This window comes from Ursus americanus, chromosome 6 (genome assembly GCF_024610735.1).
Source record: "Ursus americanus isolate L20-20 chromosome 6, mUrsAme1.1.p, whole genome shotgun sequence".
Taxonomy (NCBI): Eukaryota; Metazoa; Chordata; class Mammalia; order Carnivora; family Ursidae; genus Ursus; species Ursus americanus.
The window spans coordinates 62,788,193-63,284,441 of record NC_142132.1 but is presented as its reverse complement, the minus strand read 5'-3'; the positions used below and the strand labels follow the sequence as shown (position 1 = coordinate 63,284,441).

General features: G+C 41.1%; 1 protein-coding gene, 1 long non-coding RNA gene and 2 pseudogenes across 9 annotated transcripts; 3 read left to right on the top strand and 1 right to left on the bottom strand.

The window, feature by feature from the left end:
* The first annotated feature begins 27,237 nt into the window (after window positions 1–27,237).
* On the top strand, window positions 27,238–28,128 carry LOC123783066 (small ribosomal subunit protein RACK1 pseudogene; annotated as a pseudogene).
* Window positions 28,129–30,566: 2,438 nt separating this feature from the next.
* On the top strand, window positions 30,567–36,330 carry LOC123783067 (GPI alpha-1,4-mannosyltransferase I, stabilizing subunit pseudogene; annotated as a pseudogene).
* A 30,820-nt stretch (window positions 36,331–67,150) lies between these two features.
* ANK3 (ankyrin 3) lies at window positions 67,151–416,161 on the bottom strand. 7 transcript variants are annotated; one of them, XM_087863095.1, is made up of 49 exons: window positions 394,727–416,161; window positions 286,479–286,580; window positions 286,049–286,147; window positions 285,740–285,838; window positions 278,025–278,123; window positions 273,368–273,553; window positions 271,420–271,518; window positions 247,879–247,977; window positions 227,409–227,507; window positions 221,934–222,131; window positions 219,993–220,091; window positions 217,172–217,270; window positions 215,201–215,299; window positions 212,239–212,436; window positions 210,832–210,930; window positions 210,452–210,550; window positions 204,642–204,839; window positions 199,010–199,108; window positions 191,110–191,208; window positions 190,919–191,017; window positions 190,286–190,381; window positions 185,522–185,594; window positions 185,294–185,356; window positions 173,042–173,095; window positions 165,825–165,948; window positions 160,775–160,877; window positions 145,576–145,682; window positions 140,466–140,690; window positions 139,823–139,921; window positions 137,531–137,685; window positions 121,595–121,806; window positions 120,196–120,403; window positions 119,049–119,145; window positions 118,152–118,380; window positions 117,384–117,509; window positions 116,478–116,600; window positions 114,875–114,956; window positions 102,999–110,816; window positions 102,303–102,377; window positions 99,125–99,256; window positions 98,076–98,219; window positions 94,675–94,765; window positions 91,891–92,266; window positions 90,097–90,147; window positions 88,157–88,243; window positions 81,374–81,457; window positions 81,190–81,249; window positions 79,673–79,753; window positions 67,151–68,568 (listed from the first exon to the last, which is right to left on the bottom strand). In XM_087863095.1, the coding sequence occupies exons 1-48, from the start codon at window positions 394,838–394,840 to the stop codon at window positions 79,682–79,684; spliced, it is 13,548 nt and encodes a 4,515-aa protein (XP_087719221.1). In that variant the 5' UTR covers window positions 394,841–416,161; the 3' UTR covers window positions 67,151–68,568; window positions 79,673–79,681. The 7 variants fall into 7 exon arrangements, with proteins under 7 accessions (XP_087719221.1, XP_087719217.1, XP_087719218.1 ...); XM_087863091.1 differs by lacking the exons at window positions 102,999–110,816; window positions 139,823–139,921 and adding an exon at window positions 95,045–95,353 and having other exon boundaries at window positions 394,727–400,071; XM_087863092.1 differs by lacking the exons at window positions 102,999–110,816; window positions 139,823–139,921; window positions 173,042–173,095 and adding an exon at window positions 95,045–95,353 and having other exon boundaries at window positions 394,727–400,070.
* Window positions 168,074–182,371, top strand: LOC123783137 (uncharacterized). 2 transcript variants are annotated; one of them, XR_006777124.2, is made up of 3 exons: window positions 168,074–168,761; window positions 172,084–172,143; window positions 182,225–182,371. It is a non-coding gene; the product is annotated as an uncharacterized LOC123783137 (long non-coding RNA). The 2 variants fall into 2 exon arrangements; XR_015724844.1 differs by having other exon boundaries at window positions 168,074–169,458.
* Window positions 416,162–496,249: the final 80,088 nt, after the last annotated feature.

Sequence of the window (496,249 nt, the reverse complement as noted above, 5' to 3'; positions counted from 1 at the left end):
CCATCTCCATGATTACTAGCTGTTTGACTGTGGAAGTTATTTAACGCATACGTGCTTCCACTTCCTCACTTGTAAATCGGAGAGTAATATTTCCATAGAGTCGTAGTGAGGATTAAATGGTATTAAAGCAGGTAAAGCATTTAGTCTGATGACTAGCCTATAGGATGGGTTTGTGTTAATCAATCACCAACACAAAAGGAGTGAGTATTCTTTAGGTGTACTTGTTCAAGAAGTTATATGTTCCCTGCTCAGTACCCCAATACGAACCACATTTCGCCATTTTGTCTACATAGTATTATAATACAACTTGTCATATACTTTGTTGAAATCTTCACATTACATGCATTTTCTTTAAAAAATTAGCTCTAATAATTTTTTTTTCCCTGAAACCACTGCTGTACGTCAGAAACATTGTATCAGCCCTATATGTTTACACATGTGCGTGGGCCAGGGGCGGGTCTTGGGCATGAACATTATCTTGAGGTAAAAGCAACCCAAGCCCAGCAGATGCAGAAAAAGCTCTTTACCTCCCCCTCAACTGCCTTCTAGAACCAGGAAGAGAGCTATTGACAGAGATTCTTTTTTACCTAAAAAACTTATTGACATAATAAGGCAATCTTTGTTTTCCAAACCTGTCCTCTTACCTTCCTGATAATAATGCTCTTTCTTCTGTTTGTATCCTCAGGCCTCTATCCCTCTCCTTGGCTCATTTAAGCGTCATGTTGCCTGACCGTCCTTGGAATTTTCATGTCTGTGTAGATTCCCTGTACATACGCTATTAAATTTTTATGCTATTAAATTTGATTTTCTCTTGTTAATCTGTCTCATGCCAATTCAATTCTTAGTCCAGCTAGAAGGACCTTGAAGGGCAGAGTAAATTCTTCCTCCCCAACAGCAGAGAGACGAGGGAGACTGAGTATGCCACCTGTTTGACACTGAAAGCATTTTTGGATTTTATTTTGAATGAGATAGGAAGTCATTGGAGGGTTTAAACAAGCCTCCATTGCAGTGGGGAGAAAGTGGTTGGGGATATAGGAGAAACAGGAATGACCATGCATTGATAATTAATTGTTGAAGCTAAATAATGGGTAGGTACAGGGTTTTGTTGTGCTCTTCTCCCTTCTTTTGTATTTGTTTAAAACTTTCCATAATAAAAACGAAAGAAATGGAAAAGAACCCTTTAGCTGCTGTGTTAAAAGTAGATGGAAGAGGGGCAGATGTAGAAGGAAAGGGGACCCATTAGAAGGCTCCTGCACTTATCTGGGGAGAATTGATGGTGGCTTGGGATGGTTATAGTGAAGGTGTTGAGAAGTGGGTGAGTTCTGGATAGACCCTTAAGGGAAAATAGGAAGAATCAGTTAATGGATGTGGATGTGGAGTGGGAGAGAAACAAGAATCAAGGATGACTAAGCAACTAGAAAAACAGAGTTCTTATTAACTGAGATGGAAAAGAGTGATGGATGCAGGGGAAGAGCAGAAGTTCAGTTGTAGCCTTGTACAGTGTTAGATGCATATTAAAGTAAGTGTAGATGGCAAGTAAATGGTTGGATATAAGAATCTGAGGTTTGGGGCAGGTAAGGGTCAGAGGTATGAATTTGGAACTAAGAGTGTATAGATAATATCGACAGCTATGAGAGACTGCATGAAATCCCCGACTGTAATTCTGTAATATTCTATGATTCTGGGGCACCTGGGTGGCTTAGTCAGTTGGGCACCTGACTCTTGCTTTGGTTCAGGTTGTGATCTCAGGGTCGTGGGATCAAGCCCTGCCTTGGGCTCCTGCTCAGTGCAGGATCTGCTTGGGACCCCCTCTCCCTCTTCCTCTGCCCCCCATCTCAAAAAGAAAAAAAAGAATAAGGAGTGAAAAACAACCCTTCCTCCTACAAAGCTCAGACACACTCAAGTTGGTTCTCTGAATGTAGGAACAATAGATTATCTGAAAAATGACTATACTCAGAGCTCTGAATGCACACATATTAATCACTTTGATGAGGGCTTCCAAGTATCCTTTAATAAATTGTGTGGCCCTCGGCCACATTAAATGGAGTCCACTCATTCTGGGAGTATGAAAAGAAATAATTTTACATCTTGAAGGGTACAATGAAAGATAAATTCCGTCATTCTCTTTTTCAATGTCAGTAATCTCAGCGGTTTTCTCAAGTATCAATTGTTTAGTTTATTAATATGCTGGCCAGTCGCCCTTCTAATGATCTGCCAGTGAAAATGCCCACAATTATTTAAGCCACAAACCCGTTACGAAGGCTGCAAGAGTAAGATTGTGCTTTCTCAGTCTGGGCCTGATAATCAAATGTTCCATGGGGCCTTCTAGATCTCCCCCCCTAGATAGTTATAGTGCTTTCTAAATAGGTTGATCATTAGAATCAGCAGAGGTGATTGCTGGGCCCCACCTTTGGAAACTCTGAGTCAGAATGTCTCGGGTGGAGCACAGGTATTTGTATTTTTAACTAGTGCCCATATTTGGGAAAGACTGTTAAGCAAACAGTTTCAAGAAGCATTTTATTTCTTCTTTCTTTACAAGGGTGCTTCCCACGCCCCATTCACCTGCCCTTATTACAAGGTATTTCTTATGTCTGATTCCTTTCTGCAGTTAGCAGCAGGGAGCCAGAATCTGAGATCAGCGGGAGCAGTTTATGGAAGTATCAGGTTCAAGTTGTGAGGATTCTTTTGCCCTGACCCCAAAGTCACTCTTAATCGACTCACTTTTATTTTTTGAATCTAAGCCTTTTAAGTTAGTAGGTCTGCAATGGGTTTCAGATTGGAATACTCCCCTAAGAGGAAAAAGAGAAACAGAAAAAAGGAGAGACTTCCTGTCAAAGTGAGATCCTGCCACTATGACTCTCGGGGAAACCAGAGAGGAGGGGTTTGATATTTTAGGAAGTGTAATTGAAGAATAAACACAATAGAATAATTTTGAGATTTTAGCTTCTCAGAGGGCCTGGGCCAGGTAGTTTTCTCCCTTTCAAAGTAATAACCCCCTTGAATTGTATCTATGGGCCTCTTGAGAGTGTCTGTAGACCTCATGTGGGGAATCTCAGCTCTGAATACACTTTCCACAGTATAGCCAGAGTGAAAATTTTGAAACTATAGATTAGAGCTTATCACTTCCCTGTTAAAATTCTTCAGTGGCTTCCTCTTGACTTAAAGGCCGGACTCTGTTGACACTCTCCTCTCCAAAAGCCCTTCGTGATATGTCTCAGGCTCATCCCTCCAACCTCATAACTCCCTCCCTCCATCACCACCATGTTATAAAGCCACACTGGCTTTCTTTCTTTCATTCTTTTTCTTTTTTAAGATTTTATTTATTTATTTGACAGAGAGAAAGACAGCCAGAGAGAGAGGGAACACAAGCAGGGGGAGTGGGAGAGGGAGAAGGAGCCTCCCAGTGGAGGAGCCTGACACGGCACTTGATCCCATGACGCCGGGATCACGCCCTGAGCTGAAGGCAGACGCTTAATGACTGAGCCACCCAGGCGCCCCATCTTTCTTTATTCACCATAGGGCCTTTTCCCTTACTCTTCTCTCTACTTGCAGTATTTTCCCTCAGTCTTCTGGGCCGATTTCATCTTCACAGTCTAGTTTCAGACATAATATTGTCATCTTATTTTCTGTATAACATTTATTACCAGCAAGTATTTTTCTGTTTGTTCATTTGTTTACTGGTTTATTATAGGTCTTCTCTTACTGCAGTGTAACCCATGGGAATAGGGATCTTATCAGATTTTATTTAGCAGTGAAACGGCTACGTTTAGAATAGTGTTCGGCTCAAGGCATTCAATATATTTTTGCTGAATCAATAAACGAATAAGCAAGAGAGAGATTGGCAAGGCTGATAAGGACTACGCTGATGAAGGCGGCTATCTCAGGGATGGGACTGGTGAGACTGGAGGGCGGGAGGAAAAGCCTTGCATGTTTTGCTTTCTACTCTTTCCCACCATAAAAGGAGAAAAATGACTTGGGGTGATTTTAAGTTTCCTCTTTATGTTTTTGTGTATTTTCCAAATTTTCTAAAATAAACATGTTTTCCTTAGAAATCAGAAAAGTGAAATAAAATGTAAACAGTGATTACAGTTATCAAGTTTTGCATTTTCGGAGAACTTTGGCCTTCACATTCTTGCATAAACACCATTGCTTTAGTTTTTTCCGAAGGACCTAATCATCTATTTTGGTGTAAAGCCATATATTAGAATCTTTTCTGAATAGTTATCAGTCTGAGTTTTCTTGGACATCACTAAGGAAAAGCGTAAGATGTAGATGGTCTCCATGGTAACTCAGAGCCAAGTCTGCTCCTCGAGGCTGACATCCGTGGTTATTTCGGCACAGGACCATTTTTTGGATTTACCCCAGCTTGGGAAGCACCCTGTGTGTTCAGTTTTCCGAGCACCAGTTTCAGGAACCGTCTTTAGCCAAAGGCTGCCTTACAAATGTCATCTGGATCCACGCTGCAGAAAAGCCTTCCAGTCTGTAAGATCTAAGTCTCCTCCCATCAGAATCTGACTCACCCTTGCTCCCCCAGTATGAAGTTAAGTCTTAGATGAAGTGAAACTTGCCTCCTCCATACCCCTCGTGAGCTCTGTTTCATTCTGCTGGACAAGTGGGATCTTCACATGATTATTCTGCTCCTGAGTTATTGATGGTAAAGAGCAACGCGGACGGAGAAATGTTCATAAATGTAATGGTTAACTCTCTGTGTCAACTTGGCTGGGCCTCAGGGTACCCAGATATTCTGTTAAACATTCTTTTGGATGTTTCTGGGAGGGTGTTTTTGAATGAGTTTAACATTTGAATTGGTAGATTGAGTAAAGCAGATTACTTTCCCTAATGTGGTTGGACCTCCTCCAATCAGTTGAAGGCCCGAATGGAGCAAAAAGGCGGAGTTAAGAACTCCTCTTGCCTGATTGCGCTCAAGCTGAGACATCAGTTTTTTTCCTGCCTTTGGACTTAATTTGAAGCATTGGCTCTTCCTGGGTTTTAAGCCTGCTGACATTTGGACGAGAACTATACCATTAGGTACCCTGGTCCTTCCTAGGCTTCTCGATTCAGACGGGAACCACACTATCAGATTTTCTGTGTCTTTGGCTATATATATATATATATATCTCCTGACTAATACAATGAACACAATTCTATTACTTGTCAGGCCCTGAGCTAGGAGTTGAGCTCCCCAGCTCTCCAGCTTAAAAGAGATGACAGACTAACGTCAATGTGGCAAGCGCTCTTCGTTGACTTGCATACCTACGAGATGCGATGCGAGCACAGGAGCAGTACCTAATTGCATAAGGGATTGAGAGCGCTTCCCTTAAAGGGTTGACATGAGCAACATTGTGGAAAATGACACCATATTGAGAGGATTGAAGAAATTGAACTCCAGATACAGCCACCAACATGGATCAATTTCAGTCATAATTTTGAGTAGATTAAAAAAATCAGATACAAAAGAGGACATCTGAAGATTCCATGGGCATCCTTAAAATACAGGCACTTGATGCCGAACTAGGGAGGACCGTATCCAACACGTCATCGTTTGGTGTGGTGTTGGCAGTGATTACCTAATGGACATACAACACCTGAAGAATGTCATTTGTCTTCTTTATATGACAAAATTCTTTTCAACAACAATAATGCAGTAAGTAGCAAAACTAATTATTTTCTTGATTTGTTCTTTAGGTTCAAAAACAATGAACAATTTAAAAAGAACACATTTCAGCTCTCTTAAAAACTAGTGAAACATTTCATTTATGAACTAAAATTCACCCTTCAAAAAAATTGTACTTCACGGTTTCCACTGTTCCACTGTGTTAAATTTTAAACGCATATAAAAGCTCCAAATGGTCACATAGAATGACAGAATTGAAGTAACTTGAGTTCTGTTCGTCTTTATCATGACCACTGCTCTATCGTGTTCTTTTGAATCCACTGTTCAAACGTAGGAATATGTGTTTCCACAGAGGTGGAGACAAGAACTCTGCGTGAAGCCAGCTCGAATGATTCTGAATTAACAACTTACTCTCTGGAATGGATGCATGCAGCTGAGTCTGGGTGTATTTGGTTAATTGTAGAAGGAAAGTTCTTTGGGAACGCCTGCGTAGCTCAGTCGGTTAATTAAGCATCTACCTTGGGCTCAGGTCTCGAACCTGCGGGGTCCTGGGATGGAGTCCTGCATCAGGCTCTTAGCTCAGAGGTGAGCCTGCTTCTCCCTCTGCCTGCAGCTCCCCCTGCTTGTGTGAGCGCGCGCGCGCTCTCTCTCTCTCTCTCTGACAAATAAATAAATAAAACCTTACAAAAAAAAAAAAAAAAAAAAAAGAAGTGAAGTTCTTTGAATTAGCTTCCAGATAGAATAAAATGCTCATTACAGGAAAAGTAATAAAGGTATGCTAATTTGATACTTATATCTAATACTAAAATTCAACAATAGTAGTTATAGTTCAGAATAGCAGTGCTCAAATTTTTTGGTCTCAGGGGAAAAAAAAAACCCTTTTTGTTCTCAGGGTGTTACTGCATTCTTACAAATTATTGAGCTCTTTGCTTTTGCTTATGCGTTATATCTATAGATATCAGCCTTATTAGAAATTAAAACTGAAAAAAAAATTAAATATTTATTTTTAAGCTAAATTTCCATCTTAAAAAGACACAATTCACTGCTTATTAACATGCGCAATGCAAATTTATAAAAATAATTAATTTTCCAAAACAAAACAAAATTTCTTGATAAGAATGACATCATCTTATAGTTATGCAGCTGGAGTCTCATATGTGCTTCTGCATCCAATTTGTCACAGTGCGTTATTCTAGTTAAAATATATGAAAAGAATCTGGCCTCATACAAATATGTGGTTGGAGAAGAGAGGGTCTTTATTTTTTTATTTATTTATTTTTTTAAAGATTTTATTTATTTATTTGACAGAGATAGAGACAGCCAGCGAGAGAGGGAACACAAGCAGGGGGAGTGGGAGAGGAAGAAGCAGGCTCATAGCTGAGGAGCCCGACGTGGGGCTCGATCCCAGATCACCGGGATCACGCCCTGAGCCGAAGGCAGACGTTTAACCGCTGTGCCACCCAGGCGCCCCAGAAGAGAGGGTCTTTAATAGCCTACTGAAATAATTGTAGATATCAAAGAACTGATGCCGTACCCAAACTTGACGAGCAGTAGCTCCTTACCGGTTAGTTATAATGTGTTCTGAAACCCCATCAATAAACTTTTCATACTCTGTTACATCAAAATCTGTTGGCCTATCTTCCATCCTCAATGAATCTTTTTTCTCATGCATGACTTTGTAGCATTGGGCATTGGTGATTTGGAAAATGTTATTTCCTCGAATCAATGCAGCTTTTCTAAACGTTGACACATTTCTTTTTGTAATGGCAAAAACATCACATTCGTTCCTTTCACCATTGATCTCATCAGAAGAGTGTATGCTCACGGAAGCTTTTAAGCTCACAGCAGCAGATATAGATTTCCAACATGCATTTTGGTTTGAAAGCTCAAATTTTAGGTAATGAATATTTAAGTTGTTTTGATAATGCTATGCTTACGTAGATCATTTTTGAGATAATGCCTACTAAAGAACCAGGTCCGAGTAACTATAGTCTATCAGACATGTATATCCATATATATATTTTAAGCAGGCTCCACACCCAGCATGGAGCCCAATGTGGGGCTTGAACTCACGACTCTGAGATCAAAACCTGACCCGAGACCAAGAGTTGGACGCTAAACCAACTGAGCCACCCAGGGGCCCCATTAGATATATATATCTATATATCAATATATCTATATCTATCTACCTATATCTATCTATCTATCTATCTATCTATCTATCTATCTATCTATCTATCTATCATCTATCTATCTATCTATATATTTTTTTTAACTCAAAATGGTGTTCCATAGGAATGGCTGGATCAGCTCACAAGTGAAATAATCACTAACTTGCTCTTCCTTGAGACAGCAGAGTGCTCTAGGCTTCATTTCATTACTTAAAAAAGATGGGTGCTCAAGGGTTAAGACTGAATAAATTGTTTCTTGTTTCATTAGGGAGATTCTTAAGTGACACTAGGTCTTCGTTATGTTAACTGTGAGCGTCTAGTGGTGAGACTGCAAAGTGCACTCGCGCGACCTGTGTTATTCCCTGGCTCAGGAGTAAGCGGTTTTAATCACTGTTGTTTCTGGACCAGCAGTGCACGTGTTCAACCCAATGAGAAGGCAAGTAATGTTTTATATTATGAAAATATTTGTACCCCATAGACTCTCTGAAAGGATCTCAGGTTATTTTAGGTCTGTGGCTCATATTTCAGGTTTAGAACTTACACCAACAAATGATGTTTTTTCCGAGATGAGTATTTCATTATGACATTGTTTAGAATTTCCAGCCCATGATAATAAAGTACATACTGACTTTTAGTCAGTTTTATTATTGTTTTTACATTCTTCACAGACAATACGATGTTTTATTGTCTGCACCCGGGGCATACTTTCCTACTGCCCTGCCCTTGATACACCAATGGATGTTTTATATATCTATATCTATATATGTTAAATTAATCTTTATTAATGTATTTATTACAAATACTTTCAGTCAGTGGTTTGTTTTAAGGGTGTCTTTTGATGAACAGAAATCCTTTTTTATTTTCTAATAAACTTTGATTTTAGAATAACTTCATTTATTTATTTATTTGTAAAGAGTTTATGTATTTGAGAGAGAGAGAGAAAGCAAGAAAGAGCACAGACAGTGGGGAGGGACAGAAGGAGAGGACAAAGTAGACTCCCTGCTGAGCAGGATGCCTGACGTGGACTCGATCCCAGGACCCTGAGATCATGACCTGAGCCGAAGGCAGATGCTTAACCAACTGAGCCACCCAGGCACCCCTAGAATAGCTTTATTTTTACAAAAATGTTGCAAAGGGAGTACAGCGAGTTCCTGTTTATCTATAACACAGTTTCTTCTAAGGTTAATATCTTACATTACCATACACATTTGTCACAACTTGCAACCCAACATTGACACATTACAATGAACTAAACTCCAGATTTTATTTGAATTTCACTCATTTTTCTGACACATAATTAACATATAACACCAATGTCCTTTTTCAGTTTCAGAATTCAGTTTGGGATTCCACACTGAATTTAGTTATCCTGCCTTCTAGTATTCCCTGCTCTGTGAAAATTTCTTAGTCTTGCCATGGTTTGTATGACTTGGACGGTTTTGAAGAGTACTATTGTGATATTTTGTAGAATGTCTCTCAATTTGGGATTGTCCGATGCTTTTGTCATGGTCACATGGGAGTTACAGGTTTAGTGGGAAAGGCCACAAAGGTAAAGTGTCTTTCTCATGTAGCATACTAGGAATACATGATAGCAACACAACTTACCACTGGTGATGTTAACCTTGACCACTGGGCAGAGTAGTGTTTGCCAGGTTAAAATTGCTCAACATAATAGTATATTTATCCTTTTGTAGTATAGTCAGTTCTTGCTTTATATATTTTGGACCTATCATGTCAGATGTATTTAGTATTAAGATTATGCTATCTTCCCAATTAATTGAAATTTTTGTTATTACACAGTAACTATTTCTAGCAATCTTTTAAAATTTAAAATGTGTATGTTTGTTATTAATGAAGTTACACTGGTTTTCATTAGGTTCAGTTTTTTAACCCCCTGTAGATATTTTCATTCTTTTCTTTTTTTGAGTTTGTTTAAAAATTGAGGTGTAATTGACACATAACATTATATTAATTCCAGGTGTACAACTCAATGATTTATTTGTATATATTGTGAAACGACCACCACAATAAGTCTAGGTAACATTTATCACCATACATAGCTGTAATTTTTTTTTTCTTGTGATGAGAACTTTTAAGATTTATTCTCTTAGCAACTTTCAAATATGCAATACAGTAGTATTGAGTATAGTCACCATGCTGGACATTGCAGTCCCATGAGTTATTTATTTTATAATTGGAAGTTTGTACCTTCTGACCTCTTCACCCATTTCACCCTCCCCCAGCACCCTTCTCTGGCAACCTTCGGTCTGTTCTCTGAATTCGTGAGCTTGTTGTGTTTTTTTTTATTTATTTACTTTTTAGAATTTAGATTCCACATTTAATGAGATCATATGGTATTTGTCTTTCTCTGTCTCTATTTCACTTAGCAGGATGCCCTCAAGGTCCATCCATGTCGTCACAGATGGCAGATTTCGTTCTTTTTTATGGCTGAATAATATTCACTTGAATATATAACCATAATTTCTTTATCCATTCATCCATTGATGGACCCCTACATTGTTTCCGTATCTTGGCTATTATAAATAATGATACAATGAGCGTGCAGGTGCGATATCTTTTTGAGTTAGTGTTTTTGTTTGCTTTAGATAAATCCCCAGAAGTGGGATGGCTGGATCCTATGGTAGGTCAATTTTTAATTCTTTGTGGGAACTTCATACTGTTTTCCACAGAGGCTGCTCTCCACCGACAGTGCACAAGTGTTCCCTTTTCTCTCTATCCTCACCAATACTTGTTATTTCTTGACTTTGAATTCAGAAATGCTTAATTTTTTGACATGAAGTCTAATGAAACAATCTTTTATAATATGTGCTTTTATGCCTATTCTAAGATTGCATTCCTGGCATAAATTCCACTTGGTCATGATATATTTATTATCTTTTTTTATATAAAGAGAAAATCCATATAATCATCTCAATAGAAAGAGGAAAAAAGTTGGTAAAATTTAATAATTCTTCGTGAACTTTTAGTAATCTAGAAATAGAAGGAAACTCTGAGGTTATGCTGATCTTATAAAATGAATTAAATCTATTCTCTCCTCTTTTCTACTCTGTGAGAGAGTTTTTTTTTTTTAATACTGGTTTGTTTGTTTTTTTCCTTAAACGTTCAGAAGAATTCACTACTAAAGCTATTTTGACTTTAAGTTTTCTTTGTGGGATGGTTTTTAATTAAGGATTCAATGTTGCTGATATTTAGATTTTTTATTTCATTCAGATTTTTTTTATTTCTCCTTGTATTAGCTTTGGTAAGTTGTATTTTTCGAAGCATTTGCCCATTTCAACTACATTTTTTCACTGCTTTATTGAGATATAATCAATATGCCATTAAACTCTCCCATTTAAAATGTAAAATAAAATGTTTTTAGTATATTTTCAAAGTCATGCAACTATCACCACAACCTAATTTTAGAACATTTCCAACCTCCAAACAGAAACGTCGTGCCCGTTTGCAATCACTCCCATCTCCAACTCCAGGCCTGGGCAACCACTAATTTACTTTCTGTCTCCATAGATTTGCCTTGTCAAGTCATTTCATATAAATGGAATCATATACAACGTGGTGTTTTATGTTTGGCTTCTTTCACTTAGTATATGTTTTTATAAAACTTAATTTTTTAAGTTCATGTGTATTGTAGCATGTGTCAGTACTTTTTTTTTAAAAGATTTTATTTATTTATTTGACAGAGAGAGAGTGAGAGAACACAAGCAGGGGGAGCCGCAGAGAGAGAGGAGAAGCAGGCTCTGCTGAGCAGGGAACCTGATGCCGGGCTTGATCCCAGGACCCTGGGATCATGACCTGAGCCGAAGGCAGATGCTTAACCCACTGAGCCACCCAGGCGTCCCTCTTCTTTTTTCTTCTTAAAATAAATTTTTATTGAAAAGTATAACCTAGGTACAGAAAAGTGCACATATTTTTACAAAATAGAATTTTTTTAATAGTAAACACTTGCATGAAACCACCAGACGTGTCAAGAAATAAAACACTGCCGGGCCGCAGCAGCCTCCTCATGTCCCGTTCTCAACTTCGCCCCTTTCTTATAAGACACCAATATCCTTGGTAATACCATACTAATTAGTTTAGCCAGTTTTTGAACAGAATAAAAATGGAATCACGTAGAATGCATTATTCTGTATCTGCTATTAATCAACCAACTGTATTTTAAAAAATTTTTTAAAAAAGATTTTATTTATTTATTTATTTATTTGAGAAAGAGCACAAGAAGACAGAGGGGCAGAGGGACAAGAAGAGGGACAAGCAGACTCCGTGCTGAACGGATCATGACCTGAGCTGAAATCAAGAGCCACTGCTTAACTGACTGAGCCACCCAGGCGCCCCTGTATTTTTACAAACTTGTAAGAGCAGGTTCACAACACAGTTGAGAGGAAGACAGAGATTTCCCGTACACTTCCTGCCCCTACATATACAAAACCTCCCCCATTAACAGCATCACTCATCAGAGCGGTGCGTTTGTTACCGAGGATGAGCCTACACTGACACGTAATCAATCACCCAAAGTCCATGGTTCACCCTAGGTTCGCTTTTGGTGGCGCACATGCGGTGGGTCTGGATAAATGTACAATGACTTATCTCCACCATTATAACATCATCCATAGTGTTTTCATTGGCCTAAAAATCGACTTGGGTTTTTTAAATTCCGGAATGTTATTACACTGTATAGATGTAGACCACATTTCGTTGATCCATTCACCAGTCGACGGACATTTGGGTTGTTTCCCTTTTGGGCTATTATGAATAATGCTGCTAGGGACAAATTTAAGTACACAGCTCTGTACAGACGTTCGTTTCTCTTGTGTTGGTACCTAGGAATGGAATTGCTGAGTCACATGGAAACTCTGTGTTTAACATTTTGGAAGATTTTTCAAAAGTGGTTTGTACCATTTTATATTGCCGTATAGATGAGGGTGGCAATATATGAGGGTTCCAGTTTTTCAGCATTTTTGCCCACACTTATTTTTTGTTTTTTCCCCCAAATGATAGCCATCTTAGTGTTTGTGAAGTATTATCTGGTTGTGATTTTGATTCGCATTTCCCCAATGACTAATGACGCTGATTTTTTAACTAATTTGCATGTCTTCTTTGGAGAAATGCTTATTGAAATCGGTTGCCTATTTTCTTTTTTTAATTTCCCAAAGTGTATTTATTAGATCCCTTTTGGTTACATGTGACAGAAACCAACTCTACTTATCTTAGATGAAAGAACAGAATGTACTTTGAGGACAGTGTTGGGGAGAGATATTCATGGTATGCAAGGGCAGCAATGCCATGAAACACAGGAAAGCCTGGACACAGACCCTGGGGACTGTAGGATACCCAGGCAACCCTCTACCCATTGTTTATCTCTCCTTCTCAGTTGCTTTATTCCCATCTCTCATGGGGTCTGTCTTTCCACTTTCAGGCCGCATGGCAGGACACAGTTATTGTGAATTATTCTTAGGTTCCCCTCTCTTTATTTTAAAAGATCAGATATCTCTTAGGCATAGTCTAATGTCCTAAGGAAGAGATTCTAATTGTCCCAGCTTGGTTTATTTAGCCACCCCTAGATGTGGCCAAGAGAGTGGTAGCCCGGATGAAAATCATGTAGATCTAGGGCAGATGTTGGCGATTATGGGCCTCTGGCATCTGATTTTTTTTTTTTTGGGGGGGCACACATTGAGCAGAGAAGGGTTTTTTGAATTTTTAAAAAGTTGGGGGTGGGTGCTAGCAAAGAAGAATATGTAACAGGGATGTATGTGGTCAGAAAAGTATAAATATTGGGGCTCCTGGGTGACTCAGTTAAGCATCCAACTCTTGATTTTGGCTCCTCAAGACCTCAGAGTTGTGAGGTGGAGCCCCGCGTTGGGCTCCACACTAGGCGTGGAACCTGCTTAAGATTCTCTCTCTTTCCCCCTCTCTCTCTGCCCCTCTCCCCACCTCTCTCTCCCTCTTAAAAAAATAAAAGTATAAATATTTATTATCTGACCATTGCAAAAAAATTTTGCTGATTCCACTGTAGGTGGAGGGGAACAGCTTCTCCAAAAGCAGGGTGAGATATACTGATCTGCCACCCTAAAAGACATCTGTAGGCCATTCATGCCACAGGATATTAACAAATGATCCCATGATCAATCTGCTTGGGAAATCAGATAACAAAATTTAAAAAGACTTCTGTATTGCAAGACTTCTCATAGTATTTGATATGTTAGAAAACATTGTGAATCTTCAACAATGTGTTTGTTTTTTTGTTTTGTTTTTTTTTTAAAGTAGGCTCCACACTGGGGAGCCCAATGCGGGGCTTGAACTCAAAACCCTCAGATCAAGACCTGAGCTGAGATCATGAGTCAGATGCTTAACTGACTGAGCCATCCAGGTGCCCCTTCAATAATCTTTAAAAGGAAGATATAATGTTTTTTCCCATATTAATTTGACCATAGAACTTAATTTCCTCTTACCTCCAAGGAAACAGTATTTCATGGAACACACTTTGAGTCAACTTTTATACGTGAGCTCTCACATGTACTAATGTGGGCTTTATTTCCAGTCTTCCTTCAAGTTGAGTTCAACAATGACTTTGTACCAGGCCTGGGGTGTTATGTGTAATGGAGGTTCACAATGAACTAAACCCATTCTCTGTCTTCAGGAAATTTTTAGTCTAGTGGAGGAGTCTGATAAAAAGATAACCTATTATAAGGGTATGAAGAGTGCTATAAAGGATAACAGAGTATCTAGAAACACAGAGAAGGGACACCACCTCAGCCTCAGGCGGTAGGGATGGAAACGTCAAGAAAGGCCTTCATGGAGACATGCTGGCTGAGCTGAACCTTAAAGGTCAACCAGTAGAAGTTTGCCAGGGAGAACCAAAGGTGAACTTTTGCACAGAGGCAGGTACAGGCAGTGGTGTTACATAGAATTGGGTCATTTTAAGAGTAACCGAGTAGGACTCAGTCATTGATTAGGTACGGAATATGAGAGAAGGGATGGCACAGAAGATAAGTCTCAAGGTTATGAGCTGGACAGTTGGGTGGGGGCCCATGATGAATTCAGTTCTGGATCTTTGGGGTTTGTCATCCTACTGGAGATGCCCCGCAGAGTTGGACATAATGAGGCTAGAGCTCAAAAGAAAGATCTGGACTGGAAATACAGATGAAGAAGTCGCTACCTTACAAAAGCTATTTAAAACTGTTCGCCTATTTTAAAATTAGGTTATTTGGGTTAATATTGAGTTATAAGATTTCTTTACATATTCTGGATACAAGTTTCTTATCAGATACAGTTTTGCAAATATTTTCTCCCAGGCTGTGCATCCTCTTTCACTTGCTTGATGGTATTGTTTGAAGTCCAAAACCGTATTTCTAGTTTTCTGCGAGTCTGGCTAATGCTGTTTTTAATTATCTACCGTATAATTCCATGTAACTTGAAAACTCAAGGAGGTTTAGTTCCTTTACTGGCAAAATGCCGGCTGCTGTCTCCCATACCCTTGATAAGGGCTCCTCTTTTTGCTCCTCTTCTCCGTTTTGTGGACAGAACTTATGGGAAGTCATTTTATAGTGGGAAGAGTTTTATAGTCTAACTTTCTTTTGGGACAGGAACAACTTTAAGGTCATAGTTGTTTATATGCAGATCACGTCCTGATTCACACATCCAATATTTACTGTTCATCAGAATCAGCTGGGGATTTTAAAAAGTCCTAATGTCAAGGCTGCAACCAAGACCAATTTAATCAGAATCTCTGGGAGAAGGGCAGGGGGACCCAGGCATCAGTGGCTTTGAAAGCTATCCACATAATTCCCATGTTTATCTAAAGTTGAGAACTACTGTGGTAGAGTCCCCTGCTGGCCATCATTTCATTCGTTCCTTAATTCAACAATTACTCATTGAAGGTTGGCTGTGTTCTAGAAACACTGTCAGGTGCTGCGTATTTAATGGTCAATAAGACAAAAATCGTCTCTGCTTAAAGTCTAGCTAGGAAAGACAGATGCTAAGCAAAACATATGAATAATCATTTTACTGCAGCTGTGAGCTGAGTGTTCAGTAGATATCTCCATTCAGATTTCCCCAAGTTCATTGTGTCAAAAACTGAACTCTTCATCACTCTGTCCAAATCATTTCATCCTCATCTAGCTTCTAATCTGGTAATGTCCATTTCAGTCATCCAAGCCTTGATATTTACCTCTCTCCTTTATGTTTCTCATTCATTCAGTGCCCCATTTCTGTCTCCATCGTGCCATTTAACTGACCCCTCCTCTCAGTCCCCCTTGCTGCTATCTTAGGGCAGGTCCTCACATCTCATGCCCACATTGCTGCAGTTATTTACACCTGGTTTCTATCCCTAATTCTAGATTGGTTCCCTTCCAATCCAGTCTCCATAATATCATTGGAATGATTGTCCTAGAATGCAAGTATTTAATGGATCCTCAAAACTTACAAGATGAAATCCAAGCTCTCTACACGTGCCTCCAGGATCTGCCAATTTTTGCAGCTTTGTCTTCAACATGAAAACCACTCTCCTTTTATGCCAGTTGTTTTGGTTCTGTTGTTTGGTTTGTATTGCTACATAACAAATCATCTCAAAACTTAGTGGCATAAAACAACAACTGTTCATGATCTAGGAATCCCAGAATATGATTTCTACAGCATTTTATTGACCAGGCAAGTCCCTAAGGCCAGTCCAGGGTAGAGGAATTAGATGCTACCTCTCACTAGGAGGAGTAGCAAAGAATCTGTGGATGTCTCTAATCTGCCATGCCAAGGGTACCACGTCTAGTGAACCATAGGTCTATTTTTTTCCTTTTTTCTCTTTTTTTTTTAATCAAAATTTTTTTTCCTTTTCTCTCTCTCTTTTTTTTTTGAGGACTATTTTTTCTAATACCATTCCATTTGTATCTTCCCCAGTTTCTCAGCTTGGCAGATTTATGCTCTTCCAGACTTAACTTCAGTGTCACAAAGCCTTTCTTGAGTGACAGGGCAACTGCATGATGTTTTTTCAATGACTTAGCATTTACTGAGTACAGGACAACATGCCCCCCAAAAGAATAAACCAAGCCCTGGTCTCTGGGCTAGGAAACATCCAAGCGGAGTTGGTCCTTTTCCCTTTTCTGCCACGACTGTATATTGTATTTATGCCTACGTCACATTTGTTAAACGGTTATAAATATGATTGTTCTGCTACTAAAGTGACCTCTTCAAATTCTCTCTGATTTCATCTAAATTCTCTCAGTTGCAGGTAACTGAAATCATAAGCAAAAAGAAAAAGTATGCATGGGAGGAGGCCAATATTGGTTATCTCAGGATTATTAAATTGATTTTTTTAAAAGGGAGGGGTGATGTTGGTATCTGGCATGGCTGGATCCAGGCAGAAAATAATACCAAGTGGTCTTACTCTTACTCCCCTTACTCCCTTCCTCTCATTCTTCTTTTCCCTACTCTTCTCTCTTCTTCTTTTCCTTTACCCCTCACTCTGCTTCGGTCTGTGTAGTGGCTTCCTTCCCTCCTACCGCAAACATTGTTCCCTAACATAATGGATCATTTGGCTATGACGGTACTAGGTTTTCGGAATGGTGTCCCCAGAGGCAAATGGCAGTCTTTGTTTTTAGTCCCAGATGAAAATTTCCAAAAGGAACATTACTAAGGCTGGGGGAATGGAGTACTGCTGTTGGCCAACACTGTCATGCTGGGGAAGGGCTGTCTCTTATCAGAAAGGTGGTGGAGAATTGTCTCAGTTCAAAAAGCACTGGCTACACATTGCATTTGTCTGTTTACCCACACCTCTGCAGAGTTATTGACACATAGCCGGAGCTTCCTAAATCTTTATGGAAGGAAATGAATGAATGAAGGAGTTGATGAATGAGTGAATGAATCCTTGACTTGAAATGTTTTCCTGTCTGCACAGAAGTCCTGATTCTATGAAACTCTCTCAAACATTTCTCACTGACTACAGAAGTAATCAGGAATTTTGCTGTTTAACCACTTCATGGCCACTCTGTGTAAACCTGCCTTATAGGTAGTGACACATGAAAGAACATGGCTAAAATACCAGATCCCTGGGCTTTATCTGGTTCACCTTTAGTCTGGGTTTTTCAGATCAGGAAAGGTTTGGTAAGTGTGGTTTGTCCCTGTAAAAGATCCTTCAGGAAATTAGAGAGTTTCCAGGTGAGTCAGTGTTGGGATTGGGGCTAAAACGCAGCTGTGAGTGTCAGCAGTGTCTCATTACCAGCACCATGAGCTCACCTGGAAAGCTGTGCCAGTTCCTGGAGACCTCATCGCAGGCAGCAGTCAATCCATAGCTTCTCCTGAAGGTTGGTGACTGAGCAGCAAGTTTTGTAAATTCTTCCTGAGATCTTTCATTCACATTTGCTGTGTTCAGAGAGATGAGAGGATGTCAGGACTCTTTATGATTTCATTCTCACCAGAGGTTATTTCTTTGGCCCCTAGTAAGAAGAAACGGTCAGAATCTTACGGAGAAAGAGAAAGAAAGGCTAAATGATTTCCGCAGCTGTCATACCTTCCCAGAGTAAGTCTAAGCCCATCTGCCAGGGCCTGGGTCATTCTCTTTTAGGACATGCGGCTTGCACTCAGTAAGTGCTAAGTCATGGGAAAAACAACATGTAATACCCTCAAAGTGTAATAGTCAAAGAAACACTGTGCCACTGACATTGCCATTGGGTTCTCACCTCAAGGGCCCAGATTCCCTGATACGTCAAGACACTAGGATGGTGATAAATGAGCCAAGTCTTTGGATTTAGTGGCCTTTTCTTCTGATGGAGGACACAATCAAAACTAGAAAAAAATACGTAGATATAAATACACATGTGAGATAGTTTCAGTTTATGATAAATACTATAAATGTATGATTTATAATGTTTTGGCCTTTTCTTCTGATGGAGGACACAATCAAAACTAGAAAAAAATACGTAGAAATAAATACACATGTGAGATAGGTTCAGTTTATGATAAATACTATAAATGCATGATTTGTAATGTTTTGAATAGAATAGGATTTAGGGTTGATGGCTGGAGAAAGTTCTCTGAAGAAGTATAAAGCAAATTACATAATGCCCTTTATCTGTGTTGTCCAGTATGGTAACCACTAGCCTCATGTGACTATTCAAATTTAAATCAATTAAAATTAACTAAAATTACATTCCCAGGTTACACCAGACACATTTCAAATAGCTACATGTAGTTAGTGGCAGCCATATTGGAAGTGTAGGCATAAAACATTTCCATCATTGCAAAAAGTTCTGTTCTAGAGAGAGGGGAAGCTGGGCAACCAGTTAGAGGCTACCACTAGTTCAAGTTAAAAACATTGATATCTTAGTCTAGGGATTGTAATGGCAGAGATAGCAAAGAGTATTGTACTTGGGATAGTGTTGGAAGATAAAGTGCACAGGACTTCCTGATGAATTGTTTATAAGGGAATGAAAGGAAGAGATGAATTAGCTGTATTTGCAGGTCTACTTTGGCAGAGGTAGAAGGATTAGAAATATTTACATGCAGAAGAGATAGATCTCTGTTGGCTCAATGGAATAGAACTCATCCTTTACCTGGAAGAGAGCAAGAACCTTTACAAATCACAGAGATGCTTACATGACCAAATATGCTTGCAGGAATTGTGGGGAACTACTGGATTTTGGAACTTGTAGATACTTGTGACTGACAGGTCAGTGGGGTCTATCATGAAAGTGGTAGAACTCATTCTCAGGGAATTTTGATCACTGCTGATGGATACTCTGCAAATCTCATTTGTGAGTTCAAAGAGATCATCTTTTTTAAGTCTTCTCCAAAAAAACCAGGTTCTTTGCCATTAAAAAAAATTACTTCTTTTTCTCTGAAGTTCAACTGAAGCTGCAGGTACTAGAGGTCATTAACAAGAAATACTTGGGGGATGCCTGGGTGGCTCAGTCAGTTAGGCGTCTGTGTTCGGCTGAGGTCATGGTCCCACGGTCCTGGGATCGAGCCCCTCATTGGGCTCCCTGCTCAGTGGGGAGTTTGCTTCTCCCTCTGCCTCTCACTTCCCTGGCTTGTGCTCTCTCTCTCTCAAATAAATAAATAAAATCCTAAAAAAAAGAAAGAAAGAAATACTTGGGCACTGGGAACATGATTATGCACTTTGCTGGGAAACTAGTAATTTAAAAATTGTAGGAGCAGATATTCCACTGTGGTTCCTATTCCTATTCATAAAGGGATTTATTTGTGGAGAATAGGCCTTGAAGGATTTACAAGGTCAAGTCTTAAATGCTCAGTTGACTCCTTAGGGACTCTGTGATATCAGACAAACTATTTACCACTTCTGAGCCTTCATTTCCTCACCTATGAAATGAGATTAGAAATCTCTGCTGCCTTCTATACATATGATGAGCTTTAAACTAGATGAAGAAGTGATAACACTACTTGACATTTATTAAGTACTTATTATGTGCCAGGAACTGTGTTAAGCAATGTGATGAAGCTAAGACAGACACTGTGCTAAACCTGGGAGCTTAAAACAACAGCCATTTTATTTACTCATGATTCTGGGAGTCAGCAATTTGGGCTGGACTCAGCTGAATGGTTTTTCTTCTTTTCTTGCCTGTGGTTATGTGTGTGGCTGCAAATTATCTGGCGGCTCTGATAGCCTAACTTGTCTCCTCTCATATGTCTGGCAATTGGTGGGAGCTGTTAGCTGGTTGGTATAAGGGCCCTCCACTAGGACAGCTAGTCTCTCCTTCAGTGACCTCTTATCCTCCATTAGCCAGGCCAGGCTTCTTCACATGGAGGTTTCAGGGCAGAATTCCAAGAACTAAGAGCAGAAGTCGCAAGGCTCATTGAATTCGAGGCTGAGAAATCCCAAATATCACTTCCATGACATTCTATCGATCAAAGCAAATTACAGGTAGAACCCAGATCCAAGGGTAGGGTGATAAACTGTATGCTTTTATGGGGGAGAGGAAAAATCACACTGCAAATGGCCGGGCATACAAGGATAGGAAGAGTTGTGTTAGTCGCCTCTGTGAACAATCTACTCGGCATGTCAACATACGACTTCATCTAACACGCACAGCAGTATTATTTTCCTCATTGGACAGATGAGGAAATCGGCACAATGAGGCTGAATAACTTGCTCAAAGTCACATAGTCACTAAATGCCTAAGCTGGGATACGAACCCAGGCAGACTGACTCTGGAGGCCTTGCTCTTTTAGTAAGCTCTTCAAATGGAAATCACATTATAAAAGAGATTACTTGTATTGGCCTATGTCGGGTTCTTTCCCTCGGGGGCACATGGTAGACTACACTTCCCACCCCTTATACTTTAAGTGGGGTCATGTGATTGGTTCTGGGCCAATGGGGGCATTTAATAACAGGTGTAAATTCTTCATTCTCCTTTATCCCTTACCTCTATGACCCTAGAAACCAAGGGTTGAAGTGGTGGAACTATAAAATAGCCATAGAGCCAATTGCTGAGTTATGATTTGAAAGGAACCTGCCAGCTCTGCAGCAGAAAAGAAAATTGCATGTGTTAAGCCACTGAGATGTTGAGATTTATTATTGTAGTGAAGCCAATTCTCTCCTGATTAATACAAACCTCACCATGTTTTTCTACTTATAAAGTGAAGCCATAATCTTATAAAAGTTTTAACTGAACAGGAAAGAATGAAGAAAAATTTAAAAATCATCCCAAATTCTACTACCCAGGGTCAAAATTCTCAATCTCCTGGTGAGTATCATGACAGATAATTCTCTCTAGATAAGAATATACACACAATTTGTATAAATGAGCTCTTTTGTCATCAAACAATATAATTTCAAAATTGTTCTTGGTCAGATTAATGGCGAGCTATGTGGGAAGCTCTTTGAAATGTATGCCACACAACAGGAAGGTTTTTGAGAACACACAGTATGGGGTTAAAAGTGTGGGTTCTACACCTTCAGTGCTTGCGTTCAAATCCTCACCCCATCGCTGACTTGGAGAAAGTTACTTAATATTTCTATGCCTCAATTTCTTCACCTGTAAAAGGGGGGGGGTAATAATAGTACTTACTATACAGTGGTTTATACAGTCCACCTAGACGTGCAAGGAAAATGCAGCTTCTCTACTTCCTGTAAGAGATCTTTCCCATAACCCACTGCTAGATAGCAGAGGGCTGCTTTGGGGTGTGAAAGAAACCACTTTACCTTCTACTGGTTTTTAAAGACTTCCAAGGAAGTATTTAGCCAGTCAAAACTCTGTCTTCATAATGGAGCTATTGCCCCCTTTCCTTATCATATTTTCTCCAAAGATGGTGTAAAGAAAACCTGTCTTCCCCCTGTGCTTCTCTTTTCCTCCCAGGGCGCTGCCTCACTCACAACACCTGTGGGAGTTTTCCTCCAAGCAGTTCTCTGCAACACCACCTGGATGTGCTGTAATTTAGCTGGGGCGCTATCCTTCTGGAGGTAGCATCGGCTCTTACAGGTTAAAAGCTCAAGCCCACAACTGTCCTGACCCTACCTCACATGCCACCTGCAAGCTCAGGAGAACAGTTCACTTACTGTTTACCAGTTTATTATAAAAGGATATGATAAAGGATGCAGGTGGACATCCAGATGAAGGAGATGCATGTGTGGGGCCAGGTGTGAGGGGAGGAGCATGGAGTTTCCGTGCCCTCTCTGGCCATCCACTCCTCCAGCACCTCTGTGTGCTTATCATCTTGGAAGCTCTTCACACCCCATGCTTTTGGGATTTTTATGGAGGCTTCCTCAGGTAGACATGTTTGATCATTAACTCCATTTTCAGCCCTTTTCCTCTCTCTGGAGAAAGGGGGATGGGACTTAAAATTCCAAGCTTCTTATCGTGGCTTAGTCTTTCTGGTGACCAGCTACCCATTCAAGAGCCCATCAAGAGTCGCCTCATTAGAACAAGAGGTTCACCCAGAAAATTCCAAGGGATTTAGGAGCTCTGTGTTAGGTATGGGGTCAAAGACCAAACATAGAACAAAAGGTACTCCTCGTGCTCTTTAAAAAAAAAAAAGATTTTATTTATTTATTTGAGAGAGAGAGCACAAGCAGAGGGAAGGGGCAGAGGAAGTCATACAGGACTCGATCCCAGGACCCTGAGATCGTGACCCGAGCAGAAGGCAGATGCTTAACTGATTGAGCCACCCAGGCATCCCATCTTTTTGGATTCTTTGCACACCGGGCACACACTGAAGGGAACAAGGAACACTGTCTTTTCTTCTACTTTCCCTCAACCCATCCATCTGAACCCCTTGCCAGAGGTTGGCAGAGTCCTTGGCATGGAGGTCTCATTCCAAGATTCCAGATGGAGAGTGTGTCAAAAACTCCTTTGATTTTGGCTTTTCATTCAAACCTATATAATAATCCTTTGCATCCAGACCAGTCAGTTCACATGTCAAATAGCTTACTTCCCCTCCTCACTCTTACCCTTGATTTCCAGGTACTGATCAGGACAGGCTTTCTCCTTCATCCTCTTTTCTACGGGGACTACGTTTATGCCACTCAACCTCCTTGCTCAACTGGAATGACAGAAAGGTAAAATCTTTACCTAATAGACACTACATGGCTCTTGATATGACAGTTATATGTGAATTAGGAGCTAGAGTTAACCGTATTTATTTAATAATCTCAAATACTCCGCCACTAGAGTGTTATCATCATCACATTATTATCATATAGGAAGTGCTTATTCCCCCTTCAGTGCCCTTCCACTCTTCTCATGGATTTACGTTGCCCACCACATTTTGGGATTTGTGGTGGTTTTGCCTGTCAAGACAGTCGGAAGGCAGTCCACCTGCTGTTTGCCTAGAATGCAGGAAATGAGCATCGTACCATGTGGGCTTCTTGACACCCACCCACACGGCCCAACACAAGCAGCAGAGCCTCTGGCAACTCCAAGCCAGGCACTGCTGGGGCGGCCGCTGTGCTTGGGAAGGACAGATGTAAAAAATCTCCTTAATTACATTTGTATCCCACTGATATAAATGGATTTTTGGTCTTTTTGTTGTCTATAAACCAACTTGGGTTGTGTACACAGCCTACAAATGACCAAGTGTTTACATCAGTGGCAGCTGCATCATCAACACTATCGACCAGCAGGGCTGAGCTCATACAGATTGAATAAAAAACCTGTCCAGGTGTGAGGTCAGGGGCTGTCGCTAGCACTCCCACTAAGCGCCCAAGCCCCAACTATCACACTTTGGCATTTATTTCTTTGAGTGAAGGCATGGTTTTCGCATCTTTATATCAATGGATTTACCAGACCGTATAAGTACCTCTGAGGGTTCTGGGTAAGTCTTAACTTTTAACAAGACCTCCAGGTAATTAATGGGATTAAATTGAACTGCCGTTCTTTCTTGGTGACCGCGTATTACTTAAAAACAAAAACCAAACCTGTTATTCATTTGCTTCCTCTTTAGGATTAAACTATCCCAAGTGAGTCCAATTAAGGAGACCTGACGTGCGCCTCTTGAAGCCGGGGCCAGAAAGAGCCAGCAAGAGTCTATGGCATCTTTGAGCTCTTTTCTATGACTTCATTTTAACTGAAGTTTTGCCAAAATAAAAAATTAAGACCTGTGCCTTGGGGCAGATTTAAGAGAACTGCAACGTGACTCTTGGTTTTCATGTAAGACACGAAGGCCATCCTAGACACCAACATATGCCTGCCCTCGCTCGTTAGTCAAGCACACAAGTGGGAGTGTGTGGGAGTCAAAGCCTGGGAGCGGCCCCTCCTCCTCCCCCTCCTAGCCCGGGTGAGATGTATGCAGTTGGTGGGATCCCCGTTGCTGGGCTTCTTGAACCTTCTCTGAGAGACTTGCAGAAAGCAGCCTTCAGGTACAAGTTCCCAGATGGGGTTTATCTAATTTCTTTTGAGTTGGTGAGGACTGACCTGAGGACTAGAGTTAGATTACTTCTAACCTCCGGAGAATCGAATCCACGCTGTCCGAACTAGTAGTGGACCGATTGCGACCAGTGCCTGGTGAGTGCCGCCGCTCCTCTCCCACCCCCAAGTTTTTCTCTCTCTGTGTTTAAAGTCAGGTACTTTTTTTTCTCAAATGCTCTTTGTTCAGTGGTTTCTTGGTTAATGTGCAATGAGAAATTAAAGTGGTGATTGGAAAAAAAAACCCATCAAGCTGCAGCTTCAATAACCAAGTACGATTTTGGGCAGCTGGGAGTGCCTATTGCCTGCAGTTTCTTTAAAGTAGCGTTTTCTAGTCTCATAATACTGGAGCCAAGTCTTGGCATCAGAAAAGAGGAGTGCGTGTGCATGACTGTGTGCACGCGGGGTGGGGGCATTGCAACCTCGGTAAACTGGTGCGGGCCAGAGGAAGAAGGAAGGACTGGCGTAGATCTTGGAAATGATAGGTGCTGGAAAGTGCAAAGAGCCATCTCCTTTAGGCACTTCCCACCTCCGCAACTTCGTTATCCTCCACTTCAGTTCTTTATGTGACCTTCGAGGACTTAACGCAATTTTGTTACATAAATTATATTTATTAATTTAATTAATTAGAGGCATCATATTTATTTGTCTGTCCTCTCTTGTTCCACCTTTGAAAATGTATGTTCCCAGAGGGCAAGGACCTTTATTCAACACTGAATTTCTAACGCCTAATAGGTACTTAGTAAAAATTTGCTGAATGAATGAAGGGTTGAATGCGCTAAGCACTTCACATAAATTACCCTTAGTACTCTTGAAGAATAATTGTAGAATAATTTGGGTTTTCTTAGAAATAGTCTTTTTTCTGACCTGCTTTTGGTTTTTTGTTTGTTTTTTTTTTGCTTTTATATATACTTAAAAGCCTATGGGTGAATTGTATAAATCCAAAAGTTTAGCATATGGCATTTGGAATATAATCATCATATAACCTGCTATGTGCTTTTATGAAGACTACATACGTTTCTCTGGTAAGCAAGGAGTTGAAAACAGTCTATCAAGTTTGCATGCAATCTATTTTAGGGCTGCTGGTCTCTGCGGTCTCACCAGAATCTGTTTAAATGTGTCAGTCATTTCCGTCTTCATTGTCCTAAGTCTACCCCAGAGCTGTGCCTCATTCTTGGCAGAATTCCAGAGTTAAAGATTGTTCCCGAGTCCTCATCAAGGGCCACATAGCCCAACCTCAGCCTGTTACTGCTTCCTAAGTAAAGCTCCCTGTAGATTTACAGCTTGGATACTTGTCTTAAAGAAAGATTCAGACCTTGGAACAGAGAAGGTAGATGCATCAAGTGTCAGAAAAGCATGGGCTGTTGGTGAATGGTATTGATTCGTAAGTTTTAACCCCTCTTCTTTGTGAAATGCTCTCAAATGAAATCTCTACGTTTTCCCTTCTCTGATTCTTATCTTCTTTTCCTTACAGTTTTTTCCCTCACAAGGTATACCTGTTTTTTGGCGGAGTATAAAATGACAGATCCGCATCTTTGTTTTAATGCTCTGTGAAACCAGAGTCTTGCCTGGTAGGATAGCATGCCCATGCAAGATTACGTTCTTCTCTGTACGTTACGGTGTCTAACACAGGGAAAAGAATTATGAACAGTATACATTAATAGTGCTAACTTTTAAACGATTTAAGAATAGAAAAATTGCATACTTGCATGCTTTCATTTTTTGTCTCCTTTCTTAAGTCTTACTTAATCCTTCTGAAATTCAGATTTTAGATTATACGATGTCCCCTAAGGCAACATGTGATACCTATTATACAAGAAAAAGAGAAATAGAAGACAGTTTCAAAGACAGGATCTTTTGCATGTTAAATGAAACATCCATACACATACACCCGTGGCTGGCTGGCTGGTGGAGTGACTTGGAATAATTCTTTTGAGAATGGATTTTACATAATACACAGCAAGAGCTGTTCATAGATTTTTGACCCAATAATCCCACTTTCCATTGGGGAAAAAATTAAAATGTCTAGCGACTAGATAATATAAATTATGAATATCATGTAAATTATATACCTATTGGAAGGAATAGATAGAATTATTAAATTATATTTCCGTTTACAGTTATGATATATTACATATGTAGCTATTAAATCACATTTATGAAGTCCAGGCATGGAGAAAAGCCTTTATTTTTATTTATATATTTTTAAAAAGATTTCATTTATTTATTTGAGAGAGAGAGAAAGGGAGAGAAAGAACGAGCCAGGGGAGGGGCAGAGAAGCAGGATCCCCACAGAGCAGGGAGCCCGATGTGGGGCTCCATCCCAGGACCCTGAGATCATGACCTGAGCCGAAGGCAGACACTTAACTGACTGAGCCACCCAGGCACCCAAAGCTTTTACTTTTTAATATAAGTGAAAAAGCAGACAGTTATATCACTGGGATTCTACATGTGGAAAAATAGAAATATATCAGATGCAGCTCTTTATTCCTCAGTAGGGCCGTGGTTGAGCTGTCATCGTGCTAGTCCCTCTGAACCATGCAGATCCATCCTTATCACTGTGGGGACAGCCACTCTCGCCACCGCCATGACTGAGCAGATGACACTTTGTGGTACCCTCAAGGACCACAATGGCTGGTTGACGCAGATTCCCATCACTCCCCAGTTCCTGGACATGATACTGTCTGCCTCTTGAGATAAGACCATCATCACATAGAAGCTGACCAGGGAGGAGACTAACTAGGGCATCCACTGCATGCTTCTCAGGGTCATCTCCTCAGTGGCCAGTTTGCCCTCACAGGCTCCTGTGAGGGAGCCCTTCGGCTTTGGGATCTCACAACGGGTACCACCACACGCAGATTTGAAGGCCATACCAAGGATGTGCTGAGTGGGGTGTTCTCCTCTGACAACCCTGCAAATTGTCTCTGGCCCCATAGATAAAACCATCAAGCAGTAGAATACTCTGGGTGTATGCAAATATACTGTCCAGGATGAGAGCCATTCGGAGTGGGTGTCTTGTGTCTGCTTCTCATCCAATAGCAGCAATCCTGTCATCGTCCCCTGTGGCTGGGACAAGCTGGTCAGTGTATGGAATGAGGCAGACTACAAGCTGAAGACCAATCACGTTGTTCACACAGGGTACTCGAACACTGTGACTGTGTCTCCAGATGGATCCCTCTGTGCTTCTGGAGGGAAGGAGGGCCAGGCCATGCTGCGGGACCTCCACAAAGGCAAGCATCTTTGTACTCTAGGTGGTGGGGTCATCATCAGTGCCCTGGGCTTCAGTCCTAACCGATCGGGCTCTATGCTGCCATGGGCCCCAGCATCAAGATCTGGGACTTAGAAGGCAAGATCGTTGTAGACAAACTGAAGCAGGAAGTTATCAGTACTAGCAGCAAGGCGAAGCAACCCCAGTGTACCTCTCTGGCCCCGTCTGCTGATGGCCAGATTGTTTGCCGGCTACCAGGAGCTCACGTAGCAGGTGACCATCAGCAACCATTAGAAATCTATGGCGGAGCTTTAGAAATCAAAAGAAAAAACAAATGGTTTTCTGACTTTTAAAATAAAAAAAAATACATTAGGTGCAAACTGGAAGGAAATATTTTATTTTATTTTATTTTATTTTATTTTATTTTATTTTATTTTATTTTATTTTATTTAAAGATTTTATTTATTTGACAGAGAGATAGCAAGAGGGGAGTGGGAGAGGGAGAAGCAGGCTTCCCGCTGAGCAGGGAGCCCGATGTGGGGCTTGATCCCAGAACACTGGGATCATGACCTGAGCCGAAGGCAGTCACTTAACGGCTGAGCCACCCTGGTGCCCGGGAAATACTTATTTTAGAAAGGTAGAATCATGGGGCGCCTGGGTGGCTTAGTTGGTTAAGCGTCTGCCTTCGGCTCAGGTCATGATCCCAGGGTCCTGGGATCAAGCCCCACATCGGGCTCCCTGCTCAGCGGGGAGTCTGCTTCTCCCTCTGCTGCTCCCCCCAGCTTGTGCTCTCTCGCTCTCTCTGTCAAATAAATAAATAAATAAAATCTTAGGAAAAAAAAAAGAAAGAAAGGAAAGGTAGAATTAAGGGCATCTGGATGGCTCAGTTGTTTAAGCGTCTGCCTTCGGCTCAGGTCATGATCCCAGGGTCCTGGGATGGAGCCCCCTCCGTGTGCAGCTTCCTGCTCAGCAGGGAGTTTGTGTCTCCCTCTCCCTCTGCCCCTCCTCTTTCCCCCCTGCTTGTACTTCCTTGCATGCTCTCTCAAATGAATAAATTAAAAAAAAATTTTTGTTAAAGAAAGGTAGAATTAAATATGGTCTCTCTCTGTCTTTTCCTTTTTTTTCTTTTTTCCCCCCTTGTCATAAAATGTTAAAAAATCTAAGAAGATCCTAGAAGGTCATGTAATTTTTGGGAAATGACTACACGAACTACATTGAAATAAAGTTGGCAAAAACCTTAGCTCAAACCTGAAATGAAATAAACAAATGCCCATTGGTTACCCATAGTAACCGAGTGTTCAACTTCACTTATTCTACCAACGCAAATATTTGCAGACCAGCTCTGGGGACCCTCACGGCGTATCTCCACTGTTTTCAAAAGCTGTTGAGAAGTATTTGGAATTCCATTTAGTACTGTTCAGGGTGCCTCCAACAACACAGCAGGAAAATGAGGGCCTGGATCACATAATTAGGAAAGGAAGTTGCACCTAGAAGTGTGGCATTCCCCCTTTGTAGGCCAGCTCCAGGGGGAGAAGCTGACCTGGGCAACTGGCCAGTCTCACTTTCGGAGCTGCCTTTGGAAGACGAGCCCCTGAGGAGAGAGGTCACTACTCTAGGGAACCAGGTGAATGCCTGCGGAGTGGTCAGGGAGAGACAAGCCAGAAAGTAAACCAGTGGGTCTGAGAATGAAGCTCTTCTGGGGCTTTTGTTTATAAGGGACAAAAAACACCGTTGAGAGTTTATTAAGCACTTTAAGACCGTATTGACTTGTGTAACTAGGAAGTCCATAATTTCTAGGAGTTCAAACGACTTCAGCAGAATTTTTTTCCCACCTTCTCTTTCTTTTTCTCTGTGTCTGTTTCCTTATACATTTTTCAGATCGGCTTCTCTTTGTCTGTTGGCCTCTCTTACTTTGGTTGGCATTCCTCCAGGGCGTAGGCTTTGCTGTGGGCCATCTCAGTCTACGTCATCCATCTTAGAGACCCCCCCCAAATAAGAACTCCAGGGGGTTCCTTTCCTGTTGTATTACATGTACAAATGGTGGTTGGGTTTCCTACATGTGGTGGCTGTGAATTAGACTTATAAGGACCTTCGCTTGCTCAGGGGCTGTGCCTACGGTGCCGACTACCTAATGCGGTTGACGAAATCAGGGCAATCTTCCTGTCTGCTTAAAAATACTGACATTAAAAAAAAACCTGACATTAAGAATCTCTCATATCATTAGTGAAAAATTACTGAAAGTAATGGAGGATTGCAAAAACTCCCATTAGAAGTAGTTGCCTTCTTAAAAAGCCCTGCTTGCTAATCATGACTCTCTATAATATAGAATTTTAGGCAGCAAAACAGAGTTAAGTGAATAAACTTGAGATATGGTTGGGAAAGCAAGCTATTCTTGCCTCAATTTTTCCATTTTATTTTGAATCCCCTGATTGCATAAAATCTTCATTTTTTCCCCATTCCTGGACCTAGCGGCCCATGATAACAGCAGCTTCTTGGGTTGGGGCTGGGGCAGGGGCAGGACAGTAATGTGTGTCTGGGTCATTTGTAAGTTGAGTGTTTATAAGGTGGGAACTGTCTGTACTGCATTAGTCATTCCGATCTCAGCTTTTAAGTAGGTCAGTTGTCTCTTCTCTAAAGAGGAAGTACTTGTTCTCTTAACATTCTGGCAACATTCTGTTTGCTTATTTTCTTCTGTCCGAGTCATACTGATGGCGAGGTCTGTCTTTTGATCCTTAGGCAGTGTATGCAGCAGAAGGAAACCTTGAGGACGGAAAGGAGGAACAGGTGGGAGGGACAAGAGCAGAAAAGAGCCAGATGAAAGCAGCCAAGGTCTGTTAAGAATGTTAATAGTTCTGAAGTGTTTCAATATTGCAGAGGACAGTCGTGACAATGAGCATTACTCACCCCTCGACCAGGTTCTGTAGGAAAGAACAATGAATGATAGTCCTCTATTCTGAAAGTTCTTCTCAGCAGACTGTTAGAGGGGCCTTGACATCCTCATTAGTAAGTATTCCTTGGGGTTCAGACATGGAGGATTTCTTTCTGACAAGGCAGAAGTCCAAGTGTAGAGGTCACACCTTACTCATTTTTGGACCTTCTGCACCAGCTCCAGGGCCCAATAGATATTGAGTCAATGACATGGCCAACATTATCCGCTAAAAATAGTTCATATTCAGTGTTTTTAGCCAAATAATTCTACTCATTCATTTAATCATTCAGCACACATTCTTTAATGATGAAGATTATAAAAATAACTTATTGTGCATGTAGCATAAGTTAGGCAATGAGCTAAATGTTTTATGTCCATTATCTCAATCCTCCCAACTCTATGAGATACTTGCTATTAGTATTACCATTTTATAGATAAAGAAGCCTAAACTTAAAGAGGTTAAATTAATTTCTCCATGCAAACGGCTGATAAATGGCAAAGGCAGTACTTGTGTCGAAGACACTCTGTTGCTTGAAGTCTGTGCTTCAAACCCCAGTGCTATTGAGATTTAGGAGATAATCCTCCATGAGCGTCTTGCATTTTTTTCATGTATTGAAGAAACTGGGATGTTTGTTCTGTAAAATTTTCCAGAGCCTGGATTTTTCTGATGGCATCCTTAAAGTATCATTTAATATTTTCACCTTTCCTCTGTATTTTTTGTCAACTGGTAGTCAGATATAGAAGCTTGATCACATTTCAGCTCAGCTGTTTTGGGCAAACCTACTACATAAGTGTCATTGGGGTCTTTCATGCGCCAGGAGACCTGCGATGTGATGTCTCTTTTTTCTATAATATTAGCATCCATTCATATTGAATATCTGGTTCAACTAGTTTTTTGAGGTTGCAGAATAGCGATTTTCTATTATATCAATTATCTATGTATGTAGCGTGTGTGTGCACGTAAGAACCTCATCACTTAGTAGCTACAATACTCCTGTAAAGAGAAACTTTCCCTTATCCCTTACTTGGTTACTTAGCAGTGTACTTTGGTTAGGGATGGCAGGAAGAGTGCTTGACTCTTTCCCTTTACCTAGGCAGTTTCAAAATAATGAGCTAATTCCCAAGCATCTTCCCTGGTTATCAATTAATTGTTTTTATTATGATTATGAACTCAAAGACTTAAATATATTTGATGGTTTTTTATATATTGCGGTTCTTCTTGTTGATGATAAAATCATCTCACATTTTATACATATGAGCCTCTGCAAGTTGGCCCCTGAGTCATTTGGCACAACCCAAAGTTAAAGAAGTTAGTAACTTCTGCCGTATCTTGTATGATAAGATGTCCCCGCTTATCTTTTAAAATTTCCTGCCCAAACTTGGAACTGTCATTTCTCCAAATAAGCTTGGTTCTCCTAAGTGGAAAATGTATCTGGAGACTCCCAGTTTTTATATTGGCAACTAATTAAAGAAAAAAATACCATGTCTCTGGCCTGGATTCAGCCTGTGGCTGGTCTGTTGTTGACCCCTGGCCAGACTTAAGTAACAGTAGTGGGAATTAAGAGAAAAAGATGGATCATAAAGATATTTTTTCAAGTTTTTTTTTATTGTGGTAAAATACACATGACAAAATTTACCACCGTAACCCTTTTAATTGTACAGTTCAGTGGCCTTAAATACATTCATAATGTTGTGCTACCGTCCCCACCATCCATCTCTATGACAAGAGGAAAATCTTGTAAAACTGAAACTCTATACCCATTAAACAATAACCCCCCTTTTCCCCGACAACCACCATTCTTAGTTCTGTCTCTGTGATTTTGACTAATCTAGATACCTCATATAAGTGGAATCAGTCAGTATTTGTCTTTTTCCTCCTTTTTTAAAAAAGATTTTATTTATTTGTCAGAGAGAGAGACAGAGAGCACAAGCAGGGGGAGTGGCGGGCAGAGGGAGAAGCAGGCTCCCTGCTGAGCAAGGAGCCCAATGCGGAACTCGATCCCAGGACCCCGGGATTATGATCTGAGCCGAGGGCAGATGCTTAACCAGCTGAGCCACCCAGGCGTCCCAGTATTTGTCTTTTTGTGATTGTTTTATTTTACTTAGCATAATGTCCTCAAGGTTATCCATGTTGTAGATATATCAGAAAGTTCCTCATTTTTAAAGCTGAATAACATTCCATTGTTTGGATTATATCACATTTTGCTTATTTGTCCTTCAAGTGGACACTTGGCTTGCTTCCACATTTTAGCTGTGGTGAAGAGCACTGTTATGAACAGGAATGTACCAGTATATTTTTGAGATCCTGCTTTCAGTTCTTTTTGGTATATATCTACAAGTGGAACTGCTGGGTCATAGGGTCATTCTATTATTAATTTTTTGAGGCACCTCCATTCTGGTTTCCACAGCGTTTGTGCCATTTTTTATTCCCATCAAGAATGCAGAATGGCTTTAATTTCTCCACACTCTCACCAACGCTTGTTATTTTCTGTTTTGTTTTTTTTTTCTTGATAGTAGCCAAAATGTAGGAATTGGTATGAGGGGGTATCTCATTGGAGTTTTTTTTTTTTAATTTTAATTTTAATTCCAGTATACTTAATATACAGTGTTACATTAGTTTCAGGTGTACAGTATAGTGATTCAACAATTCTATACATTACTCAGTGCTCGTCCCAACACCTGCATTCTTTGTCTCCATCACCCATCTAACCCACCCCCCCACCCCCCCACCCCCCTCCGCTCTGGTAACGGTCAGTTTGTTCTCTACAGTTAAGAGTCTGGTTTTTGTTGTTGTTGTTGTTTAAAGATAATTTTTTAAAAAAGATTTTATTTATTTTATTTAGAGAAAGAGAGAGAGAGCGAGCAGGGAGAGGGACAGAAGGAGAGGGAGAAAGAGAATTTCAATAAGACTCCGCGCTCAGCATGGAGCCCAGCATGGGGCTTGATTTCACAACCCTGAGATCATGAACTGAGCCAAAACCAAGAGTCAGATGCTTAACTGTCTGAGCCATGCAGGCACCCCAGAGTCTGTTTTTTTGGTTTGTTGTTTTTCTTTGTTCATTTGTTTCTTAAATTCCACAGACGAGTGAGATCATATGGTACTTGTCTTTCTCTGACTGACTTCTTTCACTTAGCATCGTACTCTCTAGAGCCATCCATGTTTTTGCAAATGACAAGATTTCATTCTTTTTATGGCTGAATAATATTCTGGCACACACACATACCCACCCCCCCCACACCCCACTTCTTTTTGTAAGTAAAGTCTACCCCCAACATGTGGCTTGAACTCATGACTCTGAAATCAAGAGTTGCATGCCCTACCAACTGAGCCAGCCAGGTGCCCCATATCACATCTTTATCCATTCATCTATTAGTGGACACTGGGCTCCTTCCATAATTTGGCTATTGTAAATAATTCTGCAGTAAACATAGGGGTGTATATATCTTTTTAAATTTGTGTTTTCATGTTCTTTGGATAAGTACCCATTAGTGGAATTACTTGACCATATGGTAGTTCAATTTTTAATTTTTTGAGGGACCTCCATACTGTTTTCCACAGTGGCTTTACCAGTTTGCATTCCCACCGATAGTGTAAGAGGGTTCCTTTCTTTCCACATCCTTATCAATGCTTGTTATTTCCTGTGTTTTTTATTTTAACCATTCTGACAGGTGTGAGGTGATATCTCATTGTGTTTTGTTTTGTATTTCCCTGATGATGAATGATGTTGAGCATCTTTTCCTGTGTCTGTTGGCCATCTGCATGTCTTTCTTGGAGAAATGTCTGCCCAACTCTTCTACTCATTTTTAATAGGATTATCATTTGGGGGGGGGTTGAGTTAGATAAGTTCTTTATATGCTCTGATACTAACCCTTTATCAGATGTGTCCTTTGCAAATATCTTCTCCCATTGCATAGGTTGCCTTTTAGTTTTGTTGATTGTTTCCTTTGCTGTGCAGAAGCTTTCCGTATCCATGTGGTCCCAATAGTTTATTTTTGGTTTTGTTTCCCTTGCCTCAGGGAACCTATCTAGAAAAATGTTGCTACCGCTGATGTCAGAGAAATTACTGCCTATGCTCTCTTCTAGGATTTTTATGGTTTCAGGTCTCACACTTAGGAGTTTAACCCATTCCGAATTTATTTTTGTGTATGGTGTAAGAAAGTGGTCCAGTTGCATTCTTTTGCACACTGCTGTCCAGTTTTCCCAACACCGTTTGATGAAGAGACTGTTTTCCCCCCATTGGATAGTCTTTCCTGCTGTGTCAGAGATTAATTGACCGTATAATTGTGGGTTTATTCCTGGATTGTCTATTCAGTTCTGTATCTGTGTGTCTATTTTTGTGCTGGTACCATACTGTTTTGATCACTACAGCTTTGTATTATAACTCGAAGTCTGTAATTGTGATGTCTCCAGCTTTGCTTTTCTTTTTCAAGATTGCTTTGGTTATTTGGTATCTTTTGTGGTTCCATACAAATGTTAGGATTGTTCTAGTTCTGTGAAAAATGCTGTTGGTATTTTGATAGGGATTGCATTCAATGTATAGAGTGCATGGGGCAGGGAGGGAGCGAACAAGGATTCTGGGCCTGCTGCCTCCCTCAACACTGGAACTTTCAGGGGCCAGAGCCGGAGGGAGCCAGGAATGGCAGGACCTTAGGGAGGTGTCACTGAGTCTTCTGTGGTGGTCACTAATTCCGTGGCAGCACAACTTGTGCACAGGCTCCTCCATCCGCCTTTCTTCCCCATGCCCTCCCCTCAGGAGCACATTCTCCAGTGTCCCGGATGCCAGGGCTATAGACATCCAGGTGGTGGCCCAGCTGCTCCTCTGGGACGTGGCTGGGCTTACCAACACACCAGCCACAGTCTTCACTGCCACCTCCAACGATCCTGGCACAAGGGCCACTTGATCTGAAATTATTCTGAGGCAAGAAGTTTTAAAAGATGGTTCCCATAGCGACCTTTTAGTAAAAGTGAAATTTGGAGAAAATACTGAGGACTTGTAGACCTGCTGCCTCTTGACTAAACAGTACATCCTGACAGGACTTTTTGTGCGTCCATATGAGTTGGCTTCATTTCGAGAGACAAACATAACAGAGGCAGTGATGGTTTCGGAGAATTTTTATATAGAAGCTCCCAATTATTTGTCCAAGTAATCTAAAGTTCTAATTTATGCCAGACAAGATTCACAGTGCATCATTTCCAAGCCTTTTTGCCTGTGCACTACTGCTATCATTGGCCACAAAGTAAAGATGGAAAAACCTTTATTGTGGTCAAGAACCCTGATTTCTTGATGTATTGTGACCAAGAGTTTCCAATTTCGAAATGCTGGCCTCACTCAGAAGTAGCATCTCCTTGGGCTTTAAAGAGTAAGGATATCTGCCAATGGAACAATATGAGATATAAATCAGTATGTAAGAACGTGACTCTACAGGTTCCAGTGAGATTGACTATATATACCCTCTGGTATGTTCTATGATTGCTCATTACCATTCTGTGTCCTATTTTGATCCCTGTGGCCGTTTTCAAATATGGCCATTTTCCCCTATAAGTTTTATGGCGTTAAAAACTTTCTATGAACCTAAATAAGACTTATTTACATATCTTCATTTCAGTTAGGAAAATGAATACTTTCTGCATTAGAGACAAATTATTCTCATTTTGTAAATAAAAACATTTTAATTTCAGTTAAAAATTGAGAAAATCATTATAAATTAGAATAAAATAATTTGGACGAAAAAATGTGTAGATGGTTTGGGTAGTAGAGACATTTTAACAATATTTTTTCTTCCAATCCACGGGCATGGAATGTCTTTCCGTTTCTTTGTATAGTATTCAATTTCTTTCATCAGTGTTTTATAGTTTTCAGAGTGCAGGTCTTTAACCTTTTTAGTGAGGTTTATTTCTAGATATCATATCATTTTTGTTGCAATTGTGAATGGGATTATTTTCTTAATGTCACTTTCTGCTGTTTCATTATTGGTGTATAGAAATGCAACAGATTTCTGTATGTTGATTTTGTGTCCTGTGATTTTACAGAATTTGTTTATCAGTTCTGAGAGTGTTTTGGTGTTGTCTTTCAGGTTTTCTATATATAGTTTCATGTCATCTGTAAAGAGTGAAGGTTTTACTTCTTTCTTACTGATTTGAATGCCTTTTATTTTTTTGTTATCTTATAGCTGTGGCTAAGACTTCCAGTTGAATAAAATGTTGAATGAAATTGGTGAGAATGGACATCCTTGTCTTGTTCCTGACCTTGGGGGAAAGGTTCTCAGCTTTTCCCCATTGAGGATGATGATGAGTTTTTCATTAATGGCCTGTATTATGTTGAGGTATGTTCTCTCTAATCTTACTTTGTTGAGGGTTTTTATCATGAGTGGATGTTGTACTTTGTCAAGTGCCTTTTTATGTCTATTGAAATAATTATATGATTCTTCTCCTTTCTTTGATTGATGTGTCACATTGATTGATTGCAAATATTGAACCACCCTTGCAACCCAGGAATAAATTCCACTTGATTGTGGTGAATGATTTTTTTAATGTGTTGTTAGATTGAGTTTGCTAGTATTTTGTTGAGGATTTTGTATCTATGTTCATCAGAGATATTAGCCTGTAGTTCTCTCTCTTTGTGGTGTCTTTGTCTGGTTTTGGTATCTGGATAATGCTGGCCTCATAGAATGAATTTGGAAGTTTTCCTTCCTTTTCTATTTTTTGGAAGAGTTTGAGAGGAATAGGTGTTAACTCTTCTTCAAATGTTTGCTGGAATTTGCCTGTGTGAAGCCATCTGGTCCTGGACTTTTGTTTGTTGGGAGTGTTTTGCTTACTGATTCAATTTCTTTGCTGGTAATCAGTCTATTCAAATTTTCTATTTCTTCCTGTTTCAGTTTGGTAGGTTATATGTTTCTAGAAATTTATCCATTTCTTCTAGGTTGTCCAATTTGTTGGCATATAGTTTTTCATATTTTCTTACAATTATTTGTATTTCTGTGGTGTTTGTTATTTCTTCTCTCTCATTTGTGATTTTATTTATTTGAGCTTTTCCCCTTTTTTCTTGATAAGTCTGGCTAGAGGCTTATCAATTTTACTGACCCCCCCCCCCCCCCCGCAAAGAACCAGCTCCTGGTTCATTGCTCATCTGTTCTATTGTTTTTGTCTGTCTGTCTGTCTGTTTCTATATCATTAATTTCTGCTCTGATCTATATTATTTACTTCCTTCTGCTGGTTTTAGGTTTTGTTTGCTGTTTTTTTGCTAGCTCCTTTAGTTGTAAGGTTAGATTGTTTATTTGAGATTTTTCTTGCTTCTTGACGGAGGCCTGTACTGCTATGTACTTCCCTCTTAGAGCTGCGTTTGCTGCATTCCCAAGGGTTTTGAACTGTTGTGTTTTCATTTTCATTTGTTTCCATGTACTTTTTGATTTCTTCTTTGATTTCTTGGTTGACCCATTCATTGTTTAGTTTTATGTTACTTTTCTTTTCTTTTCTTTCTTTCTTTTTTTTTAAAGATTTTATTTATTTGACAGAGAGAGAGAGACAGCCAGCGAGAGAGGGAACACAAGCAGGGGGAGTGGGAGAGGAAGAATCAGGCTCATAGCGGAGGAGCCTGATGTGGGGCTCGATCCCAGAACGCCGGGATCACGCCCTGAGCCAAAGGCAGACGCTTAACGACTGAGCCACCCAGGCGCCCCATATGTTACTTTTCTAAAAAAGATTTTATTTATTTATGTGAGAGAGGGAGACAGCATGAGAGAGCATGCAGCATGAGCAAGGGGGAATGGCAGAGGGAGAGGGCGAAGCAGACTCCCCACTGAGCGGGGAGCCTGCCATGGGACTCTATTCCAGGATCATGACCCGAGCCAAAGGCAGATGCTTAACCTACTGAGCCAACCAGGTGCCCCTAGTTGTATGTTGCTTAACCTCCATGTATTTGTGGTCTTTCCCAATTTTTTCTTGTGGTTGACTTCTAGTGTCATGGCAGTGTGGTCAGTAAAGATGCATGGTATGACTTTGATCTTTTTTAATTTACTGAGGCCTGTTTTGTGGCCTGATACGTGATCTGTTCTGGAGAATGTTCCATGTGCACTTGAATAGAATGTATATTCTGCTGTTTTAGAATGGGACGTTCTGAATATATCTGTTAAATTCATCTGTTCCAATGTGTCGTTCAAAGCCATTGTTTTTTTGTTGATTTTCTGTTTCGATGATCAGTCCACTGATGTAAATGAGGTGTTAAAGCCCCCTACTATCTTTGTAATATTATCGGTTAGTTCCCTTATGTTTGTAATTAACTGTTTTATGTATTTGGGTGCTCCCATGTTGGGTGCATAAATATTTACAATTGTTATATCTTCTTGTTGGATTGTCCCCTTTATCATGTAGTGTCCTTCTTCGTCTCTTGTTTTAGTTTTTGTTCTACAGTCTATTTTGTCTGATATAAGTATTGCTACTCTGGTTTCTTTTGACATCCCCTCACTTTCGATCTGCAGGTGTGTTTAGGTCTGAAATGAGTCTCTTTTAGGCAGCTTACGCATGGGTCTTTTTTTTTTTTTTTAATCCATTCTGTCACCCTGTGTCTTTTGGTTGGAGTGTTCATTTACAGTCAAAGTCATTATTAATGTATTTATTGGGATTTTATTGCCTGTTTTGTAGTTGCTTTTGAAGATTTTCTCTGATCCTTTTTTGTCTTCTCTCTTTCATGGTTTGCTGGTTTTCTTAGTGCCATAATTGGATTTCTTTCTTTTTATTCTTTGCATATTAGTGTTTTTTAAAATTTGTGGTTGCCATTAAAAAACATCTTCTGCGTATAGCAGTCTGTATGAAGTTGATGGTTATTTAAGTTTGAACCCGTTCTTTGCTTCTTTTGTCCCCACATTTTAGGTATATGGTGTCCTATTTTATATCCTTTAATTTGTAAATTCCTTGGCTGATTTTTACAGAAATATTTTTACTGCTTTTGTGTTTACTACTTTCAAACTATCATTTTTGTTCTTTCCTTTCCACTCAAAGAGTTCCCTTTCCTATTTCTTGCAGGGCTGGTATAGTGGTCATGAACTCCTTTAACTTTTGTTTGTCTGGGAAACTCTTGATCTCTCCTTCTCTTCTGAATGATAGCCTTGCTGGATAGAGTGTTCTTGATTACAGATTTTTCCCATTCAGCACTTTGAGTATATTATGCCCATCCTTTTGGCTCAGGAAGTTTCTTTTTATTTATTTATTTGCTTGTTTGTCTTTATTTTTATTTTTTGCCCAGAAAGTTTTTTTTTTTTTAAGATTTTATTTATTTATTTCAGAGAGAGAGAGAGAGGGAAAAAGAGAGAGAGCATGAGTGAGGGGAGAAGCATAGGGAGAGGAAGAAGAAGAGTCCCCACTGAGCAGGGAGCCCGACACATGGCTTGATTCCAGGACCCTGAGATCATGACCTTGTTCAAAAGTTTCTGCTGAAAATTCCACTGATAGCCTTATGTGGTTTTCTTTGTACATAACTGTATTCTTTTGTTTTGCTGCTTTTAATATTTTTTTCCTTATCACTATATTTTGCATCTGAATTACAGTAAGTCTTGGTGTAGATCTGTCCTTTTTGGGAGCTCTCTGTGCCTCCTGCATCTGCGTATCTATTTCCTTCCCCAGGTTAGGGGAGTTTTCAACTATTATTTCTTCAAATAAATTCTCTGCCCCTTTTCTCTCTTTTTCTGGAACTCCTACAATATGAATAGTATTATGTTTAATGGAGTCACTGAGTTCCCCATGTCCATTCTCATTTTGCATAATTCTTTTTTCTCTCTTTTATTCAGCTTGATTACTTCCCATTACTCTGTCTGCTAGGTCATTAATTCGTTCCTCTGCTTCTTCCATCCTGCTCTTCATTCCATCAAGGGTGTTTTCCATTTTGTTTTATCGAGCTCTTTATCTCTGCTATGTTATTCTTTACCTCTGTGTTAATGGTCTCACTGAGGTCCTCCACTCTTTTCTCAAGTCCATTGAGTATCCTTCTGATCATTGCTTTAAATTCTCCATCAGGCATGTTACTTATATCTGTTTTGCTTAGATCTCCAGCCATGGCCTTGTCCTCTTTCATTTAGGACATATTACCCTGTCTTCTCATTTTTTCTAAGCTTCTGTGCCTGTTTCTCTATGTTAGGAAAGTCAGCTGTGTCTCCTGTTCTTGAGGGTAATGGTTTCATAAAGAAGAGGTCCTATAGTGCCCTGTTCTCCAGGGCCTGGGGCTTCTAGAGTGTCTCCAATGTGTGCTACAGACGCTCTGCTGTTGTGCCCTGGCTACTTTATCCTTCAGGCCAGTTGTCTGCAGGGGCTTTCTTTGTTTGTTTGGGCAATGTTTGGTGGCACATTTTAACTAGATGTGCTCTGGTCTGTTTGAAAACTGAGACCCATTATTGCTGCCACCAGAACTGAGGCCTCACAGAGCTCTCTAGTCAGGAGATGGTCATTGGCAAGGGTTTGGGCAGGTCTTCTGGGGGAGGGGTGAGAATCACTGGAACTGAGGCAAGTGTGACTGGGAAGGGTGGTTCCACTGGAGCATGGCGGGGGCGGGGTGAGGGTGGGGAGCAGGGCTTGGTGTAAGCAAGTTAGGTAGCAGTTCCCGCAGGTGGCTCTGTGTTTATGCTGAGGAGAGGAGAAGGGAAAAGGTGCTGGCCAGTTCCTTTGTTCCCGGAGAGGTCTCTTTGTGAACTCTGCCTCTCTGGGACATGCTCCAAGATGAGCAACTAACCTCCCCACTGTGTGCCACAGGCACTCTTCACATCACCGTGTCTGTGCTGTGTGTACACAGGCTGTTTGCCCTGTTTTCTCCAAGAGCAGCCCCAGTGTCCTCTAGGATTTCCCAGAGCCAAACACGCTGACCTTTAACACTCCAGGCTTTAAATCCTGCTGGTTGCAAGAACTCAAGAAATTTAGGTCCTCTTGCTTTCCAAGCTGATTGCCATGTGGAATCATTTTCGCCATGTGCTCCCCTCTGTGCTAATTTGTCTCTTGTCCTTCTCTGCAACCATAGTGTCCTCCCCATTGCAGCAGCCAAGATCCGTTTCTCTCCCAAACTGCATCTCTGCAACTTCCTACCTTCTTTGCTGTGGCCTCTTCTCTACCTTTAGTCGTGGAGTTCATTCTACCAGTCTTCTGGTCGATTGCTGGGGTATTTAGGATAAGTCAATAGTGATCTAGCCGTATTCATGGGATGAGGTGAGCCTAGCTTCCTCTTACTCTGCTGCCATCTTCCAACCTCTTCTCTGCCACTTTTGAAGGACAGTTTTGCTGGACATAGGATATTAGTCCCCTGCTTTCTGGGCTCCCAAGTTTATGATGAGAAATCTGCTTATAATCTTACAGAAGATTCCTTGTAGGTGAGGAGTTCCTTCTATTGCTGTTTTCAAGATTCTCTCTTTGTCTTCTTAAAGTTTAATTATAATGCATCTCAGTGTGAGTCTCTGATTTCATCCCCCTTGGAGTTCATTAAGCATCTTGAATATTTATAGTCATGTCTTTCATCAAATTTGAGAAGTTTTCAGCTGCTGCTATTTTTTCAAATATTCTCTCTGCCTCTCTTTTCTCTTCTGGCATTCCCACAATGCATTGGGTTTCCAAAAGGTCTCTTAAGCTCTGTTTGTTTTTCTTCAAACTTTTTTCCTTTCTGTTTCTCAGACTCCACTATTTTCATTACTCTATCTTCAAGTTCACTGGTGTTTTGCTTCTGTCTGCTGAAATCTGCCTTTGAATCCTTCTAATGATTTTTCCTTTCAGTTATCTTACTTTCAGCTCCAGAATTTCCTTTTCATTTCTTTTCAGGTTTTCTCTTTGTTCTTCATTTTCTTGACTTTTTCCATGTCTTCCTTTAGTTGTTTGAACATCTTTATGATGGTGGTTTTAAAAATCTTTCTCTGGTAGATCAGACCTTATGGGTCTTTTTCAGGGGAAGTTTCTGTTGATTTTTATTTTTTCTTGGAATGGGCCATACTTCCGGGTTTTTTAATTCATTTTTTTAATGCTTTGTGATTCTTTTGTTGTTGTTGTTGAAAGCTGGACGTTTGAATCTAAAAATGTGGTAACTTGGGAAACCAGATTCTCTCTCTTCCTCAGGGTTTGCTGTTTTTGTTGTGTTGATTTTGATAGGCTGTCTCTGTGCCAAGGATCAGCCTGAGGTGTAAACGTAAGGTCCTCTCAGGTCTTTTCTGAGCCTGTGACTTCTGCTGGGTGTGCACACTTTCTAATTTTCCCCATATATGCAGTTGCTTTTGAATGTCTTCATCTTTAATGTCCGCCTCCCAAAAGAGGGGAAAACATGCAGCAGGTGGAAGTGTCCCAGCCCTTTAAATTCCCTGGCAGTTACGTCAGCTAGAAGGGGAAGTGCAACAACAGGGGTTTTTGCGTCTTTGCTTCTCTGTGATCAGAAGCAGCAATCAGTGATCAGAGCATAGATCCCTGGTGTTTAGAGAACAGGAATGTTTGGTTTTGTTTTGTTTTGTTTTTAGATTTTATTTATTTACTTGAGAGAGAGAGAGAGAGCGTGAGAGCATATGCACATGAGTGGGGGGAGGGGCAAAGGAAAGGGAGGGAAGCCCAAGCTGACTCTGTGCTGACTGCAGAGCCTGATGCGGGGCTTGATCTCAAAACCTGAGATCATGACCTAAGCTGAAACCAAGAGTCAGTTGCTTAACTGACTGAGCCACCCAGATGCCCCAAGAACAGTGTTTTTTAGGCCCACCCTGACTCCTGCAAGCTGTGTGCAAGCTGTCTCCCATGGGGGTGGGGGAATGGGTACTCAGGCTAACAGCTGCAATTGAACAAAATTAACCACAATGTACAGATCAAGTTTTCCCCAGGAATTTCATGCCTTCCATAGACTCCAGAGTTCCAAATTGTTAGGCAAATTCTGCCAGTGCAATTATTGACTAGGTGGGAAGACAGATTCCTGTTGCTTCCTACTCTATCTTCCTAGAATCTTCTGATTAAGATATTTTGCACATAGAAATGTAGGAAGGAAAGAACATCTGAAGTTTCAAGTGAGAAGATTGTAACTTTTTAAAGCTATCATAACTTGAAACCTTATGTCTACTTAATACATTACGTTATTTAATGTAATCCTTGCAAAAGTGCTGAAAGAGAGGTATCATTCCTTTTTGTAGATGAAGAAATTGGGCACAGAGGAGGGATATGTGCGTGTGTGTGTGAGAGAGAGAGAGAGAGAGAGAGAGATTCTGGGGAGGCCTTCTTGTGCTTTCCTTTCTCTTCTTGCCCATACTACTTAGAATATTGTTTTGACCACTTTACAAGGTCAAAATAACAGAGGGTCAGTCAGGGTTAAAGTTTATTTCTCTCTCACAGTGATGTGATAGTAGACAGATGGTCCTGGGTTTATAGGAAGGTTCGTTTCTTGAGGACATCCAGGAACCTGGGTTCCTTCTGTTTTGTTGTTCCCTATTCCCTAGGTTTTACCCTCATCCACATATTTGAACCTGGCTTACTAGCCCCCATGGAAGGGAAAAAAGGGAGTGAAGGCCTGATGACTCACTTTTTAAAATTTATTTTTAAGATTTTATTTATTCATTTGACAGAGAGAGAGCATAAGCAGGGGAGCAGCAGAGGGAGTGGGAGAAGCAGGCTTCCTGCAGAGCAGGGAGCCCGACGTGGGGCTCAATCCCAGGACCCCGGGATCATGACCGGAGCCGAAGGCAGATGCTTCACCGGCTGAGCCACCCAGGCGCCACTAATGACTCACTTTTAAGAAGTTGCGTGCGTTACTCCTGCTTACATCCTGTTGGCCACTACTCCGGTCAGTCATATGATCAGGACTAGGTGGAAGGGATGCTTACATTTCTAGCTGGCAGGGGACTTATATTACAAAATATAGAAAGAGAGAATGGGTTTTGGGAAGATATTTAGCAATAGCTTCTATTCTTTAAGCTCCTACCTCTCCCTTCTCAAAAACATGCCCTTGCATTCTCTCTACTTAAGGGAGAAAAGTGGAGTCTTTGTTGTACAAAAAGAGAGAGCCACATCAGACTTTGCAGGGAGGCAGAGTCAACAGTCATGGGGTGGGTCCGATGGTGCATGTCCTTGGAACAGTATATAAGTCCTAGGAACACACCTGGAGGCAGGGGAGGCAGGTAAGCTGGAGAGGTGCTGACAGCAAAATGTGGCCGCCTCACAGAGAACTGCCAAGAACAAGTCCTTTGTCTAAGCCCTGGTTTATCTAATTCAAAGCCTAAAACCATTGTGCCAAAAACATTTTGTTTTCTCTCTAAGATTATAAACACTTCTAGTCAGTGCGAATGTCCTTATTCAGGGATGAGCACATTTTTTACAAATGACAATGTGCCTCGGAAAGCAAGTTCTCCTCCGATGTTTGCCAAGGTAAATAGTTCATTTATTAGGAATAGAGATCCAATGTATCTCATCCTTAGCTGAATTTAAGTGAGGTAAGCTGAGATTCCTTTGTTCTTGACAGGCCATTGATACGTATTTTCATCTCCGCTTTTGTGCCATTGACATTTTGAGTGCGTGCGATCTTCAGACCCGTTTGCTCTTGACAGTGGAGTGGAAGCAATTAAGCACATTACTCTCCTGTATTAATCTTTCACGTATGGGGAGAACGAGGAATCTAGAGAACATCTTTATTTCTTGGGAGCTTTATCTCTAGAGCCCTTATTTTCTGTCTGGAAGAATGGTCTTTGATGTCCTCTAAGTCAAAAAGAACCAAAGTACAAAGTTTTGTGCAAGATCCGAGTGCCGCTGAAGCTGGGTTAGAGGTTTGCGAACAGACCCCAGGAGGGAGTACAGACTGGTCTGGGATTGATTGTGACTTGGCTGCTTTTATTAACTGTGTGAATTTGGGTTAGCACCTTGACTTCTTTAGGGCTTATGGTCCTTGTCCAAAAACTAGGAAAAATCATCTGTCCCCCTTCGGGGCGTTTTTAGAGAACCGTGTAGCCGTTGTTAAAAGTTAAAACTTCTCATGTCTCAATGTCCTCATCCATGAAATGGGGGTAATAATAGTACCTACCAGGGAAGGGTTTTGAGAAGTGCTTGGAACCATGCCCAGGCACAGTAAGCTCTCTATAAATGTTAGCCTTTGTTGCTGTCCTACGAATGCGTAAAGGCCACCTGTATGCACTGGGCTTGGTTGGGACACGGACAAGACAGCCAAGGAGCCAGTCTCCAGCCTGGTTGTTCATCGCAGGCTGGAATTCATGTGGGCTCCTGTATTTGTAGAGGGCCGCGTGGAAGCTACTTGGAGGCCAGAGCTACCCTAGCCTTTCAAGGTAGCTGCTGACGATGCATCCGAGAGAGCACAGCGCCACACCATTTTGCTGGAAAGGGAAAAAAAATCTTATAATGAAAAAATATTTTTAGGGGCAAAATGCCACAAATGTGTAAACAGGAGTAATCCCAGAAATAGATTCTAGTGAAATCCATCCAGTGATGTTTTAGTTCTTTTTAAACAGTCTTTAATTACTATGTTTATTATTGTTTTACGTTTTACTCCTTATAGCCCTTTGTAATGTCAGCCCCGTCCTCCTCTTCACGTGCCTGATTTATTTTCCTTCATCTGTAAAGAACCCTTTCTGGGCCGAGGGGCTCCAACACGATGCAGAGACGCAGCCCTGCCTGTTAACAGGAAATAGCTGATAACACGTTTCACAGGGGACTCTTATCACCTCTACCTCAGATTGCAGTCAGTAGGCTGCCCAGACACGCACGATTCTTCTACACTCTCCCCTCCCCCACTCAATTTTCCCTACTTTTCAGATTCAACATCTTCAAAGACATTTAGTTCAGGAAATAGGGGCAGCATCTGATTTTGGAAGACGTGCATTTTTAGCTCACAAAACTGTGTTGTCGTTTTTCTTTCAGCTTTCTTCCAGTTCTTTCCTTGATCCTGGAAGAAGGTGGAGATTTACAATCACATTTTATTGGTACTTTTCTCCATCTCACGGATGATAAATTATTGAGAAGCCATTTGGTCTATAAAAATGAAATACAAGGCCCATCCCCTTCCAGCTTGCGGCCTGGACGGGCTCCAGCTGCTGGGAACTGCTAGGGCCCTGAGGTCGGAAAAACAAAGCAAATCCCTTACACATTTTAGGCTTGGTCCTTTGTAGAGCGGATAGAGAGGGACAATGGCCTGCCGGACTATTGGCTCTCTGGATGCTACTGAAGGCCACAGAGTCAGCTCTTTTATGACTCCCGAAGGGTCCTTTGTTCTTCTGAGTTTGGAGTTCAGAGATTTTGTACCTACATTCTAGCTGGTTCTTATTTTAGGCTCCGATCAGTGACAGTCAGTTTCCAATAATTGCCAAGGTTTTAAGTTTTTCTCAGACTTTACTACAGTCGGTCTTAACCCTTGGTTGGGTCACATACTCCTGTGAGAAGCATGTGATGAGCTTCTCCTGTCTCCCCTCACCAACCGCACTCGTGCACAAGCACACAGAAGACTTCAGATGTTCACACATCCCCTGACCACCCAAGTCCTCAACTCTATGGGTCCATGAACCTCACTTATTCGATTCTGTTTTCCTATGGTTTTTAAGAGCGTTTGTTTGATGATAATATATTTCTCTGTCTTTCAAAAACAGAAGATTTATTATTTCAATGTGACCTTGTCTTTTATGTGATGGTCAAGTCAGCTGTTTGTTTCTTTAAATAAGATGTAATTTTCATTTTGTTTTAGGAAACCTGTCCTTCTGGAATCTTAGTATTTTAAAACTCAAATTTAGAATCAGACACACACAAATCTATACGAATTTTTGTAAACTAAAATGCAGGGAATTCCAGGTTTAGTCTAGTTTTTCTCCAACTTAAATTTGAATACACTGTAGCAATTCTGCTTGTTGTATAACACAATGCCAATTATTCTGTGCACCTAATTAATCTTCTCGCACTCTATTACAAGCTTTATAAGAACCATAACTATTCAGATTTTTTTTTTTAAAAGATTTTATTTATTTGACAGAGAGAGACACAGCGAGAGAGGGAACACAAGCAGGGGGAGTGGGAGAGGGAGAAGCAGGCTTCCTGCAGAGCAGGGAGCCCGATGTGGGGCTCAATCCCAGGACCCTGGGATCATGACCTGAGCCGAAGGCAGATGCTTAATGACTGAGCCACCCGGGCGCCCCTATTCAGATATTTTTGACGAAGATTTTTGTTGCACACTTGTTTGAACTGGAGATGTGAGGGATTCCTTACGTACCCATTATCTTCTACATACATCTGGTGACATCGATAGGTGACATCGGTGTGGTTTCTAGAAGGTGCTTTGTCATTGGCGGGCACTTGTGGCTGTCTAAATCTTGCTTCTCATTCCCAGGCAGGAAATATTTAGCCTCATAAGTGTCCCTCTTCACTCTTCAACTCAGTGTTTTCTGTCTGAATATCGTATACCTGGCTGCCTTCGAACCCCGGACCCCGTGCTGTGTTGATCTGTTACAGGCCATCACTTCCCTCTCTGTCCTTGCTGTGAAGAGTGTTAGCGGCTTATTGACCAAGCCAATGAGGCCTAGTCCCTTCGTGCGAGATCATTATAAACCTAATGAGCAGCAGGCTCTCGGCACAGCCAGGGGCTCCAGATCAGCCCCTGTATCAGCTGTGCTTTGTGTGATATCAAGCTGATAAACTTCCAGTTTTCTGCAAGCGAAGGATGTCTGCCTTTCTGTGCTTGAACTGATCTAGTGAGTTAAGTCCGTGGCGTAAGAGCCTGGGCTTTGGGCCTCAGTAGATGTGAGTTCAAATCTCAGCTGTAACACTAAATAATTCTGTATGGGGCTCATACTACCTCTTTTGCTGGGTTGTTCTAAGATTAGAAATTGTATCTGGAAAGCACATCTTAGGTGCTTAACACATGGTAGGTTCTCACTCTGATCTCCTAGTCGTAATCCCTACCTCTGAATACGGAAGGGAATCAAAAGATTTTTCTGTTTGATTTGTACAGCTGTGAACTGGCAGCATAGTTGAAGCGGGGCTGGGAGAGCCCATCATGGAAAGTGTGAGACAAGACAAAGGCCTCTGTCCGTTGCGAACGCAGCTCTGATTTTGCAACAGTGACTCTTTGGAAACACAGAGTACAGACTGTTAAGGGCTGGATCATCCCAGGTGACTGTTTCTGCTGCTCAGAAAAATGCAGGTGAGGTCAGGAGATCATTAGCTGTGGGCAGAAGTTCTCACTGGTACAAGAAAAATAAAAAGCCCCATCAGATTGTACCCATGAGTACAAATAAACTGCCTATGGTGGATACAGTTAGGGAGAAAGTGATTTTGGAATATTTTGCAGTTTCACAGAGGAAATAAGAAAAATGGATCTTTTAGTCTTTCTGTGTGGGGAAAACAACACAGCACTCTTACCAGAACAGTGCTGTAACTGAGGTTTAGGGGCCATGACTGCATCTTCGAGACCCTCTCTGCTTTGGGAAGCTAGAGACATCTCTGTACTTCCCACATGGAACTGGTGGTGAGCGAAGACCTGGATCTGGGCCTCGCTGGACACGCTACTCCCGTCACGGAAGGTGGACCCAGTATGAGGCTTGCAAAGAGTTTGGGCGATTCATTCTCAATTTTCACTGTGTCCTATATCTGGGAGAGAACGGGCCATCGTGGAATGCTGAGGGGTTAAATCAGGCCCCAAACTCTGACGCCGCCCCACATTCAAGTTACCTGATCTTTATTTATTCTAAACGGACTCAGTAGCGCTATGGCCCCAAATCCGGATGCCTTCCCGAGGAGCAGCTGTTTTAGTCAGTGTTTGAGCAGCTTAGTCCCTTGGGAAAGAGAAGGCACAGGGGCTCGGAGCAGGGTGCCCTGTCCGGCTAACCTTGGTTGTGAGCTCCGCCCCGCAGAGGACCGGGACAAGGTGGTTCGCACAGACAACTCGGCAGCTCGTTTCTGAAGATCGGAAATGCTCGAGGTTCTTGCTGCCTGAGCTGTTGCACGTAGCTCTTCTCACCGCACTCTGGAGTTCACACAGACGCAGGGGCTCTTCGGACGGCGCAGTCCAGGGAGGCTCCCGTGCTTTAGCTAGTTCGCGAGTGTCTGCCGGGATCCTACACAGTGGCCGCGCGGGTGGCCCGGGGCATAACCCCAGGGGGTGCTGTTCACAGAACTGCTGTGGGCTTCGTGCCCCCGGACGTGAGCACGGCCCTTCCCCACAAAGAAGGCCTAGGATCTGCTTTAAACGTGGAGCGACAGGCATTTGGGAATCTCTTTCTTAGAGCGATTGCATTTCAGATGTTGGCTTCCTTTGACAAAAAAGGGCAGTCTGGTCCTTAATCTCTACAGAACAGCAGCAGTCAGGGGTCCTTGCTCTAAAGACTCTCAGAAATGTACCGTATCTCCATTTCTCACAGCTGGTTCCCGAAACCTCCATCCATCAGCACCACGATGGCCAGGGCTCATGGCCAAGCTGCTGAGATCCTGCAAGTTTCCTCCCATGTTCTTCTGACTCAGTCCCTAGGGGAGTTGGAGGGCAAGGCCCCTAGACTCCTGGTTGCCTCAGCGGGTGGGGGGCAAACGTGGAGACCCGTGTTTAGAGCTGGCTCCTGGCAAGGCTGCAGGAACCGGTTTACTTCTAACACCTCTCCACCTGCTGTTTCAGACCCGGCTTTTAGGATGGAAGAGACAGAAAACCACTTTGAATGGCTGCAGGGTAAATAAAGATCTCTCGGCCCATTTTATTAAAAGTGTATGAGCGTGGCTGGCTTCAGGGGCCTGAGTGACGCCATTACAACCTCGTTTCGTTTCCTCTTCTCCCCTCCTCTGCCCTGCTCCCCACCGCTCAGTGCTGCTTTCCTCTGTGGTGGCCTTGTTCCAAGGCTGGCCTTCTGCAGCTGGTGGCCTCCAGCATCCCCAGAGATGTACCCTACAAGCTTAGTGATTCCAGAGAGAAAGAACCAAAAGCTCTAAAAAACCAAACCAAAACCAAAACCAAGCTCCACAACCCGCCCCTCCCCAACGATAAAAACCAGAAAACCAGCTCACACTAAACCAGACCAAACCAACCCAAATATGTGAAAAACAAACGGAGGATTGTGTGTTCATGGTCTGGTTTGGGTTATGGGCTCATCCCTGAATCTATTGTTGTGGCCAAGGGAATGGAATCCTCTGACCAGGCCTGGGTCTTGTGTCCATATGGTGGTTACATCCTCAACCAAGTTGATTCTGGGGGATGGATGATTAGCTCTCTAAAGGGAAATCAAGATGCTGTCGCTAGAAGGGGGAATGTATGTCTGGGTGCAAAATAGTTATTATCAGGTCACTTCTCACCTCTCCCTTTCTGTGTCTACCATGTGGGGCCAGTGGTCCTTTTCATTGTGGCCTCTACTAACCTGTCCTCTTGGGGTGCCTGGGCGGCTCAGTTGGTTGAGGTCATGGTTCCAGGGTCCTGGGATCGAGCCCCGCATTGGGCTCCCTGCTTAGCAGGGAGCCTTCTTCTCCCACTCCCTCTGCTGTTTCCCCTGCTTGTGCTCTCTGGCTCTCTCTCTCTTTGTCAGATAAATAAATAAAATCTTAAAAAAAATAGTAACCCGTCCTCTTCTGAGATACATTTCCCCTGTTTTAGGGTAATCCTTACCATTCATTAAATTTGCTTACATGGCTTTTACCGAAATGTCTGGAAGACTTACAAATGTCAAACAGACATGTTTCTGCCTCTAAGTTAACTTGACTTTTCCGTAACATTTCACATTGGTGACATTCATGGGCATTTAAAATGGTCTCCTCTGTTGACTTTCATGACACTGTGGTCTCTTTGTTGTCTTTCTACCTCCCTGACCCTATAGATCTCTTTCTTATTTATTTTGAGAGAGAGAGAAAATGTGTGAGCAGGGGGAGGGGCAGAGGGAGAGAGAGAATCTCAAGCAGACTTCCTGCTGAGCATAGAGCCTGACGGTGGTGTTCGATCTCGTGACCCTGAGATCATGACCTGAGGTGAAACTAAGAATCATATGCTTAACCGACTATGCCACCCACACGTCTCAGCTTACAGATTTATTAAACTACTAATTTTTCTCAGCCTTACTTCCTTGATTGTCCTTAGATCAAGTGTCTATCCCTGTAGCCACTTCACTTAGGGCCTAATCATCTGTCACCTGTGATGCGGCCATCCCTTCTAGGAACTCTCTTCACTTGCAGTTTTATGCTTCTCAAATCTATCTACCCAACTGCTTCCAGATCCTCCCAGTTCCCTGGCTGAAACCGTCTATTGTTCCCCACCTGCCTATAAGTGGTCATAATAGGCGATCCACTCATTGTCCCTAATCCCTCTCTCTAGTCTCCTTTCTTGCTTGCCTCCTTCTGGGTTTCCATTGCCCCAAACACCTTAGAGGTCCCACCATACACTGAAAGTTTCAATCCTACAGCCTTGCACGGGATCTCTCTTTGCCTTAGCTGCCCTTCTCCCACTTATCTGCCTGGGAGTTTCCTTTGGGTCTTTAGAACCCTCTTTAGGAGTCATGATCTCTTGGAAATTTTAACACCCTGACACCCCATGCTGAACAAATCTTTTTCTTTTCTGTATTAATTTATACATACTCTATTACATTCAGTATTCTGTATTTAAATATTTATTTACATATATGCCCTTTTTTCTTTCTTTCTTTCTTTCTTTCTTTCTTTCTTTCTTTCTTTCTTTCTTTCTTTCTTTCTTTCTTTCTTTCTTCCTTCCTTCCTTCCTTCCTTCCTTCCTTCCTTCCTTCCTTCTTCTTTCTTTCTTTCTTTCTTTCTTTCTTTCTTTCTTTCTGCAGACAATGTTTTTGGGTAGGACTTGTGCAGAGCGGCTTCCCTACTCAATGCTGACACAAAAACAGCTTCCTCACAACTTGTCTGTTCTGGTCACTGAAGGCATTTGAGTTCTATCCAAACCATAAATAACCTACGAGTATGTCAGCTTCTTGAGGGTAGTAACCTTGTGTGTTATTCACCAGGCTTATCATGTAGTAAGTGTTCAATGAATAAATAAAATAAATGGATGGATGGATGGATGAATACAGTTGTCTGGGATCCCCTCAACTTTCATACATAGTCTTTTGTCACTCCAGCCATGTCGAGAACCAAGATAGAGGGTAGGTGGGCTTCCTGTGGTCATCTAACCTCTAAGAGGTGAAACTTTGGGCTGAAATATGGTTTTTTTGATGACTCAGTCTAAGGTTCATCTCACCATAGCACCTGAATTCAATCAGTCTCATTTCTTGGAGAGATTTGGAAGATTTTGCTTCTAGTAATGGTCAGTGATGTGCCAGGATTTTCAACATTGTATACTAATTTTCCTTTTTTTTTTTTTTTTAAAGATTTTATTTATTTCAGAGAGGGAGAGAGAGAGAGAGCAAGCATGAGTGAGGGGAGAAGGGAGAGGGAGAAGCAGACTCCCTGCTGAGCAGGGAGCCCTATGTGGGGCTCAATCTCAGGACCCTGGGATCATGACCTGAGCCGAAGGCAGACACTCAACCAACTGAGCCACCCAGGAGCCCACTAGTTGTCCTTTACATATAAACCTCGAGAAAATGGATCCAGGAAGACAGAAGAACAAGGTCTAGAAGCCCTATGGTCTGGGAATGTCTTTTTATACCTTTTCACACTACTGAGAATGAAAGAAAATTCATCAAGGGAGGGAGAGAGAAAAACATAGGAAGACGAATGTGAGGGAAAAATCTATCAGAAATAATAGGATATATATTTTTTTCTTACTTCTTCTAGCATCCTTCTGCCCCCATTTGCTAAGGCCTTTGTAGCCTTGTTACAGGGCTTCTAAATACCTTTCCTTTCATATATCCATTGAAACTGTACCTTTTACTGCTAGCCTCTTTAAGTCTTCTCTGAAGGTTGAAAGAGTTTATAAACCATAAATGCAAAAGAACATTTTCCGTGGGGGAACTTGGTACATTTGGCGGGGTCTGCGCAACATTGAAGACTCCTTCTGTTTGATGCGTCTGTGGGAGGTGGGGGTTCTACCTCCAACTGTGGAAGTTGAAAAGGCTGGATCCTCTTGGCCCCTGGCTGCTAGGACGCAGCCCCGCTTCACCTGTCAGCCCATCGCCCCGGAATTTTGTGTCTAGAGTGAGTGTCACGACGAAGCGAGCACAGTGGTGTCGTGGAGCGTGGCTGGCATTTGCAAGGTCTCCTTAGCCAAGCTTTTCCTGTAACATGACTCTAGCTCCAGTTCCAGCATCCTGGTTTCTCTTGGTTTGTGCCTGTTTTCCAAAGCTTTAACCTTTTCCATGATTCTGAGCTGCTTGACATTCTTTCAGTAAACTCTTTTTCTTTTCTTCTCTTTTCTTTCTTTCTTTCTTTCTTTCTTTCTTTCTTTCTTTCTTTCTTTCTTTCTTTCTTTCTTTCTTTCTTTCTTTCTCTCTCTCTCTCTCTCTCTCTCTCTCTCTCTCTCTCTCTCTCTCTCTTTCTTTCTTTCTTTCTTTCTTTCTTTCTTTCTTTCTTTCTTTCTTTCTTTCTTTCTTTCTTTCTTTCTTTCTTTCTTTCTTTTTTGCTCAAGTTAGCCAGGTGGATTCCTTCGTTTTCAAAGGACTGGTTATCAGCATTAGGAAAGTACAGAGAAGAAATCTGCAGCCTTATCTGTGGCACTTCTTACCTAAGTCCCCTCGCTCCGCTCGCTGGTTTTATTCTTATCTTTCTTCTCCTCCTCCTCCTCCTTGTCATTCTGGAGCTATCAATGCCTCCTTTAAACTCCATTTCAGTTCAGGCTCATGGATTAATCATGCCAGATGCCTCAGATATCATATATCAAAAATGAATCCTGGATAATAAGCTTTCTTCTACCTGGGATTGGCAAATGTGAGAAATACTGGAAATCTCTTCACGTGGAATACAAATACACCTCCTATATGATGCTCAGGGAATGCATTTCCATGACAACAGGATGTTTAGGATTTAAGACAAATAAAGGGATACAAATATACTTAAAGCCATTTTTCCCCCTACGGTACAGGCAGTAAGCATACTTCTGATTTAATACCGACCCACGGAGCTCATTTTTGGAAGTCAAGATAATGTACTTAATAACGAGTTATCTTAAGCATTATGTATTTCCTAAGACAAAAGCAAGTTTCTTTTTTTCTTCCCTTTGGAGGAGGAGGTAAAGGTAGACATTTTTAGTTTCATTTGCCAAGAATGAAAAGGCCTTTCTCTCTCTCTCTCGTTTTTTAATATTTTAATTAAATGTGAAACAGGTCTTTAGTACAGAGTTTTCAGAACAGTTATCACAGGGCATATTTAAAGCTAACGAATGTTTTTGACTTGCAATCCACTCCCCTGCCCCTCCCACATCCCTTGCATTTGTTACCCCCCAGCCACGCTGCAGTCCTGCCACAGCACAAGGCACCTTTAAAATGATTCGTTTGCTATCTGCGTGGTGTTCAGCCTGACTCTATCCAGGCCTGATCATTGAATTCCTGGTCAAAATTCGGTCTCTGATTAAAATAATACCATTGCTGGACAAGAACTTGTACATACATTATCTTGAATCCCCAAATACCCTCGCAGGGTAGGGTTAGTATTCCAGGTAAATATGGAAAGATCATTTCCCCAAGATCACAGAGAGTCAGGATTTGAACTCAAATGTGTCATCCTGAGAAACCTGTGACTATTCTATTTTTACATATTGCCTTTACTTGCTTGATGTATTCAGATATTTTAAAATTGAGATATAGTTAACATACAACATCTTAGTTTCAGGTGTACGACATGATTCGGTATTTGTACAGATCGTGAAATGGTCACAGTAAGTCCAGTTAATACCACCTCCACATTTCTTAAAATGAGAACTTCTAAGATCTACTCTCTTAGCAACTTCCAAAAATACAGTTCAGTGTTATTAACTATAGTCACCATGCTGTACATTACAGCCCCAGGAATTATTTATTTTATAACCGGAAGTCAGTACCTTTTGACCCCGTTCACCCATCTTGCCCATCCCCCACCACTAGCAGCCACCACTCTGTTCTGGGTTTTTGTTTAGATGCCACCTGTAAGCAAGATCACGAGATCACGTGGGCATTGTCTCTGCCTGACTTATCTCACTTAGGTAATGCCCTCGAGGTCCATCCATGTTGTTGCAAACGGCAGGATTTCGTTGTTTTTTTTAACGGGTGAAAAATATTCCATTTTGTATGTATGCCACATTTCCTTTATCTGTTCATTCATTGATGGATACTTAGGTTGCTTCCATGTCTTGGCTATTGTGAATGACGCTGTGATGAACAGGGGAGTGCATGTATCTTTTTGAGTTAGCATTTTCCTTTCCTTCAGATAAATACCCAAGAGTGAAATTGCTGGATCACATGGCAGTTCTATCTTTAATTTTTTGAGGTACCTCCATGTCATTTTCCATTGTGGCTGCAACCAAATTACATCCCTACCGATAGTGTACGAGGGTTCCCTTTTCTCTACACCTTGCCAACATTTGTTCCTTCTTGTCATTTTTACAATAGGCATTCTGAGAGGTGTGGGGTGACACCGCACTGGCTTTTATTTGCATTTCCCTGATGATGTGTGATGTTGAGCACCTTTTTTCATACCTGTTTGCCCATCTGTCTGTCTTCGTCTTCTTTGGAAAAATGGCTATTCAGATTCTTTGCCCATTTTTAAATTGGATTGTTTGGGGCGTTGTTTGGGGTGTTTGTTTTGTTTTTTGCTTTTGAGTGGTATGAGTTCTTTATATCAGATATATGATTTGCAAATATTTTCTCCCGTTTGGTAGGTTTTTTTTTTTTTTTAAGATTTTATTTATTTAGAGAGAGAAAGAGAGCGTACACAAGCAGGAGGAGGGACAGAGGCAGAGAGAGACTCCTAAGCAATCTCCACGCTCAGCATAGAGCCCGATACGGGGCTCCATCTCACGACCCAAGATCGTGACCTGAGCCAAAATCCAGAGTCAGACACTTACCAACTGAGCCACCCCGGTGCCCAGTCGTAGGTTGCTCTTTCGTTTTGTTGATGGTCCCCTTTGCTGCGCAGGAGACTTTTATAGTAACAGAACAAGTTCCCTTTAGCCAGGATTTACATTTTATCACTCTGTTGTTTTTCAACAGACTGAACCCAAAAAACCAGGGAAATTTGCAGCACTTCGAAAGTTAGAGAAATTAGGAGAAAATGTCTTTGGAGTCTAACGTCCCTTCTTGTGCCTATCAGTGACATAGTAGCAAAGCAATAAAAGCAACAGAGCACTGCCACTGAATGCCTGGTCCTTTAGCCAAAATAATAGACACTTGTGAAAGGCAAATAGACTTTGAATGATTCCTGATGAATCAGAGCCACCATTCACTATTAATAGCAAAACCATGAAAAACAACCTGGGTTATTGAGGTACTTTGTAAAGGACTGACGTCTGAGGCAAGTGGTGCCTTATGACGTCACTGGAGTGAACGCTGGCACGTTTGAAGGTGGTAAAATAGAAATGGGCTCAAGCAGCAGGGAAAGCATTTGACAGCAATCCTGAATCCAATTTCCTGACTCACCTCCTACCCCAACTCCCTGGTTGCCAAACTCACCTTTGCTTCTGGATTACTGCTTTCGTCCCTGCGTCCTCCTGAGAACACTCTGGCCAGTCCTCACCGCGGCCCTGGCTTGGCTGCCGGGATCCCGGATTTCTGTAACTCACTGTGCTCCTGGTTTGGACCGCTGCCCAGCCTGTACACAGAAGAGGCAGCTCTCCGTTCTAACATCCTATTTGATTTTTGCAGGGCGTTCACTCTCATTTATGACTTGGTAAGCTTTGAATTTTAATATGATTGTGGATGATGAAGAGGTTGATAAATCAAAGAATCAAAATCTCTTCACTTTAATCTGTCGGTGTAAGTGTGGGCCCAAGTCATAAAAACCAGGTTCTACGTACAAGTTTCTCAGAACTCAACCTCCACTCCTCACCCCAGATACACATTTTACGCCTCTCTGAACAACAAGAAAGTACTTCTCTTTTCTCATGGAGTAGAGGAAGTGGATTTAGAGAAACACGAATGAGATTAGAGACGACTGTGTCAAGAGGGGACCTTCTTGCCTTAGAGTGGGAGTTAGTGACTGAGTGAGGGGGCGGGGCAGCAGGTGGAGACAGAGTGGGTACTTCCTGGCAGGAGGCTCCGTTTTGTCCCTGGGCTGGGAATGGAGGCCTACCTGTCCAGGGGCAAAGGTGGGGAGAGGAAGCTGCTGGAGCCTTGGAGGGTGATGGGGGTGGGCCTGGACCACTGAGTCCCAGAGTGGGCGTCCGTCCCCTGGTCTCCAGAGCAGCGTGGAGCATCCTAGACATGAAAGGTTGTGTCATGGGCCTCCCACCTACACCACGACTCACAAACCACAGAGGCCCAAGCAAGGCATTTTCCTCTCTTTCACCTCTCAGCATAATACACCCCCACAAATAATAAAAAGTAAGTAACATTTATGGAGCACTTTCCTCTCTGTCAGGTACTTTTTGAAGTGCTTTACGTGGATGATCTCATTTCCACTATTTGTGACTGATAAAGCTCTCACTCCCTTTTTCCAGATGAAGAAATAGAAAGGTTAAGTAACTTGCTGAGGCCTTATAACGAGGACGGCGTGATATAAACGCTATAAAAGCATGTATGCACATGAAACCATTCTCCAGGTCCTAAATATCTAAAGTTTGGCACCGCTCTTGAGAGCTAGTCTCTCTTTTGGCCGAGCTGTCATTTACACCGTCTAGCAGGCTGTGCCGAGCGGGCTTTACGAGGAGTTTCGGGGCCTCCTGCCGTCCACACGGAGTCTGCACGGGCAGCCGGGCCTGTCCTGCTGGGTGTCTCCTTCCCCCTGGGCCTCCTGCGCTCTCTCCTGAAGTTCTGACCCAACCAACTTTGCTCACGCTTCAGGGATGCGTTTACCCTTCTAGCCTCTTTGTTCCTTTTGCCCAGGCTTCCTTTCTTGACGTGTTGAAACTGCTATTTTCTCAAGTCTCAGCCCCTTCACAAGCAGTCCTTCCTTCAGCTGGTGTTGACTGAGCACCGGACACGTGCGAGTCTCTCGGCCCGGCCTTCTCCGTTCGCTTTGTCAAGGGTGATCCCGCGATCGTGGTTGTCGGGATAATGTAATCAACTATTAACGCTCATAGCGATCATCATCAGAGCCGACGCACGCACCATCTACTGTGCCGTCAATGTGCCTTACACACATTTACTTATTTAACACATAGCCCTCCCTGGATCGACTTAGGTTCCATTTAAGAGCAGATGTTGCTTTTCTGAGAAGGTTAAAACCTCTTGAGTCTATGGATTCCCAGTTCTTGTTCTTTTTTATTTTTGAGAAATAGCTCTATCTGGGATATATAAAGATAGCTAGGACAGTGACTTGGACGTATGATGGGCGAGATAAATAGCGTTGGAGTTGAATCTGAGGGATACTCTACTCCTGCATATCCATATCCCACTGCCCTCGTGTTTGGATTTCCAGCTTCTCCTGAAAACACCGGAAGTGCTGGCGGCGCTGGGCCTGCCCTCCTGCCCTGTAATCTTGTTAGAACTCACTGTTGCGGTTTTGGTTGGGGCATGTGCTCTCAGGCCCTATCACTTCCCACGCCTCGCATCAGGCCTGGAGCATCTGATTTTTTAACCTCGTGAAGCCCAAGGAGAATTTAGATTCCAGTTGTAGGTTGGCGCCACCAGGGTAGGGAGAGTTGTAATGATTATACAGGATAGTCCCTCGGGCTGCCTGAGCGGTCCTTTTCCGTGTTTGTCCCACCAGCAAGACTTGTTTCATCAGGGAAGATGGCTCCTGTGTCTAGTACCAGTTTAACGGGGACTGCGCTATGTGTTTGGGTGACTCAAAGAGCCATTGGAAGATCTGATGCTGTGACACATACCAGATGACCTTAAGAACTTGCCATCACATGTCCTCGGCACAAGATGGAAGACACCACTGTGATCCCTGACGCCTGTAACAGAGCGCTCATCAAATGCTGTGGAGGGGGAGCCGAGTTATAAAACTTCCCAGCAAGCCTTCGCTGGGCGGGGAAGCACAACAACCCTCAAAGGCACGCCAAAGCCTTTCTGATCTTTCACAATGAGTCACAGCAGGTGCTGCAGTGTTTCCGTGTCACATACAGATATGTACGGAATGTGTCCTGAGCCTCCTTGTTTGCGCTTGCCTCCGTCCTTCGTCCCTCGTTTGTCGATTCCACCACGTCTGAGCGCCTGCTAGTGCGAGGCCTTGCACTGGAGGCTTTGGAGACGGCCATGGATACGGACAAGACACAAGTATACAAATGAAAGGGTGATTCGAGTGCTAATGCTAGGAAGCGAATAAATACGGCGGTGTGACAGAGGAGTGGGGGAGGCAGAGAGGGGTGCAGGGAAGGCTTGAGGAGGGGACATTTGGGGATTGAAATACGAGCTTCCCTGGCAGAGGACAAATGGGATGGGAAGGAGATGAGGAGGAACTTGGCACTTCGGAGGAGCAGAAAGGAAAGCGAGTGTTGCCAGAGCCGCGCGACGCAGAGCATCGATCTGCAACAAGGAACTTGCACCAGATTGTAAATCTGTGCACCACTTCCTTCTCAAAAAAGCCTCGCTAGATGCTAAAAAAGAAAAAAAAAAAAAAGTCAACTGAAGTAAAGCTTAGTAAGGCAGTCGGTGCACGTTCTGGATCTGGCGTCTTCTCTCACTGGGCAGGCAGCGGAGAGCTGGACCGCACTTTCTCACGGTCCGCAGGGTCCCGAGAGCGGAGGCTGAGGTGCACGGCCGCGGAGGGAGGCAGGAGCACCTCAGGCCCAGATGCACAAGGCAAGGGCAGCTCTCACTGATGGGCAATAAAATGAAAGGGCAAAAGCCAAGTCACTCCTAGAGACCCTTCATGAGCGCGTTAGCGCTTGAAAGGGCACTTAGAGCACACCCAGGCCGCACTGCGGCGGGATGTCAGGTAATCCTTCAGACTGACTCAGGAATTGTTTCCTTGTGTGCACCGACTTTATAGTGTGTAATTAAAAATCACGTGTCAATAAATTCACATAGTGTGATCCAGGTGCATGTTTGTTCTACAAACGCCAACAGCCCGCGGTAGAGATTGAAGACCGGCGGCTCACAGATATATTTGGTTTGACCTACACAATATTATTGGGAAAAAATCAAATTGATAACCAACATTTTATTTTATTTTTTATTTTTAAAAAGATTTATGTATTTATTTATTTGACGGAGAGAGAGCATGCGCGTATGTGCACAAACACAGGGAGTGGGGGAGGGAGAAGCAGGCTCCCTGCTGAGCAGGGGTTCCCCCATGTGGGGCTCCATCCCTGGACCCTGGGATCGTGACCTGAGCTGAAGGCAGACATTTAACCAACTGAACCACCAGGGTGCCCCAACTGCCAACATTTTAAAAACTTAGAAGGGGAATATGTGTACCTGGTACCCAACACCCCTTAATGTCCTCTCCTGACATATATTAATCCCAGGTTATGCTGTAGTCACAGATGACTGACAAACCTCAGCCGCTGACTAGAAAGGCTTATTTCTTGCTCACATTGCTTGTCCACTGTGGGGTGACTCTGTCTCTGCTCCACGTCACCTTCACTCCAGCACCGGGTCAGGAAGCAGTCTCTTTGGGGGAGCGTCCCTGGTATTGAAGTAGGGGGAAAGGGATCATGAGGAACAATGCACTGGCCACAGCCGGTTGCCCAGTTAAGGTGATAGCAATGGGGCTGGAGAGTAGTCACCTGCAGGAAGACGCAGACAATAGCCTGGGCATAACACAGTCAACCACAGCATCTTCGCCTGATTTAGGGGACTTGCCTAAGTGCCCGTAGATAATTTGAGAGTGTGACCACTTTGGCCTATGGAACTTGAGTCTTCGAAGTTTCATCATAGCCAGAAGCAGGACAGTTATTCTAAGGCTTGCCATGCTTCAGCCACCGCCACTCCATCCATCCACCCGTCATCTGCCTTCCTACCTACATGGGGGGCCTCGACCATTCAAGGTCCAGGTTTCACAGGCTTTTTCTTAGATACCCTTTATTTACTTCCTCCTTCAGGTTCTATGCAAACGTGTCACGCTGACCATGATGTGGTGGCAGTGAGTTGAGCTGTGAGGCAGCTCTACCTCTGCTCTTGACTGTACCCAAGCCCTGACTTCCAGAGGGTGGGGTGTGCGCCCTACTGGGCCCTGGGTGTGTACTGGAGCGGAGCTGGAGTGTGGCGAGACTTCAGCAGACAGAACTAGAAGATAATGAGACATGCAAAGCTGAGTATTTATTACAGGCTTTCCGTGTGCCCAGGCCTGCTCTTGGGATTGTGGAGAACACTGTCCTTGTCCCTCAAGAGCAAGACACTCAGAGAAACTGCCAAGGTAGGAGACTCGAGTGCTAAATCATGGCATACCACTTGGTTCACCTGAGGTGCCAGCGTGGGTTGGCCTCAGCAGGGGAGGCTTTGTGAGGAGGTCTGAGCTAGGAAGAACTTCATATACGGAAGTTGAAAAACATCCTGTATGAATTTAAAGTTTCAGCTGATTTCACCTAAATCCAGAATCTCTGGAAGTGAGATGGGCTGTATTCTCTTGTAGAATTGACCAAAGTACTTTGAGATATGTTTAAAGTTTTCTGTTAAGGGATGTCCGGGTGGCTCATTTGGTTAAGCATCTGTTTTCGGCTCAGGTCATGGCCCCAGGGTCCTGGGGTCGAGCCCCAGGTCGGGCTCCCTGCTCAGTGGGGAGTCTGCTTCTCCCCTCTTCCTCTTGCCCTGCTCCTTCTGTCTCTCTCTCTCTCTCTCACTCAAATAAATAAATAAGATCTTTTAAAAAAATTTAAAAAGTAATAAAGATTTCTGTTGAATTGCTGTTTTCATCAGCCCTTGCGTCTCCTTGGATTAGGACTAGCAGGCGTGATATGAGAGTGCCATGGCTCTGCTCAGAGGCCACAGGGCTGCTTCTCTCCGTCTGCTCGGTCTCCCTCGTCCCCCAGCGTGCGCTCCTTCCAGTGTCCTGTACCAGTTTTGTTGCCACAAGTCATCACAGGGTTTTTTCCGAGGGGGCCTCAATTTCGATTGCACACGGAGGCTGTTGGTGTGCTCGTCACTTGGAAGGCGGGGGCAGGGAGCTGCGCGTCCTGCACCCAGGGGAGCCCCTGCAAAGCGCCCAGCGGGAATGCCTGTTGCCGAGTGAGAGGGCTGGTGGGTGGCGTGGGGAGCCTCGTGACCCCTCTTTCTCTTCTCGGTTCCTCACGCCCTATTCCATCTTCCCGTTAGAACTGAGAGAGAGGATGAAAATGAGGTAGATGTTTGGTCTGCCAAAAACAAAGGAAGAATTTAAGCAGGATCACATCAATTTGCTGCCTTCTTCCACTGAGACCAAACTGAGACTAAATAGACAAGAGTAAAGTCGATTGGGTTTAGAGGCAGTAGGACAAGGAAGGGCCATGGTGAGCATTCGCGAAACACACACTTGTCCAAAGGTGGCATGTGCAGTTTTGCTCTAGGCGATTGTTAGGAGGAATTTCAGAAATAGCATTGTCACTTCCTCAGATTTTAAAGAGAACTCACAATCCATTTTTCATTAAAAATCTCCTGATTTTTTTTTTAAAAAGATTTTATTTATTTTGAGAGAGTGGAAGTGCGTGGTGGGAGAGGCAGAGGGAGAGGCAGAGACAGAATCCCAAGCAGACTCCCCGCTGAGCGCGGAGCCCCACATGGGGCTGGATCCCGTGGCCCTGAGATCATGACCTGAGCCAACATCGAGTCAGACGCTTAACCCACTGAGAGCCACCCAAGTGCTCCTAAAATCTCCTGATTTTTAAGAAATGCTGGCCATCTTTTTTCAAACTTCATGTGATCTAAACAAAATCTCTCTGCAGGCTGGATATGGTCCCAGGATTTCTAGGGTATAATTTTTGGACCTTCTGGTCCTTTACCAACTCAGCAAACACAACAGCAGTGGGGTGGGAATCTTGAGGTAGCAAGACTTTTTTAAAAAATCTGACTATCACGCCTGAAAGAGAGGAGACCAAGCTGCCTTTCACAGAGACGAGGGCTCATGATGGGTTCGCCACACTCTTGCCAGGTTTTTCAGTGGCCTGTTTGTGATAAAGACAAGGGCGACAGCTATGGCCTGAGAAAGATGGCCGGCTCAGCAGTGTGACTGGCGTGCTGTTTGCGCAAGAGGCGCTGGTTTACTCAAATCTAATTCTTTAAGACTTTGTGGCTAAGAAGGGCATGGTGCACCTGGAAGGAGCAGGTTAGTCCTTGGTGAATGAAATCATTAGAATCAAAAGCTGTGCTTTCCTTTGATTTCCAGCTTGGTTGAACCTGTATAGAAAATAGTGCACAAGATGGTGCATGGCGTAACCTTTCCTGTTTACTGTTCTGTGACCTCTGGTGTGTTATGGATTCCTTCATTCAGGCACTCGACAAATATGTGCCCCTGCCTACGAGGTGTCAAGCAGTATTCCAGGTGCTGTGGATACAGCAGAGAAAACTGGGATCCTGCCCTCAGGAAGTGCACACCTAGCATGGTGGCGGGCCTCACAGGCCGGATTTTAAAAATCCGGTAAATCACTGTTCCTTCCCAGCTCCCAGAGTTATGCCCTTGCTTGACTTAGGTGTCAGAAGAGAAGTGGCAACTGAGAATGTCAGGGAAAGGAGGCAGAGAGAGCACCTATTTTCTGCGATAGCAACAAGAAGTTCCGAGGTGGTCTTGGACTGAAAGTCCTGGCAGGGGGGTGCCTGGGTGGCTCAGTCGATTAAGCATCTGCCTTTGGCTCAGGCCATGATCCCCGGGTCCTGGGATCAAGCCCCATGTCAGGCTCTCCTCCCTCTCTCTCCTTCTGCCCCTTCCCCCTGCTCATGTGCGCGCTCTCTCTCCAATAGATAAAAAAAAACTTAGAAAAAGTCCTGGCAGATTTTGCTTCCTGGGTGCCTTGTAGCCTAATGGTTCCCAACGCCTTTATAATCCTCTGAGCATGTCGCTATCTTACTTTGGGACGACTTTGGAATTGATGAGGACACCCTGGATGTCCTGTTGAAAATGCACCCCTTGGGGTGTTAAGAATTAACTCAGGAAGGCCTGGGGGATAAAGAACACAATTTCTTCACTGCAGGTCCACCTAGCTGTACATGCTCCCAGCCACCGAGTGCGGCAGATACAGGGGAAAAGCTCACGGCGCCCTATTTTGAACTGTCTGATCACTAAGGATGCTCCCTCAGAGGCTGTTCTGTTCTTTATGTGGCATTGGCACGTTGTTAGCCAAGTCACCACGGAAGTCAATTACACCATTGCTTCTTATCTCCATTTCTGATAGAAGTCTTGTGAAGTTTGACGCATCGCTCAATGTCAAAAATACTTGCTTATGGACTGTTTGGGCATGACTTCATGAAAGGGAAGCAGTGCCATATGACAAGGGATTATGCACCTTTTAATACGTGCGGGTCTCCTTAACAAAACCAAAATACGAAGACGTATCCAGATGGGAAGTGAGCTTTTGGATTCTGGTTTCTTCAGAGACTCAAGGAATGAGTTGTTATTCCTGTGATTTCTATTTCTGGGCTTACCACATATCCCTGCTGCACAGCCAAATGTGACCTGATGCTCATAATAATAAAGGAAACAATGTTTTATTTGCCCTGGAGAAACACATATGCTTATGTGTTCGGTGAAGTGGATCCCTCTTAGAAACGGTGACATGACCGTGCACAGTATATGGCCATAACTTGGCAATACAATAGTGATAATACAGTTCAATTTAACAAACTGAGGACTTTGCTAAGAATATAAAATGAAATACAGAGCAAATATCAGAAATCTATCAATCAGTTGTTTTTTTAAACAGCAATGTCAATCAAGGAAAAGCTCAAATACATTTTTATACGCCAGCAGGCCAAAGACTATCAGGAATATATAATGTATGCCCTCATTCAATCTACACACACACATATAAATATATACATACACACATAGAAATGCAAATGAAATCTTTATTTTCCTATTTTGGATACTTCTCTCCTGAGTAAATTTATGAGCTTTTTCTTGAACTGCAGTCAAATTTTTAGCTAGATAAACATAATATAACAATTATTTAATAGATAAGTGTACTTCATTGAGTTTGCAATTCAGGATAAATACCTATCTGTCAAGGACTGGGAGTCAGAAATCTGTAACTCTTAGATGGGAAGTTAGAATATCTGAATTCTGATCTCAGTTTTACAAAGAGAAGCTTCTGGGGACTTTTTTGTGTTTTTTTTTTTTTTTTTTTTTTTTTTTTAGCCTTTCAGGGGTCTGAGTTTGCTCATCATAGATGATTTTGGTGTAGGCGTAGAGGCACTTTCCATTGGTTTGGGGTATCATGCAAATGTGGTCTAGCCCCATTATTCATGCAGAGTAGATTCTCTGTACATGTGTTCTGCATTGATACGAAATCCTTTTTGGGAACAACTCATCTGATTCAGTATTTTTTAAAAGTAAACTCTACTCCCAATGTGGGGCTCGAACTCCCCACCCAGAGATCAACAGCCACATGCTCCACTGATTGAGCCAGCGAGGCGTCTCATGGGCAATCATCTTTAATGGACGGAACTATGGGACGCTGTCAAATGGCTCCAAACAGCCATGTAATATTGGTATGGGGCCAACCACTACCAAAGACATCACCTACCTCATAAGCGGTTATGAGGACTGAGTTGCTCAATGCGATGCACTTACACAGCCGAGCATGTAGCCAGGGTTCCAATCTTAGCCATGAGAATTGCTAGTATCCCCACCGCTATGGGCCAGCCTCTGGGCTAGAAGGCAAATTAAAACAGTCAGTCTCTACCCCTGTTGAATTTATCATGTAGCGTCTGATTGCTAATTCTAGTGCCTACCAGGCCTGTCAGGGTGCGGCTGGCCTCCGTGTTGCCTGGACCCCACACACCAGGTTGGAGGGCAGGGAGCACATGGCTCCGGCAGGTCGTTGCCAGCTGGAAATGAGGGCTGTTGTTGCCAAATCTTGCGTTTTAGGGGAAGTTAGGGATCTGGGTTATCGTGTGAAATCTCCCAACTTATCAGCACTGATGAAGAATGCCAATGGCAAACAAAAAAAAGAGTTCATTAGGGGCTAAAAGCAGCCGCATGCTGCATGCTTGCTGGAAGGGTCATGCTTGCTGGAAGGGTCTGTGTGCGACTTCCGAACATGTGGTTGCAACAGCCCCCGTTCCCCCTTTTCTGGGGACAGCACAAACCAGATGAGGGCAAGATCAGTCGTCAATCTTTAATTCTTGGCTCCTCCACGAAATGCACAGAATTTTCGTTAAGCTGGGAGGCTGCAGGGCAGAACTGAACCTTAGGGGCTCTAGTGACCCCAGAGGCAGAGCCTGGAACAGGACTGGGGAGGGGGCGGGGGAGGGCCGGACGCCCAGAGTCAAACGGTTTACCTTTTACCAGAAAACACAAGGACACTATAGAGCACAGATGGATGAAGAGTTTAACACAATTTATTTTATGCTTAAATAATCGACTAGGTCATCCAGTGTATGGTTTTTCATACATATGTCATTAGAGCTATGTGTCAATGAATGCTGATTTTATATGAATATAATCAACAAATTAAAGGATTTCACCAAAACCCAAATAAAACTGCCCTTTAAAACACAGCAGCCTTATTACCCTAATATGACACTGCTAGAATGGTTACAAATGATTGGCTTATTCAAAGGTGTCTACATCTTATAGCCAGTACACGATACAGGAGTCATTGGACAGCGTGCTGCCATTCTACTAGCTAAGAATTTCGGTTCAGTCCATTTTAAATACCCCCGACTGGGGCCTCTTACGAGCACCATCCACCTCTAAAGCGGCAAGCATTACCCCCTTTGAAGCACTAACAGCACCCCCCTCCCCCTAAAGCAACTACCGTATAGGTTTTTTTTTTTTTTCATTTTTAGGTCATTTCATTGAAAAATTGGCAATAGCAACAAATATTAGATGAAGGGCTTTGTGTTTACAGATAAAATCTTCTGTGTTGCAGTATACTGTAGTGTTTGCAAAATTGGAAAAGATTTAATCAAAATAAGGTGATACACATGCATCAAAATATTAGTATTCTGAAGAAAAAATTTTTTCACAGAACTACAGAATTCCTCATTTGGGGAATTATTTAAATTTGCAGCAGATTTTAAAGATTTGTTGTTTTTTTTTAAAATCAAGCTAGCAGTTTTGCATATACAAACATTATAATTGCTAATATACAAGAATCAGTGAAGATCCCCCCCACCCAGAACCCCTCCCCCTCTTCTAGGCTGGTCACTTGAGACCCCTAGTATGTTAAATGCATTTGCAATATTCTGTTTGTGTTCTAAGAGGCAGTGCCCTATCAACATTTATTCTATTTTTCTGTTAGAATTTATACAGTGTTATTATTTACAGCAAAACTATAGATGTTTTAAAAAAGAAACAAATAGTGTTTATACCCTGACAGTTTGGGTCCAAGAAAAATAAGGCGAGCTGTTGTGGAGTTAGTAATTTTAGTGTTTCTCTGTGATTTCATCGTCCCATCTTCTGTCCCTTCTGGCGGCAGGAATTTCTTCCTTTTGTAAATGACACCAAATTACTTAAGATAAACTGTTAACAGCGTGGCTTCTTGTATATACACTGCATTGCTAATTGCACACGCGCCAATCCTGGGAATGAAAGTGAATCTCCATGCTCTGTAAATTGGCTCATGCTAAATTAAAATGTGGGTAGTTTTCTTTTTTTTTTTCTTTTTGCGTAAAAAAAAAATCATGCCATTAATGTGTGGAAGCAGCAAACACGCACACCCTTCTCCGTGAATTTTTACTTCCTGCTGACGTATCTTCCATGAATTTCTCAATACTGGCAGTAAAAACACATGATCCTGTGGAAAGAGAGACAACAGGTAGTGAGTTTAGCTTGCTTGCTTGCTTTCCTATTATTATTATTATTATTATTATGATTTTTTAAGAATTTGCCTAAGCCTTCCTTGCCATTCAACAGAAAAGCCTAAGAGAACAGGGTGTCTACTTTCTAATGGGGGGATGGCCTCACAGGATACTTCTGACCAATGCAATCTGCCAGGACAAAGCCCTGAGGTGTACCCGAGAGCCCTTTGAAGGCAGCGACTTTTTCTAGGTAACCCTATGCTCTCCACAGCACACTGCTCGCTGTACTTGGGGTTTTCAGACTGAGTTGGAAAAGACCCTCTTCTAGGGTTCCATCTCTGATCAGGTCACTCAGGTACTTGGGAAAGCCACGTCCAGTCCTTTGGGCCTCATCTTATCTATAAAATGAGAAGGCTGACAGAGGTGCTCTCCAGGATTTCGATCAACATCAACATACCAGGGGTTTGGGGTTCTCATGGGCATAAAGAGCCAGGGATATGGAGTCAGGATAGAGCATTTCAGTAATGTCCGTATGTTTGATAATAAGTACTCGCAGCTCATCTTTCAAATACCCTGAAATTACTTTTCCATGTGCAAATTAAAATTAAACACTGTCTTCCACCGCTGCAAAGAACATTTCCCTCCTCCTGCCCCGCATCAGTCACGACAAGATCCGCTCGTTACATCTGAGCTTCTTTATGGGAGCTGAGAACATCCTGTCTTACTGGATAATAACAGCATAAAGTATCGGTGTTTTGGAACCAGTCAATACAGTCCAAATAAATCAACAATTTTTGCTATGAACTCTTTCTTCATAAAACAAAGTTCTCCTACGTATAGTCTGTCCTCCTCTTTCAGTGTGAAAAGGTGACACGCTTGAATGCCGGGCCGAGAACAAGTCCCAAGCCCCTACAGAGAACCTGAGTAAGGCAAGAACAGTTTTAGGAACAACCAGGTATAGGGGCATCTTCAGAACTGTGTCTTCTGTGGGGGCCCGTGTGTCCTCAGTGACCTTGAGGTTGTTTACTTACCCCAGACAAGTTTCCTTCTCTTTCAGATGGATCACCCAGGACACCTTGGCTTAGGTCAGTGTGTTAGTATAGTACTTCCTCTGTCTGCTCTACTAGGTTCTTGCTTCCTTTTTTGTATGAAAACTGCTACTAACCTCCATGCCCCAGGTGACTAATGCTTGGAGCCAAGAACATCAGTGTCAATTCCTTCTGGGGTGATTTCAATATTGCCCTCCCCCACCCCACCCATGACTCTGCAGAGGTTGTAGAGAAGGAAAGTGACTCATCTGGGCAGGCCATGTCCCAGAAAGTGGGCAAATTCGAGTAAAATCTGGATTTTCTCCCCTCTGTTATTACCACTTACTCCTTTTCTTCTGGGCACCAGCATTCTTAGATGGCCCTATGATAATGTGACCCCCGTGTTCTCCCTCCATCTTCCTAGGGAGGAGCCTCAGCAATTTCCTCTAGTTGGAGCCCCCCCCCCAACTTTGTGCAGCTTAATTGATATATAATTTACATGCCATATCTATTGTAAATACAGTCTGATAATTTTGGGGAAATGTATACAGATATGCAATCATCACTACACCCCAGCTGAACTTTGTTTTGCATCCTGTCTTCCAAAAGCCAATCCAGTTTCCCAGGTTAAGCTTGCAATAAGAAGCAAGGTCTTTCTCTTATCAACTCAATGAAAGCAAATTTTATCTTTTATAGAAATACTGGATACGTTTCTACAGTTTTTTAAAATGCTATTCGTTATGCCCATTTATATTCAGGTAGGATATGGGTGATAGTTAAAGATTGGGAGTGAGTTCCCTTTGTAAGTCGCTCTTGTTCTTGGTCATGCAGTTAGAATGTGGAAGGTCATTCATTGGACAAAAGACTTTATACCAAGTACAGCATTCTACAAAAAGAATGAGGGCCTTGGCCGAGGGACTGTATGCCTATTATAAAATACTGACATCGTATAAACTGTGATGAGAGCGCCATCTGATGGAAAAGTGTGAGAGCAGGAGCCATCGAGATGACATTTCAGAAATAGATTTGAATCCTTTTCCCTTTTTGGGTTTAGGTGTTACATCCGAGATAGAAGCCTCTGCATTTAGGAATCTGTCTGTCTTTGGATTTTGCATGCTTTTCAAACCCAAAGATAGTAGAAATCAACTCAGAAGAAAAAATATTCCTTTTAGTCATTTTTTTTAAGCAACATTTTCATGTATAGAAAAACAGTTATTCCGTGGATTTTCGTGGCAGTTTATATTTTACAGATGAATGCTGTGCTTTCCACATCCATTTTCAGGCCAGGGGTGTCCTGGAGCTCAGAAACACCATTTCCTTTATAGGCCACATGCAGTGGTTTTTGGCCCCTAGTGCCCAGCGTCAAAACAAAAATCACTCATCTTTAGTTTGGTACATGAAGGTCTCTGCAGTCCAGCCCAGTCAGGCTCAATGCCTGTGACTCTTCCGTGAAAAGCTTTGTTTCACAATTTCCAGTGGTTCTCAAGCTTGGGTGCATATTAGAATGATCTGGGGAGGCTTAAAAAAAACCCGCCCAAAGCACAGTAGCCAGGCCACATCCCATGCCAATTTATTTGGAATTTCTTGAGGTGGAACCCAACATCAAAAAACATTGAAAAAAACTCTCTAGATTATTTGAATGTTCAACCAAGTTGAAGAGCCAGTGATATATATTCTAGAACACTGCTTCTCAAAGTTTGATGTCCTCATGTGTCACCCAAGGGAATCTTCCAATGTGGGTTCTGATTCAGGAGGTCAGAGTAAACCCAGAGATGCTGCATTTCTAACGAGACTCCCAGGTGATGTCGGTACTTCACAGACCACACTAGGAGGCGCTAGACTGCGTGCCAGTCATCCACACAGTGGTTTCCAACTTCCTTTCCTCTGCTCATGATTTTGTATCCACCTGTACTTCTCTTCCCGAACCTTCACTTATATCTAACTCCTCTCTATCCTTCAAGTTTGTGTCAAAGGTCATCTCCACGAAAGCGCAGACTGTGCTCTCCTAAGGAGATCTGTCCTGGCAGGGTAACTCTTACTCCTCTTGAAAGACTTCACATTACAGCTTTAGGAAAGAAAGCCTTTTCTGAAACGCCGTCCTCAGAGCCAACTGTCAACACAGATTTGTTATCCTATTCCTTTCTCTTCCTGCCCAACTCTCTTCCCTTCCCTTGTCTCTCTCATTACAGAAGTCATGGGGCTAAGAACATTTTTTTCTAGGCATTAATTCTGTTTACTTCATGTACTCATGATAAACTACAGTGCTATTTAAAAATAATTCCAAGTTCATGTGGATTTGTCCAACTACTACCAATAAGTAGGGCTTTTTTTGAGTTTGTTTTTTTCTAGTGATTTGTGATTTTTAAAATAGGGCCAGTTAAAAAAAATACAAGGAAAACATTGATCTATATTTCGGTAGTAAAAAACATAGAGCAGTAATAAAATTGTACAGCTACTATTATTAAATGCTATATGTCAGGCATTGCTGCAATGTGGCTTTAGCTCATTGAATATTCATAACAATAAGGTACTATTATATCTCCCATTTTACAGATAAGGAAATAGAGCTCAGAGCTATAAACAAACACGAGTTTGCATGCTTAGTACATAGGAGAGCCAGAAACAGGAGTCAAGCCACCTGACTCTAGAGCCCTTGCTCTTTACCTCAAAGCCAAGGCTTTTGGTTAATTAGGGATTTTTTTTTAAACGGTAAGAAAAATAAAAACAAACAAAACTACATAAAAACATCTACTCCAAATAAATTCAGGGAAAAGTTTTAGGAGTGAAGAAATTCAGGTTGCACCTCGCAACTGCTGGGTTAAAACCCAGACCTGTCATTAACGGTGACCACCGGGGTTTTGCTGTCTGTCTCGATTCTGTCTTGACTCATTTGTTAGTGAAGAGGAATGAGAATGCCTGTCTTAGTAATTTCCCCTGGAATCTCTCTGCACGTGATGCTGGTTTACACTTCAGAATACTTTCAGCTATCCCTTGTTTCTCAGAGAATTTGAGCGACACTGCTGTTCCAAGTTCCCCCACTAAGCCCTCCCGGCACCCCCCATGTCTCCGTCCACCTGCCCCTGATCCAGGCGCCTCAAGGTGTTCTTCCGGGCTGTCTTAATACTACGAATAGCTGAACTTACCCAGTGCTTACTGTGGGCTTGCCTGCCACTACTCAAAGTGATTAATTTTATTAACTCAGTGAATTCTCCCAACAACTCTGAGAGGTATGCTGTTCGTATCCCAGTAGAGATGAGGAAATTCAGGCACAGAACCTGGCTGCGTTCACACAGCTGGTAAGCTCCCTGGCATTTCCATCCACTCAGGCCACTTCTCACCCAAATACGAACAACGACCACACTATGATCTCTAGCCCAGAGTTCTCTCCCTAACCTTCGACGAATGTCAAGGACCCTGCATGCTTACCATCTACAAAGCTACTTCCTCACCCAGGCTATGTCGATCCCTAATTTTGTTTTTGTGGTCTTAGGTTCTATGATTTTGTTAAATGATTACCTACATACAAGCAACCCCGATGTCTTCCACTCTCACCCTTCCCTCCCAACACAGAACTAATCTGGTTCCTCAAATCTGTTCTCTCCTTTTCATTTTCTCTGCCCCAGTTCAGGCCCTCATCTGCGTCTCAGAATCGAGGCCCTTGTGTTCAAACTCTCTTCTCCCTCTACTACTGCTAGGGTTACCTAAATCTTATCGGATCATATTACTCTCCTACACCAAGCTTCCAGTGGTACCCACCGTATCCCGGATAAGGGCCAAACTCCTGAGCCAAGCTCATATGAGCGTCCATACTGCCCTGCCTCAAGGCAGTTCTTTCTTCAAAAACTAGTCCAATATGCTCTTCCAAGAAACTGTAAAAGATCTCTGTTGGAGGTAATTCTATCTTCCAGTGGATGCCCTGAGCATTCTGTTTATATCTTTTATTACGTTGATGTATTTTGATTTGTGTGACTTAGGACCATGTGTGCCCCTTGCTCAGACTGTACCGTTACAACAGGCAGGAGTTCTCTCAGGTAATAATGTCAAACTGAGGACCGTGTCCTACAGCGTTGTACCCTCCCTACACTTCCACAGTGTGTCACAAACCTCTGCACGTCGTAGCTAAGGAGTAAAGCAGCTCTAAGTGCGCACAGTCCCCTACTTACAAAAGCTTGTCAGCTACTCTACATTAAGGGACGCTTCTCTCACCCCTGCCATGAAGCTCATGGACTGAGATAGCCTGAGGTAAAACCAGACAAGTATGCTGGAAGGCCGAGGCTGAACCTGCAGGCGATCTGAGATGAGAGGATAGAGACTAGCTTGGAGATTTCTACAAAGGAAGAGGTCAGAGGCAACCTTCTAAGCTCTAGTCCTCTTCAAAATCCTGTTCCTTGGGACTCAGTCCTGAGCTCCTTCTTTGCTCACTTTGTCCATCTCCCCAGATGATCACATCTGTTCTCTGGAAGTCAGCACTTACCTCTTTAGTGAGAACTCTCACATTGGTATAGCTGCGGCCCCAGCCTTTCTGCTGAGCTCCAGACTTGCGTGTCTAACACAGTACTTGGAGGGCTCCTAAGCGCCCTCAAACCCAAGTCCCAGCCTGAATGCTAGATGTTCGTTTCAGAACCCATTCTGCTTCTGTTCTTTTCTCTACTGACGAGTTGTGTAAGCCAGAAACCTGGGAGTCATTCTTCACTCAACCCTTCTTCTCATCCTCCCCCCAAGCTAATCCTCCTGTTGACTTTCCTAAAACCACTGCCCAGGTCCTAGCCCTGCCACCATTATGGCTGAGGGGGACTGCTCAGTTAGCTGACCAGTCACCTTCGCTTTATTCTTGTTTCCCCTCCAACCCATTCTCCACATTGCCTATGTGCTTATAAAAACAGTCGGGTCAGGCTCTTGATTAAAATCCTCCAGGGGCTCAGATTCTTTTAGAATGAAATCAAAGCCTGTTCTCTGGCCTGTGACGATGCATCCCTCACTGACGTCATCATGTGCCTGCCCCAGCCACCACCAGGTCACCAGGCTCTGGGGTGCGTATCTTCTTTAGTTTCCTCAACTATGCTAGGCCTTTCCTCCCTCAAGGGCCCTGCACATGTTGTATCCTTTGCTTGGATCCTCTTCCCCATTCTTTTCATGGTTGGTGCCACCTATGAGGTCTAATTAAATGTCATGACTTTTTTTTTTTAAGATTTTATTTTTAAGTAATCTCTACACCCAACGTGGGGCTTGAACTTACAACCCTGAGCTCAAGACTCACGTGCTCCACGGAGAGAGCCAGCCAGATGCCCCTAAATGTCATGACTTGTGAGCAACCTTCCCCAGCCGCCAAAGGTCTAAATATGTTTCTGCATTATTCTTTCATTGGATCTTGGATTTTGTATTTTCAACCCTTACACATCTGTCCCATCTCGTTCCCCCTTGCAGGCTGAGACATTAGGAAGGGCAGGGACTGTGGAAGTTTTCTTCACCATTGTACGTCTCCCTTTCCACTTTCAGCCAGGTGGAAGCTCAAGTATTTTTTGAAGGAATGAAAAAGTGAGTCAACTTTCTGGCTCAGAAGAAATGCTGCCCCAGGCAAGCATGGGCACTGCTGTCACGCTCGGCTGCCATATGGCTGTGAGATCCTGGGTATTCCCCCCAAAAGAGGTTTGGGATACAGCTGTTCCACAGTCCTTTACGGTTTATATCTGGGGACCTTCCCTTGCTGCAACCTCACTAATCAGCCCTCTAATGGTATTTATGAAGTGAACATTTGGGAATTATGGCTGCCTTAAAAATGAAGTCCTGCTTTATTTAAAAAAAAAACAAAAATCTGAGTATTTTCAATGTGTAAAATATAAAGACATTTAGTACAGGTTGCTTATGGACATCTATTTGATTCAGATTTGCTTTCAGTCTTTAATCATCATCAAATACTATTTAACTATGAATATGAGGGGCGCCTGGGTGGCGCAGTCGTTAAGCGTCTGCCTTCGGCTCAGGGCGTGATCCCGGCGTTGTGGGATCGAGCCCCACATCAGGCTCCTCCGCTGGGAGCCTGCTTCTTCCTCTCCCACTCCCCCTGCTTGTGTTCCCTCTCTCGCTGGCTGTCTCTCTGTCACATAAATAAAAATCTTAAAAAAAAAAACTATGAATCTGAGTAATAGTTAAGCACTTAGGTTCTGGATAAGTTCAAATTTCATTCTTGTGTTCATCAGCTCTATAGCACCTTGAGGAAATCATTTAACGTTTCTCAACTTCAGTCTCCTCCTTAATAAAAAAGAGATAGTAGTACTTACCTCAGCATGGTTTTGGGGACTGTATGTGGTAACGTATGTAATGATCTGACCTAGTACCTGGCCCAAGTAATCATTCGTGAGATCATGACTATTATTCATAAATAATGTTAGCAATGCAGCCAAGTGCAACAGGAAGGGCCGCAGGTGGAGTAGCAATCATCTTGAGTTCAAGTTCTAGCTCTGTCAGTCACACTGTGTGACAACAGAAATGTCACTGACCTCCCTGAGCCTTGCAACAGTCATCTGTAGAAGGCAGCACACAAAACCGGCTTGACCTAGCGCTCACTTCGGCAGCAAGTTCACGAAATTGGCCTGACCACTCTAGAAGCTTGTTTGAAGGATTAAAGGAGACAAAAATGTAAAAGCACTTTGTAAACTACAGATCACTACATACGATGTACAAATCGTTCTAGCTATTGTAAGCCGTTTGCTTTTCCCTTACATGAAAAACAGGATGGCTGTGACTCAGTGTTAAAGAAAAGCGGGTGGAGGGTTCAGAGAGCTCGAAATAAAACTGGTTCTACAATGGAAAATAAAAATTTTGATGTCACCATCGGAGACTCAGTGAAATTTGGCAGCATTCCATTTGCTTAGTTGTTTTGTTATTAAAAAAAAAAAAAAGGCAGGCAGCAGGGCTGTAAAAACTCTCGATATATTTGCAAATTGATTTTTCCAAAGCACACACGCAGTGTCCTGGAATCCCAGGTGGTATTCTTGGAGTCGTTTCCTGAGTTCACTTAGGGAAAGGTAAATGAGCACCCTGGAGAGAAACGTGAGGCTGACGGTCCAAACACTGCTCTTTCCACCTGACGCATTCAGTTTGTTTTAGGCTGGAGTTATTTTCACATTCCTATGACTTTCACCCGAATTTCTCTCCTTTGAGTGGGGGAAGCAAGGGAGCCAAGGCCCTGACAGCTTCTTTACGGGACGGGTTGTCATATGAAGGCCTCGTGTACGTTAGTGACCATATCCTGTCTGTATTCATTTACGCTGAAGGACCTAGAAGAATAGCACGGTTGTATTTTTTGGGCGTCATTCACTCATAGATACTGGGTACACGTGGCTCTAGAAAAATGGCTCAGCTGGTGTAGGCGCCCTCCTTGGCTCTTTACCACCCGGAGTCTGAGGCTAACTGAACCAGCTGGCGAACTTTTAGGGGCATACTGAAGCTGACTGGCCTCTCTTCTAGATTCATTTTCACGTATCACTTACAACTGCTTACACAGCCTAACTCAAGACCGCAGACTCATGTTTGTGTTTTACTCAGCTACTGAGTATATATGTGTGTCTTGCCCCAGGTTGGGCTGTAAGGCATGCGTCAGAAGTGGATTCATTCTAGATACTGTGGCACTGATGTCATGGGTCATTTTCTCCTCTCTCACCCTGCGTGAAAAGCAAGCCATGTCGCTGTCCCCTGATTCAGCCTGCCTCTTACCATCCTCACAGCCCAAGTCAGTGTCTACAGTAGTTCTGTATTTGGTTTTCTGCTCATCCGAGATGGCTACCTCTGGTTTATTCTCTCTTTGCTGCTAGGGTGAGTGATACAGAATGTACACTCAATCACACCCCGCCCTGACCTGAGACTCTGCACGCTTTCCTTCTGCTTTCAGTGACAGACCAGAATCCCTACTGAGAGGCTCAGTGAGGCCTGAAAACTCCCACCTTTCCTACTTTTGCAGACCCAAGGGCCAAACTCCCTGCCAGCTGCACTGACCTGTTCTCACCGCTCCTCCTTTCCTGTCCCCACCCTCCCCACTGGCCTTTGCAGAGTGCTGCTGTCTCCCCTCCTCCATCCAGTCACGTCCCATGCAGTCTTTAAAACTGAGCTCAAACATGGCTTTCTCAAGGAAACCCTCCCTGTCACCTCAGACCCGGGTTAGGCCTCCTGTCAACATGGTTGAGAGTGTTGGCTCTGGTGGAAGGTTAGTATCCTATTTCTGCCACTTTTAATTTATGTGACATTGGGCAATCTGGGCCCTGTTTTCTCCCCTCTGACATGGGGATGATAAGGGCATCTCTCCGAAAGGGCTGGCTGTGAGAATTACATGAAGAGTGGCATGGAACATCTGGAGGGGAGTAAATATTATTTCCAGAATGTTCTGCAGTCCTTGGTAGTTGTCTCAGTGCCAGTAAATATGGATGTGATCAGTTAGGACTGGTTAACATTAAATCTCCACAACATAAGTTCAGTAAGGGCAAGTACCACACTAATGCTGTTTGCTAGGAGTTTCTCAGGACCTATACAGAAAGCCTCATGAAAGGAAGTGAAATAAATCTTAGAGTGAATAAACACATGGTAAGGTTTTTTGAGAGGGAGGGGTTAGGGATTTATCTGGGCCTGCAATAACAGGCACATACCCTCCCCCTAATCCTAGATCTGAGAAGGAAAAAAAGATGTGGCATATAAACACAATGGAATATTACTCAGTCATAAAAAAGAACAAAATCTTGTCATTTGCAACAACACGGATGGAGCTAGAGAGTATAATGCTAAGAGAAATAATATGTCAGAGAAAGACAAACACCATATGATCTCACTCATATGTCAAATTTAAGAAACAAAACAAATGAGCAGATGGGAAAAAAAAAAAGAGAGTGGCAAACTCTGACATAGACTCTGAACTACAGAGGACAAACTGATGCTTACCAGAGGGGAAGTGGGTGGGGGGACGGAGGGAAATAGGTAATGGGGATTAAGAAGTGCACCTGCTGGGACGAGCACCGGGTGTGGAAATACTGAATCACTCTACTGTATACTGACACCAATATTACACTTTATGTGACCTAACTGGAATTAAAATAAAAACTAAAAAAAAAAAAAAAGGAGTTTATCAGGGCCTTAGTTACCTCACCTACAAAATTAAGGGCAATGAGACTAATTTCTCAGTTCCTCACCTCCACACTCCAACACCAGGATTCTGGTAATTGGGGAACAGAAGATGTATGCAAGTGCAAACTGGCATCTATCTGCTCTTTTCATCTGGACCGTAGGGCTACGCCGCAGCCCTCAAGAAATCATGCTACTTCGCCTCATAGACAGAAGTTTGCAAATTTCTTTTCAAAGCTCCATCTGCTTTTTCACCCCAAGTGACCTTTCCTAATTGTAGCCATGTAGAAAATAATAGGACAATGTAAAGTTTAGGAAACAATGTTAAGGAAAATACCCTCATTATGAACCGAGGTTCAGACAAATTCACACAAAGCTTACCAAACATTTAACTGAAAAAAATAGTCCGTTAACCTCCTATTTAATTTGCTCTGGTTTATATAAGATACACCAAGTAGTAAATGGGGATCTCAGTCATTTCATTTAAACTTGGCAACCACTATATTTCCACCAAAATTAAGTTGTCAGATGCCGTTCTGCGAAAATGGTGAAAAGGCTGGATGTACATCCATCTCAGAGCACATCTGTCAGAATTACTTGTTGCCAGATAGTTTTCCTGTTAGATTGTAGAATGCTGCCACATTGCACGTGGAGCCTCAGCTCTTAGAAGAGACTCAAATGTCACTGTTTACATTTGCTTCTGCAAACACCATTTACATTTAAATTCCTAATTTGTGAGGAGAAAGTTTATGCACTGTGAACTGAGTTTCAGTGTGTGTACGGATGCATACATAAATATAAAAATAACTCCAACACTTTCATACTGGGTAGTCAAAGCTGGAGTTCAGTGAAAAAGAGAGGGAGGGGGGTGAGGAGTTCTGAATCACTTATCCAGTGAAATGAGAGGTTTCACAGGAAGTGAAGGCCGACTGTTGCCGACGTGAGCACACCTATCGCCTTGACTAACCGTTTACTGTTATGAATGGCTCTTCTTTTCCACATGCCGGATTTCCTTCTTTGTTGTCTTCACCTTATAACCTTCTCCCTGCTGTAAAAAGGAATGTACGTATTAAGATTTCATAGTGAAAGTTTGTTATAGAGCGGTTCCCATTCTGGTCCCTTGAGGCTGGATTAGGGTAAGTGAAACACAGTTGAAAGCACTTGGTCACTTCATGTCCCAAAATACACACAATCTATGTGGCTTAACCGCACAGCCTAGCGTCATGAAGGCAAGCTCGAGAGCGCTGTCAGAATGAATACAGTAACGTAACTATGCTTCACAAGAACTCAGTAGGTTAGTGATACGGGTTAGTGATAATAAAATAATAAATAGTAATAAATAAAATTTTTAAAAAGGTTAGTGATAAATTAAAAAAAAATGCGTAGCCTGTTCATTTCCTGTGGTACGCTAAAAGAGATCACCAAAGCCCTCAAGGCAACCAAACCCCAATTCTAAAAAAATGTTAGTAAATTATAATTTATTTCTTCTTAAGCCAATGGAATTTTAAGTGATCTGTTGTGTTGAGACTCAAATTTCTCAGGAGAGCACTGATCATGAACTAAACACCACAGAAATGTTGGTCTGAGCGTTTTTGTTTTTAAGTCTGTGGAATGACCAAGCCCCTCGTGTTCCTCCAGATCAAGCATCCACTTTCCATCAAACAAGCCCTCTCTTCACTGAGCACCAGGGACACTTTTCTCCAAGAGCAAAGCTGTACAAACCCTCCACTTTTTACACGCTTTATGACAGAAACGCAGTAGCCTTTCCACTTTTCTGAGTTAGTCTTGAGAAATTTTCAGTTCACTTTTTCTTATGTAAACACAGGCTAATGGAGTTTCTGTTTTCAAAATGAAAGGGGTAAAGATCTGAGGAGAGGAAAGAAATGACAAATAACCAGAGGTGCTCTGTCTGGGAGATGGAGACGCATTTGCTGAGTTACGCTGAGCTACGGTGGGTTTCGTTCCTTCACCAGCCACCGGAAATGCGCTGTTACAAACCCAAAGAGGAGAACCCTCCTCAGGTTAAGATGAGGGAATCCAGATTTCCCTGTAGAACATACTGGAAAGGGAAAATGTATGGATCTGAGGTAAGGATCCTGAACTGAGCTTTCTGCCTTTCTAACATTTAAACCTTGTACATTTGCTGGAAGTGAGCGCCCTCCATCCTCGTCCCAGGCAGGCACTGCTAAGGGGGCTGGTGGTCAGAGAGGGTTTTTATTCCCCTTACATGCTTGAACCAGCACATTCTACTCTCCACAAATGAACTTATCTCTGTGAAAACTCTGAAGACAGTAAAAAAATATATGTTAAAGAATGTTAAGAAGAAAAGTCTTTTTCCTTGACCCCGATCAAATGCACAGGGTGTCAAAAGCAGCAAACGCTTCAAGCTTTCACACTGCAGATGCCAGCCTGTTAGCAGCATGTTCTAGAAAGTTCACAAAGCGTTTATCCTCTACTTTTTCTTTGACAGCCCCTCTCCATTACCATGTCATCATGTTTTCTCTCTTGCGGGAGAGGGATTCGTCTTATTACTTTCCGAGTGATCTGTAGGAAGCAACAGTGAAAAGTAGAGATTTTCCTGTTTTCTATTTTAAGACGTGATACTACAGCAAACTAATGATAGAAAATCTAAATTCCAAGAGAAGCATAAAATCCCAATGATGATTACTTTTCTGGTGACGAGGTTGCCTTCTTCATCAGTAAATTGTTCTTCTGTGACAGATTCACCAGGAATGTTTTTTGCTTCCTCTCCCTAAAGGATGTGGCATAGAGATTAGCAACATACTAGATGGACAGATCTCCACACCACTCCATATACCACACACATGCTCTGTGGGTTTTTAGAAAAAGAAAGTGTAAATTCTACTTGCTACTCCAGGGCAAGGGGAAAAGGCAGACTCGGTTGATGGTTATTTAAATAGTAGCCAACAACACTCAAAGCACTAAACCTTAGGTATGTACAAGAATGATGGTTAGCAGCCAACTCCAAGAAGGAAGAATGATAAAACACAGTTACACATGAAAAGGTTTCACTTGTTGAAAAAAAATGAGCCAGTGATTACAGCTCTGATTAGATCATCTCATTTTGAGCACCATGTTTCTTGATTAGTCCTACCAAATCTCTCAAATGATTTTTGGGTTGCATTGTGCTTAATCTAAATTAAGATGGTACCTTAGTCGGAGCATTATATTTATTGCCCTTGTCAGTTTTTTTCATTTAAAAATTCATTTACTAAGGGTAACATAGACTTTTTTTATAAGCAAAGTTCAGGGTACAGAGAAAATCTTATTTATTTTTCTTTAAAACTGAGACTTTCTTAGGTCTTAAATGGGAATGACTCTGATGAAGTACGTAGTTTCTGACTACTATTTTCAAGTGCGGGGATCTTATGTGATGATAGATCGTCTAATCTCCATGGCTACAGACAAAGAAAGATGAGTAGTAAAGGAATTTAAGGTGATGTTATCTTTCTGTTAGTGCCTGCTAACTGATTTAGAAACGGAAACTGTCAAAGATCTTCCTCTGGTGAGTTTTAAAAAATGGAATAAAGTCTTAACTCCCCCCATGGTGGGCTCCTATTTTAGCTTGGTAGATTTGGGTGGCTCCTTAATATCTCCCTATTGGCTCTATGACTGTATAAGAAAAACCACTCAGAGAGCAAAAATAGGGCTGTATTTGCAATATATTACTTTTTTTTTTTTTTAAGATTTTATTCATTTGACAGAGAGAGAGCACAAGTAGGGGGAGCAGCAGGCAGAGAGAGAAGCAGACTCCCCGCTGAGGAGAGGAACCTAACCTGGGGCTTGACCCCAGGACCCTGGGACCATGACCGGAGGCGAAGGCAGATGCCCAGCCGAGCCACTCAGGTGCCCCAATATATTACCTTTTTCACTGGTATTCAACTTTCAGTTAGTGCCACATACGGTTTGGGGGAACAGGGACAAACATGGTAAGTGCAGACCTACTCTAGGGACTTAGTGACCTGCTAGTCAGACTTCTTGTTGAAAAGGTGGCCTGGATAATGGTATAGAACAGTGTATTGCAGTTGTTGTTCCCCTGTGGTTGTTTTAGGAAAAATGGCGGATTGCAGAGATGACAGCTACATTTCTGGGAGAGCCAGGATTCTAACTCTTTCAGTGTTGTTGGTCTGGAAAAGGTAGTAGTTCTGATAATTTTGCCAGCACCAGCCAATGGTTAGAAAGTTCTATGACTGTTTTATGTCACAGCCAGTAGAAAGGTAGCACTGTTGTAAAATGACAGAGTAAAGACTAAAACATTATCTTGTTTGGCTGACAAAATTCTGTTTTCATTCTTTCCTTCTTATAAAGTGACTTTATATTCTTATAGATTCTAGGCTCATAGGTCTTGACTGCTTAAGACATGGACTCATTTTCCTCACTGTGGTATAGAAAAATAAGATGTGGGATGCCTGGGTGACTCAGTCAGTTAAGCATCTGCCTTCAGCTCAGGTCATGCTCCCAGGGTCCTGGGATCGAGCCCCGCACTGGGCTCCCCGCTCAGCCGGGAGTCTGCTTCTCCCTCTGCCCCTCCTCTTGTTCATGCTCTCTCTCTCGGAAATAAATAAATCTTAAAAAAAAAAAAAAGATGTTGGTTGCTGCTCATATTTACCTCCCTTTGGATCTTGCTTATGATTAGTTTCAATTAGCACCGTTAAGAGGGAGAAGGGAATTAGAAAAATGTAGAGGTCTCATGCTTAATGCAGTAAAATCCACAATAAGTTTTTGTGGGAGTGTTATTTATATTTCCTGTGGTTGGGAAAAAAAACATAAATTATATTTTATTTTAAAAGTAAAGGCAAACGGGTGCCTGCTGGCTCAGCTGGTTCAGCGTCCAACTCTTGATCTCAGCTCAGGTCTTAACCTCAGGGTCGTGAGCTCAAGCCCTGCGTTGAGCTCCACACTGGGTGTGGAGCCTACATTAAAAGAAAAAGTAAAGGCATAAACATATCAGAAAAGCCAATAGAAGATCATGAAAGATTTCCCTCTAGTTTAAACATGAATAAATAAGTTATTTTTGAGCTAACTCTAGGAAATGTCCAGCTCTTTGCATGTTAGCTACTTTGAGGATCCCAGGAAAATCCAGTAAAATAGAAGCCTATTGGATAAGGTATGAATGAACTCTTCAGTGGGGAACGATGCCAGTTGGACAGTCACTGAGAGGAATGTGAAATAAGGTATATTCATATACATATTGAATACATAGAAGAATTTTGATTTATATTAATAGCCTTAGAAAAAAACAAAGCCCAAAAGTTGAGATCTGCTCTGGCATGTGGGCATTTTCATGTTTCCTACTGAGAATTCATACTGTTTATGGATAGCTAAAGATAAAGAGAGCTCTCTTAACCTTAAGTGGCCATTAAATTCAGTCGATTAGTGCTTTAATAAGGCCAAAGTAAGTTGTGTGGTGATGTGGAAACTCACTAAAGTGGGGGAGTGGGTTAGTTAGGAGCTGATTAGATAAACAGGGAAGACAGTAAGGAGTCAGGAAATAACATTTTTTAAAAAATCATCCATCTTTAATCCTGTCAAATATATTAGAGACCAAGTATTACCAAGGAGAGGTCGTTTTGGGTCCTTTGTTTAATGACAGAAAATAATCTTTAATTAGTTCCTGAAGTTGTAGAAAACAGTTTGTACTTTTAACTAAGCAAAATTTCCCCCCAGGTCTTGTCGATGGCATTCTTTTTTCTTTCCTATTCCAAAGGAAAATTACAGCACATATGGTGTCACAGTACCATCCCTGGTGGCTGCCTTCATGAAGACTAGCTGTTCTTCCCTTTGGACCTCTGCTGGAAGCACTGCACTTCATAATTTTTATTCCTCTGTCCTTGAATACAAGGAAGGAATGTGAGATGCACCAATCTGCTCCGATGTTTATAACATTAGGACTTCAACTTTCCCCCCAACCGGGATGGATATCACATTTGTGACATATATAACTTAGCAGGTTATTAAGCAGTATGTGATGGTATAGCCCATTTTTATATTCTGCAAACCACATGCTGGGAATGTACATAAGGTACACATACATTTTATATACGTATCAACACGTACATGAAAATAATCTGAAGCTCATGAACAGTGGTTACCGCTGGGAAATGGAATGAGTAGATCAAACTTTATATACTTTTGATTGCTTGCTTTGGGGAAAACATGTATGTAGACTCTTAATTCGAAAGTTAGTAAAAAAAAAAAGTTCAAAAGTAGAAATAAAAATACAGTTGAATTATATCATAAAAATTCAGTTATTTGAATCTTACCAAACTTCATAATCGTTTGGCTGTGAGTTAAAGTTTTTACCTTTATAATCACTGACTTTGGTAAGCAAATACTATAAACAAGCTCACAGGACTAGTTTACTTAGGCTGCTTCTAAGCATCTGAAACCATTGTGATATGGATGTGCTTAGAAAATATAAATATCCCCACACAAGTGGAAGAGTTTGTTCACTTGACTCATTCCATAGGGACTTGAAGATAGTAAATGTAAAAAATAAAAATAAAAACACAAACTTCCTAAGAAATGGGTGAACCTACATATGAAATCGAAGAGAAAAACCATAAAATTATACTCTCACTTCATCAGTTGTACAAACTGAATGGCTAAGAAGACAGATTCGCCTCGACTTGTGGTCATGAAGCCCTGAGCACATCTCCTGCTGGTGTGGACACTGTGCAGCCCAAACTAGCTCGGGGAGGGACGGGACAGCCCCAAAGTAGTTTTCAGCTCTGAGATCCTGAGTGCTCGAGGGATTACTACGGCAAACAGTATAAATATGCTGGTCTGGCCCAAGGCTGGACAACCCTTCATGATGAAGGCCAAATTCTCAGCATTCCAGTCCCATCAGATAATTTCCAGGCGAGACAGCCCACGGCTGCCCTGTTCTATGCCACTGGAAACGTTTAAATGGCCAAGTGCCGAATTTGGTCTAGGAAGAGTGATTCCTTTATAATTTGTTCTAGAAGAGAAAGCACTTAGCATTGAGGGAAAAGCAGGCAGAAGGCACTGCACTGGAGGGCTGGAGGTCAGGTTGTGGGGTCCCAGACTGCTTGCTGCTGCTCTGCTGTGTGACTTTGGGTAAGCCAACTGTTCTCCAGTTCCTTGGTTTTGTCATCTCAGAAAACAAGTAATTTTAGTATCAATGAGTCCTTTCCATCCTAACAAACATTCTCCTTTTATGTTTCTGGCAGAGGTGGGTCCTATGTCACAACTACCATATATTAGGGCAATTTCAAGCTCTTGTAACATTAGAAAGATTCCAACATGTAGAGTGAAGAGAAAAGCAACAGAAGTGTGATCCTTTCCAACAGCCCCAAAAATCTGAACAGAGTAACCAGATTCTTATATATGTAATTTATAACGATTTTTATTATACCTATAGTTTTCAATGATAATTATAGCTACTTTTCTAGCTTTTGGTTTCTCCCAAGTTTATTTGAGTGATTCTACTGCTTATACAATGCTCTCCCCACTTATAAAACCCATGCTCTGATCATTCCCCTCAACCTCCCTAAAATTACACTAACTTCAAGAAGTGGGGATTTGGGGAGAAGAGACTCCTCTGTTTTATGAAGTCATCATAGTATAATTTTGTCTTTTAAACTTAAGCTCTTAAAAAAATGTTTATATATTACACAAAATTATATATATTAAGTTCAAATATATAAATAACAAACATATTCTGACAAAATTACTTAAAAGCTAACTTGCTAATGCATGTCTCGAATTCTAGAAGACCAAGAGAAATAACCCTCACTGATTTGGTGGGTTTTGTGTTTTTATTGTTTTCTTTTTGTATTCTTCAGAGTAAAACTTCTTTATCCTCTCCCTCTCGCTTTTTTTGCAGGATTATGTTTATTTTCTTCTACCCTATGTAGAGGAGATTCGACTTTATAAGGAATGAGGTAGATTTGGATGCAACATGAGTTTGTTGTATGTTAAGCATAAAAAGCAAGTTAAAGACGATATGTCTGGTGTACTTTTTCTGGACATTTCACTTTAAAATATCATTTCTTTAAGTCCTTGATTCTGGGAAGGGCAAAGCCTGCCTGAGCAAAGCATATAGCTTTAACTCCTTCAGAAAACCCGTATTAAGTATTTCTTTCCCCTCATCCCAGGGAATGTGTGGGAGTTGACTGATTATGAGGATTTTATAAGCAGGGTGAATACTTGCAAATATGCTGGATACCAATAAGTAATTTGGCTTGCCTAGATGGAACTGTCAAAGAAGTGATTCATGCTTTTTTTTTTTCTTTTTTAGTAGCTGTCTATTGATTGATTTGGGGATAGTTTAAGATTTAGACAAGGACTTGCTTTCTTCTCTAATGCTTCCAGAGCCTGAGAAAACCTATACTAGAGCGGATTTGGCAGATTTTCTTCTCTTCTTTCATCTGATCTATGTGAAATGTACAAGCAGCAAGATTAAAAAGTTTTAGATACCTAAGCCAACTTCTCTACTCTCTTGTGGGTCTCCTGACACTTTGGAAAGGGATGATAAATCTGATAAATGGTTTTCAATAGATATTCCCCTTCCTTTCCTTCTCTCCAGAGCTGTTAACCAAGGAGCCTCAAGTTATTTGGACCACATTCAAAGGCCTGTGTGTTGAAAATGGCTTCCTGGTTTCTGCAGTCCGTTATTCTAACATCAAGAAATCTCTCTCTAAAGACAGAGTAATGAAGACAAGCAGCAGACTGTGGGAAGTGTTCTGCTGGACCTGACCAGGCATAAAGTCAGTGCTTCAGAGGGCCCTTGTGGAGGAAATGAAGGTTGATTCACCGTATTCAACTGTGTTGCAACAGGGGGGAGTAATATTTTTCACTTCCAGTAAAAAATGCTTCCTATACGTAAGAATACAGCCTGATTTTCTGTATGTTAGTCAAGTTAAAAGCCTTTTTCAGAAGGTTTTGCCTCATTTTGTTTATGTCACATCCATCCATGCCAGGCTAGAACTCCAAATTTTCAGCTACTGACTGGTAATAAAGAACTGGTTTTTACTCAAGATCTGTTCAGGCAGTAGGAATTTGAGACCAAGGAGAGAGCCTTTTCATTATTTCATTGCCCTCTGACCTCATACCTCACTGTGGCCCCTGACCTTGCCACTGAACATTTCATTTGATATGAACTATTCTCTCACCAAGATAAAATCTTTGTTCACATACAACTGTTTTTCAGGGAAAGCAGGATACAAATGCCAAGAATTCTCAGACGAAATTACAGCTGCCACAAGTCAAACACAGGCCTAGACAGAATACTCACTACCATGCAACATGACCCTTTCCTCTTGGTGGTGGTTCTTACAAGCTTTCAAATGTGCAAAGAAACATACACAGAGCCACTTAGCTATCAAGCATGCTGACTTTTCAAGACCGCAAGGAAGGACCTTCTAATCCCATAGCAATGCCCCGTCATGATCTGGCTACAGGATACCTTTATAATCAAACGCCGGCGAATAACTCGGGTAGTGACTCTCCGTTCTTCCTCTGAGCTTGAATCACTCTCACTGTCTTTCAAGTCCTGATAAACGCATTTTTTAGTACAATTTTACCATCACATTTAAAATAAAAGACATTCTGAGAAGGGAAATCAAAAAAGAATTACTTTCACTTGCTGGTTTTCCCTGCTAAGGAACATGACACTCGTATTTATAAGAATCTTAAAAAAAAATTTAAGTGGACGAAAATTTTGAGCAGGATCCTAAATGAAATGCCTCTATGTATGTACTATACGTGTGTATGTCTATTAACACATATATTTAATTACATTGATCTTTATGTGCATATATATGGTAAAGATTAATGTAATTAAATACATTAAAAATAATTATAAGAGACATTTTGGTATCAGAAACTACATGCTACTCATTATTAGTTTGAAGAAACATTAATATTCATTTAAAACTCATTTTAAATCTCTGTACATTTGACCTGAACGGCCGTGCTTCACTCGATCTACAGAAAGAGGCACAACATATCTGATTTTTGTGAAATTTTGGTCAGATCTGACAACTTTCTCAAAAGCTATTTTGAACTTTATAAAAAAGTAAAGAATGGACATCAGTAGAATTTGCCACATATATTTCTATCAGGAGATTTTTACCAGCATCATTGGCCCCTAACACACAGTCCATGCTCAGTAAGAGCTCATGCCAAGAATCAAGGAATAATGTAAAACATATGAAAGCTCAGAGTCTTATTTTAAAGACCTGACATGAAATGAGGACAGAAACAACATCTGACAGACAAGAGGATGGTTCAGACAAGAATACAGAAAGTACACAAAATATTAATTTTTAGGCAACAAGGATGAGAAAAAGGAAAACCTATCACATAGCTCACAACTTGAAGGGAAAAATATCTCTGGCTTCCACTTCAGTGTCATGGGGAAGACTATTAACTGAATGATTTTATCTCTAAATTTTAATGGTGGAATTCTGAAAATAGTTCTGGCATTTTATTTTCTAAGTTTGCTAGTTGCCCCAAAGCCGAGAGTCCTGGAGATAGAAACTGCAATTAATAGCCACCGGAAGAATCAGTGGCAGTGTTGGTAAAAATAGAGGGGAAAAAAAGTAAAATTGTTACAGAAGTGTGAGCTAAAGTGATTTATGAAATGTTGTCAAATAGATTATAAAGCATTTTCCACCCAAGGCACACTTAACAAATACTCTAAAATATGATAGTAATATCAACCTTAACTTTGTAAGACATTTCATCTGAACAAAATACCCTACTGAATAATATGGTGTCAAAAGGAAAGAGTTTTCAAGTTTCTTATTCCTTGCAAAGATAGTTCCCTCTTACTTTTAAAATGTTTTAGAAAAGACTGTAAATTCAGAAAATTTACAATGATCCCAGTATTGTGAAAGGAGGCACTGAAACAGCTCAAAAAGGCAGAAGAAGTAAGAGGAATTCATATTGTGAAAGAAAAGAATTCCCAATCAGCACTCAGGGATCAACAGATTAGATGAGGCAAAAGGGAAAATTCAAAGTGAATTTTTCATACACAGAATTGTAAACTGGGCAAAGCTTTTCACGTGGGTAAATTGAAAAGCAGAACATATATTAATCCGAACACTACCAAACCTAGACGTCAATTGTATTATAATCCCATCAAGAATCATCTGAGACTAGTCCTTTACAGAAAGAAAAAGTCACCATTTGGCCAATGTTTTAGTTTCCACTTTCTGCCTGAAGTCTGCTAATCTGAAGGTGAAGGGTAGAGAGAAGACGGTAGTAAATCTCGAGCAGGATTCCTTTTAGAGAATTCTCTAGAATTGCCAAAGGGGGTAATTAGGAGACAGACAAATGGGTTTCAGTACGTCTTGCCATGGGTCACTGCATGGAAAGAGGTGGAAAAGAGCAGAAGTTTACCTTGTAACAGCAGGCAGTCATCCGTGTAAGAGCCGCACCCGGACTTTTGACCTGATTTTTTAGGGGACAAAAAGGGGGCTGTTTTCTGAGATCATACATCAGATGACCTACTTGGTTGCTACTACTCTACTATGGTCTAGCCACAAAGGACACATCCTGAACATTTCTGGATTTCTTGTGAGATCAGGTTCATAGCTCCCAGAAAATTTAACTCCATTAAAAACTTCTATATTTTGAAAACTTTCTAGGCATTAGAGTAGGACCAGTGACCAATCCCAAAAGCACGATCTCATAAGAAATTTGAAAACATTTTCTAATAGTTATGGTGGTCCAGTACTGATGAACTCAGCTGAGCTTCCGTTCAGGGGTAAGACTTTCATTTCAAACCCTCTTTTCCTTCTCCCCGGTTCCTCAGTGGCCAGTGTGCCTGCATGTGTACCCACACACGTGCTTATTTATATTTAGACGATCATTTGATTTCAGAACTTCTCTACAGATTTTTAATAGTCAACTTCCATAGTTAAGACATCACTATGTTACTGCTTCTTTGGACTCGTTTTAAAAGGGACCATCAAAGGTCATGCTGCTTACATATGCTAAGAATTAACTGAAAGAAATCAATATTCAAACCCATTTTTCGGGAAGTGAAAGGAAGGCCTGAGAACTTTACTTCCTCTCACTTTCCCTCCTAACGTGCATGAAAATGGTCAAAAGATAGCTGCAGAAGGGGAAAGGAAAGATGATTAATTGATCAGCTGATCATTAGCCCCTGAGTGACTGGGAGTTTACTACTCAGGTTTTTGTAAACCACGACCTAATCACAGACTCGCTACTCTACGGAAGACTTGTTTATTTCTACCCCAAGCACTGCAGATGTTAAGTACACTGGATGTTTCAGGGAAAACTGTAGGTGCTACTATTCCAAGATGTCCACGTCTCAGCCTACGCCTACGGCACGGCTCAGGAAAAGACGTGGCTGAGAGCAAAAAGCAGCAAAAAGATGTAGGAAATGGAACTAATTTTTATTTTCTTATATCCATCTATGAGTTATAATTTCAGTCCAAATTTTTTGTTAATATCTACAAGTGGTAAACCTCAAAGAATGAAAAAAAAATCTATTAGATGGTACCACGAAGACATGTTTTAAGTACAAAGTGCAAGCAAATAATTCTATGACAGTCTTTAAAAGTATTTAAAACAAATATTAAGATAATTATCAACTTAGATATAAAAATGGTTAAAATGATACCTATAACTTCAAGTTTCTAAATGCGGTCAACCAACAGGGGTCTAGACCCACCTCATTTCAGGCTTGGACACTGTGTTTCTTTAATTTTTAAAACACGCTTTCAGACAACAGACCTTAGAGGGGAGAACTCTTAGATGGGTCACATGCTACAAACCCTTTAAATTATGCAGAAGAACCAGAAACATTCAGAATAACTATCCTCCTTCCATAAGAAAAGAAGACTGGGTTGGGAGTTAGGAAACCCAAATCCAAATCCTAGGCAAAATTACCTCTGGATATTAAGCATAACAACTCTATAGTTCTTTTTTTCTCCTGAAAAGTGGCTGAAGAGACGCTTAATCCTTTTTCCTACTCAGTGAATGAAAATATAATCAATTAGCATGTGTTTTACCTAGTACTTTCTTCACCCCTGCCATTAGTGGCAGCACTGATAATTTGGACATAGTAAAGAACCTCGGACCCAGTATTACAAGATTAATTAAAGGACACGAAGCATCGGTACTCTTGGTTTAACTGACAGTGTATCGGATAACTGGACTGCATACCTTTGGCTCAGACCCACTGGACCCCTCTTCTTCGTGCAGGTTAAGTCTTGGCTTGCCATCTGCAGGAGTCCTACTCATCTTTTTCATACTGACAGGCACACAGGGTTTAGGCTCTTCTATTACAAACTTGCTGGTTTCTTCTAGAGCTTTCTGATAGGCTGCTAGTGACGATACTGGTTCCTCCACACGACCAGATCCGTGTATTTTTGGTTTCAGAGTTTCCTTAGCACTCTGTTTCCCTACATCATTTTGGGATTCTGGAAAGTAGGATTTTGTCTTTGCCTCTGGAGTGACTTCTGCATGGCTCCCATTTGCTTCAAATTTTCCAGGTTCTCCTTTGAGATATGAGGTAATAGAATCTCGACACTGATCAGGGCTGCAACAGAGAAAATGTGGAAACTTACGATGGTAATACATGGCTGAAAATGGGCTTCAGAAGCTCTAAATTTTTAACAACCGTGTTTTAAAACACTTTTTTAGGCATAAATCTGATGTGTGAGGGGCAATCAGGGGTTTGGGTCTGGGGGTGAGGCCCCAGGCTTCCCCCACACCCCAATTCCCAACCTGCCTAGCTATGCTGCCCTTGTTTCCGTTTTGTTTTGTTTAATTGCACTGCTACAGCTACTTGGATTTGAGATTTTAAAAACTCATCCTGAGAGGTGCACAGACATACCCAGAGTTCCAGACCCACCAATCTAAAAGAGGAGGATATTGCAAAAGGCTTTCACATTGCTAGTAAAAAAACTGCTGGCAGAGAATCAAATGCATTCCTGTGATGAGAGCTCTGGCATCCCCAAACACCGACATTCCAGTCTTTGAATGGGTTTCCAGTGGTGTATACTGCCATCCTAACACCCTTACTTGGGTCCCCTTCCCCTCCCCTGACCTCTGCTGACTCCCACTGGGGAGTGGGTGTTGGTGCTTACCTGTCGCTTCTCTGTTCTGTGAGGACTATTTTCCTTTCAACTGTTAACAATCTTTCTCTTCCAATACTTTCTTTTAAATTGATCTCTAATTTTTACTAGTATCAGTATAGACTTTTATTTTCTAGCTCGTGCACTGTTTTTAGTGTCTTTGCTTATTACTTGTAGAATTCTGAAGGCGATAACTAGAATAATATATTATATATAAGATATATATTTTTTACATATTATATAAAAATATAAATATAAATATATATATATCATGCACATGTCTGTAAGTATGTGTGTATTCTTATAAATCAGATTTTGATTATATTTAAACAACCCCCAGTCAACAGCACACTCTATTCCATATGTGTAAGGACAAACGGTCCCAGCACAGTGTGAAGATGCCATCACCTACATGTATATTTTTTGCTATGCAACTATAGACTATGTGACTATATTAGAACACAGACATCAAAATTAGTACTGTTTGTTGTCTTTGCCATAGTCTGGTAGGCTGAACACAGAATTCTTTGGTCTTATCATTCTTCTAAAGGAATCTTGTAGAATCCTTTTTGCAGAATGTTATAAACTCCCTCTTTGGGAATTTTTACCGAGCAAGAAGCTTATCAGCAATATGAAAATATTAAATATGGTTATGAAAGAAACTTAAGTTGGATGCAGAAAACCCTGAGGTTATCAGTAGTTGCCACTGAAGTAAAATAAATTTTAGTCTGACGTATGCACAAATAAAAATAATGCCAACCATTACTGAGAGATTATTTGTACCAGCCATCTGGTAGCCATTCTATAGGCTTTCTTTTTCACTCCGTAAACCTGCTTGAGGAAAGCAGTAGGATTCTAATTTGTAAAGCTGATTAGACTGACATCCTTAGAGCTTAGAAATTCACCCAGAGTCACAAAGTGCAAACCTAATGCTGGTGGGATTTGAACCGATGTCTGAAGGACATTAGATTCTCACCTTCCTAGAGTAAGTCCAGGATAACAAAGAACCAGATTCATGATTAGGGAATTATTTTGGTTGTAATCAAATTTCCACCGTGGCAATATTATTTGGAGTGAAGAATTACATATGCAATGTTTGAGATCACATAAAGTGTTCACGTAGGAAGAAGGAAGGATTACACAATGTTAAGTGTTTTCTCAGTATGGTAGGAGGACCGATGACTTTTCTTTTTGCTTCTCTGCATTTTCCACATTAACACATTGAGAAAAATACACGTAAAAGAAATCCACCCAAATTTTAGTAGCAGTTATGGGGTTTTAACTTTTTAAATCTGTGTTTTAAAGTTTGCATAATAAGCATATTATGTTTGAGGTCAGGAAACAATAGAAATGTTCATATTTCTAAAGGACATGGAGTTTTATTTATTACATTATTTTGAAAGTGCATTCCTTATTGGCTTTGTGAAAATAAGACAAGTAATAAACTAGAAAAGAGCAGTCTTCTAAAGTAAACCTATATAGCTTTGGCATCCATGTGAAACTGTCTGCATTTCACTTCCGGCTATCAGTAGTTGTTTTTTGTTTTGTTTTGTTTTTTTTAAGTAGGCTCCATACCCAGCGTGGAGCCCAGCATGGGGCTGGAACTCACGACTGTGATTTCTTGAACTCACAACTGTGATTTCTTGAACTCACAACTGTGATTTTAAGAACTGAGCTGAGATCAAGAGTCAGATGTCACGTCACTTTCCCTCTCTGGATTAGCAGAATGAACCAATCTTTAAGGCAGGTATTGTCCCCAAACTGGAATGGTGATTTAGGAAAAGAGTACTTGTTAAAAAGCAAGTATTTAAAACAAACTATTAACACGTAACCTGTGATTCGCTTTTTTTTTTCTGAAACGGAGCCATACCTGTCATCCAGCCGTTCTAGTAACCCACCAGTTATTCTTCGAGCCTGAGCAGGGGCCTCTAGGTTTCCACTTGATGTCTCGTTCTGCCAACCTGAAATTGAAGACATTTCCAGTTCTGCTTGCTGAACACATTTAAGAATAGCCTGTACTTTTTCTTCTGTCATCTCCTCAGACTCTACTCCTTCTTCAAGTTGAATGTCCTCAAACAGAGATTTGAGTTTTTCTTCCGTCATCTCCTCATCAGGACCAGATTTTCCTTTCTCTTGCTGCTCAGAGCTCACTCCTACTTTACTAGGCTGTTTCAATGGCTCTGCTGGTTTAACATCTTTTGGGACCCCAGCCATACTTCCGAGGTATTGAGGATACTCACTCAGACATACATTCTCCAACTGGCTCTCATCTACATCCACTGCATCAGGCATTTCTGTTAAAGGCATTGAGTCTTCGAGTTTGCTGTCTTCTAAGGAAGTGTCTTCTGCAGTTACAACTGGAGGTCCATCTGCTGAATGCTCTACGTTCCCCTGGGAAGGCACTAGCCCATCACTCAGTCTACTGGGGGTTCTAAGGGGAGACTCTATGCTAGAGATATCGCTAAAATAATCATCTTGCTGGAAAGGGGTGGGTGGTGTGTAGTGCAACCCTGTGGGAGTTTCCAGTTCCACTTGAAGGGAAGGATAACCTATGGAAGACAGTACATTCGGACTGACTGGAATGAATTAGAGTACAGCAAACAAAACACATGGAATGAATTAAATTATATCAGATATGAAAATGTATGATGAGTTACAGAATAATGTTCATAAATTTATTGGTTTAGTTCAATTAAATGTAATACAATGAAATACTAGTGCAAACTATAATAAAACAGACTATTAATTAAGATATAAATGATTTCTATCAATTTTGATAATTTTAATACAGTAACTTAAATATACAGACTATTTCAATCAATACAAAGTTAGCTGCCGTTATATAAGATACACTTATTCCATGGCCAAATTTATTATCTTTCTACTTTTAGCATGCAAAATCCATATTGTGGTAGACTGCATACAGCAAGCCACAAGAAACCGATTTTTATAATAAGTCACTTATAACTTATTTTAAGAGCTTTACATATGAGCAATGCTACCCAACTCTAATTCTTACATTTTTTCACATGAAATTTACCGTGAAGAAAAATAAATTTAGTCTTTGGAAGGAAATTATTATTAGATTTTAGAGCAGTAGCACTGGGGGAAAAAAATCTAAAATGCTAGGAAAAGGATTTGAAAAGCAGATAAAGTAGAAAAGACTCCAAGGAAAGTCTTCAGGTGTCATAATGTGACAGAGATGAAAGGGTTGTGGTGTATATGGAGGTCTTAGTGAACTTGGTGAGAGGGGTCCACTCAGAACCACAAATCAAATAAAGAGAAAAAAATGGTACACAACAAAGACAGGAAGAAAGCCATTTGCAAAGAGCTCTCATATTCATGACAATACTGTGAAACACGGAGGTTTATTTACCAGCCTACTGAGAGGGGAAGTAGGGAACAATTCCCTTGTTTTAACCTTCATTGTGGGGACAAAGGGAATATTTTTCTCCTTCAGCAGAGAGAGAAGTCAACAATGGTCTGGTCATGGTGAGGAAAGGAGGTTTCACAAAAGTTCAACGAAGAGGAGAGACAGGAAAAAAAGGCAGCCAAGCACATTTTCTGAACTAATGGTCTACAAAACTAGAGCCTAATTTTCCCATCAGTCCATGACAAATACCAACTTAGCTTCTGTTGTAAATTCAAACTGCTATAGGTAAGTATAGTCACCTATAAACCAGAATCTTGTTGAAAAGCTGGCTGAGATTAGCTGAGGTTTATAATCTACATAAGTGAAATTTACTTCATACACACATTCCTAAATTTCCCTATGAATTTTTAAAATAAGAAATATAAAATATTAAGATGTAGCCACCAAAAACTTTTGTGAATTTATTTAATGATATTCTGATTTTAAAATGTTACAAATAAATAAAGCTTTTAATAGTCTATTGACTAGTTCCATTATTTTCTGGTTACCTTGCTTGTTAGTTCTTTTCTTTCTCTTTCTTTCTTTTTTCGCTTATTAGATATTTTCTTAAAATTTTTTCCCAAAACAGAATATTAAAGGATTCCATAAACTATAACTTGGCAATAGTTCAGAATTTGATATAATGATGGTCTGTCTTCAGTGTAAAAAGAGACTGGCTACTATTATATGGTCTCACATATAAGATGAGGCCTTGAAGAGAGCTTTTTTCCAAGGTTCTGTGGTATTTGTAAGCTTGATAAGAAACCACTTTTGACATTATTGCCCGTTGTGTATGTTATGTGGATAATAAGGTATGCTTTAAATTTTCTGTTGACTTTAGCAAGCAGAAACTTTTTAAGAATTTGACAACCTTGCTCACATAATATATGTAGAACTAGAAGTTGTTGATTTTTGTTAGTCTAACTTTGCCAGTTTAAAAATGGGGAAAAAACACCATATTTTTCAAAACTGGGCATAGTAGAAAAACATTCCTAGCTCTTCTTTCTACCTCCACACCATCATCATTTTTTACTCAAAATTCATTATTGGAATAAATTTCCATTTGTAAGGGAAGACAAGCACCTTGAAAAACACAGTAAGATATTTGTTATACTTTACTTGATACTTTGATTTAAAAAGCCCCAATTTACATAATGAAGGAAGATGACAATATTATTCTATAAATTAAGCCAATGTAAAAAAGGGATTAACTATGTTATTGGTGACATCTGTGACATCTGAATTAGAAATGAGACACTGATTTTTATATATGATAGATCAGGTAGGGTTTTTCCAAACAATAAATGGAAGCATATACAGTGAAAATAATGCTAAATAAGTAAAACATGTTTTTGAGTGAGGCATTAGACTTTTTCAGTACATGCTTAAATACGTGGATCCCAAACAGGAATTCACCATTTTACTAACAATGTCTACGCTATATGCTTAAACTTGACCAAGTACCTTGATTGTTTGATAAAAGATAGCTTATCAATTTGGTCTTATCAACATGTGAATAAAAGAGTTCACTCGTTTTTTAGGTTAATGTGAAAATGACAAAAACAATGCATTCTCTAGATATTAAATATTCTTCCACCTGGTCATGTAAAATATTTGAAATACCAACTCTTTCAGTTAACTTATACTTTTAGATCTCATTTGTATTTTATATAACAGACATTTATCAAGTTTGTTCTATCAGAGTGTTTATTTGCAGACTGTAGCAGAGAAAATGCTGTGAAAATGAGAAATTAAGTCAAGCAAATCATAATTTAGTTGGTTTTAAGTGACTGCCTTGTCCTACACACTTTCAAATTTTATCAAATGATTAAATAAATATGAACACTAAATTCAATTACCATCAACAGGGTCATGGAAAATATTGTTCTCATCTGCAAAACTTCTGGTGCCTGAAATATTTCCATAATCAAATATTGGTCCTTCTAGGAGAGTCACTATATCTATTCGATTAATTTTTGTCAAGACCGAAGTTAAGGCATCAGCTGAAAAAGGAGAAAAAAGGGTTGAAAACCCGATTAAATTATTTTCTTCCAGTCATCACAACATCCACACAAAAGCATGGCATTCTCGACCCTCCTAGCGGCTTAGCTCCTCCTCCCTGCGGCTCTGCCGGTTCCCCACGCAGAGGGGCTCAGAAAGCTCACTGTTACAGGGAGGTCATGTCAGGGTCTTAAGAATCACTTTGTGAAGCTGTGTGTGATGACAGCAACATTCATTCCCCTGTAAGGTGCTGAGCAGATGGGCCTCAAAATAGCTAGACTCCTTTTAGTTACGAGGGGATCTATTAAAATTTTAAACATGTTCCTCTCCTTTTAGACTGTCAACATAGATCACCCTCATTTTGATGCTTAGCATTTAAAGACTTACTAAGGTCAGACTGACACAGGCAAACCCACAATAACTTATTCCACATTGTCGTGGGGTGGCACTTGTCAGAGTAGAGCACCGCTCCCCTCCCCCGACCCCAACACCACCAAACCAAAGCAAACCTAAAAATACTGGAGAATTCTCTGCAGCACACATGAAGCTGGTTAAAATGATTTGATCCTATCCTCCTTCCTTTCTCTCCCTGTGCATCTAGCCTGGCCACAGCAGTAACCTCAGGGTGCTTCTGACTATCACCCCATGATTTAACAGCTAGAATTCAATTTTCATTTTTGTTGGTCACGGAGAGAACGAAAGACAAAATGCAAAAAATTCACTACTACTTGCTTTCTTAAGAAGCTTCCTAAAGACAGGTGTTTAGGATATCAGCGTTAAATTAAACGAAGTAACTTCAAAAGACTTGCTATTCCTTTATGATTACTCTGGTCTATTAACAGTAGGCTTATCTAAAATACTGAATATACGCAGTTTCGAAAGTTAAAGTAATATAATATCAGCATACTTGTGGCATTTTTTCCGTCTCTGGTAACCCATTTTTTTAATAACATGAAGCTTTGAGAAATTAAAGAATTTGGATTTTCCACACGTATTTGATTGATTTCGTCCACTGAAAAATTCAGTTCCCTTGCCAGTTCTGTAGAAAAGAAAGAGAGTTACTAAGATTTCACATTCTACTTTTATCACATGTTTCATAAACGTAATGTTCAACTGCCACAGACACACAAAAAGGAATTTTATAGTAAAACCCAGTCCAGCCTTGAACATTAATCTTTATATGCTTTTCAGGGAAGCAGTGATCACACCCAGGCTGTGACCTAACTCTCCTGAGATAACTGCTTAGTTACAATTGGATCCCCTCTTGAGAGATTCTTTTATAAGGATTCTTGATCTGTACAAAGAGGATGTTGCTGCATTCTTTGAATTCAGTCAAGTTATTCTTTGCAATTTCCTCGAGCTTCATATGAGATGGGCAGGGATACACACCCATGAACCAGGCACAGGCGACGCTGGTAGTGGGCCTTCAGGAATTCCACTTGGGAGGTTAAATGATGACCACAGACCAGATCGCTGTCTACGCTACGCTGCCACTTGTATAACAAATAAAAGGGAAATAGCTTTGTGTCCACTTAAATGTCTACACCCATATGCTCGGCCTTGATACTCAGAGAGGGTCTCTGGGAAGACGCATGTGAGCATCAGTGGCTGCCTTGGCAGAGGGGAACAGGAATCAAAGATGAGAAGGAGCCTGACTTTTCACTGTGTATTTCCTACACAGTTAAAAAAAATTCCTCAGGTATGTATTACTTTAAGTGATTCTAGAAATAAATGGGGAAAAAAAATCCTCCCATGGAAAAGGAATTGGTCAAGATTCTACCCTGCTTAAATATTTCTAGCATTTGGCGAAATGCACTCAGGGGCTCATAAGCCTCCAGGATCAAGCGACTTCACTTCTAGGAACTGTCGGGATGATACATTGGGTTGGACACGAGGATGTACACACGTGAATGTTTATCTCAGGTTTGTACTATTAACAAACGGAAAACAATCCAAGTGTGGGACAAAAGAAGAGTTAACTGAGTTAATGCAGTGGCTTGTGAACTGTTCTGATCACGGCCTCCAGTTAGATATACATTGTACAGCACGGTGTTCATATAAATGAAACCAGATCTTCAAGAAGCAAAACTTAGCCGTAATACACGTAAGGCACAGACATTTCCTCCCATTCTATTCTATTGAAAACAAAACCAAACTATGAATTGATTTCATGACTCATGAGTGCGTGGGACCCGAAGTTAGAAAACACCATTATAAAGTATGTATACTGGATGTTATTTATCCATGAAAACCAAGATCAAAGAATATGCAATTTTGTGGAAACTAGGTAATAACAAACAAAAAAGCAAAAAATTACACGGTATATGTAATATAACATTTTAAAGTGTTTTATACAAAAATCAAAGTACATTAAGACGTTGGCAGTGGTTCTGAGGGACAAAATTAAATTTTGCTCTTCTAAATAATCATTTTAATGATAATCTTCACTCAACAGATAGTCATTCAAATCACAGAAGTTAAATTTCTTTTAAGTTCTTCATCCTCTTGTGCTTTAAGAGACAATACTCCTTACTGTCCAACAAGCCCTTATGACCCAACTGTATTCTTTGTCTAGTGATCCAGTGAAGAGCAGAGACACGCTGTCGCAAAGAATTTTACAATTTAATAGCTTTATGTCACATCTTCTCCAAAAATTTACTCTAACAGACTTAAGGACGGGATTTGCCTATGGTAAATCATCTAATAGCAAGGGCATATAACACTGCAAAACCAGCATCTGCTCCGGTATGTATTCAGATCAATGTCTGATGTTAAAATGCAATTATTATTAATTTTATGTTAGCAAATATTTATACATAACGAATTGCTATTAACTCTCAACAAGCTGCTGAGGATTACTCAGACCACCTGTGTTCTCAGAGTACCACTAGGCTCCTGGTCGTGAGCAGTGTGCCTGAGAGCAGAGGCGGGGTGGAAGGAGGCGGGAAGGTTTAAAAAGTTGGGGGTAAGGGCAGGACGTAGGCCATTTAAAGGAAGAAAATGTAGCTGACCTTGTTTGCCATTATCTGGTTTCATAGTCTCCCTTTCAACAGCAGAGATAATCGTTTCCCTGAGCGCAGAATATCGCAGAGGGTATACAAGGTGACTTAGATATGACCATGGTTAACATTTATATTTTAAGCTATTGTGTTTTCTTGGCTATGCATTAAAAACAGACGCTCAACCTCTAAAACTTAAAATTTCTCTGATTCCTGTGAGGTAGGATTTTGGAGGCCCAGTTAACATCAAATCTACAAAGCAGAACTGTCCAACTGACACAGGATCTTATCTTCATCTGTAATGAAGTAAAATCAAGCTAAATATCCCTTTTCTACACACAGATCATAAACAGTTTCATTCATCTCACCAAACTCAATGAGTTTAGTAAACTGGATGGGTTTCTATACGTGTATCCTACCTAAAAAACTGTAATTCAAATTTTCAACTTCCTCTCATTCCCTTGTTTTCTTGTTTATGTAGTTATTGAAAATGATCCCTGTTTTCCTTTAGCAAAGTGATGGAAGATTTCCTTTTAAATAAATCTTTGGGCATAAAAGTGAGTCCACCTTAAGAAAAGTCTCAGGTAAGCAAACATACAGATAATCTGTGTATATCATAAAAATCGTGAAGACGACTCACGAGTGATTAACACCTGGGAAGCGCAGGCACGTGTTAACTGAACGGTTGCCTAAGCTGCGCTAAGGGAACACTTCATGTTTACAATTTTGGATTATTTAAAAGTCCTAGGCCTTAACTGTGTTTTCCTTGACCCCAGAAAATAAATTTACTACTAGGTAAAATGTTATCTTCTATCACCAGAAAAGGCAGTGTGAAGAAAGTGCCCACATTTAAGGTAAAGTATGATTTAAATTTCTATTCTTTAGTGTGTATGCATTGAAAAAGCTTTGAAAAACAGTATGTAAGGTATTATCGATAATTTTCTCTGGGTAGATAGAACGGTGGATGATAAAAATGTTTTGTTTTCTACTTGTCGCTTGTTTCCGTTTTGTATAACGAACCTCTTGTGAGTAAGACAAAGAAATTAAGAAACTGTATTCGTTTCACTCAGGAGTGTACACACTTACCTGTCCAACTAAGTCCCAGGTGATCGGCTACTATTGCCATCCTGATATCTGTCCGTTCACATGGACTCTGTGGACCTACGATTTACAATTTCTTAATTAAAATAATCATCAAGAAAGACACGATACTGGAAAATTGTTTTTTTAGCAGTACTCAGATTTTACAGAGAGACTAACGCTAACACTGTACACTTAAATGTGTCCTAGTCGCCTACACGAACACTTGTCTTTTCACATGGCTCACGTGACTGTCACCTGTCCCGGCCAGATGTGAGACTACATGGAAGCTCAATGTGATGGGATCACACATGCTGACGAGCTAGCTACTGGACAACGGTTACAGAATCATTGTGTCGGTGGAAACACCATGATGGGGTCTCAACGTCTGTGCTTTCACTTTGACAGAATCATTAGTACATTAAAAAGAAAAAAAAAGTGGCTCATCTGGAATGACACCAATATCTTCAGCATGCTTCCCTAGCTGCTTGCAGTGTCGTTCAGTGAAAAGGGAGAGAAGAGTGTAGAGACAGCACACACAGATGACAATGACAGAATGAGAACTACGGTTAAGTCACTGCACAGGCAATCACGACAGTTCATGCACTAGGCTCTACGAGTCGGAAAGTGTTTACGAACTACGCTCGTTCTCCAGGATGTGAGCAAAGAGTGCTCGAGAGACCTGACTGCCTTCATCCTCACCAGTCCTCCTACTGCTCCTTTTCTCACTGCCGGCCTTTTCACTCTTTGATTTTAAAGGCGCTGCCTCTGTTTTCTTATCTCTAGCAGACTTCGTTGTAACTGAAGGCTGGCCACCCCGGGAAGTCTCGGACAACGACGTGTTTCTTGAGGTACTGTCTTCCTCATCGGACAACTCGGACTGCATCTTTTTGTCTTCTTCCGAGAGGCGCTCCACAAGCTTTAAAGTCTCACCACTAATTCCCTTAAAATATTCAATGGAATGTTTACATACTTCCTTAAGCTGACTCTTCCTAACTTTCACTGTGGCGGTGGTGGTGGTGGTGGTGGTGGTGGTGGTGGTAGTGGTGGTGGTGCTGGTGCTGGTGACACAGGTGGATCTTACCTTTACTGGCAACTTGGATGGAAGCTGTTTGGCCTTGCCTTTCTCTGGCTGCCCTTGCTTTTGTGTGACGCATGCTTTCCTAACTGCGTTATCCCTGTGTGTGTCTTTTACTGGAATTCGGGACTTTACGTCTACACAGGAAGAAGCAGTAAGGGTTTTGGTTTTCCCAGATTGACTGACCTGCTTCGTTTTACTCACTTTCATGTTTGGTATATGACTTGGTGGGCAGATATCTTTTGGTGAAGTGGCCTTTATGGGAAGCTTGGATTTTCGCCTAATCCCTATCGATTCCTTGGTCTTTTGCTGCTCTCCAAGAGCTCTCTGCTTATCTCTTACACAGTGTCCTTGCAGTACCCCTGTCTTTTTTCCTGATGAGATTTTCACTGGATTAGCTTTCTCTGTGGTACAAGTGGGTGCAGAATGTTCTGTAAGAACTACATTACTTGTAATGTTATCTGTCTGTATAGTGGAAGAATCCAAATTGTTGTTGTTATTAAAGTTATCTTTCTGGAAATCATGTTTTTCTTGGGGCCTAGTGCCCATGTGGCTATTGGCTGTATTTGAAATCATTGTTATAGTTTCATTCTCTAGTCCCTGACAACTGGTCATCACAGCTTCTATCTTATCTGTCATTTCTCCAGAGCCTTCTTTCTTCATGGTCATGGTGGATGCAGAAATTCCCATTTTTATTGGCGTGCGCAACTTGGGGTCAACTTTAGAGGCGCCAGTGGCTGCTGCCGATTTCTCCAGGGAGCCACTACTGGCTGCGCCTTCCTGACACTCTCCGCTGGTCGGGCTGCTGGGGTTAGGTTCGACTGGAGGTGCCTCTACATTTCTCTCTAGATTGGTTTCTACAGTGGTGTCCCCTGACTGTGGCTGTGGTGTGGCAGTGACCATACTTTTATCCCCTTCCCCCTGGTCCCCTGACTTCCCTTCAGAAGTATGCTCACCAATCTGGAAAAATTGGAGCCTCTCTTCAACAAAATCCCTCTTGCTCATGTCAATTGCACCACTGCGAGTCATCTCAAACATTTTCCCTTCATGAAATGGGAAGGGGTTAGGCTCACTAGTTGGGGTACTTTCGTCAGTTGGCGTTCTGGCTGGCGTTGTATCAGGGGTTGTTGCTGGAGAGCGGTCTTCCACAGCCAGACCAAATGGCTTAGTTTCATCTTCCCGTGATTTACTGTCAAAAACTTCATCATCCCCTCGGTTATTAGACCAAGGATCAAAATCTAGACCTTTGGTAGCTACTGTTTTGAAAGGAGTGGCAAATTCTTCATCTACTTTGTAACTGAAGTAAGTATCAGGAAACACTGATCTGTCAGGATGTCTGCCTTCTAGTGTGAAGAACTGGGCCCCCGATTTCTGATCAGTCTTATCGGGAGTCTTTTCAGATGAGGAACTTTTAGAAGGTGGCCTGTCTTCGTCTGGTCCCACCCTTCCTTCCTCCTCGATAACTTCAAGTTTACTTTGGCTAAAGGAGCGATCGGCCGGCTTCAGAATGCCCTCCGTGTTCCAGACATCTTTCTTAATTTCCATGGTTTGACCTGGGAGTTTAGAATCACTCTCTGTCAAGCCATCGTCTTCATCTTGCAGGTCATAGCCATCCAGAGAGTCGATCTCTGTGGCATCTGTGTCGTGAGAAAACTCAGCCGTGGTGGCAATGGAACACTCCGTGATGGACTGGTCGTTGTTCCCATTCTGGGCAGTTTCATTCTGAGGTGAATCGAGGCCAAGGCCAAACTCATTATCTTTTCCAGATCCATTAGTTTCCAATTCTTTCTGGTTGGAAGGCTTATCAGCAGGAGCTTTGGATTTTGTCATTTCCTTTTGCTCATCGTCTACTTCCTTTAATTTGAAGGTGTATTTTTTAACGGGGACTGGCTGATAGATGGACTCGTCATCACTCGAATCACTGACGTCTGCCCCGGGGGGAACTGGCGAGGGCGGCTGCACTCGGATGACCGGTTCGGCCAGCTGGTACTTGTCATGCTCATCTTGCAGACTGACTTCAATCATGTCAACCTCCCTCTCGGGGAGATAATGATGTTTCTTCTCCAGCTCCATCTGGTCTGCATCCAGTGGTGGAGGAGGGGGAAATTCAATATAGGCAACTCTATTACTTTTGGGTCTTTGGTTAGAGTCTCTGCTGACATCGGTAGGCGTTTCATGCTCAGCGGTTGCTTCTTCCACTGTAGTCTGCTTTACGGAGGCTGACTTGGCCTGCTCCTCCTCCTCAGATTCCTCAGAAACCTCAGGAATTGGGCTGGGTTTGCCTGGTATGTAAGCTATGAGCGAGTCTGGTGTCTTAGACGTAAATTCATAACTCACTTCCTCTGAACTGGGTGTTTCTGGGGTTAGAGGGCTTTTCCCAGAGCTGTCTAGAAAGGAAACTTGCTCTAGGGTGTCGTCTTCTGGACTACCTTGGGGAGAAGGAGGCTGCTTTTGCTGCCTAGTTGTATAAAAGGTCCCCCTGGTCTCTTGTACTGTCTTACACTCCTGACTTATGATCTTTTTTACACTTCCTTGTTGTATCTCCTTTTCATATTGCTTCCCCACCTGTACAAAACTGACATACACAGGTAAAGTTTTTATGTCTTTCCCTCCCTCTGTCTGGGCTAGTGGAGCAACTCTTTCCAATCCATCAAGGGGACTGTGGTCGAACACATCACTAGAGGGAGATTCCTTTCCTGGGCTAAACTCTAAGGAATCAGGAGATTTGGTGGGAGAGGTTTCGGTTTCATCGAGAGGAGGGCATAAGCCTACATAACTCTGACGTTTGGACACTTTGCTGATTTCTGAATAGGTAACTTTCTCGTCTTCTATAGAATTAAAGTGCTGTGTCTCGACTGTCTCTTTACTCATACTGGACTGGGATAACTTTTGTGATAGTTCATGTTGGGGGAATGTCGACTGCTCGCAAAAGCCATCGGGGATGTCAGAAGACAGCACTCTCCTTCCCTCCGCAGCTCTGACAGGGATGTGCGACACCGCTGAGCTCTCACTCCTCCTCGGAGGTTGGTCAAGAGGCCCACCCGGCCGTTCCCCTTCTTTCACAACATATTCCCTATATAAGACCTTTTTGGAGGGAGATTTTACAGTCATTTCCTTAATTTCTGAGAGAGAGCCATTTGTTAACAATTTGTGTTCTCTCTCAGTCACAGACATGAATTCATTCCTTTGATCAACAATCTTACTCTCAGGGTAACCAACGTGATTCTCTCTTACATCGTGAACAAGTACATGCGAAAGCTTTTCTTTCTGCGACTTATTGTTAGTGGCTCCGGAACTTTCCCACGTTCTAAAGACCTTTTTGTCCCATGGTCCCTTAGTTGCTAAATCTGAGGTTACATGACATGCCAAGTCTTTAGCCTGTTGCTCAGAAAAATAGTCAGGCATTGCTTTACTTGACATTTCAGTCCTCTGTGTTTTCACATCCTCGGAGCCAGAATCATTTACAACAATCTCGTTGCTCTGGGCAGGCTCAGCTTTGGCTTTCAGTACCATCAAATCGTTCTGCACAGATACACTTTCGTCTGCAAGGTCTATGGCCTTCGGTTGCTTTTCTCTAGCAAACACCTGGTAGACGGGCAGCTTGCTCTCCTGGATTTTTTTAACTGGGATTCTCGACTGGCCCTCCGGCCTTCTGTCTTCTTGAGACACGTCCTTACTTTTTGCCTGTGCGCCTTGTTCAAATTTTAATCTAATGGAACTGAGTTTAGATTGTTTGAGCTGAAACCCAGACTGGGGCCCTTCTGGTGCCTTGCTCTGTGAAATGCTTTCTTTGGCTTCCTCTGTGGACTTGCTGTCCTCGGGCTGTGGGGACAGGACCTTCTTCTCTGGGCTGCTGGGCTGACTGGCTGCTTTCTTCTCATCGGCTGTGGGGAAGCCTTGTCCGTCATGGCCATGCTGCCTTGCCTTAACCCACTCATCATTGGATGCCAACAGTTCTGTCAGCAGTACCTTCTCGGGGCTGCTACTGGTAGAGCTCTGAGAAGAGTATTCTTTGCCATTTCGAGGGCGTGGCTTTTTCTCTGGGGACTGCAGTTCATCATTTAGCTTTTCGGTTCTGTCACGAAAAAACTGTGACACTTCAGTCAGTTTTTCTTCAGCTTCCTTCACAGTCCTGTCCACCCTATCTTCATATATCAACTTCTCTCTACCTCTGTCTAATCTGTCCTCAGTAAAGCGCATCCACATGGCATGTTTTGGACTACTAACATCGCCAGAATAGTGCAACACTGTCACTTTATCAAAATGCTCATCTTTAGACACTTTACCTACACCATTTTCAGACACATCTTTATAGATTTTGGAGAGAATTTCTTTTTTGGGGGCAGTGACTACTTTTTCTTTGGACCGCTTATCAGACCCCTGTAACTCTGAGCTAGGGGGTCCTGCATGGTCTGTAACCGATTCCTCGGTATCAGAATGAGACACATCTAGCTTTTCTGACAGAAGCATTTTCTCAGCAAACCTGTAAGACTCCCCTCTTAGTTCTGACAACTCATCGTCATGGTATTCTATTGAGTGTTGACTCAAAAGCTTCAATGTTTTATAAGAGTCATCAGATATGAGTTGAGCAGAACTAGGGCGACTATCTTCTTCTTGGGACACAGGAGTGTTTACTCTGGAAGACTCCAGATAGGAAGGCAATGACTCTTCGGCAGTAAGTTCTTCTTCTTCTTGCTGACCCTGTTCCTCTGGACAAGGAAAAGCATCGTGTTTTTCTGGCAGAAAATCTTTTAGGTTAATATCTCCCCGGGATAAGTCTTTCTGATATACATACATTTCCTTCTCTGGATGCTTTTTGGTTTCTCTAATAATGACTTCAGTGGGCTCAGCTTGGTTACCTTTTTCGATGTGGACTTCTATTATACGCTCCAGTTTGGGTTTCATTTGGTTGTCCTTCTCTGTATGCTGGGCTGCGGTTTCAGCAGCAGACTTGTGAACATCTGGAGGCACTGCCGACTTATGCTCAAACAGCCCTGCCAGTTCTTTGGAAGGGTCCCGCCCGGACTGAAAGGCCTTCATGATGTCATGGACTGACATGGTTTCCTCGATTCTTTCAGAGGCACCTTCGCTGCCTGGTGGGGAATGATAGACCATTCTGGTGGTTGTGGTTATGTGGGTCTCTTCTTTAACACGCATGCCTTTGCTCAGAACTCGGCTGTGGTCGTCTTCTTCACCATTGGCTTTCATTTGAAACGCCTTAACTTTTTCCTTAATACTAGAGGTGGTGGGCTTTGGTTCCAGTTCCGTAAAAGTAGGTGACGGTTTGGGTGACACGGGCTCCTCCGGCTGGCCTGGGGGAGCATCCCCAGCCGAGGGCTCATAGCTCCTGATAACATGCACCACTTCAGTTCTCGTTTCTGTGATGACAGGAGGGATGGGGACTTCGTGAAAGAGTGGCTTCGGACCAGTGCTCTCAGCGCTCTGTGGGGCTGAGGGCGTTTTTTCACTTCTCGTTTCAAAGCCACTGTCAGACAACGGGCTTTTGTCTTGGTCGTGTTGAGAAAAGTCATCCGGAGACTCTAAAATAGTATCCGTTCCGAAAAAGGAATCGGCCATTTTACACAACTCTTTCTCAGAGGTGGAAGGCCTCATGGAGGCTGGAGGCATTTTGAGTTTGTGTTCCTGCAAAGCGATCGCTGGCTTTAAAATCCTTTTCTGTCTCTCTTCACCATCCTTCTTTGCATCCTCAAACTTGTACTTTAAATTTGTCAATGAACTACTCCCAATATCGTTTGTTAAGTAATCAATAACTTTGGTCAAGTTATAATCCTTCTCGGAGGCGGCTTTTGCTCTCACTTGCACTCTCTCCGGCAGAGATGGAGAATGGCTCGCAGCCGCTTGTTGTCTTGCTTCTCTTATTTCTTCCGAACTAAACTCTATCCAGTCGTCTTCGGGAGAGAGTCCTTTGTCACTCTTTGGTGATTTGGGTGGTCCTTTGTTATCTACACACACGTCTTTCTTCAGGATTTCACTCACTTTCACTAAGTCTTCCTTTACTTTCTCAACGATTTTGAACGGTTCTTCGTCGTCAATTCTCCCTTCTTTTGGGAGTTCGGGTTGGAATGGCTTCTCCTCAGGCACGTCTGTTTGTAGTATTGCAGTCATCCGCATTAGGTCCTCTTTCATTTCGGCCACGTCTTTTAAGATCTCCTGACTGGAAGATAAAGAAGATGGTGTAGACAGCTTAAGGGCAGAGGGTGCAAGGAACAAAGACGACTTAACTGGAGATGACGTTCGACTGAAATGGGGCTGAGGACGTGTCTCCGTAGTCAATGTTTTAATGGGTGACAGCAAGGCTGCTGCTGATTTTGTAAGTGAACTAGAGTCTGGAAGTTTCTTTAATGCTGGTTCGGGCAAAACATTGACTACAGAGTATACTGGCACTGTTATTATTGATGAAGTTACAGATGAGGTAGTTGCAGATATTGACGACCCAAGGGATGTATAGAGTGCACTTGCGGAAGGAGTTCTTAGAGACTGAAAAGCTGATGGCGTCGAAGAAACGTATGACCTGAGTGGGGAAAATGGCATTGCTGTCGTGGTAGAAAACACTTTCTCAACTGTGTCAGTGGCTGCATTAACCACAGAGCTCACAGAGTTTGTAGCTGTGGAAATTTTTTCCTGTAACGTGGCAGTGGCTTTGCATCCATTAATTAACGTGGACGATGATGGGTACTTCAGAGGGGAGATAGATCCATTGACCAGAGCCACCTCTGCGTGTCCGGGCATCTGTTTCACAGGTGATGAGAGAGAAGAGGCCATCATGACTTTAGCTGATGAAATGACATCAACTGCTGATTTAGCTGGAGACACCACTGACTTTAGAGGCGAAGATATTAGCGGTGCTGCTGATGTAATAATGGACTTAAATGGCAAACTTGAGGAATACATATTAATGTTTGACTTGGGGGAGGCAGGGGGTGTCATAGTAATGGACGACCTCTCCAAAAGAGACCCTGCTGTAGTCACTGGAGATGTGCGGGAGGAAAACGTAGAATTGGACGCCAGCCCTTTTAAAGGCGAGGCCTCTGGGACTGTGGGAGCTCTACCCAGGGTACCAGAGGAAACTTGGATATTGTATGGAGATTGTGACACCACTGTTTTTATCGGTGAAGAAATTGTCCGAAAGGATCTAATTGGAGATGCCACATCACTAATGGATTTAACTGAAGATGTAGTTGACGCGCCTAACGTGGATTTGATTGGAGAAGGAGTCGAAACAGACCATATTGATTTTAACGGAGAAGCTGATGGCGTGTTAGAGGAAGAGCTTGATAAGGAAGTGAAGCCTGACTTGGCCGGCCCAGGCACTGTAATCGGAGCTGTTGTCCAGGACTGGTATGGTCTTGTAGAAAAGAATGGCTTGTATGAGTAAGTGGTGGGGAGGGATCTTGTTGCTCCTGCACTCCGTTCAACTGTTTCTTAAATTTTAAAATGAAATCAAACACAAAAATCAACAAAAATGGTTGAGAAACAGAGAGACCAGAGAAAAAAATTGGTCAGTAAACTTTGAAATATTACAAAAGCAAGTACAATTGTTTGCATGATTTAGAATGGAAGAGGCAAAAGGAACAATTAAAGTAAAAGAGGAAAAAAAAAATTCCACAGACATAACTAATCCAAGTTAAAATAAACAAACAAACAAACAAAAAACAGAGCAATGTGAAATGAAAGACAGAAAAAGCACATCGCAACCAAAGAGGCCAACAATGAGAAACAGAAAACATGAGGAAAGAATTAATGATGAGAAAAATAACCACAATGGAAAACCGTTCCCTTACTTCCTATTGACTTTCTTATGTGCTGGTTTTGAAATATCAGCAGCCATTGCTTTGCCTGTGTAGGTACAAGTTTGTTTCGTGCAACCATATAACTTTCATTTTAGCAATTTCTAACGTTCCCTCTCCTTGAACCTTTCGGTGATAGAGATTGCACCTACTTAGAACCATATCGATGTGTGTCACCATACATTAAATATCTAGAACTCTTTTTTAGAAAACTACTCAAGCCTATTTCATGCAGAATCCAAGGTAACTTTTATGTGACAGGCAACTGATGTGCAAACTGTGAAGCCACTGGATTTTAAATCTGTACCTTCCATGCACAATTCGGTTATGCTTCACACCCATAAAAAGCCAATAAGAGCAAGAAATTTTCTGAGTCAGAACTTTAAAAGGAAAAAAAGAAAAAAAAACAAAGAAAAGGAATGTTTGCATTTATTTTTCCCATGCAGCATATTCCTTTTGGTGAGGAAAAAGAAAATGTGATATGAAATGATTTAAAAATGCGTATGTACATACACACAAAGGGGGAAAAAAGCAGGAAATATGGGTCATGGTTACCATAGCAAGCAAAGCAACTGAAAACATTTTATCATGCGCAATATATCATGGCAAACAAGCCAATGAAGTAATACAGTTTTTCTGCCGTATTATGCACAATATATAAACTTTAAAAATACTTCCACAAGAGCATTTAGAAAGAAGAGTACACTTTTTCCATGAGATGCAAAATCTTGGTACCTTTTGAGACTTAAGGAAAATATTTAATACTGCATATTAAAAACACATCTGCAACTAAATAAAGCCACATCTGGAGTTATCTTCATTATGGATAAAAGCACATAGTTTATTTTGGGTATTTTTTTTTTCACAGTTGATTATACTTTTAATTCTCAAAAGGTATCATGGGAAAATCTAAAAAGCAGTCATATTTTTAACACCCCATATTTAAGTATCTGCAGTGGGATACAGTATGTAACTGTATACATTTTTATCATGGCAAAGGTACCAATTCTGGTGCCTTCCCAGAATGTTCATGGGACTCATAGATACCCCAAACACCGGAGCAGCCATGAGGCAGACCTACCACTAGGAAAGATGGATTTAATACCAGCATTCATCTGGCAATGGGACAAGAAACACACAAATGAGGTAAGCACAATCGCCGGGGGAAAGCAAACACACACTTGGTCCTCTCTACTTCTACAACTCTCAACACACAAACCGAGTTGGTCACAGAGATTTGGAATGCCTGCCAAGGCCTAGTGGTCTATGTCAAAGTTGAGTACAGCTTCGCTCCCAGAAAGCACTGGTGCAGAATAATAGTGACACGCGAAGAGGAAATGAGAATCTGCTTCATCTTTTATGCTCCTCTTCATGCTGTGCCCGGGCCAACTCCCACAAGGGTGAAGGTTTTCATTCCTAGTGTACATTTAAATTCAGACATTCAGAACATGTCCTCTTCTAAGCTTACACATTATTCTAAAGAAATGTGGAAGAACTGAGGAAAAACTCACCCGTTCGTTACCCCTCCTAGTCATAATTCTCAATATTGTATTGCTTAACTCTTTTGGAAACACCACAGTGCAAATGGAAGGTTTGGGGATTCCTTCAATTCAGTGACTTGGGCTCAGTCCAATGTCTCAAGAGAATTTATTTTTGTAACTACCAGAAACTGGCAAAGCATCTCTCCTTCCCCACTGAAGCCTGGCTCCATCAAGCAAAGAAGTCCTCGGAACCACATGTCTGGTTTTGTACTTCTCATGAAGCAGCCAATTTACTGATCGGTTACACAGTTTAGGCTTTAATGACACATACTCCGTGATGCTCTTTATAACAAAGAAAGTCTCTGGGAGGCTTTGGGTGTCAGGCAGTGAACTATACCAGCCTCTTTATTTGGGGGGGGGGGGTGTGGTTTGAAAGGACAGGGTCCTGAGGGAAAAGCTGCATCACTTGGAGTTCTAACACCAATGAAGGGGCCACAGAATTTCCTTAGTTTCCCTATAGTCCCATCTTAGTCCTTTCCATTCCTGTTTACCATCCTTAGGCTCCCTTTCATAAAACAGAGAAAAGTACCCTCTTCTTTCTATCAAAAGTCAAGCAAGATAAGCCACATATTATGCTACAACTGAAACTAACTAAAATATAACAATACTTTCCCAAGTGGGAAAAAATTAGTTGACTTAGCACAGACCTCACCTTAAACTCATATATCCCCCCAAACACTTTAGAGACCAGAAGCATATGGGCGCTCACCTGCCCAGAGGTGCCTTGGACCTAAAGGAGCTGGTCATGGAGACTATTCAGATTTTAAGGATATTGCCTAGGAGTACCAACCAGCTACCTCCTGAGAGTCTTAGCTCTGGGGCAAAATAGTATTCCAAAGAAAACTTCTACCCAGGAGATTTAGTCATATTGAAAAACCATCTAGTTATACACATATACCGTCCCTGCTTTGTGATAATAGGAGTTAAACTCAGCCCTTACGGTTTTGGAAGGATTTAGGCATTTATGCTAGAGGCAAAAACTGAGATCTGGAAGACCATTCATGAGTGTGGTAGCATTTCTTTTCTCTTATGCTCTCCATTTTGTGTCTGAATATAAAAGCTTCCCTCGTAGTCAAGGAACTAGGCTCCAGAAGATTAAGCTAAGACCACCTAAGCTAAGTGGTGGAATCTTCCTGCTGCACATTTAATATGCTATTTTGGCCCACAGAAACAAGAATTCAGGAAAGGTGGGGAAAACCAAAGTTGTGGCTCTTACTGGTAAATTTCCAATCTCCCCTGAACTTAAGTTAACTGTGAGTAATGGAAAAGAGCTAGAAATTGTTTGCTAACTGAACAATAATTTTTGTAAAAATCCTCTTTCGATGAATCCAACACAGTGCTGCTCTCAGCATTCTTAACTCCTGTTGGTGGAGGGCTTCTCTGGAGGGCTGAGGGAATGGGAAAGGATGAGGTGGGGAGCAAGACAGATGAATGAATATGACTGAGTGGATTTATACCTTGATACCTGCAAGCCAGTTAGCAATGAACAAAACAATCACCGAGAGAAGAAAAGGGCTTAGGCAGTCTAGTGAAGACTAGCCTTGGAACTGGTGTTTAACAAAGGCCAGGGGTGGGGGGGAGGGGTTGGGGTGAGAAGAAGGAGGAAATAAGGAATCAGTATAGAAGTGCTACCTCAAGACTGTAGGAAAATCTAATTCTTGCAAACTGGGAAGAAGGAGAATCAGGACTAAGATATAATGATCTACCTATATTAAGAAAAATGAGATGACAATCAAAGTTACTTTATCATTCTTTGTACCATCCCACATATATAAAAATAAATATTTTTTCTTTTGAGCATAGATTTGAAGAACATTGGTACGTTATCTCCTAGCATAGCTAACAATCAAAGTGAAATCAAGGTTTTTAAAGACACAGAATGAGTAGATGTTTCTAATTTAAAAAAAGAGGTTAATGTTTTTTTTTTAAAAAAACTGTTTTGAACTTACGATCTAAGGGAGTTTGTCCTTTGTATCTTCAACTATGTACAAAATATCACTTATATTTCATGATAGAATTTTCCTGCAGGTAATTTTTCTTTAGCCATTGGGTTCTCAAATGACCCCCCCCACCCCGAATTCAGTTTGTACAGAAAAAATGCCTCTTCTTACAAAAATCCACATAGATTAGTAGATGTGTTAGAAAACTCACTCATTCCAGGCTCAGTCAAGTAGCTGTAGCGCTTACGTAAAGCTAAAGACGCAAAGCTCTGTCGTCGATCTGCTTTCTCGGCCTGAAAAGGACAAAGGAAAAAGAGACTATGTCCAACTTCCTTGTGACATTTTCATAGTTTTGAAACATTTTGAAGGATGGCATGTGGATCCCTCGTTTATCTTTACTTTTCTTCTGATGGATTTTCCTCATGAAAATATTAATTTCCTATTGTGGGTCTACAACCCCACCCCAATGTCTCAACCAAATCACCATCATTTAGCAAATAGAAGAGCGCCAACACAGCAGACTACAGGGGACTACAAATACAAGACGAGCGTTACAGAGACTTCTGATGCTGAGCAGGAAATCTCCCCAAATTCATTCGTATTGAAAGCACATATATCACGATGTACAGTCACTCTATGTGAGTACATTCAAGGAAGAGGGGCACATGGTGTCTCATTCTGGTTACTGCTGTTGTTTCTACATGTTAAAAGGCACAGAGTGTAGGTGAGGTTAAAAAAAAGTTACTGGTTTTATTAGAAATAAGGATTCTATTTCTAGTACTGAGGTGAGTTTGAAAAATCCAATCATCCTATAACTTGGGGAAATAGCAGGAGATGCCTTTGTAAGGAAAAATTCATTCAAAACCAAATGGAACAACTATACCCTTAAAAATGGCCAAGATAATTTTCTTTAAATAGAATACCGAATATTTATCAGTAGCCACGGAACACATAATTTGTATTAAATAGAACAGCTTGATATATACAATAAAATTTCATGTTACTCATGATCTTGATTTAAATGTTACACAGAGTGGATACTAGGCAAAAATATGAACAAATGTGTATTTATACATGCCAAGCTATTACACTCTACAATGCTGAAAGAATGTTAGTTCCTCTTTTTAAATCATTAGCTGGATTATATTACCGAATGTCCTGAAGCATTCTTGTATATGTGGAGGAAGAGCAAACCATTCTTTAAGACAAATGTATACGCTTTACTTCACTAACACTAAGATCTGCCAACACAGAATATGTTTCCCACATTGCAGCCCTCTGCAACTTCTTTTATACAGACTTAATCGCTATTCTATCTCTGATAGAGTAAAAGCAGAAGTGTTCATATTACCTCATCATCTTGATCTGACTCTGTCTCCTTTTGGTTCCAAGATGCATTGCAGAGACAAGGAATATTATAATGGACAGCAGGGAAAAGAATATCAGGATATGAAAAGGACTGAGTAGGGAGCACAAAAGGCAAGCTGAATCAAGAAAGCAAAGCAAATCAAAAGAAGCCAACACAAAATATCAAGAACTGTACATCCATGGCAAATTAACGTGTGACGTTATTCCAAGGCATAAGAATCTATGAGCTAGCAGCAGAAGCAGAAGCAATATACAGAGGACTCCACCATACAAACCATAAGGATCTGACACCACAGTAACAAGACTTAATCTACACAAAGAGACTAATAACACTCGAGTTTCGAGAACTTTAGTCATGTTACAAAGCATTCCTTAATTGCATACCAAGGGCCCACTTCTTCAAGACCAGGGAAAGAGAGTTACAATAAACCAGTATTAAAAGATACCTTTTTATGGGCTGGCAGAGTGATATTTAAGTTGCAAACAGCTGTTTGAGGCAGTCCTTTTGTTGTCTTTGGTTCTTTCAGAAAAGAGAGACGACCACAGGGCTCTTGGCTGGTGTCTCTAATCTAGAAGAGTTTAGGTGGTTGACAGTTATAGAAAGAGACTTCTCTGAGGATTCCTGTCTGTACAAGAGTTAAACATGTTTATTTTATACAGCCCTTTCAAGAGGCAGGCAAAGTAAAGGGAAAAGATGACGGTAACCATTACAGATCAATGGCGAAGGTCGCGTGTGAACACAACGGGATTTACAATACCCAATTCCGAGATCAGACCCAGGACCGCTATGCCTGCTTGTTTCCCTGGCAATCTGCTTTATGGTCCGGGTTATATGCATTTTCTTCCTGCCCAATAATTTCTTTTTCCCAAGGCCTTGGTTTTAGCAACAATAATAACAGCAAATAATCATCACACTAAACAGCTGTCCCATGTCCTTCTGTTCTCTGAGGAGGAAGACGGTCTCTCCAGAATGTCCTGGGGCTCTATCAGAAATGAAGACGGAACTTAAATACTGAGTTTGGATTTCATCCATTATTTGATTACTGAGCATTAACCAGATAGGATGCATTTTATTATTCTAGATTGTTTGGTCTTACAAACACCTGCTTGAACATAAATAATCATTTAGATGTTTAAAAGGTAAAGACTTTTTTTTTTTTTTTTACTAATTATAAAGCTTTCCTGGCTCAAAAGTACACTTGGGGAGAACCAGGACAAAATCTGACCTTGTTCCTCTGCATTCAAGTTTGGTGGGATATTTCAAACTGACTAAATCTCTAGACTCTTTTTTTTTTATTCCCTAAGAGCCTTTTTTTCTTTTTTAAAATTCAGAGTCTCTGTTGATGAATTACCTTGATGGAAAATGGCAGTCTATTTTCCTTGAAAGCATAAAAGTTAAAAACAAGTTGCTGTCCTCCTTTGGTAAGTGGGGCCAGATTTCCATAACAATCAACATAAATAGGTTTTCCTTCCAGAACCTTTTAGAGTAAAAGAAATACATAATTTAATGTTAATTTAAGTTGAAAGAATTTTGAGATTTTAAGTCATACAATATTAAAAGACTGACATATTTCTACATCACATTTGTCTCCTTATTAGGAAATTACTTCTATGGTGTTATTTTCCACAAAAATAACTCTGTTGGCTCACAATGCAACTACTGTGATTGGAAACCAAAATCATGCACATGTACAAGACAGAATTATGCATTCAGTTCTACTCGAGCAGTTCAGACATCTTCGAGAAAGTGCTGACATCACTTCTTCATACAGACTTTGAAAGGGTTTTTTGTTGTTGTTGTTGTTTTACTCAGATACTTTCACTGGGTTTGAAAAAGTAACATCATAGTAACGTGTTAAAGACAGTGACCATAAAAATCAGACAACTCAAGTCACCACAGAGAAGTGGAGACCATGATGTAGATTCGTTAGTCCTACATTGTAACCAAGATAACCTCAAAGACACATGAACTAATTTGAGAATAAATCTATACCAAATTTTTAAATCAAAACCTGAAATCAGGAATGTGCTCGGTATTTCCAGTGAATGCCATTATGACCTCAACACAAAACCCCGTATCTGGAGAATGTAATGGAACGGACTGGTTGTGAACGAGGTACCTCAATATCTTTGCTTCTTGCAACTTCCTCAAAATTCTCTTGCTGCTCTAAAGTTTTGTCCACTTTGTCATCTGTCATGCAGAAACAGCGCAGGGAGGATTCTACGGGATCATTCATTTTGGCGAAAACAACGAACTTGGCCATATATGGAACACATATTAATTCTCTGTACAGTTGTGTGGCTAACCCCACGGTTTCTAAAACTTGATGGCAGTCTGCAAGCCAAAATCTGAGATAAACAAAACCAAAACAGAAGTATGAAAAGGAGGTGATTTAAAAGCCAAATCTTAAAAAAAATTAACTATTAAAAAAATAGAGCAGAAACAGCGAAGACGTTTACTCTGTTTACAGAGGCCTACATTTACTATTTGTTGTGATTTTGCTGAGGAAAGGCTAAGGATTTTTTTTTTTCTCGTTTCTCCTTCCTGTAAGATTCTGTTCCCCAACCCTCTTATATTTAGTCGTGATTAGCCTTCCTTTCTACTCCTGCTTAAGAGTTTAATCTCTTACTTTATATTGGACTGAGCAAGAATTTTATGGAAGAAAATGGGAGAGAAATGGAAATTCTATCAGTCTTTTTTCTTTAGAAGCACAACAATGAAAAACAAGTTGCTGTCCTCCCTTAGTAAATGGGGCCAGATTTCCGTAACAATCAACAGAAATAGGTTTCTACAAATTGCTAAGAACTTAAAGAAGCAAGTCTAGCACCATATAGCTCCTTGTGAGAACAGGGTAAGATGACTTATGCCAGTCAATTTTAAATTTCTGAGTTAGGCCCAATTTTGCCACCAAAATTTTATGAAATAATCATACTAGTATTGAGCACAAAAACTTTCACTTTCCAAAAGGTAATAAAAGTAATTCCTTAGTGCTTTTTGGAATCCTTTATTTCCATACCTGGCTGACACATTGGTTGTAAAAGAGACACAATCCTTTATGAATGTCAGGGGAGTAGTTCCTGTGATGTCTTCCCACTGAGCCGGCGAGGTGCCCCCTGGGAGAACAAGAGCAGATATGTTGACTTTACCATGGGAGATGCTCCTTGTAAAATCTTCACCATCATCCGCTTCTTCTGGCACAGCCAGGAACTCGCAAAACTTCAGCACATTCAATTCACGGCAGACACTAAGGGCGGTTTTCCTCTCTATTCTCCTTCTTTGCTTTTACTGCCTTATACCGATCTCCTTGTAAGATATGATATTTTTTTAAAAATTATTTTTGGTTTGTCTAGCTACTAATGAATGGCTTAAATGTGGGGCAACCACAGGCTATAAAGTACATTTTGTAAGTGCAATTTATAAGTGCAAAGATTTATTGTTCAAAGACATAATATAATTCTTATTTTTTTACTTTTTGAAAAAGACAAGAACTATCAAGAAAGTTATACAGCAGCAGCTTTTAAAAGTACTGCTTAAATCATTTCATTTTCCAGGGTAAAAAGAGGAATCAGCCATTAGAACTACTCATAAAAACAAAAACCAACCTATCTTAATTTAGGACTTTCTGTTAAAAATCGTATTAGGTTGATCAAATGAATTGAGCTCTGGATTCCAGGTGCTTACCGCAACACGTGTCCTCCTGACCCTGCAGATTTAGTCTACTGGATTATACTGGGGCATTGAGTGGTGAGAAGAATCACGTCCTCTGCTCTGCCCTACACCTGCTGCTCTGCGGGAGCCCTGTTTTCTCCAAAGTCGGTCCAATTTCCTGTAGTCTCAAGGGTGTTACTAGGTCCACCATCTCTGACTAGGTCCCCAAGAAATGACCTAGATGCTCTAGTAGATTCAATACTATTTCAATAACCTTCAAAGAGCACTATTATTAATACTACACTTAACAGTAGGGAAAATGACATCACTGAATTTGAAATGAGCCATGATCTCAGCACCTTCAAGGAGAGTACAGGAATAATACAGATGAGGTGACGGACAAGCAAAACGTTTTATTTTGAAGTCGGCCCGGATGTTTCAGAGGCTTTGCACGTGCGCCCAGAATCGGGGCAAGCTGCGCATGCGCACCAGGTGCAGCAGCACGGGAACCGCACCTGTGATGCTGCAGAGCAAGCGCAGATTGGGGGTGGTGTCCCCCTTGTAGCCGTTGGCCACGCCTTCGCCAGATGGCGGGGGCACCGGAATGGTCATCGTGATAGGTTTATGGAACTTCCTTCTTCTTGGTTCCACGGTGACGATTGGGCTAAACGTGGCTTTGTTTCCAAGGATCTTTTTCACAATTTCATCGGGAACAGGCTGCGCCTAAAGACAGAGGAAGGACCTTAGATGGACGCGAACGCTTTCCTCTCATTGGAAAACAGACTTTTAAAGTGAGGAGGAAAAAAACTAAAAACAGACAACCCCCAGCCCCCCAAAAAAGTCTTTCCTCTTCGTCTTTCTCACCATTTCAGGAGGACACAAAAAAAGAACCCAAACAACCTCACACTGTAGCAGGAACCAGGCGGTGTACTTCCCCAACGGAACACAGACGACATGAGCTTGCGTGACAGAGGGGCAATCAGATCTCACAGCGGAGAAGTCTTTCGGGCTAACCCAAAGTACAGGACAGCAAATACTGAGGCAGGTGTATTTTAAACCCATGCAGGACATCCAGTGAATAATCACATAGGCGATCTAGGCTCAGGTAAAAATCGAGGTCTTCGGAGTTAAGTAACAAAAGGGCATTTAAGATTTCAGTTCAAGACTTCTAAACCTAACGTCTTCCTTTTGGCTTGCTTGCTGTTTGGTAAGATACTCAGTATGGGAGACAGCTGAACGGGACTTCATGTCACTGAAATATAAGGCCGTCTCCTTAGCTCCCAGCGCTTAGAGCACTTCACTCTAAAAAACCTCACCAGAAGAACCTCGGTTAAACTATTCATTACTATATTAATTGACACAAATTATAGTACTTTCCTTATTATTTTCTTTTTTCAGTAGGTCTAACTGAAACAAATAAATATAAGAAAGACGACTCTTGCTGAGATTTTCAGTTAGCTTTCCAAACCCAAACAAGTTCCAACTGGTTTGGATAAAATCCAGTATTTATGATCTACTTCAATCAAAATCAGAAAGCTTGCAAGTTTCCTTATTACTGATTTTTATGAAATGGCATCTTATAAACCAAGTCAAATGTGGTTTGTTTCTTTAATGCTGTATTTGCTCTTTGGCGCTCTTGTCACTCCGAATACCAATACCCTACGGTTAACAAAACAATCTTTCATCAGAAACCAAGGGATACTTTGAAAAGAAAAACCCTAAAATACGTACCTTATGGAATAAGCTCACTTTATACTTCACCCTTTTCATTTGAAGTAGGTTAATGATTCCCAAAATAGCCGAGTGCTTTGATTGGCAATATCATTAGGATGAGTTACAACAACTGTTTTCTGAGGGGAGCATGCTCACACACTCTCTCCACGTGCCGAAGAAACAACATTTTGCACACATTACCTGGAGGCCCACTCGAATTCTTTTGGTTAAAGCACCCTCTGGGAAAGAAGCCTGGACGAGGGGCACAGTGGTGCTGCTCAGAATCCCGCCTTCAGGACCAATCTGGTTGCTTTCCTGCTTAATCCTCGAAACCACGGCAAAATACTGGGGGAAGTCCTTTGTGATAATCCTGCAGATCCGCTTCTTCCCTAGCTCTTCTGGGCTGTCAAGTTCTGAAAAGACAGATGAATGAAAAAGCCATGAGAATAAGCCCATTTACCTAACACCTGAAGATAAACCGATGCGTACTTTTGATAGATAAAATGACTTCTATCCAGTAGTCTCAACAGAGTTTCTATGATGGAGAGAAAGTGACAGTGACTTTAAAATTAATATAAAGATTTGTAAAGATATTATAAAGCTACTCATATACAGTATTTGTACAAAAATATTTCTACTGAAGAGGAGCAAACATCTTCAAAAACTGAAATTTTACCTCATATGAACAGAGCTCTACTCTTTAAGAAGACAGACCTCATTCTGTGATTATTTACAATAATCTGCCTTCAAACTGCCAAAGTAGGAATGCGTCAGAAAAAAGCAGGGCCTCGCAAGCAAGTGAGTAGGGACTTTAGGATGTCTAAAACACTCTAGAACTTTATTTGAAAACTTCTTTTTTTTTTTTTAAGATTTTATTTATTTGTTTGACAGAGAGAGAGAGACAGCCAGAGAGAGAGGGAACACAAGCAGGGGGAGGGGGAGAGGAAGAAGCAGGCTCCCAGCAGGGCAGGGGGCCCCATGCGGGGCTCAATCCCAGGACTCCGGGATCACGCCCTAAGCTGAAGGCAGACGCTTAATGACTGAGCCACCCAGGCACCCCTATTTGAAAACTTCTTTAAGATATTTTTAAGTTGCCCAAACGATTAATATCGTCATCACCGATTTCTGTCTACCCACCGATAACCTCATGCATCAAACTCAACCTATCCACAAATGGACACATCTTTCCTTCTATCCACTTCCAAACTTACTTCTACCCCTTTGTCCTAACTCTGGTAGAGGGCTTACAGTTTGTCTAGTCCTCCTAATAGTTTGACTCACTTTCCTGGATACCTGACATCAAAAGGTCCAAGTCCAGATGATTCCACTGTGGCAACGGCTCGTTCTCTTGCCAGCACCTGTCCGAGCCCTCTCTACCTCGCCTGGATCCCTGAGTCACCTCCTAACCATCTCCCTGCCACTCGCCTCTCCTTGCTCCAACTCATGCCCTACAGTGCAGCCAGATGGGTCTTCTTCTAAGAGCCAGATTTTATGCATAATGCTGGTCAGTTTAACTGAATCATATGATTTAAAATCATATGAAAGAATAAATATTTGAGACTAGCCAAGAGTATTTTGGACAAATAGGTTTGTAAGGGAGAATTTGTCTCAGAAGATTTTAAAACTTATCTAGAAGTATCATAATAAAAGGTATATGGAGAGACATACAAAAATATAAGAAATATATATATATATATATATATAATTAGACAAATAGGTCAGGGGGATAAGAATAGAGGTCAAGAAATAGATATAAATTTATATACGTATATACACATACATGATATATATGTAAGTTTACATATATTTATTTTTGTGTATTATATATTATATATTTAAATGAATATATTTAAATAAAAGTCATATATTTAAGCTTCAAATCAGTGGGGGAAAGAGGGCTTATTTAAGATTCTGTTGACATAACTGAAGATCTATTTGACAGAACAGAGCTAAATTACTCCATCTTATTATATACAAATACAAATTCCTGCTGGATAAGAGACTTAACTACTTTAAAAATATTAAAATGTTACCATAAAGCAATCAAGAGAATATGTTTCAGCCATGGTTAGGAGAAATTTTTGTATTTACAACTGGAAACCCAGAAGCCTAAAAGGTTGTTTTGACTATAAAAATGACTATTTTTCTATGGCAAAAATAGTGAGCCTGAAAGACAAAAGGGAGACTAGGAAAGATAACAGCCACAGGTGACACATAATGGATCAAATGGCTCAAAATCCATGGCGGCTACGAGTTGACAGAGATGACAGCTGAGCCAACAGAAAATGGCAAAACACCATAAATTCGCAATTCACAGAAGCAGAAAACTGGTCAGAAAAGCATATAAAAGCATATAAGATCAAACTTGATAACTTGCAGGGAAATACCTAGTTAAACAAGATAGGACATAAATATTTGAGACTAGCCAAGGGTATTTTGGAAAAATAAATTTGTGAGGGAGAACTGGAAGTATCATGGTAAAACAGTTAACACGGAGACATCGTGCGGGCGGGAGAGGGAGAGGTTATTTAAATATGATGATCGGAAAACACCTCTCTGAAGAGGTGACAGTAGGTGAGAGATTTGAGGGAAGGAGGGAGCCAGGCTGCTAGTGACTGGTTGGTATAAAGCATATAATGTGAGGAAAGAAGCAAGATGCAGAGCAAAATGCACAATCTGATCCTTTTTAGGGAAAAATGTAATCTGCACATTTGTATACTTTTATTTATAAGAGAAATTTGTAGAAGAGACATTCAGGCCATTAGCAACTGGTCACTTCAGAGGGATGGGAGGTGGGGTTGGAGGTGAGGAGGTGAAGAGGTAAGAAGACCGTGAGTTTACATAGTTGGGATGGTTTTGTTACCGAATAAAGGGAAAATTCCCAGACTTCAGGGAGAGCTGTTGGTTTTGTTTTTGTTGTTACTCACATAGCCCTCTCTTCATACCTCTGATACATCCAGTACGTGTCCTACCATTTTCGAACTATGAACATGTCTGCCTCCTTCATCACAGGACTGAGATCATGGCTTACTCCAAACAGAAATTTATAGAAAGGTAAGATGGATGGTTAGATAATTGGATCAGTGATATCTTCTCATTTTATAGACTAACCATCAAGCTCTGAGGTAGGAACACCAAATTAATTGGCAAATAGGCAAAACAGGGTTCTACCCAGACCAAAATGGAACTGGAATTTGGTCCACTTTGCTTCCTGACCATCTGCTTCTCCTTTGCTTTGTCCCAAACCAAATACTGAGTTTCTAGTGAAAGAAAATAAAAGAAAATGAAGGCAAATAATTTTAAAAAAGAAAGAAAGGTTTATATAGAAAGACAGGAAGGAATCAAAGAGTTTGCTCAGGAAAATATTCTGGGGAAGTTTTCACCCATTCAGCAATTGACAAAATCAAAGTTTCCCATACAGAGCAGATACATTTCCCTTCCCGTGGTTTGGCTTATTTTACAAAGTCTGAGTTCCCAGAGTTCATAATTCGTGCTGCAACCGAGAGAGCCCTGATCATTGCTTCCGCCATGTGGCCCACCAGCCGCAGCAAAGCTGACACATTTTACCTGAGCCTCAAACTTGGGATTATGGCTCCTTTAGAAATCGTGCAGGGCCCCACACAGCATAAGCAATTTAAGACTCTGCCGTGAAATTACATCCTCCACACAAGACAGATTTCCTGACTCTGCGTGTAACAAGCCATGTATCCTGTGAGTATGACGTCTACTCAAGATCAGTCTGGATGCACCAGGGGCAGCAAGGAACCTTTTGGAGGACTTGGGGCAATACGAACTTCCTAGCTGTCTGTGTGTGTGAATGTTGTACATACATTTGTGCACGTACATTTGTGAGGAGTTGGGGGGACCGCCGTTATCACCCCTGGAAACTGTATAGCGATGGACTGGGAAGAGCCAGGCCACACCTCTGCTCTATTGCCTTTGATAAAGCATCAAAACCACCCCAAATATAAAGTTAGCATGCCCTGCAGCAGATGAGTGGTAAACGGAGAAGCTCGGGGTTCTAACTCCACACTTGACTTCTAACGTCTTTTAGGATTTGCCAGTGGTTTTGGGACACTCTGTGTTGTATTCACTCTATTTTAAAGCTGCTAGCAATTTCTCTGTCACCATTAAAATCTGCATAATTATCGATCTTCAATGTTGTATTTTAACAGGTTTTTAAAAAAGATTTATTTATTTATTTAAGAGAGACAGCAAGCACGTGAGCTGGGGGAGGGGCCTAGGGAGTGGGAGAGAATCTCAAGCAGACTCCCCACTGAGTGCGGAGCCTGCCATTGGGCTCTACATGGGGCTCAATCCCACAACTCGTAAGATCATAACCTGAGCTGAAATCAAGAGTCCGACGCTTAACCAACTGAGCCACCCAAGCGCCCCTTATAACAGGTATTTTATTAATAGGTACTTTTTTTTTTTAAGATTTTATTTGACAGAGAGAGACACAGTGAGAGAGCGAACACAAGCAGGGGGAGGGGGAGAAGGAGAAGCAGGCTTCCCTCTGAGCAGGGATCCCAGGATCCTGGGATCATGACCTGCGCTGAAGGCAGATGCTTAATGACTGAGCCACCCAGGTGCCCCTTATAGGTATTGTAAAGATAAGCCTCAACCCAAAGAAACAACTACTGTGTGAATTTCAGACATCGGAATCTCCAAGCACCACTCTTTAAACAGTATCATACACACGTTGCCTTCTTGAATTACTCAGATCCCAGGCCTCTGTATGATGAAATGGACCAGGTTATATTCTGTTTCTATGTATACTTATTTTTAATTTATTTTCTGAGGATAAAAGTCAATACAAATGTAAAAACTACAAAAAGTATTTAAGTATTGGTTTATAAGAAGAAGCACAATCTCTTTAAGAGCTACAGTGGAAGGCTAGGCTATTACACACCGGGATAGCTGTATAAGTAAGACATTAAATGATGGAGACAGTAGGTAAACGTGAGAAGCAAGAGCACGAAGTGAAAGCCAGTCAGTAAGATTACTATGGAATTCTTACAACCTGAAAATCTATCACAAGATCTTATTGGTTATCATATAGGACAAAGGTCAAATAAATTATGATATATTCATTCTATGGAATACTGTGCAGTATTAAAAAGAACGGGGTAGAAGTATACATTTTAATATGTAATCTCCAACCCATATAAAATGGAAAATTCACCAAAAATGTGATCACAATCAACTAATCACATCTTTACATGTCTATGTGTAAATTCATATAATTTACATAAAAGGGGGGGGAAGAGAAGAGGAAAATTATAATGACTTTACACTTGTGTATTATTACATGAGTAATAATACTAATACTAGTATTTAATAATATGATATACATAAACATAATAAATGTTATAGCAGATTATTAATATTTTAATGTGTAGATTCAACTCAAGCAAATTTTTTCTCTATTTCTTGCTTTAAAAAAAGGAAACTGAAACACAATCATGAAATGATCTTAGCTGACTGTTTGTTTCAGGTAACCAAAGACCCTGCTAACTGGGAGCCTGCAGGAGGGATGAAGGCTGGCCACACTCAGCTACTGGGAAGCCCTGACTCGTGGCCACATTCCCCATTGTGAGCACCTTATCACAAGGCTTTTGATTCTATTGTAATTTTGATAAACTATTAATGTGTATTAAAATCAGATTTTCTTTTCATAAAATGGGAAGTAACCACAGTTAAATTACACTAAATTAAATGATGTCGGATACTGAGGCCTGGCACATTGTAGGTACTCAACTAGGATCCACTGAACAAAGACCTCCCTGGGAAATAATGAGACTCACACTTTTCATACCAAAGACCTACATAATTCTTTAAAACTTGCTTTAAAAAAAATATATATACAATATATGTATAGTAGTAGAGACCGGTTACTGTTTGCTCTTTTAATAGTTTCTTTTTAAATTGTATGTGGAAAGCAGCTCTTGTCTTTGTACTTTTTAATCCACAGTAAATTTTATTATATCCATGTGTTTATAAGAGAAATTACTGTTTACTTCATGGATGTTTACCCAAAGGGTGTCAAAAACTTATGAGAATATAAAACTCTTCTGAAAGTTCTGTGTTGCAAACTACAAGGGTATGTCAGAAAAGTCAGATTTCCAGGCAAATAGCAAAAAAGTCTGATCAGGTAAAACGAACAACGCCAGTATTCTTTCCAGGACTGTATTTGTATTCAGATTTTAAAATGGTCTATTACTTAGGTCCAAGAAGCAGGAATACTTTACCAAGAATCTTTGCTTTGCTCCCACCCTTCACATAGAGAAACCCAACAAAATAATCTGCAAATATGATGCCCGTGTCCTCTTCGTGCCCACAGAGAACCCAGCTGTGTGTGCCCCAAACTGGCTAGACCATAAGCAACACCAGCGGCATCTATTAAAGACAGAGATTCCAAGGCTTCTTCTCTTGTGGAGATTCTGACTTGGCAGGCCAGGGGTAGCACCTGAAAAGCTACTTTTCACATTCAATTCAGGTGACTTTATGACTTGATATGTGTGGGAAGCAAAGTCTTGGCAGACTGTCACCCGGTATCTGTCCTTAAAAACTCAGATCCCAAATTATTAAAAACATGACAATAGGATCCTCTGAAAAACATCTCAAGGATGGTTCAGTATGAGAAGAGGAGCTTGTGGGGCACTAACGTCCATTAGTTTTAAAGGGCTTTGCTTTTTAAAAATATTTACTAAACCACTCTGTATCTATAGAATCAAAGAGAAAATGACATAAAAATAGAGATCTTACCTTTCGGGGTGATTGATAATGCCATAGACTATGACAGGACCCTGAATCCCCCTCTGTCTGTTTAATCTGTTACTAATAAAGTTTTCATAAAAAGTAAGATTAAAGGGAAAAGAAAGAGGTGTGTTCTGAAACAGGTAGTTTTGGTCAGGCAGAATGTTAAAATTTACACTTACTGAATGTCTGCTTTGTGGCAGGTGAGTTACTGTTTGGCCACATAGCATTTGGTAAAGAGGGTGTCTAAAGTTCAGAGAGAGAAAGTGACTTGCCCAGAGTGACTTGTCTGCTTTAGAGCTTAGAAGTTAGGTCTAGAAAGAGGGTGGGGGAGAAGGGATGAAGTCACACAGACAGGAACTTCACCCACTATTTAACACAGTGTCTTTGCAGCCTAGCTGGCACAGGGGCAGTGGCTGTAAGTGGATGAGTAATGGAGAGATACGCAGATACCCTGGTCCGCAAGGTGACACGGCTTCTTACTGGCCCACTCTGTGAGCAGAAAGCCCTGATTACAGTGGCGTTTTCTGCTGGGCAAGAAATGGAAGCTAATGTTCTACAGCTTTCTTACCTCACTGATTAATGATAAATTTCTTAAGCACCTTGTAACTCATTTGGTTTATTTGCAAAAAGTGGGACAGCTCTCTCTGTAACTGAGATTTTGCAACACAGCACTAAAAATCAAAAAATGCTTTGCCAATATAAATGGTTATGGAGATCATAATACAACGAAGCATAAGTAACAGGACTGAAATCGCATCCCCACTAAGTGAGTTATTCTCAAAGTTTTCAAATGATCATCCTTGATTAGTTTTGCCTCACTCTTATCTGCAGATGATTAAATGTCTCAATAACTTGCTCAAATGGGACCATGGTTCTTTTTCCTAGACCAAATTTGTGTTCTGAAGGCTGTTTGTGAGTGCGAAGGTCAGGTTTGAGTGTGAATAGTCTATCGAAGGAAGACAGCCTCAAGTTTTTGCAGAAGATGATTTCTATATCCACAGTGTAATTTCTAGGCAGGTGGATATTCTGTGCAGCTTGCTCCTCTAAAGAGGAGTATCTGATATGAGGGGTGGGGGAAAATGGAGGCCTAGAATGTTGGAATCCAAAACGGCAAGCAAGTCAGTATGGATCTGTGGGAAGTCAGTGGAGACAGGTGCCTTGGGTTCAAATCCAACCCTCAACCCGTGAGCTTGGACTTTGGACAGGTTCCTGACCTCTGAACCTTAATGCTCCTTGTCTCTAAGATCAGGACAAGAAAAGTTTCCTCTGGGGTGAATAAATGATAGAAAACCACCAGCACAGTTCTGTTCATGTAATAATTTAGGTGACATATTCTTTCCAAGGTCACACAGCTTTGGAGTAGAGGAGAACCAGAAAACCACTCTATGGCAGATCCAGGTTGGATTAAAACAAAACAAAACAAAAACCACAAAAAACGCCACATTACATTATCTCTGTATTTCTACGGTGTATAAATCTTAATCACTATCATTTTAATTTCATTCCCTTTTTCAAAAGAAAGTTTCACCAATTACAGAAAATTAAATATAAGAATTTATAGATAAATTGGGAGAAATTAAGGAAATAAAAGACAAGTCTACATCATTCAACTCTGGCTATAGAATATGTGGAACAGTAGAGCACAGGTCATATATTCACTCTAATATTTCAGAAAATTGTAGACATTCATTTCCTTAGAATTCAAGTTCAGCTTCATCTGAAAATGCAACTTTTGTAATAAGCCTGTCCAAGATGTTGCAGGAAAAAAAACCCAAAACCAAGTGATACAACTGACCCTTCCTCTTCAGTATAAACATAATAGAAAACTTCTCAATTTTGCTCAGCTTTTATTTTGAAATAAGTATAGATTCACGGAAAGTTGCAAAGAGTACAGAGAGGTTTCCATGCACATCAACAATTTTAGTAATTTTTAAAACAGATTTTATTTATTAGAGAGAGAGAGAGAGAGAGCAGGGGGAAGGGCAGAGGGCAAGAGAGAATCCCAAGTGGACTCTGAGCTGAGTGCAGAGCCCCATACGGGGCTCAATCCCAGGACCCTGAGATCATGCATGACCTGAGCCGAAGCCAAGAGTCGGTTGCTCAACTGACGGAGCCACCCAGGCGCCCCTACAATTTCAGAAATTTAACTCATATTCTTTTTCAGTTCTGGCAACTGCTTTCTATCTGTCTGGATCAGCATTATTTTACATCTTTAACTATGCAATGTAAGGATCGTCTTTGTTATTCAGATTTGCGCAATGCATTGAGTGCTAATGATGAAGAATGTCTAGAAACAATGATACATCTATTTGTTTTCCCCTCCAGTTTTAGCAATCCATATAGTTTCTGACAAACGTATTTCTTAAAAGTATTTTTAAAATGAATTTCTAATAATCATTTGCGTTTCCCTTACACCCAGACCTCCTCTCCTCATTTGGTTGTGGCATCCCTTCCTTTAGAAAGTTGCTTTCTCTCTTGGGTGTGGGTCACTGAGTTAGTAAGGAAATGTATCGTCAGAAGCGGGTACATATGCCTGGATACCAAGCACTCATGTTTCCATTCATTCACCATGGCGAGATGACAGTCACGCGCCAAGAGCTGTTCCACGCACCGGGCATATGGCTGTCAACAAGTCAGAGCCGGTCCTTGTCCACAGGGACTTTACAGCACATCAAGGTAGACGGCAAAGTTCAAAGCTGCTTGTTACAGAAGAAGACAGGCCAGGTGTCACAGCCATATTTACCAGGTGGATCTAACTTACTCTGGGGTTTAGTGAAGGCTTTCCAGAAGAGAAGTCAGGGAGGGGATGTTTGGTCATGTCAGAACAATCATTCTAAGGTTTTTCTCCAGGACTGCAGAAACCTTATATTCCTTGCATCTGCTCCTCTATGTGTTTTTTTTTCCAGGAAAATGTTCCACATTTGCTTACTTTTCCAGTTATGTAAATAAAAAGCACGGCTTTCAGGCAATTAGCTCCATTATGTCACTTTCTTCAACCCTTTGTTTAAACCATTACTACTACATCCAGGCAAAAGACAAGTAATATAATCCCTCGTTCAAAATCAGGATCCTATATAATGTTTTAAAGCTGAACACCATAAATCAGTAACACAGCATGCCCAACAGATACGAAGCACACTGAACTCCGAGGGGCCTAGACTTGCTGTGTCTGGCATACTGGCCTCTATTCACATCCTCACTATAGGCGATAAAGGCTTACATCCAATCTCTCAGACTTGCCTCCCTGTCCTCAGAGGGCTAAGAGCCCCATTCTGTCTGACATGTGGGTCAGGGTGTCTGACATCATTGTTTTGACCCACTAATGCTTCATAAAGACATGTAAATGCTGGCAAATTCACATACATAGGCATATATAAAACCGGCATTATTAACATTCATTTGCTTTGGTCCCGTTCTCATTTCCCGGCTAGTTGGTGTGGGGAACCATTCTTGTATAGTCTCCTTTCCTTTTGCAACGTGGTAGGTGTCATGCAACGGATTTAAAATGAGTCTTATGGTCACAGATCAAAGGTCAGTCAGTTTTTTGTGATGGTTTAACTGACAGTATTTGGTATGCACTTCCCCCCCACACCCTAACATAATCTTGATTTGGTTCAGTTCGATTTTTACTTTTCCTCCAGAATTTTTCAAATTTGTTAACAGATTTGGTCCACAGATGGCGCTGTGTACAACATAAAGCTACCCATTTCGCTTCTCAGGGCTCCGCTGTTGCTACAATCTAATTTGATGCTGTAAGGGTTACTCTTTCTCATGGCTGATAAATTAAAAACAAGTTCAACTGAAATGAACCACAGTAGCAATTTTTAACTGAGAAGTCTGTTTCTGCAGTTACTGTTGATACAGTTAGATAATAAATTATGGAAAATTTGTTTCCTGTTATGTAACATTATAGGTATCAATATCTCCTTCCTGCTTCAATTTACAAAAAGAAATAGCATAATTATTTCATCTAAAATGGATTATTTAAAACTTTCACTTGGTCTCATGGGAAAGTGAAGCAATGACAACAGCGAGGAACACATTTTCCTGGCACTGTAGCACTGTTTGGGGATCTTTAGCCACACTTTGTTCCAATATAGTGGCTGGGATTTTAAAATAATAGCATAATCCCTATATCCTCAAAGCAATCTTATGATGCTTAGGTAGCAAAGATTTTGATTTTAAAACCTAATAAATGCAGCTACACGAGTCTACACGCTGTCCAGAGGAGCACTGTCTAAAAGAAATAGAATGCAAGCCATATTTGTAACTTTAAATGTCCTCATGGCCACACTGGAAAAATAAAAAGGAACAGGTGAAATTAATTTAAACCCCTATCTTTTATCTAGCCCAGTATATCCAAAATATTACCACTTCAACATGTAACCATTGTAAAAGTTATTAATGAGATCTAGATTTGCTGGGGGGTACTCTGTGTATCTGCTGTATTTTCCATCCACGGCATAGCTCAGTGTACGAGTTCTGTGTGCTCTATAGACACAGGCAGCCAGTGGTGACCATAGCGACAGTGCAGGATGGGAGCATTTCTCAACCTCTTCAATTCTAAGACCTCCAAGAAGGAAGGATTCTTCTGCTAGTAAATACTCCCAGTTCCAGCAAAACCACAAACTACAAAACACCCCTTGGGGTCTGACTTTGCAGGCACAATTTTAAGCATGTTTAATGGAACTCTGTGAGTTTAATTAACAAAAGGTTTTAAACTTATGAAGTAGATTCAGCTTGGTGCACTTTAAAACTGATGTTTTGGGGGGGAGCAGAGAATGAGTATTTTGGGTTTTGCAGTATCTTTTTCTCAGCAGAGACTTGACAAATGCTCAGACAAGACCTGTGTCCGCTGCTAAAGAAAAAAGTTGCTCTGCCACGTGATATCCCAGCGGTAACAGTAGGTTCTTCACACCCAGACCACCTGTCCTGTGTCATCCTAGCCTCTCACTTCAATAGAGCTTTGGTAACACACCTGCTTCATCAGCGAACCATCCACATGCTTCTGTCTCTGGGCTCGCTAGTGGCAGAATTAAATCTTAATTCCACTGTATTTTGCAATGACAGTTTTTTTCCTGAATACATATCATATCCTTTTGAGTCACAGAAGAACTAAGATGGTACCTTGATGAGTCATGGAAATTTTAAATAGCAGCTAACATTTACGTAACATTTTTATTCCACACAAAACACTTTCATAGGCATCCTTCATCTGAGAACATAGAAAGGTGAAGGAGTATTATAGAAAAACAGCTAAATTTGGAGTCAGAAGTCTGGATTTTAGAAGTCTAGATCTAGATTTTTTTACTATTTCCTGACTGGGCAGCAGTGATGGGGAGGTGTCAACCAGGACCAGGGCTTCGACTAGCCTTGTGTGATCTGGAAGAGGGTGCCACGGGGGCGGATACCGCCCTGTAGGTAAATTACTCGGGAACACTGGGTAAGAGTGCCCCTTTGTCCTTTGTCCTGCAGCCAGTGTCAGATCAGAGGGCTTGGCAAGTGGGAGAGTCAAGATTTTAGCCCCGACCTGCTCTCCTGCACAACTGTACTTGGCGGTGGCGATGGATCCTAACACCGGTTGAGTGGTTCTCATGTATCAGACCTTGGGTGAAGAACTTTACATACATTAGCTTGTCAGTTCCCCCTTAGTTCTCTGCGAGGTACCCTCACTTTACAGACTGAAGCTAAAGTTTAGAGAGATTGAGTGCTTGGTTAGGGTTGGACAGCCAGTAAGTGGTGGGGTCAGGATGAGAATTCCAGTCTATGCGATGTCCACAGATCCCGATCCTAACCACAGATTACACTGGGAAAATTATTCTCCTTGAACCTTTTTTACCCTGAAGTTACTCTGACTATGAAATTACTCTAACTCCTAAATTCTAATCACGAAATTGTGCATTTGGAAAGGCTTTGCAAGTTCTGAAATACTACAGAACCATAATCTAATCTTTACGAATGTGTTGTTTAGTCAAAATCCGTTATCAAAATATTGGCTAAGATGATTTTTAAATATTTGGGTTTTGAAATTTTCAGAGAATAAGGTACAATAGGACTGGTTATAAAAGTAGCATACAGATTAGTTATAAAGCAGGATTCATTTATGGAAGAGGGTTAAAAAGGAGACATTTATGGGGTGCCTGGGTGGTTCAGTCAGTTAAGCGTCTGCATTTGGCTCAGGTCATGATCCTGGGGTCCTGGGATCGAGCTCCCTGCTTGGCGGGAAGTCTGCTGCTCCCTCTCCCTCTGCCCCTCCCCACCACTCATGCTCTCTCTCTAATAAATAAATAAAATCTTTTAAAAAAATAAGTAAAACTGTAGTAAGGAAACTCTTTCTACTACTTCTAAGATAACAACAGAATCTGGGACCAAGGGCTCTATCATTATTTCTTTAAAACATCTAACAGAAGCCCTGAGTATGGTAACACCGAGGGCATCATTTGACTAAGCAAAAATAGGACTAATTCCTATTTGAAAACTGGTTTATGAAAAACAAAATGAATGCAAGTCAGCATGAAATCATGGCAGTCCATTCCATAAATAAACCTTAAGAATTAAAAAAAAATTCCACTTGTGATTGTTAGGACATACTAAAATCTATACTCAAAAATGAAGGAGAACATACTAGACTACTCAGTGTTTTTGCTAGAACTACAGTGTCTGATGAAGTAGCAAGTGGCCGTGTGTGGCTATCTGAAATTACGGAAACGGAATGACAAATTACCCTCCTCGGCTGCACTAGTCACATTTCAAGTACTCCAAAAGCACGTGTCTGGTGATTACTGTTGGACAGCATATGCATATAGAGTATTTCCATCATCGTATAGACTTCTATTGGACAGCACTGTTTTAGAATGTTCAGTATTTTTCCAAGAATATTGTTATTTCTCAGAACTTTCCTCAAAGTAAATGCTCCTCTTTAAATTTTTTCTCCTGGAGATTAACATTAATGATGTTTGGAATAAAGGAAATAGAACTTTTCCTCCAGAGAGCGACATAATTTTAAGGAGGTGCCTCTTCCTGCCCCTCACCAGCAATGGGCAAAAGCCTAAATCAGTGCTGCGTCTGACACTGGAGCTTCAAAGGTGATTCAGACACGTACCCTGCCCTCAGGAAGTTACAGTATTAAGGTAACTATCCATTAAAAAGAAAAGAGAGAGAAGAGAAGAGAAGAGAAGAGAAGAGAAGAGAAAAAAGAAAAGAAAATCCTTGTGTAGGAGAGGTTACATTTCAATAACTAGTCATCTACTATGTTGGCATTTAAGACACACTAGAAACATGGGGGCACCTGGGTGGCTCGGTTGGTTGAGCCACCAACTCTTGATTTCAGCTCAGGGCATGGTCTCAGGGTTGTGGGATCGAGCCGTGCATCGGGCTCCACACTCAGGAGGCGTCTGCTTGAGATTCTCTCTATCTCTCTCCCTCTGCTGCTACCCCTGCTCATGTTCTCTCTCTCCCTCTCTCTCTCTCTCTTACATAAATAAAGTAAAATCTCAAAACAAAAAAGAAATACTAGAAACATGAAAATATTTATATACTTTACTTTCCTTGAATCAAAATAACTATACTTTCTGGAAAACCCATTTCTCTTCTCTCCATTTTAAAATCCTGAATCATCTGTAGTCTTGTACTATTTTCAAAATGCTAACTCAAGTCATTCCCTTAGGATGTATTCTTTGTAAAACTTTCAATTGTGTCTTCTTATCAATTTCCTTAGAAGAGAATGACTACATTTCATGCTTTAAAATAAGTTAAGGTAATAAAAATTAGAACTCTTAATTACCACTGCATGTTCCTATTAGAAATCATTTGAAGTTATAGACGGTATAGGATATAAATATCAATATCATATATAAACACTTAATGATCCTCATTTAAGATGACTATTCTTCTAGACCTTAAATCTAGAGGTTTGTAGGAATTTTCCTCTTTAAGTTTATTTTCTTCTCCACGGGACACACATTTCTAAAATCAGTGGGATATGGTTAAGTCTTTGAAAACAAGTTAGAACAAGATTTCAACACCTGCACTGCTGCTCAGTTTGGGTAACCTTAGTAAGCGACTTGACTGGTCTGAACTTCAGTTCCCTCATCTATACGGCGTGATTAAAACTACCTACTTTACAGTACTATACTTTTGTTTTAAATCCTACTACAGAAAGGAATTTATCACTGCCTCACGAACTCAACAATTATTAGTTTCCTTCTACCCTGCTGTAAAAACATCTTTAAATTCTTGGTTGGCTGCGATTAACTGTGTCTCATCCAGAACCTTTGGCGGGACAACTTTTTTCTCTAGAATGAATAGTGACAACAGCTGATATTTATGGAGGGCTTACTGTGTGTCAAAGGCTGTATTTCACAAGTGCTTCGCAGAATTATTTTTTCCCAGTCACAACCCTCTGGAGTAAGGAAGGTGATGGCCGTTTTACAGAAATAAAAGAGGCTCACAGGGACCAAAGAACTTGCCGACGGTCATCCCTCCAACACCCGAGTCGGTCCAGCTCCTTTGTCCTCCCTGGGAAACCAGGAGACTATGCTGGATGCATTCCAAAAGCCAGTGAATTTTATGGTATGTGAATTATATCTCCAGTAAAGCTGTTCTTTAGAACAACTGCTGAATTTGTAGTGATTAGGAAGTCAGTAGAAAGACTCATTCTGGGGTGAACTTGGTCTCTGATTTTTTTTAACCTTTTTAAAGGAAACCCCTGCATCAAGTAGCTAGTCTCGAAGCAAGTCTATTCCCGATGTCTAGTCAGAAAACCTGCTTGGTTCTGAGGCTCAGACAGCCGAGGGAGTGACATGCTCCCTATCAGAGTGACATGCTCAGCCACGTGGCCTTACCAGGTCACAGAACACGACACAGACTCCAATAACTAGCCTGCAACTTATTTTTTTTCCCCCGTGATTACTGCCCAATAGGAAATAAAAATTCATGAAGAATGCTGAAATAATCGGGGACAAAACAGAGATACAGGGAAGGATCCGGAAATAATAATTCCAAAAATAAAATGTGAACGTATTTCCTTAAAAATGCCCTGCATGCTTTGCATACCTTCCGTTATTATTCACCCCCTTCCTTACACATCTTGCACTTAGAAGACTCTCTTGGGTTTTGGAAAGATGAACATATTTGATTAAAGACTGAAAGAGTCACCACTGTAATATTTGTACATTAGTATTGCGAGAAAAAAAGTCTGTCGGATTAAAAGGAAGTTCCTGCCTGAGATTCCGAAAGCATCAATGAACGCCGGGGACCTGGACACCCAGCTCAGAATACAAACATGGGACGTTCGAGCCGCGTGAAGTTCGGCACGGCCAGGCCTTTGGTTTTGACCTGCGGACATTTACAAGGACAAGGAGTCGTCATAATTACCTTCGTCCATGCCATTAAGCAGTTCGGTTAAATCTTCATTTTTACTGTCAAACTGATGCTCCTTCCACGTCTCACCATTTTCACTTCGAAGAACAATGAGTTCTCTCTCTTTTCCTCGCATAGACCCAAAGTGAGGGATTTCCACTATGACAGGGCTGGAAAAAAAATCCACATTATTTTGCTATCAAATGAAATACGTTTATAGTATCATACTTTCCACAACAGTTTCATTAACAGTATTCATTTGAAAATCAGAGGTGCCACTAAGGTTGGGAATGACTTCAAAGCTGCAGAATCATTTGCTAATTAAATCATGTTAGAAGCCTGAAAACATGCCATCATTCATTCATTCACGAACAATTCGTAAGGGCCTACTGCCTGTGAGGCATTTTGATTCAATAAGGGGAAAATATTCCGCACATATAAACAGGAGTTTTGAATCAAGGAATTGGAAGTTAGGAAAACAGACCGTAAGAAAGTTGGTCCATTTTTAAAAACACGATAGCTATATTATATTATACAAAAAAGCTAATGATTTAAAAGGACACAGTCATTTCTTTGAAAAAGAAATTCTGTAGATTTCCTATTTTGAAAGATCACAGGTGTTTGTCCCTGAGCAAGGAAACGATGGACATAACAGTTCACTCCCTCCAACAGTGACTTTCTGTGAATTTTATGGCCTGTACAGTCAAGGCATTTTGTCTGAGTTTTAATTTGTGAAATGGTAGTGGGCAACTTAATGTCCTAACTGTCATAGAACCTGCACAGGAAGACATACACTTCTGAAAAAGCACTTGTTGGTTTGAAATCGTAATACAGTGATACATTAATTTTTGACAGTGTCCTTTTGCCAAAGAATGTGAAAGGATGGCTGCAAATTGAAGACAGCCAATCGAACGCAGGAATAATTTTGTTAACTTTTAAAATAGGATAAATGCTAAAAAAGATGGATGGAAGTAAGCAGACCACAATCACACACAGTTTATGTAGTTGGATTGTGCAGCTTTATTTTATGACATTTAAGTAGACAGTATCATTATTCTCCTACAGAGGTTGTATGTAACCTCACCTCTTCATCCATGTGTTTATGTACATGTGATAATTGGAGACACGGGTTTAAATAGGTAAGAACATAAAAAGGGAGAGTCATTGTAATGACCCAATGGCATCAGTACAAAGGAGCATTTCATTTATTACAAAAGCATTCACTTAAAATGGGATGATAAATACAATTTTTCTTTTGGAAAAATAATTATAATTAATTCAAATTAAGGATCTAAAAATTTGTATAGTGCCTTTATTTTTTGATAGGTAGAAACAAAATCAAGTATTGCTAAGAGTGTCAATAATTTCAAGAGTTAAGATATTTACCGTGGTTTTAACCACATATGATTTGTCATTAATTTTTTTTTTTTGAGAACTAGATACAATCTTTGCAGGTTAATGTATCAGATACTGTCTCTGTAAATATTTAAGGAATGTGGCTTTGTGTAGGACATTCAACAATACTGGAGAGAAGGTATGAACCAGGGCCTTTGACCAAGGTGAAAGCCAAGCATACTTTTCATAACAGGTCTCTTCATGCAGACTGCCAAGGCAAATCCACCAATCGGACAGACAAGCAAACAAACAACAAATACCAACACATTTCAGCTTAAACAAAACAAAACGAGACAATTTAATAACTTTAGAAGAATATGCTATCTGCTGCCTAGTTGGCTTTCTTTTAGTATCTTCTATTCCCAACATTTATCAAATTCAGTTTACTTCTTGAGGACTTCTGTCTCTCAAAGCCCGTAAAGATGACTTAGTATGTATAAGTATGTACTTTTAAAAAACTGTAACTCCAGACACGTACATATATATATATATATGTACACATATATATATTCACACACGTATGTATCATTTACAGCAAATGTTGATTCAAAGCCTGCAAATACCTTCTCTTACGCTGGGTTAAAATTAGATCGTCAGTCTGTCTTAAACACTATCAGAACCAGTTGAAACACTTCAAATTAAAGAAAGGTTCACAGAAGCACAAAGTTATGAAGCAGAAGGCTTGCAGTGAATTCCACATGCTGGCGAAGCAGGGTAGGTAACGGGGCTACAGTTAAGTCAAGCCACTATGATTTCTGTGTCTTTCAGTGACACACATCAACTGAAAGCATTAAAAACTGAAAAGATAAAAATAAAATTAAGACAAGAAGACGACCATGGGGGTGACAGAAAAAAATTGAAAATGGAAAAAAGAATTGTAGACATTCTGTATCTTGTCTATAAAGATCCTACCCAATAAATTTTGTTCCTTGAGGCCCAAGCTGCAGGATTCGGCTAACCAAGCTCTCGCCCTCATTTACAGGGGGAGGATTGGTAGGAAGATGCAGTTTACTGAATAGCATCCATGCAGCAGGAAGAGAAACGAGAAGGGGAAATTGTGAACAAACTGTCCGTCACGACAGAGCCTGCCTGCTTTGCACCCAAGTGCCACCTCAGAAAATGAATTCATGTTTCCTTTTCTCAAAGGCCCCTATCACCATGGATTCTTTCCCTAAAAATTATCTTTAAACAAGACAGGTACCCATAGGAGCCATTTATTCAACGTGGCGAGACAGTTCCGGCATCTCTAGTTTTCCCTAAGAATGGTGCCTTGACTTCCACGGGGGCCGCTGGGGTTCCGTGCACTCACTGAGCAGAGAACATGCTTCTGGGTTAGTAAAAGCTTTGACCGGCAAACTGAGTTAAGGAAGTTATCAGCCTACTAGCTTTTCAGAGAATTACACAGCTTTGTGACCTTTGACGCTACACGAAAGGTGTGCTCGATCAAAACGGTCCAACTAAGTAGTTTTAATAGTTAGCTACTTGAGTTAAAAAGGGCAAAGGAAACCAAATATATCATACAAGGGCCAAGGTAAAAATTGAGAAAATAACTTACCCTAAAAATTGTGCCCCTGCAGGACCCATTTCTACCAGCCTACTGGCTAATCCCTCTCCTTCCACCATGGGGGGTGGGTTGGCCAGTTTATGTCTCTTTACCAAGCGGCAGGTGATGCGCGTGGGGGCCGTACACTTGCGCGGAGGGATGATGATTCTCATGCCGTGGTGCCGGCTGCCTCTCATGGAGCCGCCTCGCGCGTCCACCATGAAGCTAACGAGAAACCTGTGAGGAGAGACCGGAGGCCAAATCAAGGCGAGAAGAACACGATCTTCACAGGAGGTTCTGCGATTAAATGTTAAGGTTTGAAACGACAGACAAGGTAGCTCTCATTTCCTCTCTTTAAAAATAAATCAGAAGTAAATACAGTGGAGTCACATCAAACATGCATTCGACTTGTGAACTGGGCAAAAAGTGGGACGCGACAACTTATTTTCGGGGGGACGCTGGCCTCCTAACGGAAGCCAACGACTTAGACGCTCACGTTGAGGAAGAGTGAATGTTTCAAAGCTGGAATAAAGACTGGCTCTTGCAGGACCATCATGCGTGTAAAAACACGAACTATGTGGTCTCTAAGGATGACTTAAGCTATATTCAAGTGTCATTTTAACTATAAATGCTTTTAGCCAGAGGCTGACTATGAAACCTCTCTCCCTGACAAGTCAGATGAAACTCCACGGTATGTCTTAACATGTACAGCTCATAAAATAAATATATACTTAATCAGACCGAACACTCTAATTTTTACTACCACAAAGCAGAATATAAGAATAAAAGCAGGTGACTAATTTTGCTCAGGCAATTTTGATGGAGAGGGATTTAATCTTTTCAGTTTAAATTTGGCCTTAAAACTGTTTAAAATAACCTACGCTTGAATATCTGTATAGCCATACAAAACTGAATACTTAGACTTTCAGAAAATGTCTCTAAATTATATACTATAATTCTGTCATTGGCCTTTCTATTAAAGCTAATGAAGAAAAATTATTTGTCGGCATGTAGATGTGAAAATGTAAAGAAATTAATAGTATCTTATCTGGGTTATAGCATATTGCAATTCCTGATTCCTATCACAAGCTCACGCAGCATCCTCCTCGAATCTTTGGTATTATAAAGTGCTCTGGTGCACGTACACCAATGAGCCTGACGTATAGAAGAGTGCAAGTCGGACAGAAGAACATACGTCCCTTTGCATTCCCACGTTCACATGTGAAAATATGCTTATTACTTGAACAGCACCAAATGTTGATAATTAGAAAATTATCTGAATACCTGTAGTATCGGGGGGAGGGAATAATCCCATCCATCAAAATCTTCTACTAAATATAGTTCATTTAAATGCAGTCCTAACATCTTGCAAACAGATTTTAGGACTTTGCATGGAGGTCCTAGCTGGAGCCCTTTTCCTTAAGAGTGATGCTTCTCAGCCTTAGGAGAGTAACTGTTTCAACAAAGCAAACTGACGGGCCATCCCCACGGAGAAAGGAAATAGCATGGGGCTCATTTTTCAGCCAATCAGATGTTCGGAACCAACTCTGGTCATCGGTTAGTGGAATCAGCTTCACGCCCTTCTGCTTATTTTGGATTTAGCCATTTTCCTCTGGATTATGTTTTTTGGTAACATTAGACCTACTTTGAGAGGCTGGAACCAGGGTACTATTCAAAGTAAGAGGGGAAGAGACTGACCCCCTCAAAACCAAAACAGAACACAGCACCTCCCAAGTCAGAGACAAAGATACTGGTTCACTTGTGCAAGTATCCACACACATTGCCTCCAGTGCTACACGATGACAAGGCTCCCTTGAAACTGCCCTGGTGAGCCCACATTGTCTTAGATAGACACATACTTAACAGCTACCTTTACTCAGTAATGCAGACAATAGGGCAACCTTATAAAGAAGCCTAGGACAAAACCTGATCCTTCCCAGCATTCAGTAGTGAAGATCAACTCGTGATGGGGAATAACAGCAACAGAATGGATTAAAAATGATCCAAGATAAGCTCTGGGGGCCACCTGGCTGGCTCAGCTGGTGAGGCATCCGACTTTCGATCTCGGGGTCATGAGTTTGAGCCCCACGTTGGGTGTAGAGATCACTTAAATAAAACTTCGAAAAAACAAAGATAAACTCTGGGCTTGAAAATTTGGTTGTATTAGCACAAATAAACACTAGAATGTTTACACTGGGAGGGCAATGTTTGCCCTGGCAATAAGCAGCTGATCTCAACAATATAGATGTTAATTCAGATCAGGCCTGTCTTGTTCACTGCTTGACCTGCAGAGCTGAGCACAGTCCCAAACACAGTAAGCACATAATAAATGTTTACTGAGTGATCCATTGAGCAAAAACTACTGTGTTAAGGGCGCTTAGGAAACTGCCTGGGACAGACGAGGTTACTAATACTGAAAATATATCTATGTGAGAAGGATATATATAAAAAAACACTTGTAGCTGAGCAGCCTGAAGGTCGTATAAGAAGGTTATCCACGTCAATATAAAAATACCCAAACTACAAAGAATATCACAACCAAATGGAAAAAACAGGCCTTAGAAGATTTTAACGACAAATTAGAAGAAGCTCTTTCTCTGGGTTCCGCATAGCACCCAGTGCCCAGCTGGTATTCATTAGCAATTATTTATTCTAAGGTTTTCAATTCTATAGAGCCAGTAGACTGAGGAAAGGTGAGAACACATGTTAAGCAGGATAGGGTCCTATTACTCAGTCACATCATGAAATACAGTGATTTGTTTTCCAAACTCATTCCTTACATATTCTGTGCAAAATCAAATTTCATGCAATATAACTTATTAGGAACAAATCAAAAGGTGATGTTTAATCATATTTGTTGTATTTTATTAATATGTAAACTAAAGCAGGAATTCTACGGATGATCTAAAACTAACACATGAATGTTTCTAGTTTTAAGAACAGTGGGATGACGAATGCTGATACACTACAGACATTGACACATCTAACTGTGGGAAAACTTCACATAAATTAAAAATACAAAAAAGGATGGTTCACATAAAGGACACAGTTATCACCTTGAATCATACTGAGGAAGTGGAGAAGAATAGCTGCAAAATAATTTAGAAAGCAAATGGGAAAAATTAATGTAAGATAATTAGAAGCAGGCAACAGAAAATGTCAATGACAAGCAAAGGAAAAATAAAAACCATCAGAACGTGAAACCAAGGCATTTGGCACTTGTGGGACAACCTGGAACAATATTCGCCTTAAGTGGCTACAGAGGCTCCACCACAGCCCTGGCATTAGTGAATCGTGTCCAAGTGAGTATCAAGTCGATAGTTTCCTTTTCAAATTAGCCCACGCTAACTGCCATTACCTTTGCTCTCCTGCACAAGCCTACTGCCTTCAATAAATTCAAGAGGAAGGAGAGAGAATTTGTGTATTCCAATATTTCATTGTCTCCAGCGTATGGGAAAGGTTACTTCTGATTTTATTATTCTCTGCCCCCTCAACTTCTCATGTGAAGCTCAAACTACCATTTGAAGCAAAGCACATGAGTTAACTAAATTAGACCCTAGGACTTTTCTTTCCTACGTAGAGAATACAAGATGCTGGTTCTAGGTCTTTGTGACATGGCAACGATTCACTAAGCTTGGTACAAAAAATCCTGAGCATGCTGCTTGCTGAGTGTGTCCCAAGTATTTTATATTTTCCTTCTCAACTGATTTTTTTTTTTTTTTGCTTTCTCAACATTAGACCCACGAACATCTAACATCAGTGGAGTAAATATTTAAGCAATTAAAAATTAATATTACTATAACTAAAGATTTTTCTGAGTAAAAGAAATGCAATGTTAATGAGTCAAAGACCACCATGTATAGTTTATAAAGCCCTTTCATGTCAATTATTTCTATTTAAATGATATTGCAACTCTTTGTGTGACAAGCCACAGTTCTGTAAGACTACTTTAAATAACCTGCAGCATTACTGAGTCCGACTTTTCGTCTATAAAATGGGGGTAACGAATAAAACCTATCTCACAGTATCACTTCAAGGTTCAAATAAAAATTAAGTCAGATAATACATGTAAAAACATTTAACACAATGCCAGGCACATACAAAGGTAAACATTAGCTATTATGATTTATTTTAATTACAAGCAGCAGAAAATACTTCATGTAATACATATAGCATTTCAGAAAGGTTACTTATTGTTAATTTATTTAATTGCAAACTAATCCACCCTTGTCCTGGATCACAACTAATTTATGGCTTAAATGCCAGTTTCAGAGGTGAAAACACCTGGATGTTTTCATCATCTTAATTATTTCCATTCCATTTGTGTGGATTCATTGAGCCCATGTTTTAATTTCCTACAGCTGAAGAATCCCATATCTAAATATATGCTGATTATCAGTTCAGCAGTTGGAGCAGGTCACCTCCCACTGCCTACCCCAGATTCTGCCGACCAGTGGGAAAATAGGAAGGAGCCTGTCCCATGTGGTTTTTACCACTGCACCCCTGGGGTACACACATTGGTACATTCACTTTTTAAAAGTGAATTCTTTTCTTTCCATTTAAAAATTAATTTCTCTTCTAATTATAATTTAATACAATTTAATCCTAATTTTATTTCAGGAATGCAGAAGGTACCAAACTTGATCTGAAGATTTGAGGCTCAAAGCAAAGCACAAAAGCAGACAGCAAGGTAAATGAACAGATATACCCACATATTTAATTTTTCATTAGAAAGGAAAATCAGGTACTCAGAAATAAAACTTCATTTAAATAAAGTAAAATTAAGGAAAATGACCGGATTTATTTATTTTTTAATTGAAAAGAGAAATTAAAGAACTGGGAATAGTACCAGAACAGGCAAGAATTTTTTATGCACCAATACTTTAATTCTTTTCCTTTCCAACACTGTGCTTTCTTCAACAGAAAACAGATATACCATTTTGCTCAGAAAAAGAATTAACTAATGACTCACTAACATAGATCACACATACTCAACTAATGAAATCTTCAGAAGACCAATATTTTATACACATGAAGCCTGTCGATATGAATTTATAGCTCCAAATAATAAATGTAATGTTCGTTTAATAGGATAAAGGCAAGTGACCTTAAGATTACTTACCCAGAATGAACAGGACTTGAGACAAGATTGACGTTGTCCAAGGTATCTGCAGCCCAGCTATAATGTCTTAGAGAATCTGAGTCAAATTCTCTTGTGAATGTTAGATGCTGCAAAATAAAAGGACATACAGCATCAACGACCCACACCAGACAGTTTCTCTGTAGCCACAAAATACACCTGTGTGTCTCTGTAAGTCCAGACAGTCAAACAATTTGTACTTCCTCCCCTAACGGTCCACATTGAAGTTTCGAGATAGGAACCAAAGTTTACTGATATGTTGTACTATTTCAAACTTTTAAGAAAGCATCTTGAATAACTGCCATGGCAAAAGGAATATCACAGATTTCCGATGGGAAGTAGACATAAAGCACGCCTGCTGATTACTAAAGTACGATCGTCGGCTTGAAGAAAGGCATTTGAGATGTAACCTGAAAAGTGACTTTTCCACGAAACACAGTATACAACTGACACGAAACTATGATTACTGTGACCTGGGTTTTGACATTATTTTCTTGAAAACGAACAATGTAAGTCTGTCCGTTCAAGGAAAGTAACTGATGGCATTAGTTGCTAATGATAATTTGAGTTTTCAAACAAAAATTAGTATTTTGGAAACTTAATGTGCACCTCCGTAATGAGCTCAGTGGCGATATTAACAAATGTGATATATTAGTTCTGGATAAGAAACATGTGTCAACAGGATAAAGATTTGCATAAATTAGTAAAGCAATAGTTTCCAAATCACCAATGAACGATGTTCTATCAGCAAAAGGTACATTCGATGTGGAAATGCTAACCATGATTTTAATGCTTGAACACATCTCCGAATTCATCTTACAATTAGAAAATTCTTTCCCACGTCTGAAAAAATCATCAATCCTGGTGACTTTTGTTTTTCCAAGTGGGGCACAGTAGCTAGTAGAAGCCTGCTGCGGCCACACCAGGTAACTATGGAAATGGGCTCCAGCTGGGGCAAAGGAGGAGCTGGGGAGCTGCACTCTGGGGAGGCGAAGATCTGGAAGAGCTGAGTGGACTTTTTGTTGCCATTTTTAACTTGGGTGCCTTTGCTGATTCTCAATGCACACAGAATTGGGGCTTTTTACCGACAGGGGCCACCACTGGGGAATAGAAAAACCAAGGGAGTTTCGGTGGAGATTTGGGCGGCCTTAAGCGTGCTACAGATTTCTGTGAAGAACATTTGCTGAATTCTGGGGCTGTGCAGAACAGGAAGCCAAAAACCTAACCAGAAAATCTCCAGAAGGCAGTGTTGCTTCTTGGCAGTTTCCTGAAGAAAAGCTTGAGTTTGGGCCTCGTCAGGGGAGGGGATCACACAAGATTCCCACATAAGGATCCTCACAAAGGCCAGGGACAAACCTGAGGTGGTCTGAGTTTACCACGGCTGCGAATGGTTTTGCCTCATTGCAGCAAAACCTCGACTGGATTGAAATAATCAGCCACCACTCTATTTGTCTAGCAGAGGCAGGGTGCACCCTCTGTGGAGAATTACATCATCGTCGGGTGTGTCGTGCCTACGACTTTTCATATGTCATGTCCGGCATGCAGTGAGAAATTGCCAAGCATGGCCAGAGCACATGAACGAAAACAAAATAAAGCCGATACTATAAACAGACTCCCAGGTCACCCGACATTTTGAAGTAAGCAAATAAGAACTTCAAAACAGCTATGATTAGTATGTTGAAGAAAAGAGGGGAAAAAACAGATGAAAGAAATTAAAAGGTGGATGATTTAACAGAGCCCTGGAATGTATGTAAGAATCGAATGGGCATTTGTTCACTTGTAAATACAATGTCCGTTCTTGACAAGACACAGTAGAAAACAGGGTTAGAAAATTGGAAGTGTAGACGGAAAAATGTACAAAAGATAGGATTTTAAAAAAAGAACGGAAACTACAGAAAATCGTACAAGTGGCCTATGGAACACGGTGAAAGTTTTTCCCACGTGTAACTGGACTCTGGGAAGAGGAGAGCAAGGCAGAAGCTACATGAGGAGGGAGCAGCCTTCTTTTGCTGGTCTCCAGCCAGAAAGGGACAGAGCCTCAGGGCAGAAAATGGGAAGTCTTCTCCGGGATTTCCCAGTGATTTAGGATTCACTGGGAATTGGAATTTCCCAGTAAAATGTCCCTGGCTTCTTACTTAAGTAGAAATCATGGATGGCAAGCTCTCCCCCATGCGGAGAGCTTCCAATGAGCTCAGTGGTGATCAAACAGCCAAGAGTCACTGCACAGTTGAGAAGTATCTAACATGAGGAATAAAATAAACAAATAAGCAAACAGAACAAGAAACAGAGGGATTTTAGGAAGAAGAAAGCTTAAAATTTTTCATTGATGTCCAGAGAGAGATGAGATCTTCTTACACTTATAAAGCAATAAAACACTAAAAACAAACGAAAAACCCAGAGGGAAAAAAAAAACTCATAGAAAGTAACAAATACAGAAAATAGGAGAACGCACAAGAAAGCAGAGGACCATTTCAGGAATTTCAAATCCATTTCCTTTCTCAAAAAAAAAAAAAAAAAGTTTCCAGAAAGCAAAAATAGTGAAATAGAGGAGAAGAAACCAAAGAAATAATTCAAGAAACTTCCCTACAGCAGAAGACCTGAGTTTGCAGAGTAAAAGGATCTACTTGAGTGACCAGCACTATGAATATAAACCCACTCTACCACATCATCATGAAATTTCAGAACTTGGAGACAAAGAAAGAATCTACGAATTTAGAGAGGGAAAAACAATCACAGATGGCAGACTTCCATCAGACTTTTAACAGCAAAAACTGAAGTTCAAGGCAATGGAGCAATTCCTTCAATGTTCTGTGAGGAAATGATTTTAACCCAGAATTCTAAAACCAGCCAAAAATAAAAAATAAAAACAAAAAACAAAAAAAAGGTGTGAAAATAGAACTAAGATATTTCAGAAATATAAAACCCCCCAAAATATATTTCTCATGAACCCTGTAAGGAAACGACTGGAAGATGTACTCCATCAGAATGAAGGATTAAACCAAGAAGGAGGAAGACACAGGGTCTAATGTAAGAATATAGGGAATTTTCATGGTGACAGTGAAGGAAGACCCAGGAGGACATCCATGCAGCGGGCCCGCAAGGAACTTGACTAGTAGGAAAGCACAAAGAGAGATGAATTAAACAGAAGAAATTTATAGAACACCTGATGAGTGTGAACACATTAGAGGAGACTGGCACAACTGGGTTGGAGTTTGGGGAGCGGGTAGGGATACACTGAGAAGACCAAGCAAATGAAAAAACTCTAGGGAAAGCAAAATATTGTGCCTAAAAGAAAATGCAATCATAACACACTTCACATCTGTGGTAACATTTACGTGGGTGTAATAACAGAAGCACGGAATATTGGCATAACCAAAATAAGACACAACTGTTTGGGGAAAGTGGGGGGCATGGAAAACGTGCATGGTGGGAGGGAAGAGGTATTCAAAAAATAAAAACTTCATCTTCCATTTTGGGAAGTCAATAAATTATTCCTGAAATGGGCGAAAGCCAACAGGAAGCCACATGTACATATTATTTGGAGACACAGAAGCACATAACAAGATTGATCAAAAGGTACTTTTAGCAGTTGTCTCTGGAGAGGAGAAATGGGAGGCTGAAGGTGTATATGGGGATTCTTTTTCTTTCCTAATGAGTATGCCTTATAAAATGACATGGCTTATTTGTTTGATTAACTTTGATAATAAAACATAAATTTAAAAACATACTGTGAATTACAAAGATTTTTTTAAAAGCCCTAAAATCAAAATGGAAAACAATGAGGCCACAATAGCAAGGTCCTAACCCCAAAAGAGCAACACATCATTACTTCAGAAAGTTCCCCAATTCTACATGGGTTGACTAAAGATTATGTGTTGGTGTTAGTCTGGCCTTATTTACGAATTTTACTGACTTTTGGAGACCCCAACTGACTAACCTTCAGAATAGGGCAAATGTTAACAAACAGTGGGTGGTGATGCTTACTTTATTTAATTTTTTAGCAAACTATAATTCCTTCATTTGGGGCCCTGAGGTCATTTTTCACAAAGGACCCATTTTAAAAAAAAAAGTTCTAATAAATAAGTAATACCACTCCTCTTTGGTAATTACAGTAAATTATTTACCTTTGGTACTCTTAGCAACATGCACTGGCAACATTAATTATTGAAACAATGAATTATACCACACAAGAAGGCATCGTGGCCATCATGCACTATTTATGGAGGCGGGAGGGTGCCAGCACCTGGACCCCAAGTCCCAGCCAGTCCTCCCCAACTCCTTTACTCTCCAAACTCTTTGCCACTCATTGAAACTCTGTCATCATACAAATGAACAAATGTGTAATGAACAAATATCCTTGGTCAGAACGATGACCAGTACATCCCAGTATTTGTCCCAGGTTTTTTCCCAGAGAGGTTTGCTGAGGCTTATGAGCAAACAGACCTACCACTTTTAAAAAGCTACACACAAAGAGCCTGCATTGCATCCATCTAAACACAAAATAAGGCAATTTGACTGAACCTGTAGTTTTTATAGAAAGAGACCGAATTCGTAGCTTCATTTCTGAGCTCCCTGTCTCCAAATACTTAGTTCTACAGATGAGTATTTACTTAAAACGGAAATGTTAAATTTGACCTGTTTATATATTTTCATAAACAATATGAATTCCAAAATGTTCTGACACATTGTTGGGAATTGCACCATGGTACAAGGAAAAGCTTTTCCTCTATTTGGTTACTGAACAAATAGACACTCAAAATGACAGTAGGATATCGCATTATGGTGATAGTTATGAAAGATGAACTAGATTGGCTCTTAAGCTTCCCACAGCAAGTAGGGTGTTCCCAGGGCTTAATGGAAAAAGTTGGCAGACTTAGATTTCAAAATTGCCTTCGCTACTTCTTAATGGAGAACACTTCATTCCCACTCCTGAGTTTTCCATTTTGAAAGGCAACTCAGTTGTGTAACTGTGGGCCTCTTCCTATCCCTTTAGATTCACGTTGGCCCTGGAGATGTGGAGTGATTTATCTGGCTGGTAGATCCGGGAAAGGCAGCTGGGAAGGCTTTGCTCAAACTCAATGTTCACTCTCTGGGGCTTCAGCTTGGTCCCAGACAGCGAACACGCCCCTCTGCTCCCCGAAGCCTACCTCCTTGAGGGGTATGCCTGCCCTAGGGTTGGCGATGTGGGCCACTGGGTAGGGGATGTGCCTATTTCAGGGGTTCAGTTAGCAGGCCTACTTGGCTCAGACACTAAGCCAGCCCTCAACCTGGCCTCCATCAGGAATAAAGGAAATATTCTGCCTTTGACCTTTCCTTGTCTTTCTTTATCGAAAGCCCTCTTGGAGATGCCCCAACATGGCTTCCCGGCTTCATGATCCTAAGTGTATTTCTTAGCTTTTCCCAATCTTAGTTTCCTCATTTGCAAACTGAGGGTTGGTTGCTGTGGAGATTAAATAAAAACGTACATCAAAAATCTGGCACCAAGGCCAGTGTTGGTATGGAGTCATATTAATGTTTCTTTATATATGAAGTCATTTCTGTTTTTCAAAGGACTTTCATTTATATTAGCTCATTTGCTAAAATGTGATAATTTGGGGAAAACACAGCAAAAACAAAAATGTTCCGGTGCCAGCACTGGTCCTTTACAGTTACATACACAGCATGCTTATATCAAATCAACAGAGCCCATTTGGTTAGAAAAATGCATCTTGTAAATGTACAGGACTTACTTATTGATTCAAAAATGCTTAAATTCCTATGTTAACAGTAGCAATACCAAAGCTTATTGTGTGGCAGCTCAGTGTCAAGCACTGTCCTAGACCTTTACATTCATTTCTTCTCTGAATCCTCAGGACCTAGTCACACTAGGAGTCATATTATACTCATTTCACAGACGAGGAAACTGAAGTTCAGAGAGAAACTTCAAAAATCTGACAACACAAAGTCAACACCCTGAACAGGCAGCTTGAGCAGGACACTGTGTTAAGGAAAAATTCATACTCACTTAATAAGACCTTTTACTCCCACATCAAAAATGATATGAATAATAAGCACACCATTTTTCATCTTGGAAGTGATGTCAAGGACCCTATTAAAATCAAAATGCACATTATTCAATAGAGTCCAAAGCCTGACTAATGATGATATCACTGTCTCCATGAGCTTAATACTTTCCAAAAATAGTTTCTCACTAGCCCTATTCATCAGAGGAAAGAGAAGAGCAAGTACACACGGGCTTTACAAGGGGACACACCCAAATGCCCAGGTCTGGAAATAAATGTCCCGGCACAGAAGAAAAGAGGCAGGGGGCCAGAAAGTATATACGCAAGGAAAAGAAAGAACCACCCAATTAACTTCAATATTAGATACTTCTCCAGGCTGCCAACCGTCAAACCCCAGTACTGGATGACACCAGGGAAGGTCCTTCTCTGTCAGCTCTGCTGCCCCAGGAGCCAGCAGAAGGCAGTCCTGTAGATTAACTGGTGGCCTTGACGTGCCGTGGGTAACAGCACCAGGTAGACCTCGCACTATCAGGTTACATACAAAACCCAGTGCATCTAATCTGAAAAGGTGTAAACACAGTTTACTTGAGAAACAGCTGGCCGTTGACACCAGACGAGGAGCCCATGACAAGAAAGGCTTGCAAGGATAATGTTACCCCTTGGCCACAAACTGGACAGGACCAGGACAGGGGAACCCATGTGGGTGTCAGTTCCCTTACACCAAGAATACATGACTTGGGTCTGACTTTGGCTCGATCACTTCACTGCCCAGTGAGTGACAAGTCAAACACCTCACCGAACCTCCATTTCTGCATGAGGGTAACTGGCTGATGAAATTACCTGTCCCAATTCACTGTGAGAACGGAATGACCCAAGTATTGTGAAAGTGATTTGAAAATTCTAAGGAATAGGACGGAGGACCACAGGAGAAGGGAGGGAAAACTAAATGGGAAGAAATCAGAGAGGGAGATAAACCATGAGAGCCTCTGGACTCTGGGAAACAGACTGAGGGTTACAGAAGGAGGGGGGTGGGGGGGTGGGTACTAAGGAGGGCAGAGGTTGTGATAAGCACTGGGTGTTATACACAACTAATGAATCACTGAACACCACAACAAAACGAATAATGTACTGTACGTTGGCTAACTGAACATAATAAAAAAATAAAAGTGAAAATTCCAAACCGCTATGAAAAACAAAAACACAGATTATAATGATCCTAAACTTCCTAGAGTTTTTGCAAGTGGAGATAATGAATTTCTTAAATTGACAGAACATTGCAGGCTCTCCGGAGCTCTGAGGAGAGCGTATGTCTCATCAGACTGCAGGAGGCAGCCTGCTGGCTTCACAAACAATGGTGGGGGTTGGGCTATGACACACACTTGTGTAAATACCGACTTTTCCCACGGTGAACATGCTTTGTCAGGTCGGCCACGTGGTGTGTTAGAGGGGCAGCCTAGCGGTCAGCCACAGAATGGGTAAGTAGCCACTGGACCTCAATTCTAGGCTCAGCCCTATCACCCAGTGACACTGGGCAAGTGAAACACTCCTCTCAGCCCCAGCTTCTTCGTCTGTAAGTGGTAACGACAGTCCACAAGGAAGCTGAAAGCAGGACGTCAGATGATCCATTAACAAAACGCTGTGGCAAGTACTACAACAAGCACTCTAAGTATTGTGATCTACAGCAGACACTGAGAGAAACGGCAAACTGCTACGGGTCTGTTTGGACATCTAGCGTGACGAGCTGGAAATATTCTTTTAAGGAATGGAGTCCGTCTTTAAAAAAAAAAAAGGTTTAATCCATAGTAACTGACAACAGAATGGTAGTTACCAGAGGCTGGGGGTAGAGGAAGTGGGGGCATATTGATTACCGAGGACAAACTTGCAGTTATAAGATTAGTAAATTCTGGAAACCTAATCTACAGCGTGGGGACTGTAGTTAATAACAATGTATTATATTCCTGAAATTTGCTAAGAGAGATCGCAACTGTTCTTACTGTGCACACAAAAATGCCAAGTACAGGAGGCGATGGGTGTGTAAGCTTGAGTACGGAAATCATTTCTATTACACACATATATCAAAACACCATTTGTATACCTTAAAAAAATGGATTCCACAAAAGAAAACCTGATTTAAGCAGAAAATAAAATAACAATTAAAGGCTTACCAAAGCAGGTCTTTTTTCCCCCTCAAGTATTTCTTTTCTTAAAGTCAACATTTATTACCCCTAAGATTTATGTGAGACTAAAATGCAAACCATAGAAGCTGAGTTCTTTGGGATTTCCAAATCTGACTGATGGAAAACTAATTTAGCTACCAACTTGCACAAAAGAAGGTGAATCAAGGTCAGCATGGAAGCTGTTAACACAACATCCAGCTCAAGACATCTAAACTGTTCTACCTCCCAACACCAACCTGTCTGCCTCGAAAAAAAAAATGCGTAATCTTGCTGACCAATCTGTGAGAGGTGTTGAATGGATCACCTGAGTAATGCTGGCAAAGCACTCTGAAGAGAAAAAGCAGCATATTAAATGTCACTAGTCAAAGGTGTTTATCTTCCAGGCGACTATCTCTAGCAAATCTTTAATCCCGAGGCTGGCTACCTTCTACCACCAGGCACATTTCTGAGAACCCCTTAGAACTACCTTCACCACAAGAAACAGGATGACTGATCTGCTGATGGGAGGAAAGGGGAGGTGCAGGAGGAGAATGGAGTGAGGGGCAGAGAAGGAAAAACTGAGCATTGGCATAACCAGCCTTTGGGATTAGGCATTCTTCTTTTCTCTTACTGAGATAAGTGGAAACTGCCTAGGTCTTAAAGTGACAGACGTGCAACTTCTCTTGAAGAATCCTCCAATTCACACATGACTTGCTAATACGTCAAGTAGTACATAGCACTTCATACGACTAAGTATACATAAGATCATCCTTAGCCTAAAAAAGACCAAGTCTAACCCAAAGGATCTGGAGTCCGGGGCTGTGAGACAAATGAGAGAGTTACGGAGTGGAAGATATGACGGCTGCCTCCAGATACGGGGAGGCTCGAGTAAGGCCTCCAACGGTGAGGACAGAATGACTCCACAGCTCCCATTCAAAGAGCCAATGCAACCGTCACACACTAGTTCAACCTTCTAACCTGGTCAGTATTAGAAGCCCTGCCACTCACCCCCTGAGACATACACCATGTGGGCAAATCTGGTCTGAGTGGGGAAGGCTGCAAATGAAAGCAACCTCCTAAGAGAGGGACAGGGCCTCGCAGCTGCCCCGTTTCTCTCTTTTCATGGACGCGCTACCCCTACAGCAATGGAATTGAAAGGAAATGGACATTGCTTAGTGACCAACTAGAAAAGAATGTTTTTCTAAAAGTTTTTGCTTAGAACATCCTAATGCATAGCTATTCTCTTGAACCATACCTCATTTTCTTATTTTGTTAAGCTTACATTTATTTAGCTCTAGAGAGAAAGCATAAAACAGAATCTCAAGATCGAATGGCACTAGAAGACTCTATGTTGCCCTTGATATGTGGTTGTTCATGTCAGGTTTGACCACCCCCAATGTAAACATACTAGTGAGGACCCAAACCCCAATTAAACTGGCTTAAGACACTCCCCGCCTCCCAGGGGTGGGAGGAGATTGAGATTAATTCACTGGTTTATATTGTAAGAAAGTCTGGGAGGGACCAACTTCAGGCACGGCTGCATCCATCCATGGCTCAGAAGATGGTAGGAACTGTTTGTTTTCACGTGCTCCATCCTTAGCAGATCTGGGCTGACATCACCTTTAGAGCTTAGCAACCCCAAAAGGCTACAGAAAGTCTCAAATTTGAGTCCCATTAGACTGGCTTAGATTTTACATTTTAACCAAATTAATCACTGTAATCCAGGAAAAGGAATGCTCTGAATGGCCAGGTTTCGGGCCCATCCTTGGAGGAGAGGCAGGGATTTCTGACCCTTCTAAATGACATTGAGAAATGGATGGGGGTACAGGTTTGACCATCAGATCCTGTCGGCTACCTAAGAAAGTGGAACGGTGTACAAGGCAAAACCAACCCATGTCCCTAAGTGATTTCTGCTCTGCTCCTATTTTTGGATAACTACCAGAAATCATACTGAATTAAATGTTTTTGCTTGCTGTATACATACATCCCTTGGTCTTGCAAGTACTTCTAGGGTCATTCATAGGAAATATAATTAATTGGTTAGCCGGCAAAACATTTTTAGACCACTATCATGCTTTCTACCTCATATCTATGTGAAGGTCAAGTATTCCCATTCCCTTAATGATGCTTCCATGTCATAGCTCTTAGCATAATAATTTTCTCCATAATTTTCATAACTTGTTGCTGAATATAAGTTGTCAGTTCCTTTTAAGTCACGTTAAATAAGAGATTTAATTAGAATTTGGCACAAGCATAATAGAGAACACGTGTCTAAATATAATCTTTAATGCTAAAAAAAGGATAAAGATGATGGTACTGCGTGCATATTAACAATACTAACAAGCATGAGATCTTGGAGGACAGAGTATAAAGTCTGAGGGCTCTCTGATGGCTCCTTTCCCACAGACAGCAATGCAGATGGACCTGGAGCCACATGGCCAATGACTGCCATTAACCACCCGTGTCCCCTGGGGTAAGTCACATAAGCTGACTGTGCCTCAGTTTCTTCATCTTTTTAATGGAGCCAAAACACTATCTCAAAGGGTTTTTGTGAAATGTAAATGAGTTGATACTGGCAAAACACTTAGAGCAGTGTCTTGCATACAGTAGGAGCTCAAAATGAACCGTTCTCACCACTATCAGCATAAGTATGACCACACCTCCTGACACAGTGTGGACATATACAGCGACTACATAAGCCATGCTGGACAGGTGCTTTCAGTAATTACGTCAGAAGAAATGAAAGAACCAGTCTATTATATTCATCCTAGACAACCCGGCTTCGGTTTGGCATCATCCCTGTCTTTGCTACCTTCTCTTTGGAAAAGAATGTTTCTGTGCACAGATCTTGTTCTAAGACAATCTGACATGCACAAATCAGAGCTTATAAAACAAATACATGAGATGCTGAATGATCAACGTACAAAAAGGTCCCAGCCATGTGGTGATTCCAGTGTGAGTCCCAATGGTGAATCCTAGTAATCTGTACACCCAAGGTGGGGCTCGAACTCATGACCCTGAGATTAAGAGTCACATGCGCTTCCAACTGAGCCAGCCAGTTGGAAGCCGCCCATCTCCCAATTAAAAATTCTGACTAGGAATCGGGGGTTTTCAGTTTCGGGTGCATCAAAACATGCTATGCCTAGCGTCTCCCAGTCACTGGGCAATCGTGTTTGTTTGTAAGTTTTTATTCTAATTCCAGGTACTTAAAATGCAGCCTTATATGAGTTTCAGGTGTATGATATAATGATTCAACAGTGCCATCCATTACCCAGTGCTCGTCCCCTGACAGCGCACTCCTTAATCCCTACTTGACCCATCCCCCACCTGCCTCCCCTCTGACAACCATCAGTTCTCTAAAATCAAGAGTCTGTTTCTTGGTTTGTCTCTTTTCCTTTGTTTTGTTTCTTAAATTCCAATTATGAGTAAAGTCATATGGTGAGCAACAGTCTTAAAAATTCTTTAATTCTCATGGGCAGTCAGGGCTGAGAGTCACTGCTTTAAATAATAAAACCTGACAAATGCAAGGCATGATTTATTTACAAATACATTTTCAGAGGCATATCTACAGGTGACTCTTGATTACAAGGTAAAGGGAAGGTAAAAGTATAGGGAGTTCATGGATAACCCAATAGCCCAGGAATAAGAGTTCACTCCTGATTATTCAAGAGGGGGGACTAAGTGGTTTACAGACTGATCTTGATTAAGGCTCAGCAGGGCAGGAGGATGGGCTCACTTCTCCCAACTCCGTTCCCAGCTCTGGCCTCCACACCTGCCTTCACCAGCATAGGTTCTTAGGAGTATGGGAACAGCAGGCCTGTGCTAATTTTCCCGAGTCTCAACGGTACTTTAACTGTGGTCAACGTGCAAACTGATTAATCAGCAGCATGATAATAAGAGGCAACTGACTATGCTTTGTATTGGTGAAGTCTCCTCTTGCTGAAAACGAGCAGTGCGTGGAGAGGTCATTTTTATTCATTTTCCACCTTTAGGTGTCAACGCAACTTTAACTGGGCCACGACAGTTTTAAATCTGACGGTAAGTCATGTATTATTGCCTTTAGAATTCTAAATATTTAAGGCTTTGTGCATGCTTTCAGACAAAATCAATACTGTGCAGAAACTCAGTTTTGAAGTTTATAAATGCAGATTTAGAGGCACGATGGATATAAACTAATAATTTTGGCACTTAATTCTAATATAAAGTTTGTGCTTATATGAAGCATACTTCTCAAGTAAAATGCTTCTCATTAGTCTTGACTAGACTATTCCCTCTTAAGGCCTCTCTTTTGAGGAATTAGTCTCTTCCCTCCTCTGTAATAAATGAGATACAGGAGACTAAAGAAGTCAACATTTGTGTTCCCCTTTCTTCCAAGCTTTCATTTTGAAGGAGTTCAAATAAACAAAGACATTGAAAAAACTGTGTAAGAAATACCCATATACACTTCACCTTGATTCAACATTAACATTTTGGGGCGCCCGGGTGGCTCAGCTGGTTGAGCGTCTGCCTTCAACTCAGGGTCATGATCTTGGGTCCTGGTATCGAGCCCGACATCAGGCTCCCTGCTCAGCAGAGAGTCTGCTTCTCCCTCGCCCTCTGCCCCTCCCCCATGCTTGTGTGCACTCTCTCTCTCAAATAAATAAAGTCTTTTTAAAAAATTAACATTTTGCCATATTTACGCTCACATGAGCTCTCTCTCCACACACACTTCTTTTGGTTGAACCATTTGAAAATAAACAGCGGACTTAATGATGACTTCATTGCTGAACACTGCAGCATGCATACCCCCGGAATGGAGATATTCCCCTATATAGCTTTAATAACATTGTCACTGTTGGCAGAACTAACAATAATTTCCTAACAATATAGCCAGTATATTTTCAAGTGGCCTCAACTGTCCCTAAAATATCTTTTTGTCATTCATACATTTTTTTCAAATCTCTGGTGAATTTATCATGAAGTTGTGTGGCCATGAATAGTGCATGTGTTCATTAAATGTGCTAGTTCCACAAAGAACACCTGTCAGACCATGGGATTCTCTGTGGTCACTAAAGAAAGCAACTTTCCACCTCTGCAGTTATCAACTTAAAGATTTATTTGTAAAGGTTCAAGATGTCCTAAGCTCTTCTTTCTCCTGACTACTCTACAGAGATATTTGTGACAGCCACAGAGGTGCTTTTCAAATTTAAGCAGCAACAAACTCAATGAAAGAACATCAGTTTTACCTTTAATGTTCTCTTTATCCTTTCTTTTCACAAATCCTTCATTCTGATTAAAGCTGTCGCTTCCAGCCCCCCTGAGTAAGCGGGTCTTGGCAGTAGCTAACAGGTCATGGTGTGAGAACCCTCAGAAGCCTGTTTGCAGCCCCGTGGCATGGCAAACACTTACATTTTAAGGTTGACATGCAGAAATTGAAAGGTAGTGTAACTATGGCCACCGGAGTGGCAGTGATGGTGGGAGTGATGGTGAGGTCATGGTGCTAATGCTGGTGGTGGTCCCAATTTCAGACCCTTGTCCCATAGTAAATACATATTCAGAAATATAAACCACAATGAGGTTCAATCAAGCATTTGAGATCCCATTCTAGAACTAGGCACATGTTTTATATATGACCAAAGTGTTACTGATACCCAAGGAATCTCCTATCACCTGCGATTGTATAAGCTTTGTGGGGTTTCCTTAGGCCTGGAGAATAACAGGCATGTCTACACTTCTTTCATTAATATATCCACTAACATCTCATTTTAATTGGGAATGTGAAGAGATCAGGATTACCCGACCAGGATAAAGACCACAGCAAACCAAGAGAGAGCTCCTCAGAAAATCTCAACCAATCCCCGGGCAACACCTGACTTCCAAGAGCTTATGAACTTCATTAGTGGAGACAACTGCATTCTCTAGTGCTTAAACCATGACATGCTATCACGCCTATAATTATTCTACAAAGGGTGTTTATGTCTGACCAAACACTGAACAGCCACCATAGTATTCACCTCTGTAAAATCTGCTTGCGAAGAATGTTCTACAGAGTGTAGAATAATAAAATATTTATTGTAGGTTTTTTTGAAGTACAACGTACATCAATATATCTGGAAGTCAGCATCTCTAAACACAGGAGAGTCCCAAAAATCTGACTACCAGCTGCTTAAACCTCTAACTTGGTGATACTGTTCCTATCACTTACTCTTCTGCTCCAGTTTACCTTCATTGTTCAGCGAATAAATACATCTAGCATAATTTCACCAATTATTGACATTGGTTAAATATGATAAGCCACTTCTGAAATTAGCGTTATGGCCCAAACAGTTTCATTCATCATTAGCTCATGACTGCGTGCATTTAAAACCAGGTATTGTGTGTATCTAGAAGAACGAACCACCCTTAGCCCAAATGCAGCAGGACTATGTTGCTGGAACTTCTTGCATTAAACCAGTATCTTTTCAACCACAATTCCTGGAAAGAAGAAATTGCATGAACACCAGCAGAGATTCTGGTAGAAAACAAAATACTATCACCTCTTGAAAAGGCCCATCACAGGCAGCTTTGATGCTAAGGAATCGAAAACCTAGCCAATCTCAGCTTTAACTACATGCTAAAAACAATTCTAGCAACTTCCAACAGGCACCCAGTATGGTTAGGAAAATCAAACACCCGTGTGGGTGATGTCATCGACTTGAGCTATCAATTAGTATTAATTCTTTTAAAAAACTGAAATAGAGTTGACCTTGAAGTGAGAAAGTGACCCCTGTCTTTGCTAGGACTTTGAGTTCCTCCCTGTGGGCCATTAGGGATTCACCTGCAGACAAGCAGCCTATTTCTGTACGTGGCACAACTGATTTTTTCTTTTTTCCCTCTTTTTTTTTTCCAAATCATTTTTTTCCCTTTGTTCCTGGCAGTAGAGGAAGATTTACTAATATAAAATCAAACACTTGAAATACAAGTTTTGTCATGGGACAAAGAGCTCGATTCAATCATAGCAATGAGAGTTCAACAATCCAAGAATATTGGGAGGAGAGCACATACCTGCTCTTTGGAAGGCACGAGGAGTTCTTCAATCACCATGCTGTCCCGCGCGTAGGAGCTTCTGTTCAAGGTGTACGACCTATCCGAACTGAAGGAGCGGAGGCTGTTGTATTTACAGTTTACCATTCAAGAGTGGTGGATGATGATGAGATGAATAAAATAAAATTAATGCATGCAACTTGGAAAACAGGCAAGATGGCTAAAAATATCAACAGAAGTTGTTCTTGAAAAGACATCATCGAAAAATAAAATCCCTTATATTTGGGGAAATCTCTTCAGCTTGGACAACCTCATGATCAGATTTTGTTTAAAATTAGGCCAAATGGTGTTAAATGCATGAAAACTTTGGATGTTTCACTATGACAGCTGAACCAACATGGAGACTGAGAAGAACCAGATGACTCTCGATAATTTGATAATTTGAGAGAGTTTTCTATGGTTAAGACCATAATGTTAGAGTCTCCTTTATTTCTGGTCCATAGCTGTTCACCTTGCACTACTGAATGGAATTATGTGTGCCACAAATGGGTCTGTTCATAAGTTTCTGGAAACCAGATATGGATTTAACCTAGTAAGAGCTCTGGTTTACAGCTGGACTCATGGAAAACATCAAAAAGTTAGTATGACAAATAGACCTTGCATGATCTTTGCCATCTTTCTGGCCTTGGAAAATTCAGTTTTCACATATGGTTACTTTGTCTTTCCTTGTTCTCCTCTTTCCTTCCTTGTGCCTTATATTGTCTTCTCCTTAGATTCTCTTTTAAATCCTCTACACAGCCCCTGAGGTTCTCAGAGTACAAGACCCCTGAGGTCCTGAAATGCCTCTCACACACTGACCTTGAAACTAAAAACCAACAGAGGGTTGGGGGAGGGGATGGCGGGGCAGGAGAAGTGAGCAAAGACGGTCAAAAGGTATGAACTTCAGTTAGAAAATAAATAAGTCCTGGGGATGCGGTATACATCATGGTGACTTAGCTAATAATATTGTATTGAGTATTTAAACGCTGCTAAGAGAGTAGATCTCAAAAGTTCTCATCACAAGAAAAAAAATATTCATAACTATGTGCAGTGATGGATGTTAATGTGACTTATTGTGGTGATCATTGTTTTGTATACCTGAAACTAACATGTTATATGTCAATTACATCTCAACTTAAAAAAAACAATACAGTAAGGGATGCTGGGAAGCCTGCACATATGCACATAGGACATGCAGGCGGACTGGGATTGCAGCTAATCTGAGCCTCGGCAGAACGCCTTGGGATTAATCCTCCAGAAACAGAGGACAAGCCTGTGAGGAGCTGCTCTGAGGTCATCTCTGTCTTGCCTCCCTATCCCACCTATCATGATAGGCTGTCATAAGGTACCTTTGCATTGCCTCTTGTTTAGGATGAGGTGACACTTCCTGCCCCGCCCTCCTTGGGACAGAGCTTCAGGACAAGAAACCGCTGAGCTGTGGTCCCAGCAATGCAGGATCCACAACTACTGTGGGAGGCAGACAGCCCCTTTTGTTTTAGGGGCGTCCGGACTCATATGGAGGAAAAGGACAGTGGGATGTTGCCACCGATCACGTCCACGTAAGTAATAAACTGTCTGGATCTAAATGTGGCTGCTTGAATCTTTACCAATAGAATCAGGCCTTGGTCTTGCCTTGTGTGTGTGCGACAGGGAAAACAGCAAAGAGGTCTGTAAGAAATGGGTCCTTGCTTTGCACAAAATGACTTCTTTTCTCCGCTGCTCACTAAAGATCACCCAAGGTGGATATTTTTGTATCAAGATACAGAGGCCCCTGAACTACAGGAATTATTCTAAGGGTCTGCACAAATGAGTAGACGCATTCTTCTAGGATTACAGCCCTGCCTTCCACCAGAATCTTGGGGGGATCTTCAACCTCAAGATAACCATCGTTCTCTAGTGTCGTCAGCAAATTTATACAGACTTTTATGAGTAAGGCACAAATATGAGAGACTGGATAGAGAAGCAAAAACCAAAAGCACAAAGAACTAAGCCTTATCTCTGCAGAGGAGTTACCCAGGAAGCCACGTGCCTGGCCACTTGCATGGGCGGGCCTTCTGGGCCCAGTCACATGACACATAACTCTTCATTTTTTTTCCTGCTTCAGTGGCAAACTTTTTTTTTTTTTATGTTACTCCGGTTTCTAGCCCCTTACCTTCTCTCCAATGCAATATAAACTTCCTAAAAGCAGATATTGTCTTTCTACTCTCTAACTCAACACTGTCCAATAGAACCTTCTGCAATGATGGGCATGTTTTAATCTGCACCAAGACAGTGGCCACTGCCCACATATGGGTGCTGAACACCTAAGGCCTGGCTAGTGTGACTGAAGAACGGAATTTTATTTAATCTTTACTGATTTTAATGTAAACAGTCTTTTGTGGCTAGGGGCCACATCATCAGTCTAACTTCTAGCACTCATAGCAAGGTTCTATTTGCCCCAGTGATGTGGTGTGGGAGGCACTGGGAAGCCCCACTCTCTGTACTGCACATTCGTTTCTAGAAATTCTGGTTTCCACTGCATGTGCTAACATCGGTGGTATGTAAGAACCGCTTTATAGTATATGTGAATAAACACTTAAATGTTGTAAAAAAATTATTACCTCTTCATTCTAACTTCAGTTTTTAAAGATATCTACGATTTGTTAATATTTTTAAGATATCCTCTTTTGTTTTTTTAACTTCTGTATGAGTGTCAACTGAAGAACAGAGCCTAGAAACTGGGTGCTGTCAATGGAAAAGCCTAAAGATGTCTTCGTTATATATAATGTCTAAGTTCCTGTTCCTCACTGTTGCCAGCCAAGTGACATTAGACAGATGGAGCTCATTATGTCCATCAAGCATGGCTCTGAATCCTTACTACATCAGAGCCCTTTCAGCTACTAAAACTAGGTATCATTTGCATGGGGATCTGGAAAGCATTAAATTGTTTTTAACTAAGGTCAACTATATTATTTGTAGCCATCAGTATACCCTAAGTGTTAAATACAGGAAGTATTAGAAAAACACATGCCTCAGAAGTCTAAAATTATCCTAATGTACCTAGGACAAAGTCAAATAAAACAGCCACCAGCAAACAGACTGCTTTTCAAATCAAGACTTTTTCTTCAAACCCAATGAAATTCTCCAGTTACTTCATGCACTATACAAACTTTGTTAAAGGAAAGAAATTCCTTCAGTATTCAATTTTGCATTAGTCACATCTCTTGTCATACATTTAGTGACTTGCTAGGTGTCTCAGAATTACAAAAGTGATTTCCTAATGCTGAGCAGGAAAAAAAAAGAAAAGCACATCGCAGCACAGCACAGCACAGCACAGCACAGCACAATGCTGAAGAAAATAAAAATGAGAACATGAGTCAGGGAAGGGCAGAAAAACACCTTAAAAGGGACATATCTTCTTACCTGATCTTGGGACTAATTTAAAGTATTTTTAGAAAAACACAGGAGAAGTGGAAAGCAAAAAAATCAGACAGGGAAAAAAGAAAAAAATGTTATGGTTGAATGAGTTACACATTGAATGTATTCCTTTTAAATGTTACACTCAGAATATTATATTTGGTAATACTGTAACAGTATTTTTAAAAATATATCGGCTTTATAGATTTTCTTGCAGATTTGCCTCTGAGCATAACATGAGTTGCCAATGTAAAAAAAAAAAATGAGTTACATATAACAGCAACAAATCATAACGGTGCAATCAAGACCAGAAGTGTGAAAGCTTTAGAACTATCCTGAGAAACATTATATAATAAGAGACAATATGCTGGTTTCACCTCTCACTGGATATCAGCTTCTACAATTTTCTATATACAAATGATTGATTCACAAAATGTAGCTTTTACATATTATCTGAGGAAGACAATCAGCTAGTTATTGGATTGCAAAAGCTATTAAGCCTCTAAATAGAATTTTCCCTTGAGATCCTTTGAGATTCTGCCTATTTTCCGTTGTAGCTTATGGCTCTGTGTGCTTACCTGAAACATTAGGTATTTTTAAAAAGTTATTTCCCCCTTCTTATTAATGATACCTGCTACAATAAGCTTTCAAGGACTTTTACAAATACATTTATCAAGCAAAAATTCTATGGAGTTACATGATGTTCCAAATTCCACTAATAAAAAGACTAAGTGGAAGAAAAATCAATTCAGTTTCTAAACTGACCACATCAACAACACTGAGAATATACTCCCAGGCTTTACTTTGTGGGAAGTGCCACTTACTATTAGACAATGAAACTTTTTACAACAGATCCTTAAACTATAGGAAAATGTCCTCAGGGCTCTGGCTCAGAAAGTTTAATTATTAGCTTTAAAATAACTTGACTGTCAGCAAACATGCTCTTAAACCAACCAGGGAAAAGAAGTCCCCAAATTCTGGACAAGGTCCTGTTTCTTTCAACCAGCGTCAGGTAAGTACGAGCCAAGTTTTTCACATGCAAAAGTTTTACACTCCAGTTTTAAGGATTGAATTCGCTACCACTCCTGTCTGTGACTTTGGGTAAGTCCGGGAACACTCCAGACGCATCCCGTGTAAACGAAGTAATGGCATAGTTTTAGAAGAGATACCCAAACACTTGGTAGATAATTCTAATGAATTTTTTTTTTCAAGAATGCTCTCTTTTAAGTCTCGATCAAGAATGATTCTTGCAGTGAAGAAAACAGAACAATCAATACAACTGTATTGTACTTATTGGAAAATAAGATTTTTTTCATTCAATATGGAACACAATTTAATTCTGAAACACGGAGCCCACACGGGCTCTCCCAGTTCTGTCAGTGAGGTCTTCTACTGTCATGCTTGAAGTATGACTGCAAGGTGGGAACAAACCAACACTTGACATGTTCAATCATGGAAAACCAAGGACTGAAAAACCACGACAGAGATGTACACCGGGGTTGAGAACATTCCACCAAATTCTCACCCTCATCCAAAGAGCACGTTGGAGGATAATGTGAAAAATGAAAATGACTTTGGTTGATGACAAATCATGGTTGTATTAAATTAATTGTGAAGAACGGCAACGATAAAATACCTGGCGGAACGGGCCCCAAGACTGAAGCCCATGTAGCCCTCAGCGGGAAGAGAGTCATCGCCCAGCTCCTTAAGGTCCTGCGGCCCAAGATACTTGTCCGTGTCCCCTGTCATGGCATCTTCACCTGCCGGTGGACAAAACAAGCCAGAATCAGAAGCTTCCCTTTCGAAAACGAATGTGTTGTGGAGAAAACTGATCCTTTGGTCATCAGCAAATCACCCATTTTCTCATTCACTCTCCCCTACCCCCTGGATAATATGAGTTACTGCCGCTTAGAAGGAAAAAGTAGAGGTGAGGTTAGTTCATCATTTCAAGAGTGAATGTAAGTAGCAAAAGGGCTCCTGGGGTTAAGTACCAATTTTAAAACATTTCGCCGATCTCATTCCCCCCACCCCACAAGCCCCGCTGACTAGAAAGGTGGATCTTCTTCGTCAGTTAGCTTTCCACTGCTCACCACAACAAGGGCGGCTTGTCGGAACGGACATGGATCACAAGTAAGAGCCACCTCGCCATTACTACTCTGGAAATTATACATGGGAAGGGAGTGGACTTTTTTTTAAATGATCTTCTCACACACAGTTTGGGGCTTATGTAAGAAACTAGCAAGTCATTTAATCTGAACTATTACTGCTTCGCCAGAGAACCTTGAAACACATCAATTTTGAACTGTTTCTACACCTATCACATAAACAGCTCAGTCCAGCTGCCCTAGGGCTGGGAAGGCCACTCGGAAAGGAGCTCTACCTTCTGTAAAAACCAAATGAAGAGACCAGCAGTTTGAAAGAAGGATTATATAAATTGCTCTTGGCCCATCAATACAAAGAGTTAATTCCGTAAAAGTTTTACTAGCTACATATGCATAACATGACCTCACGGAAAAACCACATTCCAAGAGTGACAGAGCAGGTTTTTCAAATGCCTTTTGCCCTCTGGGACATTTCCCATCCTTTTCAGAACACAGCCCAGTCTGTGAAAAGTTCGTTTTGCAAAGCAGGCAAACCTATCTCCTTTTTCTGACTCTCCTTCCCTCTCTGGACACAAGCTTGGCTGTCCAAGAGAGATTTCAAAAGCGTGTATGTTATGTTTTCTCAAAGGTAAGTGATTCATCTGTTCCAGCTATATTTTCCAATTCCTTCATTCAGTACCGTTTTATAATTTCCATTCATTTAAACCCAGGAAACCGCAAGAGCTTAGCTTTTAAACTACCAATCAAGTCTAAAAATACACTGTCAACTACTGTTTTTGCAAATATAAAAAATACACAGATCTGCTTTCTACTACTACCCAGCACCGAGAGAGATTATTTTAAGTAACTATTCACAGCTGGGCTATTTGCACATTCACTGCATATGAAACAAAAACAGCAAGTACGACTTAAAGAAAGAGCTTACTCTGTGGTAAAGCCATTTCCACCAGGCGGGGCTGATCAAATGTTTTCCTGATGTTTCCAGGAATTCCTTAAGCAGTGATTTAGAATGCACCTCGGAATCAGCCCAAACAAACCGACCCCTGGGTTGGGTTGTATTCACCGTCCTCACCACCGCCGCCGGGTTCCACTCTGCATCTTCGTCTCCTCGTAGGCAGTTGAAGAAGTACACATCTTTTTCTAACTCATCAGAGTTCAAAGATTTTCGGTATTTCGAACCAGAAAAAAATAAAATAAAAAAGAGCAAAACCTGGCTACACTTAATTGAGAAGACCCTTTTGATCACTCTGCAGACATCCTTTTAAAGCTCCTTCTGATTGGACCAAAAACTCCGCTGGCAAGCCTCTAGCAGGACCGAATGGTGACATACATGCAAGCCCTTGAGTTATTTGTATGTAAATATGAGGACTGCTCCAGTGTAGACTTTCGGTAATTTGATACCAATGGCCGGTGCCTAACCGGGTAGCCGAGACAGCCTTAAATCTAGGGAGAGCCCGCGAGCGGGGTGCTGCATTTAATTACGAGGTGACTCTTCTCCAACATGAATGAAGAAAACGGCCAACCCAGGTAGAGGAAAAAACAGAAGAAAACAAAGAAGTGGCCCAGGCGGGGAGTGGCAGGGAGCTCCAGGCAAACTTTCAACTTTGTTCTCGGCCGGGAACACCAGGAGCCCTGGTTATTTATGGTCCCTGTCAGGTGGAAGGAGGGGAAAAAAAGAGCCCGAGGGAGGGCCTGCCCTTGAGCCGAGGTGCTGAAACTGGGCGGCGGAGGGGAGCCCCTGTGATTCCCGAGCTTTCCGAGCAGCGCTGGAGGATACCCGAATCCCCGCTGCTTTTTATCAAGAGTTGGAAGAAAGGAGCAGAAGTGAGACGAGCTGGAAAAAGCAAGTGGATATCGGCTTCACTTTTGGCCCAAGTTCTTTCGACTCTTGAGCATTCTCAAAGGAACTCACTGGCTCTGCCTCCTTGAGAGGGCTCTGCGGAGAGCGCCCAAGCAGAGGCAAGAGGTCTGTGCTGCAAGGGGCAGGACGCACCCCAAGGAGGCGCTTCTGTCACTTTGCCGTTACATTGTTTCCCTCTCTCTGGGACTCCTGGCCTCCCTTTTGAGCGGCTCCACCCTGTTTATGTTGGCAGGGGAGGAAAAAACTAGTAGGACTTCTGCATCCTCCATCTGGGGGCAATTTCAATGGCTTTTTTCTCAGAATAGCTGGAAAGTGAGGCTAGAAACTGAGTAAAGGGTTTTGATCCGTGTTGCTGAAGTAAGTGGTTTACGGCCCTTTTCCATGTATATCTATCTCCTGGACTGTTACCTAAAGATACAGAAATTTGAATCTGTAGAACCGATGAAGTGGGGAACAGATTTGTTTTTCCTGGATAAATGCATAGATCAATGCATGCGTGACTCATCTAATATTAAGACGACAAGAGACCCAGGGTTTTAATTTGAGCAGTCTGACTGTAATCAACATTGTAAATTTGCAGGAATAGAAAGGAAGCCATTTATAATGCCTGGTATGTATTGAAAAATATTCCCAAGCAAAAGAATAATTTCCAACTTTGTAAAGAATGGAAGGGGAAGTCATGGTTAAAATGGATAAAATGACTAAACATTAATCTGTTCTCCACATCTGCACTTAAAATCCAAAATGCTTAGCAAAGCCTCAACAACTGCCGTTCAGTCAAGCTTCCTAACAAGGACTGCAATGAAAAGGTTCCTTCTTCTTGACTTCTCAGCCGGCCTTTCTCTGGCCACTCCTGCACACCTGTTGCCCTTCTGTTATACAGAATTATTTCAGTCCCTAGAATTCCGGAAACTGTTTAGACTTTGAACCATTACATAGGGTGCACTCTTGATGGAACCTTTATCCCTCTTCTCCACCTGAGTAATCTTTCCAATCTTTGACTCTAAAATTCCTCCTGTCCTGGACGCACCATCTTGTTAGTGGTTCTTCATGTGGGCTTCCCTTATCAGACTGTACTGCCAGTGAAAACATCTGTTTAGTCTCTCCCACTGGACCGTAAGACCCATGCTAGATTAGGAACCAAATTCTTCTTGAACCTGGCATATTGCAAGTGCCCCATAAATATTTTTGGATTTCATCGTTTTTATTAAAGAGGATGGTAAAAACAAAAACAAAACAAAACAAAAAACGAAGAAAACCAGACTCTTTTAACTATAGAGAACAAAGTGGTGGTTGCCAGAGAGGAGGTGAGTAAACGGATGGGTGAGAAAAAAAAGAGAGGCTGGGGGTTGTGCTTTTCTCCCATCTACAGGCCACAGCAACTTAGCACTTTTCTCACCATCTACAGGCCACAGCAACTTAGCACTCCCTGGCATGTCAAGCTTGATGACTGGTATACAGTAAACTGTTAATAAAGTTAAGTTTCTCTTCTTTACCCATCCTGCTTAGGCTTCTGAAGTGGTCACCATGAAACCAAACGATGCCCAAATGGGGGTGAGAGCTATCAATATAATGTGGCCAAAGATTAATTAAAATAGCCTTATGACATGGTGAAAACATTTCTTACAAGGGATGGCAAGTAAAAACCCAGGCAATGGTATTATTCTAAGACAGTTTTGCAGAGTTCGTGCTCTGGATTCAAATCCTGGCTTCGTCATTTACTAATTAGGTGACCTTTGGAGCAGTGTTTACTCTGAGTCACAGTTTCCCCCTCTCTGAAACTGGGATAATAACCCTGCTTCTAACCTCAGCCCTCTTGCAGGAATTCAGTGAAATGATGCACAGAGTAAGGGTTTCATCAGCACTGTTAGTGCTATTCTGTAACACAGCTTTCTCTGGTGCCTGAACACCTGAATGCATGAACACATACGCTCAGCATTTCAGTTGCTACTGCTGATACTGATAAAGCCAAATTCCAACCGCAGCAGCAAACAGCTCTGCTCTCCACTGCCTGAAGCAAGGCCTGGCTCATAGCTACTCCATCAATATTTGTTGATTGATTGATTGATTGAATAGTAATAGAGCACACTTACTCTTTCAATAAACAAAATATTCTATAATTTTGTATAGTACAACACACCATTATACCAAAAATTAGAAAGGAATGATATGAACTGTGTTGAGCAGCTTGTTAACTGCCTCTAATCCATTCTATAACCAAAAAATATTTTGACTAGTAATAGGTTCTGACTAACAGGCCCGAACACAGATAAGCCAACAAAGGTAATTCTATGACTGGACAACTCTGATACAATATCAGATATATTTAGTTGAAAAAAAATATATATATCAAGAACCATACATTTTCACTTAATATTAAGAAGCACTTGTGTGGGTTTATGTTTCCTAAAAGTGTTTGGTGCAGTGTTGTAACAGTTGTGTTATAGATAAATTTGAGTATTTTGTGGTGAAGAGGGTGTGGTAGCTAGTGTTTAAGGAAGCTTTCTCCCCACCCCCACCCCCACCATGAACCATGACTCTTTAATTAAATCTGGGCTGGTTCAATTTTTGAACAATAAAATGCAGGGGAAGTGATGACTTTTTCAGTTTTAGTTCAAAGAAACCCTGCAGAGTCTCCTTGGCTCTCTTTTGAACACTAGTTTGGGGGAAGCCAATCCCAATGTAAGATATTTGACTATCATGAGACCGCCATGCTGTAAAGAAAGTCGAAGAAGCCATATGGAGAGGCAGCATGGAAAGAGCGGGAGAGATGCCCAGCTAGCCCTCAGCTGTTTCAGGGCTGTCCTGGTGGGGCTGACAGACCTATGACTAAAGATATCACATCGAACATTCTGCCATATTCCTCGCACCCCAGCTGCTACCCAACTGTAATCTCAGCAAAGAGCTCAAGAATCCAGCTGAACCCAGTTAACTCACACAACCATGAGAGATAATAATAAATTAAACCACTGAGTTTAAAGGTGTGTCGTCACAGTGCAGTCAGTAGTGGAAACAGAGAGGAATGAGAAATGACAAGGTCCAAAGGTAGGCCAAAGAGGTCACATGCTGATTGCTTAATGCATCCCTCGCGCATTAGGAGTCAGCTCTGCAGCCTGCCACCTGATTAGCGCAGACCACGTCCAGGAAGAGTACCGTGGTAAATGCCACTAGAGGAAGCCGCATCTATTTAGTATTGACTTTATGCCTCTTAAAGTTAAGAGCACTGGTGTTCTCATTGTTAACTGATTTCTGATAATAAAATACCAGAGGCTGGAAAATGTTTAAAGAAGAACACAAAACACCCCAGTCTACCTCGATCCCTCCATTCACCAAATAATAAAAGCTGTTCAGAGGCATTACACTTCAATTTTCCAGCTATCCACTCTTCCTAGTCCTCCTATCATGACTAGGTTAAGGGGTTTCTTGTACCACAATCAACCTACCTACGATCCATACCCTCTGACTACCAGGAAATCACACAAAATAGAATCAAGAACAAAGGAGAGAAAGAGAATATATGAAATGATTACCAGGACTGTAGCTGGTCACATAGCTGTGCCCTCATTCCTCTGTATTTATTTATTTTTAGATTTTTAAGTAATCTCTACACTCAACATGGGGCTCGAACTCAAAACTCCGAGATCAGGCATCGCCTGCTCTACCGACTGAGCCACTCAGGCCCTCATTCCATTTTAGATTCTGTGTCAATGGTCCAGTTGTCAAGACGTGGTGGAACGTGCCTAAGCCAACTTCCCCTCGATCTTTCACTGTGCCCACTAATAAGCTTTTATGGTGAATAGAGGAAACGGTTCTTGGCCAATATTTAAAAGTGTTTTCATGTCCTAGGAGTTCTTTCTTTTTTTGCATGTCATTTTTCCTAATGCTTTCCATCTTAAGATCATCACTGAGGAATACTTTTGTTACTTTCCTAGGGGTTGAAAGTTGTTTTCCCGTCTGTCTGGAGACAAGAATCATAAAGAAAGTTCCTTAAGGTAACTATACTAAGTTACATTGTCTGAAACTTTGCCAGGAGTGCTTCATTCCTCTGCTATGAAATGCATAATCTTCTTCCTAAGGTATATACTTTGTAACATTATAGAGTTGCAGTTAAAAATACATTACACCTTTGAATGAATTAATAGTAGAAAACCTTCAAATTATGTGGGATTTAAAAACAGGCTAGATTAGAAAGAATAGAGAGGAACATAGGATCCAGACTCTAATTTATTAGGAGTTGCTTTCTTAATAGAACTCTGCAAATAGTCTTATAGACAAATAGTTAAGGATCGAAACTTAGACTTAATTTAGTGTGCTTCTTCTGAAAAAAAGTGATTGTTCTGACCACCACATAGCAAAGAGAAGAAATGAAAACCACAGGGAAAATAAACCCTTTAAGCATTTCTAGTCTACATTATAGAATAGTAGAGAGCACACCATCAAATCAGCACTCATATCTACTGGGAGCATTTACTACGTTCTAGGCACTGTGCGGTACTTTGTAAGTATCATCATACGATTCTTGCAACAACCTTATGAAATAGATTTGTCTTCACTTCAATATAAAGAAAACCCGTTCAGAGTGGTAGATAACCCAGGATCACTTAGAAACTGGGTAAAACTGGATTCAAAATCAGTTGGTTTGACTACAGAGCCCCACTTTTAACTACTGTGATATGTGATGTTATTGAACAAATACTAGAAGAAATTGGTAACCAAAATTAAGCTCCATGAGGGCAGAGGTTTTTGTCTGTATTGTTCCGTATCCAGTGCCCAGAACAGTGCCCAGCACATAGTAGGTGCTCAATAAACGTGTGCAATGAAAATTCAGTGATTGCCTTTGGAAGCAGCAACTATATTATTACTGGAGTGAGGAGAAGGAGGAAGACTTACTTTTCACCGTAAACTCTTGTACCTTGGGAATTTTATACCATGTGCATCTACCACCTATTCAAAAAATGAATAAAATTAACAGAATAAAACAAAACAAAATACAGGGACTGCAGATAAGTCATAAAGGCTGTGTTCCGTACGCCACCAGAACACGTATCTGGACACACACGGGTCTGCCAGGTAGATGTTAAGATGTGTATGTGCACCAGCAAATATTTGGCAAACGTGGAGAGGAAACTCAAGTCTTTACGCTATTTGACCTTACTATTTAAAAGAAGGAACAGAAGGAATAAAAGCACAAGGCGGGAAGAAGGAGATGCACATTATTGTACATTAGACGCACTTCTAAGAGCTTCCCATTGTTCTAAAGTGGTGGTTCTCAACCTGTAGGATGCGTTAGAATCCCCTGAAAATTTGTATTTCTACAAGTTCCCAAGGGAATCTGATACTTCTGGTCCAAGAACCACACTGTGATAACCACTGGTTTAAGGGATTCTTACAAATAAGTGACACTTATCTAATGGCAGCATTGATTATAGAGAATTAATTCCTGGTGGGAATTACAAGAGTAATTAAAATAGCTTCAGCAACTGAATTCAGTGAAAGGAGTGCAGTATTTCTAAATTTCCAGGCACACGTTTGTATCATCTAAGAACCTCGTTAAACCGCAGACACTGACTCCACAGGTCTGAGGCAGACCCCGAGATTCTGCGCGTGTGAGAAGCTCCCGGGTGACTGCAAACCACACTTCGAGCTGTGAGATAGCAGGGCACCGGACTAGGCTCTGTTACGAGGAAAGCCAAACTACTGCCCCTGAGGCATTTGTCTCCAATAAAGACCAGGACACAAGCAATAATAGAAATACTGTACTATGGCTCCTGCTGGTTATGATTTACTTGGTGCTTTGCACGTGTGAGACACTTCGCTGAGCACTTTATATGCATGTCTCGTTCACTCTTCAGCCCCATGAAGCAGGTACTCTCGTTTCCCTTTTCTAGATGAAGACACAGATTTGGAGAGGTGCAGTTATTGTTCACAACTCACACGTCTAGTCAGTGGTAGAGTCTGGGTTAGAACCGACACAGCCAGGTGGCAGGGCCCAAGGTCTTCACCACCACACCGGGGTCAGAGCGTGTACAAGAGAAATGACAAAAGCATCCGAGAGCTCACAGGAAGAGGGCGTCACCTTTGATCGAGGAGGCGGGGCAGATGTTGAACATGGGTGTGAGTAACGACAGGCAGAGAGGAGCGGAAGCGGGAAGTGGGCCATCCCCAGCCACAGGACGTGGCACGAGGCGGAAAGAATGGGAATGTCCTGAGAACAGCAAGCAGCCAGCTTTACTAAAGTGATAGGCAACTGAGTTGTGGGACGTGAGGGCCATCCTGGGCCATGTTTGTAGGGTCTCTCAAGCTGGATTACAGTATAACAATTGCGATTCAAGTGACAAGCAACGTATGTCCACCAGTGGGTGAAAATGCACTTATTTTGTCTGACCCATACATATATATGTATGTACGTATATAGTATGTGTGTGCACACACAGACACACACACACACTCACTCACTGAAGACCCAAACCCTCAAAGCTCTCCCTCTTCCTCTCATGTTCTCCCTCCCTAATTCTAATCCTGCAGGAAGCAGGATTCACTGATAGTTGCCTCTGTCTAATTTAAAAAAGGGGGGGGTGCCATTTATTGAGCACCTACTATAGGCTGGTTACTGTTCTAAATGCTTTGATATGTTGTATCTTTTCATCTTCTCAGCATCTCCATGTGTTATAATTAACCCGTTTAGAGATGAGACAAGACTCAGCATATTTTATTTTTTGAATGTTCAAATAAGGGACATAAAAATACAGATAACTTTGAAAACATTTTCCATCAATTCAAAGCATTCGTCAAAAGACATCTATCTCCCCTAATGTTTAGACAATACATTTTCAGCCTGGAGAATCCACAAGATGGTATTTGCTCACGAGTCTTTTCCCTCCACCCCCCGATATTTTGATTCTCAGAAAAGCAAGGGAGCGGGAACTGGATGGAAGGGGAGCACGGTCATATTAGGAGCCTGATGCTCGGACTTTTACTCTAAGGGTCCGAGTCTACCCTAGGGCTGCACAACAAACAATGGGCAGCTCCTTAGACTGCAGACCTGCGCGTACTGCAGTTTGGAGCAAGCCCTCAGATTACGCAAGGTTTCCCGTGACCGTCTGTGGGGCTGATCAAAGGGGGGTGACGTGCAGCTGACGGAATCGCACCATCTAGTTCAGGAGTTCATGCGTGTAGCACAGGCTCTTCAGTTCCGGCTGGAGGCCCTGGGTGGCCTTCTGGGAGGGGGGAGGCTCAGGGGGAGGCTGCCTGCGCCCCACCGCACACACCGGGCCAGGTAAAGGAGGAAGCGAGCTCCTCAGCCAGGAAGGAGCAGATGTGGGGCCTTCACAGGAACCTTTTGTTTTCTAGCACCTCCTGGCAGTGGGGTTCTTTCAAAACAGTTTGCTCACTACATTCTGGAATGTAATGTTTTCTTGCTTTCCTTCTCAGTGAGAACAATGGGGTAAGCTGAGAAAGTAGATGAGCCGTGGGTGAGATCGGTGGTCTTAAGAAGGCTAAGGAAGTGTGTGTCATTAGGGTTGCGTGCGCCCTTTGGGGAGGGCCAGGTGCCGCGCTCTGCCTCCCCTTCCCTTCGCTCTGGGTGCTCTGAAGAGCCAGCCCTCCTCGGTGGCCAAAAGGAATCAGGCTTGAATGGCAAAGTTTGCACATCTCGTAACCAACGCGAACAAGTTGCTGTTCCCACACAGAACAAATGCCTCTTTCTGCTCAGGCTAGATTTTTTTTTTTTTTTTTAAGAGCAAACAAAGTCCATTTGATTCTTTACTCTCAAACATTTATTCTAGTCTTTGTGGCTAGATGTGCTTCTTTTTAAAAAACTGGATTGCAGTTTTTAAACTGCTCCTTAATCCAGGCTAGATATAGTTTCTAAATAAGCATGCATGACTCAGGCTTGGAACTCTTCCAGATGTAGCAATGAAAAATGTCCCCTGTGATCTTGGTTGGGTTAATAAACAAACTCATCCCAGAAAGGAAAACGATTTCAGTGTCCTTCCTGTGAAGAGGTAGAAAAAGACAATGTTGGGACAGATGCTATAACTTTTTCATATTCTTATCATTCTTATCAATACACCTTAACCCTAATCCAGAAATTGCCCTCGGGCATCTGAGTCAGATTACACTGACTTGGTCACATGAACACCTGAGACTGGAGACAGAATGCAGGTAGAAAGAAGTACAAGGCTACGCACACTGTTCTCATTATCTAACATCTATGCCACTTGTAAAGAAGACTAGACAATGAATACATTACCAGCCACAGACTAGCCTGTGAAATCAGCCACTAAAATGTTGGTTCTTACTTAAATAGAACTTGGGCGGCTTAATTCAAGGTGGTAGTGTCATGCCAGTTCATTCTTCTATTTATTCTTCGTCAGCTACTTTTGTCTAGCTTCAGCCCCAAATGCAGACCTCGTTAGCCTCGGCCCTTCCTTACTTCGCACGTAAGGACAGTGTGTGCAAAGCACTGTCCCTGGGTATACGGGAATGCCAGGATCTCACAAGCTTTTGTGGGCAAGCACTTGGCCTCCTCCTGACGTTACACCCAAGCTGCCTTTCCTTGGGCAGGACAACGAACATGTGCTTGTTGGTTTGTTTTCTATTTCCTACCTCTACCTAAAAGCTGTGCGCTTACACGGCAAAGACGGGTGCGCTCTGTTGTCAGCGTCACTGTGGTTCTGGCCTAGGTGGTCAGACCACCCCTCCCCATCTGTAAAGTCTTCCTCTGCTTCTCCAACCCCTCCCATTCCTGGCCCTCAGTGGTACCCTGCCATCCCCATCTCCATTCATGCTCAGTGCTGATGCTCCATTTTCTTCGCTCTGTAGCAAGGGTCGCAAGGTGAAGGGAAAGGGTTAGGGGTGCTCAGATTAGGACCCACTTCTACATGAAGCAGGTCAGACCTTCCAGGTAGGTGGGCAGGAATGAAAATAACTGGAGGATGAGTGGGTGGGGAGAGAAAGCATATTCAAAATTTTGACTTGTTTTGGGCAAATGAAAAAACCACTTATCGTCCTTAATCAATAAACATGCTGCATTCCCTGCCGTCCCTTAAGACAGTCCCTGTGTCCATTTCTCCCACTGGCCGCCGCAGTGACTCATTCTGTCACAGCTTCGTGGGGGGAAAACCACACACACGTCATGAGAACTGCTCTATTCTGTGTCTATATATCCACCGTGTCATGGATGTGGCAGCTTCCCAAGATCACTTCCTCCAAATCTCTGTTTATCCACATTCGATCTATTCCTTGAAACACTTCCTTCCTGAGGCCTTTGGGAATCTCCCCTTCTTCTGAATTTCCTTGTCACTTTCATCTATTCTTCTTCGCCGCATCTCATTTGAGTAGAAAGTCAGAGCGAAAAACCTAATTCGAAAGCCAGTTTCTCTATGTGAACCTGCACAAATATCTTAAACCCATGGAGCCTCAGATCCATTAGTGTAAAAAAGAACTAACTGCACTTGAAGTTAGGGCTTTAGATGAAGAATAAATGCAGACTGGAGTAATAATAGTACCAACAATGCTCTCAACTACTTAGAGAAAATTCAGCAGGATAAGGTACCTGGTCACTAACATTCACGGAGATCTCTGGGCTGAAACCTTTACACATGATCTCATTTAAAATTTGCAATAATTTAACAGTTGCCAGACCGTTACCTAAATGACCAGGCACCAGGGATGTCAGAGAAGAGGTTAAGGGCAGGGATTTGCATATATTTGTGTGATCTGGATCAAGGTCCTTAACCTTGCTGGAACCGATTTTCCACATCTATAAAATGGGCATACTGACGGCACTAGCTCAGAGGTCACTGTGAAGGTCACATGACATGATGCATGAAATGTATATAGATTCGTGTCTGGCACATAGAAAGGGCTCAATAAAGAGTAAGTACCTTGTTTATGATGTTTTGAGTGTTCATTTATACGGAATCCTATCAGGGCACAGACACAAGTAAATGTGAGGATTTAAGCTGTGGATACAGTTGTCCGTGGAAGAGGGCCTATCTGTACATGTCCTGAGTGCTGTGACAGGGATAAAGACAGGTCTCCTCCCACGGAGCGAACAGTCTACTTTAAAAGAAAATGAACAAAATTAACCTCAAATTGGCAAATTGCAGTCTGTGGCCTAAATCTGTCTCCCACTGACTTTTTAAATCAAGTTGTTTTTTTAAATAAAGATTTTATTTATTTATTTGAGAGAGAGCGTGCAAGCCGGGGGAGGGGCAGAGGGAGAAGCAGACTCCCCACTGAGCAGGGAGCCCCATGCAGGACTTGATTCCAGGACCCTGAGATCACGACCTGAGCCAAAGGCAGACACTTAACCGACTGAGCCACCCAGGCGCCCCTTAAATCAAGTTTTATTGTCACACAGCCGAGCCCATTTGTTGAGGTCTCGTCTCGTGCTGCTGTTGTGTTACACAGGCAGGGCTGAGTAGTTGGGCCGGAGACCCATGTGGTGTGAAAATTTGAAAATATTTACCATTGGCCTGTAACAGAAAAAATGTGCTGCCCTCTGAAATTAATGACTAGTACCTCGAGATGAGTATTAGGATGAAATTAAAAAGCATAGACAGAGAGGACAGTGGAAAATAGGTAGCCGGGGCCACACAGAACCTACCGACCACGGAAGGGCCCGACTTTTATGTCAAGTGCAATGTAAGGCCTCAGGAGGTTTTTATCTTAGTTTCGCATTTCTGCTATACATGATTTAGGGGGGTGGCTACTTCTATCACGAAATACAGCAACCACGCAGATGAGTACGGAAAATGTAAAAGTACATTTTCACAAACTGTTACAAAATAATTCGCATCCAGGTCAAGAACTAGAACAACAGCACATCTCATCCCAATCACAGCCTCCTCCTCCCTCCCTCGTGGTAATCGCTTTATGACATTCTTCCCCTTGCCCTTTTTTTTATAGCCTCACTATCTAATTTATAATCCCAGTCAGTGTTACCTGGGTTGATGAACTCTGTTGTCTCTGCATAATCTAAACCCAGCGACTAGTGTCGTGGGTGTGGACCCTACAGAATTATATGCATACACGTAGACAGAAGGCTGGCAGCAGCTTTTCTGCAACAGCCCCAAATCGGAAACAAGCCTTATTTCCATGTCCAAGTGGCACGGGTAACCTACTTCTGGTACAGGCAGACAACGGACTATCACAGAGAAGCAAAAACGAATGAGCTATGCTTACGGGCAACACCATGAAGGAATTTTAAAAAACAACTATGAGCTTTGGAGGGTTTTAAGCTGGGAAATGGAATGATATGAGCCATTTATAATTGTAAAAGGCTGCTGAGGATTCTGTTCAGAAATCTTAGTCTGCAGGGGAAGAAGTGAACGGAGTGCAGAGGCTCCTGCCGTGGGCCGCGGGAGAACGGCAAGGAGTCCGCAGGTGGGCCCGGCGAGGGCCGCGGTGGTGGGGAGGCAGAGAAGAGGGACGTGAGATGGGTTCTGGAAGAATCGCTAGGACTTGCTGATGGACTGGGCATGAGTGTTAAGAAAAGGGAGATTACACATAACCTCAGGGTGTGACGGAGCCGGTAGGACAGAGGAGCCTGGGAGGAGACACCGTTTGGAGCAGGTGCCCAGGGCATGACGAGTTCAGACGCCGTGAGAATCTAGACGGAAACATCGGGTACGTGCTGAGCGGGTGGACGGCGTGCATCAAAATCACTCCACAACTCCAACACCAAAGACATGATACCAAAGATAGGATGGACTATTTTTTAGAATATTTTTAGAATATTTAGAATATTTTTAGAATAAAGGCTTCTGCCCCAGTTCATATATATATATATATATATATATATATATATATATATATATATATATATATTTTTTTTTTTTTTTTTTTTTTGCTGGAATTTCTTTTAAACTTGTTAAGCATTCTTTGAGATGTAGCTACACCTTAGGAGAGTCACTATAAAGCTGTTGATTGATGCAGTCCATAGTCCGGTCTGTCTCAGTGGGAAGGCATTTATTGGAAGGAAGAGGGACATGGCAGGCAAATTGTCTCTATCCTGCCTGTTCTCAGAAACCTGTCAAACTCGCTTTTCCTTGAGTCTCCCTCCACTGCGATGCAACCGCCCAAACACACAGTGAAGATCTCCTGTGTACAGGTACTGTGCTAGGTTCTGGGTCTCTGCTTCTGGTATTTCATTTTGATTTTATCACAGAGAGAAGCATGCAATTATGTAATGTCTATTTGAAAGGTCAATTGTAAGCAGAGAAATATCAGGCAAAAGGCTAGATGTTATGATTGAACAAGTATTTACAAAATGATAACATTTCAGGTAAAGAACAATTTCTGCATAACCACCACCACCTCCTTGGACCACCTGGGGCAGGCTAGTCTCCAAGGCTTCTTTCCAGATCTATAAAGCTCAAAACTTAATAACCTGGTTTATTTATTAGCATGTCCAGGGGATCAGGAAAGCAGGATAGTCCTAGGCATTTGTGAGAAGGGGTCCTAAAAGGACATCTTTCTGGTAGTTCTCTTGATATCCATCTTCATGTCTCCCAAAGTAACTTCTCCTACTTTTTTGAGTTTTAGATTGTGCCATTCAATTTCTACTGACTCTTGCCTGATTGAGAAGACTCAGATACGTTCACTGAAACTACTTGCTTTGAGTTCTTACAATCTATTCTAAATTATGTTTGTATTTATTTTCCTGGAATTTGCATTTTGGTCTGCATATTTCTTTTACCAAGATGCTCAGAAGAAGCTATACTATTTCTCCTATAGTCTTAGCAAGGTCATTAAAAGGTTAATTATTATCTCGTGATACTTTCCAAGAGCATGATCTGTTCCTTTTCCTAAGCTTTCCCTTTTTTTAAAGCTTAAAAAACAATATATTCTTGGATTCTGTATATAAGAAAACAGATGATGTTAGAGTAGCAATGAAAGAGAAGATCTAGACCCAGATTGTCCGATCTGTCTCCCCGTTCGGCTCTGCCGCTAACCTGGCTGGACAGGTTAAACCCAACGTTTATTTGGGCTTTGCTACCTCATCAGTGTAGTGGACAGCATGCGCGACACGACGCCGAGTCAGTTCACTGGGCACTGAATTTGGCACAAAGGTGACTGAGCGCGACTCTCCTCATGCCTCACGTCACTCTAACATCTGATGAAATTTTATTGCTTTATTATACCTCAAACCTCTACCTATCTGATAATTATCTCTACCACATGTGTATTTAGCCTCTTACTTTTTTTCTTTCAATATTTATTGTCTGCATTTGATCCTGAGTGAGACTTTGCAGCCCTATCAAAATTGTAAGTAGCTGAGAATTAAATAATTCTTCCCAGTGTCACCCAGTTGTCTCCCCAACCTGTTCAGTGGAATCGTATTTCACAGAGCTGACTTTGGTTTTTACTTCCCATGGCTTAATTCCATTTCTCATTCTTTAAATCTGTCACTATAACCCAACCTCCTAGAATTCTGCAAGCTGAAACAACATTTTATACATTATTTTAAAATTTACAAAATATACTTGATAGGAATTTATAATTTAAAGTCAGCGTTGAACCAAAGCCAGTTCTAAAATCTCTCGGGAGGGGGACCCAAAATAGAAGACAGAGTGAACCTTAATCTCAACTTTCTTCTTTCTTTTCTTCCTTCCTCTCCCTCTTCTTTCTCTCTTTCCCTTTCTTCCCTCCCTTCCTCTTTCTCTTTTCTTTCTTTTAAATTGCAAACTGAATTACAAAACATAGGAATGTAACTGGCACTAGAACAAACATTAACTTTGCATGTATATTAATTTTACATGTACGTGACACACTTCCTGGGAAAGAAGACAAGTGGGGCATTAACATATTTGTGGATCAGTCTGTCCCTCTCGGGGCTCTGCTTACCCCCTACCTAGGTAATGTGTGGGTTAGATAAGGCTGCTTTATCGCCTTTCCCTCTGTTGCCGTGCTTTTGCTGATACTTCAGCCTTCGTTTTACTCTGTAACCTGGTTCCATTGTTCCCCTAGGTCATTAATTGATAACATTGTCTAGATTTGTTTTCTTGATTTTTTAGTGTGTGAAATTTATGCAAACATTCTTTTACCTATCCTAATTTCTCATAGTGGACAGATGAAAGAGGAGAAAGAGAAGGAGAAAGCAAAGAAGAGAAAGAAGGAAAGGACAAGAAAGACTACTCTCAGCACCATTCCCTTAATATTTACTCAATTTTTATAATATGGGATTAAAATTACATTTTTCCATATTACAAACTCGTTCTTCTTTTTCTTTCTTGAGAAAAACTGGCAGCGTATATTGCTTTTCATTTTTATTTGCTTTTAAAAGCTGCTGATCTCCTCAGGGCCCTAGAATATTGGCGTGATGACCTCTTACTTGTTCTTCAGAGGCAGATATTCACCACATCCCTGCGGTTACATGGAAATAAACATTTGCCCCCGTCTGTAAGGGCTTACTGAAACAAGCAGCTCCGAACCCAACTAAAGCAGCAAAGTGCTGGCAAGACTACAAGGCAAATGAGTCAGAAATAAAAGCTATCATTAAAGTTGTAGGGGTCCCTTTAGAATTAAAATTTGGGGGGGGATTTGGAGTAATATAGAAGTGCTAGTTTATGCAGCATACGACGTAAATTCATGATAGGGCAGACGCGGCTTACTGGAGCTCATGTAAGCAGTTTAGCAACTTTAGCTGACAGTGGTATTAATAGGAGTCAAATTAAGTGGGTATTATAACCTCAAAAACGTCTTAAACTTCAACAACAGATTTGTAATATCGTCCATGGACAAAGCAATGGCCCTGCATTACTCTGCTTTGATCAGACTGCACCTGGAATACTGTGTTCAGGTCTGGTCACCTCAATCTGAGGTAGAAACTGACACCCTGAAATGTGCACAGGAGACAATGGTGAGGGAGCCACAATGGTGAGGGAGCTGTGGAAGTGGTGATAATACGCCTGGAGAAAAACTGACTAACAAGAATAGAAAGGACTGTCACACGGAAAAGGCAGGTTTTGTGTTAAACAGTCCCAAATATGTCAGAGCCTGAATCAATGAGATGGACACTTAGTGAAATGAAGAAGTTTAAAGTCAGAGTTGTTTAGAGTGGAATAGGCAGGCTGGCAATTCGGGAATTTCTGTCCTTAAGGCATTTGGGCCAAAGACCTCCTCAGAGAGGATTTTATAGAAGTGACTCCAACATAGACGGTTGAAGTGATCTTTTAGGAACCTCCCCCAACATTAAATTCTACATTATAAAATCAATAGCCATTTGGTTCTCACAGCCCATGGACACACCCACAAGGCAAGGGCCAAAAAGTTTAAAGAAAGATGAATAAAATGAGAATTAAGATTTGTTTATTAATTTCAAATTCCCAAGCTGAGATAAATCCATAAGGAATCACTGTCATTTCTAGTTAAATGGCTAGATGAATGATCTTTAAATTAAATGATTCAAAATTTCTCCTTTTTAGGAAATCATTTGGTTATTCACGTATATAAAGCTGTTATATAGCTTGGCCTCTCATCAATGCAACTATTTTGGGTATTCTGTCCAAAACTAGCAAATTTTTAGGTCTGTGATTGTCATATTTCATTAAATTGCATTTGAAAATATACTTTTGATATGTTTTGTGTGCGTACACACAAACATTTTCCTTTTGTCTTTTGCACATAAGAAATTACTCTGCAAACTTTATATAAGAAGTCATTAAAATATAATATGCCAGCAAGGCATATTATTCTTAAAGTCCTAAAGATGATATAAATATCCAATTGCGGATAAAACATTAGTAAATACATAGCTGATGATTTAGGCATAAGGAAAGAAAAATTAGTAAAAACCTTTAACGTTTATCAAAACAACATTTACGAACAATGAGACAGCTCTGTCCAGGTTCCTCAATGACCACCAAGGGGTTAGCTGTTCTGGGTATGCATTCTCCGGCCAGAGCACAGTTCCAGTAGGCATTCACGGGAATCCAAAAAAGTCGAAGTGACTTTGGATTATGCAGGCTTCCCACTATTTAGATGTTCATTTAAATTTGTGCGACTCAAAGGAGAAACCAATAATTAAAATAGGGAAAATTACCTCAACACAGAGAAAGACTAACAACATTGAGTCTGATCTGTGAGAAAAATACACGAGAGGTGGCACACAGAGGGAGCGAGAAGATAGATGCCATTTGGGAGAGTCAGGTGGTGCAAGAAAAAAACATAAATATACTAGAGCTTCTCTAAGTACACATTTCCTTACTCCAGCAAAACTCCGAAATTTGCCATCTTTATAATATTTATTCTCTGTAAAGATGCTAATTTTCCAACGGAAATTTTGAAGGTCTCATTCATTACTGTATCGACACACCATGAGCGGGTCAAATGCATTGATTTTTTTTTTTTTAATAAAGATTTATTTTTAATTTATTTAAGTGACAGAGAGACAGCCAGCGAGAGAGGGAACACAAGCAGGGGGAGTGGGAGAGGAAGAAGCAGGCTCCCAGCAGAGAAGCCCGATGTGGGGCTCGATCCGGGAACGCCAGGATCACGCCCTGAGCCAAAGGCAGACGCTCAACGACTGCGCCACCCAGGTGCCCCCAAATGCACTGATTTTTAAAATAAGGCAGAAAACAAGTTGTTCCTTTTAAACAAATGAAGTATAGCTACAAGAATTTATATTTTGATCTCTTTCATGAAATCAATATTGAAAATTTATATTCTGAAAGCAATTTTGTTCAGGTTGAGTTTTCATTATTGGTTCAAGTTCAAAAGCTGTTTTTACTCCTAAGCTTAGAGTAAACCTTACAATGAGCATTTAGCTCCTTACCTGTAAGACACCTTCTCTTATTTATTTTAAAACATATTTTAGCTGTAAACATTAATCAGATTTCCTCTTCTAGATTTTCAAATGTAAACAATAAATATCAAATTTCTGCTTAACAGAAACAAACAGAAAGCAATCCATGTCATTAGTGATGCCTGTACTTGCAAGTTGGAAATGGATTCAAGGAGAGGGGCTTTAAAGAGACCACTAATACCAAATATACATCTTTTAAATTGGTACATAAATTAATAATTGGAAGTTAGATGAAGAGTTAGTAACTCAAGGAAGTGTTACATTTTGAAGATAAGAAATGGAAGATAAAGCTGTAGTGAAGTTCCATCACAGTAAAAAGTTACAAATACCTTCTTCAACATCTGAGATATATTCACCATCACTGAGCATTTCAGGGGCGTTGGCTTTACGAACTGCACGATTTAAGTGAACAATGTAAGTGTGTGGAAAATGCATACTCTTTCTACGACAACAAAACACATTAACACTTCTAAAAACATTTTTTGCAATAAACATTCTTCAGGAAACAGATACACAGTCACTCTTAATTATTATGAACACAAAGGTGGTTTTCATACCTTCATCGTCAGACATATCAAGAACTTCATTCATCGTTTCTGGAACATTCATTTTGTGCTTCTCTATGACAGTCTAGTAACAACAACAAAAAAAGCAGTCACTTTAGTATAAGCAGACTGAACATTTTAATGAGACTATTCATTTCTTTCTAAATTAATTAGAACTAATTAATTCAACTATTAATTAATTAATTTTTAAAATTAATATATTATGGGCCTGATGTGCTGAATACCATGGAGCTCCTTCATATAAAATGACATCAAAATCGTCCCTTAGCATTAAGGTCTTCACCATACATACTGCTAAGAAGAAAGATAAGGTGAAAGAATTCTAGTGGTAAAGCAAACCCGCCTAAAAGATGTAGGTTCCTAACGAGGCTTTTCAGAAGAAAAGAGAAGAGAGATACCACCTCTCCTAGTCCATTGTTATACTTTTTCATGGTCTGAGGAACCTGCCACCTCATTCCACTAAAAGTCTTGGCCGAAGACAAGCCAAATGAACAGCGAGCATTGTGCCTTTACTGCTTGCGCCAAGCCAGCCATTAATTTTGTCTTCCCCTTCTAGATGTACATTTTAATTCCTAGAGTATAAAACATTGAGATTGCATAAATTATATTACTGTTGCAACTATGCCATGCAGAAAATATTTTAGAGGTCATGCATTTGCAAGATCATTTTCACCTCCACGCAATTTTAAAGAATTGGATATTACAGAACAAAGGCCTTAGTGAATTTTTTAGCTGCTTTTTGATGACTTTTTACCTGTAGAACTTGTATAAATCCAAAGGACACTGACCACTTGTTAAAAATACTAATGACTTAATGTTTTAGACTTAAAACAAGTCCTCTTCTTCTTTTTTTTTTTTTAAGATTTTATCTATGTATTTGATAGAGAGAGAGAGACAGCCAGTGAGAGAGGCCTCTTCTTATTTTGAGCATATGAAAGGCTAATGGTAAAAGGGAAGATACGTACTTAAATAAGACAACTGAAAAAAAGCTGGGTTGTTAAAACTATGGTACATTTATCATAATTAATGAACCAGTACTCCCATATTACTATTAATTAAAGCCTGTATTTTATTCAGATTAACTTAATTTTTACCAAATGTCCCTTTTGTCTTCTAGGTTCAGGATACCACATTATCTTTACCTGTCATGCCCCCTTTGGCTCCTATGGCTGTGACAGTTTCTCAGACTTGCCATGCTTCTGATGACCTTCACAGTTTATTTATCTATTTATTTATTTTTAAAGATTCCATTTATTTACTTGACAGAGAGAGGGAGAGGGAGAGAGAGAGAGAATGCACACAAGCCAGGGAAGGGGCAGAGAAGCAGATTCCCAGCTAAGCAGGGATTGAGTGGGACTCGATCCCAGTACCCCGGGACCGTGACCTGAGCCAAAGGCAGAGGCTTAAGAGACTGAGCCACCCAGGCCCCGAACTTCACAATTTAGAAGTGAACTGGTCAGGTCTTTTGTAGACTATCCCTCAGTTGGGATTTGTCTCATGTTCTTCTCATGATTAGACTGGGTTCCATGTTTTGGGGAAGAAGACCACAGAGGTAAAGTGCTATTTTCATCACATAGTATCAAGGGTCCATACTATCAACAGGATTTAACAGTGTTGATGTTGCCCTTGGACACCTGGCTGAGGCAGTTTTGTCAGGTTTCCCTACCGTAAAGTTATTTTATTTCCCTCCATGTCCCTTTCCATACTGTTTCCTTTGTAGGGAAGTCACTATACTCAGCCCACACTTAAGCTGTGGGGAGTTACATTCTCTCCTTGAGGGTGAAGTATTTTCATAAATTGTTTGGAATTTTTTGCCTGATTTGCCTCTTCTTCCCTATTTATTCAGTCATTTATCTACATCAATATGGACTCACAGAAACTTATTTTATACTTTGCACTATACTCCAATTCACTCTTTCTTCCTATCTATCTATCTATCTATCTATCTATCTATCTATCTATCTATCATCTATCATCTATCTATCTATCATCTATCTATCTTAAACTGTTCCAGCTTTGGCCACTGGGAACTCTTCCAGTTGACCCCGGTGTCCTTTTGACACAGCCCCATAACTGTGTGTATGCGTGTTGATTTGAGACACTTCCTTACTTTTTGGCACTACAAGATGTTCCGGGGTCATCTTGCATATCTCCTTCCCCAGATCTAGATTCAGCTATTTCTCGAAGAAGCCCTGATTCTCTTTATTACAGAACAGTATTAGAGACCAGTATCTGAGAGATAGATGTCCTCTGTTCTTTGCTAACGAGGGAACTGAGTATTTTAAACAATGCAATTTAAATGCTTAATTCATCTTTTGAATGTCAGCTTCTAGCTCCTCAGTTTTCTACTCTGCTATGATTGTAATGTCCCTAACTCAAGCATCTTTCTCAGAATTGCCACGTCCTACATTGTACTCATGTAAGTTTTTTGAAAAACTGATGTCTGCTTATGGAGTCAGTGGCTGCTGGGGCCCCAGGAAGGGGCCGTGCGGAGGCCCACCCGCCACGGGCTGCACTCTGGTTAGTGTGTTCAAGTCACAGACCCCACCCTGAACTCTGCCGGCCCTCATCTGTGCCGGGTGACATGTGACTGCTGGAGCAGACTGACACAGTGGCATCTCAGCTTGAAGTGAAGTCTCCAATACCACAACGCTGGACTAAGTCTTAGGGGCTTCAGCGGACTCTTTCCTAACCTATGTGAGCACTTCATTCGGTGGAAGCTTCACTTACTTCATTAGGCAAACTGGATCTTTCCTGTTAGCATGAGTCCTATCTTCTCTTGCAGAAATTACCAGCCAACTCAGCGGATGACACTGAGGGATACGGCCTGACTCTCATACACATTGTGTTTTTCACCTGGAACCAGAGCCTCGAAACCCTTCTCAGGCTGTAACTTTACTTCCTCTGTCTTTAACTTTATTTTTCCTTAAGTTTTGTTTTTTGTTTTTTAAAAATATTTTATTTTAAAGAATCTCTACATCCCACATGGGGTTTGGCCCCATAACCCCAAGGTCAAGAGTCTTACACTCTACAAACTGAGCCAGCCAGGAGCCCCTCCTCAAGCATTTTTGATATTCAAGAAACATTCTGAACTTTCCCGATGCGTGAGAAAGTCATTTACATTCAATAAGCAAGATTTATATTTTGAACATATATAGGTTTCAGTTCTCTAACACTGAAAAAGTCGTTTTATATATTTATTGTAGTGATTTCAAATCTTTTATAGTATTTTGACACTTGACCATTCTTTAATACCTTGTCCTTCTCCTTTTTTTCTCACTCTAGAGAAAGCTACATGGAATATCTATAAGATTAAGGTTAATAAACATTATTTGTTTAAACTCTGTTCTTAAGAATTTAGTAACAGATATTAAAATCATGAAATACTCAATATACTACACATATAAAGCAATGTGTAGTAATTTATCTCTATACAAACTACACCTCTAAGTTAGAAACATGCCCTGGTTGATAACCATTGCCCTAGCCCATTACAGCTACTGCTTTCTTTTTTGCAAATTGCATCCTTTCTCTCTTGCAATCAATAGGCTTATTTTTTTTTTTTTTTTTAGCTTTTAAAGCCTGTACATCACCAAATAACTCAACCAGTAGGTTGCTACAGAGTCCCTCAACCCATTTTTTTTTTTAAAGAAGAATGTCTTTGATTTTTTTTTTTAATTTTATTTATTTATTTGACAGAGAGAGAGAGAGAGACAGGGAGAGAGGGAACACAAGCAGGGGGAGTGGAGAGGGAGAAGCAGGCTTCCCACTGATGTGGGGCTCAATCCCTGGACCCTGAGATCATGACACGAGCCGAAGGCAGTCACTTATCGACTGAACCACCCAGGCGCCCCCACCCATTTTCTTTATACGAAGCAGTGTGTATGAGAACCGTTTGCAGATGCTAACTATGCCTCCCTTCACATCGGAAGGTGGTGGATGAGAGAAGGAGGCAGAGCTGATAATTCCCAATGTTCCAGAGTCCTAAATTTACATGGTACGAAGGCAATCTCAGGCATGTGCGTTGAGTCATGGAGTCAGGAATAACCCCAATAAGCCTCTGATATGGTGCAATATCTGCTCTTGATTCCACAGTTACCAAATCCTGATGCAGTTCAAAGGCTCCAGATGGTGCTAATAAGAAATGACTTATCCTAGAGGCTGCAGCTTGTAAAAATGTATCTGACGCCAGTAAGGCCTCCTGGTAAAGATTTATTTATAATTTTAACAAAACATCCTATTGTTTTTCCTATGAAAACTCCAATAGCTGAACGAAAGAGCAGTGAGAGTGGTGGCAAAATCAATTCTGATCCTCTCTCTAATGTTTTATCTTGACACTGTAAAAATGCATGTGTAGTAATGACAACAATGTATCCACTATCATGTGTGAGTTATAACATTTCAAAGAACCAACTTCCTCACATTACCAAAGGTGGATATTAAAATATTTCTGCCTTCATTTCATTAAAAATGTTTTTATATCAAAACAAACAAACACATACGTTTAGCTTTCTATGGAACAAAACACCCTATAGCAACAAATGCAACTTTTAGAAAGGTATTTTTTGTGTTTAGTTTCTCGATATCAGAAATGAGAGCTGCTATGCTGGCTGCCAGCAATGAGGTGACAGCATTTAGAAGCATGGTGCTTAGTCTGTGAATGGGGTAAAGTTGGTTCATCTCCCAAAACCCCCAGAAAACTGACAGCGTGAGAGCTGGCTCTCAGGGTGATGAGGTCCGGCATCTGCTACTTACAGTCGTGGTCATGGTTTCCTCGGTCACCACCTTCAGGGTGTCGACCACTGAGATATAGCCAAGCCTCCGGGCAATGGCTAGGGCAGTGTTCCCATTCTGCAAGAGGGAAATGAGGACAAGGAATTAAGAAAGTCATTCCCCGTTCTCAGTGTCTGTGTGTTTCCACATGTTTCGCCCATACTAAACAGAAGGTGACTGTCTCATTGGTCCCACCCACTGCCATACACAAAACACTATTTCATCAGAGATGCACCTTGCACAAAACCCGCCTAACCTGTTCCCACTCACACAGCAGAGACTTGGCTGCTACACATAGAATCCAAGAGGCTTTTTAACATTCTAAGTCATCAAGGAAACATACATGCTTTTCTTTTTATATTTATATTTCCTACTAGGTGGTAATGGATTTGTAGTTTTTAAGTGTGGAATACTAATCACATCTCTCTCTCTGGACGACTCACAATATAGCTACTGTCCTTTGGCCTGAATTCTACAGAACATTCCATTTACACCTATTAATGAAAGTAAAACAGCGACATTGGTGCACAATGAAAACTGTAAGAAGATTCCAGCATCCAGGTTCATCCCCTCCCTCTTCCCTTAGACTCCCTCTTCCCTTCCCTTCACACTTACCACAGTGAGTTCATTGGGGGAAGCATTGTTCTGAAGCAAGACATTTATTATATGCGTGTGCCCCTGCTGAGCGGCTTGATGTAATGGCGTATACCCATTCTGCAGAAGCAAGATGGAAAAAATGACTCTTAACTTCCTTGGACACAAAATTAACGACTTTGGTGGTGGATACAAAGGGGAAGAGAGTTTACCTTTGTTTTGGCATTAACTTTTGCAGAATGCTGGAGCAGGAAATTAACAATCTTGATGTTTCCATAGTGGCAGCCCACATGTAAAGGTGTGTATCCCATCTGTAATTACATTTTTTGGAAAAGAAACCTCGTAAGTATACTTTCAGTAACAGCTGTCCTAAACAGAAGCAAAAGTATTATTTAACCTGTCTTTTGGACTGGCATAAGTAGTTTTTTTCCCCTACATATATGCCCTCGATATTTCTCAGAGCTCATGTTAGATATAAAAAATAATATGTCACATGTAAGTAGTTATTGGACTTCCCAACGTGCTTTCTCTTGCATCAGCTCATTTTATTCTCACACCAACTTTTCAAGACAGGAAACGAACATGGCACAGTCAACAGCCTGGACACAGTGATTCAGTAGCTTCTTGTCGAGGGACAGGAAGAACGTTGTGTGGACAGATGTGAGCTAGGATTTATTGAACACTCTACTCTCTAAAAGCATAAGATGGAGGGAGAAAAAACCATGAAGTGGCTAAATGATAATGCCAGGTAACAGATGATTATCAGAGCACACGACAGAGATAGGAAGTCAGCAATACTACAGCGAAAGCGGCTGGTGGGAGTTCAGGAGGTCTGAGAAGTGTGAACTTGACCCAGGTATATATGCTGGAGTTAGTCTTCTGCTTACCTAGCTAGCGTCACGTAATTTGAAAACTGATTCAGACAAAGCAGTAAGTTGCTTCCCAAGTTAGTATCCACTGGCCCCTGAGGAACTATAAGTTGTATCTATTAAAAGATATATCTTACATATATATATTTATATATGTATGTGTATAATTATTTTTTAAAATAAGGATATTCCAGATACTTTTCTAGATGGCCCCACTGCAGCAGCAACCACCAGGCGATTTCAGCAGCTACAATTAATTTCTGTGCATGAGGACACTAGCAGCACCAGATTGACAAGGGGAGAGGACTGAGTTTTAAAAACATTTCTCAGTGTGAATGGTGGGGGAGTTGGAATCCATGTGTTCAAGGGTCTGTATCTCATATGTTATGCACTATTGTATCTTTATGGTGACTCTATGCTATGGACAGAATGTTTCTATCCCCCCAAATTCACATGCTGAAACCCCAATCCCCAGTGTGATGGTATTCGGAGATAGGTCTTTGGGAGGTAATTAGGTCATAGGTAATTAGGTGGAACCCTCATGAATGGGATTCATGCCCTTATAGGAAGAGACAGGAGACAGCTTGCCTCTTCTCTGCCCTCTGCCATGTGAAATTACAACAAGAAGGTACGAGATAGCCACCTGCAAACCAGCAAGAGATCCCTCACCAGACAAGGGATCTGCTGGCACTTAGGACTTCCCAACCTTCAGAACGGTGAGAAATGACGGTGTGTCCACTCTCTGGTGTTCTTGTCATAGCAGCCCAAACTGACTAAGACGTGCCAGCAAACGGGTATGTCCAAATTTGAAAAGGGCATGCCCAGACCACAGCTGATTGTGGAAGGTGAAGTCATCTCACCAGGATGTGCAGCCCTAAAGAGCTCTACTCTGGTCAGATTCCGTTCCACAGACCGACCTGGTCAGTGCTGCCCAGACTCCCAGTGCTGGTGCGTGCCAGGAGCGCGTGCGTGAGTCTGATCTCCAGCTCCCGCAGCTGCTCCCGCTCCACGCAGATCCTGTCGAGGGAGCCAGAACTGACTTGCCTCACTTTGCAGGCTTCTTTCTCCATACTAAGGAACTCAGGACGTCGCATTAGGAATCAGAATGCTGCTTAGTGGGGCAGGCATGAAAATAGTTTTCCCCAGTCAGATCTCAGTACAATTAGCTTAACTGAAGTAATATTATTCCCAACTTTCGTGGTATAGGAATAATCCTAAGCTAAAAACATACAGAAAATATTTTAAAAATCTAAATATTAAGAATCTTTTCAGGTTTTCAGGGGGCGCCTGGGTAGCTCAGTCAGTTAAGTCTGCCTTCGGCGCAGGTCATGATCTCGGGCTCCTGGGATCCAGTCCCGGGATCAAGTCCCGCATGGGGCTCCCTGCCCAGCAGGGAATCTGCTTCTTCTTTTGCCCCTCCCCCTGCTTATGTTACCGCTCTGCCAAATAAATAAAATCTTGCAAAAAATAAAAATAAATAAAAATTTTAAAAAAGACACTTTCCAGGTTTTTAGTCAGTGTGCCTGAGCAATGATGCAAGTTTCCAAAGGCTGTTGTGCTACGTGTACTAATTAGATTTTTTTAAAGAAATTGAATTATGTTACGAATCTTAATGTCCAGTTTCTACTCATCCTCATAGCTTTCCATCTCATTCCTAGTAAAACCCTAAGTCATTATAATGGGCTATTAGGACCTGTCTGATATGGTCCCTTCTCTATACCCTCCATGTATTATATCTCTGAGCTCATTCCAACTAACATTTTCCTTGTGTGTTGTACTCGAGGACACTGATCTTCTTGCTGTTCCACAAGCATTAAAGTATATTATTAAAAAATACATGTGCATGGCCAAGACGATTTAGTTGGCATTTAGAGAAACCAAACTGGGTCTCTTCCATTCATCGAGGGCCAGAAAATTCCCACATTAAATGGCACCTTGCACAAATATGCTCAGAGAGATGTGATTTGAGAAATTCTTTCCAACTAGCAGCAATCGATTTTGGAAAGACCGACTATTCTTTCTGAAATGGCTAAGAAATAATCACAGTTCAGCTAACTGAGCAGTCTCTGCCTCTTTTCCCACTGTTGCCTACCTAGACCATCATTACGAGTGGGAGCTGTCCTCTCCTTTAGGCAATACCGAAAGGTTGTATTTGTGAAGGAAGAGCTAACAGGTGCAGGTGCAGTATTCAGGCTAGTGTTTCTGATCTAGGGTGCCACAGGACCATATCTTATTGGGTCATAGTCAGGTGCACCCCCACACAACATGGTTTGAGAGAGAGGGAGCAGGAAATCCACACTTACTCCCCATCTCTTAAAATCTGTGGTTTTCTAGGAGTCCATCCTTGGCTTTCCTTGCACTTTTCCTAGCATAGACTTCCTCAGTGAACACACGCACTCACAGCTATGACTACTCCCTGATTTTATTTATTTCAGGTAAAATTTTTTAAAAAAAATTTTATGTGTTGATGCTATTGCTTTAAAGAACATCTTTCTATTGTCACATGTTATATGAAATAGTACTTGAAAATATGGCAGGTAAAGATCCATGGAAGACTGTAAGATAGTCTCACAAATAGTTTTTCAAAATTTTAGTTCAGTGTAACTAATTGAAATTGAAATTGAAAAGTGCATTTCATAACAGACAGGAATTTTTCCTTTAGAAAATAAACTCTCTGAAAATAAACTCCCAGTATTTAATTTCTTGAAGGTAGTATAGTTGAAAGTCTCAACACACCAAAAGGAAAAAAAAAGTTAACATTTTCTTCCATGGCTTTTTGCTTTACTTTTTACCTCCAAAATCAGTATAGGAATGAATGGGGGCAGAAAAACAAGCAAAACGTCTCAGGTATTATAGAAGAGTCAAAGCGAACGAATGAGTATTTTCAAAATGGTAGGAGAAAAATTAAGTGAATCGCCACCTCTGTCTCTAGTGTAGCCTAATCCCACTTCTGACGCATCTTATAAATTTAACCTCTTCTCTCTCTCCCGGCACCTTCTTCTCAACCAACAAATACATTTACATATTTCCAATCTTAGAAACAAAAACACCTCTTCCAAATATTTGTCTCTTTTCTAGGTCTAGATCCTTCCAAAGCTAAGCTTCTTGAAAGAAGGGATCTTCACTCACTCTTCCCTCCCCACCACTGGCCCCCCCATATTCCAGGGACCTGCTTTCTGATCACCTATGTGCCAATCCAGTGATGTGCTTTCATGCTTCTCTAGCCTGATGCACCCTTCTGATGGTCATTCATGACTTGGCGTCCATGTCATATTCTTTCCTGATCACCTTTGTGAGGCCTGCTTCTACCTCCTTCAGCCACTTTAAAATACCATTGATCCCAGGAGTTTGGGCTTTAATTTCCTCCACGCTGTTTGATCATATCTGCATTCCCAACTTCAATTAATACATCTATTCTGACAACTTGCAAACTGGGATCCTTACCTCCATCCTATAGCCCAGAGCCAAAACTTTAGTTATTTACTGGATTTTCCCACCTAGACAGTACCTAAATCATCTCCTATACAACACGCCCAGTACAGAACTCCTGGGCTTCTTTCCCCAGCTAGCTCCTCCCCTTTATTTCCAGTCTCCTTGAATGGTACCCGTGATCACCCAGTCACAGGGCTCACATCCTTAGATTCATCCTGAATTTCTCACTTTTCCTCGTGTCTTATTGCTCATACTGCTTTACGTATTTCTCCAATTTCTCTCTTGCTCATCAATTTCCCATCTGCCCTGAGTGAAGGCATTCTTTATTCTCCATTTGGACCTTGGCAGTAGCCTTCCAAACTCCTTTGACCAACTCGGTCTCTGCATGGTCTCCTGGGATCTTTCTAAACTGGACGTCTGATCTTAGCACTCTTCTGTTTAAAACCTTCCAAGGTTTTGCAGTGCAAACAGGATAAAAAGCTGAACTGGCTCATCCTGGCACATTAAGGCCCTCCGAAATCTTAATTTTCTAGCAGGACCTTGGAAGATGCCCCCAATTTCTCTTGTTTCTGTGATACTGAACCAGTTATAGCTCGCTTCTACACTCCCCACCTTTACAGAATTCAGTCAATGCCAATACTTCTAAAATTATTTATTTACATATGGGGTCAAAGTCAGGCTTTGTACTGATTAGCTACGTGACCCTGTACAACTAACTACTTTCTGTGCCTCAGTTTCCTCATCTGTAAAATAGGGATACTAATTTCACCCACCTTCTAGGGTAGTTGTAAGGATTAAATCAATTAACAAACGTAAAGAACTTAATACCTGACAGACAGAAGATGGATAATACACTTTGCTATTATTATATTATTTTATTATTTTTATCATCACATATCTTCCTTTCTAGACTATAGATACTATGAGGGCAAGGAATATATCACCCTGTTAGGAATTTGGCAAGTAGTAGGAGCTCTAAAAATGAACGTGAAATGAGCATCAATAAAATTTTTTTCATTATTTTACACATATTCAAAGAAATATAATTTATTAATTTGCTAATCAGTACCACTGAGAATCAGTGTATTCTAGGTGGCCTAAATAAAATGCTTCAGGAGATTATCCTTTTAAAAAGCAAAAGGAGTGGCTTTATTTCAGCTGAACCACACTGAATATTAAACCCTGTGGCCCACAGCACAATTTAGTCTGAACTGATTCAGTGAACTTCAAAAATACAGAGTTGGAGGTGTAGAAGGTCAGCAAGCCAGTGGGAAGGCTGTGAAAGCTGTTACCAGGATTTTCCAGTCTTTTCCCCACAACGGAAAAGAGCTCTCAATGTTTTCATGATTACTCTGCTTAAATTTAAGCCAATGAATTTGATGGTACCATACTTTACACCTGTAGGCTGCCCAGGGATGTCATATTCACCAGGAAGAATCTGGAAGTTCACAGAATATAATAAATTCCTTATTCGCAAGATTGGAAAGCAAGTCCCAACAACCTATCTCTTGCCCTTTTGCTCTTCTCAGCTAGGGGACAATCGCAGCCTCAGTTTTCCGGATGCTATGATCTTTGCTGAGATGAAAAAGAAAGGGAAGATAATTTGTGAGACAGAGAGGTGCTTTCCGACGTGCATCACTTACAAAGGGCAGGATAGGGAACATGCTTCCAAGTATTACACCAAGGGCAAAAATGATTACTGACCATGACCTGAGTTGGGCTGAGTTAGGAGGAACCCCTGGTAGAGGCCCGAGACTCTTTTTTTTTTTTTTAAAGATTTTATTTATTTAGTTGACAGAGACAGAGACAGCCAGCGAGAGAGGGAACACAAGCAGGGGGAGTGGGAGAGGAAGAAGCAGGCTCATAGCAGAGGAGCCTGATGTGGGACTCGATCCCAGAACACCGGGATCACGCCCTGAGCAGAAGGCAGATGCTCAACCGCCGTGCCACCCAGGCGCCCCGAGGTCCAAGACTCTTAAGCCCAGGGGCCATGTACGCAAGAAGGCTCACAGCACCGTGTCCTGCCTCCCAACACCCACTGGAGAATCAGTGCCACACTTCCTGACTGAATGGCGGTGTATGCCTCGGAGGGGCAGGGGCAAAAACGTACCGAGAAACTTAACCCTTTTGGGACTCCTAGGATTTTTAAACTGTCAAGGGAGAGGTAACCAAAAAAAGTGTTTAAGTCTATGTTTGTGTATGAAATGAAACAAAACAAAGATGAATATATTTATCATTAGGAATAGAAAGAATATAAGCTAAATTAGGAATTATATAAGGAATATAAGCCAAATTCAGTCTGATTCCTTTTTTTTTTTTTTTTTTTTTTTGGAGAGAGAGCATGAGCAAGGGGCAGGGAGAGAGAGGGAGAGAGAGAATCTTAAGCAGGCTCTAGCATGGAGCCTGATGCGGGGCTCGATCCCACAACCCTGAGATCATGACCTGAGCCAAAATCAAGAGTCAGATGCTCAACCAACTGAGCCACCCAGATGCCCCCAGTCTGATTCTTTTTTCAGAATTAAAAATGCTTTTATTTTCAAAATGGCAAGTCACAAGAAAGCACTCAGCTGCTGCTGGTGCCCTTCCTGTTACACACTGAGCTACCTGGGGGAGCACTCAAGGCTAAGGACAGTGAGATTTTTTTAGAATGGGAGGGAAACAGAGTGAGGGAACTGCTGAGCAAGACGGCTATGGAATGAGGCCATGGAGACAGCAAGAGCACAGAAATTCCAGAAAGGGAAGTGGGGGGAGTTTAGCTCCCCCAGTTCCACCTGGGGCTGTCCTGGCCAGGGACCGTGATACTTGCTTTACTGTTTTAACACAGAGTTGGAAACACAGACAGGATCTTGCCCGGTCAGATCTTGCAGGCAGCTTCTTTTTACTAGAACACAGTATGGGTGGAGCAGCCACAGAGAGCGGAACAATGTCCAAAGGGTGTCGTCTACTCGGGCTGTTCCCTGTGCTTATCTGGTAAACGCAGTCTGATTCTGATGTCCCAATACCTTCTTAACTTGGAGAATTCCTGGTGACACTTCTGTATTTGTTAATATCTTCAGTATCAATACACCCCAGAATCAATCTATAGTATACACAAGATGTTTGTATTCACCATATTCAATAAGCATTCGTTTTTGTGTCAAAAATATGACACATAAAAAGAAACAAGAGTTCTATTTTAGAGTAGATAAAACAAGTTCGCTACGAGGAGGTAACAACATTAAGTGCTGAAAGAAAATGCTCAGAGCAATGAGATTAATTCGAAGTCCTACCTCTGATGAGGATACAAACAGCCATTTTTCTTATCTGAGTTTGAAACTGTGGCATTATAGGATATTAACCAGAATTTTTTTTTTCTTTTTGAAGACAGCTATTTGAGAGAGAGATACTAGCAACCACACATGCCGTAAGGAATTTAGCAAGTGAATAATAATTGAATAAAACTTACCTTATCCTTTTTCAGAGACTATGTCTGAACAAAGTTAAAGGTCACAAATTACTGATATATTTTTCTGTATGCATCAAGTCAGTCACAAAAGCTAAGAAAGGAAGGACAGATCTGTTGTAACAAGGGTCAGTAGTGCTAGCACGGGTGGGATCTACAGGCAGCTGGAGAAAGTGCCTAGGCCACTAAGACAAAAGCATCTGGGACACTGTCACCAGAGACTCTGGTGTCCCTTGCACAGATACATGTTTGAAATACTATGTATCAGAGATGTGATGGAAAATTTGTCTCCTCCCCCCTCACACTGTTTTTGTTTCCATATGGAAGTCACTAAATGACACTTTATATGGACACACGCTTTTTGTATACCTTTGTCTGGGCATCCACATTCGCCCCTTGGTTTACGAGGACTTCGGCCACATTCACTCTGTCTTCTTGAGCAGCCAAGTGGAGCGGGGTCAGGCCACTCTGTGGAAGATTCAAAGTACAGTCACCTTAGAGAAGGGGGTGTAGCACACGCGGGCGTGTTCGAGCAACAATGTATGAATTCTAGGAGAGTAAGCCTAGAATTCGTATGTCCAAAAAATCTGTAGGAATAGCTTACATATTAGCACCGTGGCAACATTGTTACCTGCAGGCTTCATGCAAAATCTCCAACACACTCAGAAGAGGGGGGGATGGCCTGAACCTCGGGTCCTCATCACAGACTCGGCCATTATCAAGGTTTTCCTATATGTGCTTCATCCAGCCCTACTTCCTGTTCATTCTTTTCTTTGTGGAAGCATTTTAAGGCAAATCCCAGACATTATATCATTTTCCTACTACATACGTCAGTGCTTATTCTTTAAAACTAGGGTCTTTTTAAAAAATGATATAAAATGATATAAGATACTTCCATAAAGAAAAAAAATATTTTAAATGAAAAAACAAATGAAAAGCAGAATAAGGCCTGTAAATACAGAAAACCAACTGGTGGTTGCCAGAAGGAAGGGAGATGGAGGGACGGGCAACATGGTTGGCGGGCGGGGGGGGGGAGGTACAGGCTTCCAGTTATGGGATGAATAAATCACGGGAATAGAGTCAATGACATTGTCATAGTGATGTGATGGGACAGAGATGGCAGCTACACTTGTAGTGAACACAGCATAATGGATAAACTTGTCAAATTACTAAGTTGTACACCTGAAACCAATGTAACATTGTATGTCAACTGTACTCAAAAAATAAGTAAATAAATATTTACCAAACCCTCCCAGAGACTTTTTGCAAAATTATGCAGGAATTTCAACACATTACCATTGGCACTGGCATTAGCAGAAATTATTAAAAGAAAAATTCATTATAAATCGAATATGGTGATAATATATTAATATTAGTTATAAATTAAATATGATGATTAATATATAATGATAATATTTTCTCCATTGAATATTAATACCCAAAGCCGATAAATATGTTCTGTATTTGCTTCTGGGTGGGAAAGATGGCCCTGGAAAATGCAAAATGAATGCTATAGTGAGAATTTCCTGGTCATTTAGATGGTGTACGTGTTTAATGAGACTGAATATCTGAAACTGAGTTGACCACAGAATATGTGGGCCACCTTGTTGTTCCAATGGCCAAGAATAAATCACCAAGACTGTACTCTGGCTTCAAAATCCTCTGTAGCTATTAAAGCATCTTTTCATGAATAATATTTAAGAGAAAGTAACTTGGTGTTAGTGCTTCCAGATAGTTTTCTTTCCCCTAACATGAGCACAGAAGTTAATCTCCGAGTCCTGGAGGCCTTCGTCTCTTCCTCAGGCAGCCGTGCAATGAGAACCTCAGCTGTCCCATTTGTCGGAGGAGTGGAAGGAATCAGAAGCAGCAGCAGCAGCAAGGGCACAGAACCCTCGAGATGCTGAACATTATTTATTCAGGCGTTGCCATTCCATGAAACAGATTACAGGACTCAGGAAGAGTCATTTGCTTTTGACTTTTTAATAATGTTTACAGGATTTGGGAGGAAGACCACTCAAACTGAAAAAAGAGGAAATATGGAAAGGAGGGCTGATACATTCGATTGAAATCCAAGAAAAATAAGCTGGGGCCAAAACTGGCATCACCCAAACACTGACATAAACTGAGGATACTGTCCCTGTTCTACTTTATTGATTTATTGTTTTTATTTTGCTTCCAGTTAGTTAACATACAGTGTTCTGTTAGTTTCAGGGGTGCAAGGTAGTGATTCAGCACTTCCACGCATCCGCTGGTGTCATCATGACAAGTGCGTCCAACCCCCAGCCCCTATCTCCCCTGTCCCTCCACCCCGTCCATGCTCTACTTTAGAGGAAACAAATATTTTTAGCCATACTTCATGAAAGTGTCATGGTCACCTATTCTAAGTTAAAGACTTTTCAAGACTTCTGAAGATTCTTTACTGAGTGGTTCTCAGCAAAGTTTGGGGAATGTCTTCTGGCACGTGCGCTACTCTCTCGAGTTCCCCGGTCTATGTTCACGCTGCCCCCATGGCTTCCCCACTCTTCCTGTCGCATGGAGTCACTCGCAGCTCTCTTGGGCTTCTCTCTCCCTCCTTGTCTCTCAAAGGGCTCACTGTTACATTCACGTGCACACCTTCTATTGTGCACCTCTATTAAAAGCATCAAAACCCTGCACTGAAATCTGTTTTCTTGTCTGTCTTCCTCAAGCCACTGTGAGCTTGTTGAGGCAAATGTTGTATCTTTAATCTTTACATAACCAGTGTCTAGCACCCAGCACTTAATCATCTACGAAATGATTAAATCAGAAGAAAAAGCAAACACCTTTAGGTAAAATAGGATAAAGAAAGAAAAACCTATGTTTATGTTCATGATTTTCATTAAAAAGATTTTTAAAAAATAGTGTGATGCTGGGGCGCCTGGGTGGCTCAGTCGTTAAGCGTCTGCCTTCAGCTCAAGGCGTGATCCTGGCATTCTGGGATCGAGCCCCACATCAGGCTCCTCCACTGGAGGCCTGCTTCTTCCTCTCCCACTCCCCCTGCTTGTGTTCCCTCTCTCTCTGGCTGTCTCTCTCTGTCAAATAAATAAATAAAATCTTAAAAAAAAATAATAAAACAGCCCCATTTGACTTCAGAAGTTACCTGTTAATCTTTTATAAGGTTTCAACCAACTCATTTTAAAAATGGCATTTACTTGGACAAGAGAACACTACCAACTCAGAATATCAACAGCCCTGTTTAATATTCCATTAGCGGTACAAAGGAATGGAGCTACTTGTGGCCTGCAAAATCCATGGGAGGGGGTGTGCAGGAACATCAAAAGCGAAAGTGAATCAAATCAAATGCTAACACTTCCGTAGTAATTGGGGTTCATGGCTCTTTTCCTTAAAGTGACCAGGAACTGCTGGTAACTAGTAAGGAAAGAACAAAGCAAAAACAATGAAATATTAGTTCAACATCAATTTTCAAAAAAGCTAAGTTTTTCTTTTAATACATATATATATATTTTTGGTAAGGACATAAAATCTAGGGTTAAGTGGGGAGTTGGGATGGGGAGGTGTTTAAAACTCGGACAGTTCAGGACAAATTGACAGAGAACTCTCCGAGCTCCTTATTGCAGAATGAAGTTCTACTCATGTTCTGTTTTCCCCTCAAGGCTTATTTAATACTTTCTAGAGAACATGGCATCTGAGAAAGGAAGCAAAGATTTACAAATGCCTTCGTATCATTTCTAGGTGCTGTGAAGTTCCTGCAAGTTCATCAAGCATGCTACGTTAATGGAAAGCCAGCTGATCTGCTTTTTAAAATTTCCCTGGAAGTATGTCTGCTTATGTCGAGTTTTTTCAGGAAGGTGGCTGACAACGTCCAGGTTGCCTTGGTCAACTACGTCACATGGTCCTCAGAATTTCCACGCTAATGTCTAGTCTGCCAAAGCAAATGCAGAGAAATGCTGAAGTATTTTCTGTATAAAAATCTCTATGATTTTAAGGTGAATGCAAGGCTGGTTATACACTGCAGCTAGGTGACTGGAGGATTTTTTTAAAAAAGATTTTTTCTTTATTTATCTTAGAGAGAGAGAGAGAACGCGCAGGAGCACGAGCGAGGAGGGGGGGCAGAGGGAGAGGGAGAAGCAGACTCCCCGCTGAGCAAGGAGCCCATTGCGGGGCTGGATCCTAGGACCCTGGAATCATGACCTGAGCCAAAGCCAGAAGCTTAACTGACTGAGCCACCCAGGAGCCCCTGACTGGAGGATTTTATTTATTTATTTATTTTGACCGGAAGATTTTAAAGAGAAAACAAAGTCACATTGTGCTTTGGTATCAGATCTACTGAAAACATTCACCTATTAACCAGTTGTTAAGGCCAATTGTCTCTCAGAGAATTAGTGAGCTAATTCTGGGCTCTTAAAATAGACTCATCGGATGCCAGAATGTACTTCAATCTGAGAAGACCAGGTCTTCTACCTCATTAAGACAAGTTGAATTTTGCAGCCGATTATTGTAGGCCTGGTCTCTATGTTAGTATTTGAGCCCTCGAAACTTGATAGCTCAAAAAAAAAAAAAATCCTGATAATGGCTATTTGAAACTGCTCTGTGATTCCTATTAATGCAGAGACTCCTAAAAGGAATGTTTAAAAAGAAAGATCCGAGAAAATTTAAAAAACCAGAAAAATACGAAAAAATGTTTTTGCTCTGCAATGATCACAAAGGATTTTTGAGATACTAAAACTGAAAAACAAGGTTTCCCTTCTCTCTCATGTATGTCTTTTCATCTAAGGAATGTGTTAGTTTATGACATTGGGAATTCAGATCAATGCAGAATAAACTTTTCCCCCAATTGTGAGAAGTCCAAAATTAAGACAACTATTCTTTTTCTGCTTAAGAAAAAGTGCTGAATGTTATCTCGGTTAATCTTTAGGACGTGTCTGTGAGGTAAATATTTTGTCTTTATTTACGAGAGGACAAAATTGAAGCTCCGCGAGGTCACGTAACTTGTCCAATCAAGTTACACATCAAGTAAGAGTCAGGTTTAGGAGTCACGCTCAGGAGATTCGAAGCCTCTGTGATTCCAAAACACAGGCCACGTTTTTGGGGAAAAAATTACTTGTTATTTGTCATCATAAAACTCTTGCTGTCTTGAAACTCTCTCCAACATCTGAGCTATGGCTCTGCCATCACCACTGGCAGAGAAGAAGCCAGGGAGTTTAGATGATCAAGAATTTGGGGGCACTATTGTAGGCTTTTGTGTTATCTGAAGGGAAGACTTAGAAACACCTGTTCTGTGTTTTGAGCAGATCTCAGACTTAGGTATTAATAAACAGTTCAGCAAACCCCATATATGAAATGAGAGGTCGTAACTTCATTAACATGTCTTTGGCCAACTGTGGGCTGCACTTTTGCTTTGCTTCACAAAATTCTTCATGAACAGTGGGGATATCAACTAACAAGGCAGGGGAGTTTGAAAAATTGGGGGAACAGAGGCTTCATAAGCTCCTTGAAACTGCCAACTTACATACAAAGACGAATAACTTTCCAACCTATGAATTAAATAGCTACTCTAAATTTCTGTTAATGAACTCTCTGAAGGCAGCACTATTTCCAATATCTGTAATCTCCGACTTAAAACTGGGACAGGCAAGGAGGAGGTGCCCCCAAAATGTCTGCAGACTCAAGCAACAGGCTGCAATTTACAACTTACTGTTTGCTAGGTTCTGGTATGGTAACAATGCTGCTCTTTGAATTAACATTCTAACAAAATTCCCTATTATTCCGAAAAACTTTGTGGACTTCATTTTTAGGGCTATGTGTTAATCAGCTGTAAGACTTTACAATTATGGATTGACCGTTCTCTAACTGCTTAAACGTATTTTCTCAAAGTTCTTGCTATAATAAATATTTTGGCCAACAATTTTGTCCAATATTACACTTTACAAATTCGATTTGACCTGAATTCTTCATGTTTCTTAGTGACCATTCTGACAGGTAAGGTTTTGTGGTGTGCTCTGTAGAGAGAAAGGAAGGTTACCTTATTGCTCAGGTTGACGTTAGCATTTCTGCCAAGGAGCAGTGACACCATGTCCACGTGTCCTTCCTGAGCTGCGAGATGGACAGAAGCAATTCCTTGCCGGGTAACCGCGTTTGCATCAGCACCATATTCCAGCAGAGTCGTCGCTATGTCCATCTGGTTCTTTTTGGCAGCTATGTGCAGCGGCGTATAACCATTCTGTCAACACGAATCACTTGGTCACATGCCCAGGAACGAGATAAAAATGTGTGCAGTGCATTTTCAAATAGTATGCTTCCCTTTCTAGTGATTTTCTTCGACGGTTTAAAAATTCAGAATCACATAAGCAAACCGATAAATTGAGCTGTGCCATTAATGTATTGCCCTCATCTCCCATATTCCTAAATCAGGAAAACATATGGTTTAATGCAAGAGAAACAGAGTACCCCTGGTTTTACCAAAGGAATATAGAATTCTTTCCCGCAGGTAGTTATGTTGGTAGGTGCTCAATAATTACTTGCTTTATTTACATTGGTAATGAGAGGAAACCCAAGTAGGAAACAACAAACAATATGGGGCACGTTCAGAGCTATTATTCTGCCTTTAAAATATCCTTAATGGTATTTGTTGCTAACAAGTTGAAAAATGTAACGTTCATGGTAGTCAAGATGCTATAACCTACTCTCATCGCCCCTTTGTTTTGTTATTATTTCTTTCTGAGTAGGCTCCCAATGCGGGGCTTGAATTCACGACCCTGACATCGAGACCTGAGCTGAGATCAAGAGTTGGATGCTTGGGGCACGCTACCCAGGCGCCCTCCTCTCATAGCCCCTTCGATTGCCTCTTTTAGGAAACCCTAGTTTCCATGTTATGCTTCAGCTGAACTGGTTTCCCAAATAAGATACAGCTCATGTTTCTGTTTTGCCTCACTCTATCGAGAATGTTTTTCCCCACCAGGTCCTCTGGGCCAGTATCTTGCAGCTGAAGCTTCAGCTCAAGGGTCATATTCTCACAAAGTGTTTCACCTTCTCCTTCCCCTCCTACACCCGCCCCAACCTGACTGACTCTCATCAAAGTCTTGCAGATATTTAGTGGCACTCTTTCCTTTCCACACCTGTTTCCTCTTGCTAAAATGCAAATGTGTTGAGGGCAGGTACTGTGTCATATCTGTCTTTGTATCTTTACTAATACCTCATGGTGACTGGTGAATCCTTAGAATTTCAGTCAGACTGACTAGAACTTTCAGAACATTCTGGATCCTCATCTTGGCTGACCCTTGACACTCAAGGTAGAGGCGACCTCAATTTCTTTGGCAAACTGTTAATTAGCTGTGCCTCAGGATCCTTCAGAGTCCTTTGCTCTGAGAAAGAAAGGTCCCCTGTGCTAGGAAGGAGACCTTGTCCTGCCTTACAGTCATTTAAGAGAAATGTGAGATTATATTTTGACTTGGGCATGAAACTGACTATATAAAATATGCCAATGAAAAATTATAATGACTTTTTTATAGAAAAGAAGGTTTAGAGAAAAAAAGATAGAATGCATGGATTTATATTTGGGAAAATGATTCAAATCTAGACAACTATCAGTCACAATCTTTCCAAGCAATACAGATGGGTCACGATCAACCCAGAGGACGGTGGCGGCTGCTGCACCACTGACAGGCCAGCCTACGGCAATCAGCCCTCGCGTGTCCTAGGAGGACAGTGTTTCTCATTTGACAGACACTCTTCCCGTACTCAATTGTAGAGGATTTAAGCTGTTGGGTATCAACCCATGAGAGTGGAAATGCTGCTTCCAGACTCTTCTGAAACCACCCTCTGCCAAATGGGATGGGCCAGGGTAGAAGATTTTATATCCCTATTTTTAGTTTTGACCTATTGCCATCTGGAAACCCCAGCTGACCTGGGAAGCATTTGTCCCTCTGCACAGCCACACCCTAAAGAGATTGCCTTCGGAGCCAAATGCAGAGCTTTGGACTGAGCCCAACTCTACAGTGAGTGACAAGAGGGGGAGGTCTGTTTCGCTCCCATCCACACCCCTGCATAAAAGACAAAATTCACAAAACAGTGCTAAAATAGGACATCTGATTAGTCAATATGTCTAACGCTGGCTAAACAGGGTGGTGACAGCAAGATAGTCTGAATTTAGCTTCTTACCATGCGTCTTATTTCTTTTTGCTTTTGCTAGGGACATAACCTTCACGTTAGTCACTTTTCAAAAACTGAGGGCAGGCCAGTGTCCTCTGAGAGGTGACCATCCTCTTGATTACTTTTATTTCCACCCAAAAATCCTAGGTCCTAAAGAACAGTAATCAAGAGAGCTCTGGCATCTCTGTAATGCATGTGCCACTTTCAGACAAGTTACTCATGACTACTGAGGGCTTTATTCGGAGCTCCGTACCTGAGCTACAAAGGGAAGCATAAAGCAAGGGAAAAACAATTCATGGTATTATTTTAGAATGGGACGTTCATCTCAATAAGACTTAAAACATGTGTCAAGTAATAAACAAATAGTTCGCCTTGAGACCTGTAAGAAATTTTCTAAATTGCCTAAGTGCTTTCTAATATCTGGAAAGCCAAATGATTCTTACCTGTCTCACTAATGGGCACAGATGCATATATCAGAAGAGAAATAAAACAGAGATTCAACTACAGAATCATCCTAAATATTTTTTTCCTCTTGATGTGGAGGACAAAATGCTTGCCAAGTGTGCTTTCACATTTCAAGATGAAAACAAAAGGAAATGCAATTTTAAATGACCCAGAGTAATATATTTATATCATGCTTTATATTTTTTCTAAGAAATTTCACCATCTCTACAGTTCCATATCAATACACATATCACACATTTTATGGAAGAGAAACTTGACAAATAACAAGTTAAGGCTTGCTATCCCTTCCATAAGTGCCCAGGTTATGCCTGAATTCTCGCCAATCCTGCTTCTAGCACAGGGTCCTGCCTCAGGAAATAGATTTGGCCAAGATGGATTACAGAAGCCCATCTCTTTTTCCAGCACCTTCCCTCCTCCCCCTCATTACAGGATCACACAGTGTTTCTAGGACACCTATGGATAAGAAAATATGGTGGCAATTCTACAAAAGAGAACAAAAGGCAAGAAAGCATCACATACCCTAAGAGCCAAGCACGTGAATTGAGGAAGAGTTCATGCGGAAGTCACTGCTATCAAGCCTCAGGCTCAAATCGTGCCGTACTGAGCCTCTGTCCCCCATTTTTCACCACTACCAGATTCAGAAATGCTAAAGGTTCCCTGGGGTACAGGAGGCTATTTGCCTACCCTCTATCCATTCTCCCTCCTTCCTTAATAAAAGAGCCTTGGCATTGTGCCCAGCTGAAAAACTACACTTCCTAGCTTCCCTTGCAGGAAGAGGTGGCCAATGAGCTGTAAGGAGAAAGGGCTGGGTGGAGCTTCTGGGAATGCCCCATTGTCTGACTTTCTTTCCTGCTTGTGGCTTAAAAAGAGGGCCTGGCAGTCTGGGCAATAACAGTCCCTCAGAGGAAAGAAAAAAAAAATCACATGGAACTTTCCTTAACACGGTGGAAACACTGAACCAACACTAACAACTGCTTACCTCCAGACTGTTTATAACATGAGAAAAATAGAGCCACATCGGTTTGAACAACTGTGACAGGTCTCTTCCAGGACATGAAGCCAATCCCCAACTGATAGCACAGGCTTTGCTCAGGGTCAAAGTCCAGAAGAAGCCCCAGAGGTGGATTACCGAGGCTAGGGAGCAGTGTGCTCTGGCAGCAAGAATTAACAGCTCCCTACAAAAGCCTGTTTTCGATTGGCTGGAAAGGCTACGCCTAAGGCTCAAGGGCTGTGATAACTCTTTTCAACTCTTTGTTAAATGCAGACATGGAAACATGGAGTCTTGTTTGACAAATACAAGCAGGAAACCAACTGCAAATATACCAACTACCGACCTACTTCAGGGTTATTTGCGGACTGAAAGACAGAATGGATGGATGGACGGGAGGGTGGACGGCACTCATTCTGCTTCATTTACTGCTTTATGGATCTCGTCGATCCTAAACCGCTTGGCACAAGTGGTGTCAAAGTTATTACTCTCATGTGAGGAATGAATTGTTTGCTTATTAATTACATACTGGTTGCCTACCAAGAACCAGGGGTTATTATAATATAATAAAAGTGGCCCAGGCTCAAAAGGATATTAAAATATACTGAAATGAAATAGACAATCATTAAATTACGTGGTAATTTTTTTCAATTTTTAAATTGTGATAAAATATTCATTTAATAAAACTTACCATTGTCGCTATTTTTAAGTGCACAGTCAATGGCATTAAGCACATTTCACATTGTTTGCAACCATTACCACCATCCATCTTCAAACTGAAACCCTATCCATTAAACACCAACTCCCCATTTCTTCTTCCCTTTGGCCCCTGGCAACCAGCATTCTACTTTGTCTCTCCATGACTGAAATCATACAATATTTGTCCTACTGTGTGGCTGGTGTATTTCACTCAGTATGGTGTCTTTGAGGTTCATTCACATTGTCGCCTGTGCCAGAACTTCCTTCCTTCTTAAAGCTGAATAATACTCCAGTGTATGTCTATACCACATTTTATTTATCCATTCATTCTTCGATGGATAATTTGGTAGCTTCTACCTTTTGGCTCTTGGGAATAATGCTGCTAATCATTTTTATTTTAAAAGATAAAGCTTTATCAAAAGTCAAGGCGTGTCTTTATGATGGAAAAAAATGTCAGGATCAGAAACTATGGGGGGAAAGCCACATTTAGTTGAAAAGCAAATTTAGGGGTATGATTCTAAATTACAGATCTCACTGGATACAATTCCGGAGACGATGGGGCGGGAGATAATTAAGACATATAGGTAAAGAGGTTCTGAGGACAAATACTTGTCAACGCGAACCTACTCCCTAAAAAAAGGTATCTGAAAACTTTCTCTCTTAAAGTCTCCAAAGCAATCTAGAGCAGACCCTTCAGATTTGATTACAACAGATTTGATGCAAACAACGTTAAAGGAGAGCACTAGAGCTGCCCCCAAATGGGAGAGTAAAAAAAAACCCCAAAGACGTAGAAAGTTTAAAAAATGCTAAAAGTTTCTCCAACAATAGCGTTTAGTGAAAGCACTGGACAGCATGAAGCTGCGGTTTGTATCCTACCAGTCAGTTTCCTCGGATCACAGTCTCCCGCGCAAGGGCAGAGAGCTTATCAAACCGACAGCACTCTCTTAACCTCTCTTCGGTCACCTCCTCTTTGTGATTTGCCTCTCAAATCAGCACATCCGGGTAATTAGGAAGCCATATACCCCACGTATCTCTTTTCTGAGAGGCTGCCTGCTGGCCAAAAATGCTCTAACAATAGGACTAAAGATTCCCCTTAGGAATAATAAAAGCACATAAATAAAACCTCCCAACCTATTTCACTAAACAGAAATAAACAACTTGAAGGCAATGTTTTATGGCCAGGAAAATAGAAGGCATATTTTATAGCTATGACAACTCAGACTTTCGTACTCCCTCAGGCTGTGCTTAGGTTTCTCATCTGGCTGAACAGTAAGTACCTCTACTTCTTTTCCTCCACAGGTCCCAGGAAGTCCCGGATTTTTAAGGAAAATCAATTGGCAACTGAGTATTTATTAAGTATCTACCCCATTATTGACCGAATAGCTGAAGGCACTTCCCGAGGCGCTTCCCTTTCCTTGACTTTTCAGGGGTGTCTAAGGTGGACGGTGCCACGGGAGCAGCAAAGGGGACGGACAGACAAAAACCGGCGGATGCTGCCCGCCAGCCTCCCCAGGTGGGCCAATCCCAGGTACCTTTGCAGCCGCGTGAGGTGAGGCTCCTTGGTCCAAAAGCAGGAGGGCCACTTTCTGATTATCGTAATGTGCAGCTACATGCAGTGGAGTTAGCCCGCTCTGAAAACACGTGCAGAAAGAACAACCAGTGTCAAAAGTGTCTTAACACCAGAGGCCTAGATTGAGGACGTGGGATTAGTTTGGGTGCAACGCAGAGTGCAATTTACATTCCAGATTCCACAGCGCTTGGACCCCAGCATTCACCTCCTAGGTCCAAAGGTATCTTCATCCTATGAGACTTAACTCTGGACTAGTCATAATCTGGGGGGCTCTTGGTGAAGGAGCAAAGGCTTGTTGGGTTACCATGGATGCGGCCCATTACGGGGCGGTCGGCTCCGTACCTTGCCAGCTGCGTCTGGAGAGGCACTTTTCTGTAGCAGGAGATTGGCTACTTCCAGTTTCCCATATTTTGCTGCCACATGAAGGGGAGTAAATCCTTTCTGAAAAAACAAACATAGAAATAATGAACAACAGAAATGACACAAAGGCGTTGCCTTCCTGGAACCGATGAATTATTCTAACGATGAAGCACAGTTAAGCCTGTGCTGAAGGACGAACACAGGAAGATGACAGCCCGAGTCCCCTTACCAACAAGAAGGAGCAGGACAGTTCATCCTTCTGTCTCTGTGGACGGAGCCGCACCATGCCAACTCTGGGACTTCTCAGGCATCTGACCAGGACGGTGGTGGAGAGCTGGATCTGGGGTTTATTCTAGAGCTATTTTAGGGTTTCACATTTTGGGAAGAATAGGTTCCTGGGTCCCAGGCCCAATTTGGATTTGGCGGGTTTGGGAAAATCCAGGACAAGTCTGGACCTCCTATGATCTCACATCACCAGACTGGAGCCTTCTGCATCACCTTCTCCAATTTCTGCGTGTATACACGTTATCTTTAGGTATGCTCCAGTCCTCAGGAGCAGGAGTCAGAGATTCTCTCATCTTGGCCACCACAGGTGAACTGAATAAGAACACATGGTTCCAGCCCCATACATCTGCAAGAGTTGGGTACTGAGAGTTGAGGAGCTGCTCTCGCTTGCCACCCACTCCCAGAAGGATCTGGGGATGCACCAGTCAATCAGCATGCACTGTGATGAGGGTCCCCAGCATGAGTCAGTGACTGGAGAGACACCAGCACATTTGACCTCATGAGACGAAAGCCGACTAGAGCCAGTGGGCAGCCGGCATGGTGGAAGGGCTAGGGCACTGGAAACCTTATCACCCACTACTCTGTTCCACATATGAAATGAGATCCAGGAGCTCTGCGTCTCAACTCTACCAAAGAGCCTGAAGAATCACAAGGGGGAGAGCTGGAGGCAGTCATCATTTATTCAAACAGTTTTCTAAGTACTTCCAATTACTGTAATCGTCTTGGGTATTGATGACACTTCTCTGCATCCATATATGAGAGCGAAACACCCATTTCTAGCTTTCTAAGACATGCCACAGGCCGATTCATCTACCACACTTGCTAGGTTTACAGAGCATCACCACAAAGTGAGCTCTAGATTTTGCAACCTACACCCGCAGAGCAACTGAGTGGGAGGGTTATTGCTCTAAGACATCGGAGCTGAGATTTAAAAAATCAGACCATTCATCGTACAAGACAAGAGCAACAAAAGAATAACAGCAAACAAAAGTAACCCAAGAAAAATCCACCTCCTGATTTGTACGTGGTTTGTATACTTGGTCTCAGTTGTAAGGAGGATGGATTTGGGGGGACACAGTGGGATTGCAGGACTCACTTTCATACCTTTGTTGTTATAGATAGAGAGGCGCCATGATCCAAAAGGAACGCGGCTACATCTTCATGTCCCTCTCGGGCCGACAGGTGGAGTGGGGTGTACCCAGAAGTCGTGGCTGCATTTGGAGATGCTCCTTGCTGCAACAGCTGTTGTACTATGTCTGCCTTCCCCAGGCGGGCAGAAATGTGCAGTGGGGTTTGGTCGTCCTAAACGGCAAGGGAGCAATACCAGGCTAATGAGCTGAGCAAACAGCGGTGACACTGGGAAACATTCAGCGAACTTTGCTTGGGATCAGAGGCTACCTTCACTTCTTTGATTCAAAGCTAAAAACCAGCTCATTTATCTTTTTCTTTAACGTTCAGAAAGGTGGAGATGGTGGATATAAGCCCCTTAAATGCCCTTCAAGGAACCTATTAGTATGAAAAGTGTGAAAGGCACTTCTGTCTATAAATTATCCCCACTGCCACTTGCCATACTTTACCGGAATTCTAACCTCCAATGGTTCCTTCTTTGGGAGCTAAGGGAATGAATCCTAGTGAAACTCGAATAACCGAGAAGGGTATTATACCTTCTCCAGCTATTAGGCCCTCATATGGAATGAATTACTTTATTGGTGTCACCTTGTCATAGTCAAAAGCACAGGGGGCGGGTGGGGAGCATAGGGTTGTACAGGTAGACCTGCACAAGGGCTCCCACCCAAGAGGGCTGAAAACCAGCCCACCCTTTGCTTGTCAAATGGTACATCCTGGCATGGGCTGGATCTGCCTCGAGGAGAAGGGCCCATTATTACAATTCACCCCCAGGCATGAGGCACTAGATCTTGCATCCTTAGGGTCTTATCCCCAAGGGGGAGAGGCATCTTTTCCTAGTTTGCCCAACGATGCCCTGTGGTGACCATCCAAAGGTAAATCCCACACTTGAATGGGAAAAAGTTCAGGTAGGTACTTCCTGTAGGGAAGCTAGAGAGAAGAGGCTGGAGCACAGGAGATGGATCTGAAAGGGGAAGTAGGATGAGAGTCAAGGTCAAAGCAAGAGTCTATGTAGGAAGTATAAGAGGAATTGGGGGAGCCACAGGAAGAATACTGAAACCAGAAAAAGATAATTGCCACAGAAAGATCTCCCATAACTCTCTTCCTACCACCACCACCACCACCGCATGTTTGCTGAGCACCTACATGTCCCAGGCTCTGGGCTAAGTACTCCACCTACGTTCATTCACTCATCATCACACCAATCTTATCACTAGCAACTATCAGTATTCTCAGTTTCTATATGAAGAAACCAGTAAAAGAAATGTGCCACAGAGATGTTAATTAACTTGCCCAACATTACAAAGCTAGGAAGTGGCGCGTCAAGATTCAAACCCAGGCGATCTGGCTGAGGAGGTCAGGCTCCTCATCATGATACCTACTGCCTTCTCAATGAAATAATCACTGTAAGTTCTGTCCTCCATTTCAGTTTGTGGGGGAAACCACTCCTTAGACACGATGCTTGATATGGAACCAACAACACTCAGAAAATGTGAGGTTTCCTGTAATCCATGGTAAAGTACAGCTTTTCTTATCCATTGCACTTTACTGATTAAGCGGATTGAACCCATCTCTTTAGATCAGGGGTGAGAAAACTACAATCCAGGGGCCAAATCCAGTTGCCGCCTATGTTTGTAAGTAAAGTTTTATTTGGAACACAGACACGCCCATCTGCTTATGTAGTATTGCCTATGGCTGCCTTTTGCTCCAGAACGTCAGAGCTGAGCAGCTGTGACAGAGATGGTGCATCCGGCAAAGCCTAAAATATTTACTCTCAGGCCCTTTCCAGAAAAGGTCTCGAGATCCTCTGTGAAATCCACCCATTGGCACCACAGTACACTGGACACTCAAAGCGTGTGTCTCTGCTCAGAATGTCACAACCTTTGTGCTCATCTGCAGGCTTCGTGCTTACAAAGATCTAGGTGTTTTGTTCCCACACTAGTATGTTTGTACTAGTTACTTTACTACTTTGTGCTATATTTACACGAATTACTTTATACAATCACACAATATGTTAGCAGGGAAAATATGAGTATGAAAGGGAAGGCTTCATTTTTCCCTAGGAATACTAAGTTGAAAGCTTTGGAGAGCATTGGTAGAAGTTATAGAAAACAACTGTGGTCAAATTAGATATGGGTGAGACGGCTAAATAGATTGGGGGAATATTATAAAAGTCTAGAAATATTCTGTATACAAACTGCTTCATACATGTCTTGGTTTTCTCTCTACTTAAGCTGAAACTAGAAACTTCAGACCATGCAAATAAATGTACGTTTACATATGAAAGTTAAATTAAGCGGTTAAGGCATTTATGTATTTATAATTCCTGACCCGAATTGCCATGTTGATAACCAGACCAACTACTCATCTCAATAGTGATAGGTAAGTGGGTTTCTTCTGGAAGTTAAATACCAGGCAGACAATGAAGCACTCAAACTCAACCCTGACGTTCTCCTATGTAAAAGCCAATCCCTGAAGCCATTCCGATTCGAGTCTCAGGGTTTATGGCTTCACAGCTTGTGAAGAACAAGGAAAAACTTCCCTTTTCCTTTTACGACGGTGACAAGTGACACAGAAGTCACCAAAAGAGTTCAATCATGCCTCCGAATTGTGCTTGCTCTAGAAGCTTTGAGCCTAAGCCCTTCTCTGCGGAGTGTGAAGAACTCTGGACCAAGTCTCCGTTTGGTTCCAAATCTGCTAGGGCCTAACAATATGCCAAGGACACAGAGTTCTTTCTGGCACAAAGTTCTTGCTCCGTTTAATTTTGTAAAATAACTGAATGGACAAATGTGTTGGGATCTTTTTTACAATATCACATGGACAGAGACTTTCGTCATTACTTTATAAAAGTATTCCCGGAAGAGAGCATGCATGTGTTTCAAGGTTGTGATAAACTCGAGGGTTTCCCTCCACGGCACACGCTTTCATGTGCTGCACGTACCTTGGCTTTAGCTTCTACCTGAGCTCCGTCTTGCACCAGGTACCTCACGACTTCGGCTTGGCCAGACCGAGCCGCCATGTGCAGTGCTGTTTCTCCTCTCTGGGGAACAGGAGCCAAAGGTAATTAGCTGCAGCTCTCAAGAAGGGTTTCATATTTCATTTGCATAAAGCTTATGATGGAGGGCTTTTTTTTTTTTTAAGGTAAAAAACAATCCCGAGCACTTCCTTATTGAAAATGAGGAAAGATGGGCAATTAAATACTCAAGAAGTTCACATCCACCTGATTCATGATGGAAGGACTGGTGAAACACTGGGCAGCCCAGGCTCTGGCAGGAACAGAAGTGTTGCTCCGTGTGGCCTCCTCAGGGCTTAAGAGGTGAATGCTCATCACAGCCAAGGAGGAGAGGAAATGAGTGAAGGAGGGCAGCTGGGGAGTGCTCCACGAGAGAGCCCCACACCTCGCCCAAGGGGGGCCGCTGCTGTCTGACCTGCAGATGGCTTGGGTAGCTGTGCAGGGTGCCCGCCCTGGCAAAGGCCACGCCTTCCTGTTTTTCAAAAGCAGTGGCAGTTTGGATATTTGTGTATACTTCTTAAGCCTGGACCACAAAATCAGAATTGCACCCAGAACAAAACAAAAACCCAAATCTGCAAGGGCAACACAGGCACCCCTGAGGGCCAGACTGGGCTGGGAGCGGTTGGCTTGCATTCTCTGCTTTATCTCAGCACACCAGTGTCCTAGTCGTTGGACATTATCCCACAGGGCCATTTTCTTTGTCACTGGACTCCTCCACCCTGACCATTCCCCCACTTTCACCACAGAGAATTGAATTCAGATTCTCTATTCATTTATTTAATAAAAAATGAAAATACAAAAACCATGGATAGACAGAAACAAATAGTCATAGAAATCAAATATATTCTCTCACACCACTGATACCCACCTACAAATTCCTTTTATAAGTCAAGCCTTGCTTTACAGGATATCCACCTCCCTGGCAGGATATACAAAGACACATTTCACATGTAACTTGTTACTGTGTTTACGGGAAAGGCATTGGGGATAGAGTTTGCCATATTATCCAGGGCTCTCTTGATGAAGGGAAATGTTCTCTCTCTGGCATTAGTAACAGAAAAGATTACCTGTCAGCTGAGACGCTGGTCTGTTGCTATCTGGTGGATGTGCTGATTTGGGGGCCAGAAGACAGAGCGCCTTACCGGAGGCCCACCCTCAGGGGGAGTGTGCAGAACCTTAGGGCTGGCCCTTTCTGTGCCACAGTGTGGTTTATTTGATTTTTACTGCTTTGGTGCTCATGAGTCCAACTAGGGTTCTGAGGCTTGTGGTCTGTTATGCTAATAACACTATTATGTCAAACTTAAAGTTCAGTAAAATAAAGTCAAATGCCACGTGTAGATCTAGGGTGAGAAATCACTTCTCTGATACTTACTCTGAAATGAGTCTCATGGTTCTGCAGAGCAATGATCAGTGTGGAAAAACAGTATCATCCAATAATCTATGAACGTGGATTTGCTATAACCATGGGTTTGCTATAACATGGTCAAGCACACTAAAGAGAAAAATTACTCTGAATTTACTTGAAATTACAATGATAATTTGAAGTGCCTCAACATGAAACACTTCCTAAATGCTTCTATTGTAAAAAAAAAAAAAAAAAAAAATTCTCTCCCTCCACAAAAGCTATTTTTTAGAACATAATACCCAATAGTAACGTATCTATAAGGTTAATGCACATAACGCGTAAGTCCTAACAATCTGTAACCAGCTAGCAATTGAATGGATCTTGCCTTTGAAGTAAAGGAAGCCACAGGTATTCTCAAATTCTGTCCTTTTAAGCAGTCACAGTAAATAGTAATTAATTTAGTTGTAATAAAAAACAAGTAAATAAGAGCAATCTTATTTACACAGTGTCTTAAATACTCATAATTGGACCTTCTTTCTTGAAGGGATACTTACCACATTGGTGGTATTTGGCGAGGCTCCATGATGCATGAGTTGTGATACGATATTTACATGCCCCATGAAGGCAGCAACATGGATTGGGGTAAGGCCCGACTAGGAAGAAAAGAGGGAAATGTTGGTCTGTGATCTCACCATAAAAAGGGTTTGTCTGCCTGCCTCCCTGTCTGCCCTCCATCCACCCACCCACCTTAACATAACCACTTGAGTGATCAGATCAGAAGACATCAGGACATTGCCTATGATGGGCACAGACTCCGTAAGATAAACGTATTAGGACATGATCATTATTTCCTTCTAGCAGGCTCAGTGATTATGAAAGACCTATGTCATACCCACTAAGGAAGAAAGATTTCATATATTTTATAAAGAGCAATGAGAAAAAATTAGAGAAAAATGACTTGAAGTTTTTTTCCCTTTGCTACCAAACCTTCTATATCCATATAACTATGTGGCGGGCGGGGTGGATGTGTGTGCATGTGGTCACATACATATTAGCAAAAAGTTGACTTTTATTTCAGATCCTATTTTGGCCTTTAAAAATGATTCCCATGCACTAAGAATCAGCTGATTATATTATACACGAAAGAGCACGGTACTGAATGCCAACCTTCTAATAAATGGGCAAATCAGCATTAATAGCTTTAATCATTTAATTTTTTGATTTTATGAATATTATAAATCAAGGTGACATGATTAAGGCAAATAATACAATGGTCATTAGACTAGACTTTAAATGTTATGTTTGCATCAAATCCCACACACACAAACACACGCCCGTAACACTTCTGCTTTTTATGTGAAATGATGCCATTTGTAATTTTTTAGAATTTCATTCCACTTGCAACACGAACATCATCATTTGGTAAAAATATTTAATATGGCTAGAAAAAGCTAATTTTTTTTAAGAGAGTGAGAAGGAGATACCAATCTCAACAGAAATTTGAGAAATGTCAAAAAAAATATGTGAAAGGAATTCTGCCTAATAAAAGTGAGGGAAAAGGCAGAAGAGAAAGAACTCTGGTTGCCCCGCCTTTAAATAGTGGGAACTGAGGAAACTGGGGAAAAGAACTGTGTTGTCACTTGGCACTTTTTTCCATCAGCAGGGGGAGTCGTTAGAACACATGCAGGGCCAAACCCTCATCTTGGTCTGCCCCGCCTTTTGAAAGCTCTGAGGGAGTTCAGGCTGGCAGCAGCCCCTTCTCAGTGGCTGACATCTCTGGATATTTATTCAAACATCAGTCAAAAAAATTTTATTTCAGAGCCCATTCTGACCTTTAAAAACAGTTGGTGTGCACTGAGAATAAGCTTTTTAAAATCACAGGTGCCGGGGCGCCTGGGTGGCTCAGTCGTTAAGTGTCTGCCTTTGGCTCAGGGCGTGATCCCAGAGTCCTGGGATCGAGCCCCACATCAGGCTCCTCTGCTGAGAGCCTGCTTCTTCCTCCCCCATACCTCCTGCTTGTGTTCCCGCTCTCGCTGGCTGTCTCTCTCTCTCCGTCAAATAAATAAATAAATAAAATATTAAAAAAAAATAAAATAAAATCACAGGTGCCATAATAAAGCCACAAGAGTGATGAAAGAGCAAATCAGTATTCGTATTTTCAGCCATTTAATAATTTTAAAATTGTGTTACAAATCAAGGCAAATACTTCATCTGCAGGTAAGAAACTGAGGCAAAGCAACAGTCATTAGGCCAGATTCAAATTTTATATTTGCTTCCAACACTACAGTCTTTATTGGTGCATTCAACGAACCTTTACTCAGCGACCTACCCTGTGCTGCCGGCATGTACAGACCAGTAGGACTCAGCCTGCGCTAATGGAGCCTGGACTTCCTGGGGGCAGGTGAGCGGCTAGGTCATAAGTGCTTTGATGTAAACAGGCACAGGAAATGGTGCCCTGAGGAGGAGCTCCTACCAGGACAGGAGGTGAAGGACTTCCTGGAGAAGGTGGCCCCCGACCCCGACCTGGAGGGTGTGGAGGAATAGCCGAGCAAAGAGGGGGTGACCCATGGAGGGCGCAGAGATAGGGAAGTGAATGAAAGAGTGTCCAGTTTTGGGAAGTGCCGCGGCTGGCATCTATGGAGACCAGAGTGCTGGGCGTGGGGTAGGGATGGAGAGTCTGGAAGGCTGGATGCCAAGCTTCGTTTGCTGTATTGCAGGCTCAGCATTGGTCCTGGTGGAACGTGCCTCTGAGTTCCATGTCAATTTGTACAAAAGAAACCTAGAGCTAGTCCTTTATTAACTTCAGCAACTCTGTGTTTCATTAATTCTGAATTTTGAAAAGAGAAATGTTCAGTTTACAAACACCCAGAGGTGGTGATATACAGAGTTTCTCAACCTTGGCACATGTGACATTTTGCACCAGATAATTCTTTGTCGTAGAAGGCTGGCCTATATGCTATAAAATATTTAGTAGCATCTGGCCTCTAGACACTGGACACAAGTAGCACCATCTGGCTGTCACAACTGAAAATACCTCCAGACATTGTGAGATGCCCCCTGGACGGGAGGCAAAATCGCCCCCCCCCCAGAAGCACTGCATTATAGGATTTCATGTAAATTATTCTTTCAGTGATGGTGCCACTCACCCCTGAGCATGAAGCGTGTGTTTTGGATGATGTGTTTGCACTCATCCCCCCACATGCCTGTCTGTTCTCCTCTGGACTTGCCGCCCCTTGGATGAAGGGTTCAGAAAGTAATCAGTGGCAATCACACACACAGCAAAACTTGAGCTGTTCGTTGAGGATAGCTCTGGACTCCAGCTGCGAAGGTCTACCCTTGTGACCTGGACAACCCTAGAAATCCTACTCCCCTCACCTCGGTTACGGCTTGGATGGATGCACCGTGTTTCAGGAGGAGTTCCATTACTTTAATTCGATTCTTCTTGCAGGCAATATGAAGAGGAGTAAAGCCATTCTGAAAGGGACAAAGACACAGAAGTACATGACTGCATTCCATTGAAATCCAATTCCTCTGAGTGTGGTCAAATGTTTGCAAAATGGTGTTCTGTAAGGATTTGGAAGTAGATGAAACAAGGAGGGGTTAAACAGAATGGAGATTCTTTTCTGGAAGCGTAGGTAGTCTAGCTGCTCCTAGAAATCCACAGTACTCTGGTGATCATGAATAGGAAGTGAATTTTTGTCACAGCCTCTTGGTAGCTGAGGCAAAGTGGTCATGCATTTTTTTTAGATTATTTTATTTTGGAATTCACTCTTCCAAATAATATGTTCCTCCCTCCTCCATCTCATTTCAAATACAGACTAAAAACAGCTGGGCCCAAACATTTGTCCTCACAGCCAAAACTTTGCCAGTGCCATTTAGCATTCTCTGCTGCATTTTAGGACAACTACAAGACCGGTTCTAGAATGTTTTCATCCCTTCCAGTTTTAAGGTTCAAATAGGTGCTTACTCCAGGGAAGCAGGAAACAATCCAACGTGACTTGGATCATATGGTTTAATATTTAATCTAATAAAGGAGTCTGCTTTTTAACAAATTACCTTCCAAATCGTACTGCCTGATAATTGAGACCACGGAGCGTTTTTCAGTCGCCATAGAGAACTATAAAGTAGCAGGGTCCACCATAAAAGCTTACGTCAAAGTCACCACAGATGGTTCTGTAGCCATTCTGAGACCGTTTACCTGGCCATAGTCCATCCCAGCATGACTGGCTACAACCTCCACATGTTGTGAAATCTTCAGTCAGAGGAAAATGAGAGTGAATGCCCACACCCTGTTTTAAGGCTGTTTTTTTTTTTTTTCTTGTATGGAAAAGTGAGTCATGATTGCTAATTTCTTTTCCTCCCTTCTCAGAATTCAAAGATATGTTTGATAGACTGGGCAGGTCAACAGCCCTTGAAATGCCGCTGTGGTAGAAGCTTTTAGAGTGATGACGACAGGCTGGGGTCAGGGTGGTCCTTAGTCCTCATGGTTCCTGCCCCCAGAGCAGCAGAGGGCACTGGGGATCCCTTCAGACAGGAAGACAAAACCAGTTGGAAAGGAACAGCGATCCTTCCTAAATCAGTTGATCAGATGGCAGCCTTTACCTCAAAATTGCTAGTCAACTCACATGTTTTCCCTAACATCTGGTGACTGATTTTTTCCCCCTAAACATGGGTGCTTATTGTGAACTAAATTTAAACAGCTTACCAAATTGGGATGATTTATTTTTCCAAAGACAAAAACACCATCTTGTCAAGAAAATCAAACAATAATACAGGTAGGGGTTAAAATAACAGATCACTTTGGGAGTTAAGACTACACATCAGACCCAAATTTTCATTTTTATCAGCAGGAAAAGGAGATGACAGGCTATATGTTAGCTTACCTGTAAACATAACAAAAAATTTCAGCTGACAAATTCCTAGACCGCTGATGTGTAAGCAAAAGTTTTTTGACCACTTTGCCTCATGTTTTTAGATCTCAGAAAAAAAATTCTATTTCACACAATTATAAGTTTACCCTCAGTAAGAGAAGTGATCACCTCAGTCTTTTTTATACTTCCACCGTCTTTGGGTCTTATTTATGAGTGAGAGACTCACCAGTGTGACCACAAAGAGGTTAATGATTTAGCCCCATCAGCCTTGTTCACATCAGAAATAGGTTGTTTCTTTAAAGGCTATTTGAAAAAGTTGATAGGACGTACACTTTATTTAACTAGACCTTCTATTTTTACCTCCTCAAAGTAACCCTTCTCATGCGGAAGGTCGCACGTTATCAGCAAGACAACACAGGCTGGAGCTGTTGGCTGAGCCACTCACCAGGGCTTTGGCATTGGGGTTCGCTTTCTTGTCTAGGAGAACCTTGGCGACTTTGTAATGGCCACAGTGGGCAGCCACGTGCAGGGCAGTCAGGTAGTCATTGGTGACGTCGTCCACGGGCACGTTATGCTGGAGGAGAAGCTGGACGCAGTTCAAGTGATCCCCTTGCGTGGCCATGTGCAATGGAGACAATCCATTCTGGAACACATAAGAAAATCAGAGTTTACTGTTTTACCTTTAAAACGCAAATGTGCCAAACACAAAATACAGTGCAAATATGGAAAGATGAAAACCTAGTTTTTCACACAGAAATACCTTCTCTTTTTAAAAGGTTTTAAAATAAGTTTTATTATTTAAATTCCAGTTAGTTAACATGTAATATTACTTTCAATTTTAAGTAAATTCTATACCACACATGGGATCAAAGATCAAAATCGCATGCTCTACCAAATGAGCCAGCCAGGCACCCTCTTTTTAACAGGTCTGATGATTGTCTTGAACTACAGGTACTTTTAAAACTAGTCCTCTCACTTTTTTTTATCAGTTGAAAACAAATGTTCCAAGATAATTTCTTTCCTGATTTAAAAATAATGTGAATTGGGGTGCCTGGGTGACTCAGTCAGTTAAGCATTCAACCCTTGATCTCAGTTCAGGTCTTGATCTCGGGGTTGTGAGTTCAAGCCCCATGCTGGACTCCTGAGCCTACTTAAAAAAAGAAAGAAAGAAAGAAAAGTGTGAATTGCACTAATGTCCATTATTTATCATATTCACAGTGAACTGGAATTTTTTAAAGATTTTTAAGCAATCTCCATATCCAACATAGGGCTTGAACCTACAACCCCAAGATCAAGAGTTGTATGCTCCATGGATTGATCCAGCCAGGTGTCCCTGGAATTCTTAATGTTTAAGAGTGAAAAGGATTAAAAAAAAAAAAAAAAAAAAAGGCAGAAGTAGATTGGTATTCATTACACTGGTTTTTATTTTGTCCTTAGAAGTTACTAATGCTTGATATTGATATTATATTGATTTGATTAATAAAAAAGATCTGACTAAAAAAACACATTTCATTTCACTTCAATGTAGAAAGGAAATTTTTCCTCTTCCATCAATCTAGTGCCCCCCTGTGTCTATGATGAGGAAAGGCAAAGCACTGACCAACTCATTAACTTATGCTTGTCTCAGTTTAAATCAGCTAGGTTCAATGACACACTGAATTATGCATGGTAGGAATAAGTAAAAAATTCTTTAGAGTTTTGAGAAGAAACGAATAGGCTCAAAGGCAAATAAAGCCTGAAATACAGGCTGGAGGGACATTTAGCATCCAGTACTTGTTTCCCTGTGAAGGCAAAAAATAAGGTATTAAGATGTCAGTCCTTTCAAGCATGCTTCCTTTAAATATCGAGGCAAAGTGGAGGAGCCTGGGAAATTTCTAGAGAATTCGATTATCAAGAGAGGCTCTATTAATCACTATAACATGGTTTAACATATCTGGGGGTGGGTGGGAAGCGAGTGCAAATTCAGTTTCCAAAAAACCTGTCATCAGTGAACTTTGAAAATAACGATGTATTAAACAGGCACTGATGACACACGGATTTCTGAATGCTCTCGGCCAAGCCAAGTTATTTCCCCTAATTTATCTATAAATGATATAAAATAGGAAATCAGGATAGGAAGAAACAGTGCGAGCCTTCCTCTAGCCTCTCTCACGGTACCATTCACTCACTGTGATATATATTTCAACTATTTGTGTTCCTTGAAAGCAAGAGTTTCATGGATTATAATTTCCCCAAATTGCCTGGCATATATAGAGAAATAAATATTCACGCAACTTTAAAGACTTCATACATGGTCAATCAGAGTATTTCTGCCTAAAAAATTCCACTCTAACATTTTGAATCAAAGTAGACACTAATGTGCAAGAAAGGATGGGGACATTTCTCATTTGAGATACTGCCTCCCACAAGCATATGCACACAGGCACTCCTTTACTTCCTGCCAAGACATTCCCTCGCTTTATGTTCTGATACAGTCGTAGGGGCAAATGGTAAGTAAACAAAGCAACAAAATCTCAGAGATAAATGGCGTCGTGGAGAGTAGAAACTGGAAGCAGTGCCAACAAAAGAAGAAAATTATCTGACGATACACAAAATAACAATATATGAGTAGGTAACTTACAGGTCATTGGAGAAGAAGAAGAAAGTAAAGACCATCTGCCCTAGGGAGAGGGGTCTTATTACATACAGTCCCCTCATAAAGCTGAAAATATAGATCCAATGATGGGTTTTCTTAGCTCAGAAAGATGAAAGTCTTGAGGAATTAGACAGATGGCCTTAAAGTCAGAAACACATTCATTCACTTAATGTTCATTCAGGAAATGTTTCTTGGGGGTCTACTACTGCCAGACACTAATGTAGGTGCTTGGGGTAGCGCACGGAGGGAGGCAACGTCCTTGATTTCATTTTACCGAAGAGAGAGAGAGAGAGCACACAAGAAGATAAGCTAACAAGAAGGCCTCTCTGAGAAGAAAACACTGCAGCTGAAAAAGGGGTGGAGACCGCAGAGATCTGGGACAAGCTGAGGGAACTCAACCCGCGGGCACAGGACGTGAGGACAAACCTGGTGTATTCTGGGAAGCACCAGCAGGCCAGCTGGCTGGAAGACAGTAGGGAGCAGAACAAGAGATGAGGCAGAAACGTGGTGAGATGCTGGGAAGGAATGTATCAGTGTAGTGGGACACTGCTGAGGAAACATGGTAGACGTGAACTATGTGCATCCATCCTTTCCCAAACTCCAAAGTAATTGAAAAGATAAATTCCACAAGGGCATACATGTGTGCGCATGCCCACCCACATACACCCTCAAAACACACAGCAAAGGAAATAAAAACAGATGTGTGATGTCTATAAAATTTAGAATGTGAAAAGAGAGTTTAGTGTGTGAACACATCGGCAGAAGAGAGAAGGCAGAATGCTAAGTGTCTGTGGAGGGTATCATCAGCGGTGTCCTGGTTAATGTTTAACAACAACAGCTCTTAGAAAAAGAAAAACCCCAATATGCGACATTTGCCAATCCCCATGGTGTAAAGAACCCCACTATGACTTATTTCAAGCCATCAACATGATGCCACTGAATATAGAATTAGGAAAAGATGTACACAATAGGCTCAATGATCTGGCTCCAACATACCACTGGGTAAAATAAAGACAAGTGATTTTTCTCTCAGATACCCCAAAGGCAGGGGATATGGAAACACAGCACACCTTGGAAGATAAAGATGAGGCCTGGAGTCAAAATCAGGATTGGTTCACCTGTGTATGGAGTTGTCAAGTTTCCAGGTCCTTTGGACCCAGCAAAGCAAGACAATAGCCCCTTGTCCCTTACAGGACATCAGGAGTTTAGTCTCTGGGGAAACTGAAGCAGAGAGATTCAGGATGCAGGAGCCCAGGCAGACCACGGGGCAGTGGTGAGGCTCCGGACTGAGACCAGGTGCTCACAGAAAAAGGAAGGATGGTATGGGTGTCAAGAGTGTGGTCTCTCGGGTTAGACTGCCTGGGTTCAAATCCTTGTTCTGCCATGAGCCGAGCTATCTTGAGAAAGTTATTGTATCTCTTTGGGACTCAGTTGCCTCATCTGTAAAAAGGACCTAATAGTAATACTAGTGCCTCATTGTGAGGATTCAGTGGGGTGACATATGTAAAGTGCTTAGAGCCCGCTACGGAGCAGACACCATGTAAATATCTGTTATCACTATTGTGACTGATGTACGCATAGAGAACGGGAGGACAGCCCCTTTTCCTTGTTCTTACTCTGAATGTATTGACACAGCCGTACACTGCAAAAGATTGGAGGATTCGTCTCTGAAAAAAACTGAACTTCCCAGGAAAAAGGCAACTAATGGTGACATGGGGGGACACGCAGAGTTTCCACTCACTCAAATGTTAGTGCCCGACACTGATGGTCAGGTACAGACATTTGTGGGAAACCTCCAACGTGAAAGAGGGAGCCAAAGCCAACAAAGAGAAAAAAGAAATTGTGAGGAATTAGGGACAGAAGAGAGGCAGAAAAAAATTAAAGTTATCTTGAGTGTTCTCAGAAAGGTAATAGACTATGTTGCACCCATTATACAAGAACTGACTGGATGCTTTAAGAAAAGAAGTTACCAGAGAACAAGAAAATGTTCTTGCACATTACAAGCACAGAAGAAAAAAAATCAAGGAAATTTCTTGGAAAGAAAGAAAAGACAATGAGATGAGCAAAAGGGAGAAAGCAATTTTATTTTTAGCTATGCCTGTTGTTTTGATAAAATGAAAATTAATTTTTAAGAGAACAGGGTTTTTAGGCAGGAGGTGACATGATTTGGTTGACAGTCTGGCCACTCTGACTGTTGCACACTGGGAATGGGACTGCAGAGGACGAAGGCAGGATGGGGGGACCAGTAAGGAAGCTGTTGCTGGGTCCAGGTTGGTGGTGAGGTGGCTCGAAGACAGCAGTAGAGGTGGAAAAAAGATAGATATGGACTTCTTGAAAGGACAAAGCCAAAACAGAATGGTTTAGATGAGAAGCATTCAAAAGGCCAAGGTGTCCTCACATATAATGAAACATGGTGGCTGTTTAACCCTGTTGGTTACAGCACCCATGGCTCACTAATCTAAACCCTGCATTTCAAATGAGCGAGGGAATTATTCAGACCACCTCAACCCTGGTCCATCTCCACTACGGTTGTTGAGGAGACACTGACCAAAGTACTTGCAAACAGGAGAAACATGTTTTTGTTGTTTTGATGACGTTTAGAAATAAGGCTCTTTATAAAGCTTAATACAGCTTCCAAAAATCACTGATTTGGTTAATAAAAATAGTAGGGACTCAGGTATTCTGTATGTAGCAAAATTTATTTACAAATATTCTCTCTTTTTAAATAGTGTCAAAGGTTTTATCATAAAAATCCAGAAGACATTTTGTAAAACATTCATTTTGGGGCAATCGTCATGCATTCCTTTTGCATATGTCAATTTCACCAAAGGCCCAAGCAAGATGCCATCTTTCCAAAGTTTCCAGCCCTTATTGGTTAAACGATATCCTCTTTAATAATCTGCAAGCCCTTAAGAAATAAACCAATGGGCTGGAGAAAGACAGCCAGCACCCAGACTTTAGAGACTATAGATCTTGTTTTTTCCCAATAAGCGATCATTGCTGAGCTATGAAAATATCACAGAATAAAATCAAGAAGTCAGTGTTCCTGAAACAAAGGAGAAACAAAAGCAATACATACAAAACTGACTTTGTGGTAGAGTGCACTCCGTAAACCCTAACTAATTCTGAGGTTCTCCAAAGATCTGAACTAGGCTACTCTTCATGGCTAAGTTGGAACAGTATCATTTTTCTATGATTCAAAAGGCAGTTAAATAAGTTAAATAAGCAGTTAAGGAGATGGAAAGCTAAATACAGTCCATGTCCAGACACTTGGAAAGAAATTACCTTGGTTTTTGAAAGAATGGGGGCAGCTCGATCGAGCAGCATTTCCACCACCTGCTCATGGCCACTCCTCGCTCCACAGTGCAGGGGCGTCAGACCGTCCTGCGGAACAAAGGCAACACCTTTAGTTAGATTTGATGGGAAAGTCCACAAATGCAGTGTATTCCTTCAGGATTTGGTGCAGCACACACGCACGCACGCACGCAGAACACTCAAGATAACCTTCACCAACCTGCTGTGGACCTGTGACTTTCAAACATTTACTCACACATCTCAAAATCATTTCCTATTTTTAACCAGAGAACTAAATTTTTCATAAGTTTAAGTAGTTGTAAGGTGTGTAATTTCCCACATATTAGAATACTCACAGTTAAAAATAAAACTGTTTCACCACTCTTTCCATATCCAATGGAATCGAAATACCATAATTTGATATCCACTATTTTAAAAAAATAAAAAATAAACTTTTAAAATAGGAATTTTTTTTTAAAGATCAACCTCATTTTATTTTTTTAAATTTAAATTCAATTAGCCAACATACAGTACATCATTAGTTTCAGATGTAGAGTTCAATAATTCATCAGTTGCATATAACACCCAGTGCTCATCACATCACATGCCCTGCTTAATGCCCATCACCCAACTACTCCCATACCCCCCATCCACCTCCCTCCAACAAACCTCAGTTTGTTTCCTATAGTTAAGAATTTCTCATGGTTTGTCTCCTTCTCTGATTGCTTCCCAATTCAGTTTTCCCTCCCTTCCCCTACGATCCTCTGCCTATTTCTTATATTCCACATATGAGTGAAACCATATGATAATTGTCTTTCTCTGATTGACTTATTTCCCTCAGCATAATACCCTCCAGTTCCATCCATGTAGATGTAAATGGTAAGTATTCATCCTTTCTAACGGCTGAGTAATATTCCATTGTATATATGAACCACATCTTTTTTATCCATTCATCTGTTGATGGACATCTTGGTTCTTTCCATAGTTTGGCTATTGTAGACATTGCTGCTATAAATATTAGGGTGCATGTGCCTCCTTGGATCATTACATTTGTATCTCTGGGGTAAATACCTAGTAGTACAATTGCTGGCTTGTAGGATAGCTCTATTTTTAACTTCTTGAGGAACCTCCATACTGTTTTCCAGAGAGGCTGTACCAGCTTGCACTCCCACCAATAGTGTAAGAGGGTTCCCCTTTCTCCACATCCTCGCCAATATTTGTAGTTTCCCGACTTGATAATTTTAGCTATTCTGACTGGTGTGAGATGGTATCTCATTGTGGTTCTGATTTGTACTTCCCTAATGCCAAGTGATGTTGAGCATTTTTTCATGTGTCTGTTTGTCATTTGTATGTCTTCTTTGGAGAAATGTCTGTTCATGTCACCTGTCCATTTCTTGACTGGATTATTAGTTTTTTGGGTGTTGAGTTTGATAAGTTCTTTATAGATCTTGGATACTAGCCCTTTATCTGATATGTTATTTGCAAATATCTTCTCCCATTCTGTAGGTTGTCTTTTAGTTTTGTTGACTGTTTCCTTTGCTGTGGAGAAGCTTTTTATCTTGATGAAGTCCCAATAGTTCAAAAAATAGGAATTTGTAACAGGAATTTGACATTGGTCCTTTCCCTCTTGCATTTCTATATCCATTTCACTTCCCGTACAAGGGGAGGGAAAGAAATTCAAGCAGACTCTTTGCTGAGCACGAAGCCAGCATGGGGCTTGATCTCATGACCCTGAGATCATGACCTGAGCAGAAACCAAGAGTTGGACATTTAACCGACTGAGCAACCCAGGAGCCCGTATGCTTGAGTATTTTTAATTAATTACCATATAATATCTCTTTGCTATAAAAATATATATGTTAAATTTTTAAAAAATTTAAAGATTTCCTGAGAACCTAAGTCTTAAAGCATCAAAAATAAATCTCCTAACTAGTTATAATTTATTCAGATGTAATTGGCCAAAATAGTGAAAACATATTACAGATTTCATGATTATTATACAACAGCACCAACTTATTAAAAAGTTCCTCTCTTAATGAGATGTATGTTTTCACAACTAGTTCATGTATCTGCAAATAAATATTAGTTATTGCTGGAATGAGAGAGAGTCAGCATCAACACTATCCCATTTTTTTAAAGTCAGATTCAGGCTTTTAAAATCTTTTCTATATTTTAAAAATTCCAGCATAATTAACATATAGTGTTATATTGGTTTCAGGTAGACAATCTAGTGATCTGACAATTCTATGCTCTCTATACTTTATCTATTTTTATCTATTTACCCATCCCTCTACCCACCTCCCCTCTGGTAACCATCTGTTTGTTCTCTATAGTTAAGAGTTGTTTTTTGGTTTCTCTCTTTTCTCCTTTGTTCATTTCATTTCTTAAATTCCACATATCAGTGGAATTATTGACTTATTTCACTTAGCATTATACCCTCTAGATCCACCTATGTTGTTGCAGATAGGAAGATTTCATTTTTTATGGCTGAATAATATGCCACTGCGTGCGTGCATGTGTGTGTGTGTGTACGCACATACTACATTTTTTTAAAAAAGGTTTTATTTATTCATATGAGAAAGAGAGCCCAAGCCGGGAGAGGGGCAGAAGGAGAAGGACAAGCAGACTTCCCACTAAGCAGGAAGGCTGACATGGGGCTCGATCCCAGGACCCTGAGATCATGACCTGAGGCAATGTCAGATGCTTAACCGACTGAGCCACGCAGGTGCCCCTACACCACATCTTCTTTATCCATTCATCTATTGATGGATATTTGGGCCGCTTCCCTATTTCCCATATTTGGCTATTGTAAATAATGCTACAAGAAACACAGGGGTGCATATATCTTTTTCAATTAGAGTTCTCATATTCTTTGGGTAAATACTCAGTAGTGGAATGACTGGATCATATGGTGATTCTATTTTTAATTTTTTGAGGAACCTCCATATTGTCTTCCACAGTGGCTGCACCAGTTTGCATTCCCACCAACAGTGTCCAAGGGATTCTTTTCCTCCACACCCTCACCAACACTTGTTGTCTTTTGTGCTTTTGATTCTAGCCATTTTGACAGGTGTGAGATGATATCTTCTTGTAGTTTTGATTTGCATTTTCCTGATGATGAGTGATGTTGAGCACTTTTTTATATGTCTGTTGGCTAACTGGATGTCTTCTTTGGAGAAATGTCTGTTCATGTCTTCTGCCCATTTTTTAATTGGATTATTTGGTTTTTGGTGTTGAGGTATAAATTATTTATACATTTTAGATACTAACCCTTGATCAGAGACGTCATTTACATTTTCTCCCATTCACTAGGTTGACTTTTAGTTTCGTTGTTTACTTTTCTACGCAGAAGCTTGTTATTTTGACGTAGTCCCAATAGTTTATTTTTGCTTTTGTTTCCCTTGCCCAGGTGACGTATCTAGAAAAATGTTGCTATGGCCAATGTCAGAGAAATAATTGCATGTGCTCTCTTCCAGGATTTTTATGGTTGCAGGTCTCACATTTATGTCCTTAATTTTTGAGTTTATTTTTGTGTATGGTGTAAGAAAGTAGTCCAGTTCATTCTTCTGCATGTAGCTGTCCAGTTTTTCCAACACCATTTGTTGAAGAGACTGTCTTTTTCCCATTGCATAATCTTGCCTCCTTTGTCGAAGATGAATTGACAATATAATTGTGGGTTTATTTCTGGGCTCTCTGTTCTGTTCCATTGATATTTGTCTATTCTGGTGCCAGGACCATACTGTTTTGATTACTACAGTTTTGTGGGATATCTTGAAATCTGGGATTGTGATATCTCCTGTTTTTTTTTTTTTTTTCTTTTTCAAGATTACTTTGGCAATTTGAGGTCTTTTGTGGTTCCAGAAAGTGTTAGGATTATTTGTTCTAGTTCTGTGAAAAATGCTGTTGGTATTTTGATAGGGACTGCATAAAATCTGTAGATTGCTTTGGGTAATATGGATATTTTAACAATATTTGTTCTTCCAGCCCATGAGCATGGAATATCTTTCCATTTGTTTGTGTCGTCTTCAATTTATTTCATCAGTGTTTTAGAGTTTTCAGAGTACAGCCCTTTTACCTTCTTGGTTAAGTTTATTCCCAGGCATTTTATTATTTTTGGTACAAACACTATCCCAATGTTTGTTTTTATAAATGTTAGTACTGAGACATCTTGCTTGCATAAATAAATAGATGGACTTCTGTTAAAGTGGTGTCACTAATCTTTTGAACTCCTGAATTACATGCCAAAATCGCCTAGCAATCTTTCACCAAAGATTTTTTTTCAATGAAGCACCATAAGACAATTCCATTAGGTCCTTCACTTTTGTTGGCAGCAGTAGGATTTCTTACCATCCAATGAGCAGAAGAATTTGTTACTCAGTCATTAGAGTCACACAGTTGTTAACACGACACAGATATCCTGAACTCTTCCCCTTGATCCACTCTGTCTCCTTTTCTCCCCAGGTTTTGCACCCTGGGACCAAGTGTGTGAGAGTTAGTTAGGTCTTTCTTCAGCACTAGGGTAGAAGGACTGTTGAACTACAGGGTCAGCAGAAAAGGAGAATTAGCGGGGAGTTGAAGAGTGGGAAGTTACTCACTTAAAACTGTCTAAGTGGCCCCAAACTCTATGGAGAAGTTTTTACACACCCAGCTTATGCGTTCCCCAACTTGAAGATTCCTGTGGTTGACAATGCCTATGCAAGTGACAGTCACATTTTAAGGTACATCAGAATGTAATTCGGTGTATTCAAATCACTTTCTAGATTGTATGAGCAGATCTTGAAAATAACCATAATTATCCTAATGTATAGTTGGTGAGGTACAATCCTATTTCTAACCTACCAGCCACATCCCAGAATTAAAAGTCCTTAAAAAATGAAATTTGAATCATAAGCATCACATGACCTCATTTGACCATGCTGTGAGCATGTTTAAATATTCTGCCTTTTAGGCTGATTTAAAACATCTGCTCTTAAAATCCAAAGTAAAGCAATATATAGACTTTTAAGTTGGAAACAGCATTTTGCTAATAAAATAGGATAAAATAAAAATCTGAGAACAGATAAAAAAAAACCCACCATGATGTCCAAGTGTCTTCCCAATAATGTAAAACCTGAAAATATCTGAAGTAGAAATAATAATAACATCTACCCTCCACCGCACATGCACAAAACCATTCCACACAGACCCTATTGTATCGTGATTGTCTTTTACGAACTGAAAGGTCAAATCTGTTTCTTTCATTTTCTCCTAAGTAGACTCTAAGACACAAGAGGTGACAGATTATGTATAGACATGTTCAATCTATGGTCACACAGAAAAAATAACTGTTTTAGCCCAACTCATTTATCCTTGAAAATTACTGAATGCAAAGTGTTTGGCTAGCTAAGAGCAAAATCTTAACTTCTCAATCCTTGAAACATACTGTTCCTTACAGACATACACTTTTGCTGATTTCATTTTTTAAAAAAAGTTTAATTATGGAAAATTTCAAACCTATTTCAGACTAAAGCACACCGAATAGCGTAACGAGTCTCTCGATGTCTGGTTCAGCAACAACTGTCACCTTCTGATCCAGCGTGATTTATCCATATCCCTGACCTTTCTCCTTTCTTCGATTATTTTGAAGCCAATCCAAGCTCTGGTATCATTTTACCCTCACAATCACCCCTATACAAAAGGTAAAAACTTCATGTGATAAACGAAGACTCTAAGGCTTCCAACAGGTGAAATGACTCATCTGAGGCTGCACGGGCTGACTGCAGAACTCAGCCAGACGGTGCGGGACAGTCAAGGCATGACTTGGGAGGAGTTACTATGACAAAGCCCCTCTGCTCACACTTTCAGTCACCCTGAGCCTTCCTTTATCTACATTCTGCAGCTGCTGTCTCTGATCTCTGATGTTTATTTATTAAAAACTCATCGACTTTAGAGACTCAGCTGGGGAAGGTAATTTTCTCATCGGTGCAAGAGCTGCGAAGTGCCATTGTTTCCAGCCATTGTTCCTTTTATCACCTGGTTTCAGTGATAAAGTCAGTGGCTTCCCCAGGGTAAGATGTTCAGTTCCCAGCTAACTTGCAAGAGCTACCTGAAGCACCGCTCTCTCAACTGGACTTTGACTTGCAGTATTTTTAACACTGATTGCTAGTGGCCGACTCCCTTGGATCTTCTGCAGACTTGCTCTCCAACTTTTCAAAAGTGCATGACTTCAAATAGCCAGGATCCCGGCAGGAGAGACGCCTCATCAGGAACTTGTACAAGATGTCACGACTGCCTGGCCGTACAGCAGCGCGGCGCGGCTGCCGGACATTCACAGGTCAGTGGAAAACTCGTGCCCGGAGTTAATGGAAGGCCTTTAGCGTCACGGCTTTTACAGGGACAGACAGCTCGCCAGCTGACCTGCAGTGAGCCTGAAACGTCCCAGCCATGTACTGCTTCACACTTAGTTCAGTTTAAAAAAAAGAGGAAAATCAGCCGGCACTGACTTAATACCTATATTTTGGACAAAAAATTAAATATTTAAATTTCAGGGGCACCTGGGTGGCTCAGTCGGTTAAGTGTCTGCCTTTCCGCTCAGGTCATGATGCCAGAGTCCTGGGATGGAGCCCTGTGTCGAGCTCTCTGCGAGGCAGAGAGCCTGCTTCTCCTTCTCCCTTTGCCCTTCCCCTCTCTTGTGCTCTCTCTCAAATAAATGAATTTAAAAAAAAATCTTTAAAAAAATTTTAAATTTCAAACTAATTTCTTTTGCTTTGAAATGGGTGAGGCTTATCATTCATGCTCCTGAAACACCATTTTGATTATGAAGCCCTGTATTCAAGAGGACTTTCCATAACTGCCACTCATTCCTGAGCCAAGCCTCAGTTCCCAGGGTTAGTGCGGGGAGCCTTCCCCACATGCCCCTCCCGCCTCCCCTCCCCCAAACTCTCTGCAGCTGTCTTCTTGCTTCTCTGCATTGCCTACATGGGGTCCCTGCACCCAGTCCCCTTTCCACTTTCTCCAAGATCCAAATGTGTACCGTTCTAAAGTCCTGTGTTCTTAGGAGGCTTCTCCCAAACACCGTAAGCGTCTGCTTGCAGGGTGTCTGCATTGTTTCACCTGTACTTCTTTTGGGGAACCTCTAACTTCTTACCGAGTGTCTTAGTCATTTGTGAGCAGGCATTATCCTTTCAACGAGTCTGCTTCTGAGGACAAGGCTACTAGTTCAAGGGATATTTGACTCTCACAGAGAAGGTAAATCGGTACTGCGTACGTCAAAGTTGCTTAAAAAAATGAGGAAATGAGCGCATGGAGTGAGCAAACGAACGAGTCTGGGAGCTAATCTTTCAAAAAAGGTTTTTTAGTTAGTTCGTTAAAAATTCCTTTCCTTGTTATCCTTTTTGTTTAAGACCAGATTCATTTTGTACTCCAGGAGTGCTGTATTTTGTCTTTCTTTCCAGAAAAACAAAATTCTCAATAAATAAGTGATTTTAAAAATGTGACAAAAAAGACTATGACGAGTCTTTTTAGCTCTCAGATTAAGAAAAATATGAGAGGAGTTGTTCTAAATAAGACCTTTTCCACTTAATTAGAAAAATGTAAGCTTAACAAAGGGAGCTCTTGCGGACCCTTTGGAATGCAGCGGTGATCTGGTGTACTTCTTTCCCGAAAACTAGAGCAGGGCTTTCTTTCCAACACAAAATGAGGATTCTAACTTGCTCCCAGCCCCCAGAAATGTACAGTTAATATACAGGGTCACTTAGAATGGGTCCAGGACCAGAAGGCAGTTCTTCAACTGCACATGACAGTGTCGCCCTCCGGTCGGCAAATGCTTGACAAAGGCAATTCCAGGGGCACCAGGGAGGCCGTCTCATGAATGGCAGCATGTGCTCTTGGACAGCAGAGAGGGAGAGAGGGATGCTGAGTTGCCATAGTAACATTATGGGAGGGAAGTGAAATTGCATGGGGTTCGTTTTTTTTTCCCCTTCCAATTCCCCTGATTTTTAAAGCGCTAACATAATGAACAGTATTCCCTTGGGGAGAATTCTGAAGCAAAGCCAACTGGCTCATCCAGATCTCATATTTCACCTCAGTGACAGTAATCTTATTACTGAGGTGGGAAACTGTACTTTACTGGCTGGACAAAATGCTCTCTTGTGTTAGCCCAAGAGCAAAACCTTGCACATTCGAAGGTCAAAAAGGCTTTCTTTCAGGTCCTCTTTTGCTGAAAAGAAAGGAACAGGACATGAAGGCATCACACCCAAGAATACTGCACCCAGAATATGCTCTTAACAGGCTGAATTTGTTCAAAGCCAACACTGAAATGATACAAATTCATGACTTGGGAAATACTTTTAAAAATGGACTCTTAGTTTGACTTGTATTCTGTAGGTTCCTTTCTTTCCGTTCCTCTAAGCAAAAAAAAAAAAAAAAAAAAAAAATCTCACTCTAGAGAAGAAAAAGGAAATCAAGCAGAGAGAACTCTTTTCCTATGTCATGGATATAAAACAAGATGTGATATTTAACTGAAAACTGAAAACAATGAAACAAAAAGCAGGTACTACTCAGGGAGGGGAGAGTTATAACCCGGTTAGAGGGAAGTAAAAGGGCAGCCAGCAATTCAGTCCAACAGTAATGCTATTCTCATATCTGGATATTTTACCGAATATTCTGACTGCCTCCTCATGTGGTCGTAGACCTGGCCTAGGAGGGAGAGCTATAACATTTTTTGAAACCTCCCTGTTGTTCCAGGCACATTATATTTGTGATCTTATTGAATCTTTACAACTCATGAGAAAGGCATCAGAAGTTCCACTTAGAGCTGAGAAAGCTGCTCCGGAGGATGGCTATCCCTACTCAGGGTCACACGCAAGCCAACGGCCGGGCTCAGAATTTGTACTTTTTCTTGCCTCCATCTGAGGGGTCGATTCCCTCTCCTGTAAAACAATCTCCTTTTAAGATCTAGAATTCGTTTCTGCCATTTGTGTATAGGAGAGAGAAGTCTCTCTTTCTAATTCCCTTCTTTGCTGTGCCTGTCATACATTCTATATCTTTAAATCAAACTAAAACAAGGCAAAATCCTTCTGTTGTTCTCGCTACTTAGAAAACCATGACTTTCTCTCTGAGCCTAGAACACACACCCTTCTGCTATTTGCTGTGTATTTTCCCACTCTTTGTGGGTTTTTTGTCCCTCTTTTTTGTCTTCTTTTGGGTTAATTGAGCATTACTTAGTATTCATCATCACTGAATCGTTACATATATCTTTGCTATCTCCTCCTTTGGCTTTTTAACTAAATCTCTTTTTTTCTTTTCCTTTTTTCTTTTAGTGGTTGCCTGAGGCATTACAATATGTATCCTTAATTTAACAGTCTAATAATATTATGTTATCAATCATGTATCACATAACATTACGTATGACATATTGAATTAGTATATAACTTCACACATAATATGAAATTCTGTAATATTATATTTCCATTTACACTATTAATTTTACCTTTTGTGCTATAAATATCAGATATTTAACTTCCACATGTATTACAAACCTCATAATAGACTGGTATTTGTCTTTAAATAATCAAATTTTAAGGAATTTCTAAAAAGAAAGAATGTTCTTTATATTGATCTACTTATGTATTACTTCCAACTTTTCTCTCCTTTTTTTAGATTCACATTTCCATATGGTATCATTTCCCTGCAGAATGAAGAACTTCCTTTAGTATTTCTTTTAGGGTGGGTTTGATTATAACACATCTCAATTTTTGCTTATCTGAAACTGTATTTTGCTCTTGTTATGAATTAATGTTTACTGGATATAAATTCTAGATTAAAAGCTATTTTTCATTTAGTACCTGAAAAATGTTCCATTGCCTTCTGGCCTCCAGTGTGTGTTTGTTTGTTTGTTTCTTTCTTTGTTTCAAGATTTTATTTACTTATTTGAGAGACAGAGTGAGAGAGCATGAGCAGAGGGAGGGGCAGAGGGAGAAGCAGACTAGCCCCTAAGCAGGGAGCCCAACATGGGGCTTGATCCCAGGACCCTGGGATCACGACCTGAGCCGAAGGCAGATGCTTAACCGGCAGACCCACCCAGGGGCCCCTGGCCTCCAGTGTTTCTGATAAGAAGTTAGATCACAGTCTCATCATCGTTTTTCCATGTATAATGTGTCTTCTTCTCTGGCTGCCTACATTTTTTTTTTCTCGATCTCTGACATTTAGCAGGTTCACTATGATGTGCCTCTGTGTGGTTTTCTTTGTATTCATCCTCCTTGGGGTGCACTAAGTGTCCTGGGTCCAGGGGTTGCAGTTTATGATTGAAGTGGAAATAAATATATACATCTTTTCTACTCCACTGTCTTTTCCCCTTGCTTCTTGGGCTGCATTGTATATATTTAGTCAGCTTGCTACTATTCCACAGGTTATTGGCGTGGTGTTAACTTGATTTTTAATCTTTTTGCTTTCTGTTCTACAGTTTGGATGATTTTTATAACTTGTCTTCAAGTTCACCAATTCTTTCTCCCTTTGTATTTGATCGTTCTTTATCCCATCCAGTGAATTTTTTTTTTAGATACTGTTTTTTAGTTGTAAGATTTATTTTTTCACAATTTCATTATTTCTCCTGAAGTTTTTCCTCTTTTTGCCTTGCTCATTATATCTATCTTTTCCTTCAGATCTTTAACATATTTATCATAGTTATTTTAAAGTCTATTAATTCTAATATCTGAGTCATCCATGGGTCTGTTTTTATTATATAACTTTTCCTTTGGACTACAAGTCAGACTTTTTTTCCCTCTCATGTGTACTAGTAATTTTAAAATTATATGTTAAATTTTAAATTAAATACTGGATATTGTGAATAATATGCTATAAAGACTCTGATCTTGGAGGGACTTGGTTTTAGGTTTTCAATGGCAGGTCTGTTTCAGTTTTGTCCTTATTCCAAGAGTAATGCCTTTAGACTTGGGACACACTCATAACTTCTAAGATTCAGTCCTTGTAGAGTTAGTAAAAAGCCAAAGATGTTTACCAAGCCTCCCTGATGTGGTGACTGCCTTCCTTGCAATAGGCACTGCTGAACTTTCTTCTCAGCTTTCAATTTTTTACCTGTTATTTCCCTCTTGCCTCCTTGGTGTTTCAACCCCCCCAACACACACAGTCCAGGGCTGACCTAAGGATTGTGGGAATTATTATATCAACTTCAGCACTTTATTTTTGGTTCCCTCCTTTCAGTGATTCCTCCCTGAATATCCAGCCACTCTTACAGCCCCAAACTTGATCCCCTAACCTCAAAACAATAACATTGTGCCTTTCTCCATGAATTGTATCACAGTATCTGTCATATAAATATAGATCTCATCTCGTGTTATTTAGTTCTTTCAAAAGTTGAACTCACTCCAAGTTATGCCAAGTTTTGATTACTTTTTAGTGCCTCCAAAGAAGTTTTTAAAAACTATTTTTCCATATAACTATTTTCCCACTATAGTCCATTATTACTTGAAGTCAAAACTCTAATACAGTTAAGTAAAAACATGAGCATCTAACTTCTACGCACTATACAATCATAGTCTACATTTGTTTCTATCACACACTACTTCAGGAATATTCCTTCTAAAAATAGATAAGAGACTTCTTGAATTTTTAGTAGGTAGAAACTGAATACCTTAATATAAAATATGATTTTAAATATATAAAGTTGCTTTTTATATAGTTCTTAGAAGATGTTACATGGAAAAAACTCAAATTAAAGTTGACACTTTAAAAAAGCAATAATGACTTATTTACCATATCATTCCTTTGGGAAGGAGGATAATTAAAGATGCTTAGTGTTGATAACTATAGAGTACTTGTGTGCCCAATGGATGTAGAGTTAATTAAAAGAAATAGGTGTGAGCACTACCGACATACATCACAAGAAAATAGGAGAAAGAGTTGAGTACTATCTGGGCACCAGCACTTAGTTAATGAAAATAATACCTGTCCTAAGCCTGCTTTGTAGATTCTTCAGGAGAGCCTGGCTTCAGTGGTATACAAAATTTACCCAATACTTTAATAGCTCTAATTTGGTAAGGGAAAAGGGGTTTCCAATATGTCGTAAAATTATTAGAGGAGAGAGAAAGAGAGAGAGAGAGAGAGAGAGAGAGAAAGGACACGCTTCTGTCATGTTCTCAGAACTCTTTGCAACTCTTAAAAGCATTCTTTCCTTTAAAGAGATTTTCATGTGTTGAAAGCTAAGGGCATTTCATGATTACTTGTACTTTCTTTTTTTTTAATATTAAGACTTAATTTTTTGGGGGGCACCTGGGTGGCTCAGTCATTAAGTGTCTGCCTTTGGCTCAGGGCATGATCCCAGGGTCCTGGGATCGAGCCCCGCATTGGGCTCCCTGCTCCACTGGGAGCCTGCTTTTTCCTCTCCCACTCCCCCTGCTTGTGTTCCCTCTCTCGCTGGCTGTCTTTCTGTCAAATCAATAAAATCTTAAAAAAAAATTAGAAAAAAAAGAATGTTTTTTAGAGCAGTTTAAGGTTCACAGCAACATTTAAGGGAAGATGCCACTGCCCTTCTCTGAATCCAAATAAATTTCAAGTAACTTTTAATATTTGTGATGTAAAAATGAAAAATTAATCTATTTTTGAATGACATAAATATTTTCAAATTCATCTTGATTAATGTAGAAACCCAGAGTATTTTGCATTATTTCACATGCTCTTGTCAACATGTCTATATTAGAACTCTAAGGAGTAAGTACTGCATTAGATTTTTCTCTTTGATAGAGACTATTTTATGACCATAAAATATTTAATATTTTCTTTAAGGATTTATTTTTGGGCAGGGAAATACACTTCTGGAAATAAGATAGAATGCAAAAGTCAATACGAATATTTCTTTTTTCTTTGTATTTAACCTGTAAAATAGAAGCAGATGCATTTCTGGGAAAGGACAGGTGAAAATTACAGGGTACCCAAGTGTCCCCTGACACCTTCCCAGAATAGTAAGAATAGAACAACCAACAGATCTGAGGTATTCTGAAAACGCTTCATCTACTTGCACACAAATATCTCTTCATTCTTATAAATCATTTGGAAGCCATCAACTTCAGGGAGCAAAATTACATTACCAAAGGATCAGTTTAACGTCATGAAAATTAAGACCTTTTGGCAAATTAACATTAAGGAGAGTATCTCTTATTTTATATGTTTGGCGCATACTTATTAAACACCTGGTATATGCCAAGAAGTATGCTAAGTGCTACAGATACTAAGATGAATGTGTGCGTCTGAGTGCCAAGGTGGAGCTTTGGATGCGATGTGGTAGTAGTGGGATTGTATGCGGATGCAGGCAGTGGCACCTGCTAGGCGCGATTAGAGCAGCATTCTGGGAATCAGAGTACGGGTATTACTGACTCTACCTGGAACTCCGCCATCTTTTCTGAAGCACTAAATACAAGCACAGTTGCCTTTATTATCGGGTAGAGAAGAGCCAGTGAGAAGAGAGAACTCAGAAGATACAAAGCTTTAAAATGGTTCTGATTCGGGTCCATACTGAGCCTTTGATTTGGCTGTGAATTGATGCAAAGGAAAAGGAAAATGACGAGACACCACCCATTGCAAAGTATCTTCCTTCAAGAAGTATACATGCTAGCTTTACAGAGAGCTAGAGTTAAATGGAGAAATTAAAAAAAAAAAAAAAAAAAAAAAAACCAGCAGGCTACCACAAGTAGCCATTCTTTGTAAAGTTTTTTAATCTATAAATAAAGCTATTAAAATCTTGTTGAAAAATGAACAAATTTCAAAAATTATTTTAAAATTAGGATCTGCATATAGACCAAACTGGAAAAATCTGCCTTGGTATATGTTTATATCTCAGCACATTTGCCAGCATTATTACAGAGATACTCGACGTACTTACTCTTGTCTATTCTGCGGGAGAATAAGGTAACAAGCCAGTTGACGTTAGTCAGCATTAAGAGGCTGAGAAAATAGAAGCTTTTTTGAAATGAACTAAATAGAAAAAAGACCACAGGCTTTGTGGTTCATCAGATCCTAGCTAAATGCTTTCAGGAACATTCATGTACAAGCCTCTTCTTCAGTGTCCCCCAAATTTGCTGAAATAAAATTGACCTGGAACACTGTGTAGGTTTAGGTTATACCACGTGATGATCTGATCTATCGATCAATCGATCTATCTACCCATCCATCCATCCATCCATCTACCTGTGTGTGTATATATACATACATATATACATGTATATGTATATCTGTGTGTGTGTGTGTGTGTGTGCGTGTGTGTATGTAGTGAAATGCTTTCCACAATAAGGTTACTTAACACATTCTTCACCTCACATAACTTTGCTGTTGTTATGCTCAAAATACTGAAGGTCTACTTTCAGAGCAACTTTTGCATATACAACACAGGATTGTTAGCTATAGTCACCAAGATAAACCTTAGATACCTAAATAGATACACCTGATTACTGGCAGTCTGTACCCTCCGACCAACATCTCCCCATTTCCTCTACCTCTCAGCCTCTGGCAACCACCTTTCTACTGTTGCCGTGGGTGTGATGTTTTTAGATTCCACATCTAAGTGAGGATACGTAGTATTTGTCTTTCTCTGTCTGACTTATTCCACTTCCTATAATGCACTCAAGGTCCACTCATGTAATATTTCACATCTTGAAAATGCAGTTTAAATGCTGTATTAAAGCTTTATCAATTAATCAATAAAACACTAGTGACTTTTTTTTTTTTTACCTAAAACCACTGGATGCTTTTTCTTTAATATTTTTTCCTAAAAAACTCCAATTTCTGTTCTCTAGGGGCACCTCCTTCTTTGTCTAGTTTCTTCCCCCTCCTGACCATTAGTACTCTCCAGATTTGGGGGTGGTGTCATGTCAATTTGTTAAGTCTCCAGTAAGTTTCTCTTCTCCTTCTGGGACTCAATAATGGGTAGATTGTTTTCACATAGTGGTGCCTTTTTAGCCCTCAGGTTTTCTTCATTCGTTTTCATTCTTTTCCCTTTTGCTCCTCTGGCTGGATAATTTCAAAGGCCCTTGTGTCTGCTTGGTCTGGTCTGCTGTTGGAGTGCTCTATTGAGGTCTTTGGTTCCGTCACTGTCTTCTTCAGCTCCAAATTTCTGCTTGGCTCTCTTTTTATATTTTCTATCTCTGTTGAACTTTTCATTTTGTTCTTGTATTTTTCCCCTAAATTCATTAAATTGTTTTACTACGTTTTCTTGTAGCTCTCTGAGCTCTTTAGAACAATTATTTTGAATCCTTTGTTAGGCAATTCCTACATTGTCATTTCTTTCGGGTATGTTACTGTAAGTTTCCTGTTTTCCTTTGGTGGGGTCATGTTGCCCTGATTCTTCAAGATTCCCGTAGCCTTGCATATAGATGTCTGCACATTTAAAGAAGCAGTCACCTCCTCCAGACTTTATGGGTTGACTTCGCTATGGAAAGACCTTCACCGGTGGGCGGGGACACACTGGAGTGTGCTGTAAGCCCAGGTCTGGGGTGTAGAGCACCAAATGCGGGGGTGTGTCCCGGGGTATGGAATGTCTCATCTGCTCAGGCCACTCAGGTCCACAACACTTGCAACTGTGTGGTTCTTGGTGAGCACTGTGGGGGGGTCTGCAGTGGCTACAAGGGTTGTCAGAGTCCTCAGAGGCCTCTCCAGGGCCAGTGGCTAGGGGCTGGTGCGGACAGTGGTGGTGGCTGGAGCTGGTGGTGTGCACACAGCAGTAGGGGCCAGCTGCGGGTCTATGTAGTGGTGGGGGCTGTTTTCAAACATACACAGAGTGTTGGGGGCCAGGGCCAGCTGCAAAGGCCTAGGCCAACTGCAGGTGTACCGGCAGCTGTGGGGACCATGGCTGTCCGTGTGTCTTATTGTGGCTGTAAGGCCTCACCACGGTGGGCACAGTGCAGTTGAGGCGGGCGTGGGGAGTCAGGCAAGGGGCAGGCAGGTACACAGCTTGAAGGACCAGCTGCCGGTGAGCCGAGTGGTGCAGACCAGTGATGGGAGACAGGGCCAGATCCAGCCCTCAAACAGCTGTGGGAGCCCTGCCATTAGCATGTCCTCCTCAGGCTGCAGGGTCTCCCCATGGATATGTGCCTAGCCTTGGAGGCCACTAATGAGAGTCTGGTTGGGGCATACAGGTGCACAGCTAGAAGGTTCCCTGTACATGTGCCAAATGGTAAAGGCCAGTGACTGGGAGCAGAGCCAAATTTAGACCCCAAAACCGCTGTGAAGGCCCTGGCTTGTTGCGATCTAGCCGGTGATGAGGTCAGGCCAGTGGTGTGGACAGGGCTAGCCCCAAGTGTGCACATGGTTCTGGGGGTCCGCACAGGGTTCTAGGCTGGCATCTTGTACTTGTGCAGCCACAGAGGCCCGGGCTGGCTGCTGGTGTGGACCCTTGGCTTTAGTGGCAGGGAGTGGAGGTGGGAGTGTGGGGTGTGGGCAGGGAACAGGGAAGGAAGGACTCAAGAGTCTGGAGTCTGTGAATGTGAATATCCCTGGGGCAAAACCCAGTGAAATCTGCGGGAGGCCTGCAGCATTTTCCCGGCCATCGGTTAATTCAGTGGGGAGAAAACTGCTAAGGTCTTCTGCAAAGCAGGTCACTGGGAGCCCCAGTCATTCCTGCTGCAGGGCTGATACTGGTAGCACCTACTTTTCTTTGTTCCTTCCTGTCACTATTCGTCGCAGCTTTGCCAGTGTCTGGGTGGGGTAAAACTGAAGAATAAACTATAAGAATAATAAGCAGACTTCCCACTGAGCAGGAAGCCTGACATGGGGGTCTCTTCCAAACGTGAGAGCTGGTAAAATCATCTGAAACAACTCCCCATCCATGCTGGGACAGAAACTAAGGCTCAGGAGGGTAAACTTGCCTCAGGTCACAATTTTACTTGCAAGTCACCCTTAAGACTCCAGATCAGGTCACTGAGGTAAAATAAAATGCACTCTCATTTGCTTTTCCAGCTGGTAAAATCTTGCTCAGGTCCTAGCTAAACTACTCTGTCCATAATTCAAGTTTACCTGCTTGAATAAAAGGGCTCTAAGAGTCCACTTTTAACATGAGTCCTTTATTACGTCAGCAGCCCATGCAGGGAACAGAGGGAGCAAACCAGGTCCCACGGAGTGCTGGCCCCTGAAGTGGAATCCAGAGATGTTTTCCTGTGTCTAAACATGGGGGATTGTACGTAACAGGGCAGAGGGTGATGCAACGAGGCAGCCACAACAGTAATGCGTACCTGGTAGGAGGTGGCTTGGCAGATAACAATACTTATTTTCCCAAGAGCTACTGGATTGAGTAGTTACAAATTGTATTTATGAACAATTTTGTTTTCTGTTTTTAGGCTTGTCCCTAGGGCTTTCTGACATTTTAGCTGGCTCCCTCCCTTTCACCCACACACCCAATCAGTACTTAGTCATTTCAGCCAGAGAGAAGGGAAGCTTTGATGAGAAGAACACAAAATAGTTTATATATTTGGGGTATGTACTACGCTTTCTTCGATACAGTCTGCCAGGAATTCAGTCTGTGCCCAGCTGACATCCCACCCTACCCCCACTCCATGCGGGACAACAGAAGCAGGACAGGCTTCTCTGTTCTCTGTTTTGTCTCCTTCACGTTCACACGCCATTCACATAGCACAGGAGAAAAGAAAATCCCAGTTAAAACTGAATGGATGGGAAAAAGGAGTCTGCATTTTATTCAAAATCAGATAGCCTTTCAGAACAGGGAGGCAAAGTGGCAGAGAAACCAAGTTGCATCCTGAATTTGCATAGTATGCAAAGTTGCATAGGACATTATTCCCTATCTCTGATACTTTCATCCAGAAGAGTTTTTATGTTTTAACTCTGTGCCACTATATGCCCCATAAACCTGGGGCCTGAGTTCCCCAGATACCCTTTTCTCCTCTCACTGTATCATATATCAAGTAAGTGTTTGATAAATGATGCAAAATGACCAAAAAGGAATTCTGCCTGTGATGGATGATTTTATCAAGTGAGAAGTAAGGTAATTTTTAAACCATTTACCCACTAAAACCCTGGCTGGATATCCAGGTATATCCCTTCAAGCTCCTCTCTGCTGCATGGCTCCAGGATTCCTCATTTTTCTTCATAAAAACCCTCCCTACTCACAAATGATCCTTCAGCCCTACATGGTAATCAAGGGGCATAAGCACAGATTCTGTTCCATTCCTTACAACGTCCCTAAATAGCCTATATTAGCGGACGACCTCCGCCATTTCAAGCCTCAGCTCCAGCATCCTGGTTATGGCTTCTTATTAGATAATGCAAAGCCAATTCAAAAAGAGCTCTGTTCAATTTACTTGCCCAGTCAGACAGTCCTCTAGGGGTCAAACTTCATCATTCTTCACTCCTCTCTAGAAAGCTTGTTTCTTATAACGTACATAGTTTTCAGGGTCAATAGTTATCAGAAAAAAGAAGCTTGGATCTCCTGCTAAGCACCTACAGCAGGGCTGTCTTCAGGTCGGAGTACAGGTCCGTCTACCCCCCTGCCGGCTGCCTCGGTGTCGGCTGAGTGAATAAATGCAGTGAACAGTAAATGAAGTAGTAAATCAAGGAGCCGCAGGAATCAAATTCAGGTTACCAGGCCGGTTTTAGAAACACGGAGATCAGGATTCTGGCAGGGAGAAGCCCAGGACTGCGGGGGCTGCAAACTATCCAAGACCCTTAGCTAGGGGGCTGTGTACAGTGAGATCACCTTTTTACTAGCCTTTGTTACCCACTCTTGCTCACACCTTAGAACAAACACATGAAATGTTGAAAACATTAGATAATCCCTTGGTTAGAAGTTTAGTGCTAATTGGACCTCTGAGTTATACCAGCAATGACTGGGACTTATTTCTGGCTGACTTTATGCCAACACAGTTTACAAACATTAACTCGATCATTGCAACAACCCTTCAAGGTGGCCTCTGATTTTCTTTAATTTCAGATAGAGAAATTACACGGAGAAGATTAAATGGCCTACTGAAGACAACTGGCTAAGGTTAGCATCCGGGATTTGAACTTGCTTCTGAGACTCAGTTCCTTCCCCTGCACACAGTGCATTTCACTGAATCAAGCAACATGCCAAACACCTAGCCAAACAGACCTGTGTTTCTCTAAAAATTTCTAGATTGCGGTAAAAAACACACAATATAAAATTTACTCCCTTAACCATTTTTTTTTTTTAAAGATTTTTTATTTATTTATTCGACAGAGATAGAGACAGCCAGCGAGAGAGGGAACACAAGCAGGGGGAGTGGGAGAGGAAGAAGCAGGCTCATAGAGGAGGAGCCTGACGTGGGGCTCGAACCCGGAACGCCGGGATCACGCCCTGAGCCGAAGGCAGACGCTTTAACCGCTGTGCCACCCAGGCGCCCCTCCCTTAACCATTTTTAAGTATACATTTCTGTCGTGTTAGCTGTATTCTCACGGTTATGTAACATCTCTAGAAATTTTTCCTCTTGTAAAATTGAAACTCCATCCCTGTTAAACAACACTCTCCATTTCTCTGTTCCCAAAGCTCCAGGCAAGTACCATTCTGCTTCCGTTTCTATGATTCTGATGACTCTAGGTACCCCATAGAAGCGGAATCATATAGTATTATACTTCTGTGACTGGCCTCTTTCAGGCAGGATATGTCCTTAAGCTCCACTCATGTAGAACACAACAGGAGTCCATCCTTCTTAGGCAGCACGCCATTCTCTATCCATTCACCTGTCGATGGACACGTGGCCTGCTTCCACCTCTTGGCTAGTGCAGTAACGCTGCGATTGAACATGAGTGGCCAAAGAGGGCTTCAAGATACTGCTTTCCATACTTTTGGGTAAATACCTGGTAGAGGAACTGCTAGATGGTAGGGTGGTTCCATTTTTCGCTTTCTGAGGAAACTCCATACGGTTTTCCATAGTAGCTGCACCATTTTACATTCCCGGCAGCAGTTGCAAAAGTAGACAGGTTTGTTTTTAACTAGAGTAACTGTCGGGCGCCGGGGTGACTCAGTCAGGGAAGTGTCTGCCTTTAGCTCAGGTCAGGATCCCAGGGTCCTGGGATGGAGCCCCTGCTCAGGGGGGAGCCTGCTCCCCCTGCTTGTGCTCTCTCTCTCTCACTCTCTCAAATAAACAAAATCCTTCAAATAAGTAAACAGAGTAACTGTCAGTGTTAATACCACACTGACCAAACAGCCCAGCCTGTAGTGTCAAGCAGTGACTGAATTCTGAAAAAAATCTAACTCAACTAAAACTCTACACCTTAGGCCTTAGTTTCTATAATTAACACCATATACCATTTAAACATGTATTACAGATTTATAAATATGGATCAGCATCCCATTGGCGGACAAATAAATTTAGCGGTCATTTTCTCAGACTATGACAAGTGAAGTCAAAGTAAAGCCAGGGTTGAGCCAGTGCGAAGGTATCAGAAGAATTCTTACTTCTGAAGGTATCAGAAAAAGTATAAGCATGTACACAAACTGTGCTCTTACCCTCGTTTTGGCATCGATTTTAGCTCCTCGGTCAAGCAATAGTTTTACCATGTTGGCATTTCCTCTTTTTGATGCAACGTGTAAAGGTGTGATGTCGTTCTGTAGAAGAACAGAAAAAAGGACAGTTTTGGTATCTTCAGATCAACCAGAACGTCGCTTCCTCAACTTCCCCCACCATTTCTGACAGTAGTTTTACTAAGGGGATCTCCCCCCCACCCCCGCAAAAGGGATGAATTTTAAGGAACACAGTCTGTCAGACGGGGTCCAACTCTATTTCATTTGACTGAGGTGACTGAGGGATGAGACAGCTTTTCTTTTTTTGCTCTAAAATCCCACAGCCTTAAGTCCTACAAGCTTGAGCAATGCATACTGGCTAATGAGTGGCTGATGAAGTGGCCGATGACGTCAGCTGAGACTCTGACAGGAGCATCATGTCACTCAGAGCCATCTCTGGGTTCATTTGAGCACAAGGTATCAAGGACAGACAAAAGCAACTCCAAGTGGGAAACTGGTCAGTACCAAAGTCACAGGACTGCGCATGCACGGGGGGCTTTTAAAATGTGTTCACAGGCATTTATTAGCAACGTCACAGAAAACTGCTTTTGAAATTCCCACTGAGGAATACACATCTTGTTTTGACAACCTGAACTTCCAGTCATGACCCCTCAACACCACAGGTCTTCCTTCCATGCATCTTGGTTTCCAGACTATGACTGTTTCCAGACTGTCAGGGAAATGTGTGTCTACAGTGAGAACATCATCTGTTTTGGCTCCTTACTCCTGGGTAGCAACAGTATGGATTTAAGGTCCGTTATTCACATAAGTCAATTACAGGGCGCGTGATCTCGGCTCGTAAGGGGTTATGTTTTTGTCATCTGATAGCAGATACGACACCACAGCTCCCAGGTATTGATCATTCCTATCTGTCAGGCACTGTGCTTAATTCTTTACTATCTCATTGAATTCTCATAATCCTCACAATGCCACAAACAATTTGACTTATAATGTCCATTTTACTGATGTACAAATAGCTGGCAAAAACCAGGATTCAGATTAAAACATGACTCAACTTAGGTTTTTTAGAAAACACTATGATGAAAATGTTCAAACAGATAACACAGTTTGAGAGAAAGGCAAGAGCTTCATGTACTCATCACTCCGGTTCAATACATTTCAACCTTTTGGCAATATTATTTCTTCTGTGCTCCCTGCTATTTTGTTTTTTTGTGTGCAGAAGTTTAAGAGAAGGAAAAGAAAATCCTAAGTATCATATTATTTCACCCACAAATACTGCTATTTAACTCTATCTAACAGATAAGGATTTTTTTTTAAAGATTTTATTTATTTATGTGACAGAGAGACAGCCAGTGAGAGAGGGAACACAGCAGGGGAAGTGGGAGAGGAAGAAGCAGGCTCCCAGCGGAGGAGCCCGATGTGGGACTCGATCCCGGAACGCCAGGATCACTCCCTGAGCCGAAGGCAGACGCCCAACGACTGCACTACCCAGGCATCCCAGATAAGGATTTTTTTAAACAAGTAATCACAACACCATTATCATATTTAATAAACTAAAAATAATTCCTTCATAACACCAAGACACTATTGGTATTCTGATTCTCCCACTATGTCCAGTCAGCTCAGCAGTGTTGTTCAAATTAGAAGAGCTGCATCTGCATTAGTCTGAAATGTCCCTTAAGCCTCTTCGTCTCCACAGGTGCCTGACTCTGCCTTCATTTGTCCATGACTATTTATTTATTGAAAAAACTGAGTAATTTATTGTGTAGATTTTTCTAACTTCCAGATTTAGCTGTTTTTATCCGCATGGAGTAGCGTTGAACATGTTCTTTTTCTTGTATTTTCTATCAACTTTTCTAAACATTATAAACTGTAATGCTCCTGGCATCATATTCTCCTACCTGAACAACTCTGGCCCTCGTTATTCTTAGGTTCCAAAGTATCAATTGATTCATTAAATGAAAGAAGAAAGAGAACTCAGGAAACCAAATCTGCTTCAGGAACGGTGGTGGGGAGTACACAGGATGAGTATCATTGCTCTGGACCAGGGACAGACCAACTTTTTCTGCATAGGGCCCGACGGCAAATATTTTCAGCTTTGCAGGCCACACAATTACTCAGTTCTGCCATTGTAGTGCTAAAGCAGCCATATGAAATATGTGAAGAAATGGGAGTGGCTGTGTTCCAATAAAACTTTATTTATAAAAACAGGTGGTGGGCCAGATTTGGCCTGGGGTCGGTGGTTTGCTGACCCTGCTCCAGATCTACCAGGCTACGGCTGAGGGGTTCAACTATGTGTAACAGTTTACGAATGAGGAAGTAGAGCTGTACGCTGAGCATTGCCTGTGCTCTGGTCCCCTTTGGTGTCGACTATTTTTGGTGTGAATGAGAGCTGGCAGAAGGACACAAAATTCCTGATGACTTTTTGTCTTTCTTGTCTCCATTGTCTGAGTGCAAGTGCGGGTTCACACCAGTGGGTGAATTCTAGACCTGAGACGGCAGGTGGAGGGGCAGGTTAGGTCTGCAGGAAACACGGTCTGGCAGGAAGCTTACTGAGCCCAGAATGGGAGATGGTGCAAAGATCTCATCCCCTCCCAGCGGGAGTCAGGGCTTACATTTGATTTCCCTTTAAAACTGTGCCCTTGCCTGGTCGAGAAGGACTTAATTAACCTCCATTACAAGTAGGCTAATTTTAGCGAGGGGAAGACTCTGCTTCTAATTTTGCTCTCTTCCATATTCATGTGTGCTCGCATACGGTGATGCTTAGATGGCAAAAGGTGCCTTGAAATTCTAACTCCCACGTTTTTCTACACCTCTCTGACCCTAGAGGAATACTTTATATTTCTATAGCACTTAAAATTTGTTGTAAAGGGCTTACACTTACATAATTTCATTTTATCTTCACCACACGCTACTGAAATAAATCACTAATCCTATTTGACAGATAAACTGGGAACAGAACTGGTCGGTAATTTGTATGTTAAAAGACAAAGAATTAGAAGCAGAACCAGGATGAGGATTCAGTTTTCTAGACTCTTGGGCAGTGGTATTTTTCAGTTAGGGAGACAACTGCTTCTCCTCTCTGTCAAACGGAGTTTCTGAATGAACTACATCCTCTGCGTTCCTGAACCTGGTCGTGGCTGCTTCTGTCACTTAGGAACAAATCAAAATGAAAGTGGTACGTCTGGACCACTCGATGGGACACTGATATTCTGATTCATCGGTTAACCAATAAAAATGTTTTATGCCCTACTACGCGCAAGACCCACTGCTACACTTCCACTGTATACGTGAGCAACAAAATTTTGGAATCCCAGCATAGCAAAAGAGCCTAGTGACATTAGAGACGGAAATCCGTGCGAAAGAGAACCCTCACTTGCTGCTCGTGAAATGTAAACCTAGCCATGCTTTCTGGGATGCAATCTACGGTATATATGAAAAGCCTTCAAATCTAAAACCACAGATACAAGGCAGAGGTTGACTGCCATAGTCGAAAGGGTGGGAGTGTTAAAAGCCAGCCACGAGGCCGAGGCACACTCTCGAAGACCGCAGCTGAGCCAATGGAAGAACCCTCCGTCCCAGCTCGAGCCTCGCAGAGAGTAACAAGCAACGGCAGTGAGGTCAGACAGGAGCTTAGCGACACACCTCCTCCACGCTTCGCGTGTGCAGGGAGAGCTGGGGACGGCGCCCCAACACCACGTAACACTCTCTGACCTCCCCCCTACCCCCGAGCACGAGGCAGTGCAGCCCTCCTCTAGAGGGAGCCGAAGTCCCCTCAAACAAGACGCGAACTCCGCTATCTCTCGACTACACTGGCTCAGCCTTCCACACGGACGGCCTGACAGACAGGCATGCCCATTTTCAGACGAAGACAGTGTTTACCTCAGTCTCTCTTGCGTTGTGTCCAGTGGAACAAGTGAGCTACAGGCATCAAAAGTTAGGGAATTTCACCAAAGATACGGGATCTCCGGCAAATAGAAACCCTTTTTAAGAAAAACCACAATGTAAGAAACATAAGAATTCCTTTGATGGGCTCATCACTAGACTTCACACAGCTGAGAAAAGCACCAGTGGGCTTCAAGATAAGTCAGTATAAATGATCCAACACAAAGAAAAAAAAAAGAGTGGAAAAGAAAGAACAGGGTCCGGTGACTTGGGGAGAGTATAAAACAAATGACTGGTGTTGCGTAAGAAGAGAGGAGATGGGGTGGGAGAAATACCTGGAGGACAATGTTCAGGAATTATCTCAAAATAATAAAATGCATGAAACCACATATCCCAGAGGTTCAGAGAACACCAAGTGAGATAAACTATAAACAAGCAAATGCCACAGTCAGACTGATCAGTCCAATTGCTGAAAATGAAAGATCAAGGAAAAATCCTGAAGGTCACCAGAGGGGGAAAAGGACATATTTCATGTGGAGAACAAGGACAAAACTGACAGCCTTAGAAATTACACAATGCTGACAACAAAGTAGCATCTTCAAATACTGAAAAAGAAACACCTGTCAGATGAGGCTTCTATACACAGTGAAACTATCTTTAAAAAACTGAGGAGAAATAAAGACTTTTTAAGATAAATGGGAACTGGGAGACGCCATCACCATCAGACCTGTAATACAAAAAACAGTAAAGGAAGCGAGAATCTGATACCAGAGAATCTGATACCAGTCAGAAGCTTAGACCCACACAGAGAAACACAGAAATGGCAAAAATGGAGGCAAACATAAAAGATAATCGACTATCCAAAGCACAAACAGTAACAATGAACTGGGGGCTTTACGACATATGCAAAAGTAAAATGCACACCACCCACACATAGACGGAAGAGTGAGAATGACCCTGTTTGTCAGCTCTCACACGAGGTGTAAAGTGACATAACTTCAAAGGGAGATTGTGATAAGTTAACAACATACAAAATATATATATTATTAAGTAAAAATATGCTCTCGCATTTAGGTGTAAGTATATGTATACATACTTTCTATAAAAGCTGTCGAACTATGGGCCCTAATGTTAATCATCTATCTCTCAGTACTGAGATGATGGATGATCTTTTGCTTTTTCATGCTTTCCTAAATAATTTCTACTACGTGCATTTGTACAACGTACAGTGAAAAATGGCTGTATTTCTTGTTTATTATTACCTAATTCGCAGCCCGTCATCTCTATCTGTCTTGGCTCCTGCCATTTGCATTCCCCACTCTGATAGCCATGGAGAGGTTTTACCTATCTATCAACTTGCCTTACATTTGAACTTTGAGGGAACCTGTTAAGCTCAGAGGTATCCTGGAGATCAATATTTATTACTCACGTAGAAAATTATGTATGGCTAAAGTTAAAGGTCTATCTGTTCTTTCTAAGAAGAAACTTGCATTAAAACTTCGATAAAAACACATTCAACCTAGAGTTTTGAAGCTGACCTGAATTTTGTGCAAACAAGAGTAAACGTTACTCTAATTTTCTATAAAGTAGCTTATTAATGGATTTTTTTTCTTATGCCAAAGATGCAACATTCAATGTAATAGAATACATTAGCATTTTGGAAAATTTTGTTAACTGATGAGTACGTCTGATTCGGTCTAATCACCTATTTTATAGATAAGGAGGAGGGGGGGAAGTTAAGTGGTTGCTGGCAGTCACAGAGCTGGCGGCTCAGCCACGACCCCTAGGTTTCCCGATCCCCAGACACTGCCCTTTCCAACTCACTGAGTTCCTTGGGCTTATTTAAAAATCACTATTTTCGGGGCACCTGGGTGCCTCCATCAGTTAAGTGGCTTCCCAGGGTCCTGGGAATCCCTGCTCAGCAGGGAATCTGCTTCTCCCTGTCCTTCTGCTCCTTCCCCCTGCTTGTGCTCACTGTCTCTCCCTCTCTCTCTCGGTGTCAAATAAATAAATAAAAATCTTTAAAAAGAAAATCACTATTTTCATCTCCAGCACAATAGCATCTTATTTCATTGAAATTTTCCATTAAACTAGTCAATGTAATAATTATTTGCTCTGAAAAAAAAAAAAGAGTAAATCTGATTTGCTAGTGCCTTCCCTTTTCTGGCATTTACTTCTCCTCAACCCTTTATGGAAGATGGTGGATAAAGACAAAAAACAATCATATTACATATATACACACATGTTTTATAAAAACAAAGGAAATTGGCTATAAAAATATTTATGAAAACATTAACAGGATTTGGGTAAATATTCAGAATTTAACTGAAGAAAATTACCGTACTCAGCAGGTTTAATTCTCTCAGATTTCTGAGCCAAGAACCTAAGCGGGTACTTAACAAAGCAACATGGATCGTGACTGTATCCTCTCATGTGTGGATCTGTGTTCTCACCGCGGTGTGACTGCTAGCCTTTTCTCTTCAGCCATTCATGTCCTTCTACACTGATCTTCTTTTATCTTGATTTTTCAGTAAGACTTTTCACCTACAGCCTACCCTTCTTGAAGACAGCAACCACCGAAGTGAGGGAGTAAAAATCTCCATTCCGAAGAACAGGTTTTGCCTTCCACTTTTAGGGAAAAGAGAAGCAAGGTCACCCAGAACAAGGTAAGCTCTCCTGGAACTCCTACAGATTCCGTATATTCCATCATATACTCACAAGTATTCTGTATTACTTATCTCATTCAACCCACACACCAACTCTAGAAACAGGTACTCTCTAATTTTTTCTTTATTTTACAGATGAGGAAACTAGAGCAAAAAATCAAAATAGCCTGCCAAAAGTCACAAAGCTGCCATTATGTGTCTGCCCCAAAGTTTATGCTTTCTTCACTAGACCAGACCATGCTGTCCCTGAACTTCTTAACAGTACAAATACATAACCAATTCTTACTATTAGAGCCTTACTCCGCGAGCAGATACAGAGGGCAGTGTGGTCAAATACTACGATAGTTAAGAGCTAATACTCTAGAGCCAGACTGCTTAGCTTCAAATCCCAGGTTGCCCTAGACCAGCTGCCTAACCTTAGGGGAGTTTATTTAATTTCTCTGTACCCCAGACTTCTTATCTGTAAAATGAGGCCAATAATAGTATCCGTATTATACACCTGTCATAAGGATTAAATGAGTTAACAAGGATAGTCTTAAGAATGTTTCCTGGCATTTAGTCAACATGATACAAGTGTTAGCTTATTGAGGAGCTCAGAAGGGGTGTGCTGGGGTGAGTCATGGCGGAGAGGAAGGGAAGAAGGGGCAGAGCGGTGGCTGACAGAACATGGTATCTGTGACAAACGTGATACAAACGTGCAAAACCATCCTTTCTATCTTATTTTTTTTTTAAAGATTTTATTTATTTATTTGACAGAGATAGAGACAGCCAGCGAGAGAGGGAACACAAGCAGGGGGAGTGGGAGAGGAAGAAGCAGGCTCATATCGGAGGAGCCTGATGTGGGACTCGATCCCACAACGCCGGGATCACGCCCTGAGCCGAAGGCAGGCGCTTAACCGCTGTGCCACCCAGGCGCCCCCTTTCTATCTTATTTTATTTTTTAACTTCCAGGGACTCGGAAGAAACAACGCGCTGTCTTGGGAAATAGTGGAACTGCTGGCTTATTTCTTTCCTCTCAGCTGTTTCTGAAAAACCCAGCTGGGGTGGTAGCCAAGGCCCTTTATGAAATTGTCACCAAGGCCCGTTTTTTTCTGCAACTTCCTAAAGGGAAATCAGGGCCACTTCCTACCTTACTTGTGATAGATGACAGACTTTTCGTTCCATTTAAATATATAAAGGGCAGTTGACTTATGATCCCCTGTACCCTCTCCTCTCTCTCCTTTTCTTTAAAGACATCTGGGAGGTTATCACTATGTAGAAGAGTAGGTGTGACCACACCCGAGTCTTTCGGATAATGAAAAATGAAACAATATGACTATTTTAGTGTAGTGCCTTGATAGGGTCCCAACTGAATACAAATTCTAAAATAATTAAATGTTAAATTGAGAGGAATTTGGTATCTTCCGCTAATCCTTACACTTGTTATTACTATGGTTTTAAAAGTTTGTCAAAGTGGCAAAACAAGATATCTGAAAATGAAGTTTTTGACATGTTAATGACTTGCATTTAAAACACACATTTCAAGATTTGTATGTGTTCTCTTGCCAGTCTCTTTGTATACTAGTTTCTGTTTCTGTAGAAACAGAAAAATGACTAATAAGGAAGTTCACAGAGTGAGCGCTGGGAAGACATTTAAGGCCTATTGGCATCGTCGTCCACCTCATAGGTATTTATCTTTTGAAAAGTCTTACAGCCTCTCATAGGAGGACTGAAGGAGATCAGAGTATGCCACCCCACAAAATGCCACTTGGGTATAAAGACTGTTTTGAGCTTTCCGTCTAAAAGCAAAGCACAGATTTCCCTTTGGGAAGGTGTTTCCCTCTCCCAAGCCAGGAATAAGATACCTCCGAATCTCTCATCCATGGAGAAGGCACGACTGGGCTCTACAGAACTGAACACTTAGCATCCATTAGTTCCCCCACCCGTATGTTCACCTGTCCAAAATTTACTACTTCTGGAAGCCCAAATTCCCTCTCTTTGTCTTTGCACTTCTCCACAAATTTATCACCCTTTGTTAAAATGGTACATAAGCCCCTGGGGTCTAACTGCCTCTCTGGGTCTTCACTTCTTTTCTGTGAAGGCCTCCGTATGTTTCATAAGCCTTCCTCCTGTTTATCGGTCTTTTGTTAGTTTAATTTGCAAGACCCCAGGAACTAAACATAAGAGGGTAGAGGAAAATGTTTTTTCTTCTACCACAAAGCCATATGTGCCAATCTCCAAACAATATATGTACAGTAAGTGATATTTTACAGTTATATAGATTTTGACACAATGTAGAAAAAACATAGAATTGAATTCCTCTTCACTTTCATTTCCTCGAGAGTATAAAAACATTCTTTTTCTGTCGATTTTTATTGCTTTCCACTGCAAGTCTTCTCCGATAGTTTATTTTTATAACAGGCTTATTGAGATGTAATTTACATATGATAAAATTGGCCACTGTATAGTGTACGATTCAGTGGTTTTTAGTATATTCACAAAATTGTGCAAATATCATCAGTATCTATTTAGAACAGCTCATCGTCCCCCAAAGAAACCCCATCCCACTAAGCAGTTATGTCCCCATTCTTCCGTCCATCCCTCAGCCCCTGGCAATCACTATTCTACTTTGTCTCTATGCATCTGCCTATTCTAGATAGTTCACGTACATGGAACCATACAACATACGGCCTTTCGTGTCTGTCTTCCTTTACTTAGCATAACGTTTTCAAGGTCCATCCATGTTGAAGTGGGTACCAGTACCTCATTTTTTTTCAAGAGGATGCCTGATTTTTTAATACCTTAAGAAATCCATAAAATATATGCAAACAAATAATGCTTTCAGTGATAAGGATTTGAAATTTCAAGGATACGCCCAGGAGAATTTCCAATAATGGAAAATAATACTCCAGCTTTCCCAGTCTAACACATTGTAGGATTTTTCTTAAAAAAATATTCAAACTTAAATGGTCTATTAATAAAAATAAAAAATAAACTCAAACTTCCTTTATGCCATAGCAATCATTATTAAGATGACTACCATTGTTAGTAAAAGTCTGTTTTCCTCCTATTTCAGGAAGCTTTAATGAAATGAACTAGGTCTTTTTAGGTGAAGTCTTTTTCTCTTCTCCAGTTTTATTAACTGCTGGCTTATTCTACGCAACTTTTCTCTTTCAGTGCATCCTGGATAAGGAGATTAAGTCCACAAAGGTCCTGCCGAGACTGACGCTGAAAATACCGATGCCACAGACACTCCCACCTCACTCCCTTCCCACAGAGACTAACCAGACCCCACTGGATTAGACACGGGCTGGTGCTGGGTTCCCCACGAGCAGCAGCAGAAGCCTGGATGTTTGATGTCTGCTGTGAAACCTCTGAATATTTGGCTCTGTTCTGCTCTAAAAACCTCAAGCAATTTATTTATTTTCTTTTAAGGATAAAACGCGGCTGTTTATCGTTAATACTGTTAGTTTTCACTTGGAGTAATAGCAGGTCTCTCGTCAACAATTTAGATAAGGCTCGACCAGTTCTCTCGCTAGCTCCCCGTCTCTTTTTGTTTAACCTTTGCTTAGCATTTTGCTTATTCATTTATCTTTTAATGGACACTTGAGTCGCTTTCATCTTGTGGATATCAAGAACAATGCCTCCATAAACATGGGTGTGTAAGGGTATCCTCAAGACTCTCCTTTCAATTCTTTTGTAGACAGACCCGGGAATGGAACTGCTGAATCATATGGTAACTCCATACTTCACATTTTGAGTAACCTCCAAGCTCTTTTCCATAGTGGTTGTACCATTTTTACATTCATCCCACAAACAGCACAAGGGTTCCAGTTTCTCTAAATCCTCACCAACACTTATTCCCTCTCTCTCTTTCTCTTTTGTTTTTTTTAATTTTTAAAAATTTTTTGGATAGTCACCCTAATGGGTGTTCAATGTGTGTGTGTATATGTTTGAAGATTTACTTTTAGAGAGAGCATGAGTGGAAGGAGAGGCAGAGGGAGAGGGAGAGGGAGAGAATCTCCAGCAGACTCCCCACTGAGGACACAGCCTGACTCAGGGCTTAATCCCATAACCCTGAGATCATGACCTGAGCCGAAATCAAGAGTCGGTTACTCTACTGACTGAGCCACCCAGGCACACTCAATATGTGCCTTTAAAATATATCTTTCAGGATACATTTCAGAGTTTCCATAATTCCATAAACAATGAGTTTTTATCCACTGAGCTCCTTTTCATCATATAAGAATTTGTTAGAAAAAAGAATTCTGCTAAAGAAATTAACACCTCTTGATTTAGACCAAGCAACTCTTCATTTTGCAGAACAAATGTAATTAAAATGAACAAAAATGCTATACAATATTAGGCTCTTATTTGCTGGTTCTATGAGATAGATCTCATTTATTCTCCATAATAATCCATAAAATAGATACTGTTAGCTCAAAATTCACAGGTGAGCAAGGTGAAGCTGGAAGGGGCCTCAGGTCACATGGCTAGAAAATGCCAGAGCCAGGATTAACCTCAATTGTCTGATTCTAAAAGCTCTGCTCGCCCTTTCCAGATAGTCTTTTCTTAACTTGAGCAAACATCAGCTCTAGTTCCGAATCCAACTAGCACAGTCTCCATACTGAAAATGCTGCCACAACTAGCACAGTCTCCATACTGAAAATGCTGCTGGTATACAGCTTCCAACAAAAAGGAAACGGTGTATCTCAAAGCTAATAAAAATATGCAGAGTCTAAAAGAGTAGCTAGTCCAGCTCTGTCATTTTAAATAAGAACTCATGGCTTTTGGATTTCTTTAAAGGTGTCACTATTAGTGCTCATTCAGAAGTACCCAGCTCTGTTTGAAATACCTGAGTAGAGAAGCATATAGTAATTGAACTGAACAGGGTATCAAAAACTCAATTACAAAGTAGTCAGCTGCTTTATATACATTGAGGAAAGTCGCTTTGAAATTTTGTAATTCTTTACAATGAGTCTATCTAGCGATATTAGATCTCCTGTTCTGTTTCTAATGAATGCTATTGATTTAATAAAAAAGCCCACTCCTTTTTCTCATGTTCCACCATCCCAAGTTGTGAAAAACAAAAATATTAAGGGGCTTTACAAGGACACATTTTCCACACTCCTATATCATTTCTGATAAATCTGGAATGAAATTCCTTTCTGTGTTAGATAATTTTCTTTCCCATCCAAAAACTAAATCATTCTTACAGACCTCTGAGATGTGAGTTAACTTGAAATTGTTAGTTTCTCAAGTATCCTGCCCTCAATCGGTCTTTGGACAAATCAGATCCTTGCTTGGATGAATTAAATCCTTGCTCAAGTTTCAAACATGTTAAGAAATGAAAACAAGGTCTTTGAAGTTTTTAAAGAAAAATGGTTTGGGGAAAAAAAAAAAAGTAGTCCTGGTGCAAATGGCCTTCTCTGTGTGCGGTGCACTTGTCCTAAGGAGACGGTACCACCCCTCCAGGGACCACGATGACCTCAGCTACTCAGCGGCCAACAGCACACACCCTCAGCTGCCATCTGGGCACCGTGGGTGCTGCTGATGGTCACGCACAAGGCATAACAGAATGGGGTAGAAGGTCTGGACCTAAATCTCTGTTACTCTGTTTTACTCTCACTAGGATCTAGGATCTGGGACAAATGACTTCTTGGGATCTCAGTCTGCTCGTCTGTAAAACTGTCCATTCTGTGGTCTCAGATGATGCACTATACATGGTGTTCTGTAAACTGCATATATGATGTAAATTCAAGGTTACATTATTAAGGAGTTATGAAGTTAGTTGTCATAAGCCAATGAGTTAAGACTTCTATGACTGGGGGCACCTGGGTGGTATAGTCAGTAAAGCGCTCGACTCTTGGTTTCAGCTCAGGTCATGGGATTGAGCCCCACACTGGGCTCCACGCTCAGTGCAGAGTCTGCTTGAGTTTCTCCCTCTCCCTCTCCTCTGCCCCTCCTCCTCACACTCTCTCTCTCAAATAAATGATAAATCTTAAAAAAAAAAAAAAAGGACTCCTATGGCTCAACTTTGGACAATTTATATAAAGATTTTCATAGCATGGCCTCAGAGATGTTTTCTAATTGTGTCTGATCAGAACAATCACCCAAGGCCCTTGTTAAAAACACAGATTGCAAAGTCCCGCCCCAAAGGTACTGAATCCGAATTTAAGGGAATTTCCCCTCCTGGCCAGCTGGGGAAACTGGCTGCCAGGCTCTGATTTGGAGCCTATGAAAAGGTGGCTTTTAATTTTCAAACTCAGAGGAACTCACTCCTTGTAGAGACAAGCCGGCCTTATATTTCTTCTTGCCAGAAAATGGATATTATACCTTTTTGTCATAAAGCCATTATGTTTCTAAGTTTCTACGTTTCAAGAGTTCATTTCAAACCATGATGTTTAGGGATTCAAAAATGCAGAAGTGATAGAGATAAATAAAACATGGGGGGGGATGAAAATGCACTATATTTTAGAATGAATTTGATCATTTGTTCAAGTTTTTAGGTTTGCTAATCTGTCAGCTTAACTGTTCTTAAATGTGTAACAGAATTTCCTAGTAATTTTTAAAAAAATGTCCTTTAAAATCCCTTTTAAAAAGGCATTTAATTCATGTTGCAACCCTGGCACAGGAAGAGAACGAATTGCCAGCTGGTGCAAAAGAGGCTGCCGTCAGTTCTGGTTTTCCTGTGATGATCCCGTGTTCAGTACAAAGCCCAGGACACATTGCCTCCAATGTTCGAATATTATGAACGACACAGTCTGAGTGTAGTTTATTTTTTTGTCTGATATTACTTTATTCACTTTACTGTTTCTTAGCCCCAACTCCACCACCTTAAAGCTATGTGGCTTTGCACAAGTGATACAACTTCTTGCTTCCTTGTATAATCATACCCGCACGTCACAGGACTCCTGAGAGGAATAAATGAAATAATGTATAGGAAATTTATTATAGTACCTCATACCTAGTAACAAATGGAGCTGCTACCGGAATTAGTTTGAACTCTGTGTAAGTTTTGCCCACCTCATATTTGAAACTTTCAGTAATGAGAGCTGAAAGGAACCTTCGGGTCTTCGGGCCCATCGAGCCATAGGGGTCCATCACTGGGGGAACTCAGTGTTCTGACTGAGGACAAACTTCAGGGCCCCTTTTCTCCATCCTGAGCTATTACACCTCCCCACCTTAGCTGTAAAGAGATGTTCGATCCAGCATTCTCAGGGGGCACTGCTGGCATCTTGATTGGGAGACTGTTACTTGCATGGGTCTGTCCCACACATCAAAGGAGGGTTAGCCATCCTGGTCCTGGTCCCATTACATGCCAGCCACGATGACAACCAAAAATGCTTCTGCAAATTTCCAAATCCTCTATAGAGAATGATGACCCCCCCCGCCCCCCGCTACTGAGAAACTGTGGGTGTAGCTCTAGAGAAGCCGTCTCTGAGGAAGGTGCATCATACCAGGGGTGGGACAAGCTGCTCCTTGAACATCCCATGTGACCAGAGCCTGCCACAGCTCCCAGCCAAGCATCCTCATTTCCCCTTCATTATGTAAGTCATAATCCATCTTAAACACCACTGCCACCATCCCACTTCTCCACTGAAAGGCCTGCAATGACCTGTAGCACACGTTGGAATGGTGGGTACCAGGGGCTGGCGGGCTGGGAACTGGGGAGATGTTGCTTAAGGGCACAAACAGGTAACTAGAAGACAAACGAGTTCTAGAGAGCTCATGAACAGTCTGGTGATTCTGGTCAACAATATTTGTCTGTTTCCAGTCTCATTTTACATTGGCAAATGGGCTCAGTCTCCATTTCTTGGACTTGATTCTAATCCCTGTGTCTCCAGCACAACTTACTCTTCAATTTTTTTTTTTTCCCCAACTAGGCTAGCCCCTTCTCATCTCCTGCCTGAACTTGTCTCCTTGAGCCTCCTGCAACTGACTTGGGAGACAGCCAGTAAGTGACTGTTCATGTTTCTCCAGGTCACCCTTGGCAACCTTCGGTTCTGCCCGGTCCTAACCTCTTACCGCTAGGTGCCCCTTCACCCTTCCTGCACATTTTTCAAACCACCGGAGGAAGAAGGGAAAGATTTTGGCACGGAAGAATGTGCAGGGCTCAGGAGCAGACCAGGGCACGTCTGAGCTGCTCCAAACGCTCTGATGACAGTGTGGACAGTGCTCTCAACGTTCAGCAGAGGGGCACAGGGCCCCCTTGCCGCTGTTGGCACTCACTGGAGGAAATGAACATTCTGCAGCTGATGAACAGTTCTCTTTTAAAGTGCAAATGAATAAAGCGAGCTCTGCCAACTCCTACCTTAATAGAACTTTATTTCACGGAATTTCAAAATAGGATTTATTCGGGTCATTTAAAACTGTTCTCCGAGCCACAATTCTAGAGCAGCGGCACTGCAGGAAGCAGGGCACGTGTCCAAAGAGGAAAAGTGAAACAAAGAGAAACATGCACCTTCCAATGTCTGTGATTTAATTAGAAGAAGTCTTACTGTCTCAAACAATGTCATAGTGATTGTTTCTTAACTGCCGACCTTCTCGTGCTGATAAACAGCAGTGCAACAGTGTAAATCCAACATTCTGGGAAGCAACATTTCCCACTCTCTCTAGAAGCCCTCCAGAGAGCTGCCATGACGCACTTGCTTGACTGACATATGTCACGCTCTACAGGGGACTGTGTCTTGGGTGACGCGTCTCCTCCCTGAGGCAAGCAGTAATGCCACCTTCACCAAAAGCACGGCTGGGGTCCTTGCCCATGTGCTGTGGGTCAAGCCCTGTGCTAAGCGATTAATGGGGACTGTCTCATTCAGTCACAACGACATTATGCATGAGGTACTATTATTGGACCCATTTTATGGATGACAAAGCTGAAGCGTAACTGACTTGCCCAAGGGCACACAAAGTAAGCCTCTGCGCCAGTGTGGGGCTCCAGCGGGCTGACTGGGATGTCTACTGCGACGCTGTCCAATACCCGTCATGAGGGGGGAAGGGAAGGTGAAGGTGGCTGCCACCACTGTCACACAAGGTGGTCAGGCAGAGGGGCAAGGCTTGTGATTGACTGCTGCCCCTCTTATCCGGGTGTTAGGAAAGCTGCAGGCCCCGTGATGAGGAGACTTGTCCTGGACCATATCAGTGACTGATGGTGCGGCGGAAAGAGAGCCAGGGGTCCCACACAAACCTGAGGACTCCTACAACCTAGAAACATCACCTCATCAGAAGAAGACAACACAGACCCTATATCACACAGCAAGAGGTCAGTAAGTTCCGGTGTACTAATGATTTAAGTGAAAAATGTTCCTTTAAAAAATTTTAGGGGGGTGGGGGGGATGAGCCTGGCTGGCTCAGTTGAAAGAGCATGCAACTCTTGATCTCTGGGTTGTAAGTTCAAGTTCCATGTGGTGTGTAGAGATTACTTAAAAATAAAATGTTTAAAAATTAGATAAAATTATAAAGGTGGTTCTCTTTTGATGCGGCATTCAGGAAATGAAATGAAAAAGGCAGGAAGGAGACTGCATAGCATGCTGAGAGCAACTCTCTGTAAGAGCTGTCTCTCCCACCACTCTGCCCTTGGTTGACTGGTTTTGTTCTTCCTGATGTGTTAATGTCACCATGGCAACGATATCATGGTTGATGCAGTAGCCCGTAACTCACATTCCTTTGCTAATGCTCCCACATCTCATTTTCATGAGATTTCCCACATTTTCATTCCAAACGTGGTTTTTAAAAAGTCTTGGTCTTTAGTGCTGTGGAGCCTGTACTAGGAATAAACCTAATTGGCTCTATCTTTGAAAATACATATCAATAGAAATGAATGTGTTTGTGTGTGTCTTCGGTCTTCGTAGAGAAAGACACTTAATGTTAAAAAAGTTAATAGGACGGTTAAGGGTGGTATTTCTTTGCTTTCATTTGCTTTATTGTATTTTATTTTAAAAACAAATTGTATAGTGCAGGGAAAATATATTAAGAATATATTTTCATTGGCACCTCCACCCAAACCAAAGCAGAGTCTTCTGTAGAGCCGCAGCCTTACAAAACTATTACGAGAGCCACACTCTTGCTGACACGAGGGGCACCTTTCCCCATGGAGGAGTAGCTGATGTCTTTTCTAGCACCATCTGGTGGTGGCCTTGATCGGGACTTGATGGTCCAGACCCTGAGGCCCTGCTTAATGAAACAACCTTAACTGAACAAAGCTTGGTAACAGCCTTGGGTGACTGGCCCTTTGTTCTAGGCTTCCTGTCTTCCAAGGTCATCTACATTGTCGAATCACAGATCTTCCTGGGGCTCAAATAAACCTGTCCCGTGGCACCTGACGTTCAATCTGTGGGTTTGGTGCATTTGCTTAAAATCCCAGTATTAGAATCCTATGGATTTCCCATCTTCCTCCATGCGCTGATGTCGGTTTGGGAAGCATTCCCTACCACCAGGCAAGATTCCGTTTGAAATTCGGAGACTAGGGAGAGGGCCATGGCTTGAGAAGTGCGTTTACACAGGGGCTGGCTGCCCAGGAGCAGGGGACACGGGTGCCTGCAAGTTACTGGTTCATTGACTCTCGAATTCAGTAAATATATATTGAGTCCTTCCCAGGGCTAAGTGCTGGACTATCCCCGTGGGATTGCAAAATGGGTACCAATACACAGGTCTTAGAGGAATTCAAAGTCTTGCAAGTGCAAGGATGTGGGAGCTACATTTCATTCCACCCCTACTTTGGCCCGCATAGGACTGTTGAGACAGTACATGACAAATGCTTAACAAGGAAGCCAAAACTTAGGGGCGCCTGGGTGGCACAGTGGTTAAGCATCTGCCTTCAGCTCAGGGTGTGATCCCGGCGTTATGGGATCGAGCCCCACATCAGGCTCCTCCGCTACGAGCCTGCTTCTTCCTCTCCCACTCCCCCTGCTTGTGTTCCCTCTCTCACTGGCTGTCTCTATCCCTGTCAAATAAATAAATAAAATCTTTAAAAAAAAAAAAAGAAGGAAGCCAAAACTTAGTAAATACTCAATAAACTGTAACTATTTTAATAAATCATTATTACTATAAATTTCACCGACAGAAGAAAGGAAGAAAATGAACATCTACTGAGCACCCTTAAAGGCTTAATCTGCAACAGGCAGGGTCCCACGTGCTTTCACACTGTTGCCCTCGGCTGAATGGGATGCAGCTGTATGTCCAAGTGCCACATCATCAGAGGCAGATAAAGGGCTGTCATGCAGAAAAGAAAAGGGGGGGGGGGGAGTCCTGTCTTCTGATAGTACAACAACCGAGGAATGATTCTCTGAAATAAAATGCCTACCTCTCCTAGGAAAAATCTACATGGCGAGTATGTTGCTGAGTCCTTTGCTGGAAGATGGAAAAGCTGAATTTCACGCAGAAGGGATGATCACACGCTCAGCACGTGGGAGTGCTCAGCAGGTGAGGAGCACGTTCCAGATGAGAGCTCAGCAGGGAGGGTGAATGGGGCACCTGAGCTCTCAAGAGGCTTAGCTAAGCAGCGGAGTGTGCCGGACACGCAATACCATACACACGAGAGAACGCGCAGCGTCGACTGTGAGTGAGCGAGTCAGAGTGTGGTGAGCACACCTAGGGACGTGACGGGCTAGCAGCTTACTTCGGGGGGGTCAGAGAAAGCATCTTGGAGGGACAGGATGCAAGCAGCCCTCACACAGATTAAAAAACTGAGGTTCTCAGAAGTGAGGTAATCCTGAAGTGGCAAAATCTCTGGCCGATGCAGACCTTTCCGAGATTTATCTCATTTCTAGTACTTCGGACCTTCACATAGCACGGGTTGGGGAGACATCACTACTTTCAAGCTTCTAGTAATTTCTATTTCTCTTTTGCAAAAACATTTCAGTTTTATTTTTGGTGGTGGCGACGGTGGTGATTTCTAGCTACATAAGGAGAAAGATAAAATATTCCTTTGGAGCAAAAAAGGGCAAGTCCATCAGGAGTAAAATTGCTCTGCATAACTATTTAAGGGATCATTTTTCTTGGAGGAGGGAGTTACATTTAGAGATAATTATTATCTTGATGGGAGGAAAGACCTGAGACTAATGGCATCTCGGCTTTGTTCTAAAGAACTTTCTGTGCTGATGGAAATGTTAGGTATTCTGTGTTAATACGTAGCCACTAGCTACAGGTGGCTATTGAGCACTCGAAACATGGTTATTGAGAATGAGAAATAGAATTCTGAATTTAATTTAAATGAAAGCTACTTTCTACTAGACGGTGGCTACTGAATTAAGATGGCCCAGGTGTAGAGAAAACAGAGTTATCCCTGTCACTGGGCCCAGAGACTAGGTTAAGGTCTTGGAATCCGGCTGACAGAGACATAGTAAGAGAGCTTTCCACTGGTGGGAAGCAAGATAAGACTCTGCCTCTGGGGGTTCAGGAGGGTGGTCCCCAGAGGTACCCCGGGGAATGGGTCATAGCCTATGGACTTTGGGGGCAGTGTTGTCTAGAACCAGTCCTTCAGCTTTGCTTCTCTGATCTGAACCCCCTTCATCAGTCTCTACGTTTTTAGAAAAGTCATGTTTGGTATTATAGCCTAGACTCAGTTGTGCCTTGGGGAATTAAGAGAGAGGCTATGTTGTATGGTTTAGCACTTTGGAACGTAAACAAATTAGTAGAATAAGGGCAGTAGGTTACTCAAGCCTGAATCTCCAGATCTAGCCCATACTAGAAGCTCTTTATGTTTGCTAGACTGAATTTAACTGAGAAAGGAAATCTCCAGATAACGTTTATCCAAGGGCATGGCTTTGCTCCTGCACATACTGAATAATGTTGGCCTCTTATGTGGGCAGAGTCTAAGTCTGACACTTTTATTTTTCTACCAACAGGTCTAGCGGTTCACCTACCTAAAATAAAGTAACTTTTTGTATGATTTAATTGAGCTCCGAACATGGCCCGGGACCTGCCAAAATCTTGTTCAAAACATCTATTATTTGAGAAAGGCAGTCCAATGGGCATGTGAACCAGTCAGTGACACACATGCCAGTTCTATCACATGCAATTAGAACACCATCAAGCTAAGTACCTGGGCCACAGTCCCTCAGCCCCCCTGGGCCAGGTGCCTTCACAGGCAGGCAGGACGGGGCAATTGGAATTGAGCCTTTTGAAACATAGTCATTAACAGTATTGTCAACTATGAAACTCGCTCTTCTTAATAGAAGAAGTGACACAATAAAAATCTATTTGAGTTATTTCACATACACAAAAAATGATCTCTATAGATAACTATAAGACTTCCTTTGTCAAAAAACAAAAACTCTATCACCCATGTTTCCCTTTCCACCACATATATCCAAGAGCTTAAGGCCTAAATTTATCCTCCAGTTGTATTTACTGGTTCATTCCAGCTGCTTGGTAACACTTGCTTTTTCTGTTTCATCCTTAGATGTCTTAATCTGTATACATTTAATCTGCAAACCTAAAATCCTTCTGGAAACACATGAGCTAAAACACTCAAACACGTACATCCCTAATTCCTCCCAGAGATGAAAACCAGAATGTACTAAAGCGCAGGACCGATAGAAGGATATTTTATTCAATTATCCTCCCCAAATGGGGAGCTGGATAATCATGTACAGGAGAAAAGTCAATGACACGAGTGAAGATTAAGTTGGGTGGTCCATTATACTTGATGAGAAAAACTCTGAGCCAGCAAAGTATTAATCTATCTCAGTCAATAAAGGAACTTTGCAGGCGTCCACATAATAATTTGGCCTTCAGTTCCTCCAGTGCAAAATGCTCCTTCCTGGAATGATAATCAGTAGCAGCTCTGGTGTGGCTTAGTTACACTCTCTTCCCCAAGAGAGCTCGAATGATCTGCTGAGAGCGCAGGGGTCACGCATCATTCTGACGCGGTCCATGCCATGTCAGCAGACTCACCTCACAGGACAAAGAAGGCTAAGGCTGCACTGCAGCGTGAAGCAGCCCCTCCGCTAACTCCCTGCAGTGGACCCATGAGGCTGACCAGGTCTTCATGGAAAATCCAAAAGGAAATATTTGGGGTATCTTCCATATGCATTGCAAAATTACAATGCAAAAACCCAAACCGACGTCATCACAAAGTCAAGGGAAGGTGCACTAAACAGGCAAGCGTGCTCTGAGTCGGTGGCCGGGATTGCAGCTCAGAGGCACACACCGGCCACTGGCGGGGATCTGCTTTCTTACTGCCTCAATTAGCTCGCCCCGCAGAGAGGCACAGAAAGCAATCTGTTCTGCTGTGTACTCCCTTCAGCGACACCACGTTTGTTTCTGCCTCATATCTGCTTGGGAAACGCATATCTACCGCATGCGGGAAATGATTCCAGAAGAGCTGTCCTTGCTCCTACTCCCCAGCTCTCTTTGCCTGTAGGTAGCCGTCGTCTAGGTCACGTCCTCAGCCCACAGAGACTACGAGACTGTATCTGCCTTTCTCCAACTATCTGTCACAGCCAGCGAGCAGAAATCACAGCCCCCTAAGACAAGGGCTGCTGTTGCTTTTTAATTTACCTCTAACCATCTAATCGATATCTCGTTCAGACCCGGTTCCTGAGGCATAGGGTTTATGGTTATGACTTACAGCTAGCTCTTAGCAAGCGGGGCTTAACGACCCTTCCTTTAGCGTTCTGACCAGGTAAAATCTGTTCCCATCTGTGTTCTGGGGCGTCTTACTCTCAGCTGCCGTTTCAGCCACACCCGAGGGACGTGCGACGCAGAAATTGCCCAATGAAAGTGGGCAGGGACAGGCCCCGGTCCCCCAGTGTAGATGCTGGGTTGCTAGGGAATAGAATTGCTAGAGATTTGGAACCTAAAGCGGGTTTCTTGAAGCTGTCTACGAGACTAGCTCTTCTCAGACATCCCAAAGCAAGTCATCAATCACCAGCCGCAGAGGGGAGCCTAGTGTCGGGGTGTAAGCGACCACGCAGGCCTCCTACGCAGTACAATCAAATTAAACCACAGCCTACAGCTCCGAGCGCTGGTAGGCCTCATTAATTAGGGATGACTGGAGAAAATGCTTTTGTAAATCAGTAAATAGTCTCAATTTTAACACGTTTTAAACAAAAACACAATGTGGTTATTTTAAACCACAGCCAAGGTTAATGCCGACGTGGGTCTGAGAACTCCGTTGATCTTTAATCGATAAATAAGCATGTGTTTGTAATTAGCATGTTCATTGTTTTAATGTAAATGGATGGTTTGGAATTGCTTGAAGGAGTCTGAAAATACTGTAATTTGTCCTCTTAAATCCCTTAAACATTGCCCCAATCTTATTTTCAGGACATTCAAGAAGTTTCTGAACAATGGCACAAAGACAAACTTCAAACACGACCCTGACATCAATTTCCCAAATGTCCTAATTAGAAGATCTGACTTAATGAGGTTTTCATTATACTGTGAATTACAGAAATAAAACCAGAAGAATGCATCTTCAAGACAAGAACTTCAGTTTTAGCACTGATGTGCCCCTGTCAAAGAGGTGCTTAACTTTGTCCTCCAAGATGTCAAATCAGGCTTCCGGTCAGCCATGTCACTGACCCCAGGGACACGGTCTGTGCAGTCAGAACACAGCTCTGCAGGGACACGAGCTGACGGGCACTCCTGAGTCACTTAATCTCATAAAGGCTCTCAGCAAGCCGATGACAAGAAGGTAGGAAACAGCTTTTATAGGAGTCCAATCTGAGTTCTTATTAATTTTTATAGAACTAGTGAGCTATAAGAAGAGAGGGAGAAATGAACACCTACAGTCACGTAAGAGAGAAAGTGGTCAGGAGCTTTGGGGCTGAAATCCTGCCTTTCCTAATCTGCTGGCCCTGGGATCCTGGACCAGGTGCTTCTTGCTGCTAAACTTTGGTTTCCTCTTCTCTAAAACATGGGTAAGTAACCCTTTTCTTGATATCTGAATACATGAAATAAATATGCGTAGCCTGGCAGCTGAGGAGCGACCTCAAAGAGGGTATTACTTCTACGGCGACTGCTGAAGCTGGTACTAGCATACGGCCTCTCTCTGGTCTCATCTAATCCCACTGTCCTCCCACGAGTAAGGTTCTAGCAAAAACACCACCCCACATGCTATGTTTGAAATCCCGGTGCTGATGCTGTTCTTGCCGACGACGTGTCGGGCCCTGTGTCCAGTGCTCTGCGCACACTCCCTCTTCTAATTCCCACAGTCTCCCAGTAAGGCAGTGCCGGTATTATTTTATTAGTATTAAATTTCATAATTCACACCATTTTGTTTTATAAATGAGGAAACTGATGGACACCAGGAAAATTTAAAGCCAAAACTGGAACCCAAGGAGTCTAAATCCTGAGCCCACACTTTTGGGCTCCTCCTCTATCCTGCTTCCTCTTTCCTTTCTATTTCCGATGACGAGGTGTCTCAGGATCAGGCCCGGACCCAGACTGGGGTTTGCACTCAGAACACTACTACTCTGAGTTGCTATCCAGGTACACATGATACTGTAACTCCTTTCTCCAGGAGCATGAACTTACTCGGGGTATGGAATCTTGTTACTCATTATGAAAGTCTGTAGGGGACAGACGATGAAAGCAAAAGACGGTCTCTGTTTTTTGGGTTCTGAAGTTTGGGTCTCATCCAGATATCCCACCCTATTCCCATCTGCAAGCTCAAGACCCTGGTAAGCCAAAGCACTACTGGTACCATCCGACTGTTAGAAAACAGTCTCAGAAATTTCTGCTTGGGGAAGGGTCTGTACTTTCCAGTCCTGATTCCTCGAATCGCATCTGCTACATATTCACATATATATGTATCCGCGCACCCCCCCCCCCCCGCCGTGATCATGGTTTATTTTTCCTGTTAGGAAACAGGCACACCTGTGATAAAAGCAAGAACATGCAGTAGGAGAAGCTGAAAATCACAGCTTTTGCTGACGGGTAGGTAGGACCTGTAGAGGTCAGCGGTGCCAACCCCCTCCTCATGCCGGGCAAGGAGGGCTCAGAAGGGTTTCACATGCTCTCAGGGCGGGTCATAGCGCCCTGCTCTTACCCTCGCAGTGAAGTCCACAGCAGCCGCTCGGTTTAACAGCAACGTGGCTACGTTGATATTTCCATAGTGAGCAGCTATGTGGAGCGGAGTGAAACCACTCTGCAAAGAAAACAGAGCAGACATTCAGCTGATTCCTGCCGGCCCCTCGTCTGCCACGTTAATACCATAACCCTGCCCAAATCCAAGTGAGGAAGCAAAATACGCTGAGGTCCACATTCCATTCTGTACTAGGTTTCTTTCAATTAGTGCCAATTTTTCATAGGGTTTCAAATAAACGCCAAACTCACAGGCAGAGGAACAGCCAGGAAGGAACTGAGGGTGCAGACTGAATAATTTCGGTAATCCAGTAGCAGAACTATACAGAAGCCAACGTTTCAGAACGTCAAAATAGGGATGACAAGAAAAATCTATTGCTTACAGAAGGTTTGATCAGTACCACTGTTTTATTATCGATGACAGAATTGTCCATTGAAACTCTTTGTCGAAATTCAATTCGTTTAATACATTCAATATAGAGTAAATGCCAATTTTAATGATAAAAGCAATTTGAGGGGAGAGGACTACAATTGGTCTTGTATAATGGGTGACTGCATTTTAGACGGAATCCACAAGCTGGTCTCTTTATTAGCAAATGTCTATTCAATAAAACATTTTTTTCTAGCTTAGTCATACCAAGGTCATTTTACTTCCTTAAAAAAATGCTAAAACATGCAGCGATTCACTTAGTCCCCAAAGAGTGAAACCTTATAGGAACTAGATGCATTTCTAAATTGTTAGCAAGCTTCTTAGCCATGCTAGCTATCTTACTGAGTCTTGTGGGAAGGGTGGGAATATTGGTATCCTTCGGAGGTAACTTTCATTTTGCTGACACCACTGAGGCTAAGTGTCATGCAGAACTCTAAAGAATCAGTCCTGGGTGAGTAGAATGACAGGGTTGTCTGCAGCGTCAGGTAGAGCTGGTAAGCATGCGTCAAAACTCTTCATCTCACCCAGCTCTTTGCGATATCCTTCAGTCTCAAGGATTCCTCAGTCTTCCTTTCCAACACCAGGCTCAGCTGCAGAAAGCCCTGGTAATCAAACTACTACCTTCTCTGGCACATGCTACTTTGGGGGCGGGGGTATAAAGCAGGTATCTAGCCTACAGAGGCGATGCAGAGAAGGAGGGAAAGAAATGAGGCAGCAGCACTAGGTAATGGGAAAACGATGATGCAGATATAGATTATATGCATATGTATATATACCTCTGTTGTTCTATTCACCACCATCTAGGTTAACACATTTGGAAGCAAAGAGGAGGAAAAAGTGAACGGTTAGTTCGCTCTCGGTGACATGGACGGCAGCAAGCTCATGGCAGCTAAGTAATGAGGATGGAAGCTATGGCGGGAGCACAAGAGGCACAGAAAGAAAGCTAGACCGAACGAAGGGCTACACGATGGCCTGTTCCAAATGCCACATTTCCTTCACAGAGACTGTCAGGTCATACATGTCAAGGCAATGGGAACGTTCGGCTGGGACTCTGGCTGCCGGCATGCTCTCCACAACTCATCCATACTCAGTGCATTGCCTCTCGTCTTAGATACCAACCAAAGGGTTATTTGTGTACATGGTTGTTAGCATTTTGCAATTTTCCACCCTGGTGTTGGAGCTGAAGTGTTAGATTCGTTCGAAATAATACGTGAAAAGGAAGGAAACTAGCAGGTGCAAATAAATTGACCTTGGACGTGGCCTCCCTGTGAGCATGCATCGGGCAGCATCCACAGTTACCTCCTAGCTTGAAATGCTAAGGGGGCTGTGCCTTCCATGGGCTGACCTGACACGTACTGTTATTCCTCCCAGGGAGGTTCAGGGTTGGGCGTAAACTTGCCAAAAGGGAGACCAGGCGTTCTTACAGCGCGCGGGTGCCTGACACAGGAGCGTGCGCGACCGGCTCCCCTCCTTGGCGCCTCACCTTTGACTCCACGTCTGCATTGTTGTCATTCTGCAGTAGCAGGGCCGCGGCCTTTGTGTCGTCTTTTCGGGCGGCGATGTGAAGAGCTGGAAGACGCACTTTTCCTTTAGTGTCATTTTCTAGCAGGAGGGAAACTACTTGATCGTGACCTTGTTGCAAAGCTACCGCCAAGGGTGTGAAGCCATCCTGCAAATAAATGGATGGGTCAAGATTGGCCCAATTAACAAGAATGCGAGCAAGTGACCGATTTTTGTTTAGGGCTGTTAAAGCTACCATATTCAAGCAGACAGGTGTGTGAAAAGACATATATATGTCTATAAATATTTATGTTTAATATTTTATATTTACCCAAGCAAATCATTAAAAAATCTGCAGTAAGTTTATGGGTTTTTTTTTTCTGTTATAAAGTAATATACGTTAATTGCACATTACATGAAAACACGTAAAATTACTACATGAAGAGGAAAAAAGATAACATAATTTCGATATCCAGAAAATAACTGCAGTGAAAACAGTATTTCAGGTTAAATCCAGGCAAATATTTCAAAGGATCTTATTTAAATAAGCTATAAAAATGTCCTCTGGTATTTTAAAACTGGGGGAGAGGCCTGTCTGCTTGTTGCCTAGCCCATATCTGGTGGTCAGTCTGTATGTGTTAATTAATGAACCACAGTAACTGCTGTTTTAAGAAAGGTCTTTATCAAATACTCGTGGCTTCTCTGACCACTGAAGGGAGAAGACACAGGGATCATGCAAAATAGGACTAGAATAAATTGAGATATACACTCAGGTCTGTGCATTTTGAGCCTTCCCATTGTATTGCCCTGTGACTTGACAAAGAGAAGACAGTTAAGGATTTCGCTGTGGTTAAGTAATTTGTGGATGATCTAGGGTTGCTGACAGTGGAATAAACAGCATGGAGTAGAAAATCCTAAGACTGGCTCACATTTGAATTCTTCTATGCTTTTATTGTCATGCACTCAAAAGAACATTATTTATAAATTATTTTTTTAGAGAACTGGCACGTTAGTCACTTATTTTATTTGGGTCATGATTTTTTTTTTTAAGATTTTATTTTTTATTTATTTATTCGACAGAGATAGAGACAGCCAGCGAGAGAGGGAACACAAGCAGGGGGAGTGGGAGAGGAAGAAGCAGGCTCATAGCGGAGGAGCCTGATGTGGGGCTCGATCCCGTAACGCCAGGATCATGCCCTGAGCCGAAGGCAGACGCTTAACCGCTGTGCCACCCAGGCACCCCTGGGTCATGATATTTTATATCAGTAAGCCTTGTGCTACAAATAGGCTACTCCAGTGGAAGGGTGTTCGTACGGGAGAAAGAGAAAAGCTAGTGACTTGCACACTACTGTCTTGCTGGTCTTTTCAAAAGACCACCTTCATCATTCTTTTCCTTGCTGGAAAACCAGACCATGGCTCCTACCACTTTTTTGATTGAATGCACATCAGTGTATTTATATTTAAAGATGTGCAAAATATTGGCCCCAAGGACCTAAGGGACAATATTGCCCAGATTCTTCTCATACAAATCCTTTCCTGCAGTCCCCTTATTAACTGTAGTGTGCAAACTATTTCCACCCTGGTTTCTATACTCATGCCATGTGCCTCACCCTGAAATGTCCTTCTCCTCACTCCACATGCACAAATTCTGTCTACTTTTCCTGCTTTGAGATCCACCTGACGTTCCATCTGCCCCTTTCAATTTTTCCAAGGAGACCCAAAAGAGGGAAAGGATGAGCATTAATGTAGCTAGAAGGACTTTCCCTGCAGCCTTAAGAAGTATAAGAGCAGCCTTAAGAAGTACAAGAAAGGCTGAATACGACCAAGACATTACCAAAAGAACATCACGTGTTTACACTTAGGGGCATAAAATTTAGAACGCAATTTAATGTTATGAGAAAAGTAATCTACATAACTGTATAAATATATGACCTCATTTTCATAAAGATAAATATGTGTGTTGTGTACATATACCAAAAGGTCTTAATGAATAAACAAAATGTTATCTCTAGGGAAAATTAACAGTGGCTTTTTCTTCTTTTTGCTTTTCACTGTACTTTTTCATTTACGTAATCTATTTCTTTTACAAAATAAAAGAAAAACACATTTTTAAAGGATAGAATGGTAAAAGGAAAATTGTGTATTAAGAGTGAACGTGGCATCTCACTTTTAAAACCTGGACAAAATCTAAGGGGTAAAAACGACAGCCTGCTTCTGGTTCTGAATCAAATAAATGGCTATATTTTCTGCTAATATGAACTTTTAAACCCATAGGGCCTATACATAAAGGAAACTACTTTGTACCAGAAAATAAACTGCAACAGAGACCGTCAGCACCCACAGGAATGTGTTTCCCTCAACAAGTCGATTAAAGAGACAAAGATACCAGCTCTAAGGTGTCAATAGCTAAAATTAGCAGCTCCAGATTTTGGTTCTAAACCTATTTTCAACTGTTTGGTTCTCTCTGTGCAGTTATTAAAAGAAAAATACATGGGGCACCTGGGTGGCTCAGTCAGTTAAGCAGCCAACTCTTGATTTCGGCTCAGGTCGTGATCTCAGGATCCTGAGATCGAGCCTCGCATCAGACGCTGAGCTCAGTGGGGAATCCGCCTGAGATTCTCTCCCTCTGCCCCTCCCCCTGCTTGTGTGCTCCCTCTAAAATAAATAAATAGATCTTAAAAAAAAAAAAAAAAAGAGGAAAAATACAAGCCAAACGGAAACATGCCAGAAGCTCCATGAGAACCTCCATGCCTTGTGGAATATCTGGCACATAATAGGTGCTTAATATTTGTTTTTACCTAATGCTTCAGAATCTTAATTAGCAAAAGAAGCAAGATATATATAGGGAAGATAGTACACAGTTAATACAGAAAAGGTTTTAAAAACCACAATCATGCCAAAGACTTAGCAGTAAGTTGGACTTCTGTTTGCTTCTAAAGGAGAGATACTCAGCGATCTGTACATCACAGTCTGAAAAGAATACTACCTTTTCCTTCACAGGCCAAGAAAGTACTGTGAAATCACATTCATTGGGATATTTATATTATTTTGTATTTCCATCCAAACATGGGAATGGATTTTTCTTTTACCCAACAAGTAAGCACTGCTCTACGCCTACCAAATGTGTGCTCTTTTCTTATTAACCAGTAGTTATTTCTTACCTACCCTTAAGGATATTATTATAAAAACAATACATCCTCATGATAAAAATCTTCAACAGTGTGGACGTAAAGTGAAAAGTGAAAAAGTGAAAAGTTAACCTCCCTCCCACTGCTCAGAATAAACGACTGAGAACAATACACTCTGGATATTTTCTTCTATCAGTACCTGTGGTCTTGCCTCATTTTTGATAATGCTGAAGAGCATTTTATTGTGTGAGTACCGCAATATTATAAACATACTTGGTGCATACTTAGGTTCGTTCCGGTTCTTAAAATATTGTTCATACTAATTCTGTTGATGCACTTCTCGTATGCTGTTTTTGTATCCTCCTCTAATACATCTATCTGTAATGTAAATTCTTAGAAGCAGAATTGCTAAGTAAAAAGGAACATAAACACTAACTTTTGACAGTTACTGCTAAATGGTCTGCAAAAGTGTTGCAAGTAACGATCAACTTTACCAACACTGTAGGAAAGTTCCCATTTCTTCTGCTCTTCAAATTCTGTTCCTCGTCTCCTGGGCGAAAGGCTGGATCTCATTTTTTAACTGATTAATAAATTAATATTTCTTTGACTATGAGTGAGGATGTGATATTTTCATACATTTATGGTCATCTGTATTTCTTTTTGTGCGAACTGCCTCTTCATTTATTTAGTGGTTTCCCCAGAAGACACGATCTCAAAAGCTGGGTGAAGTTATATGCAATTCCTCTATCCCGATCTTTCTTGTGCCATTTGGAAAACATGTCAGAATTTAAGAGGAGCAGTATTATGACAGGGATAATCCTGCATCTGTGTTCATTATTTTGTTAAAAATAGAGAATATTCAAATGTTGATCTTTTAATATTAGCAATATATTTCTAGTGATACACTTCACAAGGGAGCACAATCTTCCATCGAGTTTAGTTTAAAAAATAAACTGTATTACGTAGGATAGTCCCAATGACTTAAGTAGCTTCTTACTTTAAAACAGCTCTTCTATTCAAGACTGCAAAAATTTCTTCACTACCATGTTTGTCTAATACTTAAAAACATATAATAGTTTTGTTGAAAAGTGTGAATTAAATCTAATTAAATACATAAATTCAATCATTATAATTATACTAACATATTTGGAAAAAACAGATTTCAAACTTGTCTTACTACAAACATGTTTCAAAACAGTGGTTACCTTTGAGGCAAAATTATAAGAAACGGATAAGTGTTCTACAGCAAATATGTAGATATGAAATAAACAGCTCAACTATAAGGTAGAGCCAGGCTTTTAAGAGCAGAAAGGGTATCTATGCAATGGAAGATTCTTTAAAGACTGAAAATAGATTTTCCAGTGTATTTCATAAACATTGAAGAATCCTCACATTAATATATGACTGTAACTAAAACTCTCGTGGGACAGATTCTCTGTGTTATGACTCCAGGCTTAAAAATGCTCTACAAACAATGTGAACTTACCCACAGAAAGAACCAACATGTCTTACCTCTGTGGCGAGGCTCTGGCTTGCACCATTGTCAAGAAGAAACTTGACAACCTCCAGGTGGTTTTCCTGGGCTGCCATGTACAATGGCGTGAAACCATTCTGCAAAAGAAGAAATAAAATGTTTGTCTGTGGCTTTATTAAAGGGCCAATCTAGTTTTCCACAGTACTGATGTATGTTCCAGAAAATACTTCTGTGTAGCAATTTTACATATTTTTTAGAAAGCCTAAGCATGATAGTTTAAGCAGAATTCGTAAGTGTAATTCAAAATTATAGTTCATTTATAACCTGAGCGTAGTTCATAGTTAATAGTGTATAACTCACACCAATAGATCTACTTTTGATAAATAAGTACATTTGTTTACTCATCAGCCTCTCCTTGAGTGCCTACCAGGAGCAAATGAGGATATGAAGAAAAATACATTTGGTCATTGTCCCAGTGAGTTTTTTCCCCCCACGTCAATAATTATCTATTTTAAATAAAAGGTGTAATACTTTTACATAAAGTTAAGAGTCTGAAATAGTTCCTAATTTGGAAGGAATTTATATTAATTTATTTGAAGGTGAGGTGAGTTGGAGCAAAGGAAAGAACACAAATATGCAAAAGGGTATATACTTCAATTTCCAAATAGAATTCAATTAGTAGTTTATGTTTTGTAAGTTTCCTGCCTTGAATTTTTTTTGCAAAGATGTGGTATTTTCATGTTCAGAATACACACACACACACACACACACACACACACACACAAGTATGTGGTTATGTTTCTCTGAAATGTGGCCAACTGCCAAAGAACCTGGGTTCAAGTACATGACTGTGTACACTGCATCTTAAGCTTTTTCTTAAAATATGTTGCAGGGGCACCTGGGTGGCTCAGTTGGTTAAGCGTCTGCCTTTGGCTCAGGTTGGGATGGAGCCCCGCATCAGGCTCCCTGCTCAGTGGGGAGCCTGCTTCTCCATCTCCCTCTGCAGCTCCCCCTGCTTCTCTCTCTTTCTCTCTCAAATAAATAAATAAAATCTCAAAAAAAAAAAAATGTTGCATATGTGTGATTGTTCTCTAGAACAATTTACTTCACCCCTATGAAATATTTTCATGTTGTCTATGGAATATTTTTAAATCTTATTGTAAAACATATACATGAAAACAGATATTTTTCAAACTATAGCAAATTTTCTTTGAATAAATTTTTACAGTTCTATTTAACTGAATGTTCTGGAAATTTTATTGTATGCATTATACAATTGGAAAGAATAAAAGTAAATATATTCTAAGTAAAGTGTACCAAATATTACTCAAACTTCTGTGGTTCAAAAGGTTTAGGTTCACCATTATAAATATCATTTCTATAGGACTGCCTTACTTATCTGTAATTCAGCCTCCGGCGACATCACTCTTTCAGCTTTTATCTGAGAACTTAGAAGTAAGTCAAAAAGATCCTGAGGTGATAAACGTGATGTCACGTAACAAATGTACCATATACTTTATTCATCGGGGCGTTCCTCCATTCTACTTACTCTGTGTTACACACATAATTGTCAAAAGCTAGGTCATCCAGTTGCCAAGCTCAAAATTAGAGACACGAAATGAGAGGCAGTAGGACTATGACACAGCATTCGAGCATCTTCCCTTTAAATTATCTACCTACCAACATCACTGAAGTTCATTGTTATTCTGTTCTATCATGAAAGGTTTTATCAACATTAAACATGGAACATGGAATAACTGCAACACAACATGTGTGTACATATATGTGTGTGTATGTGCATGGCGTGTTTCATCTTTGTCACTCCGCCCAGACCTATGAGGGAAACGGCAGGTAGTTTAGGATTACCCTTAGATTGCTGACTATTTTTTTGTTTCCTTAGTTTGACCAAAATGGAAGATCATTTTATCCTTGGTTGAGTTAAATATCCTTTAAAAAACAAAACAAAAGAGAAAAAAAAAAAACTATTGAAAATATTAAGAAAGAAGAGAAAGATAAAAGCCAGGGTGGATTCTTGTGATAGCTCAGTGAACTACTGGGCAATTGTCTTTCTTCATCAGCTGAAATTTCTAGATTTCAGATTTTAGGAATAAAGTTCTCAGGAAAAATTTTGAAAATGGATGTTTTTCTCTCAACTTCAGGACAGAGTTTTGCCATAGTTCACAATTACCTAAGGAACACTGGTCTGCCTACAAGTATCTGGCTTCTGGCCTGATGTATGTAGACTGTTTCTGAGTTTACCTTCCAGAACCAAACCTTTCACGACCCAGGAAGATAATCCAAAACCAGGTACTGAGGTTTAAAAGATGCTGTTTTTACAGACCTGGAGCTTCTGAAGAGTGATTCTTAAGAATCACAACTTTTTTTTTTTTTTTTTAAGACTTTATCTATTTATTTGAGAAAGAGCATGAGCGGGGAGGAGAGGAAGAAGCAGGCTCCCCGCTGAGCCAGTGGCCTGACATGGGGCTCAGTCCCAGGACCCCGGGATCATGACCCGAGCCAAAGGCAGACACTCAACCGACTGAGCCACCTAGGCACCCCAAGAATCACAACTTTCAAATCATTCCACATGCCCTTTTCACAACAGCAGAGAGTGAACTGTGTGGAACTGGAATTACTCAAAAATAATATGCAGACGAGGATCACAACAAGATTGAGCCCGTAATTCACTGTTTTCCACAATCACATCTCTCCTTTTTTCTTTTCTTTTTTTTGAGTGCTTGCCATTCTATGGCATTACCTGAAAGCTGCTCATTTTTGGAATGGTCACATTCTTTCATACTTTTTCATTTTTATAAATTTTTATTGATATATAATTCACATACCATAAAACTCACCCATTTCAAGTTACAATTTAGTGGGTTTTAGTATATTCACAAACTTGGGTAACCATCTCCACCGTCTAATTCCAGAACATTTCATTATTGCAAAAAGGAACTCTGTACCATTAGTATTCACTCCCTTCCACCCCTCTCCGTGGCCTCTGGCAACCACTCACCTGCCTTCTGTCTCTATGGATTTGCCTGTTCTGAACATTTCATAATGGAATCACACAATATATGGTGTGATATATTGATATATATTGAATGGTGTTGAATAGTCTCATTTTACTTCTGCTATTCATATTGATAAAATGTTTTTGGTGCTGTTGTTTTTTCCTCCATAATGGAAATTTCCATCTTATAGGGGCTATTTATAGGCTTGTGTGTTTACTTTGTTTTGCTTTAGTTTTGGTCACCAAGCATCTGTTTCCCCTTTTGGCAATATTGCTTCATTTTCTTTAGGGGACCTACCTCTTCCCCTGAAATGTAGGTAGCGTGTGTCTTGGCCATCTTTGAGACAAATCAGCCTGCCCTTTTTCAACCACAGGGTTAATATATGTGCAGGACATCTTCTGTTTGCTCTTCCAGGTCTACTCTCTATCTTTCTCAATTCTGTTTTCTGCCAAATCTCCTCTCTCCACCTTGAAATGGTCTGTAAAGACCATATCAAAGGGCAACTTTACCATGTAGCATCTGGTTACTCTCACGCCAACTACCTAGTTTCCAAAGCTTTCCAAAAAGCTTCTTTAGCTTTCTGTTCTATGTGTTCTCTACATAATTTCAATAAATTCCCTTTTTTGCTCAAGTCCGTTTCTGTTGTTTTAATCCCGATAACACCAATTAATACAAATCTCATCTATTAAGAAAGGACCAACATGGCATGAGAACACATATACACTATTTAGTTATGGTTCTAGGGAGTAATTATAAGCCTCCTTTGGAAAGACTGAATAAAAATATTACCATTACTCTCTCATACAAAGCAGCTTAAGGCGCAAGTAATTAATTGTGTTGTCATTGGACAACCTACAGCTGAAATGATTTTTTGTAAAATAGTATCTGGATTAGGAGAATGGTCTGATTTCAGAACGAATGTTATTTTTCTCTTAAGAGAAAAAAGTAAGCCACTGTTTTTTGTTTTTTTTTTTTTTTAAATTAATTTCCTAACTTTGGAAATTTCCAAAACAAAGAGCTGGCCAACATGGAACATATGGGTGCCGAATTTACAGTTTTTTTTTTTTTTTTTTTTCCTGTAGCAACAATAGACTCAATTTTCAAAAGGCAGAACAGCTCAAGACTGAGGAAGTATGCTCTTTGCTACCTGGTCTTATCCATTATCTTCAACACCTTCTGCTCGAACATTTATTGTGGTGTTATCAAAAGCATGCAATACGCAGACCTACAATTTTATAGATCATACCGAAGCATGCTGCCTAATATCCAGCCAAATAAAATAAAATAAAAGTCCTCCTGTTATTCCACTTAAGTAAGGGCTGACATTTCTTCCATGAACTTCTCTTATCCATCCCAGGTTCCTACAGGCAGCCGGTGTACATCATGAAGCGTTCCCCTAAATAAAAACGCTAAGGGAAGGGAGACAGATTTGCACTAATTTACATCTGATATTGATTTTTGTGAATGTTGTTGGTTAGATTACAGATGTGCTCTAAGGTCAAAGGACAGAGAGGCTCTATCGCACCTGTTTTCTGACTTCATCAAGACCTGACCTCCCCACCAGAGGAAACGTTTAAAAACACAGAAAGACCAAGGAGGCACTGGTTTAATCAAAGGGACTTTTCCTTTCTGAAAAGGATTCATAGAAACCCAGTACCTGTTTCACGCCTGGGTGCAGATGGGTGGGGACTAGGAGATGGGGGTCGGGGTGGAAGGAGGACCTCCACTTTGTCTTTTCATGCATTTTGATGGTAGAACCATGTGAATGTATAACCTATTCAGAATTTAAATAAACACAATATAAAAATAATAAAAAAAAAACAAAACCAAAACCCACAGGGTCTTTGTCTTTGTTAATACTTCTATGAAAATTTAGAATATTTTGATAGTTATGGTCAAATATTATTTGAAACAGACTTTGCTTCTTGATAAACACAGTTTGTGCCTTATATTACAGAGTAAAGACCGAGAAGGAGAAAAGGGTGAGGGCTGCTCATTTGATGTGGCAGTTTGAGATTTGCAAACACTAGTAATCCTTGGTGCCATATTTAGTACAAAGTATGAAGGACTTAATCATAGTAGAGTTCTTTATAATCACAATTTAATTATCCAACCCAATTTCTTTTAGGGTAGGCATAAATAATTTCTGGAATGTTAAGTAATATAAGAAAGAGTTAACTAATTATTAAGACATAAGATCACAGCAATGACAAAAATTAATTTAAAGTAATATCTAAAAATTCTTAGCTTATAAACCCTCAGTTTATAAGATCAGAACTTGATATTGTCCAATTTCACTTGTATTTCCAAGACAAGGAGAATTTTTATATGTAAGGAAGGTGAGGGACTCTCTTTACACTAGATCTTTTTTGGCCATTAGATATTACCTATTTGGTAAAAATTCACTCAGACAGGGATGCTGTCTTTCTTGAATATTGATACTCCTGTGATATTTTATGTGCCGACGCCTACATGGAATTTAATCTCATGGCATTACTGCTTGTCGTTCTTTGCAGGAGTTCCTATTGAAAAGCTGCTACCAGGAGTTATTGTGGAAATCCCACTGTGCTGCATGGCCATCTTACTACTTATTCTGTCCATGGAAGAATGCAGCTCAGAAGCCACATGGGGTCAGGTGTCCAGATGGAGGGGGCACGCTCTGCTGCGAGCCGTGCGGGCAGGGCACGCCAAGCACCGCTGCAAGGAACGGGGAATTCCACAGCCCCTGTTCTTCTCCGTCACTTCATCATCACTAGGGAATGTGTATAAGCTGAAATCAAATCGGGTCAGGATTTGATTTCAATTGTGGTTTCTCTCCAACATCGTCCAGGAGGTTTCAAACTATTAAACATCAGTCAAGAATGTGTGAAATGTTTAAAAGAAGGGGAGGTTTATTTCTTCTCGCTTGGGGGGATAAAGGAAATGAAAATGGATTAAAAGGTACTCTCTCAGAGCTTAACACTAGTTATTTTCCAGTCAAAAGATGTTTTAAAAGCATGATGCTTTGCTTATATTCAGCTGGTCTGTATCTCTCTCAATGGTCTATACTTGTCAATATTCAATTTTATGTCATTCCCTTTGGGAAAAGCATTATTACTCCAAGTAAACCCTCCTAGGGAATCAGCATAAGTGGACCACGTATCAAAGGTCCAACCGCAAGGAACTAGAAAAGAATCAGATCGGACTCTTCACACATTTGGAAACGCTGTGTGATTGCTTCTCCATGCCACTGATAATTAACAACATCAGCGCCATGTTACTATGGGGGTAGTAATCATGGAGGAAGTCGCCCCAATTCCATGGACCCATAAAATATAGGAGGCTCCTGTTAGTCAAAAATAGTCAGTGCTGAAGATGGCTGGGGAACTCGAGTACACTTAAAAATGGAAATCAAAAGGCCATAGTAAATAATGAAAAACGTTAGATTGAGACTTTATTCTAAAAAGACAAAACTAGAACCTATAAAAGCAATTTACAGGTTAACAAAATATTGGTTATAACCCAGATTCACGTATGAGTTTCACAATGAACAAAGACTAAACCAAATAGGATTTCTGTGGGGGAAAAGTATAATTTTTCCAACAAAATTATATGATAGTTTGATGTCCCTCACTTTTAATTTCCACAGCGTAAGTAAAAAGATAGCCTTTCTGCAAATGGATTTGCAAACCAAAGACCTCACCTAATTTTCTCTTTTTTTTTTTTTTGTCATTTAATCTTTTGATTTTCAAATCATTCTCGTTTGAAACACTTATCAGGAAATCATCCTAATTCTTCACACTTTGCTGGGACGCCACAAGCCACAGCTTAGTCGTGCACCCAGGGTTCTCCAACACCATCCCCCTAACTTCACGTGATCCTGTGTCTTTTGCAAAACTTGCGATTTTGTTCTGTAATCAGTTTGCTCAGTATCCAACCTTCGGGGGTGCTGACGGACAAACAGGAGCACGTGAAGGCATCCAATGAGAATGAATGTTTGAGTAAGGGCCAGTTTTAAAAATGGTCAGGTTCTTAGTGGATATTTCTGTGTTATGACGATGTTTGCTTTCCTAGACAACCTCATTTCTGTGGAGACTGAAATAATGAATAATTCGGATTATGAGGACTGATTTTTAAACCTATTTTAAAGTAAATTCTTTTAGACTGAAAGTCTATGAAGCAATTTATTGGTGTTCTTTTTAGAACTTCACGCAAGACTCAGCACATAGGAGGTCCTACTGAATGAATCATTAGCGTACATCCAAATCAAAGAATCTGGAAATTTTAGTTTGGGGAATTTTCATGTTTATTCTGTTTTTTTTTTCCTTTTAATTTGTTTCAGGGAACAACAATGAGGCCTTAGTTACTAAACAGGAATTAAGCGGCGTCTTCCCTTTTTCAACTAGATAAAGCACTGAAATATAATGAACATTAAAGAGCATTTCCTCATTTATATGCATTCTCATTTCCTCTGTAAGTTAATAGGTACTAAGACTAGACCTGAGTTATCATCCAAAAATAGTATAAGACTCTGCATTACAGATATTCCCTAAACTTTTGTGGCTATGACTACCAGTCCAGTTTCATAGATGGATGACTTTAAAAAATCTCTCTCACACATAAAAGGACATATGTGAATTTAAATAATTTGCAACAATATTATTATTCACTGAATTGCATTCTTAGAGGATATAGGACTTGACCCAAAGAACATTTATAAATTACAACAACATTTACTTGAAATAGAGTTGTAGTTTTACCTGAGACTGCGCATTGACATTGGCTCCATTTGTAACCAAGACCTTCACCACCTCTGCTTGTCCAGCCAAAGATGCTATATGCAAGGCTGTGTTTCCTTTCTGTAAAATGAAAAGATACATCAACTCACCCTCTTCATTTCTCTGTTTCAACATTTTATAAAATATGGAATCCCTCTAAGTTTATTAGTTTCCCAAAGACAACATGGCTGACAAGCAGCCCATGAGAAGCTTGTCCTGATTCTTACGGAGGGCTGAATCCTCACTGAATTTGGCAAGTGACATAAAAAGCATAAAGTGTGGGATAATTACCTTCGTAGCTGCATCCACATTGGCTTCCCTCTGTAGCAGTTCAGAAACGACTTCTACATGGCCTTCTTTGGAAGCGAGATGGAGCGCATTCAACCCATTCTGATTAAGAGTGAAGGGAAAGCTTTACTCAGCAGGTTGAGAATAGATCAGCGAACAGTCTACTTACAACTCTGAAGATCACACCCCACCGACAATCACGTGGGTGTGTGCAGGGTAGAAACTTGAATTAGGGATAAAGGTACATGAAAATTAGATGGATTGTTCTGGTATCACTATTTATTAAATTTAGGAATTACTAAAGGATGCCCACCTACATTTCTGAATGCTGCTTTAGCAAAGCAGAGTCATTTGAAAATCTGAGCTGACGACATTTAACAAAAAAAAAAAAAATTAAGTAAAAAATTAAATAGCAACAATAACCACAACTAACCTGATTGCAAATGTTGATGTCAACCCCATTTTTTATGTAGTCAAGGGCCTTTTCTAGGTGTCCAGCTCGAGCTGCTCTTAAGTAACTTGCATTGGCATCAGACTAAAATACAAAAGAAAGACATTTTGATGAAAAATGAAACTCACAGACACATTAGAACTATTCAGCTTATAGTCCAAACTAAAAAGAAAGATTTTTAAACTGAACTATTATATTTCTAACATGAAAATACTCTTAAAGGTCTTTGTAAAGTCACCAGGAAAAGGACAAATTCTTAAAAAGTTAGTTTCAAACATACGAAGTTACCCCTTGTGTGATGTCCTCACTGATCCTACACTGAGAGAGAAAATTTCCCCTACTATGTAGGTACCTTAAATTACGTAAGATTCCTGAAGAGTAAAGCAAAATCCCATAACTTCCTAGTGGTCTCATTATGAAAATCTCACTATTCTATTTTGTCAGAAACTTCACATCTATTCCATTCTTTCATATTTATCTATTACAACTGATTTTTCAATTCACAGCTTCACAAATACATTTACTGTTGCTATATTAGTTTAACAGGAATTCGGAGGATGTTCTCTTGGATTTTCCTACAGCACAGCCACGTGCTGGAACATAGTATGTATTTGAAAAGCATCCATAAATGTCTACCCAAATTGTGAAGCGCGCTCTCCATGTATTTTCAAGCAAGCTAAGGCCACCACCTGAGAAAATTCTATTAGGAGCATTATCAGGAGAACATAAATAAATACATATAAATTTAAAAACAACAAACACCAAATCTGTAATTCATTCACCAAAAGCTTACATGTCTGCCTTTCTGCTAAACTCTCGTGCCTACGATTGTGGGGTTGAAACCACCTACTAGTGAAATCTTTAACAGAAAGAAGACAGTGAGAGGAAAACTTCAAAGCTGGATCTGCACGATTTGGAAAGGAGTCCTGCTCAGTGTAGAACACCACAGAAGCAGGTTTTCCTGAAAGGGGAGCCAAAAACATCTCATCATTGGTTATCAATGCAATCATGCAGGGTATGGCTTAAACAACAGAGGAGACTGTCTTCTTTCAGCCATTTGGCAAATACCTTCAGAGCCCCTGTTCACACACCACCTCACCTGGAAAGCCTTCCCAGACCTCCCGGGCAGAGATTAATTACTCGGTGCTCCCACAGCATTAATTCCATTGAGCCCTCTTGGTATTTCTCACACAGCATTACAGTTTTTGGTTTACCTGTCCTTCTTCTTCCCTAAATTGTAAGCCCCTTAAGAACAATCAGAGGCAGATCAAGGGGCAGGCAGCTGGAAAGCAGACAAGATGCCAATCTTAGAGGAATGCTAATTCATCCCTGGAAATGTAATTGAGCTGAAGGAAATTCCATCTCTCAGAAGGGTCTTTGGTTCTGCTGTGGGTCAATTTAGTTAAGATTTGACTTGCTCAGGTCCTCGAAGGAGAGGCTGCCATCTCTACAGTGTCTCATGTATAACAGTATGCCTCTGTGAAGAACTATCCCCTTTCCTCTAAATCAGGCCTTCTCAATCTCAGCACTATTGGCATTTCTTTTTTAAGATTTTATTTCATTTTAAGTAATCTCAACACCCAACATGGGGCTCGAACCCACAACCTAGAGATCAAGAGTCACATGTTCCACAGACTGAGCCAGTCAGGAGGCCCTACTGACATTTTGATCCAGGTAATTCTTTGATGTGGGAGATGGTCCTGTTCAATGTCAATGTTTACTAGCATTCCTGGCCTTTACCAACTATTCCCTATTTGTGACTAGTAAAAATGTATCCTGAATTGCCAAATTTCCCTTGGCAGCAGGGAAGGGATGGACTTTCCCAGCTGAGAACAACTGCTCTGAATAAAGAGTAAACCAATTTTTTTTCCAGATTGTACGCTTCAATAGGCTTAAATCTTTGGCCCGAGTTACCATGTGCCTTGACCTACCACAAGCCAGTGACTATAGTATAATGTTCATCTTTCTGTTTCCCCTGCAATTAGAAGAAGCATCCTGGCCCATAGCAGGTGTTTATAAATGTTTTGTGAATGAGTGAACCAATAAGTAAGTAAATTGTGTGGAAGTAACTATTAATTAAAATATTGCCTGCAACAATACTGGAAATTTTCTTCACAACAACAGCAGCTATTTCAATGGAGAACCCGCTAGAATTCCAAGCTGACCGCCAGAGAAGATAAACAAAGCCATTGAGTCAGGTATCTGGGAACACACGCAGCTGTTGCCAAAATAAAGTTGGGATTTGAGTCAAGCATGCAAATCATTCAGAGCTTCAAGTAAGACAAAGGACAAACCAAAGTTTCCAGGAATTTCAAGAAAAATAAAACACAATTTTTAAAGAGGCTCACTAATTTGAGATGGTTAGGGAGTTTTTGGTCTGGTTTAAAGTTCAGTTAGAAATAGATTAGCTATGCAAGGATGGCTCATTGTACCATAAAACATCATCTTCTTTGTGCCTGCTCAATGACTTATCAGTGAATTTGCCCAGAAGGGCTCTGATGCCATTCTGGGAACAAACGAAATCAGTCTGCCTGGATATTTCAACTGCCAGAGATAACAACTGTGAGTAAAGCATCCCCAATTCTGACTTTGAGTGCATAAAAACAGCCGCTAAAGAAGTTCAGAAAGAGGTAGCATGACTCAAGGAGAGCCTCTGCATTCATTCCACATCTGAAAAGTCTGGCAATTGTATATGCTGTCCATTTACCTCTCAGAATTTTCCCACCAGACTTTCTAAAGCAAAGCCAAATACAAACAGTATAAACCAAATTTCCTAATTCAGTGGTTCTCTACCTATCTGGAGTTCAGATTTCTTGAGATTAACAAATAAATTCTTTTCCTTCAACAATTGCACATGTAACCATACATACAAATCAAATCTGCATGTACACACATTTGCACCCTAATTTCATGTGGCTCAGGACTGCCTAGCCTTCTCATGGATTCATGTTTAAGAACACCTACTCTAATGATAAAGGGTTTTCTGGCAGATACCTTCACTATATCTATTTCACCCAGCGATCCTGGTACCAGATAATTCTCTGAGGTAGCTAATTTATCACCTGAGAACTTTAAGAACAAGAGAAAAAACACAATTTTTTTCTTCACTTTTTTTCAGCCCTCTGTTACATACAGGCAAGCTGAACACACAAATACATAACAATCGGCCACTTTATACTTCAAAGAAAGAGTATGGGGGGAGAAGGAGGGAGGAAAATACAAAGAAAAAGCAAGAGGAGAAAAATGAAATCTGCCTTGAGGAAAAACGACAACTTAGGAAGTGAAGTTATTCTCAACCACCTGCAAGCAATGCAGTGACATCTTCCTTCCACGAATATTCGTTGACTACTGACAGTGCGCTAGCCGTGCAGACATCTGGGTGCACGCTAGTCGTGCCGACATCTGGGTGCACGGTGGCACAAATGAAGCCTTGCTTGCTTTCGCCTCACTCTTAACTTTTCCAAATCATGTTGCTTAGGTAGCAGGGTAAATACTGGATTCTTCATTGTTTTTTTTTTTTTTTAAATTCTGTCTATAGTACCCATACAATGTTCTTTATTTTATGCTAAATAGGCTTAAATATGCTTAATATATATAATGCTTAATGCTAAAATTTATAAAACATTTTGTCTTTGGCTCAATATCAGTGTATTGCCCCTCTTAGCAGTCATTTCATTAGAAACATAGGAGTTACTCTTAACACAGGCTATAGCCTGCTTTTTCATCTTAAATGTTCTACCGTAACAATGCCTCTTAAAGCCAGTTATAGACCCAGCACTTTGGAAGGAAATCACGTCTCACAAGAAGCTGAGCTCTGCCACACGAAAAGTACTACAGAGGAGGTCACCCCTAAGGAGTCAGTTGGCATAAAATGAATGTAAGCAGATGGTCAGCATTTTTTCCCTGTAGATAATAAAAATCTGAAGGAAGAATCTGGAAAATGATAATATCTTTCATCACCCTTTCATCTCTTGTCTACTTAGTCATTTTAGTAGACAGGAAAGAAATATGAACCATGTGTGTTTTTGAAGGAAATATCTTCAAGGATAGAGTCAAGCATTATTATGAATTAACCTAATAACTCAGCATTCCCACCAATACTGGAATATTGGTATTATTCAGCAGAAAGCAGGGATTGGAATGAAAAAGCATTTCTCGAGTGCCAACCTCAGTAATAAACTAATACTTCATACCTCTGACTATATGCTAGACGTTATCAGAAGTACTTAGAGTGTCTCCCCAAAATTCAAGTCCACTTGCAACCTCAGAACATAACATTATTTGGACATAGATCTTTGCGGATATAATTAGTTACGATGCGGTCAGACTGGATTCAAACGGGCCCTAAATACAATGACTGAAGTCTTTGGAAGAAGAAGAAAATATATATAAATATAAAGTCACGCTGTTGTACACCTCAAACTAATATAATATTATATGTCAACTATACCTCGAAAAAAAAAAAAAGAAGACAAACAGATACGTAACAGAGAACATGTAAAGACGCAGGAAGGGACTGGAGTTAAGTTGAGAATAAGATAAATAATGCCGGGAGCCACCAGGAGCTGGAAGAAGAAAGGAAGAATAACACACCAGAGCTTTTGGAGGGAGCAGGGCCCTGTGGACACCTTGATTTTGGACTTCTGGCCTCCAGAACTGTGAGTGAATTAGTTTCTATTGTTGTAAGTCACCGAGTTTGTGGTGATTTGTAATGGTGGCCCTAGGCAACTAATACAAATAAAGTACTACTGCTAGCTCCATTTTACAGATGAGGAAACTGAGCTATAGAAAGGATGCCTGATTTTCCCAGGGACACACAGCTTATGAATGGCAGAAGTGCAAACCCAGACAATCTGACTCTAGAGACGAGGCTACTAATCACTACTTTCAGAAAGGGCTTAAGGCACCCAGGTGGCTCAGTCGGTTGGGTGTCCAACTCTTGATTTCCACTCAGGTCATGATCTCAGGGTCATGAGATCGAGCCCCACATCGCACTCCATGCTGAGTATGGAGCCTGCTTAAGATTCTCTCTCCCTCTCCTGCCCCTCCCCCCACCCACTCGAGCACGCATGTGCGCACTCTCTCCTTCTCTCAAAAACAAGAGGGGGGGTCACTTAATAAGTGTTTGCTCCATAACTTATGCTTGGCAACTCTTGGTTCATTTGTTCATTCACCTTCTATCCATCCATCAGTCCATCCAACAATTAAATTAACTGTGTAGGTACTTTCAGGTACAACAAACATTACTGAGAACATACATGTTGAGAACATATAATGCATCTGGCACTGCAACTAGGTACTAAAGTTAGAGATATGAATCATAAATTCCTTTGATTTTCTTATTTTGACTTGAAGGTCCCCAAATTTCCTAGCCACTCAGGTATACAACTTTGGTGTGAACCTTTTAATTGGGATATGACTGACATACAGTATCATATTAGTTTCAGGTATACAATGGAATGACTTGATGTTTGTATATATTGTAAAGTGATCACCACAATAAGTCTAGTTAACACTGATCACCATACACAGCTACAGATTGTGTGTGTGTGTGTGTGTGTGTGAGAGAGACAGAGAGAGAGAGACAGAAAGAGAGAGAAATGAGAGGTGTGAATCCTTGATTACTTGTTTCTTCTTTATTCTTTCCCTCAAACTCTCTTCCAGAAAATTATGTGTATGCTTCCTATCAAATATTCTGTCTCCAGGGGCTTTTAGAGTTAACTTCCCTTTAAAAAGTACTTATCAGGCACCTGGGTGGCTCAGTCGGTTAAACGTCTGACTCTTGATTTCAGCTCAGGTCATGATCTCAGGGTTGTGAGATGGAGCCCTGAGTGGGGTCCATGCAGCAGGCAGTCTGCTTGAGATTCTCTCTCTCTCCCTCTGCCTCTCCCTCGCTCTCTCTAAAAATAAATATTTTTTAAAAAAAGTACTTATCATATGTATCATACATACAAAAGAACACGGAAACATATATGAACAGTTTAGAGAAAAATAATGAAAGAAACGTTAGCATGCCCAGTAAGCTCAAGAATGAAATTTACAAGAAGCTCTATAGACTTCCAAAGAGTCCCTCCTTGACCAGCTCTCCAAAGGCATCCTTTGTTCTAGTTAATCATTCTCACATCTTTCCTCGGAGTTTTAACATCTATGTAAACCTCTCTAACCTACATATTACGTAGTTGACTGCCTTTGCAGTCTCTAGAAGAGGAATCATACATTATGGATCCTTCTGTGACATGCCTCCTTTGTGTACTGTTGTATTTCTTAGAATCACCCATGCTGACATGTAACTGTAGTCCATTTATCACGGCGGCTGCAGAAGATTCCGTTATGTGATTGTAACACAATCTATTTATCCACCGTGGAGCTGATGAAGGTTTGAGTTGTTTCCAGTTTGGGTCTACTATGAACAGTGCTGCCGTGAACATTCTGGCACCAGCTCCGGAAACACAGGCAAGGAGTTTTAAGGTATATACCTAGTATCATAAATGCTGCATCACTTGGTATGTGCTAACTCAACTTTACTAGTTAAAGGCAAATTGTTTTTCAAAGTGATTGTACCAGTTAATGCCTTCTATGGTTTGCGATTATTGATCATGAGTTCATATTCCTTAGGAATTAATCTTTGGGAATCCTTTTAGGCCTGGGTGAATGATGCCATGCTCTGAAAAGACTTTATGATTGCTTCCAGTTGCCTAGAGGCACTATCAACCCAAGATTATTTTAAAAATAAATGCTCGCCTTGAGCGTTTTTTGGTTTTTGTTTTAAAAGACTACACAGATAAATTTAGACCTCCAACTGGTATGGATAGGAGGGATTCCTTGTGGTTACAAATTCTCAGGGAAGATTTTTTTTTTCCCCTTCCAGCTGGTGACAAATTGAGACAGGCGAGTTTTTGCTACACTTTCTTTGTGATGGGTTTACTTCCTGTGCTTATATTGGGAGCCACACCCTTTGGGGCTCACATCCTTGGGGATCTCTTAGTAAACTGTGCACTTTGGGCAGGTTCTAGGCTTTGTGCCCTGTTTTTTTTTTTTTTTTTAAGATTTTATTTATTTATTTATTTGATAGAGAGAGAGAGAGAGAGACAGCCAGTGAGAGAGAGAACATAAGCAGGGGGAGTGGAAGAGGAAGAAGCAGGCTTCCAGCATAGGAGCCTGATGTGGGGCTCCATCAGGGATCGATCAGGGATCACGGGGCTCGATCAGGGATCACGCCCTGAGCCGAAGGCAGATGCTTAACGACGGAGACACTCAGGCACCCCTGTGCTTTGTGTTTCTGCAGACAAGTGAAACTGGTTCTTGCTTTCATGTCATTTTACCTCTATAGATCCCTTACTTTGGTGCCAGTTTACAAGAGCACTTCAAAGGACTTACTTTTATCATTATCCTAACATCTTAGCTTTCCTTACAGCTGGAAATTTGCTTACCCTTTTTTATCCCCCATTCACCCTGCTCTAATTGCTCAGTTCAGACGCTAGCCGTGTGATGCCCAGATCATCCTAAAAACGTCTAGGAGGTTATAGTCAGTACACTGTCCCTAGCTGAATAGTCCAGAAGCACTGAACATTGTTCAGGAGCTCACTGAGGAGCCACTGGGGGGTCTGAGAAAATCATGACGAACAGCTACAATTCATTGAATGCCTACTATAGGCTAGAGACTTCACTAAGCACTTTACGTACATTATTTTTATACATGCATTTTTAGTGCTTATTTCTTAAAAATTCAGTCAGGACAGGAACTTCATTACAGAGGTGAAAAACTGAGTTTCAGAAAAAGTAAGTGGCTTGACCAAAGTCACACAGCTAATAAGCAAGCAGCCAGGACTGAAAGCCAGAACTGCTTGAGAAAAGCCCGAACTCTCTCCTCTACGCCAGTGGTTCCATGTGGCCCAAGCAGTCAAAAATCCTGAGATCAAAAGCAAGGCCGCCTAAGCAGATTGCTTTTATCTGTCTGCAGTTTCACCCCAGGTAGATAAACTGTTTTCTGCTTTCTGTGTTGACCTTTGATGGCTTGCTTCATTTGTAAAAATGTTTCCGCATTTATTTATTTATTTATTTATTTATTTATTAAGATTTTATTTATTTATTCGACAGAGAGAGAGACAGCCAGTGAGAGAGGGAACACAAGCAGGGGGAGTGGGAGAGGAAGAAGCAGGCTCCCAGTGGAGGAGCCTGATGAGGGGCTCGATCCCATAACGCCGGGACCACGCCCCAAGCTGAAGGCAGACACCTAACAGCTGAGCCACCCAGGCGCCCCAAAATGTTTCTGCTTTTAAACCACAGTATTCAACTGCTATGAGATGGCCACCGAGGCCCTTTAAAACCTGACCCAAACAAACACTTCCAGCCTGAACTAAAAACACGAATACTGATCTTGAAGGCAATCTAGACAGCTTTTTATTCCTCAAGGGCTTATTATTTCTAGAGAGGCCCCATAATTTCCTGGCACTATGACATCATCCTTGCAGTAATGCTGACACCGGCCCTTGCTCCTCCTCTCCCATTAACAGATCCAGCAACTCAATCCTAGGTCCAGCTCAAAAGTCACTTCCCCTGTGCAGTTTTCCTCCACAAACACTACGCGTGATGCCCCAGTCTGGACTCCTACAGCACTTGGTCTGCTCTGCTCAGGTACCAGCTGTCTATCAAGATGGACTTTAGGGCAGGTCCCTGTCTTGTTCAGGGCTGAGTCCTACATAACAGAATCCCAGTAAATGCCAAATGAAGACCCTTGCATGGTCCAATGTCTAAGTATTCCTCGAGGAGCAAAAACCTACACCAACTTAATTGGGAACCAAAGAAGTCTGCTCTTTCTTACTATCTCTCCATTTCACCAAAGAAAGGCTCAGAGTCTAGTGACAGACTTAGGGGTTCTTCCACACTTGAAGAGAAGATAAAGGGAGTGGTGTTTAGTGGGTCTGAAATTACTCTTGCTCCCTAATTCACCTTGGGCAAGGTGCCTGATTTTTGCGATGCTTGCTGGGATCACCTGTGGAGCAATGTATTTGTTTTAGCAATAACTGTCAGAAAGTTCGTGCAGGTGAGGTCTGCAATCTGTTGCACTTTGTGAATCAGAAGGCATTTAAGTGCTATGATATCTAATAACATGGTATCATGACCAACAATGATTGGACATGTATAATATGTGGGGCATTTTCCATAGATTCCCCAAACTCATTCTCACAGGTTTGTGAAGTCTGTGTTACTATCATCTACATTTACAGATCACAAAGTCAGGTTAGGTAACTTACCCAAGGGCATTTTTCTAGAAACTGACAGAGGCAAGATTTGAATTCATGTCTCCCTGGTTTTAGAACTTGGCCCTTAATCCCCACTCTCTAATGCTTCCTTGGCTAAATGCTCCAGAGTAATATAAAAGAGGAAGAGGAACTCATATTCACTGAGTAAAGAAGTAAAGAAAGAGCAACAACATTTATTTAGAGTCATCGGAGTGACAGGTACTCTGCTCGGCTCTTTCCAGATACTGCTGGAGTGTGGTCATTGTTCTTCTAACTGACATCTGTCCCTCACCTTTCCTACTGTCAACACCGGATGATGCCCAAATACAGACGCCCCCACTCCTGCTGGTAATCAGCTGTGGTTTTCTTCGCACATGTTTACGCCAGTGGTCCTGGGTGTTGTAATTACGTGATTTAATTAGGTACTATTTAAAGTATAAAATAGTACAGAGAAAGAATATTTTTATGAAAACTAAATTAAATGCTTTGGACAGACTTATTAGAAAGAAGTTCCTAAAAACATTCCTACTGAATCAGATACGAATGGGATGACGGTAAGAGACTAAAATAAAAACCAGAAAAATACAGAAAGATTCTATACTCAGATTACTTCACAGATTGCTTTATCTCTAGCTTTCCTTTAAAGAGACTGTAACTAAGACTCCTAGAAAGAGCATTTATGGTATAGAAGGCCAAAGAGAATTACAGTCAGGGGATCCACGCTCAGAGAAAAGGCTTCATCTTTATATCCGTGTTGGGCAAATGGATGTACTTTTCTGTGACTTAGGGTAACAATCAAATATTTACCAAATATACGTCCCTTCTAGTTTTCCTGGCTATTAGTTCTTTTTTTTTTAATTAACCAAATAACTACTGATATAAAGTTCGCCAAATAAAAAGCCTTCTGTTAATCATGCTTTCTACTTCTTAAGAAGTTAATTTCAAGAGGATTCTAAGACACCTCTAATTAAGCTTCTTCTACTGAAAACCCCCCAAAGCATTATCTAGGTGGCCAGATCTATCAGACCTGTTGCCCGGTCACACCTCAGAAAATACGGCCCAGGAAGAGTACCCGTGTTACGGTCTTCTCACACTCGATGCACTGATTTCAATGTGAATGGCAGTACAGGTATATTCACGCAGACACGTCAGAAAACAAATACATCAGTTTACCTAAATCTACATTCTTAACTTCACGGAGGGGTTGTGCTAAAAGTGAAATCACAAGTCTGGGTCTTCAAGGAATAAATACTGTATCTCTTCTAACTAGTAAAACAAATCTTCGAAGTGGGTATTACGTTTATTCCATCACCAGGATTAGGGGGTCATAATCAATACAGGGTTCGACATCAGCTGTTCAGCAGTGATGTCTACCCGGGCTCGACTCTGAGGATACAGTTGTTGCTTTCAGGGATCTTACAGTCTAGCCATGCAGGCTGCAGCCGGCATGCGGAATGAGATGTTAGGGCAGCAGGACCTACAGAAGATGATGAAGTCCATATTCTATTGAGAAAAACCATTTCTGCAAACCGAATATGGCTGGGAAAACAGTTACGAGGAGGAGAAGCAGGAATTCTAGAGGGGCCCCAGTCAGTGGGGAAAAGAAGAAAGGAGGGGCACCTGGGTGGCTCAGTTAAACATCTTCCTTCAGCTCAGGTCATGATCCCAGGCATAGAGCTCCCTGGTCAGCCAGAAGCATGCTTCTTCCTCTCCCTCTGCCCATACCCACACCCCCTCCCCCGGCTGGTGCACTCTCTCTCTCTTCCTCTCTCTCAAATAAATAAAATCTTTATTAAAAAAAGAAGAAGAAAGAAAAAGTGAGCAGAGATATAGACATGGCAAGGTTTCAGGAATGACAAATAAACAATTTCTACTGAAAAAGGGAGGCCCCTGGAGAGAATGGTAAAGGAGAGGCTCCCAGAAGGTTTGGAATGGCAATTAAATCTGAATTAACTGCATCATAAAGATATCAGGAGCCAGCGAAGGGTTTTGCAGAGCAGGAAGAAATCATTAGATCTATATTTTAGCCCAATTAATGGACAGCAGATTCATGCTGGAGAAAATGGAGACAAAAGTTGCTGTAGACCAATGGTTGTCAATCTATTATGCCCAAAGGATCTCCAGGGGAAGACTTAAACAAATAAACAAACAAACAAATCAGACATTCGGGCCCCTACCCCCAGAGGTTCAATTGGTCTGAGACGGGACATTTTAATATACACAGCTCGAATGATTCTAATGTGCAACCAGATGTGAATGCCACAGAATTAGGTTACAATAAAAATATGGCTCTGTGTGACAAAGACAAATGCCATATGATTTCACTTATATGTAGCATCTAAAAAACAAGCGAACAAAGAAACCAAAAACCAGACTCTTGAATACAGAGAACAAACTGGTGGTTGCCAGAGGGGAGGTGGGTGTGGGGGGATGGCTGAAATAGATAAGGGAGACAAAGCGGTACAGACTTTCAGTTGTGGAATAAATGTCACGGAGATGAAAAGTACAGCATAGGAAACAGAGTCAATAAATACTGTAATAACATTGTGTGCTGACAGATGGTGAGTACACTTATCCTGGTGAGCACAGCATAATGGATAGAATTGTTGAATCAATATGTTGTACACCTGAAGCTAATATAATATTGTATGTTAATTATACTTCAGTTAAAAAAAAGAAAAATATGGCTCTTTGTGATATGGATATCTGGGGGCAATAGCAGGTGGAATGGAAAAGAAAGGAATGATGTGAGAGGCATTCTGAAGGTCTGCTGACAGATTTTTAATTTCACTAAGACAATGTTTAAGATCTGCGCGCCAGATTTTTAAATTTTGGCTTTCATGTTTGCTTCCCCTCCCCCCCCCCACTTTCTTACTCTTCTATGTCTCCCGTTTAAAGCAAACTTTTATATCCAGAAACTACAGATGTCAGGCTTTTCTTGGTAGTATCAGACAGCAATTTTTGGTGAATAAAGTAATATAGACTTATAAATTATTCTCAGGAAGGGGATTTACACAGTGCAGGGCCTGCTTGTCAAAATCCCAAAGTCCTCTGTGCCACTGCTCCTTAATTAGTGATTTAATGTCAATTATAGTTTTGAAATATAAGTGGAGCTGCTTTGCAGAACTTCTCGAAATCCAAGACTGATACGTTCATCTGGAATAAAACAATTTGTGACAGAAAAAAAAAGCGGCTTGAGAGTCACATTCTTCTGAATTTAAGGCTTTGAGAGTGGACACAGAGCCACAGGGCTGCCCAAGCATGTGGTGGTGGGGGGAAGGGGTTGGTAATAAAGGAGGGATTTTTATTTTTTATTTTTTTTACCCACTACACTAGAGCAGAATCGCAGTTTATACCCTGAGACATGGCCATTCGGATAGTGCCCAAAGTTTCCAGATATTTGAGCGCGAGACATTATGTGCTGACATTTTATAGATCTCTTGCACAGTGATTTAATTTCTGACCAATTTCAAAAGAATGTGACGAATTGCGCAACCCACAACAACTGTGACATTCATGCGACAATCTGCCTCCTGTCAATAACAACCACAGATCTTTCCGAGCCTGGTTTTCTCCCCCACCCCCAACCCCACTCCACCAAGGGGGTATTAGGTCTTTATCTTAGCAAGTAAGTCCTTTTTAGGTGTGTGTCCTGGGGGTGGGGTGCAGAGATCCTAAAAGGGAATTTCATATGGCAAGTGCTTGACAAAACTTAAACCGTTTTAGTTAGGGAAGCTCTTGAGTTCTTAAGATTTCATTCTTTTTTATTTGCTACCTAGTTGCTGGAAATAAACCAGCATTTTTCATCTATGAATCAGCACTGGGAGGGGTGGCGGTGAGGGGGAGGGCTTAACCAGTAAGGAAAATGCTTCGACAGACTATCTATACTTGTAATCATCTCTATCAAAACCTCCCGAAGGACCAGGGGCTGTCTCCATGGATTCCTTCCCATTGCTACAAGGCTGCCTTTGTTTGTAAGGACTTAGCTTGGAACTAACCTTAGTTCATCCCTCAAAATGAGGTCACTGTCCCCTAACACATGTTAAGCATGGTTAGCATCTTTCCACTGGGCCCTTGGCCAGAAAGGCCCCTGCTGGTGCACATTTCAAACCTGCCAGGGCGTCTGCGCACAGTGACCCCTCTAACGCTGAAAGGCAAAACAACATTTCCATCTTTAAGTAGAGGGGACTGGGAACCAGTTAAAAAAATAAATACAGTGCTGGCAGGCTTTTGTTTTCATAAAGACAGTGTTTTTAAGAGATGTACTTGGCCATGCTGATAAAACCCACTCTCATCAAGTCTGTCTACTACGATCTGGTTTACATCAAAAGGAAGACCGAGCATCCAGGCCCCTTGCAGTGTCTTTTCTCACCCAGAATTCAGAGACCTAAAAATTCTCCTGGAGACTGATTAGAAATAAAAATAAATACTGAGAAGAAAGATGTTTCCTATTGGGGAAAAAAAAAAAAAGAAAGAAAAGCACATGGGGTGTTGGTGATGGGTGGGAATTTCTAATATTCCTCAATGTGAAGGGGATTCCATTCAGCTGCAAACAGGATTCATTTGAAAAGTAAGATTTTAAAGAACAAGTTTAAAGGCAGGTTTCACCTGCCTCTCAAGGGACATAAGACCATTTGCATCAGGGGAGGAGAGTTTTGTATGTCCTAATATTATGTGGTCAATATAGTAATCTTATGTTCTGATTTGTAGTAGCCTGGGACAGAATTTTGAACCACTTTGACTTACAACTTTCGTTTAAAAAACTTTCCTTACACTGTAGAATTTTAAGGTATCTTAGTGGGCTGTGGGCACAGATTAGATCCTAACACTACTGTATATTAAGCAGAATGCTATAAATGATGTTAGGAATAGAATAGAAGGGTTAGAATAGTTTAACTGAATGGCAGGTGAGTTCCTCCCTTCCCTAAAAGCCCCCTGATGATTGTACAATGTGAAAGTACTCTTAGAGCTAAGTACTTAGAGCTAATTCCCAAATGAACAAAAATGGGAAAGTGTTAATAAAAGTTCCATTTTAGCCAGGGTAACTGAACACAAGATATAGAAAGAGATATAGCTCCTTATCCAAAATATTTCTGAAGTTCAAGATGAAAGCAAAACGAACTCTTCACTTTCTTCCATTCCAGGGCATTTTAGTATGGGGTGAGTTTGTCTTTACTTGCAGAAGAACACAGGTATACAACAGGGACCCATTAACCCTAAAATTCATAAACCATTTACATTTTGTTATTCTGAAATATAAAGATCCAAATAAATAAGTAAGCCTGGAAGACAGCCAGAGATGGAGAAATTATTTCTGAAATTTATGTTTTCCAGGTGGATTCGTTACCAGAAATTCTGCTGTGCTTGGACATGTTTCTGGTTATCTCTTGGGATGAGGAAGCACAAGAGAAATGGTAATACATTGCTTTGGAAAAAACAAGTCTATCCACAGTTCTCTCAGTGCTCAGCAACTCAGAACATAAAACAGCCCTGGAGAATTTCTTTTCTTTTTTTTTTTCCCCACCTTAATCCATGAAGATGGAATATTAACACGAGGAAGATTTAACTCTTCCTGAAAATTTTAATCATTTTTATTTCAGAGGATTGTTTTCCCCACTAAGTTAAAACAAGAACGTAACTGAAGGTTGCATAAAATAGTTAGCAGTTATTGTTGGTTTGTAATGTGTAAATTTTGTAAATGCCAGACTCTCCAAAACACAGGACTGCAAACCTTTTCCATTTGTTAGGCAAAAGGCGAGTGCTGAACAAAAAAACATAGAGCCTCTAGGGTCTTCAACTGTCTCATTATCAGTCATCCCTTCTCTTTTCTTGCTATGCTTCATCTAGTTCATCTGTCTCAATTATTTCCCACATGAACATGTCTTTTAAGAAATTCTCTTTTGCTTTCCCATGAGCGAGGCTGCCTATAAAATACTTGATACAGAATCTGTACTCCATTGTTCACCTGAGGAAGTGGCTGTCTTAAGCAATCAGGCTCTCCCACCCCTGGAAAGATCACTTGACATGTACCCCACCATGTCTTCATTTATAATTGTTAGAGCAGGAGAGTAATTTCTGGAAGTGCCCTTGACTCACCTCAACAATATGTACTAAATAATCTCGAGAGACATAGCCCTGACCTAGTCAACTGGTAAGTAAAGATCCAATATAGTAAAGATTAAATCTTAGTCTTAATATATAGCTTTGCTTTGTATTATCAAAAAAATGCACATTTCAATTTTTCTAACACATTTTGGTTTTTGAGGGAGGCCGATGTTACCTCATCATCTCTACTGTATAAACAGGAAACTGAAGCAAAGAGAGGTATGATTTGCTTAACTGGTTAGGAAATTGCTGAAAAGAGAAATCAGAATTCCCAGATTTTATGTTCTTCTCCCCACCTCATGGTACGAGAGCAAGAATTTTATGGTTTGAACCAGAATAAGGACTTGGTTGGAGATTTTCCCGTCAGACTCCAAAAAAAAAAAAAAAAAAAATGGGTTCTCCAAGGTGTACTTGCTCACCCTTCCTTTCCCCAAGCTGTCCTCCATGTTGTAACTCGTCACCCAGCTGTCCTGAGCATCCTGACGCACGGTGACGCATCTAAACGTCGCGACCCATGCCACACAGATGAAGAGGGCAAGAAGGAGCCAGCTTTGCCTCTTTAGCATCAAAGGAAGCTGCTCTGAGCCCCTGTGGGATAGTATTATGCAGTCGAAATTTGGGAGTCTCGAAATTTGGGAGTCTCGAAATTTGGGAGTCTGCGTTCACCTTTGTTTTGAAAACAAACGTCAGGCTGCTGCATGGCCTGGCTCGACCACCACAGAGATCCGCGAGTCCCTTAGAAATGCACCTTGTGAGACGAAGACACTGCTACTGATCACTTAGGAACCACAGAGCAGCTACTTCTGACTCTACACAGGGTAGATTATATAAGACACAGCAACTGCTTGGGATTTTTCCATTTATTTGGTATGTTATGAATCAGAACAGGGCTTCATGCCTAAGGATCCTTATTATGTAGGAGGTATTGGCGTGAGTCCTAAAATATTTAATCCAGCGAACTATTCACATCTTAAATATAGCAACTGAAAACAGTGATAAGCTAAAATTGGTCTAGGTATCAGGAGAAAAGAGAAAGTGTTTACTTGAATAGATGAACGTTTTTTTCCTTCTTTTTTTCTTTTTTCTTTCTGAGATTAGAAAATAAATAGCTTGGTTTTTAGCGTGGATAGACTTAATATTGTGAACATATGTAGTTTCTTCCGCTGTATAAATATACTTTACGGGGTGGGGATCAGCCAGGCAATCACAATACACTGGACTTAGCTTCCTGGTCAGATAATTAGAGGTCTGGGGTTAAAAGCCCAGACGAATTGAAGGGTGAGGCTCATGGCATCAGAGGGACAGGAGGCATTAGCTAGTGAGATGAAAGGGTCTTGAAGGAAGCATCCTAAAATGTTGTGTGCCGGCTGCGGCAGCTGGAGCCGTCTGGTATCTGAAACGATCTGCCTTCCTTGGGGGGCTTGTGGGGAACACGGTTTCATACAGACTCTTATCAACACCAAGATACAAAATGCTACTGCTCTTTCCATGTTAATTTTTCATTGCTGCTCGAGTCTGTCATCAACAAGGATCTTAAGAACCCTCAGTAAAATAGCTTAAATAAGTTTATTTGAATGAACAAAAAATATATTTAAAAATAAGTTTAGTTCACTAGTGAAGTCAGAGGTAGCTAGGTAGGTTTATAGATAGGATGATTTGGGAATGTTAAACAGTGTCCAGGTGGCATTTACATTTTCCTGAAGATTTGTAATTAGAAGACTTAACAGCTTTACACTGAAGGCAGTAAAATGGGAGAGACAGAGAAAGAGCAAATAATGCCCAGATGTGCAAGAGGTCTCTTAAAAAGTACAATGAAAACATGTGGTAAAGATGAAGAAGGATGTTATTTTCTATTCCTTGAAGTTTAACATGTAAGAGCAGCCTTTACCTCAAAGTTCAGGTAACCACTGGCACGTGCAGCTGTAAGTAGTTACGGCACGGTGGCTGACTGAAACGTCCAGCTCTATTACACTCAGATGGCTACGACATGTGCAGGGATCATGGGAGTAGAGACTCATATCTAAGAAGCTGCCCTTCATGAACTCAGGGGTAGAATAGCATACGTATTTTTTAAGTTTTTGGAGGAGATCTAATCGATCACTTTCTTTGATGATCTCCGAGTTCAAACTCTGAAGCCAAAATCCCTCCGTTCAAAACAAGTGTCCACAATTTACAAACTGTGTGTCCTCAGACAAGAGACTTAAACACACTGTAGGTCCGTTTACTCACCTGTAAAATGAGAAGAGCAGTAAAATTTAACGTGTACAGCTTTTGAGAAGACTAAGGGAGATGATATATGGGAAGCAGTTAGAAATGGCCTGGCAAACAGTTGGCCTTTAATTAATACTATTATTATCATCATAAAAATTTCTCAATTTTTTTAGCTTGCTTGGCTATGGCTATTACCATGAGAGCCAAGTGCACATAACTGATCACGCAGGGACTGAACGTATGAACTTGACCTTATTTGACCAATGCTTTCAGCACCTAAACTAGGCATACAAACCAGGCCAGAGAAGGTTCACGCTGCATTCTGTCTAGAGTAATAGTTCACAAACTTGTTTGTCTCAGGGTCCCCTTACACTCTTAAATACTATTGAGGATCCCCGAGCTTTGGAATAAGAGGGTTATAACAACTGCCATTTACCACATTGGAACGTAAAACTGAGATTTAAACAAATATTTATTTTAAAATAATAACACACACTATGTAACACAAAACATATATCTTATGGAAAATAATTCTATCTTCCAAACCAAACAAAAAATGTGAGAAGATTGGTACCGTTTTACGGTTTTGCAATAATGCCTGACAATAGAAGATATTTAGATTCTCATATTTACTTCCGCATTCAATCTTTGGCCATATGTTGTTTTGGTTGAAAAGTATATGAAGGATATCCAGTCTCAGATGGATAATGTAGTTAGAAAAGGAAGGACCCAGGGGTTTGGGGACCACACTTTGAGAGTGGCTGGTCTATAGCAAAGTTGTCAGACTTACTTCATGGCACTAAGGCCAATTACCGCCTAACAGAGTAATTTAGGTAACAGGCTTGAGGAGGAAGACAAAGTGTAAGTAAATGCAATGCTGCTATTTTTGCAAAGTACAGGCCAGAATTACTCTAATTGCCGCCTATTTACTGCTTTTAGTGCCAATAAAGTTATGGATTGTCCCAACAGTTAAATATGTATTTATTGCCTATTCACTACCTTGCTTCAGCCCTCTTCCTATACAGGCTCTTTCCAAGTGTCCATGTCCACATACTCCACATACTCTGACACTGTTACACTTCTCCAGTGGATAATGCTGTCCTCAGAACATCAACTTAAGGTTCTTGGAAATGACACGTGAGAAATAAACAACCCATCTCATTGCAAGTGGTGCCACCATATCAGAAAAGATAACATGAAAATTCTTTATAGATAATTTGTCATTGTTGTGTAAACACAATTATAGACATGAATCCTGTATTCTGGGAAACTTCTAGCCTGGAAATAATAGTCTAATTTTAGTCACTAAAATGAAAAATTAGCTAGTACATTTTCCTTTTTAAAATATTTTGAAACATTTAAATATTTAGAAATATTGTGCCTTATTGTTAGACTAAAGGGTGACTAGAAGGCCGAACATTATTTTAAATCTAGTTTACTAGATATTTTTGACTTCTTTTCAGCTATATACTATCACTTTATTTTCAATTTAATTCAAATACTCTGTTGATGAGATGCTTAAAATACTCTTTTGAGCAATTACTCTTGATTAGAGGCTATACTCTTCAGAGATAAGGATTTAAAAATTTTTAACAAATATTTATTGAATGCTCAGTATGTGCCAAGTTCCGATGATTAAAAGATGAGTAAAACCCAGACTGTATTTAAAAATCTACAGTATTCAAAGTATAATTTATCTTATTGACACAAGTGTTTTCAAAATACAACAGAATAATGACTGAATTATCGAAACATATAAATCGATAAGATATCAGAGTGATGCTGAATTAGAACACAATACAATCGAGAATTCAAGACTAAAATCTGACACATATCCAGATTTTAGAATGCAATTTTTAACATTATTGACTTCTTCTACTTTTTAAATTAGCTGCATCACTCACTTGTCTCCTGACCAAAGAAAAATGCATTCACTTCCCAACCTTATTCTCTGGAAATGACCATCTATCCTGAATGTCTATACAGATCTGTATTTCATGTGAGAGCAAAAAAAATCTCCTAAAATAAAAGAATTAAATTCTTCACAGATTTTGATGCTTAATAAATGATTAATTAGTAACTGTAGATATTTGCCTAATACACTATGAAATTTGTGTTGTATAGTCTAAAATTTATCAATAGTTTAATTAGAAGATATGATTTAATTCTTAATACTAGCCTTTGCAATATATTTTGAGGATGTAGTAAAAAAAAATACAACACATAAATGTTTACATTAGAATAAAGAATTGACAAATATATATTTTACTTTGTGACTAAAAATGCCTTGGTATTCTAAAGACAGTGATTGTTAAAAAGGACACTTAGATTTTAAATTCTCTTTTGTCTTATAAATGTTGCTTAGGGTTGATTATCACCCAAATTTATAACTGAGAGGAGGTATTATCTTCACACTGTCACATAGAAGAAAGCGCACTTGGTTGGTAAATAAATACCATACCTGCTGCATAACTAAAAGTTTCCATTTTAAAACAAGAAAATGTACAGATAGTCTCAGCAGCAAAAAGACAGGTTTTGTGACTCCTTTCTTGAGTTTGACTGTATGCATTTTCCCACTTGCCCTAAGCTTCCTAAAGTGAAAATCACTAACAATAAAATTGTGGATTCTCAAATATGTATTTATTAATGAATTACTAAAAATAAGACGTATAAAATAGAACCCATCTGAACTGAAGATAGAACATGAAATAACACCAAGAACTTCTATTTGGTGTGATAGAGTAACGTTGAAGGATTTAAAAGTAATTCACAGCTATGAAAGATCTTATCATTAGCTGCTTCTGAAATGCACATTAAAATTGTATTAAATTTGGGCTTTTCTCAATATTAGAGTCTAGCTTCTTTTTTTTTTTTTTTTTTTGCCTGCTCATTAAGAGTTCAAGTTTAAGAGTTAATTTTTCATCAATCATTTATGGCAAAACTAGTTCTTTCATAAAGACTTGATTAGCAACCCATGAGAATTTCTAGAACTGGCAGAGGCACACACAGTCCACCTTTCTAGAAGGTTTGGGCTACAAATGTTTCACAATTAAAAGTTGTAAAATCACTGACAGTTTCTCCCAAAACACAGACTAAGCAATCCTGTAGAAAATCTCTAAACAATACTACAGAAATCACAAGCCAGACAGAAGTAGCAGGAGGCATTAATGATCATTTGTGAAAATGTAATTATCTACTGTACCCTCTTTGCAAGGATTTTATCCATAGTTCAGCTCATGCAGACAAACTGTTCGGTCTTCCATTCAAGGCAGAGATGAAACCAGGAGATGAATAATTCTTATTCATTGTCCAACTAAACCCAGGACAGCAATAGTATACGCTACACTCTATTGTGATGGGACTTCTGTGCGATCTGTGTCGGGTCAGTACCCTTCCAGAGTCACTGCTTAGGGCAGGATAATTTCAAATTCAGTCTGTCATTTTATTACACATTTTTTAAACAGCATGCCCACCAAAACAGAAAATGCTGCACATATGGGCTGAGATCAAATGCTCTCACCATTTAGTTGATATATTCTGACACGAGGCAGAAACAAGATGGTCTGCTTTTATTTGAGCTTTCCTTTTGGATCTTGGATCTTTTCTTTTCTTTTCTTTAAATTAACTCATTAATTCATAAGAGGCCAAAGCTTTTCAAGTACATTCTTTAAGATTTGTTACATTTGCACTTGGCTTGAAACTTCCTAGCAATTAGTATTTTTCAAAGCCAAGTCTCACTAGGTCATCAGCAAATGTCAATCTGATTATATGTAAAGTTTTCGGTTCTACAAATAATGGAACAGAATCCACTTCTGAAATTCAACCTTCAATACAGCTTGTAATTTCTGATGGGCGAATTGATTATTTTTAGGGTGACATAATATGATTTTTAGGACTTACTTGTCAGCATGCTTATATTACTAGTAAATTATCCTTAATGTCTGGAATTCATGAACAATATTTACATCTTTATAATGAATCTCAAGTTTAATTTGAAAAGGCCTTTCTCTGAGGCACACAGAATGTTTGCAAAGTCTCACTGAGATGAAAATTTCATAAATGTCTACTGTAGAATACAGCAATATTCAGTAAAGGTCATGAAAGAATATTCTTCACGAAAAGATGAACCTATTTCCCAGAATACAAAGATTAAAACTGAATCCATTTGAAATGAGGTTCAAAACTGTGAGAGTTCTCTGAATTGTTTCTTGTAACATTATGAAATGACAGTTCTTTTCTCAAAACCACTAGCACGTCTTCCTACTTGATGTTAGAACTAGCGCCAATGCCCTCGTCTTCATGACGTCTTCTGCTAGGCATCAGGACCAGTGCATGCAAAATGTTCACCTGGGGCTCAGGACTTAATATATTGTATTAATAGCAAAGTACACGTGTGAGTACATGTGTGTTCTCACAAGTAGATAAACTGGTGCTAACTGAAAAGACACTGGTAGAAAGAAGGGATCACATGAAATCTTAAACTATACCATAATCAAAACAGCATTTTACGATTCCCTCAGAGCCAAATATTCAAAATTTTGTACACATAAAGCAAGTATTTACCTCCTTACCCCATACAGTACTCCTTAAGGGGACAATGGCTTACTATGCTAATTCTTTAACATTATTAAATGAAATAATACATTTAAATCTATGTGCAATTCTATTGAAACCAAAATAAAATTACATTCTCCAACTTCCAGATATCTCATCCCCATCTACCATTTAATTTATATGAGTTTTAAAAACAAATTTTAACTCCAGTGTTTTCTCCCTACAACTGTAAAATTCCATACTCCCCTTGTCATTAATAAACCAGACAAAGCTGAGTTTTAAAGCTCTCACATTTCTCTTGAGGAAACTGTGAACATTTAAACCTTACATCTTGGGTCCACTAGGCCCTTCCTGGACCCCACACTGCCCTAAGTCTTTTTGTATTTCATTAAGCATCTTCTTCAGACACGCCTGAGCCCAGCACACTCCCAAATTACATCAAAGGCAAAACGTACCTAGGGTCCAGATGCGAGCAAAACAGAAAGAAAGGACAGCGCATTGTCCTACACAGATTGAACTCGGGCAATCCGTGGTATACACAGGGTAGCTTCCTTCCTACCTGGCAACATGCATTTTGTAAAAGACACAACTACTCAGGCCCAAGCAGCACTTCTATAAAGGAAAATGCATTTCATTCGAAAACTGTAAATGCTTACTTGTTCTGGGAAGCTCTCTCCCTCTTCCACTGCCATTCTCTGTGGCCAAGCATGAAACCTGATAACTCAATTAGTTAACACTTTGGACTGAGCATCGAGTCTAAAAATATCTGCCCTGGGAAACATAAAGGTTTCCCCTGCGTCCTGGTAAGAAGGTAGGAGCCGGTCAGAATTTTCTTACTCCTGAACTAGGGAGTGGGGAGAGGCAGACAAGGGCAGGGTAGGTAGGTGCCTCGGTCCTTACAAATGATAGAGTAGCTCCCAGAATTCCCCAGTGACTTACCATATTTGTGGCCTCCAGGCAAGCTCTGTGTATTTAGTCATGATATGTGGAATACCGAAAATAGCAGGGCAATCAGCTAGAAGTGTACCCTAGCTGCTGGAATCACTCATGAAACCGGCTTTTGTCATTCTGCTTATCAGCACTTTCCTCTGTGTGCGGACTACTCTGACATTCCTCCGAAAGACAATACCACCATTTTCTCCTCTGTCTCTGGAATCCAGGCAGGCCTGCCCTTTATGATTTTAATTTCTTTCGCTGCATTAGCTTTACTAGTGAATATATGGATGCATGCACAAGCACACGCATGCGCACACGTACACATGTACACACACACACACACACACACACACACACACACACAGTGAAAGCATATTGTACTGCCAAGGAGAATTCTCTTACAAACCAAATTCCCTTTTATCCAAGGGCAAATGCAGCGCATCTTTTAAAAAATATAACATCATACAAAGCTCATGTGTTTGGCCAGAAAAACAATGAAACAAAGCCTTTTGATGCTTTTGGTAAAAAAAAAATTTTTTTTCCAATTTAGGTATTTTTATTTCTAATAATTGCATTCAGGTTTTCAGATTTGGATAGGAAACAGTCATGCAACTTTGCACTAGTCTTACATTACACTTGAGCTCAAGAGTCAAAACCCTAAAAAAACCATCATCATAAGATGACAATCATCCTTTATGTTTTATTTGGAACACTTCTAATCAATAGCTGCCTCAAACCTGTAAGGCCTGAAGGAGTGTCTGTGGGGGACTGAACTCAACTTCGGGAAGGCCAGTGGGCAAGTCCATTTGACGCATATTTATAGAGAGCCTACTACATAATGGTAGGGGCTGGGTGACATAGGTAGAGAAAGACAATGAACAAAATACAGAAAATCCCTGCCTTAGATGAAGCTTATACACCAGCCGAGTTGGGGTAGACTAGAAGCCATAAATATAATAAAGGACAGAATAAGTGCTGTGGGAAAAACAGAATGGGGGGGATCATAAGTATATGTTTAAGGAGTAAGGAAGTTTAACTTAATATTGATAATAATGGTAAAATAATAATGTATACAGGGTAGGATCTTATATCAATATTACGTTGAACCACATGAGATTGCCTGTTTTATTTATTTATTTATTTATTTATTTATTTATTTATTTTTAAGATTTATTTATTTATGAGAGAGAGAGAGCAGGGGGAGGGGCAGAGAGAGAGACAGAATCTCTAGCAGACTCCTCGTTGAGTGTGCAGACTGACACAGGGCTCAATCCCACAACCCCGAGACCATGACCCTAGCAAAAACCAAGAGTCCGATGCCCAACTGACTGAGCCGCCCAGATGCCCCGAGATTGTCATTTTTATAGGTCAAATCCATGCATATTCCAGGAATTTCATATGGTTCAATCTAATAATAACATAATCATGGCCATCACTATTATTTAATAATTATTAAGTACTCTACATGCAAGGTACTATATTAATTTCTTACGTATGTTCTTTTAGTCCTCATAGCTATGCTGTGAAGCAATCTTTCTTCATTTGTGAGAGAGAAGCTAGAATTCAGAAAGGTTAAATAACTTGCGAAGGCCACTGGTAACTAAATAATCAAGACTTGAACCTAGTCCATATTATTCTAAAGGGAAGGTCACACCAGCAGCAAATAACAAATACAGGTTTTCTTGGCTCTGTGTTTTAAAAAAGACTTTTAGTTGCCAACATTCCAAAATTGATTAATTTCATATCAAAATCTAGAGTTCTTGTTTTAAAAAAATAAGAAATCAAGGATCTGGCGACTCTGGGCCCATGTTTGCACGGGGCCAGTTTCCCGTTATTGAGTGACGCTTTCCACCTCAGCCCCCAGCATTTCCTACTACTTACCTTGCTTTGTGTCACTCCTCGGGAGCTAAGCAACCCAGAGGCATTTGAATTTGGGTCTTTGCCCTAAAACCTGTGCTTCTGATCACAGAACTAGTGATTTCCAAGGGACTGTGACACCCCAGGGGGGGCACATGACAAGGGCGGGTGACAGTCTGGGAAGGGATCAGGCTCGGCTCTGAAATGCCTGGGGCAGTTTTTACACTACTGCCTGTACATCTCTTTCTTTCCTCCCTCCTGGGTTCATTCATTCATACTGTCACCACGTACAGGGCAGGCACCTAACCTGCCGGAACACCTGCATCAGTGGGGAAAACCAGGAAAACCACCACCTTCTCACTCTGTGCCTATTTCTGGATGGATACACAGTGTGGTGGGGCCAGTGTCGTCTCTGGAACGTAGCAAGACTGATCTGCCTGTGACAGATATCAGATGGGTGGACGACAGAGCCGGAAAGGAGAAAGGTCCCATCCGCTGATGCTCTGACATGCTGAGAATGGCCAAGCACTGCTCAGTTGAGGGCAAACTCCGTCAAACCCCAGGCCACATCCCTAAGCCCAGCTCCTTCCTCTGGAGCTGCAGACAGGCTTTTGACAACATTTGTTACACTGCTTGTTCTCGTCCAGGCTGTTGTTTATGCCTGTGTTAACCACGTCTGGTTTATCAGAATGCTGGGGGCCTAGGAGTCCATGCCTGTGAATCTGTCCCACGGATCCTGCGGGCAGCCCTTAGTGTCTGCAACAGACATCAGAGAGCAAGGTGTCTGGCTCCAGGCAAGGCATCCCAGCCCCTATCCACCCAGACCTGTGCAGGAGGAGCTCAGGTTGGTGTTCAATCATGCTTACTGGCAAAGCACTAGTCCTCACATTTCACTTAGACCACTCCCATTAATTTCTTTGTCTTCTGTCTTCAGTGAGAAGACAGGACCCTTGGTTATCACCTTCCAACTATTCCAGACTGTTACTCAGTTATCCCCTCCCCTCCGGTCTTCTCTTCCCTAGGATAAATAATCCCAACTGATTCAACCTTTCTGTGGGGCTCTTCAGAGGAAAACGCTCTATAATTATACTAAGTAAGAAGAGTAATAATTCCCATAATTGTCTTTCAACCCACCCCCTGGCCAGGACATTTTGTCTCCCAAACTAATGCTGCTCATCTCACAGATACTGCAGCTGCAAAAAGAGAAGCCGGGATGGGAGCGAACATCCCCAAATGGTGAGTCTGGGCTGACGTGGGAGGCTGGCGTAGCCTGAACTGGGAGTCCGGTGGATCTGCTGAAAATACTAAATGCTCCGGAGTGGGATAGGAGCCACAGCTTTTACCACATCTTATGAGGACAACTGTGCCCTACCTCAAGGAAACCCAATGCTTAAAAATATATTTTGACACAAAAGATAAACAGAGTAAATCGCATCTCAGAGATCATTTAATCAAACCCCATCATTATAAAGGTAAAGAAATGGACGCCCAAGAGTAGTTCTGTGACGGCATACTTGTGAATCAAAGTGCCTAGAATTCATGATGGGATCCCCATACCAAGCATAAAGACTTAGGGTATTTACATGGGGATTTAATTTGCAAACTGAGATGCAACTTGCGATTTCAAGGTGCACTACACTGCTCTACAAAGGCAAGGCTCCTGAAGAATGATGGTATGAGCATCTCTTCTGGGACCTGTCATTTGGGCTCAGACAAAGGGACAGAAACCTGCAGCAGGGTGTGTACGGAAAAAGCTACCAGTTCAGAGCAGAGCCTGGTAACACATTTCTGGATGGATCTTAAAAATACAGAGTAACTGAGAAGTTATCGTCTTTCCCACCAACCCAGGTTCCCGACTAGGAACCAAGGGTTCAGTGTCTGTGCATGTCAAGCCACCCTGAATCATGAGTCCTCCAGCTGGGACTGGCTCTCAAAGCTCTCCCTGTGAGCAGACGATGTGATCTGGGTGGGCAATGTGAAGGGCGGCATGTCCTTTCCAACAGGCTGCTCACCCTGGGTGAGATCCTCCCCACAGCTCTCTGACCCTGCTGCAGCCTGTGAGCACTCACGTGCTGCTTGCAACTTTGTGTTCCCAACGTCTGACCAAGGGCTCCACACAGAATGTGCTCAACCGATGTTTCAGGAAAGCGGGAAGAGGCAGAGAGGAACAGAGGAGAGGTTGGTAGCTTCAGCAAATTCAGTGGATTTCAGAGATAATCTCCAGCTCAGAACCATTTCAAGCAAGGGGAAGAAGATTTTCATGGCTGTGCTGGAAGTTCCTGAACCTCCCCTGATTCACTGATCCTTTCGAGACATAGCAAATGTGTGGACAGTGGCCTTCTCCCACGTGTCCATCCTGAAAGTGGGCCCCCCACATACCAACTTCTTCACTGTGAAGATCGATTTGCCTTGAGATAAGGGTTCTTCAGACTACAACCTGAGGATCCAGACTGACCTGCTACCTGTTTTGGTATAGCCCTGAACTAACACTGGCTTTTACATTTTGGTTGAAATAAATTAAAAGAACAATAATATTCCATGGCACGTGGAGATCATATGCAATTCAAATTTTAGTGTTCACAAATAAAGTTTTATTGGAATATGTGGGAGACTGTATCATCAAAAAGCCTAAAATACTCACTATCTGCCCATTTTCAGAAAAAAATTTGCTAACCCCTAATCTAGAGCCAGGGGTTTGGAGGTTGTGTCCCCATGATGCATTTTTTTTAAGTAGGCTCCATGCCCAATGTGGGCCTTGAACACATGACCTTGAGGTCAAGACCTGAGATCAAGAGTCGTACCCTCAACTGACTGAGCCACCCAGATGGCCCACTATGATGAGTTTTTGAAAGGCAGTGGAGAATCCCATGTACCTAGCATGATGTCTGATCTTTGAGGTTGGAAAACAGCACAAACTCCCTATATTTCAATAGAATGCATTCACCCATTAGTTTTATGTAACAAAAAATAGCAATATCTTTTTGAGCAATAATTTAAAATATTAATATTATTCTCTATCCTCTCTGTGTGTAACACACACAAAATACTGAGTGCTAGGACCTAGATCCTGTATATTTTCTCTGTTCAATACTGAACAAAAACACACAATGTTTTCAAAAAGGAAAAAACCATGATAACAGCATTTACATCATTGATAGGACTCTTGCAAACTTGTAGTAACAAAGTACAGTCTCTCTTTTCCTTGTTTTCCCCTTCTTTCAAGCTGAGACCATGACACAGGCATTGTTCACAGGGAACACATGGAAAAAGTAGCTCATTGAGCCTGTAAGAGGGCAAATGATCTAATCTACAAGGGAGCCTTTACACAGCAAAGTAATCTGGATTGGCTGTATTCAGCATTTTCCATATCTTCATCAGGGCACATTCTACCCTCCTTTATGAGCAGAGAAACAGACAAGATAAAGGGTAAAAGAAAAGTTGAGAGACCCAGATTAGTCAGGAGACCCCTGACTTTGGAGGGAGCCTGGTTTGGATGGCTCCTGTGGGGCCACGGGGTCAGGAGCTCAACGTGGTGAGGGTGGAGAGGCAGCAACATGGTCCTCGAGGTGATTCCGCCTCCATCCCCAGGGCCTCAAGCCTCCACCATCCAAAATCCAGTGATTAGGTCAGGACACACAATAGATACCTTGGAGGTTACTTTTACTAAAACAAGGGATTCTATGGTGGGAATGACCAATTCAGCAAACCCTCAGGAGGCTTGCTTTGTCCCTAATAGAAAGGACGCACATTCCTACAAATTCCTCTCACCCTGGGTGTCTGGGAGACCTCGGCCTCCCACTGAGCTCACAGCTTCCGACGCTTGCCCATCCATCTCTTGCTGCCAACCCTGCTCCTGCAAGCCTTCAAAACCTCATGTTCCAGGAGAAATGATGGGCATGGACTCATCATACCCTCCCTCCTTCCTTTGCAAATGGTTTTGTGTGCAAGTGAGGCCAGTAGAATAAAAGAGGGTCCCCTCAGCAAAGATACAAGAAAACAAACGATGCATGGTCACACACGGCCACCAGCCCTTCATGTACGAGCACTCCCGACGCCTGCATACTTCACAGCAAGCAGACTACAGGCGGTGCTGTTCGCTAACAACAACGGCACCCTGGCTTTATGAGCCCGAGTTGCATTAGGAAAGCCAGGTTATTTCTAGACTTCCAAGGCTGTGCTCGATGTAGCCTGAAGAAACAGAACAGCAAGATATTTCTGCATTGTGTCATACGCCATTTAATACATAAACACGAAGCATGCAAAATTCAAAACCAATTATGAAATGATCACTTTTTTCCTCCCCTTTTTTCAAGGTCTCCATTGAGTGTAAATATTCTTAGCTAGATGACATCGACTGTGTTTCTGCTGCTGTGCATAATCAAGGCCTGAGATTTGGAAAACATAATGAACTCTGAGGGCTTTGAAGTAGCCTGAGAGCAACACCTTTAAAGATGATGAGCTTACAGCTGTGCCTTCTCGATACTGGCACACCACTCCAGTTGGGGGTCCATAAATTGTGACAACCGTACACATTTCCGAAAATGAATGCAAAGACTGGAATACCTTGCATAGGTGGTTTCCTCTGCCTTTTGAACACTGACATCCTCTGTTTAACACTTGAAAGTAAAGGGAAAACAGAAATAGACTAACTCTTTAAAATATTCTCTATTTGAAGCATCGGAAAAGAAGAAACCAAAGGTAAGATAGAGAGAAATTGGACTGAGGTCTGCAAAATCAATCACCCCACAGGCCGGCCCTTTGCAACTGTCTAAATTGTGTTATATCAGGCAGAACTCGGTGTGCCCGATTTCTTTACAAATCTTAGAGAGTTAAAATGCACGTGCGCACACATACAGATGCACACGATGACCCAGGTTTCCAGGAATCTTCCAATGGTTATTCAACTCTAATTGCAATGCTCCCATACTGGGTCTGATTTATGGATGTCAGGTTAATATTCACAAGTGAAAGGAAGAAGCTGAGATGCTTTTTCCAGGCACAGCTTTTGTAATGAACCCATGCACACATGCACCTCAGTGCACACACGTACACATATTATATGAGACGTGTTAAATGTGGGCAATCCTTTAAAAAAAATCGGCTATCTTTTGTGAGTGGGGAAACATTAACTGTATTCCAGAAAATTGTTCCTTGCAAGAAATTATGCATGATTTGGATATATTAGGGAGAAGAGTAAATAATAGTTTAACACGAGGAACTAAAAATGCATTCATCAACAAAAGTGCAGGAGACAGAGAACAATTTAATAAATCAATGTGACAACAAGTTATTAAGAAGCAACTCTAGACTCAGGAGCCCCAGTGCCTACCCCAGATGGACCTGCCGCCCGACTGCTATCACGCTGGGTCCCAGAACCTAACACAAGTAATGTCCAATGTCTAAAACGGGTATAAATGATAGGATTATTGAAGCTAGCTGCTTTCTGCTGAAAGCATTCTTCCCCTAGAAATTCAGAAAGGGGGTAGAACTAAATATCTTCATACATCATTCTTCCTGCAATGTCCTTTTCTTCAACTCTGGAACTCAAAAGATCAAGTGGGGCAAGTCACATGATGGTCTGCTGCTCTGCAGAGAGGACTGGCGTGTGTCATGTGCTTTGTTCTAAGGGGTGAGAACACTTAATGACTCCAGCCCGCATTCCAACCATCTTTCATCTCTCGGGCCGCTGAGGATGAAGGGGGCTGGGAAGCAGCGGTTATCAGAGATGGGAATAAGCACGCCTCCTCTCCTCAGAGTGCCAGACTTGGTGGAGAAAGGCCATCTTGTGGTGGTGGTGGTTTAATTACAAAGACTTGTGGAAACATCCCAGCTTCTTTATCTCCTAAACCAGATGGAGGTCTGTTGGCTACTGGCTCAGAAGCAACATGCAGTCAAAACAGCACATGGATGAACTGGGGAGAAAGGGAAGATCATTTGTCCTCACACGTGCACTGCTCAAGAAGCAGCTGGACAAGAACACAGCCCTTCAAACCTCCTAGGCTAGCAGACACACCCGTTCTGAATATTCCTCCATCAAACCACACCGAAAGGGAACCCTACTTTGCCACATCATTTGACTAAATATCAGCTAAGCAACGGGGTGACACAGAAGACAAAAAAGAGACCAGTCCAATTCCCTTAAGGAAATGATACGCCAGGTAGAGGAAAAGAAAACTGTGCATAAAATAGTTTTTAAACATCTATACCTAAATAAATTCTCTGATATCACCTATTACCTCTCTCTGCTCCTCCCAATCACACATCAGCCACACGAGGTTCTTTCATATTCCTCCCAATGCTTATTTCATTCCTGCCCCAGGGCCTTTCCATCTGCTGTTTCCTCTGCCTGGAATGCTCCCTTCTGCCAAGTCTTCAATGGCTAGTTCCTTCTTGTCAATGAGGCCAAAGAATAAACAGCATCCTCTCTGATGGGCCTTTCCTGGCCACTGGATCTAATGTAGGTCCAAAATAGCCACGATGTCACCCTTATTTTAGATGTCACATTATCTGACAAATTTCTGATTTGCCAGTTTCTGGTTTGTTTCTTCCTTCCCTCTCAACTCCCACAGAATTTTACTTGGTAAAAGCACAGCTGTGCCTGTCTTGCTCACTGGTAGAACAAGACCACGAATACAGTAGATGCTCAATACGTATTTTTAAATGAATGAGAATAAGCAGAGTCCAGAGTTTGTAGGCAGAAGTGAAAGAGGGAAGACTTGAGCTGGCTTTTGAGGGTACTTAACATTGCTTTTTCCCTAAGCTGAGGGAAAAAGTCGAGCAAACAGAGCTCTGGAAGCATCCCCCAAGAGGACAGCCTCAGGGAAGGTAGAGAGGAAAGCTAACAATTATGGATGGAGCTGTTATTCTGAGCCTCGGACGGGGCTAAGCGCCCTGCGTTTCAGAGTTGGAAAGACTAAATCTCTTTATCCACATAAAGAAGCCTAAACGATGGTGCCCGGCACAAGGCTTGGCACAGAGCAAGCCCTCAATAAATGTCTGCTGAATGTGGCTGAAAGTGTCTACTCCCTATTGGTACATTCACTGACGGTCCAGAAAGGCAGGAGCAGTGGGTGCTGTTTCTGTACTAAAGGGACCTATGTGGGAAAGGTGGGCACGGACCCATAACCTACTGACCTTGTCAGATCACAGCAATGCAGCTGACGTCTCCCAGTGGCAAACAAGGAATCTCAGGACTGAAAGGGGTTTCACAGACCATGGGACCCAATTTTCCTGAGGTAACAAACCCATATAGGAAAAATGATTTGTCTGAAGTCACAATGCTCATTAGCGGTTTCTACATCTTCCTTCATTAAACCACTCATTCAGGCTTAAAGACAATTTTTAAAAAATTCTTATTGCCAATGTTCACAGATAAAGAGATTTCACATAGAGAGCCAGATTTCTGCCTCTTCTTAAAAAAATCAGATGCTTTGGCAAAACTAGCCCCCATTTCCATGTGGCAACCACTGGCTGCAGCTGAGCCAAAGCTCTGACCTTCAGCTGGAGCCTGGCCATGCCCGACAGTAAGCCGTGCAGCTCCACGACGGAGCGCCATCAACAAGGCCCCACTGAAAGAGCCCGGGTCCTCCCCACAACAGGCATGGCGGGCCTCTTGCACAGAAGATCAGGCTCGTGGAGGTTAATCTCCAAGGACAGGTGGCCTGGGCCCCTTTGCACTTCTTTCGCTTAGCACAACACCTGAGAGCTGTTGGTTGAACCGACCGGAACAGAAGCGAGCCTCCCCACTTTGGAAATGGCGCTCACTCCCAGGGCCGCAGGGATGGCATGGGCTGTAGCTTTGCCGGGGTTAACATTACCGTGAGAGAAATATCCTCAAGAGATTCTGCAGTCTCAAAGTTACAGGAAACGAGTGACTTTTGAGTAATATGTGAGTCATAGGAAAAGAAATAAGTATATTTTGGTGTAACAACCATATGAATATAGTAATACTCTAAAGGAGTCAGGATTGAAAAAAAAAAAATGAGCCTCTCTTGACTCACAGGGTTAACATTTTATACACAGTTGGAAAAAGTGCTGACTTCCCTTTATCATTAGTTGTCTTTACTACAGAAAAGGGTAAGCTGGGATATTTAGGCTTTCTCAGTCTGTCCAGTGCTTATCTCTTCGCCTGCCCTTGGGGCCATTCATTTCCTCCTGAACTTCTTTAACCATCAATCACTTCATTGTCTTGAATCTTCAACTGGTCTTGCTTTGACCTTGGCCCTTCCCCCACAACTCAGCACCTCCATCAAATATTTCTTCCTCTACTTTCAAATCATGTTAATTAAACTCAGCTATTGTACCATGTTCCATGTTTACAGAAATGTTTCTGCAAAAGGAAGTTAAAGTAAACAGAAGAATAAATAATTCAACAAATGACATCAAATGAAGTTTATAAATCACCTCTAATTGATCAGAGCATGTCCGATTTCACCATCTCAGGATGTCTAACTTAAACATTTTAGCTAAATAGCACCTTAGACCCACCCCACCCATTACTCCAGCCCCTGACTCTGTTTTACTTATTTTTTTAAGTACTCTCTGAACCCAACATGGGGCTCAAACTCATGACCCTGAGATCAAGAGTCACATTCTCTACCAAATGAGACAGCTAGGCACCCCTGTTTTACTTTTTTCTTACTGGCTCTTATCTCTATGTGAATTAATATGTAAAACTCTATCCGTTTATTGTCTATCTCCCTGCTAAAGTGTAAAATCCTCCAGGACAAGAAGCTGCCTGTTGGTTAATACAGCTCCCCTCATATCTAGAGCAGTGCCTAATAGTGAATAATTTTTGAGCGGTTGCATAAATAACAATTACTTTCGTGGAGATTCTGATAGAGGGATACTTTGAGAAAACCAAGTTAAAGAACTAAAATTATCAAAATTTCTTTTTTTTTTTGTTTTAAGATTTTATTTATTTGTTAGGGAGAGAAAGAAAGTGCGCACACACAAGCAGGGGGAGCAGCAGGCAGAGGGAGAAGCAGGCTCCCCGCTGAGCAAGGAGCCTGATGTGGGACTCAATTCCAGGACCCTGGGATCATGACCTGAGCCAAAGGCAGACGCTTAACTGACTGAGCCACCCAGGTGTCCCAAAATTATCAAAATTTCAAATTAGATCATTTTCATCAGATTTTTGTCCAGTTAATGTGTTTAATATAGGCAGACATATTTAAATGCTAGTGATGTTAACTGAACACTTATGATATATTCCAGACACCGCACGAGGCATTGTGCATTCATTTCCCCAATTATTTTTCACAACATCGTGGGAAGTCCCTGTTGTTCTCTAAGGGGCTGGTGCAAGGTGTCTCTATTACTGTGTTATTCTGGTGAGAGAAGAATCTGCAGAGCCCACATCCCAAATTAACCCTTAAAATAGCAATTTTTCAACTGTGTTATGTAAATAAAGCCAGGTCTGAACCAGACAAGTCTTGGAAATATGTGTCATATGAGTAATATGTGACTCACCAGGAAAGGAATAAGCATATTCCTGTGAAACAGTCACATGAGTATAAAACTGTAAAAGCATAATCAGGGCTGAAAACAGGGGCCTCACTTTCCCCGGGTGAGAAACATTTCACGCAGGAAGTGGCGGCCTCGCCGACTGGAGGTACCGGCGGCATGAGAGCGGGGCAGGGCCCAGCTAGCCCCAGCTGAGAGGAGCTGGCTCTTCTCGACCATCAGGGAGCCACACCATAGGTGGGTCTTCTAATATTCCAAGAAAGGGTGCAAACTGGATATTTCTGAGTGCAATTCTCCATTTTTTCCCCCACACTGGCGGCTAATTTAAAATTGGAAATCCAGGATGAAGGACGGATCTGAAAGCCAAGCACCCGCATTCCAGACAAGGGTTGTGTACAAAAGCCACGTGAGTTTACTCTAAAGGGAGAACTCTTCCGCTAGCTGTGACTTCCCATACCACACAATTACAGCAACGGAGAGGAAATGATGATCCGACTCACTTACTAAGGGTAACTGAAATTAATGCTGAATTTTCCAGTTTATAAAGACGATTATCCACCCTATTCTGTACCCTTGCGTCATGGCCTAGCACTGCGTACGCTGGTGGAGGCTGGGGGTGGGCACACAAGAATTTCAGTTACAACCACTGAGGCCAGAGGAAGAGGGGAGACAAACATTGGTACAAGAAAAAGTGAAGTAATATCTATGAGTTCTTTGTCTGATAAACAGAATGGACTCCCTACTTGGCATTGTTTTTATTAATATTTCCTAGGATATTACCTTGTGTTTATTTAAATCTGTCATGAAAGTGTTTGCATATTACGGTGTTTTAAAATCTGTTGTTTCACGAGGGTGTGCAAATAAAATACACAAGATGATTGCTTGTTTGACCTGATAAATCTGGGGACCTTCCAAGAACCCAAAAATTCTGGCACTGAACCCCAGCTGGAGTCCACTAAGATTGTAACAATTCTAATATATATTGATGAAAATGTAAAAACAGGTTCCAGAATCCCTGTGATTTTTGCCAACATCACTGTCAGAAATGAGTCATTTGTGAAAACACTAGTAATGAAAATGGACACGAAGGAAGTTGTCTAATCTCTCCACCTGTCACTGTGGAAAGAATGCTTGGTACAATTTAACTTGGAGATTTCGTTTCGCTGGTTTAAATTTGTTCCACGGAATTTGGGAAAGTTCTAAAATAAAAATAATACACTGTTGCCTCCCCCTAGCTTCCCTTCTCAGCTGAGCAATCTGCAGCAGTTGTACTGAGCTAGGCGTGAGCTGGATTCATTTACCAACCATTCGCTCCCTAACTAACATGTGAAGGATTATTTTAGGTGTTCCAGCAAAATTCTACCACTGGGTATTAGGAGCAAGAAGGTGATAAACCCGAATATTCCAATGGTGATACTTCGGGAGTGCTGGAAACCTCCCCAGCTTTCACTCTATATGTTAAGGGAGGCTAATTCTGGTGGAAATGTGAAGAAAAGCTTTCAATTTTCTCATTTACTCAATTCAGTATAGTAGATAGGATTTCCAGAGACTGAGGGCTCCCTCGGCATCAAAAGCCAGCCAAAATCAAGGTCTCCGGCCACAGCCTCTGTGGAGCTCCAGGGGGACTCTGAATTCTAGCTTGCCTGGCTGTGGGGACACATTTCAGAGTATTTGGATTCTTCTAAGTTGCCATTAAGCAGGTTCTGGGCAGCTGGGACTTTACCCAGTGAAAACTGTTCACTGTGAGGAAGGAGAAACAGAACAAGAAAAGCTATGTAAGTTTATGCTTCCTTGACAAACTAGATGTCTTCATAAAAATGTAGTGGCAATGAGTGTTGTGGTTCAGTGAGGAGGTTCAAAGGGCTGACGACCTGGGTTTAAAATTTGCTCTGCTCCTTCTTACTTCTTTATTTTGAGCAAGTTACTCAGCCTCTTATTTCTTAGGGGTTTTTTTAATCTTTAAAAAATAACAGTTTTACTTCATAGGTTTCTACAAGACATAAGCTAGTGTATGTAAATATATGTAACATACGCAAAGAGGTTAGTTAATATATTTATAGTAGGTATTCAACAAATATTAGTTACAATTACCATTATTAATGTTTACAGAAAGGAAGAGAAAATCCTTTCATAATTATCTGATTAAAAACAACAGAACCTTGTCTCATTCGCATCCATATCGTAAGTAACAGCCATCCATCCATCTCCATGTATTATAGAGATTTTCACGTGGCAGGGGCAAATCTCATCCATACATGTGCACGTCCGCCTTTACTGAACACCTGATATGTACCAAGTAGTTTGCCTACTCAAGACAGTCCTACCTAGACAACCTTCTTTAACCGACCACACGTCCAGCACCTCCACCCTCTTTAGCCTGTTTATTCTTTTTCCATAGTGCTCATCACCTTCTTCCATGTTATATAACTTACTTTTTTACGTGTGTCCTCAAAAATTCATTCACTGAATAATTTTGACTTAATACTCACAGCATTTCTACAAAGTAGGTATTACTGTCCCTATTTGATAAATGAGTTAACTGAGGTTAAAAAGATTGCCTGAAGGGGCACCTGGCTGGCTCGGTCAGTGGAGCATGAGACTCATGATCTCAAGGTTGTAAGTTCAAGCCCCATGTTGGGTGTACAGGTTACTTAAAAATAAAATCTTAAAAAAAAAAAAAGGTTGCCTGATACAATATCATCAGCTACATACTATGCTATAGTTATGGTCCCAAACTCAAAAGAATTCTGACATATTCATAAGGTCATAAAAATACACAAAATCTTTAAAGAAATATCATTTACCGTGTGAAGTTTACACAAATAATTGACCTTTATCTGGATTACCTGAACCTATTTCTTACTTTTTAATTTAAAGATCTTATTGGTTTTATTCAATGATTCATGAATCAGGCATCATCCAACCTAGTAGATACAAAGGAGCTCAGAAGAACTCTACAAAGTAAGAGTTGTACATGCAGGGGCGCCTGGGTGGCACAGCGGTTAAGGGTCTGCCTTCGGCTCAGGGCGTGATCCCAGCGTTATGGGATCGAGCCCCACATCAGGCTCCTCCGCTGGGAGCCTGCTTCTTCCTCTCCCACTCCCCCTGCTTGTGTTCCCTCTCTCGCTGGCTGTCTCTATCTCTGTCGAATAAATAAATAAAATCTTTAAAAAAAAAAAAAGAGTTGTACATGCAGAAGGGAACAGGAACAAGGAAGTTATACTAGGCAAAAAAACCGTAAAAAACCAGATTGGTTATTGCAAGGTTACTTTCCCTGGAGGGAAGAGCAGGGGTTTATCAGGCAGATGACCTAACTAGTGTTGCTCAAGAGATTCCCAACTGGCTTGTTCAAGACTCCACTTCTGGGAGAGCTGAAACCATAATTAAGTCTTGGTGACTCGGGGCTTACGGTAAGCAATTCCATTTTGGGCCTGTTGTCTTGTTTTGTTTTGTTTTTATTTTTTTACTATTTTTTAATTTAAATTCAATTAATTAACATACAGTATATTATTTGTTTCAGTGACTCATATTTTTAAATCCTATCTACTGAATATCTAATTTTATAAATATCTAAGTACCTTCTTCATAATTTACATTATACCCACATAAAAATTTAACAGCCTAAAATTTAAACTTCTAAGTTCAGGCTCTCAAATCAATGACAACAGATGATGGGATCAACTATCTGGAAGGCCTGCCAACAAAGCTGTTGAGTTACTGTATATCTTTACCATACTATGTGAATTGTCTCAAAGAGAAACTCGTTGGTAATATACCAGGCCAGGGTTGTAGTGGCTTTCTGAATGCTGAAAAACAGAATGCAAATTCTGTTTTTGTGTTTTTGCATATGGGCACTGGGGAGGGGTTCACAACTCAAAAAACTAAGAACCACAACTCCAGAATGTCAGGAAGAAGAAAAAGTCGTCCCCCTCCCTGACGCCTCCCCTTTCAAAATGCTGACACTTAAATATTTGGTTTAGAAAATTACCAAATACTGTGGTAATTTATGGAAGAAAACTATCCTCTGCCTAAGAAACACTGACGAGTTCCCACGGCATTCCAGATCGGTGTGCTGCTAAGTGGGAAGCCATTTAAGGCCACCAAGTTCCGAAGAACACTGCAGTACTCAGCAACGTGGCCTCACCAAACTGCAGTACTTGGTCACCCAGACTGGCACTCTCATTCAGCCATACAGAAGGGCAGTGAGCCGGTGTTCTTAATACAGATGATTACCAACTCCTTCAAAATATTACCACACTGTAGAGTAAATTCCTGCCTTTGAAAAAAAAAACAAAAAACACTGTACGCAGGCTGTTACAATAGTTACACATTTGCAGAGGGCTCTTTATACTTTCCCAGGCTTTGCGACATTTATTATTTCATTTATCATCACTAGTACCCAAGACGGGTGACCCTCCGTGCAGCTGCTACCATCCTTCTTTAATAAACAAGGAAACCAATCCTTAGAGAAATCAACAACCTCTCCCCAAATCAGGTGGCTGGACTGGATTTAAGTGGACTAAGCTAGGTCTTTTAGTTTCTAATATCTGCTATTAACAGTCTCCCATCATTACAGTGGAGAAAAAACAAGGCAACAAATGCCACGTTGGGGAAAAACAACTGGATGGCGATATAGAATTTATTATAACGAAATATGTCTTCCATTCTAGTCCCAATATTTAGCATATTAATATATATATTTTGCTTAAGCCTCCAGCTTGCCCTAACATGCATTCTTTTATTGATTCAATAAACATATAACAATCATTTACTAGGTGTCAGGCACTGTGCTCAGTGCTGGGCTACCCAGTGAATGGAGCCTTGCTTCCAAGGAACTTACATTCTTGGGGGATATATTCCAACTACGCTTAAGTGGCAACGTCTTTGGAGACGTAGCTTTGCTTTGAAGAAATCTTTCTCCACTTGACTGCAAAGAGCTACGGTCTTCAGATTCCCTAGATTTCCAGTATACTGAGGAGCCCAAGAGGTCTACCTCTCTGTTGTCTACGCATCATGCCTATTCATTACTGATGGTGAGTAATGGGAACACCTACTCTTCTAGATTCTCTTCCTCCTTCACTCCAACTCCCTTTACTACTCTGGACCAGTGTTTCTCAACCTGGTGCTCTAAAGGAATTTCTAGAGAAAACTGACATCATTTCCTTCAGCCTCTGAGGCTTCCTCTGCATATTGATTATACCTACCTAAGGCTCTCCTTCCTCAAACGCCTTCAAGTGAGTTCCTCCCCAGTTCGGCCACTTTCCTGGGCTAACAAAGAAGCCACGCCCCGCGCCTACCTCAGTGGCAGTGGCCCTACCACCACCTACAATTTCCCTTTGGAGTGGCCTGGAACCATCTGTGTGACTTTCTCTCGACTCTGCCCTTCACTTCACCCACCCTGGATACCCTTCAGCAGAGCAACACGAGACTGGATAAAGAACAGAAGTACACACTGCAGCCCTCCTCGGGCTTGTATTCAAAGCATCAACTCGTCCCAAGTCCGCTGCATGCAGAGTACTGGAGAGTCTCAGCGATTACAAAGATCTGAAGGGAAGAGACAGGATGTGGCAAAACCCATGGAGGTGGCATTCCCTGTCTATTCTGGGAGAGCAGTGCGAGCTGACAGAAAAGGTTTATTTGCCACACACACTGTGAAATACCACTGAACAGGGTGTACCCAGTCTGTGGGACACAATCCCTCCCCACCCCATTTGTTGTTGTTGTTGAAGGATTTTATTTATTTATTTATTTATTTGACAGAGAGAGAGAGAGGAGAGAGAGAGAGAACAAGCAGGGGGAGCAGCAGGGGGAGAGAGAGAAGCGGGCTCCTCACTGAGCAGGGTGCCTGATGCGGGGCTCGATCCCAGGACCCTGGGATCATGACATGAGCAGAAGCCTTACCCGACTGAGCCACCAGCACCCTTCCCCATCCCATTTGTAAGAGTGGTTTTGTGTGGCAGTAATTCAGAATCTCTACTGGGCATGTCTAGAGTGACAAAATCCTCCCAGCATGCTCCTCGGCAATGTCCCAGGCTTACTAGAATATCCTATTATAGAAAAACCTTCCATGCTTCTTTACTAAAGTCAGGATAATACATACTCTTCTGATTACAGAGGTATTATTTTGAATATTAAATGTGGAAAGCATTTAAAAAATAGAGAAAGCACTATACAAACATAATAATGATGCTATGAAAAAGCACAGCTTACATACTGGAAGCTGTAGTATAGTCTGGGACATACGATAGGTAAATACATAAACCAACCAGAGCAGGGTGTTTCACACTTACTCGGGGCTCCCTCTGTGCCAGGCACGCTGCTCTGTGCTCTGCATGTATTAGCCCACTTAATCCTCGCAATGATCTCATTAGATAGGCACTGCTATTTCACAAGCGCAGAAAGTGACGTGAAAGAGGTTACGGAATGCTGCGCATGGTGGTGCCACCGGTGAGCCACAGGGCTGGCACTGAAATCAGCAGGCTGAACGCAGAGCCCAGGCCCTCCCCTCCACACTCCCCTGCCTCCTTGGCTGCCCCTTGTGGATCATCAGGGGCATGAGGCCAGTTCATTTACTGACCCTGACAGTAATTTTACTTACTCAAAGTGGTCCTGGCAATTCCAAGTTTATTCTCAAAATACCTACAAGAACAGTTGTGATCCTGTAAAGCTAAACATGTACAGCTATCGGGGTGGAAGAGGTAGAAACAGGCAGACTTCCTTAGTAAAAATGATTCGTTAGAATTTCTCTCCATCTTTGTAACACAGCATCCTACTGTGGTAAGCTCCTGTAGCGTAAACCAGGGGTATTTGAAATCCCCAGAAGGCTTTTTCCTAATTGTACAAATATTTGAATAACAAAAATGTATGGTTTGGAAAACAACTGCATTCATCATCTCCAAAAATTCTACGTACATAAGTGCCCTTTCACACCATCACCCCCAAAGCCTTTTCTCGTGAAACATTTTTTTTTCCATCTATGCAACTCATTCAGCAAATATTTTTTGAACGTTGACAGTTTCCAGACTCTCTTCTAGGCACTGAGGGTACAAGAGCAAACAAAACAGATGAACATTTCGTTCCTCACGGAAGTACATTAATTGCCTGAAGACACTTTTAAAATGTTGACTATTATTCTACGCCAGAGTGCAATCCTATGGACAAAAAACAAGTGGGTGAATTTTGAAGGTAGATCTGCTGACTCGCTGGGTATGAGGTGTGAGAGAAAGACATGTGTCAAAGGTTTTTGACCACCAGCACCCGGTAGAATTACTCATTTACTGAGGCAGGCAAGACCATGAGAAGAGCAGGTAAAGACCTGAGGTAAAGATCTTGAGCACGGTTTGGGACATGTCAGAGTTGAGATACCCATTTGACATCTGCCTCAGTTTGAGCTTCCCTACAAGCAGACCCTGAGACAAGCATTTGAGTGCAAGGAGTTTATTTGGGAGACAATCCCAGAAAACACTGTAGGGGACTGGAGAAATGTGACGAGTATAGGAAGGGCTCCATGCAGATTATACTACCAAGCCAGCTGATACCATGGGTAAATGGAGCTCAATCTCTGGGGAACCCTGGGAAACAGAACATACCTCTATGCAGGAGCACAGAGGTCCCTAAGGTGAGGGAGCAGAGCATTTACTTATCAACCTCCATTAGTCACTGGTTGAAGGGTACTCCAAGAGTTAACTCGGCTTCATACATGAGCCAAATAGGCCACAGAAACTCTACAGATGAGAAAGCCTTCCGGCAAAGTCATAGATGTTTGCAATTAGAAGTCAGGCCATATGTTAACTAATTTAATTTAAATAAAATCTTGGAAAAAAAAAAAGAAGTCAGGCCAAAATGCACAATTCTGAGAAATTATGGGGCAACAACACTGTCTATCCCAACATGCAAACGGAGATTATGAGTAGGAGATTGGATATATATGTCTGGATTTTCAGAGAGATGTCCAAATATAAATTTGGTAGTTATCAATATATTGATAGATTATTTTTAAGCCATGAGACTGGATGGGATGACCAAGGAAGAAAGGTAAATGGAAAAGGGATGTCGTCTAAGGACTGAGCTTAGAGGTATGCCAACACTTACAAGTTGGAGAGAGGAGAAAGGCTCAGGCAAGAGAATGAGAAAAGGTAGCTAGCGAGGTAGGATGGAAAACCAGCAGAGAGGTTTTCTAGAAGTGAAGAAAGTGTCTCAAAGAGAAGGAAGTGATCAGATGTGTCAAATGCCAGGTCAAATAAGACGAGGACTGCAGACTTACTATAGGATTCCACCATGCAGAGGTATGTGTGTCTTGCACGAGCAGCGCTGCTCCAGTGGTAAGGGAGATGCCTGCCTGGAGGGGACTCATGAAGAAGGGAAGGGGAGGCTTCGGAAACAGCTCTTTAGGAGAGTTTAGCAGTGAGGGGGGACAGAGAAATGAGGCAGAAGCTAGAGGAGGACAGGGGACAATGAGTATTTTTTTCATGAAAGGAGAAATTACATGGGTGCTAATTGGAAGTACCCACACAGGAGAGGAAAACTAACAGAAGAAGAAGGGGGAAACGCTGGGTTGAGGACCTACAGTTGGCAAGAGCAGAAGGATCTACTGCACACATCAAGAGGATAGCCTTAGACAGGAATATGGACCCGTCCTGCCAGGACAGAAGACAAAGCAGAAGCGGTAGGTGGGCAGATGTAGTGGTAGGGAGTCCTGAGGATGGTCATAAGCTGACAGTGTGCATCTGGTTCTCCAGCTCAGAATCCTCCTCCAGGTAAACTCTGGAGTCCTCGGTTGCCAGGATGAAATGTCTCCTTCCTGATGACAGTGTTGCCCCAATTCCCTCATTCCATGTCTGTTTCCAGGGGCAACTCTGCCTTATGAGGCTCTTATTAAGTCACTGAACTTCTGAGCTGGAAGGGCCCTCAGCAAAGGGTGTCCTCCATCTCCCTCTCCCCACACAGTCTAGGCAATCACTCTACAACATTTACAAGAAGTGGCCAGTCAGCTTCAGTGTGCAGTCTTCTGGAATGAGGAACACAAAGGCCCTTACGTCTTCTAAAACCTTTTTCTTTTCTTTTCTTTCTTGGCTTACTTTGTCTTCCCAGCCATATAATTGTTTTCTATCCCCACAATTCCAGAATATTCTCCATACCACCAATACATCTATTAACTATGATTATTTGACCACCAAAAATGTAAGCTCAGTGAGCAGGAAGACTTCGTCTACTGCGCCCACTGCTAGATCCACAGTTCTTAGAAGAGCACATAGTAGGTGCTTCATAAATACTTGGTGAATACCAAGGAGAGGCTTCCCGATAACCTCTCAATTGAGGTAGGTATTTCTGCTATTCAGTGAATGCCTCATACACAGACCTTAGGCTCCTTCCTCGCACCTTGATTCCCTCTTGGTTTAGCTTTCATCCGTTGTTACTGCCCCCAGGTTGTGCCCTGCTTACCCAGGTAAAATGGGAAGCACTCGAACCAAGCTGAGCGCAATCAGACGTTTTCTCCTGGACATGTGAATCTTAAAGACGGTGATGCTCAGCTTTGGATTCCAGCCAAAGTGCCTAAAGAAGAGCATCTAGGATAAAGGTTCCTAGAGTACCTGATAACCTGGGCCCTGCTTCCTGCCCATCACAGAGGCATGGAATGCACACCCACATCTGGCTTTCCTCTCTGTGCTTTTAAGAGGATATTATCTCCTTGGATTGTGGGTGGAAACTGCAAGTCATTTTCTGGCTGGAGCACTTAATCACCAGGATGAGACCCTGCAGGGCTTTCTTTCCCTGCTGCCACAAACCAGAAGTGTTGGTAAGATGGTTTGAAATTACTCTGAAGGGCAGGTTTTCGCACTCTCCACCCCTAGCATGGACAGCCGACTTTGGATTCTCTGTGGTTTTCCAGTCTTCTCCAAGACAGCTCAAATATCTTCCAGTAAATTACCTACTGCTTAAGAAAGCCAAAGCTGGTGCCACTTTGTTGCACTGCAAAAGCTTCCACGTGTCATTTCAGTCAAGATCAAGGGTACAGTTCTGATTCTTGCCTTGAAATGTTTCTACCAGGAGCCTGTACTTTACCTACCTATTTTTACTTCCAGATCTTTCTCTATCCTGATATGGGAATCTATCCTTGCTTTTTCCTTCCTTGCGATGTCTAAGGATTTAGACTTGAGAAGGCGTTTTCTCCCCACCTGTCTTCTAATATCACACCCCTCTTCTCCTCTGTCACAGACAGGGCTCCCCAGAAACTCTCCTACCATCACCACCTGTGATGTAAGCATCAGCCAATCACAGAGCCACATACCCTCTCCCTGACCCTCCTGCTGATGCTGTCCAGTGGTTTATACGAACAGGTAGATGTGGACGGCTTCACTGTCTTCACTCCCACATTAGAAAGTAACTTTCATCGGGCCAGAGACTGAATACATTTATTTTTATCTGAGCATATAGCTTTCATACAAATATTCATGGAAAGGGGGGCAGAAAGGAGTAGCCACATCAAGTGATTTAACTATGGGGCTAATGGAACGTGAGCTGTCAGGTCACACCCCCTCTCGCTCCCGTGCCCACTCCTCAGTAGGCGCTTGTGGTGCTCATATTCAGTGCACGCAATGGGCTGGACGAATAATAATTTCGGGGGATTGTCCTCTCTCTTGTGAGAGCTCTAGGGAGGGGGCAAATAATTTTCTCTTAGGTAGGAGAGCAAGCTCTGTTTTTTGTTTGTTTTTCTAAGTGGTTAGATACAATACATATTACGTGTAAATTTAGAACAGTGGGAAGGTTGGTAGGTACTGCCTTATATACAAAACCTTTTTTCTTTTTTATTTTTTTTTTGGTACTGACTCCCACGTTCTACTAATCTTTTCCCCCCCTCCATATAGTGAAGCAAGACAGTTCATAAGGGCTACACAATCCTCCAGATCCAGAGTCCCTCTTTATGCACTTAAAGGTCCAGAAAAGAACAAGGGTGAGGATCCAGGGGAGTGCTGCGAGACTTCTTAGAAGTACACGAGAAGCTCAAAGGCTGTGCTGCCTTAAGCCACAGAGTCTCCTGGCTCTTCCAGGCCTCCTTCCTTTTGTCTGATGTCTTTTTATATTTAAAGAGCATCATAGGATAAAAGCTAAAAGATGTCCTTGGCTCTACAACTCTCTAATCTGGCTGATCATCAAAATCAACTGGTCAGATTTAAAAACTACCAGTTCTCCAGGACCACCTCTTGGCTATGCGAACTTAGCGGGCCTAGTAAACGGTATCGTTAAAGCATCTTTCAGAGAGCCTGGATCCTCAGTCAGGTTTGCGAACAGCTACTTTAGAGTCTAATGATTTATTTTCAGAAAGGTGTGTATGCACACTGAAGTATGGTGAATTTAGTTATATTTTACACATACTTTAACCACAATTACATGAACTCTTTAGTGAATCCTCTCTTTAAAAAGAAGTCTTTCTAAAGTATGCAATGAAGGGGAGTGACAGGTACAGGCTTCCAGTTATGGAATGACTATGTCAGAGACATAAAAGGCCCAGCACAGGGAATAGAGTCAAAGGTATTGTAACAGCACTGTAGGGTGACAGATGGGAGTCACCCTTGTGATGAGCATAGGGTAACATACAGAGTTGTCAAATCACTGTGTTGTACACCTGAAACTCTTGTAACATTGTGTCTCAACTACACTGCAAGTGAAAATAAAAGGTGTGCAGTCATCTCTAAATCTACCTGTTTTATCTACTCAAATTTAGACTTACTTCATTTAAATAGATATTTCCAAGATAAGAAGCTCAAGTCTATACAGCTATGATACTGCTGAGAGACAGCTGTATATATACCTCTTCTATGGTCTTATGTAGGCTTATGAAAGCAATTATAAGGCGGTATCAGTTTTAGATCGTGAGACAAAGATGGAGTTAAAAGTACTATGGCTAAAGAAATCATATTAAATGCAGACAAAGATTTGCCAGGAAATGTTCATTGCAACATTATTCGCGGTAAGGAACAGTCAGAAGCAATGTCTAACAATAGAGTAGTGGTTAAATAAAAGAACTATATCCCTGTGATGGAATATGTTACAGGCGTTAAGTCAATTATTTCCAAAAATGAGAATAATTACTTCTATAAGTTTTGTAACAGTTAAAATGTCAAGAGAGGAAAATCCCACTGTAAAGTTAAACCAGTCTCCCTAAAAAAAAAAAAAAAAAAAAGTCACTGTAGCCGCCACACAGAGTCCTTCACCAGTCTTGCCTGTGATCCACAATCTGTTTTCTGCTTCCCTCTCATTCACTGCAAACCCACACAAGTCATTCCTTTTGGTAAACATATTAGCCTGTCCTTGAGTTAGCAGGGGCTAAGAAATAAACCCGACTGATTTTTTTTCAGGAGATTAAAAAAATGAAGTTCATATTCTACATTAAAATATACTGTTTTATCATGACTATCAATTAAAACTCAAGAGTGACCTGATTTCATTGAGATATGAATACTGAATGCACCTTACTTCTGCAGAGATACCACTTGAAAGATAGCGTATTGAATAGAACAAAGAAATTGGCTCATCTCCCCCTCCATCACAGATAAGGTCACTACCTTCTTTCTTTGTAAACTACGTACTCAGTCTCTTAATAACTCATTCGAACAATTCACAGCATCAGGAAATGTATCCATGTAGGTAACTCAATTTCTTTTTGTTGCAGCCTAAGCTCATTTTCGATTGTGCTAAGCTCAGCACAAATGGACATCATCTAGTTGCCATTCCTCTCATGATTAAAACTAATTAAGACACCCCTCCATCTCTGCCATTATAAGCACATGCAAATGCGCCTGTTTCCTTAATGCTCTGCTCCTAAATTGAAAAAAGTATAAAGAAGCAATTCAGGGCTTTATTCAGAATGACTAGGGATTTCCTGTTGTAGACATAGCAGCTTAATTATATGCAAAATACTTTAATACAATGTGGAGAGGAAACGATGCTGTGCTTTTCCTTTAGAAATTTACCTTAAATCAAATACATATTCATTGAATCCAAGTACGAATTTCGCATAAGACTGTGTCGGCAGATGTTGGCTCCACCGCTCCGATGCAGGCATCGAGGACGTAAGGTAGGGGTTCTTTGCTGACTTCTAGAATGATATTTACCAATTTCTGCCAGTTGCCCCTTTTTGCAGTCACCTCATAGTTGGCCCAGCTAAAGGGACACATGGAGGGGGAACAGAAGGGAAGGGCAAGGCTGCTTAAAGTGGCAACTGTCAGTATTGCTTGGCAGTAGCTACTGAGAGGGGGAAAAAAAGGAACACAGGCAGATGCCCAGGAAAGACCCAATACAGATATATAAATAAAAGCACTCTTTTCTAAATTCTAAACCATATTAAACAGAGGCATCGTTCTATTTTGATAATTGCCTTCTGCAACGACGAGCCTGAGGCTGCTGGCTGTGTGCTGCCTCTGGGGTGTCTGCGAATGCTGTTTAATTTCGACCCTTCGGAGAATGAGAGCTTTAAGATAGTATCAGAGGAATCACTGAACTGTGAAAAGTGATTACAACACAAAGAGAATGGAGCTGTTGGGAGAATAAAGAGAAATAAGAACAAACCATACCATTCCAGTGTTATAACTGAGCAAATTTTAGGCTTATTTGGGCAGGGTCTATTTAAAGTATGTATACACATACATACCCCTTGCAGGATCTGAAGCACAAAAAATTAGACCTAGAGATTTTTTTTAAAGGCTTTTTAATCTCTTAATTTTGATAAAGAACTCTAAAATGGGTCATGTGGGTATACATCTGCAGTCCCCAAATCTCCGTAGGGTATTTAAAGTAACTTTTCTTTTCTTTTCTACAGAAAAGGCCAAACCAGACACAGATGTTCTGCTATATTCTGAATCTTGGATACTATTTAATTTCTAATTATATTACTCTTTTCTTTATTTTGATCAGTTGTCCACCAATGATGTATAATACATATTGTTTAGCTATGTTTTGTTTCATTTCCTTAGCTCAGAGCTCAGTGGAATTTCAAAAGAGAGCGGAAATTAACACTAACCTATAAAAGGTTAAAAAAGCAGGTGACAGCAATTAGGTTAATTTCTATTCGTATTCATAGCTCTTACACAATGTTTGCAGGCTTGGGGATGCCGGGTACCAACTACCTTGTACTTTGTCACCTAATAAAGATTTTACCAACACTCAACACAATTTACATGGCTTCATATATTTAGTTTGACCACATTAATAACTTTTATAAATTGTTTAATTTTAAAGTGTATGTCAGTGAAAAAGATTTCCCCTGATAAAAATGATCTACGTAAAACAGCATCCCAAAGCCACAAGAATTCTCCCCTCCCCTTCTACTTCACAAGATATGTACTTGTGGAGTTAAAATTTTCATCCTTGGCAATCCTGCTTCCCCTGACTTCATAAGATAGACGCCAGCTAGAGGAGTCCAAAAGGTCAAACGAGGTGGCCACTCCAGAGCAGGTGCTGGGCTGGAAGTACTGATTCTTTCCTTGGTTAGTTCTCTAATGGGTCTGCAAGCTGCTGGGCCCAGGCCTCCCTAATTCCAGGAGATGCAAAGGAAAGTCACGACCTTGCATAACTTTGCCACAAGTTCTTAATATTGAATGATGGATTTCAGAAGTCTTTTGTGATCCAGTAAAATTTTTCTTATTCTAATTTAACGAGGAAAAGTGAGAAGTGCTTTATCTTAAAAATGAAAACAGGGCCAAGGACTGTCTCCTTCTAGTGATAAAGACATGGACAAGTCAGCATTTTATGAGTGTAGAAATAATCATCTAAACTCAAGGTTTTTATTTATTAACTTGGACTCCCTGAGCCAAAGTCAGGAGATTACTGAACCCCCCGAAAATATGTGTCTCTTAGGTACAGATGCAGGGGTGGAAGGCGGAGTGTATCACTTTCATCAGATTCTCAGAGATCTGAAATGCTGGCCTTACACAGCCTTAAATTCCCACTATTATCATCACTTTCAAGGAGACAGGTGGATTTTTATTAAAGCTCAAGTTCTGGAGACTTTATGTCACTTTGAGGGAACGGAACATTTGGCAAGGGGTGTCTGTGTGTGTGCCTGATGGCTGTTAAGGAAAAAGAGCCCATTCCAGTGCACGAGATGTTTCCCAAGTCGGCAGTAGAGGTCCCTGGACACCCAGATCAGGCCTGAGGTCACGGGTGATGGGGAAGTGAGGGCTACGAATATGAGTCGGAAAGCCAAACTTGTCTACTTTACAGCCAACCTCTAAGCAGCTCAAAAGGAAAAAGAAGTTGTTTTCTCAAAGGAATAATGCTACTGTCGGACATAATACTTACATACACATGAACAAACAATTTCTGAACAGCGGGAATTTTTGGATAGGAGCTCAAAAAATATACTTTGATAGCAGCTCAAAAAAAGGAGTTGTTTTTTCTTTTTATTATTTGTTGTTTCAAGTTTTTATTTTTCAAAGGCATTTAAATGTAATTATATAAATAAATAAGCATACACACACACGCGCGCGCAAATTATACAATTACATACACTCACACTCTATAGAACAAATGATTTCTGCATAGGGAAGGTTATATTTTTTTGGCAGCACTTAACCTGAACGTTGTTCTCTTTCACGTTCTATTCCCTGCCAAAGAGAAAAGTCAGACCTGGACCGTTTTTCTTTGGCAGGGAGAATGAGGAACGGCAGCCCACCTAAATTCCAGCCTTTAGAAACAGCTACAGGGTAGCAAATAAGAGCGGAGTCAAAGCTACATGACAGAGGCAATGAGGACCGCTCTTGGAAGTTTGACTTCTGCGCACTGTGGATGACGTGATCAGAATTTTAATGACCCCCCCAGTCCTGATTCAACCCCACCAGCATGAAATAAACAGGCATAGGAAGACATCATCCACATAATCATTATCATTTATTTCTTGTGGTACTTTCTATGTTTTTGTAAGTAATTCTATTTCTTGTGGTACTCTGCATGTAATTTGTAAGTTTTTGTTCATTCAGTCCTAATAAAAATCTTATGCAGTAGGTTCTGTTGTTATCCCTAATTCATAAGTGAGGCAAACAAAGCACAGGGAGGTTGAGACATTTGCCCTAAGCTGCACAGCTACCCCTAGGTGGCAGAGATAGAGTGTCAACCCAGGCTCCGTCACAGAGGCCAAAAAGACTAGAACGTTCAGGAGCAATAATCCTAAGTGGCAACTGCAGCAGAAAAGCCCAGTCAGAAAAGGACCAGAAAATGTTCTTTGGATTTTGAAGTTTTATGATCACTGGTATATTACCGAGACTGTTCTAAATTCAGTTTAGGGTGTCAGGGAAACCTGGGAACAGAGAACAGGCAAAAGTCACACAGAACAGGTTGAGAAGTAAAGCTGCTTCTAGAGCGAGGTTGCAAATAAGTGAGGTTAAGAAGGCAGGGGAGGCACTGGGCAGGGGATCCTGTGGCCACCCAGGCTTAATTGGAAGAGAACCCAGGCTAGACTGGAAGAGAACTGGGCATATTTGCAGGAGGACAAGAAAGAACTTAGGAGAAATATTTAAAATGCAAGCATGAGAAGGAACTCCTGAAAACCAGGCATCTCACTTCCTCATAACGTATCCCTTGATTCAAGAAATGACAGTAACTGAGAGCTCACAATGGAGAACAGGAAGTATAAGACCAATTTACTATCCCACCAATGCATCTCCCTGAAGAATGTGCTTACTTCTGCTAGGACACAAACACACATATACATGCAAGAAAGCACAGTGCCAAAATGGTGACAGTTATTTCTGGTTTGGTAAGAATTGGGGAAATTTTTATGTTCTCTTCGTTCTTCTTCTTCTTCTTCTTTTTTTTTTTTTTTAAGATTTATTTATTTTAGAGAAGGCAGAGGGGCAAAGGAAGAGGGAGAGAGAGAATCTCCAGCAGACTCCCCGCTGAGTGAGAAGACTGAGGCGGGCCTCGATCCCACCACCCTGAGATCATGACCTGAGCCATGAGCCAAAATCAAGAGTCGGGGGGTGGGGGGTGCCTGGGTGGCTCAGTCGTTAAGAGTCTGCCTTCGGCTCAGGGCGTGATCCCAGCGTTCTGGGATCGAGCCCCACATCAGGCTCCTCCGCTGGGAGCCTGCTTCTTCCTCTCCCACTCCCCCTGCTTGAGTTCCCTCTCTCACTGGCTGTCTCTCTCTCTGTCAAATAAATAAATAAAATCTTTAAAAAAAAAAAATCAAGAGTCAGACACTCAACCGACTGAGCCATCCAGGTGCTCCAATTTTTATGTTCTTTTGCTTACCTACATTTCCTAAAATTAACATGCATTTTAAGGAAAAAAGTAACACCAGAGTATTAAAAAAGAAATTTTAAAATGCATTTGTTTAAGACAATTGTAAAAGAAGAGCTTGTGTATCTATTGCTACAAGCTGATGCTTTTGACCCCACAGCTCAGGCACAGCGGCAGCCCTGGGAATTAGCTGAGAGCACCTCCAAAGCACAAGCCATGTATTCAGTGAGGAAAGTACTCAATGCTGAGACAAAGAGAAGGAACCCTTCCTTGACCCAGTTTGCCACACATCAGGTAGATGGTGAGGGCTCCTGAGAGAAGCCCTGATTCGGGGGCCCACTGGTCCTTCCCTCTTGGTTTCCAGGAACACATTTCACAAAGCTGAAGAAAGGACTGCTGCTCTGTGGCTGACATCAAGAGCAAGCCTCTAAAACCAACTGAAGAGAAACAATCTGTCTTGCCAAAGACGAAAATATCCAGCGGGGGCTCTCAGGGAAGACGGTCAGGCAGTTGTGGGGACATGACAGATGGCTTCATTGTGTGAGTTGGACTTTCCTTTGATGATGAAATAGTAAGACAACAATGAACTCTAAAGTCCTTAAGTCTAGCTGACCAAATAAAATATGAAATTCTCACTCCCACCCCCTCCCCCATACTTTCTATACTCTGTCCTACTGCTCATGGCATTCCCATTCTTCGTCCAGTCTTTTCTTGGCTGCCCCCGTCTTGCTCCATCCTGTTTTCCAAATGCTCTGTTCTTGTCAAACACTACAATCCGAGTTCTCCCCTTCATACACAACACTTTCTATTTTCCTTCAAATACCACATTGTCACACCATTTTCCTTTCCTTTTTCAAATCCAGATTCATACTTCCAATCACAGCATGTTCTCTTATTGGCTCCCATTGAATATTTTCTCCATTAAGTTCCATGCTTCTCCTCTGACCCCATGATCTCTTAAGCTTTTTCTTCATCTGGGTCATCTGTTTTCCCTTCATGTGGTGACGTCATACTTGGTAGGCATGCAACTCCCCCTAGACCTGAAGTGCCTGCCTCAGTTCCACAGGTAGCCATCAAGTACGGACATAACCCTGGAGATACAGTAGGTTCCGTTCCAGACCAGCACAACAAATGATTTCACCATAAAGTGAATCGAATGAATTTCTGGTTTTCCAGGACAAAGTTATGCTTACACTATGCTGTAGTCTGGTGAGTGTGCAATATCTTTATATTTTTAAAAACCAACATGTACATCTTAATTTAAAAATTGCTAAAAAAAATGTTAACCATCATCTGTGCTTTCAGCGAGTCTTAATCTTTTTGCTGGTGGAGGGTCTTCCCTCAGTGCTGATGGCTGCTGACTGATCAGGGTTGCTGCAGGTTGGAATGACAGTGGCAATTTCTTAAAATAAGACAACAATGAAGTTTGTTGCATCAACTGACTCTTCTTTTTATGAATGATTTCTCTGTAGCATGTCATTCTATTTGACAGCGTTTTACCACCGGTAGAACTTCCTTTCAAAATTGGAGACAATCGTCTCAAACCCTGTCGCTACTTTATGAACTGAGTTTATGTGATATTCTAAATCCTGTGTTGTCATTTCAACAGTCTTCACAGCATCCTCACGGAGTAGATTCCACCTCAAGAAACCACTTTCTTTGCTCATCCATAAGAAGCAACTCCTCAACCTTCCAAGTTTTATCATGAATAGCAGCAATTCAGTCCCATCTTCAGGCTCCACTTCTAATTCTAGGTCTCTCACTAGTCTCACAACACCTGCAGTTACTTCCTTCCCTGAACCCTTAAACCCCTGGAAGTCATCCATGAGGGCTACAATCAACTTCTTCCAAACTCCTATTAATGGTGATATTTTGACCTTTTCCAATGAATCATGACATTCTTTTCTTTTCCTTTTTAAAAAAATGCTTTAAGTAAACATCACACCACACATGGGGTTCAAACTCATACCCTGAGATCAAGAACAGCATGCTCTACTGATTGAGCCAGCCAGGCACCCCTAAATCACAAATATTTTTTATTAAAATTCAATTAGCTGATATATAGTTCATCATTTCAGATGTAGTGTTCAATAATTTATCAGTTGTGTGTAACACCTCATGCTCATTGCATCACGTGCCCTCCTTAATGCCCATCACCCAGTTACCCCATCCCTCCACCCACCTCTCCTCCAGCGACCCTCAGTTTGTTTCCTATAGTTAAGAATTTCTCATGGTTTGTCTCCCTGATTCCTTCCCATTCAGTTTTCCCTTCCTTCCCCTATGATCCTCTGCACTTTTCTTATCTTCCACATATGAATGAAACCATATGATAATTGTCTTTCTCTGACTGACTTATGTCCCTCAGCATAATACCCTCCAGTTCCATCCACGTCGATGTAAATGGTGGGTATTCATCCTTTCTGATGGCTGAGTAATATTCCATTGTATATATGAACCACATCTTCTTTACCCATTCATCTGTCAATGGACACCTCAGCTCTTTGCACAGTTTGGCTATTGAGTCATGAATATTCTTAATGGCATCTAGAATGGTGAATCCTTTCTAGTAGGTTGTCTGTTTACTTTGCCCAGATCTATCAGAGGAATTATGATTTATGGCAGCTATAACCTTATGAAATATATTTCTTTAAATAATAAGACTTGCAAGTCTAAATGACCCTTTGATCCAGGGTTTCAGAATGGATGTTGTGTGAGTAGGCACGAAAACATTAATCTCATACGTCTCCATCAGAGCTCTTGGGTGACCAGGTGCACTGCCAATGAGCAGTAATATTTTAAAAGGAATATTTTTTCAGAGCAGTTAAGTCTTGACAGTGGGCTCAAAATATTCAGTAAACCATGCTGTAAACAGATGTGCTGTCATCCAGGCTTTGTTGTTCCTTTTATAGGCTATAGGCATAGAAGAGTCAGCAGAATTCTTATGGGTTCTAGGGCCTTCGGGAACAGTCAATGAGCACCAGCTCCAACTTCAAGTTACCATCTTTGTCAGCCCCTAACAAGAGAATCTGCCTGGCCTTTGAAGCTTTGAGGCCCAGCATTGACTTCTCCTCTCCAGTTATGAAAGTCCTAGCATCTTCCTCCACAGAAAACTGTTTCCTGTACATTGAAAATCTGTTGGTTAGTGTAGCCACTTTTGTGGCTTTTAGATCTTAGCTAGATCTCTGGATAACCTGCTGTGGTTTCTACATCAGCATTTGTGTTTTTATGTTATGGAGATGGCTTCTTTCCTTAAATCTCACGAACCAACCTCTGTTAGCTTCAAACTTTTCTTCTGCAGCTTCTTCACCTCTCTCAGCCTTCACAGACTTGAAGAGAGTTAGGGCCTTGCTCTGGAGCAGACTTTGGCTTAAGGAAATGTTGTAGCTGGTCTGATCTTCTACCTGGACCATGGAAACTTTCTCCATATCAGCAATAAGACTATTCTGCCTTTTTTTTTTTTTTTTATCATGCATAGGTTCACTGGAGTAGCATTTTTAATTTCCTTCAAGATCTCTTCCTCTGCATTCACAACTTGGCTAATGAGCATAAAAGACCTAGCTTTTGGCCCATCTCAGCTTTCCACATGCCTTCCTCACTAAGCTCAATCATTTCTACCTTTCGGTTTAAAATGAGAGACATGCGACTCTTCCTTTCACTTGAACACTTAGAGGCCATTGTAGGGTTATTAATCAGCCTAATTTCAATATTGTTCTGTCTCAAGGAATAGGGAGGCCTAAGGAGAGGGAGAGGGATGGGGGAATGGCTGGTGGGTGGAGTAGTCAGAACACACACAACATGTACCGATGAAGTTTGTCGTCTTATATAGGTGCTGTCCACGGTGCCCCCAAAACAATTACAGTGGCAACGAAGATCACTGACCGCAGATCACCATAACAAATGTAACGATGAACAAGTCTGACACACTGCAAGAATTACCAAACTGTGACTAGAGCCACAAGTGAGCAAGTGCTGTCAGAGAAACGGCATTGGCAGGCGTGCTCGATGCAGGCTTCCCACAAACCTGCAGTTGGTAAAATGCCGTATCTGCGAGTGCAGTAAAGCAAAGCACAATAAAACAAGGTGCGACTGTGCCTACTATATCTCAGGCGTACATGAGGGATACCCAAAATGAAGAAAGCATGGTTCTCTCTTTTCACAGAATTGTGGACATATGTGAACGAGTAATTCCCAAGCATCCTGGTAAAGGTGAGCACAGAACTATGTATTCCTGAAGTGGCACGGTAGTGAAAGCACACTGCGCATAACTGTCAATAAAGGAGCACTGCATCTAGCCCCTGACCTGCTTTTATATTTGACTTCCCGTGTGATGTCTTGTCTAGCCCCATTTTCAACCTCAGTCCCACAGTTCAAAAATGCTTGAAGTGCTGCCTTGAACTGGTAGGAGAAGACTGACCTCTTCTACCTGCATAGTGAGGTCCATGCACCTGTTCCCTTGTTTCTCTCTCCATCGCTGACTTTTCCCTGAATTCAGGTTCCACTTCTCTGCACACTAAGTACGATCAAACGTAGTTAAATAGTATGACGAAGGGGCAACAGGCTATAATAAACCTTCACCCGCCCAGGAGGCACACAAACAGTATTCAGGTTAACTCAGTACTTTAGCCAACATTAGACCAGTAGTTCTCAAATCACCCAGAATGCTTTTAGAAAACAGAGTCCTGGGCACCTGCCTCAGGTAGTGATTCAGTAAGTTTGGACCGGGGTTTAAGAACGTACATTTCTGGGTGGTTCAGTCAGTTAAGCAACTGTCTCCTGATTTTAGCTTGGTTCATGATCTCAGGGTCATGAGATCAAGCCCCACATCAGGCTCCATGCTGGGCGCAGAAGCCTCCTTAAGATTCTCTCCCGCCCGCTCTGGCCCCCACTAAAAGAAAAGAAAAAAAAAGTGCATTTCTAACAAGGTCCCAGATGATGCTGATGCTGCTGGTCCAGGAGCACCCTTGGGGAATTGATGCTGAAAGGAAAATATGCATGAAACTCACCTCCCCAATTGAATAGCATGTTTAATCTTTTTGTTGTTGTTGCTATGTAATGTCAATGGCATCAGGCCATATCTCTGATATGTCAACATGTGCCAAGCAATGGGAATACAATGGTGTTTTCCCAGCCCTGGTGGGGTCCACGCCACACCTACTTTCATGTTCTACAATGGTGAAGTTGTAAGGTGGAGGAGACTGGGCTGTAAGTTCTCTATCCTTTGGTAAGATCTTTATGTTGCCTCTCTGAATAAACCCCTTAAATATGTCTGCTCTCTGACTCTTCCTAGAAGAATTTTCCCATAGACGTTTAATGTAGAAAAATTTGAAGGCTTTGTTTGTATGGTGTTTGTCTTCAAATAAGTGGCAGTTGTATTTAAGCATGAAGCCACCGAATCTGAGAGATTCGAAGCTTCACAGATGTTTGGTGAATTTCCAAAGAGAAAATCAGTATATACTCCAAGAGCAGAGTGAAACAGAATTGTGTGCTTGTTTCTTTTCTTTGTTAGTACAAAAATAGATTTTTGTTTATTTGCTAGAAAAAAATTTCTAGCATGATTAAAAGGTTCAGACATTAAGTGGTACATTTGGAAAGTGCTGCATCGCTATATGGCTTCCATTAACATCTGTGGGAGTGAAATCCTCCGCACTGCTATGAAAATGTAATCTACTCAGAGGCCAAGATTATTTCTAGGGTGCAGAATAAAATGAAAACATATTAGAGAGCTAAAACTTCAGCAAGCCTTCTTTGAATCCCACAGCCTCTCTATCGGGGAAGGAAAAACCACCTTCTAACCTCCACCTGCACGGGTGAATGGGAGTTCCTCGGCGGCCACACGTAGATTATAAATGTGTCACCATTTCACAGTCACACCCTTATTTGACCACACTCCTCTCACACAGCATTTGAGTCAGTTCTCCCTGTCACTTAAAGCAAGGACGGACATTTCATCTGGGAAGGCCGTTATGTGTGTTAGTGGAAAAATAAAATAAAATCAAGCAGACCTGGCTTTAGATTCCAGCTTTACACTTAAGGGACATGGCTTTTCAATCGGAAGTGGACCGTTTTCTTCTATGAAACGCAAAACAGTGTTTATTCTACACTGGTTTTGAAAATATTAAATGAGATAATAAAATCAGAGAAGCTCTTCTGACCTGTCCAGACAACATTTCCCTTCCGGGGCAGGGGGCAGGCCTTTGGGAGCAGGGAATGGGGCGGTAAAACACGAGGGGTCCTAGAGGTGGTGACAGCAGCAGCGGTACCAGCTAGCATTTCACACGCACTCACTATTGGGAGCTCAACGCTGACAAACACGATGACTGTGCATATCGGGAGGATTTGCTCCTTCAAATGTACTAGTAACTGTACAGATCTATGGTGATGAAGAGGGGACTGACTCCCTCTGGAGATGGGCAATGCATACATCGCATTGACAGTAAGCTGAGCCCCAGAGAAGCATTTTGCATGCTTATCTCATTTAATTCTTACCAAAAAGCCCATGTGGAGGTAGCCTTCTTACCCTCATTCACAGGAGAGGTAGTGGTAAACATGGAAGCAGCACTGAGCCACCAGCTTCGACGAAGCATTTGGTGTGTGCAAACCCCACGCCGCACGCTTCACGCGCAATATTTCATCTTATCCTCATGACAACCCTACAGATTCTATTGTTCCTCCCATCTTACTGATAAGAAAACTGAGGTTTAGGAGATTACAAAACTAGCCCAAGACTAAATGAGCAAAGTCGTAGACTGGGACTCAAATTCATGATTATTTAGAACAGAAATTCTGAATCATTTTTCTATTCCATTCTGGCTGCCTCTTGTCCCTTCTAGCATCTGCTCAAAGTCCCTGGAAACCTGACGACTCCGTCAGCCAGGAACTCTGTTCCTGAGGATTCTGACCTTGCTTTTCTCTCCAGCCTTGACGCGGGCTGCTCAGCCCTACACGGTTAGTACCTTGATTCTTTAGTGTCTGGGACATTCTGATTTCTTGAGAAAGTGTAAAAGACCAATGGAAACCAGTAGGGAGAGTTTTTTGAAATGCAAATCTATTCATCTGGTGATTAATCACGTTCTGCTCTGTGACAGCTCATATATCTTTTGGCTTACATCGGTTACCTCTTCTATTATTACCCCAATTTCTGCATTTGTGGCTTGTCTCCCGTTCAAGTGTTTCAAACCAGGCACAAACCAGGTTTTATGTTTCTTTATATTCCATCATCTACCAGTTAGGATGCAACATTAATGCACTGGATAATATCAGAGGTTCCACTAAAATAACCTGAATATGATTATTATTTGTATTCAGAGAACTCCTCTTTGCCAGCAGGACTGTACTCTGGGTTCTGTTTCATGGCATGCCTCTGCTTCGCATTTTATGTACCTGTGTGTGGGCATCTTAGGGTAAGGATAATGCCTTGCTCATCTTTCTGTTCTGCTCTTTTCTTGGCACAGTGCTTTAAACAGAGTAGACACTGAGTGACTGGTTTTTTGAATGAATGGTTACACAGAATACTCAATTTAGTCAAAGGAAACAGGAAGTGCTAATTTTAGGTTAAAAATATCTGGATGGGTTTTTAAGTATCTCATGACTGAGTTAATCCAGATGAGACAAAGGTTTCATTTGAGAATGTAGGTTCTAGGGGAGTGTGGTCAGTTTTACAAAACAAAGCATCTCAAAGGTGGTTCAGCTGGGACAACTTCCAGAAAGATAAATATAAACCTGTTTTCTTTTGAGTGAGAAATTACATATTCATGAGAAAGGGGAGAAAAGGAACTGAATTTGTAAGAACAAAGGAAGGAAGCTTTCATATATTCAAAATTAATACATATTTGTATTAAACATCTACTCCGTGTCCATTTACTGTATTTGCCTAGACTCTGCAATATGACAAGGTCTTTGTCCTGAAGAATGGGATAATTTATTCTTAAAGCATGAATCAGACTGAAATGAAATGTTCTGCTACATTGCCAATATTCCAAAACACTCCTCTTCAAAATAAAGGACCTTTTTATTTAAGCAGATAAGAATTCAGATATTGAATCATGAAATCTTGAGTCAATTTGTTTTATTGTTAGATGACTCTACTTTTCAGAAAGAAAATATCTTCTGAGTAGGTTGGTTAAGGTCACTATCTCTAGGATAAGTTTGGGAAAAAAAGAAAAGGAACCAAGCATTTAGGAAGCATGCAAATCACAATCATAGTATCTCATAAAAGAAAATCAGTCAACGAGCACTCGGGCGGGCAAAATGGGGCCCGGCAGTAACTGACTACAGCATAGAGCGTTCACATGCAGCTCTTAGAAGCTAGTGTGGCAGCTGAGGGGAAAAGAACATTCTTGGATCCAGCAAGTCAGGACGAGGATCTCAGTGAACAATGTTTCACTAAGTTTGAGAATCAAACCAGACAAATTAGGGAACGGGCAGGATGCAGAATCTAGGCAGAAAGGAGGTCTTGTGGAGCAGGGGACTTCCAGACCCCACAGGGCAGCACTCTCCACAGGATGGTCTTACATTAGCCTCATGCCTTGACATGCTTTCTGAAAAGGGATTCCACCTGGAAAATGCTATATACCAATCCCTCTCTTGAAGACTAAGGACTTTCATCAGAAATCAAGGGCTTTGAAGAGTCCTATAATAGTGTGTTTAACTTTACCTGAGTGTTTCCCAAACTCACTTTGCCACATTTTTGCTTAACACCTACAGAAAACACTTTGGGAAATGTTGTCATGAGATAAGGTAAGACTGTGAACCAAACCTAGGTTAGTGATCAAGGACAGGACATGCACTGGTGGGCAAGGCGTTATGTCAAAGACCAATCATACTTCCTCATTCTGCGGTGAATAATGTTTTATATAACCACGCTATTGCAAACACAATTTCTAATTTTCAAAAGCAATGTCTAAACAAATTAATTATGCAATAATAATGTAGCATAGTAAAATAGAAATGTCGACAATCTAAAATCACCTCAAAGAGGAAGGGAAAAAGGATGAGTACTGAGTTCGGTGAGAGAAGACTTAAGAATTGAAGTATGTCATTTAAAATTATGAAGGTAATCTCTGGAAGAACCAAATAAAAAAAGTAAGAGATAAAAATTTTGGAGGAGGCAGGGGAAAGAGAAGGGAGTATAACTAAATCCTCATCTCTCAAAGAAGGCAGCCATAAATACTTCTTACAGCTGATACATAGAGAAGAACGTATTTTCGATTACGAGAAGCACTACTAATATATGTAAACAGGAAATGAATAAAAAATGGTTCCTCTCTGGGGCACCTGGGTGGCTCAGTCATTAAGCGTCTGCCTTCAGCTCAGGTCATGATCCCAGGGTCCTGGGATCTAGCCCCGCATCGCGCTCCCTGCTCCCTCTCCCACTCCCCTTGCTTGTGTTCCTTCTCTCGCTCTGTCAAATAAATAAATAAAATCTTAAAAAAAAAAAAAAAAAGGTTCCTCTGAGGAGTGGGAGTGGAGGTAGATCTATGGTACTTTCCTCCGAAGTGTGAAACTGGGGTTTATGTATTTTGCAGTCATAATGTATTCTGCCGACAGAAAGGAGCAGGCAGTAAGAATGCGCCGGTGGGCTCCGTTTCCGTCTTGTAACAGTCACGGCTGTTAACCTTGCACACGCTTCGCGATCACTGGGCGAGCTGGCGGAAGCCGACCGAGGGCTCACGGGGAGTCCCAGGTTCCGGCTGTCCGGGGCGGGGCCTGGGAATGGCTATTTCTCATAAGCCCCCAGGCGCTGCTGATGCCGCTGTTCCTGGACGACACTGTGAGAACCACTGTGAGAACCACTGTGAGAACCACTGTGAGAACCACTGCGCTGCGGCGAGAGCCAGTTCTGCAACTCCAAGGGGCCGGCCGTTGGGAGCGGTTGCTCCAAACTGAACCAGCGAAGGGGCTGAGGAAGCAGATCTCGGTAACCACCTAGTTCTACACCAGCTCCACAAAGGCTGACACTGCCTGCCCTTTCCTGCCACTGCCGCCTAAATCGCCTGCTTTCAATATCCCAAATCCAGCAGGTCACTCTTTGTACAGACGGAAAGAAAGCATTCAAAGCAATTGGTGAACCGACTTCAGGTGTCTAATATCACATCCACAACTTTAGATTCCACACGGAAGCCAAGGCAAGTATCCCTCGGAAAGGTTTTCCTGAGGGAGTAGAGGCGGAAGAATAAAAGTGAAATATAGGTAATATAGCTATTAAGCCGGCTTGTCCTGACGCCAAAGATGCTATGTGTGAGCCTAGATTTGATGGGAGAAGAGAGGAATAGAGATCACAGCTCAACAGATACAGTCTGAGGAACACTGCGCACACACGCAGAAACAGATCGAACTAGTTGCATCCCATGCTCATCTCAATGACACCGCCCATTACAAAAAATGCTCTTCTTAAAAATGTCATCACTCCCTCACTCTCAGCCCTGACAATTTATCTTTCACATTTGCTATTGGTACTAAATACACAACTTAAAAACTCTTCAAAAATCTTTAGGTAACAAACACATAGCTACAATATTCGACTAGGAATACGATTTTCCTAAGTCACACAACTCGGAAAGCAGAGTTAAGACATGGATAATCAGTGGGAGGTAGTTCATTCCTTCCTATTCCATAGCCAAGAAAGAATCTACAGGTAACTGCAGAAATCTAATTTACTGTGTGATTTATACATTTACATTAAATGTTGTTGAACTCTGAAAGATGAAAAGAGATTGAAATAAATAGGTTGGGTCTGTACACAAAGAATAGAAAAGTAGGCATTACTTGGGGATTTCCTCCTCACTCTCCAAAGGCTAGTGGAACTTTTGACATTTGTAGAGGTGGGGCCCCAAAGAAGTACCCTTATAGATGTCATCTGGTTTTAGCCATTTCTCATTGCATAAAGCCCAAAATGCTGACTCAGTAGCCAGTATCGTGAAACAAGGCCCAATTAAGGGTCCTGTATATGCGTCTGTGCCTCAATCTGGCATTAAATTACATTTATTGTGCTATTTATTACTATACACGCAGAAGCTATCATTATAAACATTTGAAAGATAGGGGAGTGGAGTCCAATATGTCACTCCCAGCACAACCAATCATTTTGATGTTGCTCATTCCAGGCTCTTACCATAAATGCAGATGTGTATTTTTTTTTTCTATAGTCGGCATACTATATCCAGATTTTGCTTTTAAGTTATTTATCTTATTGTCCATTTTGGTTACTTACTATCAATATTTCCTGATATGAGGAGTGTTACTATGAGAACTTTCTGCATGTAATTTTCTGCTTCCTTTTTGATTTCTTTCATTTGGTTAGATTCTTACAGGTTAAAGATTATGTAAAGTTTTATGGCTTTTGACACATTATACCAAATCCAAAATAGCTGAGTCATACTTATTTAGGTGTATTACTTCTTTTTCTGGATGAAATGTTAATCTTTTAGACAGTGAGGAACAGAGATAGTATGACAATACCAAAGCACCAACTCAACCAAATATCTACTGAGAATCTATTCCTCTTCTAGACATTGCTCTAGACCCTCCTAGATCTTACACTCTTTGAGAATCTATCACTAAAAATCATGAATCTCATATTTTTGATGAAAATAACCTTTAATAATCTTTACGTCTCACTCTTTTTCTGTAAAACACTGGAGGCGGTATTCATAGAAAGCTGTTTTAACAGCTTAGGTCGCTAATTAACTAGCAAGTCTAGGAGCATAGACTAATCTAGGGAAGATGTCAGAAAGGCCAAAAAGTGGTTCAAAAGTAATGAAACCACTCAAGTAAATTAGGAAGATTAATATATAACGGAGGGGGCAGCTGAAGTCAGTGGATTATTTATAATGATAGAGTCTCGAGTACTTGGATGCCCACTAAAAGAAAAAAGTGAAGGTAGGTCCCAATTTACACGAAATAAAATTTAAATTTGTCAAAAATGTATGTGTACAAAATAGACCTATAAAACAACCAGTTGAAAACATGGGCAGATATTTTAATAGTTGTGAAGAGGTAATTCTAAGTAGAAAACAAAATCCAAAAGTCACGGAGAACAGAGTTTATACATTTGTGTACATAAAAATGCAACACTTCGATACGGCACACAAAAATGTAAGATTAAAAAAAGGACAAACAGCAAGAAATATATGCAGCTCAGACAACAAAGGGCTGACATCTGTATAGTACAAAGAATTCTGACGAATAAGAAAAGCCTCTCCTGAAAGATGACGGGCAAAGGACCTAAAGACAAAATAAGCATACGAGAAATTACTCACACTTACGCATCTTTCAATAAATACAGAAAACATAATAAAATATGATACTGACTACTAAATCGGTAAAGATTAAGAAGATTGGTAACAAATACCTAGTGTTGGGGAAGATAAGGAGCCACAGAGATCATCAGACACTGTTAGAGAATGTGTAAACAGACGCATAGGGAGCGATCCAGCAATTACTGTTGAGATTTTACACGCACATAACTAGACTCGCTAAGTGGAAATACATATGCAAGGGTAGACACCTATTCTCTCTCTCTCACACACACACACTCAGAGTAAGCTATGCTTCATGCCTCTCTGCCCTGGGCCAGGGTAACAAACTTCAGTTTGCTGACCATACAGACTCACTCTCCTGGAAAACACTGGTGGGTCGAATTACTTAGAGAGCATGGGTGTTCTGACCCTCACTGATCTCACCCTCTGCTCAACCACTGTGACATCACAGTACTGAAGCCCTGATATTCTTTTATTGTTTGCTACTGATTTCATACAAAGGCCCTTTTAAGTGACTTGAGACCATCTCTTGTTTATTTTTTTAGTTTCTGCCCAGTACCTAATGCGGTGCTGTACACTCCAGTCTCATGTTCGCCAAATGAACTTGCATGCTAGCTGGTGTTCGAAAGCCTCATGGGTTTGAAATACAACCATTTACATTGTGTACCATGATTATAAAATGTAGACAAAAGACTGCGTGTCTAATCTCTTTACCTTATCCCTTGTTGAGAAGGATTTATGTGGATTTTTTTTTAAAGAACAAGGGAACATTAGTTTAACTCTCTGTTGAAAAGATTAATTTTACTGCTATGAATACAAGTACATAGAGACAGTAGGGTTTTCTGGTTTTTGCTGTGCCTCTGTTTTCCTGGTTGGCCGTGAGTTCCGTGGGGTGCCGTATCTCGTCTAGTTCTCCAAGCACAGGTCCAGAAACTTGGGTTAAATCCCGACAGGTATATGCTACGTAATGTGGGACAAGTCACCTAACACCTCTGAACCTGTTACCTCGTCTATAGAAGAGAGACAAGAACATCCCGCAGGATTAGAAGAAGGACGAAACACAGTGACATCTGTCAATGTGCTTGACAATAAAGGGTGAATGCTCAATCAGATAGGTGAGTTGATACCATTATAAATCAGTTTCTTCTGCTTGCTTAGCCAGATCGACTTGCAACGGTGAACCAAGTACCCCTTAATCCAGTGGTTGTCACACTCCAGTATGCATCAGAATTTCCTTGTTAAAACATAGACAGCTGGGCCTCAGCCCCTGAACTTCTGATTTCGTGGATGTGGGACGTAGCCTGAGAATCTGTATTTTTATCACATTCCCAGACGATGCTGATCCTGCTGGCCTAGGTAGCAAGCTTTGAGAACCACTGCCCTTAAACATTTAAAAATATGTGACTACTTTGAAACACAGCTTCTTTTTAGCCTAAGTGAAAAACAGGCTCTACTGTTTCAGGTGTGACCTTGAACCTCAGCCCCTTCACCACCACCACGCTTTGCTTTGCTTGCTTCCCTTTACACCGGAGGTGTCAGCCAAGAAACGGCATTGTGTCCTCCACTGATGTAGGGTTCTACATCCTTTTTAGCATTATTAGCAACAGAGCGAGGATGAACTACAAATCCTACGAAGGACGAAAGGGACTCTTCCATCTTACTATTGCTATTCCCCATGCAAACTCTTGAGCATTAAGTCTCTGTCACCCCAGCTAGCCCATGCCAAGTCTGGGTGGTACGGAAACCTGGATCTGTCACCAGCTAGATCCCATGTCCTGGCCTTTACTGCCCACCTGCCTATACTCACTAACCTTTGTCTTACAGTACCCCCTAAGCTCTTCTTTCTGGCTTTCCTCTTGACTCAGGGCAAATGAAACCTGAAGCCAGCCCTCAGGTGATGCTGACTGCCCTGACAAGACCTCCCAATCGCCCAGACCACCCAGACCATTTGGGCTAAACCTGACTCGAGCCTGCACAGATGGACCACAGAGTGATGTCTAGAATGACCCACAGTTACCTTTACCTCATTATAACACCAAGAGCTCACCCCAAGGAGGAACCTCAGCTTCATTTACATGCCATACAGTGTATGTATAGGTACATGCATGACCTCGTGCCCGCCTCTACATAGGATGGTGAGGCTTCCCTATCTGAATGTTTAACCTAACCCTAAATAAAAGGAAGGCATTCACTCTCCCATGAGGAGTCATGGCTTTGGAAGCCATTCCCTATGATCTCCTTATTTGCTGCAAATAAATAGAAGTTTTCCTTGTGCGACAACCAACCTGGTGCAGTTTCTGACTCACCAAGGACTGAACTCACATCGGTTCTGTCACAGATCCTTGGGTTTCAATTATTCATGCACCTGCCTTATCTGTCGTATGAAAGAAAAGCTCAGAACCAGCCAAAAATGTAACCGGCTGTTTCAGGAAGTACTGGCATTTGACAACCTCCAGAAAAAGTAGGAGGCAGTGACTAAAGACACAGACTTGGTGGTAAAACAGACCTGGGTTTGAACTCAGCTCTGAAATACACTAGCTGTGTAACCCAGGACAAGTAATCTAACCACCACGAGCCACAGGCTTCCCAGCTGTTAAAGAGAAGAGATCCAGTAGGCGTTTCAGGGGCTGAAAAGTTTAAATGGGATATTATACTTTAAGAATTTGTAAGAGTGCCTGGCATAAAGTTCCTATATCTGATAGGTGCTATTAGTCGTAGTAGTTGTAACAGTAGTTTTAACACTCATGAGATATTCTATTTCTACTTTATAGAAGGGGCGTCTCTACAAGAAAATAAGCTGATTTCATGAGCCATACAAGAAATGAATTCCTAGGGGCGCCTCGGTGGCTCAGTCGTTAAGCGTCTGCCTTTGGGCTCAGGGCGTGATCCTGGTGTTCTGGGATGGAGTCCCGCATCAGGCTCCTCTGCTGGGAGCCTGCTTCTTCCTCTCCCACTCCCCCTGCTTGTGTTCCCTCTCTCACTGTCTGTCTCTCTCTCTCTGTTAGTTAAATGAATGAATGAATGAGTGAATGAAAAAAAAGAAATGAATTCCTAGCTTCAATAGCTGGTACTGGGCCACGATGCCTGGAATGGTACAAGATGCATGTAATTGGCTCTCAGTAACTGCCTGGCGAGTGAACAGGAACATAGATAAAGCTGAAAGATCTGCTACAAGACCTGAGACTCTAACTCAGGTGGGGGGGGGCGCGAAGTCATGTGCACATTGTCCACATGTCTGTACAGCTCCCTACGGCCATTTCCGTTTTCCCAGCACGAACTGGTTTCTGAGAAAGGCTTGCTCCAGGGCTGAGGAAGCAGTGACAAGACAGGCTCATGAAAGAAACATGGGAAAGGACAAAATGCCAACACAACTTCGTGGAGCAACAGTTGCTCTAAGGAGAGAAGTGCAGAACATTTCCGGTGCAAACTGTTTGGTGTGACACTTGGCCTTTTATTTGCTACTTGAACTATAACCCTTCATTTAACTTGTGATCTCATGAATTCAACCAGAGAAATCAGGAAAAGATCTCTTTCTGCAAGATGTCTGTGCAGTCTGATGCTGGGTTTCATCAGCTCCTGGAGGAAGAAGCCCAAAGACCTCGTGTGTTACAGCTTTGGCAGGCGATTCCAAACTGGAGGAACTATCCTCCAGCTCTCATAAAAATAGCGATCAGAGACTAGTTAGGGAGCACAGTTTGATGCTGAGGAAGATAAACGCTCAACAAACACATCCGCGAAACACTCAGTGCATCTGAAATTCACCCCCCACACTTTTTAACACAAAAAAAACCTCCAAAATATGTGAAAATCTTAATCCTTCCTCTTCACTTATAATCACTGCTTCACAGACTCAACACAGGTTCTTTGGATAAAATTAAGTCACTTCACCTGTTAAAAAACCATGTGAACCCTAATTCCTTCTAAATACAAAGAAAAAGAGAGGGAAGTATAAAAATAATAGCAACATTGGAAAAGGAGCTAGAATGAGGGTGGAGAGAATCTCCCCCTCTCTGTTCTCCCTTCTAGGAGGCACAAATATTCATGGAAAAATAAGAAACTTCCAGGTAACAAGGGTCTCTGGAGAAATCACATCTCCCCAGAGGTAAGTACAGACATAGAGGAAACAGGTGATAAGACAAGAATATAGCAGAAGAAAAAAAAAAGAGCCCTATACAGTTAATAAGCATCTTTCTGGAAATAAATGGAATAGGACACAATGGTGCTGAGCCTACACGCCTAATAACTAACATCTCTATTATTTACATTGTTTCCAAATCGACTGAAAACCACAGTGTCGGCCACATTTATTGAGCCCTCACTATGAGCAAGGCACTATTCTAGGGAGAGTCAAAGAAGGAAAATGCCTTGTCTTTGACTTTATGGGGAGATAAGACAATGTACACAAATATCTATAATATGATATGCACACTAGGGTATATAGTAAACATCCAGCAAATGTACACTAATTATGGAGCATAGATGGCAGCTAAAGGTTCTGGCTTCAAGAAGAGACTGAATGGGCATGAGGGAGGGGCGATGCAGTAGGGAGGCAGCCTAAAGGAACAGAAGACAAGCAAGAGCTCTCAGCTTTCAGTGAACATGGTCAGAGAACTTTAGAGAGTGAACAGATCTTCACTCTACCATGAGCAAGCAATATGGGGTCTTCTCACTCTTGGCATGTTACAAATGAGGGGGAGACAGGAAGATATTAAGTAATTTGTAGAAGTTATTCCACCTTTGTCTCTGAGTAGATGAAGCAGGTCCCTTGGGTTGCTGGGGCCAATCCTCTCAATCCTGCTTCTCCAGGGAAAAGACTTCAGAAATCTAACACCAAGAGTCTCTTAAGCCCCAGCTCCTGTCTCTAAAGGAAAAACAGCTGTGGAAAGCTACAACCGTAACTGTGACGGAGGTAACAGGGACAGAAGGTTAGAGGAACAGGAGGAGGAGAAATAGTACAGTGTGAGCACAGTGGACAGTGTGTGATGAGGAAGCGGCTCCTGGACGGAAGTGCTGGAGAAGCTGAGCTCGTCCCTCAGGATCTTGAGGGCTGCAGCAGCCCCCCACCCACTGGCTGGGGGGGAGGGGAGACAGGACGCTGCTGCCCCACCTGTGAGCTCCGTGGGCCTTGCCATTCTTCCCAGGCCCATCACCTGGCTGTCTTCCAGGGAGAATAATTTAGCTCTAATTACTTAAACTGCTTTATTGGTTTCACAAAGAAAATCCCTTAAATCTACATTCAAAAGCAGACAATGCCACTCAGAGGGCACAAACGCATTTCCTCAAATGCTTTTCTCTTAGAAACAATTAGAAGTTAAACAATGAAGGAGGCCAGGCTTGCTTCTCTCAATTCCAAGTGAAAGACCTCCAATTCAAAGGCTTCCCACAGTTAACAGGACCACAAGCATTTAAATATAAAAGGTTCATTTAAGGATTCAGACTTAGAAGCTTTTTCTTTGGGGACAATTAGAAAATAAAACAATGAGGGGGAAAGTCCTGGGTACCCCCCACTCCCCACCCTCCGTCCCCAAGTCTGTCAATAACCACTATATGACTCCGCAGATGCGCGCTAATGGCAGTCTCCCAGAACGGGCATCTGTTGTGTTTTCGAGACTTGCTTTGACATAAAACTGCCAAAGAGAGAATTATTCACTTCAGTGCTATCACAGACTGCTCCATCCATAGGGCAGGGGCATTTGGGAAGTTCCCTATTTGAAGAGAGGGAAGAAAAGACCACTCATTTACATTTTTTAGTCCACGTGCTCTTAAAAAATTTGCAAGATCTACAGATCCGTTCATTTTTATTTTGAACTTTATTGCCTTGAGACTTAGGATAAGGTAAAGAGAAAGCTATGTACAATTCTGGCTGTAGAAGGATCTGGGTGAGCCACAGGGAACTTACAGGGGAATGGGCAGGCAGAGATGGACAGGGGACAGCTGCTCTGGCTGGCAGGGCCCCAGAGAACATCTCAGCAAGCATCCTGAATGAAAAGGTACATCCCTATTACTTTAAAAATTGCTTTCAAACAAGGATTACAAAACAAAAAGCTCAGATGCCAATGCATTAAAGGCATCTAGAAATGCATTTAAAATGGGGGGAAAAACCCTACTATTTTGTACTTAATGTCTAGGTGCACAGTGGCAATTGACTTCTCCTGTTTATTTGAATCATGACTTCAAGTACACAGCAAATGGAAAAACAGAGCCTGAGTAATAAACTCTCCCACCGCTGATAATAAAGCCCTTACTGAAGGTTTGCCTTTGGACTTCACTCACACACCTACACGAACACAGATGCTAGTGACCTGGCTGGAGGAAGCGCCCACATTTACACATGTGCTGAGCTTTAAGTTCACAGTAAGTGCTGGACTGAGAGTCAAGCAAGTGAGCAGCTGTGCAAGTGTGCCACCAGAGCCCAGGACCCTTCAGTGCCAGCATTTGTGGGTGACAATTGTGGACTGAGAGCACAGGTGAGAGCCTTATTCCTACAAGGTTCTTATGGAATGACACCGCCCCCCCACCCTTGAATTGCTCCAACTCTTTCAACAGTTGTTTCTCCCCTCCTTCCTTCTCTTTCCAAAAGAAAAGAGGGTGGGGTTATCAGTGACATTTGTTTACCAAACATTTGCTCTTTTTCATCTTCCTGTGAACTGCACTCCCTTCCTTCAAAATCCCAGGCCCTTGCCCTCTTCTCCTTAGCTTGGAATGACTCGTATACCTCATGTTGCCTGTCTTTGGAATTTCCATGTCTGTATAGGTAGATTCCTCATATGTGCAAAATTAAATTTGATCTTCTGTTAATCTGTCTCGTGTCAGTTTGATTCTTAGTCCAGCCAGAAGGATCGGGAAGGGCAGAGGAAATTCCTCCTCCCCGACAAAGCTTATGAACTACTTACTTTCCCATTCAACTAAAGTTTCTAAGACTCCGGGATGGGGGGGTTAAGTGCTGTGTTGTTGTATGTATATATGCACAGTGCAGCTGAGCGAGGCTCGTATTTAGCTTAAGTAAATCCAACGGGGCTCTCTTGGTAGAGGGAGGAAGGAAGAGGAAGAAAGGGATGAGGAAAGGAAAAGAGAATATGAATGAATGAGAAAGAGAAACTGTGAATCTTAGATCCTTAAATTCTTTTAGTCCATGAGCTCCCCATAACTATTATCATGTGCACTATAATAAGCCAAGATTGGTGCATTGTCTGATTTAATATCTATTTTTATTTATTTCACTACAAGCTTTTCTGTAAAGATTTCCTTGATTATTCCTGCCCAACACATCTCCTTGGATTCTCTCATAATATTTACTCTCTACAGGATTTCTTGCCACACAATCTCCCTTTTTATCATTAATTTTGTTGACTGACGAGTACAAACAGAGACTACTCCTGTGTGAGGGAGTAGTCTGGTTTGAAGATACTATGTGTGACTGAGACCTTTGGCCCATGGCTTCCACAAGCAGCACAGGCAGAACGGGAGCATCCCTCATTCTGTTCTGTGCATGTGCCCCTGCTTAATCTGCGGGAAAGGAAGGTCAGGAACATTCCACAACCACTGACAGTACCAAGGTCACAGGGTGATTTTTAGCATGATGACCATTGCTAAAATAAACACTGCCTCAGAAACCTGTCGTTTTACCCCATGAACCTCTGCACTCATTCATTGTCTCAGGATTTTCCAGGGAGATCCCAGCCTGTTAACTTTTCCCAGTGGACCTCAGCAGGCAGGGCCAGAGAGCCACGTGCACTGCTCTCATCATGGGCTTGGCCTGTGACCAGGCACCAAGTGGCTGTGCTTGGCTGGGGCATCTCCATGCCCACGTGCAGGCCATGATGTCATGGACACTGCTGTCTCTAGCAGGGTATTGTGTCCCGTCGATCAAGATCTAATAAACAGCCCCCTTTTCAGTTCCATCCCACCGTCTACAATCAGCTAGACTTGACCACTGAATACTTTGTGAATTGTGAATTGTTCAGTGACTGTGACAATAAACCATTAGGATTTAAGCCATGCTTCGCCTCCCCCAAGACAGATGACAGTCCTTAGAAAAGAAGTGAAGAGTTCTGAGAAACCCTTGAGGTGACAGTGAGTCGAGGCTTCTAGACAACTAAGTGGTTCTCCCGGAGGTATAGGAGCTTTTAGTGACGAGAGATGGAACATGTCTTTGCTTGCTTGAAAAACCGTTCTCACTAGTAAACTGCATTCACTGTCACAGAAAAGAGTCAGACATTATCTTCAAACCCGATAGAAAACTGAATTTGACATTGTTTGCTAAATCCTTAATGAAAAATAACTAGAACCATCATTATTTTTTAATAACACTCCAAATAAGCTGGAGTTAGAACAGCTGTCAGGAAGCTCTTTGCCACCTTTTCTCCTAAAACCCCAGAGATAAAGAACATATAACACAAAAATAGCTCCTTGCCCCAGTTCTTCTTGGCTCTTGCCCGGATACTGATAGAGAGAAGGGACAGTGATTCAAATCGGGTGTTTAATGTCAATTCTTTCCCTTTTCCTCTTTCAAAGGAGTTCTCCCCTAAAATGCGGTTGTACAAAAAATGTAAACTTTTATTGTAATACAGGTTTATCTTATGCTTATGGAGTTTTAAATTAAAAAATATCTTTCCTTTTACACTAAGTTTTAGGTATTGATGGTTTTGTGTTCTCTAAAGAGAGAATTCCACATTTTATATTTCTGCTAAAGAAATAGCCCTGAATCAGATCATCTTCATAATTAATTTTAGAAGTGTAAGATCTTGTATTTTGTAGCTTAATCTAAGAACAGACTTCAAATTTATTTTTATCAAGACTGTTTAGAGAATATAACTTAGCTCCCTAAAAAATTGGGACATGGAAAAAAAGAGTAGAAGAAAATAAGCTACATTATTAATAATGGTGAATCCTGGGTGTTCAGACTTTTCATGATTGCTATTTTTGTCTTTTTATAATCTGTATGTTTCATAATTTCAAGAATTGTAATTTTCAAGATTTTGCAAATAAAAAAAAACTACTCTTGTCAAAAAGTTTAACTGAAAATAAACCTTATCAAGAAGTCAATATCTTTGCTTTCCCCTCAAGGCACTAAAGGGGAGGAAATCAACCATCCTTTTTTTTTTAAATTCAAGTTTGGCTTTTGCATCACTGTTTTGAATAGCATGTTTTCTCGGGCCTTTACTGGCCTAACTAGTTCTTTTTTGGATTATCATTGCCCATGCTCTCAGGGAACAAGACTTTGTCAAATGGAGCCTAGACACTGGCAAAATATGCTCCTACAATTTCACCACATACCATCTCTGTGAGGCATTTGAGGCCAAACAGAGTTTAGAAATCTAAACATTGCTCTGAGAGAAAGGACAAGCTGGCCAGACATCCCTCTGAAGGCTCATCTTCTACATGCTCACAGAAGACCAGAAAGTAGCTCTTCACCCCCAAAGTAATAGTACAATATTTCTTTCTTCAACAGATTATAGATTTTAAGACCATTTCCAACACCTACTTCCAGCCCCTTCCTTCAAACGGCTAAATTCAGTCAATATCATCTTGCCCTTTGATAACTTTAAAGTTCTGCATTTCAGATGGAAGTGGAAAAATGAGACCTGGAAGGGTCCTCTTCCTTCTTCTGTTTCTGTTTCTTGTCTCCTCCAGGAAAGGACAAAGGAGGAACAGAAAGCAGACGTTTCAGAGTGCTCGTCAGGCACTGTAATATGGAGATACTACAGTTCAGGCACAGCCCTGCCTTCAAAGATCTTACAGTCTAGTTGCAGCAACACGTACATAAAAACGGCCCAACGGAGAATCAAGTACATGCTGGGCTGCAGCTGTGGGAGCCCAGAGAAACAGCAGTGAGGAGAAGGCACTTTCCCAACAGAAATGGTCTCAAGGATGGCGAGCACCGTTGTCTCCTTAGAACCCTGGTTTATGCATCTTGCATATGAAACGTCTTCATGGACTCCCCTGTCAATGCAATGCCCTCCACTGTTACAATTTTCATGGGAAATTACTCTGAGCTCATATATATAATTTATAATTCTCTGAAATCATGGGAGCATGTATTTACACACTGGATCCAGTCCAGATACATAGTCAGTGGTACTTCTGCTGCTACGAGGAAGATCAGATGCCCAGCGTGTTCCTCTGGCTGCATGTTCCCAGCAGGCATGGCATCTAGCAGCATCTACAGTTCCTCTCTTGGGTACCACCAGCTCAGGAAGCTGCCTTATAGAGTGTTCCCTGAAGAAGTCCCTGCCCAGCTCCTACGTCCAGTGGCTGGAGGACAGAACATCAGGGCATGGCCCCAGCTAAATGCTCTGCACTCCAGGGGATTAGCAGCCTTTCTCTGAGCGACTTCCAGGTGCAGTCCCAACCCGCTTCATATCCATGTCACCTTGGTCACTATCTGAAGTTCAACTGTCCACTGTCCCAGACACTCTGTACACTTTCTGACTGCCCGATTATTCTAACAGAACTGGGCTGTCTCCCTTAGATACCGTGTAACCTTGTTACGTGAAGTCTGTTTTACTTCTATGCCTCACGCAATTCAGAGCCTGCTCTCTTTTGCAGCTTCCAAGTTATTTCTTCTTCTTCCTCTTTCTAAAACCCAGGTCCTCTGAAGCACCAGACTGTCAGCTATTGGCCTTCCTTGTGTTCATCCGTTCATCCACTGACATCCTCACTACACCCCCTTCATCGCTGATGACAGCATCCGATGGCCCAACATCTTTTTCTCTAGCGCTGCTCCCAGCAGATTTCTTAGCAGCTTCAGCATTCATGTGGCTATTTCCAAGGCTCTGGCCTCTCAGGTCCTTGACCTCCTTCACGCCAATCCACTTCAGCCATTACGCACATGGCCATATGCTGTACTTTATGACCAACTGCTGCATCACCTCCAAAACACACAGCGTAGGCCTCTCACTCATCCACTCTTTCACTCCCCATCACCCCCATCTTGTCTTTGATTTCCTTCTTATTAGCTTACATGCCATGTCCTGCCACTGCAACCACTCCCTTTATATATGACAGCCTTGGTATTTCGAACACAACCTTCTGGAAAACCCCCAAACATGTTTAAGCAAATCCAGCTGCACCTGGATCTGACCAGTTAAAGAATCCCGGAGAAAACTACCTGACCCTGCAGACTAGACTCACTTGACATTCGTTGTCATCCGCCTTGAATGGACACTCCGTGGTGCCAGGCAGTCTTAGGAAACTTCCCTGGCAAATTCGCTTTCCCCTCCAAACAAAAGACTTCACTCCCAGTCCTCCCTCTTCCTTTTCCCAAACCCCCTTCGGTCCTTCACTTTCAGCTGCTGCATCCTCCATGGAGGAGACAGAGGCAAGGGGACGAGCACTAAGTCCACTTCTCGCCGCCGCCGCCAGCAACCGTCCCGATCTGTTGCAGGTGCTCTGGTACCTCTCCTTCTGCAACAGAAGTGTCCCTGCTTTTACGTGAAGACAACCCTCCCATGGGGGCACTGGCTCCCTCCTATCACTCAGGGCTTGTCCTGACTTCCTAAGAACAGCTTAGCGACTGTCATCCTCCCCTCTCTTTTGCACCGTCAAGTTCCTCATCTCTACAATCTTCTTCCCATCAGCGAGATGCTCTTCCCATCCTTCCCATGCTCATGAAACAAAACGAAAAACCCCCAAACCCAAAACACTTCCCTGCGGCCTCATTTCTCTTCTAGCTATTCCCTCACTTCTCTAATCTCTTTCATGATAAAATGTCTCCATATAATATCCTTTTGCTTCCTTATCTCTCTTCTTCCTTTAACTCACTTAGCTCACCAGTAACCTGCATCGTACAAAGTCAGTTGCCAATTTCCTATTTAACACTACAGAGCATCTAACATGCTTGGCCACACCCACCTCCACAAGAGCCTTCCTCCCCAAACAACCACGCAGGCGTACCTGGGCTGCTTCTGACCTCAGTATGTGTCGCTTCTCCGTCTCTCTCCCAGTTCCTCCTCTTCTAGATCTCTCAATACTGACGGGGCCCCAGAGCTCTGTCCATGGTCATCCTCTGTTTTTTAGTTACCCCCAATCAAGTTCCATTAATTTAAAACCACTCAGAGGTGACTGTCTCAGGCCTCAGGTCTGGACCCCCACGATCACCACACCTGCACGTCTGACTGTCCTGCTGATGTAGCGACAGCCGGCTGGAGAGCAGGCAATTTAAGGTACAGTTTAACTCCACTTTCTACCACTCTTCTTTTGTTGACTTTACTCTTGGAACTTTGGCCACCTTTTGCAGCCTAGGACATGCCAGTGGAGACCAACCCCCAGGGGCTTTGCACCTACTGTTCCTTCCACTTGATAAGCTCCTTGGGGGGGGGGCAACTTTCTCCTTTTAATAATTCAGATCACAACTCAGATGTCACCTTCCCGAGTGGTCTCCCATCACCCTAGAGAGAGCAGCTCCCCCAGTCACTACCCACACACCTTGGCCACATTTACCTTCTTCGCAGCATTTATTTGGAACGAAAATTGTTCTATTGGCCTATTTGTTCGCATATTTATTATCTGACTCCCTTCACTAAATGCAAGCTCCGTCCTCTGAGGGTCTCAGGCTGTCTTGTTCACTGCTGTATCCCTGATACTTAGAAAGATGTCTGCACAAGGGCACTGCTCAGGGAAGATCTGATATTTGACTACTTGCCAGATCTACCTGAATGGTAATGAGGATGAAAATCCGTTTGTAAAGTGTTTTAACTATATGCTCTTTCATAAGCACCCGCTATCCTCATTTTCCCAATTTGGTTGACAGCTAGTGATACCAGTGGCCCCCATGGCACTCTTCTCTAGCTGGAACCTATGTTACCACCTTGACTGAAAGTGCTGGTCAGAATAGTTTCCTGAGCACAATTTCTCTCTGCAAATACAACCAAGGCTTAATGTGGTGAAGAGCTGATAGCATCTCCTCAAATCATACCTCAATGAACTACTCCTTTTTACTAACGCATCGTATCCTATATTCATCAGTTTGACAGTCTTCACTCACATGTATTCTTAACCCCTGAATTTACTTTGTTAGTGTGATTTATGCTTTCCTTAAATTGGTCTGGTTTGAATCAAGAGTTCAGCCATTCCACCTGAGAGCTTAAAATTCCTGATGATAGGGGCGCAAGGATAGCGCAGTCGTTAAGCATCTGCCTTCGGCTCAGGGCATGATCCCGGCGTTCCGGGATCAAGTCCCACATCGGGCTCCTCTGCTGGGAGCCTGCTTCTTCTTCTCCCACTCCCCTGCTATGTTCCCTCTCTCGCTGTCTCTCTGTCACATAAATAAATAAAATCTTTTAAAAAAAAATTACTGATAATGCCAACAAATCTAATTTGACCAAATTTAGAAGGTTAAGCACAACTCTACTATTCATTTCTAAAATCTCTACTTTATTAGTATTAATAGTACTCTATTACTATTAGTAGATGGTATTAGTAATTCTCTCCATACTTCTGAGCTATAAAGAGACAGTAAGTTAACTGAAAAAAGTCCAAAACACCTAGTTTTTTCAGAATCAGAAAAACAGTTTTGATAGAGTTTTGCACACAGGTTTAAGTCCCGGTGCGTCTGGCACTGTGTGCGCACATGTGTGTGCGTGCGTGTGCACGTGTGTGCGTGGCAGGACAGGGGACAACTGCATCTTTAGGCTTACTGTATTCACCTCTTTTGACGAAGACCCTAAAAACTTAAGCACAGAGCTAAGTGTACTAGAAATAATTGTTTTATTCCAGGTTGCTGAATGAAGAGGAGTAGTCACCTAAGAGGTCAAGAAATGTGGAGGGGCGCCTGGGTGGCACAGCGGTTAAGCGTCTGCCTTTGGCTCAGGGCGTGATCCCGGCGTTATGGGATCGAGCCCCGCGTCAGGCTCCTCCACTATGAGCCTGCTTCTTCCTCTCCCACTCCCCCTGCTTGTGTTCCCTCTCTCGCTGGCTGTCTCTATCTCTGTCAAATAAATAAATAAAATCTTAAAAAAAAAAAAGAATAAAACCCAATTTGGGATCATTTCAAAAAAAAAAAAAAGAAATGTGGAATGTGGTATTTGTTTCATTTTGTTTTAATAAAGTAGATGTGAAATGTTTCTTACCATGTAAGGAGCAAATTAAGGGCACTATCTAAAACATTCTTTTCCTTTTCAGTGACAGGAGACCCAAGGAGACAGGTAGCTGGATTTATTGAAGCGAAGAGATATCTTTTGGATGAAAAATCAATTTTAACTTTTGAAACTAATATTACGAAGCCTTTCTCTAAAAAGAGAAACTCTATATTATTTTTCTTGGTTTCTACCTATGATCTATCCATAAAAGAGAAAAGAAGTTGACATTCACAGAGAGAGATTCTAAGTGGTTCTTCCTAGAAAGATGGATGGAAATGGAAAATACTGTACCTGCTGAAGCTATTAATTAAAAACAAAAGTCTAGGTACATCTATTTTATTAAGTAATACAAATTAAAATCTTTGGTCTTAAGCCTGAAAACTCTATGGCCATATGCACGCTGTTACAACAAGGAAATGAGTGATACTGAACATATTCCAGAAGCAAAATGTTAGATCAATTTTGTTTTTTAAAATCTTTCTTCTGGGGCCACCTTTTCTTTCTCAAGTACCTGAGGAAGTTATTTAATATTCTACAGAACTGATGTGTGCCCGTTATCTTTTCTAGTGTATTTTCCACTTGAGTCAGAATTTTGTTACTAATAATTAAACTACTTAGGAAAAAAAAAAAACGGAAAGTAGAAATATAAGGGAACCATTCTTGGAAGTTTTCACCTATAGTCTTTAGTGTCCTTTAGTAATCATAATTTGAGATATTGGAATTTCAAAGAGGAATTTTTAAATCACTTCTCGAAAGTTTCTATGGTGAATGCCTTGTTAATTGGAGTGTTCAGAGAATGGAATATGAATTTAACTTTTGGTTTAACTCAAGACTTTTCAGCAAATACTTTCTGTTTAGCCCTTGATGTTGAAAATATTTTATAAATTCATCAGTTCACTTGTGTTTCACATTGCCCAGCCACTTGTTCAGTAAGAAAGGAACTAGCAGGAGTTCATAGTCATGGATAATATTCACTGTGGTAGAATAAGTGGGAGAATAAGTGGGAGAATATTGGGAGAAATGGAGGAGATGTATTCTAAGACATATTTTGACAACTATTATTTACAGTAGATCCCTGGTTATAGTTTATTTTGTCCTGATTTGCCACTGTTGTGAACATAAAGAAAAAAGGTCTGTTAATTCAGGTTTCACTGTTAGTTTGGTCCCACTTGGTGGAGGTTCTATACATTCTTCCATTAACCTAAAGCTTATTTTTGTGAAAATTATTTTTTCTGATTGTAAAACAAACATACATATTGTTTAAAAAATCAAACAATGCAGGGGCGCCTGGGTAGCACAGCGGTTAAGCGTCTGCCTTCGGCTCAGGGCGTGATCCCGGCGTTATGGGATCGAGCCCCGCATCATGCTCCTCCGCTATGAGCCTGCTTCTTCCTCTCCCACCCCCCCTGCTTGTGTTCCCTCTCTCCCTGGCTCTCTATCTCTGTTGAATAAATAAAATCTTTAAAAAAAAAATCAAACTATGCAGAAAAACTTAAGCACTGCCTACCATTTTGGTGAAAAAGACATTCATACCTGCATCAAACACAGCTTTGTAAACTGAGAGGGGATTATGCCTCATAGCCATATATAGCCTATTTCATATACCAAGCAACGTTTTGATGCTATTAGAATACCCTACATGATCATTTTTAATGTTTCTATAGTATTCCATTATCTATTTAACCCAATTTCTAGTGACGAGTTGGAATGTCCCATAATTTTATTGTGAAACACTACTACACCCCCCCCCACCAAATTCTGCATACATATCTTTGCACACTTGTTTCATCATCCTCTTAGGATAAATTCCAGAAAGTATAAACTATATTTTAAATTATATGCCTACTCTAGCACAACCAAGAATATTTCCTATGAATAGATACTTTGTAGACTTTCTCAAGTCACAGAGCTGTACTGAGTGTTATACTGAGCTAGGATTTGTAACACCAAGAGACCAAATAATGATAACTATTTAAAACTGTGCATAAAAATTCTAGGAAGGCAGAAAGTCTAGTGACCCAAACTAGAATATCTCTATCACACATGAGCCAGCAGGACTTTGGCAAAAAGCTCCCCGTAGTACCTTAATGAATACAAGTGGTCAGGGTTGCGGTTTCACGTTTCATCAAAGGAATGCCCAGGGAAAAGGATGGAATGTCAGGTGGAAGTGAGATTTCCTCATTCAGCATTCTGCGTTCACCTCCAGCAGCTGGCTTTAGGCAACATTCAGGGGATCCACACACCCCGCATGTTCATTCATTCTTTCAGCAAACCTCATTGAACACCAACTCTCAAGTACCACGTGTGGTCACGCGGTCCTTGCCCAGGAGGCACGTTTACTCTGATGACAATTTCAGGGCCAGCTGGATTCGCAGGGAAAAACTCTGCCTGAGCAATTCCAACAGTCATCACACAGGGGCATTAGAGCTGGCTCCGGGAGGGCGAATGGACCGGGTTACCTGGGACGGAGGCAGACTTGTTCTCTGGTCTCCCACTGAATGACCTGAACCCCTCCTTCTTTTGTTACCTCTGCAGTAAAAGGCTAGCTACTTCTTTTTCCAGCCTCCCTTGTGGCTGGAGGGAGCTAGGAAGGCAGTTCTGGCCAGTGAGAGAGGAGTCGGCTCAGGGCTGCTGGAAAGGCATCTTATTTTTCTGATAAAGGCAAGCAGGAAGCAAGGAGTGAAGGTCAACATCACTAAACCTCTGAACTACCACCGGCAGCTCTTTGCATTCCGACAGCTCATTTTGTGGGGAACAGGAACCTCTCTCTGTTTATGCCACTCTGAGTTGGACCTACCGCTATTTGCAGCTGAAAGCATTCCTAATCAATGTACCGTTCCTCCAACTAAGATTGTGTGTGGATAGAGGCAAGAATAAGGGACCAAGATGGGGCAAGACAAGGAGCGGATTTCAGAACGAGCACCTTCAACAGCTCTCTGATGCTCTCAAAACGTGGCCCTTCCAAGCTCAGGAGGCATAGCTAAGTATACAGGGCAACATTTCTCCTAAGTCTCAAAGCCTGAAAGTGTGTATTTATTAGAAAATATGATGATGCTATCTGATAATGAATTTGAAACATGGTTTCTTTGAGATGCAACCACTTCAAAAGTACCAAAAGCAAAACTAACAAATCCTAACATGAATTATAGAATCAAAGAGTAAATATAATGTAGGAATAAAAAATGAGAGTAGAAAAGGCAGTACAATTAGGCAAAGGGCAAGTATGCATATGATGTCCTTTCTGTATCCATTTTCTTCTGGCAGAAACTTTAGGAGTTTATATGAAAACATAAGGCAAATTTTTTTAAAAAGCTAACAGCCAAAACATTACCATCACAGTGGAGTTAAAAGAAAGTAGTTTCTTTCTTTTTTTTTTTTTTTAATTTTGAGAGCAAAAAAAAAAAAAAAAAAAAACAGCATCTAGACAATCATGAATCTTGGCCAAATGAACAGTCTAAGGGATCATTCAAGCCTGCTCAAGATCATAGACATGTAAAGAGGGGTCTACAAGAAGAAAGATCTAATGATAAAAATGCGTAATCCTCTGGGGCGCCTGGGTGGCACATGGGGCGCCTGGGTGGCACAGCGGTTAAGCGTCTGCCTTCGGCTCAGGGCGTGATCCCGGCGTTATGGGATCGAGCCCCACATCAGGCTCCTCCGCTATGAGCCTGCTTCTTCCTCTCCCACTTCCCCTGCTTGTGTTCCCTCTCTCGCTGGCTGTCTCTATCTCTGTCGAATAAATAAATAAAATCTTAAAAAAAAAAAATGCGTAGAGGGGCACCTGGGTGGCTCAATTGGTTAAGCGACTGCCTTCAGCTCAGGTCATGATCCTGGAGTCCCAGGATCGAGTCCCGCATCGGGCTCCCTGATCATCAGGGAGTCTGCTTCTCCCTCTGACCCTCCCTCCTCTCATGTTCTCTCTCTCTCTTTCTCTCTCTCTCAAATAAAATAAATAAAATCTTTAAAAATAAAAATAAAATAAAAATGCATATAGTTTAGAAAAACAAGACAAGGATATACAGACTGTTGTCCTACCAAACTCAACAGCCTACGAAACTGTTTCCCAAGCTCTGAGAAAATAAGCCAATCATTTTGAATATGGACAATTTACAAAATCATAAATAAATGGGGGAGGAACCAGGTGTTTTAAAGGAAAGAACAATAACCACGAGGAAATCTAAACAGGGAGATATTTTCTGTTGTCCCACAGGCTGAGGGACACTGTCCAAAGTGGCGCTATTTTGTGGATCTATTTCTCTGAAAACAAACAACTAAAAATCACCACACATTTGAGTGTGAAATAAATAGGTATTCAAATATTCGTTGGGGAAAAAGAGAAGGAAAAGAGAAGAAAATGGGAAACTTCCTACAAGAACAAGATGTTCTTCACAAAGACTACTTTTTCAAGTTGCAAAAGTATCATTCAGTATGAAATACACATAAGTTGCCAAATGACATTAAAGAAACAACAACACCAGACACATTCTTTGGAGGTAGGTTATAGATGAATGCTTTAAAGAGCACCCTCAAATTTCATTCTCAAGTCCATTAATCAAAACCTGATAGGTAATGTCAATCATCATTTTCACGGAACAATTTTCAAATATTTGTTGTAGAATAAATCTCTGAACAACAAAGGGCAATCTGCTCTGAACGGGGTGACTGAGTTATACTGAATGAGGTTACAAGCATTTACCACTTACAAGGAGCATCTCTCTCTGGGTTGCCTAATGCTTAAGAAATACCTACTGTTGGCTATTAATGAGAAATCTCTCTATGAAACTCTCAGCCAAGATTTAATCTGAAGTACGTTCTTTAATGGGACACTAAGAAAGCATCGGAGATTTATTCAGCACTTCTGAAACACTTTAGGTTGACCATTCCAGGAAACTGTCCCAATAATCACCTTGAGACAGGGATTCTTGGTATCTCTGTTCTACAGATGACCGAACAGACTCTGCAAGGTGAATTAACTAAGCCAAGGCCACACAGGTGAGTAAGGAATGGAGACGAGACTCACAGGGAAGCTGGCTGCAGAGCTGACTTCTGATCACCGTGACGAACCGTGTCAGTGGTAGTGACAGAGATAATGATAATTGATAATAATATGAATACAGGCATACTTCATTTTATTGTATTTCCCTTCACTGTACTTCACAGATACTGTGTTTTTACCAGTTGGAAGACTGTAGCAACCCTCTGTCAAGCAAGTCTGTTGGCACCATTTTTCCAAGAGCATTTGCTCACTTCGTGTCTCTGTTGTCACAGTTTGGTAAATCTTGCAGTATTTCAAGCCTTCTTGTTATTAATATACTTGTTACAGTGATCTGTAGTCCATGGTCTTTGATGTTGCTATCGTAATGGTTTTGAGGCAACACAAACTGCACCCATACAAGAAGGTGAACTTAATCCATAAATGTTGTGTGGGTTCTGACTGCTCCACTGCCCGGCCATTCCCCCCATCTTCCTCCCTCTCCTCAGGCCTCCCTACATCCCGAGAGAGACAATATTAAAACCAGGGCAGCTAATAACCCTACAATGGCCTCAAAGTGTTCAAGTGAAAGGAAGAGCCCATCGATGTGGCAAACTTCAGTGTTGTCCTACATTAAGAAATCGCCACAGCCACCCCAACTTTTAAGAACCATCACCCCAATTAGTCAACAGCCATCAATGTCAAGGCAAGATTCTTCAACAACAAAAAGACTATGGCTTGCTCAAAGTTTGGATGCTGGTTAGCACTTTTTAGCAATAAAGTATGTTTAATTAAGGTATGTTCATTTTTTTTAAGACAATGCTATTGTGTAGCTAACAGACAATGATATGGCGTAAACATAACTCTTACATGCACTGGGAAACCAAAAAAATTCATTTAACTCACTTTCTTGCATTATTTGTTTTACTGCTGTGGTTTGCAACTGAACCCATAACATCTCTGAGGTATGTCTGTTATAAAGTACCACATACAGTTGCTGGAACAATTTCACACGTATTTCATCTTTGTAAGATATACCAAACCTCAGCTGCTCCTTTCCTGCCAAGAACAAACATACTTATTTTTTAAGACCGAAGTATTAAATCACTGTATTTGGAAATTCTTTATCAAAAAACAACTGTTTTCTTTCCCTTTTTACCTCAGTTGCTCATGACCCTGCCAGGAGCGGAAACATTTTTAGCATCTCCTCCGGCCTCTGGGATACTATCTAGACAGGGCTAGACCTTTCTCACTGCTTTCACGCTGGTTGTGTCTGCCAATTGCAATGTGTCAGCAGTTGTGACTCTGGCCGTAGTAGGTATTACATTTTTCAGTTTGGTGCCAGAGAGAAGACGAATAGCTACTCAAACTGTATTCTGAGTGTAGACAAGAGATATCATTTTAACTTTCTAATATAAATTATATGGAAACAAAATAGATGTGTTCATTCACTTGGCTTACACAAATTCTGGGAGCTGTTATCCATAGCATGGATATGGTTATGTTGCAGTCCTAACTTTGTCTTGTTGGTCCTATTCGAAATATTAAAAATCAGTACCTTCTGGGTTTCTAAAATTGTAGTTCATTGATTAGGGAATTGGTTGCTTAAAATAGATCTTAACTTTAACATTTTCTGTTGATGCAAACTCAATCTGTACATGTTTATGGCATGTTACAATAATATTAGGACCACATGACTGGCCTTCCTCGTTAGTTCTGAACTGAAAGACAGTCATTTTAAAAATAAAGGACAGCTGCAGGATACATGTGAGTTATAGGAGCAGGCAATCCAGACTTGATAAATGCAAATGGCTACCGAACACATGAAAAAATACTCATTTGCACTAATGATAAAATATTGCAAATTGAAACAATAATGACAAGAACATGGTTCAACTGTGAAACTGGTGAAGAAAAGAAAAAGTTAACACTTCATGCTGGACAGTGGATAATGAGGTCCACACACTGCAGAGGTGTGCACTGGTTCGACCGGTACAGAAAGCAACTCCACAGCGTGTTTTATCATCAAGACAGGAAAATTTCCTTTACTCTCCAGTTTTCGTCTCATAGAGGATACTCTCTCTCTCTCTCTCTCTCTTTCTCTCTCTCTCTCTCTCTCTCTCTCACACACATACACACACACACACACACACACACACACACACACACACAATTTATATTTTAAATTTGGGGCCAAATACCACTCCTTTGTTTCAAGGCTTGAGCTGTTCTCCAGAGAAACACTGGAACGTAGGGAGACCAGTTTGCCTGGCCCCAGACCGCTCATGTTCAGATGAGGACATTCTATGCTCTTCATGCTCAGGGAAGGAAGAGAGGAAGGAGGAAAGGAGGGAGACTATTACCCAGGATTCAAAGTAACTTGGTAGCTAACTGACCTTGAACAAGTAATATAACTTCTTGAAAATGAGAGTATCCTTTTCACAGAATTACAAGGACCAAATGTGATAATGTACAAGAAGGTCCTTTGTAAGAAACAAATCAATATACATCTTTTGAGATTTCTGAATTTTTATTTTTTCAGTTTTCCTCTTCACTGTCCTCTGATGCCCCTCTCAAAGCACTGTAGTGTCCTATCCCTTCCCCCAGGGGACACACCTGCTGCACCATCAGTTTTATTCTTACTAAACTACACCACTGTATGGACACTGTTTTGGGGTAAGGACACCCCACCCCTACCCTGGCCAATGTCATTCTAACAGAGTAACATTATTAAAATTTCCTATTACATTTAAGTTAACTGAGCCAGAAATGCCATAAAGATAAAGTCTTCAGGGAAGGACAAGAAAGCATCGGAGCCCCATAGTCACAGTAGATGCCTACTCCTCAGAGAGACGGCACGTCCAGCCTTACATAACCGTTCCTACCAAAGGGAAGCTGGGTGAGACATCTGACAGAAACTTGCTCCTACCAGTGTGCTTAAATTTTTTATCAGACTGCCTTTATAAAAAATTGAAACAGAGTATTCTCCAAGTGGGGCAACAGTTTGCTAAAAAGATTAGAATTTCCAATTACCTTTTAAACCACCTTTTTATGACTCTATGCTTTCTATGCCTAAAATGCCAAGCAAGTGTTTGGCTTTGAAATTAGGGAAAGAAAGAATGAATTCTCCCTCAAACCCGAGAAAGCTTTTCACTCTTACACACCCTGGTGGCAATTTCCCACTAGTAAAAGCCTTTGTCCTTCAGGCAATGGAGAAAACTGTGCCAGAACGACAATGGGTGCCTCACTCCTGGACTGATAATCAGCACACCGTGTAGAAATGCCTTTTGCTTTCCTTCTCAAGGTGATTAGGCTGGTGAGCTGATGAAGGCAGAACGACATCACAACTACCAAGCCAGGAGCCCAAGAGGTTCCCTCGGCCGCATTGCAGAGTCTTTCTAACCCAAGTCCCCTGTCCTCAGTGACATTTACCTACAGAAGGTGTGCTTTCCCTTTAAAACGGGCGCAGCGATCCAACAGACAGATGAGGAGCTCCCTCACTGCGAGAAATTAAATATTATGATTCTGTCAGTCTCAGATACTGAAATGTTTCAGTCCTGGGTGTTTCAGAGGGCAGGGGTGGGGGGAAATCTGTATTTTGGATGGTGGGAGCCTGCTATGAATACAGATGGAAATTTTATGGCTTGTTTAATGCTTGTCTATTTTAATAAAAAGAATAAATTCCAGCAGCAGCACAATTTCTTTCTATACTCCATGTGTTGCAATATTGAAATAGAAGTAGCCCTCTGTCCTGGGAGCCTTCGTCTCTCTGTAGTGCTCAGGTTATTCCAACCCTGCCTCTGAAATTTATGTATGAAGAAGAGCACATTAGCTAAAAGGAGGGAAAGAAAAATCTCTAGGGGTAATATGGAATGCCCAACACACACGTTCTCTCTCTGTCTCCGTCCGTCTCTCTCTCTTTAAGGGAGAGAACAGAAGTACTCTTTGTCTGGTTACAATGAGAAGCAAATGAGAGCCTCACCTTGGAGACAATGGTGTGTGGTCATGGAGGAGAAATAGATGTGAAGTCTATTTGACTTGTTTTATCACTGCACAGAGGCTGAGAGGACACCAAAGCAAAGCCTGTTTCTCTACATTTAGGGAATTATGCTGAACTTTTCAGCTTCATCCATGGCATTTATTGTTCATTCTTACTAAATTTCCATTAATGGGTTATTTATTCCACCCTACAGAAGGGTGAAATACTCTGCAAAGTTAAGGTAGAATCACAAAGCACTGCTGGTAATTTTTACCAAAAGTGGAAATGGACATAGAGTCAAATTAAAATACAACAAGAAATCAAATTACTTGAAATCTTTTTTGTCAGGCTGGAAAGGGACCTGCTCCTCCTTTGGTAACAATTTGACACTTACCATACACTCGTGTTTTAGAAGCACTACGTTGAAATTCTGCATGGCTGAGTTTTAGATCCCCATTCTTGGCCTATGCGTGTACTTCCGAATTACCACCCACCACTACCCGCTTAGGAGGGGAAGCTCTTAAAAGGAAAACATACCATATGCTGGTTCACGGAACATAATTAATTAATTAATTAATTAATTAATTAATGGAAAACTTAAAAGGAAAACATACTATATGCTGGTTCACGGAACTAATTAATTAATTAATTAATTAATGGAAAACACCATTTTAAAGATCCTTCTTTGAGAGAGAAGCCTTTAAGAATTAACTTTAAGTTTCAACAATGGTGCTGGGAATCCTAACACTGGCTGTTTCCAGTGGAGGAGGGACACTAACTGGCAAATGGCAGGAAGAAGCTCCCAGGGGCGATGAAATGTAATCCGTCCCGTTGGGGGAATGGGACAAACAACTATGCATTTGTCAAAACTGATTAACTGTGTACTCAGGATCATTTCATTTGACTCACGTAAATTATAACTGAGTTTAAAAAACACTTCCTGGAAACATTAAACAACAATAAGATTCTTCTAAACACAGAGTTTCAGAATTTTCTGGACATATAATTGTAAGGCCAATAAACAGAACGCTTTTTGCTGAATGTTTACGCAAAAGCTGAGGGACTCCTGGGGCCACACGTCTCTGCTTCAGTGCCACGCTTTACTAAGACATTACCATGAAGATTTTATTGTTATGAGATGAAAGCAAATATCGCTGAGAATGCAATTAAAAGCTCTACATTAAATTCCAAGTGTGAGCTAAAAGTCTAGGCTGGGCATTCCTGCCACATTCCCCATGATGACACAAGGGACTTTGGGACTTCCCAGCCACATCTGAAGCAAATGTCCCAGCTGTGGTCCACAGCACAGAACCGTGAGTATAGGAAGGCCTCTCTTGAAAGAATATGTGTGTGCCTCGTTTTATAATAACTGGATAGAGGACCTCAAAGACAGATCTATCAAGACCCAATTACTCTAATATAAAAGGATCCCTTTCCATTGTTAGTACCACCATGTATTTTGCATCACTCCGTCCAGGGAGCTTCCTGGTTAACGTAACTACCTATTGCACTGAGCAGTAGATATATATAGGTTTTACCTTTAACAAACCAACAAGCTGTTTTCTCTCCTCTACTTTGACTCTCCACTAAGCTCAAGTCTTTCATGAGATTTGATGTCTGTTTATTTCTGCTTGAATTAACAGCTGCAAATACTGATATATACTTGTCAGGCTAATGAAATTAAAAATACAGAAAGATATACAAACACACATGAACACAAACATACAAAAAGAATTAGAAAAAAAAATCATCTCGGGGCGCCTGGGTGGCGCAGTCGTTAAAGTGTCTGCCTTCGGCTCAGGGCGTGATCCCGGCGTACCGGGATCGAGTCCCACATCGGGCTCCTCCACTGTGAGCCTGCTTCTTCCTCTCCCACTCCCCCTGCTGTGTTCCCTCTCTCGCTGGCTGTCTCTCTGTCACATAAATAAATAAAATCTTTAAAAAAAAAAAAAAAAGAAAAAAAATCATCTCATGAATTTTGGGGTGATGACATTCCTTACTGGTAATTTGGGCTTTAATATTAAAGCAACATTTTTCATCAAAATACTATGTATGCTTTCCCAAAAGGGTTTTACAAAAGGTCAACTGAGTGCATTTTAATATTCTTACAGAAGTCTTTAAAATGCAACTTCAAACTTCTTCATTTTTTTTTTCAGTAAAGTAGCACATTTCAGAAAGGTTAAATCTAGGGCATGTTCTCAGATGTTCTCTGCATCTCACGTGTAATAAAGCTTATTTTTATTAATGAACGTATTTGTAAGAAAAGCCATTCTATTGTTTTTCAAGATATATTCTTTTTCATTTCTCTAAACTTCTGAAAATTAAACATTTAAAGATGTGATGTGGAAGAAATGGATTAAATTGATCATGCAAGTTTATTGCAGATGATTTTCTTCTATTTTTTCACTTCCCTCCTTTTAAAATCAGTATAAATACCTCGCTCACAAAATGGAAAAATATATTAAAACATGTCACTGTTTTAAAGGGTTTACTGTGATTATAACAAATACTTATAGCAGAAGGGAGAGCAAGAACAGAACATCACAGCTCTTATCATAAAGACTGTCATAATCTAAATCTGAGATGCCTTTCAATTCACATTTCTAAATTCATCATGCCTGACAAACGACAGCCTAGACAGGAAGCAATGGCTTCCACCTTTCTCAGAACAATTCAGTAATTACTCTCCAGGCTTTTCATGTATCAGCTCAGTGGGTTTCTGCTCTTTCAGGTGTCCCAAGTGCAGAACTTCATCCCAAGTTCAAAGTCAACATAAGATATTATTTTTGCAAAGTAAAAATTATTAGGAGTTGACAGAAATCAGGGAAAGCAGGAGGAGAAGGGGCACATACTACACACATATAAGCCAATCCCTCTGCATTCCTTTCTTAAAAAAAAAAAAAAGCTTTTATTTATTTATTTGATAGAGAAAGAGAAAAAGAGCAAGAGAACATGAACGGGGGTGGGGAGGGGGGCAGGGGAGAGCAGCAGAGGGAGAAGGAGAAGCAGGCTCCTCACTGAGCAGGGAGCCAGATTCGGGACTGGACCCCAGGACCCTGGGATCATGACCTGAGCTGAAGGCAGATACTTAACTGACTGAGTCACCCAGGCTCCCCACAGATGCTCACATCTGACAGACCCTACACACCCTTCTTGGCTCCTTCCTTTCTCCTGTACCCCACATTACGCCATCCTATCCAACCAGTCCTCCTTCTTTCTGCAAGTTTTCTAACTGTGCTCCCAATGCCATCTGCTCACACTTCTCGGTCTGAGAGCCAGCTTCCACATCCGCCTCTCTCCACCCTCTGCCCCATAGCCGTGCCCCCTCACATGGCCTCCATCGCACTTTATACACTTTCTGTATCAACTGTAAGATTATCTTAATTCTTTCCAACTTGTCCGTCTCCCTTACTAAACTACCAGTTCCCAAAGGTCTGGAAGTACATCTGTTTTTTCTTTGGATCCTTAAAGGATATATCTGTCGAACCAAAGTGTTACTGAATCGAAACAATATGTGTTTCGTAGTCACTATACTACACAAATATTTCGGAATTTTGTTACTTTTACATCCAAATTAATTTGGCTAATTTTCCTAACAAAACAATTCCACATAACTTTAGTGTCTAAGGAGTCAGTCCACGAAAGTCTCTAACAAGCTAACAGTTGACCTATTAAATTGGTTACCTGAAATATGAAAAATCAACCTCTGACAAAGCTTAACTAAACGTCACATTATTTGTTCCTCTCTTGTATCCCACTGATACGGAACTACCTCCATCTGTTCCAAGTGAATTCTAGTGAAAACCTGTATGTTTAAAGAAGAAAGCAGAAGCCAGAACAGGAGGGCAGTAGCCAAGTAAAAGAGAAAGAAAGAACAATGCAGGATGTATGGCTGGTACTTAATAATTACTTAGAAAATAATTTCCGAGTCTGAGGGATAGAGTAATGGGAGATAGGAAAATAGAAAATACAGAAGATAAAGTACTGGTGGGGACAGAGCTTTTGTATCTTTATAAATCTGTACTTAGCTGCTGTTTATAAATGTCCCAATGTATTCACACATCAGTCAGACGTATGTACTTCAATGCCAACAAAGAGACAAAGCTAAAAGTGAAAGAGGAAGGAGGGAATCCACGTGCAAAACAGAAACAAAGTTCCTGAGAAAAGGGGCTATACAGACGCTCAGTTGTCTTCTCCCTAACATGACTGTGACCTTGGCCTCTTTTACAAAGAGAGGCGACAGCAGAGGTGAGCTGTAACAACACAGCATGAGCTGGACAGTCTCCATGCGGAAGACTGTCGGTTGGAGGTGGCACACGACGGCTAACGGGGGAAGAACGGGGTCTTGCAATCACATCATGAGCACTGGCTGAAGAGATAGGGAGCATTTCACCGGCAGAGAAGACGCGGCACCAACACATCACCATCTTCATCTATATAAATAACTGGCATATGGGTGGACATAGCAGGTGCTAGATTTAGTCTCAAAATAAGAGAGCATATTCTAACAATTAGAACTGTCCAGAAATGTGGTAGGCTATGTTTAGAGGTAAGACGTTTCCAGCCACAGGCGATTCCTAGGCAGAGACTGACAAGCACTTGGCAGATCCGTCCTCAAGGACAGGCAGGCTCCGCAGAGGCCCTGGCTCCATGACCTCGCAGGTCCCTTCCACCTCTAAGATTCCACGACTCTAGAAACTCTGTGGGGATTTTCCACACAACTCTGCCCTTCAAAACTGACGTAGCTGTCCTTTACGTAAGTCCTGTAGGTTCGAATTCAGATTTCTACCGTGGCTCTTTTCACTGAATGAAATGAAATTATTCATTGACTCATCCTAATAAAGTAACTGAATCTTATTTTAATCTGCAGTCCATAAAAGTCACTACCAATCCATTAAATACAATTTGAGTAACTGCTATGGAAGTGGGGGCATGACAAATGCATTTTTTTCTTACCTAGATATCAGTATAAAACAATCTGGAGCCATGCTTGTTATCTCAATCGTGTAAATTTAAGTAAAGTGTGAGTCTCTTGCACATAGAACGTTTTAGTTATGTAGCTTTGCAGCGGCCTACATCAAAATATTTTCTAATAAAATAATGGCAGATTCCCTCTAACGAGCACAGGAGAAACTAAATGAGAATTAGGTCGGAAAGCAGTAAAGTTCTTTATTGTGTCCAATCCCCCATTGCCTGGTGGAGGGGGCACCCAAGCTAGGGGCATCTCCCAGGGAGAGTTGGGGTGAAGACTGAAGTCTCCCTCCCTTGGGTCAGGTGGCATGAGACAGCTTTGGCAAGTCCAAGCTGGGAATGATAAAAATAAGGTGATCGTGCTAGGGTTTTTATCATCTGGCCTATGTTTTAACTCTTTCCTTTGCCCTGAGCTATTTTCCAAAAATCTAAAGAGTGTATGAAACTAACAACAGAGGAGCGCCTGGGTGGCTCAGTGGTTAAGTGTCTGCCTTCGGCTCAGAGCGTGATCCTGGAGTCCTGGGATGGAGCCCCGCATCAGGTTCCTCTGCTGGGAGCCTGCTTCTTCCTCTCCCACTCCCCCTGCATGTGTTCCCTCTCTCGCTGGCTGTCTCTCTCTCTGTTAAATAAATAAATAAAATCTTGAAAGAAAGAAAGAAAGAAAGAAAGAAAGAAAGAAAGAAAGAAAGAAAGAAAGAAAGAAAGAAAGAAAGAAAGAAAGAAAGAAAGAAAGAAAGAAAGAAACTAACAACAGAAACAAAAATCCCTGTATGTACTATATAATCTAAATTTGAGTGGTGGTAAAATAGATTTAAGCAAAAGATGCAAAAAAAAAAAAAAAATTAAGAAGTAAAACACATGATCCAAGGAGTTGAAGAGCCCATGAAATAAAAGTAAAGCAAAAGCAACTGGTTCCTAGATGAGACCCTATATAATGAAAGCAGGAGTTGCCCAAAGCTAGATTTTAAGTACTTCCCTATATGTGCTATGGCATGGCATGCAGAGAGGTCCACTGTCCTTGAATGTTCAGGAGAGAACAGAAAATTTAGGAAGAAGTAACACCCACTGATGACACAGGAAATTACAAAAAATGGGTAACAGACTCCTGGAGGAGAAGGAGTGGCCTCATAATCAGGAGGAAAGCAAGTCCCTCAAAGTTAGCAAAACCAAGAGAGTTTTAGAAGCAGGGAGTACAGAGGACCTCTTCCTCGCTCTACGATTTGCCCTAGCCCCACCACATGCCACCAGTTCTAATATACCCTTGGGGCTGTCCCAGTTTTACCACTGAAAGTGCCCCATCCTGGGAAATCCCCCAGCCCTGGATAATGAAGGCTGGCTGGTCACACTAACCCCCCGGTGTATAAGGCAGAGTCTCTTCTCTTGCCAGCTGAGAGCCACAGGCCTCCAATAATCTGGAGAAAAAGCACAGAACCCTGGGTGGAGAGCTGTGTAGCCACTGTCATTTATTCATCTAACAGGACAGAGCCAAGGAAGCTAGAAGAGGACACACCAGGAATCAGGAGTAAGCCTTCTCCAAGGAATCTGTAGTCCAGAATGAGCATGAAGGAAATGCTGGAGCCTCTCCACACCACCGTGTCAGGGTCCTCAACAAGAAACAGCCAAGGAAAGAGCAGCTGAAGGTACAAAGTTAGGGGCCATGCCAAAATTTGAAATTGAGACTTGGGACTTTTTTCATCTAGAGACCTTCATACTCAAAGGACTATATCTCCATGTAGAGTTCCTAAGAGACACAAAGAGTTGTAACAGATAGAGGAAAGAAACCTCCAGCTGAAGGAGAATGGGGGATGGGGGCGCAGCTGGCGGCATAGCACGAAGCCCGCCGCAGGAAAGCCGGGGTATGTATGCTCTGGGAAAGGGAAAGGCCACCCCTCCAGTGAAAAGTAAGGACAACTACTGTATTTGTGGAAAATGAGGTGGTACATGGGGCTCTGGCTTCAGAATGAAGCACCAAGAGTGCTCAGCTAAGAAGTCGCCAGAAATAAGGACAGCAGAAAGTGAGAGCCCTTCAGTTGTGGAAAAAGATGAAGCCCTATTGTTCTTTGTGCCATTTTTCACAATAACAAAAACTGAAATGAACCAAATACACAAAAATAAGATACTAGTTGGATACATTTTTGTACATCCATAAAGCGGAATACCATAGACCCATTAAAACCTTATAACAATGTATTTACTGACATGAACATAATGTTCATATTATATTGTTCAGTGGGGAAAAAGTGAGGTAACAAAAGAGGAGGTACCACCATTATCTCCATTAATTTGGGGGGAAAAAAGAAAGAAGAGGGAAGAGAAGGAAAGGAAGAAAACAGTAGGAGAGCAAAGAAGAAACTGAGTATATACATGTTTAGGAAAATACTGGAAAAACCTATTTCAAAATGGTAAGTCATGCTTTCTCTGGGTGACCTTAGCCTCCCTGTGTGGAATGCCGCGTCTACAAAGTACATCAATTATTCACATGGTGAGAAAGACGAAGGTGAGAGGACTGCCAGAATGCCCCAGGATATGACAAGTAATCAAGCAGGGGGTAAGGCGGGGAACAGGGGGTAAAGGTGGGGAACAGGTATTAAATGCCATCAGAAGCTCTGAAAGAAGTCGTCTTTGATTGGACAGTAATATTTAGCAAGAAAACCTATCTGCCCCTGGTTTGTCTACTTCTCTGCAATTGTCCCGAGGAAACATGTATCACAGACGGTCTCTAAAGCCCTCTCAGGAGAGCCACCGACACTGAACTTTTGCTGACTAGCTTCCTCCAAGTAGAGTTCACTCTGGGAGTCAAGAAGCAGCGGCCAGAGGGAGACCTTTAACGCAGACGTAAATCCATTAAGGCCTACCCAGGGGAAAAAGGACTGGCTTCTCAGTTCAGAAAAGCTACGAAGACGCCTGCGTTGGAGGTGGGGTGCTGCTGCGGAAGGAGCCGAAGCTGCACTGAACGACCCCAGGAAAGCCATTGCACCTGCCCAGAACCCAAGTTTTCCTACACCCCACACCACGTTCAGTGCTCTCTCCAGAAACCCCATTTCTTTCTAAGAGAAAGTAATAGCAATTTGGCTCTGGACTTAACTGCCTTATGTAGACTATATATGAATAATGTATATTTGGAATATACCTAATATATATACACACATACATATATATGTATATGTACATACAATTAGTAATATTACATTTTATATAAATATGTATTTTTCTTCACATATACACATGCATATAACTTTTATTTACTTTTTACCCTGCTTGGAATGACCTTCAGTGAATTTACTTTCCTCATTTTAACTGACAACTCTCCCTAAATAACTCAGCATAAAATAAACTCATTTCTTCCAAGTGGACAAGGGGAAGAGGAAAGGAGCAGGGAAGTGGGAGGAATTAACATTGGTTGAATCACTGCCCTGTGCCAGGCACTTCATGTTCGATTTAATTTTGTCTTCACAACATCTCTCTCTTTTTTTTTAATTAAAGATTTTATTTATTTATTTGACAGAGAGAGAGACAGCCAGCGAGAGAGGGAACACAAGCAGGGGGAGTGGAAGAGGAAGAAGCAGGTTCCCAGCGGAGGAGCCTGATGCGGGGCTCGATCCCAGAACGCCAGGATCACACCCTGAGCCGAAGGCAGACGCTTAACGACTGAGCCACCCAGGCGCCCCCACAACATCTCTTGGCACTAGGTGTTATGGTGGATGGGGCACAGAGGCTCAGAGAGGTTAAGTAACCAACTGGAGACCACACAGCAAAGAAGTGACCGTGAGGAGCCTCAAACCCAAGCTTCCATGACTTCACGGCTCACACGCAGGCCCTTTCCTCATTCCACACAGCCTCCAAAAATCAATTTTCCTATTATTTCAGAGATCCCCAGCAGCACTTAAAAAAAAAAAAGGTTGGATTAAGCCCTATGTGCAGATACAGCACAGATCGCATTAATAATTCAGGTTCTGCTAAAGCTGCAAAGCAGCTCTAGGAAAGCAGGTCAAAGCCGAGAATGCCCAATGCACCTAGGAACGCTCTCCCTTCCTGACACTGCGAACGAAACCCTAACTAATCCTGCAGAAAACAAAAAGATAATGCCTATCAGATGCCAAGTGGATGGCTATGTAATTATTTTAATCTGATCCCATAGCAAATCCACTGCAACATGTTACGTAAAATCAAGTTACAACCAGCCAGTGGAGACAAGCTTTCCAGGGGAGAGCTCGGACAAAGCCCCGGAACTGGATCCACGCACAGAGGAGTGGGAGGAAGTGAGGCTGCCTTAAGCCCGGGCAGCGTCTGCGGAACACCAAGCTCATGTTAGCCAGGTCAGCACACAGTCAACAGGGAAAACACCTATTTTAATGTATTCATGGTCCCCTTCAAACACCTAATTTCAGCTAAGATGAGGTACAAGCAAAACCTTTTGAAATGAATCACAGACTGGAACTGGCAAGGATTACCAGGATCGTTAATTCCACACTAATGAAGACGAGTGAATATGTGAGTTTCCTATGCCTGGATCACCGGTATTAATATATTAATTCTCTTTGGAAAAAATGTGGTTAGAATAAATGTGTACAACAAAACCATTTATTTTTGGATGGTGAAGAATGACTCCAGCTGAAGAGGCATAGAAAAGCAGGGATCCTCAACAATGGCCATTCTTCAAAGGAAAAAAATTAATTGCATTCAGCATTTTTCAACATCAATATGATTATCTTCTTATTTCGAGGCAGGCAAATGTATTTTGAGTGTTGGCAGGGCTAAGTAAATACACTCATTAGTTACTGAATCAGGTTGCAGTGGCCAAACCATTGCACAGAGGGATAGCAGGTCCTTAACAGAAGAGGGGGGTAACAGTGGACAGAGTAGGGATTCGGTGACCTCAGAACCTTCCAGCACATCCTCTCTCATTCACCCCCAAGCAGCTAGGTAGTAGGAATGTGGCTGGGAATTATGAGATTGGGCATTTGGGGGACTAATAGAAAACAAAATGCACTGTTCGAGATTATGGCTTTGACAACTGCTGCTTTCCTAGACAATGGTAAATCCACAGTGCCAAGGTTAATTATGATTTTTTTTGGTACCTGATTTCAAAACTGCTCTGTGCTTTGCAGTAATACTTAACGTCCCCATGTAACATCTGAAGATAAAAACATAGGGTTGAAGTCATGCATCGTTATTTAAAAAATACTTCTTATCTAGTATTTGTCACATAAAACAAATGAACAATAACATTGCTAATGGGGAGGTATAAAAATGATTTAAAAACAGATTAGAAAATGATGAAAAATAAAAGTAAAAGCTTCTCCAAATGTAAGAATCTGACATGAGCAGTGCATAGTCTATAAGCAGAATAGTGAAAGGGGGGAAAGGGGCTCAAATTCTGCGCCTGTCTGTTCCCTATTACTGTTAAATCCAGTGTCCGCGTCTCACTCTGTTCATCTGCAAAAGGAGAACAAAGCCATCTAACTCAGAGTGCACGTAAGTGTTAACCGAGAGAACAGCCTTCCGCACCTGCCAATTATTTTACTGTAAGTGGAGCCTAACTTTGCTAGCGGGGTCCCTATCGATTCAAACTCAAGTGTCCTAGTAAAGCCTAAAATCATCTTTTCCAAATAATCAATTTTTTTGAGATTCCAATTTTTGCCTATTACTCCTTTCCCAAGTTTGAGCTTTTTACTCATTGTTCTTACCGTCAAGGAAATAGAAGAAGAAAGAGTACCACTTCATAAGGCCTAAGAGGTCTCTGCCATCCTGGCAAAGAAGCTGGCAGTGCCTACAGGGACTCACGTCCAACATTTGTCAGTGTCATCAGCCAAACGAGGTTTTTTTTAATGTTAGTGCTAATTTCTTACCATTCTACAAATTGTTTTTTAATTTCTAATTTAGCCTCTGAAAATAAGTCTGTTTTGAGCCCCTGAGTGAGTTCTTTAAAACCAGCTTCTTCAGAGCTTTCTCATAAAAACAGTAAGCATGAAACACAATACATCAGGAATATACTAATTTCAAAAAACCGCGAAATCAGCTAACACAAAGTGATTTCACCATTTACCTTCAAAAATACAAACATTTTGGGAATTAACTGTATTCACATTCACTTTACCATTAATATAATTATGCTCCTGTTGAGGTAGGATGTATTTCAAGTAAATGCAAGACATGAGAGTTAATTTATTACATACGGTATTATCACCCTCCCATCGTCCATGCCCCAGTGTCCTCTTCTTTTGGGGGGAAGAGATAAATCACAAGAAGGATTTTATGAGGAATGTTCTAGGGGTGGAAACCCTAGCATAGCACCCCACGGTCCAGGAAAGAGTCATCTCATGGAGCCCAGTATTCTGTGAAAACGGTGCTCTCAGTGGTGTGTTGGAAGTGATCCATATCCAGTAGGGAATGAGGGGGAAGGGGTGATAGAGTAAGCCCAGGGCTGGGAATCACGCCCACCTGGGTCTGAAGTCCAACTTCACACTTACTAACCGTGCAACCTTGGGCTTGCTGAAATGTCCATGAGTATGCCTTCCCTAACCCGGAGAATTAGGATAATACCGCGCATGCATGAGATTGAAGTACAATAATAACCTACTGAAAGCACTCAAGAGAGTGCCTGGCCCACTATAGTTCCTCAGTGATTTACAGCTCAATAGAAGAAAGAAAAGGTAAATTCTTCTCCGTATACTTTTGCTGTTAGGTATAGCTCTGTACTGCCCTTCTTTGAAAAGTGAAAAATCGCTTAGAGTCTATAACAAAAATGTCTAAGGAGAGATGTCCAGGTTTCAGGTTCCATTTTTCCCTTTGGTTTATGGTGAATAGGGGTGTCTGAACACACTGGTAATTCTAAGTGGCAGTTACCGACATGGGCCGATTTGGTGCTGTGTTTGATTGAAAACTGCTGAGGCCATCATAAGTGGCAGTCTGAGAGAGAGAGAGGGGGAGAGAGAGAGAGGGAAAGAGATAGAAAGAGAGAAGAGGGTGTGTTGGTAAAGAAGACAGTCTACAGGCCGCTCTGGATTCTGAAAACCAGGTGTAGATGGTGATAACTCCATATTGGCCAAATCATGCACTCTTCCCCAGGTCCCCAGCTACCCTGAAACCATGCCATGCCTCTGGTGGCCACAGTAGCTAGCAGGGGTGAAACTGGTTGGTAATGAAGTCTATATATCTTATAGGCTTGTTGCAAAGCTAATGCTTTTGTGTCAATAAATACATAAACGACCCAGTGAAGACTGCTTCATTCGGCCCTCATCAAATATTCTTTCTCCCTCTAAATATTTCAACACTTATGCCCAACTCTGCAAATACTGTTCGTTTGTTAAAAGAATTATCTGATACTTCCTCTATCTGTACATATGATTCTTAAGCTTTCTTTAATATCTACCTAGGCTAGCATTTAACTACTGAGAGAAGCTAATTAATAACAGTGTTAATGAATGGAAAAAAATGTATTTAACATATGAGTCTTTGAAAGTATTTCTCAAAATGACAGATTTAAATCCCCGAAGGCTGTAAAAAAAGTTTGCAAAGAGCTGAACTGCAGGGCTCAAATGACTTTTTGAGGATGCCAGTTTATTAGTAAAGTTTCATCCATCAAGTAATTTTCTGAGTGCTTGCTAGGTATAAAAGTTTTTGAAAGCATTCCCTCACTCACTCAGCTCATCCATTTGCTTCTTGGCTACGGTCACCGGGTTACATTTGAGAGCCCATGCTACAGGGAAGGGAGGCTAGAAGCCCTTGCTAACTTCTCCCTTTATGCCAGGAACCTGGCAAAATGCCTTTACAGTATTTCTACTCTTTACAGTATGTATGCAAGTAAAGGATTAATATCCTGGTTTGAACAATGTGAAAACGAAGCCCAAAGAAATTTAGTTCAAGGCCACATAGCTAGTGAGTGGCAGCTACCACATGAATTCTTATCAAGGCCCAAAGCCCATCCTTTCCATCACCGTGGTGTGTAAAACTTATCCTCCTTCCCATTATTTCCTTATTGCTTGCCTGCTTTATTAATGTTTTTAATTCATTACTAAATAAAATTTACCATATTTTCCTACCCTCTTCAATTGTACAGACCTCTTAGAAAACTGTACTTTTGCTAGGATAAAATAATGTTGTTCATAGTACTGAAACTACAAAGTTTTTAGGGATACCTACATGTAGGTTATAAATGTTTTAGTGTCACTGGCTTCCAGTCACTAGAAAATCTTGGACTTACTTCCAACCCTCTCTGGCCAAGTTCTCTGTTCCCATCTTCTCCACACAGTCCATATATCCTTTCTCTCCTATGTTGATGGTACTGGTTGGCTTTTGTTCTGCCAAAGGGCTAGCTATGGACCTGGCACTTAAGAACGTTAGTCTCTATCCATTCTAATGGGCTTCATATAAATTCAAACAGAACTGATGATATGATCCTAACTAGTAGAAAGGTTACCTATAACTGAGAAATAATTCACTGGAACCAACTAAATCTAAACTGAAATCTATACATTTTATAGGCAGCTCCTATGTTTGATGATGATGGGCTATTCTTTTCCAGGACAGCATAATCCTAAATGAAGGGGATAAATAATCCTAAATGAATGGGATAAGCACCAGAAAAATCTGAACTATATGTAAAAGGTCCAGGCTTCGTTTCCATTAACTTGCTTTCAATTCTTCTACTTTTAACTTAGATAAACTAGAAACGCCACAGTCTAGGTAAAACTACAGCAGATTCCTTGTTTTCAAATGTCACCTTTCTATGCAAGTATTTTCTTTAGGATACTGTTCAGATTATACAACCGACAGCTAACACTGTATTTAGACATCATCCGTCGACATTTAACCTATTCATCCATCAACAGATAGAAGCGAACAATTCTACTTTGTGTCAGCACCTGGATTCCTCTCAAAAGTTATTTTAAATGTGCACTAATTTAATACAAATTTAAGTGTAATGATTTAGACAATATGTAGATTTTGCAGTGAAAGATAAATAATTTATAAAATTTCAGCTACTAAATATTGTAACTTTTAACATTCCAATGGTGATTATTCTTCTCTTCACATAAGAATTCACCACAGATGTCTATTAGTAAGAACCTTCCTTTAAAAACCTATCCTACAGAGGTTGTGATGGCCCAAGCAAGGGACTTAGAACTACACCGAACTCGATTTCAAGGCCAGTTATTTCTGTGACTGGGGCAAGTTATATAACAAACTTAAGCTTAGGGTAAAGCCTCTGACATGTGGATGACACTCTGGCATAGTGTTAGCGTAACCCAGTGCTAACCCAGCTCCAAAAAATACCTTTTTTTTTTTCTCTCCAGTCCTTCACTCCTGCCGGTGTCGAGTAGTACAAGCAGAATATAAAAGAGCAGGTAGGGGTGCCTGGGTGGCTCTGTCGGTCAAGCATCTGCCTTTGGCTTAGGTCACGATCCTGGGGTCCTGGGATTGAGCCCTGCATCAAGGCTCCCTGCTCAGTGGGGAGTCTGCTTCTCCTTTTCCCTCTGCCCCGCCCTCCCTCTCGTGCTCTCTCTCTCAAATAAATAAATAAAATCTTAAAAAGGGGGGGCAGGTAGCTGGGCCTACAGATCCCATCCTTTACATTACCAGACCCCAGCATGGTGACAGGCACAATGTAGGTACACAGTACATTTTTATTAAATGAACAGATACTGGTAAAATGTGATATGACGAATATATTTTTTGTCTAATAATTTAACTACAAAAAATTATAAAGCACTGCCAAATCCTCTTTTTCCCCAAGCATACCTATAAAAAGCAAACGTATTTCCACATTCAGATTCAATAAAACACACATACACACAATACTGTATCATCTTGCCAAAGGCAAATCAAGAGACAGAAAAGACCATGAACCTGAAGCGTAATGAAGAAACAGTTCAATAGCTATAGAATGTTGGTGACAAAACTAACAAAATTTTAAATAACATATTCAGACATGAATAAATGTATAATTTATACTAGCATGATCTTGCACTAATTATAATGGTAATTGAACAAGAGCAAGAAAGTGGTTTTTTTTAAATGAACATATGACTTTGAGAATTAAAAAATACATCACGATAGGAACAGAGAACATAGAGAACCAATCAGCAGACAAGTTTTATTTAGTTGCCTCCTTATTCCTAAATGCCATGGAATGTCAAAGGACAAAGGTTTACAACTCTTCTATGAGTTCCATCCATCCTCTTCCAAATGGAGGAAGAGCGGAGATGGGGTAGCAGCCGCTCATGCTCCTACGGAGCTGACCTGCCTGGCTTCAGTGAGTTGACTTGTTGGCACAATCCCTACATGCTCAGGTTGGAAACAGTCCATTCATTCTTCTGTTCCTTATGAATATCAGTAACAACAGCAGCCACTGCCACTATATGGCTCTTCCTTTGTGCCAAGTACCATTCTAATCCTAATTCATTGAACTCTCATTGCAACCCTGTGACAATTCATTTTGCAGGTAAAAAGACTGGGCCACTGAGAGGTTAAATAACCTCCCCAAGGTCACACCAGCTATGAGTGCTTGCACCTGAACGCAGACAATCTTACTCTACAGTCCACGCTCTTAATCGTTGCGTGATACTGCCTCTCATCCAACCACCTCCCTCCCATCCACTACCGACTCTGCAGGCCCCGGCTTAGTAGTAGGTGATGTGATACCACTCTGCCCTCAAGGAGCTCACAGCCTCCTGGGTGAGACACATGGGAGCTCATGATTACCGTGCGGAATACCAAGGATGCCGATAGAGAAATTAGATGCTGTAGACATCTGGAGCCTACACACTCAGCAGAGCAGGAAACAGAGTAGGCTCCCTTTACCTAATAAGGTCCACGCAATCCCGTCCCGCAAAGGTCCAGTCACTGTAGTCCAAAACCTCCCCCTGCCTGGCATCTTACATCATGGGTGCCATAGATGCGTAGGAAACTAGGCATGGAGAAGGCCTGTAAATGTCTATACATTTGCATTATAGAAGTACCAAGCATCTATAGCAAGAGATAATACTCAATTGTTTATGTCTCCTGAAATTTATTCTCAAATCCTTACATTGCTTCAACCCAGAAAGAGACGGCCAAATTTTTATGACAATAAACTCAGTGGTAAATACAGATTCCAAATGGGTCCTATGACCCAATTTATGTGTAGCCCCAACACATATGAGCTGTATGACCACAGGAAAGTTATTTATTCTCTTTAAGTCTTTGTTTAGTTAGCTATAAAATATGGGGATGAAAACAATGCCTGCCTCATAAAGAAATTGTGAGAAAAATAGTAGAAAAAAATCCATGGGAATCACACTGCACATCACCAGGTATACAGCAAGCACCTAAGACATTATTATGTTATTATAGCAACATGTCTTTGAGGATTTGAAGTCCTGGTGTTGGTAATTTTCCATTTATTTTCAAAATTTAAAAAAGAAATTCTTCAGGTAAAACGCTAAAATCTATTGCAGAGGGGGGGGCCCTGGGTGGCTCAGTCGGTTAAGCATCCGACTCTCGATTTCGGCTCAGGTCATGATCTCAGGGTCATAGGATGGAGCCCGGTGTCAGGCTCCACGCTCAGCAGGATGTCTGCTGGAGATTCTTTCTCCCTCTCCCTGTGCCCCTCCCCCTCCTTGTGTTCTCTCTTTCTCTCTGCTTCTCAAATAAATAAATAAATCTTTAAAAAAAAAGTCTATTGCAGAGGAGAAGAAAAACAGACATACTGCTCATACCGCACTGGGTTACTTAGAGATATAAAGCTTATTACTTGAGGTTCCCGGTGTCTAGGAAATAGCTGATCACTTAGACACAAAATGTCTGAATCAAGTCCATTTTGATACACAGCTGTGAAAATATTAATTACATATGCTGTTTCGTGCTGTGGGAGGAGCGTGAGCTAGAGTTAGACTTTCCACACTTAGATGTACCACTAACCAGTACAGGAACAGCTTAATGGGTTCATGCCTCAGTTTCCGCATTTGTAAAATGGGGATGATAAAAATACTTTCTTTGTAGGGTTGTTGTAAAGATTAAGTGAGCCTCCACTTATAAAGCAATTTAAAACCCTACCTGGTACATTTTAAATGGTCAATAAATGTCACGGGAGAAAAGACATGAATCCAGGAAATTTAATTATTCATCTTCCGCTTCAAGCCAGGAACTTGGCAGTTACCCTAGAATCCGATCTCTCCCTCTCACATCCTACATCCAGTCCATTGCCAAGTTCTGTTGAGTCTTCCCCTAAATATCTCTTGGATGCAACACCCCCTCTCCACTGTCACAGTCTCTGCCCTGGTTCAGCCCCACAGCCTCTCGCACTCCGGAATCACCACCAGCGTTTCCGGACCACTAGCCCGGCTGCTGGCTGCAACATGGCCACCTGAGGGATGGTTCTACACCGTACAGCTGCCATTCAAGTTGGTTCGAGTCCCTCTCCTTTCAGAGGGTGATCTCCAACCCTTTGAGATGGCACACAAAGGTGTTCAGGACCCAGCTTTGGACTACTTTTCCAGCCACTTTTCCTGCCGTACACTCCTGTCCCCTTTGCTCCTTATTTATGTATGTTTCTCACACACCCAAACGTTCCCTCTTACTTCCAGCACTTTGGGCATGGGCCTCCTATCCTTCTGCTTGTCTATCTTGCTCACTCCTCCTCCAAGGCTCAGCTACACCAAGGACCTCCTGTGAGCCCATTCGAGTTGAACTGGGAGTCTTCCTGTGGGCTCCTGTGGCTCTCTTGCATATGTACGGGATTAACGGAACCGTATCGTTCTCCTCTCTGTGCAGGGAGTTGCTGTCCTGTTGCCATTCTGCTTCCTTTAGCTTTGCCTCCACCACTGGAGGCCATGCCTGACCCACAGAAGTCACCCAATGAACAGTTGCTGAATGAATGCACGAATGCAAAAATGAAGCAATGAATATTCATTCTGCTCTACCACTGAGTAGCTGTACGAGTCTGACGTCAATAATTAGAAAAGATATTAATCACAAACTTAACTGCCCCTTTATCCCAATATATATATTATCCTATGTCAGTGATATATATATAAATGTGTCCCTTTTTAGTGTACATTTCCTTAGAGCACCTCAAAGTCTTTCTTCATAGGATGTAATAAATATATACAAGCACACTTGTGAGCATTAAAAAAATGATTGCATGAAGGTCAATTTTCCTTATTGAAATGTATTTTATAGTTTACATGGAGGGAAGGCAAAACATGTAGGTAATTCAGCACCAGAGGCCAGAAGCAACACGGGAAGTGTGGGCCTCAGAGCATTTGTCACTTCCAGCCCTCACGAATCCATGGTAGTAGCTTGGGTCATGTACTGACCGCCGTGGGCCAGGACCTTGCTCGGGGCAGGGGTTATAAAGAGTTCCTCTCTGCAACTTGCTCTAGCAGGACATGGACCCAATATTACCCCACCGAAAGGCACCCTGTCTACCTCGGGCACACTACCCACCCACGGCCAGCCTCAGCAGCCCATAGGAGAGGAGGAGAGGGAAGGGGAAAACCTATCAGGGAAGAGCAAGGGGAAAGCACGCATAAGGGAGATTTGTAAATGCAGTAGAAAGAAACTTTTAAACAAAATACTCAAGAAAAGATTTTGGATTTTTTTTTTTCTTCAAGTCAGAAAAACTGGCGATAAAAAGATTAAGGGTTCATCCAACTAGATGCAGTTCCCTCAACAAATAGGAAGATCTTTTTTTGACACTGAAGTTGTTACGGCAAGAATAAAACATTCTTATTAAAATCCAAGCCATTATAAATTCTTAGAAGTTTCCTATTACTTTTATTGGTAATCACTTATTCATGGTTACCAATATTCATAATAGACCAAATGTGGGTTTTTTTAAAAAAAACTGATGAAATGTGAATGTAGTGTTGATTTTATGTACGTACTATGACTTGATTAGAATACTTAGTAATAATACTATGCCATATAGATAGAATCAGGAAAGGTTCATCTTGGACTTGTTCCAACCTGAACTGCAGGGGTACCATGAACCAAATTCCTTATTTTACAAATTAGATACCCTTTACGTTTTTCTTAAGCTTTTCTATTTTGTGATTTTAGGACACTACTCACTATTACTTTTATGTAATTAAAAGATCCTAGAGGATATTTCTACATATGAGCAAGAGCAACGAGCCCCATAATAACCCACAAAGTACATAAAAGCAGGTTTTCCAGTTGACATGGGACCTATAAGATGGAGCAAAGTAACCCACAAGCCTTAATTTGGATCTTAGGAAAAGGTAGGCAAAAGAAACCCCAAGTCAAAACAATTCACTTTGCAGAGAGTAAGTGGTATCTATGCTATATGACTGAAAAATAATATAGATTATGTCTTCAAAGTAATCTAGCCCTGACCTCATACTTTGAAGTGATCTCTGAAATCACTGGACTAGGAAAATTTAAATCTCCTGAAATATATGTATCTTTGAGAGGGAAAATACATATTTTACTGTGTCATGAATCTAGTGGTATAACAGCAATGAAAGTGTTATCCCTGAGCCCCTTTCTGGATCAACTCTGTGGCTGTCCTGAGAACAAAACATTTAAATGTGCTTACACATTGACATAGCGATATTGATATTTCTCCATGTTCCCTTCTGGTTGCTAAGAGATTTACATTGGACAGACTCTGTTGTACTCATAACAAAGCACTTTGGTCCACAAAGCATTTGCTTCAGCTCAGTGAGTCCCGAAGCTCCCTTTGCCTCACCCCTCCCCTATTTTGCTTCCAAGTCAAACAGGGGCCCAGGCCCCAAGGCAGCGGGCCTGTCATCACTACAGGAAACTGCGGTGCATAAGCCTAGCTCAGCCAACAACTCTCGCACAGAGTATGAACAGGAATGATGACATTGTATCTTTACACAAACATATGTATCTTGCCCCCATGGTTCTTAGAAGCCAGTTTATCATGGTGGGAGTGGGCAAAGATGTGTGGAGAGGGGACATTCAATAGTGACCTACCCACAGACAACCTGACACGGTACAAGGGACCAGACCCTAGCCAAACATGGCAATTCCATAACTGCGCTGTGCAAGGCCTTGAAATATGCCTGCACGGAATTTCCCAACCTCAGTTTGTACTTTTGTGGAAATATATTCAAGAAGTTTATTTACAAGAATATTGAAGGGGGAACAATCTATATTTACCACCTTGCAGCAAAGCAACTGTAGCCCTCCAAACTCAGTCTCATCAAGTCTGCCATGTAACAAAAGGCAGAGAGGGCTTCTTTTACAGATCCTAACTCTGAAGAAAATGGCAAAGGCACCAAAAATACTCCTGATCACCCCTGAGGAGAGGTACATGTGGTGGGTGAAATCTGCATGTCATTTACAAGGCACATGCATCACTGCTCAGAGCAAATTAAAATTATCCTTCCCTTGGGAATTCTCACAAAGAGACATAAAAATGCTTTATGACCTGACTTTCATATTCAGATCACAGAGTTTTAGTCAATTTTTATTAATTGCCATGGAGGAAAAGTGCTTTGGGCCCTCACTCCCCACCGGGTACCCAGGAGTCATATTTGAGGGCACAGCCACTAAACACTCAGTAAGTACTCTCAGGCTGTAATAAAACACCACTGACCTAGAATATTCCTCCTCCTCCCCCCAACCACCACCTTAGAATATCAGTTGGGGATGATCAATGCCCATGCTTTAATCAGAGGCAATCATCTTTGAAGGCTGCAGGTCCCTGCCGTGCCATGGGAATTCCTGCATGCAGGATAATCCCTCTCCCCCAGCTGAGAAAAACAAACCCCAGTGATTTTAGCTTTGTGTAACAAAAGAAAGTTATTTCTGGCAGCTTATTTCCATTGCACAAGCTAAGGAGCAGCACCTTAGAGAAATAAGAGGCAAGAGGAAAGAAAGAAGGGGAGGGAAAGCGAAGCAGGAAATGACTTTTCTGCTATGTCTTTAAGGTCATAGATCTGCCTGAGACACGCACACAAGTGACAGCAGTTCTAGCACAAAAGCTCCTTTGCCAAGAGACGGACCTCCAAGAAGTACATAGACCGGCTCCCCAGCCTCTCCCTCAAACCTAAGTCCCCGGAGTCCGTTTAACCTTGACGGGGCTGGGAAGAAAGTACTTTGAACTCCCTTGCAACACCTTTCTGTGTCATGCCCGCACGCCCCAGCCTCGGCGAGGCAGGAGCGCACCTTCCGCACCTTCCGCATCAGCCCTGCAGTCACCCCCACACAGGAGAAAATCTGCCCTGGCCTCGCCCGTCCTGTGGCCGTGCCCGGCCGGTGGGTTTTATCATCTGTTCCCAATTTATCCCCTACACAGCACGTAAACATAGCCCTTCATGCCTCTAAGAGACGCCAGGAGGAGATTAAAACAAAAAAGCATCCAGGCAAGATCTATGCTCTGGCGGAGACCACTACCTTTTTCTTCCGATCCCGGGACCGTTTGCGGTGTTTCCTTTTCTTCTCAGTCTCTTCTTCAGCATTGATTTCTAAATCCCTGGTTTTCTTTAATTGTGAGGCTGCATGAGCCATAATGCATTTAAAAAGATCTTCTCAAGCGCGCAGGGCTTCCTCGGCTAAGGTGATCTGCTCAGGCACCTTCAGCCAGGCTTACAGCAGCATTCCAATCACTGGAGAGGAACCTTTGACCAGAAGCAGGAAGGCATGCAAAATGCAAAAAAAGATGCTGTAGAAGCTGGAGCGCTTAAAAACCCAAAAGACGGTTTCCAGACTTCATCCTACACCTTCCTGCACCTGAACCTTTACACGAGAGTGCAGCCATCGTAATGCATTTATCGTAGTGAAAAAGACAGCTGGGACAGAGGAAGCTGTATTATGGCTGGATCCCCTGCCACCAGCTGGAAGTGTCTAAGTGATTCCTCGGAAGGGGGAATGCTGCAAAGGATGCTTCTCTGAAGGGAAAAAATCCAGAGTCACCACACATGCAGGAGCGAAAATCCAGCACTAATTCTGAAAACCTATTTTAGAATCCTTCGGAAAAAAGACAGGGCTGCAATTTATACATCACCACTAGTTCTGCACAGAGCATAATTTAACCCGTAATAGAATGGAGCCGTTCCGACTTGAGTTTAACTGCTGATGGTGACAAAACACATAAAATAAGATTTCACAAAATGCACTAAATTTTGCTATGGAGATCCTGACTGCATGGCGGGGAAAACAATGCATGCATTGCTGGTCTCAACAGTGCGTCCTTTATGCTGAACTATCGGCCAAAATGCATTTTGTGGGAGAGGACTACAGAAGGGCCTGTTGTCTTTTAAAAACAACATGCTGATTGCAACACATCATACAGAAAGATGTGAGCATGTTGGTGTATGGAACAGATGCCCGATTCAGAGGAGTTCCCCAGGACTCTCCTCTCATGTGGTCCACGGGTCGGAGAATGGGCAATCTGTGCAGCAATCAGGGTTTCAGAGACACTGAGATGGAGTTCTGGCTTTCATGTGAGGGTTTGCTTCAATCACCTTACTATTTTTGCCACCTGAGTCCTCGCTGACTGCAGCCTCTGAATATTCATGATGTGAAGTGAAGCAGCAGCAGCTCTCCGGGCCTGCTGGGGTGGCTTCTGTCAGGATGCTCACACCGGAAGAAACGGACTCAGTAAGGAACCATGTATACACACATGGGATTCACACGGTTTTAGCAAGAAATGGCTGAATGGTAGACTGGACCTAAAACACTTGAGCCCGGGTAGGAAACCCTAAATGCATCAGAAAAATGAGCAGGGCGGGGGGGGAGATGATGCTCCATTGAAAAGACTTAGTATGCGTAGTTCCAATACCACGAGACCACGTGCTTCTTCCAATACAAGAAGTCCGTAACTTCAGAGACTGGTCCTTTTGGCTTTGTAGGACCGTCAGCTAACGTGTGCGAAAGCAGAAGCAAGAAAGCCAAAGGCGCCACGTGAAGAGTTGCTGGGGTTCTCTGGAGCTGCTGTTCACCTGCTTCATAAAGAACTTCTAGTGTGAACTCCTGCAAACAATATCCACTCACTACGCTTTGGACTTGGAGATCAAAGATCTTCCTCCCCGTCCCCTTGTAGGGGGCTGGACCCCCTTGTAGGGGGCGGGCAGTGATAGGCCTTGGGAAGGGAAAGATGCTGGGCCCACGGCTTTCCGGCCCTACTGTGAGTGGACGGCACACTCCTCCGGGCCTCACTGCGAACTACTTGAAAACCACGTGGGTCAAACCATCCCCAGGGGCCTACTGTGTGCGCTGAAGCTCATGTGCTGCTTCCCCACACAAATTATCTTCAGGCAGAAAGAGTTCTGGGAAGGTTCCGCACTGCCTACCAAACCGTCATCTGACAAAACAGAGGAGAAAATGGAGGGGAATTAAATGCAACACAGATCCAAAAGTGATAAACCACATTTGGATCTTAGTAATAAAAATACGTGGTTTTTCTACCAGAATAAGTTTTTTTATTGTAATAGGAATAGGTGGGATGGAGAAAAAAAATAAAAATTAAAACTTTTGTACAGTCTCTCCTTATATAAATTATCCTGTACTTTTGAGGAAAATTCATATGATTTCTTTTCCTTATTTTCAGAAAGTTGAAGAGAACAGCCAGCTAAAGAACTGGCTGGTTTCCCACCGGCTCCTGGACCTTTTTTTCTTTCTTTACAGACACTAAGGATACTTCAAAATATATTTATAAGTGTCCTTGATCACAGTAACCTCTTTGTCTGAGGCTGGCAAAGCTATACTTTCCCATTGATCTCTATCAGCCAAAGCATAGTTGGAAATTAGGAAAACAGGCCACAGGTATTTTTCAAAACTAGAATAATTCTTGGTTTCCCCAAAAGTACTCAGAAGTTGGGAATCCATCACACCTTTCATGTCGCCACAACATAAATTTTTTTGTTATGTTGGATTTTGCAGTATCCTCGTAGTGCTTAACCCATCAAAAATAAATTCTAAGGCCTGGCTTGTTTAGATTTTCTTTCTTACAGAAAATGCAGGCTTTTGTCCTCCATTTCTAAGCCAGAAGAACTTTTAACAGCAATACCACCAAGGACGGCAGCCCTGTGGGTCTGCGATTTTGATTGTTATACTACTAAAGTCCTAGGTCTTTTCTCCCTGCCCAGCCTGCACCCTGACAGGTAATTCTCCAGCTTCCTGTGTACTCACTCTCAATACAAAGGCACTCACGCATGATAGCCACAAATACTAGGTTTCTTCCTCCCAAATTGAATTGGCAGTTCTATCAATAATTCTAGAAAGCAAGCTATTTATAAGAGCTGAAAATGAAACATGAAAAGAAGTTTTAAAAACTTGATTCTCTGGTTGAAGATTCATAAGCCTTTTCTACTTAAGTCTCAAGAGTTTGCTCTCTTCTGCGGGGTTACAGAATGAGTATGAATCTTCCAAGTAAAACAGATGGGCAGCCGGTACAAGAGTGTGTCTCTGAGCAGGGTGGCCGGTCTCCGAGAGCAGGAAGGAGATGCAAGGTTCAGTGGCATCAATTATCACCGCAACCTCTCCAGTCCCACTCCCTGACATTGGCCACGAGAGTATACTGGATGGGACTCGCACAGGATGGGGATGGCCTGGGCATGGAACACCAAAGCTGTTGAGAGTTAAAGAAAGACTCATGCTTAAGCCACTTCTCGCCAGGGAAGCGGGGGAGGGGAATCTGTTCTGGTTTTAACAACAGTTTCAGCTACAGGAATTCCTAAAGCGTCTTTTCAAAAATAAAGTAAAAGTGATCCTTCAAACTTATTAGCTTCAGAAATCTTTCTTTGAGTATGTCCTGTAGGAAAAGCAATTATAATCAACAAAACAGTGGAGGCATTTGGCAGAACTGAAGGCAGGTATCCTGGAGCCCAGGTTGATGTCCCTGACTGTTCTTACAGAAGGCAGCTTGGCTGAGCAATTTGAAAACCAGCATCCTGCAGCAAGGAGGAGTCCTGGTCTTTTCCTTGCTTGGACCTTGGTTACCAGAACTTAGTCAAAAAGTGACTCCCGTTAAAACTTTCCTTATGATTCTGCCCAAAATAATTCCTGATTTCTTACCAGAAGTGACAAATTTTATTTAGAGGATGTCCTATCTGTTCATTACAGCAGAAAACTAGTACAAAAAAGTAAAAATCATTTTCTAGCTTGGCAGCTGGAATAATGTCTACAATTTCTAATCTAGGAATCAAAAATCTGTGACTGAATATACCACTGAAAACAAAACCAAGTCAACTCATTAGGATGTTTTACAGACTTCAGACGCCACTGAGGGGAACTCTTCTTCACAGTTCAAGCTTACACCTTGCCAGGATTTTGAGACAAACTCTGATTATTACTTCAGCCACTTGACTCCTCTTTGGTTGTCATTCTATATTGTGTCTCCACATTGGTGAGCTGAGTGGACACACGAACAGTGTATGTGATTTCTATGAAGAGGATACTGTCTCATGGTCATTTTGAAGTTATAATTATTGTGCACTTTGAAAAAAATATTACACAGTGATGTAGAGAAGGGGAAGATGGAGAGTGTATATAAAAATGGAGGATGGGAAACAGAAAGAAAAAAAAAAAAAAAGGAAAAGTTCCCATCTGCCAGGGAGGCTGTACCTTCCCAAACCTACCGTGTGCTCTCGGTAATAGCAAAGTGTGTTTTGATGGAATGAAAACTATTCGTGCTGCACCCACTTCAGTTTTCTCAGAAGCAGAGCAGCCTCACCGTAAGAGTCAAAATATTTTTCCTTCACAAAGAAAAATGGATCCATCGTCATTTCATTAATTTTGGCATCCTACATAAAGATGATGTCAAGAGACCTTAAGCAGGTTCTGAACGACGTGGGGAAGAAGAAAACAAGCACTAAACCTGTCAATGGTTATAAATGACAAAAAAAGCACCCTGGGAAATTCTCAACTCAGAGTCACATATTCTTCTTCATTTTCAGATGAGACACATGAAGCGATTAAAAGAAAAAAGAAAAGGAAAAATAAAAAAAACGACTAGCCGGACCACGCTGAAAGATTGGTGGTCCTTCCCACACCCTCGTAGGGGTGGCACCTTCGGACACGAGTGCTGGCCTTGGGCCCATCTGTCTTCATGCTCCGTCTGCCCTTCGTCCCTGGAGTGGATGGTCTGTCCAACTCGCTGGCCTGACCTCAGTGCTGCGGAGCCAGCTGGCCCCGGGCTGCCAGCTGCCTCCGCCACCTCACACGTGCGGTGGGGACAGGCACACAGAGACGGCTTCCCCAAGTTCTCTGCACCATGGCCACACTGGCCAGCAGGGAGGAGGGCATCCCTCGTTCTGCACAGACGACGCCCGCGAGCACATCCCTGGGCTCTCTCTGACTGGAGCAGACTGGCGGAGGCTGGCACAGTGCTGAGCAGTGGGCAAACGAAGTGCACTGAACAAGCCACTTCCTCTCTAGGCCCCTGTTCTCATAGAAGGAGGCGGCTGGACCAAAGGACTTCAAACCCTCCCTTTCACCAACCCGAAATGCTAGGATTTGAAGTGACAGGAGGTTGTGGGTGTTTGGAAATAAAGGGAGATGTAGAGGGAAGATGTATTGAAGAAGAGTTTGTGATCTGTGCTGGTCCATCCACCAGCCCTATTTGGCGGCTGGGCACTGAAATGTGACCATTAAGTCTGGAGAACCGAGTTTTAAATTTAACATACTCAGTTCAGATACTGGAACACACTGCAGCATGTTTGGAACAATCTGGATATGAGAATCTACTTCTCCAACTTTAAATTTTATTGGAAAAATATAGATCAAATATTTCCAATAATTTAGCATCTAAATTAAGACATAAAATAACACTGGACTGCAAGACTTAATATGAGAAAAAGCAATGCAAAATTTCTCAGTAATAACTATATATGTTGAGTCATGTTGAAATGGAACTCTTTTGGTTATATTCAGCTAAATAAAATATATTAAAATAAATTTAACTTTTTAAGAAGATCTTTAAATGTGGCTATTAGAAATTTGAAATTATACGTGTGGCTCACGCTACAGTGGTTGTCTATATAAAGAGCTTATATTAACAAAAAGAGCCTAATTTGCCAGACACGATCTTCCCAAAGGTGGATATTTCTGCAAACGAGCATGAGAAAACACTCAGCAGTCAGTCATTATGCTTTCTGTTTGAAAACGCACAGCAGAAAAAGGTAGTATGCTCCCAGGTGCTTGTGCTTAAAGAACTATTCATGCACTCGTGGACTTGCCCATTCACCTACTGGTCACTGTGTTCAGCACCTGGGACATACAGGGGGAATGGGACTTAGTTCCTGCTCTCAAGTAATCGATGGGAGAGAGAAAGAAGTCACCCAGCAACCCCAGCACATGTACAGATGTTATGGAAGCAGAGCCAGGTGTCCACAACAGAGCACAGACATCAGCACTTAGAAGACTGCTATCTTGGTCACGTACGATGTCTCTTGCCACCATCCACAGAACTTAGAATTTCACAATTTGATCCCTCACACTCTCGACCACAGCCAACAGCTAGCGCACTGAACAGATCACGTGGAATCCCCTTTTCTGTCCAGGCCCTGGCGATATCAACGCTGAGTAAGACAGAGGAGGCCCCACTCTCTGCAGCTTCCATTCTTGTGAGTATGGGACAGGGGAGTCGACAAGCACACGAAGCCATGAAGAAGATCATTTCGGATAGTAACACGTGTTGTGAAGAAAATAAAGCCGTATGGCCAAATTGAAAGTGACTAGATGGGGAACAACTGTTCGTGGACTCTGCTTCTTTCCATCTTGGACTCTCCAGGAAAAATAAATCAAGATGGTGAAGAGATGAATGAGTCCTCCACTCTATTAAGGGAGTGATTCCCCAAAACAGCCCTCCTACACTAAGACACTGATTGTGGTGGCTGATGGCAAATGTGAGTGCTTTCTCAAGTAATGTGCTCAATTCAAATATAAGTATTACTAAAGATAAACAATAGATATATCTTTGTATCACTTATCTCCTACATTATCTGGATAATCATAGTTTCTATCACCTTCTATTAACTTATGGTTTAATAACTATTCCAATAAGACTGATGGAGTATGTCCATTCTGTAATAGAATAAATTTTCCTATGCATCTTGTGGAGATAAATCTTGTTTCATAGCCAAACATAACATATTCTAGGAAAGGATATTCTTTAGATATTTCACTAAACCCTTGTTATTTAATGTTTATACATAAACATATTTGAAGTGGCCCAAAGGAAAGATAACGCAGACAAGCAAGGAGGGCAAACAGCTCTTACCCCCAACTTCGCTACACAGAGCTGTAAGACCTTAGACAAGTCCCTTATCCTCCTTCAGGAGTCCCATATCTGTAAAGGGAAAGGCATTCTGAAGTCTTTCTCCCAGCATACACACTCTGATGCCAATCACAATCACAACAAGGATGCAATGACTGATTTACGTGTGCCTCTACTGTGGTGTGTTCTGGTCAAGATGTAAGGAAAGTAAGTCTGCTTCAAAACATTTCTTTGAAGACAACAGTAAAAGTCAAAGGTATGAAGGAGACGGGATTTGAAAATTCAGGAATCTGCTGGCCTACTCAGTGATCATTTGCTAACACTCTATACGAGGGATGGAGAGGCACACATGAGAAAGCAAAAGTTCCTATTTTTAGAAAATTTTTCGTTGACTCATGAGGCCATATACAGTGGCCGAGGGTAGTACTGTAAACGACTAAGCACTATGCCAGCTGTTGTGAAGGAAATCAGTCAAATATTCACACTATAACTCACGTCATCATTCATTTATTATCATACCGTGGACCATATCAATCATGCAGAGATTTCTACCTGACAAAAGAGAAAAAAAAAATCTACTTTCTTGGATCTGGCACTGACTTACTGCCGTAGAAAGAGCTACATGCAAAGTTTATAGCCTTTTCCTCTTGTAAAATGGAAATAACAGCGTCTGCTTCTTACTAGCATGCTTCGATAGCTAATGTTTATGAAAGAATACGATCAACACAGGAGACAAAAACAGTATATGTAAGCACAAGGCATCATCGAGTTAGGGCTGTCACACAGTTGTTCCAAGTGCATTTAGGATTTGTCCTCTTCCTACCTGTCCTACACCTTGGTAAGTCTTGGTAGGGTTTCCCTCGCATGCTGCTTCAGAAGGCCAATTATAAATTAGACTAATTAAACTTTCTGTTGTATGTTCCACAACTTTGTACCTTTTTACCTGCCCTTCTATTATATCATGTTAAGATATAATTACAAGGGTTAGTAAAGTTTGAAAAAAAAAATAGATTCATAAATACAGAGAACTGGTATGGTGGTGGCCACAGGGGAGAAGGGGGGGATGGATAAAATAGGTGAAGGGGGTTAAGAGGTACAAACTTCCAGTTATAAAATAAATAAGTCACAGGGATGAAAAGTGCAGCACAGGGAATATAATCAATAATATGGTAATAACTTTGTATGGTAACAGACGGTAACTAGGCTTATGGTGAGCGCTTTGTAATGTATATACAATTGGCCGTTGAACAACATGGGGGTCAGGGGTGCCATCTCCCTGCACAGTAGAAAATCTACCTGTAACTTCTGGCTCTCTCAAAACTTACCCACTAACAGCCTCCTATTGACTGGAAGCCCTACCAATAACCTAGACTGTTGCTTAACACATATTTTGTATATGTATTATGTACTGTATTTAATAATGAAGTAAGCTAGAGAAAAAGTGTGAAGAAAATCATAAGAAAAAGTACATTTACAGTACTGAACTGTATTTATCAAACGAAGTCTGTGTGTGTGAGGACCCATGCAGTTCAAACCCATGTGGTTCAAGGGTCGACTGCAATGGCGGAATCACTATGTTGCACACCCAAAGCTAATAGAACACTGTCATGGCAACTGTACTTCAATTTTTAAAAAGTAAAGCTTGAATATTCAAAATATTCTGTTTGGGATATAAGGTTATATGTTTGAAAAAAATAAGTTATGAGGCTCTTTTTAAAAAGATAAAAGTTGAAAACAATTTTCTTATCCTATTCCAATTTCTCTTTTTTTTAAAAAAAAGGGGGCAGGGTAGAGGATACATCTTTTCAAATACTATGAGGTGTATGTGGCTTTATCCAGGCAGATTTCATCCTACTCGTTTTTTGTATTTTCTAAGGTAGGGGTCAGCAAACATTTTCATAAAAGGCCAGATAGTAAATATTTTGGGCTCCGCAGGCCAGATGGTCTCTGTTGTAGTTACTCAACTTTGCTGTTGTAACGCAAAAGCAGCCAGAGACCACACATAAACACGCGAATCCGGCTAGGATCCAATAAAACTTTATTTATGGATACTGTAATTGGAATTTCACATAATTTTCACATGCCATCAAGGATGACTCTTCTTTTGATTTGTTTTCAACCATTTAAACAGGTAAATACTATTCTTAGCTGGTAGGTGATTCAAAAACAAGGCTGGATTTGGCCCAAGGCCCACAGTTTGCTGACCCCTCTTCTGAGGCATCACATTGCTGGCCACATACTGTTCTGAGGGTTTCTGAAAAAAAAAAGAGTGAATGGACACTACTGTCCAAACCTGATGCTTGGAATATGTGTATACACATGTATACATGTGTGACTGTGTGTATATTTGCAAAAATACCCATGAGAATCTACCTTTTGTATTTGAGTCATGGAAAGACAAATTACTATTGGCTTTTCTGTCTCATGTACAGACAAGTCACATTTCTTTATTAATTCATTCATCGACAAATTTGGTACCTCCCTTACTGAAGTAGCATCATCCTACACATGTATTTATGACACCCAAACTCAACGAGTGCTCAGTAGTATGAGAGTAAGAGAACAATTTTAAGTAGAACAACTGATCCTACATGTAGTTCCACTTGAGGAGCAATTGCCCGGGAGTGAGCCATCGATGGGACCAAAACCACAATATTCTGTATGCATAGGCCATGTGGTTCACTATCTGCATTCTATTTCCTCCCCCGGGTGGGGGCAGGGTGGAGGAAGTTTGATGTTTTATTTGTAATTTACTATTATATTCTATGTATTTGCTACCAACGGACTTCAACTTCTTTGTAGAGGCACAGGAATAAAAAATATTTACAGAGTATCTGCCATATTTGTAATACTCTACTAAAACCTAATAGAAAATTAAAGAGAAAATGCGCAACTTTGTGTTTTTAATATCAGAATCATGATTACAGACGTACATGTTTCTTTTTGGCATTATTACATTAAAGGAACTAAACTTGGACATTTGTCAATGGTTAATGAATGGTGTGATTTTCAAACAATTAGCTGGCAAAGATGTGGACACTATGGGAGACAAGCTTAGAGCTACGACGTCCAAGGACTTCTATCTGCACGGAGAGTGGATTGTCCTTTAAGAAACTTAGGATAGGTCTGTTCCTCTTCTTCCAGCCCCAGCCTCCTCCTTCACCCCAACACATACACTCAACTGTTTTTCAGAGAAAGGGAAAGGCCAGATGGTTTTGGGGATTAGCAACGAGGAAAGGCCCAAGTTTCACCTCACGGTTGTTATTAAATTCTAGTGTGGATTGGCAGGGATACAGAATTCAGGCCATCTGAGAGCTCTTGGGGAGTCTTGGTCCGTTTCCTAATGAGCAGGTGTTGACATGGAAAAAGCTGCCTATACAACAGCGCTGCAGGCACGGAGCCGCTATGGTTCCCGAGGTGTGCGGAATCTTCCCCAGCACTTCCTCCCACCCGAGAAACCGTGCACTCAACTCTACACCCGGATGTGTTCGGGGCCTTCCCACAGCATACCAAATAACACGTATCAATAACATTTTTCGAACTGTGGTCTATCCTGCAGAGGTGGTGATTTCACAACATTTGGCCTTGCTTTATAAATTCTCTCCAGCATGTATTTAATTTAAATCTAATTTAATTTGGGTCCCACAAAATTTCAATACCCCCTTGTAGACATGCTTGTGCATTACAGATTGCACGCTGCATTAACTATTTCATAGATGGAAATTGGTTTCAATAATCTAGTCAATGAAAATAAAATATACATCGAAATCTTCAATATAGAGTTTTTTGTTTTGTAGCCACTTTACTAAAATCCAGTGAAGTTTAGCCAATCAGTGGTAATAGTGGGATTTACTAAATAGAAATACCACTTTGCTAGAGACGTGAAATGTGTTTTAACTTGTCAGGGAGCTGATCAGTTATACTGGAAAGAAAAGCACAGAATTATGGCTAGCAGTTTAACACGGACCCAATACCTGCATCTATTTTTAACTGTGATTTTCCAGCCAACTGAATTTTTTTAAAGACTTGGGAAGCCATGAATATTGACTTATAAGAAAGGAATATGAATGCTGATTCTGCTTCCGACCAAAATGTTTGGAAGTCATTTTCATAATGGTGATGTTTTAAAAGGAAAACATGATGCTTATAAAATTTCCCCTATCTTTATGAGTACTTGTTAATGTTAACAGCAAAAACAAAAATCCTACAGTAACTACTACATTTCATGATGCCATGTTCTACCAGGGCAGCAATAAAACCAGTCTTTCGCATTAGTAGATCATCTCGAGTTTTCGGTAACTATAGATTTTGTAAAGCTCAACAGATCTTATTACACAGAGAGTAGCAATTAAAAATACAAATAATTATGTTAATTGTAGCTGTGTAGGGCCTTTTAAAAGTCATTTTTTATTTATCTTTCATGTCATGGATTAAAAATGGATTTCAAATCATGGATTAAAAACAGGAAAATAATCATATTGCATTACCTCATTTCTGTTAGAATGGCTATTATCAAAAAGACAAGAAATAACCAGTGTTGGCAAGGGTGTGGAGAAAAAGGAGCCCTTGTGCATTGTTGGTGGGAATGTAAATTGGTGTAGACACTGTGGAAAACAATATGGAGGTTCCTCAAAAAATTAAAAATAGAATTACCATATGATCCAAGGACGCCACTATTGGGTATTTATCCAAAGAAAACAAAAACACAAATTCAAAAAGATACATCCACCCCTATATTTACTACCATTGTTTGTAATGGCCAAAATAAGGAAGCATCCTTTGCATCCACTGATAGATGAATGGATAAAGAAGCTGTAGTATATACATATATATATGTATGTGCCCATGTATACACACACATACACGATGGAATACTACTGTCATAAACAAGAATGAGATCTTGGCATTTGTGACAACATGGGTGGATCTAGAAGGTATTATGCTAAGTGAAATAAGTCAAAGACAAATATTATACAATTTCACTTACACATGAAATCTAAAAACAAAACAAAACCCCCAAACGAATAAATATACAAAAGCAGAAAAAAGACCCATAAATACAGAGAACTGATGGCTGTCAGAGGGGAGAAGGGTGGGAAATGATGGGTAAAACAGATAAAGGAGATTAAGAGTACACTTAATGGGGAAAAAACAACAACAACACTGAAAACAGAACTACCAAATGACTCGCAATTCCCTTTCAGGGTATATATCTGAAGGAAACAAAATCACTATCTTGAAAAGATATCTACACCCCATGCTTCCTTTACAATAGTCAAGACATGGAAACAACCTAAGTGTCTACAGACAGACAAATGAATAAAAAACTGTTACACACACACACACACACACACACACACACACACACAGAGGAAGATGATTCAGTCATGAAAAGGAAAATAATTCTGCCATTTGTGACAACATGGATGGACCTTGAGGGCATTATGCTAAGTGAAGTAAGTCAGATAGAGAAAGACAAATACTGTTATGATCTTAATTACATGCAGAATTTAAAAAAAACCAAACTCACAGATACAAAGAGGGGATGGGTGAAACTGGTGAAGGTGGTCAAAAGGTACAAACCTCCAGTTATAAGATAAATAAATTCTGGGGATATAATGTATAGCGTGGTGACTAAAGTTACAATAGTGTATCATATACTTGAAACTGGCAAAGAGAGTAGATCTTAAAAGTTCTCAACACAAGGAAAAGAGTTTGTAGGTGATGGATGTTAACTAAACTTATTGTAGTAATCATTCTGTAATACATACATATATCCAATCATCATGTTGTATGCCTAAAACTACTACAATGCTGTATGTCAATTATCTCAATAAAACTGCAAAAAGTCATATTGCCATCATTCAGAAATAACCACCATTAACATTTTTGTTATGTGTTCTTTTTTATGCCTGCAAGTATTTACATATAAGTATCTCATCAAAAATATAATCCCACAAATAGCTTCATAATCTACTTTTAAATATGTTATATATCAACTATATACAACGAACACCCATACAGGTCACTAAATGCTCTTCTATAACTTCCAAATGGTTTGATAGTATTTCATGTGATGAATCCACCATATTTAAAAAAAACGACCCCCTTCCATCAGACATTTAGATCACGTCCAATTTTTCCATGAGAAAAACAATGCTATCAATGATCACTCTTTTCATCGGATGAGTTCACACATACGTAAGTAATGTAGGCTAAATTTCCAGAGCTGGATTTCCAAAAAGGTGAAATGAATGTGATTTAACAGCAAGATGTAAATATATGCTTACAGATTGGTAGAATTAAACTGTACTTCCATTATCACATGCCCAACTCTATTTACATTTTTTGCGTCCTAGAATTGTTCTACTGACAGACAAGACTAGAAACATACAGAAATATATTACCTATGTTAAGGTAAACTGCTTACCTTTCATATTACCTACAGTTTATCCACAGTTGAGAATTATCTAACACGTAACCCATTTTTAAGCTCAAATCAACATATTAACAATAATTTTCCCCAGTGTGACATTTTGAATTCTTAAAGTGCTTTGGACCAAAAATAGCTTGAAATGATACTGGTTTGGGGTTGTGCAGATAACCAAAATGTATAATTATGTATAAAACAAAAGGTATAAGCAATCACAATTTTCCTAAGTATTAATGGGAGAATAGGTGTTGCTTTTGATTAGACATCAAAGAACTTGCTGTTCTATAAATTCCAGAAAGATGCATGAAGATTGTTGTATCACTATACTGATAAGACAACTATTTACACAAAATTGCCAACTTCATGACAATCTGCCCATAACCAGTATACCATAATATGTGATAGATTGCAAAAATGGTGCTAATACTCCCCTGCCCCACATCCACAGTCATTTGGAATTGGTGGTAAAGTCTGTTTTTCAACCTCGTAAATCTGGGTTTCTCTTGTGACTTAATTTGGTCAAAAAAAAAAAAAACGTGGATAAAAAGCAATTCTGCCATATCCCAAGACGAGGCCTCAAGAGAACTTGCACATTTCTACTCTGTCTAGGAACACTGCTGAGCCGCTATGTGAATAAGCCTGGCTTAGCCTGGTAGATGATGAGAGACATGTGGCCCATTACCCACATTTCCCAGCCAACAGCCACCCAAACCACAGAAGCAGAGCTACCTAGCAGACTGGCAGCTGGTCAAAGACCCTCTGTGAACCTGCCTGAGCTCTGAGAACTTCCTAGGTGATCCTAGCCCACATGGCCTACTCATAGATAAATAAATGGTTACTATTTTAATTTACTAATTTTGGGATGACTTGTTATGCATCACAAGTAATTGATACCAAAAAGTCAGAGAATGCAATTTACAAATACTATGAGTAAATACCAGGGGCTAGATGCTCAAAGATAAATGAATATTATGAATAACTTTATGTCAATAAATTGAAAATTTAGATGAAGTGGACAAATTCCTCAAAAAAATTACAGCTTACTAAAACTGACAGAAGATGAAAAGGAAAATCTTTAGAGGCCTTTTTTTTTTTTAAGAAACTAAAATCATCCTACAATAGAAACTCCACACCCATATGGTTTCACTGATGAGTTTTATTAAATTTTTAGGAAAGAAATTTCAATATTACACCAACTCCTGAAAATCTGAACAGACCAATAACTAGTAACAAAACTGAATCAGAAATTTAAAAACTCTCAACAAACAAAAGCCCAAGACCAAATGGATTCACAAGCGAGTTCTACCAAATATTTAAAGAAGAATTAATACCTATGCTCCTCAAACTATTCCAAGAAACAGAAGAGGAAAGAAAGCTTTCAAGTACATTCTACAAGGCCAGCATTACCCTGATAAAACAGACACTACAAAAGAGAGAAAGAGAACTACAGGCCAATATCCTTGATAAACATAGATGCAAAAATCCTCCACAAACTATAAACAAACTGCGTCCAATAATACATTAAAAAGATCATTCACCATGATCAAATGGAATTTATTCCGGGGATGCAAGGATGGTGCAATATTCACAAATCGACATGGAACACCGTATCAACACGGTGAAGGGTAAAAATCACATGGTCATTTCAATAGAAGCAGAAAAAGCATCTGACAAAATTCAACATCCATTCATAACAAAAACTCTCAACAAAGTGGGTTCAAAGGAAACATACCTCAATATAATAAAGGTCATATATTAATAAACTCACAGCTGACATCATACTCAATGGAGAAAACCTGAAAGCTTTTCTAAGAACAGTAACAAGACACTCTCACCACTTTTATTCAACATAGTACTGGAAGTTGTAGCACAGTAATCAGATAAGAAAAATAAATAAAAGGCATCCAAACTGGTAAGGAAGAAGTTAAACTATCACTATTTGCAGGTGACATGATACTATACATAGCAAACCCTAAAGACTTGACCAAAGAACAATTAGAAGTAATAAATGAATTCAGTAAAGTTGCAGGATACAAAATACATGGAAATTGGCTGCATTTCTATACACTAATAATGAAGTGGCAAAAAAAGAAATAAAAAAAAAATTCCATTTACAATTGCACCAAAAAGAATAAAATATCTAGGAATAAACTTAACCAAGGCGGTGAAAGACCTGTGCTCTGAAAACTATAAAACAATAATAAAAAAAAATTGAAGATGTCACAAACAAATGGAGGGATATTCCATGCTCATGCATTGAAAGGGTTAATATTGTTACAATGTCCATACTACTCAAAGCAATCTGCAAATTCAATGCAATCTCTATCTTAATACCAACATCATTTTTCACAGAACTAAGATAAATAATCCTAAAATTTGTGTGGAACCACGAAGACCTCCAATAGCCAAAGCAATCTTGGGAAAGAAGAACAAAGCTGGAAGCACCACAATTCCAGATTTCAAGATATACTACAAAGCTGTAGTAATCAAAACAGCACGGTACTGGCATAAAAATAGACATGTTGGTCAGTGGGACAGAGAACCCAGAAATAAACCCAATTAATCTATGACAAAAGAGACAATAATATTCATGGGGAAGATAGTCTCTTCAATAAATGGTACTGGGAAAACTGGACAACTATGTGCAAAAGAATGAAACTGGACCAGTTTCTTACACCACACACAAAAATAAACTCAAGATGGATTAGAGACCTGAAACCATAAAACTCCTAGAAGACAGTAGAGGCAATAGTCTCTTTGACACTGGCCTTAGCAACATTCTTCTAGATAGGTCTCCTCAGGCAAGGGAAACAAAAGCAAAAATAAATTATTGGGACTACACTAAAATAAAAAGCTTTTGCACAATGAAGGAAACCATCACGAAAATGAAAAGGCAACCTAGTGAAAGGAAGATGATATTCACAAGTAGTATGTCGAATAAGGAGTTAATATCCAAAATATATAAAAAACTTATACAACTCAACACCAAAAAAAAAAACCCCAAATAATCCAATTTAAAAAGTGGGCAGAGAACCTGAATAGACATTTTTCCAAAGAAGACATCCAGATAGTCAACAAACACATGAAAAGAAGCTCAACGTCACTCATAATCAAGGAAATGCACATCAAAAATACTATGACATATCACCCTACATGTGTCAGGATGATCAAAAAGACAAGAAATAATAAGTGCTGGCAAGGATGTGGAGAAAAAGGAACCCTCGTACACTGCTGGTAGGAATGTAAGTTGGTACAGCCACTGTGGAAAACAGTATGAGATTCCTCAAAAAATTAAAAACAGAACTACCATATGACCCAGTAATTCCACTACTGGGTATTTACTCAAATACTACAAAAACAGTGATTCAAAAAAATATATGCACCCCTATGGTTACTGTGGCATTATTTACAATAGCTAAGATATGGAAGCAATTCAAGTGTCCATCAATAGATGAATGAAGAAGATGTAAGATATACACAAATACACAAACACACACACACCTACTTCTAGGGCATTACGCTAAGTGAAATAAGTCAGACAGAGAAAGACAAATACCATATGGCTTATATATATTCCATTGATATAATATATATTATATATTCCACTTATATGTGGAATCTAATCAAGAAATCAAGTGAGTAAACAAACAAAAAGCAGAAACAGACCCATAAAAACAGAGAATTGACAATTGCCAGAGGGGAAGGGAGTCAGGGGATGGTTGAAATGGGTGAAGGGGAGTGGGAGATACAGGCTTTCAGTTACGGAATGAACAAGACATGGGGATAAAACGTACAGCACAGGTTATATAGTCAATGCTATTGTAATCGTGTTGTACGGTAACAGGTGGGAGCTATGATGAACACAGCATAATGTACAGACTTACTCAATCACTATGTTATACTCCTGACACTAATGTAACACTGCGCATCAACTATATTTCAACAAATATACATATATACCACACCAAGTCTTTCAGAAAATAGAGGTAGAGACACTTAAACTCATTTTATGAGGCCAGCATAATCTTCATACCAAAGTCTAACAAAGAAATTAACAAAATGATCTCTCTCATCAAGATACATGCAAACTTGATTTAACCTTCATAAAAGTCAATGAAGACAATGCATCACAACAGTCAATAAAGAAAAAAAGTCAGATGATTATTTCAACAAAAGCAGACAATTCATCTGACAAAATTAAACCCTTATATTTTTTAAAAATCCACCAAATTAGAAATTAGAAGAAAATTTTCTCAATATGATAAAAAAAAGTCTATGAAAGACCTACAAAAGCTATTATTATACATAATGATAAAATATTGAATGCTTTCCTACTAATAGTAAGAACAAAGTAAGCAAGTTCACTCTTACCACTTCTATTCAACATCATACAGGAAATCTTAGCCAGTATAAAAAGTCAAAGAAAAGAAATAAAGTCATAAAGATGGGAAAGGAAGAGTAAAATGGACTCTTCTCACAGATGACATGATTGTTTCCACAGAATGATCCTTAGGAATTTACAAAACAATTCCTAGAATTAGTAAGTGACTTTAGCTTTGTTTTAGAATATAAGATCTACATACAAAAATCAACTGTGTTTTACATGATAGCTGCAAAAAAATGGAAAATAGAATTCAAGAAAAGAAAGAAAAAAGAAAAATCCTACTTTTGAAAGCATCAAAAATCACTAAATACTTCAGAATAATTTTTTTAAAGTAATCGCTACACTCCACATGGGGTGTGAACACACAACCCCAAGATCAAGAGTCACATGCTCCATTGACCGAGCCAGCCATGGACCGAGCTCCATTATTCCGAGCCCCTACTTAGGAATAAATTTAAAATGCAAGACCTCCACATTTAAACTATACTGAAATCCCTGCTGAGAGAAATTGAAGGAGATCTAGATAAATGTAGAGATATAACACACTCATGGGTTAGAGGCCCCAACATTGTTAAAATGTCCATTTTCCTCAGATCTACCGACTCAATGAATTCCCAATCACAATTTCACCAGTTTTTTTTAATAAACAAGCTTATTCAAAAATTTGTAATAGAATAAAAAGGACCTAAAACATCCAAAGCAATCTCAAAAAATAGAAAAACAAAGTTGGAAGACTTATCCTACTACTTTAAGATTTATCATAAAACCACAATAATCAAGAGAGTATGGTACTGGTGTTAAGGTAGACAGATAGATCAATGGAACAGAAATAGACCTACACTTACATCTTTGATTTATTTATAACAAAGGTACAAAGCAATTCAATTGAGAGAAGAAAGTCTTTTGAACAAATTGTGCAGAACTGCATATCCATATGGATAATAATGAACCTCTATTTCCACTTCACACTATACACTAGAAGTAACTTAACTTTACCAGATACTTATAAATGGCCAACACATAAAAGGCTGCTTATCATTATTAGGTATCAGGGCAATACAAATTAAATCCACCATGAGATACCAAATACCATCCAACTGGAAAGGGTAAAGTTAAAAAGATGGACACAAACCAAATGTTGGCAAGAATGTGAAACCACCAGAACTCTAATACATTGTCGGAGGATGGAAGAAAGGGGGTGAAATGGTACAATTACTTTGGCAGTTTCTTATAAAACCACACTATGACTCAACAATTTCATTCCCAGAAGTATACACAAGAGATAAGAAAGCATATGTTCACAAAAGACTTGTACAATAATGTTCAAGTATGAATAATTATGTATTCATAATAACTCAAAACCAGGGACAGCCCAGGTGTGGATCAACAGATGAATGAATAAACAAACTGGGGCATTCATTCAATTCATATTACTCAGCAACAAAAAGCAACCAACCACTGCTATACCTAACAACACACAGAATCTCAAACACATTATGCCGAGTGAGAAAGATCAGAACAGTGGTTGCCTGTTGGGAGTGGGGTGAGATGGGAAATGACTGAGAAGGGGCATAAGGGAATGTTCTGGGGTGATCATAATGTTTTATATACCTCAACAAGAGTCCCTTGCAAAAATTCATTATAGGGTACACTTAAGTTTGTGCATTCCAGAGTATGTACATTTTACCTTAAAAAAAAAAAAAAGTAAACACATATTGATTGCCAGTTAACTAAACTGGTGTGCACACCTTACTTCAACACACATAAGAAATAAGATGGAATAATGGGTGGATAGAGAGACTGGTAGACAGATACATAGGTAATAAAACAAATACTGAAAAATGTTAATTGTGGACTCTAGGTGGTGGGACTATGGGCATTCGTTGTACAGTTCTTTCAACTTTTTTGTATATTTGAAAATTCTCTTAATAGCATGCTGGGAAAAAAAACTAAAACTGATACTACAAGGTAGACAGACCACTTTTGTTTCTATACAATTTTCATATACAAGAGATTACTTTCTTACAACTCTGTAAATGCAGACGAGGCTGGCATCAACTGTGTTTTACAACTGAAGATACTGCCTCATCAGGGACCTTGCCCAAAGTGTCAGGGTACTAAACAGGAAACTAGTAGTTCTAGGGAACATCAGACTTTTTCATAAAGGGCCAGACAGCAGGTACCTTAGGCCATACAGTCATGGCCACAACTACTGCACCCTATTTTTTGTAGTATGAAAGCAGCTAGAGATAATTTGTAAATAAATGGACATGGCTGTGTTCCAATAAAACTTCATTTACAAAAAAACAGGCAGGGGCCAGGTTTGGCCCATGACTTATAGTTTGCTGATCCCTAGATGATAATCCAGGTTTTTTCACTATAGAATTTATAGAAAAGGATTGATTTTAGAGTCAGACTGACCTTGTTTCATATACCCCTGGGATTATTTTGATACTTCAATTAGGTAACTAGCATAGTACCTGTTTTAAAGCAGATACTTAATAATTTTTTTCATTACCTTGTCTTTTCTCATTTGCTATTTTTGCCAGCATACTTCATGTCCTGGATGAATTACAGCAAGAAAAACAAGCTACTTAATGTTGTTTAATCAACCACAGTAGACTTTTTGTTCAGTAAATCTCTAAACGGTTGCACTGTAAATGGAAACGCATGATTGTTCCTCCATTTTCTAAGCTAACTTTCAGAAAGAAATTCACTGAGTGCCCTCCAGGTTTTCTACTCTGTTACACCACATGGAGGTCTCAGCCACTCTCGCCCATTCTATACGTACATAAAGAATTGTTAAAGCCATGCTTTCTCTCAGGACACTTCTCTAACCTGCCTGACTCCACTTACTCCCTGATGCCAAGCTGTGTGTCCCTCATGCCCAAAATCCCACTGAAAACTGAACTTCTCCTCAAGCGTGTGGTGCCTCCACACTCTTATCTTTGGCTTCCCTCCAAACACCTTGAAGCAACTGAGGCAGCAAAATGTTAATAATTCAAATTTATTCCCCTCTACAGAATTATGAGGATGCAAATTACCCAACCATCTCTTACTCAATATGTCACTGGGCAAAGTTGCAAGGGTATAGCCAAACATTAGGTTACAAGAGAAGAGATTTCTTCCACTTTCTCTAAAGGCTTCCTAAATAATACCACAATAATTACATACCCATTAAATAAGCATTTATTATGTGCCAGACACTCTGATAACGTTCTATTCCTTCATTCACGTATTCATTAGTGTGTATGAAATACTCACCATGGGGCAGGATTTACATAAATTATCTAACACATTTACAGCGAAGTCAGGTAAGGTAGGTGTTATTATTCCTGTTTTACAAACTGAGTAAACTGAGGCTAAAGAGTATTTACTTTCCCAGTGCCCCTTGGCTGGGGAGTGGCAGAGCTACAATCTAGCAGAGAACTCGTTTTCTGGAGACTAACAAATATTGGGAGTGCGTATCTGAAGTCGCTTGTTTCATGTGTCTCCGTATTGCTTTGCCCTTTTCCAGCATATCTGTCCTGTCTCTGTAAGGGCCGGGTCCAGGAGGCTCACTCCCTAGGACCGCCCCCATCCCTCCCACGCTGCTCTTCGTGCAGTGCAAGATCAATAACTTTTGTTGCTTCTTACCCTCAGCCCCCACCACCATCTGTTCAGGCAATTCATTTCCCAGCACAACCCCTGCAGCATTTTTTTTTTTTTTTACTTTATTCCCAGCTTCTCTAGAACTAATCTGCGGAAGGCAAGAGAATCAGGGACTCCCCCTCTTATGAAACAGTCCCTCAACTTCGAACTTGGCCTTTCCACTTCAGCCATCAGCTGTGCGGCTCAGACCCGGCAGGGCTCTGGAGGAGTGGCTAAAAAGGAACGAAGGCATCAGCCTGTAAGCTCCTTCCGAGAAGAAAGTGCGATCTGGTGAGACGTCTCCTCCCAGTGCGTAAGTAGAACACGTCAGTCGCTGGGGCTGATGGTGACGCATTCCTCCCATCGCTGGGGCTTCTTTTTCTTCCCATTTTTCCCTCCAGCCAGGCTTTTGCACTAACTCAGATCCTTCTGGGCAGACTCCACCTTCTCAGATGTGCTTCTGAGATCAGCTAATAACACTGGGTGCATTAACTAATTAGCAACAGTAAGGAGTTCAGAAAACAAACAGGCACGGAGCAATGCTATTATTATGTGGCTTTTGCCTGACACTGTTGTCCTCATTAAGCAGGCAGCGATGTCAATATATCTACGAAGGAAGGCAAAGTAAAATCCTTACTGCAATCTGCCAGCTGGGTTCAAATTCCTTTTTCCTGAAATTAGACATCGCTACAGCTGCGGGGAGCACTGCAGCTGATTTCTCCCCCCTGTTTTTTCAGTTTGATTTTTTTTTTTTTTTAAGACTCTTCTTCACTCCTGTGGCCATGTAGCCTCATTTTGCATTGCTTGAGAGTTAAGTTTATGAGACTTGGCAAATAGCAACTTCTCCAGTTCTAGAAAGACCAAGAGAAAACCATCGTATGATTTTAACCTTTCTCATCAATTGGGATGCACAGTTCCTTTTTGAAATGAACTGACCGCAAATATCCCTCATATATCACATTGTAGGTAACACTGGCCAACTTGTGTGCTACTTGCTAAAAACAACTGAGTTCTCTTCTGATTAAGTAAAAGATGAATACAGAAGGGCCTTGTCTGATTTACTTGCCATTGGTCCTTTCCTTCTTCCCCCCTCGCTCCTGCTCTCTCCATCTATCTGACCTCTTCCCTTGGATGTCTTCAACTCAACAATGTCCAAAAGTAAACACATGATGTGCCCCCCGCCCCCGCCCAGCTGGTGTACCACTGTTTCTTAGCTAAGTGAAGGGCACCAGCATCCATAAGACGGAAGCTTCTCTCACCAGCCTTTCATCATGGGCCACATGCTCGGACCCCCACCTCCCTCTCAGCGTCATCTTGCACGTGGTCCAGCCACTCTGGTCTGCCAGGCCTTTCTGTCGCCCTCCTACGTCCACCCTTCAGCTGGATGATGCCTCCTCATCCCTCAGGGGTCAGGATATGGGAAGATAACCTGAAGTTCCGTATTCTTGACATCCTTCCAAGTAAGCTCCTTCCACTGCCGGTTTCAGAGCATCACACACCTCCCTTTGAAGGACTAGGCAGACCTGCAACTTGCCATTTTGTGTGTGTGATTATCTGATCAACGTCCAACGTCCTCACACCAGGTTGTAAACTCCAACAGAAGGGGCAATGTGTGTTTTTTTCACAACTGTATTCCACAGAGCTTAGAGTACTTGACACTTAATAAGAGGCCCTGACTAAATATTTGTTGGAAGGAAGGCAGGGAAGGAGGACAGAAAGGGAAAAACAAAAACCCTTTTTTTGAATATCGAACTTTGTTTGGTACAGCAGACACAGCCCAGTGATTCTCCACACAATGTCCGTTCTCCGGTCAGCCGCATACCTTGACTTCCTTTCCCAGCCTCCCTGCAGCTACATGAAGCACTGTCACCGACACTGGAAAGGGACGCACACTGATGTGACATATGGCACCTCAAAGCCTGGCCCCTAAAAACTTCCACACCACCTTTGTCCCTCTCCCTCCGTTCGTCTCTCCTAATGGCTGTTGACCAGTTACCAGGGATCCACTAAAGGACTCCAAGGGCCTGGGAGAAATGGAGCTCCAAACCGAAAGGGGCCTAGTCTCCGAATAACTGCAGAGTCCCTCCCCCCAGCCACACTGGACGGTGATGTGAACCAGAAATAAACTTTTACTGGGTCAAATTTAGGGGTTGTTTTAGCCATTAGACTACGCCACCTTGCAGAGTTGGGAAAAGACAAGATAAAGCAGTTATACCCTCTGTGAATTTTCTTACACAGACTTCTAACCTGGAAAAGAGAAACAGTAATGCTATGTTTATGGTTCAAAGGTAAATAGGCTTCAATCTGAAAAATACAACTGGTGAACAGTAACTGTACTTTCTGGTCATGGCATCCTCAACAGAAATGCTAAGCTTCTCTGTGCCGGAGAAAGTCACTGGGCTGTTAAGGATGCCCTCTGCTTTCTCGCTGGTTCTTGTGTGTGGAACGAAAAGCAGCCCTTCTAATAGAGCAGTCTTGGGGAGAAAGGGCCAGTTTGGAGGGTCTGCCTTGAACACTCAGGAAGGGTGGGCATGGGGGACCCCAGAAGACAGCCGGACCCCAGTTGGGGGAGGGGCACCTGGGTGCCAGCCTTTCCAACCTTGGTAAGTCTGAACACAAATGAATTCAGAAGTGGAAGTTGCTAAGAGAATAGTTCTAACAGTTCTTGTCGGGAGAAAAAAAAATTGTTTTTAACTATACGAGCTGATGGATGTTAACTGAACTTGTGGCAAACATTTCATAATATATTCATACGTCAAATCATGTTGTACACCTTAAACAAATACAAAGTTATGTCAATTACAGCTAAACTAAACTGAAGAGAAGAAAAGAGACACCATGGGGTACTAGAGACAGGGCCAGACTCCAGATCCAGACTGTCTGGGCTTGATTCCCAGAGCGACCACTTCCTAGAACAATGGCCACAGACAAGGGACCTAACCTCTCTGTGCCTCAGTTTTCACACTTCTAAAATGTAGAAATGAGGACAAAGAAGAAACTACTCGTGAGGTTCTTATGGAGATGAGTTAATATTTGTGAAGCATTTATTTCAGTAAGTACTGTGTTCAAAAAAAAAAAAAAAAAAGACTGAGAGACCTGGGCAATTAATCTCAGCTGTGTACTGTCTCCTTTTAATGGGTCCCACAATTTTGCTTAAAGAGAAACTACTTTTGAATCTCTAAACGGCTTCTAAGCACCAGAGAAGACCCAAGAGAGAAAAGAGCCTGAAAAATGACACTGGTGAGAAGGCACGTGAGGGGGGCGACTCCTCTGGCTGCTAGTTAGGAAGCACCTGGAGAGATTACTGCAGCCACCAGACCGATGAACCGTGCAAGTGTTAAAAATCTCACTGCCGGTTACTACCCAGCTATTGGGGAGGTTAATCCAGAACAGCTCCCCAAACACCGGCGCTGTCCACCCTTCTCCCCATGGTGTCCCCATTGCTGATGACGGCACCCAGCACACAGAAAATGTGCAATAAAGATGCACCTTTCTAATGACAACAAGACTTTCTATTTAGGATTCTGATTATTTTAACGTGCATGTATTATTTCCTCTGTAATGTCACTTGAGGACAGATTCCATACCTCATTTATCTTTTATTCCCAGCCAGCACAGTATCTTGTACCCAACAGAGACTCAATAAAAAAGTGAAAGAATTAATGAATCAATAAAAGGATGGATAACTAAGTGTACTCATTAATCATCTTTCTCCCCAATGTGGGGAACAGTAAAATCTGAGTTTACAAAACTGACATGTGAAGCAGAAAATAATGACCGCCTTTCGATGGTACTAATTTCAGCCCTTCTGTAAGGGGATTATAGCAACTCTAGCCACTCCTTTCTCATTAACGTTTTATGACCTTGAAGGAAGACTTTATTTTGGCCAATTTAGTAGAAAGGATATTGAGTTCATAAAAGAAGTCTATTTCCTCTTGTGATGTTGTGCCACGTGGCACACAAGTGACGAATTTGTGACATGTGAAAGCGATGGCTTCCATGCTGCTCTCTCAGTACCTGTTACGCTGCCCTGCCGAGGGTCTCAGGTGAAACTTTACAGAAACGAGTTTTGAAGAGATACAAATAAAATCTTTATTACACTGACAAATTTCTCACCATAGTCATGAAGTAATATCTCTTCTCTATGGAGACAATATAAAAATCTGTTAAGACCCATCACTTGAATTCCAAAATAGTATCATTTACCATGAAATATCCCATTAACTTCCGGGAAATCTAGAAGGTTCTGCAAAATGAAATAAGCATCTAATCGTCCAAAAGTATAAAAGCAAAGCAAGTTTATTTCAGATGAAAAGAAGCTGGAAATGTTTTATTCAGAATGATGCAAGGGTATTTTAGGGATATTTATATAAATAAACTAAAATATACTCCCAGGTGCTACAGAATTCATAATAAAATTGAGCACAAAAGGATAATAGGCAGCGTTATCTTGCTCCAATTTTGAAAATATTTGCAATTTGAAAAAGATGGTTTCTATTATTCTTACAGCACGAGAAAAAAATGGTGTTTTAGTTCAGCAACATTTACATTCATCATGTAAAAAACGTGCCTAGAAGAGACCTGTTCTGCTAAAGAGATTCAATCCGTTCTCAGCAAATTCCCACACCTACTCCTGCTGGGCAGGGAGGCACCGTCCTGCAGCCTCTCTGAATTCAGCTGTTGAATGTACTCCCCATTCTCAGGTGGTGTAGACTCCAGCACATACCGGGAATACACAACTTCTGAGTATTTCTCAGAAGCGCACAAGGTTATTTATATAATAATCGATCTTCAGTGCAATTCAACAAACACAAGACATACCGGCAAATAACTATAGTAAAAGATCTCATAAGTAATTACAAAGAGAAAAGGTGGTAAACAAGGAACTGTATGATTTCTGGGGGAGATGACCTTTTGAGGTCAAGGAAGGAAGCCACCATGAAGCAATGGGTTTGGGAAGGTGGGTAGGGTTGAAATGAATATGCCTTCTCTCCTATACAGGACGGACCGCAAGAGAAAGGTCAATGGTGTAACGCTGCCAAAATCATATGCATGCGTAACAGGATGTTAAAATGAGACTGCTTCAATCTCCCTTCTGGCTGAGGGCATAAAAAGCCAGGGGCAAGTGTGTCCACCTTGCAGAGCGAGGTATCAGACGCCGCAGCAGCATCTGCAAAGGCAGTGTCTGAGAGCCAGTTTGGGGACCTCAGTTGACTGCCCATCTCAGACCACGAGAGCTTAGAAGAGCTGACAGGAGACAGCTGCAGACCAGACAGGAATCACTCCAGACGTCAGTGCGCTCCGAGTACCCCCACTGCCCCCACCAATGACTGCAAGAGTAGAGTCAAGGAATTTCCTCGGAGGTCTGGGGTTCCAGAAGCTGTGAGCATCTCCACGCACGTGACAGGAGGCAGCAGGCAGGAGAAAGAAGGAACCGGACTGCCTGGCAGCTGCCTACATTTCCCCAGGGCACCTGCAGCAGGACCAAAGTGCCCAGGTGTTGCTTGTGATCAGCTGTGGGCCCCGGGAGTGAAAACTATCTACAGCTACCCAACATCCTGTCCAAGAGTGCCTCCACTATTCCCGGAGGCTGAGGCAAGAAAAATGAGAGGCCAGCTGTGTCAGAGGAAGTACAGCTGCATGTTTTCAGAAGGGGACCCCTAAAAACTGCAAACAGACAGAGCAGCATTAACCATGTACAACGCACAAAGAGGAGAACTTTCCAATTCCTTAACAGCCAGAGGGGACCATCTCCAGATGACATCAGCAATCAGTCTGGCCTCTGCTCCCTCCACCTGCTCCAACCCCACAGTGGCCAGAGACTGGATTAGCTAGTGGGGGAGGGAGGCTAAATGCCCAGTGACAAAGTGGGGCCCAAACTCCACACTCTTTTCACCAGCCATAAGATTCCAGTCAGGCTCAAGCTTCCAGTTGGGCTCAAGCTGGAAGGAACTTACCTTTCTATGAAGTTCCAAGTTGTTGTTGTTGTTGTTGTTGTTGTTATTAGTGAATGAACCTGTTAATTTCCTAAATGAGAGTCTTCTTGTGACAGAGTGACCAAAGACCTTTTATTATTGTGAGAGTCACCAAAACAGTTGTGGAGTGAGCCCTAATACTTTACCAGGGCAGCAAAGAAAATCGAACCTTGGCAAAGATTTCCATGAGCAACAGGGGTACTGACTACAGCTGTTTCTGATTCCAAAATCCTGCTCATTCAAATACTAGGCACATAGATTACATGGGCTACAGTAACAGTAATTTACATTTAGGTTTCTACTACGATGGAAAATACATAAAAATGAACTACTATTACATGCAATTACATATGGATGAATTTTAAAACATTATGTTGAGCAAAAGAAACCAGACCCACACATATCTCTGAATATAGTAAAAACCACCGAATTGTACATTTTTAATATGCATATTGTGTGGTATGTGAATTATATGTCAATAAAACCATTTTAAAAAGCCAGACGTAAAAGAAGACAAGTAATATGACTTGATTCATAAGAAGCTCTAAATAAGAAAATTTGACATGAGTGGTGCTTGCTGGGCTGGGAAGGGATGTACTGGAGAGGGGAACTAGGGAAGTTTGGGGCTGATGGAAAAGTCTTATATCTGAGTTGTGCAGTATAGTACAGTCTCTATATGTGGCAACTTAAATACACTAAAAGTTTAAAAATTAACAAAAGCAAAGGTTCATTTTCTCAGCCACACCATCCATATTTCAAATGTTCAGCATGTGGCGACTATTGGACAGTACAGAATAGAACACTTGTTCTTGTCATCAAAAGTCTTATAAGTCAGTAATGTTCTTTATCCATATCTTGATTTCACTGGTGGTTACACACACACACACACACACACACGCATGTGTGCTAAAATACCAAAATAAAATTGACTTAAAAGTAGTTTTTGAGAGAAAATATCCCTGACGACAGACTGCTGATTGAGATTCAGAGAGAAGTATGAAGGGAAGTGGATGGTGGTAGAGAGGACATTTGAGAAAAGCAGGAAGGCAGGGCAGATCTCTAGAGAAGGCAGGAAGATTTGATGTAGGACATTTTGCAGCGTACAGCTGACTGAAAAGAACTGCATTAATTGGACAGAAATGAGTGGGCAAGAAAAAGCCTGAGACCTGAGAGAGAGCTCTAGAGAACGTGCACAGGCAGGGGGAGGAAGGTGCTGGAAGAGAGGTATTCCACATAAAGCTTCTGGAAGGTATCTCAGAGCAAAATGAATCACTGGGCCAGGATTCAGGTGGTCTGAGAAAGAGCAAACTCACTGGGGCCAGTAGAGAAAACCGAATGCCCCAAGGGTTAGATAAAAAGTCATAAACCCAGCCAAGATCTAAAACCTGGTATAAAAACAGGCGTAGAACCTGACGTGTTTGTCCAGCTGGTTTAACAGTGCAGGCTTCTTTCCTGGGAACATGGGAATTCTCTGTAAAGTTGGTGTTTCATGTAACGGTTTTGAACTTAAAAATAGATGTCTGAGCATGCATTGTTTCAAGGAGGTTGTGGCCTAACAATGGATCCAGAAAGACCTCAGTGAAAGACTGGTGGCCACCTATAAAGTGGTCTGCATCCTGCAGAAAGAGGGGGTGAAAACCTACGTGAACTTCTGTGGTTTTCATGGAAGGCTCATTGGTACTACCGGAAGGGCACAAAACGGCAGGTGGATGAGGCCACAGGGACCAACAGAAATAAATTACACCCTACTCCCTAGAGAGAATTTTGAGGAAGGAACATTAAGAAAATGAGTACCACTGTCTTCTTCTTAGACCATTCTTTCCTGGTAAACAGGGGTGTGTGTGTGCGTGCGTGCGCACGTGTGCACGCGATCAAGGTCATCATGTGTATATATAATCAAGACAATCACCTGAAAGAAAACTAATACATCTATTAATTACCATGGGAAGGGTCTTTTGACAACTGTATGCACTTCGCCCACATGCACAAGTCTACGGCCCTGAGGTAGAAGCACCTATGTAGTTATCGGCTGCTATCTGTGATGCCCGCATCTAATCAGCACGCAGGACTGCTGGTTTTGGCCTCTGGAACATCTGGTTTGGACGGTTTCTTCTCCTCCCAGAACCCTGGTTCTGACTCATCATGTCCGAGGTAGACTACTGCAGTAATCTCCGTGCAGACCTTCTTAGCACCAATCCCGTCCCCCTGAAATGCTCCCTCCGGGTCACCCCAGCACGGCGTGTCTGAAGCGTAAATCTGACCACGCTTAACGTTCTCTCCGCTCTGACTCTTGCTCGACCTCAATGTAAACACACCATGCGGACTCACGCATCTTAGCGCCCACTGCGGCCACCGCGGCTGCCCGGGACACCCTTTGTATGACTCGTCACGTGGTTAACTTTCTCTCACCTGTTCAATTTGAGCGCAGGAATCGCTTCCTGTGGGAGCCTTCCCTGGACCGCAGGGCGGGCTGCACACCTCACGTCTTTGCCCTCATAGCTGCACTTAGCACAACAGTAACGCTGTTCAGGGCTGCTCTCAGTGCCTTGAGGGAAAGGTGCTTTATTCATTTTGTGACACCTCGTGCCTAAACTGGGGATGATCTAAGTAGAATAGGAATCTTTTAAAAAATAATACTGTCAAATATTAGAAATACAATAGAAATAAGGTTGCCAGATTTAGCAAATAATACACAGTTAAATCTGAATATCAGATAACAAATACATTTTTAGTGTAAGTCCAAATATTATATAGACATATTTATACTAGAAAAAATTATTGTTTAGTTGAAATTCAAATTTAACTGAGCATTCTGTATTGACCTGTCAACTCTAAATAGAAATTTTCAAAGAACTTAAAAAAATATATTTTATTCCTCTTTACTCAGAGTGACACTTTCAGAGATATAAAGTACCTGGGTTTCATAAAGTTTCACATTCTTAAACTGATCCAAACCCAGGCTCTGCATCCACATTTTTATTAAATCTTTCAAAGGTAAAAATGCTAGAGTTGTATTTATAGTCTATTTCAGGAGAAAAGAATTCTAAGTGTTTTTATTTCTAAGCAATAAAACTTAAGATTAAAATAAAAATTCTTAATTTGATTATTTCGAAGAGCTGATGTGTGGATTCAATCTTCTATGGGTATAAACATCTGTATTCTCAAATGAAATTTAAAGTCTTGGAAACATTTATAAATGTTCCTTGAATTTAACACACATTCTTTGAAAAGAGATGAATTTAATATAAAAAGCACTGGACCAGGAGTTTGGAGACCTCATTTCAGCCCCACCTCAGTCATTAGCTTGAAATGTGAATTTGGGCATGGCACATCACTCACCTTTCTCATCTATAAAGGGAAGAGGGGTTTTTACATGATCTCAGTGACCCTGTTCTCCAACTCTGACAGCCTATTACTGTAGGAAGCCAAAGCCATGGGAACCAGTGGGAAGGAATGAGCACAGGCTATAAGTCAGTCAACTTGGGCCTACACCCGAGTCTTCTGGGCAACTTTCGTATAAAGTGTGCCTACCTTCCAGTACAGTCATTTGTGAACGTATTGTATGAATACAGTTAAATTCCACCTAGAACAGAGAAAGTGTATGTTCCATAAGGTAAACAAATATGAAAAAGGTGTTTCTAGGACAAGACTGAATTTTGTATCAGTCTGGATCTAAATGAACCGTTATCGAGATATGACGCTTTCCCCTCCCACCCAAACGAGCCATGCTTACACATAAGACTCAGACCCTGAGGCATAAATAAAACCACAGCAAGCTCTAATAATGCATCTGGTCATCTCCAGACTTGGGGAGAAGAAGAGATGATCCTTTTCCCAAAAGGGAATAAATAAAACGTTATAGTCTGGTGGTTCCTCAAAAAGTTAAACATAGAATTACGATATGGCCCAACGATTCCACTACTGGGTATATCCCTAAAAGAAGTGAAAATGGGTTCAAACAAATACTTGCATGTGAAATGTTCACTGCAGCTTTATTCACAAGAGCCAAAAGGGGAAAAGTTCTTTTTCTGTTCATCAATCAATCATCAATAGATGAACAGATAAACAAAATACGATACAGGCATGCAGTGGAACACTGTTGGGCCATAACCAGGAATGAAGTTCTGATTCATGTTACACGAAATATCTAAAATAAGCAGATTCATAAAGACAGAAAACAGAGGTTACCAGGGTCTGGAGGGAGAGGGGACTAGGGAGTAATTGCTTCATAGGAGTTTATGTTTCCGGTGATACAAGCGTTTTGGAAAGAGATAATAGACACAGTTATAAAGATTGTGAATATAATTAATGTCACCTAAAAGTTACAATGGAGAATTTTACGTTATGTACATTTTACCACAATAAAAAAAATGGGTGTGAAAAACGGGAAGGTCTTCTTTAGTAAGAGTGGGTCCGTGGAGAAGACAACCTCTCAGCTCTCTGCCCAAACTACAAGGACACTGTGAAGAGTGAGGAGGGGGCCATTTGCGCCACCTACCGGCCGGTGGGATTAGAGAGATCAGGTATCGACTCCTTAGGAGGAAATCAAGTAAGGGGCAGAGTAAGGAAGTGAATTTCCACCAGTGGAGTCTCCGCAGGTCTGACAGTGGCATGATCCATGACCTCTCCTTCCTCCCCCCCAGCTGTTCCCCTGAAGCCCTCATTCTACGGGGCTAGCTAAGCGAAACCCTAGCCCTTCTGTTGAGTGGATAAGCACTCAGGGAAAGTGCTAACCAGGCACAAATAATCTCAATAGACCTTTTAAAATCTATTGTTAAAAATCCAACCATGCTCTGACATTGTAAACATAGCATTTGTGCTGAAATTCAAACTTGGTCATTGTAATCAAGCTGCATCAGTCAGGCCTATATTTAAAACCTACAGGCTTCAATTATTTTAGGGGACACTCTGGTGGCCAAAAGGAGAAAGTCTTTTGAAATGTGGCTTTTGTTGGAGGGCCCAGACCCCAAAACGGATTGTTAGAACTAGGTAGTATAAAAATATAGAAGGGCCGGACAGAAGTTCAGTGCAGACATTATGTAGCAGAGCTGTGGAAATGGGCTGGGTTTGAGGAACGAAGAAATCATCTATTTCCAGACTCTAATCTATGCTTGGAGTATTTTTTAAATTCTGACTTTGTCTTGCCTTTTAATTTTAAATAACTTCCACCAAAGTTTTCCCCAAAACAATTCTACCTTTAATCACTCTTGGCTGTGGCTTAGAGCCACGGATCTTGACTAATACAAGCCACAGGAAACATTTATTCATTCACTGATTCATTCATACAACTGTCAACAAGTATCGGTTGAGCATCTTCTACCTACAAAATTATTTGCTTTCATATGTGATTAGCAGTGTAAATTTTAGCTGAGAAAGACTGCTCTAAACTTTGGGTGATTTGCCAAGAGCTCCAGACCCTATACTGCTTGCTATCTGAGTTGAAATAATCATAAACATCTGCCTAACATCTAAGTTTCTAGGGGCAAGAGGTAGGATATCTTTTTATAAGATTTTTATCTGTTATATTTCAGTTCAATTTGGATTCAGCAATACATTATTTCATCGATTTCTGGGCACAAAGCTGCAGCAAAACATTTTCCTTTTGCCTTTCATTAATTTGGTTCATAAATATGGGTCTCCTTTTTTCCTCCTATTCTGTAATGGCCTTTGCACAGCTGTCACAGTAAGGGAAGCTTTAAAATGCAAATAGTAGGTAGAATGCAAAAGGTAATAGAGTTAGTTCTGCCAAATATTTTTTAAAAAGTTGTCAAATAATCACATCAACTAACAGAATAAAAAGGTCAACGAGGAGTAATTTTCAGTGACTTTAAAACCTAAAGACTTTGTTTCACCGTTCACACATATGAAGAAAACAGAATATATGCTATCTAAATCAGAATATATGCTCTCCAAACATTGCACAAAGGGGCACTACTGACATTTGGGAAAGGACAATTCTTTATAGTGCGGGACAATTCTGTGCATTGAAGGGTGAAGGGTCGTACTCTCCCTGACCTCCACCCAACTAATGTCAATGGTGTCCCTCTAGTTGCTTTAGCAATCAACACACCTCCAAAGAATTCCTAAAGACTTCTAAGGAAGTCATATTAGCCCGGATGAAAACCAATCTAGTGAAATTCTCCAAAGAGATATGTCCTAAATATATTTGTAGGGTAAGAGGAGAACCAAAGAAGATAAACTTAACTCAACTGAGTGGGAAGAACTTGTTTGTGGTCTATTTCCAACTCAATGATCTGCACATGACCTTTTTTATTATTAACAAAGTTGTTTAAAAAAAGAAAAAGAAAAAAAGAATATTCACAGTTGCCTCTAAGCCAAAATAATCTTATACAAGGTAGGATAGAGCAGTATGGAATTCCTACTCTGCAACAGCATTTCCCAATCCTCTTGTTTTCACAGCACACTCTAGTCTAGCTCCCAAAACTACTAGCAATCAAACAACAGCAGAAACACTGACTCACTGGGTCTCTGATAGCATCTGTAGTTGTCCCAGTCTCCGTGTGAATACACTTCTGGCCAGAGTGACTATTGAAGACAACTGCCTTGACTGTATCTCTTACATACCAACAAAGCAAACCTCTTGTATATTCCAGGAAAAACACTATCTTTGCCAATGGCTTTGTGTTGCCAAACATTTTATCTTTTAACTAAGAGTCAGTTGGTCCGTATTCTCGATTGCATTTCATGACCCATTATGTCAGACAGGATGTCAACAGACAGGCATTCTAGAGATGGCATGAAGACCAAGAATACATGTTTTACGCGATGATCCAAATTTGGCAGTATTCCCATGAAAGGCTTACAGCACACTAGAGGTCCATAGCTCTGGTTGGAAACAACTCTCCTACCATTGCTTCTTAAAAATTGCCTCTACTGCATGATCTCACTCATATGTGGAATTTGAGAAACAAGGCAGAGGATCATAGGAAATAAACTGAGGGTTGCTAGAGGGGAGGAGGGTAGACAGATTGGGTAACTGGGTGATGGACATTGGGGAGGGTATGTTTGTAATGAGCACTGCGTATTATATAAAACTGATGAATCACAGACACCTGTACCCTGGAAACAAATAATACATTATATGTTAATTAACTAAATTTAAATTTAAAAAATATTTTTTTAATTTAAAAAAAATTTTGAAAAGAATGAAAGGCTAAAAAAATCCCCCAAAAACACCAAAAGCATATACTGTTGTAAATGAATGTACTATATATATGGTAGTACGTAAATACACTATATTATAAACTATTATTTTTAATGACTTTATACCAATGTAATTCTCTTGACTAAATAACTTTATTAAATTTCATTAATAACTCAAAAAAAACTACCTCTACTGGTGGTTTTGCAGAAAAATCAACTTTGAGCTACATGCAAGCATACCGGTATTAGTAAGAACATATGAATTCTTTGACCGTTCCAGATTTCTTCCAGGAATTTTACATTTTGAGAAAGTGTGCTAGACTGCCAAGGCTCTTCTACAATATGGGAAGCTCAGAAGAGAACACGAGTCTGATTTAAGGGCTTGGTCCACAGCACTGGATTAAGTCTCTGTGATGTACCATACTCATGGTGACCACACAAGTTGGTTCGCCCAGAACAGTCCCAGTTCTGTCTCCTCTCCTGATATAATTATTAACAATACTCCCTTTTATGCTCAAAAGTGTGATCAATTATGTGACCACTCTCATTATACCTAGAGTCACTGGAGATAGATAACAAAGTCGCCAAGAAGAGAATCTAGAAAGTTTATTTTAGGAGAAAAAAAACCAATCCAGTCTTTTTGAATGTCTATAAGCTGTAAAGTAGTTTATAGTGTCTCCTTAGCATATATTCAAAGGTAGAGATGGGCCCTATATCTAAAATAAAAATAATCAAAAGGGGTCAAAGAAGAGAATTCAAGTCAATCCCATTGAACATTATTAAGCACCTACTATATTAATATTCTGTGCTTTAGAGAATGAGAACAAAAAGGTATCACTCCTGTACTTGACCTTAAATTCTGTCCTTACGATTGGATGGAACAGACAGAAATTAAAGCAGAAGGTTGGTATGCAGTGTGGTACAACAGTTCCTTCCCCCATTTCCAAGCTGTGAACCTTAGTAGTTAGTCAATCTCTTTGAAAATGAGTTTTATCATAGGAAAAATCTAGATAATACCTCTTATAGGCTCATTGATTCTATTCAACAAGCCTTCCCTGATTGCTTCCTACATGCCAAGTATGAGGTGGTTACAGAGATTAAAGAGAAAGGAACAGTGATGATGCATGGTAAATAATGACGTCTACAGACATTTATTATTATTTCGGTGTACCATGTCGATGATAGAACAGTACATGGAAGGGGATAGCTGATCCCCAAAGAGGGGCTGAGGCCAGCTGGAGACAGGAAAGAGGATAGTTCAGGGCTACTTCTTAGGCCAGATGGCGCCTCAGCTGAATCTTGAAGGATGAGTAATAGCTGGGCAAGTTCATAAGAGAGATAACAAATATCCCAGCAGAAAGAACAGAAGGAGATACGAAAACGTGACGTGTCACAGGGGCTGGTGGAAATACAAGTGAGATGAGGGTGCATTCCCAAGTCGGTGAGTGGAAAGAAGAAAAGCTGGAGGGCTGGGCGGAGGTGTTTGTACATCAAGCTAAAAACTTTGGGTTGTTCCTTTAGGCAAATGGGGAACTACTGGAGGGTTTTAACAGGTAAGTGACATGGTCAGACTCCTACGTCTGGAAGTGGCAAAACACGGATGTGTTCCAGGACACCGGGCGGTGGGAAAAAGAGTCTGTAGGCTACCACATCGATTAACACTACACAGTAAGTACTGGGAAGTCATATTAGAATAGGTAGTGATTCTGTCTCCCCTTCCACATCTACTTTCAAGTCCTGTGTGTTTAAATAATAGATTCCTTGAAGCAGTTACAGTCATTGGCAAGTAGGAGAGGTTCTGCCTTTCACTTCACCCTGGGAGCCGAGTTCATTCATCACTATGTTCTTCATCACCTGTCTTTATTCTGGGCTAAAGCCTTTGCTTAAGTAACCAACCCTAACAACAGAGTCATACTGTGTGAATGGAAGTTTTTCTTCCCGAGGCAGGCTGTGGCCTTGGTGAAAAGCTCCATAGGAAGTAGATGATGAAAGATTAATGAAGTCAGGGTGGGCCCCTGTGGCATGCAGGGAATGACTGAGGTCAATCAGCAAAGCCCACATAAAGAACTGGGTCTTGGGTTTCAGTTCAAATAAGAGGGTCAGCAGACATTAGGTGTATTGAGTCTTCATGCTACTCCTTACCATGTGACCTTGAGAGAGCCTCATCTTTCCCATCTGTTAAAATGGGTACAATCCTAATCATCTGAAGAAGAAAAAGGGAAAGGGAACAACAACAACAAAAAAAGAGTAGACTCCTTTGTTGGGCTAAGAAAAAGGCTTAGAGGTTATACAGGGAAGTAAAAATACTTTGAAAAACTTGAAGGTATGCAAATTTCAAACTAATTTTCTTGCTCTTCAGTTGATTCATATTTTAATCTCTGCAGCTCTAACCTTCTCTAACATTCTCTGACCTTCTTCCTTGGTCTCCTCTTGCTTCCTGTTTCCAGCGTGGCCAATAAAACCCCCACTATATAACTGATGCTTTACTATCTAACATAAATAAACCTAGTTCTCACTCCCACTACCTTGCTCCAATAGAAGTCTGTTCCATCCCACCTGCTCCCACAGCTGGCACGTCTCTATATTTATCTCCAGTTGTGACATTACCGTCTTCTACTTTTCCTAATTTCACAACCGTACAAAGCCTCCTGATGTTCTCTGTCTTATCTCATGATGGTATATACTATTATGACAACTAGTCAAAAGACAGGATTTTGCCTTTTTTTTAAGATTTTATTTATTTATTTGACAGAAAGAGAGACAGCGAAAGAGGGAACACAAGCAGAGGTCGAGGGAGAGGGAGAAGCAGGCTTCCCACTGAGCAGGGAGCCCAATGCGGGGCTCGATCCCAGGCCCCTGGGATCATGACCTGAGCCGAAGGCAGACGCTTAACGACTGAGCCACCCAGGCGCCCCAAAAGCCAGGATCTTGCCTTCTAACTTCTTTAAATCCCATCAACTTTGATTTACTTGTGGGCAGAACACAGTGGAGCAGTCAACAAAGCCTACTCAAAGTTCTGTCCATCCAGGTGATCAAGTCTGTCCCTGCAGTCCCACAAGGATATCAAAGAGAAATGTGCTAATATGTAAGAGGTGCTTTTAGCTCTTGCAGGAAAGAAACTCTATCAATCCAAGAGATTATTATTTCAGCTGAAAGGCCATCAAGCATTTTCCCACAATTACTTATTTATAGCTTTAGAAGCTTTTAGCAAAGCAAAAATCACCATGTTCAATTAGGTCACCCAAGTTCCACACTCATGAAGTAAGGAAGACAGTACGTAAAGAACAGCTGATGGGAACTGGGACTAGAAAAACTGTAGGTGTCATGTAACTACAGTAAGGGAGAGGCTGCAGTTCAAGCAAAATCATAATAACCGATTCCCAGAGAGGTTAATTGGGAATGAACTTGGAGCCTCTGTTTTCTTATCTGCAAAAACAAGAGGGCTGAATGCAACACGCTGAGTTCCTGTCCAGCTCTAACAGTCTATGCAACCTGATGAGCAAAGTAAGTGATAAAGAAGACATTACCCCATGGGAAACGAGCAGAGCATTTGACGAAGGTCATTCTGAGAATCATCCGTAGACTTAGAGCAACAGTTTTACCCCACATTCCAAAGCAGGTAACCAGGTCGATAAAACACTACATTGACAAGAAAGTGATCAGAGATTATCAAAGAAGACAGCAATAAACATTTCTTTCTGGTAAACATTACAGAGAGGTATTGAGAGACGCAGACAGACACACCCTGATGCTGCCGGGTACAGGTGTGGGCATCTTATGGGAAAACCCAGGGCAGTTTCTACCCAGAAAAAAGTGAAGAGTAAAATGAGTTTTCTTGACATTTTTGTTGATGAACCATGAGGGAAAAAAAAAACCCAAAAACCAAAAAACCACAAGGTGGTTGTTTTAAAAGCATTTTTGTATCAAAAGGTCTTCTGACATAGAAGGTAGGGTTTTAGAGCCCTCAGAAACCTCTGGAGTTCAAACTTGGGAAGCGAAAGGAATGGCATATCAGAACGGAGTCTGTTAAGTATCTTTCAAAAATAACTTATTCAATATGATACTGTTTTGATTGTACTCACCATGGGCATTTTGTGATTTAAAAAAACACAAGGGCATGAAATTTTAATGTTTTTAAAAGGGTTCATGGCTTAATAAAAGAAAAAGAAAAGTACTGATGGTGTCTCATCTTCAGATCCTGAGCAGCAAAGTGACTTTCCCAAGGTCACTGGGTTAGTCCGTGGCTTAGACATAGAGCCGGACTGGAGCCTAGATTCTCTGTAAGTGCGCAGAGTACGAACCCATGTTCCTTCTGAGAAGCACAGAGTTACACGAGCAGTTTGACAATATGGCTACTGGTGAGCATTTCAGGCCGCCACTCCGGCAGGCACCCGTCTTCCCTCCTTGAGGGGTAGCGAGCACTGATTCAGAGAATGCAATCAGCACCGCCATGCCCTCTCCAGAGCCAGAGCCCACCCCAGCAGTCACCAGCTAGGTCTCTTTTTCCAACTGCTTCGCTTCCTCCAGTACCCAGTTCAGAATGGCTAATGAAATTGCATTTTCACTCAGTGAGTTTAGGCAACGAACTCTTCAAAGCTGTTTATAAAGTCCCTCAAAAGCCTGTTTGGACCATCACTGAATCAAGCAAGCATATCAAAAACGGAAGCTCGAACAATGAAGCTGTCCGGAACACAACCAAGCATGAGTATAGTTCTATCCAATCCGGAGTGTGGCACCATTCCTAGAGTCTGTGCTCAGCGTCCCTGTGAAATACGGTTAGCTTCTCCAAACACAACTCATCGTTTCTCAGGGTGCTGGGACTTGCTTTGGTGGCTCCATACCAAGACAGACAAGGCCTAAGGACATGTATCTAAAATAATCCCCAAACAAGCAGCTCTCCACCATTTTTCTGTTCCTCACAATTAACTTTTAAGTGACTGGACTGCCTCATCACTATACCATGACATCATTCCCTGTGGTGCCAGAATTGTAAAAATGACACCACAACCCTGAGAACATGGATTTACTGGCAATGTCATGTGACACTTGTTTCCAGAAACTCCATCAGCATTGAAATCACCTCCTAAGACTTAAGAAAGGGCTGGATATGAGACATGCTGAGTTTCCCTGAATAAATCAATACTATCCTCTCCCCGTAAGTTCAACAGAAAGAGCTGGGTGGTTTCCAACCTTGTTTCCATGGAGACAGAATGGACTATGACATTTTGGAAATAGCACCTACTTGCACTAAATATGTATAAGCACTGGAGAAACTGGTTGGGAGGAAGAAGACATGTCTTAATTTGCCTTCCACGTTGTGAGAAAGACAATTCACTATCATTCCCAATCCAATCCCCAGGATAAGCACTGCTCTTTATATTGAGTCTTCCGTGTGTTTTATTAGATAACAGTAACAACTAATGCATTAGCAGCCCGAATGTTCAGTATTAAAATCTGGCTGTAATTCTACTGCCAAAATTTAATATGATTACAGACCCCAGGATCCCCATCTTTGGATATGGAGTCATGTGGTTTTGAAGTTATGATCCCGAATCTCTGTAGTCCATCAGATCCAACTAATTGGTAATTGTTAGTCACTTGTAAACAACATAACTTGAAGTGCTTTTTTTCTTCTTCCAAGCAGCCCATACTCTTACCTTCTCTGAAACATTAGGAGAAAGTAAGGGAGGAGGTGAAAAAGGCTTATGTAATGAGATGCTGAATAGAAGGGACACACAAGGTGGGGAAAAAAGGTTGTAGCCACTCCAAACAGAAAAGGGTGCCTTCACTTCAGATAGAGTGGATATCATTTTCTCCAGAAAATTCTTTATAGATTTTTATTTTATTTTTTGTATGAAAAAACAGTGAGTATAACCCAAGTAAGCATCATTTTTAAGCTTTTGGGTCAACATACCGATGAAATGGAAATGAACAGTCAGGGGTTTCTTTGGTTTGGTGGGAGAGACTGGTCTGGGAGGACCGTTTCCAGTTTTGGCCTTGGCTTTATTTCCAACTGGTAGAAAGTCACTTAGACTCTCCTCAGCACAGGTGCTTCCTCTATAAAAACAGATAAAATTTCCTACCCTACTTTAATCTCAGGAGTGTTGGAGGATCAAATAAGGTAATAGATGCAGAACTTCTTTGAAAAACCAGAGCACCATATGCAAATATGTTATTAATAGTATACATTATTTAATATTTATCACTTTTGAGTTAAAATACAGGATAAAGTGAAACTAAAAAAACCCCCCACTACTTTGATCTTCATATGCTTTTTCCCAAAGGCAAAACAAAAGTTTAGAAACTGCTAGTCCTACTTGATTGTGACGACTGGTAAGAGTATTTCCCCAGTGTGGGTCCAGATCGGCTCGTGTCCAAGTCCTAAACAATCGTATGAAGTTGTAGGAAATCGTAGGAAGTTTTTTGGAAATTTTACCCGAGCATCTCATCTAGCCCATAAGACTATAATGCCATTAGGAAAGCCATTATTTAAAGTTTTTCTGACCAATGCGCTGGACTAACCCCTTTGATTGGATAGGGAGTGGCCAGTGTCTCAGGAGCTTAGAAGTCTTGACAGGAAGTTTTGACACTGACAGAAGGATGAGTGCCGAGAAAATGAGGAAGGGAGAACCTTGGTGTTCAGATACAGGAGTGCAAGGGAATACCAGCCCAGGATTCACTGATGTGCAGCACGTAACATCTAGACTCAAGACAGTTCAACGACCAAAGTCGTCATTCTTCTCTAGATGACTGCTGTGGGGGGGAACAAGTGTTCCACAGGAAAGCAAGAGAGACGGCTACCCATCTGCTTATGGACTCCAAACTGACAGGTCGTTTCTCTTCTCAGATCTGCTCTGGCGGAAATGAGGTTATACGTAGGGTGACCATGTAATTTGTTGTCCAAATCGGGGCACTACTGAGAGTGGAAGGGGGTGCTTACCAATCATTACATCAGAGCAGCAGATGTGAGCAGAGTTCACCCCTGGCAATCCAAGGGTAGTTCTCCTAATTACCCATATTGTTATGGACTGAATGTGTCCTTGTCAAATTCATATGTTAAATCCTACCCCCTAATGTGATGGTGTTAGGAGGTAGGACCTTTGGGAGGTAACTAGGTCACGAGGATGGAACCCTCATGAACGGGTGCCCTTACTTCAAGAGGCCAGAGAGCTAACTGGCTTCTTTCTGCTCTGCCACTGAGGGTACAACAAGAAGGTGGCAGTCTAAAACCTGGAGGAGAACTCACATCAAAATGTGGCCGTGCTGGTACTCTGCTCTCAGACTTGCAGCCTCCCAAAGTGTGAGAAATCGTTTCTGTTGTTTATAAGCCACACAGTCTAAAATACTTCATTATGACAGACTGAAGTAAGACATGCTGTCCCCCTGAGAATTTGTTAGGGTAGAATGTAGTCAATCAACTTGGGGGAAATGAGAGAAAAATCATGAACTCTTATATCCCCATTTCCTGGAAGAATCAGTTTTCTAGAGTTTTAAAAACATCTTTCATAACTCAAAATTGTAAGTTTGGAATCGAAGATCTGGATTGGAATTCTAACTCTATTACATCTAGCTGTGTGACCTAGGCTGAAGAACTTAACCTCTTTGAGCTTTAGTCCCCTCGTGTGTGAACACAGGGGGCAAAATGTGTGCCTTACAGGTCTTTTTTGAGGATTAAATGAGTTTATGCATGGAATGGATTTATCAGAGGGCCTAAAACATGACAAATGTTAACTTGTACCGGTGTACAAGTTATTATCATTGTAGTATAAATTATCATTATTGTACTATTATTATCACTGAAGTATAAATTCTGGAACAATATTCGGCCCCAAAATGTCCAACCATATACTTCTCAATGATGTTTCATGCGTCCCTACGTTTCTGACACACCCTACCCATTGCCTGTCAGCCTGTTTTCCAAGCCACCTGGACCACAAGCTGTCTCCATGCACACTCACCTACCTATCTCATGGATTGCAGTAAACATTCAGAATGTTCAAAGAAGCCTACACTATGTCAAAAGAGGTCATCAATAAGCACTATTCTGATGGCTATTTGCAAAGTGGGTATCAATAACTTCACGGCAAGTAGGCCTAACGTTCAGACAAGGTGGAGCAACTGTTCTCAGGACAGGGCTCCGAGGCCGCCAGCTTCTCAAATGGGGAGATGGTGTAAAAACTGCTATGACCGCGCAGATGCTGATTTCTCTTCAAACCAGCTTTTCTCCTGCTTTATATGAAGTCCTTAAGAGGCAAGTGCCCTAACTGCCCAGGAGAAGCTGGTCTAGAAGGTATTCTGTATTTCCTTGAGGATAAACTTTCCAAAGGTCTTCTCTGGAGGGCGCCAGGCTGACAGGACCTAGTACTCTGTAAGCAATACCTCCTAGGCCCTCCTTTGATTCAGGCTGACAGAACACCTGCCAACACTCACGAAGTTAACTCTCTTCCCCGCACTCTTCGTTCCAAGACATTTATTTCCCTTTTTAACTCCAGGAATTGACTAGACATGGAGGAATACGGAATATAGTATTTTCCTTCTCATATAAATAAAATGGACAACTTTAAAAAAAAAAAAAACACCTGAACAAGCTGAAACAGAAAAAGCTGAGCAAGCATATTATCAAATATTACAATTCTTGGATATTAAGACTGAGGCCTGGGAGGAGGCCCTGCACGGGTTCAGGAATAAAACTGTTATCAGCATTACTCTAAAGATCTTACAGGAATGAAGAGAGCACGGCACGTTCTTGCCAAGTGAAATCATCCAATGCGGCTCCTCCACCTTTCTGAGAAAGTCATTCACAGGATGAACCATTGCCGCTTACGAGCAAGTTCAAATCAGCCCGAGGCCTTTCTTCCTGCATCAGACCCACTCCACCATCAAAAATCCCCTTCCGTTCCCCGCTTCTGCCAAAGGTTGGCCATGGAGATGACGCTTCTGTTGAGACAGCGTGATAAGGACAACAGAAACTAACCCCAACGCTCTAAAATATCACCCACCATGGGGGCGCCTGGGTGGCATAGCAGTTAAGCGTCTGCCTTCGGCTCAGGGCGTGATCCCGGTGTTGTGGGATCGAGCCCCACATCAGGCTCCTTTGCTGGGAGCCTGCTTCTTCCTCTCCCACTCCCCCTGCTTGTGTTCCCTCTCTCGCTGGCTGACTCTGTCTCTGTCAAATAAATAAATAATCTTTTTTTAAAAAAATTAAAATTAAAATTAAAAAAAATAAAAAATCACCCACCAGAAGGCTGTGTGTAGAAGAGCGCAAAGAGTGTAGAAAATCTCTGTACATTCTGCTCAACTCTGCTGTGACCCTAAAACTGCTCTAAAACATAAGGTCTGGCTCTAAATTTAAAAATGTTTTAATACCCCATTTCTGGCACTGATCATAGCCTAAATGGCCAGAAATTGTAGTTTGGTAAAAAAGAACCTTTTTTGTTTGTTTGTTTTTTAAAGACAAGTGAAGAACACTGAAAATGGAAATGTAATTAGTGGAAATGAATCCTTAAGCAACTTGGGGATGGTGAGGTGGGTGGAGGGTGGGAGGTGAGGTGGGTAGGGGGTGAGGGATGGAGGTGAGGTAGGTGGGAGGTGAGGGATGGAGGGTGGGAGGTGAGGTAGGTGGAGGGTGGGGGGCAGGGAAGGAACCAGGAAAAAGTTTGGGATTATCTGATAGCGCTTACAGACTGTTTTAGAAAAACATTCTTACTACATCACTGATAGACTCCCCTGGAGCACATTCAGGTTCTTGATCTGTTTCCAGATCCTGAGCACACATCAAAGGAGCTCAGATGAGTACTGGTTTCCTTGTGCAATCATGTCCCAGCATAGGCACTGGCTGCAGAGTAATCCTGAATCTCTCCTACTACACATTATCCCAGTGATAAAACTTTCTAGGCTTGACATGTATCAACTGGGTTTTGAAATTCACAGCAAGTATCAGTTACATTTATTGCTCATTAACTTAAAAACTAAGTCAAGTGTTTTATAAAAGTGAGGCAAATAAGAGTACACAAAGCTCCGTACAATAAGGAGGGTCTTGGTTAAGCATTCAAAATCTCTGTGGAATATTAACAAACACTTCTGTGCTCACTCATATCTTTTTATTAAATAATATACTTTTACCTTGCGAATGTTCATCCTAATTTCAACACAATATATAGATACTTATAAGAACCTATAACTTTGGTTTTCAAAATTTATTTTCCTTTATGTGACTCTACCACAGCCCATGTTTGTAATATTAAGAAGCAATATAGTCTATTTATTGTTCAGTGGAGTTATTGGCATGTGGCCTGTAAATCAAGTCACATGTTGAATAATGTGCATGAACTCACTGTGTGAATGAATATTTGTGGGCTAAAACAAGAACAAAGTAAAACCAAAGAAATGTGATTCATCTTCCATCTTGTGTTTTATTTTAAAAATCTAATCCGGTGTAACATAACTCCTAGTTCAGAAAACAGTCTTTTGTAGGTGGGAAGCCTTAAATTCTTCAGGAGGGCCAATGTATGTACCAGACTGTTCAGTCTGAATAGAATTTCTAACAGCATATAGCTTTCCTGCACTGACACCTTGTGGAATATTCAGAGAAGACAATCAGACCAAAAAAAATACATTATTTGATAGGAACGCCAGCACCCACCCGCTTCCCCAGAGTACTCAATTTTGCATTATTTAGTACAGTACGTGCATTTTCACAGAAGCTCAGATCGAATGGTTTCAGAATGTACGTATCTGCAATGACTTTGCATTTTGGAATTTTTCACTGAGCACTCTCTGAATAAGGGAAAACTGACGGATGTTCTGTTCTTGATTAATGTAAAAAAAATTCAGCTTCATGTGAACTTGGGCTCCTTTTCAACATGTTCACTGTTTTTCCAAATCAGAATTTATATAAAGCTCTGTACAAATGTAAGAAGTAGTTGAGGGAGTGCAGGAGGCAATGAACTAGAGTTAAACCTTATCTGAAAGGAGGCTGAGGTCAGAGGTCACCCAAACACTCACCTATTCCCATGGTCCAACCCCAATCCTGAGAACTAGGATTATTTTTATACAAGTGATAACTGAAATAGCACAAGAAACAAGGGGCTTTTCACAAAAGGTCATACTACTTTGCTCAAGATTTTTAAAAATATATAATAGTGTTTTCTGGTATTACAAGCCATTAGAGGATTATGGGTTAAAATTTTTATGTATTGCTCATTGGAATGTTTACTTTTAAGAGTTTGTAAATAATTTTATTTGCCTGCTGTTTGATATGAAAGATGTTTTACATTGGAAATAATGATCCATCTAAAAAAAAAAACGTAACTGGTCCTTTGAGAAATAAGTGTAGTTTGTCTCCCTGTTCATTGCTCTTATTTTAAGTACATCTCCTTTCCTTATAAGATCTTTTCTCTAGATGAGCTCTATTCACCATTTCTTTGCCTTTCTCAAAAATGTTCCTTATTTAAAAATTCTAAAACATGTGAAAAAAAATCCTCACAATAAAAAGATAAATAACCCGATTTAAAAAGAGCAAAGGATCTAAATAGACAGTTCTCCAAAGAATGTATACAAATAGTCAACAAGCACGTGAAAGAGGGTCCACATCATTAACTACCAGGGAAAAGTAATCAAAGCCACAAGAGATACCACTTCACACCCACTGGGATAGCTACAGTCCAACAGATACACAACAAAACAAGTGTTGGGAAGGATACGGAGAAACTGGAGCCCTCACACATTGCTGGTGGAAATGTAAAATGGTACAGCCATTCTGGAAAGCAGTTTTGCAATTTCTCAAAAACTATGACAGTTACCATTTGACCCAGCAATGCCACTCCTACATATATGCCCAAGAGAATTAAAAACCTATTTCCACATGAAAAATTGTCCACAAATGTTTACAGCAGCATTAGTCATGTAAGCCAAAAAGCAGGAACAATGCATCAACTGATAAGTGGAGAAACAGAATGTGGTTTGTCCATATAATGGAATATTATTCGGCCCTGGAAAGGAACAGAATGCTGAGACATGCTCCAGCGTGGATGTACCTTGGAACATTATGCTCAGTGAAAGAAGTCAGACACAGAAGGACAAATATTGCATGGTTCCCTTTACAGCAAATGTCCAGAATAGGCCAACCCTGAGACAGAAAGTAAATTAGCAGTTGACAAGGGCTGGCACCGGAAGAAATGGGAGCGACTGCTGCCAGTAGGCATGGCGCATCTCTTTGTAGTGACGGAATGTTCTGGAACTGGATGATGGCGGTGACTGCACAGCTTTGTAAATATATACGATCGGCTCTTTGTCAAGTGATCTGCAAATCTATTTCCCCCCCTGTGGACTGTCTTTTCCCGTTCTTGATGGTGTCTCTTGAGGCACAAAGTTAATTTTGATAAGTTCGATCTATCTAGTTTTACTTTGGCTATTTGCATTTTTGGTGTCATATCAATACAATGCATCTTAATCCACAAATATTGTCTTGGACTTAGAACAACAATAGACATAACCACAATATTGCAGAGAATCTGTATCACGGTATCTAGTCTGTATCCAGTCAGACATAGACTGCGGTCAGAAACACAGTCCGCATCAGCACCCTATACTCAGAGGCTCCTTCCTTAGCACAATGCTGTTCTTTCCCTGCACCTGGAACGCTGCTCCTTCTAACAGAGTGAGCGTCTGTTTCACAGAGCTACAACAGACTCCCAAGGGTGTTGAGACATTTGTTTAGGCATCAAAAATTCACAATTACCACCTAAAAGCAGCTGAGAGCAAATGCAGTCTTCAAATGCATCATGCCACGCAGACAGTCCTAATCAGAGGAAGTAAAGGCCTTACTTGCATTAGTCAAACAGCAGGTGTGGTGGGATTTCTAGGTGGCATATTTTAAGGAAAATAAAAATTAGAAATGTAACCAGATGCTAGTGGACAGGACAGTGAGGAGGCTAGAGACCACAGAAGACACTTCTTAGAAGAGAAGAAGCATTGAAGACACAAGGATTGTCCTTACCCAGGAAAAGGGCTGCCATGTGGGAAACTTGCATTGTTGCTAGGATGAAAAGAGGGGATCCCAGTGCAGAATTTACAGACTCTGAATCCGATACAAAGAGCAGTGCCTGGCTCAAGGAGGGGCCAAGAACTATGACAGAATACAAGAATGAATGAACACACACAAGCTCCCCAGCTAGCAAATGCTGTCCAGAGAATTAGTGAGTTCCTTGTTTCTGGAAAAAAGCAGAAGATGGTGGAAAGAATTCCTAGAGAAGGCATAATAAAGGCAGAGGGAACCGAAATGTGAATGTATTCATCTCTTGACCCAGAACAAGTACTCATAACAAGCTTATGCGTTAGATGCCTTCGTCCAGACTGCTCTGTCAGATGAAGAAACAGACCAAAAGGGATTGTGTGTCTTACCTGGGACTACACAGCAAGTCAGACTTGATTTGAAGTTTGCCCCCAGAACACGTATCTTTCCACTTCATCACACTGTCCCAGGTTAGCTCTGAGGTTCCTAGGAACCCCATGATTCTGTGCTCCTATGACATGTCTGACAATTATTAAATAACAAAGCACTATTCCCTACTTTTTCAAAATGGAAAACCTGAGTGGTCTACCAAAGCTGAGAGAAACATGTTCTCCAGAAATTCACAATGACCCCTAAGTGTGGTTACTGCACAGACTTCGCCACTCTAATTCTCACATTAACTCGTACTTTATCATCATATCTAATTAAAAATAACTTCTGATATACCAGGCTTTTCTCCTCCAAAGTTACATACATGCACCTGTGATCTGAGAGGGGGAGGCTAGGATGGGTAGGCACAGGAAAAAAACAATAACAAAACAAAACAAACCTGAACTCTACTTTCTGAAAAAATGGGGTCCCAACTCTGCCAGCCATAAGGCCTCCATTTAAAGGACAAGATATGAGGCTCCTACTGCAATTTATTCTCCCAACTTCCTCCTCCTCAACTGTATCCCTTTAAGCACCTACCCTAGTTCCTGACGTTCCAGCATCTGGTGCTCTATTTTTTCCATTAAAGCAAAAAAAGTCTAGTCTAAAATGCAACGTAGGGGGATGAAGATGGCAAATGTGAAGGCATGAGCCATTTGCAGCCATTAATGACCTAAGGGTGATTGGTCTATTACATTAAGGGTGTGTGTGTGTGTGAAGGGGGGCAAGGGGGAGTATATTTTAAGAAAGGAAGACCAAATAAGTCTCTAGAACAACACGTCTAAAGTCTTGGGCTCCCAGCAATAACTACCCAGGGAAGGAACTGGTACAGAATAGCAATATGCTCTCTGTAATTCACCGTGAGGAAAACTAGCAGAGCTGTGCAATCTTTCCCCGGTAACACTTTGCTTCTCACTCCCCTCAAGAGCAAATGACTGGGTCCCTTGCTGCTGGGAGTGAGTGAGACAGACACAAGTATAAAAGCAAGGAAAATTCCTTGGGCCATGCGGCAGAACGAGCGTGTTTCCCAAGTCCCCCCAGATCCAGTGAGCAGAGCCTATCATGCCCTCAGAAAGCCTCAGGATCTTGAGGATGTGGGATTCCTTGTGATTCTAGTGTTAAAAATAGTTTTTCTTCTAACACCATCCTCAAACACAAACCAACTAATTCCACGGAAGAAACAAAGATCTAGTCCAAAGCTGGAGGGAAAATCAGTATCGTGGAAACTGAGAGATGACACACGACCCTAAGTGCTATCCAAGGTCCGTTTCGGTATGCCTTGACTTTTAGATCTTAGCCACCGAGTACGATTTGACACTCTGGTAAATAGGATTCAATGTGGTACAATTTGTTGTTTCAAACTCCCCTTTAAACACACACACACATAATAGAGCTGGTTTGAGAACTTAGAGTTGGGATTGTGGAACCCTGAAACGAGGTATCCTAGGGGTTAAATGTTAAACCCTATACGCCTCAGGGATGCCGTCTAATCTGGGGTAAAAACACACGCTGGACAGAGGTGGTACTCTGGGGTGAAGATTTCAGTTCTAGATCTGAGTCTGACCATAACGCACTGTGTGGCTTGGACTGGATACCAAACCTCTCTGGGCTTTAGTTCCCTTCTCCATGAAATAAGAACATTGGTTCCAATGAGCTCTGAAGTTCTCACAGCTCTGACACCCATGATTATACTTTAATTTTATCCTAAATTCCCACCTTGGTTGGACATTTCCTCCATCCAGCAGCTGAATAAACTGTGTGAAAACCTAAACAAATTGTAGTAAATTTCACTTGGCTGAAAAAATCCAGTTAACACATTCCGCACACTGAGTTTTTCAATCTGTACAAAGTACATTTCTGTATGCCCCTCCCTGCTGCGTGCCCCCAGGAACCTTCCACGTTACAAAGAAGACTCAAGCTGTCAGCAGGTATTCACAAGCTTGGCTGCTTCAACAATGCATGCAAAAAAAACAAAATAAAAACAAAATTCAGGATGAGTGGGAGGAAGATAAAGAGAGTAACAACTTAAGCGAAATTCACCTCCTTGTCCTTGACTTTGTCAGAGCTTGGGACCAGTTGTACCAATTTACTTGGGGGTGGGGGTGGGCTGAGAACCAATGCGGGTTCCTTAGCTGCTCACCCAAAGATCCACTGACTCGGGATCTCCGGAAGTGGGGAACAGGAATTTGCATTTGCTCCCTGAGGATTCCTCTGCACAATCGGAGAGGTCCCGATGTTTGAGAGACTATGTGGCAAAAAAAGAACCTGAATTTATTCCAGTAGCCTAAATGAATGTAGGACGTACATTGTAGGAGTCTGGCAGATTGCCTCAACAACTGGAACTAATATTAGAGACAGTGTACACAAAAAAATTGAGTTTGAGGAGCTGGTGGGACATTCGCATGGCACTCAGGAGACGGATTTGAGCTGGTAATGTGGATTAGGGTTTACTGCCTATCGGCAGGAGGGTGGGGAAGACGGTGGGGAAGCAGGGGAAGACAGGAAAACATTTAGAAAGATATTCACCAAAACATAGTAGTCATGTCTGGGTAGTAAAAGGGTTTGTGGACAATTTCTACTCTCTTTATAATATCATTCCTCTTGCATTGTTTGAATTTGCTTTTCAATGAGCAATACTATTTTTATAGCTGTTAATCAAAATATTATCCCATGCCTGATATTACAGAGATCAGAAAAATTGCTACAAATAGCCTGAAAACAAATACGTTCTTGAGAACTTAAAATCCAGGACTGCGATATGAATATACTTTAAAAAATTCTTTCTGGGGCGCCTGGGTGGCACAGCGGTTAAGCATCTGCCTTCAGCTCAGGGCGTGATCCTGGCATTCTGGGATCGAGCCCCACATCAGCCTCCTCCGTTGGGAGCCTGCTTCTTCCTCTCCCACTCCCCCTGCTTGTGTTCCCTCTCTCGCTGGCTGTCTCTATCTCTGTCGAATAAATAAATAAAATCTTTAAAAAAAAAAAATTCTTTCTAAGTCCAAGCATGAGCTTTATTAAGGTATCATGAATTAATACCCAGTGAAATCTCCAGTTCACGTCATCAAAAGATTTATTTTTTCCTCTCTATCTTTTTGATAATAAGTGAAGTTTCTACAGCTGAATCTCTACTTCCTAAATTTAGCATTTTTCTTTCAGAAATGCTATATGTAGGTCCCTCACACATACGACAGCAATTACGTGAGCAGAATTCCTATAAAAATCTGTTTAGTACTTAAACAACTTACTCAGGTTTAGAAAATGGTTATATCTAACATAAGTAAAATATTTTATAAGTACAATAAAATATCCATTATAAATTCCTTTCTGTGTTCTTGTGCTATTCGCAACAGTCCCCCCTAGTGTCCAACTGGAGGAAAGGCATAGAGGTGGGGAAACAAAGGAGGCAGGTTAGACTAAAGCATTTTTCATGTGCGCGCCTGCATTGGACTAGGGGGTGGAAGAAGAGTGAGGATGGATCCTTGCTGTTTGATGGCCAGGATGAAATGCTTAGCTTTTTTCTGCCCTGCCTCTGGTTCCTCACTAGGACCCTTGAGACAATGATGAAAGTGAAAAAAGATTTTGCACAAGCCTTTCAAAAATAACCACAAATTTCCAAAATTGCCCCATCACATCATTCAATGCCCACTTCCAACCTAAACTCCTTCATTTCAGCATCCCCAACGTTATCCATTACATTTCGCCCAATTTGCTTCAAGTTAAAACATAATCCCTTCTGGGAAAAATTGCACTAAAGAGAAGATTAAAAGTAAAAGCCTTTGAAATTTCAAGGCGAGTGCCCCAGTGTGATCCCAACAGACACTGGGGGATCAGAAAAGAGACGTCCGTCTTGGGTTAGTATATCACCAAAGCTCTAATCTACGAAACCCTGATTTAATAGTGAGTCTACCTCATTCATTCAGCAAACAGTTACTGACTCCCTGATGGGTGTCAGGCAAGGTGGCAGACACTGTTTACTTGGGGCCCACATTCTTCTCAGCTGTACATACAACAGAATAAGCTCAACCTGACATTTTACCGACACATCTTAAGCCCTCCTTCAGTCAAACGGGGAGCCACCCCAATGCTGCTGCTGGGCTGACATTTGGCATGAAAATGGCAGTATTTTTCATTTAAAAAATGATAAAAGATACATCTCTATGTCAAATATTAACACTAATATTTTTTTTAAAAATATTTTATTTATTTATTTGACAGAGAAAGACAGCCAGCGAGAGAGGGAACACAAGCAGGGGGAGTGGGAGAGGAAGAAGCAGGCTCCCAGCAGAGGAGCCTGATGCGGGGCTCGATCCCAGGGATCCGGGATCATGCCCTGAGCCGAAGGCAGACGCTTAACGACTGCGCCACCCAGGTTCCCCAACACTAATATTTCTGAGTAGTGGGATCATAAGTATTTCTTTTGGTAGTATTTTTTTTCTACTTTTACCTTATATCCGTTTACTGTTCATCCCTAGTACTGAAATTCTGGCAAGTGATTACAGTACCAGAACTAAAAATATGTAATCCTAACTAAAGAGCAAAATGGAGTATCATCGAAGTTGAAAATGGTGAAATAACTCCAAAATCAATCTGCAAGCTTGTACATGTGAACCCCTTCACATGACCTAATATTTCTCAAGAAAAACGAAAAAACAAAAAAGAAGGTAAAAACTAAATAAAAGGAGAGACGCAATGGACTTAAAAACACAGAGTATTTCCTACTCACCCTCTTTTTTTTCATCTTTCAATCTACTGATTTTAGTCATAACTCATGTTTCCTCTGAAACACAGGGCTTTCCTCCCAAGGGGTTTGGAATATTAACCAAATGGCATTTCGTTGCTGATTTATGATTTGTCACTAGAGGGCGTGGTGGTTCTTTTTTCTTTTTAAGTTTTTAAGTTGCTAAGAAAAACATTCTTATTTTTTCTTTAATGGGTTTCACATATATTTAAGTTTTGAAATGTGAATATGTCATAAAGGTCATGTGCCGTCTGGAGGACCTTCTAATTTTCTGTGTTGATTTGGTTGCAATTCTGTACTTATGCCAACTGAACCCAGCACATTGTTGATAAATTAAATCTCATCATACATAAGGTTTTCTAGCATTTACACTGTTTTGAAAATGAATTCCCCCTCTGGGCATCACCATGATACAGCTTGAAAGTGAGAGTAAGGTAAGAAAAAGTCTGTTTTGAGAGCTAGTTTTATTCTTTAATAAACTTGATTTTAAAGTAATTTTGTAGTAAAATACAGTGGTCCAGATTGTAAGAAAAAATTCGTTTGAAATTCTGTGTTTAGGAAAAAGATAACACTTGGTGCTTGGCACAAACTAGGATCACAATAACAATTAATAATTCAGCTGAAATCACAAGTTTAAAGAAAACTCAGCGGTCTGTTCCCTCCACCTTCTGGCAGAATGAGAACTGAAATTCAGATGTAACCACCATTCCTCTTTTATAAGTCTCACTACCAAATAGCAGGTTTCAAACATCATCAAACACAATTTCATAAGTTACTGCAGTAAGAGCTTCAAACAAGAATTTCTGGATAACTTCCCATCAGAATAGTAACCTAAACAATGTGCCATAGTTCTCAAGCCTTGCGGCCCACCAGTTATCAGGGAAATGTCTAAAGGGCTGACGCGAGGTTAGTTACATCTTGTTTACCAGGCTTTTCAGCAGCAGATTCATCAGTGACAAAAGTATAGACCCCGGGAAGGGGAGGGAACACAAATCCAGAAAGCTTCTGTGTTTTCTAACTGCCCGAGGCAAGCACAGACATTTACCATCAACATTTTTCTCTATTAGTGCTGCTCTTGAAATTACAACCTGTTTGCTCAGAGAAACAAGGAGGAAGGGAAGGCAGAAGCAATCAGGACCTGCTATAAATACCAGACTTGAGAGCACAGCAAGACCGGTGCTTGGATGCTTTGATGTCTTGGTACTTTTGACGATGGCTAGCCATTTGGAATTTTAAACCATGGAGGGTTTTGTATTTCTCAACCATGAAGAGGTATATTTTAAGGAGCAATTTCTCTTGCCTGCAGTGAAGGAAAACACTCCCAGGAAGCAAATATCTCATCCATCAGAATGGAATGCTTCCATCTGGGGCCAGCTGAATTTGAGAAAACTGCATCTCACGGTGTGCTCCATTATGCCCCGGGAACTTCTTCATTCCGAGGCTTAAGCAGCTTGAGCTGGGATCAATTAGTATTAATTCTGGGTGGCACCTGATAAGCTCGTGGGCTCCTCTATACTCTCCATCTCTTCACTACTGCGATTAGCACAAATGAATAGGAGAGTTCACAGTTTGTGATGAATTCAAGGTGTAGAGACCCTGGGGGGGGGGGACTTCTTTGGTTTTGGAATGACATTTGGTGACAGCGCTTTATCAAAACATTCTCCTTTCTCTCTCTCGATTGTTCTTTTGAGCTCTTCTATACAGCCAAGGTAACATATGCAGGCTATCAAGTTTGATACTTTTTTTCAAATAGCAATGACAAGGTTGTTTTAAAAGCATCTTCGACTTCAAAGGTTAATTTGGGGGCTTCCCTGTGGGAATGAGACTAGGCTACAGTGAGGTTATTTTTATATTAATTAAGACAAATGAAGCCTTGCTCAAAACTACCATAACCCATGAAAACGCCTTTGAAAAAAGTCCTAAGATGGCACCCAAGAGGTGTGTAGAGGTAAAGCACCACTTGAGCTGAAGGATCTTAGCGATTTCGTCATTCTGTTTGATCCTTGGGTTACCCTGGATCTCGTATGTGAGAAGCGCTGCGGAAGCAGGAAGTCTGCTTAAAATACAAACCCGCACGGGTTAGCAAAGGTGATAGGAAACAAATTCCACAAGTGGCAGGAAATGCCGGGGGAGTGTGAGACCGGGCACTGTCCCAGTGCCCACCACGCTGCCAAAATGCCACCCAGTCGCATCACAGGTGGCCGGGCACGTGCTTCCTCCTGCAGGGAAACGGGAGATGTGTGTGTTCAAAGCCTAGAGGGCTTCCCCCAGGTAGAAGAGCAAGGGAAGAAAAGGAGGCATTTTACTTTAAAGCATTCTAAAAATGTCACCGCCTGTGACCCAGGGGGGATCAGGACAAAGGGAGAGCAGAGATGAAGGATCAGCATGAGGGTGGGCGTGGGGACAGTGCCAGGTCAGGAGAGGCAAAAATAGATGCGTTTCTACCTATCACTGCTGGAGAAGCTAGTTCCCCCGAGGAAACATACTTTGCAAAGGATACTCAAGTTCACTTTTCTTCCTGTTTAACAATCAGGAGAAAAGCCTGCGTGGCTCCAGGAGCAGCAGCTCATTTCTGTCATCTGCAGGGACAGAAACAAATGAGGTCTGCCCGGGAAACCGACGCAGCTGGGAATTCCAAAGTCACTGCGAGACTAGGTGTTCCCTGGGCCAAATACATCATGCACACATTTTCGCATTTTATGCCAAAAAGTGACAGTCACTTATTTCTGACCTTGATTTAAAAGTAGGATCTTGCCATCCAGTTGACTCCTGTGGCTGCCATGAGGACCTCCTGGCACAGTGGGGAGGGGGTGAGGCTAGCGGCACCAGGACCTACATACGTGAGGCTGCTTGACGACGTAACCTTGCCAGCTCGTTCACTTAAAAATTAGGGAGCACCAAGATGACTTTAGGAATCCTTACCATCTCTAAAGCTGTGATGGTTTTGTTCTCCTTAGAGGAACGGTATTAACAGATATGGAGACCCTTGAAATTCACACGGGGCTCTGTAAATGAAGCAGGAGCAGAGGTTCCCCCCCCTCTGCCAGAGGGATGCTTCCTGACACCCTTCACAAAGCCCGCTCATTCACAGCAGAGGAGTGTAGATAGGACCACGTTCTATGCACCGGGGGAATCTGGAGAAGACTGGAGGGAGACGCTTCCTGCAGCATTCTGCAACGCTAGTCAGAGACAGCCGTCAACATCGCAGCTTGGGCACAAATGGCCAGGCCCCGTGCCTGCAAAATCAGTGGGATTCATGATGCTTCCGGGGCTGACAGAGAAACTTAGAACACCAAAGAAAATCCAAAATAATTACATGAAGCTAAGCACTCCGGAGAAACATAAAATGTCATCCTAACACTTTTGAAATTTATTTCTTCATTAGAAAGGCAGGAAAACTAGGGCTCCAACATCTTCTCTTTCCTCTGACTCAGACTGGAGCGTGTGAGAACTCCCCTGGCAGAGAAACAGAAATGCAGGGAGGCTGCTGGATTCTTTTTACTGACATCTACCGGTGTTTCATTTTCTCTTTTCCAAAGGATTTGACCTATTTATACAAATCATACCTCTTCCTTCCTTACTATTGGCCTCCTGTGGTACCCTGGTGGGGAAAGAATGGCTAAGTCTTAGTTACCTGCTCATCTATTTGGAAGCAACTGCCCATACCCATGACCTCAACCTGCTAGTTGGGCAGAGCTGTGGGATTCTAGCATGGCGTATTTTGTGTTTACTGGAAGCAGCTTCCTGCCCTCTAAAGGAAGAGAGGAATTGATTACTAATTCCTTTGAAATATCTTCTTTTGAGCTGTGGCTCCCCTCCAACAGAGCAGACACAAGATTTATTGTAACTGATATTCACAGATTATTTGGAGATAGTACTTTGGTCAACGGCTCCAACCTTGTTTCCTGACTCTCTGGATGCCTGACCTTTCCCCAAGATGCCAATTTGACTGAAGCACTGACCTTTATCCCTTTATCCCTAGCAAATGCCTAGTCTCAAAGGGTCAGGGCAATGACCAAAAGCAAATTCCAGAGGAAGTTAAAGACATTGGAATAGTCTTAATGATCAGTCTTTGCCCTAGAGACAGATCTCTGGATACACAAATGCCATAGGGCAATGCGGCGCGAAAGCAGTATTCCCAGGTCCCGGGAAACAGTTGTCTCTATTTCTACAGAAATACAATGAAGCCACATGTGTTGTTAAAATTTTCTAGCAGCTGCATTAGAGAGGTAAAAATTATTTTATTTGACCCCTTATACCTTACTATGAAATATTACTATTTTAACATTTCAATATTTAACATTCATTTTTTCCATACTAAGCCTTTGAAACCCGGTGTTTTGTACTTCAACATTCAGACCAGCCACATCTCAACCACTCCATAGCCACACGTAGCTGGTGGCTATCCTATTGGATGGCAGAGGTCTGGGATAAGAAATTCGTCGTATTCAAGAAAAGATGTAATAGAGTGTTTAAGATTTAGGCTGTACAATCAGACTTTGGGCAAACTACTCACTTTTCTAAGCCTCAGTTACCATCTATAAAATGGGCCTAATAATAGGCCTTGCTTTACAGAGCTGCTGGGACCGAGGGAAGGCTCAATAAACGCTGCTTGTCCTACTCTATTTGTTCCTTTATCCAACTCAATTTAACAAATGTTTACTGAGCATCTTCTACGTACTAGGTGCTGTATTCGTCTGCTCATGCTGCTTTAAGAACATCCCACAGGCTGAGTGGCTCAAACAACAGACCTCTATTTCTCAAAGTTCTGAAAGCAGAAAAGTCCAAGATCAAGGTGTCAGCCAACTAGGTTTCCAGTGAGAGCTCTTCCTGGCTTGTAGACGGCTGCCTTCTCACTGTATCCGCATAGAACAGAGAGAAAGAACAAGCTCACTTTCTAGTGTCTCTTCTTAAAAGGACACTAATATTATTGGATCAGGACCCCACCCTTAGGATGATATTGAACCTTAATGACCTTGTGATAGGCCCTGTCTCCTCCAAATACAGTCACATTGGGGGTGAAGGCTTCAACACGTTCACTCTGGGAAACATCAGTCCATAGCAGGTGCTGTGAGAGAGAAGACAACGCTACAGAATACAGTGTATTTCTTTGGTCTCAAAGAACTCAAAATCTACCAAGCTCATGGCTCTTTCCGTAATTAAGAATAGACAGATAATGTTTAAGACGCTAAAAGAGAAGCAAAAACAATGTGCTACAGAGGTGCAGAGAAGGGGAAGGTTCAGTGGTGTGCGAGGAAAGAGAGAGAAAATGCTCTCCTTGGAGGCACTTGCCAATTTCCATGATGGAAACACTCCTACCGGGGCTAAATTCAAGCTGCCAAAGCATTACTGAATATTTAACCATCAGCATTCGGCTCTCTCTAGGCAGTGTGAGCTAGCTTCAGTACATTCCTGGAGAAATTTCAACTTAGGAGAAGAACAGTTAGCCAAGGAAGTGGGATATCAGCCCAGCTTTGAAAGAGAAGTAGGAGAGAAAAGTGAGTGCAAAGTGAGGGGGCAGGAAAAGTGGGGGAAATTAAGAGGGTGAAGTGCATGAGGACTCAGAAAATAAGTAATCTTCTGGGGCCAGAGTGTAAGATGCTGTAGGGAACGTGACAGGAAACGAACCTCTAGAAAGATCTAGCCCAGGATCAGATCATAATGGGAATGGCATACAAGAACAGGAGAGCGGCCTCCACAACTGGGGGCCATTTACAAAGGCCTCTGAGCTGGGCAGTGACATGAATAAAATGTAGCCCTTGACCTCTCATAAGACACTCATGTGTGGGGTGTCTCACTGTTCCCTAACTTGAACCAGTGCAGCACGGACGGAGATATGCCACCCCTGTAATAGGCTGAAAACAAAACAAGGTATGTCCCCTCAGACCTTCAAATGGGACCTTCTTTGGAATACGGGTCTTTGCAAATGTAATCAAGGTAAGGCTCTTGAGAGGAGATCGTCCTGGATTAGGGTGGGCTCTGAATCCACTGAGTAGTGTCCTTTCTAAGGGACAGAAAAGGAGACATACAGAGACACACAGAGTGAAAGGCCATGTAAAGATGGAGGCAGAGATGGGAGTGATGGGACAATCATCCCAGGCAGGCCGAGGATCGCCAACAACCACCTAGGAGAAAGGTGTGGAACACATTCTCCCTCAGAGCCTGCACGAGGAGCCAACCTTGCCAACGCCGTTATTTCAAACTTCTTGCCTCCAGAACTGTGAGAGAATAAATCTGTGTTGTTCAAGCCACCCACTCTGTGGTAATTTGTTACGGCAGCCCTAGGAAACTCCTAAAATGTCTAAAAAGAGATGAGTGTTAAATTAAGACTGCCAAGAGGTGAGGTTATTCAAAACCATTGGTCTAGAACTTGGGGAGGCTGGAACTGGGACCCAAAGATCTTGGCCGCTGGTCTAGTGCTCCATCTGTTATCTCACATGGCCTCGCCTTTCACAGAACACACGCGGGGCCAGGGAAAGTACAAAAGCTGCACGAGGGGATTAGGAAAAGCAAGAGGTAAACTGCACCTTCTGCCCAGAATACAGAATCGTGCTTTTGTTCCCGTCTTTTCCTTATGTCCCCAATTGCCTGTACCCACGACGGTGTTTCTCAGCACCCAGACCTGGGCCACCTGCAGGTTCCTAGGCAGGATCCGTTGGCCTTCTGGTATCCTCGGGCCTTCAGGCAGCTCCAAGTGCAGCTGTCTCTGGGCTATTGGCTGTTATGACCCACACTCTGCTGGTGTGCGCGGAGCCCACCGTGAGCCTTGCCTGAGAGAGAGAAGTCACTTAAGGAATGGACTGATTTTTGCCATCACTGAAGGATTTGACAAGTATATCCCAAGGGTTTCTACCATCTTCTACGACACTGCACACACACTGGAGGCCCAGTGGCAAGGTCACATCGAAAAACAGAGTGGAGTCCCATCAGCACATAGGTGTCAGGCACACCCTCTCTGCCCCGCTTCATAAACTCTGCTCAAGTCCTTTGCCTTCTAGGGAGGGAAACAAAAACAGCATAACACGTTCCTGCAAATTCACTGAGCCTGTGATCTTTAAACTTGAAATCTCCCCTAGCCGAGCACAGCGCGAACCCGCAGAGTGGACTGATCAATCTCGGGAACACTTTTAGCCACCTTTTTCCAGGGACAAACTTCAAGGAACTGTTTCCCTGCCAATCACATCGCCAGAAATGGGCCCTTATCGATCTCCGTGTAACCACCACAGCTGCAGCACCACCAGCTCCCCTATGTGGTTTCCTCACGGCAACCCGTGGTGTGCCTTTGGGATGAAGGTCTGGCAGGATACAAGAACGGCTGCTCACCGTCAAGAGCCACAGCGAGGGGCGTGTGGGTGGCTCAGTTGGTGAAGCACCTGCCTTGGGCTCAGGTCATGATCCTGGGGTCCTGGGATTGAGCCCCACATCGGGCTCCCTGCTCAGCGGGGAGCCTGCTTCTCCTTCTCCCTCTGCCCCCCTCCAGCCCCACCCAGTTTGTGCTCTCTCTCAAATAAATAAAACCTTTAAAAAAAGAAAAAGAGCCATGGTGATCTTGTTCTTCCAACGAGGTCTCCGGTGTGCATGGAAAATAACATCAGGCAGCCCAGAATTTCCTCTCATTGTGGACAAGACTCTCCTATAGACACGGACATTCTAATAAAAGTGCTAACAAGGGCAACCTACGGTTTACAGAGAAGAAGGCAGGAATGGCAAAGCCACTCCAAAAGAATAAAGCAATGGCAAAAGAAACAAAAGCAGCAAAAACAACCATCACTGAAAAATCACCCATTATACTCTTGTAGTGTTCCTGATACTCTAGAGCCCGGGAAATGAAGAGCGACCTTAGGGAGTATTCGTTCTGCCAGCCACGTCTTGGAAGCCTCAAAAGGACGGAGAGCCCTTGTAATGAGCCTGCCTAACATCACCGAAGAGTGATAAATGCCAAATGTAATTCACAAAGTGAATTTTCTGATCGTAAATTCTTCAGAATTGTATGAAGATACCCAGAAATTCAAGCTCGATTATATGAGGTTTTATTTTTTTTAATTAGGTTTTCAAAGATTATACTTTTGATCTAAATTATATACAGGTTGCCCAAAGAATTTGGGTATCTCTTTTCATTTAACTTGTCCTTTTACAGGTTTTGTTAGGAAAGGATATTTCTTATAGGACTATTGGAAGGCTTAACATAAGCTGAATGAATTCAAGAAATTCAGTGTTCACAGCCTTGGGGGAAAGGATGCCATCACATATCCCAGGACACAAACCATCCTGGACACCTTTCCTCTGGCGCCCGGGGACCTGTGGGCAATGTCAGGGAGAGGTCCGTTCCGTGGCACATGGCAGCAGAGGCCAGAAGAAACTCGGCAAGTCAAATTTGTCGTTGGCCTCAAAGAAAACGAAACTTAGGAGCATGATCTCTAGGGGAAGTGGCACAGTGGAGCACTTTTAGAAACCCGAAGATCTGAATTTGAATCTTGGCTCCAGCATTTGCTAGCTGCGAAACCTGGGCGAAGTGCTCAACCTCGGAGTCCGTTTACTCCTACGTCGAGCTCATTAGTAACCCGGAAGCTACAGGGTGGTTGTGGAGATTGAACACACACACACCTGGCAAAATGCCAACGCGGGACAGCCACTCCCTTCCCTCCCCCGCCCCCAACGCTTTGCAGATACTTTCTGGAGAACAAAATCCCCTGACCCACTTTCATAATCCATTCCGGCTCCTGCGAGTTAAGAGTTTCCTCTTTAATTTGAAGACATTTTCTAGCCATTTAAATTGTTCTCATGATGTTCTGTTCTCAAAGGAAATTAAAGTGTATCTCCAGTTATCTCTCTCTGAGTGCTGCTACCAAATTCCCCGTGTCTTAGAGACTTCAAAGACAAACAGTAAAAGGCCTTGGGATTTGGACAGGATCTAGAAGACATCAAGAACAAATGGCAAATAAATGTCTGGGAAAGTTGAACTCCCCTTCACATTTTCCCTTTTTTCCCCTTTATTCTGAAGGAAGATGGACCTTCTGCGACACTAGACCCAACCAACAGGAAACAGGAAAAGAAAATATAGTTAAGTGGGAATTTCCCAGATTGCTCTTGTTTCTGAAGTAGTTATAATTTCTGAAATTTTATGCTGAAATATTAGCAATTACCTGGGATATTCCCATTAGTAGGGATTTATAAGAATCTGGTTATCTGGTTACTACTGGTAACCAGACACTGAAAACAAATGAAATATAAATTTACAGCCAGACTGAACATGACTGGTTTATGAGTTTCTCATCATTTACGTCTAACAATGAATCAAACAGCTGGCATGTTTTCTTTCTAATATGCAAACTCGGTCTTTTTAAAGCCATTTTTTCATCTACCGCTCTCTTCCCTTCTATTTTGGAAAGTGTGGATTGAAATTCACAAGAAACTAGATGCTTTCTTTGTACTTTTGTTCCATCTACAAAATCATAATAGCAGTTGGAATTATAACTACTGAACTGTCATGTTGATTCAGAGCAGAAATCTCTCAAGGACTGTATCTTTTGATAACCTCATTCTCGGTCCTCACTGACATTAAAATGTTCAGTTTTATATATGCGGCAAAATGAAAGGGGGAGAAAAAGGACAATCCACGGAAAGTCAGTAGAAGCACAATCTAGAATGACACTTTTTTCCTTCTCTTTTCCTACCCACAGAATGCCCTCAGGCTCTTTCCTTCAGTTTCTATTAATGCCAACCAAGCCTCTTAGGATGTCTCATGTGTCTTGTGGCTTCAGAGCCCCCCTTGAAACTGTAACCCCAACACTGATAAGGACAGGAAGAGCACTTCCTTTATAGCAGGGAAGAAGGCCAAGGAGGTTGGTTTACAGGATGGCTCCTGTCAAAGAGAAGCCCCATTCAAGGCATGGGGATGAAAATAGGCCACCCTCTGGCTGTGCCAAAAGTAGGACATCCTGGGGTGATGTTTTTATCGAATACACAAAAGGGTTCCTCTGTTCTGTTTGACTCTACCTGAAAATCACAGCTTAAGTAATCTCCCTCCATACGTAAAATTGTCAGATTCACAAATAAGCTTGCTGGGCCTGACACACTAATGGAAAGCGTTTTTACTAAGAAAATTGAGCCACAAAAGATTCTAATGTTAAGACAGTACAACTTTATACACATTCACAAATCATTTTTTAATCACTCAAAATATATTGAATACGTGGGAAGAGAAGGCCACATTCTTAAATTTGGAAAAGTTGTAAATAATTGTGAAAACTACATTTCTGTATCATAAGCAGCACAAATTAGCATTCTTTGGTGTGTGTGTCTAAACATTTGTTGTGAAAATGTCTTTAACCATTCTCAAACAAAATCTTAATAAGAAGAGGACAGGAGGTTTTAAAGATTAAAAATATTAAATAAATATTAAATAAAAATATTAAATCTAATTTTTCTACCAAATTTGCTCACTCTAAAGTTGATTAATGAGAATAATGAGGTTACTAGATTTATCCCCAAATTCCAAACCGAGCATTATAGATCATATCTGTTTCAGCATTCAAATTAGGTCTGTATTTTCGTTTGGGGTACACAGCACTGAAAAATGCCCAATTAATACAGACAGGTAGTTTCAAACAATACTGTTTAATTTTTTACTTTGGGTCAAGATACTCTTCAGTTAAACATAGATGATGATATACAAAGTATGTACAAAATAATTCAACCAGGCGACAAAAGTTAATGCACTGAGAGGCTTCAATGTGCTAACATTCTGTAATTCCTTATAGCTTAAAGTAGCTGATAGTTGGTTACTTTAAAACCATTATGTCTATTGTTTCAACACAGTTTAAAATTTATTCCCTTTCCTTTGCTGATAAATGTAAACTACCTGCCTACATCACACTCCAGTTCCATGCCTGCCTCATTATCCGTCTAATACATTTGAGGCACTGACACCATCAACAGGTCGACCTTGTTGCCGCTTCATTCTTGACCCTCATCACGCAATGTCTGAACTCATTCTTGGCTGCTGGTCTAAGAACGAATACTTCTTAGGTCTTAATGGTGTCCATCCTCTTTCCACTCTAAGAGTCACTTCTCTTGGGAGACATGATGATGATATATGGCGAGAGCATCTGCAGAAAGATTTTTTAAATAGTTCCCTTCTCGGGGCGCCTGGCCAGCTCAGCTGAAGAGCATGCAACTCTTGATCTCAGGGTTGTGAGTTCGAGCCCCACGTTGGGTGTAGAGATTACTAAAAAACAAATAAAACTTAAAAATAAATAAATAAATAAAGCAGCTGCCTCCTCAATCTATCTAACCAAGTCCTTTTTGGTTGAAGGTGCATATGTCTTAGAACCTCCTAGGCACAGAATGCCAGGTCTTCACAGCTGGTTTGGCTCAGTGTGTCATCTTTTTAAAATGTCATGCATGCAACATAGTTTGAAGATCCATCTATATTCAAAGCCTGAATCACTAATCCAATTAGTGGAGGACACCTGCCAGGGGTTCCTTCTGAGAGCAAACCCTCCTTTCCTGCGTCTAACCAAGGAAGTAAATGCCTGTCAGGAGTTGTCAAAAAATTCCAGTGAAGAGCCAAGCCACCAGTGCCCCCTTTGAATAAACAAAATTAGCTCACCTTCCCCAGGAGATTCTGATTCACTTCCTTGGAGTGAATCACTGTATTCCCCACCACTAGCCAAAAAGATCCCATGGAGCTTTAGTTTCCATACTCTATATTATAAAAACAATAGGGTTGTTTTCCCCCCGAGTAAAAAAGTTAAAACACTGATCGATATTTTTTTTCAAATACCTACCCTCTAGCCTGATCCCACAGAGAGAGGAAACACACCCTTCCCGGTACTGCCCCGTCTTCCTCCTGCGTCCCACCATGACTCACGTAACTGAAGTACCCATGATCAAACTACAGCGTGATAAGGAGCAGGACGGCAACTGACCGTGGTCACCTTGGCTACATGTCTGTCTGCTTACCATGTGTCCTGTCCCGATTCCTTACATCTGATGCACTGTGATCATCAACAGAGGAGCCAGCAGCAGGCTCTGGCACCACCCCTGGCCCTCATCAGCCAACATCAACTCAATCTAGCTGCAGCCTTTGCTCTACTCCTCTCCCCAAGTTCTTCCGAAACTCAGGTCTTGCCTTGTGAGAGTTAACTCAGGGATTGCTGTCTGACTCCTAAAGCCCCACCTGTAGTGTATCTAGGCCTCTGCTTCCTGCTGCCAGGTCCCTGATGCTAACCAACCTTAGCCTACTTCCTTATTGCTCTCTCCCACTAAAGAGGATTCACGGACTCACTATGCTAATATATACTGGAAAACGGATATTGAAGGAAATGGGCAGAAAGTTAAGTCAGGTAAAACGGAAGCCTGAAGTTTAAAGACTGGCTTGCTAATAGATTTTAAAATTGTTTGTATTAGTTTTGTTCTCCCGTGGCATCTAGCAAGTTCCAGCGGCCGCTGCTATGTTAAAGGAACCAAAGGAGGGCATCATCTTATATCACCCCTTAAGCCGCAGGATAAAAAGATCATCAGTGTCTCCCTGAGGCAGGGAGGTGGCTGAGAAACAGAAGGGAAGGAGCATCATGGGGAGGATGAAATTGGGAGGAAAGAGTGAGGGCCACAGGGTGTCCTTCAAGAGAATGTCCTTGAAGGTTCTAGTTTCTATCTTATTATTTTAAAAAGCAGCTTTCCCTTCCCATCTGCCTAATCTCTGGGTCCTCACTCTTCCCAGCCTGGCGAATCCAGCCAGCAACCAGTTGAGTCTGAGAGAGACAATCACTGGTGGGCGTGGTGGGAAGCAGTGTCGTACAGACAGGAGGACGTGATCTGGTTCAGAAACAGGCTCAGTCGTGGGTCTCTTGTGCTATTTCTAACGTGGTCTCGGGACATAACCTCTCTCTATACTCTCACATACAGAAGAATATACAATCTTTTTCATAGAGTTATTGTAAGGATTCCAAGAGGTAAGCGATAGAAAGTACCTTTGAAAATATCTAGTACATGGCACGAACAGAAATCACTGGTTGCCATTATTTCCTACATGCAAACATTTTCCAGGCAAGTTGTACTATTCTGTGCAAAAACCATCTTCACTGACTTGGCCCCTATTGGGAAGGAAGGAAATTTCTCGGAAATGGAAGTATAGTCTCTTCTGTCATGTTCTTCCACTTCAAACTAGCTTCTTCCAATGATCTCATATTGCTATCAAAGTAATTTGAGAAAATGAAATTTGCTAGCAGCCCTCGTGTTCCATATTCCATAATTATGTCCCATAACTCCCCTCAAAGGAAGATACAATTCAACATTTCTTGAGGTCCTCGCACGTGTTTGGTAGAGCTTAGGCCACTGTGAGGAATAAGAAGATATTCGCCTCCTCAAAAAAGGAGTTCAAAGTCTCAAGAAAGAAAGTGACATGGGGCGCCTGGGTGGCTCAGTTGTTAAGCGTTTGCCTTCGGCTCAGGGCGTGATCCCAGAGTCCTGGGATCGAGCCCCACATCAGGCTTCTCCGCTGGGGAGGAGTAGCTTCCCCTGCCTGTGTTCCCTCTCTTGTTGGCTGTCTCTGTCAAATAGATAAATAAAATCTTAAAAAAAAAAAAAAAAAGAGAGACAATTGCCAGCCAATTATGACATCACATACACAGTAGTAGGTGACAACAGCTATACTGAGAAAATTCAACAAGAACCTGCTGGAGAAGGAGACTGGTTCTATCCTTTGGGAGCAGAGGAGATTAAAGCAGAAAGGTTACTTTTCCTTATGAACTTGTAATATTATTTTGGATGACTAAATGAAAGGGAAACAGAGAAAAATAAGCTTAAGTAAAAATATCTGACACATGGGGCGCCTGGGTGGCTCAGTCGGTTAAGCGTCTGCCTTCGACTCAGGTCATGATCCCGGGGTCCTGGGATCCAGCCCCGCATCAGGCTCCCCGCTCAGGGGGAAGCCTGTTTCTCCCTCTCCCTCACCGTTCTCCCTGCTTGTGCTCTCTCACTCTGTCAAATAAATGAATAAAATCTTTTAAAAAAATACATCTGCCACATAGCAATAGGCAGCGTAAAGGATAGTAGCAGAAGAAAGCTATTAACTTCAGCCTGAGTTACACGGAACTCCCAATTATTTCAGTGGAGTTTTGCCTGCATGAAGAAGGGAAACTGGTCTCATAGTTTAGGGTCTGTGAATAATGTAGTCAAAGTAAGAAGGACAGGTAGGTTAGTCATATCCCCCCAAACAGAGACTGTGGATATACATTTCCTTTATCAAAGGGGATTAGATTGGCCTTAATGCTACTGGCACACACACACACACACACACACACACACACACACACACACACACACACAAGATGACATATTTATTCTACTTAAAATAGGGGTGAGATTTTTTTATACGAAACAAAAGGAAAACTAAAAAGTACCCTAAGATACGGTACATGAAAATGAGTGATGGCACCTCTATCATAAAGAGCCTGAGCTGAAAAATCCTCAACGTTACCTTGGGACAACTGGTTTACAAGAAACAAGCCTATTCATTTTTTAAAGGACAGACGTGCTATATAAACAGTATGAGATTCTGTCCCGGTGACATTTAATAGACTTTTAAATCACTTGGTCTGAGAGTTGAAAGTTTTTGCCAATATTTGCAGTGTTTCCTTTAGCTAAAAGCTGTCCAACTCTGCCTGTCTTTCACCGTATTCCTTACTTTCAGAGCCTGTAAGACCGGGCGGGTTGGAGAAACCAGCGCTAGATCCCGTACTAACGAGAAGCTCCTACCCAATGATCACAAACCTGGATGAGGGACTTCGGAATCTTTCAGATCCTGCAGCTTTAGCCATTTTTACACTTGCCTGGGACCCTCCTCTGCCATATTATAATCTGCTTTCAATGCTGAAGCACTGTTCTAGGCCTTTTCTCTTTCTGACTGATTGCCGCCTTTGTCAGCTCTAATTAATGATGCATAATGGTGTTTTAAACTGTTTCCATAAAGCTTCCCCAGTCTTCACCGCCCAGAAAGTAAAATGCAGCCACTTTATGGAATATGACCTTAATTAACCCAAGTGATCTCAGATCAGTCACCCTGATTTTCTTCGGACTGTCCAGGTGAGGACACCTCCAGTAATTTACTGCTTTTGGAAACCTACACACTCTCTTAGACATGTTTCTAGTTGGTCTTTATAAAAACCACCTGTACCTGTGTCTCTGAAATATACAACGCACCCAGTGGCAGAGGCTTCAAAAGTAGAGTCAAGTGTATGAGACACAAGCCTGGGACAACAAGAAACCTCTCAGCTCGAAAGGGCAGCTGGCAGAATGGTTTTATCACCAATACCCTCTGACATGTGAAACAAGGTCTAAACCAAAAAGCCAGAGAAGAACATGTCACCAATTCCTCTGGGCCCATCCACCATGAAATCTGCTATTCCTGAGCTTAGCTGTACATTTGCTCTGCAACAACTGCGATTTATCAAGAAAGAAGCCAAAGAGCAGAAACACCTAAGCCGCTAATACGCAGGCAATCACTTCTCATCAGCGGTGAATCCTTTGGGAAATAACTACATGTCTCCCAGAGGCACAGGCAATGATTCAGCAAACTAAAGAAGCCAGAAAAGCAATATTAAGAAAGCAAAAAATCATTAGAAACTCAGGGAGAAAATGTAACTTCGCATGGTGGTACTTACCTAAGCATTTTAGAGGCACAAAAAGATAATTACCCTAAAGTACTATGTTAGAACAAAGAAACAAACACATCCAATCCAGAAAAGGTCCGGTTTTTGAGAATTACTTTATTTTTTTTAATAATTTTTATTTTGTTATATTAGTCACCATGGAGTACACATCCCCGGTTTTTGATGCAATGTTCCATGATTCATTATTTGCATATAACACCCAGTGCCCCATGCAATATGTGCCCTCCTTAATACCCATCACGGGCCTATCCCAATCCCCCGCCCCCCTCCCCTCTGAAGCCCTCAGTTTGTTTCCCAGAGTCCACAGTCTCTCATGGTTCATTCCCCCTTCCGTTTAACCCCCCTTCATTCTTCCCTTCCTTCTCCTGCCAATCTTCCTATTTAAAACAACAGCAATGACAACCATCGCCACCAAAACAAACAAACGAAAGCTTATTGGGGTCATTTTGTCAATTGTCACATGGATATGACCCATGCAAACTCTTAATTTTCACAGAATTGAAACTGGCATCCACCGGGGGTGTCGGGGCCCGTTGTTCAAATGCAATAGGAATCACGCAGTTTCAACAGATACGTCATCTCATTTTTCCTATATCTTTGAATTATTTCTTTTAAAAAATGACAAGCTGTCTCCTTGGGCATTTACGTTAGGCTGACTAGTGTTTTCAGGGCTTTCTGAAGGGCACTGTTCAGATTTCATTCCATTGAGTATCTATTTGTATTATTGATACCTGCAGGTTGAATTTACATTCTTACTAATATTTTGACGTGTCTAAGCAGTTAAGGGTGGCGGTGGGAGGGCAAATGTTTTAGTTCTCCTGATTTTGAAAGTATTACAACTCCCCTCCAAAAAATACCTGAGAGTCCTTATTGCCCCAAATCCTAAGAATATATTTTATTTTCCATGTAAAGATGCCAACAAGACAACGCAAGAAGAGCAGCAAGTTTATTAGTATAGATGAACAAACCACTTAAAAGTCTTATTAAAATATAACTGTGGCATAATACTATTAATAAATGGGATAGGACTTTATAATGATAATACCATAGAAGTTTTTGAGTGACAAGAGACTGTAGAATTCTGGTCAAATATTCTCATTGTACGAAGACACGAGTGTTCAGAAAAGTTGTGGCTTCTAGTCAATGACCTGTCAGAAGCAGGGACATGATCTGAGCACGGGTCACAGAACTCTCAATGCACGTCCATTTCTAACCGTGCACAAATCTACCCTGAATGCTCTCATTGGTTCTCCATGTGTGTCCCCTCCCTAGCCACACCCCCTAACACAGCCTGCTAACATTTCGTTAAAATGAGGGCTCTGATTTCTGGCCCACTCCCTCACGGAGCAAGCGTTCTTCCTCTGATACTAAAGGTGAAGAAACTCTTTTCTTCAAACCTGAACAACCAATAAATGCTACTTCTTTACCCTGACAAACAATAATGAACATACCACGTCAATAATGCTTTACAGTTATTAATAACAGTCACCATAAAAGTAACTGGATCAAAATAATTTCAGTGCACAGACTCGCAGCTAATGGATAGGAATGTCTAAACATCTGTTAGAGACAATTTCACCTGTTGGTGTTGCAGACACATGACAAAGCAGGCACAGTAAAGACTGTCGGTCCAGATGGGTCCAATAACACACTCCTTTCAGGTGAATTCTGTGTACGTAAGACAGACTCAGGTAGGCTGCTTAGTCTAGGTGTATGCTTGGACTCCAACACCCCCTCAAAAATGACAGCAAAAATGTGCTCAGGAAAAGCTACCAGTGACTTGAGGACAAGTTAATAACAGGGCAAATATAACTGTCATGCAAGTGGCTCACTATCAACACAAGTGTTTGAAAGGCCTCCCTTGCAAGCTCAGACTGGGCAAGGTCAAGAATCACGCAATCAAATATCAATTCACACATTTCAATCCTGACAGAGTAAAGAGACTGAAGTGAAAATAACCTCTTCTCACATTCTTCCTCCTTCTGTCCTCACCAAGCCAGTCCCAGCTGCCTACCTCAGGATGGAAGAGAAAGGGGAGGTTCTTTAGAACACTGCTCAGATGTGAAAGAAGCACTCAGAGATTTGGTGCCCAGGGGAACCATAGAAAGAACAGGGAAACACAGGTGTAGATATCTGCAATTTGTGCTTCGAGAAAGGAACGAGAAGAAACAAGAGATTTTACAATGTTCTTTAACAAGGAGGGGCAAAATAGGAAGATTTGGTCAAGGGCTGGCAGACATCAGTTTTCTAGGATTGAAAGGCCAGGTATTTTATATTCTCACCTAGCGTATTGACAAACAACAACAAAAACACCACAAGCACTAATACACATGCATATACCCTGACTGTCGAAAGGAGAAGACTCACTGTAAGGATACCTTTATTTCTTGTAAGAAAGCCTCTGTAATATGGTGAATCTCTATAGGCAATTTAGCCTAAGGTTTTCTGTAACATCCCCAGAATAGTAACCCAGAGGACTCTTTCTTGATAACCCAGAGTATAACCGTAACACACGCAGAAATCTTAAATTTAAATCTTAAATCCTTAAAAATGCTTATCACCTATTGACGTTAATCACCTAAGCATTCCCAACTGCTTAAAGAGTTCTCAGAGAAGACCTACATCGTCCCACCATTTTCATCTTGTTCTTCCCTTTTTTCCCATGATACTCTAAATGTGGTCTTACCAAACAAGAAAAATTTAGCTTTTTAAAAGAGGTGGATGGTCACATCTGTTATTTCCTAACCAGCTTTACAATCCACCTACATAATCAGCTCAGTCGTTCTTGACCTTGGATGCACACTAAAATCACCAGGGGAGGGTTTTAAACACACCAATACCTGTACCTCACCCCCAGAGATTCTGCCTTAATTGGCTGGAGTGATGCCCGGGTATTGGCATTTTTTTTAAAGCTTCCCAGACACCCACCATGGGATCTGAAGGTGTAACCAAAGCTGAAAACTTCTGCCCTACATTTTTCCCTGAGGTTCCGTAGCTAAGAAATTTCTCTTTTCTTTTGGACTTGTTCCACAGATTTTCTTGAACCTTACATTTATCCCTGTTAAGATTCATCTCTCTGATCCACCTTTCCAGATCTTGTTACAATATTTTTTGTCAAGAAGAATTGTGTCTACATTTTATCCTGGCCACTGACAAAAATGGTGGTTAGGTCAAGGCCCAAGACAGAACCCCATGCCACGTTTTTATAAAACTCCCTGTTATCTTTAGTAGGATCGTTCAACTATTTGCCATTCTTTGTCTTCCTAAAACTTCTCCATCTTTCCCTTAAGAAAATTAAGCGTGGTCTTATCGAACACAGACTGAAATTTCCTGATCTACCAGGTTAGCAACCCCGCCAAAGGAGAAGCTAAGGAAATTCTGGCATGCCAGAACTATTCTATTTCACTCTCAGCTGTAATAGTTTAATAATCTTGCTTTAAAAAACTCCAAGTACCCAAGAACTTTCCAGATTTGAGAGAGTTGATTGGAAAGTATTTGCAAAGAAAGTCTTTTTCTTTTTCTGAACCTGCATTTAATGAATATAATAAAACAGACTCAATTCTTCCTCCCATAGAAAGATGCTGTATTTGCTTGGAGGAGAGCTCTCTATGTATCCAGTGCTCCCCGGGGAGTGATGGCTTCATTCCATCAAGAAGACATTTTAATTCTCTGCTGGGGAACGAAAGATTCCTTCTTCTTTGCCAAGAAAAGCACGCCACTACAATCTTAAAATGATCCAGAAACAGAGAAGATTAACATTGCTTAACATGGAGAATTTATCTGCAGACCGTGTTCAACTTTGCACCTCCCATGTGGGGACTCTAGGTGCTCACATGAAGGAAGAAACAGCTAAAAGTCTACCAGGAAATGATGATGCTAGAGGTTGAGTGTGCTAATTGGTGCTTTTGTCACCATACATTAGAACAACCTGCATGATGGAATACTCAAGAGGTGCACACATTCCGAATGACTTATTTGGGAGAGAAAAATTCTATATATGAAGTTACTGAGGGTTTTTTCCTTCAGTTTTTATATTTTTAACTATAAACACTTTTGTTCAGTTCTTGCTTTAAAATGCAGTGCTTCAAATCAACAAATAATTTTTCTTTAAACAATTTTTCTGGAAACTACATAGAGTGGACAATGACATAACCTCTAATTATTCCAAGATTTCTGCCGTAATTTGTCAGATTTGTAAAGTTTTGTTTTATGAGGGCAGGGAGATAGGCAGTCTTCTCTAACTAAAATTTCTTAAACATTATCTGACAAAAAGCGATCCCCTCACAGAATGTACCAAGAACTACTGTTTGCCAGTGTCTTTGTTTCTCTCCTTCAGCATATGAAGATGGGACATTTTTGCTCTATTTCTTATCTTCAAAAACCATGTAAATTATGCTTAACTCCCCTTGCTATTCCCCAATGTCAACTGCCTCATGGCAAATATTCAAAGTTGTAACACAAATGTCACTTATAATTTGGTTGCAATGTGTAGAACTAATTTTATACCCACAATACTTAAAAATGCACAATCTCCACCCTAAAACATTAGACAATATATAATGTTTATAAGAACACTTCCTTCACCTGCTGCAGTTTATTCTCTATCTAGAAGTCAAAGAGCCACACACTACATCTCAGGCTCTTCAAAGCAAATGGTACACAGCTCTATTTTCTTACCATGTTTCTATGGCAAACTAGATTATCATGAGAGGTTCTTAATTTTCTACTGAGACCAGGACAGGAGTTTTAGTAGTGAGTTACAAAATTCCAGGAAGCATTTGAAGGAGTGTTTCCCTTGAGTCTAATAGGGAAGACACTCAATTTCTGGAGTCTATGTGGACCACGAAAATTCCTATATACCTGCACAACATTGAAGAGCAATTTTTTTGGTTTCCAAGTTACTTGGGATAACATAAATCTACATCTACCTAGTCAATGTCCAGCAAAATATATCCCTGATTAGTCATCAACCATTGTGTCCATAGGGCAGAAAACTGTTGAGTGCAGAGGAAAAGACACTGCTCTAGAAGAATTTGGGGATAAAATTAAATCAAACTCAAATAAGCAAAGGAGAGATATCAGAGGGAGAGAAAGAAAACTCAGCTGTTTTTGACCCTAGACTAAATATTCCAGGATTCCTCTATTAGAATGCAGGAATATCTTTTTCATATGAACTCTGGAATTCTGGAATTCAATAGCAAAACTTGACAAAATGTTCTACAACAATGGAAAGGCACTTCATTCGGAAGAGTCCAAATGTGTAGATTTAAGCTATTTTTTGCGGCTATATTAAAATCCAAATGCCAAGCAGAGCCGTAAGTGATCCCAGAGACCATCTCATCTGAGTCCTTCCTTGTTTTATAAAGGCACTGAGTAGCAATTCAAGGACTAATAGTGGCAGAGATGAAGTCGGTTCTCGCCAAGAGCTCTCTCGCCCTTTCATCACACTGAGGGTCAGGTCAGTCACTCTCTGGTCCTCTTGAATGCTTCTATAATTAAATGAGAATATATGTGTCCATTTATGTATAAGGAAAAGCTAACAGAGGAAGACTGAATTTGTTCAAGTAAGATCTTTGGTCATCATAACTGTCTTCCAGTATCCAAAGGGCTACTTTTGATGGAGGCAGATTCACTGTTTCTCTTCAGCTGAATTCTTCTGGCTCAAGGTAAGAGAGGTCTTTCTAATGATGACAAGCTAAAGAAGGACACATTTATTGAGCCCTCACACTGTGTGCCAAGACCACCCTAACCACTTCACATATATTGCCTTATTTAATCTTCACGACATTTGTGAAATAAGTTCTATTATTCCATTGTAAAGATATGAGAACCCTCAGCCACTGTTGACAGGAATATAAAATGGGACATTTGCTTTAGAAAAGCCTGGGAGTTCCTCAAAAGGTTCGATATAGAGTTATCACATGACCTAGCCATTCTACCCCTCAGTATATACCCCAGATAATTGAAAACTTGCCCACACAACTCTTGTGCATGCAAGTTCACAGCAGTATTATTTCCAAAAAGTAGAAACATTAGTGGAAACATCACATGTCCATCAACTGGTGAATGGATAAACAAAAGGTAGTATGGCCCTACAATGAAATATTATTTGGCCACTTAAAGAATGAAGTACCGATATATGCTGTAACATGGAAGAAACTGGAAAGTATTATGCTAGGTAAAAGAAACCAGTAAATAAAGGCCACAGAATGTATGATTCCACTTAGGTGAAATGTCCAAAACACAAAAATCTTCAGAGTCAGAAATTACATCAGTGGTTGCCTAGGGAAATCATTAGATATATAGAGAAGTATGGCTCCATTCCTTACAAGATTTCAAAAGTAACTGCCAGGGAAAATTGGACAGCTACATACAGAAGAATGAAACTGGACCATTCTCTTACACCATACACAAAGATAAACTCTAAATGGATGAAAGACCTTAATGTGAGACAGGAATCCATCAAAATCCTAGAGGAGAACACAGGCAGTAACCTCTTCGACATCGGCCACAGCAACTTCTTTCAAGACACGTCTCCAAAGACAAGGGAAAACAAAAGCAAAAATGAACTTTTGGGACTTCCTCAAGATAAAAAGCTTCTGCACAGCAAAGGAAACAGTCAACAAAACTAAGAGGCAACCCACAGAATGGGAGAAGATATTTGCAAATGACATTATAGATAAAGGGCTGGTATCCAAGATCTATAAAGAACTTCTCAAACTCAACACTCAAAAAACACATAATCCAGTCAAAAAATGGGCAGAAGACATGAACAGACACTTCTCTGAAGAAGACATACAAATGGCTAACAGACACATGAAAAAATTTTCAACATCACTAGTCATCAGGGAAATACAAATCAAAACCACAATGAGATTCCATCTTACACCAGTTAGAATGGCCAAAATTGACAAAACAGGAAACAGCAAATGTTGGCGAGGATGTGGAGAAAGGGGAACCCTCTTATACTGTTGGTGGGAATGCAAGCTGGTACAGCCACCCTGGAAAACAGTATGGACATTCCTCAAAATGTTAAAAATAGAGCTACCCTATGACCCAGCAATTGTACTACTAGGTATTTACCCCAATGATACAGATGTAGTGAAAAGAAGGGGCACATGCACCCTAAAGTTCATAGCATCAACGTCCACAAAAGCCAAGTTGTGGAAGGAACCAAGATGCCCTTCAACAGATGAATGGGTAAAGAAGATGTGGTTCATATATACAATGGAATATTACTCAGCCATGAGAAAGGATGAATACCCACCATTTGCATCGACATGGATGGAACTGGAGGGGATTATGCTAAGTGAAGTAAGTCAAGCAGAGAAAGACAATTATCATATGGTTTCGCTCATTTGTGGAATATAAGGAATAGAGTAGAGGACCACAGGGGAAGGGAGGGAAAACTGAAAGGGGAGAAATCAGAGAGGGAGACCAACCATGAGAGACTATGGACTCTTAGAAACAAACTGAGGGTTTCAGAAGGGAGGGGGGTGGGGAGATGGGGTAACCGAGCGATGGGTATTGAGGAGGGCACGTGTTGTGATGAGCACTGGCTGTTACACGCAATTAATGAATCACATCAGAAACTAATGATGTAATATACAGTGGCTAACTAAACATAATTAAAAAAATAAATTCTAAATTAAAAAAAAGTAACTGCCAAACAAGTTTGTGTTTGTCACATTTAAATATCAATTATTAATGAATGTGTATTTAGCCACAGCTTGGCATTGTTAATCTTTCATGAGAATTTTTCATCTAAATATTTATAAGAAGCATTTAAAACACATATATTCAATTTTTGCACAATTTGAGTAAAAATGGTTCGATTATTTTATATTATTTTTTAAACCAAAAGTATTTCCTAGGAAATGTAAATATCTACTTATATTGTTTCCTCATAGCAGAGAACAGGTAAAGGAGAAGTAAACCAGTGTAGAAACAAAAATCAAACAGTAATTTTATTCCTTATTAATAAATCAGTTGGGGGAAGCTACAGAGTTGCAAATCAATGAGATAAACTAACTGCATTTCCATATTACATGACACTGAAATTAGTAACACAAAATTAAAACAATTATAGATAAAATGGGAAATATATATAACATTTTTGTATATATGTAATCCAATACCATATGTACTTAAAATGGATAATGCCCGTAAGATTGTAGAGAAACTCATTACTGAAATAAACAAAACAGATTTTTATATACCCTACTTCTGAAAGAAAAAGGAACAGCAACAATTTGGCTGTACTCATTTAATTATGGGGATCTGATATTCCACAAATGTGCACTTCAAGCAAAGCAGCAAAACGTCATCATAAAGGTCAGACTGTCTCTCTTCCTATTCTATTCCCAGTGGTCCCCTAACCAAATTTCTTGCTTACTATGATTATCGATTCATCCACAAGGATATTCTAGTGTGGTTTCAAACCCTAGCTCTGTCAGTTACCAGCTGGGTGAACTTTAGCAGATTTATTTGCCTTTTAAAATGGAGCTAATGATAAAGCTGACGTTAAGGTGAGAATAAATGGGATATCACAGTTCAGCCAAAGCACTCCAACACGACGCCTTCCGTGACTCGGTAAACACTGGTTAGTATTATTTGTTATTATATGCCATGCAATCATTAAAGATAACGCTACAGTGAAATTCTAAGTCAGTCTTGTCCTGATCAATATTGTCTTAATATTTCTTTATGGTCGTCATCCTATATACTACTATTAACTCATACTGAACATGAGCCAATCATTGTATTTCTTTTACAATTGTGTACTTTTATTACATTTAAAACTGACCGTATTTACAAACTGCCTATAAACCCATTATCAATGAGTCACATCCTTTCATCTACCAGATTGGAAAAAAAATTTGTGCCAATGTGACCAATTCTCTGACCTAACCCACGGTGACAGCTATATGGAACTGGGACATGCTAGGCATTGAGCTCTACAAGCTAGACTGAATAGCTGCAGATAAATTCCATGATAACCTATTTATTCATGTGGAGTATCTCTCCCTAAGCTCTTAACTTTAGACTTAGCAACACAGAAAAGCCAACGGGGACCAGAATCAGAGTTGAATACTGTTTTCCTTGTGTAGATAAGGATATATTTATAATAATCCCCCATATTAGTATGCAAAGTACTTCGGATTTTCTTTGGTTTACCAGTGAGGTTTAAAAAAAAAATTCACAGAAATGGTGGGATATTAAGCATTTGAGCATTGAGAAATGTATGATAACACAATGCAAAAGTGTGCATTTTATAGCTCAGTGTTGTTTCCTGAATAGGGATTAGTCAGTTTCAGTAACTGTAGGCCTCAGCTGTTCATTTATACAATTGCATAGTAGAACTATGTTTGGAAGTTAAATAATCATGACAATAAATAAACCACAATGATTTCTTGCAAATCAATATTTTCTTCTACCATGCACTATTTCACATTTTCCAAAATATCAATGAAGTGTCATGATTATGCAATTTCACAGCCATAAAAAAGAAAAGAAAGAAAAAATCCAGCAATTCACGGTCTCCTAATATAAGGCCAGCCAACGTCAGCATTTGTTGATTTAATAAGGACAAGTACAGGGGCACCCGGGCGGCGCGGTCCATTAAGCCCCCGACTCTTAGTTTCAGCCCAGGTTATGATCTCACAGTGAGACCAAGCCTCCCGTAGGGCTCTGCGCTCAGCACAGAGTCTGCTTAAGTTTCCCTCTCCCACCTCTACCCCTCACTCTCACTCTTTCTCTCTCTAGAATAAATAAATCTTTTTTTAAAAATTAGAAAAATAAGGACAAGTACACATTTCAGGAAGTTTGAAAGTCAGGCTGCTGGAGGCCATCAACCAAGTGGCCAGCCAGTGGCATGCACTGGATGGCAGCTGATGCCCACCTGCTGTCAACACCCAAATCCCTGCTCGTCCCTGTGGTCTGAAGCCGAAGTGAATACAGCAAAGAGACACGTGAACCCATGATGAAAAGTGGGAAAAAACGTATCAGTACAGACTAGAGCTGGAATCCAATAATAAAGAAACCAAAGAATAAGGCAGAAACACAACTACAAATGAGTAAGACTTGCAGAGAGAATACTACTTAAAAGTGAAGAAACTGTAGTTGGTAAAGTTTGTTTTTTTTTCTTTTAAAAAGAAAGCCACCTTTCCCTGCACTTCCCAAACAAATCTTTCTACTCAGATCTTCTCCCTGATTTCCACTCCTGATTTTCATTGGCATATTCTCTCTCATCTCCTGTGTCCCTTATTATTTCTGAATAACACTGATTTTTAAAAATTGTATTGAAATTATCAATGTAATACTGCTCAAGGCTTATTTACATGTGTTATCTCATTTACTACTTACCATAAAAGACCCCAAATCACACCATAGAGAAAACTCCCATGGACAAAACAAAACAAAACAAAAAAGTAATAAATGCGATGAGTTAGGAATTTCAAATACAAAAAATGTATGTAAAAAGCAAAAGACAAAACACCTAGCCCCTATCCCTGAAAGAAACACAGCCAACAGTTCCTGCGTATAGTTCTTTTAAAAAACAGAACAAAATAAACAGAAAGCCTATACCCACACATACATGGATGTGCTGTGTATATATGTGTGTATATATGTATGTATGTATAACTTTTGTGCTACTATTTTTAAATAAAAGGCATCATTCTGTATAAACCACTCAGCATCTTGCTTTTATCCGCTCAGTGTCGTATGCTAGAAAATTTCCCATGCAGATATATTTATACCTCTTAACGGCTGCCTGGTATTCAGTTGCATGGATGTAATGACATTTATTTATTTATTCACTGACATTTAATACCTTATAGAAGGACAGAGCTGAAATGACTATCCTTTCATTATCTAGGGGTTTCCTTCTATAAGGATGTTCAGTGGAGAAATTCCTAACAGTTTAATCGAACAGTTGAACAGTTTAATCGAAAAGTTTAATCAAGTTTTGACCAAATGATCAAAAACTCTATACATTTTACTGTCACCCAAGGATATTAGGATAATTTAAAACTCCCATCAATAGTATAAGAAACTACCAATTTGCTTATACTTTGTTTTAGACACATCAAAACACATTTTTTACTTATGGCCTGACAACAGGTTACATTTCTGAAATACTGCACAAGAAAAACATATCTGAATAAGCCAGCTGAGAAGGAAATTTGGCTTATAAATACCTGTCAATGTTGCTTTCATTGAATGGTGCTGTTCCTGGGTAACAGAGCTGGCTTGCACCACTGTTAAAGGCTCTTGAGAGAAGAGTTACAAAAAGAAGCCAAAAGCAGATTAATAATAATATTAATATTTGATAAGAAGTCATTATCAGTGAAAGCCCTTGTACGCTCAGAATTTATTTCAGAGACACTTAATAGAAAAAGTTTTAGAGAAGGAGATTTTATCAGATCAAGTGGTTTCCGATTCAGCACTTCACGTCATGCTATGACAAATCTCAAACTTAGAAAGAGGTCTTCAGAGGTTCAAGGCAGAAACTAATTGAACTATCTTCAAGCAGACACATGTAGGTAAACCCGACTGCAGTCTTCTGTAATTATCAAGCAGTGCTAAAGTCTCAGGATAGCACTTTGGTATTGAGAGTCTTCATGCTATTATTTGAGACTAACTCAAGACAAGGAAAAATGTCCATCGGTAATCTATACGACCACACTGATTTTTCCAATAACAATCCAAACTCCAATCCAGACCTAAAACAAATAAATGATTTCATAAAGAAACAGAAACAATCACAAAAAAAAATATTGTGGTGCTAGGTAATTTACCATACTCGTTAGAATTTAAGAGAACCCTAGAATGATGGGATAAAGATTTCTGTGGGTAGATTCATTGAGTAAATGCTTGATTTAATGGAGCTAAATATCAGGGTGTTTTCTCCCTTCAAGACTTGCTTAAAGACTTCATAAGCTCTGTGAGCCTGCAAGAGTGAGACATAGTTGGAACATTTTGCAAACTTATCAGACCAATGAATTTTCTCCCCTTAAAATACTCACGCACTGTTACTTTCAACAGTGACTGAGTCAGGCAACTGCAAACTTCCTGAGGATGGCACTGTGTCTTACTCTTGCGCTACTGCTCACACATTCCCTGGCACACGGCAGAAGCTCAGGAAATAATCTGGTGAATGAAAAACTCCTCATTATAAAGAAAACTGAAGTTTTACATTTACCCCACATCTGTAAAATCGTACCATTCATTGCTGGTGAGGGCATTCTCTCTTCTGCACTGTACACACAAAACTTTCTGAAAGCAACTTGAAAGTGTTGAAAATGGGAGCAATAACGATTTAGCAAGCCTACAACATATCTTCCATGAGAGTGTCCCACCCTCTCCCACACACAGCTGTAAGACAGGTATTCTTTAGTGTTTAAGTAATGGTACACAACTGAGAATAAGCATAACTGAGGAATATTTAATGATACCAATGAATGCTCACAATATAGCAAATAAAAAGCAAATACAAAACGAGCATAAAACGTGATTACCATTTTGTAATACTCAACAAGCATGTCTATACACACCCACAGACATTCACACTCTTATTTGAATGGAAAAAATTTCTGGAAGGAAATGCCAAAAAAAAGTGACTTTTTTTTTTTTTTTTGTCTCAGTGATGGGATTGACACTGATTTTCTCTTTATATTTCTATTTTCTACACTTTTATAAATAATTACATTAAAAGCCTATATTTATCCATTTATAAAAAAAAAAGTAGGATACAAACCTACTTGCCAATGCTCCAAAATTTCCGGATGCCTAAGTATTCTTTGTCTACATATTAATTTCATATTCAAATACAAAAACATAGCTTCAGGGTTCTGTATTTATGAACATGCCTCAAAAAATACTGAGGCAATAATGCTCTGGTCTCAAATGTGACCCTACTTCAGAATAACGAAAAGGGTATGAGCATGAAGGTCCTCTTAAGAAAGGTCCTCACTCTTTCCCACTATGTTCACATAGGAACACCAGGTGCTGGGGCACCTGGGTGGTGCAGTCGTTAAGCGTCTGCCTTCGGCTCAGGGCGTGATCCCCTTGATATGGGATCAAGCCCCACATCAGGCTCCTCTGCTAGGAGCCTGCTTCTTCCTCTCCCACTCCCCCTGCTTGTGTTCCCTCTCTCTCGCTGGCTGTTTCTGTCAAATAAATAAATAAATAAAATCTTAAAAAAAAAAAAAAAAGGAACACCAGGTGCTGGACTTAAATGAATAAATGCCTTTCATGGTTTCTCAACCTCAAGTACAGATGCTAGGGGTGAGGAGACTGGAGTATAAAACCCCAGGGATACATGTGGACATCTTCCTGGAGTGCCTATTTAATCGAGGGAGGGGTCGGTGGTGACGGCTCCGCATATTCTCATCCTATCAAAACAAATGCTGACTTATGATAGTATGCCAAGCTGATACAAACTTGCAACGTAAAAGAAAAATTTACCAAACTTCCCAAGGAATTTCAAGCTTGCTGCAGTTTGGGACAGAAAAGAATTCAGTGCCCTCAAACAATTTTTCAAAAAGACTGGGAGTGCGGGAAGGAGAAATGCATACATACCCAGAAAGGATGGTGAGAAACTAACTTCCATATGGAGACTGTTCTCCCCATCCCCCCATGCACAGGCAGTGTGAGAGATCTTTCAGGCATTCCAGTGCCAGCGACGAGAGCCCAAATCTCTCCAGATTGCTTATGTCACTCTAAAGAGAAAGCAGCCAGCGAGAGTGGGCTTGGCTTCTCTCCGCGAGCAGGAGGGTCAGTGACAGGAGCAGCAGGGTCACCAAACGAAACATCATTTCCCAGCTTTACATAAAAACCTCAGGCATGTGCAATAGACAGGAAGACTGGATGACGTCAGGATCTGAGAGTTCACACTTTGGTCTCCAGCAATCATGACCTTGCAAAGGACTTAGACGTGAATTTTTCTTTTGGTTAAAAAAGAATATGACTTCACAGGGATGAAAAGTACAGCATAGGGAATATAGTCAATAATACTGTAATAGCTATATGGTGACAGGTGGGAACTATACGAATTTTGGTGAGCGTATCATAATCTACAAAACTGTCAAATCGCTATGTTGTACACCTGAAACATTTAATACAGGTTGTGAATGAATGAATGAATGAATGAATGAATGAATGAATGAGACTTAATGAGAAGCTCTGTAGGATTTAGGGGATTTTCCAGCATAAATCTAATTATTATGTATGTTGTTTTTAAAATCGTCCATGCTTACTTTGAAAGAAATACATGCATGTCTGTGTGTGTGTATTACCTCTTGAGCCTAGAACCTACTATGTGACTAGCAGTTACTTCAAAATGGGGGGTTGGGGAAGATGTTTATTTTCTTTGTATTTTTCTACATTTAAATTTTTTTCTATAAGTTTGTATACCTAAAACATGAAAATTTGGCTATTACATATACATGTACCTATGATCTAAAATATTCTTTTGTTAAATAGCCCCAACCTGTTATTGCCTTATACACTGAATTCAGGAGCCACCATACAAATCTAGTCAGAAATTAAAAGATTCATAAAACTTGTGGGCAGCATGACTCATTAGGAAGCATTGAGGCACGTGGACCACCATATACTAGTGATCCTGAACGAAAGTGAAACCTTGAACACAAATCTTAACCTCTTCTTCATAAAAGCAAATGGACCCCACTGATAACCATATTTACAGACCATAACCCTTATCAGAAAAATACACGAGATAAGTCATGATGAGACAAGTTTTGCCATCTCTCCGTGTTAGATAAACCCAAGCTGGCAACAATAATCACACTGCACCTAGGAATACCAACTGTAGATAACAGTTGCACTTCCTGGTTGCTGGTGCTAGCCGCGTCCACAAATTTTGGCTTCCGTTTGTCGCATCAGCTGTACAGACATGGTTTAATCCTATTCCAGAATTAACAACAGAACTCATCTTACTTATTTAAGAGGGAAAGTGTACACATTTTTCCTGGCCTAAATGTATCTGGAAAGTGTTTTCAAAAAAGGAGGCCATATAGTTTAATTCTGAAATAGTCTATCAGCTCTGTAAGCAAAACCCAGTTTTATAAAGTTTAAAATGATCTTTCCCTCCTCAAAAAAGAGAAAAACATTAGCAAGTGGTCATCACTCCTAATTACACACAGATGCATTTTCCCAAGGCAGGGAACCTTCTCAAAGACCGGCCACATCCCCACCAGTGCATCTGTCCATCTTGCCACCATATTTACTCTGGTCTCATGACATGCAATTGCTTTTTTTAAAAACTCTGGTTCTATAGTAGCCAAGAAGCACTGAAGACTTACACAGCATGCCAACAGATATTCTAGCTCAACCTAAAAGCAGGAGCTTTAAAAGTAAGCATTTATAATCCCCAAAATCTCATTTCTGACCAATGTGCGGAGAAAAAACAGGTGAAAGAAAATTTTCCATTAATTCAAAGCAAAAGGACTGAACAGAGATCACATCTTCATGGTTTGTTGTTGTGTTAATATTCTGTCTTCAGCTCTGAGGCCAAAAGTTGAGAAATAACATGATACTTAGAGGTTTGTTATAAATTTGGATCTCCCAATGAAAGATAAATAAAACATCTTAAAAGGGGACTTGAAGAAGAACAAGAGAACAGTGGAGTTCTAAATGTGCTCTCCAGAATAGCTTTCACAATGAAGAAGGAGGGAGGCAGTAGAGTTGAGGGAACGAAAGGAATATAACCCTAAGGAGCCATCAACATTCAAAATACAGCACAGCCCACACGTGACTGGATAATGAGAACTGCATATTTAGGGGATAAACAGTACCGTAATTTCTCCAGGCACTGATGATTATGACCTCCCTCTTTAAATGATTTAACTTGTTCAAGAAATAATGAAATGGACGTAGAAAACAGTTTTGTTCAAACTAACAAAGGACTTCATATAAAACTATAAAAGCTCATAAGGGTAGTTACTCTGCTATTTTAAACTACCTTATGCAATGCCAAAAATTGTATAGACTCACCATATGCTAAGTTTAAGGGGGCAATTTTCAAAATCGTAACTCTTCTCCAATGGTGAGAATAGATTTATACTCAAAAGTCTTGATGTGAATCCTGGCTCTGTTATTCACAGGCTACATCAGCCTGAACCAGTCAATGAACTTCTGGGGATTCAGTTCTTTAATCTAGAAAATAAGGTCCTCACTTAGAAGTTAAATTAGATTACAGATACAAATGAAAAACAGCAATCATCCAACTCTAGCTGGAAACCGAAGATTACCAGGAATAGGACATTTGTTTTTCCTCCTAAGTTAATATGCAAGGTTGTCTGTGAACATTTTTCAGCTTCAAGATTGCTAATGGTAGCACACTATAGGACAGTGGGCCCACAAATATTCTTTCAGAACATTGCCAAAAAAGGTCGCTTGTAGCCTTCAAGTGAATCCCCTTTATAAAGCATATACAATTCCACAATTTTGCATGCCTCAGAAAATTACTACTTAAAATACACATTTTAATTTAAGGAATGGGGGGGGTACAGGTGGGAGTAAGTGGATAACAGAGGGCCTTTGATGTTCTCATCTTTGAAAATAAATTTTTCCCTCTGGAGACTTCATAATTATGGGATTTAATGTGCAGCAAATAAATATGGCAACAAATGCAAAGCATACGGAAAATACATGAAAGAATTACAGAAACCATTTTCCTGTGCCACTGGATCCTGAATGATGTTCTAACTTCCATAACAAAAAAAAAAAGTCTTGGGGACACAAATACAGGTGCGTGCAAAGCAACAAGTACATGCACGCGCACACACACACCCCCCCCCCCCAGGAAATAGAAGAAGAGCAGAAAATACGGAGTGTTACAGGGCTTCTACACCTACAAGAACAGTAAGATACTGAATGCTGCCTCCAGGATGGTCACTTCAAGCTAGAAGGAAAAAAATGCATACACGGAAATATCTTAGAAGTCCGTTAAACTCTCACATAAAAATTACCAAAATGACTGAAAAAACAGATAAGCAAAAGAAGATGGATTCTAGGGGCGCCTGAGTGGCTCAGATGCTTAGGCGTCTGCCTTTGGCTCAGGTCACGATCGCTAGGTCCTGGGATCGAGCCCCATGTCAGGCTCCCCAAAAGGCTCAGCGGAGAGTCTGCTTCTCTGCCTCCCACTGCCACCCACCCCACCCCCGCTAGTGTGCTCGCTCTCTCACTCTCTCAAATGAATAAATAAAATCTTTAAAAAAAAAAAAAAGATGGATTCTGAAAACCATTTAGAGAAATCTAAGTTATGCCCCCATTCTTTCCATAGAACAAGAACAAGATTAAGAAAGAGTTTGAAAATGGATAATTTGAATGGACATTTTCATGCAATCTATAATTATCTCATAGAAAGAACATTGCAGAATAATACGAAGGCAAGTTGTAAAGTTAAAAATTCATACTTGGTAATTCTGTAAGATTTTCATTTACTGAGAAAAGAAATATCAGTCTTTCTTTGGGGAAAGAGATTGGGGATGAATAATGAATACATCCTCCCCCTCAAGAGGAGTATCTCTCTTGTGACGTAACATTTAGGGCAGGAAATTTTCCAAAGAATCCATCTGTAGAACAATCAACACTCAACATTTTTAGCAAATGAACCTGGGTAGGTCATTAGCCTGAGCCAATGGGGTCCTTTACATGGTCCTATTAAGAGTTCAAAATCAAAACATTTTCTCAAATTTTCTGATTCTGTTGATTGGAGTTGTGTATTTTCAGCAATGCTAAAAAGATTCTATAGCTACATTAGCAGGTTATATGGCAGAGAACTTCATACAGTGGTAAAAATGAAACTTGAACGGGATGAAAAGTGACTAATGGCACTTCACGAAATTACCATTATACCTCCATGTTTCTTATCTGACATCAGCATTTAAAATAATTGATGATGGAATAAAAGGTATTTTTTCAAATATATACAGATCATTTTTAATATGAGCCAATTCTGAGAAGAAAAACTGTACAAGAAAGATATGTTTCTGATAATTTAACCCTTGACAGCAATTGTTGGTTATGATAAGCATAAAGAAGGTAAGAGGAGAACTTACGTTTTAGAGCTAATCACTGTCATTGATGGAATCACTCTTACTAAAAGAAGCAAAACTTAATAGATATATTTCATTAACACAAATCATGGAAAACCAAATAGCAGCACGTTAGTGGTTAAGAGCACAAATGCTAGGGTCAAACGACCTGGATAACAATTGATCTGAAACTTCATTTTCTCATTTATAAAATAAGGATTATAAAACCTACCTTACAGGGTTGTTATGAAGTCTCAATAGGTAGCGTATGAAAAATACATAACACGATTCTTGGCACATGAAAATAGCTTTGTTATCAATATTATTGATTTTTTAAGAAAATACAGCTGTTCCTAAACCAGTATCTTACCTATATTAATCAAGTATCTCTAGATATATGCAACTAAGGCCATTTCCAAGATTTACATTATTTTATCCATCAATTTTGAACAAGTTGAACCAAATTATGACTGGTTGTACTAGGAATTGGTTAAAATTCAAGTCATAACAGACGATGTCAATTGAATGATTTTTCCTCTTAAGAAACAAAAGTGTACATAGAAAGGATATGCTGATTACTTCTTTCTGGGTTTTGATGGTTTTAGAAAACATAGGATCAAATTGCAGAACTACATATCAGCTAAATATTTTTCAAAGTCATCACATAAAATATGTCCTTAATACCAGGCAAAAATTTGTTAACTAATTAGTACATTTGGAGTACATTAGTCAGAAATACAAAAAGGTGGTAGGCACAACCTGGGTGAAATAAGACCATTGTTTTGGAAATGTGGCTACTTTTGATCACTGACACACCAGGATTAATTAGATGTATAGACAGAGAGGGATTAAGAATTACTCCTGGGTTCCAACATGAGCACCTGAGTCATTACTAAAGAAGGAGAATTTTAGAGAAGGATATATTTGGGTGACTATCACATGTTCAGTGTGGTCATATTCAGTTTGAAATGGCCACGAGAGCTCAAGACCTATGAGAAGTAGAAATCATCAGCATTTTAAAGGTATTTAAATGCCATGGGAACAGAAGAATTTATGTAGAGAGAATGTTTAGAAGGAAGAGAATGAAACTTGAAATAATTCACACCTAAATTCGACAAAATTCAAATCAATATATTTGAGCACCTACCAATTCATTTAGTAATCCAGCAAATACGTGACAAGCAATTTACTAGAAATTGGAAATACAATGATAAGACAGTTCACGTAAGATGATGAACACAGAAATAAGGCAGGGGAAAATGATCACAGGCAATCCCCTGGTCAGCCAGCTTGGATATCCAGTGCTTTGGGTAGATCTGTCCCTGAACGAAAAAATCACAACTTAATGAGACCGGCCAAGGAAGTCATTCAACGATTTCTCCAAACTCTGTGGAAACTTTGATAATAATGGCCTTTCCAGGTAAATTTTCATTTGGACAGAAAACAGTTGACAAAACTTTTAGATCTATTTATATGTTTCACTGTAAATCATCATGTTGGCTCACACATCAGTATCTTGTACATTTGGTTTGTTAGGCGCGGTTTCCCTGAATTACACTGTCAACGAACTCACTGGCAAATGACGCTTCTGGACTCCCAGACTAAACTCCTGATTTTAGATGATAATGACCTCATGAAGATACTGTGATTTCGTGAAGCTCTGCCAGAGTTATTCATCTCTAACTATGAAACTTTCCTTTGAAGTTTGCTCAAAGTGACCTTAAAAAGGCTGAACAACAGAGACTACTTACAAAGAGCAGCAAGGAATACTTTAGTGCTAAATACTGATCTTTCTACCTGCCTGTGTCCAATCCCAGATGGTCACAATGAGAATTTCTGGAAATTCTACAAAAGACTGGCATCAGGCAACATAAGCAACATGTTTTTGTCCTATCTGCCAGCATGACTAACATCAAGGCCTCCAGCAAAAGCCATGTCTTACATTCTGCTGCCTGGCTATGGAATGCAATTCCATGGCTCCTACTGGCTATCAACACCAGCCACACATTTGAGGCTCTGACAAAGCCTGAGAGCAAAAGCCATCACGCTATACTTCTGTTTGCGTCTTGGCACAGACACCAAAACCCACTACCTCTGTCTCCAATGAGCTGTAAACACCTGGAGTTTCCCCAGAACTTGGGTTTACAGTCTACACACTGAATATTGCATTAGAAAACAAAAACAAAAAAACAAAACAAAAAAAAAAAACCACCAGAAACAACAGTGGACACTGCTACAAAATTCCTGGCACTGCGCTCCCTTTCTGTTAATTCTCTTATTTCCTCCCACTCCCCATATTGCTCCCTTCATTCTGAAAAGTAATGCCTTCTGTCATCTGCTGGTGTTCTTTCATTCCCGACTCCCACCCATAAGCCTTGCTCCTGGGTTGCTCTTTCTGGTTCAAATTATGAAGCTCTACCTTCCCAGTGATAAGCGAAGGATGTAGAAACTGAAAACATCTGTATCATCACCTATTCCAAATCCATCCTTCCTAACAGAGGACAGTGGTGTCCAGAGAGATGAAGTACATTGCCTGAAATCACCAAACTGGTTCCTGGAAGAACCCACATCTTCTAATTCCCAAATCAAAGGTATTCCCAGTCTCTTCTTCCTCTAATCCCCAATCAATCTAAAGTAAAATTTCCTTCATCCAGTTTGCAAGGGTTCTCAGAAACCCAATCAAAACAAGCACAATCACACTCAACCAATATCTAGAAGGTCTCATTTATCGAAGTAAAATAAAAATAAAAGCACAATTTACCCAAGATAAGTGATTCTGCTTGCAAGAAAAACAACAAAAAGCATGGTACAACCAATTATGTAACAGAACCAGGCTCATTGAGAAAAGTTAAAGAATGAATCACAGGATTTACCCTAAAGTTTGATTGTCAAGGATGGACACGTGATAGCCATGTCTTTTTGGTGCTTCATATGGATGTGTCAGCACTAGTCTTTATTAGGTAAATCTTTTGTTTAATTCTTGTAACAATTTACAGTATTTTCTCTATACTTTGTACATGAATAAACTGAAACTTGGCAAAGTTGAGTATTTTGCCAGTCCTGAAAAATGTCTGAAATCCCAGCTCTGCCACTTGCTAACAAGGTCTGTTGGACTCCAGGACCCAATCTTTCAATCCCTCTAAAATACCATTTCTCCTGGGAAAATAATATGGAAAATCATGATTCACAGTAAACAAAACGACTTCTGCCTAGAATACCTCTATCAAAAAACATTAATTCTGAAAATGAAAATACCTAAATAACATTTCTAAAATATTTTTACATGCAGTACTCCATAGAACCTTCAAATTTATAGCCATGGCATCCCAAGTTTGTATACAACAGTATGTTTCCCCTACACACTTTTCATCCATTTTCTCCCTTCTTCATGCTCATGTTCCTTCAAAGATAATTTTCAGCATGGTAAGAAATAGAATGAAACATGACTTTGATTTAATGGGCTCTATTCAGCTCTTCTTTTATGCCTTCAAAAGATAACTGGTAACTTTTTCTTCCTTTTTCTTTGTTTTTATATCAATATGTCATAGCAATTTGAAAATAACAGAATACATTTTGTTATGCCTCTGATTTTAATGACATAATAGTTTTTTAAGTCTAAATGCTTCTCTGCTGATTTCTCCCATTAGCCCCCAGAAACATTATGGATGGATACCCTGAAACCATGGACCTAATCAAATGCACACTCTGCATTGTCTATACCCCTGACAAAGAACTCAGAAGACAGAGAATTTTTCATTATTCATGCCAGAACTTAGGTGAAAAATGGCTTATAGACACTTGCAAAAGACACATATAATAGGACAAGAACAATGGCCAACAATGGTTCACATTTCATAGCTAGAGACTCAAAGTGACTAAGAGACTTGCCCAGGTTACCACTTTTAGAGTAAAGCTAAGGTGAAGACCCTAGATTTTTACCTCCTGACACTAGATACATACTTCTAGAGATATCTTTTTTCCTTATTAAACTAACATCCTAAATAAGCAATAAATTATAGCTAACACTCACCATCAGTAGTAGTAAATAGGAAGGTATTAAAAATGTATATGATATTCAATACAGATGTAAGACGGGCAAGTTGAGAGAGAGAGAGACATTACAAGGAAAACAAAGTTAGTGAGGAGAAGACAGAATGAGAAATATTGCAGGTGACGTCTGTGACAGCCAAGCTTGGGATGCAATGAGAGTGAAGCTTTATCAAGTTAATCAATAAAAGCAGGAAGCCAGTCTAAATGATTCACTATTTAAATCTTCAAATCCAATCTTAGAAATTTGAGTGGAAGGATATTAGAGGATATCAAAGAATTATTTTTTATACAAAATAATGTCTTTTTAAAAAATACTTTAAGTCCTTATCTATTATATATGTACTATTTATAGATAAAATAATATGATCTTTGGGGGTTGTTATATAGCACTCCTTGATCAATAAATGTCTGATGAGAGAAACAAATGAACTAAGAATGGCGATGAACTGATAACAGATAAGCTGGATGAAGGGTAAGAGGGAAGTTCATAGCAACACAGGCCCACCTCAAGAAACAAGAGAAATCTCAATTTAAGCTTATACTTAAAGGAACTAGAGGAACAAACAAAACCTGAAGTAAGTAGAAGGATGGAAATAATAAAGATCAGAGTGGAAATGAAATAGAGACTAAAAAGTCAACAGAAAAGATGAAATCAAGAGCTGGGTTTTTTCTAAACAAAATTAACAAACCTTTAGCCAGACTCATCTAGGGAAAAAAAAAAAAAAAAGGGAGAGCCCCAATAAAATCAGAAATGAAAGAGGACAAGCTGCAACTGATACCACAGAAACACAAATCATAAGAAACTATGAATAACTGAGCACCAACAAATTGCACAACCTAGAAAAAATAAAGTCCAAGAAACATAATCTTCCAGGCTGAATCATGAACAAATAAAAAATCTGAGTAGACTGATTACTAGGAAGGGAGATAGAATCAGTAATCAAAGACCTCCCAACAAACAAAAGTCCAGGATCATACAGTTTCACTGGTGAACTGTACCAAACAAAGGTTTAATATTCACCTTTCTCAAACTCTTCCAAAAAATTTAAGAGAAGGAAACACTTCCAAACTCTTCTTATATGGCCGGCATTACCCTGATACCAAAGACAGGAACACCACACACACACACACACACACACACACACACACACACTATAGGCCATTACTGCTGATGAACATAGATGCAAAAAGCCCACATTATAGGCCATTACTGCTGATGAACATAGATGCAAAAATCCTCTCAACAAAATAGTAGCAAACTGAATTCAACAATATATTAAAAGATCATACCCCATGATCAAGTGAGATTTATTCCAGCGATGCAAGGATGCATTCAAAAAATCAAAGTAATAAATTACATCGAAGAAAATGAAAGATAAAAATCATATATTCATCTCAATATATAAAAAAAAGCATTTGACAAAAATCACTATCCATTTATGATAAAAACTCAACAAAGTAGGTATAAAGAGAATGCACCTGAACATAACTAAGGCCATATATGACAAACCCACAACTAGTATTATACTCAATGGTGAAAAGCTAAAAATTTTTCCTTTGAAACAAAGAACAAGATAAGGATGCCCCTCTTGTCACTTTTATTCAACATAGTATTGGAAATCCTGGCCAGAACAATTAGAAAAGAAAAAGAAATAAAAGGCATCCAATTTGGAAAGGAAGAAATAAAACGGTCACTATTTGCAGATGACATGATACAATATATAGAAAACCTTAAAGACTCTACCAAAAAACGGTTAAGACTAATACATGAATTCAGTCAAGTTGCAGGATACAAAATTAATATACAAAAAGTTGTTGCATCACTATACACTAATAACAAACTATCAGGAAGACAAATCAAGAAAGCAATCTTTTACAATCACATCAAAAGAAGTAAAATACCTAGAAATAAATACATCTAAGGAGGTAAAAGACCTACACATTGAAAATCCTAAAACATCAATTTAAAAAAATGGAACACACAAATAAATGAAAAGATAATCTTCTGTGCTCATGGATTGGAAGAACTAATATTGTTAGAATGTCCATCCTACCCAAATCAATATACAGACTCCCTAACAAAATTCAGTAGCATTTTTCACAGAACTAGAACATATGATGCTATACTTTGTATGGAAACACAAAAGACCAAGTAGTCAAAGCAATCTTGAGAAAGAAGAACAATGCTGGAAGTATCCTGGACTCTGATTTCAAACTATACTGTGAAGGTACCATAATTAAAACAGTATGGTATTGGTATGAAAAGACACATGTATCAATAAGCAGAACAGAGAGCCCAGAAGTAAACCCATGCATATGTGATAAAAGGTGACAAGAATGTGCAATGCGGGAAGGACAGGCCCTTCAATAAGTGCTGTTGGGAAAACTGAACAGCTACATGCAAAGGAATGAAATTGAACCACTACCTCACACCATACACAAAAAATAACTCAAAATGGATTAGACTTGAATGTAAGATCTGAAACCATGAAACTCCTGGAAGAAAACGGACAGTAAGCTTCTTGACATTGGTCTTAGCAATGTTTTTCTGGATCAGACTCAAAAGGCAAGGGCAACAAAAGCAAAAATCAATAAATGAGACTAGAGCAAACTAAAAAGCTTCGATACAGCAAAGGAAACCATCAACAAAATTAAAAGGCAACCCACTGAACAGGAGAGGATATTTGCAAATTATATATCTGATAAGAGTTAATATATGAAGAACTCCTGTAACTCAACATCTAAAAAAAAAAAATCTTATTTTAAAAACGGGTAGAGAATCTGAGCAGACATTTTTTTTTTAAAGACAGAGGGCCAAAGAAACATGAAAAGATACGCAACATCCCTCATCATCAGGAAACCCAAATCAAAACCACGATGAGCTATCCACCTTATACTCATTAGGATGGCTTCTTTCAAAAAAAGTAGAAAATTACAAATGCGGTGAGAATGTGGAAGAATCAGACGCTTGTGATGGTTGGTGGGAATGTAAAATGGGATAGCCACTACAGGAAAGAGCATGGAGGTTCTTCAAAAAAATTAAAAATAGGGGCACCTGGGTGGTTCAGTCAGTTGAGTGTTCAACTCCTGATTTCATCTCACATCATGATCTTGGGGTCATATGATCGAGCCCCACAATGGGCTCTGTGTTGAGCATGGAGCCTGCTTGAGATTCTCTCTCTCCCTCCACCCTTCCCCACCCCCTGCTTGTGCTCGCTCACTCTCTATCACAAAATAAAATTAAATTAAAAAATAGAACTATCATATGATCCAGCAATTTAAGTATTGGGTATCCATTTGAAGAAAATGAAAACACTAATTTGAAAAGATATGTGCACCCCTATGTTCCCTGCAGCATTATTTGGTGAGTGTACATCGATGGATGACTGGATAAAGAGGACATTGTATATATGTGCAATGGAATACTATCCAATCATTAAAAAAGAATGTAAGCTTGCCATTTGCATAGACATAGATGGATCTTGAGGGTATTGTGCTAAGTGAAATTAGACAGAGAAATAAATACTGCCTGACTTCATTTATAAGTAAAACCTAAAACAAAACAAACAAACCCCAGACTTATACATACAAAGAAAAAATTGGTGGTTTCCAGAAGGGAAGAGAGTGAGCTGGGGAGACAAAAGGAGTACAGGGGATCAAGAGGTACAAACTTATTATTATAAAATAAATAAGTCATGGGGATGTAATGTACAGCATCAGGAATACAATCAGTAATAGGGCATTAACACTGAACGGTGACAAGTGGTAATCTGACTTGGACAGGGATCATTTCACAATGTATACAAAGGTCAAATCACTATGTTGTACACCTGAAATGTCACAACTCAATAAAAAAATTTAGAATTTTCACTTTCTGAGTTAAACTTTTCAGGAAAAAAATACTAATTTAAAAGGATACATGCACCCCGATGTTGACAGCAACATTATTTACAATAGCCAAATTACGGAAATAGCCCAACTGTCCGTCAACTGATGAGTGGATAAAGAAGAGGCAGTATGTATACAGCCATAAAAGAATGAAATCTTGCCATTTGCAATTACATGGATGGAGCTAGAGAGTATTATGCTAAGCGAAATCAGTCAGTCAGAGAAAGACAAATACCATATAATTTCACCCATTTGTGGAATTTAAGAAACAAAGGAAATGAACAAAGGGGAAAGAGAGAAAGAAAGAGGCAAACCAAGGAACAGACTCAACTATAGAGAACAAACTGATGGTAACTAGAGGAGAGATGTGGGGGGGACGGTTGAAATAGGTGATGGGGATCAAGGAGTGCACTTGTGATGAGCACTGGGTATTATATGTAAGTGCTGAATCATAATATTGTACACCTGAAACTAATATTAACTGTATGTTAACTAACTGGAATTTAAATACTTAAAAATATATATAAGAAATTATTACATCTAACAATTAATTTAAGATGACCCTAATGTTACTTTCCCCTTTATGTCAAGTAAAATAATGATTTTTGAAACTATACATATACATAGGTGTACTTTGCGTTTACAAAAATGGCATTTAACTATATAACACTGATATAATTAAATGTGGGGATATAATCCATGAGGCTCACCAAAGAAAAATAATAAAGGGCCACTAATTTCAGAAAAGCAGTATGGTCAAAAAAAAGAGCACTGGAGTGAACAAAGAATTAAGAGACTTATGTACTATGCTGAAAGTAACTCTTAGCATGTAAATCCAGGCAAGGTACCCAGCTCATGAGTCCCAGCTTCATCATCTATACTAGGACTGGGTTTGATTACATGACATCCAAGATTCCCTGGGTTCTAACATCCTACAGGCGGCAATCTGTTTCTCCCTATGTCTACACCTGTTCAGGAACCCAGTGCTCACCACAGATTATGACACCTCCAATTTTAGGAAGGCTCCAGGTCTCAACAAGTCTGACTGACGGAACGGCAAAGAGAAGTCTATTTCTGGTTTTCTCTTCGGATATGAATGAAGCTATGCAAACAGGCAGGGAATCTCAGAGTCCCAGTCACGTGGAAGGGATTATCCTTATAATTTGCTCAGTTCTGTGACAGAGGTTTGTATAAAGGGGTTCTAGGAAGACTAACAAGGGTTCCACGACTTCTGGGGGAGATGGAGGGCGGCATGCAGGTGGGGAAGGTGCGCTGATAAAGCTGTCCCACAGTAGGTTAGGTGTCCCCCACCTATGTTCCCACAGTCCCGTGAACAAATTTAAGCATTTGTCATACCGATTTATAAGATTTATAATTAGCTTCATGAACTGTTGGGGCAGAGCCTGTGCCTTTCTGATTCACAGCGCATCTCCAGCATTCAGAAATTCCTGGCATTCTTCACTTGTGTTTGCTGGGAGAGTAAGGATAACCTGAGATGGCATGGGAAATATGAACACCATAGTCACGTTGAGAACATTCTATCTAAAGTAGCTGTAAATTTTAAGTAGTACATTTAAAAACGGGCTTTTGGATACTAAAAAGGGAGGGGATCGGGAGAGGTATAATTTAAGAGAACATAGGAGAATGAGTTGGCAAAATGAAGGAGGAAAAAGAAGGAACCAATGAAGCAGGAAGGAGGTTCTTGAAAAGGAAAACTTAAACAGGACGGAGTCTATCCTTTAGGGGGATACGCCACGTGCCAGTCATGCCAGTCAGCACACTAGCAGCAAGCAAGCCCTCGGAACAGGAGTTCCTGGCAGTGTTAGAAATACGTATGTGCAATGGAAGAATTTATTAATTAGAATATAAGTGAGAATTAAGTAAAAGAATAACAAGAATTGTTTATCAGCTTTAATGAAAATATTAAACTCCATTAAAATCTATGGTTATTAGTAATAAAAGTACGACCAAGTTTTATAAGCATACTTGACTTTCGAGCTTTGATTTTACTTTGTAATCTATCTACAGTTGATATTTTTAAAATACTCCAAACCACTGAAAGTTAAGAAAAAAAATTCTTTAACAATATATATTAAAGTAAATTAATAACTCTTATTGATCTATTCCCGCATACACAAAGAAATGGGTCTCTCCAGCTTTCAGTAGCATATGTAGTAATTCTTTTAAAAGATGCTTTCCAGAATAGACTCATTCCTAAAAGTTATGTGGCAAATGTTAGTCTGTATTCTAGTCTTATAAACAAAATTCAATATTTTTTTATTAAATTTCCATGTTATTTGTGCTGAAAGCTGAATTTTTAAGCTGAGGAGCCACATATATTTTTCCCAAATTTAATAATACGAATGTATTAGTTCTAAAAGTTATAGCTATAAGCAGTTATGTGGCAGGGTGGGATGATTTATTAAAAAAAAAAAAAAAAGACCGAATTTTTTTAAAGGGGAAATAAAACTCAACCATGTAGTGAGAAATCTATACTGTAAGTCTCTGAAGACATCAACTAAATTTTATTCATCCTGAAATACTTTGAATATCCAGCATTTAGCACATATCACCTAGAATCACCCAATAAATTGTATAAAAGAAAGAAACAGGGAGCGGTATAAAGGAAATTAAGGGGAAAAAGTGGAAGCAGTCTTTAAGAGAAAAATCAAATATATTTCAGATAAGCATTTGGCCCAACTCTTCATTAAGGAAAGACTAAAACAAAGGAGTATCCTAATACCTGGAAAGAATAAGCCAAGTGAGAAAGAAAAGATATAAACAAAATACTTGGGCATGATCAATGGACAGGACTTTTAATAAACTAGCAGTGATTTTTAATTTTAGTGCATATAAGGATCACTGAAGGAGCAGAGGGAGGACTACATAGTAAGGTGTATATTTCCAGGTACCAGCTGATCAATTCTGACTTGGAAAGTGTATTTGGTGACCCCCAACCATCTCTGGAAGTTGGGCTTAGGATCTCCATTTTTAAATTCCCCAGATAATTTTAATGCTGTTGGTTCTTGGGTTATCCTTCGAAACCCGGGGCATCTAATCAAAATTTATTGTAAGATGAGAAAAAAATATATACCTACGAATAAACTTCAGGTTGAGGTTTTTATTCTATTACACCAGAAGAAATTAAAGTATAGGGGGAAAACGATGTGTGGGAGAAGAGTAGAGAATTTGAAACAAGTTTTAAAGTGTTTAATTACAGGCGATAGATACCATCTGGGTTTTCTCTGCTTATCAGCTAATTAAAATGTTTGCCAAAAGTAACTCAGTTTCAGAAACTCCCTTAGGCCAAGTTCTCTTTCACTTCTCTTTGTACTTCAAAGTATAAATGCTCAGATCAGTTCACACATGCCATAGAAGGAGTGGGAAGGTGAGCGGGAAAGGATGCTTGAGTGAAAGTCTTTGGCAGTGCCATAAATCGGTCATCCAAGAAAGATAAAGCTGCACCACACTGTACATGAAGAGCTCTTAAAGACGTTGAGAAATGTTTAACAATTTCTGTGATGGTTTTTACTGAAATATAATTCACATACCATACAATTCACCCATTTAAAATGTGTAATTCAACCATTTCAGCGTATTCAGAGCTGTGCGATTTTAGAATTTATCACCCCAAAAAGAGACCTCCACCCATTAGTAAACACCCCCAGTTAACCCCCTCCACTCTGAGCCCTAGGGAACCAACCATGAATCCACTTTGTCTTGATTGACTTCCTATTCTGGATATTTCATACAAATGGAATAATATGCCAGCCTTTTGTGTCTGGTTTCTTTCACTTAGCGTAAGTTTTCAAGGTTCGTCCACACTGTAGAATGGAGCATGCACTTCATTCCTTTTCACTGCCAAAAAAATGTATTTTTAAACCAAATGTTTACAAAAGAAGAACCCTTATAAGAGTCCTTACTCATTCATGCATCACCATAATGCCAGTGGTTAACCTGTTTAAATCACAGAGTTGGTCTATTTGGTATAATCTGACATTACAAGCATATTCTTGGCATTCTTTTGCTCATATTTATGAACAGACTCCCACCGGAAATGGATGCTACCTATTTTTATGCTAAAAAATGCATTTAATAATTTATTGTAGGTAAAATTACAGCACTTTCATTCTTCTCATGGCTGCCTTTGAAACAAATGATAACTTCTCCAGTGGCCATAGCCCATAATCTCAAAAAATTTATAATTCATAGGGGCGCAAACAAATGTGAATAACAGGACTTCAAGCGAAAATATTAATGTGCAGCTAGCTTATGCTAAAACATCCACCAGGAACAACAGCTTCACTGCGACTCAGGGAGTTTAATCGTTAATGTCTGAATGTATAAACTCTGAAAGGACAGGGACATTTTACTTGTTCATAGGTAATATCCCAAGAATCCAAGCATCCCAAGCCAGGGCACTAAAAAAATTTTTAATTAGTTTTGTTTAGTTATTATGTTACATGTTATAGGTTATTGTATTAGTTATTATAAATGGTTTGTAAAGTAAGTTTCTTATGAAAATAATTTATACTCATTTTAAATATTTGAAAAAAACATGGAAAGCCTAAATCATCATCTGTGGTCACACTACTTAGAGAAAAGCCACAGCTAGTATTTAGCATATTACCTTCTAGCCTTTTCTCTATATAAACAGGTATATTAATTATTGTATATATAGTTTGAGTCACATTTCATGATTGCTGTTCAACAGAACTTCAACATGTATGTACATAAAATTTAAGAGGGCTTTAAATATTTCATGAATATTTTCACAATCATATTCACATGATCTACTTACAACATATATGATATATAATATATACACCGGGTCCAAAGGAAAGCATGTGTTTACAAATGAAGTACCAGCCTTTTTAAGAAAATGTGGTATTATTTCCATCAATAAACTTTCTAAAATTTTCTTTATAGGTAGAAAGGAAAACAAAGCGCTCCTAAGATCTGAAGTTATGCTCATGTATACTGAACAGGACAAATCCATTTTTTTGCCCACATTTATTCTTCAAGGTACAGTAAACCAAGGTGACCTTAGCAGGATTTGCTTTGGTAATCCCAGCTTCTCCCTTCTCCACCCGTCTCTCCTGGTACCTACCCACCCTTCGCCTGTGGCACCCACTGCTTTCCACCACTCTCCTTTCCAAAACCAGAGAGGGTGGCACTAGAATGATGCTGAGATGGAGGCAGTGACCTGGTCTACTTACTCATCTTGTCACAGTTCTAGCACCGGAGATGAACTGGTTTATAACTGAAAGCAGGACTGTCTCAGCAATAAAAATGAGAGCTCTATGCCAGTGGTTCTCAAGACCACAGCCTTGTCAAGATCCCTCTAAAAATGTGTTGGCCCATTCTCAAAGTGTTCCCCAGCCCTACTGAACAAGAAACTCTTGGGGCAGGGGCCAGCAAATTTGTTTTAACATGCATGATGCTCCTGATGGAAGTCTGACGACACTGCTCTATACTCCCTCTAATTTCCTGCCTCTCCTCCACCACCCTCATTATGAACTGTTGTCCTGGCTTCCTACTTCTGAGAAAAATCAAGCAGAGACTCATGTAGACTTAGAACAACACAACCAGGCATCCCCCGCGATTTACAGCTACAGACCACACCTCATCTGTGGCCGTTCTAGAGCTAGTCCCTCACCTGTGCACTCGTCCTACCCTCTGTCCTATTCAAGTACATCACTTCATGAGTACTCAGCAGTTTTCCCTTCAACTTTATCATATTTATTAGCACATGAACTTGCTATTATTCCCCCCAAATTTAATCCTTTTGATCTCCATTTCCCTTGCTAGCTACTTAAAAATGTTTTAATTTTTATTTTATTTACTTATTTGTTTGTTTATTTGAGAAAGGGCATGAGCTAGAGAGGACGAGTAGAGGGGGAGGGAGAAGCAGACTCCCTTCGGGCAGGGAGCCCGACCCAGGGCGCTATCCCAGGATTCTCCTGGGATCATGATCCGACCTGAAGGCAGATCCCAACCGACTGAGCGAGCCACCGGGGTGCCCCTACTTCCACTATCTTTTTAAATTGAAGTATAATTAACATACAATAAAATGCAGATTCTAAGGATTTGATAACTGTCTAAACCCATGTAAACACCACCCCAAACAAATTGTAAAGCATCTCCATCACCATAAAGGAAGGAACTTTCCCATCCCTTTTCAACCAATTGCACTTGACCCACTCAGGCCACTACTGATCTGATTTATAGAACTAGGAGTAATTTTCCCTCTTCTATAGCTTCACAGAAATGGCATCATACAGTATGAACTGTTGTATCTGGCTTCTTTTGCTCAAAACATTTGATACTCATCCATGTTGCAGGATATCAGTTGTTCGTGCCTTTTTATTCTTTATTGTCAAGTAATAGTTCATTATGTGAATACACTATATTCTGCTTATTCATGCACCTGTTGGTAGATATACAGACTGGCTTCAGTTTATATTATGACCAGGGCTACAGTGAACACCCACGTGTAAGTCTTTTTTGAGACTGATTTGTGTTTGATAAGCATATACACTGAGGGAATCTGGGTTATGTGCCCTGAATAAGTCATCTGTCTTTAAGCTTCAGAGTCAGCAAAACAGCAGGAATACCTTTGCCCTAAAGACATTAAACTGTTCAATCAAAAGCCCTGCCACTATGAATGCAAAGCTATTCACAGCTCTAAAGTGTTTGGGAGAAATGCAGAACTCCTTTCTTGATTCATAAATATTATACCAAACAAACATTCTTTCCATTCTTTCCTATCCTCACCCTAATAACACTGCATGCCTACTGTGTTTGGGACAGGGTGTAAGAATTGCTCGGGGAACTTCTAGTATAGAAGTGGAAATTAGACAGGAAGGACAGTGCAGTGCAATATTTTTAGTGCAAGAATAAAAATATGTCCCAAGTAAAATGCTGCCCAAGAAAAAGCTGATCAAATGACTGAGACACAGGCCCAAGGGCCACACGAAGGTCAAATCCCAATGTCATTGCTTACAGCAGGTGACTTCATCTCTGTGGCTCAGCCTTTTCTAGGAAATGGAGATAGAGTGTCTATTCATAGCGTTTTTGTATGGCTTCATATGTATAAGCATTCAGAACAGTGTTTATATAACTTATATGCATACTTCATACTATATGTATTTCTATACGCTGAGATATTAGTTGTCATTGTTAATCATCATTACCAACACCACCATCGCCTCCTTCCCCGTTCTCCTGGGGATACAAAGGGAGTAGAAGAATTTTG

Excerpts from the sequence above, each read along its gene's own strand:
- ANK3 (XM_087863095.1), bottom strand. The coding sequence starts at position 394,840 with ATGGCTCATGCAGCCTCACAATTAAAGAAAACCAGGGATTTAGAAATC. Across the intron at positions 285,839-286,048 it reads ATGTGGATGCAGCTACGAAG|AAAGGAAACACAGCCTTGCA; the intron begins GTAATTATCCCA and ends TTCATTTTACAG. Across the intron at positions 94,766-98,075 it reads TTTCCATGACCCTGTTGATG|GTTGGCAGAACGAGACATCA; the intron begins GTAATTGAATTT and ends CTTCAATTTCAG.